The sequence below is a fragment of the Eleutherodactylus coqui genome, chromosome 9 (genome assembly GCF_035609145.1).
Source record: "Eleutherodactylus coqui strain aEleCoq1 chromosome 9, aEleCoq1.hap1, whole genome shotgun sequence".
Lineage (NCBI taxonomy): Eukaryota > Metazoa > Chordata > Amphibia > Anura > Eleutherodactylidae > Eleutherodactylus > Eleutherodactylus coqui.
In genome coordinates, this window is record NC_089845.1 from 95,477,095 (window position 1) to 96,053,810 (window position 576,716).

The following is a 576,716-nucleotide window of genomic DNA, read 5'->3' on the forward strand; positions in this document are numbered from 1 at the left end:
TTAATAACATAAATTCAGTACCTACAATATGCAAATAAGGGAGATGGAATAATACCTCCACAGTGCCACCTATTGGAAGGCAACATTGCCATCTTGTTGGTGGTCTTGTTGAATTCAGCCCAATGATCTTCAATGGAAGGAAATCATAAGATACATGACTTAAGGGTAGAATTTTATCAAAAAATTGATAGGCGTAGTCATTTTTCTAAAATACCCATCTGGATAGTGGGTAACAGAAGGCTTTCAATTAAGAACACAGCCAGGAAGACAGACAGTGAATGCATGAATTGTCAGGTTACTGATTTAGAAGTTCAGGGAAAGTGGTAGTGTCCAGGACAAACCAAGGACTGTTCAGCTGAGAACTGGTTGAGAAAATTAAGAACAGGCAAGAACTTTTGTGAGTCAACCAATTATTGTAAGAATCCTTCATCTTGTCATCATCACACAGCTTCTGGTGCAGCTACAGTGTGTGTAGGTACTACCTGTGTGTCTTGAGCAACCTTACAACAGTTAGTTAATGCACAGCATGCTCCAAAGTCAGTCTCCTGGTGGTTTTCTGTGAACTCTTCATGAAAACCGCTAGCACAGCTGTTGACACCTGGGGATCAGAAACACTGCTTGGATGACCAGTTTTTAATTTGTCCTGGATGCTACCAGTTTCCATGAACCTCTGAATCAGTTTTCTGATAGTTTGTGCACTTACTGGCTGTCGTCTTGAGTGTTAATGATTGAAAGCCTTGGTCACCTAATGTAAACTTCTGTTACCGACCATCAAGATGATCTCAATCCTATTCTGGATGGTTAATGGCATCTTCTGGTACCTGAAAAGACATGAAATTAGTATTTTCCATAACGCATGATTAAACATAAGTTTATTAAAACTAAACATGACATCATCCATCACTCAAAAATGGTTGCAGGTATTGAAAAAAAATGACTGCACCTATCAAATTTTGTGAAGAAATTATACCCTTAAATCATGTATCCCAGGACTCACTTTTAGTTGAAGTTTCTTGGGCTTAATCCAAGAACACCGACAGGCACCAACACAGTGGCAAAAAGTTTTCCTCCACCCATCTAAGTGTTCTACAACATTTCTTACTTATATCTCCTTTCATTCAAAAGATATTCCAGGTGGTCCTGATTTTTGAATCACCCTTTACAAAGCAGGATAAATCCTATCTATTTAGCATATTGTGTTATCGTCTTTAGTTGCTCTGATGTTGGCAGTTTAGCAGGGTAAAGGTTTCAGCTATGGTGAATATGGATAAATAATATTCATTTCTATGGAAATATTCCAATGATGATTATTGATGGGCATTCTATACAAACAAGTCTTGTGCGGTTATAACTATAGCACTTCATGGATTTGGAGAACTTGACTTGAACTGCTTTGAACTTTACTAAGTCAAGAAATAGAGTGCAAGATACAGCACATTGACCTGACCTACTGATATAGCTGTATAAATATGGGTTTTCTCTTAAGGGAGTGTAAGGTTAGATTAGAAATAATTTAGAAACATCCGGAGAAAAGCTTTGCTGCTGTTCTAAACTAATCAGAGTAGAATTAATCTGTGGTAGGTCAGAAGATGCAATTATGAGAAAGTCTGTCCAAAAAGGAAAATCCCATCAAGAGCACAATAGTTCCCCTGATGGTTTTCTCCCTGGCTCCCTCCATAATTTTTTACCTTAGCTTTCATTATAATATTATTACTTTTCCATCACCCCTGCATGTCCTTTTTTTTTTGCTTAAGGGGTTAGCCCAAATGGTTGCTTCTTGGTTCCAAACTTAACAGTCTACTACAGGAATTCCATAAAGGCTATTTGAAAATTGATTTTCTATTATTTGTATTATTGTTGCTTCTGTCTTATCTTTTACAGCATATACAGAGCACTAAATGAGCACTGTGTATTGAGTCCAGACACCGGACTTCCATTGACTCAACAATGTCATCAACGTGATTGTCGGAAACCTTCTGCATAGCAAATCTATTGGGTATTTATAGAGCAAAATGAACTCTGCCTATGACTTCCAACAAGACCTTGTCATTGGTCTAGATTGGCTAGGGTCAGGATTTCATCTCTAACCTTGTGGAGATTTCTTCTGTAGCAGTGTGGAGAGTATACTGATAATGGGGTGATCAAGGAAGAACATTCAGCAAACGGGGATCTTGTGGATGGAAACAAGTCATCAACAAAGGGGATCAGAGCAGGATGTCAAGAATCATTTTGATAAACAGGCACTGCTCAATCAAGTATATTGCCACTGATTACAACGCTTGTGCTCCAACATGACCGAATTTATAGCTTGCTATTCAGTAGCACAGATGGGCTATAACAGCAGATGACCAGTTCCAGCACCCTTGTGTCTTACAGAAACAGAAAAGTATAACTCCAGCAAGCAAAAGAGCAAAAAATGGAGTCACTGAATGGTAGAAAATTATCGCCTGGTCAGATAAATCCAGTTTTTTGTTGCATCGTTCTGATGGGAGGTCCAAATTTGGTGCAATCAGCATGAATTGATGACCACTTCCGGTCAACTGTTCAGAACTAGAGATGAGCGAACGTACTCGGTAAGGCCGATTTTGCAATCGAGCATCGCGATTTTCGAGTACTTCACTACTCGGGTGAAAAGTACTCAGGGGCGCTGTGGGGTGGGGCGTGGCGTGGTGGAGCGGGGGGTAGCAGCAGGGAACAGGGGGGAGTCCTCTCTCTCTCCCTCTCCCCTCCACTCCCCTCTGCAACCCCCCCGCTCACCCACAGCGCCCCCGAGTACTTTTCACCCGAGTAGTGAAGTACTCGAAAATCGCGATGCTCGATTGCGAAATCGGCCTTACCGAGTACGTTCGCTCATCTCTATTCAGAACATATCAGCCCCTCCATCTAATTGCAACTGCAAGAAGCTTCCTGTCCACATGGGCCAATATTCCTACTGAATGATTTCAACACCTAGTGGTGTGCGTTTGTGAAGGCCAAAGAAGATTAAACATGCTACTAGATGGGCATCTGTAATAAAATGGCCATTTAGTGTAAAATTAACATCGGAAAAAATAATTACAAATTGTGAATGTTCTATTTGTTACATCTTGAGGGGCACATTATGTTTAACAAATACAAAAAAGTGTGGATTTCTTAAAAATGAAATGTATAGAAATGAGAAAAATGTAATTTACTTTGGATAATGCTAAGAAAATAGTAGAAGTACAACATGTTACTAAAACATATATTTTGGTACTTCACCAAATAAAAAATGTTAGGACTGTTAAATCATCACAATCAGTAAAGAACCATTGAGGAGCAAGACCCTCTGGTTGTCAAAGGGTAAAATCCTTTCCTTTCCTCTTGTTTTTACTGTAGCCTCTGTTCTTGAATTCGGAGCAGTTAAGCCCGTGTTAGGATGAACATTTCTCATAGATTACTGTACTACTTAGACTTCAAAGCCCTTGCGTAATCTAGGAGCATCACTCACATCCATGAACACACTGAAGACGTGCTATTAAATAAATTGTAACATAGCATCTCCTCCCGTTATTTTAATTTTGTCCAGCTTCTTTTAGTTTCTTTGGAACTTTCTAGTAAACTGTAATCACAAAGCTGATCTCTGTTTGTCTATCGTCTTAAGAACTGCATCACAGTCATAATGTGTAAAGAAGACCTTTGCTGGAGCTTTGCTAGCATTAAAGGGCCACTCCAGTGATTTCTGGTTTTTTGCATTCATTATTTAGCTATCCCTCTAGTATATATCAGTTAGCCCGCCTCTTTCTCCTCAGATGGTCATGGGAGCTCAGTTCTGACCAGCTCAGATCTACTTGGGGTATAGATTGATTTCTTAGTCAGTTTCGCAGTCTATGTGATACTTTTTCGTGAATCCTATAACATAAACTACCTGGATGAGGATACAGACACTACAATTACTGATGATGACCATTCATCTCCTTAGCAAAAAGGAAAAGTGGCGGCATGGATGGTGCAAAAGATAACAAGGTTTTCTTTATTCTTCCATAACAACACGCAACTTTTGACTATAAATGTCTTTTTCATGCTTGAAAAATACTTTTATACTCGAAACATTGCGTGTCGTCTTGGAGGAATAAAGAAAACCTTGTTATATTTTGCACCATCCATGCCGCCACTTTTCCTTTTTGTTGGTATTTATCAGGATCCTTGGTTTGGATTCTGTTGTGACTTTGCATTTGTTGCCCTGGTAGAGACAGCTGAAGGACTGTGCTGCTGGCAGTCATCTTTTTTCTGATGACACAGCTCCTGTCACACAGTTATAATAGAGGAGATCACAGCTCATCCTCCTGACTGTATACCTATGGTTTGTAGCTTGTTTACATGAAAATAGAAGGTAGTAATAATTAGACTGACCCCCCCAGCAGACACAAATGATAGGCTAATGCATCATGGGATTGATTGAAAGTAAAAAATGTGACCATCAATATGGTGTCTGATAAGGGGGCTGCATGACATGGATAATCTCATGGCAATTTCGGGAGTCTTCGTCTGTCTTGTGGCTGACAAAGCAGGTGTCATCTACTTCACACTGGAAAGGGGCAGAATTTTTAAAAGAAGTGAGGAAGAGAAGATACAGTCTAGCCCACCAATTAGATGGGTGCATCCCTATTAGCACTGGTGTAACAATAGGAGATGCAAGGGGATGTGGTTGCTCCCGGGTCCAGGAGTCCTGGGGGGTCCATAAAGTTTATCTTCTCCATATAGGGAGCCCAATGAATAAAGCATTATAGTTGGGGCCCCTGTTACAGATTTTGTATCGGGGCCCAGAAGCTTCAACTTATGCCTCTACATTAAGGGGTTAAGAGAAGTTGGGGGGCCCCAAGATAAACTTTTGCACCCGAGCCCATGAGCCTTTAGCTATGCCCCTGCCTATTGGCATATAGTGTGTGAATTTTTTAAATACGATTTTCTAATATATGCGGATGCCATTACTTATATGATAAGCAGATTTGGATTAAGGTAATTTCCACCGTCGTGTTGGTATGGACAGTTTAACATGCTTGTAAATGCTGACAGGTTCCCTTTATACAAACACATGTACAGAGCGGTTTCAGACGAATGTGTATTTCTCCTGTTATATGGGCGTGATACTCACGGATGAATGACGGGAGAAAACAAAACCACTGATTTCAATAGAAGTTCAGTGGTTTCGCTTTCACTATCGGGATTTCTCGGCCGTGATTACTACGGCCGAGAAAAGATAGGACATGTCCTGCAGTGAATACATCGTGTGGGGAAGTTGGTGTGGCACCTGTCTTCCCGTGGCTGGTTTCAAACTTGTGCGTTGCGCGGCAGAGTTTGACAAGCCGGTAAAGGGAAGAAATTTCCCTCATTCAGGCGCAACTACACTCTGCAGCAGCACATTTAGGTGTGCCTGCGGCACTGTGTGTTTTTGCCCTAAATCCTCACATAGACATACATGCACTCATATGCAAATAGGCTATATACACACATATACACAAGAGCATACATACAAACATGCCATGACTGAGGGTGCACTCACACTGCCGTAGGCACAACTACGCTCGGCAGTACGGATTGTAGCGGCACCTGAATGAGGGGAATCCCGCTTTCCCTTCGCCAGCAGTTCAAACTTCACGCCAGAGCGCAGGAGCTTGAAATAAAAGGCGGGAAGATAGCGGCTGCCGATCTTCTCCACACGTAGTTTAACTACATGCCAGAAATATAGGGCAGGTCCGATCTGTTCCTGGCCGTACAAGTCACGTCGGGAAAAGAGGCGGTGAAAACGAAACCACTGAAATCCCATAGAGACCAGTGGTTTTGTTTTGTCCCGCTATACGGCCGTGATTATAACGCAGTATGCTCTATTTTCTTGTACCATAGTTCTCCATGGAAGTCAATGAAAGTATGCAAATGCGTTCTCAATACGCTAGGAGATGCATGATATGCTGCGTACTTTCGCTAGACAGAGAACACATCTGGAACTCATTAGACTAAATTAGCTGTTTAATTGCTGCGTCTTTGTTTCCCGTGCGCAAATAAACATACCTTTTGTGTGCAAAAAGAAAACTAAAATACACCAATGAGCATGCAAAAAAGGATTGTTCATTCACCAAAAACGCTACACTCATGTATATGCAAATACGCATGCGCTCGTGTGACGCCAGCCTAAAGATTAGAGATGAGCGAACGTACTCGTTTCGAGTACTTAGGCACCCGAGTACCGCCATTTTCGAGTACTTCAGTACTCGGGTGAAAAGATTCGGGGGGCACCGGGGGGCGGGGAGAGGCGTGGCGGCGCGGGGGGTAGCAGCGGGGAACAGGGGGGAGCCCTCTCTCTCTCCTCTCCCCCCCACTCCCCACTGCTACCCCCCGTGCCGCCACGGCGCCCCCCGAATTTTTTCGCCCGAGTACGGAAGTACTCGGAAATCGCGGTATTCGGGCGAAAAAGCACGTTCGCTCATCTCTACTAAAGACACATATTGCATCTGAAAACCATTGGCCATTCCCTTGCAGGCCACCAGGATGGGTATCTTTGAATTTGTTCAATAAAGATATGGATTTTAATTAGCATCACTCGTGAGCTGATTATTTTATACGTACAAATCTATATAGAAAACCCACACGTAAAATATATAAATATATGTATGCAAAAAACACAGCAGCACTTCTCTGAAATTCTGATCCTCCGGCGCTTGTTTCACGAACAGAGGAGGATCGGCAAGTGTTTCCCATTGACTTCAATGGGAAACATCACATCGCACTCACGTGCACCTCGCACGGCTTGCAATGTGTTTGACTGTCCCATTGAAAACAATGGACGATGCGTTCCGAGGGATGCGAAAAAATAGGACATGCTGCGATTTTTTTTAATCTCGCATCACAAAAAAAAAATCGCTTATGTACGTGACTCCATTCAAAAGAATAGAGTTCATATTTGTGTGAGTTTTGCGCCTCTTGCAACACAAAAACTCCCGCGAGATTCACACTCGTGGGAATGTAGCCGGAAACTAAAATAAAAACGGAAAAGCTTCCGTTTGCTTCCACTCTGTCAGGTTTCTGTTTTTCTTTGCATGGGAGCAGGGGCATAACTATAGAGGATGCAGGGGATGCGGTTGCACCCGGGCCCAGGAGCTTTAGGGGGCCCATAAGGCCTCTCTTCTCCATGTAAGGAGCCCAATACTATTAATAAAACATTATAATTAGGGGCCCTGCTACACATTTTGCATTGGGGCGCAGGAGCTTTAAGTTACGCCTCTGCATGGGAGTATAGCACAGTCTGCAGTATTATTTTTTTTCCATGAAAAAAACGGAAACCTGACAAAATGGAAGGAGACGGAAACCATTCCTTTTCTTTCGTTTTTTTAAACCTTGTTGAAATCAATGGAAAAAAAAACATCAGTTTTTTTTTTTTATTTTATTCATTTCTCTCCTCTAAAAACAGAGCAGAAAGACGGAACTGACCCTAACGCAGGTGTGAGAGCAGCCACACACATACATACACCCAAGTGCGCATACAACATAGACACATCTGCAGAAACATAAGTGGCTCTGAGTTATATTTTAATATGTAGAAATGACAGATCTCTTAAAGATACAGAAAGTCTGCTGGGAATGTAGAAAGCAAGTTCCCCATAAACCACAAACTTATCTATAACATCACCGTTTACTACAGGCTCCTGATATATTTCCCAATGTTTCTAGTACTTCTTCTAAATAACTTTCCAACGAAATTTATCACCTCTCCTAGATGTACAGACAACATGAGTCACGCAGAAATCAATACTCGCCGGCTGAGCCGTCATATAACCCAGACTGTAGATAAAAACGGGGTTAATCCCCTTTATATCCAGCCCTTTAATTACTACAATATGGAGACTAGAGGAAGGATACAAAGAACAGAACACCGCCGGTAAACAGTCTACATTTCATATAATCGCCAATGTCATAATCGCCGGGCGCAAAAAGGATCTTGCAAATATCAAACAAGCGAGGTCGGGTATAGAGCATCCAATAAGTAGTGCAGACAAGAATGGATGGGGTACTAAACACCGCGCCTAAGCGAAAACTATGCTGTATAGCAATCCATAAAACTTTATGATCAGGTTTTTATGACGCCCATCGGCCATACATAAAGCAGGATCATCTGGGGGAGATGCCTAGGCTTAACGTCGCAAGAGAAATGCAATACAATTGGTCACGATGAATCATCTGACTTCTTATTACGTTTAAGCTATAAGAGATTGTCACTTGCAACGCAAAAGTAAAACACAGCAAGGAGGAACCATATATAGTCTCATCACGCTTAAAGGGAACATATCACTGCTATGTTAACTCTTTAAACTAGCCTTTGCCAGGTAGGGGATGAAAAAACACTATTCTCTAACTCCGTCTAAGGCTGCCTTCACACGGGTGAGAACATCGCGCAAGATTTGTGCATTGCGAGACGCACAAATCTCGAACAAATAAGAACCCCATTCTTTTTAATGGGGTTATACACATTAGTCTTGTTTTCCTACATAGCACTGCAATGCGGAAAAACAAATCATAGCATGTTCTATCTTGCTGCGTGCTCTCGCATCACTGTGCCCACTGTATTCAATGGGGCCGGCGCGTGCATCACGCCACATTCTAGGTGCACACGATGCAAGGTCTCCCATTGAAAGGTGATGCCAGGCTGTTTTGACATGAAAACGCCTCGTATCCTTGGGGAATTCAGATGTTGGGGAGCGCAATATGAGGGATGGGATTCACAGCCCCATATTACACCTGCCCGTGTGAAAATAGCCTAAGAGCTTATTCACGCCAACAAGATTATCACAAAAATTTTGTACGATGCTATAAACAGAAAATTTGCATGGATATGAAATCCATTATTTCGAATGGATTTATTGTCACGAGTGATGCTGAGGGGCAGGGGCATAGCTAAAGGTTCATGGGCCCGGGTGCAAAAGTTTATCTTGGGGCCCCCTAACTTCTCTTAACCCCTTAACGCAGAGGTGTAACTTGAAGCTCCTGGGACCAATGCAAAACATGTAACAGGGCCCCGAGCTATAATGCTTTATTCATAGTATAGGGCCCCCTATATGCAGAAGAGAGGCCTTATGGGCCCCCTAAGGCTCCTGGGCCTGGGTGCAACCGCATCCCCTGCATCCCCTATAATCACGCCTGTGCTGAGGGGAAAAAAATGCAGCATGTCTAATTCTTGGGAGTTTCTTTGAAGTGCATAGCCGATTGTTTTCACAGTGTCCTACCATGCCATGCAACGTGATTGCGAGTGCAGTACAATGCAATTCTTTTTCCCATTGAAGACAATGGAAATGATTCACTATCTTTTCTTATCCTTCTAAGTGCTTATTCACACGAATGAGATTATCAATTATGAAATCCATTCTTTTGAATGGATTTATTTACATAAGCGATGCTGTGAGGGGAAAAAAAAATAAAATTGCAGTATGTCCTACATTTGGGGGTTCCCTTAGAATGCAACGTTCATTGTTTTTAATGGGACCTTGTAAGAAATTGAATGGCACTCGCACCCGTGCCAGACTTCTGATGCAGCTGCTGTTAAAAGATGGCACATCAGAATAAAGCCCCTTAACAGCCTCCACCAAAAGACGTATGGGCGGTCGTTAAGTGGCTAAGTACTGTCCATACTGACAGCAGTGATGGGAATTAGCTGATTGTTGGGGTCCCGAGCTACAGCCCCCTCTAGATCAACCATTGATGATCTATCTTGAGGGTAGGTCATCAGTAGTAAAAGTCATGGTGCCCCCTATTTAATATGCATAGCTACAATTAAGCCTTGAATGGGATTTTACTGATTTTTTTTTAGCTATATTGCAAAATCCTTCAAACTTCTGTATTCAACATGATATAAAGGATGGTGGGAATGGACTGGAAATCCATAGTGATAAATAGTGCAGACAATGTTATGATTTGTTAATCTTCGCAGATTTGGAGCCGGGCAGATTCTGCTTCTTTGATGAACTTTGTTATTTTTTTGCAGAAAAAGTTTTTAAATCCCAGTTTGTGAAGCATATCAACACAACGCACGGGAGGTGGAAGGCAAAGCCAAAATGATTATGCAACTCCAGCTTCCTTCGGGGTTGTTGTAGGGCAGATGTGCTTTGTGAGATGAAATAATAATTTATGGGTGTATGTCTGCTAAATGTATTACAAGAAAAAAAAAAGGGGTGGGGGGGAGTACTGAAATGATTTGTACATTTCTGTTAAATGTCCCCCTGATCCCAAAGTATCCAGCAACGCATCTAATGGATGTAACATGGTGGTTAGCAGAATATTTGGCAAGAAGCTGTTGCGTGGTATGTGGAAGTATCTAGTGAAGTGAGAGGAGGCTGGAACCCACATAGTCTGTTGATACAGATGGAGCAAGTTTACCAGAGGCTGCAAACAATAGGGGGCTCCTGTGCAAGGAAACACATGAGCTTTAGCTTTCCAACTGCTAATTTGATAAGAGAGAAATGCCAGTTATAGTCCACCTGCTCAACTCTACAGAAAATCCCTTACACGGCCTGATTTTCAGAAAAATCTCAACATACGACTCCCACTGACCCTTTAGCAACAACGGGGAAACCCTAAGGAATACTAGACATACGATCAAAGAAAGTGTCATAATGTGGCTCACACCGACATAGTGCCACAGCGAGCCGTTATGCCATCGAGACGTAACAGGTTCCTTGTGTATTGATGGAGAATGAAAATGGCTTTGTTCTGCCGGCAATTTTGTAACCAAATCCGCACCAAATTTTACAGGTTTTGGTGCAGAATTCACCATTGCGAATTAAGGGGATGTTCATATGATGTCATTCACTACAGAGTTTTTAATGGCGAATTCTACCTCAAAAGCCTTTCTGCCACAGTTTATTCCGTGGATCTGCATAAAGAATTTGCCGTGCCAATGGGCTAAATCCACGTGTGGAATACCAATGCAGAAAATCATGGCACGTCTTGAGGCGGAGACTCAATTATCATATAGATGGTGCAAGCCCAGGGGCTGAGCCTGCTCTATCTACAGCAGGAGCCGGATGTAACAGAAAACCCAGGTCCTAGTGGAAAGGCAGGGTTCGGAGATGATACAAAACCCTACCGCTACCCCTTATATGCTGTGATCAATGCTGATCATAACATGTAAGCACTTAACATAGATTAATTAGAGTGAGCTCCCTCTGATCAGCCCTCTTCCGCTCAATCATGGAGGGCCAATGAGTTGCCATGGCTTCTAATGGCAAAGATAAGAGATAATACACTGCAGTACAGAAGTACTGCAGTGTTTTTTCTGAGCGATCATAGGAGAGATTCAAGTCCATAATGGTACATAGAAAAAGGTATGTTTGGTATAGCCACATCTTTAAGAATCTAAGTATCTAGTGAGGTGAGACTAGACTGAAACCCATATAGTCTATTAATATAGATTTAGCAGAGCTAAATTCACAATTTAACTGCTGCTTGTGTGCATTGTAATGTAGTAGGTTTAAGTTCAGACTGCAAACAATAGGGGGCTCCAGTGCAAGGAAAGTACATGTGCTTTGTCTTTACAGCTGCTAATTTGATATATTAGAAGTTTTTAATGCCAGTTATACACCCGCTCAACTCTACAGAAAATCCATAACAATGCCTTATTTTCTGACAGAAAAATTAGTCCCAAAATTGGATGGAAATAGCAGCATTGAATGGGTGTATGCACCTGGACTTTTTATACTTGGACAAATAGTCCTATTAGGGTAAAAAAAACATTTGGCATGTGCATGAACTGTTTTCATTTTTTTTCAGATTATTCAAACTCTGCGCTATTATACACAAGTTTAGAAAACAAAGCAGGAAGATAGCTCCTGCCCTATTTTTCTCGCATGTAATATTAACACACGAGAATCCCAATAGTGGAAACGAAGCCATTGAAGTCAATAGTTTTGTTGCGGCCCATTTTGCAGCCGAGATTTTCAGATGGGGACTAAAACACGCTGTAGTGGTGTAGTGCACAGGGGGGCCTATAGAGGGCCAGAGACAGGACTCCTGGTGTGAGGGTTAACCAAGGGGTGGAGCAGGAATCAGATAAAAGCTGGTTCCTGCCAAAGACCTGAGAGAGAGACAGCTCAGTGGAGCTGGGAGGGCTCCTAGCCCAAGAAGGCCAAAGGTTGACAGGGTGATGCCCCTAACCTCAACACCTGAGAGAGGACCAGCACAGCATAGGAAGGTGTTGCAGGCTGGTGGCCTGAAAAGGCAAGAGTTCAACAGGCGACGCCCCTGGACTCCCATCCAAGTTGGGGGCTTATGGACATGATGTGATGTGATATGCTGTGCTGTACTGTGGAATAAATGCTGGCAGGAGCCAGACAAAGAGATACGCTAGTCCTGAGCCATGTTTACCCGTGTGGGGCGCCATTTCTGGTATGAGAGGTCAGCGATCCCGAGGCAAGAGTACCCCCCTTGCTACATATGGTGGAGGATGCGCTGGCAAGATCTAGAGTGGCGCACAAAGGGCCAGGAGGCCGAGGGTGCGATACCTGCTGTATGCTGCATTTAAAGGGCCAGGAGGCCGAATGTGCGGCTGTGCGGTGTGCAGTGTTCAAAGGGCCAGGAGGCCGAAGCTGCATTTAAAGGGCCAGGAGGCCGAGTGTGTGGTGTGCAATGTTCAAAGGGCCAGGAGGCTGAAGCTGCGGTTGAAGGGCCAGTGTTCAATGCCAAGGGGACTCCCCGTGGGAATGAAGGAATCCTCTGCCACAGCTGTGACAGCTGTGGCAAAGGAACGTGTTGTTCTCCAATTGCTTTCAATGGGGCCACCACTGCTGCCGCAGGCCCTATTAAAAGCAATGGGATGCAGGCAACCCCCTGAGTGATTTTCGTTGAAGGGCTTTAAATATAAGCCCTTCCCTGAAAATCATCCCTAGCTGTAGAAAAAAAAATTAAAAAAAACATTACTCAGCACTGTCCGGGCTCAGGTGTGTCTTCTCTCTACAATGAAGGCACTGATCTAAAGCACTTTCAAGAGACGAGATTTAAAAATCCCTGCCTCTTGAAAGTGCTGGTCTGATTGGCTGAGCGCTCAGCTAATCACAGGCAGTGCTCAGCCATTCATTGAATTCAATTGAATTCAATGACTGACTGAGTGCTGCCTGTGATTGGCTGAGCGCTCAGCTAATCAGACAAGTGTAATTACTTATGTATATACACGGTATTGATTAATTGATGGAATAACTAATTTATGCAATAAATTATTGTAAGGGAATCTTCCCACATAGTGGAATTGGTGTGGATTTTTCATTGTGCAAAATCTGCGTCCAATTCCGTATTGCACCACTGGTGTGGATTTTGATGCAGATTTTGACATTTATTTACAATAGCCTACATTTGGAAGGGTGAAATCAGCTGCGGATCCACGTCAAAATCCATACCACATGGTGTGGAGTTTTATGCAAATTTGCACCAAAAACCACAGCACAAAATACACTGCAGAATTTGGTGCAAAACTGCTGAATGTGAATGTACCCTTGTAAATTGAATTTATTTCTGGATAAATTATTAAAATTAACCCTATACTATACAATCACCTATACTAGATAAATAGTATAGGGGATTATAATAGCAAGGATTACTGTGGAGTTCATGTGTGCAGTTTTGCCTAATAAACTTTTCTTATCTCTCCTCTAATCTAACACCAATAGGACAGCAGAGGAGAGAACAAGGGAGATTCACAGCACTGAAATGTTGGGAAAGTTTGTAATATACAAACATTCCTGGGCAGCAATGTGATTGGCTGTCACGAAGCCCAGTCAGCAGCAACATAAATTTACCGTCGGCAGTTGTGAAGGGGTTAATAACAATTATATAATATACTATATATACACCCCCAATTTGTAACAATAACACCTACTGCTCACCATGCAAGAAACAAGGAAAAAGTTACAGCTTTTGAAAAGTAGGGGTAAAAATCTCCAAAAATAGTTGTGTCCTTAAAGGGTTAAGAAATGACTCAGCACTGAATTTTGAACCTATGTACATTTTTTTTAAAAAAGGTCCTCGAGGGTGCACATTCACTTTAAGGCTGAGTTCCTATCAATTTTTTCTATATAAACAGTACAAGCGGCTGAGGCTGCAATTGGGTTCAAAGAATACACTATGTGTGCCAAAAGAAACGTGGTTTGGCACAGCGATCGGTTCATGTTTTCAACCTCCACTTTAAGTGGGAGTAGAGTATGTTACAAGGGATTATCTTTTTGTTTGCTAGACTGCAGTAATGACTACAGCCCTGCCCGCAACCCATGTATGGATCTGTCATCTGCACATCTAAAAATATAAATTCTCAGAAACTATAAAACAGGGACTATAAAAAGATACCAAACATATCATTTGTAGATGGGTTACTGATGTTCTGATGGTTATTGATATGTAACGGTGCGGCCGGGTCGGAATCTGTTTGTAAACAAGAAACAAATAGAAGAGTTACAAAAAATCATGGTTGTTAACTTGGTTCCTTCTCATGGAGATCCAGGAAAAACTAGGGGAAGTCTAAAGTTGGCCTTTGGTGATGACGTGTGAGGCGGCCTTGGTATCTGACTCAGGGTTTCTTCAATGATCTTGGATGGTGTGGGTAGCATGGAGGTTCTGGATATAACTGACTCACTTCGTGTCTCTTTTCTGCTCCTCGTTCCCATCCCTTCTTAGAGCTACACTTCAGTTACGCAATAAAAACTTTACATAAACAATAAAACTGTTACAGTAACTGTACCCCCCTACAACCACAGCAGCCACAAGCTGCAGTGATCACATGGGTGGATATGTCATCGCTGACGACCAGGAAAGACTGGAAGAGGAGCAGTCAATTGTTTATATAGAGTGGGAAGAAGATGGCGAAGGTAATTCTACTTTTTTTAAAATCTCAGTCCACTGCAACAAAGCGGTTCAGATTTGCCGCTGTAGTGCTTCCCGCGAAATAGCAGTGGAAAATCCAAATGGGATTTCCAAAGAGAATGCAACCTGTGTAAACATATTTTTAAAGAGGTGGAAGCTTTGCATTTCTAATTCATAGCTACAACTCCCTTGCATAGACAAATAAGTAAATTATAAAATTTTGGCCACCAGAAGCCACCATTAGGGTACGTTCACACATAGCAGAAATGCTGAGGATTTTGCACAGTGGAAAATTCAGTGGCAAAATCTGCAGCAATTCCACTATTCCACTATCAGTGCGGAAATTGACTAGGAATCAGCTGCATTTCAGCAGCTGCAGCGCACCCCCTCACCATTCTTTGCGATGTCAGCACATTCCAGTAGCCTTTAGTGAGCCGAGTGCCGCTAGTCAAGTAATGCTCGATATTGTCCTCGCCATCCATATGAAAGCCCTGTGGATGCAAGGCGTTTTCACTTCCGGGATGCAGGGATCCTCCGGCACAGCTGTCACAGCCACGGCAGAGGATTGCAAAGTTCTCCCATTGCTTTCAATGGGGCCGGTGCTGCTTTGAAAACTCAATGGCCACCAAGATCACCAGACCCCATGGTACCTGATTACTTCTTGTGAGGTGTACTGAAGAGCCGTGTACACAGCAATAAGACGCAAATAACTGACAGCCTCAAAGATCTGATACGGCGGGAGGATGGTGTCATTACCAATGTCACATTAGCAGACGACTTCAGCCATAGGTAGACTCACTTACAGAAGTGCCTGGATGCCCAAGGTGCCATTTCTAGAGGATGCTCCAGCCAACATAAAAGGTGAATACACATTAATGTCCATAGGAAACTAACAAAAACTACAAAGTCACACGAGGGTTCAGACTGCATTCAGAGTTTCCATCTCTGTTCCATTTTGGAGCAGAATTGAACCCATTGATTTCAATTGGTCGCGATTAAGAATACACAGCATGCTCTATTTTCCTGCACATTTGCCATGTGAAAGAACACATCTTGAACTGATTACCTAATAGGCCATTTCAATGGCTGAAAGCAAAACGTACAGTAAAATACGTTGATGGAAGCGCAAATACACAACGCCTATTCTGGACAAAAGTGTGCAAATATGTGGCATATTCATGCCCATGTAAATGCGGTCTAAAGCTGTCTTCATATATTGCAGAAATTCCACAGCATTTACAGTATAAGGGCTCCTACAGTAAAGCAGAAGCGCAAATACGCTCACTCTTGTGCAATGTATTTGCGCACTGAATGAGTTTTTTCTGCGCACGTAATGGTGTATATTTACCTATTTTTCCCATCCACAATAGCTGCACATTTGAACCAGCCCCTGGTAATCACCCGTCAATAGTCAACAAGTGTGGCGTGACGCCATCCTGCAGTGCTTTTGGTAATTTCTGGGTTTGCGAGAGAGTAGCTGAGGTTGGAGACATCTTCTGATGATGAGGATGTTCTTTTGCCTTGGTTGCTGTCACACAGATTTGGGCGTCACGTGCTCAACTATCTAAATTCATGAGCATCTCCATCTCGTTTCGTTTGAGCTTCCAAAATGAGGTTATCCTAAACAATGTGTATTTTCTATGGGTTTTTGATTGTGGAAAGTGCACAGCGACTATGCCACATGTGAAGGTGAGGCAGGAAAAACAATTGGCAAAAATCCCAGTGCTTCAAGCATAGAAGTACGAAATGCGCATAGTTGGGTGAGGAGTTCACAGTCCATCTGTAGTGGACGGTTGAGCCTGAAGAGCCAACCGTTTCATCTGTCAGGAAGGTGACATGGTGTTGAAGGACTCTCTGTACTCATTTAATATTCTTGGACTATTGTGCGACTTTATTTTTCCTCTTTATTGCCCAAAGGACTTTAAAGTTATTTTATTCCCTATTGCATATCTACACTATATATTACATTATATCTATATTACAGGAGACTCAGCCTCATTATCATTTTTTAAGTCAGCTCAGTTGGGGGTAAACTATCACCCTTCACTAGATTCAGAGGAGTGATGTTCATGCCACTTTCCTCTTTTTTCAAAGTCTACCAGTCACCCTTTTTCTATTCACATGTTTAGCTGCAGTGTAGTATCTTTCTTTAGTCTTTGTGGAGAAGAATTATGAAAGGGCCCCATAGCAGTGTTAGTGCATCCTGGATTCCGTCCAGCCTAGCCTAGTGAGTTCCACTGTGAAGTAATCTTGTATGCTGTTGTATCAAGACTGTTATGTTGATCGTCCATGCCAGTTTTGTTCCAAAATGTATTCTTCTGGTGTTGAACTATTTTATTCCTCTGCAACATCCATTCCAGGAGAAGGAACAGGGGTGTCACGAGTGACAATTGGACTTAAAGTAACCCGCAGTTACTATCCCTGTGATCTCCTCCAGTGGCGACTGGGTCAGGTCCCAAGCTACCCTCAGGGGAGGAGATGGTAGGGCCCATGACAAGGATAACATCTTCACCCCACTGTCTCCTCGGGTGTGGGCCAACTCCTCGGACACTGCACATGTTAGCTTAACAATTAGCACAGTGTTGTCCAAGCAGGAGTTTGAAGGATATAAAAGGCACTACACAGAAATTAGATTTATCCATATCCTTCAAATTCCTGCCTGGATAACACTGTGCTGTTAACCCCTTAAAAACCACAATGTTTCAGTCCTAAAGGATCAGTTACTTTTTAGCGATTTAAGTGATGGTTTTATGGTCCTATTTGTTTCTGCCCTGAAAAAATTATTTTCGCTGCATTTTTTTCCATTGCTTACAGAGCTTTATTTTAATACCTTTTTTCACTGAGATTTTTTATCGGTTTTTTTTAGGCTATTAGAGGTAAAGTGTACAAAAGGCAAAAAAAAAATGTTTAAAATTTACAGTACTGTATTAAAAAAAAAATATATATACGTTAAAATAAAATATGGAAATGAGTTTGTGATTTTGTTTTGAACATGTTGATATGAAATGTGTGTAATCTCGGATTACAGGGCAGATATGGCAAAGGTTTAGGTTGGTGTCGGCAGTGGGTCATTTATTTTTTTTTCATATATGTTTTTATTTTATTTTATAATTGTTTTTTTCTTAGTTTTGTAACTTTTTTTTAAAATAACTATGACCACCATTAGAGTAAATAGTGAATCAGAAGCGGCGCTCCAATGGTGTACAGGGAAATTAAGGTCAGAGACAATATAAAAGGAAACTCACCGCAACTGAACCGGTCCTATAAAAAGGAAACCGGTCAGTTCGTGGGTCCACTGGAGCTTTTCAAATCAACTTAGGGTAGGATACGTTGGTGGTCCTAAGACATCCCCTGGGGGAGAGCAGCAGCGAGCGACTCCGAAACAATATGTCAAGGAGGAAAGAAATATATATACTCAAAATAGGCAAAAAGACTCACTTTATGCGCTCCATCCAACTGTATCAAGAAATGGAAATCTTACTTGATGTGGGGTGCCTGGACTCCTGGCACCCCAATATCCAAAGGAGCAGAGAAGTTCCAACGAAGCAGGGATTTTCTTCATAAAACAATTTATTACACACACAAAGGCAAATGGGTAAGATGTCGCAACGCGTTTCGGCTTTTAGTAAGCCTTTTTCAAGCATAGGGGACACATGTTAAGTACTTCCTATTTATAGCTAACAAACACTAAGGGGAAGTGGAAAGGGAGGGGTTTCAATGTAAACAATCACTATATGCAATCCCTAAAAAATAAGTATAATCTAATAAGTAATATCCCATCCTCATTCATAATAACATACTGTTGTAGTGGTTTTTAAAAAGTATACAAACTACATATATCAAACGATCCCCTTATGGGGATACTGCGCTGTTCAACCACGTGATTGGAACTCAGGGAGGGAGGGGGGAAAGGTTACGGTGTTACACCACAAAGGAGAACATTCCCCCGAACCGATCCGACCAGCGTTCGGTATCCTTGGATACAAGGAAGGGGCGGATTCCTATTATGTTCCATCCAGGAGATCTATCGTCATGTCTTCCGGGAGGTCACGTGATATTACGCTGGACGTGATGACGTTCGGTGTATCCTTGGATACAAGGAAGGGGCGGATTCCTATTATGTTCCATCCAGGAGATCTATCGTCATGTCTTCCGGGAGGTCACGTGATATTACGCTGGACGTGATGACGTTCGGTGTGATAGTCTTCCCGTGACATGATCACATGGGATCATATAGTACGTAGTGACGTCCGACGTTTTAGGCGCTGTGTCACATGATTGCACTACCAGAGTGCCGTGGGAGAGGGATTTACTTACAAATACTCATGTGACTACCTATGGTGGCCCATTTGGACCCGAAATAGGTAGAAAAAAACACACATCATAGGAAATAACAATATACCAAATAAATATGTAAGAATAACATTGCATATTATTGTCTCGTATGTCCTGTAAAAGGAGGCATTAGAAAAGAAGATGAATCGGGGGGGATGGAGGGAAAGAGGTTTTTTTATATGTATATACATACAAAAAACAGGAGGGGGGGGGAAGGAGGAGAAAATGGAAATGGAAATAGGGTAGAGGTGGAATGTGAAAGGGGAGGGGGGGGGGGGGGGAAAGTGGTGGGAAGAAAAAAATAGAATGAAATTATATACATTGCATCATATAAAGCCACTTGTCTAGAATAAATAATCAATAATAAGGCTAGAATAAATATCAATTTTAAAATGTTGGTAAAAATATATATTTCTAAAACTATTAATAAAATTTCTCCAATGTTTCGTTTAGTCCTATAGGGTGTAATGTATTGAATTTGAATATGTAAAACATTTCTTTTCTTACTAACCTGGAATGGTTCCCTAGTGTAATTTGCTCCAAAGGGGTAATGGATAGTCCCGAAGGGTCAGCTCCAGCGAATAGTCCAAAGTTTACCAGCTTACTTAAAAGATACATCTCATCTTCTTACATTATTGGAATCTATTTGTTGGCAATCTTCATACATCTGGGTAACACTAGATGTATGTGCCCTTTACTCCAACATTCCCCATCAAAAAGGTGTACAGGCTGTTGCGCATTTTTTATATTTGGATCAATTTACACCCAAAAATCAAAAACAGTTTTTACTGGATGGATTGTCATTTATTCTACGTAACAACTACTTCAAACACGATAGGCAGTTTTACGTTCAGACCCGTGGTACAGCAATGGGCACGAAGTGTGCCCCTTGTTTTGCCAACCTGTATATGGGGGCATTTGAGGAGACTATTTCGGACCCCCATATCCGGTTCTATAGACGCTTCATCGACGATATCATCATGATATGGGATGGGACAATCGATGAAGCAAACAATTTTGTTTCTAAACTTAATTCCAATAATTGGAATCTCAAATTTACAGGAACACTTAGTCCTATTGAAGTCACATTCTTAGATCTAGACATCAGTATCAAGGAAGGCAAAATTGAGACTCAGACACACTTCAAAGAAGTAGATGCTAATAGCCTGTTGGACTTTCGGAGCAATCATTATAAATCATGGAAAACTAATGTCCCTTATGGACAACTCAAGAGGATTAGAAGAAACTGTACCTCTAACCAAAATTTTGAGAAACAAGCAAAAATTTTGTGTGATAGGTTTAGAGAAAAGAAATACCCAATGACACTGATACATGACTCTTATAGGAAAGCTAGAGACGAGGAACGAGTAGTGGGAAAAAATAAAACAATATCCCAACCAGAAGAAAAGGGAATGGTACGCTTCATCACAAAGTATAACAATAAACATAAAGAATTGAAACAAATCATATCAAAACATTGGAGTACTCTTAAGGCTGACCCACATTTATCATCAGAAATTCCACTAAAACCGAACCTTACGTATGGTAAAAATAAAACCCTTGGGAACATTCTGGCCCCTTCCTGTCCCCAAACAATTAATTTTAAATCCAATTATAGGAAAAGTACAATATTACCAACAATAGGATCCTATAAATGTGGCAAAATTGGCTGCAAATGTTGCAATAACATCTGTAACAAGAGAAAAATAATTGATTTAGGTCCAACAAATCCACCTCACCAAATCAAACAGTTTTTAACATGTAACACCAAAAATATAATTTATCTTATTGAATGTCCTTGCTCTTTATGCTACATAGGACGAACGTCAAATACATTACGGTGTAGACTTAATCAACACCGTTATAACATTAAAAGACAATTTTTATCACATAGTGTCTCTAAACACTTTTCAATCTATCACAATGCTGACCCTTCGGGACTATCCATTACCCCTTTGGAGCAAATTACACTAGGGAACCATTCCAGGTTAGTAAGAAAAGAAATGTTTTACATATTCAAATTCAATACATTACACCCTATAGGACTAAACGAAACATTGGAGAAATTTTATTAATAGTTTTAGAAATATATATTTTTACCAACATTTTAAAATTGATATTTATTCTAGCCTTATTATTGATTATTTATTCTAGACAAGTGGCTTTATATGATGCAATGTATATAATTTTATTCTATTTTTTTCTTCCCACCACTTTCCCCCCCCCCTCCCCTTTCACATTCCACCTCTACCCTATTTCCATTTCCATTTTCTCCTCCTTCCCCCCCCTCCTGTTTTTTGTATGTATATACATATAAAAAAACCTCTTTCCCTCCATCCCCCCCGATTCATCTTCTTTTCTAATGCCTCCTTTTACAGGACATACGAGACAATAATATGCAATGTTATTCTTACATATTTATTTGGTATATTGTTATTTCCTATGATGTGTGTTTTTTTCTACCTATTTCGGGTCCAAATGGGCCACCATAGGTAGTCACATGAGTATTTGTAAGTAAATCCCTCTCCCACGGCACTCTGGTAGTGCAATCATGTGACACAGCGCCTAAAACGTCGGACGTCACTACGTACTATACGATCCCATGTGATCATGTCACGGGAAGACTATCACACCGAACGTCATCACGTCCAGCGTAATATCACGTGACCTCCCGGAAGACATGACGATAGATCTCCTGGATGGAACATAATAGGAATCCGCCCCTTCCTTGTATCCAAGGATACACCGAACGTCATCACGTCCAGCGTAATATCACGTGACCTCCCGAAAGACATGACGATAGATCTCCTGGATGGAACATAATAGGAATCCGCCCCTTCCTTGTATCCAAGGATACACCGAACGTCATCACGTCCAGCGTAATATCACGTGACCTCCCGGAAGACATGACGATAGATCTCCTGGATGGAACATAATAGGAATCCGCCCCTTCCTTGTATCCAAGGATACCGAACGCTGGTCGGATCGGTTCGGGGGAATGTTCTCCTTTGTGGTGTAACACCGTAACCTTTCCCCCCTCCCTCCCTGAGTTCCGATCACGTGGTTGAACAGCGCAGTATCCCCATAAGGGGATCGTTTGATATATGTAGTTTGTATACTTTTTAAAAACCACTACAACAGTATGTTATTATGAATGAGGATGGGATATTACTTATTAGATTATACTTATTTTTTAGGGATTGCATATAGTGATTGTTTACATTGAAACCCCTCCCTTTCCACTTCCCCTTAGTGTTTGTTAGCTATAAATAGGAAGTACTTAACATGTGTCCCCTATGCTTGAAAAAGGCTTACTAAAAGCCGAAACGCGTTGCGACATCTTACCCATTTGCCTTTGTGTGTGTAATAAATTGTTTTATGAAGAAAATCCCTGCTTCGTTGGAACTTCTCTGCTCCTTTGGATATTGGGGTGCCAGGAGTCCAGGCACCCCACATCAAGTAAGATTTCCATTTCTTGATACAGTTGGATGGAGCGCATAAAGTGAGTCTTTTTGCCTATTTTGAGTATATATATGACCACCATTAGCTCATACAAGACCTCTGGGGGTCATTCACAATATATATATACTTTTATTTTGTTTTTTTGAATTTCACACATTTCCACCCTGCATACCTGTTTCCACTGTATTGCAAATTACCATGGCGTCTTGCAAGTGGTCATGCGCAGTACAGGTGTTTTTGTTTTGTATGTACTTTCCGTGTTGTCTCTTAGCGATGACATGGGTACCTTCAGCCCTTTACACAATGTTAACTGTGTATGGGCTGCAGGGTCGGATGGCCTCCATTGACATCAATGCTGCGATTTTTCTTCTGCTTGCGGAATACACAGTTTGTATCTGGTAGTGTGATCGAAAAAGTAAAAATGCATGCCATTCAATGCCCGTTTTACCGTGGTTGTTCCATGCGGACGGCGATTGCGGAATGCGCAATCCAAATTCGCCTGTGTGAGCCCAGCCTAACTGGGGCATCCATAGGAGCCCCAGTTGCAGAGGAAAACATCCCCCTAATGTGACAGTAGTCGCTGTCAGAGCTGGCCAGGGGATCTGCTGTTCTGACATGCCGAGGGTCGCCCTCAATCATGTGAACGCTGGGTCCCATGCAGGAAATAGCGGTGCTTCCTGCATTCACTATATAGTGCTTATTGAGCACCATGTGGCCAAGAACCTGAACTGCTCCTGCTAGATTGCAGAGGCAGGATATTTAACCCTGTGCCATTATATATCGGCCAGATTTAAAGCCCAGGATCAAGCGCCATATATTTACGGTACTTAGTCCTGGGCTAAGCTCACCTGGATACTGGAGGTGGCTGGCCTATTGATTGCGAACTCCTCACCCAAGTAAATGCCATACTTCTACATACCCACTTGTACACCTGAAATGCTGGGATTTTTGCCACTGAGCAGTTTTGATATTTAGCCTGCATGTCTGGGAATGATAGGGTTGGGATATGTATATGAGTTCTTTTTGCAGTCGGTGATTTCAATGCCAAAATCCCCAATTATAATGTCTATGCTTACTTCTAGCAGAAATCACATCTCAAATAGAAAACAAATGTTCGCAGCTCCGATGCTGATCAGTAATTTACGAGCTGTTAATGGGCTGCCTTACATGCAACATGTCCCGGTTCTCAGGATCCTTTCCTCAGCTTCATGTACTTCACATGTAAAGGAATATACATACTGGTAAGAGGGTTTTTTTCTGATTTAAAGAGTAAAACATTCACAATCACTCCATGGGGATTGCAGATTTGTATTAGATGGAGTGTAGGGAGATCTCTATATAACATGCATATTCGGAGTCTTCTTCCTTTCTGCAGCTGTTTTCCGTAAATGCACATTCTCTCTCTGTGTTTGCTGAGTGCACAAGCGAGTAATATATACAGGCTGTAACCTACGTACAGTATTATTATACACCCCATCTAGTAGCTGTTGGACCTCTTTTGGCCTTCAGAACCACAGCAATTTGTTGTTGTGTAGATTCCACTGGGCGTTAAAATCGTTCTGTAGGAATATCAGCCCATGTGGACAGGAAGCATCTTGCAGTTGTTGTAAATTAGATGGAGGTATTGACCTGCTCTGATCAGCTTTCCGGAAGGGCTTATTGATTCATGCTGCTTGCATCACATTCTAACCTCCTATCAGCATGGAGCAACAGAAACCTGGATTCATCTGACCAGGGGATGTTTTTACACTGCTCGGTGATGCACTTTTTGCGCCCTTATACCGACTGGAGTGTCGTCTTTCTGCTTCTCTTAGACACAATAGCTCTAAAACTGGTCATCTGCTGTTATGGCCCATCCGTGTTAAGAAACGCAGAGGTTGCTTTCGGACACATTAGTTGCAGTACCAGTGTTGTATTCAGCTTCATTTTGCTTGACTGTGCAGCACCTGTTCTTCAGATTGATTCTTGACATTTTCCTCTGATCCCTTGCATCAATGAGTTATTTGCGTTCACTGGTTTGCATTGGCTGGATGTTTTTTTTTCCGGTCCCACAATTCTTGGTATACTCTCTACACCACTGCAAGACAAAACCCAGCAAGGTTGGCAGTGAAATCCTGGCCTCCGCTAGTCTAGCACAGATGACCATGCCTCGCTAGAAGTCACTCAGATCACTGAATTTCCCCATTTTAATGTAGATTTACACAGAAACTAATCCATGGAAAATTTATTACTTGACTTTACGTACACTCTTGGGTTCCGTGACTAATTTTCATACAGGAAAAGCTCCAACCATGAAAGGGTCGATGTCCATAACAAAATTACTAAACAAAAAAATAAAAAGTCCCAGAAAACAAAACTGTAAATCTCCAACTACTCTTGTATGTTTTTGAAAAAAAAAATCAATAGAATGGAAAACTCCATATAAGATTTCACCTTTATACACAATCACAGGCTGTTACGCTCTTGCTATTACTCTTCCTGTACATGCAACGTCTTGTAGAAACTAATCTTGGACTTTCTCTCCAAGCTTTTGCCTTGTTAGAACATTATTTGTGGGCTGCTATACAGAGAACTCACTATATAAATTTTTACTGTCCCGTTTTCCTTCATGAAAGTATTTCTATTATCTGATATCACCGGCACGCTTCAGCGGATGCCCAAGATTTTTTTCTAGATTTTCTGGCTTGCTATGCTTCCACCAGTATCCTTGAAGACCAATGAATCTCCACATTGGCTGGTTGTCAGACTTTGTAACGCTTGTAAAATATTTTCATTCTGCTCTTAGAAAGCTCAGGGGGAAAAAAACGAACCGAAATATTGCCGACTCTCACTTCTGTAATTGTCTTTTTTCCATTTAATTTTTCTCTTTGCATTTTCATTGTCTTCACTAAATAATTTTTACTGCAACAACTGGATTATCATCATCATTTTTTTATGTTTCTCACTGGTGGACTTTCATAGTTTCTCATCTAGTAGAGGAAGACACAAGTGTAGCAGGTATTTTGAGGTAGCACATCATATAAAAGTGATTTTTTTTCTCTAAAAGCCCATTTTTAAATACCCCTGTCAGGATTGGCAGCTCATGGGTCCTTTGTGCCCTCACCACCGGTCCTGTCACACAGGCAGCTGATATGCGGCGCCCTCCCTACCTCCCCTAGCCGCTGGGCTCCTCCTTGCCGCTGGGTTGCTAGGGACAAGGCGGGTGTCACCCCGTGCCGCATCCTCGGTACCATGGCAACCCAGCATACGTCTTCTTCTCTACCTCCTGCAGGGCTGGGGGCGGGTTCCCCGGGACTGCTGGGTGTACCCAGCTGCTGTCAGACTCTCCACCCCAATCAGCTGCTGGGGCAGGAGCTCTGACAGTATTTAAACCTGCTTGCGTCCACATATCTTTGCCAGTGTTAGTTTGGTCTTCCAGCTGTACCCACATACTTACATATTTGACTACTGTTTCTTGACTCCCTGCTTTTGGACCCGACTTGCCTTCGCCTGACCCTTCTGTACTGCGTACCCGTCTGCTGCCAACCTGGATAGTCTGACTTTGCCTTAGTGTTATTTGTTCCAGTGTCTTTCTGTTTGTCAGTCCCCGTGTCCCACTTCCCTAGAGAGTGTAAGGACCATCATCAAGTGATCACCCTTGGGCTTAGCCCAGGAGGGCAAGTAGGTAGGGACAGAGGTTGCGGGTTTTTAGGGACTTCCAGTTTCCCAGACCCCAGTCCTGACAACCCCTTTAGTGAATTCTGAGTTAAGTAGGTAGTTTCATCTCATACTGTCTTGCCAAAGGACATGCCAGGAAAGTCTGATAGATGAAGGTTCCACCTCTGAGTCCCACACTTATCTCTAGTTCTAGTCCCTACCCTTCCTGGCCGAGCTGCATGAGTCGGCCAGGACTGCCTGCAACTAACGGAAATTAGCCGAGTGGGCTTCACCAAGATGTTTCTGTGACACATTTAGAAGTCGGTGCAGTTATGCAAACGGTGCAGTACAGCAAGCTACACTATTCTGTAAGGGGGTTATTTCCACTGTTTTGCGTGTTATTGTTTAGATGTGCCTGTGTTCTATGGAAGCTGTCTCATTAAGAGGGGGAGAGTGCAAGGAGGGGCTGGCTTTGGGCGGAAAATTACTAGCCGAAGGTGGGCAGAGTAGAGTCTACATTGAGCAGTCAAGTCATGACTTGTAGTGTCTCCTGCAGAGCTGGTAATTTGCAAAACAGTGTTGCCTTTTGGGCATGAAACATGGATCATAAAACCTTGTCTGCAAAAAGAGGGAAAAAAATCTTGAAGGCTGCCACTTCCCTCATTCTTTCTCTCCTCTGGTTCAACAGACTTGAACTTGCTACTTTCTAAAACAAACCTAGTCACTGGGTAAGACTTGACTGTAGCCTCTTGCATGGGGCTGGGAGATTTGCTAAAGACTGTGGCATAGGCCCAATTCATGGGTAGATGAATTTATACTCACTGGCCTGGAAGCAGCCAATTGCTAACTCTGCCTCGGTGGCATGGAAGGGCTCCTTACATCTATTGTTAGTTGAATGCCTATTAAAGCTGCTGGATGTTCAGCGAAATGCTCGGTCCCAGATCACTCAATAAATTCCCCATAAACCTCTTCAAAATTGCAGCTCCTGAATCCTTAGCAATGGTCCGATTTTCCCACAGGGTTTCTGTCTCTCCCTGCAGCAGGCTTGTTGACTAACTATTTGTAACCCTTTGTTGGTGTGCACACTCAGTGTCCCTTTAAGGCTGGCCTCACTTACAGTTCTGTTGCATGGGAATCAACGCTACTACTGATCCCAGCCTTTCCTGCGTCGGAGGGCAACTCTAACAAGGCTCTCCTTGGTCTTTCTCTTAGCTCTAGACACCAACAGCAGATCTTAGGGCCTTCCTCACAGTCCAGCACTCAGCTCAGCTTGGCTTACACTCTGTCCTCCAGGCACCATGTCTTAACCAGGAGCCCAGGGTCCCGCAGGCTATTCCCCTCTCTTTCACCAGCAGAAGCTTTCCAGCAGCACCTCAGCTCACTCACTAATCCCTAAACTCTCCTGATGGTGCAGCAGAAATTGTCCTTTTTATTTGGGAAGCCTTAGCAAATCAGTGAGCATCCATTAGCTATGCTCAGTTCTACTATGCTGGGATTTAGTGCAAATGTTGATGCACACGGTAAATTGGAGCAATTCATATGTATCCCCTCGTGCAGTCCATTGATTTCAGTTAGAATTGTGTAATGCCTTATTTCCCCCTGTGGTGGCGCTGCAGGAAAAATGAACACTTGCTGCCTAGTTTCTCTGCAGATTACAGGGATTGCTGTTCTTATTTTCAAGGTACCCTACTAATAAAATGGGAGTGTCAAAAATGAGCAACACATTTAACTATCCACCACCTATTAGGCTATTAAAAGCATTATAGGATAGATTTACCATAGAAAACGTGCCTGCTTTTGACAAAAACAACAATGGTGTCCTAAAATGAGACCAATTTATCATTCAGCATGAGTCACTTTGTACCTCTAGCACATTTTAAAACTGTTTAGGTTGCACTATTAGACACTACTCCAGTTGACATCTACCAATCACTATGACAGATTCAATTGAAAGACCCCTGTTATTTTTTATATTGCCAGGTGCTAATAAAAATAAGTTAAGAAAATCCCCTTATGAAATAACAAAATGTAAAAAGCTAAATAAATGCAATAAATGAGAAAAAAGTAAATCTTCATAGAAAAGCAAAATGTATTTTTCTACTTTACAATAAATACATTTTATTAAATATTCACTTGAAAGCTCCAAACACATTTTCTAACACTGTTTTAAATGATTTGCAAACAAAAATACTAAAGAATATTCAAAATAGTATTTTCTTTATATAATGAAATAGTAAAAATCGAATGTTAACATACACCGCATGGCCACTTTATTAGCAATGCCTACACTTTCATGAATGGAGCTTTCCTGTATGTAAATTCTTGTATGTAAATGACCTCGAAGTGTGACATAAAATCAAGAGACAAGTTTTCCGTGGATCAGTTTCAGTGTGAATCCACATTAGATGGGAAGATCCAGCGATCTGAGCAACTTCCAGCAAGGTTTAGTCATCGGTGCTAGAGTAGTCGGTGCCAGGATTTCACTGCCAACCATGTGGGGTTTAGTCATGTAGCAATGTGGAGAGTATACAGAAAATGGCGTAATTGAGGAAAAACATCCAGCGAAAAGGGATTCTGTGGATGGAAACAACTGGACAACGAAAGGGGTCAAAGGAGGATGTCAGGAATCACTTTGATGAACAGGCTCTGCACAGTCAGGCAAATTGCAGCAGAATACAACGCTGGTACTCCAAATAACATGTCCAAATGTACATTTTGCACAAGAAATGAAAAATATCTGGACATAAGTGTTGGTATATAAGGGAAAAAATTCATATAACTTACATGAAGGAGGAGGGGGTATATATAACGAGGTGAAGGATACTGTCCCCCTTACTGGAGCCCAACAAGTCAGAAAGGAATCCAAGGAACAATAAAGTGGTTCTTTATTCCAGGGTAGAAAACGGGGATGAAAAACGTTTCGCGGGATGCCAGCGGATGTGATAACATAATTCTGGCACTACGAGCGGTCACAGGCAAGCATAAGCCTTTGAACAAGCTTTATCAAAATAAGACAGTATCATGTCTGCTGGCATCCCGCGATGACATGCTCGGGAAACCCCTTTCTTTCTGACTCTATGGAACGCAAGTTTGAGTTCCACACAGCAGCACGTCACAGGATCTGTGACTCTCTGGCGACACTGGTGTATGTGGTAAGCTAATTGTATGTTCATTATATCTACAAATGTCTCTCCCCTTTCCCTGCTTATCATACTTGAAGACGGTGCTGTTACGCCTGTCAACTCATAGTTAATTTTGCCAGCACACCTTGTTCTGTCCAGATGAGTCAGGGTTAACAGCTCCTGTGCCTTTCAGTCCGATTGATTACCTTGCTATGTGTCTGAGAGGTGTGCTGGTGATTGACAGGTCTATCTACCTATCGGCTCCTCCTGCCTCCCTATAAGATCCAGCTCTGGCTGCCTGGGAGTTGCTGATTATTGTTCAGTTTTCAGTGTCAGCTTAGTAACTCTGCTGCTCTGACCTGCTGAGTGTCGGCTCTGGTACTTTGTGCCATTCCCTCAGTCTGTTGGCTTGTCTGCCTTGTTTGGTATCCTGCTTCTGTCAGCTTGTCCGCTAGACCTTGCTGTCATCAGCCAGGGTTTTTCAGTCTGCTTCTGTCCTGTTTGTACTGTTCGTGTTGGTGTTGTCATCTGCCTTTCCTGTCGGTGCTAGTGGGTAGTAGTCTCTTGCATAGGTATGGCGGTCCCTGCCTGTCCTTCCCTAGGAAGCATAGGGTCAGAGTTGGAGGCCTGGATATGTCCACCATCAGGGCTATCTCCAGGAATGGACAGTGGCGTGGGTAAAGATCAGGGAGCCTCGCGCCGTGCGTAACTAGGCACCCCACTAGTACCGTAACAGGTGCACTGTAGCAAAAAAAACATGTCGCATCCCTGTTTCCTTCCTTGGAATAGAAAAAACACTTTATTGTACCTTGGATATCTTTCTGACTTGTTGGGCTCTAGTAAGGGGGGAAAGTATCCTTCACCTTGTTATGTATACCCCTTCCTCCTTCATGTAAGTTATATGGATTTTTTTCCCCTATACACCAACCCTTATTTTTCATTTGTGCATCATTTGTTTTTTTATTTTTGGGTCTTCTGCTTCTCTCTATTTACATTGGACACCCTACGGGGCATAAGAAGTGTTGGTCATCACACTGTGTACCAGGATTACAAGTTCTAGCGGGCAGGTCCCTTTCTGTCGGCCTTCTTGCTTGTGCCAGGTAAGTCTTTCTTTCCTTTTATTTCTATTTTTGATTTCTGCACATTTTTGAGGTGCTGTCTTGTTCACATACAAATATACATCTTGTTATGTCTTAGCACAAATGGGCTATAACAGCAGTTCCAATGTCATTGTGCCTAAGAGAAACCGCTAAAACTCCAGTAAGCAAAAGAACACGAAAAATTGTCACTGAGCAGTGGAAAAACATTGCCTGGTCAAGTGAATCCAGATTTCTGTTGCACCGTGCTGATGGGAGGTCAGAATTTGGCACAAGCAGCATGAATCGGTGGCCCCTTTCTGTCGGCTGTTCTGAGTATATCAGTACTTCCATCTGATTTGTGCTTCCTGTCCAGATGGGCCAATAGTGCTGCAGAAAAATGTAAGCACCTAGTGGAAACTACGCCACAATGAATTATTCCAAAGGTCAAAGGCAATTGCAACTCGCAGTGTATGTGTACTCCAATATGCATTGTGTCTAGCAGTAAACAATATAGTTGTCAAAGCAAAAAATGAAAAAGTTATGCAAGTCAGAATTTGAGAAGCTAAAAACAAAAAATGTCTAAAGCCCAAACTGTCTAGGCTGTTAAGGTCAGTACATGTATATTATATGCACTTTTAAGTATACTGTTACAGACATTGTGAAAATGCAGAGCCAGGATGAATAGTTTGACTAGACCCTTCCGTTGAGAAGGAAGTTGTAAAGTAGAAGGTTCTCAAAAATCAATCACTTTAGGATCAACCAATAGACAAGTGAGCTTATCGTGCAGTTTTTCATTCTCTCTCCATTTGGCAGCGAGGAGCTATGAGCCGCCGCGTTATGTGTTTCTGGTGCCTTTGAGGGATAAAAAAAATACACATCTGGTAAAAATTTTTAGGAACTGTAACAAGTTATAAGGAAATGACTTGCTCCATTTTCCTCAATTTAAGATGTCTTGGGCTCTGATAATGTCCATAGCCTTGCCCAAATTAAGACGGGCAGCATTTGCCAGAAAATACTTACTGGAATATCTTAAAGGTAAAGGTAAAGCAAAAAAAAGGAGTTTTCAAACATCTGTGTGCTAGTGTTCTAAGCTATTATATACCTCATCTGATGATAATGTGCTGTAAAAGGCTCGCACGTTTTGTGATAATGTATGTAAAAAGTAATTGTAAAGTGTTCCTCCATTTGGAGTAACACATCATTAAATGTTACAAATCTGCTTTTAGGGCAATTTCCTCATACTTACAAAGCAAATGCCGCACTTAGGAAGCAGAGCCATTTGTAATTATAAATGTTGGATTTCTATATAAAAAGATCATTAGCTGATCACATGATGCAATAAAATTGACAAACCTGGATATTTACTGAAAGTCCATGATTTGTCTTTTTGAGTTAAAAGGATATTCTCAAAATCAAATTCACTCCCTTATCCTGTGGATAGGTGATAAAGTTCTAATCGGTGGGGGTCTCACCACTGAGACCGCTGCCAATGCCAAGAACCGGGGTCCTCTCTAATCTCCTCATTTAGGGATCACCGTAAACCTCCCCCCCTCCCTTCCACTGCTGTGATTGAATGGCAGAGTGGTTGAGCCTACCAATATGAGCAAAACTTTTGCACCGCTTTTAAATAGCATTTGCCAAGAGGGATAAAAAGTGTGCTCAATTTATTGCATCTATTGCACTTTTTTAAAATAGAGGGAAAAGTGTGCAAAAAACTGTTTGTTTTTTTAAAGTTTGACTATTTTTATATTTATGTCTCCTAGGACTTGAACCTGAAATCTCTCAATCACTCAGGTAATACACTGCAGTACTTCTGTTTTGCGGTGTATTATTGTTTATCAAGCTGTCTGCATTCTTTGAAAAACAGTTGGAGGGGTGTCCAACCACTCTTTTACCTAAAGCCTCCACTAACATTATAGTAAATGGAATATGCTCGAGAGAAGAACATGTAATTTCTTTCTGCGTTCTTCCTGCAATGATGTGTCCCTACAGTGTAGTATAGTATTTTCTATCCTACAGTACATGCAAAGTCACATGGGCTGTAATGGAACATCAGTCATGTGATGCACAATGCTACAAAGCACAAAAGACACAGTTAATATTGTGCAATTGTGAGCCAACACAGCAAATCAAAGGTATTAAATCATTTCATTCATTGGAACCCACAGTATGGAGCCCACATATCATGTACATACAATAGCGATGTTCTGGGCTGTTGTAATTCAGATTCATAATTTATAGCAGTAGTAACCTGCAGAGGGTTGTTGTAAATAACTTTCTCCCTATATATTGCTTTGAACCAGAAAAAGACAGAAAACAGGCCATAAAAAAAGTTTTAGCAGATGTTTCTGGATACAGGTTTATATGTTACATATAATAATGTACACAATGTGATCAAAGGTGTATAGACACCGGAATATGACATGTACAGTATTTTTTCTGAACATCCCATTTGAAAACCACACACATTAATGTGTTATTGGTAGTGTTGCTCATCTTTATCTTCTGGGTGATCAAATCATCCCAATTTTCGCAAAGCTGAATTGGGTTAGTTTGAACTAATTTTAGGTGAAAATCACAGGAAAATTAAATTTTCTTATAATTCCTGCTGCAGAGGTTAGTGCACAAGCCAATCGTCTTGTCGATGTCACCAAATGTGTCCTCCATCTTGCATATGGATATCAGTTTCATTGGACACTTGCATCACATGACCTGGCCAAAATAGACCTATAAGATGGGCAGAGTGTAACCAGTGGCCATTTTATAGTTGAGCACAGAACTGAGACGCTGCATTGCATTAATATGCCTATATAACATGTGGTCTGTAGTTGATAGGGACAGCTATTCTACAGAGGATATATTGCTGCTGGGTGTGAAAGCTTGTATACCAGCAGAGAACTTAAACAGGGTTCTATTGGTGGTAGCAGAAAAAGAAACTGCATCACATTTATATGCCTATATGATATGTGGTCTGTACATTGGAAGAGGATATATTTCTGCCACTGTCGATGCATATAGCAGCGAAGCAGACAGACAAAATATGCTTTAGTGTGGGGGATATTGCAGTTCTCTGTGGGCTGAAATGTCGTTCAAAGTCGTTACTCCAGCCACTACAAATTATTTGCAGACCTTACGCAGCTAGCAGTGGTGTTGGGGGAATTCAATTATGCTGCGCCAAACAGTGACAGCTCACAAAGATACAAACTATACCCTGTGTGCTTCTGTTCTCACATATCGTGCCTTCCAGGGATTGCAGATTATTTTATTGTCGGTGTTTTTTGTTACTATAAAACAAAAGCTCCACATTCTGCAGTAGGTGAGGCAAACCCACTGCCGTTCCTTAGAAGTAGTTCTGCCTATGTGTTACATCCACAGCACGCAGAGAGGGAGTTTAGCAGATGACACAACATGCCTTAAGTACCACCACCTCCTATTCCTCCTAGTCGCAGGTACACAGCAGTCAATCTGCACCAGTCGGCCATATGCATCCCCCCTCCACTTTACCCCTTGCCAAATTCCCCACACCCTCCGGAGCAGTCCACATGGATTAGTCTAAGGAGCTGTTTGATAGTGTCAAGGATGTCAGCTGGATATCGCAAATAACCAGAGGGAGAATACCAAGTCATTGAATGCACTGATGTCCAACCATTTTTTCTTCTGAAAGGGAAGATTAGGGTGAGTGTGCGCGATCAGCCCTCCACGGGCAATATGTACTCAGGGGGATGTGGAAAAATATAACATCACACGGGGTCAATGTCCTGCAGGAAAGGCATGAAGCCGAAAGTAGTGGTGCACGTTTCATGGTACCCCAAGAGCTATGGGACATTCATCCTTTTCTTGCCCCGACTCATCCCCTCCTCCTCTACCTCTTCATTCCACAGCCTCCAAATCTGAGTAAATCCATTCTCTGTCAAGTGGCTGTAGATCAAAGATGTGTGTGCCATTTTAGCCTATTTTAACCCCTTTAGTGGGACGCCGGGAAAATCTCCAGAACTTGCTGCACTGACCATGCAGTTAAACCCTGGAAGATTTCCGTGGACAGCTCTAGTGCTGAAATGCTGGCCAGGACATGCAGTTATTGTGCCACTGTGCATGTTTGCCACTTTGAATTACCTCAGGAAAATCTCCTGTGCTTGCTGCGCTGACATGGTAATAATAAACCTGCCACTGAAGGGGTTAAGGAAGAGACCAAAATGGTCCATTGTGATGATGCACTGATCAGTATGACCATCCTTGTTGTTTGCCTGCTGGAACAGAAGCTATAGGGCATCAGAGAATAATGTTGTTGTCACAGGAGGAGGAAGGGATACCAATCTCCCAACTGTCTAGCCCTTCTGCCATGACTCAACACCTAAGGAAGGATGGCTTTGGACAAGAAAGGAGGATGTCTTCTCCAACACATTTCTCCACCCATCGGAAAAAAGAGGAAGGGATGAGAAGGAAAAAAGGTAGGAAGAGATGGGGATAGTATAGGACCAGAGGAAAAATGTTTGGTAGCTCTACAGCTTTTCCTTGGAGCAGGCCCGTGCTTGAGTATTGCGTTTACCTGGTGGAATTTCTCATTGTAAAATTTATGGCATTGCTTTTAAAATACAATTTTTGATCTAGGAGACGCTATGTGGATCTTCTTTTGTTTTCAGTGACACCCCTGTGCTATGATTGACCCCCCTACACCACTGTACACTATTTCGACCAATTTATGGGAAAAGAACAGTGTTCCTCAGATGTATGGCTGTATTCCCTTGCAATCTGGGTGGGGTGGAGGGGTGGGGGCTTCGGCAGCATTGGGGACCTTCTGGAGGGCACATTAGTAAACCCCTTTTTTTTTTTAAACTCCTACTGACTTCAATGGGAGTTGGAATGGACCGTCCTGATTCACAGTGATTTTCGTGGAATTGACCCGATACTGACACAAATCGATTATTCCACTATTCGCTCATCATTACTTATTGGTTTCTTGTTCAATAAGGCGGACTACATAACATTATATTATAGAACTGTATTTTGCTCATTTAAGACAATATGCTAGTACAATCAAAATTATTCAACCCCATTGCAAATTGGGTTTATTTCCCAAATTTACAAACTTTCACCTGTTTAAAAAAAACCTACCTAGATGTGGCAGAAAGAGGAAGGCATCACCAGCTCCCACCAGATTCCTTAGGAGGCAGCACTCCTACAACAGGATTTGATGCCCTCAGGCAATGAGGCTTTTGTTTGCACAGTTAGGCTTCCCTCACACAGGGCGTTTGAAGAAACGCAGCGTTTTTCAACGCTGCGTTACTGCAGATTCCGCCCCGTTTCAGCAGCGCTGGCAGTTTTGGCTGCGTTTTCAGCCTAGCTTAAAAGATAAAAAAGCAATACTCACCTAGCCGCTGCAGTCCGGGTCGCGGCCGCTGGTCTCTGCCGCTGATCTGGGCTTCCTCGGCCCTCCCAAGTCTATTGCCGGAGGCCAGGTTTGCAAACCCCGCCTCCGGCAATAGAGTGCTGTGATTGGTTGTCGGCGCTTGCTCGATGCCCAATCACAGCCCTTCATTGACTGTCTCAGCCAATCAGAGCTTGCCGGCGCTGATTGGCTGAGACAGTCAATGAAGGGCTGTGATTGGGCATCAAGCGTGCCGACAACCAATCACAGCACTCTATTGCCGGAGGCGGGGTTCTCAAACCTGGCCTATGGCAATAGACTTGTGAATGCAGGGGAAGCCCGGATCAGCGGCAGAGACCAGCGGCCGCGACCCAGACTGCAGCGGCTAGGTGAGTATTACTTTCTTTTTTTTCCTCTATCTAACTGGGACTGATTTTCGGGGTAGGGCTTCTATTGCAAGCCCTCACCCCGAAAATCGGCGAGCGGTTAACACTGCCAAAAACGCGGCACCAAGTGTTGCCGCGTTTTCAGCAGTGCTAAAACCGCTGCCCATTCATTTCAATGGGTGACACAGGGCTGAAAACGCCCCAAAATAGAACATGCATCGCTGTCAAAGCGCAGCGTTGGAAGGCGCTGCGTTTTCAGCCCTGTGTGAGCAGCCCCATTGAAATGAATAGAGTGTTGTACAGCGTTTAGCGCTGGGCTGAAAAGGCCCTGTGTGAGGGAGGCCTTAGGCCTCGTTCACATGAGTGTGTTCTTGTTTTTTTTATTTTTTTTTATAGGTGCTTGAAAAGATTGTGGCTGTACTGCACTAAAAATAGCGTTCATAGCTATCAAGTCTCGAGCTGGAAATTGCCCATCCACGCGATCAGGAGCTACGTGTTGCGTGTTAGCCAGGTCCAATAAGAGTCTATGGAAACAGGCACATACTAAATGCTGAAGGTCTTCATGCCAAAACTCCAAAGCATGTACCTTTACTGACCCAAAAGCACAAGAAACTCAGAATCATATAAATAAGACACAGAAGTTTCGGGATTCTGTTCTGTTGAGCGATGAAAGAAAATTAGAACTGGCTATACAACCAAAACATACCTACCTGCAGCAATGAATGGATACACAAATTACTGGCAATATTGTGTAGCAAGTCACGCTATGTGTTTCCAACCTTAAACTGGTTATCTATTTATCATAAATATGGCACCAGAACTAACCTCAGTGTATATATACACAGCACCAGATCAGAAGACAGAACATAAATACAGTCAAAGAACCAAACTCGGTACATAAATACAACACTAGAACTAAGCTCATAACATAAATACTGCACCAGAACCAAGTTTGCAACATAAATACAGCACCCGAACCAAAAAACTATATTTCTTTTCTGTATAGCAAGTACCAGATGAGCATATATTGAGCACAGATTTGGATCTATAGAAATCCATGAAGCGGTGAGTTTGGATATGTAGACCTACAGTCAAGCCAGGACACTCTTCAGTATTACGGGTACATTTAAAGGGAACTTGTTATTGTATTCCTACTGCCTGAACTATGGGCAGCATGAACCTAGGACAGTTATAGCTATGGGTCTCATGTATGCATTATTTGGAAACACTGCAGCGTTTCAGAAAAAAACATACTTTAACTCCTCAAAACAGGGTGTACAGTTACGTCCTGCTGCTTTGGGGTATGTATGAAGGGAGATCACGGGGCAATCTCACTCCATACAACACGGGTGCCAGCTGTTTCTTACAGCCAGCACCCACCCACAACAGCTCCGATAAGCCACGCGGGGCCGCTGTTAATTCTTTAAATACCACAGTCAATTCTGACAGTCATTTAAAAGCCCCGACCAATGTTCAGGGGTCCTGTACGGCCCCCTGCGATGAGATCTCTCTCTCCCAAAGATTTTCCCTATCCAACTCTCACACTTGTCTGACTAACTCCTCTCAACTACACATGATCACACTGACTAACTATCCGGGTCAGTTGTTTAACAGCCGTCTTACTGACAAACTCTCTGCGCACTTTACTGTTCTGATCTCACTGACTGACTGTCTTCTCCCTATTACTACGACACGACTCATCTCCTACCTCTCTCTCCTCATTCCCCAGACCTGCATGATCAACTGCCCCCCAACGGTTACTCCACTGGCTTTCAGCAAATCAGAGTTCAGTCTGCCGGCAACTAATCAAAATTAACTGTGCACCTGGCAGATTACACTGCTCAACAGCATTTTTGCAACTGGTGTGTGATAGATGTATCAATTCTAATGGATTTTTGGGTGTAGAATCCAAATTTACCTTTAGAAATGATGGATCACCTAAGGATTTTATGTAATTTAGATTTTTTCAATTTTTTTAAAAAAAGGTTTTGTGTTTGTGCTTATTTTCTGGTGAACTATTTATATAAAATTAAATCCGTGACTAAGCTAAACTCTTTATTTGAATGTAATACACAGTGGATGAAGTTTTAAGAATAGTTACTAGATGGCAAAACAATGTAGTTGAGCAGGAAGGTTACTGATGTGATCAAAACTGCTGTTCAGTGTTGTAATCTGCGTGAAGCACTTCTCTTCATTCTCACCTCAGCATATCAGTATTTTTTTTTTAGTGTAATTCACAAATACATTACCAGAAAAACATTATTGAGTTCTGAGTGTTATTTTTTTTGTATTTAAAACCAGACGATATTTGGCAATACTATATTATTGTCTATGTAATAGTGCTGCGTATCTCAGAAATGTGACGGAATAGATAGAATCTGATTTCTCCACTGAATTCAGCACCCCAAAATTAGTTAAACTAACCTGTTGACCAGTGTTATTAATAGCTCTGTCCTAGGACAAATTCAGTAGTGGTTAACCCCTGCTGGCCATACATGAACTGAGCGCTGCCATTTAAAGGCAAGGTGTTTTTGTAGGACCCATGTGGGCCACTACACATTGTCAGAAAAAAAAAGACAGAGTTGTGCTTTTTTTTGGTCACCCTATCTCCAAGAAATAATGTAATAAAAAGTGATCAAAAAGTTGTATGCATTCCAAAATTATACTAGACAGAAACTACAGGATGTCCTGCACAAAATGAGCCCCCGCACAACTATGTAGACGGGGAAAAAAAAACGGTATGGGTTTTAGAAGATGGTGACAGAAAATAATTTTAAAAAAATTAAATATCTCTGAAAAAATAAAAGTAGTACGGCAAAAAAATAACTATGTAAATTTGGTATCGTATTAACCATACTGACCCGTAGAATAGAGTTATGTCATTTTTGTTGCAGAGTGTATGCCGTAGAAACAAAACGCACTCAAAGTTGACGGAATTTCCTTATTTTTCCCATTTCACTCCACTTAGAATTTTCTTTACGTTTTTTAGTATATTATATGATAGATTATATAGTGCCATTGAAAAATACAACTCATCCCACAAAAAACAAGCCCTCAGTTATCTATGTCAATGGATAAATAAAAGAGTTAGGAGTTTTTAAAAAGGGGGAGGAAAATACAAAAATGGGGAAAAAAAGCGCTGCCTGCGTAAGGAGTTAAAGTTTGACTCAAAAGCACTTCTACTCCAAGGGAAGATTTTGTCTTCCCTCTGCTCCCCTTAGGGCACCTCTGTTTCACAGGTGTACTGCCTCCATTCTGTGTCAAACTTTAAAGTCTATTTATGCTGAAATGCCACAGAATTTCAGAATAACACATACACAACAGCACTATGTATATCTGTCCTGGGTTCATGCTGCCCCTAGTTTGGGCAGCATGAATCTTACAACAGGCTCCCTTTAAGCTTATTTGAAACTGGCCTGATAGTGATTACAGTGAAGTTGCCTCCAGTGATCACAGATTATGTCTTCTCTTATTTGAGTTGCCCACTTTCCCTTTTCTTCTCTATCTGGGCTCAGGCTACCATGAAGAATACTTCCAGCCACAACTCATCTCAGCGCACTTTCCTGTTCCTGCTGCTATCTGCAATGCAACTCTCAGTGCTCCCTCCTTAGTTATAGCAATTCCTTGGTGTCTCCACTATGTTATAGTGACCCCTCTGTAGCTCACTTGGTAATAGTGCCCCCTCTGTAGCTTCAGTTTAGCACTGCTTCTGTGGCCTCACTTTGCAATGTTGTACCCTCTATGAGATCTATTTGGTACCAGTATCACCTCTGTGGCCCCACTTGTTACCACTATTCCCTCTGTGGCCCAACTTTGTAACGGTGTCCCCTCTGTGACTCACTTTTCAATAGAGATCCCTATAGGCATTATTGAGCCCTCCTGTTTAACCTTGACAAGGTAAGTGCTGTGAACATTACAATACACTCACTATCATTGTATCTCACTGAGTTACAACCTGGATGCACTCAGTATTAGAGATGGAGGAAGAGTCAGCTGCTCAGCATTGAGCATGATGCCATCTTGGCTGTACATTGAATGAGTTACAATGCCAGTGAGGCAATATAATGTCCAGAACATTGGCACTCCTCCATCACATCACAGTAATGAAAGTGGCTACTTGTGCGCTGTGGCCACAATCACAAATAATGACAATGGGTCTACAGGCAACAAACATTTTCTGGGGCACCAGTCCGGGGGACTCATACCTATGAGACCCCCCAGTCCAGCCCACACTTGACTTCATTAATATCTAAGCTTGGGGTAAAATAGGAACAAGAGATAAAATTGAGATGCAAGGTGACTGTAAACTCTCAGCCATCTCATTTTAAGTAGTCAGCAGATCTGCAGTCGTATCTTGCTGGAGCTTTGTTATTATATTAACATTTTTCATAGAATTACATTGCATTCCAATACACATTTGTATATCGATTAATCCTTCCCTCTGCACTTCATTTGCTTCTTCTAAATCCTGAATGTGACTATAATTGAGCTGAATCCCACACAGTCGTCCCTGAGCAGCGCTGTCTTCTGAACATGTCAGCATTTGTTACTCGGAGGAGATTGGAACGATGGAGTAGTAGACAGATACACAACAGTAATGGAAATGGATGGCTTGGAACTCTTAATCCTGGTACTAAACAGTGTCATAAAGTGTGATTACATGTATAAGATGGAAATGCTCAGCTCATGAGAGAGGGACTCTATAGAGTGATTATTGCCCATTAGGGGAGGTGTGTGGAGGGACCCAAAGTAAAAGGCTTTGCTTCACGGAGAAAGAAAACGCTGATTATTATTAATGATAGACATGTAGACATTGAGTTGGGGAATATAATACAATGTTAAACATCGCATTTAATATGCACACTAAGGACGGCTTCAGACACGTATATGCGCAAATACATTTGCCTCAGTGCAATGTATTTGCGCAGTGAACGAGGTTGATGAGATAGATTTATGCCCGTCTGCAGATAGTACTGTACACATACCTTCGGTGGATTGAAATGCTATTTAGCCTAATGAAGTCCAGATGTGTTCTTTTCACTGCGGTTTTGCACAGAAGTGATTTTGACTTGTCACTTGGTTCTATTCCTTATGAGATGTATCATAAATAACTTATCAGAACTTACTAATTATATGTCCTGTCCAAGGAAATATAACATAATAATAATAAACTTTATTTGTATAGCGCCAACATATTCTGCAGCGCTTACATAGACAGGGGGAATACAGACAGACAAAAGTACAAACATTACAGAACCACGGTTACATAGTAATCAATTGATGGAAACAATAGGGGTGCGGGTCCTGCTCCAACGAGCTTACATACTACAAGTAATGCGGGGATACAGAAGGTAAAGGGGCTGGGGATGTGCACGGTATGGCGAGGTGGGGAGTGAGCGATGTTATACACATAGACAATGGTCAGACATTTAGCCGTGTGACGGCAGAATCGGTATGACTGAGGAGCGGTTTATGATGGCTAGCAGGGATTGCAGTCAATAGGTCAGGGAGCATGTTATCAGGTGGCGTACAGAGGGGTTTGTTTAGGGAATGCGGTATGCCTCCCTGAAGAGGTGCGTTTTTAGAGCACGCCTGAAGTTCTGCGAGTCCTGGATTGCTCGGGTAGCCTTTGGTAGTGCGTTCCAGAGGACCGGTGCTGCTCTGGAGAAGTCTTGGAGGCGGGAATGAGAAGTTCGAATTAAAGGGGCGCTCAGTCTGGTTTCGTTAGCAGAGCGGAGAGCCCGGGCTGGTTGATGGATTGAGATGAGGGAGGCGATGTAGGGGGGCGCTGCGCTGTGGAGGGCTTTGTGGATGAAGGAAGCGAGTTTAAATTGAATTCTGTATTTAACGGGCAGCCAGTGCAGTGACTGGCACAGGGCAGATGCGTCCGAGTAGCGGCTGGACAGGAAGATGAGCCTGGCTGCCGCATTTAGGATGGATTGGAGAGGGTAGACTCTGGTGCAGGGGAGGCCAATCAGCAATGAATTGCAATAATCAAGCCGAGAGGGGATGAGGGCAACAGTAAGCGTTTTTAACGTGTCCACGGTGAGAAAAAAGCGGATTCTTGCAATGTTCTTGAGGTGCAGCTGACATGTTCGGGCCAGAGATTGGATGTAGGGGGTAAAAGAGAGATCAGAATCAAATATGACCCCAAGGCAGCGGGCATGTTGTCTAGGAGTTATGGTAGCGCCACACACTGAGATGGAGATGTCAGGATGAGGTCGGTTAGTGGAGGGTGGAAATACCAATAAGTCAGTTTTAGAGAGGTTTAGTTTTAGGTAGAGAGAGGACATGGTGTTAGAGACAGCAGACAGACAGTTGGTGATGTTTTGGAGGAAAGGTGCAGAGATGTCACTGGAAGAGGTGTATAGCTGGGTGTCGTCAGCATACAGGTGGTATTGGAGGCCAAATCTCCTGATGGTTTGTCCAATAGGGGCTGTGTAGATAGAGAAATGGAGGGGGCCGAGGACCGAGCCCTGGGGGACCCCAACAGCAAGGGGAAGAGGAGGGGAGGTAGAGCCAGCAAAGGAGACACTGAAAGAGCGGTCATATAGGTAGGAGGAGAACCAGGAGAGGGCAGTGTCCTTTAGGCCAATGGCGCGTAGCATACTGAGTTTAAAGAGTTTACGATGCAATTAAAAGTGGGCATACAGATGTGCCATATATATGACTGGCATTAGCTACATGCAAACCCATGTGAATAAACAGGGCATCAGCCACCAGGCTATAGGGTAGGGCAAGTAGATGTAGGTTGGGACAAACACCCCCTGAGGTCCACCCAGCCAGATAACCTTCTTCTATGCAGCAGAGTCTTCTAGAGCTACATGAATCATTTCCCTCCCACTTAACGCTCATTGGTTCCAAAAAACAACTCCTCCTTGACTGAACATTCCCTGGTCTTTGCAAGTGTGCATTCCGCTATGGTCTCTGACTGGTTTTGGTCTTCAAAGATACACTCGCCACCGAGGTCTTTTACTTTTCTGGCCTTTGACAGAATGCTCAAAGACTGCTCGCATGTATTTATGTACGGGGTTGACTGGACTCGGCAATCAAACAGCGAGTGTTGGGAAGGATTGACAGTCCAGTCACATGCCGCCAAAGAACTTCACAACCCCCGTCTGGTTGAGGAACCATATTTTAGCCGGTGTAAATGAGCAAGTGAGCAACAATCGCTCTGTGTAAAAATACACAGACAACAGTCGTTTGTACACTTTAGCAACCATTTTGAGCGGCTGTTAAGGATAATAGTTGTCGAATGTGAAGCTACTCTAAGTGTCTTCTTCCTAAGCTATCAACTTCTCAGAAATGTAGATTTTTAAAGCTCCTTTATTGCTAAGTACATCTATTAGCTCAGCAAATCCCAGTTAGCTCGGATTCCACCACCTTGATCAGATCTTTCATGTGAAAATTCACTTTTTACTTATTAAATCGTATAAGGTGACACATTAAAGTAACAAGAATACACATTCAATGGCTGTGATGTTTGAGGGCGCCATCATCATTATACATGGAGACGCAGTATTAAGCGGGACAGTTTGATTAAACATCTGACTCATAATATGGCTCTTATAATAATGGCTTTTATTACATTAGAAAGTTGATTACGGATCTATATTTAATTTGGCAACCAAGCTGAATACTCTGGATAAACTCCATTTTTATAGAATCTGTACCTCTCACAATTAAATTCCTTTGCAGTCCTTGTTTCCGTAATCTCCAGCGTAAACTGAAACTGCAAAGTGGCTTTTTATACAAGCAATAAAGCCAACTTGTCTGTTTTCACCTGTTAACTCCCATTGACAGCCATGGGAATTAACTAAGCCGGCAGATCTTCTTAACTCCTCATATAGGCAAAAGTCCCAATTTATTTGGACCAAGTACGGGATGCTTACTCTCATCCTGTTTAATATGAGAAGTCTCTGGTGATTAGAGACATTGGAGGAGTAATGTTACATTTTAAAGACTGCAAGCACTATTGTGTTCCTCTCCCAGGGAGCATTTATCAGAAACTATTTGTCGTTAAGGAATAGTATCTGAACTAAAATGTTTTTACAAACTCCCTTCAGTTGCTTGGTAAGATCCATACCTTACTAACATTTAACTAAACTTTGTAATGGCATATTATATATAGTATGTTATGCCTACATTGGTTTTCAGGCTTGTGTCAAGTGTTATTTAGCATTGCTTTTTGGATTTCATGTTTATGGCGTTCATCATACAAAGTAAATAATGTGATAATTAGAGATGAGCGAATGTACTCGTCCGAGCTTGATACTCGTTCGAGTATTAGCGTGTTCGAGATGCTCGTTACTCGTAACGAGTACCACACGATGTTCGGGTTACTTTCACTTTCATCTCTGAGACGTTAGCGCGCTTTTCTGGCCAATTGAAAGACAGGGAAGGCATTACAACTTCCCCCTGCGACGTTCAAGCCCTATACCACCCCCCTGCAGTGAGTGGCTGGCGAGATCAGGTGTCACCCAAGTATAAAAATGGGCCCCTCCCGCGGCTCGCCACAGATGCATTCTGACATAGCTCAGGGAAAGTGCTATCTTGTTGGAGCTGCTATAGGGAGAGCGTTAGGAGTATTTTAGGCTTCAAGAACCCCAACGGTCCTTCTTAGGGCCACATCTAACCGTGTGCAGTACTGTGGAGGCTGCTTTTTGCAGTGTTGCACTTTTTTTTTTTTTTTGTATATCGGCCGTGCAGAACATTGCGTCCTGCAGTAATACTCCAGGGCCAGAAGTGCTTAGGCAGGGACAGAAGACATGTTATTGATTGAATATAGGCAGTGGGCCTTTGCAAAAAAATGTGTGGAAAAAAATCTATTTGGGCTGCCTGTGAGTGTCCTCAGTGTTCTGGGTCTGTGCTGGGTGTAGTAGTTCTCCAAATTCATACGCAGCCAGCTAAGTGTTACAGCAGGCTTGCGCAAAATTATTTCCTGGCGTTCCGTAAGCGAAGTCAGCCTCCAACCACAGGCCAATAAGCGGCACATTTAATTACAGCGTTCTGTTTCTGCATTACTGGTAATACAGCATGCTGAGGGGTAGGGGTAGGCCTAGAGGACGTGGGCGCGGCCGAGGACGCGGAGGCCCAAGTCAGGGTGTGGGCACAGGCCGAGCTCCTGATACAGGTGTATCGCAGCCGACTGCTGCGGGATTAGGAGAGAGGCACGTTTCTGGCGTCCCCACATTCATCGCACAATTAATGGGTCCACGCGGTAGACCTTTATTAGAAAATGAGCAGTGTGAGCAGGGCCTGTCGTGGATGGCAGAAAGTGCTTCCAGCAATCTATCGTCCACCCACAGTTCTGCGCCGTCCACTGCTGCAACTCAGAATCCTCTGGCTGCTGCTCCTCCTTCCTCCCAGCCTCCTCACTCCATTACAATGAGACATTCTGAGGAGCGGGCAGACTCCCAGGAACTGTTCTCGAGCCCCTGCTCAGATTGGGCAGCAGTGGTTCCTCTCCAACCAGAGGAGTTTATCGTGACTGATGCCCAACCATTGGAAAGTTCCCGGGGTCCGGTGGATGAGGCTGGGGACTTCCGGTAACTGTCTCAAGACCTTTCAGTGGGTGAGCAGGACGATGACGTTGAGACACAGTTGTCTATCAGTGAGGTAGTAGTAAGGGCAGTAAGTCCGAGGGAGGAGCGCACAGAGGATTCAGAGGAAGAGCAGCAGGACAATGAGGTGACTGACCCCACCTGGTTTGCTACGCCTACTGAGGACAGGTCTTCAGAGGGGGAGGCAAGGGCAGCAGCAGGGCAGGTTGCAAGAGGCAGTGCGGTGTCCAGGGGTAGAGGCAGGGCCAGACTGAATAATCCACCAACTGTTTCCCAAAGCGCCCCCTCGCGCCATGCCACCCTGCAGAGGCCGAGGTGCTCAAAGGTCTGGCAGTTTTTCACTGGGAGTGCAGACGACCGACGAACAGTGGTGTGCAACCTTTGTCGCGCCAAGATCAGCCGGGGAGCCACCACCACCAGCCTCACCACCACCAGCATGCGCAGACATATGATGGCCAAGCACCCCACAAGTTGGGACGAAGGCCGTTCACCGCCTCTGGTTTGCACCGGTGCCTCACCCCCTGTGCCCCAACCTGCCACTGAGATCCAACCCCGCTCTGAGGACACAGGCACTACCGTCTCCTGGCCTGCACCCACACCCTGACCTCCGCTGTCCTCGGCCCCATCCACCAATGTTTCTCAGCGCACCGTCCAGCCGTCGCTAGCGCAAGTGTTTGAGCGCAAGCGCAAGTACGCCGCCACGCACCCGCACTCTCAAGCGTTAAACGCGCACATAGCCAAATTTATCAGCCTGGAGATGCTGCCGTATAGGGTTGTGGAAACGGAGTCCTTCAAAAGTATGATGGCGGTGGCGGCCCCGCGCTACTCAGTTCCCAGTTGCCAATACTTTTCCCGATGTGCCGTCCCAGCCCTGCACGACCACGTCTCCCGCAACATTGTACGCGCCCTCACCAACTCGGTTACTGCCAAGGTCCACTTAACAACGGACACGTGGACAAGCACAGGCGGGCAGGGCCACTATATCTCCCTTACGGCACATTGGGTGAATTTAGTGGAGGCTGGGACAGAGTCAGAGCCTGGGACCGCTCACGTCCTACCCACCCCCAGAATTGCGGGCCCCAGCTCGGTGCTGGTATCTGCGGCGGTGTATGCTTCCTCCACTAAAGCAGCCTCCTCCAACACAACCTCTGTCTCGCAATCAATATGTGTCAGCAGCAGCAGCACGTCGCCAGCAGTCGGTGTCGCGCGGCGTGGCAACTCAGCGGTGGGCAACCGTCAGCAGGCCGTGCTGACACTACTCAGCTTAGGAGATAAGAGGCACACGGCCCACGAACTGCTGCAGGGTCTGACAGAGCAGACCGACCGCTGGCTTGCGCCGCTGAGCCTCCAACCGGGCATGGTCGTGTGTGACAACGGCCGTAACCTGGTGGCGGCTCTGCAGCTCGGCAGCCTCACGCACGTGCCATGCCTTGCCCACGTCTATAATTTGGTGGTTCAGCGCTTTCTGAAGAGCTACCCACGCTTGTCAGGCCTGCTCGGAAAGGTGCGCCGGCTCTGTGCACATTTCCGCAAGTCCCACACGGACGCTGCCACCCTGCGCACCCTGCAACATCGGTTTAATCTGCCAGTGCACCGACTGCTGTGTGACGTGCCCACACGGTGGAACTCTACGCTCCACAGGTTGGCCAGGCTCTTTGAGCAGCGTAGAGCTATAGTGGAATACCAACTCCAACATGGGCGGCGCAGTGGGAGTCAGCCTCCTCAATTCTTTTCAGAAGAGTGGGCCTGGTTGGCAGACATCTGCCAGGTCCTTGGAAAGTTTGAGGAGTCTACCCAGGTGGTGAGCGGCGATGCTGCAATCATTAGCGTCAGCATTCCTCTGCTATGCATCTTGAGAAGTTCCCTGCAAAGCATAAAGGCAGACGCTTTGCGCTCGGAAACAGAGCCGGGGGAAGACAGTATGTCGCTGGATAGTCAGAGCACCCTCCTGTCTATATCTCAGCGCGAGGAGGAGGAGGAGGAGGAAGTTGAGGAGGAGGGGGAAGAGACAGCTTGGCCCACTGCTGAGGGTACACATGCTGCTTGCCTGTCATCCTTTCAGCGTGTATGGCCTGAGGAGGAGGAGGAGGATCCTGAAAGTGATCTTCCTAGTGAGGACAGCCATGTGTTGCGTACAGGTACTCTGGCACACATGGCTGACTTCATGTTAGGATGCCTTTCTCGTGACCCTCGCGTTACACGCATTCTGGCCACTAGGGATTACTGGGTGTACACACTGCTTGACCCACGGTATAAGGAGAACCTTTCCACTCTCATACCCGAAGAGGAAAGGGGTTCGAGAGTGATGCTATACCACAGGACCCTGGCGGACAAACTGATGGTAAAATTCCCATCCGACAGCGCTAATGGCCGAAGGCGCAGTTACGAGGGCCAGGTAGCAGGGGAGGCGCGGAGATCAGGCAGCATGTACAGCACAGGCAGGGCAACACTATCTAAGGCCCTTGACAGCTTTATGGCTCCCCAGCAAGACTGTGTCACCGCTCCCCAGTCAAGGCTGAGTCGGCGGGAGCACTGTAAAAGGATGGTGAGGGAGTACGTAGCCGATCGCACGACCGTCCTCCATGACGCCTCTGCCCCCTACAACTACTGGGTGTCGAAGCTGGACACGTGGCCTGAACTCGCGCTGTATGCCCAGGAGGTGCTTGCTTGTCCTGCGGCTAGCGTCTTGTCAGAGAGGGTGTTTAGTGCGGCTGGGGGAATCATCACGGATAAGCGTACCCGCCTGTCAACCGACAGTGCCGACAGGCTTACACTCATCAAGATGAACAAAGCCTGGATTTCCCCAGACTTCTCTTCTCCACCAGCGGACAGCAGCGATACGTAAGCAATACGTAGGCTGCACCCGCGGATGGAAGCATCGTTCTCTATCCCCATCAAAAACGGGGACCTTTTTGCTTCATCACTCTGTGTATAATATTCCTCCTCCTCCTCCTGCTCCTCCTCCTGAAACCTCACATAATCACGCCGAACGGGCAATTTTTCTTAGGCCCACAAGGCTCAGTCATATAATTTTTCTAAACAATTTTTATACGTTTCAATGCTCATTAAAGCGTTGAAACTTTCACCTGAATCAATTTTTATTTTAACTGGGCTGCCTCCAGGCCTAGTTACCAATTAAGCCACATTGACCAAAGCGATTAATGGGTTTCACCTGCCCTCTTGGTTGGGCATGGGCAATTTTTCTCAGGTACATTAGTACTGTTGGTACACCAATTTTTGGGGGCCCTCGCCTACAGTGTAATCAAATTAATTTTTAGCCCACCTGCATTACAGCTGACGTTACATCAGCTGTGTTGGGCACTGCAATGGGATGTATTTATGTACCGCCGGTGGGTTCCAGGGAGCCACCCATGCTGTGGGTCCACAGGGAGTTGTAACTGTATGTGTCCACTTCTAAAGAACCCCAGTCTGACTGGGGCATGCAGTGTGGGCCGAAGCCCACCTGCATTAAACATGACATTACCTCAGCTGTGATGGGCAATGCAATGGGATATATTTATGTACCGCCGGTGGCTTCCTGGCACCCACCCATGCTGTGGGTCCACAGGGAGTTGTAACTGCATGTGTCCACTTCTAAAGAACCCCAGTCTGACTGGGGCATGCAGTGTGGGCCGAAGCCCACCTGCATTAAACATGACATTACCTCAGCTGTGATGGGCAATGCAATGGGATATATTTATGTACCGCCGGTAGCTTCCTGGCACCCACCCATGCTGTCGGTCCACAGGGACTTCCCAATAGGGAGTTGTACTTGCCTGTGTCTATGAATTAAAAACCCCGGTCAGGTTGGGGCATGCAGTGTGGGCCGAAGCCCACCTGCATTTAATCTGACGTTAGCTCTGCTGTCCAGGGCACTGCAATGGGATACCTTTATGTACAGCTGGTGGGTTCCAGGGAGCCACCTATGCTGTGGGTGCACATGGAATTCCCATTGCGGAGTTGTACCTGCCTGTGACTATTTATAAAAAAACGCGGTCTGACTGGGGCATGCAGACACCTTGACAGAATGAATAGTGTGTGGCACATAGGTTCCCCATTGCTATGCCCACGTGTGCAGCTGCAGATGGAGGTGGCACAGGATTGGATTTCTCATTGCTTCTGTACAGCATTGTGGACTATCGCCCCGCCCCTTTTAAAGAGGGTCGCTGCCTGGCCGTGCCAACCCTCTGCAGTGTGTGCCAGCTTTTCCTCTGGCAGACGCACTTATAAATAGACATGAGGGTGGCGTGGCATGAGGGCAGCTGAAGGCTGGGCAAAGACAGTTTGGTGTGCGCTGTGGACACTGGGTCGTGGGGGGGGGGGGGGGGTTCGGCAGCATGTAACCCAGGAGAACTGCCAGCGGAATGTCATGCAGGCAGTGATTGTGCTTTGTTGGAGGTAGTGTGGTGCTTAGCTAAGGTATGCATTGCTAATGAGGGCTTTTCAGAAGTAAAAGTTGTTGGGAGGGGGGGGCCCACTCTTGCCGCTATTGTGTCTTAATAGTGGGACCTGGGAACTTGAGATGCAGCCCAACATGTAGCCCCTCGCCTGCCCTATCCGTTGCTGTGTCGTTCCCATCACTTTCTTGAATTGCCCAGATTTTCACAAACGAAAACCTTAGCGAGCATCGGCGATATACAAAAATGCTCTGGTCGCCCATTGACTTCAATGGGGTTCGTTACTCGAAACGAACCCTCGAGCATCGCGAAAAGTTTGTCTCGAGTAACGAGCACCCGAGCATTTTGGTGCTCGCTCATCTCTAGTGATAATATTATTCTCTGGATCTGCCACTTTTTCACATTTTTTTTGAATCTACATAGTTGACAACAATGCCTTGCATGAGCCCAGAAAAGACGTCAATAGACCTTGGACACAAGGCAGAAGGTTGTCTGAAGTTCCATTTCCTGCAGCACTATACTGGTAGCCAGGTCCATATTTGGTGTAAACAGCATGAAACCTTATCACATAGTTGCACCGTTGGGGTTCAACAGGTCATTGGTGGCAATGTTGTGCTCTAAGGAGCATTTTTCTGACATGGCCAAGGACCGTTCATCATCCTTCAATGGTGAATAGAGATGAGCGAGCACCCAAATGCTCGGGTCCGCGTTATTCGAATCGCGCTCTTCATAAAATTCAAGAGCTCTACTCAAGTAACGAACCCTATTGACTACAATGGGAGACACGAGCATTTTTGTATGTGGGACGTCGGGGCCCGAGCTTTTTCTTTTTTTTTTTTTTTTTCTTGGTTCGTGTTCTCTCTCTCTCACCCATATCCGCAGGAAGTCTTCCCCAACCACAGTGCCATATTTCATCAGGAAAGCGATCTGTATCATCGAGTTCAGATCACTAGGGAGTGATTGGAAGAACATGACCATGAGTTCTCCACAGTGACTTGGCCACCAAAGCTACTGGACTGTTAACCCATTGAACATGTATGGGTTATGCTGGAAAGGGCAGTGAGAACTGCTCTCCCATATCTGCAAATTGTGCACCAACTGACGAAGCAGCTACTATGGGCAAGGTCGAGTTGAGTATGGAGGATATTAGTCACTCTGTGGAATCTGTTCTCCAATGTTTGAAAGCCATAATCACCCAAAAAGGTGTGCCAATCTGTTATTGAGTAGGTGTTTCTAGTACAGTGATCTTTCATTGTATAAGGCAGGTGGTATCACCTGTCTCATCTCCAGACAAAGTAAAAATAAAAAGTCTGGTAGATTCACATAAGGCAACTCAGAGTATAAAGCCCTCAAAATTACCTTCCATGGATTGTCACACTACTATGTGAAGAGGAAACTTTGTGTAGGAGTGTTGTGGTACCCTTATAGTTAGCAGTATATACAGAAATAGAATGCATGGACCAAAATAGTGAGATAAAATAGAGCCAAGCACCTAAATGATCCTTTCTTTCTCTGAGCTGTTGACCTCTCAGAAATGTGAAGTACCTTTACTGAAAGATCCAACTCTAGGCTCAGGTATTCCTATACCATCATCAGATCTTCCAGGTGGTAATTTAAACTTTTGCTGTACTTTCACTGATTAGTTGACAGCAGTTCTACAATACTTTGCAAAAGTATTACAGTCACATATTAGATACAACAACCTGAAATCCAATAACTCAATAGACAAGAGAAATGACAGCTTTACCAGTCTCCTACAGTGTAGCATTAAAGCGTACCAGTCATGTCCTATGATTGAACACAATAAACTAAGTTTTTGAGCTTATAGGACAGGGACATGAAGTCTGGTGTGTGTTTTTTTATATGTACCCAGCTCCCCATTTCCTTGCTGTCAGCCTAGGAAGTTGCACTCATTGCATTAAATGAACTCATCTCTGCTTTCAATGCGCACACACCCATAAAGAACAGTGTGTGTGTATTAACTACAGAGAGGAGTCTATTCAGTACATCAAACAGCTTCCTGTGCTGACAGAGAGAGAACAGGGAGTCGGGTAAGTGTACCCCCCCCCCCCCAGACTCTGCATTCCCTGACCTATAAGCCCATAAATTTAATTTATGGTGTTCATAGGATGTGACAGATTCCCTTTATTGTTACATTTTTTTGCATTCCATGTGAGCTGCATAACCCTTGTATGAAGATATTCTGTGGAATGTTATCGATCAATTTTTAAGGGAGAACGTGTCTTTATAATGAACATTACAAGAAATTGTGTTGTAACTGTTGGGACAGCATGGTGATTTGCCAATGTTATTAATATTTTTGATACTACTTACGGCCACCTTACCAGATGTGAAAAGTGTTCAAACAAAGGTGTGCGGTAAAGAGAAGTCATGAAATGTTTATTAAACATACACTCCCATTTTTTATGTGATTTTGTTGGTATACATCTACCCCAGCCACGATAACTCTCCCCCAAGTTCTATAGAACGGTTCTTCTTCTTTTCTGGGGTTAGTTTTGGTTGTCTGTATATTGTATAAATTAAAACAGGCAATCTTTAACAGTTTACTTTCATTGAACCTGCCCTAAATTATTATCCCTCAACAATTGTGCAGCTTACATTAATTTTGACATAACCTACAGCAAACCCAACACATTTGTGCATAACAAATATTTGACTTTTCTCAAGCTTAACCACCAGCTCATACAAACTTCTACTTTCTGTGGTCATGTTAATAGCATGTTGGGGTGGGGGTGGGTGGGGGGCAGAGATTCCCCACTCTAGTTATTAGTTGATGATCTCACAGTCATAGTTGGATACCCACTGATCTACCAGTTATCTCCTGCTAATAGGGACAATTTGGATAGCAGTCAGAATAGAAAGCTATCACAAAGAACATCTATCTCTGTTGGATATGGCTTGACCACCAATTACATAGTAACCTAGCCCCTGAATCATGTTATAGTTAATTTCCCCTTGAAATATGATTTTACCTGATGGTATCACTTGGAGGTCAACAACTGGACCTATCGGCATGGAGGTTTGCATTAGAGCAGGAGTTGTCTATTTGGGACAACTTTGGGCAATTTTTTTGGAGCTTTCATCTCCACTTTTCAAAAGCCATGAGTTTTTCATTTTCTTCGTCAACATGGCCATATGAGGGCTTGTTTTCTGCTTGTCAAAAGATATCAAAATTATATATTTTTTTTAGGATTTTTTCCCTTTGCACAATGAAAATCCTTATTTTTGGAAATCATTCAAAGTCCAATAACTTTTTTATTTTTCCATCAATGGTGCTCTGTGAGGGCTTGTTTTTTGTGGAATGTGTTGTATTTTTAGCATATCTAGGTACATATGTCTTTTTAGCACTTTTGTTGTCCTTTTTTTTAGGAGTCAAAATGATCATAATAAGCATTTTGGCATTTTTTTTTAAAGTTTTTCTTAACAGTTGCTGCGCTTGCTGTACAGGATAAATAGTGTTCAATTTATTGTAGAGGTCGTTACAGATACAGTGATACCAAATATGTGGGGTTTTTTTACATTCTTTTATGTTTTCATGCAAAGAGGGGAAAGTGCGCAAAAAGGGGTTGTCTTTCCAGATTTTTTTGTTTCAGAATGAGCTAAATGTTTCCTCTTGGGGAAAGGTCTGGACTGCAAGTGGCCGGTTCTGCACCCGGACTCTTCTTCTGTGAAGCCATGCTGTTGTGATGGATGCAGTATGTGGTTTAGCATTGTATTGAGGAAATATGCAAGGCCTTCCCTGAAAGACACTGTCTTGATGGGAGCTTATGTTATTCTCAAACCTCTATATACTGTTCACGGACAATGATTTCTGGAGGTATTCTTGAGCCCATGCAGTGATTTGCATTACAGAATCATACCTGTTTTTAATGCAGTGACCCCTGAGGGTTTGTAGATCTGAAGCATCCAATGTTGATTGCCAGCCTTGTCTCTTGTTCACAAGAGTTTCTCCAGATTCTCTAAATATTTTGATGACATTATCTACTGTAGATGGTAGAATTGGTGAACCTCTGAACACCTTTGCTTCTGATGGAATCTGTCTCTCTAGCATGCTATTTTAATACACAACTCTCCAGCTGTTTTTTATTACTACCACTTATTTTTCTACTATCCCAACTTTTGTGAGATGTGTTGCTGCCATCAATTTCTGAATGAGTTATTTTTTTTTAATGAAATAGAAAAATGTCTGCCTTTCATCTTTTAATATGTGTACTATGTTCTATTGTGAATAAAATATGGTTATATAAGATTTCTAAATCATTGCATCCTTGTTTTCTTTCCTTTATCTACACTTTACACAGCATTCCCAACTTCTTTTGAATTGGGATTGTACATTCATTGCGGCATGTAAGAGGTTAACAATAAGTGTTGTTGCAGCAGAAGTACTTCTATGACTTATTCACTCCTAAGCCTGTGCCATCGACTAAATGTATGTTTACGTCCTGTTGCATTAAGTACCATGCACCCAGGGCATAAACTAATGTCCTGTAGTGTTAAGAGGTCAAAAGCCATAGAATACCTTCACATGGGATGCACTTTCTGCCAAATTTTCACAGCAGAAAATCGGCAGTGAATAAGGAGCAAATCTGCGGGGGGGCAAACCCACACTTTGGGCTCTTTCACATGAGCGTATATCGGCTATACTTTCATAGCCGCCCGATATACGCTGCCCATCTGCTGCATTGGTTTACAATGCACCAGTTCAGATGGACGTATTCCCATGGTGTAAAAGTGGCCGGCCGGCCAAGATAGCACATATGGTGTGCATTCCTGTCGGCAATTTTTACGCCAGTCATAAATGATAGTTCAAGAACTATCCTCTGGCCGGAATACAGCAGTGGCTCCCATAGACTCCTATGGGAGCCTATGGTAGCTGCCAGAGAAGGGAGGTGGGTGGGAGTTTAGCAGTGTGTGTGCTAAACTCCCACCCCTTCCCTACTCCTCCTCACCCTTTGCTGACTGTTTGCAATGGGAGGGGGTGGGGCAGGAGCTAGTTGTTAAGCTCCTGCCCCCTCTCATTGCTGTCAGCCACCAAAGGGTGGAGAGGGGGTGGTAACTCAGCATACTAGCTCTGGCCCTATCCCAACCCCTTGCCGAGAGCCAGCGAGGGGGAGGCAGTTTAGCAAAGGTAAACTGTCTTCCCCCTCCCAACCGCATTCTGGGCACAGCGTATACTCGCCAGGCCCAAGCTGTGTGAATGGGCACACAAACAGTAGATTTGTGTGCCCGTTTACGCGATTTTTGGTCACACTGTAGATGTGAAACAGCCCTTAAATTGGGCAGATTTTGCATTTCCAAAAATCCACAGCATAAATAAGCATGTGGATTTAGAATTTGCAGCATTTTTCAAGAACACTGTGGATTTGTCGCAGAAAATTTCTGCCCCGTGTGAAGGAGATTTCTGAAATGTGCTCTGCAAGGCTTTTTCTGTAGGTGCTGCGGAATGCCGTTCATGATGCGTGTGAAGACGGCTTTAGGGCATTGTGACACACAGCTGATGTGTTGTTGAAATTTGTGAACGGAGCTTGCAGAAATTCATATGTATCGCCCCAAAACAATCTCATCCAGATGAAGGGAATAGATTTTCAGACTTTTCTGTAAGATATCTGCCATATGTAGCCTTACTTGCTGACATTGTCTTACATCTTTAGATTTTTAGCATCATTGGAATAAAACAAATCACGCTCAGTCTCTAGGCTGGAGTTCTTGCCAAACATTAGATCAACTCACAAGATATTTACTGATATCTGTATAAAATACAAATTCCCATTGGATCGGACCCCAATTAAAATCCCATTATTATCGAACTCTAAACATGTCATTAATTCATTTCCTCCTTACAAATAATTAGCACAATTGTATTCTGATTAATGCATATTGATTTCTATCTCTCAATGGACTGGGTGGAATGGACAGTCAGTTCAGATTTGTATGAAGGAAGCCAGAGACCTGAAAACACGGCACTTTATGAGTCTCTCGATGAACCTTAATTGATTATTAAATAAATATTCAATTATCTAGTTATTGGAAAGGAAGTTTTAAGACACTTCTTTTACCCCAGGTATTTGTCAGAGGTTTCATTTTATTAGTGTTTCATCTCCATTTGGAATAAAAATGATTTTAACTCAAAAAATTCCCCAAGGGCACATGCATTGGACTGTGTTGTGCCTCACTACATGTTCTGAGTTGTTCATATCAGTAAAATGGCATGTAAAATATTCTACAGCCCTATAGTACACCTATGTATGACTCAGAATTCATATAGGGTCAAGTGAAAAATACACACTATGGAGCTATATTTTTCTATGGGTGCCATATTAGGGATCGGTGGACCAGAAAATTGTGCCGTGTTCAGATACCATGTTACCAAAGTATTTTCCTCTACAAGCATCAGTTCTAGGATAGAAAACTTCTGTAATGCAGTATATACAGAGGCACAATATGGAAAGACTTCTAGTGCCTGGTGAAATTCTTTCTCCACGGATACTGCTGATCCATAAGCTCCAAAAATTCTAGTTTTGTGTTATCACTGCACAGATCAGAATTCCCAAACTTTCGTGACTTGTTTAGATGTTTTTGAGTACATTGGAGCTGACTTTTTTTTGTGTTTTGGGTCAGTAGAGTGTATGTTTTGGAGGCATGAAGACCTTCAGCATTTAGTATGCACCTTACTATGCAAATGGAGATCTCCGTACCCACTGCCACCAAAGATTGCCGCAGGCCATTTGCAGTCACTTGCCGGCTTTTGACCACCTGTCTCCTCAGGAATCTGGTGGCAGCCGGCGATAGCTTCCTCTTTCTGCCACAACCGGGAAGTGTAAACAGTGATCCTTTACCTTTGAACTTGATATCTATGCTTCTTACTGTGTCTCTAGGAACATTTAATGGATTTGCTATCTTTCTGCATACTTTTCCTTGTTTAACGTAGGGCAATGATCTCTTCTCTTAACTTTTTGGACCACTCTCTTGACTTAGCCATATTTCTAACATGTCACAGTCAACAAAGCCCTAGCCAGTCCAGACATTTAATGTATTTTATCTCAAGCACACCTGATGCAACTAATCAAGGGCTTTATTTGTTGCATCAGGTGTGCTTGAGACAACACCTGAATTGCAAATGTGTGCTTTTATAAGGGATTCTATTCAGGGAGTTGAATAATTCTGAAACTGCAGTGGTCTCAGAATTATTAAAAGTTGTATTTTGTGTTGAATTTGGACAAATCACTTCTTATATTAGTTGTGTTGAGCTATTTAAAGTTGTTCTTTTTCATTAATTGATAAAAGTTGGAAATTTGGCAAATAAACTTAAATTTGCAATGTGGTGATTAATTTTGATTGCAACTATAGCTGTCTGTGGGGTCCTAGTATAATCAATATGCCTCCAATTTAAAACTAACAAATATAGTAAAAAAATTATGCCATACTCCATCAGATGACATGGTATTTAGCTATTCTTTCCTCAAAGCATTGCTTCAATGGCTGGATAACCCCATAATACGGCACCGCAGAGCAACATATGGCATATGGAGTGCCTATGGCTTTGTAATGCAGAGAAAGACACACTCGATGTACCTCCATACAGCTTTGGCTAACGCTCTTTTCACACTGTGTCTGCAGTATACATTTACAGTAAGTAAAGCTTCCTGCACATATGGTAAACAGATCCATAGACCCGACCATTCGTCCAAGGGAGGCCAATTTAGCATCCATTTGGTTCTGGAGATGTATTTATGTACTGAATTTGGTTCTGGTGCTGTATTTAAGTTATGAGCTTGGTTCTGGTACAGTATGTATTCACTGAGCTGTTCTGGTGTGGATATGCTGCTATTTTGTGGATTTTTGCACAAGCAGAATACAGGCAGACTGCTTATCAGTGCAATATATATAGTGATCGGGAAAGAGGCACCAATGAAAAAAAAAGCCATCTAACCCAAGGCCGGAACTGAATGGAAGCCTAAATAAGCGATATCTGTTAACCCCTTAAGGGCATGGACTATTTTGGGCTTAAGGACGCAACAATTTTTGGGCGGATTTTCATCTCTATTTTTCAAAAGTCATAACTTTTTAACTTTTCTGTTGTCACGGCCGTATAAGGGCTTGTTTTTTGCGTGGCAAACTGTAGTTTTTGAGGGTGCCATTTTTGGGTACATAGACTATTTTGTAAAACTTTAAGAATTTTTTTTTAATGATAACAGGGAGAGAAAACGCATCAATTCTGCCATAGATTTTTTGTTTGTTTGTTTTTACAGCATTAATCATGCAGCATAAATGACACAATCCATTTTTTCTGCGGGGCGGTACGATTAAAACAATACCAAAATTCTTACATATTTTTTTTGTTTGTTCCACTTTTCTGCAATAAAACCCTTTTTTGGAAATCTTATTTTTTCTAAATCGCTGCATTCAAAGTCCGGAAACTTTTTAATTTTTTTATGGACGGAACTCTGTGAGGGCCTATTTTTTTGCGAGATGAGTTGTAGTTTTTATTGGTACCATTCTGGGGTGCATATAGCTTTTTTGATCACTTTTATTGCATTTCTAGTGAGGCAAAATGTAAAAAATTAGCATTTTGCCTCAGTTTTTTAGCGTCTTTTTTTTACGCTTTTTTTCCGTGCAGATTAAAAAGCATGTGCAACTTATTGTACGCATCGTTATAGACGCGATAATACCAAATATGTGGGATTTTAATTTTTGTTTTACCTTTTTTATGCTAATATGAGAAAAAGCACAAAAAAGGTGTTTTTTAACATTTTTTTCTACATTTTTCTTTTTTGTACATTTTATTGTCTTTTTTTACATTATTTGTGTCCCTATTGGGGATTTACAGCACAGCACTGATGATCGCTGTGATAAGGCATTGCAGGACTACTGTCCTGCAATGCCTTATCGCTTATTACAGCGATCACAGGCACTGGCAATACAGGATACCGGTATCTGGCGTCCTGTTGCAATGGCAACCAGCCGGGCTCTCCGTGATTATATCACGAGAGCCCCGCATCTTCACAGAGGGAGCACCCTACCTTTGTAAACCCTTTCCATGCTGCGATCTACATAGATCGTGACAGGGAAGGGGTTAACAGCAAGTGGGGGGGGGATAATCATTTACTTTTCGCTCGTCGTTCATTTTATGCACGCATAAAAATCACTCGTTCACTTATCGTTCGGATCAAACAGCACTTGTTCAGTCCCTCTCATTCGCTTATACAGCAAATGTGAAAGACTAAACAATTCTGAACGATTTCAAGTTTGAGCGAGCCAACATTATATTTGTTGTCTAAACAGGTTGCACAAGAGTCAATGAGCTAATGAGGATCTCACTCGCTCGCTCAAACGATAATCGTCTCATTTAAAAGGACCCTTAGAGGGGCACTATTGAGCTGTCGAGCGTTCTCTTATCAGAGTGTTCAAAAGGGAACTTAATAAAAAATGTTACACCAAGAAAAGCTTACATCCCGGCCACCGAGGGCTTTTCAGTTGCAACACATATGAAACACACATGACCCTCGTATTCAGAGATCCTCATCTAGGAGTCTGAAATCAAACGAGCAACACATGAATCTCCTACAGATGTTTACTTTGGGGATTTACCAGAGGCTTCTCATTGCAACGTTCATGTCAGTAAAGTAAATCACATGTTTTAGTTGTGATATACAAAGTGTTATCGGATCTGCAGACCTGAGAACTCAGACAGACATCTCAGGACGTTCCTACAGTTCACAAGAGCAGCGAGATATGGCTTTCATTTAGCTGCAATGTGATGTTGTAATTGTATCTATATGGTGTAAAGATTTACGGTTTGCAGTGAGGTCTCCGGACTGCTCAGGGGGCTTCCTGGGGTTGATGTTTGTACATATTGTTTGTGATATAGACATGAAAAATACTAAAAAAATGAACATAAAACATATATTAAAATTTTTTTTTTTTAAAAAAAGAGCTGCGATCACTTAAAGGTCTCAGGCCGGTTTCAGACGAATGCATTGTAACATATTTGTAATACGGATCTGTATAAAGGCTCCTTCGCACTGGTGACAAAATCGCGTGATTTTCTCGCGATGCGAGAGTGAGTGAAAGTATATGATTATGAAACCAGTGATTTTCAATAGTTTCATTCAAATTTGCAATGTTTTCACTCCTTCAATGCTGGGTGAAAAATAAACACAGCATTTCCTTTCTTTTTGTGATCTCGCCCATTGTTATCAATGGGACGGGCGCTGCTGCCGCCGGCCCCATGAAAAGCAATGGGAGAAGATTGCGATCTGTCATAGCCGTGGCGGGGATGAAGGGAATGCCTGCAGTGATGCAAGGCTGTTTCCATGTGAAAACGCCTCGAATTCAAGGGTTTTCAGAAAGATTGCAAGAGAAATATCCGCTTCACCTCACCAGTGTGAAGGAGCCCTTACAGACATGTTCCAGATGACATTACATCTATATGTCATCAGTACTTTCATCAGTATTTACTCCATATATTTACTGATCCGTATTTGCCCTTTAGAGAAGAATAGCAATACGGAGGCAAATATGGAAAAATAGGTCATGCTGTGTTTTTTAAAAATATCCATGAAAAATACTGGCATGTGAATAGCCTGATAAAATTACATTAGCTCTGTATTGTGATCCGCAAGGCGCAGAGCAAATACAGAGCTAAAATACACTCTGAAAGTGGCAATAGTGTGGATACAGTGTAACAATATAGTATTACTAGGGATTGCTAGGGATTTCCACTGATCAACTGATCCTCTGCAATTGTATCTCTATGCTTAAAGGGAATTTGACACTTTCTACTAGTGATAATCTATCCACACGATAGGCCATTGATTGCAGAATTGTGCGGAACTGCCACTTGGGGTCCCCACTGATCAGTTGATCCCTCAGCCCTCTGTAATAGGTGGCTTCAATCTCATTGAAATCAGTGCAATCTATTACACTTTCTGCCATGACCAGCGGGGCCAGGCATCCACATTGTTGGTCAGGGCTGTAAGTGTAGAATCATAGAATGGTAGAGTTGAAAGGGACCTCCAGGGTCATCGGGTCCAACCCCCTGCTCAGTGCAGGATTCGCTAAATCATCCCAGACAGAGATTTGTCCAGCCTTTGTTTAAAGACTTCCATTGAAGGAGAACTCACCACCTCCTGTGGCAACCTGTTTCACTCATTGATCACCCTCACTGTCAGAAAGTTTTTTTCTAATATCTAATCCATTTCTCCTCCCCCCCCCCCCCCTCAGTTTCATCCCATTGCTTCTAATCTTTCCTTGTGCAGATAAGAATAGGGCTGATCCCTCTGCACTGTGACGGCCCTTCAGATATTTGTAGATGCCTATTAAGTCTCCTCTCAGCCTTCTTTATTGCAAGCTAAACACTCACAGGTCCTTTGTCGGTTCTGCAAAGGGCATGGTTTGCAGACCGCTCACCATCCTGCTAACTCTTCTCTGAACTTGCTCCAGTTTGTCTATGTCTTTTTTTAAATTGGGGTGCCCAGAACTGAACACAGTATTCTAGATCAGGTCTGACTAAGGAAGTGTAGAGGGGGATAATTACCTCACATGATCCAGACTCTATGCTTCTCTTAATTCATCCCAGAATTGTGTTTGCCTTTTTTGCTACTGCATCACACTGTTGACTCATACTCAGTCTGTGATCTATTAGTATACCCAAGTTTTTTTTTGCATGTGCTGCTTAGCCCAATTCCTCCCATTCTGTATATGTTTTTTTTTAATTTTTCTTGCCCAGATGTAGTACTTTGCATTTCTCCTTGTTAAACACAGTTCTGTTAGTTGCCGCACACTGTTCAAGTCTGTCCAGATCCTTCTGAATCCACACTCTCTTTTCCAGTGTTAGCTATACTTCCTAACTTTGTGTCATCTGCAAATTTGGTCAGTTTCCTCTCAATTACCTCCTCCAGATCATTTATAAAAAGGCTGAACAACACTGGGCACAGGATAGAGCCTTGTGGTACCCCACTTGACACATTCTTCCATCTTGATGTGCAGGCATTTATGACCACTCTTTGCAATAGGTGGCTTCATTCTCATTTAAATTAATGGGAGAGATGCCTTCTATGACATTATCAAGGGTGTTTCAATGGGGGAGTTGCTTCATGTAAAATATAATTGTTTTATCACTAATCAATTAAATAGTGAGATTTATAAAACTATTGATCGCTTAAAAGAATGCAAATATCCATCACAATTTTTAACAGAGCCGAATCCATTGTAAACAATGGGGATTGATATGATCTTTTACATACGCTTCCATTGTAAAGAAATCCAGTCACCCTGCGGTCGTATTTTGCACTGCATTTAGTTGCGAATTTCTGGAAATATGCCAGATAGTTAAAAAATATACACCTATTTTACATATTGATTCTATCTTTATATCTATTCTCCGTAATGGTCATAGAAATGTAGTAAATAATAAATGACCCAAAGTTGGAGCTTTATCACCTAGTGTGTTTTCTGACCATATTGATCCAACCGCTAACTGGCTCATGCACCCTGGATCATTTATAGGTGGACATTCTAAATGTGAGTGTTCAGTTTTGCAAATCTCAATAACATTTGTGTGTCACTGGCAATTAATTGGATCTTAACCTCTTAAGTGACCACCCATACGTGTTTTCACGTCTTGGGTGTTTGGGCTTTATTCTACAGGGCTGTGAATACACGTTAGCCCTACAGAATAAAGCTGCGGGGTTGGGGAGTGTAACAGTCCCCTGCTATTGGCTAACAGAGGTAGCTGACAGTCTGGAGCTGTCACCGGGGGCCGCAGTATGCAGTCCCTGGTCACATGATTACCATAATTGAATGGATAATGGCAATCACGTGAAAAAAGTTTAAAAAGTTAGTTTCCTCTCCCCTCACCGATCCGATCAGTAAGAGGAAATAAAACATATTACTGGATGCCTTTGGATTCAGACCTCGATACGATCATCTGTCATTGACCTTCCCCAGCTTCTGCACATGCGCCCATCAGCAAAATGGTTGGACACATGCGCAGAAATCGGGGAGGGCCCAATTCAAGGAGCAGCTTGTTGAGTGCCTTCCGTTTGAGACCACCACACCTCCGAAAGCTTATGAGTCTGAGGAGGTGGGAAGGCTCACAGAGAATCACTTTTTACACTCCATCCTGCCACTGAGGTCAAGAAATACCCCTCAAAAGTATCAAGCTTGCAGTAAGCATGGGATGGAGGGATACCTGGTTTTATTGCCCCATGTGCTCATCCCAACCCGAGCCTCTGTAATTACCTGTTTTCAGACATACAATACAGTTTACATTATTGCTTTTATCTAAGATTTAGGGAATTCAAAAAAGGAGGGGGGAGGGATTCTATTTAGGGAGCCAATTTTATTTTTTTTTTTAATTCTGCACAAGTGTGCAATGTGGCCTGGGATCTATTCAGTTGTGCCCTGAAAGTCAAAAAGCGTTCTCTCCATTACAGGCCTAGCAATGTATCCAGTAAGCAGATTGGGGCTACAATAGGTATGTTTCTGAACACAAGACAAACAGGGGTATCCATTTTGGGGTGCGAGTCTTCATTAATCTGTGCTGTAAAAAACAACCTGTTTTTTAAAATGACACAATTGCCAAAGTATGATTGTTCTCAGTAAGAGAAACTAAGTAATCCTGTAGATATGATACCTTTTGATGGCTAACAAAAATACATGATGTTAATGCAAGCTTTTGGACCTCACATGGTCTGTCATCAAAGCAAAATGAAATGGATCCGAAGAGGCATGCATTTATATACACATACTTATGGCAAGGCACAGATATGGTGGGATTAATTTGCACTTAAAAGAATACTACAACAGAAATACAAACATAGATGTGAAGGTTTTATGGTCTCTGAATTAGTGTTAAAAGATCATCAGATCAGCAGTGTTATCTGTCCTATAGATTTCTCCTACTTTCCAGTCACCCATGAATCCTTTTGAAGAATTTAGGCAGTTGTTGAAAGTGTCAAAAGTTGCTATAAATTTGTATTCCCAAATTCTTCTATGGATTTGTGATCTGAAATTGCCTTTCAATATAATAACTTTCATGTCTTCCAAGTTGTGTCCATGAGTAGAAAAGTGCTCTACCACAGGGAATTCTGTCTTTCTCTGTTTAATTGTGTGGCGAACAGACCTCATCCTCGCTTTAAGTTTCTGTCCTGTTTCTCCAATGTAGAGGGCCCCAACAGGACATTCCCTGCACAGAATCAGGTACACAACATTGGACATGGAACATGTGAATGTCCCTGGGATCTTATAGTCCTGCTGTGTGTTGGGGATCCGTATCCTGTCCACGGTCAGTATATGTGAGCAGGTCTTACAGCTCCTTACATTACAGGGATAAGATCCTTTTTGTGTGTCAGAGGGCAAGCATTCCTGATTATAAAGTTTCTCAAATTTGGAGGTTGCCTGTAACACAGAAGAGGAGGGTCTGGGAAATGTGGTTTTCAGATGGTCATCCTTGCGTAGGGTATGATAGAGTTTCTTTGCAGTCTTCCTTAGTACCTCTAGCTGTGAATTGTAGGTCACTACTAGAGGCTCATGTCCATTTTTTTCTTTTCTTTCTCCATGTATTAGAGTAGTTGATTCCTGGGTATCCTAGTGGCTCTGGTGACTTGGTAATCAATTGAGGTGGGATGGTAGCCCTGATTTAAAAATGTATTTTTGAGATTGGTAAATATTCCTCTCTGTCTGTTGGGTTGGAGTAGATCCGATTGTATTTGATGGCCTGGCTGTAGACATTGGAGGTTTTGATATCCTGAGGATGGGAACTGTTCTATCTGAGGTATGTGGGCCGATCAATCGGTTTTCGGTATAGGGATGACTGAATTTAGTTGTTTAAAATTTTTATGGTGGTGTCCAAAAAGTTGATTTCAGTCTATGAGTAGCCTAATGTCAGGTTTATGGTGGGGTGGAATGCATTGAATCTCTCATGGAATTTAATTAGTTCTTCTTCAGTGTTGGTCCAGATGATTATGATGTAATCAATGTAGCAGAAGTAGGCCAATGGTTTGCTCAGGCAGGAGCCCAGAAACTCACTCTCCAGTTTTGCCATGAAAAGGTTGGCATATTGCGATGCCATTTTACTGCCCATGACAGTTCTGATGAGTTGCAGGAATATCTCTTTGCCAAAGGAGAAATAATTGTGTGTGAGGATAAATCTTGCGAGTTGTAACACTGATTCAGAGGCAACACCATTGGCCTCAAGATGTGCCTGGCAAGCGGTCAGTCTATCTTTGTGTGGGAGATTAGAATATAAGGACTCCACATCCATGGTGGCCAGGATGGCTCCATCGGGGAGGTGACCTATGGTTGACAGTTTGTTCAGTAAGTCTGGGGGGTCCTGCAAGTAGCTGGTTGTATTGCTCACCAGTGGTTTGAGAACACCTACTACCAATCCTGAGATTTTTCAGTGGGGGTTCCCACACCTGAAATAATTGGCCTCCCTCCCACACCTGAGATAACTAGCCTCCTGGACTTGATACCAGAGAACCCCAGGGTTGGAGTATTCTATATGCTTCCCAAACTACACAAAGCTGGCAACCCAGGGAGCCAATTATCCCATTGCCAGCACTCCCAGCCTCAGGCCTGTGGCTCCCAGCCTTGCTGCAGTCCTCCGCCCCCAGCCAATCAGAAGTGAATCAGTTGCTTGACAGGTGTATTATGTCGCCACCCCTTACTTCCGGTGGTGACATAATGCACCAGTACCGAGGAGACGTCAGGGGAGGAGGATCCCTGTTGCACACTGACGTCACAGTGTGCGCTGAGATCGGTGCTGCTAGCAGCGCAGCTGGGTGAGTGCCTGCAGGGGAGCCGCGGCCCCTGCCGGTATTCACAAGTGGTGAGTGGCCGATGGCAGAGCGTGCAAGTATGGAGGGCTCTGCGTGCCGCCTCTGGCACGCGTGCCATAGGTTTGCCACCACTGGTATATGCTGAGGAGAATATAACTGACCTCTATATGACCTATGTGTATATGCTGAGTAAGATATAATTGACCTCTATGTGTATATACTGAAGAGAATCTACCTCACCTCTATGTGCATATACTGAGGAGAATCTAACTGACCTCTGTGCATCTACTGAAAGGCTGTAAAGTACATAAGGAAGCGGCCATGGACTGCAGGGATAGTGCATACCTTTAAGGCTAAGAGGGGGCTGCAACACCCAGTCTGATGGAATAAGTTTGAATAAAAAGGGGCATTACCTTTAAGGGTAAAAAGCTAAGGAGTGTGAGGTGTGGCACATCCTGCAGTGGGACATCGGTGCATGCAGTCTGAGGAGAATCTATTGCTCCTCTATGTGTATACATTTTTTATTCCTCGTTTCCTTTGAAGTAGCCACGATTCTATAAAATTTTTCATGCAAACAATGCAACATCCCAGAGGGGTGACCCTCGGCACCTGGCTAACGTGAGGAGCTGGGAGGGATAAGTGCTGGTTTGTCACGACGGCACTTACCAGGCTCGCGTCCAGGAGGGATGACATGCAGCCAAGGCCAGTGTTGAATCGCAGGCAAGATTTGACACCCCTATAATAGGGAATGCCAATAAATGGGATGGGGGGGAGTAGTAGTACTTATCACTCATGACGCCACCATTCCCACACACCAGTATGCTATGCGGCGGAGAAATGAACACAGAGACTTGTGTATAGTATCTCGGGTCCCCAAGAATGGTTAGGGTATAACTTTTACTCGATAATAAACTTTTATAACAGGTAATGCAGGTACAATTCACTTTTGAACATTAGCAGGCTATTGCTCAGAGATAGAGAGGATATACAGAATGAATATGGTCCTACAGTCCACGTTATCTGTATGTCACTGGTCCTGCATTGGGAGCACTCCAGAGGAGGAAGGGGGGTAGGGGTCACTCCGCAGACTCTCTGGCAGACAATTATTAAAGAACGCTTAAACAAATACAAACCCTGCACGCCAGGCACGTGGGTGTCACAATAACGTACCTCTGTGCGGTGATCCTTATTATGGATGGCCACATAGTAAAAGTTTGTAGTGTGAACTGGTACCTTGTTTAGAACTTTTTGTAGGGCTCTTTCTCTGATGATGGGACTCACTCCTTTCACATCCACACTCCAAATACTACGGGATATCGCTCCTCTTCCTCCATCTTTAACCTACATGGAAGCTAAAGGTGCTTCCATGCGGCTCTGTGTTAGCACTCTCAGGTAGATAAGATGGAAGACTTCTTCCCGCTCTCAAACACTCACATTTATAACCTCACTTGTACCACATGACAAGACAAACTGATCCATCTACATGCAGGCAGTGATTTTATTACTGTTAACCTTTCAAGCGCTGCAGCTGTGCAACACACATACTGGATATGACAGGACAGGCTTACACAGTGCATCTACATAGGACAAAACATGTATGGAGGGGACCAAGATGGTGTTCTGGGCCACTACGACACCAGCCATACATATATATATATACTGAACATCTTGCACTAGAATTCTAGAGCAGTTCTACGACTTTTGGGGGGTTTATGTCAGGCCCCACCACCTTTTGAAAAAGTGGGTCAGTCCTAGTGTTTAGTGGCATAGTTAAATACTACCAGTCAGATTTGCTATAATTTATGCCAGAGACTGGTATAAATTATGGCTGAAACCTATACTGGCTTGTAGCTGGCATAGGTTTCAGTTTGACGCATGGAAGTGTCACCAGATGCAACAAATGTATTAAGAGGGTTGCCACATTTATGCTGGTGCATACTTGGACCAACATGAAACGCTAGTCTAAGAAATATGCTTCATTGCTGGGTTCTTTTTAAGTGACATTCTTTCTCACTTTTGGTGCAACATCGCTGTTTCCTTTCAGAAACTCTCTGGTATGGCAGCACAGCTCCATTGAAGTGAATAGATATGAGCTGTAGTACCATGCACAACCTGTGGACACATATGACACTATTTATTTGGAAGTAGCCATGTTTTTCCAACTATGAAAAACTCCTTAAACTCTAATACCCCCCACCCCCATCTGTAGCAAAAGCATTAAAGGGGTTGTCCCGCGCCGAAACGGTTTTTTTTTTTTTTCAATAGCCCCCCCCGTTCGGCGCGAGACAAACCCGATGCAGGGGTTTAAAAAAAAACGGATAGTACTTACCCGAATCTCCGCGCTCCGGTGACTTCTTACTTACCTTGCGAAGATGGCCGCCGGGATCTTCACCCACGGTGGACCGCAGGTCTTCTCCCATGGTGCACCGTGGGCTCTGTGCGTTCCATTGCCGATTCCAGCCTCCTGATTGGCTGGAATCGGCACACATGACGGGGCGGAGCTACGAGGAGCAGCTCTCCAGCATGAGCGGCCCCATTCAGAAGGGAGAAGACCGGACTGCGCAAGCACGTCTAATCGGGAGATTAGACGCTGAAATTAGACGGCACCATGGAGACGGGGACGCCAGCAACGGAGCAGGTAAGTGTATAACTTCTGTATGGCGCATAATTAATGCACGATGTATATTACAAAGTGCATTAATATGGCCATACAGAAGTGTATAACCCCACTTGCTTTCGCGGGACAACCCCTTTAAGTGAATACGTTTAATACTTGCAATTTTTGTAAGAACGAAATGTGTGCGCAAAATATGCTTATGTGAATGAACCCATTGATCTGCCCTTTTGTTTTTCTGTGACCCAGCTACTCATTGTGTTGGCAGGGAGCTGCCTCGTAATGTCCTCTTTTCCCTAAGAGCTGCTATGATGACTCTTTCTGTCTGTCCATATTAAATCGAGCACTTCATCGTCTTCCTCCTCCTCTTCCTTCTCCCGACAGGACTCTAGGTCTTAGCGAGTACCGGGAGCTGGCACCTACGTTTCCAACATCCTCTGAGTAGACATTGCCTTTGTAGGGCTGATTGCATGCACCGACCCACCCTCATCTTCCTCTTCAGGGGAAAAACAGGCTATCAGCTGGGGGATCAGCAATTGCTTTGCATAGTTTTCAATGGGAAACCTTGCATTGCATCGCATCGTACTTGCATGCACCTCATACACCGTGCAATGTTTTTTCCAGCTGCATTGCAATTATAGGCGAGGCGTTCTGAGGGAACACCCAAAGATAGGACGTGCCACGATTGTTTCCTGCGATGCGATGCAGGAAAAAAACACTCATGTATATAATCCCATTCAAAAGAATGAGGTTCATATTCGGGCGAGATGTGTGCGTCTTGCAATGCATAAATCTCACACAATTTTCTCGGCCATGGAAAAATAACCTTAACAGCAGACCATGTGATACATAAAATTATAAACATGATGCAGCTTCTCTGTCCTGTGCTCAACTCTAAAATGGGCACTGGTTACACTGTGCCTATGCTATATATGGCTAGATCATGTGATGCAGGCCACTGAAACTGCTGCCCAGATACAAGATGGAGGACACATTTGGTGACATCAGCAAAGTGCCCTGGTTGCTGATTGGCTGCATACTGACCTCTGCAGCAGGTGCTTTGGAAAATTACATTTTCCCACAATTTTCACCAAAAATCAGTTCAAACCCAATTTGATTTTGATAAAGTCAGCCAATCAAGTTGAGCGACACTACTGATTATATATTTTCAAATTATACCATATCCAATCCATTTTTTGTGCCATATTCCTGGCTTACTACAGGAAATATTCACTCATTTATGGGATCTATTTCTGCAGCCATTAGGACTCATGCACACGGGCGGATTTGATTTGCGGAACCGACGCAGGAGATCCGCAAATTAAGCTGCCCATAGGGAGACATGGGCGCTCACAGAGCAGCTAAAAGCGTGCAGATATGATTTTTTTCTCGGCGTGTGGATCGCAGACGCGGGAAGAAATAGCAGCATGCTTTATTTTCCCACGGATCCTGCAGGGACGGCTTCCATTGCAGTCAATGGAAACTATCCGACCTGCAGCACACCAGCAGCTGTCACTGCGGACGTGCCACGATCTATGGGAAAGCAGGAGATTAAAAAACAAAAGGCACTGCACATGCGCCGGGCGTGAAGGCCAGCATGCCCCGACGCATCTGCCGTGCTGAAGAAAGAAGATCAGGCCACAATAGAGGAGACCTGCACAGCAGCCAGAGAGGCAAGCACCTGTCTTTTAATGCCCATATCTGCGGGCACGGGCAGATTCCGCCGTGGGATTCAGCAACGGAATCCGTGCATGCCCATGTGCATGAGGCCTTACCCATATTTTTTCCAATTTGCTTACAGTATATATTATTGTGGCATGTGAGTATAACAATACCGCTGGACTCAGTTCCTATAAGCCGATAAGATTAGTTTATGGTGGGTCACAATATCAACCTGTGAACAGTGACAAACTATTACATCTTAGGCCCCGTTCACACAGAGCTTTTCTAACATAGATTCTGAGCTGGAATCCTTGTCTTTTTACTATTCCATTGACTTAATTTTTCTGGGCCCGGATTTGAAATCCATGTTGGGCAAAAACATTCATTTACATACTTAATCTTCATGTAAAATCCACTTTGGAAAAACTGCATATACAGTGATGTTTGAAAGTTTGTGAACCCTTCAGAAGTTTCCATATTTCTGCTTATATTTGACCCAAAACTACATCAGATAAAAGCAGATAAAGAAAATCAAACAACTGAGTCATAAATATTAGATTTAGTCATCTATTTATTGAGGGAAATGATCCAATATCACATGCCTGTGAGTGGCAAAAGTATGTGAACGTATAGCGTTAGCAGATAATTAGAGGGTGAAATTAGAGTCAGCTGTTTTCCGTCAAGGGGGGTGACAATCAGGTGTGAATGGGAGACCTGTTTTATTTCATGAACAGAGGTATATCCAAGTCTGATATTCACAACACATTTGGGAAAATGTATCACGGGATGAACAAAGGAGATTTTTGAGGACCTCAGAAGGAGAGTTATTGATGCTCATCATGCTTGAAAGTATTACAAAACCATCACTAAAAGTTTGGATTCCACCAAACTACAGTTGGACAGATTGTGTACAAATGGAGGAAATTGAAAACCATTATTACCCTCCCCAGGAGTAGTCGACCAACAAAGATCACACCAAGAGCAAGGTGTATAAGATTTATGAAGTCCTAATGGAAACCAAGGTAAACTCTAAGCAACTAAAGGCCTTTCTCACATTAGCTAATGTCCACTGTCAGGAGGACACTGAACAACAATGGTGTGCATGACAGGATTGCAAGGAGAAAGCAGAACATTGCTGCCTGTCTGCAGTATGCTAAAGGTAACCTGGACAAGCCAGAAGGCTATTAAAACAATGTTTTGTGCATGAATGAGACAAAAATATAGTTTTTAGACCTAAATGAGAAGTGTTATGTATGGAGAAAGAAAGACATTGTATTACAGCACAACAACCTCATACTATCTGTGAAACACAATGGTGGTAGTATCACTAATTATTGTTATCATGTGGATGAAAAGATGACAGATGACAACTCTATTGGTCACGGACTTCATAAATGTGGCCTCCTCACATGTATCTTTGACTGATCAGAAAATCGCTTTGCTTAGATTTCTCCTTTATGAATGGTGCTAAAAAACGTGCCAGCTTGACAATTTTTGAGAGAAACTATATCATGTTCTGCTGTCGCTCAACTCCTAAATTTAGTTTAGTGTCCATAGCTACATAAAATTTGATGATAAATCCTCTTTGTAGTTGGTCGTTTCTTGTGTCCACTATTTGGAGGCTGCCCAGCCTCCTTCATCGCTGTATGGTTCTACACAGACTGAAGAAGCGGCCATTGCAGGTGCTCACCAGTCATAAACATTGCCAGATGCTATTCCGCTGATGCGCTTTGATCACTTAGCTGTGAATAAATAAACATATTTAGAATTTGTCTAAAAGGCAGCAATGGGACGTTCCCGGAGCACGTGTGTTTATTGAATTCTCAGCATTTGCTGCGGTTCGGCTTTGACATGGGCTGCAGATCCCGCTGATTGCCTTCTCAATAAAGGCAGCATGACCTGATGTCATCCCCTTGTAAGGTTGATCCTATTGGTTTGTATATGATAAAAACCGTTGGGGTATACAAGATTTCCGCAGATCATAGGAAACATGGCCTGTGTTTAAAACTTTCCACCTCACTGCTACAATCAAATTGGATATAATTTTGTACATGTAGAACGAAGCTATTGACAACAAAAGAACATAGAGAAGTAAAAGTAAATACAACATTTACTGATTCTGAACCCCATTTTTGGCCAACCAAAAGAGTGGCAGCAAATTTCTGCCTAATGCACACTGTGCACTGCTCTCTGATTGGCCAGTGCTGAGTACTTGAGTAGCTCTGGCCAATCAGACAGCGGGTATAGTGCATTGGTAGTCTAACATTTCCTACGTACTATGGGGATCAGGTAGGGCGAAGGTAGAGTTAAGGCCCATTTACATATAACTATTATCGGTCAAAATTTGTTCAAATGACTGAATACATGTAAATGCGGGCTTCGTGCACTTTTCAATTAGGTTAAACCGCCTCGCACCACTTCAGGGAAGTAGTGATCCTCCGCCGTGGACACCTCGCATCGCACTCGTGTGCACCTCGCATGCCATACGATGCTTTGCCGGCTCCATTGAAAACAATGGGTGAGGTGTTCTGATACATTCCGATGACCCATACAAATGAATGGGGTTCATATTTATGCACGATTGGTGTATCTCACAAGGCACAAATCTTGCGCGATTTTCTTGGCCGTGTGAAAGCGGCCTAAGAGTAGATACACACGGACGATATTTTTGTCTGATTTACGGCCTGAAAAATTGGTCCAAAATCAAACAGAAATAGCATCCATTCGTTCAAATAGATGTATGCCCACAAAAACAAAAATCATGGTATGTCCTATTCTTGGCCAATTCTCAGGCAAAAATAGCACATATACATGTGCGTGGTCCTGTACAGCGGACAGCGCACAAACAGGATGTCCGTGTGCAGTCTGACACGAGTTATGTTCGAGAATATCGGGTGCAACTTTAAATTCGTTTATGTGCAAATAGCCTTAAGGGGTTAAATTCTTCATGCCGCAACGGAATACAAGTCATCCATTTATGAGGGTGTGTTCACATGTTGAAATGTTGCAGATTTACAGCGGATCCGCAGGTTTCAGTTACAGTACAGTTAGGGTAGTTTCACACGGACGATCGCAATATCGCTGTGAGAAAATCGTGGGAATATTACAATTTAGCTCATGAGATGTCTGAGTGTCAGGGTTGCTTTTTTCTCGTGCGATAGACAATAAAACTTTGTAATGTTAACAACGCATAGCACGAAAATCGCAAGTTTGTGCATTGCGATGGGACAAAACGCAGGCTCCATAGGGAAACATGGACAATAAAAAACAGCAAAATGCAGAAAGATAGAACATGCCGCAATTTCTTTTTCACGCAACATCGCATCAGTTTGAAACATTGCAAATGTGAAGGAAACCATTAAAAATCATTGGTTTTATTAATTCTGCGTTTCACTTACTCTTGCACTGTACGAAATTTGTGCCGTTTTCTCGCCCGTGTGAAACTGGCCCTATTGTCTATCAGGAGAAAAACGCACAAGAAAAAACGCGCGAGAAAATCGCAAGCAGCAGCGATGTTTTTGTAAGATGAAAAGAATCGCAGACGCTCAGACATCTTATGAGCAAAGTTGTGATTTTGCCGCGAGAAAATATTTTGCAACTGCTATTTTGGCGGATCTACAGTTTTTGTTTTCCTCTACATGGCAATGGAATTTGCTGTAATCCCATTCACTTTAATAGAAAATCCATTTATATGGATTTATAGATCATCCTACATGATCATTTTAACGTCATCATTCAATTTTTAATTGCAAAGGGTTAATTTGGAGATTTCCTTCTTGCCGCATATATAGGACACTGTAAAACGGACGATGCAGGTGGATTAACTACAACAGTTCAACGTTAATATAGATTGACCTTTAAGGAGATTATCCATTGTGCAGGCAGCAGGCGGAGGGAGGAAAGCGACTGCTTACTTATCAGCCGGCGGCGGCTTTGTGTGTGACAGCAGGACATTCGCAGCGATTTGTGAGAGCTCTTGGTGCAGGTGTGCGGCAACAAAAGCATGAACCGCTGCGCCAAAACCTCTGGGAGCAATCACCTGCCTAATCCCTTTACATGGCTGGGGTCGTACAACTCATGTAGTAATGACTGACATCTCATATTCCCGTATACAGTGAGCTGATGTCTAGAATATACTGTATTCACGCTCCCAGCCGGCCGCGCGCGGCTCTATTCATTACGTAGGCAACTGTCAGCAGGAAGAAAGGGCCGAGCTGCATATCTTAATGTGAAAGAAATGGCATGTGGTAAGGAGGAAAGAGAATTGTTATAGCGCCAACTTATTCCGCAGCGCTTTCGGGTAATTTATGTATTACCTCCCACCAAGCTGGGTACCTATTTTACCGATCTCGGAAGGATGAAAGGCTGAGTCAACCTTGAGCATGAACCATGCAGGGATTGAACCTGTAACCTTCCGGTAATGAGCAAAAGCTTAGGACTGCATACTGCTGACTTAACACTCTGTGCTCCATGTAGTAGTCACGAAGTTCACCGCAAACGTCGCGCTCACCTTTTAACTGCGTTTTCTTTATCTAAATAGGTTTACAAGTCTGTGCTGATTACTTTCTTAGGGCTCTTTAAGACGGAATGAATACCATTCAAAAAAACGGTAAAATGAGCGAAAGTGAATGATATCGATCAGTTTAATGACTGAATGATAATCGAGAATTGTGAATTTTTTGCTCGTTGTTCAGTTTTAGCCAACATAAAAACCAGCAGCGGCTCGTACCCTTTAAGCACTGATTGTTTAATGTATCACATAGGAATGTAAAACACTGAGGCCGTTTTCGCACGACCAAGAAAGTCGTACGAGACTTCTGCGTTTCCAGATGCACAAATCTTGCGCGAATATGAACCATATTCTTTTGAATGGGGTCAGACACATGAGTGATATTTTCCTGCATCACAGTGCACCTCATATTTTTGGGCATGCCCTCCCATTGGCCATTGTTTTCAATGGGGCTGGAGGCAGCATTGCACTACGTGCTAGGAGTATGCGAGTGTGATGCGATGCGAGGTCTCTCCATTGAAAACAATGGGAGAAACTGCGCTCCGGTTGTGAGCAGCGGCAGAGGAACACTACTTCCCCGAAGTGATGTGAGGTGGTTTTGATATAAACGGGGGTACTGCATGTTGGCGAGTGAGATATTGGGCCATGATTACCACCCGATATCGCACTTGCCGTGTGAAGTTAGCCTGAACGATAAGTGCCTGAGCACTGCACGAGAATTATGCAGTTTACACGGGCTGTCCAAGCGCGAATGATGTGGTGATGACCGTGAGCATCTCAGCCTGTAAAAAGGCTGGGTCCACACAGCGGGAAGCCCTTGGGGCAGATTTTGAAGCAGGTTTTTATCGCGGATTCCTTAGCAGAATTCACCCCCTAATTGAGAAGAGGTGAATTCCGCAGTGGAAACGGTGATAAAATTGACACACTACAGAATTGAATTCCACACTGTATGTCAATTTCCGCATGGGTTTTGTGCGAGTTATTCTTAAAATGTCATCCACTTTGCTGCTCCCGTAAGTCCTGCGGCAAATCCACCCTTTCTTGACCTCCCCTAAATCTGGCTCCACACAGGTGTGAGCGCATTTACGTGATGGGTATTGTTTTATTTTATTTTTTGCACACACGCACGATGCGTATTTGCTCGTGCAAAAAAAACACTCAAGCTCCTATTAACTGGTATTAGTGTATCTTGACGCCACTGTAAGCTAGGGATTTGACAGGAGGAATGCCCCTCTCACACCCCCAGCTGCCAATAGGGTCAAGGCTGGCAGGTCCTGGTGGCACAGTGTGGAATAAATTTCAGTGTTCCCTGCAGGCTTACTTTTAGGGTAGCTTTTGTTATGAGGCTTACATTAAGAGTTTTAAATGCTGCCATGTTACCGCCGTAACATGGCAGCTTTAACATGTAATAATGTAAGCCTCCTAACAAATTTTACCCTCACCCTAAAGTCCCCCGCTCACAGCTGCCGGACTCACCACTTGGGCAGCGCTGCATACATTGTCACCTCTGTGTCCGCCGCTCCCCCGCTTACAGCTGCCAGCCTCAGCATTTGTGCTCCGCATGCGTGAGTGTCAGGTCCGTGGATGACGCTCCCCTGCTGACAGATGCCGCCGTCACCGTTTCGTCTCCGCCACCGTCGGGACTGTGACATCTGTGCCAGCTGCTCCCCCACTGACAGTTGGCTGCCTCATCGCTTCTGCTCTGCCGGCGGTAAAGACGCATCCGGTGGGGTTTGGAAGGGTGGGGGGAAAGCCGGCGGGGTGTTCTCAAGCAGTGGCCGACCACCGGATAAAACTCTGTGTCCCCCTCCGGGCCTGTCGCCTCCCTGCAACCACAGGTATGTGCAACTTACATCGCTTGACTGCTGTGGAGTGCCACCGGCGGTGGCGCAGGAAAACCTGCCTCAGGACGCTTTTACCTCAGTGAAAAAACCCAGAGGCATGTTGCGCCTAGTGCCAGGAAGGGTGTGTGAGCTCTGGCGGTGCCTTTGCACCTGCCACCACTGGATGTATTTTACAGCCAACTTGTAGTGCCCTTCCAGGACCTACGTGGCAGGCTGCTGTGCAGCCAATCACGTACAGGAGGTGTCACCCCCCCTGTCAATCTTGACTCCACCAGGACTTCATGGTGGCGTCAAGATACACTAATACCCTATTAACTTAGTAAGTTATATTACTTTAATATATACTATGTTCATGTGCAACACCCACAAAGATAGAGCCTGCGGTGTTTGTTTTCATTTTTTTGCAAACAAAATACGCTCATATGAATGAACATATTGAAATCAATGAGTTCTATTAACTGTGCATTGCATGTGCAAATTTGCGTGCACAATATGCTGCACAAATGCGTTTGTGTGGATAAGCCCTAAGGGCACCGTTATGCTCCAGAAACACGTCGTTAGGTTTTTGTAATGGGGGGGTGGCATCTTTCACTTTTTAATATCTATTAAATAAAGTGGATTTTTAATATTTTTGCAGCTCTCTCGACAAGCTGGAATTCCTTTCCCAGTCTCTTGTAATCATGGTACGTCTGTCTTGCAGCAAAATGTGCACCGTGTTTGCAGAGTGTCAAGCGCGCCATTTCTTGCACACAGTCATCTTGCTGAAGACTGTAATTAGCAAAACCCGATCCAGCTGCAGTGAATGAGGAACATGATCGGAGACTAATCATCCGGACAGCATTATGGCTCATTGTAGTAGAATTTATCCGCTATAGAAACGCCCTGTAAACAGTCAGACGTGACGAGATTTTTGCATTTCTGAGCACAATGGGATGATTTGTAATTGCACGCTTTGCTTTAGAAATGAAACACGAGTTCAAATGAAAGAGGATTTTTATTCCTTATCTTTATTGTGTTTTCATGTTGTCATGACTGTTGCTGCGACTCAGTAGTTCACAGAGCATGACTGGTTGGGCCGGTATCACGGTGATGGCACATTTGCGCTGTATATTTGTGCAATGGGTGTTGCATTTTTACGTCTCCTTTTACATATTTCACTGTATTTTTGCGCACAAAAATTATGCATATTTGCGCATGCAAAATAAGACGTAAGCATGCTTCAATTTATTAAAAGGAGCAATTATGTTAATTAGTTCGATATTTTTTTTGCCCACAAATGCACAGGAAAATTGAATATGCTGCGGATTTTTTTGCAGAAGTGAAATTTTCCTGCTAATACTCTTATGTAAACATATCCTTTGAAATCAATGGGTTAAATTCATTGCGTTCAAAAGGCTGCACAAATATGTTCGTGTGGAACAAGTCTTAGGGAGCAGCTTTAACGCCACACTGTTACAGGGCGTACATTTACACCCTGGAGGTTTGGGTTATGAATGGAAGGTAAGGTGACCAGATTTTCCCCGGGTCAAAGCGGGACAGGGGTCAGGGGGTGGGGCTTATCACGATGTATGATTTTAACCTCCATCATTATAAAAAGTACAGGGCCGTTTCCAAAAAGACAGGGAGCAAATTCCGCAATTTTGACTGGGAATCAGCCACATACCTACAGCTCATATCATACTATGCATTGCTCCCCCTCCTCTCCTCCGTAGGCCTTCCACTGTCAGCGCTCCTTGGCTTCCAGTTCCCAGCAGCCTGTAGTGGCCACACCTGACCAGCATAACCTGACCAGCGGTGCTGGGAACTAGAAGGCTTCGGCGGAGTGGAGGGGGCATGCTGAATACCATGAAATCAGCTGTGGTTACGCAATTGATTTCAATCTAAAATGGTTTTTGGATGCGGAAATATTGCGGAACTTGCAGCAGCAATTTCTGCTGAGGACATTCCGCAGCATTTCCGTGACATATAAACACACCCTAAGTCAGCTTGAGGTATGCTGCCACATGCAGAGTAGCCACAGTAGTAATAGTGTCCCCTATATTGACCCCAGTAGTAATAGTGTCCCCCACAGTGGCCCCAGTAGTAAGTGTCCCCCACAGTGGCCCCTGTAATAATAGTGACCCATATATCAGCCCCAGTAGGAACAATGACCCCCACAGTAGCTCTAGTAGTAATAGTGACCCCACAGTGGCCTCAGTAGTAATAATAACCCACACAGTAGCTCCAGTAGTAATAATGTTCCCCACAGTGGCCTCAGTAGTAATAGTATCCCCCATAGTGCCCTCAGTAGTAAGAGTGCCCCCCCCCCCCACAGTGGCCTCAGTAGTAATAGTGACCCCCACAGTGGCCCCAGTAGTAATAGTGACTCCTACAGTGGCCTAAGTAGTAATAGTGTTCCCCCCAGTGGCCTCAGTAGTAATAGTGACCCCCACAGTGGCCTCAGTAGTAATAGTGACTCCTACAGTGGCCTCAGTAGTAATAGTGTTCCCCACAGTAGCCTCAGTAGTAATAGTATCCTCTACAGTAGCCATAGTAGCAATAGTGTCCCCCACAGTAGCCCCAGTAGTAATAGTAACTCCCGCAGTAGCTTTAGTAGTAATAGTGACCCCACAGTGGCCTCTGTAGTAATAAGTAATAGTGACCCCCACAGTGGCCCTCAGTAGTAATAGTGTCCTCCAGAGTGGCCTCTGTAGTAATAGTGACCCCCACAGTGGCCCCAGGATTAATACTATTACTACTGGGGCTGATATAGGGGACACTATTACTAACAGTTTCCCCTGTATTCGCCCTAGTATTAATAGTGACCTCCACAGTCACATTGCATTATAATGTAATGCTATTGCATTACATCATACAGCAGGAGCGATCTAACCATCACAAGGTCTTGTCTTCTAGAGGGACTAAAGAAATGGTAAAAATCTATTTTAAAAGTTTTTATTATTTATTTAAAAAACTAAAAGGTAATACGTTTAAAATAAAAACCTTTTGTCATATTTATAATATCATAAAAAAAACAAAACAAGCAAGATATTTAATATCGCTGTGTCCAGAAAAGTCTGCTCTATTAAGGTAATGCATTATTTACCCCCGCATGGTGAATACACCAGATTTGCACTTTTTTGGTCACCCCGATCTCCAAGAATAAATATAATAAAAAGTGATCAAAAGTTCACATATACTCCAAACTGGTATAAATAGAGACTACAGGATGTCGCACAAAAAATGAGCCCTGACACAATTATATCGATGGAAAAATAAAGAAGATATGGCTGTCAGAAGATGGCAGCAGAAAACAATTTAAAGAACTAAAAGTAGTACAGCAAAAAAACTGTAAAACTTTGGTATCATAGTAATCGTACTGACCCACAGAATAAAGTAATCATGTTGTTTTTCTGGCAGTATCTACACCGTAGAAACAAGACTCACCCAAGGATGGCGGAATTTCATTTTTTTTCCATTTCACTCCACTTAGAATTTTTAAAAAGTTTTTCAATACATGAAATAGTACCACAGAAAAATCCAACTCATCCTGCAAAAAACAAGCCCTCATATAGCTATGTGGATGGACAAGTTAAAAAGTGGGTACAAAAAAATGAAAATGGAAAATAAAGATCCATATTTTTAAGTCACTCTCACACGGGCGCTTTTTGCCGAGCTAATTGTGGTACAACGGCCCCATTGTAGGCCTGCACTCGAACACAGCGATTATTAAGCACTGTCTTTTCTACTTTCACGCGTTTTCACGTTTTTGTTTTTTTTAACGCACGTCATCACTATGTTGGGTGCGTTAAAAAGCGTTGTCAGGCGCTGTGATATGCGTTCAGAAAATGCAGCAGTTTCAAGCGGTGTTTAACTGAATGCATGTGTGAAAGTGGTCTAAAGGGTTGTCCAGGGTTAGAAAAAACATGGCTGCTTTCTTTCCAACGCAGCGCCACCCTTGTCCGTGGGTTATGTTAGGTATTGCAGCCCAACTCCCATTCACATCAGCATAGCTGTAGTACCACAAACAACCTACGGACTCAGGTGGCACTATGTTTGGGAGAAAATAGCCATATTTTTCTAACCCTGGACAACCCCTTTAAGCAGGACATGTAGGATGCAGGACAGAGGTGCATTCAGTTATACAATCACATAGGTGTAGTCAACAATGCACAGATGAGAAGATCTCTTGTTGTGTTATCCAGTAGTGGCTGTTATACTACTAGATGTAAGTTACATTCCTCTATGAATACAAGTAGCTTGCTTCTCAGTTCATTGGCGCTCGGCGTCCTCTCTGTCAGAGCTCACTGAACTGCAGATAATTTCGCAGAATGGCTGGTAATTCTAGTTATTGAACTTTTGCTTCAGTAAAGTGTGCAAACATTCGCAGGCTGTTCAACAGTGAAGATGTTATTGTTGCTGGCCTCGTATTCTCCAGAGTCTTCCCTGATGTTCTGGGTCAGGGAGTAAATCTAAATAATCATCGGAGAAAGTACGAACAGATTCACTACTCACAATTCCAAAGTTTCGCACATCCTACTGTTTTAACAATTTAGGCTGCTCCCACATGAGCCTTCTTTACCTCTGTGTTTGGTCCGTGTTTTCCAGACCCTAATATGGAGCTAATGTAAATTTATGTATCTATTCACGTGGCATATTTTTCACAGCCGTTTTTTAAAAACTCAGCATGACCTATTTTTCACGTATTTTCTTCCTCATTGCGATTTGCTATTACAAATACAACTGCCCAATAGAAAATAGTATATACGGAGGCAAATACTAATGATGTGCAATGTCATCTGAAACACCTCCGGGTCTGTATTACGGACTTCTTACAATACTCTTATCTGAAACCAGCCTAAATCTAAGTTTAATAAAAATGTATGTAATATCCAGAAGATAGCGTCATAATAAGGGCACAATACCCACTGGGGTTGTAGTACCGGATAGTACCATAAAATATCCAGGCCAACTTCACAATAAAGGATTAGAAAACCAACAAACTACAATCCAAGCAGCTACATCCACAGCAGGTTGAAAAGACGTTGGGACAGTGAACATAATAATAAACAGCAGAGGAACCAAGAACTCAATCAGTAGTGGCAGTGGTATTAGAAAGTTCACATGTAGGGAAACGATCACGTGCAATTAAATATATGGGAGTAAAGAATCCCCCTACCATGGCCTGCAGCTAGAATCAGCCCATGAGTGCCCTTTCTCAAGGAACATGCACTGTAAAATATAAAAAGCTGCATAAGGCCTGGATGGCTCAGTGGAGAGCTGCAAACTGGGGTGCAAGAGGTCCTGGGTTCAAGCCCTGATACCCTTGCAGAACTCACACATCTGCTAATCCAGTAAGGCATAAATATGCAAAGAATATAATTGCAGACAGAATTACAATGAAAGGTAGGTAACACAAGATCCACTATTCAGAATAGGTGATAGTCACAGCAACCTCCTCCAACTCCCTGCACAATGACCTCTGCACCTCTCACAGAGCATGCCCACAACACTCATCATAATAGTCAATAAGTCATCTTCTCACTGTGATTTGTTATGCTCTTGTGATAGCAGTAAAGCAAATGTCTGAATGTTGACACCATTGGTCTTGTAAGGGAAAGCTGTAGCTCCTAAAGACCAATGGTCAGTGCTGCCTCTCCAAAGAAAGGGGACTCATTGATTAGAACACCAGTCCCCTTAGACATCACTAAGTGAGGTCTACGGGAAGCAAATCAGCCTTTTACTCTCCAGCTAAGTACTATGGAGCAATTCCAGCAAGCTGTTTGGTTCTGATTCACAATTCCAGCAACCTAATTGGTTGTTTGGGTTGTCTGATTCAACCTGATTGGTTGTTAGTACTGAGCTGGAGAGTAAAAGGCTAATATGCCTACGGGAAGAGGGGCCCTTTATATAAGTGCCAGTCAGTGCTATGGACAGTTAGTGTGTAGTGAGGCAAGTAGTGGCTACAAAGTCATTTCCAGGGTGCAGTATGAGCCCACCCTGCATGTGCCAAGTAGGACAACCTGTGTAAAGGAAGTCTAAGAGATTACCAAGGCCCAATGACCGTGAGGTGCAGGGTAAGAGGGAGTCCCGGCTAATGTGCTATGTAGGCCTGGGCTGAGAATGATCACTGAGGTTGAAGTGAGCTGCAGATGCAGCGTCCCAGCGGCCACCTAGACTTGAGGTAAGGTTTATGTAAAGTTATTGTTGATACCATATTGTTTTTCTTGACCCTCTTTTCCACTTACAGAGCTAGTTTACTGTTTTTCTTTGAAATAAATATTCAAAAACATTTAACCTACTGATGCCTCAATTAATGTCATTATATTGGTATCCATTTTTAGTTTTGAAATTTACCACTAGCTGCTGCTTCCCACCCTGGGCTTATACTCAAGTCAATAAGTTTTCGCAGTTTTTGTGGTAAAATTAGGTGCCTCGGCTTATATTCGGGTCCGCTTATAAGCGAGTATATACAGTAATTTAGTTCAGACCTAATAGGTGCATTTTCTACAGTTCACCATTACCGACATGGGCTGGTTGAGGTCGAGAATGCATGACATGAAAGATACTCATCCATATTGATGGATTAGTCTGCAAAGTGGTGAGGAATTTGTAACCTTCAAGCTGTGAATAGTGTGGCCCATAATTAATTCAGAGCTCATTTAAATGAAGATCCTGGGAAAGAAAAATGGCAATTAATTGCAATAAAAGGCTATCATGGGTTCACCCTCTATGGACATGAATGAAGTGAAAGACATTTACAAGACAAGAGAGTAGAAGAGTCACTTGGCACTCTCATCAATGCAAAATAGCTGGTTACCATGGAAAGGATAACAATAAGACTTACAAATCTTTAGCATAAATAGGATAAAAACGTCAAGGTTTTCCAAAGAAGCACATTATTATATAGAAGTAAAAGAGTACACAGCAAAGCATAGAGGTTAACATGTGACAGAGTCAATAATTCTACCATAGACTGTCTCCAAGAATAGCATTGTCATCATTGGTTTTCAGTGACAACTTTGTGACAGATGCTGTTTCAAGCCTTTCTTTTTCTATCTACCAAAATACATTTTTTGGACATTTTAAATGTCCACTTTAGAACACCATATTGTTTTCTTACATTTAAATCATATGCTGATGAAGCTTTAATAAGTCTTTATAGTATTTAAAGCTCCATTTTTGCAAAACAGATCTCCAAATTCCCCGCTGAGTTAAATGATACCATTCTGACTATCTGAAGCCCCCACTAGAGGGAGCTCACTGCTTACTGGCCTATTATAAAGTTCAATGTAGAATTGTAGTATAAAGAATGCTTCCAAGCTCCCCCTAGTGGTGGCTGCAGACAGCCAGGATTTTATTATTTCATTTTATAACTATATAAGGAATTTGAAGATTTGAATCAGAAAAATGGAGCTTTGACAGAGTATAACGATATACTAAAAAAATAGAATTTTACAGAATTTTATGCTTAAAAATAACTTGGAGTTTTCATTTTAAATATGGCCACCTTACACCTTATTTCTACCCTAAATATGGCTAAACTCTAATATATCTGGAGTTATGACTGGATGCTTGATAGGGCTCAAAAGCTCCTCTGCTACATAACAAGGAGCACTGATACAGATTTTACATCAGAGTCCAGAAGCTTGAAATTATACATCTGGCATATCTGTGAATTACATGGACAGACCCTTGAGTTTAATAAAATCTCTGTAATGTTGCGTTCGCCCTGTAGATTAGAAACTTTTGCTAGGGGGTTCAATACCAATGATCTGAAATAAACACCACTAGCCAGCACATTTCTATGTATCGGCATAATATTCTGGTATGCAATAGATTAAAAAAAGAATATGTAAAAGTCAAAAAATAAAAGACAAAAAGTGTTTGTTTAAAGAAGGCAGCCCCTAAATAGTTAACATTTATTACGTAAGTGTGCTAAATAGTAATACAGATAATTATTATATAAATAAAACAAAAATAACCTTGCCATATTACAGTATTACTATGACAAAGGATTATAAACACTATGTAATTATATAACTCACAGAATAAGAGGCCAGATATAAGAGACACACTGCAGGAAAGGCTCGATCGCGATTTAACCTGGTAGCAGCAGCAAGCCAGATTGCTACGTAGAGGAGCAAAAATGTTCAGGTGCCTGCTGATTGATCAGCCACTCAACTCAACCCAGGGTAGGGGAGGGGTGACTGCCAACAGATCCAGCTTGCACCATAAGAACTGATACCAGGAAGACCGCCATAGATATGTGCGCCACACAAACAAGGGTACAACCCGCACTGACTAAACAGTGGATTGCCCTGCATTATAAGTATGCCACACTGGCATGTCAGCCTGGGCTCCTCCAGCATCTGTAGCCAACCGCATGCATAAAAAACGCATACTGATAAATGCGAGTGTTAGTTAGTATTTTAAGCTCAAAACACGTAAGCTGGCACGCCACGGCAAGGCCACCACGCATACGCCAGAACCTATGCTCTCTCACAATAAACTGCAGAATGCTCCAATCACTGGGGTGAGAAAAAATACTCAAAAACATAACTCACAGAAAAAGAGGCCAGTTACAAGAGATACCCTGCAGGAAAGGCTCGATCACCATTTAATCAGATAGCGGTAGCAAGCCAGATTGGTATGTAGAGAAGCAAAAATGTCCAGGTTAAACTTCAATCGAGCCTTTCCTGCAGTGTATCTCTTGTATCTGGCCTCTTTTTCTGTGAGTTATGTCTATGTAATTGTACACTTTTATCATATACATGTAGCCATGACTGACCTAAGCTGCATGTGACCCATGCAGTTGCATAAGGCACTGGAAAGCAACTTGTAGGTGGGGCACCAGTTGGATGTAGGCTGGGGGTGATTGCCCCCTTTAGGTCTGCCCGGCAAGATGATCTCTTTCCATGCAGTTTATGAAGCTACATGAATTATGTCCCCGTCCCCCCATTCCATTTCCTCCCTTCTGATGTTTAGAGGCACTTTTGTCAGCCCATTGACAACCCCACAATTATTTAGTTCTGCTTCTGTATTGATAGTATGAGCTTGGTTCTGGTATTGTCTATTTGCATTGAGGTTGGTTTGTGTTGTATGTATGAGTTTGGCGCTGGTACTGCATTTATGCTATGATGCTATGAGCTTGTGATATATTTATCTGTTGTGAGCTTGGTTCTGTTACAGCATTTTTTCACTGTGCTGTTCTAGGGTGGGCATGCTGCTATCTTGCTACTTTCTGCACAAGCAGAATACAGGCAGACTGCCTATCAGTGCAATATAAAAATTTTTGTTGTAATGATGGGAGCAAAAAAAAAATATCCTCACAGTGTCTCATCAATATCAGCATAAAGAGACAAATTAACTTGGATCTCATTGCCTGCAGCCACATTGACCGATATACTAATACAAATGTAGGTAGGTACAAACACCACTTGCAGATTGCTATAAGGAGGAGCATTGCACAAGTGCAAGATACTGATGCACAACCCACACACCTACCACATATTGGGGAGAATGACTGCTTAGTATTATACTTGCACATAGATAAGGCACACACTTGTGCAGTGCTCCTCCACGTAGCAATCTGCCTGCCTGCATTCTTTTGGGAAGTGGTGCTTGTCCCTATGTATTTTTGTATTAGCATAGTATACCGGTAAATATGTCCGCTGGCAGTGACAGAGTGCCATCTAACCTAACACCGACACTGCATATTCCGGTAGCATTTGTGGTTTTAATGACTGTCCTAAATATTCATATGCAATATAAAAATACCATCAGATTTTATAGATTGAATGTATTTCCACAATACATTCACTGACAGACTTTCCTATAATGACAAACATATAATGTATATCAGCCAGAATACATTTTATATAGTAGATGAATAGTTCTACTTGGAAATTTCTAGTATTTATTATGCTATTTTAAACAATTTTAGAATAAGTAACATTTGGCATCGTAAAATCCACCTTAAATATATTAAATCCACCTTAAATACATTAAATTTACCTTAAATCTAGGACCAATTTCTAAAAATTACCACATGCACTTCTATAACTTTCCTAGTGCAGTAAAATTGCTTTAATCTGGATTCAATTGGATTGGAAATGTGCTAGGTCATCAAATACTCTGTTTAATTGGACGATCATAGACAAGTATATTACATTCACTAGCTCATAACCCACAAGAATGTTACACAAGATATTTTTAATACAATTTTGTTTTTTACTGTGAGCCATTTGCTAACAAAGTATCACAGCTTTCTGCATTTTTTCAGTTCTATCCTGGAAGCAAGTGCCAGATTATCATTTTTTTATTTTGGGGGGGGGGATGACAGATTATAGGAATGTCCCTGTATTTCTTAATGTGTTATGCATTGCATTTTGTAATAGGTTACAATAAAGAGTTGTTCCAGATTTACAAGAATTTAGTAATCACACATGGTACATATGTGGCAGTTTTCATGTGTGAAATGTTTGGCACAAAGCAAAAAGTTCAGTTAAAAGAGTCTAAATTAGGAACTCATTAACCATGGTTTGGAATTGTTAGAGAGTCCATAGAAGCCTGTGCCAAGGCACAATGCCAGGGCCACTCACACTTCTGATGTGGTTGATACAATTAAAAAGAACATAACATATTAAAAGTAAAACAACTGATATAAAAAGCATAAAACCAATACGCTGGGATCTGTTCCCTACGGTTGGGGTTCAAGCAGCAGGACCTTCACTGATTTCACTCTGTGGTCAAAAGTCTCTTCTCACATCTCTTTATATAATTGCAATCTCCAAAAAGAAAAGAATCACAACTAGGGATCAATCAAAATTCAATTTCTTCATTAAATATGTGATATAAAAGATAGAAAGATGGGCCATATTCAGAACAGAGAGTGGATCGCGGCGGCGAAGTGTTTGAGCCCCCGTTGTTATGAAATACAAGAGATGAGTTCGGTTACTAAAATGCGTGAGTCTGTAAGCCACAGAGTGATGGTCATTGGTGTTGGAGAGCGAGAATTGATTACGGGAATGAAAGTGAGGTAATGGTGCAGGTTTGGGAGATATAGAACCAGAATGCTCACGTACAGAAAGGACCTAGTGTGAATGTTGAGGGGACTACCCTAAAAAGTGCTGCTATCAGAGATGAGCAAACCCTCTCTAAACCCTCAATTTTTTTTGTTGCAATAAAGTTAAGCTGAAGCAAAGAATGTGGAGTAAAAGACATTCCATTCCAATGTCTAAAATGATTCCATGGCAGTCATGTGACTGGCTGTTCTGGGTCAGTGTAGCTGAAGATGGGGCAAATGGAGTTTATGAGCTGGACTGGTCAACCTCCACCCGTGCAGAACCTGTTGCAGAAGGTCGACAGCTGAAAGAGGTTCGAGATCTTCAGTATGGAGGATTCTGAGAGTCCGGTGTATTACCAACGGGGTGCAGACCATGACATCAGGATCAGAATAGATGGAAGGCCACCATATCTTCCAACAGGTGTTGATCCCAACATAAGCTTTGAACTTCCAGTCACTGCAGCACTGGGATGTACCTTCAGGCTGCCTATCTAAAGTATGAGTCCTGATTGATTCTGGCTCTATGCTAAAATGGTACCCAAAGCCATTTCACTGTATAGCTTAACTTACATCCCAGGCACATTCCCATCAATATGTGTCCAGAACATGCCAGGCCCAATCAAGGGTTGCTGTGGTATTACCTGAACCTCAACTCTGGTATCCTTCCCACTAATGGAATTGCTTCATAAAACACTTACAGGAATAAGGATTACAAGTCTTGTAACTTTTGCCTTTTTGTGCATTACAATAGTTACCATTAGACCCCATAGATTCATTTCTGCATGAATTACAACCACTATTATCTGCTCTTCTTATGGATTACAACTGTTGATGTTGAACTTCTTGGTGGACTTTTGCTGAAGCAACAACTTCACTTTTGAGGAACTCGGTGATCTTAGTTACTAAGAAGTGATAACCTTCGACCAGCTTCTTATTTGTTCAAGCAGGTTAGCGGATAATGCTCCACCCTGCTGGGTGAAGATATGTAGGCATGTCTGCAAACAGCTCCTATCAAGTATTGTTAACTATAGCGCACATCTAACTTTGGACACAAATTTACAATTTTCATATATAATTAATCTACATGAAGAATTGAATAGCTCAGTAAAAACATTACATTACTTGTACTGATCCTTAGCTGCAACATCTATTATGCTCCAAAGCTGCGTTTATAATTCTACATGCTTCAGAGCTGAAATATCTCAGCATTCTTTGTTAGCTCAATGTACGCTTAGTGTGCTCTGCAGATTTGCATATTTTGAAGGGTTGCTTATATACACATGTAAGGAAAAGTAATTTTCAACACATTATAGAAACTGAGCTGCCGAATGTCCATTAACAATCCGCAGACTTGTGAATGTAGCTTTGGAGTATACAGGTTGTAACTATGGAGTAATACATAATAAATAAGGTAATGTATGTACTAAGGGTTCTTTCACACAAAGTAATTTGCTCCTATCATCAAGCGCCAATCAGCAAGGTTAACCCTCCTCTACTGAGCCTTTACACTGGTACTAATTCTATTAGGGGATGATTAATCCTTAATACAGACATTTGTCCCCATAGAGTTGTCATTGGTCAACTCCACATCTCCCCATTTGCACAGGAAGATGCACAGCTAATGAATGAGCTAATCAGCTGACGAAGAGCGCCAATTGATCACTTGCCTGATAATCAGGCAAGAGAACCTTGGGATAAACATTCTTGCCCAATTATCAGATTGTTTATATTACCCTTAAAGACTATTTGTTGTGTCTCTATGTCAGCAGAGCTGGCTCCATAGCTTTTCAGCCATAGCCCCAATGACTCCATCACTACCTGTCTTTTTTTCATATTCATGCCTATTTACCTCTACAGGCTCTTCTCAGATTTGGCTCCTGGCATTGTAAAACTGTTGAGTGGGCAGAGGAAATCTAACATCTGTCAGTGGGTGAAGAAGACTACCCACTTGATAGACAAACTGAGGTGAGCATGAAAAAAGGCACACAGCATCAGCAGAGCCATGGCCTCAAAGCTATGAAGCTAGCCCCGCTGACATAGAGACATGGTAGGTCTTCTTTAAGCTACTTAGCTTGTAATGTAGAGTTCAAGATTTAGATCGTATGAAGAGATGTCATTAAAGGGGTATTCCTATTCCAATATCCTCCAAATACGAAACGAATGCACTCACCAATAACATGTCTGTTTCAAAAATTCCCCCGTTCTTTTGAAAAGCTTTAGTCTTCTTTGCAGTTGTTTACTGTTCATTGATAGGGGAACCAACCATCTCAGCTATGGAGCAGAGATGGCCGGCACATATGCACTTCTAACTCTATATGCAATGATCTGTTGAGTGGTCAAGATCTTTGGAGCGCATGTGCAATAGCACCAGGCCCAGCCACTGGGTACATTTTCCCTCTGTTGTTTCTTTCCATAGAAGGTCTTCTGAGCAGAATGACAAGTCCTCATTGTTTGTGCTACTCCAAAGCCCTCCTATGCAACGACATAGAAGAGCAGTAGCAGGTGACCAGGGCATGAGCTAGTGCTAGTTACTGAATACTGTGTATACATTAAAGAGGTTGTCCAACTCTAAACTATTGATAGTCTATCCTCAGGATAGGCCATAATAGTAGATTAGACTGGGTTGGAAAACCCACTATTGGTGTCCATAGCACAGGAAGCAGATAGCACTGTCCATATTGCATAGGTCCAGTTTGGTACTGCAGGCACAGCTCTCATTGACTTCAGAGGGAGCTGTGCCTTCAGTACCAAACAAGGACACTGTAGAGTTGACAGCACTGTCTGCACTCACAGTGGGCTCGCTGACCCAAGCGACAAACCCCTTTGCTATTGATGACCTATACTGAGAATAGCAACAATGTAGCTATAAAAACAGCACCACTGCTTCACATCATGAGCAATGCGCCAGACCGTCTCAGATAGTTAGTCTTCAACACATCCATATTGAGTACATTGCAAAAAAAACGGGTACGAAGAAAGCATAGATTTGCATTGCTGTTTTATGTATGTCAGGCTCTGAATAAACCTGCATATCTGTTTATACTGATGTCCTATGTGATGTTTTTTCTGGTATTCTACCCTGAGGATAGGTCATCTATGGCAAAAGTCCCAGACAACCTCTTTAAGGATGGATGTTCGCTTGCACACATAAACAGAGCATTTTGTCTGCACACATACATTATTTATTGAGAAAACTGTTGTATGTAAGGATCATTCAGTCTTCTTGACAACATACATCTTCCCGAACCTGCAGGAAAGAATGTTAAGCATCATAAAAAGAACATAATGGAGCATTGGTGTTCTAAATGCATGTTACATTCAAAAGCACAGTTGTGGACAATTTCCTTGAAATTAGAAATACAATATAAAAGAAGAAAAAAAGAGAAAAGGAAACCAAAATGAAACGTTAAACTATTATGTAGAGGTCATATTTTACCACAATTTACCAATAAGATTTCCATACAAACCATTTTGGCAATAAGCCATATACAGGCATATACAGAATACATAGAAATACATCCGATTTCGGTTTCCTCGCAAACAATTTTTTATTTTGGAGTCTGCTGTTTAATTTTGGTGCTATATTAATTTTTTTAATATATTATTATAGCAGTCAGATCTTCTGTTTCTTGATACAGAGCTCCAAATCCTTTACATAGGTAAAGTTAAAAAGTAACTGCACTTTAAAAAATCTTTTAACATGTCAAAGCAGCATAGACTTCTATGCATCCGTCTTCAGCTGCCACGAAGAGCCAACAAGTACTAACAATCATAGCTGAAGGGGCACAGAATTTGGATAAGCACTTCTGCTCTATTTCAGCAATCAGTGTGTGTGTGTGCAGGTGGTGGGGGGATATTAGCACCCTCAATGCTTTTGACATACTGCTACAACATGTCAGAATTTTGCTAAAAGTGCAGTTACTCTGTAAGTGACCAAATGCTTGCTGTCTGCAGGCACCACTAGGGGGAGCTTTGGAGATTACTGCATACTGTTTATACCTTGAAGTCAATAATAAAATAATATGCAATGAGCTCGAGAACTGATATCCAGTTCTTTCTGACACAGATTTTGTCTGTCTGCAGCCACCCCTGGATGCTGCAAAGAGTATACTTTATTATTGAGTTGAATGTATAAAGAGTATGCAATTAGCTCCTAAGCTCCCTCTAGTGGTGGCTGAAACAAAATGGTGTTCACAAGTGGACATTCACTTTAAAGTGATTCTGTCTGCAAACCGAACCCTTTAATAAATTGCATCTATAGGACACGCATAGTAATGTCCTCCAGTGAGTTCTATTACCCCACTGAATGGCATCTTAAATTCTCTAATGAACCATTCAAAAGTGCCTGATTGGCTATAGAGTCACTTTTGGATTCTCTGCATGATTAAATTCCTCATCACCGTGTTAATATTAGGAAGCCAATCCCTTGAGTTATTTATTACATGTTTGAGATAATAGTTAGATGGTCTATAATTTGTCAACAAACTTGTGCTTATGTGATAGAAAATTCGATAACTAGCAAAAGTGTAAATCACTCTATTGACCTAAAATTATGATTCTGTGCTGAAAATCCCTTTTAAAGTGCTGACAACTATGGAATCTCTCCCCCCCCCCCCCCCCCCTTCGAGTTTACTGTCCACTACTTCTTGTAAACTCTGTCTCTAGTATCAGAGACACCGAAAGATAACAATAAGTGGGGTGTGGGGTGGAAGCTGTCTCATGCTGCCCATAGAAATCTATGGAAAGGCAGAGAAAGAAGCTGCAGGAAGGAGACAGAAGCAGAAGCATATTGCTGCAGCAAATAGTAAGTGTTTTATCTCATCTTAGCTCTGAATTCAAATCTACACTGCTGGAGAATGTCCTCCATAATGCTGTTACTTATGAGGGTTGCTACAGAGAGATAAAGAAGAAGAGATCCTGCTCTCCTATGTCCATATTGTATGGAGACATCATAGCAGCTAGTCTACACCCACCAGCTCAGAGACACAGAAGAAATCCTGCTCTCTATTTGTGCAGTGTATGGATATATCATGGCAGCAGTCTACACACACCAGCTCACAGAGAACTAAGAATTAGAGATAAAGCCTGCAGAGGGGGGAGCTAGGGAAAGATGCAGGATACACGTCATAAAACCACCAGAGGTTATTCCTTGTGTGCATAAATGGCAGCTTATTCTGAAATGTCACCGGAAAGTATGGGTAATTTCCCTTTCAGTGAACAGCACATTATTTTAGGATTATATGGATATATACTGTAATCTGCTACACATTATACCGAGGTAAAGATTATACTATTAATAAGGGGAGTTTTTTTCAACATAAAAACATCCTATAACAAAAACATTTCTTAATTTATTGTGTAGATTTTGAAAATAAAAACCCATCAGATACATAGTTCATTTAGAAGATGTATACTTTCAGAAAATGTTGGTTTTGAATGTCACATTTTTTTGTACCTGTACTTAAAATATGCATAAAACACATAATACACCCATAATTCATACATGGATACTAAGGCTTAATAATAGCAAACAAAGCTATGAAAACACTAAGGGATAAAACATGTCTTTACATTGAGTTTACTTTGAATACCATTATAACCTTTGCCAGTACCATAATACTAATGCTTTTGTTTAATAAGAAATGAAATGATTGTTTCAGCGTAATATTTGTGTTAAGTAAATTGTGTGACTAAATTTTGTGCTGTAAAAATACATGTAAACCAAAGAAATATTAGGACTAGAGATGAGCGAGTATACTCGCTAAGGCTAACTACTCGAGCGAGTAGTGCCTTAGCCAAGTATCCTCCCGCTCGTCTGTAAAGATTCGGCTGCCGGTGCGGGTGAGAGGTGAGTTGCGTCGGTGAGCAGGGGGGAGCAGGGGGGAGAGAGGGAGAGAGAGATCTCCCCTCCGTTCCTCCCCGCTCTCCCCCGCCGCTCCCCGCCCCCTGTCGGCCCCTGAATCTTTAGAGACGAGCAGGAGGATACTCGGCTATGGCACTACTCGCTCGAGTAGTTAGCCTTAGCGAGTATAATCGCTCATCTCTAATTAGGACGTTTTGGTTGCTATTTGACACATAAATGTTAAAGTTTCAAGATGGTGCAGTTTCTCTTACAGAGTATGGGTTCTACACAATTAGTGAGGGAGGATACACTTTAGGTTTCATATAGCAGAACCAAGATGTTCTTTTTCCTTTTTTTGCCACAATATATTGTGATATTACATTCTGTTATATGAGGTTTTCCAAAGGACAATTAATAATCCTACAAAGTTGTCAGATGGTGCGTTTTAGACTGGTCATGGTTTCACTAGCTCCTTTTGTGATGTTTCTTGGCCACCATGAAACAATAATAAAAACTGCCACATTTGAGTTAAAGACTAAATTGATCCACTAGATGTAGAGTTATATTTGCTGATTGTGTTGGTAGTTTACTGTAGAAAAGTCCATGAACAAATCCAGAATGTCCTTTTATGCATTCTTGTTTCTACTCCACATAATTTGGATGATTAGGATAGTAGAGTCTTTAGATCCATGAAATTGCCTGCAAATCTTTTTTTGTCCATGCAACATACTTTATATGTAATTGCTTACATGTAGTTCTTGAATAAATTGATGAAAATGATAATAATCATGAAGAACACATCCATAATGGATCAAACCAAGTTTTGAGCCATATGCTGAAATCCCAGCACCTCCAGTGGTGAAGTATTGCAAACAACATGAGATCAGCAATCCATACTATACAGCTCAGAGTTGTGGGTATACTGTAAGTCACATCGCACTTCAGTAATTCAGCTGAGGATTTCCCATAGATATCTATATGTCATTGTCCTGCTCTTCTGAATTAGAAGTCTGATGGCCGAATCATCATCGTTGTTGTGCGTAATGAATAACTTGGACCTTTGAAATAATGCCACTTTATACCATTCAATTTCCCATGGTTTTGACCAGCAGTGTAATACATTCCATTAAGATTAGAGGGACCACAGGCATCGAACCACCAGCCTAAGTGAAAAAGTAGAATTATTACATAGGTTAATGTATTATAGTCTTAAAGGAGCATTTCAATTACTTTAAGTAAATATTTGAACTAGTTTACCTAAATAGATCCAAAGTTCTCTGTTTATTAATTTGATTTCATATGTTGTGGATATCTTAAAGGGGTTGTCCAACAAAAAGAAGTTATTCCCTATTCAAAGGGAAACTATCTGGTTGGTGTACATTTCTGGACATTTGGTCTCCCACTGAGAACCAACTGTCCACAAGTGAATGAAATAGTGCACTACCAATCCATTTACTTGGCTATCTCTGGCAGTCCCATTGGATAAATACAGAGGTGACCCAAATGATTGACTGTTCCTTTCATTTGAGGGCCTTCGGGACACACCATTCTCATGAACAGTGGGGGTTTCAGTGGTCAATCCCCCACCAATCAGGTAATTACTAGAGATGAGCGAGCGTACTCGGTAAGGACAGATACTCAAGCGAGTATAGTCCTTACCGAGTACCTGCCTGCTCGCCCGCAAAGATTCGGGTGCCGGCGGGGGAGAGCGGGGGGAACGGGAGGGAGATCTCTCTCTCTCTCTCCCCCCCCCCCCCGCTCCCTCCTGCTCACTCCCGCAACACAGAACTCACCCCCTCCAGCACCCGAATCTTTGAGGGCGAGCAGGCAGGTACTCTGTAAGGACGATACTCGCTCGAGTATCTGTCCTTACAGAGTACGCTCGCTCATCTCTAATAATTACGAGTATCTGCTATCCTGTGAATAGAGGATAACTATATTTCTTGGGACATTGCCTTTAAACAGATGTAGCCGGGTTGAATTTATCATGTAACTATTTCTTTTCTCCACTATGATGCTACAACTCAGCGATTTAAAGAGTAACTGTACTTTCATAAAACGTTCGACATGTTAGTTGTATTAACATGTCAGAAGGTTTGATCGATGAGGTCCAGGTGCTGAGAACAGCACTATTGCTGAAATGAAAGGGCATATCATGTATTCCTCCATGTGCAGCCAAAAGTATGCATTGAGCACTCCATTGTCAGGAGGCAGAAAGACATGTGAAACAGGGGCGCACGGCTTTACAATGAAGGAAAATGAGAGAGAATATATAAAATAAATGTATTAGTAAGTTGACTATTCTAAAGTTTAGTACACATTTGAACATTGTGTACTTAGCGTGGACAACCCCTTTAAGGGCTTAGTCAGACACACATGAATAGGTGTGTGAAAAAAAAACAAAAAACGCATGTATTAAAAATGAGTGAACAAAGCTTCAGATGCGTTTTTTATTCGCACTTGTTGTGCAGTCACACGATGTAAAATTTGCACATATAGTGCGGCCCTTATTGAAAGCATTGGGAAAGGATCACTATCCCCTGCTGCGGCTGTGACAGCTGCAGCAGGGGATTCCTTGGATGTGAAGCCACTGGTTTTACCTTGTTGTCAATGGGGCTAGCAGCAGCAGCGCTGGCCCCATTAAAAACAAAGGGAGAAGATCGTGCTCATCTGCCCCAGCTGTGACAGCTGTGGCAGGGGATTCCTTTATCACCGCAGTGAGTCCCTTAATTACTTAACACCGAAAGCACTGTCACAGTGTTCAGTGATGAGGGGACTCCCCGCGGGGCTGAAGAAATCTACAGCCACAGCTGTCACAGCTGTGGCAGAGGAGCGCAATGCTGTCCAGTTGCCTATCCTAAAAATAAGTCCTAGCTGCAGAAAAAAAAAAAAACATCACGTAGAAGCACTGTCTAGGTTAGATATGTCTTCTCCCCTGTTCTTCTTCATTTCTTCTGGCCAGGGAATGAAAAATCTCCGCCTCCTGGAAGCGCTGCCTCTGATTGGCTGAGCGCCATTCTGGCTGTGATTGGTCAAAGCGCTCAAGCAATCAGAGGCAGCGCTTCCAGGAGGTGGAGATTTTTCATTCCCTGGCCAGAAGAAAATGAAGAAGAAGAGTGCCGCGGACCTGAGGAGAAGACGTACCAGATCTGACAGCACTTCTTTGTGCGAATTGAAAACCGCTGACTATCTTTTGCTGGAGCAAATTTTCAATACTTGTAAAAAACAGACCTGTGATCGCTTTCATTGGAAAGCATTGGTTCTAATAGATGCGTTTTGAAAACACAGCTATACATGCGCTAACAATGTGCTCATTTGAATGAGCCCTAACATAGGGAACATTGAAACAGATTTGTGATGTGAAGTTTTCTGGACTTTATTTCAGCAATCGATCTGAAGAATAGTGCTTTACTAAGCCTCACAGCTTGTTTGGCTGATTAATAAAAGTCATAGCTAACACTGAAATTTTGTGAATTAATAGCATTTTGAAATTAATATACAGTTGCAATTAAAATTATTCAACTCCCATTGCAAATTAGATTTATATACCAAATTTACAAGGTTTCAGCTGTTTGCAAAAAAAAAGCAATTAATCAAGAACAATTTACATAACTCAAAACTACTAAGATAACAAGTGCATTCTCCAAATTCACTACAAAATGCCACTTTTACTGACTACTGCAGTCTCAGAATTATTCAACCCCTGAATAAAATCGCTCATAAGACCACACATTTGCAGATCACATATTGTCTCAAGTACACCTTCAAGAGCTTCATTAGTTGCATCAGGTGTGCTTGAGAAAAAAATACATCAAATACCTGGACTGGCTAGGGCTTTTTTTGCCTGTGATGTTTGATTGCATGTTAGAAATATGGCAAGAGAGTGATTCAAAAAGTTAAGAGAAAAACTAATTGCCTTGCACAACCAATGAAAATAATACAAAAAGATAGCAAAGGCACTGAATGTTCCTAGAGACACCGTGGGAAGCATAGATTGCAAGTTCAAAGTTAACTCCACCACCTGAATGTGGCAGAGGGAGGAATCTATCACCGGCTGCCACCACATTTCCTGAAGAGGCAGGTGGTCAAAAACCCTTGAGTGACCGCAAAACAGCAGTGGCACTGAAGTTACGGTTTGCACATTGAGGCGCATACTAAATGCTGAAGGTCTTCATGCCTGAAAAGTACACCTCTTCTAATCCAAAGGCAGAAGAAAAGTTGGCTGCAATATGTTCACAACCTTATAATTAGGCCACAGAAGCTTGGGGACTCTGTTTTAGGCCGCCTGCAGACGAGCGGGTCGGATCCGGCAGCGAGAAATCTCGCCGCGCGATCCGACCCCAGAGCCTGCAGGGGCGAGCGCGTACTCACCCGCGCCTGGCGGCCCCGGCTCTTTGATGTGCCGGCTGCCGCGCAACCGGCGCATGCGCAGACCGGAGCCGGCGGCCAGGTGAGTGCGTGCTCCGCACAAAATTAGAACATGCCGCGGTTTGTTTGCCGCGCGAGATTTCGCGCGGCCAAACCGCGGCCGTCTGCATAGGAGTGCGTATTGTAATGCACTCCTATGCAGACTTTCAGCGGCGGAAATCCCGCGGGAAATCCCGCGGTGGGATTTCCGCTCGTCTGCAGGCGGCCTTATGCAGTGATAAAACAAAACTGGAACTCTTCAGGCTTATAGATCAGAGGTATGTCTGGAGGAGGAAGAAAGTTGTTTCAAACCTTTTAAATGTATCTATTTTCTTGTTAGTTCCAAACTCAGCTAATAACAATCATGAAAAATGTTTTTTTATACTAAAGCACCACAATGTTGTTCTTTGTTTCTACCTATCCTAAAGAGACTTAGTTTGGACCCCAAGGTCCAAGCTCCTGGTCACTACTCCTTCATGTGGAATTTCACTTTGAGGTAACTCATCTAATTTGAAGGAATATAATTTATTTATTTGGCAATAACAAAGGGTTGGCTGCAATGGACGTTAATTTATGTGTGGACTGTATGTGATCACTGCCTGTTGTGTTAGGGAAATATCATTCAGACATGCCGGCACAGACCTCTTTGGATTCCATCTTCTAAAGTAAGATGTCACAATGAAGAAGTGGGGGAAAGATTTATATCACGTTATTTGGCATCTTTTTGTTTTCTTCTAATTCACCATGTTTTCATTGTACAATAATGGCAATTGGACCAACAGCAAGAAAAACTATACCTAAAGAGATTCTGTCATCATCTTTTGCACCCTTCTCTGAGGGCAGTACAAAGCAGTGACTATCCCACTGATTACAGTGATATGTCTGCTGTGTGGATCTGGGCAGTAGTTTTAGAGAAACTTACATTTTATCAGTGGCAACACATGCATAGAGGACTACTTAAAGTAATCCTGGATATTCATGAGCTGCAGGCTAGCTACACCCAACCCACCCTCTACCCATTGATTGACTGCTAGCTGCTTACTACTGTGCATAGAGAGATGTCTGGTAATCATTGGCATCTAAAGATATTGTAGAATTTCAAGCTAAAAGCCATAGATGTGAGTTATGTCTTGGCTACCATATCTTAGTCCACCTTTGACTATGGAACTGTCAGACCCGTCCGCAAAGGGGATGAAAACATTAGACATGTGCACCTCCACTCCATTCACATCAATGGGTTTGCTGTCCGATATAGGTGAGTTCAAGTATTCAGCTATCTTCAGCAGTCCCATTGAAATGAATGGAGCTACCTACACTTTAGGATCAAGCTGGTTAGTTAGGAAGAGGGTCAAAATGAGGATCAAGAAGGATATAAGTACACCTTTGCAATATTAATGTGACACTATTGCTCAGGTGTCTCAGGACAGTGCCTTAAATAACCTGGGAAGAACCTGGATTGGCTGGGGACTGGAAAGCTACATGCACACACTGGACTTTTAAGAGATGGGCATACATGTGCAAGCTGGCAGAACAGTGCAGCATCTGCTACGCAGAGGAGTGTGATGGTGCCCAGGGCCACACCTGGCAGGAGGGCAAGGTGAGGAAACATATCACTGGCTGCAGACAGCGGCCACAACAGATTCACAATCCTGGTTCCAGCTTGGGATCTATGCTCTATAAAATAATAGTCTACCTCTTGACTCACATGGCACGTGTTGTATGGTTTGTGTGCATACCAACAATATGATCCTGATTAAATAATATGACTAGTGATGCAATATTACATTAGCGTTTGTTTATTACACTGCACTGTTATCTTTATTGAACCGCTAACATAACATGATACAGCACTGTAAACAATGTGATGGAATACATTGAGTTTTTGGAATTAGTATATAGTACTTCAAAGAGATTTCTGCAAAGTGTCAAGCTATGTCTAAATAGCTGTGACATGGGCCTGCTCTCCGTCCATCAATACCCATAGTTATTTCTCTGCAGGGTTTGGTATTCAGTAACTGTATGCTATTTCTCACTGTGCGTCCAAAACAGCTCACTCTGTAAACATCTGAACACTTTTTTAGAACTGCACATGCTAATTGTTCTCTTGATTTCTATGGAGGGACTTGGTGCCATAACTTACAGGCATATGGACAACATCATATCTATAGACTTGAGCAGTGCATATAAATCAAAGACATATGGAGTCTCTATGGGTAGAAATACTTAGAGGGAAAACTAATAATAGAATTCTAATAGGGGTTTGCAGTAGGACACCAAAATTACCAGGCAAATAGATGAAGCACCTAGTTACAATGAGGTAATTATTATGGTGGACTTTATGTATCCACATATAAACTGGGAAACTGTAATCTGTGGATCTCATGAAGGAAAAGAGTTTTTGTCAATAACTTAGGATAATTACTGTTACTAACTCATGCAAGACCCAACTAGAGGGATGGACATTTTGAACTTAATATTAACCAACAGACCTGACAGAATAATAAAGGTTCAGGTGCAGGGGCACCTGGGAAATAGTGCCCAATATATACTAAATTCCCACTTGTCTTTCAATAGGGAGTTTTATCAGGGAGCTACAAAAATACTAAGCTTTAAGAAGGCAAAGTTTCATCAGCTTAGAGATGCCCTTAACCTTATTGAACGGGACAATGTCCTCAAAATAAGAGTACGGACAATAAATAAGACATTTTTAAAACCACCTTAAATACTGAGCCAGATGCTAATAGACATTTAGGGACATCCTCAGCATACCAAGCCAGTTTGAGTCTGGCTGGTGGAGCAACAGGCTTTGTTCCAATTTATAGGGTAATATATAGAATCAGGGTCATAGTGATACCCCATTGGGCTAGAATTGCCTGGGTGATTCCTTTAGATCCTGATTTCCACTAGTGTTTTTATCCTTTTTTTTTTTTTTTTCTTTTGAGGGCCCTCATTTTGGCTGGGAAAGACTGTTTACTGCATGTTGGCCAATTTATTGGGATGTGGAATAATTTTTAAGGATACATTCTATTGCTTGGACAATATATGTAACACAGGTGGCGCGATGATGTCGCGGCGGCGGCAGCATGAAAACACAGATACAATTAACAGAGGCAGCGCCTGTGCAAGAAGCCACACTAGGCTTTCTGCACTGCCACCGGTGCCAGCTATGTGACGCAGGTGGCACAATAACGCAGGGGGCGACGCGGGGGGAGCGGAGGGGAGAGTGAGAGAGATCTCTCCCTCCCGATCCCCTCTGCAACCCCCCGCTCACCCCCGCAGCCCCCCCGAATTTTCAGGGACGAGCCAGCAGTTACTCGAAAAAGGCGATGCTCTCTTGAGTATATCGCCTTACTGGGTATGCTCGCTCATCTCTAATAGAGATTACAGATATGAAAAAAGAAAGAACTAAAGACATTTGCGTGACAACCTCTAAAGAGAGAAATTGTGTCTAAAAAACATATTTATGTCGATGTGGACTGAATGAAGAAGAAAACGACGATGCTGATTAGTGATGACATCATGTAAGTGACAATGTCATTATTTATTCTGCCACTGGTTGCCTCTGATCAGTCCTGTAGTCACTGTATGGTCTATAGAGTGATGATGGGTGGTAGCATTCTTGTTTGTGAGCTGACAACTCCCATCATACTTTACCATTGTTCAGGTCGTACTAGGAAGTACAAACTTAAATAGCAGGGGCTGACTGGACTTTACAGTTTATCCCTTTTATTGATCTTGGTTCTGGTGCTGTATCTACTGTATGTGCCGAGGTTGGTTCTGGTCCTATTTTTATGCACTGAGCTTGGCTCCGGGACTGTATTTATTTAATGAACTGTTTTAGTATTAATGACTACAATAATATACATTTTAAATATATAATAAAGCCAATCTACTCTTCAAAGCGAAGCTTGGGGAATGAATAACACAATAAGTAATAATGTAAATGTTTATTCTCTGCTTCCAAAGTCATTTCTCAAAGTACTTCTTTCAGATGAAAGATAGGAACTGTTAATGGCACATGACAGCGGCCAATAAAAACACAAGATGAAGTCCATAAGAAACAATAGGGCTGTTGTAAGGGCCTTCTGTGCACAGACATAGTTGAGTACTAAATAGTAATAATTTACCTGCCGCTTGATAATAGTCTGGAAGTGATTAGTACAATGCCACTATTGAGGATTCCTCAGCATGACTATATACACACAGATGAGCAATGTGCATTACTAAGATGACTCTCTAACTAAGGGGAAAAATACCACTTACAATGATTTATAGGGGTCGTTCACTTTGAACAATCCCTTTCTGTTAGAAGGGGCCCCTGATGATAATGCGATCCTAGGGTCACCCCTGGATGTTATGTCACAATGGACAGCACATCGTCCACAGCCACTCTGATGGATTCTATGACTTGTGGTAGTAGGAGGCTCATGGGAATTATTTTATTATGTACTTTTTCAAAGTTGCGTTATATTTTTTACTTAAATACATACAGAATGACAACAATAAAAAGGAAACAACTTGTGGGGAAAAAAATTAAGGCATAATATAGATATAAAAATAAAGGGGTTGCGCTTTAGCCACAAAAATGTATGTTGTTAATTAGGGCTCATTCACATGGGGGTACTTTGCATCCGTATTAAGCCTGTATTTTTTATGGATGTAATATGGACAGCATACAACATTATTGGTTTCCATTGGTGTATTCTGATATGCGGTTTTCACAGGCATTTATTTTATGCACTTGAAAAAAATTGCAGCATGTCCTATTTTGGTCAAATACCAAAATTGCCCATTCTAGCCTGTCGGAGTGTTAAAAAAATGGTACAAGAGTATTCACTGCGTTTTTAAGCTTGCAGACAGAAGATAGTATAAAAAAAATAATCAATTGGTGTTTTTTGCATTTATTTTGCACACATTAGAAACGCAGTGAATATGCATGCAAAAAAACCCCCAAAACACATAGACACCAAATACAGTGATTCCGATTAAGGGCTCAGTCAGACTGGCGTTTTTATGTGCATATTTTACCTGCGTTTGCAATCTGCATGTATTAAGAAACAATGCTTTTCAATGGCAGCGGTCAAAAATGCACAGCGGAAAATATAGGGCAGTGGGTTTTAAAAAGGAGGTAATTGTGGCATCTGTCTTTTTTGGATGTAAAAATCCCTGGATGCTGTCACATCCAAGGGTTTCACCTTGTGCTCAATGGGGCCGGCAGCAGTAGTGCCCGCCCCATTGAGAACATACAGTGAAGATCGCGATCCTCTGGCACAGCTGTGACAGCTGTGGCACAGGACTGCGATGTACTAAGAAACAATGCTTTTCAATGGCAGCGGTCAAAAATGCACAGCGGAAAATATAGGGCAGTGGGTTTTAAAAAGGAGGTAACTGTGGCATCTGTCTTTTTTGGATGTAAAAATCCCTGGATGCTGTCACATCCAAGGGTTTCACCTTGTGCTCAATGGGGCCGGCAGCAGTAGTGCCCGCCCCATTGAGAACATACAGTGAAGATCGCGATCCTCTGGCACAGCTGTGACAGCTGTGGCACAGGACTGCGATGTACTCCCGTTGAATTCAATGGGCTACAGCCTGCTCTATTGAAAGCAATGGGCTACGGGCAAGCCCTGCAATGATTTTGATTTTCGGGGAAGGGCTTTAAATCATTCCTAAAATGTGTAAAAAAAAAAAAAAAAAAAAGATATATATACTCAACTCTCTGCAGCTACCGGGGCACAGAAGCATCCAGTCGGGTCTTCTCCCTGCACTGCTCTGATGTGCTTTCCGCAGGAAGGGATTTAAAATCCCCGCCTGCTGAAAGGGCTGCCTTTGATTGGCTGAGTACTGTGACCAATCAAAGGCAGCACTCAGCTATTGAATGACAGCTGAGAGCTGCCTCTGATTGGTCACAGTGCTCAGCCAATCAGAAGCAGCTCTTTCAGCAGGCAGGGATTTTAATTTTTTACACAGTTTAGGGATGATTTTCAGGGAAGGGCTTATATTTAAAGCCCATCCCGAAAATCACTGCAGGGCTTGCCGGCAGCCCATTGCCTTCAATGCAGCCGGCTGTATCACCGGCTCCATTGAATTCAATGGGAGAACATCCCGCCTCTCTGCCACATCTATGATAGCTGTGGCCGAGGATTTCTTCAGCTCCACGGGGAGTTCTCATGTCACTGGACACTTTGACAATTGTGATGTTCTCTGTATGTCAATGAGGCCACGGCTGCTGCCATCGGCCCCATTGACAACAAGGTGAAGCCCCTGGATGTGACAGCATCCAGGGATTTCCCATCTAAGGAATCCCCTGCAGCAGCTGTCACAGCTGCAGCAGGGGATAGTGGGCAGCGCACTTTATGTGCGCAAAAACGCGGCCAAGTGCTGTTTTTTTTCAGCGTGATGCCTGTTTCGGTCACGCAATTTTTTTAGGCATGCGCATGCACATAAATTTACACATAAAAAGCCCAACTGACTGAGCCCTAAGAAGTTCCTGCATAAGATGTTTTCCTGCCTAAGAAGTTGATTTGTCTTAGTACCGAATTTTTGTTTATAAGATCAATGTAATTTTTTCCCGCCTAAAACATTTTTGCTTGAGACATTTCCCAACTCAAAAAGTGGCATTTTGTAGGTTGTGGACGGAAAATGTTCCCATATAAAACCAATATTATACCAATTTTTTTACAAATGCAATCCATAATCACAGCAACACATGCATTTCTTATGGAGTTGCTATGTTTTATATTTACAGAGCTCCTTGACCTTCTAGGTCAGGTGGACCAATGGGAGCTGGTGCTCCTGATGTTGAGTACCTAGCATTCTCCCAAGTCCTCAAGCTTTTGCCCTGAAGAGCCCTGATTACACTAATTTAATTTAGCTCTGGACACGTCTAATTAACTCTCACTAGCATCACCACCTCTTCTCAAGGAAAAGCAATTAGAACCGCAGGAAGGGATTTAAAATCCCCGCCTGCTGAAAGGGCTGCCTTTGATTGGCTGAGTACTGTGACCAATCAAAGGCAGCACTCAGCTATTGAATGACAGCTGAGAGCTGCCTCTGATTGGTCACAGTGCTCAGCCAATCAGAAGCAGCTCTTTCAGCAGGCAGGGATTTTAATTTTTTACACAGTTTAGGGATGATTTTCAGGGAAGGGCTTATATTTAAAGCCCATCCCGAAAATCACTGCAGGGCTTGCTGGCAGCCCATTGCCTTCAATGCAGCCGGCTGTATCACCGGCTCCATTGAATTCAATGGGAGAACATCCCGCCTCTCTGCCACATCTATGATAGCTGTGGCCGAGGATTTCTTCAGCTCCACGGGGAGTTCTCATGTCACTGGACACTTTGACAATTGTGATGTTCTCTGTATGTCAATGAGGCCACGGCTGCTGCCATCGGCCCCATTGACAACAAGGTGAAGCCCCTGGATGTGACAGCATCCAGGGATTTCCCATCTAAGGAATCCCCTGCAGCAGCTGTCACAGCTGCAGCAGGGGATAGTGGGCAGCGCACTTTATGTGCGCAAAAACGCGGCCAAGTGCTGTTTTTTTTCAGCGTGATGCCTGTTTCGGTCACGCAATTTTTTTAGGCATGCGCATGCACATAAATTTACACATAAAAAGCCCAACTGACTGAGCCCTAAGAAGTTCCTGCATAAGATGTTTTCCTGCCTAAGAAGTTAATTTGTCTTAGTACCGAATTTTTGTTTATAAGATCAATGTAATTTTTTCCCGCCTAAAACATTTTTGCTTGAGACATTTCCCAACTCAAAAAGTGGCATTTTGTAGGTTGTGGACGGAAAATGTTCCCATATAAAACCAATATTATACCAATTTTTTTACAAATGCAATCCATAATCACAGCAACACATGCATTTCTTATGGAGTTGCTATGTTTTATATTTACAGAGCTCCTTGACCTTCTAGGTCAGGTGGACCAATGGGAGCTGGTGCTCCTGATGTTGAGTACCTAGCATTCTCCCAAGTCCTCAAGCTTTTGCCCTGAAGAGCCCTGATTACACTAATTTAATTTAGCTCTGGACACGTCTAATTAACTCTCACTAGCATCACCACCTCTTCTCAAGGAAAAGCAATTAGAACTGTGGATCTTAACTTGAAGCTAAGTGCTCTTGTAGTGGCCCAGAGTTGGGGTGTCCTTGGTTGGTGTGTGTCTGACTCATGAGTATTTGTAATTTGTGTATCTATGTGTACTTGCGTGTCTGCGTTTTTTTATGCTGATGCTCACAAGCTTTGTTATGTAAAATCTGTCTTCCCTAACTTATTGTCGTGTGTGGCATTGTGGGAGTTTAGAAGTAGTTGGGTGGCAGAGTCTAGAGTAGAGAGTGCAGAAATATAATCGGTAGAGGACGACGTGTCAATGGGAGGTTGAAACTTGTTTTTGCTTCTGCCGGCACAGATTTGCCATGGGATACATTCCCTCCGGGGACTGAAGCTCAGACTAATGGTTCCTGCTATGACAAGTCGGAAGAAGTAACTAGCAAGTAAGGAGAAACAAAGTTGCGTGATGACCCACCATGTCAGGAGTGTACCCCGGGATCATCTATCAGATAACTTAGCCTGAAGACACCTATATTTTGGGAAGAAAAGTGCCTCCTAGGAAAACGAGTGTGTGTGTGTGTGTGTGTGTGTAACAAAGTTGAATCAGAAGGAAGCCTGCCAAAAGTGTTATGACTAAGGCCTCGGTCAGACGACCGGTTTTTGCCACGTTTTGCGGATCGCATGTCGGATGCGCATCCGCAAATCGCGTGACCGGGGCCGACGATTCGCTGAAAAATCTGCAGCTAGCAGCGTTTTCGGCGAAATGGGCCCGATCAAAGGAGCGCTGTCCAACCCATTGAATTCAATGGAGTCGGCAATACAGCTGTCAGCTGTCATTCAATAGCTGAGAGCTGCCCCTGATTGGTCCTTGCGCTGAGCCAATCAGAGGCAGCACTCACTCACCCATTCATGAATTCATGAATGGGTGAGTGAGAGCTGCCCCTGATTGGTGAGGGCTGTGACCAATCAGAGGCAGCCCATTCAGCAGAGGGGGATTTTAAATCCCCGCCTGCTGAATACTACACAGAGCAGTTCAGGAGAACTGCCGGCCGGCCGCGGCTGAACTCCGGCTGCAGGGATAAGGTGAGTGTATATATATATATATATTTTTTTTTTAAACATTTTAGGATGATTTTCAGGGAAGGGCTTATATTTTTAAGCCCTTTCTGAAAATTCATCCCGCGCTCGCCGGCAGCCTATTGCTTTCAATGGAGCTGGCTGTACTGCCGGCTCCATTGAATTCAATGGGCGAACATTGTTCTTCTCTCCACAGCTGTTACAGCTGTGGCAGAGGAGAATGATCTTTGTAGTATATGTTCTCAATGGGGTCGGCGCTGCTGCCGCCGGCCCCATTGAGCGCATATATAGAACACAGGGAATCGCAGAACGCAGATAGACCCAATCTGCGATCTGCGATTCCTCGTGTCCTATAATTTATCGGACATCCGCATAAAAAGCGGCCATGTGACCGATCCCATTGCGAAGCAATGGTTCTATATATGCGCAGATCGCATGCGCAAATCACGGGAAAAAACGCCAGTCTGACCGATGCCTAAGACTGTTAGCCTACTTTATTCTTGTAAGTAAAAATTGGATTATGTGAGTAAAGAAAAACCATATAACTCCAGTTTGAAAACTATCTCTTTGTGGTTTCCTATAATTAACTACGAGCAACCATTTGTTTGAAAAGAGGTACTGGTGTCACATGACAACACCGTTAGGACTAATTTGCTTGGTCCACTGAAAAACGTCTGAAGTGAGAATCACTCTACGGGGATTTTGACGCAGTTTTAGAAGTAAAATTCACTGCGGAAAATTCAGCCGCAAATTTTACAACGTGAATATACCTTAAGGCCGCCTGCACACGGGCGGAAATCCCGCGGCGGTTTTTCCCGTGGGATTTCCGCCACTGAAAGTTTGCATAGGAGGGCATTACAATACGCACTCCTATGCAGACGGCCGCGGTTTGGCCGCGCAAAATCTCACGCGGCAAACAAACCGCGGCATGTCCTATTTTTGTGCGGGGCACGCACTCACCCGGCCGCCAGCTCCGGTCTGCGCATGCGCCGGCTGCGCGGCAGCCGGCACATGAAAGAGCCGGGGCCGCCAGGCGCGGGTGAGTACGCGCTCGTCACTGCAGGCTCTCGGGTCGGGTCCCGCGGCGAGAATTCTCGCTGCCGGATCCGACCCGCTCGTCTGCAGGCGGCCTTAGAGGGCTTTTTACACTGGTGAGAAAATCGGGTGATTTTCTCATGATACGAGACTGAGTGAAAACGCATAATTATGAAACCTATGAATTTCAATGGTTTCATTCTCATTTGCAATGTTTTCACTCCTGTAATGCTCCGTGAAAAAAAAAATTGGAGCATGTCTATTCTTTTTGCGATATCACCCATTGTTTCCAATGTGACAGATGCAGAAGATTCCTTCAGCCCCACAGGCATGAGCAGCTGTTGCATCCAGGGGTTTTTACCTTGTTCTCAATGGGGCTGGTGGCAGCACCGGCCCCATTGAAAACAGTGGCGAACATCGCTATCTGCTGCCACGGCTGTGAGGGCCACGGCGGGGATGAAGGGGTGAAGGTGACCCCTGCATTAATGCAAGGGTGTTTTCAAATGCAAATACCCTGCATCCAGGGGTTACCACATGTTCGCAATGGGGTTGGCGTCAGCAGCGCCGCCACCATTGAAAACAATGGGAGATGATTGCAATCTCCTGGTGCGACTGTGACAGCCACTGTGGAGATGAAGGGAACCCCTGCAGTGATGCGAGGTGGTTTCCTTGTGAAAATGCCTTACATCCAGGGGTTTTCAGAGGGATTGCAAGGGCAATATCAGGCCGTGAATCACAGCCCAATATCGCCCTCGCCAGTGTGCAGGAGCCCTTAGAGTGCATTCAAACATAGATGATTTGCTCCAGATTTTCTGGAGTTGAAAGAATAAGCAATAAATATGTATGAAAGGGGGGCGTGACTAGCAGCCATGCTGTAAAGTCGCACAGAGCCTGAGCTCCGTGGCAATCCCCACCATCCTGCACCCATCCTGACTGCCCGACGAGAATAACCCACAAAAGAACTCACCCGGACGCAGGTGACCACCCCCAGCGAGGATAGGAGAGACTCAGCGGGCATCCGACGGCGAAATCGACAGATACCGGCCGCGGGCCTGCTCCCTGGACTCCGGCCCCGGCACTTCCGGTCGCGGCGGACGGCGCGCGCTCCACAGCTACCCCACATAAGAAGACCAGGCGGGACGCCGGAACCCTCTACAGCGGCAAAGCGCAGGAACGGGAGACCGAGCAGAGCGGCGAGAGCCACAGGAAAGCCGCGACTGTGCAGCCCTGAAGATCCGGAGGCTCCTCGCGGCACAGAAAAGGAGGAGGAGCCTCGGAGAGAGGCAGACACCGGCCGGCGCCGGGCTCCGGACCCGACACCCTGACACAGCGGGTACCCGGTACAGCGGTGAGAGGCGGTGGGGTGCTGTGGGGAAGAGGGGAGGCGACACAGCGGCCACCAGATTGCCCTCTCTGCACAACAGGGACCGAGGGGAATACAGCCCCCCCCCCCCCCAGCCACAACAGTACCCCGGCACAAAAAGTACCCCACAGACAAAACGAGCAAGCACCCCCCACAGCTGAATAGGGCCCACTGGTAACCTGCACCACCTCAACATAAGGAGCAGGGTGGACCCCATCCGTCTGGGCATTACTCCACCAGACCACACAAGGTGATTGCCAGTCACCCCACAACGTATGCACCCCTGAAGCAGGGAATCAACATACAACTGGCACCGTCTGCAACCCACACTACCCCAGCATAAGGGGTAAGACGGCACTCCATCTGCTAGGACACCACTCCAGCCTGGAGCGGGCAATTGCCACCAGGCTGTACGTAACGTTGGCTGACGACCCTACAGCCACCCTACCCCTAAAGAGGGCAAACAACTAGGGTGCACCCATCTCTCCCTGCAAGGAGGTGCTGGGGCACGACTGACGGCATACTGACGTCCCGCGAAAACGCAGCCACACCAGCTGAACCCTGACCATCAGAGCCGCCAAGTTCACAACCCAGCGCGACCCTCAGCTGTAATTCTGGCTGTGGCAAACAGCGAATATTGAATATACTCCACTGACAACTAGCCAAAGCAAGCAGCTCAGAAATTTCTGAATCCTAAACTTCCCACCCTACCACAACGGAGCGTATTCATACATCTCAAACCCTCGCTCACAAGAAGATCCTCTACTGACCTACCAGTGCATAAAGACCGCAGACATACCACCACCGCTCCCCTCCCACAAGCGGGCCAGCTCAGAAATTTCTGAATCCTAAACTTCCCGCCCTGCCGCAACGGAGCGTATTCATACATCTCAAACCCTCGTTCACAGGAAGATCCTCTACTGACCTCCCAGTGCACGAAGACCGCAAACGTACCACCACCGCTCTCCTCCTGCAAGTGGGCCAGCCCAGAAATTACTGAATCCCAGACTTTCCACACCACCGCAACGGAGCGTATTTATACATCTCAAACCCTCGCTCATAAGAAGATCCTCTACTGATCTCCCAGTGCACGAAGGCCGCAAACATACCACCACCGCTCTCCTCCCGCAGGCGGGCCAACCGCAAGTCCTCCAGGATGAGCCACAACACCTCTCCACCGATAACGGAGCGTCTCAAAGCCTACGCGCTCGAGCCGGCAGCAGACACCCCACGTCGACCACCCAGATCAGACGAGGATGCGGGCGGGGCCTCAGGCTCCGCCCTCTCCCCAGAGACCGAAAAGGAACCAACGCTCAGGCAGGTCACAGCACAGCTCCTAGAGGCCATACAAACCAGCACTACCTCCCTAACCGGTAAAATCGAGGAGGTTAAAATTGATGTAGGACTGTTGCGACAAGATATGCATAACCTCAGCAGCAGGGTAGGAGAGGCCGAGACACGTATATCGCAACTCGAAGACACCATGGCTCCAATACCAGACAAACTCACAGAACTCGACAAAGCGGTGAACACTTGGTCCCAGCGAGCAGACGATCTGGAAAACAGGCTGCGCAGAAACAATCTTCGAATAATAGGACTACCGGAACGCGCCGAGGGTCAAGACCCCTGCTCATTCATGGAAACCTGGCTGAAGGAACTCTTGCCAGAGGCCAAATTCACCGCGGCCTTTGCCATTGAGCGGGCCCACAGGGTCCCGGGCCGCCCCCTACCTCCAGGAGTACCCCCAAGACCGATGCTGGCAAGACTCCTCAGCAGCAAAGACAGAGACATTGCCCTCCAGGCAGCGAGGCGAGTGCAGAACCTCCAATATCAGAATGCTAACATTTCTCTCTTCCCAGATTTTTCGGCCGCTCTTCAGAAAACCAGAGCGTCCTTCGTGGCTGTCAAGCGCCGTTTGAGAGAGGCCGCCATACCGTACTCCATGATGTACCCAGCTCGCCTGCGCGTGGTGCATAATGAACGAGCCACTTTCTTCTCCACTCCAGAGGAAGCTGAGGACTGGCTCAACCGCATGCCAAGATCGCCCAGACGTCAATGATCTCCTGACAGGTCCACCCGGGAGGGGGGAGGGGGGATGAAGGACTTGGGTGCTCGGATGCGGTCAGTCTGATATCTCATATATTTTTCAAGATCGTAAATGTATGCACCTGTGCCCGTTGCCTGTTTGCCCCCCCCCCCTCTCGCCCTCTTGACTACCGTTGTCCCCCCACCCCCCCTCGGACCTAGACGTCGGCGACCTCCTAACAGGCTTGCCTGGGGGGGAGGGGGTGGATGAGGGGCCAGGACGCCGGACCACGACCAATTTAACGCCCCCCCATGACCTCTAAGATCGCACACGCATACACCGGCGTCTGCTCCCTGTCTGTCTCCTCTCTCCCCGCCACCACCATCCTCCCATCCCCCTGAATGCCACTCCTCAGCAGCAGGATTTAACTGAAAAAGAGAAACTATAGAAAGAACCTGCTACATACTTAGTAAAAATCATTACCGGTAAAAATAAGTACAAGAAACTCCAGTCGGGCAGAGAAGTATATGTACCTGGGATAATGGGGGCCTAGAGCTCTAAGCAGAATTAATCTGCCTGACTGTGCCCAGATCTACCATCGTTTATTGGGTGCACAGTCTTCCCCGTTATCACACGCACGTTCAAGTTAAGTTAAAAGTTATGATGTTTGTAAAACCTTGGCAACCTGTTATTGATGTAATCACAATTGTAAAGTTTTTGATAAGTTTTTGCAGTACAATATATGGAATTTGTTTCGGTCGGAGCCGGGGGACACATCCCTCGACCTTTGTTCGGGGGGACCGGGTGGCAGACCGAGCGCGGGCTCAGCCTGATATACTGGGGAGCCCCATCCGCATAAACATAGAACCACACGAACCAAATGGCCAATATAAATATTCTCTCCTGGAATGTGAGAGGGATGGGAGCCCCTAGAAAAAGATCTATGATCTTCTCTTACATCAGAAACCATAACCCACATATAGTATGCCTCCAGGAGACACATATGATCTCTGAGAAAACAGGGCAGCTACAGAAACCATGGGTCCAATGGGCTATCCACTCAACCTATTCCTCATACGCCAGAGGAGTATCCATACTAGTCCACAAGCGATTGCGATGGGAACCGGGACGCACAGTTAGAGACCCAGAGGGCAGATTCTTGTTCATCCAGGCATGGATAGAGTCCCTGCCATACGTACTAATTGGGATATACCTCCCCCCACCGGCCAACATAACAATTCTGCACCAGGCGGCCCAATTCGCCACCCAATACCCCAATGCCTCTGTAATATGCATGGGCGATCTAAACCTGGTGCTGGACCTCCAGTTGGATAGGTTCAGCGCCCCGCACGCCCACCCGGCCCAGACCAACCTGACACCCCTGGCGCAATTTTTGCAAGAGGTTGGGTGGCGAGACGTTTGGAGAGTTAGGCGACCGGCGACCCGTGAATACTCCTGCCACTCTGCTGGCAGGAATACTCTCTCCCGGATAGATTATTGCCTCGGGAACGCCAGATTATGCACTGCAATAACCCACATTAACTACCTCCCTAGAGGCATATCAGATCACTCCCCTATGCTTATAGAAATCTCCGCACCTGACGCACATGCCCATAGGCACAACTGGCGCGTACACCCATTCTGGTTAAACCTATTCGGAACAAATGACAGAATCCCCGACCAACTCTCCGTCTTCCTAGACCTTAACCGACCGGACACCGACCCGATAGTGTTGTGGGAGACATTAAAGGCCTTCTTAAGAGGCGCCTTAAAATCATCTATATCATATATCAAAAAGGAATCCTCTAAGCTAGAGCGCGAGATGGCGTCACAATATGAACGCCTGGAGACAAGTTACATCGCAGACCCAACGGACGAACGTAGGGAGCAGTGGCTAAGACAGGGCAGGCAATATCTAACCTACCTACAAGAGAAGGCTCGTAGAGCCTCCTTCTTTGTAAAACAGCGATTCTATGAACTGGGCAACCAATCCAGCAGCCTACTGGCCACCCTGGTGCATCAAAATTCGGCATCACCGTCGATACTCCGTATCGCATCGGAAACAGGAGAAATTCTCCATGAAAAAAACTCGATAGGAGCAAGATTCCAACGCTTCTATAGGGACCTGTATGCCACTGGATTCCATGCCACACAACAAGAACTAACGAGCTTCCTATCTAACCTCAATTTCCCTACACTCTCCCAGGACCAACAGGCCCTAATAGATGCCCCATTCACACTGACTGAACTCTCAGAAGCCCTTCAGGAAATGTCCAACGGTAAAGCCCCAGGCCCAGACGGCCTACCAATAGAGGTATTTGCAAAATACCAAGAGACACTCTTACCCACATTACTTGATACGTACAATGCTGCCTACGGCAACAAGACTCTGCCCCCTTCCTTCTACGAGGCCACAATCGTGCTGATTTTAAAACCGGGAAAAGACGCTCTAGACTGCGGATCATACAGACCCATCTCCCTCCTTAACTCGGACTATAAACTACTGACAAAAATGCTAGTCCGACGCCTCAATGGCGTTATTCTAGACCTAATACACCCAGACCAAACCGGATTCTTGGCGGGCAAATCCACAAGAGAAAATCTGCGGAGAGTCCAGGCAATAACACAAATCGGATCGGTGGACAAAACGGACTGGGCCTTGGCTTCACTAGACGCAGCTAAAGCCTTTGACTCCATAGAGTGGCCCTTCCTGCTCCAGGTGCTGAAGAGATTCGGGTTCGGAGACCGTTTCATTCAATGGATCTCCCTAATCTACAAAACACCACTGGCAGCAATCTCCGTGAATGGCACCTGTTCTGCGTACTTCCCCCTGTGCAGAGGTACTAGACAGGGATGCCCTCTCTCCCCGCTTCTCTTCGCCCTGGCCATGGAACCGCTGGCCATCATGCTACGGACGTGCCCATTGTATCACGGGATTAAAATAGGAAACCGGGAGGACCGGGTGGCACTATACACCGACGATCTCATGCTATTTATGTCAGACCCAACAATTTCCCTGCCCCGCGCCATAGATATCATTAATAAATTTGGAACCTTCTCAGGTCTGCAGATCAACTGGTCAAAATCCGCTCTAATGTTCGTTTCGGCACAAAACCCCCTACAAAACACGGACTCACTGTGCGGCTTACGAGTATCTAAAGACTTCAAATATCTGGGTATCCAGATCAACAACATAATTTCCCGAACCCTAGACCTGAACGTTTACCCGCTAATAGATCTTTATAGATCCAAATTCAAAATATGGGGATCACTCCCCCTATCAGTTGCAGGTCGAATTAATCTGATAAAAATGATAGTCCTACCAAAGTGCCTTTATACACTGCAACACATTTCGGTACCAGTCCCGATGAAGTTTTTTCGCACTATGAACTCCCTCATGATCTCTTTCATATGGGGAAGCTCCCGCCCAAAACTTAAGCTCTCCACGCTACAGAGACCCAAGGATGAGGCCGGGGCAGCACTCCCTGATTTATTCCTATATTACCTTGCTGGTCAACTGATACACTTAAAATGCTGGCTGAATGACAGCCCACTGCCCAATTCAGAGGCTCACCTGGCCCAGGCTCTAAACACCTCCAGCCTCTGGCCGCTGCTGGAACTACCCGCCACAGTAAAGGGCAAAATACTACCCATCCATAGGCTGGCAATGCGAGTTTGGCGCCAGGCTAGAGAGGCGAGCGGATTTTCTGGCATGGCCGCCGACATGCCGCTGTGGAGGAACCCAGGGCTAGGGGAACTGCGGCTATTGACAGACCTAGAGGTATGGGAGCAGCATGGGATAGCTCACCTAGGAGACCTTTATAATTCTAATATCCTGATATCCTTCGAGCAACTCCAGGCCCAATACCAAATACCCCGATCCCATTTCTACAAATACCTACAGATCCGGCATGCGCTCCAGACGCAGTTCCCGCCAATGAGTAGTACCATATCTCATTACCCGTTAATCGGAATATTAAAATCACGGGGGCCCCGAGGACTCATCTCGACACTATATGCCCACCTAACAACTTCAAAAGCTGCTAGGGAAATCCCTCCCGCCCTGACTAAGTGGAAATCTTTGATTCCAACGCTGACGGAAGAGACCTTCCAAGAGATATTGGAATCGCCTCTATCTGTCTCCCCCTCAGCAAATAATAAATTGACCCAACTGTACATAGTTCATCAATGTTACCTCACCCCGGCGAGACTACATAAGATGGGCAGGACCCCATCCACGCATTGCATTAGATGCACCTGCACATACGCCGATTTCTGGCATATGATCTGGGACTGCCCGCGGATCCGATCATACTGGGACGAAGTTATAAATGTGCTCTCCGCGGTCCTCGATATCCCGGTCCCCGCCACCCCAGAAACCTGCCTTTTCGGAATCCTTGATGAGGAGCAGTGGCAACACTACCACAGAATATTCCTACGGGAAGTCCTGTTTATAGCCAGGAAAGTTATCGCAATGAGATGGATGGACCAGAGAGGCCCGACCGTGACAATGTGGAAGAAAACCACAAACTCGATCATACCCTACAACAATATAGTATACAAAGCCCGCAAATGCCCGGACAAATTCCAAAAGGTGTGGGGTCAATGGTGCGACTCCTCACTGACCCTGTTCCCTCCGCAGCCGCTTTCATCGGCCATATCAGCGTTACAAAGACGGTAAAGTCCCCGGGGGGGTCGTGGTGGAATCGGGAGAGTCTGCCCCGTGCTCGGTCGGCCACCCGGAGTGCAATAACATACCTCCCCCCCCCTTTTTTTAAAGGGGAAGAAAGCACCTTGATGGCCCCGGCTCCGTACCGCAACATAACCGGTTAATAATTATAATTTGGTGTAAAGGTATACATGCCTACTTATGGCGACTCCTATAGCAGACATATGCTTTAAAATATGCCTCAGCACGGCTACATCTTCCCGTATAGACCCCTCGCCACGTCCAGTCTCCCTCACATACCCACCCACCCCATGGCATTTTGTGTTCTTTTTAATTCTAGCCAACCCCCCTATTACTTCTGACCAATGAAACGCCAGACATGATGTACACTGTAAAGCACAGGCCCGACCGGCTTATACATCATACTCAAGATTATGTACTGCACAATGTTCTGTTATCGTACCTGATATGTTGTTAACCTGTCAATAAAACGAGTTTAAAAAAAAAAATATGTATGAAAATCCATGTCAAAATCTGCAACGTGCGGTATGGATTTTATCCCAGATTTTAGTGCAGTTCCAAAATAGATTTCACCCCATCAATTTAAATCAATTAAAGGTGAAATCCGCAACAAATTTTCCAGTAAATCGTGTGGATTTTGGCTTGAATCTTAGTGCAGAGTTGCTGCAGAAAAACTGCAACAAAGGAACTTGGGAAGGGACTTGTTATTTGCATAGTGCCAACTTATTCTGTGGCGCTTACAAGTAATTTTGTTTATTACCCCCAAGCAAGTTGGATACTCATTTTATGGACCTCAGAAGGATGGAAGGCTGAGTCAACCTTGAGGCGCCTACCTGAGCCATGCAGGTATTGAACCTACAACCTTCAGGTCGTGAGTGAGAGCTTAGGACTGCATACTGCTGACTTAACACTCGGCTCCATATGAGGCCCTATCAATTGTGTAAACGCACTCTTATATTGCATGTTTGTACGATGAATGTAACGTTAGAAGACTACAAGGATTTGTGAAGAGGTTTTATATGATGATTACCTTTAGATATATAGCTAAAGATGAGAGCAGGATGTGAGCAAGATGCTGCAGAACTATAGATGAAAGACTGACGCCAGGTTCCCATATAACAGGCTGTTGGCATTTTGTATCCCTCTGATGTTGTAGTGAAATGCTGGAGGGGATCATTCATGGCATCCAGCGCATCAATTCCAATGCCAGATGCCTCTATGCACAGAGAGAAAATCATTGCATGCAGTGATTTTGTGTACAGCTATAGATGTTCGGTCGGTACAAGAAGTGCACTAAATGCACCAAAATGCTATCAGCTGTGTCTTCAAGCATAAAACAACTGGCCAAACAAACCTGATATATAGGAACCCGGCCTTAAGCACAGGAGACGCTACAGACAGTTCCCTATGTGGCAGTATGTGTATCGTGAGCAGCGTGCAAACTGGAGATCATTGCAGGGAGTAAAGCGATGGCTGATTGGTAGTGTTGAGTGAACAAAAACAATTAAACCAGTCGAACCTTAATAACATTTCGGATTGCCTAGAACCTCAACCTTGGGAGATTCAACTTGGACAAACCAGCTAAAAGATGAAGAAGGACAAAAAGGCGAAAGAAGGTGAAAAAGAAAAGAAAGAAAATGAAGGTAAATTCAACTAACCACGGGCGCCATGTCCTGTGGAATGTTTCTTTTTTTTCTTTTTTCTTCATTAACTTAACTTTAAAAAATAGCTGAAAAGTACTTAGATATCTAAGAGTGTTGTACACTCTTTTATGACTTTTAGACAGTGTAATACACATGGTGAAGTTCTGTTTTGGTTCAAACTAATTTGGATTGAACCAAACTTTTTGCTTAAATTCAAAAGTTTGCTTTTCACTATTGGTTGGCAAAAGCTGTACATAATCTGCAAGAAATGGGGAGATCCAATGATTACAACTGACACAGTGCTTAAAAATGTGTGATGGTCAACGGTATGCACAACTCTTGGACTGTAGCTATGCAATAGCCAAGCCCAGTATTTTCATATTTCGGAGTCTATAAGAGCCAGCGGTGGGATCAGACATCATAGTTTAAGGTCAGAGCGCACATTGGAAAGCAGTTTTCCTGTAGACAGAGAAATATATTGTACTCACCTCCTGTTAGCATCAGTGCGCACTTGCACATACAGTTGTCGTTATCTGCATCCTTTGTGCTGAAATCCGCCCCGTGTAAGATCAGACTGCTTTGTTTTCCTGCGGTTCCGCTGTGACCTTTCAAGTATAATCTAGAACAGACCAGAAGACAAAAGATAAGTCATTCACTGTATCATTAAGGAATAATGGATTTTTACCCCAATTAAGGCACCTGGTAAAATAAATGAACACACCGGACATATAAACCTGGCAGAATAGGGAGAGCTTGGTAATTTAGTTTTGTCGATAATGAAGAATAATATAAAAACGATTGAGTTCAAACAGGATTTATTCATGAAACCCAGAGCAGACAAACCGTGAAGGTCTTACTACTGACAACAGACTGAAGTCAAGTCCCACTTCCCTAAAGCAGCTTGGAACTCTATCTATCTATCTATCTATCTATCTATCTATCTATCTATCTATCTATCTATCTATCTATCTATCTATCTATCTATCTATCTATCTATCTATCAATTTCATATCTATCTATCATATGTCTATCGCTTCAGAATTTTCAATATAGGGCAATCCAAATGCATATGGTAACTTCTGCATACAAAAAACAAAGTCAGCACTTCCAACAAATACATTAAGGTCTACATAAGCCATGACTGCAACAAATGCTGTACCAGAAACATATGCCTCACACTCATACACATGTAATATCTGAATAAAACTGCACAACTGTTTATACTAACTGCATAAAAATACAAGGTTCTTAGCACATATTTTCATCAAAGCTCGTAGTTCCATCTGCCATGTCCAGTTGAACCTTATTGGTCAGGTACGTAGCTCTAAAAGATATTTCTCCTTGGGTCAAAGTCCTCCAATGGAAATCTAGCTATATATGCTCATTAAGCCACCTGGAGTAAAAGGTTTAATCAAACTACTAGCGACCACTTGTCAGTTAGTATGTGAGTGTTTCAGATGCTCCACCCCTGGTGACATCATCAAAGGTCCTACAACATATATAAAACACAGAGCCTGACTGACAGAAGAACAACACAGTTAGGCCTCCCTCACACAGGGCGTTTGCAGAAACGCAGCATTTTTCAATGCTGCGTTACTGCAGATTCCGCCCCGTTTCAGCAGCACTGGAATACTTTATGCCAGCGTTTTAGGGCTCTTGGAAAGGGAGGGCAAAAATAACAAAATAAGAATACAACTAAGCCGTTATTATCTCAGACACAACTCAGCAGTCCTGACAGGAGCCTCTGCGCTACCGCCACTACAGAGATCCAGTGGTCTGAAGGACCTGCGGTGACATCACTGCTTTGGGAGGAACTATTCTGCATTTTGGTAGAAAGTACTGTATACTGGATAAGCCGATAGCAGCTACTACCAGACCTGTGATGACGTCACCGCTATGTGATCACCTGTGTGGGTGGAGCCAGGAATCACATGACTAGAGACTCATCACTGTATCCAAGAGTCTGGTCATGTGTGAAATTCAGGAAATAGTGGATGTAGAAGGGCTGTGTGTGAATCAGGATGTAGCAGAGCTGTGTGTGTCATGTGTGCGAATCAGGATGTATCAGAGCTGTGTGTGTCATGTGCTGTGTGTGTAATGTGTGGAGCCAGGATGGAAGTAGTAGAGCTGTGTGTGGGATTTGTGAGGATCATAATGGATGTACCATATAGCAGAGCTCTGTGTGTAATGTGCTGTGTGTGTGATGTGTTGGTCAGGATGGATGTAGTAGAGCTGTGTGTGTGATGTGTGTGAATCAGGATGTAGCAGAGCTGTGTATGCCATGTGCTGTATGCGTAATATGTGGGAATCAAGATGGATGTAGTAGAGCTGTGTGTGTGATGTGTGGGGATCATAATGGATGTACCATGTAGCAGAGATGTGTGTGTGTACGTAAATTAGCATGCAGCAGAGCTGTGTGTGTAATGTGTGGGGTGAGGATGGATGTAGAAGAGCTGTGTGAGTGATGTTTGGGAATCATAATGGATGTACAATGTAGCAGAGTTCTGTGTGTAATGTGCCTTGTGTGTCATGTGTGGGAATCAAGATGGATGTAGTTGAACTGTGTGTAGCATGTAGTAGAGCTGTATGTGTAATGTGTGGGAATTAGGATGGATGTAGTAGAGCTGTGTGTGTAATGTGTGGGAATCAGGATGTAGCAGAGCTGTGTGTGTCATGTGTAATATGTGGGAATCAAGATGGATGTAGTAGAGCTGTATGTGTAATATGTGGGGATCATAATGGATGCACCATGCAGCACAGCTGTGTGGCACATTGTGCCACCAGTAACACTAGTACTATAGTTTCCTAATAATTACTAGTAGTTAGTATAAACAACAGTTGTCCAATTTTATTCAGACATTAAATGTGTACGAGTGCTGAGTTGTGTGCTTTTGTTACTCTATAGTACCTTTTGCAAGAGTAGAGGTCCTTGACCTTTTGTACCTTGTGAGCTACAATTATCTTTGAGTGATCTTGGCTGCCACATTCAACCCAAAAATGGAGGAGAGACATTTCTGAGTCTAAAGCTACATGTCAAGTTTGACCCAGCAAAAGTCACTCAGCCAAAGATTACACTATGGCCCTGCAACATTACATCCTCATGTAACTGAATGCAGATGCGTTGCAAATAAGAAAATTTCCACGACCCAGCAATCACAAGGAATCAAAACCTGAAAGGCTCTCTTTAAGAGTCAATTAAAAATTTGGTGCAACTTTGTAATTAATGTTCCACAGAAAGTTTCAAGTTAACGTTTGCTACATCTGTGCAAAAATATAATAATAACAAGGAAAAAAAGGCTGTTTGTCTCTTCCAAGCGCTTGTTAATGATTGTTTTCCATTTCCTCCATTGTTATGTTTTGCTCTATTCTCACTTTGTATGTTTTATGTTGTGATTGTACAGATCACAAAGCTGTCCACATATATTCTATAACACGATCACCGTGTTAATCCCTTACCCATACATTATTTATTGTATGTTGATCTTTTGCATATGCGTAATGATACAACGTGACGATTAATGTGCGTTTCGGTGACCATGTTGTGTATTAAAGATTTAGTAACACTCATTTTTCACGTAAGACAAAATAAACATCTTTCATAGTGTTGACTGAAGGGTGTTTTCAGAAAAATGTATAGAAAGGCGAAGTCCTCCAGCGTCGAGTCATCAGTATCATCTGTCTACAGCGTGACTACATGCACCAGGCATAATAAATAGCAAGTTGCTGAATGCTAAACACACAGTAATTACAATGTAAACACTTAACACAAGGCAGTAGTACAATGTATACTGAATGTTCAGTAACTTTTTTTTAGCTTCTTAGAATTCAGGACATAATGGTCCCCTAGCACCACAATACGAGGGGATGCAATTGGACATTACCTTCTGCTTTGCAACCCAGTATTGCTCCAGTACTCAACTCCCTAACCTCCACAAGCCTACCATAGACCACTATGTTCGCCACTGGCGGGCCCGGTATTAAAGGATCTTTACTCTAGCGCCAGGATATGGGATCTGCTTATAAATATAAATGTATGTAGTAGCACATGTTTAATGATAGTCCAGTAATTAAAAATGTTGAATTGATTGTTGGAACAGGGTTGAAATATTATGTTAAGCTTGCTCAGCATAACAATTAAATTCCCATCTTTCTTCAGCCCCCCCCCTGTAGATCTATTATAGATTGTGACCAAATGTAGGTAGCAACTATCCATCTATAGAATGTATTCTGCATCTCGCAATCCATTTATCCATCCCACAAATAAGGAGAAGGAAGGAACATGGTGGCTCAGTGGTTAGCACTACTGTGTTGCAGCACTGGGGTTCTGGGCTCAAATGTATTCCAAGTTCAACATCTGCATGGAGTTTGTATATTCTCCAAAACCATACTAATAGGTGAATACAGACAGTGAAGACCAATAGGGGCAGAAAATATCCAGTGCTGTATAATATGTATGTGCAGAACTAAAGGTAATAATTACAGTATTATGAAAGACATACAAAGTCCATGCAGATGTTGTCCATGGGCAGTTTTGAACCTAGGATCCAGCATGGTAAGGCAACAATGCCTCTACCACCCAAATTTTTAGGGATATTGTAAAGTTTCAGTTGGAAATAATTTGGGCCTAACAGAACTTTTCAAAAGTTTTCTGAACACTAGTGTTTACAAACAAATTGAACCTTGGTTCCCTAGGTTGAGTTCACACGGGGCAGGAAATCAGCCCCATTTGGACCCAGCCTTAAATTTGTCCATCATCAAAATATCCACCCCAGCAATGAACATAGTATGTATCTGTCTAAATAGGTCCACATTCATCATAATGTTCAGTTCCAAAAAATTGACAATTTAGGTACTGTAGATCCATTTAATATACAATCATTTAAAGCCATTTATTATACATTATTTAGCTTCAGCATCTTAAGACAGAAAATGCAAAAATGATCAACAGGAGTCTAACGAATTGATTGATATTGATCATATCAATAAGTTCACAGTACAGCATCTACTATTAATAAGAGTAGAGCATTTACTATTGATAAGTGCAGAGTAGAGCATCTACTATTAATAAGTGCAGAGTAGAGCGTCTACTATCGATAAGTGCAGAGTACAGCGTCTACTATCAATAAGTGCAGAGTACAGTAACTACTATCAATAAGTGCAGAGTACAGCGTCTACTATCAATAAGTGCAGAGTACAGTAACTACTATCAATAAGTGCAGAGTGGAGCATCTACTATCAATAAGTGCAGAGTACAGTAACTACTATCAATAAGTGCAGAGTACAGCATCTACTATCAGTAAGTGCAGAGTAGATCATCTACTATCGATAAGTGCAGAGTACAGTAACTACTATCAATAAGTGCAGAGTACAGTAACTACTATCAATAAGTGCAGAGTACAGCATCTACTATCAGTAAGTGCAGAGTAGATCATCTACTATCGATAAGTGCAGAGTACAGTAACTACTATCAATAAGTGTAGATTAGAGCGTCTACTATCTATAAGTGCAGAGTAGAGCGTCTACTATTGATAAGTGTAGAGTAGAGCGTCTACTATTGATAAGTGTAGAGTACAACATCTACTATCAATAAGTGTAGAGCACAGCAACTTATACTTTTGTGTAAAAGTTACTTTTAATTTTAGTTTTGCTTTTTTACTTATTTCACTTCTTGAAATCTAGAAAATGAGTCAAAGACCATCCATACCATATTGACTACAAGAAAGCCTTCTAACTACAACCCCGTATCTCTCTAACCCACCATATGTGACTGAGGCAGTAAAAGATCTTGTAGCTCGTCTGTAAGACACAGTGTAGTAAGTGCTGAGAGATGGCAGGTAAAGAGTCGGGAGTGCTGACATTGGCTATTAGCAGAGACTGGAGCTGATCATTAACATGCTGTGTTTTGACATCAGTAAGGAGCAGCTGTAAGCGCACTAATCACGAACGCGGTATTATTAGCCTGCTGGATAATCCCAAATGTTTATAGAACCTGATGTACTGGTAGCACTAGTAGGACATTAGTGCTCCATGGTTTTGGATGTCCAACCCTCCATTTATTTTTCCTGACACAGGCTGTGACACCGTTCAGACCGCGGCCGAGACTAACTACAGGAAGACTTCACATATAACAAAAATAATCACCAATTTACGAGACCAGACAAAATAATTCACAAATCAGCTCATGTCAGGCTGAGAAAAAGCAGTCCCTTTCATAACTGTGTGCTTAATAGCGCAGTCGCCTCTCAAGGATTAATTTGTTTATTTTTTCAAACACGATTATACAAGTAAGTTATGGAAAGAAAACAATAAGAATAAACATTATCTAGCTATCTATCTATCTATATGTATATATATATATATATATATATATATATATATATATATTTATATATTTATTTATATATATATATATATATATATATATATATATTTTTTATTTTTTTTATTTTAATTTTTTATTTATTTATTTTTTCTAATTATATTTCTAATTTATGCCCAATTTTCTTATAGTAGGATATTGTATTGGCTTCTGGCAGCATACGGATGTTTTCCACTTGAAACAGGGGCGTAGCTATATGTGGTGCATGGGTAACCATCATTAATGAAGCCCAGAGCCATTGGGGTCCCAAAGACCCCTCTTCCACATAAGAAGACACGAGAATTAGGCCGGTTTCAGATGAGCGTATTAATCTCTGTATTTGCTCCAGGTTTTACAGACTCTAATAAGGAAGAAATGCAATGGCAGCCATTTTCATTAACATTTTCTTTAAATGCAGCATGACCTATTTTTTTGCGTGTCTGCCTCCGTGTTCCAATTTTTTTCTATTGGGCTGTTGTCCAGCCATTTTGAATGCATGGCGCCATATTTAAATTTCTTGCATTTTCATCTGTGAGCCTTTCAGAGGTGTAAACTCTGTAGTTAGTTTTTTACCTTTTTTGGGTAATGCCTGTTCCTACTCCTCCAGTTATTCCCCTTTGTTCTGTATTTAACTCCTAGCTTTCCCCGATTTGACATTAGCTAGCCCTGTGATTCTGTCTTCCGCTTTTGTCGCTGTGTTTATTATCTGTGCAGCTTCAACAAATGCAAGAACATTCATTGATACTAACAAATATGATTAGCTTTTTGCATGCATTATCCAGAGATGGTGTTGAGTGTACTTAAACAGTCAAACCATGTTTCAGGTCAAACTTTGCTAAAAGTTTGGTTTTCAGTTTGAAAACAAAACCTCAGACTGTTCGTCAAACTTGCTAAAAGAAGAAGAAAAAATAAAGAGAAGTTAATATAATCCCTTTCCTTTTCCTTTGTCACCTTTTCTTTAAAAACAGCTGAAGAATACTTAGATACACTCCTACCAGTGTTATACAGGGCTTTTATGGCTCTTAGACAGTGCTATACACCAGTTTTAGGGGTATTAACCCTTTTGTAATCCAATTTGTATCCTGGTTTTCCTAGGGGGCTTACTCTTTTTCTGCCGTTATATAACGGCACTCTCTGCTGGCCAAAGCCAGTACTGCATGAGGTGACACATTGGATAGGTTCCGACAGCAGAGAGGCTGGCAATATACAGTAAGAGAGCCCCGATGGACGTCTTCCAACATCAGAGCTGCACAGCCTTAAATCATAATGTCTTTAGAGGTGAGACAGTGGATTGGAAAAGGTTAATAAAGTTGCGGTTTAGTTCGAACTAATTTGAACCAAACCATTTGCTGAAATTTGGCAAACTGGCTGAATCGAGCTTTTCAAAAGTTTGTGACTAGAGATGAGCGAACGTACTCGGATAAGCACTACTCGTCCGAGTAATGTGCCTTATCCGAGTACCGCTGTACTCGTGCTGAAAGATTCTGGGCGCTCCGCTGCTGACAGGTGAGTCGCAGCGGGGAGCGGGGCAGAGCGGGCGGGAGAGAAGGAGAGAAAGATCTCCCCTCCGTTCCTCCCCGCTCTCCCCTGCAGCTCCCCGCTCCGCAGCGCGTCCCGAATCTTTCAGCACGAGTACAGCGGTACTCGGATAAGGCACATTACTCGGACGAGTAGTGCTTATCCGAGTACGTTCGCTCATCTCTATTTGTGACTATTCAGAGAATTATCTACCAGACACCCAACATGCACTGAAGTTCTGGGGTCAACAGTGTACCAAGAATCTAAATAAAGTAGTAAGATAAGATGGTGCTGCAGGTAAAACATGAGATCTAATGTTGCACTTTCTCTGGAAACCATCTGTTACAACTAGTGTGAGAGTGGCTATACACAATAGATGTGCATTGACCAAAACAACCAAACTTGGTGATCCGGCTGATCATTGAATGTGCATGGGGACCTCCCTACTCACCACCAATGGCAGTTGGGTAAGATAAGGATTGGGCCGTTGGTTTTTTAACTGTCCAATTATTTTGCTTTATGGAGATAAGCCATCTTCAGATAAATCTGGCAGCAACTTTTTCTCCTGTCTACAATTACATAACATGCATGCTCAACAGGGGTGTTGGGCATGATAGCTAGTGGGCAAACTAGCATTTGGCTGACAGCTAATACTGTATGTACATCCACATGTATGTGGGAGTAGGATAAGAGAAAAAGGAAAGAACAGGGAATAATCTGTGCATGCTTATATTCAGGCAGAGTAGCTAGATGACTAATAAATAGCACTGTACCTGCTAATATGGCTGACTGTTGTTGCAACGTTAGAAGAAGAATATCTGAAGCATAAACTGCTGCTCTCAAGTCACTTATACACATAAGATTAGGTCTATGCTCATTTCTCTTTTCCGAACAGCAATAAACATGTTTACAACAACCAAGTATACCAGTTGCAATAGGGAGCGATGGATAAGTGGCTGCTAAGCCCAGTAGTAAGATATCTGCTGGGGGAACAAAGGATTGGGTATGCTGAAATTCAATATGTCAATCCATTTCTACCCCCCACCAACTACTGTCGGAGGACTGTCAGGCTGTCCCCATACACATCAGATTGTCAGCGGATCTCAACAAGACAGGCAGGTATGGATGACTTTATTCCATTTTATATAGAAATAGAATGTCACGTACGGTATAATGGGCCATTCATGAGCTCATGACAGCTTTATTGGGTGGAGTTGTAATACAAGGTTTCAAAAACATTTTGGTTATTAGAAAAAATGTCATATTTTTGAAAAATGAAAACAATAATTTTCAGATCCATTTATCTTAATGTTACATTTCCTAGAAAACCTGGAGTAATTCACATGTATGACCACAGATAATTCTGTACAGACAGAAAAAACAACAGTAATTAGAATATCTCAACAGGCTCTTAAGATGATGGATGTTGTAAGGAGAAGAATGGGATTTACTGAACATGTCTTACGTCACTTCTTTCTCTTGGCAAGATGAAAACTTCAAGTGAGAGACAGGCAGAAAAGGTTGGGGCCAGTTGTACATAATAGATTCAACTTTTTAAATTGTGAAAAATCGGTATACCAAATTATACACTGCTTATATCTTTGGTAAACATTTCCATATAGTTCTTCAGTTAAAGCTTTGGTCACGTTTGCATTGCAAAACCTTGTCACAGGTTCCATCAAAAATGCCTACATAATGACAGACACCAAGAAGGAAACATGACAGACCCCATTATAGTCTATCTATACATCTGTTATGATTTGCGGCCATGGCTGCCATCTTACTTAACCTCCCCGATTGGTGGCTGTGATTGCCTCTTTTTATTGCCTGATGGGTGTGTGCACGTGGTTTCAATCTGAAAGGGCCAGCACAGGCCTTCCAATTTTGTTGCCTGTCAATCATGGAGCACCTCTGGTAATATCTGGCACCTTTCCCCTAAGGGAGGTTCCTAAGCTTTTGGTCTTTCTGGTCCAGCTGAAAATGATATTAGTTTGTACTGACTTCCTGGTTTCTGACTCCAACTATACCTGATTTCACTCCATCCTCGACTCCTGTCAGATGCCTACCCCGACTCCTGGCCTGTTGCACCATACTGAACCTCTATGGTGTGCTCTCACCTCTGGTTTTTCTTCAGTATTGAAGTTATGCCACCTGTCTTGACTCAGAACTCTGACTACGTCTAAGTTGACACAGTTAGGTCTAATTTAGTGTCAGCTGCCACATAACTGGGACCAGTTCCAGTGTAACCTGGGGATTTCCGAAACGAAGCCTAGATCCCAACTGGTGGGATGAAAAGAGTGAAGACTGGGGTTCCTCAGATTTCTACATGTGGCCCAAAGTCAAATTACTGTGCAGGTCCACATATGTTGATCCTGACGCTATCTATGTATGTATTTGTCTTAGAGGGTAATTCAAAAGTCTCCATACATTTAGAAATCTACTCTTCACTCACCTATATTTTATAACAAACACTAAATTGAAATAAATGATTTTTTGCATCTGTGAAACCAAAATTAAAATATACATTCTCCATATTTTTCGGCAAGAGTTTGCATCTTAATGTTATCTGAGGGTTATGCTAATACATCAACTATAGTGTATGTTCTGCAGCAGAATAAGCCATCCCACTTGCATGTTTCTGAAGGAAAGTAACAGTTTTACAATGTCTGACTTTCGTCTAAGTATAAAATCTTCAGGCCCATAAATCATCATTGACATAGAAATTGAAACGTAAAAAAAGTCTAATAAAAGTAAAGATATTTGTCTAACTCTTTCCCAAGTTTTGTGGTCAAGAACATATTCAATTGAACCCAATCTTACGTTTCGACTTAAAGAATCCCTGTCAACATAGGAGGAAAAATTATGAAGCAATTATTCTTCTGGGGAAGATTTATAAAATACATAGAATGTGATATTTAAAACAACAATTCTGTGTAACCTCAACGCATTTCCAGGCACCACAGATATGTCCGCCACTCTACGGCCACATTATGGGGAGACTTTTAGTCTCCTTTAAAAAAATACATATAGGATTTTCACAACATGATAAGCACAATGGTGTCTATCTGCTGTCTATTAAATGGCGCTACAGCTGGGAATACAATAAAAAAATGTGCATTTTAGCTTAAGTTAAAGGTACTTTATCAGCATGGGATTCCACTAGCTGCTTATCCTCTAGTATGATGGTACATGATGCGTTCAGTCATATTTTAGATCTTTATTAAAGGGAACCTGCAGACTGCATTTAAATAAAGAGGCACAAGGGTACCCCCTCCGGCTTACACCTACCAATTATAATTTTTTTTTAGACATTTACTTTTTATTAAAAGTAACACAAACAGGGGGACAGAAACACTTGCTCCTTAGGGCTTATTCACATGAGCATATATCGGCAGCCGTTTTCACGGCTGTCCGATTTATGCTACTATCTAATGCATTGGATTCCAATGCATCAGATCACATGGGCGTATTACCGCAGCATAAAAGCGCCCAGCCAGGCGCTTTTATGCCGGGCAGGAAAGATAGTCCTGGAACTATCTTCCTGGCCGGACTACGGCCGCCGCTAAACTCCCCCTTCTCTCCTCCTCTCTCCTCCCCTCCAGCTGTTTGCAAGGGAGGGGATGGAACAGGGGCAGAGCTAAGCTCCGCCAGTCCCGCCCCCTCCCATTGCTGGCTGCGGACAAGGGGAGGGCAGAGGAGGTGAGCCGGCGAGGGTGAGGGCGAGGGAAGGGGGAGACAGCTTAGCAGGGCTAAGATTGAAGTTAGTAGAGCTAAGCTGTCTCCCTGTGCTCGATGGCATATACGACGAGCCCGTGCATCACATGGTAGCGTATATCGGCCGGCTGTGAAAACGCCGGCCGATAGACGTTCGTGTGAATAAGCCCTTAAAAACACATAGGAAAGGAGGTCGCGCAGGACCTCAAGAGCAACGTCATTTAACATCTAACAATTATTGGGCAAAAACACTTGATTTAACAATTATTCGCACAATAATTGTGCCAGTTAAAAGGACAACTTTTTCTGTCAGATTTCATATGAATCCAGCAAGAATAAAATTTGTGGCATGTTCCATTGGACCCTGTATGTATAGAGGTATTCTCGCAAGAAACATTACCTTAGACTCGTTCACATCTGCACTAGAGGCTCGGTTTGGAATATTGGCATAAAATGCCGGACAAAAAAGTCTTGTATGCAGACTTTTGCATACAAGAGTTTTGTATAAAAGTCATGTAAAAATGCCAGAAAGGTGTAGGAACCATACGCACCCCATTAAAGTCAATGAGGTCCATTCAGTGCCATTCTGTTTCATTGTAAGACAGATCCTTTTGGCCATGGAATTCCATTTTCTTACCCTCATGGTGGAGCAGGAAAACGGAATCCCTAACGCAGATGTGAACGCAGCCTTACCTCCATGAATATGGGCTCGGTTAGAGTCTTTATATCAGTGCATGGAGGTTATGCAGTCTATACTAAGGTGTTGCACAGCCATATGGGCTCTATGCACACCATAACAGTCACATAGGTCCTTCTGATTTCTGATTGGCCTACCATAAGGGTTCAAGCACATGGCAGTGTCTGGAATTCTCAGCATAGAACAGATCACATGCAAGGCAATTATCTGGCCAATTGAAGTGATTGCACAGTGCACAGATGCTTGCAATTAATTGATTGTAAATCTGTGGGTACAAGTAAAAGCAAACACTGTGGACAATCAAACTGACAAAGACACAAATGAACTGTTGAAAAGAAAGACCGCTGTGTTAAGTGCTTTGGGCCATGTGAAGCCTGTTGTTGGGCTTGTCTCCCCCACCACATTTTCCCTGTTTTGTTTTTTTGCAGGGTTGATGTTAACTATAACTCCGTAAAGATTTATGGTGGTTCATCTGGACAATCAAGTTAAGTGTACAAAGCCTCACAGTGGGACATGGAGTCCTTACTTTTCTCTATTGCTGACCCTTAGCATTCTTAGTGCTGCCATATGGTGCCTCCATGAAGCACTGTACTCTCTTCAAGGAGCACTGCTTCAAAGATAGACTACAGCATGTGATGAAACCAATCACCTCCATATGAACTCGTGGCAAATGGAGCTACAGTATGGACCCATATACCTTCATAAATGCTGCATTATGGATCTGTACAACACAGTTCTGTAGCACAGCGGTGTGCATGGGCCCTTACAAGGCATCACTTTATCTGCTTAAAGATATTTGATCATTATTTTGAGTTATTTACAGATGTATCCACCCTTAAATTTCTGCAAATTTTGTAAAAAAAACTTCAAATGGCACGATAAAAATTCAATACATTATCATCACACGTTACAAAACCCTCCGAAGGATGCAACTCACATTGCAACTACATAGCCGTATAGCATAAACGTCTCCTAGCGAAGTTTTGCAAAATCATGCTTTTTTTGCCCCAAACTGGTTACATTGTACCACTCATCTTGGATATGCCAAGTCTAGAAGACTTATTGAATAGAATGCCCCAACATGGGATCTGCCCTTTCTCTGAATCTACTTTCTATAACCAGCTACCCTCTCTAGGAGCACTTTCATAGGAAGCTTGTTCAGGTCCAATTCACACTTTGCATCTTTAAGGAATGAATCAGAAGCTTGCTTCACACTGGTATTATGGCTTCCGGAGCAATGACGCTGTGCCGGATTTGTCAAACAACAGATCTAATTGGCAATTTGCAGACCCCCATGACTCATATTAGAGCCCATTGTTGTTCCATGAAGGTTTCCATTATTTTGACTAAATGTCAAAAGTGCCGAAACATCGACAGAGGTTGCCATATAAATGCCATATAGATATCCTGTGCTGCAATGTTACTTCATCACGTTTAAAAAAGACCCACTAATCCTAGAAAGGGAAAAACAGAAAGAGAAGAATTATTTATTAGTATTGCAAATATTTAGTTCTCACCATATTTCAGTTACCTTCAAGAAGGTGGTATTTAAGTAAGCTCATTTGCCTACACTGAAGACAGAACAGTTGGAGGAGGCCTGTACACCCCAGAAAGAAGCATGAAACCTAGAGGTGCCCTTAGACTACAGCTGATAAAAATGGACAGCTAAAATAACTGTTCATCAAGTGAGATTTAAAACAGTTATCTGGTGATTTACATTTCTTACCGGAATGTGCAGAGTTGGGCTCACCACTTCCGGTTGTATTCTGACAAGAGGTCATGTGGTATCACGGCCTTCATTGTTAGTGACATCATAGGAGAGTGATGGTCTGTCACCTCATTAAAATAATTAGGCAAGGCCTTCTTTACATCCCTGCTTCAGGGTTGATAGAAAAAGAGCCTCGTCTAATTATTTTAAGGAGGTGACAGCCCATTAAAAAGTGATCTCTTGTCAAAAAGCAACTTGAAGTGGTGGGTTCAACTCTGCGCATTCCAGGAAGAAATTTAAGTTGCTGGATAAACCGTTTAACCCCAAATGATTGTGTTAGCTGACCAATAATGCACTGTCATTGTCTGGAAAGAAGTAGGCTGTGGTTGAAATTGTGAAAGATCTTCAGTCCATGAACAGTCTTTCGTTGAAGGAACGTTCCTAGAAACATCATTCGTGCTTTCACCAGAGTCATCAAATATGCATGGCTCGTTTGAATGACCGTAGCAGCCATCTGGGTCGGCAAAATGTTAATTTGACAGATGAGCATAAATTCAATGGTTGTTGTTCAACCATCAACTGCTATGTATCTATGGCCACCTTAATCTTCACTCCTTTACCGAAAACCTTTTGAGGAGCGAGAAATAGGTGGAGAAAATTGGAAAGGCTTAGACCATCTGAACACAGAATAAAGCTACCCCACTAATGACCTAGTCATCTGTTATCTCTGTGGAAGACCCCGTGCAGCATCCTGCGCAGAGGAAATGTAGTACTGCATGTGGTCCATTCACAACCATGCAATTTATGGTTGTGTCAAGTCCTGTAGAGAAAGAGCTGCTATTTTCAATGTCTCTCTGTTGTAGCTCATGCCATGGGGGTAATGAAATTTATATGCCTGAAGAGACCATAAGTAAATGCTTATTGGGGGAACCCCTTTAATGTCTCTAGTGAAACATATACATATACAGTCAAATACATAAACAGCATATAGTAGCTTTGGTTAAATGTATGTATTGTGCAGGGAAAATCGACATCCTCTGCTAAAAAGGTTGGCATTTTTCCCATTTATTCGATGTTACCATAAGAAGTCCAGTTGTTTAAAAAAAGGTTTATGTACAGTATTCAACTGAAAGGCCACAAATGCTATGTTCTGCTTGCAATAAATAAAGTCTTATTGCAATTTTGTTGAATGCAGAGACCTTTCTGTTATTTCTATACAAAGTGAAACGCTACTCCAGAATGCTGTGTAGTTGAAGGGGTCTTGTGTTGCATCTGCCTACTGCTTTTCTAATGCTTCATGGAATTAGATATATAATGAATCAATCGTAAGAAGTTTAATGGTTTAGTTTTGTCGCCATCTGGTGTTCATGTTGCCTATTAGGTTAGGAGATGGTCATGTGGTGGTGGTCATCTGGGTACTAGGATGTCTTCCCGAGTCTGGACATATACACTCATTGTCAAAAATATCCAACACCAAGAAGGAGTTGTCTTTTGGCTGCAAAACTCGGCTTGCAGTTACATCTCAAGCAGATATACAAATAATTAGAGTTGTGGGGTGATTAGATGAATGGTCTTGTCACCGGAGGCCCTAAAAGTGTTTCCACCCTTGGCCTATAAAAAGGCTCTCAGAGGCTCCTTGTGTGGGATGGACATCTTTTTAAGTTAACCGAGTCTGAGAGGGGGTGCATCATTATGCAAGAAGCTAGATTGCCGTATCAATATATTGCTCACCACCTGGGCAGTTCTGAGCAGACTGTTAGGATGTGTTGGGACCAGTGGATGCATTAGGGCAGTGTTTCTCAACTCTAGTCCTCAGGGACCCCCAACCGGTCATGTTTTCAGGATACCCTATAGTAAAAACACCTGTGGCAATGTCTGAAGCACCGACAATAATTACATCACCTGTGCAATACTGAAGAAATCCTGAAAACATGACTTGTTGAGAGTCCCTGAGGACTGGAGTTGGGGAACACTGTGTTAAGGCACGCACACAGGATGCCTTTGACATATCACTAGTAGAGATGATTGTCCGATTGTCGAACAAGCATGAGCTACTCTAACTGTTTGAGTATACGCCATCCAGAGACAGCTGATTTATTTTTCTTTTTTACAATGAGTGTGTGTAAAGGTATTTTGCACCTTTTTAGTTGTTAGTGAGAGAGGAAAGCAAGGCTACCGTAAAGAAGATATATCCACTCCTCCGGTAGGCCCTGGAAACTTCAGCTTGCAGCTGTGTCTTCAGTATGAGGACAGCCTCCAGTAGAATATGTGGCCTATGCTCTGTCTGACAGATTGTGTCTGCACTGGAGTGTCCTGGGTCTCGGGTAAACCACCATCAAAACCCCATTCTGGGAGCAGCAGCTATGCCCATCCAATGGTGTAAGTAGCCGTATATCCAAACACTGCTTTGGTGGCTAATGGTAACATACTTTATCTGCTGACCCACAGAAAGAACTGTGTATAGTTGTTCAATACTATTCATTTCATGGATTGTACCCTCACTTAGCGAGCGCTCTAGAGACTTCTGGTTCTGTGTTTTGGATCCATTGCACAGCCAGTTAAGTAACTGTTCTAGTTTAAAAAATTCTACATTCATACATTCTGGCAGCTATGGCCTGTGTCATTCATCCTTATGGTCGGCAGCATTATTACAGGCTTGTCGCTGACAGTATGTCAGGGCCCACGGGTATGGTGTCTGACCCAGACGAGAAGGCTCAACAGCTGGAGAGTGTCTGGCTGAGCTTGAGTGTCTGCTGCCAGCCCCTGAGGTAAGACCCTTATCTCCTGCTGGGGTGGTACCCCCCTCACTATCGGGGGGGGGGGGGGGCTACTAACAAAGTCTACATAAGTAAGCACCAGATTGGTTTTCTTCCAGTGCTGTAATTTATCTCCTAATGACAGGACAATCATATATTTTTTCATCTCGTTAGATAAAATTGTTTCATCTACAGAAAACACATGAACTACCATAAAATGACCCTTTAATCATATAGAATATTTCTTCTTTACGGTAACAGCCTAATTAGATGGCATAGTAATTGCTTCATGTTTATGGTTCCTCTTGACATGTCCTGTTAATTAACAGTGTATAAAGCACAACATACTTCCTCTAATGGAGTTATTCCTAATTCTATAGAAGCCACAAAGTCTACATTGCAAGTAAAATAATTAGTAATGTAGTTTATGGCTCCATATTCTAAAGACTTTTTGAATTCTTCTCTTAATTTAAAATGAAGAAATCTGAATTCAAAAATGAAAAAAAAATGTTTTTGTGAGAATCTTATAGTAGCATAATCGGAGCCATCAACATATTGTTTTCTTTGTTTCCAACATCTATTTGGGCTGCAGATACTTTAGGCATGCCTGATGTAAAAAGTACAATAGAATGCAATGTTTCATTAATGCAATTAATTAGTCAGAGGTCATGGCTGTTGAGCAGTTACTGTACTGGGGATTAATTATCAGTTCACAGTCTATGCTTAGTTGAACTCCTAAAGATGATAGATGCCAGCTGGCTGGAAGAAAGTTTCAGTAACATCGAGGTAATCACACTGGGGGGCCCCATCTAGTGACATTGAGATTACAAGTTTGCCAGAAAAGCAGCCTTGACCTTGATCACTTCCAAATGATACATTTATCTGGGCATCCTCAATGGAATCCATCATGTAAAATATGTAAGTATATAGTCTGCATAAAAGATGCATTACAATACCCCCTTCCGCTACTCCTCCAATTACATCACATCTATGGCTGGTCTAAGCTACATGCGACCCATGTGGTCACACAAGGCACTAGCCACCAGCAAGTAGTGGAGTACTATGTGGATATAGGCTGCCCCCAATCTACAATTGCCCCCCTTAGGACCTACTGCACAGAGGGTGTTTTTCCTCCATGCAGCAGCATCTTGTGGTGCTACAAGAATCATCATCCTCCTGCCTCTGTCTCCACCTTTCTGATGCTCCAAGGCACCATAAGTAGCCCGCCTGCATCCCACAACACAATCAGTTAGTTCTGCTAAAATTTATATTATGAGGTTGGCTATATATCTGTATTTATGTTATAAGATTAGTTCTGGTATTGTATTTATGTACTAAGGTTTGTTCATGCTGTATTAAATATGAATTTGGTTCTGGGGCTGTATTTATGTTATGAGCTTAGTTCTTGTACAGTATTTATTCACTGAACTGTTCTGGTGCTGTATTTATGTTATGGAATTGGTTCTGGTATTGTATCTGTGTACGGAAGTTAGTTCATACTGTATTTATGTTATGAGTCTGGTTTTGGTGTTGCATTCATGTACTGAGCTTGGTTCTGCTGCTGTATTTATGTTATGAGCTTGGTGCTGGTATTGTATCTATGTATTTGGGATGGTTCATGCTGTGTTTATAATATGGGCCTGGTTCTGTGACTGTATTTATGTTAAGATCTTGATTCTGGGGCTGTATTTATGTTATGAAGTTTGTTGTGGTGCTGTATCACATATATCAGTTTGGTTCTGCTACAGTATTTATTCACTGAGCTGTTCTGGTATGGCTGTGCTGTGCTCTTGCTGCTTTTTGCACAACTAAAATACAGGACCTGCCTCTCAGTGCAATATATATTCATTTTCTCTTAGGCCTCATTTACATGGGACACCTGCAAATCAAGCCGCCCATAGGGAATAATGGGCGCGCGCAAAATAATATAAGCATGCAGATTTGTTTTGCCGATCTTTTGGTCCATAAAGCAAATTGCAGCATGCTCCATTTTTCTTCGGATCCCGCACTGATGGCTTCAATGAAAGCCGTGCGATCCGTGGCACACCCTCAGCTGAGACTGCAGATGTGCCGTGGATCCCGTGGGAAAAACTACTACAGTGCATGTGCACCAGCGTTCCGGTAGACATCCACCGTGCAAAAGAAGGAAGATCCGGCCAGGATGCAGATGACCCGCACAGACCCGGAACAGATAAAATAATGTTCTCGGCCACAGAAATGGTGCAATTCTGCTGCGGGCTTCTGCCCACAGACTCCGACCCGCTCGTGGACATGAGGCATTATAATGGAAAAAGGGCGCCAAACAAAATTCCACACAAGATGCCATCTAACATAAGGCCAACGATGATCACATTGTAGGCTTGTTTGTTCGTGCTCTTTCTAGACAATGGTCATTAACCCAAAAACTTTCATTGAGTATTTCTCTTGGATGCAAGAAGATTCTGCTAAGAATCTTTACCCGCCTGTATCTTAGGGTGGCCATACATATTGGCCTTTGATCAGCCAAACATATCCATTTCAGTAGGTCCTGATAATCATCTATTCCCTGATGAAATACATTGGGGAGAATAAAGATTGGACTGCTGATCCTCCGGGAGATGGTATGTGGTAGTGGTTTCTCCCCGTCTGAATTCAGAACCCATGCACGTTCAGTCGATACAAACTGGTTGAGGTTTTTGGCTTCTCGCCATATCGAGCTTTTAGCAACATTCGACCCAAAACAGGGATCTACTGGTTTGATTCACTCATTACTAGTCTTTACCTTTGTAGAGATGCATTTTTACCGAAACCTGGTGCCTGATGAGCCCCAATAAGCCCTCCATCATACGAAGTACTTTATGAAATGGTGCATGATTTATCAGGAGCTCAGATATTGATTTTTTCACTGAGACTCAAGAGTCCATTTACGCATCTGTTGAATTGTATACTTTAGTTGTGTAGCTGTAAGACACAGTAATAAAAAATCCTTCCAATGACAGTACCTCGATGTACAGCAAAAATAGCATGGACCGCATTAGCTAGAAAAATCAATGTGATGTTACTCTAACATAAAAAGGACAAAAGTATTATAGAGGCGATCATTTTATTGGCTAATTAGAAAAGTTATATTTGCAACTTTTCGGAGGTTCCTTCTTCAGTTCTTCAATTGTCATCCTGCCTTCAGAAGAAGCATGTGATCTAAGAAAGCCTGCAAATATAATTTTTCTGGTTAGCCAATAAAGGTATCACGTCTTTAATACCTTTGTCTTTTTTACAATATGCAAGAGTATTTCACATCACGATGGCAGTGCCAGAAAGTGCAGAACACAAGAAATACTATGTAAAAGGATTTACTCCCAAGAACTTCTCTGCGAGTGTCTCGGAGCAGTCTTAAAGAAATCACCTGAATAAACAGGGAGATAATGAAGTATTTATTACTGCTTGTTTTACTGCCTCTTTATAGATCTTATCAGTTTACTTTTCATTTGGTTTATTTTAGCATTAAAAATGTTTGCTTGTAGTCTGGGACGGGGTTTCCTTGTACTCATAAATATAATTTACAAGTGCCTCTCTTTCCCTTCAGCAGCCGCTTAACTGATAGATTGTAATCATTCATACAGTCAAGTGCCATAATAATTGCTGCTAGATGCCGCACTGATCCCATTAGATAAGTGAGCTGTAAATGTGAAAAGCATTATAATAATATAAAGCCGTTAGAAACTGCTGATAAAACACATGAAAATGTCAGATTGTATTTGCTACCGGTAGAGTAGCTCTAATGAAGGCAAGACTTGGGAGTAATGTTTGATGTAGGACCAGAGAAGAATCATCCATCTTTCGGTTTTATGGATTTATTAGGGTACGCAGGCGGCTACAACGCATTTTGAGTCGCCATTGACTCTTCTTCAAGAAAGTATAACATATTGCATAGTATACCTACCTGGAGAAGAGTTTGTGGCAACTCCAAACATGTTGCAGCAGCCTTTGTATGCTGATATAGTCCATACAGCTGAAAGAAGGACAATTCTTCTCTGATCTTGCGCTGAACATTGCTCCAAGTCTTGACAGCTTCATTACCCTTCTCATCACCCATAGATCAAGTAATTAGTTACGGAGCCTGTATCATACCAACGTAATGTCTTGTCTGATACACAACACTACAAGGTGAGCAAAACCAAGTGTCACCTATATGTAACTGTCAGAAAGAGTCTGCCTCGCTTTTCTTAATTGCATGTTCTAATAAAGACAGGTGTAGATACATTAAACAAGACAGCATGAGGCTGAGGTCCTCCGCCACATACCGCTAGGAAGATGCAGGAAGGGACATTTGAGCAGCTCCTCACAGTCAATTTCGCCTAGGTGGCACCAGAAGTATTTATTGATTTGGGGATAGCAGGCACAGTATATTGGGGCAGCAAGCAGAATACTCAGACCAGAAACAATATATGGAGGGACATCAGACATAAGAGTACAGTTAGCACAATAAAAGGAGGCAGCATGCACAATACATAGGAGAATAGAAGGCACAGTACCAGTAGACACAGAAGCCACATTGGAGAACAGCAAACAGTATAAGGGGGCACGTCATGCACAATACAAGGAGGCACAGTAGGTGCAATACAAGGGGGCACAACAGGCACAGTATATAGGAAAACAACACAGTACAGTGGAGAACAACAGGCACAATACAAAGGTAAAAGTAAGCAGCTGCAATCAGCGAAAGCATTGAACAGGAGAATCTGGCCATGCTTTCTTACTCTTGTGGTTGAGGAGGGGAGGCAAATCAGACTTTTTCTCTGAACCTTTTGATTTCTGTGTAATCATGCCTAGGTCAGACCAGACTCACCCCATTATTTAATGTTATCAAGCATATTCTGTCAAAAGAAGCTGCTTTGCCCTGAAATTTAAAGTTTTCCCAGCTTATCTTCAGAAGTTCTGATAAAGTTCTTTTAAGTGAAGTTTTAACGTACTATTACAGTTATCCGTGGATTAAAGCAAATTATATTTTATGCTTTTCAGTCTATCTGTACTTTTGCCATAAAACAGTACATATTTCAGAATTTATGCAGAATAGTCTTGGTCCTAGTGCCAAACTCTTCTTAAGAACAGTTGTCCACTTTGGATAATTCTTTGTTCTGTTGCTGAGACCGCCAGTGATTAGTAGTAATTTGCACTGGCAGCCAGCTACAGTGTCACCACAGAAGAAATAAAGCATTACACTGCTCCTATTCAAATTAATCAGGCCAGGTCCTCCAAAAAAGTAGACACTCTTTCTAGCTGCCCTCTTCTTTGGCTAATAGAGGGAGACTCTGAATACAATCTCTTCTATTAGTTCAGAATTTCTTAGTAGGGTATTTAAGGGCGCCCACCCACTGGCGTTTTTTTTCCCTGCGAAATTCGCAGCATTTTTTTCTCTGCAGGGGTCTATGGGACTTGTAATGTGAAAATCGCGATCGCGCAAAATCGCAATTTACCGCGAAATCGCGATTTTGCGCGATCGCGATTTTAACATTACAAGTCCCATAGACCCCTGCAGAGAAAAAAATGCTGCGAATTTCGCAGGGAAAAAAAACGCCAGTGGGTGGGCGCCCTTAGACTGGATTTTATAAATCAGACTAACCTTTTTAGCCAAAAAATGAATATGTGTGAAAGGTTTAACTGCATTTGGAAAATAATTTTTAGTTAGCATTGAAAACACTGTGCAAGGAAGTTTCATCATCTTTTAAAGAGAATTATATCATATGACAAAGACAGAATCATACCGTATTTATTCTTGCAATTGTAAGATCATAACATCAATATAAAGCTTTCTGGTTTGAAATTGAGGGGACCAAGTGCACTCACCGTTCAGCAGAATGAAGAGGTTGAAGCCCTTTCATTGTTTATCCAAGGACAGCGCCATATATACTAATGTGGCTACACCTGGAACTGCAGCTCCGCCATTCAAGTTAAAGGGATTGTACCAAAACCAGCTTTTATCATTTTATACAAGTTGGATTGGGAAGAAGGGGGATGGGGGGCTGAGCGGTGAGACCCCATAGATTCTTAAAACAGGGGGCTTGTGTCTTCCTCTCCTCTTCACTGTGGACTCACTGCACTCGTTACCGTAAGGGGGAGATTGAACGCAGTGGCTGTCAAGCATGCCGCTGCTGCTCCATTCATTTGCAATGGGACTTCCAAAAACAAATGAGTGCTTGTATTCTGCTATTTCCGTCAACCCCATTGAAATAAAGGGAGTGGCACCATGCTTGTGCGAAAGCTGCTTCATGCAATCTCAACATCACTGTGGCGAGCCTGCAGTGAAGAGGAGATTGATCTATGGCCTTTTTGTTCTACTCTTCTACAGAGGCTTGGAGATCAGATCTCCACCAACCATCCATTTCTAGAATATTCTCTTAATAAGTCATCAATTAAAACCCCCAAAAAGCCAGTTTAAAGGGGTTAAAGATTAGAGATGAGCGAGTATACTCACTAAGGCACATTACTCGAGCGAGTAGTGCCTTAGCCGAGTATCTCCCCGCTCGTCTCTAAAGATTCGGGGGCCGGAGCGGGTGACAGGTGAGTTGCGGCGGGGAGTGGGGGGGGGAGCGGGCGGGAGAAAGGGAGAGGGAGATCCTCCCAGCTCTCCCCCGCCGCTCCCTGCTCTCCCCCCGCCGGCCCCTGAATCTTTAGAGACGAGCGGGGAGATACTTCGCTAAGACACTACTCAATCGAGTAATGTGCCTTAACGAGTATACTCGCTCATCTCTATTAAAGGTGATAAGAAAAATAAGACAGCCTTTTTCCCCATAAAAGCAGCCCCACTTGTCCATAGGCACAGCCTGATATTGTAGCTCATCTCCATTCCCTTGAATGGGGCAGAGCTGCTACACTAGACACAGCGTGATATTGTTTCCGAAAAGAAAGTTCCTTTTCTAGTCTCATATAGCCTCTAGAAAACAATTTCTGACCTATCTTAGCATCTACTATATTACATGTTGTTATAATTAGGCTGTTCATCTCACTTAGTGGCATTTCTCTTCTTAGTATGACCCTACGGCTCAAGAACAAAAATATAAGTCATCAGAAACCACATACAGTAAGTGAGCTAAGAATTAACACTGCTGAAAAACATTACATGTCATTAATGTAACATTGCTCCGAGGCCTGAAGCCACCTAGGAATTATAGTGTTTCATTACAGTAGTCAGCTGGAAATGATAACAGGCATTTAACACCTCAAGATTTTGGCTGCAATTACCGTATCGACATAATAAGACTTCTGGGACAGATGGAAAAGGCTGAAGCTGCATGTTGCCGATTGACTTCAAGGCCTACTGTATGTTTGTAAGGGGGATTAGAATAATAGCCCTGCGTATTAAAGGAAATGTTACATCATTAATGTTTAATTTGCAACTATTAATTCATTTATTGTAACAAACCCCGTCGTGGCCCCTGTAGACATGGTGTTATGGTCTTGAATCCCAACCGGTGGCCACATTGATGTTTACATAACCAGTTACTGTGCTGGGTGATATGTCTATCTGTCGAAGGAATGGTAGGGCATATCTTAACCTTCAGTATGGTACCTGTAAATGATACAAATGGGAGGGTTTGGCAAGCAAGCATAGTACTTGTTGCCACTGGGTTGGAGAGAGAGAACTGCTATATAGTGAGTGATAGGAGAGTTGTGGGCTGGTAAAGAGGTTGGGTACAGCCAATGAGAATGAGCTGTTGAAAGCCTTGCAGCCTCTTGGTTGGGTTTGCGGAGAGGGTTGGGTGCAGCCGAAAACACTGAGCTGTGAGAGAAGCACTGCAGCCCTTGATTGTGGAATCTCTGGTCAGTAGCCTGTTGTATTGTTGTGAGGTTCGAAGCCTTGCTACCATAGAGGATGCAAGTGTAAACTTCCGAGTAATGTCAAGTGTGACCCCAAGAGCCATTGTGTATTTGAAGACACTGTAACTTCACCCTGCAAGGGCTGTGAGGCTGAGAACTTGTTGAAAATTCTAAGGACTGTGTTGCCATTTCTGCTGCCAAGTAAAGACTGGTACTGTTTTCCGCAATGTGTGTTCAGTCTCACGATCTACCTGCCAAAAGGGTTCACACTAGAGATGAGCGAGCACCAAAATGCTCGGGTGCTCGTTACTCGGGACGAAATTATCGCGATGCTCGAGGGTTCGTTTCGAGTAACGAACCCCATTGAAGTCAATGGGCGACCCGAGCATTTTTGTATATCGCCGATGCTCGCTAAGGTTTTCATGTGTGAAAATCTGGGCAATTCAAGAAAGTGATGGGAACGACACAGCAACGGATAGGGCAGGCGAGGGGCTACATGTTGGGCTGCATCTCAAGTTCCCAGGTCCCACTATTAAGCCACAATAGCGGCAAGAGTGGGCCCCCCCCCTCCCAACAACTTTTACTTCTGAAAAGCCCTCATTAGCAATGCATACCTTAGCTAAGCACCACACTACCTCCAACAAAGCACAATCACTGCCTGCATGACACTCCGCTGCCACTTCTCCTGTGTTAAATGCTGCCCAACCCCCCCCCCCCCCCCGCACGACACAGTGTCCACAGCGCACACCAAAGTGTCCCTGCGCAGCCTTCAGCTGCACTCATGCCACACCACCCTCATGTCTATTTATAAGTGCGTCTGCCATGAGGAGGAACCGCAGGCACACACTGCAGAGGGTTGGCACGGCTAGGCAGCGACCCTCTTTAAAAGGGGCGGGGCGATAGCCCACAATGCTGTACAGAAGCAATGAGAAATATAATCCTGTGCCATCTCCATCAGGAGCTGCACAAGTGGGCATAGCAATGGAGAACCTATGTGCCACACACTATTCATTCTGTCAAGGTGTCTGCATGCCCCAGTCAGACCGCAACTTTTTGTTATAAATAGTCACAGGCAGGTACAACTCCGCAATGGGAATTCCGTGTGCACCCACAGCATGGGTGGCTCGCTGGAACCCACCGGCTGTACATAAATGTATCCCATTGCAGTGCCCATCACAGCTGAGGTAACGTCCGATTAAATGCAGGTGGGCTTCGGCCCACACTGCATGCCCCAGTCAGACTAGGGTTCTTTAGAAGTAGACACATGCAGTTACAACTCCGTGTGGACCGACAGCATGGGTGGGTGCCAGGAAGCCACCGGCGGTACATAAATATATCCCAATGCATTGCCCAGCACAGCTCAGGTAATGTCATGTTTAATGCAGGTGGGCTTCGGCCCACACTGCATGCCCCAGTCAGACTGGGGTTCTTTAGAAGTAGACACATGCAGTTACAACTCCCTGTGGACCCACAGCATGGGTGGCTCCCTGGAACCCACCGGCGGTACATAAATATATCCCATTGCATTGCCCAACACAGCTGATGTAACGTCAGCTTTAATGCAGGTGGGCAAAAAATTAATTGGATTACACTGTAGGCGAGGGCCCCAAAAAATTGGTGTACCAACAGTACTAATGTACGTCAGAAAAATTGCCCATGCCCAACCAAGAGGGCAGGTGAAACCCATTAATCGCTTTGGTTAATGTGGCTTAATTTGTAACTAGGCCTGGAGGCAGCCCAGTTAAAATAAAAATTGGTTCAGGTGAAAGTTTCAACGCTTTAATGAGCATTGAAACGTATAAAAATTGTTTACAAAAATTATATGACTGAGCCTTGTGGGCCTAAGAAAAATTGCCCGTTCGGCGTGATTACGTCAGGTTTCAGGAGGAGGAGCAGGAGGAGGAGGATGAATATTATACACAGATTGATGAAGCTAAAAGGTCCACGTTTTTGATGGTGATAGAGAACAATGCTTCCATCCGCGGGTGCAGCCTACGTATTGTTTAGGTATCGCTGCTGTCCGCTGGTGGAGAAGAGAAGTCTGGGGAAATCCAGGCTGTGTTTATCTTGATGAGTGTAAGCCTGTCGGCACTGTCGGTTGACAGGCGGGTACGCTTATCCGTGATGATTCCCCCAGCCGCACTGAACACCCTCTCTGACAAGACGCTAGCCGTAAGACAAGCAAGCACCTCCAGGGCATACAGCGCGAGTTCAGGCCACGTGTCCAGCTTCGACACCCAGTAGTTGTAGGGGGGAGAGGCGTCACGGAGGACGGTCGTGCGATCGGCTACGTACCCCCTCACCATCCTTTTACAGTTCTCCCGCCGACTCAGCCTTGACTGGGGAGCGGTGACACAGTCTTGCTGGGGAGCCAGAAAGCTGTCAAAGGTGTCAGAACCGGCAACTCTCGGGGCCGCCGTGCCCGCACCACCGGTCCGGCCACCCGGGGTACTGGAGCACGGCGCAGAGGTACCCCGGTTCTTGTGATCTCCCCGGGCCGCTGTAAGACTGGTCGCCGCCGGGTTGCTAGGGAGGCAGCTGGTGCTTCTAGTCGCTTGACTACCAGGCTGGCTTCCCTGGTAACTGTCTGTGCAGTGAGACTGGGGGCGTGCCCCCAGCACCGCCCTGATTAGCCCTGCTGCTGTCAGGCTCCCCGCCCCAATCAGCTTCTGGGGCGGGAGCGCTGACAGCATTTAAATAGGTGTGTTTTCCTCTCAGGCCTTGCCAGTGTTAGTTTGGTCTTCCAGCTGCACCCGCGTATTCTTTTGACTCCTGTTTGTGACCCCGGCTTTCTTGACCTCTGCTTTTGGACCTTGACTACGTTTTTGCCTGACCCCCCTGTACTGCGTACCCTCCTGTTGCCGACCCGGATTGTCTGACCGTTCTACCGTTGTTTGTCTTCAGTGTCTGTTTGTCTTCCCGTGTCCCGCTTCCCTAGTGAGGGTAGGGACCGCCGCCCAGTTGTCGCCCTGGGGGTTAGCCCAGGGGGGCAAGTAGGCAGGGACAGGGGTTGCGGGATATATCAGGGACCCCCATATCCCGGACACTGTCCTGACAGTAACACTGGCCGAAGGTAGGTCAGACTCGTGCATCCGCCCGGCTACTTTGAATCCCTCGATGGAGGCCGTGGCTGCGTTAGCGAACCAGGTCCAGGTCCTTACTAACCTTGTCCAGGACCTAACCGCCCGCATGCAGCTACAGGAACAAGTGGCGGCTGCAGGTCCCATGCAGCCCCCTTCCGCTCCCGGGACTATGTCAGAACCCCGAGCCACGCTGCCGGACTGCTTCTCTGGAGAGAGAGGTCAGTTCTTTGCATTTAGAGAGAGCTGCAAGCTCTACTTTGATCTCCGACCCCACTCCTCTGGTACTGAATATCAGAAAGTGGGAATTGTAATTACCCGCCTGAGGGGGGACCCCCAAAATTGGGCTTTCTCGCTACCAGCAGGCTCTCCAGCCCGACTATCCCTTGACGCCTTTTTTTCCGCCCTGGGTCAAATTTATGACGAACCCGACCGGGCGGGCTACGCAGTCTCCAAACTTCTGGCCCTGCGCCAGGGTTGTAAAATGGCGGAGGACTACTGTTCCCAATTCCGTCAACATTGTACGGAATCCGGGTGGAACGATGCCGCCCTAAAAGACTTATTTTTGACCGGTCTGTCTGAGGGTCTCAAGGACCTACTTGTGGCCCACCCAGAGCCTAGAACCCTGGAGCAAGCCATGACGCTTGCTATTCGGGCCGACCGACGTTTGAGGGGCCGACACGCCGCTCGGGCCACTCCACTCCCCACGCCCACTTCTTCTACTGACCTGACTCTCTCACTTCCCACCACCGAGCCCATGGAACTGGGAGCCATGAACCCCAAGCAGCGACGGGAATATCGCCTGAAGAAGAATCTTTGCTTCTACTGTGGGGAGCCGGGTCACCGCATTGCCACCTGCACTAAGAAGCCACGGCAGGAAAACTCCCGCTCCTAGGCAGTTGTCGGGAGGACTGTCTAGGAGCTAAGGTACTCCCTGTGTTATCCAAAATGTTATTGCCTTGCACCCTAGAATTTCATGCTTTCCACCGTACTGGGCAAGCCTTTGTTGATTCTGGGGCTGCGGCGAATTTCGTTAACTTTAATTTCGTTGCTCAACTGTCCGGGGTTTTTTTACGTTTAGAGACCCCGATTCTGGTTTCAGGAGTGGACTCCACCCCATTGCAAGCAGGGGTGGTTCATCTGGTTACCCCTGAAGTAAGGTTTACGATAGGAGCCTTACACGTGGAAACCTGCACCTTTCTAGTGATGAGAGATTTGTCTGTGGACGTCGTCCTAGGCCTCCCCTGGCTCCGGGAGCACAACCCGGTAGTAAATTGGGACACGTTGGAACTGGTAAAGTGGGGTCCCCGCTGTGCCAACCACCTTTGTGCGGTGAAGGTGGGAATCTCCACCTGCGAGGGGACCCCCCTACCAGATTACCTCTCCGAGTTTTCTGACGTGTTCTCCAAACAATTATCTGAAGCTCTGCCCCCTCATAGGGAATGGGACTGTAAAATAGACTTGATTCCTGGGGCCAAACTTCCTAAGGGCCGCATTTATAACGTTACGGTTCCTGAGAGAGAATCCATGAGGGACTATATCCAGGACAGCCTGGCCAAGGGGCACATCCGGCCCTCAGAATCCCCGGTGGGTGCCGGGTTTTTCTTCGTTGAGAAGAAGGATGGGGGTCTCCGGCCCTGTATTGACTATAGAGAGCTAAACAAAATCACAGTCCGAAACCAGTATGCCCTTCCACTCATTCCTGACCTCCTCAACCAGGTCGCTGGTGCCCGATGGTTTTCTAAACTTGATCTCAGGGGAGCATACAACCTCATCCGCATTCGGGAGGGGGATGAGTGGAAAACCGCCTTCAATACGCCCCTCGGGCATTTTGAATACCTAGTTATGCCTTTTGGATTGTGTAACGCCCCCGCCATTTTTCAGGGGTACATGAACTCAGTGTTTCAGGATATCATGGGGGTGTTCGTGGTTGTATATCTAGACGACATTTTGATTTTTTCCTCCGACTTGCCAAGTCACCATACTCACGTTCAGACTGTACTAGCTCGACTCAGACATAACAAGCTGTTTGCTAAACTCGAGAAATGTGTGTTCGGGGTACAAAAGATATCATTTTTGGGGTATATCATCACGCCATGCGACTTCCAGATGGATCCTGAAAAGGTGAAAGCCATCACGGAGTGGGCCCAGCCAGGGTCGTTGAAAGCCCTTCAACGCTTCCTCGGCTTCGCCAACTACTATCGCAAATTCATCAAAGACTTCTCCGTGGTGGCTAAACCTCTAACGGACCTCACCAGAAAGGGGGCAGATGTGAGGACCTGGTCTTCTGAGGCTCTGAGGGCCTTCGATACCCTAAAGGCGGCGTTCTCTTCTGCACCTGTCCTAGTACAACCAGATCTGTCCAGCCCTTTTTTGGTGGAAGTAGATGCCTCTGAGTTTGGTGTGGGAGCGGTACTGTCCCAAGGTCCCTCCACTCTCACCAACCTTAGACCGTGTGCCTATTTTTCTAGGAAGTTTTCTTCCACCGAACGGAACTATGATATAGGCAACCGGGAATTGCTGGCGATTAAGTGGGCTTTCGAAGAGTGGAGGCATTTTTTGGAAGGAGCCCATCACCAGATTACGGTACTCACAGACCATAAAAACCTCACCTATCTAGATTCCGCTAAGAGGTTAAATGCTCGGCAAGCCCGCTGGGCCTTGTTCTTCTCTCGGTTCAATTTTGTTGTTACCTATAGACCCGGTTCTAAGAATGTCAAGGCTGATGCCCTGTCTAGGAGCTTTGGTTCTCCGGAACCTGCCGAGCCGGAGCCTGAGAGCATTCTCTCCCCTGGGGTGGTCCTCGCTGCTGTCTCCTCCGACCTTTCACCTCTCATTCACGCCGCTCAACTATCTGCTCCTGAAGCCCTTCCGGAAGGCAAATTATTTGTCCCATTGTCACTGAGATTGAAAGTGTTAGAGGAGACACACGCTTCTGTCCTAGCTGGACACCCCGGCATCAGGGGTACGCTGGAGTTAGTATCCAGACTCTATTGGTGGCCGCACATGGCCAAGGAGGTACGGGTATTTGTGTCCGCGTGCCCGGTTTGCGCAAGGGGGAAGAATCTCAGGAGACGTCCTGAGGGTCCTCTTCTTCCCTTGCCCATTCCGTCCAGGCCATGGTCCCATTTGTCCATGGATTTTATTACTGATCTGCCATCCTCGCTGGGGAATACGGTCATCTGGGTAATAGTAGACCGTTTCTCTAAAATGTCACATTTTGTTCCGCTTTGCAAGTTGCCTAACGCCAAACTTCTGTCTGAAATGTTCATCAAGGAGATTGTTCGGTTACATGGGATCCCCGAGGACATTGTGTCAGATAGAGGGGTTCAGTTCGTCGCTCGCTTCTGGCGAGCCTTCTGTAAAAATCTAAACGTAAATTTGTCCTTCTCCTCCGCTTTCCATCCCGAGAGTAACGGACAAACGGAACGAATGAACCAAGAACTTATCCAGTATCTGCGACTGTTTGTTTCTGATAACCAGTATCAGTGGGCCAACTACTTACCTCTCGCCGAATTTGCTATCAACAACCATGTTAACTCGTCGACCCAATTGTCACCTTTTTTTTGTAACTATGGGTTTCATCCCCGGTTCTCGCTTTCCACTCCTGTGGTCTCGAACAATCCGGCCGCCGACATATCCTCTGAGGAACTGTGCACAGTTTGGGCCCAGGTTCGTAAGAACCTTCAGGGTTCCCAAGAGAAACTGCGTAAATACGCAAATAAAAGATGTACCATCTCTGCACCTTTTGTAGTCGGGGAGCAAGTTTTGCTGTCTTCCAAGAATCTGAGACTCAAGGTTCCCTCCCTGAAGCTTGCTCCTCGGTTCATTGGCCCATTTACTGTTTCTCAGGTCATCAACCCGGTGTCATATAAGTTGGCACTTCCTGACCCCTGGAAGGTCCACAAGGTGTTTCACAAAAGCTTACTTAAGAAGTATGTGACTCCAGTTCTACCCACCCAGAACCCGCCTCCTCCTTCTCTGGTACAGGGGGAACTGGAGTATGAAGTAGAAAGGCTGGTGGATGCCCGACGGGTTAGAGGTGTGCTGCAGTACCTGGTCCACTGGAGAGGATTTGGCCCTGAGGATAGGACGTGGGTCCCCGCCAGGGACGTTCATGCGCCACGCCTAGTCCAGGCATTCCACAGGGCTTTCCCGCTTAAGCCCGCACCTGGCCATGGGGGTCCGGTGTCCCCCCGTAGAAGGGGGGGTACTGTCAGAACCGGCAACTCTCGGGGCCGCCGTGCCCGCACCACCGGTCCGGCCACCCGGGGTACTGGAGCACGGCGCAGAGGTACCCCGGTTCTTGTGATCTCCCCGGGCCGCTGTAAGACTGGTCGCCGCCGGGTTGCTAGGGAGGCAGCTGGTGCTTCTAGTCGCTTGACTACCAGGCTGGCTTCCCTGGTAACTGTCTGTGCAGTGAGACTGGGGGCGTGCCCCCAGCACCGCCCTGATTAGCCCTGCTGCTGTCAGGCTCCCCGCCCCAATCAGCTTCTGGGGCGGGAGCGCTGACAGCATTTAAATAGGTGTGTTTTCCTCTCAGGCCTTGCCAGTGTTAGTTTGGTCTTCCAGCTGCACCCGCGTATTCTTTTGACTCCTGTTTGTGACCCCGGCTTTCTTGACCTCTGCTTTTGGACCTTGACTACGTTTTTGCCTGACCCCCCTGTACTGCGTACCCTCCTGTTGCCGACCCGGATTGTCTGACCGTTCTACCGTTGTTTGTCTTCAGTGTCTGTTTGTCTTCCCGTGTCCCGCTTCCCTAGTGAGGGTAGGGACCGCCGCCCAGTTGTCGCCCTGGGGGTTAGCCCAGGGGGGCAAGTAGGCAGGGACAGGGGTTGCGGGATATATCAGGGACCCCCATATCCCGGACACTGTCCTGACAAAAGGCCTTAGAGAGTGTTCCCCTGCCTGTGCTGTACATGCTGCCTGATCTCTGTGCCTCCCCTGCTACCTGGCCCTCAGAACTGCGCCTTCGGCCACTAGCGCTGTCGGATGGGAATTTTACCATCAGTTTGTCCGCCAGGGTCCTGTGGTATAGCATCACTCTCGAACCCCTTTCCTCTTCGGGTATGACAGTGGAAAGGTTCTCCTTATACCGTGGGTCGAACAGTGTGTACACCCAGTAATCCGTAGTGGCCAGAATGCGTGTAACGCGAGGGTCACGAGAAAGGCATCCTAACATGAAGTCAGCCATGTGTGCCAGGGTACCTGTACGCAACACATGGCTGTCCTCACTAGGAAGATCACTTTCAGGATCCTCCTCCTCCTCCTCATCCTCAGGCTATACACGCTGAAAGGATGACAGGCAAGCAGCATGGGTACCCTCAGCAGTGGGCCAAGCTGTCTCTTCCCCCTCCTCCTCATCCTCCTCATGCTCCTCCTCCTCCTCAACGCGCTGAGATATAGACAGGAGGATGCTCTGACTATCCAGCGGCATACTGTCTTCCCCCGCCCCCGTTTCCGAGCGCAAAGCAGCTGCCTTTATGGTTTGCAGGGAATTTCTCAAGATTCATAGCAGAGGAATGGTGACGCTAATGATTGTAGCATCGCCGCTCACCACCTGGGTAGACTCCTCAAAATTACCAAGGACATGGCAGATGTCTGCCAACCAGGCCCACTCTTCTGAAAGGAATTGAGGAGGCTGACTCCCACTGCGCCGCCCATGTTGGAGTTGGTATTCGACTATAGCTCTACGCTGTTCATAGAGCCTGGCCAACATGTGGAGCGTAGAGTTCCACCGTGTGGGCACGTCGCACAGCAGTCGGTGCACTGGCAGATGAAACTGATGTTGCAGTGTCCGCAGGGTGGCAGCGTCCGTGTGGGACTTGCGGAAATGTGCGCAGAGCCGGCACACCTTTCCAAGCAGGTCTGACAAGCGTGGGTAGCTTTTCAGAAAGCGCTGAACCACCAAATTAAAGACGTGGGCCAGGCATGGCACGTGCGTGAGGCTGCCGAGCTGCAGAGCCGCCACCAGGTTACGGCCGTTGTCACACACGACCATGCCCGGTTGGAGGCTCAGCGGCGCAATACAGCGGTCGGTCTGCTCTGTCAGACCCTGCAGCAGTTCGTGGGCCGTGTGCCTCTTCTCTCCTAAGCTGAGTAGTTTCAGCACGGCCTGCTGGCGATGTGCTGCTGCTGACACATCTTGATTGCGAGACAGAGGTTGCGTAGGAGGAGAAGGAGGAGGGTGGTTTACTGGAGGAAGCATACACCACCGCAGATACCACCACCGAGCTGGGGCCCGCAATTCTGGGGGTGGGTAGGACGTGAGCGGTCCCAGGCTCTGACTCTGTCCCAGCCTCCACTAAATTCACCCAATGTGCCGTCAGGGAGATATAGTGGCCCTGCCCGCCTGTGCTTGTCCACGTGTCTGTTGTTAAGTGGACCTTGGCAGTAACCGCGTTGGTGAGGGCGCGTACAATGTTGCGGGAGACGTGGTCGTGCAGGGCTGGGACGGCACATTGGGAAAAGTAGTGGCGACTGGGAACAGAGTAGTGTGGGGCCACCGCCGCCGCCATCATACCTTTGAAAGCCTCCGTTTCCACAACCCTATACGGCAGCATCTCCAGGCTGATAAATTTGGCTATGTGCACGTTTAACGCATGAGCGTGCGGGTGCGTGGCGGCGTACTTGCGCTTGCGCTCCAACACTTGCGCTAGCGATGGCTGGACGGTGCGCTGAGAGACATTGGTGGATGGGGCCGAGGACAGCGGAGGTGAGGGTGTGGGTGCAGGCCAGGAGACGGTAGTGCCTGTGTCCTCAGAGCGGGGTTGGATCTCAGTGGAAGGTTGGGGCACAGGGGGAGAGGCAGCGGTGCAAACCGGAGGCGGTGAACGGCCTTCGCCCACCTTGTGGGGTGCTTGGCCTTCATATGTCTGCGCATGCTGGTGGTGGTGAGGCTGGTGGTGGTGGCTCCCCGGCTGATCTTGGCGTGACAAAGGTTACACACCACTGTTCGTCGGTCGTCTGCACTCTCAGTGAAAAACTGCCAGACCTTTGAGCACCTCGGCCTCTGCAGGATGGCATGGCGCGAGGGGGCGCTTTGGGAAACAGTTGGTGGATTATTCGGTCTGGCCCTGCCTCTACCCCTGGCCACTGCACTGCCTCTTGCAACCTGCCCTGCTGCTGCCCTTGCCTCCCCCTCTGAAGACCTGTCCTCAGTAGGCGTAGCAAACCAGGTGGGGTCAGTCACCTCATTGTCCTGCTGCTCTTCCTCAGAATCCTCAGTGCGTTCCTCCCTCGGACTTAATGCCCTTACTACTACCTCACTGATAGACAACTGTGTCTCATCGTCATCGGCCTCCTCACCCACTGAAAGGTCTTGAGACAGTTGCCGGAAGTCCCCAGCCTCATCCCCCGGACCCCGGGAACTTTCCAATGGTTGGGCATCAGTCACGATAAACTCCTCTGGTGGGAGAGGAACCACTGCTGCCCAATCTGAGCAGGGGCCCGAGAACAGTTCCTGGGAGTCTGCCCGCTCCTCAGAATGTCTCATTTTCATGGAGTGAGGAGGCTGGGAGGAAGGAGGAGCAGCAGCCAGAGGATTCTGAGTTGCAGCAGTGGACGGCGCAGAACTGTGGGTGGATGATAGGTTGCTGGAAGCACTTTCTGCCATCCACGACAGGACCTGCTCACACTGCTCATTTTCTAATAAAGGTCTACCGCGTGGACCCATTAAATGTGCTATGAATGTGGGGACGCCAGAAACGTGCTTCTCTCCTAATCCCGCAGCAGTCGGCTGCGATACACCTGGATCAGGAGCTCGGCCTGTGCCCACACCCGGACTAGGGCCTCCGTGTCCTCGGCCGCGCCCACGTCCTCTAGGCCTACCCCTACCCCTCTGCATGCTGTATTACCAGTAATGCAGAAACAGAACGCTGTAATTAAATGTGCCGCTTATTGGCCTGTGGTTGGAGGCTGAGTTTGCTTACGGAACGCCAGGAAATAATTTGGCGCACGCCTGCTGTAACACTTAGCTGCCTGCGTATTTATTTGTAGAACTACTACACCCAGCACACACGGACCCAGAACACTGAGCACAGTGACAGGCAGGCCAAATAGATTTTTTGCCCAATATTTTTTTGAAAAGGCCAACTGCGTATATTCAGTCAATAATATATGTCTTCTGGCCCTGGAGTGTGTGACAGAACTAAAGAGTGTCGCACTTAAATTAACTGCAACAGAGCGGTGATTTCTGAGCCAGGAAATAATTTGGTGCACGCCTGCTGTAACACTTAGCTGCCTGCGTATTTATTTGTAGAACTACTACACCCAGCACACACGGACCCAGAACACTGAGCACAGTGACAGGCAGGCCAAATAGATTTTTTGCCCAATATTTTTTTGAAAAGGCCAACTGCGTATATTCAGTCAATAATATATGTCTTCTGGCCCTGCCTACACAATTCTGTCCCTGGAGTATTACTGCAGGGCGCAATGCACTGCACGGCCGATATACCAAAAAAAAAAAAAATGTGCAACACTGCAAAAAGCTGCCTCCACAGTACTGCACACGGTTAGATGTGGCCCTAAGAAGGACCGTTGGGGTTCTTGAAGCCTACAATCACTCCTAACACTCTCCCTGCCTAACCACCACTTCTGTCCCTGTAGTATTACTGCAGGGCGCAATGCTCTGCACGGCCGATATACCAAAAAAAAAAAATGTGCAACACTGCAAAAAGCAGCCTCCACAGTACTGCACACAGTTAGATGTGGCCCTAAGAAGGACCGTTGGGGTTCTTGAAGCCTACACTAACTCCTAACACTCTCCCTATAGCAGCTTCGGCACCAGCAGCACTGTTCCTGAACTATGTCAGAATGCATCTGTGGCGAGCCGCGGGAGGGGCTGATTTTTATACTCGGGTGACACCTGATCTCGCCAGCCACTCACTGCAGGGGGGTGGTATAAGGCTTGAACGTCGCAGGGGGAAGTTGTAATGCCTTCCCTGTCTTTCAATTGGCCAGAAAAGCGCGCTAACGTCTCAGAGAGGAAACTGAAAGTAACCCGAACATCGCGTGGTACTCGTCACGAGTAACGAGCATCTCGAACACGCTAATACTCGAACGAGTATCAAGCTCGGACGAGTACGTTCGCTCATCTCTACTAACATACTATATTACTATGTTAATAGATACAGATTGTAAATTCCTATGGGAATGGGGCCCAAGGTAAGTAATGGTATAGGAATAGGTATGTCCTATATAAATAAACAAAATAAATAAAATAAAGGCATTCCTGCAAAGGAAACCAAGTAGTTACTTGGGTTCACCAGTAACAGATTGGGATTCTCCCCAGATGGCACAAGTATATATGGATTACCAAAAGTCACTTTTTTGCAGACCACAATCGGACACACTCGTCTGAAAGAGGCCTGAGAGTATCAGAATGGTGCGTCCACGTTTTATAATAATGTTATTACACTGCGGGATTATGTATTTTTGACCCAAACTCATCTTCTAAGTAACACAATGAGAAATATCTCACTGTTGACAGTGTTCCTGAACCACATTATATGACTCTATTAAATTTAATGAGCTGTGAATGTACAACGCCCTTACATCCTTGATTTCGAATACCGGTCTTTTATTTGCCATTGTACAATGCTGCGATATGTAATGATCAGACGGAGAATTATACCATATTAGGATAATAAACAAGAACTCAGCGAGACCATATGTGACCGGCTTGTCCTCACTCCATGAACCTCTCTTCTGTTTTGATAAGGTTTATTACGTGGTCGCACTACTGTGTTGTTAACAAGATATCAAGTGATGCCGTGTTGATGTCTGTCGAGAACTCTCATTTTGAACACTTGATTTATCATCAAATGGAACCGAATTTCAAACAAATAAACACAGGAAACCTGAATCATCGTTATCCTGAGACAAACTCATTTATTTACTAATGTCGGTCGATGACAACTGAGCTGAGTAAGTCGAAGAACTATATTAAGAGGGTGAAGACAAAATAGCTGCCTGTTTTGTAAGTATTGCTAACTTGTTGCTGTTAAAGAGGGCTGGATTGGCCTGCCCGAGTCCTAGAGGATCCACCAGTAGGCCCTGTCAAACTGGGCCAGCGTCAGCACTTGGCAAGCCTAGGCAGATGATGGGGCCCACTGCGCCTAGAAGAGCCTACTCAGGGGTGCCATCAATCTGGTCCTCATTCTTTAAATTAAATGTATCCTTATCTTAAAGAATCAGATACAATATTCTATAACAGTGGTACAGCAGGAAGCCGAGGAGCACTTGATGCTTCACCACTCGGCGCCATCTCTGTCATGCAGATGGCACAAAAATGTCATCCCTTTGCCTGCGTTGTTCTGCACAATCATGGCCAGGAGAGGCCAAGGCAGAGGATGGAGCATACCAAGGGAACATGATTGAGGTGAGTTTATTAATTTATTTTATTGCTGAGGCACAGCGGGACCTTATTAATTACCAGGAGGGTATAGGGGGGAGTAAAAATCAGGCACAGGGGGTTTATAAATTACTAAGAGGGTATAGCGAGCCTATAAATTATTAAGGAGGGCACAGCAGATCTATAAATTATTAAGAGCACACAATAGAGCTTATAAATTACTAAACAGATACAGTGGAGCTTATTAATTACTAAGTGGGTACAGTAGGGCCTATGAATCATTAAGTGGACACAGCAAGGCCTATAAATTAAGTGGGCACTCCAAGACGTATAAATTATTAAGGAAACACAGCAGAGCCTACAAATTACCAAGTGGACACAGTGGGGCTTACAAATAACTAAGGGGCACAACAAGGCCTATAAATTACTAAGTGGGCAAAACGAGGCCTATAAATTACTAAGTGGGCACAGCAGGGCCTGTAAATTACTAATCAGGCCCAATGTGACTCTGTCACCCAAGGACTAGTGCAAAGCTGAAGCTGGGCCCAAAGGACCCATAGTGGACAGCTCCATTTTAAGATAACTTCACAGTCAGTCACTTGCCACTAGGGTCTAATTCTTATAGGTTGATTCACAAATAACGTATTGGATCTTATCAATGATATGTCTTGTGTGTATCTTATATCTTTTGCCACAGAATTTGCCCAAAACTACACATCCTTTCAATATAATTTGTTAAATCTTGGTCAATGGCAACACAACCCGTTCATGTGAATTCATGATTTGTAGCTCGCTGCATGGATTTATTTCTGTGCAGAGGAATACTATTATCGGCTACTTCATTCTAAGGACTGGTAGGGTTCACACAGGCAGAACCCCACAGTCAGTTTTTAAGTCATATCGTAGAAAAAAATTATACAAACAAGATAAAGGGGTTCTTCAGGAAATTTTAAAAAATTACCACTATCCATGCTCCCTGTAAGAATCCTATCCTAGAATGTAACTAGGACTGATTGCATACAGAACAGAAGGTAGAACAGGAGCATGAAGCCGAACATCACACTGTTTATTCCTACTAGGTCCAATGCCAGACTTCCTGATAAAAATGAACAGTGTGCTGCTAGGCTCCACCCCACTCTAAACCTCGACCCCACACCCTTTACCCTTATAGATCTCAAGCAGCATGCAACCCATCTTAGTTACAATCTCAGATGGATTTCTCATAGGTTGCGTGAATGGCACTTATTTTTCTTTACATTTCCTGGGCAATGCCTTTAAAAACTGCTTTCATTCTTCTTGGATGGTGGCCTTTTTTTGCATTTCCTGTTTTCATTTTTCTAATTTTCTATGTTTTTAACATTTTTCAGGGAGGGAATTTTGCTTGGAAATGCAAAAAATTACCAAGACTAGAGTTGTTTTTATACTTTCTTTTCATAAAGCACACAGAATACATCGTTTTGTAGAATTGTTTTCATGGAGTTGATTCCCAAGTCCTTCACCAGATATCATTACTCCAAACAATGACAATTTGCATTGCATTGGCAGAATGTTTGTATCCACAGACTTATCGTGTTTTGGCGGGCGTTAATATCAATACGTAAACCTAAATATGAGAAAATAGTGGAGATTATCAGTACATCTATGAAATTCTATACATGTCATTAGTCGATCATTACTACAGCCACCAGCTGTTTTGTTGAGTACAGTGATAAGCACTTTAGAAGATGGGGTCAGTTTAGATGGAAGGAAAGGTACAACATAGTCTTCATTGGCTACAGGATAATCTATTCTACTTTGGATCCTTAAAGGGGTTGTCTCATGAAAGCATGTGGGGTTATGCACTTCTGTATGGCCATATTAATGCACTTTGTAATATACATCGTGCATTAAATATGAGCCATACAGAAGTTATTCACTTACCTGTTCCGTTGCTGGCGTCCTCGTCTCCATGGATCCGTCTAAAATCGCCTCTTCTGGCGATTTTAGACGCGCTTGCGCTGTGCGGTCTTCTGCCTTCTGAATGGGGCCGCTCGTGCCGGAGAGCTGCTCCTTGTAGCTCCGCCCCGTCACGTGTGCCGATTCCAGCCAATCAGGAGGCTGGAATCGGCAATGGACCTCACAGTGAAGATCCCGGCGGCCATCTTACTAAGGTAAGTAAGAAGAAGGAAGAAGTCGCCGCAGCGTGGGGATTCGGGTAAGTACTACCCGTTTTTTTTTTTAACACATGCATCGGGTTTGTCTCGCGCCGAACAGGGGGGCCTATTGAATTTTAAAAAAAAACCCGTTTCGGCGTGAGACAACCCCTTTAAATGAAGCTTATGGACCTTATGGACCCATTTCCATGTAGAATAAATCCACATACAAAGTCGAGTAACTTTGCAAATACATTATATTACTGATCTTTATAGTCTGCTTTATACTCCAGAGCTGAATTCATAATTCTCCTTGCTTCAAAGCTTAAATATCCCAAAATTATTTGCTGGTTCAATGTCTGAATTGAGTTTTTTTATATGATTTGCATTCTGGGAAGTATAGCTTTACTCCCAACATTGGACAGTAATTTCTTATAGGAAGATGATGATGAGTTTTCTCAGTGTTTCTATGAAATTATCTTGAAGAGTATTCATGCCCTTTAAAATAATGGGGAGTTGCTCAAACTGGTGTTTGACACTCTGATCGAAGTAAAGCCCAGTGCTTGGCTACAAATAAAAAATTTATTAAGAGGCATAAGAATCTTAATGCATCTGTTTCATCTGGTGGCACCCCCGTGCTCCGGGAGGAATAACCTATGCCTATTTCTGGCATAGTTTATAGTAAAGAGACAGGCCAGATATGGTCATGCCCCCTTAAACTGGGCCCCATCAACTTTTTGAAAAAGTGGTGGAGTGCAGTACTCAAGCCCCAATAGTCACAGTTTTGGGATGGGTGGATGCCAGAATTCTGGCACAACGGGATTGTTAAATTGACCCCAATGTCTTCATTGCTAAAAAGACAGCTTTGGAGTTGCCAAAAAAACTATTTTTATACATCCTGTTAGGGAGATTGGTCTTACGACTGGGAATCTCTATTCGGGACCCTCCCCATATACAGTACTCACTTCTTCACTAAGAGTGCTCTAGTTAGGCTATAAATACCTTGTTAAATTGTAAACTTTGCAATTCCTAATTTCCCCTGCGGAGGCGTTGCAGAGAAATTGAACACTTGCTGCCATCTTTTACTACAGATTATAGATGATCACTGAGGTTTCCAGGAATGGGGCACTATTCTTTATCTTTTCATTAGGGAACCCTTCTAACAAACAAATGTGTAATATATTAATAATAATCTTCATTTGTATAGTGCCAACTTATTCCTCAGCGCTTTCAAAGCAAATGGGGAACACAAATAATACGGCTATTACGTGTTGTCCGTAGTAGACAACCCCTGTATGTACTTATTATCAATGTAATACAAATGAATGGGCAGCCCTGTTGATGGGAATTTGTAGCACCTAAAATGGCTTCAAATGTAAATGAGGTACAGTATATTTTCATCAACATGTAACTTTATGAGTCTATGGAGTTAAGTAATCAATTCCTTCATACATGTTCATTCTTAAGATCTTATAGAACAAGAGAGACTTTCTCCTCATGACATCTAAGTCTGTAAAATCCCCCAAACATTTGCTCCTGAAATAACTCATCCACCACACACCTCTTCACCCTGAAGAGCTGTCACTCGGTTACAAATGTTGGCCATTTGGTCTTGTCATTTAATGGAGACATCACTCAGTACGGCTTATAAGCTCAGCCTGGTACATGAGAGTTACAGCCACACAGGAGTAATTAGGTCATTAATCATTACCTACATATCTATGAGTTATCCAGGCTCAGACACGGGAGCCAATAACTGTGTTCACATTGCTGTTTGGGGGATCCATTGATATCTCTTATGCTTTTGATGGCTAGGACATGTGCGGTTGATCATTGGCAGAAATAATTATTTCAACATTTGTTCATTCCTGTACCAGCAATCTTCTGCTGGCAGTAATGAGTCCCAACCAATGCTATTCATCAATTGTCACTCGTTATAACAGGCCGATTCTCAATCCATGAACAGGGCCCGTATACTATATGAGGGTGATGAAGGATTAGAGAAAGATATGCAGAGCCCAGCGGCATATACTGCAGTTCTGATATGTTTAGATTCAGTTAATTCAAGTAAGAATCATAGAGAAAACCGGAGGCCTCCTTTAGTCTCAATTGGGTTTCTAACACTTTTCCGATAGGCGCTGTGCATGTACATATGTACAACACATGTCGGGTGTAACTGTATGGAGCGAGCTTGGGAGCTGAGCCTGCTGCATACACAGTGGGTGTCAGCTGTCAAAGACAGCCGACACTCGTCTACAACAGCTATAATCAGAGATAATGTTGCTTGCGGCTGTTATCCATTTAAATGCTGTTGTCAATTCAGACAGAGGAATTTAAATGTCCTGATTGAGATATCCCAAATTGTTCCCCTGTAATGAGATTGTAGAGTGTAACAAAGGTGTCATGGCAGCTTAAGGCCTTCTGAAGGCCTCCAGGGCTGCCATGAATGCCTGCATGTTAAAACGTGCTTGTTAGAACACAGTATAATGCAATACTATAGTACTGCAGTATACTGTATAATCGATTACATGATCAAGTTCAAGTCCCCTATAGTAACAAAAAAAAAAGTAAATAATATTTTTTTATTCCTTACATTATTAGTTTTTTAATCATTAATAATTTGATCATTACAAAAAAATATTCTAATAAATCTGTAAAAGTCCAATGTATTAAAATATCACATTAATATTTACAAAAAGTGAATGCAAAAAAAAAATGCAATACCAGAAGTGCCCGGCCGAAATGTGCTATCTTGGCCTGCCAGGAGCTTTTACACTGCGGGAATACGCCCATCTGAACTGATGCATTGTAAACCAGTGCATCAGATGGGCAGCATATATCGGCCGGGCGTGAAAGTGTGGCCAATTGACCCTTGTGTGAATGAAGCCTAAAACTGTATGTTTGATGTTGTCATGACCATACTGACCCATAGAATAACAATAAAATGTCATTTTTACTGCACAACGAATGCTGTAAAAGCAAAATTCCCCCCCCCCCCCAAAAAAATTTTTTTTTACCATTTCACCGCACTAAGAAATTTTTTTACGTTTTTATGGTTTTTATGGTATTATATGGTTGAAAAAAAAATACAACTCGACCCACAAAAAAGTAGCCATGACACCAGAAAATAAAAATGTTATGATTTTTTGAAAGTGGGGAGGAAAAAATGAAAATCAAATAAATAGGGCGGCAACATGCAGGGAATAAAGTGGACTGTAAGTTCTTTCTCAAATTCATCATTGCATGTGGTCTAGTAATTGTGAAGGCAGCGGGCGTTCATTGCTATCTGAATGTCAGATGCAGTTTTAAGTGTAGTATTTGTAAACTACTGTTACCTTTAATACAAATTACACACATGGTTATAAAAATGCAGCACGTTTATTTGAGGTTGTATGTAAAACTAAAGATGATTAAATGAGCGGTACGCCATCTGTAAATGACGCTTTCCTTGTTATTTTACTTCACTGTTGCCATTGTTACCATTTTCTTACACTGTACGGCTCTCTCCATGTTGCAACATGTAACATAATCTGAACATGAAACCCAAGACATGACACAGGAAATATCCCAACTATTACCCCATTCTTCTGTCATCACTGCCTTCATTATAGCATACCACAGGAGCAGTGCCCAATAATACCTCCTCAATACAGAGTTCAGGAGAGAAGCCAGTACACTTCAGGACTCAAAGCCGAAGAAAAATACTGTGCTATGAGAACAAATTAAATTGTAATCATTTTTCTCTCCTAGTGCCAATATATACAGCAGAATACAGAGTCATGTTATTGGATGAGGATGATACTACTGCAGTCTCAGAACTATTCAACTCCTTCATGACAAGCGTCTTTAGTACTTATTAGAGCACCTTTGCCATCGTGACCTGCTGCACACATGATGCATCACCAGACAGCAGCTTCTGACAGCATTCCTGAGGAATCTTACCCCATTCCTCATGGACAATGGCCTCCAGCTCACTAATATTCTTGGGTTTGTGTGCTCCAACCATCTTCTTCACATCACATCAAGATTTTTCTTAGGGTTTAAGTTAGGCAACTGTGACGGCCACTTCATAATCTTCCAAGACTTCTTTTTAAACCAAGCCTTGGTGGACTTTGAGATATACTTGGGATCTTTGTCTTATTGGAAGGTCCAATGATGCCCAAGCTTCAGCTTCCTCACAGAAGGCATGATGTTTTCTCCTAGGATTTTGTGTTTCTTAATTGAATCCATCTTGTTATCTTCACGATGCAGGTTTCAGTTCCAGAGGAAGCAAAGCTGTCCCCGAGCAGCAACAAGCCACCGCCATGCTTCACTGCAGGCAGGGTGTTCTTCTCAGAGTCTGCTTCATTCTTCCTCCTCCAGACATACCGCTGATCCAGAGGCCCGAAGAAACCTATGCTTCCAACTGTATCTCTAGGAACATTCAGTACCTTTGCTATTGTTTTGTATCCTTTTTCTTGTTTGTGCAAAAGGCAATGATCTATTCTCTTTATCTATTCTCTTAACTTTTTGGACCACTGTCTTGACTAAGCCATACTGTAATTCTAACATGCAATCAAAGTCACAGTCAGCAAAGCCTAAGCCAATCCTGATATTTGATGTGTTTTACCTCAAGCACAACTGGTGCAACTAATGAAGCCCTTGATTAGTTGCATCAGGTGTACGTGAGATAACAGCTGATCGGCAAATGTGTGCTCTTATGTGGGATGCTGCCCTTAAATTTTTCTACACATTTTGATTGTTTTTTATTTCATTTTTTCTAGACGCAAAATGAACAAAATCTGCAATTCTGGCACGATTTTTATTTTTAATTGCATTCACTTTGTAGTATAAATAATATGTTAATTTAATTCTGCAGGTGAGTACGATTATATCGGTACCCAACTGATACAATTGGGGTTTTTATGCAACTTTTTCACGCTTTATCTCAAGCACACCTGATGCAACTAATAAAGACCTTGATTAGTTGCATCAGGTGTGCTTCAGACAACACCTGATTTGCAAATGTGTGCTCTTATGATGGATTCTATTTACGGGTCGAATAATTCTGAATCTGCAGTAAACATTAAAAGTAGAATTGTGTGGTGAGTTTTCAGCAGCTGCATTGTATATTGTACACTAGTGAACGCTGGCTGCTGTAGAACATAATCCACACCTCAAATTTTGCAGACCCATATAAAGAGAGTGTTTTATATCAGTTAATGGTGGACTGAAATCTCTTTACTATTAAAAAAGAGTTTCTGCAGCAGATAAGGTGGGCATTATAATGAAAAATATTCCCAACTATATATCACAAAGAATACTAGAAACCACCATGAAGGTCCATGACTTCTATAACTGCTCAGCCTGTGACTGTGTTTTTTTTAATATGGTCATAGAACTACTTGGTGACTTCTAAGTAGGAGAATTTACAGTAGGAAACTATCTGAGAGTCGGTAATAATAAAGTCATGAGAATACTGCCTGCTTCAGATCAGAATTTGCTGGAATGTCTCGGGTTTATACAGTGTTAATCCATGTGCCAAGAAGAATTATGTGCCACTAAGTAAAATGTAAACAGGCAACTAAACATATTTCTGGTCCCCTGGCATCACTTGTGAATCATTTAGCAAAATTCTGATTACCACCCATACATGGGCCAAGTTCTTGTTTCCACTGCCAAACTCTTAAGGACAAGACCTTTATTTCACCACATGACTTTTGGTATGTACAAATCTTATTATTTAGCAATCATCACACATGCTAAGCATATTTACTGCATATTTAGCCTAAGTTACTATTGCCCTTTAACTGCTAAATACTGTGGTTAGCTATCTGGCACTGATACACCATGAGGTGCTGCCTCCTTTGGACAGAACCAATAACCTAGATAAACAACTCATTAAAGTGACTCTTACTGGAATCTACCAAACATTTTTTTGAATCAGAGTTATTATCAAAATGAGCAACGTTCATGGTTATATTTGACAGTATGAAGAAAATGAGATATTAACCCCTTAGTGACCAGGCCTGTTTGCACTTTAATGACCAGGCCAAACTTTGGAAATCTGACATGTGTCACTTTAACATAGAATAACTCTGTAAAGATTTTGCATACCCAAGTAATTCCGACATTGTTTTTTCGCCACATATTGTACTTTATTTAGGTGGTATAAATAGATTGATAGAATTTGCGTATATTTATTAAAAGTGCCAAAATTGGGAACTGTGTATTATTACAACATAACACTATATCAGATATTTCAGATTTAGAACATATTTCCTCATTTGATTGGAACACAAGTCTCATAGTACTTCATTTGGTTTTGAAACAAATGCTTTATCCTAATCCTCAAATTTTTCTAATAACTAATGGAAAATCACAGTAAATGAATACAAATAACAGGGGGAAAAGACGATGTAACAAACAGTGTGAGTTCGTAAAGAAACAATTTTCGGGTCAACGTTGTAACCTTTAGTAAAGATGTTATATGAGGGGTTTATTGTGATAAGTTGGAGGAAATTGTTTATCCAAACTTTAGTCTTTTGAGTTTATGCCCGCTAGAAATTAAAACAAATACTTCAACATAAAAATAATACAAATATCGAAGAAACGGCTCCAGCATAAACACTTCCCATCTACGGAGCATAACTATAGAAGAGGCCCAGGAGAGTAGTTGACATGAATATGGGTGACTTGTATTTATATTGAAGCCAAGGCATCTGTGTCAATATACTGTGGATGTTCCTTGGCTTTTGGATAAGCTTCTGAAACCAGGCTGAAAACAAAAAGCTTAATATGGTAACAAAACCACCGGACCACTATCTTGGTATTTCCTAAATGTCTAGACAAATCTGAAGGTGTTGAAAATGACCGTCTTACAAATATATCTTCCATTTCACCCTCTTACTGTGATGATGAATAAGGTTGTACATACAAATTATAATGGAATCATCTTATGGATGACAAATTATTCAGAGGATATTTCCATAGACATATAATGTTGCAATCAAAATCATTCAGCCTCCATTGCAAAACAGGTTTATTTGCAAAATTTACAGACTTTAGAGCTGTTGGCAAAAAAAAAACAAGAACAATTTAAATAGTTCAACAAAACTAATATTGTTTTTTCTACAAACTTACCACAAAATGCCTCTTAATGACTGCAGCAGTCTCAGAATTTTGCTCTTATGTCCTGCTTCAAACATGATGAATAGACAGACAGCAGCTCCTGACAGCATTCTTGAGGAGTCTTAGCCCATTTATCATCTGCAATGGCCTCCAATTCACTAATACTCTTTGGCTTATGTGCTACAACTGTTGTCTTCAAATCCCACCAAAGATTTTCCATAGGGTCAGGTGACTGTAACGGCAACTCCAAACTCTTACAAGACTTCTTCTGAAACCAAGCCTTGGTGAACTTTGAGGTATGTTTGGGATTGTTGTCCCGTTGGAAGTTGCAATGATGCCCAAGCTTCAGCTTCCTCGTAGAAGGCATGACGCTTTCTCCTAGGATTTCCTGATGCATGATTGAATCGATCTTGCCCTCCACACACTGCAAATTTCCCATGCCTGAGGGAGCAAAGCAGCCCCAGAGCATCACTGAGCCACTTGCCGTGCTTCACTGTAGGAATGGTTATCTTTATTGCATATGCTTAGTTTTTCCTCCCCCAGACATACCGCTGATCCGTAGACTTAAAAAGTTCCAGTTTTGTTACATTGCAGCACAGAACAGAATCCAAACAATTTGGGGGCTTGTTTATATGGTTTCAAGCATCTCGTATTCAAGAGATGACTCTTCTTGTACTTTTGGGTCAGTAGAGGTGGACATCTTGGAGTTCAGGTGTGAAGATATTCAGTATGCTCCTTATTGTGCAAATCAGAAATCTCAGTGTCTGCTGCCACTAAATCTTGCTGCAGGTCTTTTGCAGTCACTCGATGGTTTTTTAAGCACCAGGAACCTGGTGGCAGCCGGTGATAGCTTTCTCTTTCTGCCACATCCAGCCAGTGCTTCTTTAACTTTGAACTTACAAACTATGCTTCCAACTATATCGCTAGGAAAACTCACTGTCTTTGCCAACCTTTTACATCCTTTTCTATCATTATCTGTCCTTGTTTGTGCAAGGCAATAATGATGATAATACTCGTAGTAATAATATTATATCTCTTCTCTTAACTTTTTGAATTACTCTCTTACCATATTTCTAACATGCAATCAAGTATCACAGCACACAAAGCCCTCATCAGTCCAGGTACTTGGTTTTTTTCATCTGAAGCACACCTGATGCAACTAATGAAATTAGTAGCATCAAGTATGATTAAGCCAACACATGGTTTACAAATGTCCGTTCTTATGACGGATTCTATTCAGGAGGTTGAATAATTATGAGATAAGAGTAGTCATTAAAAATGGAATTTTATGGTGAATTTGGAGAAACCACTTGTTATATTAGTTGTGTTTAGGTAATTCAACTGTTCTTGCTTGATTTGTTTTGGTGCAAACAGCTGAAAGTTTGTAAACTTGGTAAATAACTCAACTGGCAATGGGGGTTGAATAATTTTGGAACTGTAGATGCAGTCATCAATTAGCTTTACTAGTGGTGATTGCATGATGTGTAATGTGTGATTTTATATAGGCTTTCATGTAAAACTACTCTCTTCTATGTAAAGAGGATCTGTCAGTAAAGCTGGCTGCATACAGGCAAGTCCTTGCTAATTCCACTCTGTTTTCCACCCCCCTCCCCGCCTCATTGCCTGCCCTCAATGACTCCTGTTAGGTTCAGCGCTCAATAACAGTCATTTGTCATGTGGGCAGTCTCCATTGCCCAGTGTCAATCAAACGTCACCTCAGTCATTGTCCCTTGGAGGTGGAAACCACCCACATGACAATTGGCTAGTTTCACGTCTCAGAGGATCTGACAAGTCCTTTTTAAGAGGCTTTAACAGAGCGTACTGGATACAAATAGTGGGAGATGTGGAGGCAGCCTCGTGATAGTGTTGGTCTGACCTCCACTGATCAGACGTTTAAGGCCAATCTTGCTCACATGGCTTAAAGGTAAAAGCAATGGAGTTAATAGGAAGCACAAAAATGTTAAATAATAAATTCAGCCCTGCTATATCTGCACATTTTTGCAGCCTTAAAAGTTGGCAGACTTCTCCGTAAATACAGAAGTTTGATAGATGTAACTAAGACCCGGTAAGGTAAAATGTGGCTTCTGTAACTTATGCGTGTAACTAATAAGTGTTGCGTGTATATATATGTATGCACACACCTACACACAATATCTACAGGTATACAAATACAGTATATAAAATATGTATACATACATTCAGGGTTATTACAAATGATCTTCCAGATGTGAAACCCTCACAACTCCTATTTAATGACACTCAGATACATAAACTTGATACAAATGGAAACAGAAACTTAAAAAATTAAATTTAGCAAAATTTTCTACCATAAGCAACGTCATTTTCGAACAAAGTCTGGTGAAGCAGTAACAACTTCTGCTCAATGCAACTGTAAGTGAGGCCAGCCTCAAACCATATCGTAGATGTGCATACCATTAGGGACATAGTTAGAACCCAATAGTCCTGTTGTATAGGAAGGGCAAACTGTTTTGATAAGTGACATTGCTAGCGGTCACAGACTGATACAATAAAGGCCCCTTTACACAGGCCAACAGTCTTGTAAACGATTGCACGAGCGCTGACATCACCATGCTGATCCATCCTGCCCAGAGTGGGTTGCTGTGTGGTGCTGCGAGTGTAATATTGTGTGCTTCACCGCTAAGGTCGTTAGCGCTCGTGCAGAACATGTGTATTTCTGTTCAATGGAACTGATTTTGTTTTGCTGTATTGATCCTGTTTTTCCAGCATTATTTCGTATAGCGTATTGTTAATCCTAGAATGTAGTTAACCATGGCCAGTGACAAGTCATTTTAAAGGTTAACTGCTTAATTGCCATCATAACTCTGTTCACTTTCACTCCTTTGTTCTTAAATAAATATTGGATTTGGTTACTCCATCTGCTGCATCATATCCTGAATCCTCCGTCACTATATCACCACTCATGACTCTTCGACCCCTGTAATGTCCCCAGATCAGGAAAAGAAGGTGTATCCAGCACAGTACCTGGCATAGTAATGCCCAAACGAGTGTGGCAGTGCCTGGCACTGCAGCAGGACACCACTCCATTCTAGTGAATGGGATGAGCAGCAGTTCCAGGAACAGCCACACTTGCAAAGACAGTGAAGGGACCATCTCTGCCCCTTTTGCTTTCCTGGTCAGTTGAGGTCTCAGAATCTAGACACCTATGTTCATGCATTACACTGATGGCTTATGCTAAGGATTAATATATTTCTTAATATACAGAGTCAGGACAGATGATCTTCCCGATATTAACCCCTCACAACTCCTACTTAATGACATTCATGTACATAAATTTAATATAAATGGAAACAGAAACTCAAACATATTTGTTGCACAACATCAAAAATGTTTTCCACATCAGAGGTGATAAATGTGGCCCCCTTTATCCCTTTGTCACTCAGCACACATAGAGCCTGTAGTCACGTTCCTGCCATACACATTGTAGGTATCACGACTGACTGAGATAATGGCTTCTAGGATGCGTCCTTGCAGATCATGTATGGTGGGCGGTAAGGGGGGGGGGGGGGGGCGTGTAGACTCTAACACTACCCTGAGAAAAAAAACCACAAGGCGTAATGTCCGGGGAACATGGAGGCCAAGGAAGAAGTTCACTATTGTCACCACTATACAGCCAATCCATCTGTTTGGTAGTGGCCACTCATTTCTGACTTTACTATAAACATGGGCAAGAGGGGGCGCCCCGTCCTGTTGGCAGATGAAACCTGGGATTTCCTGTTTCAGCTGCAGTAGAAGCCAGATCTGCAGCATCCAGGTACAAAATAATCCCACTTCCCTACAGGTTATAGCGCAAAACACATTCACCTTGTTGGAGTCGCGCTTACGCCCCACATAGATATGTGGGTCTCCCCTCTCCCACATTCTGACGTTGGACTTGTTAACTGTGTCCGAAAGGTGGAAGGCGGCTTCATCACTAAACGCTAAAGAGTCCATGAGATCATCATTTTCCGTTAGAGCTTGCATACTCTCTCAGAAAGAACGTCGCCTCGCTTTGTGGTCCGGTTTCAGGGTCAGAAACCATTGCAGTTGATAGGTATAACATCGCAAACATTTGCACAGAATCTCCCACACAGCCAGCTGTTGGATGTCCAATTCTCTGCTTGCCCCAATGGTGGATTTCTGAGGACTTTGTGTGAAATGTGCAGGGTCAGATACAATCTTTTTCCTTAACCCTTTCCAATCCAATTTGTATCCTGGTTTTCCTAGGGGGCTTACTCTTTTTATGCCGTTATACAACAGCGCTATATGCTGGCTAAAGCCAGTACTGCATGAGGTGACACGTTGGATAGGCTCTGACAGCAGAGAGGCTGGCAATATACAGTAAGAGAATCCTGACAGATGTCTTCCAACATCAGAGATGTACAGCCTTAAATCATAATGTCTTCAGAGGTCAGACAGTGGATTGGAAAGGGTTAAAACTGAAGTACCACTTACGAATTATGTGCCCACTGGGGGAATCTTCACCAAACCATGTTCAAAAATGACATTGTACACTAATGACAGACTGGTAGACTTGAAAATCAAGGACATGAAACGTTCTACTGTCCCTGTTGGAAGCCATTTTCTCATAAATTACCTAGCAAAGACTATGGAAAAATAAAACTTTTTGAAAAAATGAAAGCTGCACTGTGATTGGTTGCTATGGGCAACAAGGATGTCTTACTGCTAGACAGCTTTGCTAAATAAACTTTTTGAGTTTCTGCTTCCATTCATATCAAATTTATGAATCCGAGTGTCATTAAACAGGAGCTATGAGGGTTTCACATCAGGAAGATCATTTGTAATAACCCTCTATACAACTTTCGGGACATCTATGTTGCACAAACAATAGGGTGAAGTAAGCAGAGAACATGTTACCACAGCGCTCACACGTCTTTCAGCTTCTCTTGTTTGCATTGATAACCCCCAAAGATTCTTTGTATCAGTTTCTTAGTAACCGGCCACTAAAAACAATCCCAGCTCAAAGGAGTAGATAGTTATAAATTCACATCCAGGTTTCCGATGTGCCACCATCTCTTCAGCCGTCATTTTTTCCAACCGGTAGCACTTCAGGCATAAGAAAAAGAGTTGCTCCTTCATGGACGGCTGGAGATTTGGGTCCCTATAGTAACCTTTTCATAGGGGAAAGTCATTATGTATGAGAATAGGGTGAAGAATAAATTATCTTTCTTGTCGACATTACTAAAGGGGAGATGTAAACCCTTCACGATGGAAACGGCTTATTGGTTTTCAAGTGACTGATACTTGATACCTTGAAGAAAGAGCTTTGCATCAGATAAATAAGGGTTTGTTGAAAAAAGACCAGAGGAACTTGACTGTTTGGTCCTTTTAAGCTCCAATTGATGTAGTCATGTCTGACACTATGAAGAGGCTTGTAGAGCGGTCAGGCGAGAGGCCGGAGGTCAGGGGATGATCACAAGGGACATGAGTGGACATTTCATCTTTCTCTAAAGAAGGAAACTATTCTACAATGCAAGTGACTCCATGAAAGGAAGGAAATATATGGCCATTTATTTAAAAGCACTCAGTGTCCAAAAAATTAAAGGGGTTGTCTCGCGGCAGCAAGTGGGGTTATACCCTTCTGTATGGCCATATTAATGCACTTTGTAATATACATCGTGCATTAAATATGAGCCATACAGAAGTTATTCACTTACCTGCTCCGTTGCTAGCGTCCCCGTCGCCATGGATCTGTCTAAATTCGCTGTCTTCTGGCGTTTTTAGACGCGCTTGCGCTGTGCGGTCTTCTTCCTGGTGAATGGGGCTGCTCGTGCCGGAGAGCTGGTCATCGTAGCTCCGCCCCGTCACGTGTGCCGATTCCAGCCAATCAGGAGGCTGGAATCGGCAATGGACCGCACAGAGCCCACGGTGCACCATGGGAAAGGACCCGCGGTGCATCGTGGGTGAAGATCCCGGCGGCCATCTTGGTGAAGGAAGAAGTAGGAAGAAGGAAGACGTCGCAGAGCGGGGATTCGGGTAAGTAATATGTATTTTTTTTTTTTAACACATCCATTTGGGTTGTCCTGCGCCGAACGGGGGGCCTATGGAAAAAAAAAAAACGTTTCGGCGCGAGACAACCCCTTTAAGATTACTATGGAACAACGGCTAGCAGAGATGTTAAAAACAATGAAAAAAACTGATAAAGAAGAAACTATATTGAAGTTTCTTTATCAGTTTTCATCATACAAGCAATCATTAGCTGAGATTATATATCATTATATTATAGCTGACGGAAGGGGGTGTCGGGTGTATATAACATGGAGGCAGTGCATGGGGTTGGTGGGGCTCATACAGAGTGGGGGCCCAACAACATTTGGTCTCACCACATTTTCTACTGGGCGGCAGGAAACAGTGCAATCTCCATTTTTCAGAAAAAATTGAATTGCTCAAAAACAAAAAGGTTGAGAAATATCTTAACTTTTTTTTTTTTTTACAGACTCGGCCTAGTTTGGGGAAATTTTCATCTCCACTTTTCAAAGGCCATAACTTTTTATCTTTCCATCAACAGTTTTTATTGGTACCATTTTGGGGCTTATATAATATCTTGTATAACTTTTATTAATTTTGAGGGCAAGAGCAGGGTGAAAAAAGATCAATTCTTCCATTCTTTTGTTTTCCAACTTTTTCTATGTGGTATAAATGACATGATAATTTTTTTGGTGTGGTTCAGTTCAATAATGACGATACCAAAATGATTCACATTTTTTAGGATTTTTTCCCTTTCACACAATAAAACCCCCTTTTTAAAAAAGTTTGTTTCTGGTATCGCTGCATTCAAAGACCCAGAACTTTTTTATTTTTTGATGGATAGAGCTCTGTGAGGGCTTGTTTTTAATTGCTACAATTTTTTGTACATTTGACCTTTTTTATCAGTCTTATTGTTTTTTGGGGGAGGCCAAATGACTACAAACAGCATTTTTTCCTTGTATTTTTTGTTCCGTAATGTTTGTGGTGTAGGATAAAAAGTGTCTTCAATTTATTGTACAGGTCATTATAGATGCAGCAATACTAAAAAAAAAGGCACAGATGTTTTTTTTCTTACTTGGATATGTTTTGACTGCTATTATTTTTACCTTTTTCTATGTTCCTGTAGGGAACTTGAACCTGCAATCCCATGATTGCTCATCTAAAACATTCCAGGACTGCAGTGTACTATCTCTTATCTATCACATAGACCTGTGATTGGAAGGCGGAGAGCCAATGGCATCACAGAGAGTGCTAACTTTCTCTGATAACAGCTTACATGCTGCAATCAATATTGATTGCGGTGTGTACGGAGTTAATGACAGGGATAAGAGTTCTCTCTGATCTCTGCCGTTACAGCAGTACCCCAGCAGTCAGATACAATCGGTTCCCACTAAGAACAGTACTGGTTAAACTCTTGAGTCCACCCCATCTATATGCCATACATATAGAGCTTTTTGCATGAGCCCCTTCCTTCCCATGATATATATGTGCAAAATAGGGCGGGAAAGGGTTAAAGGTTATAGAAAAGAAGAGGAGAGGGAAAACAAACACCAAAATCCAGCAGCTTAACAAGTGACTCATTTTTATCTTTGCTATGAGGCCCTCCCTCTCCTATATATGATGACACTGCGGAGCAGATTTGGACTGGTACACCCCTCACGACCTTCCTGCTGCTCTGCCTGTGTAAGTGCCTATGTAATGTCAGTAGGATGTGCCGTTTTATGTCTGCTTGCACTGTGAATTATGTCATATACATTTAATGAATTTCTATGCTCCATGCCTCCTCCCTCCTGAGATTTCGTCTTTTATTGAAGTAATTTAGCGAGCACTTTGCGGCTTGATATATAACCGGGTCACACCATCCCGTTTCTTACCTGTAATTCTGTTTTTCATTTCCTATGTGGAATCTGTCATACTGTGAATGTGCATGATTGCCTTCCCAGTCCATTAAGTCAATCCTCAGCGAGTACTGCCTTTGGCTGGTTATTGCAAATATAAACTCGTTCCCCAGCCAAAATTCACCAGATGGACTGCCAAACCCCTGGAGAGAAAGCAGCAGAAAGCACACATTTATCTTCGGAGCGCAAAAATGTTTTAATGATTTTTACAAGGTCATTATGAGTTATTATATTATACATGTGCATTCCTCATGTACTTGACAGGTCAGTCTTTGACGATATAGTTATTGGTCTGTTGAAGCTGCATGTTGTGATCCAGAGCTGCTCTTCCTACTCTCACTAATTGTAACCATAGTTAATCCTTTTGTAAAGTTTCCATAACTGTTTTTAGTCATCTCAGACAAAACATGGAGGTCTTCCTCCTGACAACAATCCAAAGCCAAGTCCGACTTCCCTAAAGCTGGTTGGAACTTGTGAGAATAATACAGATGTGATCTATCTATCTCATCTATTTAATATCTCTATCTATCTATCTATCTATCTATCTATCTATCTATCTATCTATCTATCTATCTATCATCTATCTATCTATCTATCTATCTATCTATCTATCTATCTATCTATCTATCTATCTATCTATCTCTCTATCTATCTCTCTATCTGTCTATCTACCTATCTATTTATCAATCTATCTCATATCTATCCAGCCATCCATCCTCTTCTTTCTGTGCCTTGTACAGGGCTCCAAAGGAAGGTAGTAGTGAGTTACTGTTTCTCATTGAAGAGACCTAGCACCTATGGAGTCCTACACATGAGAGAATAGAAATGGTCAATTTTGACCATTTCTGTCAGTTATCAACTGCAAAATAATGCAAGCAATCATTTACAATGTCCTATGGCAGACTATAGTCTGCTGTTGTGATCCGACCTATGTAAAACTTTGTCCAACTGTGGTTGAAGTTGTAACCGTTTGGTCGAATCTGACTGATCATGCCAATTTTCTGTAAGTCATGGACTGGTGTAAAAGAAGGAAATCAGTCTATACTCACCTCCTTTACAATGATTGTGTTCTGGCATCATTATGATGCCAGGAGTTTGGGACGGTGATCCTGCGACCTTTAACTGGCTGCAGGAGTCACATGACTTCCGATGGTTCTGCAGTCATTCTCCCGTGGTTTTATCCTTTACATACCTGGACTGTAGAGAGAGCTCATTGCTCCTCTCCTCCCCAGGAAGAATACACCTTGTGTAATACACACTACCAGAGACCCCTCCGCCCTGCATTGTTTAACATCTATTAACAACCAGTTTACCAAATATTTAAGGACTGATTACTTTATGCTTTTAACTAATTACCTGTTATTTAACTATTTAATGAATATATTGTAATTCTATTAGGTAATACATTGATTTCTGTATCTTTGTGTTTTTCTACCATATCTTGTCAAGTTGATTCCTATTTCAGCAAGCTCCAGTTCTTACTAGGCTCAGGCAGGATGAATCCCGCTTTGCAATAAAAATGTAATGGATAGTGTTTTAGGCATATCAGCCATTCACCATGTATTTACCCATATACATGTTGTTCTGCAGATATACAATGTATCAATATTTTGCATTATTTGTTATTTACTATTTATTTTAATGAACTCATTATATATTAATTTGTTTTTCTTTTTCATAACTATTCTTTTTGTAATTCTATTCAATATTACTTATACAATCACCATGCCATAACCTCTAATTTGGGGCGAAGGCAGGTTAGTATGTGTTATTTTTTCATTTTAACTCATGCCCAGCACTTTAATGTTTTTCTTTTGAAACCATACTGCCACTTTAAAAGGACTCTGTCATCTACTCTTAACCCTATAAGCTAAGCTTATGAGCCGAATTTAGGTGACCCGCTAAGTCCGGGAATGTAAACTTTAGACTTACCTCCCCTGCTGTTCCCCCGCTATAAGCAGTGAAAGCCGCCGCTGATTGCGCTGCTGCTAAGTAGTCTGCCCTTTATAAAATTAGAATAGGTATCTGAACAGAGGCATAGGTATAGGGGGTGCAGAGATAGCAGTCACTACTGGACCCAGGATCCTTAGAGGGCCCAAAGGCCCCTTTATCACATACCAAGACACCAGTATTCTAAAAGGCACATGGTACATAAGCGACCCTGTTACAGATTTTGCATTGGGGCCCAAGACCTCTTAGTTACACCTCTATGTCTGAACATACCATTACAGTACTTATGGGACAACCTCTTTAATACATGAGGTACTTAATATCTGTTCTATCATGGGCAGAAATGCTGTCTTTGTAACTGGTTTGGCTACACAGAGACTAAGGGGCCCGGCCTTCTGAGTTAGGCCTCGCAGTCAGGCCCCCTTACTTAAATTTTTTGAAGTGTAGTTAATAAAATAAAACAAATACAGGCCAGATTCACCTCCTCTGCTGCTCCCGCTGTAGTTGGTGCTGCTCCACCTGCTGAATTGTGCGACAAACGTGTATGATCGCTGCAGATATTTCCTGGTCTAATGGCTTTTTCAGATGGCACTGATTTTTGAACATTTTGCGCATGTGAAAATCACACCCACCAAACGTGATTATGAAACAAAACCGTTGATTTCAATGGTGTTGTTTTCACGGCCATGTTTCTCGCACCTTGCCCAGTCTTTCTCACTCATAGTTTTTTAAACGCACGAGAAAAGATAGGGCAGGACCTATCTTTCTGCTTTTTTTTTTACCATTGCAATAGCGCCAAATTTAAATGGTAAAAAAAAAGACCTTGGACTGGCTCATACAAAAATATGCTCCGTAGTGGTGATCATATTTGTGCATGTGCCCGTCTGAAGAAGACCTAACTAACAGTGAGACAGGGGATTGACTGCAGCGATCATGTGTGTTTGTTACATGATTGCACAACCTGGAAGAACAGCGCTTACTCCAGCGGCCGGGGAGGGGCACAGGAGGTGAGTACGGGGCTCCACTATAACTTTTTTTGGCTTGATTTTCATGCAGGGGTGTACATGGTTTTCTTTTCTGTCCATACATTATGAAAAATACATTATGTCCCATCCAATGCCATATTACAGTGCATTGCTTCTAGGCAACTACATACTGTATGATGCACTGAATGAATGGTCATTATTATCTCAACCCTAAGGCCTTCATCACTACTCTGAGGGCTTAGTCACACGGGCGCCGATGCGCCCACTGTGACTGAGCCCTTACTGCAGGAAGAAGATGGCCGTACTTCAAGATGGACGACTCCCCGCAGCGCTGAACAAAGAACACATGACTGGCAATGAAGCCGGTCACATGTTCTTTCTTCCGGCGCTGCAGAGAGACGTCCGTCCTGAAGTGCGTCCGTCTTCTACCTGCAGTAACACGGGCGCCGATGCGCCCGTGTGACTAAGCCCTAAGTGACCATATAAACTTGTGTTGTGACCTTCCTCTGCTGTAGTACATGTGTATCCACTGGTTAATTACGAGTCATATAATATGAATTTTTATATTGCAAGACTAAACCTGAATGCCACCACCTGTACAAGGCAAGAAGGGTTTTCATTGAGAGCCTAACATCATTTTCCAGAGTTGGGAGCGATAAGATATCCTCCGTGGTATTGTATGAATACAAGTACTTATCGGCTTTAGAGCAGACGGCCTGACATTGCAGTTACCTGTAATGGGAGTCTGTGTGAAAGCTATTAAAGTAATTACCGCTCCTCGAACACATGTATTCATCTTCCAGCAGATTGTATCGGTTACATTGTAACGCAAATTCACTTATAAATTATTATGAAACGGCTTGAAATATTTTTGATGTCGGGGATTATTGTTCCAATGACTCATGTGCTGGAAGGAAAAGATTTCCCTGTTATAAAAAATTATGTTCCGCCCTTTGTAATTTGTATCCATTTCTGGGGAAGCCGGGCCTTGACTGATACAGCCACCATTGCAGCTGCTGAAAGGGTTGTCGCCCAGTTTTCCTTGTACTTTAAGGCCCCTTTCACTTATTTGCGGTTGTATTTGCAAATGCAAACTATACAGAGAATAGAACGCATTGATTTCAATCGCATGCACTATTTTCCTGTGCGCCAAAAGTCACCAGCGAAGTGAATGGGGATGCGTGAAACACTGCGTAAGGGCTTATTCCAACAAGCATATATTGGCTGGGTTTTCACGGAGGGTTTTCTGTAGGGGGAGGAGGCGAGCCGGACCAGGAGCAGTGCACTCAGCTCTCACCCCCTCGCCACTGTTTGCAATGGGAGGGGCGGGACGGGGGCCGAGCTAAGTTGTGCTCCCTGTCCCACCCCCTCACATTCCAAATAGTGGCGAGGGGCGGATAGAGGGCGGCAGCTCAGTGTACTGCTCCCAGCCTGCACATCGGAATAAGCCCTAATTCTGTATTTAGCTGTTTTTCTATTTAAAAAGTGTTTTGAATGGGAAAATTTTTTTTTAACAGTTTTTTTTTTTCAATTTAACTTTAACCAGATCAAGACTGCCCATAGACTATAAATGTCCAGGCAGTCTTCGTCTATATTTTCCAGGATATTTTAATAAAGTCTTTGCAGGGAATCCTCATAGAGCCCCCCACACCATGCAGAAGGTCTATGATCTTCATGTCTGATGACAGCTAAGATCACAGGACTTTGCCGGGAGAACAATAAGCGTGGTCTGCAGCCATGAGGGGTCTGTGGTATAGAAAGAAGGTTTCTATACCAGCATAGAAAGAGGTTCTTTACTGTAAGAGCAGTGAGACTATGGAACTCTCTGCCTGAGGACCTGGTGATGACAAATTCGATAAAAGAGTACAAAAGGGGCCTAGATGCCTTTCTTGACCGATACAATATTACATGTTATAATCATTAATTACTTCAGAAGGGTCGGTGATCCGGGGATTATTCTGACTGCCAAATTGGAGTCAGAAAGGACTTTTTTGCCTTAAATGAGGAAAAGTGGCTTCTACCCTATTTTGGTTTTCTACCTCAATAGGCTAAGCTGGATGGACATGTGTCATTTTTCAGCCTTACATACTATGTTATTATCTTGCTATGAATGACAAGTGCAAAGACAAAGGTGAAGTACCTCATACAGGTTTTTGAAACATGAGCTACAATAGACATGCTGATTTTGTGTTTGAGTAGGTGGTGAACAGATGGAGGTAGTACCAGTGCTGCCTGCCCAGCAGAACCCTTCAGTACAGAAAGGTGTCAGGGCCTGTAAAAGTTGGGCTGCAGTGCAACCTTTTGTGTAATACAAAGTCAATGAGTAAAGAATAAACCTGACTTCTCTTTTATTGAAAAACCAGCGAGTATGACGCATGTCAAGCCTTAACCGCTCTTCCTCAGATATGCTGGGGTGCACAACTTTGGCTGGGTACACAAATTATATCGGGCAGAAAAGGCATTGTGTCAAAGAGGAAGAGCCATTAAGCCTTAAAATGCATCATACTTTTTCAATAAGTGAGGTTTATTCTTGGCTCATTGACTCTTTATTGCACAAAAGGTCACACCTCAGCCCAGCTTTTTCCAGTCACTCTCCTGTATTACAAGGATGGCCATTCACATGGATAGCGGTCATGTAATACTAAACTTCCTATGTATTGACCAATACAGAGGAAATGCCTGTTTGACTGTTTGCCAGGGGTGCAGGTAGTAGGATCTGGGGCAATCAGCTGTTCGCTGCAGGGGCTACATTCTGGAAGGGGGTTTTCTCTGGTGGGGCACTCTACTTTAAGTGTCTTGGAATGCTGCTTTGTAGGAGAATTAACTCTGGCTCTTTGTTCTATTGATCTCCAAGTATATTAGTGGTTGAACTGCCCTGATCATAATGTTATGGCATAGCCTTGACCTATGCCGCAACATTATATAATGCAAACATCCATTCAAAGTGACCCTACAGTTTCAGAAGAAAAATTTTGTCCTGGGACTGGATGGATAGGGGTGTATATTATCTGCAGTTGTTCTTCTCTACTGCCTCTCTCACCCACCAGTTCCAGGTCCCGTTTTTGGATGTTCAAGATGGCTGACGCAATCTTCTGACTACCTAATTCCCTCTAAGCATTAGTAGTGTTTGACTACAAATGCCTCTACCTGATCTCAGATTGGTTGATCACACACTGGCCAATCATAGAGCTGTGCACAATGTGCATGAGGTAGTTAGAAAATTGCTGAAGCCATTTTGGATGGACAAAAACAGAATCCTGGACTGGTGAATTGGAAAGGAGACAGAAGTACAACTGCAAGTAATATGTTCCCTATGTTCCCTCCAGCCCCAGGATGCAATTTTGTACCAAAACCTGAGGGTTACTTTATCCTTGTAGGGCTCCTTCAGATGAACATATTTGGCCGCACATTGTGTGCATGGAATTAGCACGCACAATACGCAGAAATTAGAAGCCATTGATGCCAATGTGTTCCTTCTAGAGATGAGCGAGCACGCTCAGATAAGGCAGTTACTCGAGCGAGCAACGCTCTTCTCGAGTAACTGCACTCTTTTCCGAGCAGGCTCAGGAGGGCGGTGGTGGGTAGCAGGGGGGAGAGAGATCTCTCTCACTCTTCCCCCTGCTCCCCCCCCCCCCGAGCCTGCTCGGACAAGAATGCAGTTACTCGAAAATGAGCGATGCTTGCTCGAGTAACTGCCTTATCCAAGCGTGCTCACTCATCTCTAGTTTCTTCTCAATAACCATTTCTTTGCATGCATTTCGTGCGCATGTGAAAAAGTAGGAGCTGCTCTATTTTTCTGCGTATTTGCACACCAAGGGTCCCCAAATGTGCGCTCAATACGCAAGGGGATGTGTGAAATGCTGTGCAAAACTGCAGGAAAAAGAACACATCTGGTCATCTTTAGGTTACACAGCCTTTTAAATCAGGGCAGAGGTGTGTGTGGGGGGGGGGGGGAGGGGCGCACGCACATATGAATGTGCCCTGCCTGCCCAAAAATGTATAGTACTATGTGCAGACACGCACACAAATCAACCTTGTTTACTGCACAAATATGTTGCGCTAAAACATGCGTATCTGCGAATATACTCATCTGGAAGAGCACCTTGATGACCCAACTTTTTTTTTACAGTTTTTTTATGTTATTGTCACATTTCTAGAGCCATAACTATAATTTTTTCACTGACATAGCAGTATCATGGCTAGTTTTTTGCAATACAAGTTGTATATATTATTGGTATCTTTTTGGGGTACCTGTATGCATTGTATAACTTTTATTATTATTATTTTTAATGGAAATTGGGTAAAAAAATTTATGCCACTGTTTTTTGGATTTCATTTTCAGAATGCAGAATAAATAAAGTCATAGCATTAGAGATGAGCGAGCATGCTCCGATAAAGCAGTTACTCGAGCGAGCATCGCTCTTCTCGAGTAACTGCTTACCAGTCTGATCAGGCTCGGGGGGGGGGGGGGGGGAGGGAACGGAGGTTAGCTGGGGGCGGCGGGGTGTGTGTGTTTTTTTTACATACAAAGGCGACAGAGTTTTGCTGTTTTTATTTTTTTATATAATTTTTACAATTTTTTTTTCCACTTTTAACTTTTTATTTTTCCACTAGGGGGCTTGAATTTCATCGCATTTGATTGTTTTTATAATACACTGCTATACTTTAGTATAACAGTGCATTATATAGCCTATGAAGCTCAGCCAGAGGGTAAGACTCAGAAGCTACCATAGATGGCAGACTCGGAAGCCCTCTTCAAAGCCTACAGCTGGCATAGCATCCCATCAGGACCCCGTGATCACATTGTGGGGTTCCGATGGGTGACAGAGGAAACTCCCTTTCTCAGGCTTTTATATATTATGGTTGCAGCATGTAAAGTGTTAATCAACAGGTTTCTCCATTCCCACATTAAGAGTGTCAGGTTGTCATCCAACAGCCGAGCACACACTCCTGTGCCAGGCTCCTGATTCAGCTCTGTGAAAAGGCATATGTATCAGAATAAGGTCCCTTAATGACCATCATAAAAAGTTGTATGGGCAGTCGTTAAATGGCAAAGATGCAATGTTTCACTTCGCCTGTGGAAGTGCTAGATTGTAATTTAACACTTACTGCCAGGTTGCTCCGTAAATCTCAAGCAATTGCCGGGAGTCCCAGTGATCAAGTTCTTTTGGGGAACCCTTCTAACAAAAAGTGATGTTACTAGAGATGAGCGAGCACCAAAATGCTCAGGTGCTCGTTGCTCGAGACGAACTTTTCGCGATGCTCGAGGGTTCGTTTCGAATAACGAACCCCATTGAAGTCAATGGGCGACCCGAGCATTTTTGTATATCGCTGATGCTCGCTAAGGTTTTCGTTTGTGAAAATCTGGGCAATTCAAGAAAGTGATGGGAACGACACAGCAACGGATAGGGTAGGCGAGGGGCTACATGTTGGGCTGCATCTCAAGTTCCCAGGTCCCACTATTAAGCCACAATAGCGGCAAGAGTGCCCCCCCCCCTCCCAACAACTTTTACTTCTGAAAAGCCCTCATTAGCAATGCATACCTTAGCTACCACACTACCTCCAACAAAGCACAATCACTGCCTGCATGACACTCCGCTGCCACTTCTCCTGGGTAACATGCTGCCCAACCCCCGCCCCCCCCCCCCACGACCCAGTGTCCACAGCGCACACCAAACTGTCCCTGCCCAGCCTTCAGCTGCCCTCATGCCACCCCACCCTCATGTCTATTTATAAGTGCGTCTGCCAGAGGAACCGCAGGCACACACTGCAGAGGGTTGGCACGGCTAGGCAGCGACCCTCTTTAAAAGGGGCGGGGCGATAGTCCACAATGCTGTACAGAAGCAATGAGAAATCCAATCCTGTGCCACCTCCATCTGGAGCTGCACACGTGGGCATAGCAATGGGGAACTTATGTGCCACACACTATTCATTCTGTCAAGGTGTCTGCATGCCCCAGTCAGACCGCGTTTTTTTATAAATAGTCACTGGCAGGTACAACTCCGCAATGGGAATTCCGTGTGCACCCACAGCATGGGTGGCTCCCTGGAACCCACCAGCTGTACAAAAATGTATCCCATTGCAGTGCCCTGGACAGCAGAGCTAACGTCAGATTAAATGCAGGTGGGCTTCGGCCCACACTGCATGCCCCAACCTGACCGGGGTTTTTAATTCATAGACACAGGCAGGTAGAACTCCCTATTGTGAAGTCCCTGTGGACCGACAGCATGGGTGGCTCCCTGGAACCCACCGGCGGTACATAAATATATCCCATTGCATTGCCCATCACAGCTGAGGTAATGTCATGTTTAATGCAGGTGGGCTTCGGCCCACACTGCATGCCCCAGTCAGACTGGGGTTCTTTAGAAGTGGACACATGCAGTTACAACTCCCTGTGGACCCACAGCATGGGTGGCTCCCTGGAACCCACCGGTGGTACATAAATATATCCCATTGCAGTGCCCAACACAGCTGATGTAACGTCAGCTGTAATGCAGCTGGGCTAAAAATTAATTTGATTACACTGTAGGCGAGGGCCCCCAAAAATTGGTGTACCAACAGTACTAATGTACCTGAGAAAAATTGCCCATGCCCAACCAAGAGGGCAGGTGAAACCCATTAATCGCTTTGGTTAATGTGGCTTAATTGGTAACTAGGCCTGGAGGCAGCCCAGTAAAAATAAAAATTGGTTGAGGTGAAAGTTTCAACGCTTTAATGAGCATTGAAACGTATAAAAATTGTTTAGAAAAATTATATGACTGAGCCTTGTGGGCCTAAGAAAAATTGCCCGTTCGGCGTGATTATGTGAGGTTTCAGGAGGAGGAGCAGGAGGAGGAATATTATACACAGATTGATGAAGCAAAAAGGTCCCCGTTTTGGATGGTGATAGAGAACGATGCTTCCATCCGCGGGTGCAGCCTACGTATTGTTTAGGTATCGCTGCTGTCCGCTGGTGGAGAAGAGAAGTCTGGGGAAATCCAGGCTTTGTTCATCTTGATGAGTGTAAGCCTGTCGGCACTGTCGGTTGACAGGTGGGTACGCTTATCCGTGATGATTCCCCCAGCCACACTAAACACACTCTCTGACAAGAAGCTAGCCGCAGGACAAGCAAGCACCTCCAGGGCATATAGCGCGAGTTCAGGCCACGTGTCCAGCTTCGACACCCAGTAGTTGTAGGGGGCAGAGGCGTCACCGAGGATGGTCGTGCGATCGGCTACGTACTCCCTCACCATCCTTTTACAGTGCTCCCGCCAACTCAGCCTTGACTGGGGACCGGTGACACAGTCTTGCTGGGGAGCCAGAAAGCTGGCAAAGGCCTTGGATAATGGTCCCCTGCCTGCGCTGTACATGCTGCCTGATCTCTGCGCCTTCCCTGCTACCTGGGCCGCGGAAATGCGCCTTCGGCCATTAGCACCGTCGGATGGGAAGTTTACCATCAGTTTGTCCACCAGCGCCCTGTGGTATAGCATCATTCTCGAACCCCTTTCCTCTTCGGGAATGAGAGTGGAAAGGCTCTCCTTATACCGTGGGTCGAGCAGTGTGTACACCCAGTAATCCGTAGTGGCCAGAATGCGTGTAACGCGAGGGTCACGAGAAAGGCATCCTAACATGAAGTCAGCCATGTGTGCCAGGGTACCTGTACGCAACACATGGCTGTCCTCACTCGGAAGATCACTTTCAGGATCCTCCTCCTCCTCCTCTGGCCATACACGCTAAAAGGATGACAGGCAAGCAGCATCTGTACCCTCAGCAGTGGGCCAAGCTGTCTCTTCCCCCTCCTCCTCATGCTCCTCCCCCTCCTCCTCCTCCTCAACGTGCTGAGATATAGACATGAGGGTGCTCTGACTATCCAGCGACATACTGTCTTCCTCCGCCTCCGTTTCCGAGTGCAAAGCGTCTGCCTTTATGCTTTGCAGGGAACTTCTCAAGAGGCATAGCAGAGGAATGGTGACGCTAATGATTGCAGCATCCCCGCTCAGCATCTGGGTAGACTCCTCAAAGTTTCCAAGGACCTGGCAGATGGCTGCCAACCAGGCCCACTCTTCTGTAAATCATTGAGGAGGCTGACTCCCACTACGCCGCCCATGTTGGAGTTGGTATTCCGCAACAGCTCAACGCTGCTCATAGAGCCTGGCCAACATGTGGAGCGTAGAGTTCCACTGTGTGGGCACGTCGCACAGCAATCGGTGCACTGGCAGATGAAACCGATGTTGCAGGGTCCGCAGGGTGGCAGCGTCCGTCTTGGAGTTGCGGAAATGTGCGCTGACCCCGCGCACCTTTCCAAGCAGGTATGACAAGTGTGGGTAGCTTTTCAGAAAGCGCTGAACCACCAAATTAAAGACATGGGCCAGGCATGGCACGTGCGTGAGACTGCCGAGCTGCAGAGCCGCCACCAGGTTACGGCCGTTGTCACACACGACCATGCCCGGTTGGAGGCTCAGCGGCGCAAGCCAGCGGTCGGTCTGCTCTGTCAGACCCTGCAGCAGTTCGTGGGCCGTCTGACTCTTCTCTCCTAAGCTGAGTAGTTTCAGCACGGCCTGCTGACGCTTGCCCACCGCTGTGCTGCCACGCCGCATGACACCGACTGCTGGCGACGTGCTGCTGCTGACACATCTTGATTGCGAGACAGAGGTTGCGTAGGAGGAGGAGGAGGGTGGTTCATTGGAGGAAGCATACACCGCCGCAGATACCACCACCGAGCTGGGGCACGCAATTCGGGGGGTGGGTAGGACGTGAGTGGTCCCAGGCTCTGACTCTGTCCCAGCCTCCACTAAATTCACCCAATGTGCCGTTAGGGAGATATAGTGGCCCTGCCCGCCTGTGCTTGTCCACGTGTCTGTTGCTAAGTGGACCTTGGCAGTAACCGCGTTGGTGAGGGTGCGTACAATGTTGCGGGAGATGTGGTCGTGCAGGCCTGGGACGGCACATCGGGAAAAGTAGTGGCGACTGGGAACCGAGTAGCACGGGGCCGCCGCCGCCATCATGCTTTTGAAAGCCTCCGTTTCCACAAGCCTATACGGCAGCATCTCCAGGCTGATCAATTTGGCAATGTGCACGTTTAACGCTTGAGCGTGCGGGTGCGTGGCGGCGTACTTGCACTCGCGCTCAAACAGTGGCGCTAGCGACGTCTGGACGGTGTGCTGAGAGACATTGGTGGATGGGGCCGAGGACAGCGGAGGTGAGGGTGTGGGTGCAGGCCAGGAGACGGTAGTGCCTGTGTCCTCAGAGGGGGGTTGGATCTCAGTGGCAGGTTGGGGCACAGGGGAAGAGGCAGTGGTGCAAACCGTAGGTGGTGAACGGCCTTCGGCCCACCTTGTGGGGTGCTTGGCCATCATATGCCTGCGCATGCTGGTGGTGGTGCCTCCCCAGCTGATCTTGGCGCGACAAAGGTTGCACACCACTGTTCATCGGTCGTCAGGCGTCTCTGTGAAAAACTGCCACACCGTAGAGCACCTTGACCTCTGCAGGGTGGCATGGCACGAGGGGGCGCTTTGGGAAACAGTTGGTGGATTATTCGGTCTGGCCCTGCCTCTACCCCGGGCCACCGCACTGGCTTGGCCTGTGCCCACACCCTGACTTGGGCCTCCGCGTCCTCGCCCGCGTCCACGTCCTCTAGGCCTACCCCTACCCCTCAGCATGGTGTATTACCAGTAGTGCAGAAACAGAACGCTGTAATTAAATGTGCCGCTTATTGGCCTGTGGTTGAAGGCTGACTTCGCTTACGGAACGCCAGGAAATAATTTTGCGCAAGCCTGCTGTAACACTTAGCTGGCTGCGTATGAATTTGGAGAACTACTACACCCAGCAGAGACCCAGAACACTGAGGACACTCACAGGCAGCCCAAATAGATTTTTTTCCCCAAATTTTTTTGCAAAGGCCCACTGCCTATATTCAATCAATAATCAATATGTCTTCTGTCCCTGCCTAAGCGCTTCTGGCCCTGGAGTATGTCAAAGAACTGCAGAGTGTTGCACTGTGAACTGCAATACCGCGGTGATTTCACAGCCCAGACAGAGCCTGGAAATAATTTTGCGCAAGCCTGCTGTAACACTTAGCTGGCTGCGTATGAATTTGGAGAACTACTACACCCAGCACAGACCCAGAACACTGAGGACAGTCACAGGCAGCCCAAATAGATTTTTTTCCCCAAATTTTTCTGCAAAGGCCCACTGCCTATATTCAATCAATATGTCTTCTGGCCCTGCCTAAGCGCTTCTGGCCCTGGAGTATTACTGCAGGGCGCAATGCTCTGCACGGCCGATATACCAAAAAAAAAAAAAGTGCAACACTGCAAAAAGCAGCCTCCACAGTACTGCACACGGTTAGATGTGGCCCTAAGAAGGACCGTTGGGGTTCTTGAAGCCTAAAATACTCCTAACACTCTCCCTATAGCAGCTCCAACAAGATAGCACTTTCCCTCCTCTATGTCAGAATGCATCTGTGGCGAGCCGCGGGAGGGGCCGATTTTTATACTCGGGTGACACCTGATCTCGCCAGCCACTCACTGCAGGAGGGTGGTATAGGGCTTGAACGTCGCAGGGGGAAGTTGTAATGCCTTCCCTGTCTTTCAATTGGCCAGAAAAGCGCGCTAACGTCTCAGAGATGAAAGTGAAAGTAACCCGAACATCGCGTGGTACTCGTTACGAGTAACGAGCATCTCGAACACGCTAATACTTGAACGAGTATCAAGCTCGGACGAGTACGTTCGCTCATCTCTAGATGTTACCCTAACTGAAAATGAACTCCTCTCTTTCTAGTATTATATTGCTAGATGTAAAGATATAGCTGCAACGTCTCCATTACTAAATGTTCTGTGATTTATCAACCATGACTTCCATGGATGGCATTCATTAGATCTAACCACATCTGCTTATTCTCCTTGAGTCAGGCTTCCACCTCAAGCATGAAGGAGCCGTTTCACTATATATATCAGCTATAATGGCAATTTCTAAAAATACTATTACACTGCTCAATTTATCAACTAATGTAAAACAGACGTATTGCACGTACAATTATTGGTGACTGGTAGAGGACAGAACTGGCTCCAAAACAAACTTCAGGCACTATCAGAGAAAGACATCATATTAAGTCATCCCACATTAAACATAGCCAGAAAATTCTTAGAGCTCAATGACAAAATTGGCTGACATCACCAAATAACTTATGCCTGGAGATGACCTAAACTCAAGACTGGCAACCTTTGGCTGTTGCAGAACAAAAACTCCCAAGAAGAATTGGCTGCAAGTATTAAAAAAAGAGGCTGCGAAGTTGTGTTGTTCATTTAGCTCATCCAATGTCCAAATCTGGCGGCCCATCAGATGCTCATCCCAGACCCAAAGGAGCTGTCAGTCAGCATTCTCATGAAATGAATACAGAGAAGATGTTAATCTGGTGTCAACGTGGTCTGTAAAATCCTGGCACTGTTATCAATGGAGTTCTAGAACAGCCAAGTTAGTTTTGATTACTCCGAAAAACATCAGAAACAGATATTACAGCGGATCTATCATGGACTCTTGGAGGAAAAAAGGACATGATGCCAGAAAAGGGTTTTGGCCTTGTTTGAAGGGTCAGCTAGAAATATGTTGATCGCAGGGTGTCCTGCTGCTGGAAACTCAACCATTACCTGTAATCAGACTGTGTACTGAAAAGCTGCAGAAAATTTTTAAGACTATGGTGGTGAATAAGTTTTAAAAAAAACTTAATATGCTGACCAGACTACTAGGAGGAGTTGAGACCAGTGGATGTGTGAGGGCACACAAGGCGACCAGGCTCAGGATGCCCCCAGCAAACTACCAGTAAAGAGGATCATCTGATCGTCCTACAAGCACGAGCAGCTCCAGCTGTTTCATTGTCCTCCATCCAGTGACAGGTGGTGACATCGTTACACCCCTGTGTCTGTCAGAAACATTTTCAGATGCTTGACTGAAGGACATTTGGTCTCAGTGCCCAGTAAGTGGACTGCCTTTGATACCTACCCAATATGTCCGACGTTGGCAGTGGTGGCATGAACAACTAAATTGGACTGTGGTGGAGTGGAACCGGATTGCCTTCAGCGACGAATCAAGGTTTAGTTTGGGCACTGTCAACGGCTGTCTTCGTGTCTGGAGAACTCAGGGTGAGCGCCTCAATCCTGCCTTTGCTGTGGAGTGGCACACTGTCTCCACTGCTGGTGTGGTATTCTTGGAGGGCCAACAAATGTGATGGTCACTCCTAGTAGGGGTATGAGGGACAATGACAGCTCAGTGATATGTTCAGGACATCCTGCAGCCACTTGTGTCGCCCCTCATTGCAGGGCTTCCAAGAGCATTTTTCAGCAGGATGATGCATGGCCGCACACAGCAAGGACGTCACAGAAATGTCCCCATAACATTGTCACACTTCTGTGGTCTGCCCAATCGGCAGATTTATTGCCAATAGAACATGTATGGGACCATCTGGGCTACCAACTTCAACAGCCTACAAACTCGATTTATAGGCGCAGGATACCATATGGAACCCATATGCCTCCATGCCTGCTGGTATCATATCTTGTATTCAAGCTAGAGGTGGTACAACAGGGTACTACAGCCTCGATGCCTGTCTGCATCGCATCTTGCATCGAAAATAGAAGCAGCCAACAGGGTACTAGAGCATTACACAGAGAAAGCTTCATTCCATTCCGACAACTCCTAGGTACTTGATTTTTTTTTACAATGACCGCATATTGTTTTTCTTTTCATATGATGGGTGTGGGTAGGGGGCTAAAAAATTCTGCATTGGGTGTCATCTAACTTAAGGCCGGCATTGAACAATATACAGATATAAGTAAAGCTGAGTCTGTCAATGTAGTAGTGCTGAATCTGGTATGTTCAGGTTTGTGCCATGGTTTCCATAATGGATTCCATCAACCCCTGATGCCCATCATGAACAATGCAGTCCGTTGGGTTCTATTGTGGTGTTTATTGCTCTTAAGGGAGGGACGGTGCTGCATGTAAACAGAACCTTTGTGAATTGTCCCAATTTTCATACCCTACTGAGTTACATCACACTGCACAGAAGAAACAGTTAAATGCCAAATTCATCAGCAACAAATCCATGCACAGCCTATAAAGGAAATATACGTATAAAAGAAGAAATAATATATGTTATTGGTTGAATGAACTCCCTGAAAGCAGTGGACTATAACAAGAATAAATTAGACTTGGTTGACTATTGTGCCAGAAGGAATCTCTATCTATGTAACTATTGGCCTACAAAGACTGAAATGCTGAAAACTGAGAGGCTTCCTGAGTGGAACGTTGGAGTAGATCCCTGGCAGGGAGCGTTTCCATGTTTTCCTAGTCCATTCTTACATTTCATTACCTATTGTAAATTTCTTCTACTGAGCATTATATAATAAACAGGTAAGATATATGATTACTCTTCTGGATCTCCTCCACAACATTTTTTTAAGGCTCGCGTACAACTTCTGACTCTGACCATAAATTTGGAAAGAAAGCTAATACTGTACATAGTTCTTAGAAGTTGTGGTAACTACAGCAGCGTAACTTGCTCTCGGGCCTCAATGCAAAATCTGTAACAGGGCCGCCACCTACCATGGGCCATTAAAAATACTGGTTACTTAAAGGGGTCTTCCGGGACCTAAGCAACTCATCTCCATTACTGATTGCCTGAAAAATAAACTCTCCTTGCAGTATACATTTATTAGCATATCTAGTCAGATTAGCTTATTTTCAACCTGGTCACAAGGTATTGAACACTGTGACTTTTGAAACTTCTGCCAAAGTCACGGCCGTTCTTTTTCATAGTGATCTTCCTGTTCTGTTCACGTTGTGGTGGCATCAGCTGTCAGTTGCAGTTTCGGTGGGACAAGACCGGATGCTGTCTATTCTATCATGAGCATGGCCCGTTCAACTATCTCAAAGTTGTAACTGCACATGATACACAACCTGACAGGTACTCTGTCTCTATGTTCCTCAGCATCGTCTGATGGAGCAGAACCAGAAACAGCCTGACATGGATCCCGCAGATGTAAAGAAAGTTAGCACATGGCCATGAATTTAGGCGGACTGGCTGAAAGACTCCACATGTATCTGGGGGGACTGTTTGGATGGGTAAGTGAGCATGGTGAGCCCTTTCTGAAAAATCATTTTTGAGTCAGAAAAACCCTTTAAACTTCTTGATTGATCAAAAAATGAACAGAAAAATGTAAAGTTTTTACCCCACAATTTTTTTGAAGCGTATTTAATAAAATTTAAAAAAAATATAGGCCACACTCACCTCCTCTGTTGCTCCCGTTGTAGTCGGTGCTGCCAACACCTGCTGACTTGTGCGATCACGTGACAAACACATATGATCACTGCAGATATGGCTAATTTTTTCTCAAGTGGGAGTCAGAGCTCAAATGTGGCTGAGAAAAATGGACTTTCCCTTTAAATTCCATTTATTTAGTGACTAATTGGCAACTTTGTGTTTCTGGTTGTGGAACTTACCATTTTATATTCTTTCCAACCTCGCTGGAAATCTACTGTCCCATCTTCCCTGTGCTGGATTACTGTCCAGCCTCCACCAGCAGTTTCCATATTACAATGCACCTAAAACAAGAAAAATAGAGATTAAGTCCTGTGGTTATAATGTGCAAATGAAATGGTTTATCTCACCAAGATTAACCCTTTCTACTGTATACACCCTATTTCCTATAGCTGGTAAACATATACTGCATGGATGGTCTGCAGTTGCACATGAATTATAATTAATATGGCCAATCACAGCTACCAATGGCAAAAACAACTGTTGCCATTGGTTTTCAAAGCTGGAAATGCGATGGTTAGGTGATCGTCGGGCTGTATTAGGAAGTTGCTGTATGCACCTCCTGTACGATATATAGAATACAGTTTGCCATATGTACTGTAGATTCATTAAGCAGAGATGAAGGAGTTAATGTTCCATGCCTACTATGATCTGTGATGAGATTCCCTATACTCTAAAAAGATCTACTACGAACTATCAGGAGGGCAAATGCCCTCGGGCTTCCACCATCTGTAGGCTAAGGAGGGGGTCACACCTACGTTGAGGGTTTTTGCTTTCTTGCATCATTCTTGGAGCATGTAATGGGAATCCCTGTGGCCAAATGGATCTGTCTTAGGACAAAACCAAACAGCGCCGAAGAGACTCCATTGACTATAATGGGGTCCGGTTTCTTTCCACTCAGCTGATGGGCTTTTTATTCCAGTATTTTGAGCCAGATCTGTGACAGAAACTCCATTGGAGGTTCCAATGCAGATGTGAAACCACCCTAACATCACTATCATCAGGATGATGTTAAAGACAGCTGACACCTACCATATATGGAGCGGGCTTATCTCCCATGACTGCTCCATACAAACCTCGCCCACATCTGAAAGACATGCATGTTGCCAAGGGGTTAAAGTATATAGAACCAAGTAAGGGACCTTTCACACAGGATGGAATTACACTGAAGGATGCAACCAAATCCATTGATGATCTTGATGCGGAATCGCAGGAAGATTTTAAGCCATTTTCAATTCTGCATTAAAATCCATAGGTAGCCTATAGGTTTTTGATGCTTAATTTACTGCAACTTGCGGTGCGTCATGCAGCCTACTCCATCCCTTAGGCTGCCATGTTTCTGTAGAATTGAAGAACGTGTAGAAGCTCCTGTATTGAATGCTCATTTATGACTTTGCAATTCTGGATATAATCCAGGAGGATTTAGAAAAGGGTTGGGTGGCAAGAAAATATGGCAACTACAACCGAGGAGTGATTCAGGCTTGTCTGAGACCATCCTTTGCTCGCTTCCCAGCATCTAAATACTTGTACAGTTCTGGGTCTCCATATGTTGGTCTGATTTATAAGCAGAGCTGCTCCTCCTAACAAGTTCCATGCGCTGATTGCATGTGTTGGTACGGAGTCAAATCTAGCGTGCACAAAACACACTTTGCCATAATCCCGCTGCCCCCTGACACGTTCTCAGATTATCTTAAATAAGCAGCAATCAATGTGTAATAAAACAAAGTTACTACAAGTGGTCACATAGTAAAACCGGCGGCCTCTTATTGAAAACAGAGGCGTCTTGAAATTGAAGTTTGGAAAACCTGTCATCTATGCAAGTAACAGCTTATTTGTGGATCCGAAAAGTATGAAGCAGGCGTGAAAATGGAACGGCCTGAAGTGGTAACGGGCAGGAAGCCATTTCTAGTAATGCCCTAGACTGAGGGAAGCTTTGGAAGAGCAAAAAGGCGGCTCAATTAACAAAGCACAAGACAGACTTTAATTTGTTAATATATTCTGTAAGGGGGGTTCAAACATGGATTTTCGTGGCAGCTTTTGACACAGTTATTTTTTTAGCCAATGGATCCAGCAGGAAGGAGAAGCCTTTCCTTTATATTTCCCATTACTTTTGAATCCACGACCAGGAATGTTGCTAGGATCTTATGAATCGGGGGCACAAGCCCCATGGCATACAGTGAATTCCTCCCACCAAATAAAAGCATATATAGCCATCATATTGCTGCTATACCAGAAGCAAATATTACCACTATACAGTAATTAAAGGGGTTTGATCAGTAACAGCATGCAGATAATTTAAAGGGTTTCTCCATGGAAATACTACTGATGATCTATCCTCATACTGCTATTGAACAAAACCCACAATAGAAAATCTAAAATTACCACTATACAGTAACAATATAGCGGTAGATACTAGCTGTTCTACACAGCTGCTCCCAGTACCATTATATCCAGTGATGTCCTAGCTGACTGGAGTCATTCATTTTTCTGTCTTGTCTTTTGGGCACACAGCACCACGATGACTTCCTCCAGCCACAACTTTTTTTTGCAAAGTTTGTAACTCAGACATCTTTGACTCCTCACTTTTCCAGAACCCCAAATAACTTCACCAACATACACAAACTCTTCATCCTGCTGTTACCCCCTATTCTGTGCCTATTTCTGCCCTAATCTGCCCCTATTACTGTACCAGCTATGTAATACGATGCCCCAAATACTGTACTTCAGAAATGTGTCTTAGCTGTAATTACCCCCCAAAATGCTGCCACAAACAATACCCCTGAAAACAATGATGCCAGACAGTGCCCTATATTGTGCTATGGATGTTACTAGTTCACCACACAGTAAAAGTGTCACCTTTTGCGCCCACACAGTAATAGTACCCAAAGTATTGCTCCCTTGAAAGCCTGTATGCCTCCTAGAAATAGTGCCTTTTCTTATCCACAGACATTATTAATGCCCCCATTGTGCCAGAGACAAAAAAGAAATAAATAATACACTTGCCTATCTCCGAGCAGGTCAGCATTTTCCTTCCTCCATGCACTATTTCCGTCCTAGTGCAGGGAGACACAATGACGTCACTACAGCACATCACCATGTCAGTGAGGCCTCTTTCATACGTGAGATGCGTCTGCATGCTGGCCGCATTGCGGGCAAAAACGCGTGCATGAAAAAAGCTCAGATCAAGGCATGGCCAAAATTTGTGTTTTCTCGCCCATTCACACGAGCTACTGCGGCGTATATATGCCACAGAATGAAAATCCCTTGGTCGGCATAAATCCTGGGCAGGGCCCCTGTAATGTTTTAGCAGTGCTGGATGCAGATAGGTGAGTATAATAGGGGAAATTTACGAAGCCCGGCATCTCCGACGCAGGACTTAGTATGATTTCCCCCGATGCACTGAATACATGAAGAAGTGCACGCCTCTGTATACATCCAGCGCATTCCTGGCAGGTCTATATACCTTCTGTGAAATATACGACTGGTCCCAACCGAGTACCCATTTCTGGCATAACATACTCCAGTTTCTAGTGTAAATTATACATAAATCTATCGGTCCACGGTGGCCTTGACAAGCCCTGCCCACTTTTCAAAAAGGAGGTGGGGCCAGCCAAGACAGAAGAAAAGTTGCAATTTTTTGTGCAAATCCTCACTTGCGTAAAAAATTGGTACTTTTTTATATTAGAAACTGGTCTAAAATAGTAAATGTGCCCCAGTGTTTATATTCAACGTGGTTCCTACTACAGAGGATTGTAGGGCAGGGAGCTTCTGATTCCCTTCACTACCACAATTATCAACTGTATTGGTACCTTGTGGTTGCGGATACAGTTGGGAAGTACATTTTCCCAGAAACTCGGCGCACTGGACTGAAGGTCTGGGACATGTGCCTTGATCTTCAATGCTAGCAACACCCCTGCTTCTGACTTTGGCTGAAAAAATGCATTCAAAAGTTTAGCTTCTTTTACAAAAACTTCTGATCAAGGCCTGGAACAATATGGAGCCCACGGCATGGCAGCAGGGAAGTTTCCTGCTTCCTCGCATGCATGTGAAGTATGTCCATCGGAATGGATTAATGGACGCACAATATCCATCTTTCATAGATGAGACAAATAGTCCCATCTGCAGCTGCACTCCCCTAGATCATCGTTCGTGCAAAGGAGCTGTAATATTGAGCACATCAGGAAGTAAGAGACTAATGCGTCTTGTTCTCTGCTGATTGAGTTATGTTAAGGAGAATCTCCAGCCAAAATGAAATTGTCTTAAATAATTCCCTTTCTGTTAGATCACAAAGCTGACTTTTTTTGCTTCCAGTCCTGCATGTGTTCAAGAATTATGTGTTTTTCTATGCTAATTCGGCTTAAATTAGTTCCCCTCAGTTTTAGCACTGGAACAAAAGCAATCACATCTACAGAACCTCCTGCAATGCTGGAAAGATCTCTTTTGGCCCTGGATATTAAAAAGGTGGAAAGGAGAAAACTGGTAGAACTTCAAAAGTTCAAAGCAAAGTCAAAGTTGAATTTGTGAAGTTAGTTTATCTGAACTTTTACCTTGGTACTTTTGGTATCCAGTTACATTATCCCCCCTAGTGAGGTCTGACTTTATAGCCTCTGTCAGGGAGGTATACAGGAGCAGCTACCGGAGGGATCAATGTGACAAGCTTGTTTTACTATCATTTACAACTCAGTAGTTTTGCTGCATAAAAAGCCCTGTAAATAATCTGCTCCAGACCCCTCTTACAAGTAGCCCCATATACAAAGTACGTCAGCAGGAAAATACCACCAAACATGGCAGATTGGAAAGCACTATATACCTGTACAGAAGAAGGATCATTTTACAAGCAGTCCCGGTGAGGTGTTTGGAACAGGAACCAGTTGTATAAAGTAGTTCAAAAAATGCCTTTACCTTTTTGGGTTCAGATACGTTGTTAATATATATGGTGTATACACCAGTTTTGTTGAACCCTGCGTGATAGAGATCGGCACAGTCTCGGAAGGGTTTTTCCTCTTCTCTCTTTGAACTCTTTATGGTAACTGCAAAAGCAGAATAAGGAAAACAATTGTAGATCCAAAGGAAGCAAATACATAAGAAGCAAAAGGTTTAACTGAATATTATAATCATATTATCATATTTAAATCCAACTTTTGGCGCTAAGAGAGCCCAAGATGCATCCATCTCATATCTATCTCATATCTATCTATCTATCTATCTATCTATCTATCTATCTATCTATCTATCTATCTATCTATCTATCTATCTATCTCATATCTATCTAGCTAGCTAGCTATCTCATATCTATCTAATCTATCTATCTATCTATCTCATATCTTTCTATCTAGCTCATATCTATCTAGCTTATATCTATCTATCATGTATATAGTCATAATTCATATATGTACATTAGAGATGAGCGAGTATACTCGCTAAAGGCAATTGCTCAAGCGAGCATTGCCTTTAGCGAGTATCTCCCCGCTCGAGACTGAAGATTTGGGTGCCGGCGCAGGGGAGCAATGAGTAGCGGCAGTCAGCAGGAGGGAGCTGGAGGGAGCGGGGGGGGGGGGGGGGAGAGGGAGAGAGAGATCTCCCCTCCGTTCCGCCCCGCTCTCCCCCGCAGCTCCCTGCCCGCTACCGGCACCCGAACCTTCCGTCTCGAGCGGGAGGGATACTCGATAAAGGCAATGCTCGCTCGAGCAATTGCCTTTATCGAGTATACTCGCTCATCTCTAATGTACATACATGATTATGTATATTAGAACAAAATGTGATGTCCATGTATTCTAATTACAAGTGAACAAGGTTAATCTAGTTTAATAGGGTATTTTCCACACCTCAACGTTCCGCAGATGGCAGCATCGGTCTTGAGTCAGCCAATCTTATTTGTAACAAATATCCATTTTTGGACTTCCTATATAATTGGAAATAATGCTGGGAACTTCTCATGAGAAGAGTTTTTGATGCGACTTCTGACAGCATTGCTTAACTTGTCTTATTTAAAGAGCGACAGATTTATTAAATGTTGAACAATGTTGATAAATTTGTGCATCTCATGAATATGTTTAGAGATATGGAATCACGTCGTATATCATACAACCACTGGAGTGAGATTGTGACAAATGTAGCAACTTTTTAGAAAGTTGCGATTCCTAAATCGGTCTAAAAACTTCCCTTCACCGAAACACTGTCTTCTTTTTCAAAACACTCTGAGAGACGTAATATCTATTCTTTTTGGTTCAAATCAATAGTACATTTTTCTACATTTCTTTGCATAAAAAAATCATTCAGCTTATGCAATTTCTTGTGCAACCCCAATAACATATGTGCCCTGTTAATCATATATTGCAAATGCTATAAATGTGGATGAAACTTCCAGTTGATACTGATGATAATGAACCAAAACACAAAATTCTTCATTTGCAATTTCCTCCATCTCTGTTTCAAGGAAGGTGACTTTGTAAAAGTTTACACACCCTGTTTTGTCCATTATCGCGCTTACATGACTTAAGTGCTCAGCAAACTTTGCAGGTGTCTGAGTAAATAAGTGCAGCATCTATCATTGTGTCTACAATGAACTATCAAACAGAAATCTAATAGCCAGATGGGACTAGCGGTTTATTTTAGCTAATGGACCACACTGACCATTCATGCTCTGCAAACCTCATTAAGACCGAGGACTGAGAATGCGCCGAACGCTGACCACAGACTGGAACATGAAACGACCCAGGTTCTGCTTCATTTCAACTTAAGTGGACATTGAAGAATACCTTCAAGGAAGGATGTTGTAAACCGTATAAAAATATGGAGAAATCCGAAAACCCCCATCTACTCATCAATACAAGAGTGCAGTTATACTGCTGCCAGGAAATAACACGAGAGCTGTAGAAAAAGGAAGACTTCAGTTTCTGCACATTACTCAGCCAGACGTCCGATACCAGAGAACGTCTTAGTTGCTTCCTTCAAGCTACTTGAGAATCATACAAGTGATGTAGATGTCTTCTGGGAGTCTCTCAGCATCTTATGCTGCCGTGCGTAATTGGCTAACAGGCGGACCATAGGGCAAGGACAAGCGGTACGGTGAGGATGTGGTCAAAACCAAACCTGCACGTAGTTGACTGCATGCGTTTTTGTCACCAAGTTGCTGAGAGGGCAAAAGGTTTTTTAACCGTGTGTTTAACCCTTAAAGGACACGGCTCTTCTTTTTTCTTGGTTTTTCCTCCGCAAATTATAAATCTTTTACTAATCCATCAGGGCTCAGTCACACGGGCGGCAATCCGCGCGTATTACCACGCGGAAAAATGCCCGCACCGCGAGCGGATGAAAATCTGTATGACCTGTTTCATTGCCAGCCATATGTTCTTTCTCTGGCAGGTGCAGATTTTCGTCTGTACCTGCTGTGCGGGTGTTTTTCCATGCGGATATATGCGCGGACCTACGCTTGTGTGACTGAGCCCTCAATGTAGCTGTCTGAGGGCTTGTTTTTGCAGGAGAAGTTGTAATTCTCAATGGTACTATTTAATGCATCATAAAATGTACCCAAAAAAATGTTAAAAATTGGAGTGAAATGGGAAAAAAGTGCAATTCCACCATGTTTTTTTTTTTTTGCGGTGCTGCTTTTAAAAAGTAAAATATCTTTGGAAAAAAAGAAATGATTTTCTGCCACCATCCTCTGACAGCTATAACTATTTTTATTTTTCCATTGCCATAGTTGTGCGAAGGCTTGTTGTGGGACAACCTATAGGTAACATTTTGGAGTACATATGAGTTTTTGATAGCATTTTATTACATTTTTTCTTGGAGATTGGGGTGACCAAAAAAGCGCACTCCTTGTTTTGTTTTTTTACATGATGATGTTCACCATGCGGGTAAAAAATGTGTTTGGTAGTTTGAACTTTTATGGACACGGTGATACCAAATGCTTTGGGTTTTTTTTAGATTTTTTTTATTATAAGAATGGGAATTTTATTTTTACATTTATTACCTTTAGTTTTTTAAAAATAATTAATAAAACTTTTTAAAACTGACATTTGCATTTTTTTTGGCCCCACGGGGGCCATGAACTTATGATGGTTTGATCGCTCCTGCAGTATGATGTAATACCAGAGTATTACTTTATACTATGATCTGACAGGCAATCTATCAAGTCATGCCAAAAAGACGCTCTTAAGCAGATTTTTACTCCATATTGGGTCTGCGTTTTGCAGATCATAATACAGAGCTAGATGAAAATCTATGTAAGTATTTGCATGGCTGATACTTGTCTGTTTTTGCCTCCGTATTTGCATTCATTGGTATTATTTTCTATTGGGCAAATACAGATACGTATATTTACCAAGTAGAGAACAAAACCAATGCCAACAAATATGGAGGCAAATGCAGATCAAATAATGTTGAAACACTGAGGACATACAGTTACCATGTCATCTATAACACACTTGTATTACGGATCCATATTATGGATGTTTTACAATACACCCGTGAAACAGACCCATAGACTTTGTCCATGTTGCACCAACTTTTTGGTCCAATGTATCTAATAGTAAAACAGAAGCAATTCTGCATCTAATATTAACTAAAAAAATTCTATTTCCATTTGCTTCAATGCAAACCTACAGGGGGTAGAAAAAATATGGAAACACCATACAAATTGCATGGGATTTTAACCATTAGCACTGAGCTGCCCTTTTGACCCCTGCCTGGCTGAGAGCTTTCCTGCTACATTTGTTTTTACTTCACCTCTTGCCCTGCTCTGGGTGGTTTAGAGAGCAGCTGAGTAGCTCAAACCCCTGACCAATGTTGCTTGGGCACATGTTCACTTCTGACTGGAAGCATCTGTGTCATATTACCTCCACATAAATTACATGGGATTATAAATCATATTTCAATAAGACATTTAAAGATTGATTTTAAGGCATGCATTTCATACAGTGTTTCCATATTTTTGTGTTTCCATATTTTTGGCCACTCCCTGTATATGAGATATATACACGTTTTTCCCATTAGCCAGGACAACTGCTGTGCATATGTCTTGTTAGAGCATTTGTGCTTCATTACTTGTTGGGGATCCTCTGCTATAAGCCAGAGGACGCAGTTAATTACAAGCTGCAGCTTCTGCTTAGATTAGCCTGAGGTACTGTACAATATTCATGTACATATCTGTCCTCCTTTAACTTTTCTCCTGGCTTGACATATAGTATCAGAGGATAAGTATAGCAAGATGACATAGGCTTCCATGTTAAAAAGTGTATACCTTGTACCAGGGGAGTAGCTAAAGGTTGCAAAGGTTTATCTTGGAGCCCCCCAACCTCTCTTAACCCTTTAACACAGAGGCTTAACCTGAAGCTCCTGGGCCTCAATGCAAAACCTGTAACACGGCCCCCAACTATAATGCTTTATTCATAGTAATATGCTCCCTATATGATGAAGAGAGGCCTTATGGGCCCCCTAAGGCTGCCTGTCCACAGGCGTTGCGGTATCCCGCAGCGGATCTCCGCCGAGGGAGCTGCCGGCCAGGAGCAGGAGCCGGCAGACAGATCTCCACTGTCAGCCTATCTGACAGATAGGCTGACCACAGAGAATCACGGCAAATCACAGCGTGCTGCGATTTGCCGGCCGTGAACGGAGAATCACAATGATTCTCCGCTCGTGGACATTGCAGCTGCGCTCTCCATAGAAACGCTATGGAGAGCTTTCACTACGTTCCCCGCAGATTATCGCTGCGGGGAACGCAATTCAAACCTGCCCATAGACAGACAGCCTAAGGCTCCTGGGCCTGGGCACAACCACATCCTCTATAGTTACGCCAGTGCCTTGCACAGAAGCCTATGCAGCATACCATCCATCAGCCCTTCATCGCTGGTAGACTCCCTTGTTAAGGAAGTATTTTTTTTAACGGGATGGTGCAATAATTTATCTGTTTTGCATCCTAAGAAATTGGAGCCCTTAATGAAATTTAAGCAAAAGTAATGGGCACATCTGTATCACATGGTTGGCTGTTCATCAGAATAGCCGCCATGTGGTGCTACAGTACTTTTCTTCTGCTGCAGGGGAATTTAGTAATCGATTGATGATTTTACAGAAGGTTTTTGAGGCTAGGGGCTGCAGCACCTTAGGGATTAAAGGGGTTGTGTATAGTAAGACAAACCATTTGAGTAGTCATTTGCATAATGTGACATGAACTAGTACTACTGTAGGAGCTCAATGAATAGTACAGTAATTCAAAAGAAATTGTGCAAGTATAAAGCTAATTTATCCATACACGAACTGACATACAAGAGCCAGAATGACACGAAAAGATAAATAAACTCTTCAAGTTTTTATTGCACTTTACAGATATCTAATGTGGGCGCTGTTGGTGACACTAGACAACTTAAAGCAGCACATTACCAGAATACACCAGGATGCATCTATTCAAAACGGAACTACTGATTTAGTATCTGTTGTGTCACCAACGGCGCCCACATCAAACATCTGTAAGGTGCAATAAAAACTTGAAGAGTTCTTCCATCTTTTCATATCATTCTGGCTGTTGTATGTCACTTCATGTATGAAGAAATCCGTTTTACTTTTGCACCATTCTTTCTGAGTCACCCTGTATTAAACCTATATATGAAATGCCTCATGATACTCTGAACTGCACTTGAGGAAAGGGGTAATTTTGCACAACATTCAGATTCTGTAAAAAGTTGGATCACGACTCCCAAGCCCCTTTGACACAGTTATGCTTGCAAATTAGTAGTTGTCACTGTTCATCTGTCAGTGCATAACATCACTATGATTGGATACTAACTAAATTATTTCACAACAGGATTTTGAGGTCATGAAAACTTTTTTCTGTCTGAAGGTCATAACATAACAATATGTACTTCTGAGAGAAACCTGGATTGTCTTCTCTAGACCCCACAAAATTCTACCCATCTCTGTGTCCTGTCAGCATAACACATTTACTATAAGTAAAGCCTCGGGGTGATGTACTTCCTGCCTTGATTTACAGATTTTACCCCTTTGGTAATTGAAATATTTTTTCTGACGGTGACTTATTCCTCTGGTGGCACTAGGATTCTGCACCAGCACTAATAGTAATAAATCATCTTGCAAACAAGGTCATTTATTCTGGAAGGATACTGCTCATTGCAGAAAAATCCAAACAGACAAGGGGGAGACAAGTCAGGACACTTAACCAAGAAATGCGTTAGGAAAAAGCAAAAAAAAATCACATTTTTAATTTGAAAGCCATTTTCCAAGTCCTGATACTATCAATCTATTGTATGCAGTGCCAGCCTTAGGTTATATGACACTGTGTGGTATTTTTTTGGTGCCTCTGTCATAAGAAAAAAATATACATATTGTATTGCTAGGCAGTCTGACTATATTGTGCTTGTGCTGAAAGCAGCAAGATAGCACTATAACCCACACTAAAACAACTCATTGAATAAGTACTGTACCAAGCTCATAACATAAATACTGCACAAACTAACCTCAGCACATAGTTACAATACCAGAACAAAGCTCTTCACATAAATACAGCTCCAGAACCAAGCTCATAACATAAAAACAGCAACAGAACTAAGCAGTTGTATTTCAGGTGTGCCTGTATGAGAAATCTGGTATAGAATAGAAGTCCATCTGAAAATAAAAATATCAAGACTCTTTGCTTTTGGGATTTTCACTTTTACCTTTGTATTGTTATATGAAGCACAATAGAATCAATGGAGACCAAGATATTGTGGCTAAATATTTTGCCACTTTTACCCCATGAGAGGACTCGCGAATCCCCAAGTAGATGGTGGCTCTGGCGTTACAACAAAGCACAGAAGTCATATCCACGTGAAGCTGAGTGTAGAACTGATCACTACATGCTAAGGTTTAGCTCAGTTTTAGGTAATTGTGCAAAGGTGTTGTTCGTCCTTAGTTGTGTGACTTTTAAATGCAATTATTATAGTGTGATATGTAGTTAATCAGACTGATACTTGATCCTCGGACGCACCAAAGCAAATTTTCTGAGGGTCTACCCCCCATCTATACAAAATGTCCTTTTTTATCATTGCATACATAGGAAATATCAGTAGGGTCTTTATGAACCAAACCACAAGCAATAGACCCTAGAGGCAAGTGACTGGTGTTGTCTTCTGCTGGATCATTTGAGTACTCCAGTAGACTCTAGATATACTGTAACTCCAGAAGGAAGATCTATGAAATAGTTCCTGGTGGTCACAAGGATGCTAGTTTGACACTACATGGAAAACTGTAGATGAGGACAGATGGAAGAAACTGTAAATTGTCCTCACTGCTTGTAAAGGTCTCATCAAAGTAATGATGCAACCATGTCTTCAGTCAACTCTACATTGTTGATGTTTATTACAACAGGACTAAAGGAATAAATTTCTTTCTGGAGGAGAGCAGCATACAGAGTCTTATATAGGCCATGCAATGCTACCTGGGAATAAGGACATGCAAATGAGGGATGGAAAAATACTTTCACAGCACCATCTATTAAAAGTTGGGTTCCCTGTAAGTTAATGTCAAACTTTTCAGCAACCTTAGTGCTCTCCACATGGAGCAAATATATTCCACCAGACCCATGTAAAAGATCTCTTACTTAGACGACCAGTACCCTTCTCAGACAAGGGGTGAAAACCCTAAATCAGTCAGCCTGCAGATAGGTGTTTTTTCCTTCTGGACAAGACTGTGGTTTGGCTTAGATCCTTTTAGACAAATCGATTATCGGGCCTATATATTCCTCCAAACGCTTGTTCACTCGATAACAGGCTGCCTAAAAGGATTTATAATCAGCCGGCAAACAAGCAAATGCTCATTAGTTGGCTGATGATCAGTACATCTCTCCATGTGAGAGGGAGATGTACAGCCAACCCATGGGGACAAACAATTGTAATTATGATCATTCATATCCATAAGCCCATTTTTGGCCTTAATAACAAAAATTAAATGAGCACTGATTGACACTCTTTATATCAGGCTGAGAACTTAGCCCATGTTTGAGGACCATTAGTCATGTTGCAAAGCCTGTTGAAAGTTCTGACTTATAGGGAAGTCACCTTCCAATAGGTGGCTGTTATGTCCGAGCTGGATGCCAAACACCTATGAAACTATACCTTAAAGCGAGGCACTCGCTCTGATGAGGGCAACCGTACAACCTGGGATGACCTGGCTCTCCTTAATTGGACAAGAGGGATAAGGCTTACTACAATGAATAACAATAAATATTAAACAAGCATGCAAAGAAACTGATGAAATACTACTAAAAATGCAGTAGATAGGATATTTAACAGTGTTGTAACATCTAACACCAAACAGACTTATCTGACCGTGGATCCGGACAGGAGCATCAACTTGACCTCAAAAAGCCTTCAGACTGGAAGAACAACCGGTGTCCTTCATAAGGAGGAGCCAGAATAAATGTGTACAGACAGGTGCTGATTGGCCAGCTGGGACAGAGACCTCCCAGCTGAACACTAGCAGAGAAGTGCTCATGCTGAAATGACACTGAGCATGCACTGGCATGAAGATCATGTGGCTTGGGGCAGATGCCATGACATCACCCTGGTCCCAGTCTAACACAACCAGCTAGCCATGACAATGGCGCTGTGAATGTACGTTTCCATCGAGCAGACAAGTCTATGGAAATGCAGTATTTTAACCAGATTAACATGTTTCTTGTGGATGAACATTCCAGCCTTAGTTCAAAGTAAACTGTACGTGTCTTTAAAAGATGCCCCTATTCATACTGTACAAGCTCAGTAGTTGTAAATATACAAGGATACATTCTGCGCCTTCAGATGTTCAGCATCTGTTTTGTATTGCAGCATTTCTTATACATACGTCCTATCTTATTTGCTTCCTTGGAGAGGAATTTCACATTGATTTGTTTCATACATGGAAATGATGACCCGGTGTTAATGGATCGTCATAAACACACCAGCAGCACTTATGGTCAGAGTGTTACCTACCACATACCTACTGCCCAAAGGATCTGTCTAAAGCCTAGTGTAATGGAGTTTTTAGACTGTCTGCAAAAATTAGAGGTATTTCCCCAAGTTCCTGGGTGGTTTCATAAAGAAGTAGGAATAACAGGCTAAGCCTCCCAAATAATTTTGAAATTAGATTTTTCTTTTTTTGGTCAGAAACGAGATGTTATCATGTCAGAATTGAGCTGCATATAAAGAACAGATACATGTTTTTATGAGATTGCTACGTTCCCACTTGGTTTATAGGCTCTTCTTCCGCGCTGAGGCATCGGGGAAATGTAAAAAGATATTTTGTTCACATAAAATAGTTGTTGACTTCATAAAATACCTAACTTGTGGATCTACTAGGGATTAATGTACTGCAGGATTCTCATATGTTCCAGGTTTAGTGAACTACGTAATTGTGAGTAGCGCTTAACTGTTAGGGGGAGTTTTTAAATGACTTTACAGATGTAGCAGAGCTGGGTTTATCAGAGGTATTAGATGTGAATTTGTCAAGACTCATCCTGCTGTTTTTTTACATAGGACTTTAGGTAAACCTACTGACATACCTTAAAGTAAAACTTATCAAGTAATAGTGATAAGTCAGAAGTTTTGATTGATGGTGGTCTGGGTACTGAGACACCCACCAATTGTTAAAACAAATAGAAAGCAGCTCTCCTCTCAGAGCTCTGTCCATGCAGTTGTCAAAGTGAGTGGGGTATGGACTTCACTGACTTTCTATGAAGTCTATATACCGCTACTAGCAGTGACTAAAACAGATGACTGTGTACCGAGCTTTGGTGAGGACCTCTGCCCATTCGTTTTAGTGATCAGTGGGGGTCTCAGCTCATGGACCCCACTGATCAATACTTTGGACATATCACTATGACATGTCAGAAGTTTTTAAGGAGTTTAGTTACCTTTTAGAATAACATAAGTTTATGATATTTTTACCCCAATAAACTGATGCTACCCATATGTGGGGGATAGGATTAGAAAAGTAATTAGACTTTTTAAACTCATAGTACTCCCTGGACCCCAAAATTGGCTTTTTTGCTATTATGCAAATGAGGTATGAACTGTTGAATTGGCAGTTCATATACTAAAGCTGGTTCGGGCTCTCTCCCACTCTTTTAAACCAAACATTGTACCACTGGTGTAACTATAGGGAACCTAGGCCCAGGAGCCTTAGGGGACCCATAAGGCCTCTCTTTTCCATATACAGAGCCCAGTACTAGGAATAAAGTATTATAGTTGGGGGCCCTTTTACAGGTTTTGCATTGGGGCCCAGAAGCTTCAAGTTATGCCTCTACCTTGGACGCTGGAAGATGTCTGAGCAATATGTCCCTAGAGCTCCAGTGAAGATGCTTATGCATGCTGCTTGCTTCCTAGTTTTGACACTCTTCCAATATACCCAGCTACCCTGACCTCAACCCGTTTACTATGTCTTGCCTGAATGCCACCTGCCCTGACCTCCTGCCTGCTATATTATATTGCACAAACTCTGCCTGTCCTGACCTTGGCCTCTTATCTGACTTCATCCTCTCCTGATCCCTTGGTACCACACTCCAGCATCTCTAAGACCTGCTGGGTCAGCTGTCACTGTACTGAGACTAATATCTAGGAATGTACCTGAAGCAAAGACTAGATCATTCTAAAAAAGAGTTAGGAGGTGAATACCAGGAACCTCTTGGGAGTTGCCCTCAGGAGTAGTCATAAGTCAAACCAGTCAATAACACAGTGAGTCCATGCTGGCTGCATAACAGATTGAGATTTCCAGTTCAAGGGAGCTGGAGATGTCAATCGCTAGGCAGGTTTTGGACTAGTCTCAGCATGTGTATGTAGAGGAGTCTGTGCCAGGTGACTCCACTATCCCAGATTTGCTGAATCGGGTGGGATTAATCACTCCTTGATCAGGCTTACCTCTGCTGGCTGGTGCAGGTGTTTTGTCCTTGACAGGTAATGCTACCTCGTAAAATCAGGCCTGGGTTCAGGCCACACTGAGTCCATTTGAGGCCTGGCTAGGAAGAAGATTCTACTGCAAGGGGTGCACTGGAGTCTCCATGGAAATGTTTTATACACAAGTCATGAAGCCTTGTAGAAAAGCAGTACACAGTTTTATTGTCACCAACCAGAAGAGTTCCTAGCAAAACAGAACATAAACTTGCTGCACCCAGTTACAAGGAGTAAGTTCGTAGGAGCTGGACCAGAGACGCTAATAGTGGTAGTAATCATTTACACAAGATAGTTCGTCTATTGCAGTGTTTCCCAAACTCCAGTTCTCACGGACTACAGCAGGTCACGCTTTTAGGATATTTTATAGAGAGAACACATGTGGCAATGTCAGAGGCGAAGACAATAACTACATCACCTGTGCAATAGTGAGGAAATCCTGTAAACCTGACTTGTTGGGGGTCCGTGAGGACTGGAGTTGGGAAACACTGGTCTATCGGTTTATCAGTCTCAACCAGTTGCAAAAACAGTCCTTTTTCCCCTCTCTTGGTGGAAAACCGATCCATAGGACCAATTGCACAATCACTGCACAGCGTTGTTCGAAACTCTGACTTGCCACTCCTGTCTCACTCAATTCCTGTTCCTTCATGCCCAAAAACCTCACTGCTCTGATCCTGCCCCCTCTTAAGGACACAGTCCTGTATACATATTCTTTGGTAACAATCACAGTATCAAAAAATATAAACTCCTGCCCCATTACATGTATCGCCCTTCGGATTGTATCATCATTCATCCTGTCCCCCAGCTATGGTTATCATAGGTTTATGGGGAAAATGCCCTTACAGATGTCCTTAAAAGTCAATTTTCACCCAAATAGGTCCTAATTTCTGTGCAGATTTATTGCTAACATCTCTTTATACTGAATGGAGTTTTTTTAATTCAAAGCTCCAAATCCTGAATTTTATGATTCAACTTTTCATCTGTGCAGAGAATTTGGAGCTTCATATCAGAAAGACAAGAGCTCTAGCCCATCTACAAATCGGTATAGAAAATGGAACCTTCAAACTACTTACTGTAGTATTAAACGGTGAAGATTCTCATAGCTCACAGAAGTTTGCATAGTAAACAAAAACTGCAGACAACAGTAAACTCTACTTTCTGGAATCTGTACCGTTATGGGACTAAAGCCAAGTGCATACGGTTGGATTTGCATTGCGGAATACGGAGTGGGCATCCACCTCCGGATTCCACAGCAAATACCTGCTGGTGCATCCACAGCTCAGAAGAAAAAAATTTGGATAGGTATGCAGGGGTTACCAGCCGAGCACAGATCGGATTCCGCTGTGGGATCCCGCATGCGGAATCCGACCCAGCCGTGTGCATTCGGCCTTAAACAGTATAATCTCATTTGGTGGTTCTAACAACATTATTGACAACACACCCCCTCATGAGAATCTAATATAAAATGTGGATGTTTAGAGCAGATATGAGTCAATATTGCCTGGTGGGAAAATAGAAGCATTTCAGTAGCAAAGGAGCAGATAATTGTAGGCTGTGACCAAAGCTGCAGGGCTCTTAAAAAGCTATTAAGTGAGTTTGGTCACACAGACGCGTATGTAGACGTAAGGGACATTGTTCTATGAAGTGATGTATTCCTTGGTAAACAGATCTGGCAACCAGGAAAAAGGTCTGCTCAATACATTTTTTGTTTGTTTGTTTTCTGTTTTTGTTATTTTTTTAAATTAAAAGAGCAAAAAATCAAATTCCTGATCATTTGGCTTGGTAATCACTTTTCCTGTGTCTTTCACACTGTTTGATAAAAAACATTGTTTCATTCATAAGTATTAGGTGACATGATGGCACACCTGTGGGCTGCATAGCGATGCTTTTATGTACAGCCGTGGTGTAGATGCATGGCATTAGCACCAACGTCTTCTGTCATTTTCATTCATGTGTATGTTTCACGCTGTTCCGACTTGATTCTGTGATCCACAATGGGAGACTATTTGTCAACATGGGCTTATTGTCATACATGACAGGTCAGGGTTTCACTAACGGTGACATTCTTAGTATTGTTTCACTAGTAAGCTCTAGTTTCAAGGCTATTCTATGATATTTTTGTACTAAACTAAGAGGACCCGATGTGATTGGCAACCGCAAAGATTCTTCCAGCACTCCAAAAAATCAAAAACTTAAATCTTTATTCCAACTTGTTTAAAAACATCATGTGGAGACAGATAATAAAAATATAGAAAAAAGCATTGACGCGTTTCAAGCCGCACATGCTCTTACTCATAATGGAGCGGTTTTTCCATTCCCTGTACTATGCTACTGGGATAAGAAGATCAAGTTAGTTGTGGGTGAGTGGTTTCATGTTTATTTTGACTCCCAACATGATAACCATAGGGAAACCCCTGAAAAAAATGTCATCTGCCAAGGATTCCCTAAATAAACTTAATAAAGGGGTGGATAAAACATTCCTTACTATATATTGCGACTATATTTCTATCCGGCTTTTCCTTTGTGAGCATATCTGGGCAGTTTTTCGGCCCTACAGAAAAATACCAAAAACATCCTTTCTAGTGATGAGCAAACTTTTAAAAAGTTTTTTTGACCAGTTGGACGATTCTTTGCAAAAACTTTGGTTCGCTTTGAATCAGTTCATGACAACACCTAAAATAGTAATTAAAATAATTAAAATAGTAATAATAGCCCTGTGTTACACTTTTAGAGTGTTATACAGGGCTTATATGGCTGATAGACAATGTTATAAACCAACTTTATGGCTCCTAGCAGTGTCCTGACTCCTCTAGGACTGGTTGTTTAGTCACAATGCATTGACTTATAGGGTGGATATTTGCTTATCTTACAACCCTACAACAACTATGTAGGTTATTATGGGGCCCACTCTAGTCACCTTTCTATTTGAAAATGGCATTTCTAAATTACCAACCCATTTAAATGATGTTATATTGGATTCACACGGGCATATATCAGACACGTTTTTACACCTGGCTGATATACGCTGCCCCTCTGAGGCATTGGTGTACAATGCATTAGTGCTCATAGGCGTATTTCTGTGGCGCAAAAGCGCTCGGCTGGCCAAGATAGTGCATTTTGGACGGCCGCTTTTACGCCGCCGCCGGCTGCATAGACTGAAATAGGAGCCTACGACAGCTCCTCCATCCTGCCTCTCCCCTTGCCTACGGCCATGTAAATAAGCCCTAAAAGGCTGGATTCACACAGGCATCGTCGTTTTTATGTTCGTCCGCCGGCAACGTAGAAATGCCTGAACGGGCGCAAAAATCTAAGCCTTTGCTCCAGTCCGCCCCCTCTAATTTCTGGCTGCCGGCAAGGGACAGAGAGGAGAAGGCAAGGGGGTGAGAGTTTAGCAGTCACTCTGCTAAACTCCCACCCCCCTTCTCCGGCAGCTGTCATAGGCTCCCATAGGAGTCTATGCAGCCACCGCCGGCGTAAAAGTGCCCAGCCAAAATGCGCTATCTTGGCCATCCGGGCACTTTTACACCGCAGAAATACGCCCATGTGCACTGATGCATTGTAAACCAATGCATCAGAGGGGCAGCGTATATCCACCAGGCGTGAAAACCCAGCCAATATATACCCCTGTGAATCCAGCCTAAGCCATAACTTGATCTTCTCTTGATCCTCTTTCTCGCTTCTGCTAATATTTATGACTGCTTTGGGTAAAAGTTGTTGGGCGCAGATCGGCCATTCCAGATAAAGAGATAGTGTGTACTTAAAAGTATTTTGTGGTCGGCACAAAAAAATAATACAAAACATTCACTTGAGTCCAGCGAGTGAAATGTGTTATGTCTGCTTAGCCTTATTTCAGAGCTTAATATAAACAGTAAATCACTGTCTGGTCATTACACTGTGTCCATAATAAGATCTCGCCAGAAGAAGTGCAGAGACATCCACACTTGGACTGCAACCAAAATTGTTATGTTATTTGCATTTCATTTTCTCTTCGTCCTTGCTAAATTTGTGAGAAGTCATCAACTATCTGACTCGGACCATACTGAGGGGCCTCTTTCTTTGTATCGTTTAAAGGGGCCTTTCACCTAAATTCTTCTTTCCTCTTACTCTGCATTTAAATGTGAGCTATTGTTGCCTGTTTTCACTCAATCAGTCAGATCACCGTTGTGACCAGTAAAGATATTACCAAAAGTATGACTAAAAGTATCAGCCTCCATGATTGCTATCTAAGGGCTTATTCACAGGAGCATATATTGGCTGCTGTTTTCACGGCCGGCCGATATACGCTACCATCTGAGATGTCTATCCCCTCCCTCTCCCCCTCCCCTTGCGGTCTCTCTGCCATTCTCCTCCACCTCTGGTTGTTTGCAATGGGAGAGGGTGGGGTGGGGGTGGAGCTAAGCTCCACCCCATCCTGCCTCCACCTATTGCTGGCTGCAGACAGGGGGCTTAGACAGTTCAGATGGTAGCATATATCGGACGGCCATGAAAACGGCGGCCGATATACGCTCCTGTGAATAAGCCCTATGGTTGCTTTTAAACACACTGAAATATTCCGCAATAACTGCAGAATATTCTACTGTCAAAGTCCGCACAAAAATCCACATGTCTTTGTATGGATTGTGATGCAGAACTCACATCTATCTATCATATATATATATATATATATATATATCCATTTATTTGTCTTATATCTATCTAGTACATTTAATCCCTTAGCACCCCAGAATATACATGTACGTCACGGGGGTGCAGGGTTTGCATAGAGCAGGATCATGAGCTGAGCTCACTCCATACATGGCTGGTGTAAGCTCTCTTTGACAGCTGACACCCTACTGCTACAGCTGTGATCAAGGTTCACGCTGGCGGATCACAGCTGTTGACCCTTTGAATGCTACTGTCAATACTGAAAGTGGCTCTTAAATGCCCCCTTCACATCCTGAACTCTCTCTCCCCCTCGCTCAATGAAACCGTGATGCACCATCCAGGCAATATGACAGCCAAGGGTCTTCTGAAGGCCTGAAAAAAGAAAAAGTGAGCTCACCCAATCCTGCAGTTCATGATTGCAACCAATTTCCAATGCTGGAGAGGGCACATGGATGATGCAATGGACATTTGGAAATATATAATTGTATCAATTATATATCTTCTGAAAGCTCCCAGGGCTCGCTTGTAATTCTACCTATTAAGTAGAGCCTGTCTTAATGGAATGCCTGCAGAAATACTATATACTGCAATACTGAAGTATCAAATGATTGCAAGTTCAAATTCCCTATAGAGACTAAAAAAGGTAAAAATAAACAAAAAAAATAGATTATTGTGAAAAATAAAGAATATTAAAATTTAAATAATCCTTTTCGTGTATTTATAATAAAAAAAATCAAAGCACCCCCCCCCCCCAAGCATATTTGGTATAGCCACATCCATAAATTTCCAATTTATCAAAATATCACATTATTTTTTTTTGACTGTCATGAGAAAAGAAAAACAGAATTGCACTATTTTAGTCACCCAGTCTGCAAGAAAAAAGTGTACTAAAATGTAATCAAAAAGTCATAGGTGCTCCAGAATGGTTTCAATGGCAACCATAGGTCATCCTGCAAGAGACACACCCTCAGGGCTTATTCACATGGGCGTATATCGGACGGGTTTCACGTCCGACCGATATACTCTGCCCCTCCGATGCATTGGTTTACAATGCATCAGTGCACAGGCGCGTACCTCCGTAGCATAAAAGCGCCCGGCTGGGCACTTCCACGTCGGCGGCGACAGCTGCATTGACTCCTACAGAAGGAAAAGGGAAGTGGGAGGGAGTTAAGCAGTGTGACTGCTAAACTCTGTCTCCCTTCTCTTCTCCTCTCTGCTCTTGCCGCTGTTTACAATGGGAGGGGCGGGATGGGGGTGGAGCTAAGTCACACCCACATCCCACCCCTCCCATTGTAAGCAGTGGCCAGGAGCGGAGAGGGGCGGGAGCACAGCACACTAGCTCCCTCTCCATCCCGCCTCCTCCCCTTGCAGAAAGCTGCCGAGGGGGAGGGGAGGGGAAGACAGCCCAACAGTTTATATGCCGCTCTGCGCATAACACGGTAGCGTATATCAGCTGGCTGTTTTCACAGCTGGCCAATATACGCTCGTGTGAATAAGCCCTCGCCCATTGATCGAAAGATATAAAAGTTATGACAGACAGAAACTTATATTTTTTAAAGATTTTATTTTTTAGAAGTAGTACAGCACAAAAAATAAATGAATGTGGTATTGTGCTAATCGTTCTGACCCACAGGATAAAGTCATCTTGTCATTTTTGCCACAGCGTGTACATCATAAAAAACAATAACTCCCAAATAGGACAAAACTGTTGTGGTTTTTTTTTTCCATTTCACTCCACGTTGAAATTTTAAAAAGTTTTTTTCAGTACATTAATTAGTACCATTAAAAAATGTAACTCATCCCGCAAGAAACGAGCCTTCAGACAGCTACATCGATGGAAAAATAGAATAGTTTTGATCTGTTGAACGTGGGGAAAAGAAACCAAAAAGGGGGGGAAATAAATGGCCGCGTTCTTAAGGGGTTAAATGCAATGCCATACATTTTAGTAAAACAGTAACGTACATAGACAGCAATAGATGTTGGACTGCATGCCATGAATGTTCATGCGAAACATGAACATTTTGTCTCTGACCTCGCCGTTCTTTCCTTCTGTACAGTAGAGAAGCTTGAGATGCCTGTTTATACAAATTGCTCCCATAGACAATCGCAGGCATTGTTGTTGACCAGCAGCCTATAACGGTTATAGAACTAATGCCCTATAAACGTTTGTGGGGTGTTTCATCATGTTTGATTGAATGAATCTATCACTGTGACAGCACAAAATGAGCAATTTGCTTTTATCAAATGCAATGTAAAACACATGGTAATACTTTCCTAAGCTAGTTGGATGGGTTCCTAGAACAAAAGATGTTGAGGAACGGGCTACTTGCGTCTGCTGAGTTATTATTTTGTGGGTGGTGACCCAGAGATATTATTTTTACTGGGCTATACGGCATATCTTATTTAAAATTCTATATTTCTTGAGATAAGGGAGTATATGAATTTATGCAATTGACCTAAGGTTAGTCCAAATAAATCATACGGCTCAAGCCTGTTTTCTCAAATGTAACGTGCGCCATTCTTTTAGATGTATTACTCATGCTAAGATATAGTGGATGTAAAATAAATGTACTATATGAAGATGTAGGTCAAATAGGGAGGAAATGCATCATAGATAGCTGAGGCCTAGGGTTAATGATCTCTCAGATATTAAAAAGTTGAAAAAAAAAACGTGTTCACTTTGGCCGACCCCTTTTTGTTAGAAATGTCCCCTGTCCGTGAGCATGGACATGATCACAGCATATCCTGCTTCTGAGACCTCCAGGAAGCAACCTTAGGCTTTATTTACACGAACATATATTGGCCTCCGTTTTCACGGCCGGACGCTATACACTGCCATGTGATTGATTGGATTCCAATTGATTAGATCAGACAGGCAATTTTCCGCCGCGTAAAAGCGCCCGGCCGTCCAAGATAGAGCATATGAGCGCATTTCACCCAGGCGCTTTTACGCCAGCCAGAAAAGATAGTTTAGGAACTTTCTTTCCCGGCCGGAATATGGTCGCTGCCATAGACTTCTATGAGAGTCTATGACAGCTGCCGGAGAAGGGAGATAGGAGGGAGTTTAGCAGTGTATCTACCAAACTCCCACCCCCTTCCTTCCGCCCCTTGCCGGCTGTTTGCAATTGGAGGTTGTGGGATGGGGTGGGAGCTAGTTGCTAAGCTCTCACCCCACCACCTTCCATTGCTGGCAGCTAACAAGGGGCATAGAGAGGCTGGAGCTAAGCACACTAGCTCCTGCCCCATCCCTTCCCCTTCCCTTGCCGAAAGCCAGCAAGGGGGCAAAAAGGGGGAGGCAGTTTAGCAGAGCTAAACTGTCTCCCCCTGCCCAACTGCAATCCGGGCTCGACGTATATGTGCCGAACTCAGGCCGTCTGGATGGGCGTACAAACTGCAGATTTGTGCGCCTGTTCATCCGTTCTTCGGCTGCGCTGTGGCCGCGACACGGACGGACAAAAAATGCTATGCTCATGTGAAAGAGCCCTTAGTCTGTGAAAGTGTTCAGTTCCCTTACAGCACTCCCATAGGTTAAAATTTAGCATTACACAGTGTCACGCTTGATGACTGCGACTGCTACTTCCTTCTACAATCAATAAATAAGGCCCCTGTCCTCTTAATTTTGTCAGTTGGGGCAAATACAGCATCCTCCTACACAGGTCCTCTGTCTCTGCTGTCTGTAGGTCGCAACTGCATGTACTGTCTGTTTTTCTTTTAAAGGGCCGTTGCGAAAATCATGCTTTTCCATCTCTGGTCAATCCCATAAAAGTCTTGGACTATTTAAGACCCCTTCTCACTCTAGAGAGTTCAAAAAGATTTTGTCCATCCGTGTAACATTGCTGTTAAGGGAAGGAAATCTGTTCAACAAATGTGGGTCTCCAATCAGAATTTGCAATGGCTACTCCAGCTAGAAACACCTAAGGATTTCAGGTCTTCACCCTTTAACTCCTCCAAGCAGGATGTGTTCTTTAGCAGCTAAGAAACCCTGTTAGAAATACCTGTTGGATTTCCTGTAAAGGGAACCCTGTGTGAAAGTTCATTATTTAATTGATTTGGTTCTACTGTGAAATTTCTTTATTGCACCCCCTGCGAGGGGAGGTTTCTAGCTGATCTGCATGTAATAATTTGCTTATATATTTCTCAATAAAGGCCACCTGCAGACGGCCGGGTCAGATCCCCTGGGAGAATTCTTGCAGCGGGACCAGACCCGAGCTCCTGCAGGGACCAGCGCGGCACTCACCTCTCCCGCGGCTCCAGTTCTTTGATGTGCTGGCTGCCAGCCAGCCGGCATATGTGCAGAGCGGAGCCGGCGGCCGGGGAGTGACATTTCCGTAAGCCCTGCACAGAAATAGAGCATGCCATGATTTGTTTTCCGCGCGTGATTTCGCGCAGACAAATCGCGTCCGTCTGCCTAGGATTGCATTTTCTAATGCAATCCTATGGCAGTGGCCACGGGCGGAAATTTTGTGGGAAATCTTGCTGTGGAATTTCTGCCCATGTGCTGGGGGCCAAAATCAGTTGAAATTAAAATTTAAATGATACACACATTGGGGTAAATACATTGAATACAAAAGTTCCCTAAAACTGTCAATGGCATCAGGGATGATGCTGAACATGTAGTCTGGTTTGCAAAGGAGTGCTATTGTCTTAAGCATTTCTTGGGTTGACCTTTGCCTATTCTACTTAGCTTTCCCAACTTCTCCACTCCTGACCTCTCTTGTTATTTGACCATGCTTACACTGTATACTGCCTGCCTTGACCCTCAGTTTGATTTATCATTCCGCAAGAATTCCACCTGCCCTGACCTAAACTCTGTTTTATGACCATGTCTTTATCTACTTATCTGGTACCGCGTTACAGTTACCCTAACCAGTTTGCATCAGTTGCCACAATAACTACATGATTTCTGGGGCTCCCTGCAGTGAAGACGATATCCTGATTGGTGGAGTTAACTGGTGAATACCAGGAGATCCCAGGATTAGCCTTAAACCAAATCAGATTTGTGGCACAGCGGGTCGCATATGTTATCTTCCCATAGGTCTTTAATTAAGTCAGTGGATTGTCGATGTAAAGCATGGACATTCTGGGCATTTAGTCTTTCTCACATTAGTCGTGTCCTGTCTTCACAGCCAAGTTAGCAGAGGGAAGAGAAGAGACAAACAAACTTCACAGAAATCGTACTTTTCATACTGGATACTGATAGTTTCACCTTTTCATCACAACGTTAAAAGAATTCAGTGATTGAGATGGCTGAGAACATGTAATCTACGATTTCCTCTTATGCCTTAGTAAAGCACAAGGAAAAGCTAAATATAAGCAGCTATTATTTCCTGTGACTCAACTTCAGCTTCAAAGCGTACAACAGTGTAATTGACTTATTTATCTGCTCCAACATGAAGGGTCAGACCGGAAATTATATTTATGTAGTGTAAAGTGAACCACAGAGCCTTGTATATCATTGTGTTTGTAGAATCTGCTAAATTAGTCACATTTTATGCACGATAAAAGCAATAAATGAATAGGGAGGTAAGTAATAGTTATCCTAGTGATAGGCAGCTAAGTATGGATAATGGACGTTATAGTTACAGTTAGATATGTCCAATTACAAGACACGTCCAATGTTCCACAAAGTAATTCTTATACTTTTTCAGAGCCAGGAGTGGAAAACACAGAGCAGAAGTTGAGCTGCCATCATCAACACCATCTTCACTAACACTGACATCTACCCCATATTCCAGCCTGTCCCAGGTCAACAGCCAGCCCTCCATCCCCCAGCTATGGGAACATTAAAAAAAATACCACCCCAATCATCCACGAGCACAGAGTCTAAATGCAAGCATTGAACAGCTGTTTACCAATGGAAATGCTGTCCTTCAGGATAGAGACGCCTTTCGCATCATAATGTTCCATGCTAACACACAGTTCCTTTGGCTGCACTGAGGGTCTTCTGGAGGGCAGGTTAGTGAACCAGATTTTTTCTCCCATTGACTTTAGTAGGAGTTGAAATCGACCATCCTGATTCACGATGATTTTCATTACCAACACAAACTCATTATTCCACTATTCGTTCAGCACTGGTGGTAATGCCCTACCTTGTGTCTTTGTACGGTTGCACGTCACCACTGCCAGAATGGCAATTTAAAGGCACGTTACACAAGAAAATTATAACACAACATTTACAGCTTTTATATTTAACTCTAAAAAAAGCAAAATCTGCCAATTTCATTGGATACAATTTAATGTGTATAACAGCCTCCCAATTCTTCCTGATGGTAGATGCTGGGAAAGAGAAGGATTGGGTAGTAGGATTTAAATCACATCAACCTTTTGTTCCTGGGAGATAAGCCACTGCCGAACATCTCACCCACAATACACAGAAAACACGTAGCTCAGTCAAGCATGCATGTGTGTGTGGAGGACAGGTGAGATAGCTGTTGGCCACACAACTGCTTGGCTGACAGCCAACTAGTACCCTTCTCTGAACTGCCAAGGGGCAAGAACCCTGAATCAGCGTTTGCAGATAATTCCTCTTCATTCTGGAGGAATCTCTGATTTGGCTGCTATAAGAGAATTACTTTCTTTTTGGAGAAGAACTAATCTGCATACTTTTTTTTCCCATGAAGCAGTGCATAAAAAGAAGTCTTCATACACCAGCTTAGTCTCTTCAGTGAGAAGCAGTTTCCCTTGATCTAGGTAGACTAAGAGCACACTTGTCACCATTTACTTCAAGGTTGAGGGGTAAAACCTGCAATAGTTGCACATTTTTAGCCATGGAAATGCTTGTTATTGGAGACCCATTCTGCAGTCATAACTATGCTTTTCTTGGCCCGTAGTTTGCTGCCCTAGCCCTATGTCTAAATATCCTGGACAAGACATTGTGATTTGCTGTCACTTGCCTGGTCACCCAGCAATTGGGGCATATGTCCAACCAGCTCTTCCTAGTTGCCCTCCTGGATCTATGTCTAGATCATCTCCTGCTGCAGGACCTAAAGCCAAAATGTTACTGACCTCCTTCTTTTGAACAGAGTTTGACCAGGTTGTGCACGGTGTCCATCAGCTCGTTCTGCTGCTTCTGTAGCATGCTGTTATTAGTGGTGGCTTTCGTCAGCTGCTTCTCCAGCTCTTGGATGATGTAATTCTGCCTGGACACCAGACCTTGTAATGTTTCCTTCTCTGTCTTCAATGTATCCAGTTCAACCTTATGTCTGACCTCCATTTCCAAAATCTTGTGTTCCAACAAACTGTTACAAAAGAATAATCAAAATGTTATAATGTATAGTAAAAAAGCCTGCAGAGCAGAAGAACCATTTAAGGGGTTGTCCAAGACTAGAAAACATGGCTACTTTCTTATAGAAACAGCACAACTGTCCATGGGTTGTGCAAAGTATTGCAGCTAAACACCAATCACCTCAGTGGAGCTGAGCTGCAATACCAGACATAACCTAGGAATAGGTGTGGTGCTGTTTCTTGAAGACAGAGGCAATGTTTTTCTAATCTTGGACAACCCCTTTAAGCACTGTAATCAATATGGATCTGGGGCTGTTTGTTTTATACTGACAACCTAGTACCTAACAAGGACTATGACAGCTGCCCAATAATAATGCCTGTTAGGATATAAAAGTGGGCTTACTGCTGGGAGCGATTATTGGCAAGAAAATAAAAGGGGTTGTCTGGGACTTTTGGAAGTTTTACTATTGATGACCTGTACTCAGGATAGACCATCAATTGTTTCTTGCTGGTGGTCCGCCACTTAGAATCCTGGCTGATCAGCTGAGCCCGGCCATTTCTGTCAGTATAGATAGTAATGGAAGCAGATGTCACCATTGCAGTGGCCTGGTTTGTTACTGCTAGCACAGCTTCCATTAAATTCAATGGCAGCTGTGTCTGCAGTACCAAACCTGGCTGCTGTAATACTGATAGCGCTATGTGGTATCAGCTCTTTGGTGGTGTTCCCGAGTGGCAGCCCCCCGCCAATCAACTACTGATTACCTATTCTGAGGATAGGTCATCAATTGTAAAGCTCCCAAAAATCCCAGGCAGCTCCTTGAAAGTATTAAGCATTTTTATGCATCACCTTTGCAGAGAAATCAAAGTACCGTATTATAAGGTGCAAGCACTTTCAAATTACCCATAATTCCAATTGTAAATTATCCATAATTTCTGTAATAAAAAGAGAGATTTCCCACCGAGTGGATATGTGGATCATCTTGTGAAGCGTGGTACATCGTCCTGTTACTTTCTAGTGTAAAGTGGCCTGGCACTATGATCAAAGAGACGTCTAGGACAAGAGGAAAATGGACCCTAGAGACTTAAGACTTCTGGTTCTCTGATCTAGGTCACCGGTTACTAACTCCCTCGTCTCAACGTCATCTCATGCCGGCCGCATCTGTATATAATATATATTTTACAGGAGAATAACCCTTTCAGCAGGAATGAAATGCAATCTTTCATTTACATTTTTATTCCTATGATTCGTTGTCGTAGGGGCCCCAGTACACTGCTTTGCCCGGGGGCCCATAATGCTGTTAAGACGGCACTGGGCTGCACCAGAACACTAGTTTTTTCACCATATTCTTTCCTGGCTAATAGAGGGGGCCAGAAACTAAGGCTTCCCTCTACAATTAGCATAAACTTTATTAAAGGAGTGGTCCAGGTAGCCAAGATATGTGTTACCATGCAGGGCGGCGCAGGGTCCCGCGGTCAGTGCGCGCCACCCCGGCGTCGGCTCTGGCGTCCTGGAGCCCTGACGTCAGGGCTCTCCCGGCGACGTGGAGCGGCTGGTGTGCGGCGGCATGGGCGTGTACGCCTGTAGGGCGCCGCCCGCACTTCTCCACCTCTCTTGTGCAATAGTGGGGAAGCTGGCTCCTCCCACTCTCCGCCCTGGGGCGGAGTCTTTTGTTTATAAGGCTGGCAGTGACCTGAGCTCACTGCCAGTTATTGGTTCTGCTTGCATCTAGTTAGCCTGTTTCAGTCAGTGCTAGTTGCTAGTCAGTCTCCTTCTAGTTTGCCTGTCAGCTTTCATCTCCAGCCTTGCTTTGCCTTGTGAGTTCTGTTGGTCTTTTCCATCTGCCTCTCTGTCGGCACTCTGTCCCCCCATCAGTTAGTTTCTTCTTGTCAGTTGCCAGGTCCCAAGCCAGCGCAGGGACCGCTGTCCAGTTGTCCGCCTGGGGTTAGCCAGGGTCGAAGCAAGTAGGCAGGGACAGTGGGGTGCGGGAAGTTCAGGGCACCACACCTGGCGCTCGGGGGGTCAGAGTGCCGTAACAATATGTACCTGCTTAGGTCCAATCTAGTGGTCCTAGCACCACTGCTTCAAGCCAACCCAGTCCCGACATTGGGTTATGTGTTTGCGAGTCTTCCTCAACCTTCCAAATGTTTGTGATGTTCTCAGAGGGAGCTGGTTGTTTAGATAATTTCAATAGCTAAGCCAGTCCCTTTCACTATACCAGCCCCGCTGGATCAAACTGAATCACTTATTTGGCTGTCTGCATAGTCCATTTGAAAAGTGATGAGTAAACTTTTTGAAAGTTGGTTTGGCAGGCTCGCCGAATTGTGGCAAAACGTTTGGCTCGGTTAGAATTAGTTCAAACCAAACTGGAATTTTACAGATACTCCTTAACCCCTTAATGACGCGGCCCTTTTTCCCCATTTTCGTCCCCCCCCCCCTTAAGAAAATCATAACTCCTTTATTTATCCATCGACGTCGCTGTATGAGGGCTTGTTTTTTGCGGGACGAGTTGAAGTTTTCAATGGTGATATTTAATGTTCCATATAATGTCCTAAAAAAACTTTTAAAAAATTCTAAGTGGAGTAAAATGAAAAAAAACAACATTCCGCCATCTTTCAGTGCGTCTTGTTTCTACGGCGCACAAACTGCAACAAAAATGACATGATAACTTTATTCTGTAGGTCAGTATGATTACTACTAAACCAAACTTCTATAGTTTTTTTTTTTACTATACAATTTTTTTTTCAAAGACATTTAATTTTTTTCAATTATTTCCTGCGGTCATCTTGTGCTTGTAGCTTTTTTATTTTTCCGTCGACGTAGTTCAGCGATGGCTCATTTTTTGCGGGATGTCCTGTAGTTTCCGTTAGTACGAATACATAAGACTTTTTGATCGCTTTTTATTGCGTTTTTTTCTGGGAGACAGGGTGCCTGAAAAAGTGCATTTCTGGAGTCTTTTATTTTTTTTTTTCGGACGACGTTCACCATGCAGGGTAAATAATGTACTACTTTGATAGATCAGACTTTTACGGACTTTTACGGACGCGGAGATACCAAATATGTATTTTTATTTTATTATTTAGACTTTTAAATTATAGATATGGCAAAGGGGGGTGATTTAAACTTTTATTACTTTTTTTTTTTAATTAAAAAAACTTTATTGCTCTTTTTATAAACTTTACTTTTACTCCCCTGGGGGACTACAATATGCAATACTTTGATCGCACCTGCAGTATGACGTAATGCTATAGCATTACGTCATACTGCATTCTCACAGGCAGCCTATCAAGCCACCTCACGGGGATGGCTTGACAGGCAGTCTCTCAAGGCAGCCCTGGGGCCTTTCAGAAGGCCCCCGGCAGCCATGACACTTACACGGCTCCCCTGATCTCACCGTGGGGGGGGGGGGGGGGCCGTTAAGGACCCCCAAACAAGTGTTCAGGGGCTTTAAATGCGGCTGTCAAAATTGACAGCGGCATTTAAAGGGCTAATAGCCACGAACGGCAGATCACAGCTATTGCCCGCGGGTGTCAGCTGTAGTAAACAGCTGACGCGCGCGCTGTATGCAGAGAGGTCGCCCCGCGTAAATGTACGTCCTGGAGCGGGAAGGGGTTAAACTGATTATAACATTGTCTAAGAGACATAAAACCCCTGCATAACACTCTCAAGTCACCTAGGAATGTATTGAAGTACTTTTGAGCTGTTATTAAGGTTATGTTACTAAAGAAAAAAGAAAGAAGAAAAAGAAGACTGAGAAAGGGGAAAGAAAAAGTAAGACGAAGAACATTAGAGCGTTCGGCGAAGATGAACCTCCAAAGGTTTGGGTTTGCATTGAACTTTTAGCAAAGTTCAACCAGAGACAAGATTTGATAGTTTCAATTTCCTCAATGCCACTTTTAAAGGGGTTTTCCAGGGAAATACTATTGATGACCTATCATCAGGATAGGTCATCAATAGTTGATTGGCTGGGGTCTCTCGCTCGAGACCCCGACTGATCAGCTGAGTGGGCGTATGCTGTCAGCGCCACAATAACACAGAGGTCGGAGTGGAAGCCTCCGCACTGACTTCTGTGCAGCGGCTGGCGCTTGTAACTGTAGACACAGCTCTCATTGAAATCAATGGGAGCCGTGCCTGTAGTTACAAGCGCTGGACCCTGGCCGATCGACTATTGATGACCTATCCAGATGATAGGTCATCAATAGTATTTCTCTGGAAAACCCCTTTAAATCTGATGCTGGTTGGATTGGTAAATCAGTAAACTGCAATAGGTTTATGAATACATGGCTGCACCTGCCCATGGATTGTATCCCCTTTTACAACTTAGCTCCATTGAAGTGAATATGGCTGAGCTGTAATACCACAAACAACCTGTGTGTAAGTGTGGCACTACTTTTTTAATCCTTGTCAACCCCTTAAGTATATTTGTCATTGGAAAGTCTTTTTTTATCTTTGACCTTGACGTTACTTCTAAACATTGGAAGCTCTTTTTCCTCCGCTCCTTGATGAGAAGAAGTTAAATGTTTGAAGCTTCCCTAGGGTCCTGTTAAGTTTTCTGGCTTACTATTATCCTCTATTACATTTTCCAGAATATGACAAACTGCAACACAATCCATATTACCTTTTATTTCTGGAGTTACAGGACGTGCCTTGTAAAACCCTGGCTGCAGCTGAGCTCACTGGCTGCTACTTCTTTATTGGAGCAGCTCCATGGACATCAGTCAGAGGACTGTGACAGCACTCAGTGAAGTGATCACAGTCTGTTCCTTCTCTACAGGCTCGCTCGCCATTCCTCCCTCATTGCTCTTATATCAAAACCAAGTGTTTAATTCTCAGTTCTGCAGCATTTTGGATCTACCATCCAGTCACTTTGCTGAAATGCAACAGATTTGTCTTTTTCCCATTACAAGAATTCATTGTCATGCACTAGCCCCCCAATATAGTCAATTTTGGTGTCACATCATATGTTAAATTGTGGAATTGCTGACAATGTGATCTATAAAGGGTCTCCTATTTTAAGCTATGTGTATTGTTACAGTGTATTCTGTGAGCGGGTTTTGAGCACAGAGTACGCTATACCAACCTGCCACAGTCTCCCATGCTGTCGATCACACATATTGCGTGAAATATGCGCACAATAAAGATCACTGAATGTCGAACAAATTCTTCGGCTATGATTCATCGTTCAGTTTACGCATGCATAAAAACTGAAAAACAATCAGCTCATGTAAACAGACAATTGTTCATTGGTACTAGTGCATCTTGACTCCACCGGAAGAAAGGGTGGAGACATGGGTTGGCCAGATGGAGTTGTAGTGACCGTCCACAGCTGGTGATTGGCTAGCTTAACAGCAGCTGAACACTAAGTCTGCGGATGACAGCACTCGTGGGATGGGGAAAAGCAGAGCGCACTCGGCTTCTGAGTCCCCCGGACCTGGCTTCAGCATGGGAGCAGGAGACATTGCATTGGAGATGGGTGGCCGGTGGGGAGAGTGACAGTGGGGGACCTGGAGCGCAGATGAATTGGTGCTTAGCTACATTCACAGTGGTGCCGGCCTGAGTGCAGGCCTCTCAATCCATCCAGCGATGTGACAGCGGCGCCGGAGATAGGAGGGGAGACTCTGTGGGGAGACTTACTGTGCCACAGCCGGGATGGAAAGAGGGGAGAGTGACTGGAAAAATGACACCAGCCGGCAGGGGAGATGATGGGAGAACGCCGGCAAGAGTGACAGGAGGCGGGAGGTCAGATGCTGCTACATGACCAGCTACCATGACAGCGGCCGGGACCTGACAAGATCTGGAACCTGGGGACCTGAGATGACTGACAGTCGAGAGAGGCGGAACGTCATATGTTGTGTGCGGGGACAAGCCAATACACACTTGCGGGCGTGAACTGCCCCCTCCCCTGTAACTCCACCTGGCCAACCCACGTCTCCACCCTTTCTTCCAGTGGAGACAAGATGCACGAGTACCTTGTTCATCTATGAATGACTGCCTGTTTACTGAGAATGGAGGTGGGCAGGATGGAATGATTCCCAGCCCAATCTGCCTCCATTCACTGAGTGAAATCACAGAGGTGAGAGAAAAAATACACAAATTCACCACCCCAGGCAGATCCAACAATTGCCCTCTACTATTATCTTGTCTTCAGAATCTCTTGCTATATATGAACATTGTTCTCAAGATGGATATGTGTTCCTGATGAAGATTTAACCTTGCATAGTGACTCTCGTAATTAATTACATATGTTACAGTGAGGTTTTCAGATGTAGCAAACATTAACTTGACACACAACTCATCAAATGCACAGCTGCATCAAACCTTAAAACACAACAAAATCCATTGTAAAAGTCAATTTACAACTCGCTTTAACTGTGCATTTAACTTGTTGAGTGTCAAGTTGGCGTTTGCTACATTTGTATCAACTTACCCTAAACAGCATCATTGTAATTAGTTGCTCCAACTCTCCTCTGTATTCTATAACAAACACCCAAATATTGCAATAAAGACTAATGTCTCAGCAGATGATGGGAAGTTTTCAGCTTGTCAACTGTTTAAGACCTTGGCTACATAAATCCACTACAAGAGGAATGCGACTGTTATTGTAAGCTTACTGTTCCCTGCATACAACTCTTAGCATAAAAGCCTAGAACATGACTTATTTTATGGCTCACTGTATGTAGGTATGATTGATAATCCACTGTTGCTCAATTCATTCACTAAGAGTTAAGTTCCAGACATCCAACACAATATCCCAGTAGGAAAACGCCAACATTGGACACCTCAACCTCATATCATACCATAACTAGGTTTTATTATTTGTAAGCAAAGACATTCATTTCATTCTTCATTTACAATCCCAGCAGGAGCACCACTAGCTTTAAGAGGCCTATATCCATATATTTATAATCCATACATAACTAATTCCAGGTGTAAGGGGCATCAAGCAATGGCACCTGCTCAGCCAAATAGTCCCATAACATCAGTGACTATAAATCCTTCGTCATACAGGACAATTATACTGTAAGCCGCCTGTTGTGAGCACTTCCTATCTACTTTGCAGCAAACCATGACTAAGAAACCTAGAAATTTCTTCCAGGAGACAATAACGCAAAGAACATATGGTTATTATGTACAATGAAATCCAATATGGAAAAATGCTTAAATCAAATGTTTTATGAGAGTTGTGCGGCTCTTTATGAGATTGCCATTAATGAGTAAGAGCTACCCCCTACCTGTAAATAAAAATCTATTATAATATCTGCCAAGGCCATTCTGTGGGCTGACTTATATTTTAACTCTTTTAAGTCTACTTAATTGAATGTATTCAAGTACTTAGACAAATTTAAAGGTCCTTCTAATTTACTTTGTGATTCATTAAATGTCCTCCAATGTATAAATCTGTTACGGCGCACCATTATGGCCTTCGTCTTGACTCACCCGCGCCTGTTGCTGCTGTAGCGGTTGGGCACTGTTGACTCCCCTCTCCATCATGCAGCAAACTCTTCACTCTTCCAAGCTAATGAACCAGTCTCTAGCCTCTGTCCACAAGGCACATGCATGCTCCCACCATCATATTTAAAGGGCTAGCAGTCATCCTGTTGATCTTTCCCTAACCTAACCCAACACAGTCCTGGCTATATTAGGCATCCTCCCTGTAAGGTGGATGCCTAAGCAATTTGGCTTCACTTGTTGCTAAAGCCTGATCAGTAGTTTGTGTGTGCTCTCCTGGTTTTCTGACTACTGCCTGTTCCTGATTATTCTGATTCCTGACCTCAGCTACAGTTATTGGACTCTTCTCTTTGCCAGCTGCCTGCCCCAACTTGAACTGTTTATTGCATTGTACCTGCTCCGTTGGCCCTGACCTCTTGCCTGATTCTTGTACTGAAGTTTATGCTGTCTGCCTTAAAAAGAAAAAGCAGCACTTCCTGATTCCATGAAGCAGAGTGGTGCTCACTCCATATCCTCACCATCACTGCCCCATAATATGCATAGATAAATAAAGAACTGGGTATCACACACTCATAGAAGTTTTTTCTTGATGCAATGAGGCGCTTTATTTCATAACTCCCAATGTCAACAACAGTAGTGACATTTTGGGTGTAAGCCCTTCATCAAGTCTACACAGAGAAGTATATGGGGCAAAGTTCTGTGACTCCAGGGAGGTGGAGCCGATCAAGCAAAATGGGAGAGAATAAAAAGGAGGGTGTACAGGGGACTGGGGTTGCCGCAGGAGTTGCTGAAAAACTGCTACAAGTATGTGCTATCTAGTTCGTTATGTATGTATGCTGCCTGCCTTGATGTTGGCTAAGTTTCCTGCTTTTGCCTCTGTTCACACCCTCAGGTACCGTGCCTTGGTCTCATGTAGGCACATACCAGACTCTTCTGCAACAGCTTGGGGACCCTGCAGAGGAGACCAGATCCGCAATGATGGGTTGAAAGATGAAAACTAGGGTACCCAAGGTATTGCCTCCAGACTTAGCCCTAAATCAAAGCAGTGTGTGGCAAAGCAAATCCACATTGACTAAATGACAACATTTTGAAGTAAGGCTATAATCAAGGTGAGGGTCCCCTACTGTTCCAGTGCTTGTGAAGAACTAAATTGTTACTTCTTTGGTTAACATTGGTGTCCTGTTTGTAACCTTAGTAGTAGTGCATGAGCTCCCCTGTTTAGACAAACCTAGAATGTGAATGCTTCTTTTTCCTTACTTTTTTCATTAGGCCACCTAATGCTCCATCTATTCCTTTCTTATTGGTTTTGTCACATCGAAACCATAAAATACAACTGAGGAAAATGCTCAGAAAGATGTGAGATAGTATGTTTTGTGTGCTATAACTTACCTGCACTGGTGAAGCTGCTGCAGGATGTCTGCTCTGAAGTTATAAGAGGCAGACTGGCAGCAATTCAATTTTATAGAGACCCTGTAAAGGATTGTGGGAGTTATCACTTATAGAAAGGGTCACACAGAGCTATCAGTATGTAATTGATCAAGAGACTGTGTAGAGAACATGTCCATCTATTTAAAGGCTTTTAGGGTTTTTTTCGCCCATGTAAAGGTGCACTGCTTTCAATAAATGTCATATTGTTTTAAGCAAAGCAAGGTCTATTGCTCTTTTGCCCTTTACCCATGATATGTAGCACGGAAGTTCAACAAATCCTTCATAATGCTTCATGTCAAAGGAAGGAGGCCAGACTTTGGAAACAGAGATGGAGGGATAGATGGCCTATGCTACAACACCCCTAACAGTAACTTAGTAAGAGGCAACTATTGGCACAATCAAAATAAGTCTCTGTCTTGGACTACAGTAAGTTCAAGCTTTATCCCTTCCTCCCAAGATTAACACTACTACATAACTCCTAATGGGGGGCAATTAGAGTTTAGGGAGGAGAGTTCAGCATTGTCCCACCATTCTCATGGGTCACACAAGAAGCTCTATGGTAGGAATATCAGGGCTGTTGTCCAATTTAGTAGATATTTATGAAGGTTATTGATATGTGTAGGAGAAAAAGCTGCTCTACACTGCAGTCCTTTGCAAAAATGTTCAGGAATTCCCAAGAGAATACGATTCTGTAGACATCAAAGCAAATGCAGAAAGAAAATCATAAGGTTGTTCCATTCTAATAATCTTCATCTTTTATTCGACCATGACTCTTACAACAACAGTAATGTTTCGGCTTAGAAAGAACACAATTTTAAGCAGTGAAGTCATATAACTGAACACCTTAACTAGCCCAAAAAGGGTTGCACCTAAACAAGTCACAAGTTGGAAGACGTGGTTGTAAAAATCAGTTGGGAGCACCCAGTGATTTTGGATCTGTTAACAACACCTATGTAATCCGACCATTTCCTATATACTAATACAGTCTTGCTGGATTTTAACTGTTCAAAGCTGTCCCAAGATAAAGGGTACAGTAAAATCAGGAAAAAAACATCAAAAATAGTGCTGCTTGGTGGAACATGTGCAGGATACTTCTGACATCAGTTGATATAGCCAAATGTATTTATTAAACCATCTAGTACTATACTATGCATACAGTACAACATGTTTCCACCCTCTCTGTAATCTTCGTGAGGCACCTGATGAAGATCCCAGAGGGAGTTGAAATGCGTTGTACTATATGCTCTGTATATGGTTTATTAAATACATTTGTCTATATCTATTGGTGTCAGACATATCCAGTACATGGTTCCACAGACCAAGTCATCTTTAATGTTTCTTTTTCTGGCTTAGCTGCACCATGCAAATGGGTTAGAGGTGCCTGGGACAATACCTCACTGCTTCCATCAAAGATTGAAACTGGTGAAGCCAAACCAGCACAATCCGCTTACATGAGAGTTTTAAATGTTAGAATTTTTTTCTACAGTCTTCTATCATATTACATTTACATCTGCTCCCTATTTCTTCTACCCTTTCATTTGTTTCCACTTGTTGGAGCCACAGGATCTCCAATATAAATGAATGGTCTGTCTGCTATTCTTCAGCCCCTTATTTCATGGAAATAAAACAAATATTATTGGAGGTTATATCTTACGTTATGTTCCTGCTTGTGTTGGGGTTTCTGCAAGAACAGTGCAGCATGCAGCATTATTCTTGCTGGCAAAAAATAGAAACCTTGATGGAAGCACAATAGACTCTATTATAAGTCAATGGGGTCTGTTGGACACAATTTGGATCTGTTGTAAAATGGATTGATCACGGCATCATCACTCTTGTTCTTAACAGAACACTGCTTTAATTCTTTTCCACAAAGTCTTTGCCAAGAATGTTAGCCAGTTTTCTTGACTTAGGGCAACAATTCAGTTTGCTCCCCTAATCTTGTACCTAAATTCCATGGACAAGATAAACTAGCTTGTTGGTGCCTCCCTCTGGCATTTGGGGCACATGCCCCACCAAGTCCGCTATCACTAGATACACCCTTGATCTCAGAAACTATATAGTTTCCTTTTAGGGAGAATCTATTATTTTTTATAAATTCAGATCCCTATAAAGAACCCGCAGTGCTTGTACTGAGACATATGTTTTTCCCATGTTGTTACCCATAAAGACAAGCTGTTAAGTACATATTGTAGTAAGATTTATTATCCTATTTTATTTTTTAGATTTTCATGATTAATTATTTATTTTATGTTGGTCGTATTGAAATGTGTCCCACAGTAGACACATCGGATACATACAGAAGCATTGGTCTCTGTAAACATATGGGTTATCGCCTGACTTCAACATATGACATACATGTATAACTTGTGCTGGCTTGAAGACTTATGAAAGCTGCGCCTGTCTGAGTGGTTACTTAATATTTGCTTTATTAATCTCACTAAGAGGAAACAGATTTCAAGAACACACAAGTTGTTAGCTTTCCGGAGACCTCTAAAAATCGCTTGTGGGCTGCCTGGGTATCAGACATTCAGTTTTACAGCATTCGTTTGCATGGCTGAAGTATTTATATACTTAGCAGAATTGTACGAAGTTATTGCACCAAAAATCAAAGAACTGGTCGTGGGTAAAGTAAAATGACTAAATATTTTCCACTTTTTTCCAATTCCCTTTCTGTTTAATCCAATTAAAGGTCTAGGGTTAAGAGTGATATTTGGGTGGCCTCACTCAAGTCTCTTACAATGTCCCCTGAAGTGCTGTAGTTGCTGATGATTGTTGCACAGCTGCTAATGTTTATTATGCAAGTGTTTAGTGTTATTGTGTAACAGTCACTGCTGTGGCCCATGTGGACATTGTGTGACTGGTATTAATCCCAGTCACAGTGGCCTTACTGTAGGTTCACATAACTGGTCACCATGCCGGGTGAGGCATGTGCATCTGATGGATGAATGGTACGCTACACCTTGACCCAAGTGGTGGAGTCTGTGTTTGGTACAAAAGGCAGGGAGGGACATGCAAAAAGTGGTGTTGTTTCCACGGTGGTAGAGTGAGCAAGCAAGTCCAAGAGCTCTGATGCAAGCTTGGATGTGGTCTGTAGTCATGAGTCCCAAGAGAAGCACTGGTTGCTGCTGATTGTGGAAGAGTGCCCTGGTTAGTTGGGTAGGCTCTAGTCATTGGCCTGCTGTATTGCTGAGAGAGTGGATGTTTTACACCGTACATACTGAGTATATACAATTTTGAACTGTTGAATGTATCCTCCGGGCCAGCTGAATATATAAAGAGACTGTAACTTGATTCCACAAGGGCTGACTATTGATCCCACAAGGACTGACTATGCGAGACAGTGTTGCCAAGTCTAAAGTGAATATTGCCAAGTTCTGAAACTGTGCACCAAGTTACAAAGACTGTACCATTAATTTAGCTGCCAAGTACAGACTATTTCCGTGTATCGCAACATTTGTGATCTGTCTCTTAATCCACCAACCTATGGGACCCTCCATAGACGCTATGTGGGCAATTTCTTTTGATTTATTGCTATCATTGTTTGGTTTATATTTTGCTGTAAATGCTTAAAGGGGTTGTCTCGCGAAAGCAAGTGGGGTTAAGTACTTCTGTATGGCCATATTAATGCACTTTGTAATATACATCGTGCATTAAATATGAGCCATACAGAAGTTATTCACTTACCTTCCCTGCGCTGGCGTCCCCGTCTCCATGGCTCCGTCTAATTTCAGTGTCTAATCTCCTGATTAGACGCGCTTGTGCAGAAGGGTCTTCTCCCATGGTGCACCGTGGGCTCTGTGCGGTCTATTGACGATTCCAGCCTCCTGATTGGCTGGAATCGGCACATGTGACGGGGGCGGAGCTACGCGATGACGCGTACAAGGGGGTGGATCCAGAATGCAGCTCGTGCCGAACCGAAGAGATGGGAGAAGACCCTTCTGCGCAAGCGCGTCTAATCAGGAGATTAGACGCTGAAATTAGACGGAGCCATGGAGACGGGGACGCCAGCGCAGGGAAGGTAAGTGAATAACTTCTGTATGGCTCATATTTAATGCACGATGTATATTACAAAGTGCATTAATATGGCCATACAGAAGTGCTTAACCCCACTTGCTGCCGCGAGACAACCCCTTTAAGTACCGTATATACCGGCGTATAAGACGACTTTTGAACCCCGAAAAATCTGCTCTGCAGTCGGGGGTCGTCTTATACGCCGGTAATTCAAAAAAAAAAAAAGTGTAAAAAAAAAAAATTCATTACTCACCTGCCCCGGCGTTCTGTCGCGCTCCGGCAGGATGTCGCTCGCTCCGGCAGGCTGTCGCTCGCTCCTCGTCCCGGCGCAGCATAGCTTTCTGAATGCGGGGCTTGAAATCCCCGCTTCCAGAAAGCTAATACACACGCCGGCAGCCATGACATCATTGAATGGCTGTGATTGGCTAAAGCGCACGTGGCTTCAGCCAATCACACTATTCAATGACATCATTGAATAGTGTGATTGCTAACACGTGCGCCTTCAGCCAATCACAGCCATTCAATGCTGTCATGGCTGCCGGCGTGTGTATTAGCTTTCTGGAAGCGGGGATTTCAAGCCCCGCATTCAGAAAGCTATGCTGCGCCGGGGACGAGGAGCGAGCGACAGCCTGCCGGAGCGAGCGACATCCTGCCGGAGCGCGACAGAACACCGGGGCAGGTGAGTAATGAATTTTTTTTTTTTTCTCCACTGAATACCGGCGTATAAGGTGACAGTTGGGGGGTCGTCTTATACGCCCCGTCGCCTTATACGCCGGTATATACGGTACTTGTAGTTTTTAGTGTGGATTGGCAAGCTTCAACATGCCATCAGAAAACTGGTTCATGTGTATACAATGCCAGCAGTTTTAGAGTTTGCTTTCAATTTTTTTTGTACTGGTTTTAATAGAAATTGTGACTGATCCCCATCCATTGGATAAGTCATAAGTATCTGATCTGTGAATGAAACTTGAAAAACCTCTTTAAGAAAAATCTTTTAAATATACAGTAATTACAGTCTTAAAAAAGACTTATTTCACCACCTCAGATCACTGCTTCACCTGCTGCCAGTCCTCTGAGTATTGATGTTGATTACATTAAGGTGTCATATCACATATCACTCAGATCTTGGGAAAACCCCTTAAATGGGTTATCCCACAAAATCAGTGTCTGATCGGTGAGGGTCTGGCCACTAGGACTCTAAATGAGTTTTCTAGTACCCCCAGATGAATGGAGTGGTGCTCACACATGCACACCACCACTTTATTAATTTCAATCCGATTTTTGAAGATAGCCAAGTACAACAACTTGGCTATCTCTGGCAGTCACATGGAGATCAATAGACCAGTAATGCTCATGAGTGACCACCATTGTATTGATTTTAGGACACCTGGAAACCTCATTCTTGTAATCAGTTGGGGTTCCAGCAATGAGACCCCAATGATAACATACTCATCCCCTATGCTGTGAATACGTGATGAGTTACTTTCATGGCACAATGACATTTAAAGATGGATAGACATTTTGTATGTTAAATGAATTATTTTACGAGTGGATAAACATTCCACAATGTGGATGGTATTAGCTAAACTCTAGTTTTGAAACTAAATATTAAACGTTCATCCATTTCCAAAGCAAACGGTTTGATGAACGCGGTCTATCGTATGACTTGCCAAAATAATTAGACTATATATATATCAGCTCGAATTATAACGCAATCATTATTCATAAGCAAAAAATCTATCAGGCAGTTACAAATCCCTGATTGTCTAGAAATGGCGAACATTTATCTGGTGCCTTCGGGGGATTTGGATACAGTTGAAAGCTGTTTTTGAAGTCATCATTGATAACAGGAATAGTTTTAGTTCATAGACTAAGAATCATATTTTTATTGGCCTTGGATGGTCAAACTCCCTGAAAGTTCCAGATCCCAATGTTATTTTTCCATAGAAGCTGAAATTTTATAGATTTGATTATAAAAAGTCAGAGAACCATTTGAAACAAATTAGGAATGTAATATCTATATCATTTAAGCAAAACACTATTAGGAAATTAAAATGATATATATCTAGCCTCTAATCAAATATATGAAATCATAGAGCGTTGGATGCTGAGATTAAGACAGAAATGGATTTTTCTTGTCACTCCTAATATACTCAACACAGTTTTTTAATTATATTATTTAAAGGGTAAAAGAAAGTGCTAGACTTACTGTACAAGGAGTCTGGTCTTTTTTTACAAAACATTTTAAAAACATTGCCCTCTTATTGATGGACTTTGGCTGATATTGCAGCTAAACTGAATTTAAAGGGGTTGTGCCAAGATAGAAAGTTTAATTCTATCCAAAGGATAGGGGATAACCTTATGATCGGTGGGGGTCCAACCACTGGGACCCCCACCAATCCCAAGAACATGAGTATCCACATGCCACTCCATTCACTTTAATGAGAACTCCGGAGGCAGTTGAATTCAAGAGTTTGGTACCTTCCTGTACTCCTATTGAACTGAATGGTGTGGAAATGTGCATGTGTGATGGCTGCTCCATTCATATGGGGAACTTTGGGACTGCTGTTCTCGAGATTGTCATGGATCCCGTGGACAATCTCCCATAGGTCAGAAGGCAATACCCTTTCCTGTGAATAGGCGATAACTCTCTATCTTGGCACAACATTAAGTTATTGGAATGTCACATACAACCTATGTACAGAAGTGGGCAGATGTTTTTTCTAATGCTGGGAAACTTCAAGTTAGTTGTAATTTTTTTTTCATTAACTCTTATTAAACTCCAACAGTACAGCACAGTAAAGTGTGGTTAATGTCACATGTAGTGAACACAAGGAATCTGGAAACTTGATAGATGGGGAGAAGCAAAAAAGATAAAATGAAATCAAAACCACAATGGGCCTCATGAATAAGAACTGTCTTAAAGGGGTTATCCAGGTGTGGAAAGTTTTGTAAAAAATGTCTGCAAATGTATTAAAACAATAAAAGCAGCAGGGACACTCACCCGTTCATTCCCCCAGCAATGCAGCATTGCAGCTTCCATGCTTCTTCCAGTCTTTGTTTATGAACAGTTACCACCTGACGGCTTCAGGGAAAATAACCAGTCCTGTTATCCACCGGCATTACAGCTGATTTATACCCATTGATCCCAAGTCCCGAATAACTGCTATACTCATCTATCACTGACATAGCCTTTCCCAAAAACAGTAACATGCCGTCCGCGTATAATGCGACACTTTGCCTATTTCTAACTTTGTTTGAAAGGGCAAGAATTCTCACTGAAACACTCTAAAATCTTGTGAAAAGGCTTACAAGAAGAATAAAGACGGCTATCGTCTTAAAATGAGGCCCAAATACTTTACATTAACACCCATGGTTTTCGAATAGGATGTCCAACAAGCTCATTTAGTTGTGATAGTCAAAAGTCCACATACTTTTGGCCATACAACATACTGTACATTAGATAAATTGTTTTAAACATGGTACGCTCCTGGCATGGGTTATGCAACAGTGATGTCAGTCCAAAAGTGGCACATTTCACTAGCAGATTGTGTTAGAGTCATTTACAACAAGTGACAAGACACAATAAGCCGGGTGGTAGGAAAAAGTGCTGACAAGTTCTGCAAGAGAGAATTTCCCGCTTTCATCCTTCTCTCTCGGTCTGGGTACACATCCCTGGGACAAAGCACCTAGTGTGAGCAGCTGTCAATCTTTTGTCTGTGCAGCTTTTGTATGCGTGCGAGGGAGGACGTGCTCATTCAGCCCTTTTCTAGACTTCTTATGAGCAGTATGGAAATATGCAGGGAAATCCATTGTTTTATCACAGCAGGTGCCAAAAATACATTCCAATACTGATACAAAATCACTGAAAACAAATGTATGGAGAATGTTGCACTGTATTCTAATGTACAGAAAATGGGGAGTGTCAAATGGAAAGCTCATTTTTTAAACATTTTAGTTCCGGCATTTAGTAACATAGAGTGTAAGGCCAAAAAAAGACACATGTCCATCTAGTTCAACCTATCACCCCCCCCCCCCCCAATGTTGATTCAGAAGAAGGAAAAACAAACTCCAATGAAGTAAAAACCAATTTTTCCCATTTAAAAAAAAAAATTCCTTCTTGACTCCAATCTGGCAATCAGAATAATTCCCAAATCACTGACTCTTCTGAAGTTATTAAAGATTATATTGTATTATTGTATCACTCAAGAAAGACGTCCAGGGGGGGGCGGAGCCTGACTGTGGAGCATGATGGCAGCTTAGGACCAGAGCTCCCACAGAACGGTGCCCTCAGAGAGCTCCCAGCAGCGATAATAGCGGCAAAATGCCCAAACAAGCAAAGGAAAAAGGAGGAGAACATACCAGCACACCGAAGACATCTAAGAGCCAGACGGGGATGCAGCGATTTCTAAAGGAACGGGGCTCCCGCTCTCCTCACCCGTCCAGCAAGATGGCTGCGGCCTTGGAGGCTGCTTCTGCACACAGTAAGGAGGGGGAGGGTGATACATCCTCAGATGAAGAGGACTCAGGAACTGTTTCCCGGGGGTTTATGAAAGAGCTGCTGACTAACGCTCTGCGTCCTCTTATCAATGAGCTGTCAGAGATAAAAGGTGATATAAGGCAGATGGGCTGCAGAGTGGAGGAGCTTGAATCTGCCTCTGCATCAGTCACAACACATGCTCTAGCTATGGCTGCAGTCTTAAAGGAGCAGCACGCTAATTTAAATAAAGCTCTCATTCTCCAAGAAGATCTGGAGAACAGAAATCGGAGATGTAATGTCCGCCTTAAAGGCTTACCTGAATCCTGGGCGACGGAAGCCTTGCCTAAAGTCGCCTCAGAAATATTTGGTCAGTTACTTGGGCAAGACAGAGCAGCGACAATTTCTGTGGAGCGTATCCACCGCGCTCTGAGACCCCCCCCCTCCTCCTACAGAGCCCCCCAGGGATGTTGTCTGCAGGCTCCTCACCTTTCAGGACACGTATGCCGTCCTTAAAGCTGCCAGACAACACAAGGACTTAAAATATGGGGACTCCCCGGTCCAGATCTTCCAGGATCTTTCCCCTGCCACCCTATTAAAGAGACGAATCATGCGTCCTCTGTTGGAGGCCCTAAGAGCACGAGACATTCGTTACGCATGGCTCTTTCCCTTTGGCATCAACATCACCTACAAGGGACGCAGACTTCTCATCCGTACTCCAGAAGACCTCAACGATGCATGGGAACACCTTGAAATGGACCCGATTGAGCTGCCGAACTGGCTGCCTCTCCCGGAGTTCCCCAGGCTCCCTAAGCTGACCCCCGCGGAGGTCTGGCAGCCAGCGGGTAGCCTCAAATCGCCCAGAGGTAAAAAAAAGAAAGCGAAGGACCCTCCTGCTGGCCCTGACGGGTGAAGATGAGGAGACTCTCAGGTTTTCTTTTTTCCTATCACCATCCTTTGGATGTACCTGTTGTTCCACTGCTTCCTGATCTGGCGACCTTTTATTGTTTTCGTAAGATCTCGGCAACGTGTTCGTATATGATGACTTTGTTATTTACCGCGTTAAACAAGTTAATGCATTAATGTTCCTTTTCTTCTCCCTTATAGCGATCAACTACCTAAGGCATTTGCCCCTCAGCTCTAGGCTCCTGGGGGCGCCTACCTGTTCAGGCTACTATTGACGCAGTTGGTGGGCCTTCCCGGTAAGGCACACACAACTCGCCCTCATCCCCCAGCAGGGTCTGCTCAAGTCTGCTGACCTGCTGACCTAAATTTACGTTTTTAGTGTCGTAGTTTGCGACACATTTTTTTTTTTTTTTTTTTTCCAGCACTCGTTCTCCCTTTTGTGTCTACCTAGTGTTTTCCCCTCTCACTCTCTGCACTTCCCCTCCATCTCCTCTTCCCTCCGTGTCCGACCGAGTGACAAGGAATTAGTTCTAAGTCACTAAGCGCTCACTTACATAATCTTGCTTCCTCTCTCTACCCCCTTGCTAAGGTACTTCCGGCCACTCCTGCATGTCCGTGATGGCAAAACCTCTACTATTTACTACCTTCAATGTGAATGGACTGAACTCTCCTAGCAAAAGACACCACGTGGCCCTTCTTCTGAAAAGGTATGGCTCTGGGGTAGTGTTTCTGCAGGAGACCCATTTTAAAGGGGACAGATGCCTATCCCTTCCTGGGGGGCAGTTCCCGCTAGCGTTCCACGGCTCCCACCCCTCCTCCGCCTCCAAGAGTGTGTCCACACTAATACACAAGTCCCTTAAGTTTAGTTGCGAGGCTCGCTTCGCAGATGAGGAGGGCAGAGTTCTGTTCCTGAGGGGCTACCTAAACGAAACTAAAATTACCCTTGCCAACCTCTACGCCCCTAATAAGGACCAAGTAGAATGGCTCACAAAACAATTAGAAGCGCTCAGGATCTTCGCCACTGGGCAGGTCATCCTGGGTGGAGATTTTAATCTCACCATCTCCCCCTCCATAGACTCATCGACTGGAAAATCCCAGATTTCACAGAGGAAATTAAGTAAACTCAGCAGATCCCTCGTGCAACTCCATATCGTAGACGCCTGGAGGTACTCTAACCCATCCTCCAGGGATTATACCTTCTTCTTGCAGGTCCACTCCTCCTTCCAGCGGTTAGACTATGTTTTTATTTCCTCCTCCTTCCTACAATACACGAAAAAAGCTGAGATAGACTCCATTGCCTTGTCGGACCACGCCCCAGTCCACTTGTCTATCTACCTTCCAGGCTCCACTCCCCGCGAGTGGAGATGGAGACTCAACCCCTCTCTCCTGGATTCGGCTGAGGATAGAGCCCAGCTCAACAAAGCGTTGGAAGAATATTTCCAACTCAACACCACTGAGGATATGGCAGTTCCGGTGGTATGGGAGGCTCATAAGGCCTATGTGAGAGGCCTTCTGATCTCTGCTGGATCCAGAGCAAAGAAGAAACAACAGAAAGACATTGACGAGAAACTTGGTCAAATTGCCAAATTAGAGCGTGTGACTAAGCTCTCACAAAGTGTAGCGGCCATGGAGAAACTCACCTCCCTCCGAACTGAACTTAAACTCCTTTTGGAAGCTAGGTTTAACAAAAAGCATCTATACCTCAGACATATCTCTTACGCCCAAGGTAACAAGGGTAGCAAATTCACGTCGTCCCTTATCAAAAAAGCCCAAGCAAGGAACCTTATTAAGGCCATTAAATCCCCCACGGGCCATCGCGTCACATCTACCCCTGATATTGCCAAAGAATTTCAATCCTTTTATTCCCGTCTATACAACCTTAAAGATCCTCCCACTCCTGAAGAAAGAGCTGTCTTGAAAAAACAAATTGACCACTTCCTCAAAGACCTAAACCTCCCCAAAATTCCAGATGACGAGACCACATCCCTCCTGTCCCCAATCACCCCGCAAGAGATACAAGACCTTATAAACTCATCTCCCCCGGGTAAAAGCCCAGGCCCAGACGGCCTCCCCCTTATATACTATAAGGCCCTGAGTACTTCGCTCATTCCTAGATTAGTAGACTTGTACAATGCTCTCCTGAGCGGGACCCCCCTGCCTAGACAAGCGCAAGAAGCGCATATTACTCTGGTGCACAAAGAGAACAAAGACCCTGAGTCTTGCGGGAGCTACCGCCCCATCTCCCTGATTAATTTCGACATGAAATTGTGGGCCAAAATCCTAACAAAACGCCTAGAAAAACATACTACCTTCTTGATCAACCCTGAGCAGGCGGGCTTTGTGCGGGGAAGAGAGGGGAGAGACAGTTGTCTCAGACTCCTACATGCTGCTAGATTTGCCCAAAAACGAAACATATCACTCGCCTTAGTAGGTACTGATGCCGAAAAGGCGTTTGATCGCGTGAATTGGACATATATGGAGCAAGTCTTGCTACACTTTAATCTTCCACCCCAATTCGTCTCAGCGATCTTCTCTCTCTACGCAATGCCCCATGCGAGACTCAAGATTAACGGTTCTCTCTCCCCTTCCTTTGAAATAGGAAATGGCACTAGGCAGGGGTGTCCCCTCTCCCCTACGCTCTTTGTCCTGGCCTTGGAGCCTCTTCTCCAAAAAGTGAGATCGGACCCTTCCATAAAAGGTCTCAAAATTGGGTACGACACTCTCTCAACGGCGGCTTACGCCGACGATATTATTTTCCTTATTACTAACCCGGAGGAGGGGCTCCCTCGCCTGGTTTCTATGCTAGAAAATTTTGGTGACCTCTCTAATTTTAAAATTAATTTTGCCAAGTCAATTGCTCTAAATGTTTCCATTCCCGCCAACCAAATTAATGCTGTCAAAAAAGTATCCCCATTTGCGTGGTCCGACACGACAATCGATTTCCTAGGCATAAAGATACCCAAGAAAGCGGAAGACCTATTCGCGACAAATTTCCTCCCCGTCCTGGCCAAAGTTAAAAAACTGCTAAGATCATATGATCTCCCTTTTATCTCATGGCTAGGTCGTAAGAACATCCTAAAATCCTATGTTATCCCAATAATCCTTTATAAAATGAGGCTCCTCCCCATTTCCCTCCCAGCCAGCTTCTTCAAAGCACTTCGCACAATCTTTTCCAGATATCTCTGGATGGGAAAGAGGCCTAGACTGGCTTATGGCCTGTTGATTAAAAGGCGCACGGAAGGAGGAGTGGACCTCCCCTGTCCACGGGAGTTCTATCTTGCTACTCTCTTGAACCACTGGATAGAGCTTACACACCCTAGTAGAGATCCGCTGTTACAACGCCTGGCAAAAGGATCCTACGGCCCTACTCTGATAGAGGATCTCTGGTTCCCTGAGGGGACGAGCAGAAGAGATCGGAAGAAAAATCCTCTTCTGGAGGGAGCAATGGAATCCTGGGCTGTCTTGGGGAGGACCTTGGCCCCTTCCCCTTCCCCTCGCACGCCCCTGTCTGCCTTATATAAATTTATGAATCTTTCCCTAGACTCTTGCTCGACACGGGCGTGGAGGATGCTCTCTGGCAAACACTTCCACGATGTACCTACCCTAGAGCAGGGGGCCGACCTCACTCTTACGGACGATCTCCTACCAAATCGCCCCCTCCCCTTCTTGGTGGTGGCCCATGTGATGAAGGTCCTGAGCGAATTTCGGAAAACCCGCGGTCCCTCTAGACCACTTACCCCTTTTGAAACCGCAATTGGCATCTTCCCTAACCCCTCTTTGAGGAAAATTTCTCTCATCCGCAAAAAGTTCGTTTCCTGCCCCTCGTCTGGGAAACCTGCCTTCCTCTTCTCCTGGGAGAAGGAGCTACACATTTCCCTCTCAGAAAGCGAGACCAAAGCGATTTTGAAGACAGCTTTCGGGCTCTCCCCCTGCGTCACCGCCCAGGAGTCACATTACAAGCTCCTGGCGCGGTGGTACAGGACCCCGCAGTGGCTGCATGACCATAATTTGGTGGCGGAGGACATGTGCTGGAGATGTGGGAGTTCCACAGGCTCCTACCTTCATATTTGGTGGGATTGCCCGAATATCATTCCTTTCTGGAAGGATTTGGCAATCGTGTTAAAAAAACTCCTACCAGACTTAGTGCTCTCCCCAGATGTGGTCCTCCTGTGGAGACCTACCCCTGCCTTCCACCCGTACAAGCACAAGCTTGTCGCCCTGCTGATCGACTCTGCCAAATCTCTTATTCCACTTTTGTGGAGGCAGAGGGACCCTCCGACGATGGCCCTGTGGAGGTCCAAAGTTGATAGGTTAGCGAATTTAGAGGAGCTCTCAAGCTGGTCAAACGGAACACATGATAGATTCTTGAAGATCTGGGAACCCTGGCAGGAAATTAGGAAAGCGGACTCGTGACCCAGGCACTCTAGTCCTCTGTGGTTGAACCCTCCTCCTGGTTTCCCTGTGTGGTGGTTGATCCCCGAAACGCCGTTTGCTCCCCTTAGCTCTAAAGAGGGAAGATATCGGGCGACCTTTTGATCGCGCATACGATCAAACGGCACAACGAGACACGGATCTACTCTGGAAGTGCAGTACCCCTCCCCTCCCCTTTCCCACCACATCTCTCCCCACCCCTCCCCTCTCTTCCCTTCCCCACTACTCTGTAATTTACTCCCCCGACTGTTTGTCTTGTACTGTCTGTATCTAAGAGGCGGCTGAGCGCAACCTATAGCTATCTCACCTCAGTTACAGCCTCACACTCAAGAAGGGGTCCACATACCCCTCTCTTCTCGCTTAAGTGCCCCCCCCCCCAGCCTGTAGATGTATCGAGAGTTACGTTATATCTTGCTCCAGAACTCACGGGGGAGGCGCACCTGTGCCTTTATGGTTTATATTTGTACCCCTTTTTTGATATATGTTTGTTATGTATATCTGTGTTTATTCTAAAACCAATAAATATTGATTTATAAAAAAAAAAGAAAGACGTCCAGGCCCCTCTTGTATTATGTTCACCATCACCACGTCCTCAGGCGGAGAGTTCCATCATCTCACTGCTCTTACAGTAAAGAAAGTGTGCAATACCATGTGACCTGGTTGAAAATAAGCTGATTCGCCCAGACAAGTTTATAAATCTATATTGCAAAGAAGCTTTATTTTTTAGGCAATCAGTAAGGGAGATGAGTTGCATAGATCCCGGAAGACCCTTTACACTTTAAATGTAAAGCTAACGTGTGATAGATAGATATGCAGCAAAGTTTAGCTTGATTTTGATAGTACAGCACAGAAAGTTATCTTAACTAGAGATGAGCGAGTATACTCGCTAAGGCACATTACTCGAGCGAGTAGTGCCTTAGCCGAGTACCTCCCCGCTCATCTCTAAAGATTCGGGGGCCGGTACGGGTGACAGGTGAGTTGCGGCGGGGAGCGGGGGGGGGGGGGGGGGAGAGAGAGATCTCCCCTCCATTCCTCCCCGCTCTCCCCTGCTGCTCCCCGCCCCCCGCCAGCCCCCGAATCTTTAGAGACAAGCGGGGAGATACTCGGCTAAGGCACTACTCGCTCGAAGTGAACAATAAAGTTCAGCTTAAACGTTAGCCAACAAATCAACGAGAATCGTTCATTGTATGCAGGCATAAAAATTATTGTTGGCTCGAGCGCTTATCCTTCGGTTTAAACAGCAATCGGTCAGTCCCTGTATTCGCTGAAATAGGGGCTGAATGACTCATTTGAAGAAGCCAATAATGCATTTGCTTGTCTAAACAAGCTGCCTGAGTACAAATAATCTAAAAGGAGCATAAGAGTCAAGCTAAAGAAAAAATCATCTGTAGAAGGATAGATAGATACGTACCTAAATATCTATCGTTAACATGAACAGTACATCATGATACAGCAAGTTGATTTACAGCATTGTAGTACGTTGTAGTTATCACAGTGTGCTAGTCATGATGAGGATTGCTATCTATATACTGGGGTGGACAAAAATATGGAAACACCATACGAAATGCATGCAATTTTAATCATTAGCACTGAGCTGCCCTTTTGACCCCTGTTTGGCTGAGAGCTTTCCTGCCAAATTTGTGTTTACTTCACCTCTTGACCTGCTCTGGGTAGTTTTGGGAGCAGCTGGTTACAGCAGCTTAGTGGCTCAAACCCCTGACCAATAGAACCTTGTTGCTCGGGCAGATGTTCACTTCTGCTTGGCAGCATCTGTGTCATATTACCTCCATCTAAAATTAGTCTCTACATGTTTTATTGAAATATGATTTATAATCTCGTGTAACTTAAGGCATGCACTTTGTATAGTGTTTCCATATTTTTGTCCGCCCCCTGTATATACATGTATCAGTATCTATGAATTTTATATCTGTTCATCCGTCTATCATAAAATCATATTACTTTTTATCTAAAGAAAATCCTAACAATCTTCCAATAAAGTGGACTTGTTTAACAATAATAGAATACAGAATAAAGAGAGAGCAGTCTGGATAATTCTGTGGGTAGACAACGTCTTGGCCTTGTCTTTCATCATTTCTTGCCAGTTTTTCTTATTGAAAGTTATTTGTTTGTGTGATTTCCAGTTAGGCTGATTCCCCACAAGAAATGTCTTTAAATCACATTATTCCTGCCATTTATATCCCAAACAATATCAGTAAATCAGTCCTTTATTACATCAACACGGTACTTTCCTCATGTTTGTCAGTAGGTTATACAGATTTCAAGATTACCCCGGGGCATTGAAATAAAATTGTGTGGAACAACCAAATTAGTTGTAAAGGAAATATCCCAAATTACAAGATGGACATGTAATATAATGTAATAAATTAGTATGATAAACTAGTGTTATATTACACAATGATTGCCAATAAAGATAAGGATCAGTCATACTAAAAATACAGCTAACGCCTTTAAAAGGATCTTCCAGGCACAAATATTATTGATGATCTATCCTTAGGATAGGTCATCAATAGTTGATCGGCTGGGGTCCGAAGCTGTGGAACCCAATCGATCAGCTGACCAGGCGGATGCTGTCAGTACTACTATAAACAGGGGTCGGAGTGGAAGCAGCTTCTCTGACCCCTGTGTAGTGGCCGGCGCTTGTAATTGCAGGCTGGGGGCTCACTGAAATCAATGGGAGCTGCTCCTGCAATTACAAGAGCTGGCCACTACACATGGGTTGGAGCAGCAGTTCCTGCTCCGACCCCCGTGTATCGCAGCGCTGACAGCATGCGCCCACTCAGCTGATTGGCCGGGTTCCGCAGTGACAAACTGGTTAACTATTTATGACGTATCCTGAGGAGAGATTATAGTATTTGTGCTGGAAAAGCCCTTTAAAATTGCTTCCCAGCCACTCTGTACTTCCTGGTTACTACGGATCAAGACATGTGACTGCTGCAGCCAATCACTGCCCACAGCAGTGACCTTCTATAGCTAGAGGGAAAAAACCCTCAAGGAAGGATCTATTTTTAATCCTAAAGGGGTTTTCCAGATCTTCAATATTGATGACTTCAATACTGATGACCTGCCCTCAGGATAGGTTGTCAATATCTGATTAGGATGGGCAGGTTCGCTGTTCAGGAGCCCCACCAATCAGCAGACTCCTAGAAAACTCCATCCAAGCATATGGTCCTACTTGGAACCCCCGTCTATGACCCAGAGCGGAGAACCACTTAGTAAGAGTCGCCATCCTGTAATACCACATTTCTCCTGCAGCAGGTGCCAGAAGGGAAATGTGTAGCTAGGTATAGCTCACCTTGGCAAAAGCAACTCATCGATGGGGTGCCAAGAGCAGGACCTGGGGAGATCAGCTGCTCCCTCTGTGCCCCGCATTCTGGGAGGAGTTATGTATGTAGGCAACCCCTGTAAAGACTGAGAATTTTTCCGCTTATGCCTCGACTTATTCTCTCAGCCATTACTTTTTTTTTATTTTTAAGACTACATAAATATCTGATGCTCTGGTTTCAAAATTACATTTTTATTGAGTTTTCCAGAAAATAGTAGAAAAATCAAATTAAGTGATGGTGAGTAGGCAGAGTCACCTGATTAGACAGAGTCATAAAGGAAGTAATGGTACATGTCAATCCAAGAAAAACAGACTGTAATAACTCGTCCGATACATCTATGGATAGAAAATAAAGCAGGGTGCTACAAATGGGTTTTTATATATGTGAAATATGTAAAATGAATAAGTGAGGAGATTTAAAACACCCTATATAAAGTTCAAGGAAGCTAATTGCTCATTAAAATGATAGTGATATGAGTTCAATTTACATAGAACACCTCTAAAGAGTGGTTACAGGAAGTCAAATTGGCCACCCCTAGGACTGACAGAAGTGCTGTAGATTACTATTTCTGCGCAATGACCAATCTTGAAGTTAGAAATCTTAATGACAGCTTTAGTCTATATAGCTTAAGAACTGAAGCAGACGGTCAGGGCGGGGTCAAAGGTATAAACACTGAAACCCAAAAATCATAAATTGATTTGCATTCCCATCATATGTGGAGTAACAGCCCTTTAGATATACGGCCTCTCTAGCAAAGGCCTGAAAGGGTGTTTGTTCTAGCTAATCTTACCGGTGTCAAATACCAGCCGAGATACATTGTTTTGTGCCATTTCCCTGTGACTAATACTTTTAGAAAAACCCTTTTGGACCATGCAAAGGCAGCCTTCCAATCTTCTAGGAAAGCGGAGATATGAAGATCAGAGTCCCATGGTAGCATTTGGGCAGATTTCTTGTTAAAGTATGGGATAGAATTCAGCAAGTCGTAAAATGTGGATATGCCTTTTTTTCGATTTGGAGGAGAGGGGAAAAATTGGCATGCAGTTCTAGGAAACTAAAGGAGTTTTCCAGGACTTTAAAAAGTTGACAGGCTTAGAATTGTGAAAACGAACGAAAAATGACATACTCATCTATTACAGCAACTCCCTGTCCAGCGCTGAAGCCCGGTGCCTGCCATTCAGAACCAGGAAGAACCAGGCTGGCGGTCATCAGTCACTCATTGTGCAGGTGACCGCACATTCAAGCACAACCTTCAGCGGTGATTCTTCCATGGTCACTGCAGCCTGTGATTGATCACCAGCTGGTTTCTTTCGGGTTCCGGGGCTCCAGCACTGGACGGCGAGCTGCTGGAACAGGTGAGTATGTCATTTTTCTTTCTTTTACACAATTCTAAGCCTGTCAATTTTTTTAAGCCCCAGAAAATCCCTTAAAGGAGAATTAATGTTCAGTTGGGATAGCATATGTCTAATTCATACGTACAAGACAAGGTCACTATGGGGTGGATTCCGTTGATCACAAAAGTTAGAAAAGGGCAAAATTGTACCTTATTTCAAAGATTTTGCTAATAGAGGAAATGCCTCCTGGTTTCCAGGGCATGATACATAAATTAGAGGAAATGGGGTGTAAAAAGTGCAGGGGGAGAGATGATATCGGGACACAGAGTGGTGGAGACTCTGAGCATAAAGATACCTATTTGTGCCAAGCTTTTACCATGGCATTTGCAGTCTAAGGTGGCAGAATATGATGTGAAACGTACATTAAAGTTCTGTCCCATTAACAGAGGGGGCAGAGGGTATATTGTCTGTGCTTGAGTTGATCTTCTAAGCCATCTGTCCAATCTGCTGGTTGTGGTCCTGGTTTTAACCCATCCAAGATTGCTGACAATGTGCACAGACTACCAATACACTGCACCTGCTCTCTGATTGGCCACTGCTGCTCATGAGAACAGCACTGGCCTATCAGAGAGCAGTTCAAACTGAGCATTAGCTAGATAGAACATTTCAGCGGCCATTTTGGATGGCCAGACACCAGGATCTGAATCAGTGGATCGGATGGATGGCAAACAACAAGTGCAGGTTAGCTACCCCCCTCTGATTCTGGGGCAGAATTTTGTCCTGAAACTGGAGGGTTGTTTTAAGCCCTGGTAAAGTGATCAATTCTTGTGCACTGTTGTTTTTTTCAATGAAAGCCCATCTTTCACTTTCCCGATCTCTTCATCAGAAGTTAGCTTGGTCTAGAATGGCAACATAATAATAGCATGTAATATTAGGGGAATCATCCCTCCCAAGACTAAGAGTTTACTTCTAATGGAACATTACACACTTGGTTGTCTGCTTGCCCATATATATGAATTCAATATCAATGTTTTTGGTGAGGGGATTCTAGCTGTACGAAAAAAGTAAAATAAACCATTAAGGAACATAATTTTGAGGATTGCAATTCTGCCAGTCCAAGATATAAATGGTTTGCGGAAGCTGGCTAATAACTTGAGAATATAATCTAGGTATTCTTATAGCATGCTCCCGCCATGGCTCACCCGGCACTGGAGCTGTGGTCGGGCACCAACGTTCCTCTCGCCCTACCACACCCGGCTCTGTACACTCTACACTTGCCTTTCTCTGACCATTCTCTCATCTCAGTCCGTAGGGTTCGGGTATGCTCCCACTCGCATGCTTAAAGGGCTGGGGTCTTAAAGGGTCTTGGAATTTGATAAAGAGAATCTAGTTTACCAGGTTATGATTCCTGCTTTTGAACTCTTTTATACATGAGACGTTGCACCAGTACTGGCTTTTCCCCCTTCATCTTTATGCTTAATGGTGATAAAAGGTGAATGTTCACTTTATGGAACCCAAGCCCGAGACTGATAGTAAGAAGTCAATATTAATAACTGCCTTACAGGGGTATTCTGGTAATATAAAGTTATCCCATTTCCACAGGATAGGAGATAACTATCTGATCTATTGGGGTCCAACCCCCACCCATCGGATAGTTATCCCGTATAGAGATAAGAGATAAATTTATGTTATCGGAATATCGCTTTACGTTATACAGTATTAACTAATGTAAAACAACATGGGGGAGATCGACTTACCTGTTCTTTTCATGAATTTTTATAATTTCATGAGTCTGCTGAATGAGTTGTTTTTCTAGTTTGTAAGTCGACAATGAGTTTTCTAACAGCTGGATTTCTAATCTGGATGTCTGGTTGAGAACCTGGGAGAAAAAAATTGCTGTGTGTACATCAAACTGTCAATTTATATTAGTGCAAGAACATAAAAACGTAACGAAGTGTAATAGAAAGCAAACAAGCCCACTGTGATAGTGTAACGATGTACGGCATTATGGCAGTCCTTAGCAATGAATGTGTCATTGAACCATAAGTAAATGTTATTGTAAACTTGCAGTTATAGATCCCCCCTGGTATTTTCATGGTGGTCCTGCAGAAAGCTTCATTTGATGGCAGGGGCAGTACTGGCCCGTGAGACTAGTGAGGTTTGACAGCCATTTTTATTTTGCATGAGGGTTTGGTAGAGCGAAATCTACAGCTCAGCAGAATTGATGTTGTTGAGGGATTTGGGGAACTAGAAAACACTGAATTGATGAGAAAATAATTGCTATACTTTCAAATAGAACCAAAATGTTGAAAGAAAACCGAAATGCGTGTTACAATTGGGACCAGTATGGGTTGTCATTGGCATAGTGCACGCTCCGCGTCTCATGTTCAGTTTAATTGTTTTGGTTTAAACAATCTATATTTTAATAAAAGATTTCTCATATTTTGTTTGGAAAGCGCCGCTGTAACTGTAGTGTCCAAAAATCCATCATATGGCAATCATAGACAGTTTTGTACATTCTATTAGAGAAGAACGAATACGGTTTCTAGCTGTGGGCCGCTAACATACAGTGAACGATCACTGCATTAGGAACAGCTGGCATATGAGATCTTGGGGTCAGTAACAGACAGCAATGCGGTACCACGTGAGGGCTGTGTCACAATCTGCTCTCAGGTACTATGCTGACCTCTGCTCTGTACAGAAGAAGACAACATTTGTCAGTCAAGGTTGAACATAATGACCTGAGTGACTTTGACTGCAGACAGATGGTTGGTGCCCTGTGGTGTGGTGCTAGTATTTCTGAAACAGCCATGCTTGTTGGCTGCTCCCAAATGACAGTATCAAGAGTGTGCCAAGACAGGATGAACCATCAATAGGCACCCAACGGAAAACCACACAGTGGCAGCCTACATGACGTTGATACGAGCATCGGGTGGCATGCCTGGTATCTGAGCAACAACATGACACAGCAGTACAACAACAGGGAAGTAAGACAAATTTCTTCAATGACCATGTTCCATACCTTGTGTTGATTGGGGTTGAATAGCCGAAGACCAACAAAGGTTCCCTTATGACCATGCGTCATCACCAACAATGCCTTGCGTGGGCCCATGAAAGACGTTAATGGATCTTGGACACATGGCAAAAGGTTGTTTCCTGCTGAACCATACAAATAGTTGGGTCCATATCTGGTGTATGTAGCATGAAGCCATATCCCCACCCTTGGTGTTAAACAGGCCAGTGGTGGCGGTGTCATGGTCTGGAGAGGAATTTCCTTGTATGGCCTAGGATCATTTTGGAGTGGCTGGAGGAACACAACAATGAATTCTCCACAATGCCTTGGCTGCCAGACTCACTGGATTGTAACCACATTGAATATGTTTGGGATATAAGTTGAATATTAAGGATGTTCGCCACCTTTTGGAATCTGTTGATTGATATCTGAAAGCTGTGATCATCCAAAAAGGTGGACCAACCTGTTATTGAGTAGGCGTTCCTAAAACAATTGTTGTGCAATGTATAGTAGCTACATGGCTGATCTCTGTGAAAACCGCCATGTGAACAAGCCCACAAGGTATGTTCACAGAGCGTAATCCAAAGTGCAATATTCCATGTGAATTCTACCTGCAAAACTGCCTTAGAAAAAAATTAAATTTAATTCAGCTACGAGAAGGTAAATTGATCCTTGTTTGTGTTGATTGAGAATCGGTAAAAATCAGGTGCGGTTATTCTGAAGTCAGTGAAGTATTCCTCAAGTAAAATAAATCTACGCAGAAGAGCGGTCAGTGGGAAATGAATAATCCAGTTCAAAGAAGAATAACCAGTCATGTATTTAGATAACACGTGTGTCCCTCAGAGCTCTTAGCTCCCATGTTTATTTACACTTATATGCTGTTTAGTTTATGGGGTGACCTTACCCTACAGATGAATGGTGCACACAATATACCTATTAACGGCATCAGAGAACAGAAGAAGGCAAGGCACTCTCTGCCGGCACCATCTGTGTTGACTTTTGCCTTCTTCAGTATAAACTGTTTGCACAGATAGAGCAGCATATATAGAAGTGGGGGTAAAAGGATTAATGAAAAGCCTCTGTCTGCTCCTTGTTATAACTACCAAACCACCTGGGACAAGAGGACGATGCTTGTAGGGACTATGGAGAGGGGATCTTGGCGCAGGTTCTCACCACTGGTATGTACAGTCTTGTGCAGACACAATACTGTATACGAAATAAGGTCAATGCCATAGCCATATGTTGGATGCTGTCGTTTTCTGGTGGGAAATGCTATGAATGCTGACTGTATGTTGCATAGGTGTAATGTGTATGAGAAATACCCTGGTTTCTGATATACAGAGTGGTGATAGACTACACAAACATTTCTAATGAGCTTCAGATGGGGTAATTGGTTTGCATTCCACATTCACTCCTAGTGCATTGTTGCAGGGCAAATGTATCAATGAAGAAATATTTACTTCTATATTGCTCTTTGGGTGCTATTAAATTAGTGCTAGTGATTTCCGCACAATTGCAAGTGCAGGTGCAGCTCAGCAATTAGCACTGTTACATGAGTGTTAACGGGGCTCATGTAATAGCACCCTTTATACCACGGGCAGGTAAACAATCATAGCATGGCACAAAACTAGAAATATAAAGGGTCTCAATCCTACATGCTCAATATGTATGACTAATAGGAAATCTAAATTTCCAGCAGGGGCAACCTGACCATATCTTTACAGGCTGGGCTCAGGTAGGCTTATATCTAGTAAAACAGTTTATTGACCATAATAATAAGCAACTGTGTATCCTCCAAGAACTCCGAGATGGCATATCTTCCCCCCTTTTGCTTACTTACAAGTGACGAGTTACATACACAAATACTTACATATATTGCCAAGTTCAGAATGGGATAAGGCGTACCGATATCTCACGCTTTTTGGGGGTCATATTTCAACCTAATACCGTTATCTTCACATACCCACAGAAGAGTGTCTCAACGGGATCATTGGCATGGACTCAACCACTTCCAGATTTAGATCCCCCAGACTTTTTCAAGAGACTAGAGATCTTACAGAGGTTATATACAGTATTTCCCCATCTAGAGGGTACAAGCTGGGGATATTTCAAACAAATCATACTTTCAAGTGTTGGGTACCACCAGGAGCTATACTGCATTGCCAGAAATTTAAGAACAGGTTATATTTTTTTTACCAGAAACCACCTTTAGCCTCTTTGATGGTCAATGGGGTCTCTTCGGTTGGATAAACACAGATGTGATAAGGGGTCCAGAAAACTGCTACAAGTGATCTGTGCAGCAGCTAGAAAGGCTATTTTACAAGAATGGAAAGCGCCACATGTTCCATCTCGTAAATTATTTCTAGACAAATTATTCTTCCTCCTCAGGATGAACTCGACGGAATCTTCCATACTGAAGGAATTCTTTGTGGTTCGGAAACGTTTTACTGCCTGGCTACCTGCATGTGTGCCGACAAAGATCAAAGAAATCTTTTGTTTCACATCTTTGTTCCTAAATTGTAACTCACCGGTGATTCCTCCAAGTTGGTGTTATTATTGGACATCATGGCACCATTTCTTCTTCCCCTTTTGTTTTCTAGTCTCCGGTTTGGTTAAATGACCACTTATCTTATCTCTTGTTCACACAAAGATGGCAATATATAAAGACCACACTGTTTCATTCTACAATGCAAAACATTTATTGCCTAAAACCTATGATGTAGTGATTTGAACACATTTGTTTTATGCCTTTGTTCTAAAGAAAACTAAAGTTAAGTAAAACTGCAGTAAAAAAGTTGAAAAAGGGGTAGGACATTGTTTAATTAGAACTATTTGCAAAGTTAGGCTCTGTTCACACCTGCGCCAGAGGCTTCGTTCAGAGCCCCCTGATGCAGATCTGGCATGAATTGTTGGACGAAGAAGTCATGCATGCATGACTTTTTATCCAGTAAAAATGCCAGACAGGTGCAGGAACCAAATGGACTCCATGATAGTCAATGGGGTCCGTTCGACACAGTTTGGTTCCGTTATGAGACGGATCCTTTTTATCCAGCAGATTCCGTTTTCCTGCTCCCATAACAGAGCAGGAAAACGGAATCCCTAATGCAGATGTGAACTTAACTTTATTTGATCTCTTTCAATTGTAGATGTCTTGGAGCAATACATAACAAATTGATTGGAATAGGCGTCTATAAAACATAGGTTCTCAAGCTTAGCTATGTGTCCAGGCTACAGAATGGATAATACCAACAGAGATATGGAAGTTATGAATTGCTCCTACTCAGCCCAAATGTTCTGCTTGCAGATTCGTTACCACATTGTAGAAAATAAATATAAAACCTTAAAAAAAACCTATATATAGAATGTTGTTAGACTGTATATACTGTACATCCTGTAATATTCCCATGGTTCAATGCATAGGACGCATCCATATCCTTTTTGAAAGCAGCCACATTTTGTAATCCTGGACAACCCCTTTAAGGAACATTGTAGGTGGATGATACTTTTTGCCTAGTTACATGCTCACTTACTTGTGTTTCCACGTCTGTAAGTTTTCTTGTCTGCTCTGCTGTTTGGCTTAGAAGACTCGTTCCTATTTCCAACATGGTGGCTGTCTGGTTCTGAACTGCATTTTGCTGCATCTGGACCATTTCAGATTTCATATTGTCCACAATGTAGTTCTCCAGCTGTGAAATAACATATACATATATAAGAGGATGTATATAACATCAGTCCTGCACTTGTTTGTGTTGGATTCAATAGACAGAAATAGAGATACATGAAGAAAATTCATAACGCTCCACATATTGGTTCATTGGTTATGTAATGGCCCAGAGTTAGTGGGACCCCTCCATAATGCTATATGTCTGTCTCGTGCTAATTGTCTTGTCAGTGTCTTATATGCAGTGTGCATTTGATGTGTATTGCACCTCTGCAGCACTGGATGGGTTAATGTCTTGGTTATGTCTGAAAAATGTATCATGTTGTAGGTAATATAACATGATTGTATATATGTGTGTGCAAGGTACTGTGCAGAGGTCTACTCAAGAGGTCTTCTGCAGAGAAAGTGAGTTAGAAAAGGAGAGTCTGCTCTTGGCAAGAAACAGCTAGTTGGCGAGTAAGTGAACCCCACAGACAGTGGTTGGATCCATGTGTGGAGAATGGAGGAAGCTGAGTGATATCCTACTGCTTAGACTGGGACTAGTCTACCTAGAATGTTCCAGTACTAACTTTAAGTACTGAGGGTGAATACCCACTTGCAATTTTTGTCCCTGCGATGCGACAGAGTTGATTATGAAACCAATGAGAGTAAGAGAGAGTTGCCGGGAGTGGGATCACACAGATAACTTGGGCTGTGGATCGTCCGGAATACCCCGATAATCCTCCCTGTCACAGCATTTTACTTTGTTGTATCTCTGCTGTTCTGTTGATGTTATGGAAGTTGACAAGTTACAGTAAACGGACATTACTGACTGTTCCCGGTTTGTCTATAAAGTTTCCCTGTGAGTGGACTGAGTTATTATCGTCATCCAGATTCACCGCAGGGGACAGAACAGTAGTGTCATGAGTGACAAAGAACATTAAGGTAACTCCTAGTTACTTTTCCCTGTGACCTCCCCCAGCAGTAACTTGGACGGGTCCTGAGCTCCCCCAGGGGAGGAAATGGCAGAGCCACCGTGACAAAATAACCCTTATTATTATTCCTAGTAATTCTTATCTCCTCGGCTGTGGCCTGCTCCTTAAGCACTGCAGTTATGTATTTGGTCCATGGAAGACCTTAGCTATGTGTGACCTGTAATGTCCAACAAGACACTGACTGCCAGCTCCTGGAGGCTAGCTATGAGACACTGGGCTGACTCCCATCCCCTCAGGTTGGCGATAATCTCACACGGGTTTTGTGTGTTGCGAGATACACAGAATTCTCACAAATCTGAACTCCATTTTTTTGAATGGAGTCATACACATGAGCCATGCTTTCCCTTACAGTGATGCTACGAGGAAAAAACTTACACAATGTCCTATTTTCTCACGTCGATTGGCACCTCAAATACATCTTATGGCTGTCGCATGCCTTGTGATGTGAATGCGAGTGCGATGCAAGGTTTCCCATTGAACTCGATGAGAAACACTTCTGATCCTCTATCGCGTGTGAAACTCGCTCAAAAGGATCAGAATTAGGGCGCCCACCCACTGGCGTTTTTTTTCCCTGCGAAATTCGCAGCATTTTTTTCTCTGCAGGGGTCTATGGGACTTGTAATGTTAAAATCGCGATCGCGCAAAATCGCAATTTACCGCGAAATCGCGATTTTGCGCGATCGCGATTTTAACATTACAAGTCCCATAGACTCCTGCAGAGGAAAAAATGCTGCGAATTTCGCAGGGAAAAAAAACGCCAGTGGGTGGGCGCCCTTACACAAAAGCGATGCAAGGTGTTTTTACCAGAGAATTGTCTTGCATCCGCAGGTAAAACGCATGTTGCCGAGCGTGATATTGGGCCGAGTTTCTTGGCTCAATATCAAGCTCGCCCGTGTGCAGTCAGCCTTACTCATCTTTCCCTCCTCTGGACAGTCGGCTCACAACAGGACTCGATGATCAGCTGGGTTTAGAGATGAGCGAGCACCAAAATGCTCGGGTGCTCGTTACTCGGGACGAACTTTTCGCGATGCTCGAGGGATCGTTTCGAGTAACGAACCCCATTGAAGTCAATGGGCGACCCGAGCATTTTTGTATTTCGCCGATGCTCGCTAAGGTTTTCATGTGTGAAAATCTGGGCAATTCAAGAAAGTGATGGGAACGACACAGCAACGGATAGGGCAGGCGAGGGGCTACATGTTGGGCTGCATCTCAAGTTCACAGGTCCCACTATTAAGCCACAATACCGGCAAGAGTGGGCCCCCCCCCCTCCCAAAAACTTTTACTTCTGAAAAGCCCTCATAAGCATGGCATACCTTTGCTAAGCACCACACTACCTCCAACAAAGCACAATCACTGCCTGCATGACACTCCGCTGCCACTTCTCCTGGGTTACATGCTGCCCAACCGCCCCCCTCCCCCCCACAGCGCACACCAAAGTGTCCCTGCGCAGCCTTCAGCTGCCCTCATGCCACACCACCCTCATGTCTATTTAGAAGTGCGTCTGCCATGACGAGGAACCGCAGGAACACACTGCAGAGGGTTGGCACGGCTAGGCAGCGACCCTCTTTAAAAGGGGCGGGGCGATAGCCCACAATGCTGTACAGAAGCAATGAGAAATAGAATCCTGTGCCACCGCCATCAGGAGCTCCCCCTGCGGCTGCCACCTCCTCCTGCGGCTGCCACCTCCTCCTGCGGCTGCCACCTCCTTGCAAATGAGCACTAACGAGTTCATCACTAACATACTGTGCAACGGAAGTGACGTCAGACGCCAGGAGTAGCGGCACGAGACGGAGGCACGGAGGCACGAGCGAGCGGGGAGCTGAAGGGGACAGCGGAGCAGCTCAGCAGCCGCGGGGGCAGCGGCAGCCGAAGCCGAAGCAGGTGCGGGGACAGGAGTGACCAGTGGGACCGGAGCGCAGCAGCCGGCGCCAAGCGGTCACCAGGAGTTCAGCGGAGCAGCTGAGACAGGAGGGCAGAGTGAGCGGCCGCCGGGACAGCGGGTGACGTCACCAGGAGGAGCGGAGGAGCTGAGTATCTACCTCTGTGTGTGTTTGTGAGCTGTGTGTCTTCTGTGTATCTGGTTAGTTGTGTCTTCTGTGTGTGTGTGTGTCTGGGGGTCTAAGTGTTTGTGAGGGGGGGGGGAAAAAAAAAAATAAAAAAAAAAAATTTTTGACTGCTTGCGCATAGGTGTCAGCGGGAGAGGGGTTGCGGCAGCGGGAGAGGGGTTGCGGCAGCGGGTGAGGGGTTGCGGCAGCGGGTGAGGGGTTGCGGCAGCGGTCGCGGTAGCGGGTCAGCGGTTGCGGCAGCGGGTCAGCGGTTGCGGCAGCGGGTCAGCGGTTGCGGCAGCGGGTCAGCAGTTGCGGCAGCGGTTGCGGCAGCGGGTCAGCGGTTGCGGCAGCGGGTCAGCGGTTGCGGCAGCGGGTCAGCGGTTGCGGCAGCGGGTCAGCGGTTGCGGCAGCGGGTCAGCGGAGTGTGAGCAAGTCTATCTTCACTACTTCCACAAGTAAATTGTAGATCCCCATTAGGATGAGCTCCATGCCTGGCAATGTCATCCAGTGTGCTACTTGTGCAATGTATGCGGTCCTTGATCAGCCGATCGAGGGTGCATACTGTTGCGCAAGATGCATGCACGTTGCAAATTTAGAAGCCCAAATTCTGGATCTAAATGGGCAACTGGCAACACTGAGAGCCATTGACATCATGGAAAGGAGTTTGGTGCTCACTGAGCAGGCACTCGCTGGGGTAGAGGCGGGGGCGGATGGTAGTACGGAAGTGCAGGGGGAGCAGGCAGTCAGCTGGGTGACAGAAAGAAGGAGGGTTAGAGGGAAGAGAACCAGGGAGGCTAGTCCTGAACTGGCACAACCCAACAAGTTTGCACGATTGGCAGATGAGGGGGATGCCATTACAGAGCCAGCACCGCTGCAGCACGACACGCCCTCTGAACGCCAGGGGGATGACTGCTCCAGTGAGACGGGGACGGGGAGCGCAGGGCAGGCTAGACAGGTTCTAGTGGTGGGGGACTCAATTATTAGGGGGACAGAGAGGGCAATCTGCCATAAAGACCGGGATCGTCGAACAGTGTGTTGTCTTCCTGGCGCTCGAGTTCGACACATCGCGGATCGGATTGACAGATTACTGGGAGGGGCTGGTGAGGATCCAGCGGTCATGGTGCACGTTGGCACCAATGAACAAATTAGAGGTCAATGGAGGGCCCTCAAAAATGATTTCAGGGACTTAGGGTCCAAGCTCAGGGCGCGGACCTCCAGGGTAGTTTTCTCGGAAATACTACCTGTACCTAAAGCCACACTAGAAAGGCAGCAGGATCTTAGGGAGGTAAACAAGTGGCTCCGGAGTTGGTGCAAGAAGGAGGGATTTGGGTTCCTGGAGAACTGGGCTGACTTTGCGGTCGGCTACAGGCTCTACCGTAGGGACGGGCTGCATCTAAATGGGGAGGGTGCAGCTGTGCTGGGGGAAAAGATGGCTAGAAGGCTGGAGGATTGTTTAAACTAGGGACTGGGGGGGAGGGTAAAATGAGAAATAGTGGGGTAGCCAGTGTAATTAGCGATCTGGGTCCAAGCAAAGGGAATGGGGGACGAGCAGGGGGTGGGGTTAGTACAGTTAGAACTGATAGATCAGCCAATAGTACAAATAGCAACAAAACAAATTTAAAAAACAAAAAAAATGAAATAAATTGTATGATCACGAATGCACGAAGTCTGATCGGTAAAGTGGGCGAGCTTGAAGCAAGAATGACTGATGAAAGTTATGATATAGTCGGAATTACGGAAACATGGCTTGATGATAAGTGCGATTGGGCGGTGAATATGCAGGGGTACAATCTCTTCAGAAGAGACCGAAGGAACCAGAAAGGGGGAGGGGTATGTCTGTACGTCAAATCGAACTTGAAGCCGAGGCTACGGGAGGATATAGGGGTAGGAGACGAACAGGTGGAATCTCTGTGGGTAGAAATACAGGGAGGAAAAAATAACAAAATCCTGATAGGGGTCTTCTATAGACCACCAAAAGCAACAGAAGAAACTGAAGACTTACTACTAAGGCAGATAGAAGAGGTGTCAAAACGAAACGAAGTAATTATCATGGGGGACTTTAATTACCCAGATATAACATGGGAGAACGAAACCTGCAAATCTCACAGGGGTGATAAGTTCTTGAGAGTAATTAAAGACAATTACCTGAACCAACTTGTGCAGGAACCAACAAGAGAGAGAGCAATTCTGGACTTGGTGCTAACTAACAAACCGGAACGTATAAAGGGGGTGCAGGTTGAGGGGCACTTGGGGAACAGCGACCACAATATAATCAACTTCCAGCTGTCAATCAATAGGAAGCCTTATCAGGGAGTGACAAAGAAACTAAACTTTAGTAAAGCAAAATTTGATGAGCTTAGAACTACTATCGGTAACATTAGTTGGGACAACATCCTCAAAAATATCAGTACGGAGGAAAAATGGGAAAAGTTCAAAAGGATCCTAATCGCCTCATGTGAGCAGTTCATTCCATTTAAAAATAAAAGAAACTCAACTAAAAGGAAACCAATGTGGCTCGACAAGACGGTACGAGGGGCAATAAACGAAAAGAAGAAAGCGTTCAAACTACTAAAGCAACAAGGCAGCGAAGAAGCGCTAAAATCATACAGGGAAAAAAACAAAATATGCAAAGATACGATCAAAACTGCCAAGGAGGAAGCAGAAAGACGGATCGCAAAAGAGAGCAGAAACAACCCGAAGCTATTTTTCAACTACATAAACAGCAAAAGGATTTGCAGGGAGAGCGCTGGCCCTTTAAAAAACAATGCAGGAGAAATCATTGATGATGACGAAGGGAAAGCAAATCTACTAAACAGTTTCTTCTCAAGTGTGTTCACCAAAGAAAAGGAAATGCCATACGAGATGCAGGGGAATAAAACGAACCCCTCACAAAATATCTCATACCTAACGCAGGAGGAGGTGCGGAAGCGTCTAAAGAAAACTAAAATTGATAAATCACCGGGCCCAGATGGATTACACCCAAGGATACTAAAGGAACTAAGTGACGAGATAGCTAGGCCGCTATACCTAATATTTCTAGACACTATTAAGACCGGAGTAGTACCATTGGACTGGCGCATTGCCAACGTGGTCCCAATTTACAAAAAAGGGAGCAAAAGTGAGCCTGGTAACTACAGGCCAGTAAGTCTCACTTCAGTAACGGGAAAAATTTTCGAGGGGATTCTGAGAGACGCAATCGATGAGTACCTCAAGGAGATTAAGGGAATAACTCCTCACCAACATGGATTCATGAAGGGTCGCTCATGTCAGACAAATCTGATCAGTTTCTACGATGAAGTAAGCTCTAAGCTGGACCAGGGAGAATCTATTGATCTTGTATATCTGGACTTCTCTAAAGCCTTTGACACCGTGCCTCATAATAGGCTAATATACAAAATGAGGCAGCTCGGACTGGGCGAAAACGTGTGTAAGTGGGTAAAAAATTGGCTCAACGATAGAAAGCAGAGGGTGGTAATAAATGGTTCGTACTCTGATTGGACCACAGTCGCTAGCGGGGTGCCACAGGGTTCAGTATTAGGCCCCACTCTGTTCAACATATTTATCAATGACCTGATAGAGGGGCTGCACAGCAAAATATCAATATTTGCAGATGACACAAAATTATACAATATAATTAATGCAACGGAGGACAATGTGTGGCTACAAACGGACCTGGATAAGCTGGGGGCTTGGGCAGAAAAATGGCAAATGAAGTTCAATGTTGAAAAATGTAAGACTATGCACATGGGCAGGAGGAACGGATGTCACCAATATTCACTTAATGGGGTACCACTAGGGAAAAGTGATATGGAAAAGGATCTGGGGGTACTAGTGGATAATAGACTAAACTGGAGTAACCAATGCAAGTCAGCCGCTGCAAAGGCAAATAAAGTCTTGGGGTGCATTAAAAGAGGTATAGGGGTGAAGGACGAGAACATTATCCTTCCATTATATAAGGCACTTGTCAGGCCTCATATGGAATACTGCGTACAATTCTGGACACCGGTACTCAGGAAAGATGTCACAGTGCTTGAGGGGGTTCAAAGAAGAGCGACTAAACTAATACATGGAATGACGGGACTGGAATACCCAGAGAGGCTGTCCAAATTGGGACTATTTACTCTAGAAAAAAGAAGGTTAAGAGGCGACCAAATAACCATGTATAAGTACATGAGGGGACAACACATGGATCTCTCCCGCGATCTGTTTACACCCAGGACCACGACGGTAACAAGAGGACATCCGCTACGATTAGAGGAAAGTAGGTTTCATCACCAACACAGAAAGGGGTTCTTTACTGTAAGAGCAGTTAGACTGTGGAACTCTCTACCGGAGGAAGTGGTGATGGCAAAATCCATAGAGAAGTTCAAAAGGGGACTTGATGTCTTTCTGGAGAAGGATATTACAGGATATAAATTTTAGTTTAAGTGTCAATCCTGGTATATAGGCAGGTAGGAACTATTAGGGGTTGATCCAGGGAACAGTCTGATTGCCATTAGGGAGTCGGGAAGGAATTTTTTCCCCAAAAGAGCCAATTGACTTCTGGCCTTGGGGTTTTTTGCCTTCCTCTGGATCAACACAGTAGGATAGACAGGCTGGACTAGATGGACAATGTCTTCATTCGGCCTTACATACTATGTTACTATGTTACTATGTTACATGTGGGCATAGCAATGGGGAACCTATGTGCCACACACTATTCATTCTGTCAAGGTGTCTCTGCATGCCCCAGTCAGACCGGGCTTTTTAATTCATAGACACAGGCAGGTAGAACTCCCTATTGTAAAGTCCCTGTCGACCCACAGCATGGGTGGGTGCCAGGAAGCCACCGGCGGTACATAGAAATATCCCATTGCATTGCCCAACACAGCTGAGGTAGTAATGTCGTGCTTAATGCAGGTGGGCTTCGGCCCACACTGCATGCCCCAGTCAGACTGGGGTTCTTTACAAGTGGAATCAGATGCATTTATAATTCCCTGTGGACCCACAGCATGGGTGGGTGCCAGGAAGCCACCGGCGGTACACAGAAATATCACATTGCATTGCCCAACACAGCGGATGTAACGTCAGCTGTAATGCAGGTGGGCTAAAAATTCATTTGATTACACTGTAGGCGAGGGCCCACAAAAATTGCTGTATCAACAGTACTAATGTACCTCAGAAAAATTGGCCATGGCCAACCAAGAGGGCAGGTGAAACCCATTAATCGCTTTGGTTAATGTGGCTTAAGTGGTAACTAGGCCTGGAGGCAGCCCAGTTTAACTAAAAATTGGTTCAAGTTAAAGTTTCAACGCTTTTAAGAGCATTGAAACATATAAAAATTGTTTAGAAAAATTATGAGTGAGCCTTGTGGCCCTAAGAAAAATTGCCCGTTCAGCGTGATTACGTGAGGTTTCAGGAGGAGGAGCAGGAGGAGGAGGAGGAATATTAGACACAGATTGATGAAGCAGAAATGTCCCCGTTTTGGATGGTGAGAGAGAACGTAGCTTCCATCCGCGGGTGCAGCCTACGTATTGCTTACGTATCGCTGCTGTCCGCTGGTGGAGAAGAGAAGTCTGGGGAAATCCAGGCTTTGTTCATCTTGATGAGTGTTAGCCTGTCGGCACTGTCGGTTGACAGGCGGGTACGCTTATCTGTGATGATTCCCCCAGCCGCACTAAACACCCTTTCCGACAAGACGCTAGCCGCAGGACAAGCAAGCACCTCCAGGGCATACAGCGCTAGTTCAGGCCACGTGTCCAGCTTCGACACCCAGTAGTTGTAGGGGGCAGAGGCGTCACCGAGGACGGTCGTGCGATCGGCTACGTACTCCCTCACCATCCTTTTACAGTGCTCCCGCCGACTCAGCCTTGACTGGGGAGCGGTGACACAGTCTTGCTGGGGAGCCATAAAGCTGGCCAGGCCCTTAAAGACTGTTGCACTGCCTGGGCTGTACATGCTGCTCGATCTACGCACCTCCCCTGCTACCTGGCCCTCGGAACTGCGCCTTCTGCCACTACCGCTGTCGGATGGGAATTTTACCATCAGCTTGTCCGCCAGGGTCCTGTGGTATAGCAACACTCTCGAACCCCTTTCCTCTTCGGGAATGAGAGTGGGAAGGTTCTCCTTATAGCGTGGGTCGAGCAGTGTGTACACCCAGTAATCCATAGTGGCCAGAATGCGTTGAATGCGAGGGTCACGAGAAAGGCATCCTAACATGAAGTCAGCCATGTGTGCCAGGGTACCTGTACGCAACACATGGCTGTCCGCACTAGGAAGATCACTTTCAGGATCCTCCTCCTCCTCCTCCTCCTCCTCCTCAGGCCATACACGCTGAAATGATGACAGGCAAGCAGCATGGGTACCGTCAGCAGTGGGCCAAGCTGTCTCTTCCCCCTCCTCCTCATCCTCCTCATGCTCCTCCTCCTCCTCCTGAACGCGCTGAGATATAGACAGGAGGGTGCTCTGACTATCCAGCGACATACTGTCTTCCCCCGGCTCGGTTTCCGAGCGCAAAGCGGCTGCCTTTATGCTTTGCAGGGAACTTCTCAAGATGCATAGCAGAGGAATGGTGACGCTAATGATTGCAGCATCGCCGCTCACCACCTGGGTAGACTGCTCAAAGTTTCGAAGGACCTGGCAGATGTCTGCCAACCAGGCCCACTCTTCTGAAAAGAATTGAGGAGGCTGACTCCCACTGCGCCGCCCATGTTGGAGTTGGTATTCCACTATAGCTCTACGCTGCTCATAGAGCCTGGCCAACATGTGGAGCGTAGAGTTCCACCGTGTGGGCACGTCGCACAGCAGTCGGTGCACTGGCAGATTAAACCGATGTTGCAGGGTGCGCAGGGTGGCAGCGTCCGTGTGGGACTTGCGGAAATGTGCGCAGAGCCAGCGCACCTTTACGAGCAGGTCTGACAAGCGTGGGTAGCTTTTCAGAAAGCGCTGAACCACCAAATTAAAGACGTGGGCCAGGCATGGCACGTGCGTGAGGCTGCCGAGCTGCAGAGCCGCCACCAGGTTACGGCCGTTGTCACACACGACCATGCCCGGTTGGAGGCTCAGCGGCGCAAGCCAGCGGTCGGTCTGCTCTGTCAGACCCTGCAGCAGTTCGTGGGCCGTGTGCCTCCTATCTCCTAAGCTGAGTAGTTTCAGCACGGCCTGCTGACGCTTGCCCACCGCTGTGCTGCCACGCCGCGCGACACCGACTGCTGGCGACGTCCTGCTGCTGCTGACACATCTAGATTGCGAGACAGAGGTTGAGGAGGAGGAGGAGGGTGCTTTAGTGGAAGAAGCATACACCGCCGAACATACCACCACCGAGCTGGGGCCCGCAATTCTGGGGGTGGGTAGGACGTGAGCGGTCCCAGGCTCTGACTCTGTCCCAGCCTCCACTAAATTCACCCAATGTGCCGTCAGGGAGATGTAGCGGCCCTGCCCGCCTGTGCTTGTCCACGTGTCCGTAGTTAAGTGGACCTTGCCACTAACCGCATTGGTGAGGGCGCGTACAATGTTGCGGGAGACGTGGTCGTGCAGGGCTGGGACGGCACATCGGGAAAAGTAGTGGCGACTGGGAACTGAGTAGCGCGGGGCCGCCGCCGCCATCATAGCTTTGAAGGACTCCGTTTCCACAACCCTATACGGCAGCATCTCAAGGCTGATAAATTTGGCTATGTGGACGGTTAACGATTGAGCGTGCGGGTGCGTGGCGGCGTACTTGCGCTTGTGCTCCAACACTTGCGCTAGCGACGGCTGGACTGTGCGGTGCGAGACATTGGTGGATGGGGCCGAGGACAGCGGAGGTGAGGGTGTGGGTGTAGGCCATGAGACGGTCGTGCCTGTGTCCTGAGATGGGGGTTGGATCTCAGTGGCAGGTTGGGGCACAGGGGGAGAGGCAGCGGTGCAAACCGGAGGCGGTGAACGGCCTTCGTCCCACCTTGTGGGGTGCTTGGCCATCATATGTCTGCGCATGCTGGTGGTGGTGAGGCTGTTGGTGGTGGCTCCCCGGCTGATCTTGGCGCGACAAAGGTTGCACACCACTGTTCGTCGGTCGTCAGGCGTCTCGGTGAAAAACTGCCAGACCTTAGAGCACCTCGGCCTCTGCAGGGTGGCATGGCGCGAGGAGGCGCTTTGGGAAACACTTGGTGGATTATTCGGTCTGGCCCTGCCTCTACCCCTGGCCACCGCACTGCCTCTTGCAACCTGCCCTGCTGCTGCCCGTGCCTCCCCCTCTGAAGACTTGTCCTGTGTAGGCGTTGCACACCAGGTGGGGTCAGTCACCTCATCGTCCTGCTGCTCTTCCTCCGAATCCTCTGTGCGCTCCTCCCTCGGACTTACTGCCCTTACTACTACCTCACTGCAAGACAACTGTGTCTCATCGTCATCGTCCTCCTCACCCACTGAAAGGTCTTGAGACAGTTGCCGGAAGTCCCCAGCCTCATCCCCCGGACTCCGGGAACTTTCCAATGGTTTGGCATCAGTGACGATAAACTCCTCTGGTGGTAGAGGAACCACTGCTGCCCAATCTGAGCAGGGGCCCGAGAAAAGTTCCTGGGAGTGTTCCGGCTCCTGAGCATGTGTCATTGTAGTGGAGTGAGGAGGCTGGGAGGAAGGAGGAGCAGCAGACAGAGGATTCGGATTTGCAGCAGTGGACGGCGCAGAACTGTGGCTGGACGATAGGTTGCTCGAAGCACTTTCTGCCATCCAGGACAGGACCTGCTCACACTGCTCATTTTCTAATAAAGGTCTCCCGCGTGGACCCATTAATTGGGCGATGAATGTGGGGACGCCAGAAACGTGCCTCTCTCCTAATCGCGCAGCAGTCGGCTGCGACACACCTGGATCAGGAGTTCGGCCTGTGCCCAAACCCTCACTTGGCCCTCCGGTCCTCGGCCGCGTCCACGTCCTCTAGGCCTACCCCTACCCCTCAGCATGCTGTATTACCAGTGATTTGATTTCCCAGGCAGGAAAGAAATTGGCGCAAGGCTGCACTGAACCGTAGCTGGTTGCGTCTGATTTTTTTACGTTCTCCACGCAGCACACACGTACCCAGAGCCCTTAGGACTGACAGAAGCAGGGCAAATATACTTTCTTCCCTTTTGTTTAAAAGGATAGGCCCACTGCGTCTATTCACTGAATAATAAGTTTAATAACTGACACTGTGTTGCGGCCCTGCAAACGTGTCATAGAACTTTACTGTTGCAGAGTTATTAACTGTGGCAGAGCAGGTATTTCCCAGGCAGGAAAGAAATTGGCGCAAGGCTGCACTCAACCGTAGCTGGTTGCGTCTGATTTTTTTACGTTCTCCACGCAGCACACACGTACCCAGAGCCCTTAGGACTGACAGAGGCAGGGCAAATATACTTTCTTCCCTTTTGTTTAAAAGGATAGGCCCACTGCGTCTATTCAATGACTAATAACTGTGTTGTGGCCCTGCCTACACAATTCTGTGCCTGTAGTATCAATGGAGGGTGCAATGCTCTGCACCGCTGATTTTGAGAGAAAAAAAAAAAAGCAACACAGCTAACAGCAGCCTGCACAGTACTCCACACAGTTAAATGTGGCCCTAGAAAGGACCGTTGAGGTTCTTGAAGGCTACACTCACTCCTAACACTCTCCCTGCCTAAGCACCACTTCTGTCCCTAATACCGGGTGCAATGCTCTGCACTGCCGATTTTGAGAAAGAAAAAAAAAAAATTTCCACTGCTAACAGCAGCCTGCACACACGTAGATGTGGCCCTAAGAAGGACCGTTGGGGTTCTTGAAGCCTACACTCACTACAAACACTCTCCCTACAGCAACTCCAATAGAACAGCACTTTCCCTCAGCTAACTCACAAGACATCTGAGCCGAGCCATGGGAGGGGCCGACTTTTATACTCGGGTGACATCTGATCACCCCAGCCACTCACAGCAGGGGGGTGGTATAGGGCTTGAACGTCACAGGGGGAAGTTGTAATGCCTTCCCTGTCTTTCAATTGGCCAGAAAAGCCGAGTAACGAGCATCCCGAACACCGTAATATTCGCACGAATATCAAGCTCGGACGAGTACGTTCGCTCATCTCTAGCTGGGTTACCTACCCCAGGGCTCTTCTAGGTCCTGTGTCATGTGACTAGTACAGAATCCGTAAGTAGATTTTTGCTTCTCACATGCTACTTTTCAATTTTGCTATTGGGTTTTACTCTCTATCTCTTACAAGGGCCACATCCAATAATTGAAACCCATATTCTGGGTCCTCCAAGGGCTCATGGACCATGCCATCATGTAGTGCATCAATATATTCCTTTTCAAGTACGCTACTGTTATTTCAGTTTAGGACACCAGTATTGAGATATAGCGCTGGAGTGATCTTTTTGATGTCACCCTGTATATATAGGTATCTAATATATATTTGGTCTATCGATCTAGAAGTCAGCCACACACTTGTGCCTATTTAGTCACCTCACTTCTTACTTTCCTCGTAGCGTGCTTTGAACGTTCTCCATAATAGTACCGTTCATACTGCATCCATTTTTTTCAGTTTTCGTTTTACTGATTTCTAAGACTGATCACAATCAAATCAACACCTCAGATGCGTAATAATAAAGTTATCCGGCTCCACTTCTTACTACTCCGTTCCTGCGAACGTGGTGTGGAAGCTCCTGCCAGATATTGTATGATGTTCCTCACCGAACCTTCATGATAACATCTACAAGGTTTTGTTTTACGGAAACTACTAAATGATGTCATCAGCAGATGGTATTTCACCAAACACTTACAAATTACACACATTAAGCATTTTCGTTTGCCGTTCAGCTGCCTTTTGAAGCAATTTGTCTTGTTTTACATTGTTTTAATGCTTTTCCTTACAGAAACTCTAGTAGGATGATATAATGGTAGAAATGTTCGTGTGCGTTAAGGTCTAAAAGTTGATCATTTCATCACCTACAGAGGAGCTGTCGGTTCTCCTGACATTTCCGTTCTAGGAAATAATTGTACTCGCAATATAAATAACAATTCTGTATCAGATTTTCTTAGAACTCTGCATTGTGCTGTTCCTCTGTTATTCCTCCTGGAAATCTATGAATAAATTGACAACTGACATCATCCAGTGAATTACATTTTCTTTTAACTTTTACACTATTCACCTTAAATAACTCATTGTTCATAAACAGTAGTTAGGGTCATGTGGATACTAAATATGTTATTTGCTCTTATGTGAAATATACACAATGTATGTTTACTTGCACTTAAAGCATAGCGGTGTAACATCTCTAGATGAAAGCACATTTCTTTAAAAATTTGCAGTTTCAGTATTGCTGGAAGCTTTATTTCTCTTCAGATATAAACTAGACCTCCGTACTGCACTACTGTGAATTGCACAGCCTTGGAGAGTCTCTAGCCTCTGCAGGAGCCTTTCCATCAGTTAAAGCCAATCCTGTGTTATCTGGAATCCTAAGTGTAGAGATTCAGGGACAGGATACCGATCCTGTTGTCTACTCAACAGTAGGCCTCCATATGTGCTCCTCCAAGGCTGGGAGTCAATCAGGTAGTTTCTCATATAAGCAAACAATACACAATGCTCTTCATTTAATTTTTTTAGTATGCTTTATTATTTTTTCAACTTTTTTTTATTATCTTCATCACTTATTATTCTTTTTAGCCCTATTAAATTATAACTAATAAAACTTTTTATTCTTGCATTTTACATTTTATGTCATACTAGCTTACCCGTCGCGCGTTGCTGCGAAGACAGACAGACATACATTCATTCGTTTTTATATATCTAGATAAGAAATCACTGGAGCAGGAGGAACACCAGATGGTCAAACTGAATTTGTCACTGTAGGGTTCAGAACTAAAATATAACTTTTATTAAATCTTTATAAAAAAGAACTTGATGAACAAGTCTCAAATAGGACACACATATAGCTAAAAGAGAGTACTCCTTAAACAAAATTCCCAGAGATGACGGAATGGCCGTATTTCGGGATAGAGAATTTAAAGCTATACAGCTTTAAAAGGAGTAGACCATAGAAGGTTCAAAACAATCAGTGATTTGCTACAGAATTATGTAGTGTAGCTATAACCTTTTACTCAAAGGGTCAAACTAGCTAGTACGTTCAGAAGTTTCTCAGAACACCAACAACCTCGAGAAGTCTCCGTAGCCCTCTAAACGAGGGGTTAACTCGGTGATTGGGTTCAGAATTTTTGGAACTTCACACGTTACCCCAGCCTAGTTTAGTGCACAGAGGTATACATAAATCCCTCTAAATTGCACTCCAATAGAGACTTCAGGGTAATCTCAGCAGAAAAGAGAAGATCCACTCCTCCCAGATCTAGTCCACTATATATAGATAACTTCCCATGTGGCTATATCTGATGGAGAATAGACCATTGATAACTTAGAAAAAATTCCAAAATTGATTACTTCCAATCCAAAATAAGGAGAGGAAAGATAATCCATCAATTATATGGAATAGTCTTAGGACGTCACTTCTTAAGAAAAATTACGCGGTTCGACGCGTTTCTGCTACAGTTAGAGTAGCGTCATCAGGAACCAAATTCCATATCTGGACGTCAAAAAGTCAGTAAACAACGTCCTTAAACTGCTCGACAAAAATTAGATTGTAGCGGAAGTTGTAAAGGTAAAGGAGAGGTAGACGATGCTAGCATTCAAAGGGTTAAATATCCCCCAGAGATTCCCCCCTAGAAAGCAATAAGAACGAGAGAAGGTAGCAGCACCAGCCTCTGTGGTAGGCTGGCGGCTAATCTACCACAGAGGCTGGTGCTGCTACCTTCTCTCGTTCTTATTGCTTTCTAGGGGGGAATCTCTGGGGGATATTTAACCCTTTGAATGCTAGCATCGTCTACCTCTCCTTTACCTTTACAACTTCCGCTACAATCTAATTTTTGTCGAGCAGTTTAAGGACGTTGTTTACTGACTTTTTGACGTCCAGATATGGAATTTGGTTCCTGATGACGCTACTCTAACTGTAGCAGAAACGCGTCGAACCGCGTAATTTTTCTTAAGAAGTGACGTCCTAAGACTATTCCATATAATTGATGGATTATCTTTCCTCTCCTTATTTTGGATTGGAAGTAATCAATTTTGGAATTTTTTCTAAGTTATCAATGGTCTATTCTCCATCAGATATAGCCACATGGGAAGTTATCTATATATAGTGGACTAGATCTGGGAGGAGTGGATCTTCTCTTTTCTGCTGAGATTACCCTGAAGTCTCTATTGGAGTGCAATTTAGAGGGATTTATGTATACCTCTGTGCACTAAACTAGGCTGGGGTAACGTGTGAAGTTCCAAAAATTCTGAACCCAATCACCGAGTTAACCCCTCGTTTAGAGGGCTACGGAGACTTCTCGAGGTTGTTGGTGTTCTGAGAAACTTCTGAACGTACTAGCTAGTTTGACCCTTTGAGTAAAAGGTTATAGCTACACTACATAATTCTGTAGCAAATCACTGATTGTTTTGAACCTTCTATGGTCTACTCCTTTTAAAGCTGTATAGCTTTAAATTCTCTATCCCGAAATACGGCCATTCCGTCATCTCTGGAATTTTGTTTAAGGAGTACTCTCTTTTAGCCATATGTGTGTCCTATTTGAGACTTGTTCATCAAGTTCTTTTTTTATATATCTAGATAACAACCAATCACAGCGCAGCTTTCATGTTACCTCAGTGGTATAATATATAACAACCAATCACAGCGCAGCTTTCATGTTACCTTAGCAGTATAAAATATAACAACCAATCACAGCGCAGCTTTCATGTTACCTCAGCAGTAAGAGAAATAACAACCAATCACAGCGCAACTTTTATTCTGCCTCAACAATATAAAAAATAGCAACCAATCACAGCGCAGCTTTCATGTTACCTCTGCGGTATTATATATAGCAACCAATCACAGCGCAGCTTTCATGTCACCTCTGCGGTATTATATATAGCAACCAATCACAGCGCAGCTTTCATGTTACCTCAGTGGTATAATATATAACAACGAATCGCAGCGCAGCTTTCATGCAACCTCAGCAGTATAAGAAGTAGCCACCAATCACAGCACAACTTTCATGTTACCTCAGCAGTATAAGAAATAGCAACCAATCACAGCACAGCTTTCATTTTACCTCAGCATTCTCAATATCCAGCAATTGTCTTGCGAAACGTTCGGCGGATGCATCATTTTGTAGTTGAACACGCCTCCCGTTGCTCGTAATGCCTTTTGGTTTCGTGCTTGAGATGGAAATCAAATGATCTTTGTCTGGGGGGCATAACTGTCGACAATGCTCGCACGCGCGCCACCTATCGTAGGATAGATGTACTATGCCAGTAATCTTTCCAGGAGTGTACTCAGCAACTTCCCAAAGTCTCATGGCGATCGGATGAATGGTGTAGTAATGCATTAAGGACAGACAGACATACATTCATTTATATATATCAGGAAGTGAGAGAATTAGATTCCGTACGTAAAATTTGGACGCTAATTCTTTGGCGCTTAGAATTGAATAATCGAGTTGGGACCCATTAGCTTTTCCTATTTATGGCATAATCAATGCCCGTGCCAAATTTAATGTTTCTATGTGAGAAAATTACATTCCGTACGTAAAATTTGGACGCTAATTCTTTGGCGCATAGAATTGAATAATCGAGTTGGGACCCATTAGCTTTTCCTATTTATGGCATAATCAATGCCCGTGCCAAATTTAATGTTTCTATGTGAGAAAATTACATTCCGTACGTAAAATTTGGACGCTAATTCTTTGGCGCATAGAATTGAATAATCGAGTTGGGACCCATTAGCTTTTCCTATTTATGACATATTCAATGCCCGTGCCAAATTTAATGTTTCTATGTGAGAAAATTACATTCCGTACGTAAAATTTGGACGCTAATTCTTTGGCGCATAGAATTGAATAATCGAGTTGGGACCCATTAGCATTTCCTATTTGTGACATATTCAATGCCCGTGCCAAATTTCATGTTTCTATGTGAGAAAATTACATTCCGTACGTAAAATTTGGACGCTAATTCTTTTGCGCATAGAATTGAATAATGGAGTTGGGACCCATTAGCTTTTCCTATTTATGACATAATCAATGCTTGTGCCAAATTTCATGTTTCTATGTGAGAAAATTACATTCCGTACGTAAAATTTGGACGCTAATTCTTTTGTGCTTAGAATTTAATAATCGAGTTGGGACCGATTAGCTTTTCCTATTTATGACATAATCAATGCTTGTGCCAAATTTCAAGTTTCTATGACAATGGGAAGCGAGAAAATTAGATTCCGTACGTAAAATTTGGACGCTAATTCTTTGGCGCTTAGAATTGAATAATCGAGTTGGACCCATTAACTTTTCCTATTTATGACATAATCAATGCTCGTGCCAAATTTCAAGTTTCTACAACATCGGGAAGTGAGAGAATTAGTGGCAATGATGGAAATCGAACGATCTACGTGGGGGGGTCGTAACTGTCGCTGACGCACACACGCGCGCCATTTATCGTAGCATAAATGTACTATGCCTATAATCTTCCCAGGAGTGTACTCAACAACTTCCCAAAGTTTCATAGCGATCGGATGAATGGTGTAGTAGCGCATAAAGGACAAACAGACAGACAGACACGCACGCAGACAGACACACACGCATACATTCAATTTTATATATATAGATTATCAATGCAGGTAGTTATATTTTGTTATCCTTTACAACAGGCTATATGGTTTTATGATCCCCAATGACACACTGAATGGACAATTTATTAGAGAAAACTGGTGCTCCCACGCAATTTTCAGTGTGAATCCACATTAGAATGGGAAAATCCAGCGATCAGAGCGACTTCCAACGAGGCCTGGTCAGTGATGCTATTTCAGACACTGCCAACCTTGTGGGGATTTCTTATGTGGTGATGTGGAAAGTATACCGAGAATATAACGATTGAGGAAAAATATTCAATGAAAGGGAATCCTCGGAGGGAAACAACTCCTTCATGAAAGGGGTCAAAGGAGGATGTTGAGAATCGGTTTGACCAAGATTTCTGTTGTACCGTGCTGCTGACAGGTCAGAATTTGGCATAAGCAGCATGAATCAATGACTCCTTCCTGCCACCTGATCAGAACATATCAGTACCGCCAACTAATCTGTGGCAACTACAAGAAGCTGCCTGTCCATGAGGGCCAATATTCCAGCAGAACAATACAAAACCTAGTGGAATCTGCGCTACGATGAATTGCTGCAGCTCTGAAGAGCAGAGGACGTCCAATGTGATACTAGATGGTGGTCTATAATAAGGTGGTCATTCAGTGTATGTCCGGGCATCTGTTAGTGTGTGTCAGATAGGTCAATTACATCGAGAGCCTCTTTGGTGTCAGGGACTGAAGTGAATGGTGACAAGCTGAAAAGCAACAGGAAATAAATGCCAAATAATATATTTCACTGGATGTAGTGAGATTATTAAAATATATGTTCATGAGCAGAGCCAAGTTATGGAGGGCCCCAGCTGCCCACTCACACACTGGATTAGAGAGGCCATATTAATGCCTTTCCACACTAAGTCTGATAACGCTATTTTGTGTTGTTAGTGATTTTCCTCCTTTCCTCCATGCACCATGCTGCATTCTATCTATCATCCTCATCCTCACCTCTCGCTTCTTCTCTGGTTCCTCCTACTCTGAGGTGCCAGGGAGGAAAGGGTGATCAGAGATATACAAAGTGCAGCAGAGAAAGGAAAGGAGGAAAATCACTGGTAAAACCTAACAGGGCATTCAGGCTCAAGGGGCTACATGTGGGGGCACTAAGGGTGCTGTATTCATCCAAGGGAGCAGTAGTAACATGTCAGGGCACTAAGGGGTCAGTATTAACATTTCAGGGAACTAAGGGGGCAGTATTAACTTAAGAGGGTTCTATTAACGTGCAGGGCAGTATTAACCCGTGGCACTAAGAGGGCATTATTAATTTGTGGGGTCATCAAGGAGGCACATTTACTTTGTGGCTGGCACAAAGGGGCCAACATAAATTGAAGGGGCACTAAAAGGACTCATTACCTTGTGAGAGGCACTATTAGTATGGGGGTGCACTGAGAAGAGCGTAGGAGGTAGCTGCAGAATGAGAAGAGTGTGCAGAGAAAAGTTGAGGCTAGAAGAAATTTTCATGGTGGATTGGACTCAGATGGAAAAGAAAATGGTAAACAGTTGACTCCAATGTGAGACGAGGTTATCTGTGAACACTGGAGGTAACAGTGTTGTAAACACTATCACTGTATGAAACTGGTGTCTACGGCATTTTACAGTGGGGTATTTTGCCTGATATTGTGAGGAACATACCGTGGCTGGCTCTTTATAAGTGCCCCCTGCTGCTGAAATTGTATGGCGGGCATCCTGTCACTGCCTATAGTGGCGTAGCTAAAATGGTTGCAGGGGTCGCAGCTATGATTGGGCCCCTTGGCACACTAGAGTATTGGATGCAAGGTTTAATATAAATGTCCCGAAGAGAGGACACACTATTATTGTCTACGTCTTGAGGGCACAATGTGGATGGCCATTTGTAGAGGCCACACTGTTGCTGCCGATGTATAGAGGGTACACTATTGATTGACTATGTATGGAGGACACATTGTGGATGGCTGTGTATAAAGGGAACATTGCGGATGTCTAAGCATGGAAGGCACACTGTGGCTGGCATTTATGGTGATGGCTACATGTGTATGGAGGACATACTTTGGCTGGCAATATATGGAGGTCTCATTGGTCCTGGCACAATAATATACTGTGCCATGAAGAAGAAACAGTAGTGGCAATCTATCTTGCTTGTAATATCAGGACTTTGGTTGTGAATTCCGCTCAGTGTGACTTATTACATTTTTTTGCACAGCTTTTGTTTTCTTGCATCCTTAGCTCGGAGTGAGCTCACAGTAAAACATGATAATCTTCCATGTCTTAACAATGTTGGGAGGTTTACTGTTGTTGTAATGAGGAAGATCTTTCTGACCGCTGTTTTGCCTCCTGTGTTTTTCATTCTGTAACTATTTGGATAGAGATTTACTAGAGATTTACTGCTGTTAACACTTTTAAAGACGACAGGGTAGGTGAACATGCAAAAAAACATGGCAAAACCACGGTGGACATCTCTGCAAATCTGTGTGGTGTGGATTTTGTTACAGATTTGTTGCACATCAGTATGTTGTGAGCCAAAACCAATAATGGAACGTGCAGAAAGTAGAATGGAAAGATTTGCATTTTTCCCATAATTTGGACCCACTGTTGGATTTGGCTCACAAAATACTGCTTAAAATTTGCCTGTGTAAAGAGGCCCTTAGGACAAAAATGCTCGCTGTCGCGGGGTGTATATGCACTACGCAGGGCACACAATCACTGACTGTTGCCAGACTGGTGCATTTTACTTTACCTTATTGCGCTGCCGGAACTGATCGTGTTTGTGCGGTTGCAGTAGTGCCATGTTTGAGTAGGTGGGTCAGCCTACTTGGTAGACAGGTCAGCTGACCTAGTAGGCCCAGTTGGCATTGTTTAACCCTGTGAAATCATGCAGTACCATGTGTGATTTTGTACAGATGGGGGCTTTCGGTGCACAAAAATAAAGCATGTTGTGCTTTTCCCCCATGCTTGAAATGTGGGTGCAATAGTGCACCGAAAGTCCCTATCTGCACAAAATCACACATGGTACTGCACGATTTTGCAGGGTTAAACAATGCCAACTGGGCCTATTAGGTCAGCTGACCCGTCTACCAAGTTAGCTGACCCACCTACTAGTCAGCTGACCCACATACTCAAACTCGGCATTTAAAAGAGTATAGAGCGATGGTAAGGTTAAGTGCTGGGCAACCCAAAACAATCAAACCTTGTTTTGGGTTGAACTTTGCTAAAAGATCAGTTTGGCATGAACTCAAACCTTGGGCACTTTGTTTTAGCCAAAACATTAAAAAAAAGAAGAGGGAAAAAGAAGGAAGAAAAAGGAAGGAAGTAGAAGAAGGAAAAATAATCATTTTTTTCTATTTCCTTCTTCTCTTTCCTTCTACATATTTCTTCGTTTTCCTTCCTTTTCCCTTTATTTCTTCTCTTTTCTCTTCTTTCTTTTTTTTAGTCGTTTTCATTAAACTTGCCCTAGAAGCAGCTCAAAGGTAATTAGATACACCCCTAGGTCACCTAAAAGTGTAGTACAGGGCTTTTGTAGCTCTTACACAGTATTATGCACCAGTTTAAGGGGTATTGGTGAAATTCCAGTTTAATTTGAATTATTTCAGACTCAACCAAACCTTTTAACTGGTATTTGGTGAACCAACCAAACCAAACTTGTCAAAAGTTTGCTCATCACTAAAAAGGTGCACTGAGGCTCCCTAGTGTAGATAGTGTTGTGCAAATAAAGTACAGAGAATCATGAGAGTAACAGTTAAAGCTCATATTTTCTTACATTTAAGCATAGCTGTACCACCTCTATAAATGAAGGCGCATTTCTTTAAAAATCAGCAGTTTTATCACTCCTCAGAATTATCTTCAACCTCTGAACTGCACTACTGTGGATTTCACAGCCCTAGAGTGTCTCAAGCCTCTGCGGAGCCTTTCCATCAGTAAAACCAATCCTGCGGTGTCTGGAATCCTATGTGTAGCAAGTCAGAGGCAGGATATCAAGCCTGTCATTTACTCAATAGTGGGCCTCCACATGTGCTCCTCCTAGGCTGAGAGTCAAGCAGGTAGTTTTCATTATGAGCAAACTGAACCTATAACCAACAACTATAAAACACTCTGAACTTTCTAGAAGTGTGTCTGAACTTTAATAGACTTTAAACTCCACCCACTAGTCTAATACTGATTGGCTGTGGTGTGTCCTATATTGACTTAATAATCCTTCTGTGCCAAACTTTACCTAACCGACCACCTGTAAAACACAATACAGTGACTAGTATTGAGAGAACTTTTGAAAAGTTTGGTATGGTTCGAATTAGTTTGAACCAAACCGGAACTTCAACCACACCCCTAAAACTGGTGTATAAAGCAGTCTAACAGCCATAAAACCCTTCTCCTTTTCCTACTTCTCCTCCTCCTCTGGAGGAAGAAGGAGGAGTAAGAAGAAGCATTATGGCTGGGTGGTTAGCACTGTTGCCTTGCAGCCCTGGGGTCCTAGGTTCCAATCTGATCAAGGACAACATCTGCATGGAGTTTGTATAAATGTTTGTAGAAAGCCACACAAACATGCAGATGTTGTCCTTGGTCAGAACTAACCGAGGACTCTACTGCTACATGGCAACTGTGCCAATTGAAAGTTTTAGCAGACTTTGACCCAAAACAGGGTTTGACTGTTTTGGTTCACTCAACACTAAGTGTGGCAAAACACATTTAAGGTCACACAAGCACATTTGAAAGTCTCAAGATATAAAAGCACTTTCTCAAAAATTACAAAAACACGAAGAACTCTTTTTGCGGTGCAGGAGTCTCACCCCGAGATGCCACATAAATGTTTCAGATGGAAATCTAAGACATATACATATAATGGATGCTATTTAGTGGCATCCCTCACCCATAAAAAACATACCGCATCGTATATACAATTTTTTTACTGGATTTCTCTACACAGAATAGTGCAGACCCTGATGAAAACCACCAAAATGGAGGCCAAATTAGCTTCTGTTGGGTGAATAGGTGGGGGGGGGGGGGAGATCTGTTTCTGTTTACTGAATGTGTTGAGAGCTTTCTGGTGCCAGCAGATGAAAGAAGTGGACCAGTATGTGAATTGCTCGTCAACTTATATAGGCCCAACTGTGTGTAAAGCACATGGGGGGCTCATAACTACTTCTTTCCAGATTTCTCTACTACGACGCTACAAAAAAGTGACATTTGTCAATACTAAATGTGATCACCTATGTGATCATAGCACCAGGAATTTTTTTTTATCCTCTTGGAAGTAATGCGGGAAAGTGCCTGTTCACTTACAGCAAGCAGAGATAATGTAAATGTTAAGAATTGATATACAAAATATATTAGAAAATTGTGGAAGATTAAGCTTCATGTACTGATGAAGGGTAATGATGAGGGCCACATAGAGTATGTGATGAGCGGACAGTAAAACATGGACTTACGTGTATAAATAAACAGGACATGTGTTTAGGTTACATCAATTCGCTGTATTTGGTGGAAGAAAGCTTTTCCCAAATATCATGACAACGCTGAGCTCTTGGGAAAGGAGACATTTTACAGCAGCTTATCAGATTGGATTCTGTGTATGTGATATAAATGCGCAACGGCGTTATCTATCCCACGTATCACATTACAGAGTTGTAGACATGCGAGGAATCTTATCAGATCTCTAAGTAGAATCGACAGTCCTTAAACGATTTAATCAAGATTCCCAAAGTGCAGATGACAAATAGATGAGAACATCGTACAGAAATGGTTTCATATTCGCAACATCGGTATTTGCCAGTTTTCTTTTCTAGCAGTTTTGCATCTAATAAGATCCTAAAGCCAGGAAGCCTTGAGGGTTAAACTCTCTTGACTTGTAAATGCTTGTTTGCACCTTGAAATAACAAATCTACAGCATCTTGGGACTCTGCATGACCCTGTTCCTCTGTTATCACTCCTTGAATTTAAAGGGCTTATCCCAAAATTTAGAGTTACCCCTATTTCCTAAGGATGGGGAATAGCTTTAGAAATGGTGCGGGTCTCACAACTAAGACTTCCACCAGTTTCGAGAACGGGGGTACCAAGTCGCCCTCCTAGCAAATGCAAGCTTACTGCACCCTCTGCAGTGAGGAGCAGATTGAATGATGGAGCGGTGGTGGGACATTTGCTGTGCCGCTCCATTCACTTTCAATGGGAGATAGCCTAGTACAGTTTCTGTTAGCCCCACTGAATTGAATGGAGCTGTGCATGCACGGCCAGCGCTTCTGCAGCGTCCCATAGGGAGACCCCGGATACCTGACATATGTGGGGAGCTGGCAAGGTATAGTGCTGACATGTCACAGTGGACTTACCAGACTCCTTCCCGGAGGGACACATGTAGCCAAGGCCAGAGTATCACCGCAGGCCACCTGGCCCACAAAACAGGATAACAGGGGTTGTAGTTGTCACGGGTGAAGCCACCGTTCCTACACACACTGGTATGACCATCGGTGGTTAAGAAATTCAGCCACAGTCAGTTTTTAGTAGCACAAGTCCCTAGGAACAGTTAAAGCCCGGGATAAACTTTACTTGAAAACTTGAAACAGATAAGGCAGATCAATTAAAGACTTTACAGTGCAGGCAAATGACTTCAGAACGTAGTACCTCCACACGTCTCTCATAAGCTCAGAGACGCATGTGTGTGAACAGAGATTATTATCTTGCAGTACTTCCACCCCTACTTGAAGATGCGTGGGTGTGACAACTAAAGGGTGTACCTCTACGCAGTGATCCAGGCTCCAGACGGCCGCGTAGGAAACTTAGGCGATTAGATAGTACCTCTGCACTGGCCTTGAGAAGAAGTAGTTTCTTACAAATGCTTTCTCACTCTTGGGGGGGCTCACTCCACTTATATCCAGCACACAAGCAGCACGGGAAATGTCTCCTCCTTTTCCATCTTCACCACAGGAAGGCTGAAGGTGCCTCCATGTGGCTTTGTGTTAGGTGGGACTCAGGTGGCAGGCAAGATGGAAGACACACTACTCTGGAAGATGGAACTCCTTTCCCTTTCTCAATCACTCCTAGTTATACCTTCTGTCATACTACATGACATGGCAGACTTGATATATTTACATGCAGGCTTTGGATTTTATTACATACTTAACCCTTCTAGCACTGCAGCTGTGCAACCTACATACTGTAAATAACAAGACAGGTTTGCACAGTGCATCAACAAAGGAGAAACACGAATGACATTTATGGAGGGCACACGGATGATATACTGGGCCGCTACACTTCATTCAGTCTGATATCACTGTGGGTGGGAACAGCGACCCCAAAGTGACATGAAGAAGAAGGCACGGGAACCCCATACACAGGATCATTGGAAGTCTCAGTGCTGAGACCCTAGTGATCATAAAGTTAGTCCCTGTCATGTGGATAAGGCTGGATTAGGTGCAGGCGTATTTGCATGCACATGAGCACAGTGTTTTTATGGAAAATGTTGCTTTTTTTGCGCACGCTTCAGCATATTTTGCTGCACTTTTTGCATGCCCAAATCATGCACAATTGTGTGCTCGGAAGAATATGCACTTATATGCAACAATGTAATGAGTTCCAGATGTGTTCTTTTTCCTGCGCAATTCCACAGTGTTTCACGCATCTCCTAGTGTATTGTGTACATGCTTTACTTCTATGGGGACTTTTGGTGTCCAAATCTGCAGGAAATTGAGCATGTTGCTTTTTTTTTTGTACAACCAAAATGCGCATGACTGCGTACTGCGTGCTGAAATTTAGCTTGTGCAAATACTCCTGTGTGAAGCTGGCCTTAGCGATAACCTTAGATTGTGGGACAACAGCTTTAACAATGGGTGGTACCATTCGCTTGTCAATGTGGTGTGTCCTTACAGAATCTAAGGGCTTGTACATGTCTGAGCTACGGGTGTGTCTTCTCCTGCTCCTTTATGGGAGTATGTGCTGCTATGTGCATATTTATGGTGGAATACCACTTAAAAGACAAGAAGAGAAAAAAATATACAAGAGACAGTAAATTCCATAATAATCTATACTTTACAAATTCATGTTCTACTAAATGGTGCTCTTGGCAGCATGAGGTCCTAATAAAGTTTTGCTATGAGGGTCCAGAGTTACTAGTTCACTCCTTCAAGATAACGCTGCATTTTTCTGGTAGTCCAAGTGGAAATTTTATAAAAGAACCATTGGGGATAGCAATATCAGCCCAGCATTATCTTGGCTGTGGATCATGACAGCTTGAGGCCGTATGCAGAAAGTCGAGACTGAGTTGCACCCAAGATTCTCAGGCTGAACTCATATCACACAGCACGCGGACACTCCAAGTGCTTTGCAGTATGCAAGACTCACACAAGATATCACAATTGGAAGGAACTTGGGCAGGAATATTGTCATGTGCATACGGCCTGAATGTGACACCACCAGTCATAACCTGCTGGGTTTACCTTTATCTAAAACTGCTTTTAAAGTACATAAAATAAACTTACAAAAAAACTTTACGAAATGTGGAAAAAAAAAAGTGTGAGTGTGAGTAAAGAGCGTAAGATATTTTTTTCTCATTTGGATCATTTTAACTTTAGAAGAGCTGCCTTGGGGATTAAAGAGCAAAGGTTTGGAAAGTTGGGGCTTTTTACAGCATTGTAGGCTGAGATCCAAGGAAGCAATTACAGGACATTGAAAGCAAATAACATTCATTTTTATGGAGGGATCATTTCCAGCGTGATCTATATATTTTGAGATATTTTCATTCTTTTTCCTTTATCAGTTATTACACTTCAGCTATTAACACAAGCATTACATTTAGGGCTCAGATTTTATATGTCATTAAACTAGAATTCCCAGAAAACAAATAGCTTCTTGGGTCACAATAGATGTGTGCTGCAATTAATATAAATGATCGTCAGCAATGATAATTATGTTTCCATTTTTCCTTCTGCCATTGATCTTGAAAGATTACACATAGTAATCCAGTAACTGCTATGAGAAAACTTCACTGGTTATATAATTCTCTATAGAACATTAGATAGGCCACCATGATCTGATTGTGGGGTCTTGAAGGTTGGAGTGGAGACCCTGTGGAGCTTGCTAAAGTGCCATGACCCATTCACTGTTGTTTCGGCGTGAGCTATAGCCCATTCACTTGGCTGAGCTCTAGTTTCAGACATGTCCTCAGGTACACAAGCTAGTGCTGTATAGAAAAACAAAGGCAGAGCACTTCATAGGACGGTAGGTAGCCACAAGAGATGAAATTAGGTGAGCCTCAAAGGGCTTATGAAAAAAAAAAGGGGTTGTAGTTTCTAGAGAGTGAGGTGCAGCCTTGGAAACAGTAGAGACTGTAGGGCAAGGAGCTGCCTGGAGCTACAGAATCTACCACAGAAAGAATTGACTTAATCTGCAGTGAAGACCATAAGAGTGAGCAGCAACAACAAGAGGATGCTGTGCTGACCAACCAGAAATTGACCAAGCAAGCATCTGGACAGTAACAAGGATTTACATAAACAGTAATAGAGGAGTGGTCCTAGACTAGTCTGGGCCTGTCGAATTGAGTACTTTCCTGCAATGTGCTGTAAGTGAGGCCAACCTCAATTAGAGTAAAAGTGTGCACACCCTTAGGGACCCAACAGTTAACTAACAGGCCTGTTGAGTAGGACTGAGGCTGATTCATTTGATTTGCAATTGTAAACTGAGTTATTGTCACAAGGACGCAAGCCTATAGAATAGTAATATATCTCCTGGGAGTTTGGATGTTGTGTTCGACATGAACCATGTTATTAATAGTAAAGCATCAACCCCCTAAATAACAGACTGTGTGAACTATATTCCTGTTTAACAGTACTTATCTACTGCAAGTATCATTGATACTGTCTCCCATAATACTGTTACTTATTGTGCATGAGGTGTTATTGATTCTAGGACTTACTAAATCATAGCCAGTGCTAGGAAAGCCAACAGTAAAACTCTACTGCTTGCCCGTTATTAGAACATTGTTCATTTCACTTTCTTGTTCACAAATAAATAGTATATTTTTGTAACTCTTTCATCTGCATTGCATCCTGAATTTGTGTTGTGATGCTACCGCCTGTGACTTATGCATAAGATAGAAAAATGTGTTGCCAACCCATGATCGCTGCCAAGCTAGCAAAGACGACAGCGTCATGAAGAAGCAATGCGGACCAAAGGAAATGACTGGGGTCTGGTGTGACCTTCATGGCCGAAAGCAAAAGGTGAACGTTAAGGTTAATTTTTCTTTATTAAATCCAACAGCACATTCCGAGGTATTCTTCAGAAAACTGGGGGTGTACATGGTAGCCTGTGTAAAACATCCTGTAGTATCACCATTTCTTTGGACCCTGTTGCATCATGTACAGAGGCGGCGGTGATGTGTCTAGAAGAACATTGAATGAACTAAGCTCTCACTCAGAATACAGAAAGTGTAGAGCTTATTACTGCAATGGTTCTTTCACTAGGAGCAAATTATCAAGCCGAGCATTTCTGCGAATGATCATTCGAGTGACAGTTGGGCTGTGTAAATGGACTAATGCTGAGCCAATGAACGAGCAAACAGTCAGTTGATCGGCTGATTTATGCAAGCAAAACAATGTTAGCTGATCCACAATACATCTCCCAGTGTAAGCGGGAAGATATACTGGTGGCTTGTGGGGACGAATGATTGTATTAGCAATTGAATGTGTTTTGCGCGTATTTGCATAGGCACTGCTAGTTCACATGGGCGGGGAAACTACACCTCCCTGATTTAGATGGCTGTTAAGCCAAACAAGGTTCTGGCACGCATGAGTTTGCATAGCATTTTGCAAGTACCCGCGTGTACATATGTGCGCATCTGTGCACCTCCCACAGACCTCTATGGGACTCTTTAGTGCGCAAATGTTCACAAAATATAACAGGTCCTATTTTTTTGCACCCGCGAGAATCGTGCATGCAAAAAAGGAATGAGAATGAACCAATTGAAATCAATGGGTTCTATTCTCCATGTTTTGTGCACAGGAAAGTCCCACTACAAAACGCATTAAAACATGGCTGTCTGAAGAAGCCCTAAACCAGCATTAAGAGTACATTTTGGGGTATACACCCCTTCATCGGATAGGGCTGGGTAATATACAGTTGTGGCTCAAATAAAAGGCTGAACTGTGCCCAGTGAATTCTAGAGAAGCAAGACTAGAATTAAGCACGCTTAAGCCTTTCATTTCAGCCACAACTGTCACTACAGGTCTATCTGACAAAGGGGTGTATACCCCAAAACACATTACATATGCTAGTGTAATAAAAAAGAATTCAAATTCACTCATTGACTCAGTGTTTTGTCCTACATCATCTAATGTGAGCACCATATCCTGGTTTTCTTACTCTCAGCATTCTTGGTATCTATCTTGCTCCTCCTCCACTAGTGTAGCATTCACCCAAGTTGGCAGCGCTGTCTTGACATCTTGGAAAGTCTTCTGTTTGGAATACACCAACAGTTGGACCCTTTTATGGTGCCGTGCCTTTAAGCGTTTATCTTGTTGTCCAACCTGCAGGCATGATGTTATAGAGCAGGAGGAGCTGAGCAGACTGATATATAGTTTTATGGGAAAAGATTCCGTATAACTTGTATTTTATTAATTTACTGTACATCTGTGCTCATTCTGAGTTGTACAGTCCAATGGGCGGTCCTATCAGTGATTGACAGTTGCCTCTGTATGTACAGTCATACACAGATAGCTGTCAATCACTGATAGGACCACCCATTGGACTCTCAAATAATAACATTATATAAATAATCTTTTTGGCAGTATGATGGTTGTGGGGATGTAGTTGGCCATTCCAAGGTAAAAACTCAACTTTTTAATACTTTATCCCTTTTTTTTTTATTTATGTGGATACTGTGATATTATTTTGCATGTAAAGTAGAAATATGCACTTCCACTGTAGAGCAGCAACCCATGTGAGACCAAGTGATGACCATCTCTGTGCTTCCGAGTCAGTGTAGGTTGGTGGTCACTTTGCTGCGTACCAAAACTGTACATCCATACACTCATAAAGTAAATTAATTTGAGATAGCACTACCTCCTCACTCTCAACTTATGTTGTAGCCCTTCACCTTCATAGCACTAAGCAATGGAACCAGGAACTATCTAACAAAGAAGCCAATGAGAAAAAAAAGAAAGATGTCACCTCTAATGCTCGAACATATTCAGGTCACTCATTGGTTAACATTGTGGCATGTTTTATTTAGATCCCACAAAATAAGGATCCCCCGACCTATGCCTCTCCAACCCTTACAAAACTACAACTCCCAGCATGCCATAATAGTCTGGAGTTTCACAACAGCTAGAAAGCAACAGGTTGGGGGCCACACCCCTAAAGTGTAATTAAAATGAGTTTTTATTGAATTGTAAAATATATCGCCAACTTGAGGATACAATTACCAAAATATTCATGTTTATAAGTAAAATCTCTACATCTTGTACTCAAAAATCTCTGGGAAAATAGAATTTGGATTCAACTTAATTTTTACATCCAAATTATTTCTAGTTGCCTAAACAAAACCTTGATGCGGCACTTGTCCTTGAAAGACGTTCAATCTTTTATTACTCTTGATATTGGCTGTTGTGTGGGGAAGGAAGAATCTTTAGGAATATAAGAAAATGTGTTTTCTAAAGCAGTCATTAAGAAGTTGATCATTATAAACTGCCAAATGTCTTACACCGAGCCATGAGCTGTCAGTGGCCAAATATATAGTATGGGATACCTAAATTTAAATGTATAAAAATGAATGACGGATGGTATTTAGTAGAAGTTGCATAGGTTTTTTATAGCCTGTACAGAGTATACAGTGATAAGAAAGTATTTGCCCCCTTCCAGATATTTTAAATCATTTTTAGAATTGAGCGAACATACTCTGCCGAGCTTGATGCCTGTTCGAGTATTAGCATACTCGATGCTGCTCCTTACTCAAACGAGCATAAAACCGTGTTTGACCCCGCCCCAGTTTTTGGCTCCTTCCTGCTGTGACGTGCCTGTTTTGGCCCCTCCCCGCTGCAACGCAGCACGTGTCATTGGCAAATTTTTTGTCTGGCAGGCAGGCAGGGGAGAGAGAGAGAGAGAAAGAGAGAGAGAGAGAGAGAGAGAGAAAGAGAGATCGACCTAGGAAAAAAAAAAAAAAGCTCGGCACCCGGCGTCCCACATACAAAAATGCTCGAGTCTCCCATTGTAGTCATTGGGGTTCGTTACTCGAGCAGAGCTCTCAAATTTTACGAAAAGCTCGACTCGAATAACGGGAACTCGAATATTTGGGTGCTCGCTCATCTCTAATCATTTTATACGGATCAAACTAAATGTTTAGCTACTAAAGGCACATCGTAATTTCAGCAATTGTTACTGCAATCAATTAAAGAACAAAGGGGTCAGTTATTTTCCAGCATCGGTGATATGCATAGCATTGGTTTTTAAATGGGACATCTAATGACAGACATTGAAGGCATATAAACTGAATGGCCGCTATATTAGAGCCCCAATCTACCGTAGTAGTGTGTTGGACCTCCGTTGGCCTTCAGAACTGCAGCAATTCATAATGGTCTCTATCCACAGTTATCAAAGGATGCAAGGTGAGCTAATAAAACCTTCTCCACCCCATTACTCCACCTCCACCAGCCTGAAAGGAAGGGTTCATCGATTCATGCTACTTGTACCAAATTCTGACCTTCCATGGTGCAACAGAAATCTGAGCTCACCTGAGCAGATGATGTTTTTCCACTGCTCAGTGATCCAAGTTTTGCAGTCTTTTGCCCACTGTGGTCTTGCCCTTCTGTTTTCTTAGCCAATAATGTTATTAAAAATGCCCGTCTGCCGTTATAGCCCATCTGTGCTAAGGAATGACAAGTTTTGCATTCGGACAGGTTAGTTGGAGCAGCAGTATTGTATTTGGCTGCAATTTCCTTGACTGTGCACCGCCTGTTCATCAGAACAATTATTGACATCTTCTTCTAACCCCGTGTATGTCCGTAGGATTCCCTTTCACTGGATGCTTTTTCTTGATAACACCATTTACTGTATTCTGTCGACACCATTACATAACTAAATCCCACAAGGTTGGCAGTGATTTCTGGCCCCGGATTATCTAGTTACGATGACTAGGCCTCATTGGAAGACGCTCAGATTGCTGGATTCTCCCATTTATTGCGGATTCCCTTTAAAACTTATCCAAAGAAGACTTGTCGTGTGATCTTATGCTACACTCCGGAGTCATGGCTCTAATTTCCATTTAGGGAAGCTCCAAACATGTAAGGATCTGGTGTCTCTAATAATGGCCATTCAATGTAGCTATGTAGCAATGTAGCTATGGCTGTAAGCAGTCACTACTATAATGAGTCAACCATACGGATTTGACAAGTGGATCCAACAGGAGACAAAGTAGGGAGGGTCTTTTTTGACATTCCCCGCTTTGTTAAAGCAATCCTTAGGGTTCACATCAGCCATCAATGACTCTCCTAAGGCAACCCCAACAGATATGGTAATAATTTTCTCCTACACTAGTGTCCTGGAGTTTTAGACTTATGGCTGCAAATCATAGTGACAGCTTGTATTGAGTATATGTATAATAGAATATTTGTAATTTTACATTTCATCCAACACTATCTTTATAACAAAGACATTTCTTATTGTTGAATACATAAAAAGAAAAGTAAGATGATTGTCCAGATGTTACACACATGTTCATTTATTTGTAGAATGTGTCTCGGCATATTATTATCCGTTATTTATCTAGCTCAATCATGTTCCTCAGAGCTTTACTGAGAATGAAACATTTACATCAATCCTTGCTCCACTGGATCTCACACCCTAATTAACCTACAATAGTGTGTTCCACAGCGGAGGTCCAGGACTGGTCTGTAGTGTGTACAACCTATGGGGTTGCCTATGCTGAAGGGGCATCTTAAACAGTTTGACAATCAAGGCTTGAGACCATCATGTTTTAAAAGGGTTTACCGGGCAAATACTATTGTTGACCTATCCTCAGGATAGGTTAATAGCTGATCGTCTGTAGATGGCCCCTTGGGACCATGACCGATCAGCTGTCCTGGGTCCCTCTGTCACTGGCAAAAGACAGAGTATGGAGCAGAAACAGAATTCTCTGGGAGAGCATGTACAGCGGTCTAAACATTTCAGATTTTCGGAATGTGCATGGACATCACCAGTGAACAGTGCAGGAACGAGGGAGCAGATGAATATAAAAAATATATCTTCCAGCTTAGTTTATGGTCTTGTTCAGGGGTGACAGCACCTAAAACTGCTTACAGATACAGAACACTGATGTAGAGCTGATTCCAAAACGTCAAGGGAGAGCCTTTTATAATTTCCTGTACTGCGGGCCAACTCCTTAATGCCACAGTACATAGATTTACATCGTGGCAGGGCGGTAGTTAACGCAACAGGTCATAAACTTCAATCCTGTGGATGGCACAGGCTCAGAAGTGAGCTTGCGCCCTCCTGCAGCGAGAACCTGCTACTATGACTGACAACCGGCCTCCCACTGCAACTGATCCCCACTCTTAACACTTTACATGCCATCATCAATGTAGATCATGGCATGTAAAGATTTCACAGATGCAGTGCGCTCCCTCTGGAACATCATTGGCCCTCTGCTATGTAATCGCGGGGGACTGATGGGTTGGCATTGCAACCGGACGCCAGACATTGGTGTCTGGGCCTGCCATGGCCTGTAATTATTTATTTTAGTGATAATTTCATGCAGTACAGAAATGCAATGCTTTATCATAGAAATCAGAGGTTTTATGATGCAAGTCCCCTATAAGGGTATAAAAATATGTAAAAAATAAATTTTGATTTAAATTTGTTTAACCCATTTAGGACCAGCCACAGTAAATTTACGGCACCTGGTCCTGGGCTTAGAGCCCTGCCGATAGTAAAATTACAGCGGTGCTTTAAGTCTCCTGCTCTGCAATCAGTCAGAGGCAGGAACGGGTTATCAGCTGTTAGTGACAGCTGATAACCCGGAGCAGAAGGCAGGAGGGGTTTTTAACCCTTCCTGCCTTCTGCTTCCCTGATATACAGTGCTCAATGAGCACTGTATGGGGAAAGTGAAAGTAACATGTACTTTCATTACGGGAGCCTCGGGGGGTCATGTGACCTCCTGGGATTCCCTGCTACTGCAGAGCTGGAGGGTCAGACTAGACCCTGGCAGCTCTGCAGGTGACTAATGTCACAACAGGGGTTACTTTCCCCTGTAACTAGGGCTCCTATGGACGCTCCAGCTACAATGGGAAAGTTTCAAATAAAGAAAAAAAAATGTGAATGTCCCCCAGAGGTCTTATATGATGTCATGGGGGACATAGATAGTAAAAAACACAATTACATACATAAGTAAAACAAAACAACAGAATAAAACACCAATATATACATAAGAAAGAATAACACAAAGCAGATGCCAACAAAAACTGTCGCCGTATGCGCCTTGTAAACCAAAACCATACATACTATATATCAAATTGTCCGAAACAAATAGAGGAACCCATTCCCATACTTTATTTTAATGTAAATATAAAAATTTTTTTTTTTTAAATTATAAATGTTAAAAAATGATTTTTTTTTCAGCTTCTTACCCACAATAAAACTAAAAAACGGGGAAAAAAGATATTAAAAATAGTCCTATATGTCACGGAAAAAAACCGCAGCAAAAATAATTTTGGTAGCTAAAGGAAAAAAAATAGAGCAGTAAAACCGCCACATGGGTAAAATCCCTAAAAAAAAGTGTCTGGTCCTTAAGGTACAAAACAGCTTGGTCCTTAAAGGGTTAAAAAAACAAGTTAAAAATAAAAGAAACGAAAAATATTTTGCGCAGCTTCCCCTCTTTGTAAAAAAAAATCCACTCCTGTCTAATTCCCCATACACGAGTTGGGGACTTGAGTTAAGGAGGATTTTTGTTTTGTTTGCTTTTTCTCTTTTGTGTGTCCCACCTAAGACTTGCTTGACAAGCCTTTTTTAATATTTATTTATTAAAAGTTATGTTTTAGAGAAAAGTTGAACCCTTACAGTGACACTATTTAACCTGCATGGCAAAAAATGTTAAAAAAAAACATGCAAAATGCTTATTTTGTTGCTTTTTGCCCCCCAGAAAACACAATAAGGGCTGCCACACACTTGCAGTTTTTAACGCTAATGTCAATGGGACTTTCTAATGTTAAAAAAGGCATCGAAAATTTGCGATTTTTGTGCGATGCGTTTTTGACATTAGAAAGTCCCATTCACATTTGCGTTAAAAAAACACAGCGTTCACGCAGCGTTAAAAAAATGCAAGTGTATGGGAGCCCTAAAATTATCAAAAAAGTTATGTCTACCTCAAAATGGTATGCATAAAAACTACAGCTTTTTACACAGAAAACAAGCCCTCACAGAGCTCTGTGCATGGAAAAATTAAGAATTTATGGGATTTTGAATGCAGCGATGTAAAAAAAAAAAAGAAATTTCCAAAACGGTTTATTGTGTAAAAGTGGAAAAACCTAAAAATTATTTTGGTAATGTCATAATAGTACCAACCCGCAGAAAAAATATCATGTTATTTATGCTGCATGATTGATGCTGTAAAAAACATGGTAGAATTGATGTGCTTTTTCTCCCTGACCTTCAAAAAAAATTAACATTTTACAATATATCATATGTACCCACAAATGGTACCAATAAAAACTAAAGTTTGCACACAAAAAAACAAGCCCTCATATAGCCATACCAACGGAAAAATAAAAAAGGTCTGGGTTTTGAAAAGTAGATATGAACCCCTCCCCCAAAATTGTTGCATCCTTATGGCCAAAATAGGCCACATTCCTAACTGGGACTAATGCCAGTCGATCAGTCTGTGGGTGAGCCAGACCATTTCTGCTGCCATTCCATAACCGTGCCCCTCTTTGTTTCTGTAATGTGGATGATGTCTGCAACATCATCCAAAGGATGACTGAAATATCGCACATGCGCTGGAAGATCGCAGACTGGCGCATGCACTGATCATTTGGCCCATTTGTGAGCATATTCGACTCTTTCATCTGCACAAGATTACAATCCTCCTGTGGATAAAGTTGGAAACATCATCCAAATTATAGACGCAAAGAGAGGCAGGGTTATGGATCATTAGACCGCCATTAGCATGCTGTGTAGAAATTTTTAAAAGGCAGTTTACAAAGGTAACATGATGTGCTATGTCCAGAAACTAGAATCAGTCAATGACCAGCAATCAGCTCTACATTGGTGTTCTGTAGCTGCAGGTGGTTTTAGGTGCTCTGAACTGCTGGAAGATTCTCTTTAGCACCCTTAGTGGCAGGTTTAGGTAGTTTTCAGCACATTTCAAGATTTTCCGGGCATGCCACTAAAAGGATTAAGGGATTAAATGGCTGGGATTAGAGTTATCTCCAATCCACTGTAAGTAAGCCTGCACCATACACTCTGCGCATATTCACCATAAACATGATGCGGATGTCACTAAGGGGTGAAAACATTTTTGGGAAAAAAATTGAAAGATGTGAACTTGTGACACAGGACTCTGGTGTGACTGGTAAACGTACAACTTCAGACGACCCCCTTTCCAAATATTTATATTTTTTGTAAACTGCAGATGTAAAGGTATAAGATTTGTATGAACTCAGCAAAAATCATACAATAAAAAATGGACAAAAACTTAATGCGATCCTTATGATTTTAACCCAGAACATATTTTACAGCGGTATTTAAGGGGATATAACAATTTTAATGTAAACTGATGGCCTTTCAGTACTATCAGTCATCACATTAGTGACCATCTGAGACTCATACACTTTTTTGGTCTTGCTCCCAGAAGGCCTGTGGTATACGCTCATGACCGGACTTTCAACATCGTATAAGGTTTTACCAGAGATTAGTTCCATTTGCTTTTTCTCTTCATTACCTTATCAACAAATACAGAGAACTTGTCCGGAGCGTGTCAGCACACGTAAATATCAAAAGGCCGTGGTACTTAAACAAAAGATTAAATTTAAGTACGTTACTTTGCCATCAAATATATTCTTACAAAAACATTTATGAGTTGATCTGAGACTTTAATACGGCGAGACAAAATAAAATAAGCACCATATTGAAAGAAACGTAGACTACAACAGAAAGCGTCCAACCTAGGAGTATACATTACATTATGCCATCAGATACTTTGACTTGTTTGTTGTGGAAACATAGACCACTAGAACAAGATGTTATCGGCTTGGACTCTACTGGGTTGACTGGAGATAACATAAATAAGTATGAGTAGGAGAAATCTGAAGCGTAGAAAATGCATGAGGGATGGACTGTATTACTTAAACATTTGCCGATGTTTGTCTCAAAGACCCAACAAATCCGCCCATTGATGATGTTATCATATCTCCACCCCGAGAACAAGTAGAACAATTTAGTTTTAGATATTTCCCATTTAGGTTGCTTACTTTCTTACTTAAACATTTATATTAAATCAATATTGTTTTACAACATTGAATTCTCTTAGATTCCTTTCCTACCCAGTACTCTATACAAGGAGAGGTTACCTTTCTTCTGCCAAAAAAACATGAGTCATTTTAAAGTTAATGACAGATTTTTTTTTTTCTTGCTCTGTCTAGTTTATGTGCCGCTTAATTTATTTGTTATGGTCGCTGACAGCGACTGGCAGCTTCCCTCGTCTCCTCCTCCCACCTGCTGCAGTTATCAGTGGTTCCTACTTCTTCAGTGTGGTGGACACCACACAATCCTCTTAGTTGTTAGTGCCACCTATAGGGTGTGCGCATGCCTGGCTAGCCCTTTAAAGGGCCACTCAGCTTTTCCATTCCTACCCCATATAGACACTTCCCTGGTTAGTTTAAGAACGCTTCCCCACTGGAGGGTGCCTGAACAGTAGGTCCTGCTGTGGTGCTGTTGTTTTTTGATTGTCTCCTGGTTTTGACCTGTACCTGTTCAACCATCTTTCCTGTCTTTTCCTGTCCTGACCTTGGCTTATGCCTTGACCACAATCTAACTGGTGGCTGTTTGACTTTCTGCCTGTCTCTTCATTTATGCAAGGACTCTGCCTGTCCTGAGCCTGGCCTATAATATTGACTACATCTCTGCCTGTCCGTCTGGTATCATAGTACAGTGCCTGTGACCTGTCCATGTCAACAGCCACTGCCCCAAGGCTATGCTTGGGTTAACAGCCTAGAGGTTCCTGCAGATAAAACCAGGCAGGCAGACTGATGGTTTGTTCTCCAGCTTTGAATGTGATGAGAGGAGGTCAATAAGGGCTGGTAATGATGTGAGCAGTTTGTTGTGGGGTGGAGAAGGAGAAGATGTCAGCTCATGTTATACAGAGGAATGGATAGATGAATGTTTACTTTATTGCCAGAGAAGGAGAAGTTCAATGTTGGCAGCTGTCTGTGGTCGGGAGGGAAGGCTGACAATGCAACATCATGATCATTCAGTAGTTCAGAACAGAGCAAATTTCAGGCAAAGTTCTCCTCATTGTGAATCTACTCTGAACTACTATATGATTGAGCTAGTCCTTCAGTCTTCCTGATTGACAGGTCTTAGAAGAATGATAGACCTCCAGCTTATAGTATGTTAGAACATTCTGCAAGTACATCAAGAAAATGAACAAACTTTTTACTAAAAACCAATTAGAAAATCGTTTATATCCAGAAATACATAAACTCATAAAAAATAATTCCTAATAAAGGCGTTCCTAGCCTTTAACCCCTTAGTGATGTGGCCTATTTTGGACCTAAGGACATGGCAATTTTGGGGGGAATTTCATCTCCACTTTTCAAAAGCCATACCATTTTTATTCTTCTGTTGACATGGCCATTTGAGGGCTTGTTTTTTTGTGTGGCGAGCTATAGTTTTTAATAGTTCAGAGGTGTAGTTTGAAGCTTCTGGGCCCCCATGCAAAATCTGTAACAGGGCCCCAAATATAATGCTTTATTCATTGTACTGTGCTCCCTATGGAGAAAAGTGGCCTTATGGGCTCCTTAAGGCTCATGGGGCTGAATACAACTGCATCCTTTGCATCCCCTATAGTTACGCCCCTGGTTCCATTTGTTGGGTACATATAATTTACCGTGTACTGTATCAATTCTGCCATTGGTATTTTTTTTCCAGCATTAATTATATACTCGAGTATTAGCCGACCCGAGTATAAGCCGATTCAATAGGTTTTACCACAAAAAACTGGTAAAACTTATTGACTCGAGTATAAGCCTAGCTATACTCAAGTATATACTAGGTAAGAAAAACCACAATACTCACCTCCCTTCCGGTGTCTGCGTCCGGCGCGATGGTCTCCCATCACAGCTGGCGCTCGATAAACCAATCACAGCCATTCAGTGATGTCATGATCGAGTGTGGTTGGCTGCCTCTCGATCCAATCACAGTGCTTACCTACACAGCGCTGATGGCGGGGGAATTCAAAGCCAAGCAGGGAGATGACAGCGGGGAGAATTCTCAAGCAGCTTGCCGCACCGCCGGGGAGACCATTCAGCCAGGGACACAGACGCTGGTTGGGAGGTGAGTATTGCGTGCTTTTTTTTTTTACCTCACTCGAGTATAAACCAAGGGGGGCTTTTTCAGCATAAAAAAAGGGGGCTGAAAAACTCGGCTTATACTTGAGTATTTACGGTATGTAGCATAACAAAATATATATATATTTGGTTTTTTGCATCTCTGCAGTTAAAGTCCTATAACTTTTTCATTTTTCCATCAACGGAGCTCTGTAAAGAGTTGTTCTTTGTATGATGAGCTATAGTTTTTATTGGTCCTATTTTGGGGTACATATGGCTTTTTTGATCACTTTTATTGATGCACATTTTACCTTTGTGAGGTAAAATAAACAAAAAATGTATTTTAGCTCCATTGTTTTGCTTTTTTTACATAATTTGCCATGCAGGATAAAAAGTGTGTTCAGTTTATTGTACAGGTTGTGATGGATGCGATAATACCATTTTTTCCCCTTATTTTTGTAAACAAAAGAGGGGCTAGTGCGCAACAAAGATTTTTTTTTTACTATTTTTATTTTCCTTTAACATTTTTTATGTCCCTGTAGGGGACTAAAACCTGCAATGTTAAGATTGCTCTGATAATGCATTATCGCTTATCATAGAACTCACAGGCTTTGGCAGACCCGGACGCCATTGACTGGCATCTGGATGCCCTTGAAACCTATTGGCCCTCTGTGATTACATGGGAGAAGGCCAATGATGTCACAGAGAACCATTTACATGCAGCAATCAACATTGATTGAAGAACATAAGAGCTTAACAGTGGGGATCAGTGTTTTCACCAATCCCCGCTGTTGCAGTGGGAAGCCGGCTGTCAGTCATAACCAGCTTCCACATGCAGATTTCACTGATCAGCTACTGGGCCCTTGTGCTCAATACAACTTAAGTATACATCCAATCGTAGGAACCCCTTTCCTCTCAGGGCATACATTTACACCCTGGGACTGGAGGGGGTTAAGATAGATTGAAGACTTAGTGTTCGTTTAAATTAATGCAGTAAGAATTCCAAATCTTTTGATTTGCTTAGGTTCCTTTGTCTAATATTAAATTTTGTTTGAAGATCCCATAGTAGAAGCGAGCAGTCCATTATGTAGTCATGTTTATGTTGGATGAACACCAAGCCCTTTTACCTAGTGGTACCATAGTAATATAACCGGTGCCTATTAAATTGATGGATGACCCCATTATTATGAACATTGGCCGAACCCACAATGCTCTTGGCATTTGTTCTCAACTATAACCCTCAATATTCTCATTAATCACATATAATATATAAGAAGACTCCTACATGAATGCAATAGTTAGTGACAGAGAAATATGGGAGACATTTGAGTTGATTGAAACAGGCAACCAAGTGAAACCTTACAATAAAACCTATTGGGTAGGATTTAGTGCTCCGGATGCAGGTAAGGCTTTATTATTAACATACCATGACAAATTAAAACATTTGGAACTATTCGGGGATTATTTTATGCATGAAGCATATTGGAATGGCTCCATATACCATTGTTGTTTGCTACAGTACATGGAGAAACACCAAAGACTTTACTTGCATCTTGAGGACATCTGGTTTAACAAATGAAAACAGTCTAACGTGAAAGGGAGATTAGCCAAACTATTGTAAGTATAGGATGGGATTTCTAACGAAAAATTCTTCAAACTTTCCAGCAAGTCAGTTAGTCAATGTAAGATTTGTCTAAGCAAACACGCTGTTTAGTTCTGGAAATTCCCATCTCAGCAGTTTGGATGCATATTTGCTCACTATTCACAGCCACCAAGGCCGTATTGTACAAACATTCACAAAACGACATTATTGTAAGATATTTGGGAATGAAGGAGGAATGTTTTCAATAATTTACTGTGAAACACAATGATTAGTTTGGGATACAAATATGTGCTACATGGTCTGTTGAGTTGTGTACGTACTTTTATTTTTATACATTGTAATATTATTAAAGTTAATATGCTGGTTGGGGAAGGAGTTGAGCTGTGAACCCCATGATGATAGGGGGTGGAGCTTACAGAAGTGGTAAAAACAGGTCTTATACATGTGTCAACAGTTCAGTGGCGAGTGAAGTGGAGAGAATTACTACTGCAGTTAAAGGGGTTGTTCATTTCTAAACTATTGATGGTCTATCCTCAGGATAGGCCATTAACACCTGATTAGTGGGGACTGTTGTCTGGGATCCCTGCCAATGAGCTGTTCTCTGGGTCAGCGTGCTCATGTACTGAACTGATTTTTGCAAGAAGCAGACAGCTCCATTCTCACTGCAGGGGCTAGGCTTGGTAATGCAGGCCAAAGTCCCTTTCACATCAATGGGAGCTTTGCCTGTAATACCTAGCCTGGCCACTGTAGTGCTTCCTGCAGAAATCAGCTCAGTGTATGAGCACAATGGCCCAGAAAACAGCTGATTGGTAGGGATCCCGGGGGCTGGACCCCCCAAACTACTCTTGATGGCCTATCCTAAGGATCGGCAACCACTTCAATGTACTTGGGAGCAATTTACTGGCACCCAAGCAAGGCCAATTAAAGGCCATTTTCTGACCCAGAATTCCATGTGCAGAACTATGTGAGGGTGATAGAGGTGGACTAACATCTAAAAACTTTCTGGAGCTGTTTTCTCTCTTACATAAAAATAATCTTATTTCCCAAAGTCCTGAGGTAGCCAAAGTACCATAGCTTTGCTGTGTTCATTATTGTTTAAAGAGAAGAAAAGTTACAAGCTGATCCACAACCAACCGTAATATATCTTACGTACTTCCAGATTATTCATATTTCTGGATCAAGGCCTGACCTTGCCCAGTCACTTAGATGGCTGAACCCATTTCCTCTCAAAAGCATTTCCAAACTCTTTGGACTGGGGTTCGTTGGGCCCACAAAAAAAAAAATTCCATCATCCATCTGTACAGAATATGTGGTCGTCCACTTGTAATAACAGCATATTAGACATTATTGATGATATAGGTTATTTGTGGATCAAACCCTAGGTTAAGTGATTAGATCCAAAATCAACTCCAATAGGGGTCATATTCTGCTGAGCCTGGCCAATTATTGTGTCACAGTCTGAGCCCCCAAGAGGATCCTCTACAACTTTGGTGGTTCAGTCCAACTGTGGTTTAATAAGAAGAGTAACAATTTTTTGAATGTATATACTGTACATACAGATGATCAAGCACCATCTTTATGCATGGCGCGCCACTCTGAGTATAGTGCCACATATGCTACACTATTTGCACGGTGTGGCATTCCATCTGTCGTGTAGTAGAATAGTGCACTATGTAAATAGCATAGTTTGCCATGACAAGATACTCAAATAAACTAGAGTTCCTTAGAGATGGTGCTTACTGCATCTATGTGACCAATGGATGTAAAGTGAGCTTAGTGGGAAGTGATTGGCTCCAAAGTTAACCCCAAATAGGGCTGTCTTCTAAAGAACCTTTGGGAACCCTTTGGGCTTTAGTGGGTCATTCTGACTTAGGTATATGTACACATCCTATAGATGTGTCCTCCCTTACATTTGCCATTAACATACCTGAGATGTGTAGCGTGAGCTGTGTGGCAGCTGCCATGGATTAACAGCGAGTGAGATGCCCTTCATTGGCTGATGAGCTACATGTAAAAGGTAGGTCCTGTTCCCAGGCTCTGGGGTGACTCAGCAGTTTTTTTTTCAGAGAACCTTGTGAGGAGTGAGCTGACCCAATGCTGCTGGAGAGTCGGGTTTTCTTGTGTGAGAGAGGACATGACTCAGATTCCTGGAGTAGCACTTCAAGCTGTTGCAATATGAACACCAAGGAAAGCCTGCTGATCGTGCAAGAAAACGTCAGCTGCAATTACCAACTACAAGCACCATGCTGTCACCTGGGGAGAGATCACCAACTAGAGCAGATAGACTAACAGCCAGCATTCAGATATTCATGTTTTGGTAGTATGTAAAACCAGGCACATCAACAGTAAAACAAATCATTCTAACTTCATCCATGTACAGCCTCCCCAAAACTCCTGTGTGACAGCGACTGCATACTTCAGTTAGCAGATTTAGTCATTTTCATAAAAAGATTCTCCTACCATCGTTTTACATCCCTTTCTGCAACCATTATCAAGAAGACAACCCCATTTGGAGCTAACTGATTGTGTAAATTGGAATCCTTATGGCATATTGACACGAGACAGTAGAATGACTGCAGCGGATGTTCTGCAGCAGATTCAAAGTTGAAAGTCTGCATCAAAACCCACACCATTTGGCACATTTTTTATGTGGTTTTTGGGGCAGAATTTAACCCCTCTTTTCAGCAGAGGTGAATTCCTCATTGCATCAAATGCTAAAATTGACATGCTATGGATTTACTGCTATGGATGTCCCGCATCTCAATTTCCGCGCAGGTTTTGTGCGTTTTTTTTTCACAGCACTTAGACAAGATTTTTAAAATCTTATCCATTTTCCTGCTACTGTAGCTGCCATGGATTTTCCATGTGGACCCTCTGCATAGAAAATATATAGGAAGGGTTCACATGGAAAATCCATCCTGTGTGAACATGGCCTTAATGAAAGTGAAGAAAACTTAAGTTTATATATGTGTAATTAAGTCATAGAGAGTCTAGTGTTTGGACATTAGACCTGCCTGTGCTGAGATGCAGAATTGTCTGAAACTGGTTTCCTATAATACCGTTCAGATGAATGAATTTTACATGGGCTAAATCCTCGCACCAAAGATAGGTCATGCAACTGCAATGTTGGCATCTAAGGTCCGCGGTGCGAGAAAAGATAGGACCTGACATATCCTTGGTACGTGCTTTCCATAGATTCCTATGAGAGCTGGATTACACACACCTCGGATCATGTGAATTGGCTCATTAAAATAGCTGGAATTAACCCGTTGACGCAATCTTTAGTGCAGTATAGGCAAGATTTTTTTTTTTTTCACGCTCCTCTAATGTGCGAAAACAGTGTTCATGTGATCGAGGCCTTACACCTCACCCTCATTTAATTCCTCCTTTGAAAATTGTTTTTTTTTTTTTCACAGCAATAGAATTTTAGCATCAAAAGTTTTTGTGAGTTTTTCCAATTGCTTCTTAATTTCTTAGATTATTTTCTTTTCCTCGACTTATACAGTAAAGTGGCAACGCCTTCTGTGAGCCATTGCTGGGGCAGCAGAGCTTGTTGTAAACCGGGACAAAGGCATGTAGTGTGTGACTTGTGATTAATAAATGTGCCCAGTGTCTGAGAAACTTCACACAATCACCACAGGGATCTAACTATCAGGGCAGAACCTCGAACAAGTAAATAATGTTATATTATTCCACATCACTGACATGTAAAGTGCTTAGGTGCAAAGAATCAAGCAGCCATTAAATGAGCAAACTTCCCATGTCAATCTTCACCCTTCCCCCCTCCAAAAAAATGAATCATCAAAGCTATTCCGACTCCATATCCAGAGGCACTGTTCCTTTAAATACTTATTGATGATGTGAAAGTCTCAGTTTACTTCCAAATAGTCATTTATTGTAATTAGCATTTCTGATAGCAGGGCGGCGTTACGTGACTGCATTATAAACATGCAATGGGAATGGGAAGTTAAATACGTGTAGACGGCGCCAAGATAAATAAGCATAACGATGAAAAATTATTATTACTAATTAATCTGTCACTTATTTGTGAGTATATTTTTATATAGCCATTAATTTGCTTAATTTTGCCCATTATTCTGATGTCTTGAGAAATAAGTAATAAAATAAAATAGTGAAAATAACACATAAATATTGGATAAATATAGATATAGGTAGGGGATAAAGTTTATTTAACGATCTAGAGAACAAGTATGTGGCTTTCTTAATATAGACACCTTTTATTGGCATGAGACTCAAAACCCCTCTATGTGCTGTGCCCAGCCTTGGGTAAGACATGGGCAGTTATAGGCAGGCAAGCCCAACCGGTAGGCAGGAACCCATCCCACCTCATATCTAATGTCCAAAATGATGTCCATTCTAGAAATCGGCTCACACCTTACGCCAAGGACTCCACATCTCCAGGAATACCCCTCGACCAACTGTAAAGTTCCTGCAAATTGCAGGCCAGATCAACTCTATCCCTCTACTGAGACAGAGAGGGAGATGACTTTTGGAGCCATAAAAGAGGGATAAGTGCCTTTGCTGCATCAAGCACATGTTCGATCAGTTTCTGTTTCAAAGGATGACAGCCCATAGATGACTTCCAAAGAAACAGGATCTCTGGGGCTAGTATAAAATTGGGGGTTTGTTTCAGAAGGATCACCTCAACCTCGTGCCAAAAGGGGGTCAGAATCGGGCATTCTCACCAAATGTGTAGCTATGAACCCTTTCCCACCTCACATCTCCAGCATCTACCATGCAAGGCTAATTTATGATCAAAAAGCCACTGAGGCGTCCTGTACCACCTAACTAGAAGCTTGTAGTGAGCTTCCTGAAAGAGGATGCAAGGGGATAAACCATAGGCCATTTTCAGAATTAATTGTATATCTCCTGAAGACAGGTTAATATGCAGGTCTCTCTCCCATGAGGAGAGAAATGCAGGTTTAGAGATTTGTGTGGGAGAGATGAAATGCTTCCGGAGGAAGGCAATTCTGGAATTAGGCCTGCCCTTACTTAACGCTTTTTCAAACACAGAGAGAGGCTTTGTAGAGACATGTGACCTAATGAAATCCCCAAGCACACCCTCCACATGTGCTAGCTGTAGGAAGGAGAGGGGCTGGTTGGGCAGAAGGGTCTGTAAGGTCCCACTCTGGCTCAAGTGTGCCAAAGCCTGTAGTTCTCTAAGGGTCCTGTTTTCAAATTTAGACCAAAGGCTTACTTGACAGGAGTCCGAGGGGGACCTTAGGTGGATTTTAAGGGAGCTTGTTAGATCTTATGAACACTATAACCTAATGATATAGGCTTGTAGGACAGACGCCGTTGAGTCTGGGGATGTGCTTTTTGTAATTCATCTGTCTGCTTGCTGGCTTGCTGTTTGCTCATAAACATAGTAACAGAGTAAGTAAAGTTAAAAAAAGGCATATGTCCATCCAGTTCAGCCTATTACCCCCCAATGTTGATCTAGAGGAAGGCAAAAAGAACCTCGATGAGGTAGAAGCCAATTTTCCTCATTTAGGGGAAAAACATTTCTTCTCATGAAGCTGCCACCCATTACATTGAGTGGACTCCTGATCAGACGAATATACACACACTATCCTGTCCTAACAGACATTACAGACCACGCAATGGCTTTGGGGTTGGACAGTGATGGAATAGGGTAAGTTTAAAAAGCACCCCCACTTCTCCTATGAGCCCATTAACCTTGAGTATGCTGCCCATAAGGCTTGACAGGTTCCCTTTAACAGTAGAATGGCGTTTTTAAAATGTTATTACATTTTCTGTCTGCAGTTTTTTTCCAACTCTCAGGATGCCACATCAAACCTATGGAGAAAGTTTGTAATGAAGGTGAAATTATAGAGTATAGATTCTCCAATGATTAATAATTAATAATGATCATTGCAAAAAATATATTGTAAAGGCCAATGCTATGTGTGCTTGTGCTGTCCACACCACCGCATCCCAATAAATGCAGACAGCTCTTAGCAGAAGCGGCAGTACAGTTTTACATCTGTTACCCTACATAGTTACCCTACAGGTATTTCACACTTCAGTACTCTAGTAACAGAAATATCAGTCTGGTTTATTTAGGTCTCTGAAAATTCCAAAACCTTTAATCCAATATGAATTCCATATTAGTGCCAAATACAGGGCCTATAAACAAGTTATATGTCAATCTAGAGACAGTCTAAGGTATATTTACTAACACATCGGCTGACGAGTCAATTTCACATTTGTATTCTCATTTCGGGCAAGGACTGCAACTTTTGAAATTTTGGATATTTAAAGGGGCTTTATATACCCTGCAAAACATCTTCAGGATAAAGAAGAGGGCTTCTCGCTGGTAGGTCATGGATTTCTACTTATGTGCAGGAAAAATCGATTTTCAATTGCATGCTATGGGTGGTATTTGCTGCGGAATCCAGAGGCAGACGCAATGCAAATCCGCCCGTGTGCAGCCGGCCTAGCAGAAAGGATTTTTAATCATTGTTTGTATGAACATCTGTTTTCATTAGGCATAATAGACTCCTAGCTATTTACTCTCGGTGAGACCCATGGCTTCACCGATTTCCGATCTTATTTAACCCAAAGGTTAACGGAATTACTATATCTACTTTACCTTAACTACATGGTGATTGCTGGTATGATGCGAAATATGAAGTGACTTTGACTGACTTTTTGTGACTTGTGCACTGCCTTTTCCTTTTACTTCCAGATCACAGCCATTCATTGAGCACTGGCTGTGATTGGCTAAGCGTCAGCCAATCACAGCCAGCGCTTCCAGCAGTTGGGAATTTTTCAGTCCCTGGCCAGAGGATGAAGAAGATGATCAGTGCCGGGACCCGGGGAGAAGCTACTGTGGTGCCCCAGACAGCGCAGGAGAGGTGATGTGTATATATATATTTTTTTTCTTCAGTTACAGCTTATTTTCGGGGTAGGGCTTATAGTTGAAGTCCCCCTGAAAATCCTTGAATGTGAAATCGCAGTATTGCCGCGAGAAGACGCAGCGATTTGATATTGCTGCAGTTTTATCGCGGCGATGCCGTGTCGCCCGTGTGAAGGAGGCCTAAGGTAAATTTAATGGGAAGCCAATGAAACTGACACTATGATTTGAGCATGTCAAGAGAAATCTATGCCAATGTATATGTAAATTGTAAATAATAATCCATATCATAGACGTCAATACTTTTAAAGTGACCCTCCAATTTCAGGACAAAATTCTGTTCCAAGAGGAAGGAGAGGATATTAGCTGGTTTCAAGCCCTGTTTTTAGCTGCCCAAGATGGCTGCAGCAATTTTCTAACTACATAATGCACACTGTGCACTGCTCTCTAGTTGGCTAGAGCTGATCACAGGCGCAGCAATAACCAATCAGAGAGCAGGTATGTAGACTAATACTACCAATGCACTGTGGGGATTAGGTGTTCTGAAGATTGCCTTGGCCATCTTGGATGGTCAATAGCAGGAGCTGAAACCGTCAGATTGGCAAGATGGTAGAGAAGAACAACTGCAGGTAATATATCCCTCTAGGGGCGTAGCTAAAGGCTCATGGGCCCGGGTGCAAAAGTTTATCGTGGGGCCCCTCAACTTCTCTTAATCCCTTAACAGAAGTGTACCTTGAAGCTCCTGGGCCCAATACAAAACCTGTAACGGGGCCCTCAACTATAATGCTTTATTCACAGTACTGGGATCCCTATATGGAGAAGAGAGGCCTTATGGGCCCCCAAAGGCTTCTGGGCCCAGGTGCAACTGCATCCCCTTTCGGGTCTTGGGAATGAATTTTGCCTCAAAACCAGAGGGCCACTTTAAAATATTAGACAAGCTAAAAAAAAATATAAAATAAACTTAATTTGTATGACTTTTGAGCTGTGATAATCCCATATGTTGTACTCATAGAATTAGGGATATACAAATATATTAACTACAATAAAAAAAATAACTGAAGAATTCAAGACAATGATGAAGTTTAACTAATTCCATCTTGAGGAAACTTTCAAACCACTTAGAAAGAACATGTCTAATATATATTATAATTGTCTTGTGGTTTCATCTAGACCACATTTAGCCCCGATGGCTGACTCTAAACATGTGGTCACGCAAATCACAATGATGTATTCTGCTTATAATAACCTTCATTTGTTATTGAAATCATTGTTTGGCTCTGGTCTCATTAAACTTTGATACTTAGCCAGTGGTGTTATGTAGAGGAGGGAAGGTTTCTTCTAAACTTTGATTTCCCCCAAGTGGAGTGACCACTGAGCACTCACTGTGCTTTAGGGGATATTCAGTGAAGGTGATATGAAATGCATACAAAGTATGTGTTTTTCTGATCAACCTTATCTAGAGCTTTTACATCAGATATTAAAATAGAACTAAATTTACACATTTTTGGCAGACAGATTACATAAATATCACATTTTAACCAACCCAGGTGAAGGTGGAGAATGGGGAATAGTTTGATGTTGATATTAGGGCCATGTCATTGCTTAAGCTGTCTACGCATATTGGACCTCTGCAGGTCAAAACTCAAAAGATGGGATTTTTTACGTGTATCCTCAAATGCCTTCATTTTATCCTAATGGTGATTAATTGTTTTTAATCTTGATAATCATTTCTCAGGAGAAATTAATAAAATAGCATTCAATGCTTGAAAGGGTTTGTTGATCAGGATATCTCTTTTTTAATGCAGCCTAGTCCAATCCAGCAACTGAAACCTTAATGGTCAGCTATTGCACATAATCTCAAATCTGGTTAATAGTGGGGCTCCAAAGCAGGTTGCTGTTCTCTGTAGCACCCATATGGACAGAGGTTGCCCTCATAAAACAACCCCTTCAAGCGATGCCTTCAAGAGATATTACTTTATGAACAGAGGGTATGATAACTTTTATCATTAGACTGTTAAAGGCTTTATCCAAGACTTAAATATTGATAACTTATCCTTACAGTATCCTTAGGGTAGGTCATCAATTTTAGATCGGTTGGGGTCTGACTCCTGCCCCCACTACTGATCATCTATTGGAGAGGCCACGGTGCTTCAGTGAATGCTGCAGCCTCTTTTTAGCCTAGAGGTGTGCTGTGACTCTCTTGACCCTTAGAGCAAAATGTGTTACAGGCCCCTCCACCTACCACGTGCTATTTATAATATTGGTGTCTCGCTATAAGGCAGATATCATTAATGTTGGGAATGACCAGTGGAATAGAGAAGAAAGGGCTGACAAAGAACAGGCTGGCTCAACACCATCAGAATGGGTACCAATATGTGCATCAAGTAGTTAAAAGAAGCAGTGCTTGACATATTAGAGTGAAGGCCTATAAAGTCACCGAGAGTCAGAGACGACTAAATGGATAGATTGAGATTGATGAGGCAGAAGGACCTCCCAGGACCAGCTGTGACTGCTACCTCCGCACCCCCTATAGCAACTTCCCTGATAATAACCTGATGTCAGGCTGAGGATAACAGAGCTTGAGCTGTTTTGCAGTTCTGCACATCTCTACACATGGTACAATCTTAAAATTCAGTAGATCAAATATGTTAAATGGGTTGTGCCAAGTTATTAAGTTATCCCCTATCCACATCATCGGGAATAAATTTATGATCAATGGGTGTTTGACTGCAAGAGCCCCACTAATCCTGAGAATGGGATTTCCAAAAGTCCCCACATGAAGGGAGCAGAGGCCAGTCAAGTGGAGTGTTGGCTCGTGTGCCTGATCCCCGCTCCTTTCATGCAGGGACCTTTGGGATTGATCTGGGTCCCAGTGACCCCAACCAGTCATAAAGTTATCCGCTATCCTGGGAATAGGGGATAACTTTATAACTTGGCACAGCCTCTTTAAGGAATTATTTGCTGCACAGTCCAATCCAGTTATACCATATAAATGTAGACGATGACAGTAATAATGTTTATCACCCTCAGAACAGTCTACAAATTACAATGGCATGCTGAGAACTTACATATTGCTAATAAAAGGCGGCCTGTTCTCTGTGCTTACCAGAACAGGCAGTCTAAATAACATTTACTTAGGAATTTTCTTTCATCTCTCTGAAAATCTGTTTGTTTCTTAGAATAAGAGAGCTTTATCTTATCGCCTTTGCCAAAACAAAATACTTCCAAGATGTTTATCTGCAAGTAAGTTTAAAAACAGAAAGTATTTTTTTAGTTTTAGCTAAAGAACTTTTCCTGTTATCAGATTTGGAAGGATCTTCTGTAGTCTCCAATTCTAGAGCTGAGTTTATCACACCGGTAGCGAAGTAAAAGTGATCATCAACATCAAACTGTGGGGGGCTGCCTATATAACTTGGCGCTGTCTTCGTTTTCATACATTTCTTATCCTAGTTCTGGCCATAAATACTGTACCTGGATGTGAAAAAGGATAAAGAACATTCTAACAACTGTAATGGGTGATCTCTGTATGTATTCAGTTGATTTATTATGTCTTGTACTAGTATAGGCAGCCATGTTACTGGAGGTAGTGACTTAAAGGGGTTGTCTCGCGGCAGCAAGTTGGGGTATACACTTCTGTATGGCCATATTAATGCACTTTGTAATGTACATCGTGCATTAAATATGAGCCATACAGAAGTTATTCACTTACCTGCTCCGTTGCTAGCGTCCCCGTCTCCATGGCTCCGTCTAATTCTGATGTCTTCTGGCATTTTTAGACGCGCTTGCGCAGTCTGTCCTTCTGCCTGGTGAATGGGGCCGCTCGTGCCAGAGAGCTGGTCACCGCGTCGTCATCGTAGCTCCGCCACGTCACGTGTGCCGATTCCAGCCAATCAGGAGGCTGGAGTCGGCAATGGACCGCACAGAGCTCATGGTGCACCATGGGAGAAGACCTGCGGTGCACCATGGGAGAAAACCGCAGTGCATCCCTGGGAAAGGACCGGCGGCCATCTCAGGGAGAAGATTTTTATAACTCCATATTTCGTCAGATTGGTGAGTAGCAAGCGGTTTAAAAAACGCTTTAAATTGCTATTTAATGCCAGGGGGGTGACAGGGGGAATGGGCGAATGTAAAATTTTGATGTTTGCCGCGAGACAACCCCTTTAACTTCAAGGAAACAGTGGGTGGGACTGAGAATGGGGGGTCAGTACTACGTAATATAAAAAGTTTTTTCCAAGTCCAAGAAGTGATGCAGCAGAAAAGACAGAAGTTTTGCTGAAAGGAGGCCTGTGAGCGGTTAATGAAGGCCGACGCAGAGGCAGTTCCACACTTGAGTATGAAAATTGAGCCGTGAAACTAAAGACAGGAAGAAAGATATTCCAAATCACTTTGGTGACATGAATTACCGCCTCCAGAACCCTTAACCGTTAGTCAATCTGCTGCCAAATACTACTGTTTGCTGTAAATAAAGTTAATTGCATCACAAGATGTGGTCTGGCTTCAGATACCGCCAGCTACCTTGACAGCCTTGCTCATATGATTTCTACAGGTGGGTCCCGGGTTCAATGCCCTTACCACAAGACCTTGTCCTGAGAGACCCTGTGTAATGGCCCTGTTTATCATGGTCTTAGAGAACTTCAAAGGACCCTTTAATGTGAACCATTTTATGTTGCTGTGGGATAATATTGAGATATCATTGACTACACTGCATTTTTTGTCCATGGGCGGTGTTTAATGTGGCAACTTAGGTCCAGCATGAAAATTGAACTAAGCTGCAATACCAGACACAGCCTGTGGAAAAGAGTGGCACTATTTCCAGAAAAATAAAACCAAGCCCTTATATAATCCTTATGCAAACTCTTTGAAGAAAATCTATCACCTCCCATAAGCTCAATAAACTAAAGCAATGGTAACATAGTAAAAGAGGACTCTTCCTCTTCATTATATGATCGTGCTCAGTAATCCTTTCTATGCAGTGAGCTGTCAGTTTGAGGGAGCAGAGCAAGGAAAAGGAGGAGGGAGGGATGTAAGTATAAAAATAACACCTTGGAACTCAGCTCTCCTTCTACAATGTGCCCATTACTTTAGTTTATGGAGCTCATGGATGGTCATAGATTCGCTTTAAAGCTTAACAAAACTTTAGAGAACTTTCATTTCATTTCAGAAGTTTTGATAGGTGGGGATACAGGTGCTGAGATACCCACTGATTGCTAAAATGAAGGCATAGGAGCACTCATCTGAGTGCTGTGCATAGTGATGATGAAACATTTGAAAAGTTGAGTTTGGACAATCAGTTCAAATTAGTTCATCAAAACCCCTAAACCTGTTGTATAACACTGAGCCATAAAAGTCACTATATCAGGAGTATTCTAAAGGTTTAGCTACCCTTTAATAGAATGCTATGCATGACAAATTTGGCGGCACAAGTTCCCTAGTTCTAAGTCCATCTATATCAACCATCAGCTGCATCAAAAAGTAGGGAGGCATCCAGCTTTTTTTGGCTCATTCTTGGATCCTTGCTACTAAAGGAGATTTTCCAAAATAAAGAATATTGGAAGCTTCCCATGTATGATTTAGAGTGGGGGGCTATTTATGGACAGAGGACAAGGTGTAACGCACCATTAAAGACCTGAACAAATCCATTGTGAATAGTTTAGTATAAAATGTACGTATATGATGAAAAAGTTTTCAGCACAAATCCAAGATTATCCATGAGAAGTCAAAACCCATCGAAGTCATACACATATTGGCATTGGTTCCTGTTTATATAGCTACGTCGGTTGAATGCATGGGTGTTGCTACAACAAGTTCCCCGTTGACTATGCACTAAAACCAATCAAGTGCTCATCCAAGAGTGACGGGGCTCAAGAGACCTCTCTGTAGGACTATGGTATTTTTTCAGCCAAAATGTATGCGCCTAAGGCTTTTTGGCAAAAGATTTTGTGAAGATCAGCTAATGGTCTTCCAGCTTGTTGTGCAGAATTGTTGAAGGAACTAGAATGATGTTAAGTAGTTCAGACTTTGCTTTGTCACCTTTGGGTGCGGACATACTTTGACTGCCTCTATGGACTGGTCCCTCTGTCCCTGCTCTTGGTATCTGCACAGTGTAATTGATCAGTCTTACTTGAATGTGCAATATGTTACTGGTTACATAAGGAGTCACCAGTCCCCGTAGTATTTCAGTGGTTACATGATTCCAGCCACATTCTTCATATTTATTTGCACAAAAACAACAGATGCAAATATTTTCTTTGGTGACCACAGATCAGTCTGCAACATTTCAACTGAAAGAGAGCTAAATATAATGTAATTCCTGTGATATTTGGCAAATAAAATATTTTATCTGACACCAGGGAGGCCATGTTACAATTGTAATATGAATTATATCACTCTCTTTTTTTTATTTCAAGACTAACAGCTATTTGAATGTGTATATACTTAAGTATATGGTGCCATAGGGACTTCCCTTGTAGCTTGTAGGCCCTCAGGGGCAGGGTCTTCTCTCTGTACCAGTCTGTAATTCATTTATTTTATGTTTATATTATACTTGCTTTTGACTTATTATGCACTAAAATCCTGTTTCATATTTAGAGTACCATGAAATCAAAGGTCCAGTGCGCAACAGTTTGCGGCTGCAACCACCGGGTTGACTCTCCTTCCCCTACTGGCCATCACAACACACCCTTTACCTCACCTCTGCAGATTCCAGTTCCAGTATGTGCCCTGTCCCGTCTGCAGCCCGGAGGGCAGATGCATGTTCATGTCTATGCTCTTAAAGGACTGAGGTGCACATCTTCCACTGCCAGTCATGAGTTATCATTGGCTATATTTGGCATCCTGCCCTAAGGAATGTGCTTAATTGTTTTTGTCTTTGGTTCAACGTAAGGCACTATCTAATGTATTCTGACTCTGTGGTTTCTGATTTGGGCTATTTCTGATTTTTTTCTACATTCTCCACTCTAGATCTCGGCTTGTATTGTCTATTCTTCTGTTTGCCGTCTACCCCAACTCCTGGCCTGTTGCACAATGCTGAACCCATTCTGTGTGTCAGGACCTCTGGTTTGTTTTTTTGTATTATAGTTACACTGCCTGTCCCGAACTGGATTGATCTGACTACATCTCTGTTCACAAGCTTAGGTACAGCTCTGGGTCTATTGTAGCATCAGCTGCCACATTACTGGGATCACTTCCAGTGTAAGGGCCTGGGGACCTCACATCATAGTGGGGTTAAGGTACCAGTCTTCATCCTTTAAATGTTGACTCTGGATTTGGCCTAAAGCAAAACCAGTGTGTAGGACAGCAGATCCACATCTGATGAACCTAAAACAGTGCAATACAAAAATTAAAAAATAGAGTGACGACTCTATAGCGCAGACGACCTGTGCGACGCGAGCACGCCGGAGCGGCCCCATTCAACGGGACAGAAGAGCAGACTGCGCAAGCGCGTCTAATCGAGGGAGAAGAAGGCTTCGGTCGGCGCCATGGAGACGGGACGCCAACACTGGGGGGGTAAGTATATAACTTCTGTATGGCCAATATTTAATGCACAATGTATATTACAAAGTGCATTTATATGGCCATACAGAAGTGTATAACTTCACTTGCTTTCGCGGGACAACCCCTTTAATAGTTTTCATTATTGTTACTCACAAAAATACAGGCATTCAGTTTGAAACCCATTGTCCATGGATCTGTCCCAAGGAAGATAAAGCTTAATCTTTTACTGAAAGTATCAGCAACAAACTCAACTATAAACATGATCCATTAATTTTCTGTATTATTTCAAATGATGCAAATGTAGTCAATCTATTAAGTTCTCTGAACTATTGGACATTTTTATATCTCACTCTGGAGAACTGATGTAAACTTTCTGGATTTCAGACATGATTGTTTCCACAGAAGGAGTTTATTTCCTGTTCTTGCTAAGAGTATTACCAAAATTCATTAGGGTCATTGGCAGGTCCACTGGCAAGATATTGCTTTATATCTATGGTTCCATCGTGTAACTTGGAAAATAGTTGCTATAAATTTCACGAGAAGAACAGAACTTTATCTTCACTGATGTTGAAAAGACAAAATGTTTCTTTAATTACTAAGAATGAACTGAATATCTTCTCCATGTATGAGAAATTGTAAAATGCAGACAGATGGTTCCAGAATTTAAGATTTGTAAGATTTGTTATACAGACCAGTGACCTACCACCTGTGGCAGAGCTGCAGCTCCCATCATGTGCTGACAGCCTCTGGCGGGACAGAACTGTTCCGCTTAAAACATTCCTATGGTCCCAGGATAGGAGATGGGAGTAATATTACCTGGCACTTTTACTTTGTGTCACGGCTCTTCTTTTGTCTTCCAAGATGGCCCCTACAACTCTTAGACTACCCGATGCACACTGAGCAACAGTGGTGCATCAGTAGTCTAAGACACTTGTTACAGTTTGTGGCCATGGCACGTGTCGAATGCTGATCTCAGCAGATGTTTTACTCCGGCATCTCCCTCATCACCGATAGTGGCCCAGAGAGTGCATGTGCCGAACTCTAAAAGGGCCAGTGTGCGTTTAATAAATTCCTTCATTGCCAATCATCTGGTACCCTTGGATATATAAGTGGCATGGAGAGTGCTGAGTTTGTAATCTTTTTGGTCCTGTTTTAAGGTGCTACTTTAAGCATGTTCTCTAGTTCTTGAATTTGGCTATTCCTGACTCCTTTATTCATTACTGACCCCTGCTTATTATACTGACCACGGTTCTGTCTGCTGCCTGCCCTCATTTCTGATGTACTATATAATGCTGAACCTGATCTGTTTGTCCTAATCTCAAGCTTGTTCCTTGTTCTAAAGTTGTGCTGCCTGTGCTGACACAGATTGATCCAACTACGCCTCTGTTCACACCCTCAGGTACCGCACCTTGGTATATAGTAGTATCAGCTGCCACATTGCTTAGACCACTTCCAGTGTAATGGCCTGGGAACCCCACAGCAAAGCCTGCACTCCAATTGGTGGGGTTAAAGGGTAAAGATCAGGATACCTCAAGTGTCTTGTGTGGTGCAGAGTGTAAGCTCTCACCTACGACCTGAAGGTTGCAAGTTCGATCCCCGCGTGATTCAGGTAGCCGACTCAAGGTTGACTCAGCCTTCCATCCTTCCAAGGTCGGTAAAATGAGGACCTAGCTTGGTGGGGGGTAATAAGTAATAATTACATGAAAGCGCTGTGGAATAAGATGGCGCTATACAAATACCACGATTTATTTTTTTATTTTAAGTGTCGCCTCTAGATTTGCCAAACCAATGTGTGGCATACTGGATTTACAGCCAATGATTCTGACAACACTACATGCTGCTCTGATAGGCAAGAACTGCTCTCATGAGCTGGACTAGCCAGTCACAGCAGCATGAAGTGCCTGAGACTACCATTGCACATTGTGCATCGGTTAGTGATAGCAGTAGGGTACCATCTTGGGGCCATGAGAACCAGTGGGTCTGGGGACAAACAACAGCTGTGCAATATTATTTAGATACCAAACGTGTATGAGTGCTGAGATGTGTGTTTTTGTTACTGTATTTGTTGCAGCCATGGCTTATGTGCAACACGTGACTTTGTTTTTTTTATATGCTTTGCATTGATGGAGGAGTGGATGCCTTCACTAATCTCTTGCACTCCATTCACCCATCTATCCTAGGTGTCTTAGTGAGAGTATATATCCAGGTATCCTGCTTTCTCTGAACCCACTTGGGAGACCTTTGACCAAAGATGGATAACTTTTACAGTTAGTAACCTATCCAATAGGCTTTGCCTGGATGTGGCAGATGGGCCCACATGTTTTGATCAAAATATGTGCTAAGACCCCTGCATTTTTATATGGTTAGTATAAACAACAGTTGTGCAACTTTATTCAGATATTAAATGTGCATGAGGGCTGAGGCATGTGTTTCTGTTACTATATTTGTTGTAGTTAGGACATATGTATCTTCACATTTAATTTATTTGTTGGAAGTGCTGACTTTGTTTTTTGTAAGCATTTTCTGGTGATACTGACAAAAATGAGGAGCACCAGGTGATATTACTCATCCACCGATTACAGGAATTATATTTCCTGGATCATAAAGATGTTTTAAAGTATCTAAAAGGTGCAGGGAATGTGTCAAGAATTCCTTCTAACACTTAGGACTGTCCAAATTGGACAAACTTTTCAAGTTAAAAAGACATCTTTTATTTTTCAGAGCCTGTAGCTGTGGGCCCTTGCCCAGGTTCATACCAACTGCAGAAAAGTCCAAAAATGGTTGAAACTTAATTAGCTCAACCCTCACCATACACCCCTAGGATTTGCGTAAGCTTCCTTTATGGTACTTACACCCTTAGGCCAGTTTCAGATGAGCCTAATACGGAACTGTAGGTTTTAAAACCTAAAATATTAGCATGATAGAGCTCTTTAAGACTCTAGACTTCCGTTCAGGCCAATTTGCATCTGTGTACAACTCATATGAAACTGGCCTAAAACTGAGTTAATAATTGAAAGCATCATTCCAAGTTTGGTGGGCCGCAGGCCTGATAAGGCTCTGTAAATCTTACATAGTAAAATATTTTGACAACTTATTTTTGAAAATATATTGCATACTTTATGGAAATGTATCTAAGTGCTGTCAAATAGTCAGGATGTATAATTCATGGCTTTAATAGACTCCAGAATGTGACGTGGCACCATCTTCTTGATGTAGGTCTTTTTGATCTCCAGCTTTATCATTGCTATTTACCCAACAAATTAAAGAATAATGTAAAACAGCTTTATCTGTTTCTTATACTGTTATAGAATATGTGCTGATACTGATATATACTGTATATCCTGATGACAATGAGCAGAAAAACCTGGTTTTGATTGAAAGAAAATCTTATATGTTCTTATGTTCTTAATATTCTTGAAAATCTGTTTCTGCTGGTGATTTGCCCATTCCCACCTGGGAGGACAACATTGTCCAAATACCTCACTGTTTAATATTACCTGAACTTTGCATATCAGTCCAATGACATCTGGATCAGGAAGGAATGCTATAGTCTATTTATACCAATATATACTGTACATTCACTAGACATGTTCCAAATGTTGCAAAACCCCTCAAATGAGCCTTGCATTGACTGACCCAGATTCCCCTACATCCTGACTGTGTGCTTGAATGGTTACATGGAAACACTACCACAACTAAAGAAGTAAATCAAAATACTGCGCCCTCTTGCAAGATTGACACAAATCCTCAGAGCTGCATTCTGACACCTGTGTATACATGAGAGAATTTATTAGATACTTTATGTGAAATACATCAGTAATAGTGTCCGCTGATCCTGGATGAGGTGGCAAATCCTCATTTAAGATACTGATTGAATGTACAGGCTATATGTCAATATATGTGAATTTTAGCTTCATTGGCTGATGATTGTGCTCATGTACTATAGTGCCTTAAGAAGGCATGATCAAATCCATGTACTGTCTCTAACCCAATTACTCCCAAAGGCACATTCACTTTCATATGTTACATGCTTTACATTAATTTTATGGTGCCATTCATCCTTAATGTATTTCCTATAGAGTATCTATGAAATGCTATTACTTAAAGGGGTCTGACCTGGTGATAGACTCCCTTAAAATCGGTTGGCTGAGATTTAAAACAAGAGTCTGTTTTTTTCCCAAAAGCATTGCCACTTTTATCAGCATCTGTGCCCGGTATTAAAGTCAAACCTGCTGAATGTGCGGTAGATAAATTCATAAAGCACAAAAGTGTCCCAAAAGCACTGTTGAACTCCTGAAGCTCCATTCACTTAAAACATAACTTTTATTAATGCATTAAAAAGTCATTAGGGGAAATTTAATAAGCCCCACATTTCCGACGTTGGGCTTAGTATGATTTTCCCCTGGTGCACGGTGCACTTAATACATGAAGAGCCACACACCTTTTCATCTATTAAAAGCATCAGTGTGCCTTTCTCGAAAATGTATGCCAGGTCTGAGCTGGTGTACAATTATGGCATAATTTACACCAGCTTCTAGCGTAAATTATACATAAGTCTGTTGATCCAGGGTGGTCATAACCCCTTCTGACAAGTCCCACCAACTTTTCAGAAAAGTGGTGGGACTCGCATAGAATAAAGAAAAGTCACAATTTTTTTAAATACCCACTTACGCAAAAATGAGCAACTTTTTATGCTTCATAAATGTAGCCCATTGTTTATTACCAACCAGTTGTTATAAAAACATATGTAAAGAAAAAATATGAACAGGAGAGACAGAACCTTCTTCCCCCAATGATTATATATCAGTAATGATGCAATTGGATAGGAGAACTAAAACTCAAGCCTTGCTAACCGCAGAACACTGCTATGCTGCCTACCAACAATTAAGGATAAAAAGATTCACCCTCCCAACATGTTTCTCTAGTGACCAAGCTTCATCAGGGGTGGGGGCAAATGCATTTAGCTAATTTTGCAACACTATTGTTTTATGATATTCAAGTCAAAGCCATGGTGTTTTTCTAATCTCAGACAACCTCTTTAAGCCATGATATTCCTTCAACCTCTGAAGCAAATTTGCATTTGAAGAAACATTAGAACGTTGCAGGAAATGTATAACAACTGGTGCAAAAGAAAAGTGGATAAGCTATCCATGGCAACCAATCAGATTCCACATCTAATTTTTCAGGTGCCCTGATTGGTTTGCACAGGCAGCTATGTCACATCAACTTTGCACCCATTTTAATACATCTCCCCACAATTTTGTTACTATGGATTCAATGATTATTTTAAAAAGGGTCTTTCTTTAAATGATCCGCGGCTCTATGGGCAACATTCAATGGATTATTGGTTTGGCAAACCTCTTTGTAGTTTTTTGCCACATATTATAATTCAGAAATCTCTTAATATATAGAATATGTTTCATATTGAACCTGTAAGCAGAGATAAAATCTAATGTACTAATGGAAAAAGAAAAAAAATATGTACATTAGTAAAAATAGCCTGGATACATCTTTCCCTGAAAAATAAAACTCCTCTTACAGTGAAACGATGGCCCATTTTAAGGTCACTGCACAGCTATAGAATGCCAGTGTTATTCCCAGGCTGCCAGCATGGAGACGTGCCAATTAGAGAATGTGATGCCGCTGTTGCAATACTAATACAGACATGGATTGCAATCTAACTACGCATTAAAGCGAAACGTCTTCAAGCATGACAAATTGTGATTGTTAGATTTAAATGGAACATCTACTTAAACTCTTAAACCCTACTTGATTCCTTCCATCTTGGCATAGAATACATTAACGTAAGGAGATTTCTATGGATATTACACATGTAATACATGTAAGAGCTGATTTAGTTACATAACTCTTAGAACTTTCTGCCAGTTACATAGCTGAAGACCCCTGGATCCTAGTTTAATACCCGAGCCAGAATTGCCTGAAGGACGTGGAAGCACTAGCTTGAGAAACGTTTCTTGATCTGGAGTCTTGTAGAGTCAGTGTAATAATATAACACCCACTTTACAAGCCTTAACGTAATTCTAAGTAAGTCAATGTTGTAAAACAGGCATAGAAGAGTTGTATTCTGCAGCGTTTTAGTATTCGGAGCAATCAAGCTATGAATGTGTGTAGTTTTCAAGTGGACTGTAAGTCAGCAATTCCATTATCTTAAAGGGTTTGTCTGGGGAGCAAAATAGTTACCCTATCCAGCATGGGTACAGGGGTGCCACTTCTGACCTCACTGACAACTAAAGAAGGGAGGAAGTATCTATACCATGTAACCTGTTGTTATAAACTAAGCTGGAAGTGGAGGTACGGGCACTATTAGACCTGAACTGGATTGCGTAAGCATTCCTCCCTAGACGACCCCCTTAAGGAGGTTGTTTAGTTTAGAAGTTTAATTTTCAAATACTTTGCATTCAGGACCATCATCTCCCTCTGAGAAGCCATGTTGAACACATCGGTACCCATGTTGATTCTGATTAGTGAACATTTGCCAGGATCGTCAATAAAATGGTACACATGTGACTCAGTTTAAGCAGTTGTACCTATGCCACAACCTCCTATCCGTGTAGCAAAGGAGTATAACAGTCATAACTATGAACAACCTTAGCAATCCTTAAAATGGCCATACACCTTCAATAGCTACACCTTCAATAGCTACAAATGCTAATTCATTTATCCAATGGCTATTCCTTCTAATATCCCCGTACCCACCCTCTGGCTCTGATGGCTTGAAACCCAACATGCCAATTCTTCCCCCCAACATCTGATAACATGAGAGTCAGCACATTCCCAATACACATATCATGGGCACCTTTAAGGGCCTGCAACATGTGAAGTCAGTTTTTGGCTCTGAAGGGATGGCTGAGAATTGTAATCCTCACACATAATAATATTAATTATATAACAGTATAGGACTGCTATTAGATTTCTTTATCTAAGCAGCCTTTGTAAGGTCAAAGATGGGTGATTCTTTACTGCAATAGCAACAAAACTATTGAACTCTCTGCCACACTATGTTTTAATGGTTGATTTATTGAATGAGTTCAAGAGGAGCCTGGATGCCTTTCTTGAAAGATATAGTATATCGCAAGTTATTTGAACTAGGTTCTTGGAGATGGGACATTGATCCAGGGATTTATTCTGATTGTCATAATTGGAGTTAAGAAGGAATTTTCCCTCTAATATGGGGTAACTAGCATCTGTCTCATGGGGGGTGGGGGTGCCTTCCACTAGATAAATGTAGTAGTATTATTGGTTAAATTCAATTGACCTGTGGATTGGTCATAGAGGTAAAGATGCCAGTATACGATGCAAGCTTCCACACAAAAACAAGTTCAAAACACAGGTTGAGTAACCAGATTATATTAAATGGCAAAAATAAATATGTTTCGAAGCATAAGCCTCTTTTCAGTGAAATGCTGGAGGAGAACACAGGAGATTCCAAAAAATGGGAACACAACTATTACCAACATTTTTTTCTTTACCTCTATGCCTACTCCACTACTTATAGTGGGCTTGAATGCCAGTTTTGGTAGCACCTTCTATGCCATTATGCCCAAAATATATATCCAGGATTGAAGCACCATATCCCTAATGAGGCTTTTTTTCCAGTCCTCAGGGGCGGTCTAGATATTTTTCGGATTCTGTACTAAATTTGATGGACCCATGTCCTTCTTCAATCTCATCAACTACAATTTACAAGTTGTAGTCAAAAAGATCGATCCAGTGCTATATCTCAATACTGTTGCTCTATATTGAAATCACAATTAGAGATGAGCGAACGTGCTCGGCCACGCCCCTTTTTCACCAGAATACCGCGATTTTCGAGTACTTCCGTACTCGGGCGAAAAATTCGGGGGTCGCCGTGGCGGCGCGGGGGGTTGCAGCGGGGAGTGGGGGGGAGAGGGAGAGAGAGAGGGCTCCCCCCTGTTCCCCGCTGCTACCCCCCACGCAGCCACGCCTCTCCCCGCCCCCCGGCGCACCCGAGTACTTTTCACCCGAGTAGTGAAGTACTCGAAAATCGCGGTATTCGGGCGAAAAAGGGGCGGGGCCGAGCACGTTCGCTCATCTCTAATCACAATAGCATACTTGAATTGGAAATCATGGATGCACTACACAATGGTATTGTGCATAGGCCGCTGTAAAATAGAGAGTAAATCTCAATTTCAAAGTTGAAGAGTAGTATGTGAGAAGCAGAAATCCACTTTCCATGTTTCTCTTAGTCCTGTGGGACTGCTGCCACGACTGAAGTAAGGAAAACATACTTGAATGGCCTCCTTCTGCTATGATATATACATGGAGCCATTAGTCAGTGCAGTCCAGGGCTGATGATATCATTGCGAGACCGTATTAGTAAATGGCGAAGCATTGACTCAATGCAGATGCAATAAAAATTGCTAGTAAGAGCACAACCCAATCAGAAGACAATGCAAATTTCAGCGTAAACATGGTTGAATATTATGCAATCACATCATTCGATCTGCATTCATTCCAGGGACTCTTAACGTGGATCTGTACCTGAATCTCCTGCAGATGACAGTGGATAACTTCCTGGATGATCTGCCCCTATGGTAGCAGAAGAAGGCCACTTTCAGTACACTTTCCTTACTTCAGTCATAGCAGTGGTCCCACAGGATGTAGAGAGATGTGGAAAATAGATTCCAGCTTCTCACATGCTGCTCTTTAACTTTTGCAATTGGGTTTACTCTCCATCTATTTCTGGGGCCACAACACAAAATTGAAATCCATGTTCTGGGGCCTCCAGGGACCCGTGCTCAATACCATTGTGCAGCACATCCACGCCTTCCTATTCAAGTATGCTAATGGTATTTCAATATAAGACACCAGTCTTAATATATAGCCCTGGATAAGTCTTTTTGACTACGCTCTGTATAACTATGTATTGTGGGAATATTTACACACTGTTGTATTAACTCCAGCATTGTGTGGCACTACTATGTAAGCTCTAGATTATTTGTGCAGTGTACGCTGATGTATGGCATCATCATTTGGCCAAGTTTTACTTGACCTTAGTATGACACTAATTTGGCACTATGCGGTATGCTTATTTGTAGATTGCATGAGAGTACACCACACGCACAGAGTACACCACACAGATACATATAATTCATGTCACATGAAAGAAGTATGATTCCATAAGACTTTCTACAGAACTACTATGGAATTTTCTGAAATTAAGTATTTCCTATTTCAGTAATATTTCCACACTACTCTTGCGAAACCACATATACAGTTCAACAGAAGCAGACCTACAAGACGTTATTTCAGAAGTCTTCTCAATACTGATGAGAAGGTAATGAATTGCCTAATGTACATCTTAGAACGATCATCACACGTTTTGCAGACCAATGTACGTGCTGAGATTTTTCTTAGAAACTTTCCTAATCACTAATTCAATGGGGCAGAAGAAACTTTTCTATAAACTCCAGACACTTACAGTAAGTACGGAGCGGTTGAGGCGAACATAATGACTAACACTCTATAGTGATGTAAATTAGTTCTGTCGTTTCTGGTTTCCAGTGGCCAGAATTCAACCGAATAAAAAGACTGCAAATTGAATGTATGTGATAATGGTCGTGCTCGCATTTTTGTTTTCTCATTAATAGGCATTTCCTCTCAAATTAAGGAAATTTAGTTGCCCTCTTTTGTGAAGACCTTTAATATTTTCTCCATTTAACAGACTCTAATTGGAGGAAACAATCATTATAGTTCTCCTCGAGGCAGACGGCAAGTGATCTGTGCTCCGGGCTATCATAAGTCATACTGGGTCATGCAAAAGTTATACATATAGGGAGAAAATTATGAAGCATTTTACTCCAGTTTTTGATGTAAAAAAGTCACAAAATTGTGTGCCTTTCTGACTACTTTGCCAGAAATTGGTGTAAATGAAACCAGAAATATATGTCAGATTGGACCTGGTGTATATTTCTATGTAGGTGCACAAAGGACCCGAGATGCACCCAATATGTAAAGAGGTGTACATCTCTTCATAGATTTGGCGCAGCATGCACTGGTTGGAATAATATGAAGATTGAATTATGAAATGGCAGTCTTAATAAGTTCCTCCCCTTGTGCTTGGGCAGCTTTTGGAGTGTGAGATCCATATAATTGCACAGGGCATATCAACCACCCCTGCTAAAGGGGTACAGACAGTGCTGGCTTTAAATGGCACTCTTTGCGAAATTTTATTTTAGCCCCCCATCATAAGCAAAAACACATATTACAGTTTGCCTGTATACTGCTTGTGTATAGAACAGCAAGATAGCAGCATACCCACACCAGAACAGCTCAGTAAATAAATACAGAACCAAGCTCAGAACATAAATGCAGCCCCAGAACCCAGCTCAATACATAGATACAGCACCATAAAAACCCCATAAATATAGCAGCAGAGCCAACGTAATGAAATAAATATAGTAGCATAACTTTGTGGTAATGCTACTGTATTCATGTTATTACAGAGGTGCCGACAGGCTAACAGTGGCCCCTAGAAATAACAGAGAGGAGGAGCCAAAGCCTGGAGGAGGATGATTCCTGTAACTCCAAGGGAAAATACTGCCACATGGAGGAAGAAGATCATCTGACTGGGCTGAACTAAGGGGGGTGATCGCCTCCAGCCTAGTTCCGCCTTGTGCTTCCTCTCCATAAGCTGGTGGCCTGTGCCCTGTGTAGCCACATGGGTGACACATAGCTAAGGCCAGCCATCACTACAGACAATGTGGTACTTGAGGCTTGAGACCGCCATAAATCTTGGTATAAATTGTAAACCGTGTTAAGTAGATGTTGCATAGCACTGTTCTAATGTTACTCTCTCACCAAGCTGAATACACAGACACTACTTCTTCTTTCCTATCACACTGATATAGTGAAGGCCCTAAGCCCTTTGTTATAATTATTGTCTGATTAGTCTATCAAAATAGTTGCTAAAGCATATGAATGACTGTTGCTTGTGTGCTTTTACATGGAGAGATTGTTGACCACTTGTTCAATTTTGCAATTGCTGAAAAAATTATTGGCAACATTTACATGAGCCAAAATATTATTCATTGACTAATTAGGGGGCATAAGATTCTCTGGCGGGCATGTATTTGATTACGGAGTCAACTAAATGCACATAAATACTTGCAAGGGGTCTTCGATCTTTGGTCTTGGACCAAAACCAGCTAGAGACCGTAGCAGCGAGTGCACTGTCGAAGGCCAGCAAGGACTGTTCAGTCGAGAATCATTCACATGTATTTATGTACTATTGGGAAATAGTATTTCTTAGGTCGCAGGGCAAAATTGTTCAAAAAAGGCGGAAGCCAATCAGAGTTCTGTAGGAGATGCACACCAAACAATTGCACACTTCCCTAGAAAGTTGTTGACTAATCATTGAAAGACACCAATTACCTGTTTACACCAAATGATAGTTAATCAAATAGCGACTATTTTTACATGAGCTTCAACAACGCGACCAGTGAACAAATTCTTGCTTGTAAACTGGTTGGTGGCCGTGTTTACATGGAACATCTATAACATTTGTTCTATTGAACAACTATTTGGACAATAGTTGTCCTGAGTAAATCCACCCTCAGACTAGTACAATAAGATGCTACACTAGGAGGTCACATGACAACAACACATATGCACTGTAAGTGCTAGCCATGTCTATTTTTCCTTTGGCGAATACCATTTATTTCTATAGGGAGAACATCAAATAAAAAAACCGCTAGAAAATATCATCACGAAATTGTGGAGCAACAAGAATTATATATATAAAAGAAGTATCAAATAATTATCTGCCAAATTAGTGACTTGAGTTTTGGGTTTTCAAAAACACATAAAAAACGTAGTGAAGCGAGGAACAGTGCTCACAGATCCAATACTATTCTACTATTTGCAATTAATTAGTCCTCATTCTTATAGGGAACACTGTGTAATCGTGCTGTGGGGTCATGTTTGTGCTATGTCAGCTTGTAGACATTTAACATGCCCTATCATGTAACCTTTCACTCTTATCAACAATTAAACACATTAATCAAGATAAGTGCCAAATAGCTTCTCCGAAACCCTGTTTCCAATTATATTGTGGTTTCAAGTACAAAGAATGTATCATTGATTATAGAACTGCATGCACTTAACAAGCCATTATCCCATCTGCAAACTTACCATTTTTTATTTTATCATAATGGTCGTATTGAATACCAAAAAAACTCCCGAAATCCCAAGTCATAATAAATGAAGAAATCAAAGACATTACATGGTTCTATCAATTGTGATCATATGTACAGTCAGAAATAGTAACATACTCTACAATCACATGTAAAGGGGAACTCTGTGCCAGAAAGCTTCATCTGATCTTCCTTCCCGAGGACTTTCAAAGTTGCAAGAGCCTATAAGTTCAAGACTCTTGGGTTAGAAAAATACCTATACTTGCCAAAACTAGCAACAACTTATTTTTCAAGGCTTGTTGAGATTGTCAATCTTAGCGCTCGTTCACACTGATCGGTTTCCGTTGATGTTTTTCTAAGACCAAAAAAGGTCCATGAACAAATCAATTAATCTCAATAGCGTTTATTATGTGTCATTTATGTCTTCATTGTACTCAGCATTCTGATATTTTGTTTGGGTCAAACAAAAAAGTAAAACTTTGGCAATATCATGGAGGTCAACAGTCAATTAGAAGACCAAATGGTTTACAAAGACGTTGGGAGTAGACTTGCTGTGAAACAGTCTAAAGGTCTTGTTCACATCAGCATTGGTGGTTCCATTTGGAGCCTCCTTTCCTGAATTTTGTTAAAGTCCAGCTATGCTATTTCTTTCGGCATTGTGCCAGACCCCATTAGAATCCGTGGGGTCTGTTCGGCATCGTTCGTTTTTTGCCATAAGATGGATCCATTTGTCCAGGGGATTCTGTTTTTCTGCTCTCTTAATGGAGCAGGAAAACTTAAAACCCAATGCTGATGTGAAGCAGCTTTTTGGACGCTTTCAGATGGGTGTATTTTAACTCCGTATTTGATTTGCGTTTGTGGACCATAATATGAAGCAAGTGTAAATCTATAGGGCTAGTCACATGGGCGTTTTTTCTTGGATGCAGTTGAAATACACAGCATGATCTATTTTGTTCCATTTTGCCTCCGTATTTGCCTTCATTATTGGACAGATACAGATCCTTAATTGCCCTGTAGAAAATAAAATCAAATCAATGACCACAAATATGGAGGCAAATACAGATCAAATGCTGATGACATATGGTTGCAATATCATCTGCAACATGTCTGTATTATTGATCCGTTTTATGGATGTGTAACAATACTCTGGACTAAAACTAGCCTTAAAGGGGTTGTCTCACGGCAGCAAGTGGGGTTATACACTTCTGTATGGCCATATTAATGCACTTTGTAATGTACATCGTGCATTAAATATGAGCCATACAGAAGTTATTCACTTACCTGCTCCGTTGCTAGGATCCCCGTCTCCATGGCTCTGTCTAATTCTGATGTCTTCTTGCTTTTTTTGACGCGCTCGCGCAGTGCGGTCTTCTTCCTGATGAATGGGGCCGCTTGTGCCGGAGAGCTGGTCATCGTAGCTCCACCCCGTCACGTGTGCCGATTCCAGCCAATCAGGAGGCTGGAATCTGCAATGGACTGCACAGAGCCCACGGTGCACCATGGGAGAAGACCCGCGGTGCATCATGGGTGAAGATCCCGGCGGCCATCTTGGTGAAGGAAGAAGTAGGAAGAAGGAAGACGTCGCAGAGCGGGGATTCGGGTAAGTAATATAAATTTTTTTTTTTTTAACACATCCCTTGGGGGTGTCCTGCGCCGAACGGGGGGCCTATGGAAAAAAAAAAGCCTGTTTCGGCGCGAGACAACCCCTTTAAGGTGTATATGGCTATGCTGAAGTGTGATGAGCTGGGGGATTTTCTATGGTGTGAAACTGAAGGGTGCAGCCACAGACCTATAGGTATGTACTCCTCATCTGGAAGGAAGGACTTGAGCTGAGTTCAAACTACAGAGAGATTACTGCCTCCTTGTCCCCCTCCCATTTGTTCAGTGTGACACAGAGCTGCCATAGTAAGCCATGTTGTTGAACCTGCTAAACAGATGTACTGTTATTCGGATACAAGTGCCCCAAAAAACAGGAAGAAGCTTTTAAGGTGTTACTGCTAAAGCAGATTCTGGACTCAGTTAAACAAACAAAACTTCTTTATCTAGAGAATTGGAATTTTGAACTGTTTATCTGTTTGCATTTGTTTTATCAAAGTTCTTGAGCAATAATGTTGGCTTCTGAGTCATATATAAACTATGCTCGGAGACTCTGTGCCATGATCACCAATAGAACCTACTTCCACACCTGACCTTCTCCCAAACCAGTATGGTTAGAAACCAGGACATCAGTCATCATTACCACCACTATGTGCATAAGAGCATGATGGTGACTTTGAAAGAATTGGGCCTGGCATTCAACAGCTGGAATGGCTCATTCCATCCCAAATCGAATCCTCATTGCCTCCAGAGTAAAATTCTGCCTGATACCGATGTAATCTCACACTGTCCCAGTTTAGTCACCATTTGCAACAGAGAATGGGAATGCTGTGCCAGGATGTTATATATGGAAGTTGTTCTGCATAAGTTGAAGTAAGGGCAGGCATAATTCTAACAACATTGGTCCCGGCATGCAAACATCAAGCCAAGCCAGAAAACATAGCAGATACTTATTTTCAGAATTCAGAGACAAATTGATCCTATTTCATAGGCAGGGCAAGAAGTACAACCCATCCTTACATACCCTAAAGTGCTTAGCCATAGATATCTGAGAGGATGAGATGTCAACCGAAAGGAGAAGGAAAGTGACTGTCATCCCACTATGTACCATCCTCAAAAGCCCTTTTTTAGTCCACAACACCCTACTATAGACTAATGTGCAGTAGCTAGCTATAGCCTCTTAGTGAGTATGAGAGATTGACATGCTCAATAATTTTTATGAAAAAAAAAGAATAGTGACTACATTCACATCTTTTAAGCAAAAAAAGAATGTTTAAGAAAACAATATTTCCCTATTTGGCACAAAATTGGATTTCCATATAGGAGGTATTTTATCATAGTAGGATACCGCACAATGATTAAAAAAATTCAAATAATTATCCCACAAACGAGCCAGTTTTATATGTGCAATAACAATTAGATAGTATCATGAGTCAATAAAATTCCTACAAACTCGAAGTATTTTCCAGGCACACATGGTAATTATGCATTTTATATTCCCCACTGCAGAATCAAATTATATGTATTTAACTTGATAGGCAGAACAGGAAGCGATCTAATTAAACTAATGTAGGATTTCTGCATTTATCGTCAGCTTTTTTTGCAGTCAGTAACATAAAACATTCCAAAGATGTGTAAATGCATCTTGGACTCTTCATTCAAAATATCTCCAGTGGTCAGGACACTAATTGAAAAGGACAAAACCTTTGCCTTTAGAGAAATGTTGCTCCAGACAGTCTTCTCCAATAAATGCAATGTCAAAGCACTTCCATTAACACTTTTCCTTGAGTGTTAGATAAAAGAACAGGGCTTACAATGTTACAGAACACCAAGACTGAGACAAAAAGCCTCTAGAGCTATATTCATTACAAGTCCCGAGATACCACTCATGGTCCTATCTAAAAATCAAATTACCAGTCCAAAACCAATAGTGTCCAGTCCAAACAAAAGTCTGGGTTCTATTTTAAGTTCTTAAATCTGTTGTATTTGAGAGTCACTACTTCCTGCGTCCATCCATACAACTTAACAAATTCATCCGATGGGCTCTCGGGTCATCATCAATAGTAGAAAGACAAGGAAGCCTCTCGATTGAGCTTTTACCATTCATGACAGCAGATACAATGGGAGGTTGATGTATAAATAGACTCTATTATAGAACCAACATAAAGGAAGCCAAAAGCACAGCAGATTCAGGCTACTGAAAAGAAGTTCTCTTGAGTAAGGCTGGCCATAGATGGAAAGATGTTCTGTTCTAACTAAAGACTCCATATCTTTATTATCTCAATGGTAATTTTTGAAACAATAGCTCGGTATGTACAAAAGATTTTAAAGTAGAATCCTATTTATTTTTCCACTCTAGGTAGTTATTTTAAGGTCATTGCACTGACCATATAGGACATTATTAGTCAACGATCATCTCCATATTACTAAATGACAATAATGATCATGAAGGGTATTGGTAGACTCCTATGATACCCGGGACATGATAGGGCACTGCCAATATAATTGAATGGTGTAATAGCTGGTGTCAAGAAACCTGCAGCTCTGGAAAAGAAGATTTAGAGCATAGGTGTGATGCCAAGGACTATTATTGCCCCTGATCTGTATGAACTCACATTAGGACGTATTAGAAATTATCTCTGTTGCCAAATTATTTAAATAGTTTTAGGTGTATGAAGCAACCATACATGTGAAATAACATATGAAAGTAGATAGACAAAGTAATTACTTATTACTAGAGATGAGCGAGCATACTCAATAAGGCAAACTACTTGAGCGAGTAGTGCCTTATTCGAGTACCTGCCCGCTCGTCTCTAAAGATTCGGCTGCCAGCAGGGGGCGGGGAGCGGCAGGGGAGAGCGGGGAGGAATGGAGGGGAGATCTCTCTCTCCCTCTCCCCCCCCCCCCCCCGCTCCTCCCTGCTCACCGCCGCAACTCACCTGTCACCGGCAGCCGAATCTTTAGAGATGAGCGGGCAGGTACTCGAATAAGGCACTACTCGCTCAAGTAGTTTGCCTTAGCGAGTACGCTCGCTCATCTCTACTTATTACCCAAATTAATTTTCATAGAGAGTCTGCCACATAAAGCCAACCGAAGCTGACCATACAGATGAGATTAAACCCTACTAAGTTCATGGATTTCGATTGAATCAGCCCATATGTAAAGGTACAGCCCAACAGTTTATACGACCATTGCTCATCCACTTTATATAAGAGCTTTAGGAGTTATAGCGGGTTATTATTTTTTATTATTATTATTCAAATAAATGCTATTTTACAATTACTTTCCAGACAAGTATTATTTTATAGGCAATATATAACAGACAGCAAATAAAAATACAATATACTTAGTTATACAAAGAAAACATTACCGGTAAGGCTGTGGGGGGAACGTGTGTTTTTTTACTTTGTCCTATTTGGATAATGCTAAAATAAAATTACTGCACACAATAATAATTTGGACATGTAAAATTCCCATCTGGGCTGTATCCAGGCCTCGGACCTCCAGCTGGAGTATACAGCGGTACTACGTAAAACTATCCAGCAGCAGTCATCGCATTGGCTATAGGTTCCCCAGCACATATTTACTCTGAACTTAAACAATATCTTCAGCTTTTAGATCTCCATTATCCGCTATAATAACAGCTTGTAATGAAATCCCAAAGAAATGATCTTCAACAACGTGTCTCTGAGGTAAATGCAACTAATGAATTCCATATTAGCTTCTTTGTGTTTACAGCAGGGCGAGCGATTCCCGTGGCCTGTCCAATACAAAGCATTGGCAGATTCACAGCTTGTAGGGAAGGTTTCTATTAGGAGGTACGGTAGATGACTCACTTTGCAAATATAGCTGAATGTTATTGGAGGGCATTGACTGATCTGTTAAAGGGAATGTCTGGTTTTGAAAACCCATTTTCAAATACCATATTAGGAAATTCTAAGTTAAAGGGGTCTTTGGAAACTAGACTATTAATGAGCTATCATCAGTGCAGATCAGGAATTGTTGGTTGCTGGGCTATGCCTCTAAGGATCCCCAGTGATTAGCTGATTGAGGAGGCCATGGCACTGTGGCCTCTAATCAGTCATGTAACATCATGTTCATTGGTTACATGACCTGACAGCATCCCAGTGAAGCAAATGGGATTGAGCTGTAGCACCAGGCACAGCCACTATAAAATGTACTGCAACATGCCTGGTATGGACTGAAGTGACAGCGACGCCAAGTGCCACTGTCCTTTCAATCAGCTGATCAGTGAGGATCCCAAGTTGCATAGCCCTACTGATCAACTATTGACCACTATTGGTCATTAGTGTTGGAAAACCCATTTAAGGGCTTGGCCCACAAAAGCAAATTATTCCCTATCCACAAGATACAGATTAATTTATGGATCGGAAGGGGTCCAACCATTTCAATGGGACTGCCGGAGATAGCTGAGCACTTGAACTTGGCTATCTCTCGAAGTTACATTGAAATGAATGCAATAGGAGTGCGCATGTGAGACCGCCACTGTCCTCACTTCAGGATGTGCCAAAGCCCTCTTCTTGGAAGTCCCAGTAGACACCATGGATCAGCAAATTATTCTGTATCCTGTAGACAGAGAATAGCTTGCATTTATGGGATAATACATTTAATGAATGATGGTCCCACATTAAGAACCATCATCTAGGAGTGAGAGCATTGACTGGATTTGGAGGGCCACTATTGCTTTGGAGGACTTGGTGTATCTAAACATTATCTGGACAGCCTATGGATTTCCATAAATGTAATTCTTTTCCTCTGGTGGTGCTATAGGTAATTTGAGCACTATAGATTCTCCAATTTGTATCTAGTGTATATGGGCTGATTTAGAACCAGTTCTTGAAAGACCATGGCCAACAGTGTTTGCTGTACCAGGTTGGGCTTTATTTCTGCTATGACACTATGCCAACTACTTGTCCGTATGCCTTTTCCATTTCCTCTTGCTCATCTATGGGCCTATCCTTGTTCTTTATCTGACTGGACAAGCAGTATACATCTTCCCTTACTACATTACATGTTTTCTTCCTTTTTTTTTTAAACATTCCTATTTTAGAATAGGGCTAAATCAGCCTTCCATTAGACAGTTCCCACCAAGCACAGACCTGGCAGCCGGCATATATGCTTCTATCTTGGCCAAGCTTATAATAGCTCCTATTTAATACATTATGATTACATGTGCCATCGGCTGTCAGGCATGCTGGGAGTTGTAAGTGTGCAACAGCTGGAGAGCCACAGGTTAGAGACAATGCTATAACCTAAGGAGAGAAGTAACTGTATACATTACAATAGCTCTTGAGAAGAGGAACTCGGTGTTAATAAAGACTCTTGAAACTTATTACATTATCGTTCTTTCTGTATATTTTACCAATTTAGAAGCTTGACGGTTTAGATTTTATGTTCTTATTGCAAAAGAGATTCCGGCACTCCATAAATCTAAATCCAGTTTATTTTGGCAGCGAGCGTTCTCATGGACTCAGCGCTCGTTGGGCTGGATTATAACACAGAAGATGAGGATTAGACTTATTTTTATGCTTCGTAATTAACACGAAAGGTCAACTTTAAGTACCGTTTTATAGAAACTATAACGAAGAGAAAAAGTGGAGTCATTTATTATAACTTTGCTTCACTTATCTTGTGCTGATCCTGAGTTATTGCCTGTAGTATAGCCCTTTCTTATCATACCTGGATAATTCTGTAGGCTCCTGAGTTCAAATCTCACATCTCGTGGGATTGCTTTCTTGTTCAGTATCTGCACAAAGCCTTTTTTTCTATTGAAACCTTTAGTTTTTAAAGGGGATGTCTCTTCAGAAAATGAACTGTTGTATAAATCAAGTTATTAGGTTAACCCTTTAATAATTGTCAATATGTTTTTTCCTGACCTCACTAATGAGCTTTAAACCTACACATATGTCTTTGTAAGGCGGTGGCTCGGCTGACTACTGACAGCCAGGCTTCTGCTCTAACAGCCAGCAATAAAGAAACCTCATATCCTGGCAGTTTAACTCCTTACATGCCATAATTAACAGCAGCTGCAGCATGTAACTAGATGACAAGCGAAATTGGCTGTTTCTGACACCCATTGGCACCATGCAATGCAATGGTTCCAATGGGTTCCCATGGCAGGTGAAAGCCTGACAAAGGCATCCATATCTGCCATGTAACTTAGCCTATTAAGCCCCACGTACGCCAAATTCTAATATGCTGCTGTCATAGTCTTAGAAAAATGCATTACATAAGTAATGCGGTGTACTATCCTAGTGAACGAACTATCACATCTTCAAGTCGCCTTGAGGGAGAAAAAAATCATGTAAAAAAAGTTTCATAAAGTTTAATTTAAAGAAAAAAAATCCACTTTTAAAATAAAATGTATTTTCCCCCACAAAAAGCTGCTTTCAATAGATAAAATACCCCGAAAGATTTTAAAAAGCAACAGCTAATAGGGATTACTGCATTCATAATGATCCAGACAATGAAAATACGCTGTTATTCATCACACATGGTGATAATTTTAAAAAGTAATGTCCGAATTGCTGTTTTTCTTTTGTTTGTCTCAAAGTAAACATAATAAAAAGCAGTCCACATGTTACATACCGGTATATCTGAAACTGGTAGCAATAAAAACTACAACTCTTCTTGCAAAAACAAGACCTCACACAGCTCCGTTGCAGGAAAAATAAAAATGTTATAAGTCTTAAAACGTATTTTTATTGTGCAAAAGTAGTAAAAACTGTAAAAAAAAAATCGAAATAACTGGTATCACAGTAATCATGCTGATCCACATAAGAAAGTTCTCATGTTACAATTCACAAATGTTGGACGCTTTAAGCAAAACCCCCAAAATTTAAAAAAGGTTATACAACACATTATATGTACCCCATCAAAAAATTCAACTTCCCTACCCCCCAAAAAAGCCCTTATATGTCGATGCGTTATGGCTTTTACAACGCAATGATGAAAATTGCTTGGTCCTTAGGACACAAAATAGGCTGATCATTAAGGGGTTAAACTAAAAATGTTTTTGTAGGAATTTTTGGTGATCTTTTTTTTAGACACTATCTATATTTTAAAAAAATGCTAATATCCTACAGTGATCTAAATGGGGCTTAAGCCTAAGAGTAGACACTTCCTATTCTTCGATAAAAGAGTACAAGAGGGGCCTGGACGCCTATCTTGTATACCTTATATGTTATAATTAGAGATGAGCGAGCACGCTCGGTTAAGGCAGTTAGAAAGCGAGCATCGCTCTTCTCGAGTAACTGCATACTCGTCTGAACAGATTCGGAGGTGAAGCAGGGGGGAAGAGTGAGAGAGATCTCGCACAGTTTCCCAGCACTGCAAGGCTACATGCACATTTGCAATGTTTTAACGCTTGCGATGCAGCGTTAATACAAAATCATGACATGTCCATTTTTTTTGCGATCTCGCCCATTGTTTCCAATGGGGCCAGGTGAACACTGCCTCTGATTGGTCACATGCGCTTAGCCAATCAGAGGCAGCGCTTCAGGAGGTGGGGATTTTCAATCCCTGGCCAGAAGAGCAGCAGAAGAAGAGTGCCAGGACCGGCAAGAAGACGCGTCAAAGATGACAGCGCTACTAAGGCTGTAGCAGGGGATCGCGATCCTCGTCCATTAACTTCAATGGGGCTGGCACTGCTGTTGCCGGCCCCATTGGAAGCAATGGCAGAAGATCATTATCTCATACCATGGCTGTTACAGCCATAGCAGGAGATTTCTTCAGCCCTGCAGGAATGGAGGCTGTTTTCCTGCGGAAACTCCTCACATCCAGGGCTTCAAGAAGGATTGCAAGAACGATATCAGGACATCAATCACATCCCGATATCGCTCTTGCCAGTGTGCAGGAGCCCTTAAAAAAATGCTATTGGGTAGGAGCCCTTAGGGCTGACGTCCATGGGCGGTTTGGAATTCAAGGATCCCCAGGGGCACCAGTTAATGGAAGCCGTCCGATCAGCAGCACACCAGGAACTGTCACTCCGGGTGTGCTGCGGGTCGAGCGGGAAAGTAGGATAATTTAAAAAAAAAATCTCCACTGCACACAAGCGCGGTGTGTGCCGTCCGGCGGGGCCGCCCACATGCACGGAGGAGACGCCAGATGACCCGCACACATCCGGACTGGTAATGTCCTCATGCCGCGGGCAGGGTGGGATTCCGCTGCAGTGCTCCCGCCCACGGAACCCGATCCGCCTGTGGACATGAGTCCTTAGTCTTATATTTTGTATAATGCAGTTTGGGGGCCTGGAAGTTGTTGCTCACAAACCCATATTAGTTGTCTCAGGATACAAAATAAAACAAATAATAAAGATGAAGAAAATAGAAAAACCAACAACCCTGATGGTGGATTGTTGGTGGGAGGGGGGAAATAAAAAGAAACATATTCAGGTCTATCATGGTACAAAATACAGACCTGAGTATTTACAGATATATCTTGAAACCCTCACTTATACTCATTTCTCATCTGGTTCTCTTTACTATTTTTAAGAACAGGGGGTATATACATATGGCCTCCCTTTATTAGTAATAAGGTTCTGATGAGGAACTTTTTGTGAGTCTTCCTATGGGCAAGGCCCCCAAACAGCATTATATAAAATATAAGACTTAAAGGAACTTACCAGGTCTCAAACTTTAATTCTTCTCAAGAACCTGATTTAATCAATCAACCCACATATCAGAGTCTCTTGTCAGTTACATACTGACATTAGTCTTCTTTTGTCTATGTTTAGGTGTTGTTTGTGTAGTACCCTATATATGGTTTTAACAATCTTTAATAAAATTTAATTTTAAAGAGTCTAGTCAGTGACAAAGTTGTCATTCACTCTGCCATTACCACCATTAGCACCCCTTGTTTGACTACTCTAACTGTAAATAACCCCTTCCTATGGCTCTTTTAGACAGAAGGGGAATCTCACTATTCTCGTTTGCCCGAGCGAACGAGCTGGTAAAATCATCACGTGAGATACATAGATAGATAACACCCCTAGGATCCCAAGATTTTGAGTGGTAGAGGGAAATCTTCCCTTCTGCCTTTCTTGGGGCTATCAGTGCTTGGACTCCATTGGAATTAGAGGACCCACAATCTTTAAAGGGTTTTTCTGAGATAATTTTTTATATAGTTTTGGGTACCTGTGCCCATAGCTATGTAAAAACAATATACTGCCCCCTGGCACCGGTGCACCGCGTTGGTACTCTGGCATCTCACAGGTGATGTCACCAGGTGTTCTAGACTGATGACGTCTCATAAACCTGACACTTGCAATTTTAAGCCCCCAGCAGGTTTATGGGACATCACTGATGATGTCCCAGTCGATCCTCCCATTGGTTGCCACAGTCACATCGGTAAGCAACTCTTGTGACTGCTGTGGACCAATCAAACAAGGCACCGGAGGATGGGAGGGGGGGGGGGAGCAGCAGTAGGGATGTGAGTATTTGTGTGTGTGTGTGTGTGTGTGTGTGTTTTGTAATATGACTCATCCCCCTCTGCGATCAATGTTCTCTAACTCAGAAAACCCCTTTTAAAAATAGCAGAATTTAATTTGGATTTGTAATGTCATACTGCACAGTTTGCAACCTTGAAAGGCTGTCAAGCACTTTTGATGATCAAGAAGCTCATGCAGCAGGCCAGCAAAATGAATAAAGCCGACCAGTACTTACAATTCCCATACTTTATGATCTTACATGTAGGTATTTAGTAGGGGAATGCTCTCACAGCTCATATAAAATTGTGGCCCAGTGAGATCCCCGTCATGATGTAGACAATGGCCATACAATCATCCAGATGTAGGCAGTTCAGTCGTGTACATGCCTCATTGTATACACAGTAACAAGCAATCAACATCAATAACCAGAAACCATTCCCCATGTCAGTGAGTCGGTGGCCAGGAGCTGCTGACTTCATGTAAATCATGGCGTGTCGCTGCTCCTGACTAATGGATACCAACAGATGAAGCAAACACGCTGTGTGGGGCAGCCGGCGTTCCAGACATACACTTTGTGAATCCCATTGGACCGTATATCTTTCCCAATTTGTAGATTGTTAATATATGTCAGCACTTTATAGCAGCCTGACGTGACTGAGACAAAGCACTTAACGTCCTAAACGGATCAAAAATCATTAGAAATTATTGGTTTCTGGAAAACCAATAAAATGCTCTGTTGGAAACAATAGAAAAAGAGCCGAGAAGGGAGGATTACAGCCAATGTAGGGCATTTCTTAGGCAGTTCAAATCATTGCTTGATCCTGTATGAAATTAATATATTCTGCAGTCCATTCTACCTCATGGGGAAATGTTAGTCAGTTTAAATTGTATGAATGAATGAATGAATGAATAAATTAGAAATAATGCAATTCAATAACTCCTATAATCAGCAGAGATAAAATCCAACAACATTACCATATACATGCTTTTCCCATGGAGCATTGTTTGGACCTCCTTAATAAGTTCCAGTACCCCCAGAGCTACAATGTACACGTCAAGAAGTTGCTGTTGACTGATTGGGTTGTCCAAGTTATAGTTTATCTGTAAAACCCCTTCTGCATGCACTAAAATAAAAAATAGTGATATACTCACCTCTCCCGCTGTGTCCCGCGGTGCTGCTCCAGGTCTCCCGTTACGTTTACAGGCTGCTCTAGCCCGTCTGCTGGATGTCACAGGCGCTGCAGCCAATAACAGAGCTCAGCTCCTGTAAACTGGGTGGAACTGCAGCCTGTAAACTAACACAGGCGCAGAGGACTGAGAGCAGGGAGGGGTGGGCATATCACTATTTCTTATTTTAATGCATGCAGAAGGGGTTTTACAGATAAGCTAAAACTCGAACAAGCCCTTTAAATATTAAATACCTATCCTTGTCACTTTCAGATCAGTGGGGACAATGCCTGCCTTAGAATAGTTTGCACCCTATGCTAATTTTTTTTTGCCAACCTCTCACACACACTCTGTCATAAAAACAATATATATTGCACTGATAGGCAGTCTGCCTATTCTCTGCTTGTGCAGAAAGTATCAAGTTAGCAGCATACCCACACCAGAACAGCTTAGTGAATAAATATTGTACCAGAACCAAGCTCATTGCATAAATACAGCAATAGAACCAATGTCAGTACATAAATACAGCACCAGAACAAAGCTCATAACACAAATACAGCATCAGAACCAAGCTCATGACACAAATACAGTATCAGAACCAAGCTCATAACATAAATACAGCACCAGAACCAAGCTTATAACACAAATATAGCACCAGAACAAACCTTAGTACATAGGTACAATACCTGAACAAGCCTAAATTGGAAATACAGCAGCAGAACTAAGCAAATGCGTTGCTGAGGCACCGATGGGCTAACAGCGGAACATCAGTAAGCAGAAGATAGAGCCATGAGGAGGATGGTACATATACTGTAGTACATAAGATGTCGTCACATAGAGGAAGAAGAGCATCACTGGCTAGGTGGACCTAAGGGGGGTGATTGCCACCAGCCTACATCCCTGATGCCACCATACAAGCTGGTAGATGGCACACTGTGTGACTGAATAGGTCACAGGTAACTAAGGCTGGCCATGGGTGGTGGTCTGACTCCCACAACTCAGACTGATTGGCTGTTTGAATGGACTGTGGACATGCCTAGTATACAATATAAAGGCCACAGCGCTTGGACAACAGTAGCATCCTCTTCAAACAGATGATTGGTGGGAGTGCCCAGATTCAAACCCAACCAATCTGATATTCATGACTTAAGGCCCATTTACACTAGCTGATGATCGCTTAAAGATCGCTCAAACGACAGTTTGAGTGACAGCTTTGATTGATCATTTTGAATAAACTTTTAAGTAGCTACTCAGCTACTTAATAGCAATTAAGCGTGCAAATGAAGCCTTAGCTGAATCCAGTTAATAGCCCCAGGGCTATTATCTGCATCCAGATTCTTTGTTCTCCAGCAGGATCGCCTTTTAGCGATTTTTTTAGCGATCATCGCTCCGTGTAAATGGGCCTTTATCCTAACAATGGGTTATCAATATTTAAGTCCCAGATAACCTCTATAAGTTTAAAATAATGCACTGATGAGAAAAGGAAATGGGGATGTCTGGCTCAGTAACACCATAAGGAGCTCCCTCATAAGGTGTTAAAGGAGTTGCCCTATCTTGACAGTCCCATTCTAGATGGAAGAAAGGGGTCCAGCTTCAGAGACCTTCATTACAGCTGAAGCTCTGTCTGGCTGTACATTTGCCCTGCAGCGATTGCTAAAGGGGAACTGTAGTGTTACAAACCATCCATACAAATTAATAGTCAACCAAATGGAAGTTCTGGGTTTGTCATAGCTGGAAAGGGATTCTTCATTAGACAACGCCTTTAATTTATTTTAAAGAGAAATTCCAGTAATGTGCCTTGTTCACCATACCACCCTCTTAGAAGCTTTCATACATGTTCAATCATATCTAAATGATATTCTGATCCACTATAGAAAAGAACAAGTGTTGACTGCATAATTGACACAGGTTTACGCACACCCAATATTGTCAACTTATATTTCCATAATACTTACAGACCTTATACATTCACAACCATCTGTCCATTCATTATCCGTCGGAATGCAACACCCATTTACTCAGTAAGCAGGAGTCCTGAAAATGTAGCCCCTATCTTTGAGAAACTGTTGCAATCAAAATTATTTACCCCCCCCCCCCATTGTAAATTTAAGTTTATTTGCCAAATTTACAAACTTTCAGGTATTTGCAAAAAAAAAGCCTATTAAACAAGAACAGTTTAAAAAGCTTGACACAACTAATATAACAAGTGATATCTCCAAATTCATCACAGATTGCCATTTTTAATGACTACTACAGTCTCAGAATTATTCAACCCCCTGAAGAGATCCCCTCTTGAGAGCATTCATTTGTAAATCAGGTGTTGCATCAAGCACACCTGAAGCAACTTATTAAGGGCTTCATTACTTACAATAGGCGTGCTTGAGATAAAACACATCAAATGCCTGGATTGGCCAAGGCTTTGTTGGCTGTGATGTTTGGTTGCATGTTAGAAATATGGCTAAGTCAAGATAGTAGTCAAAAACGTTAAGAGAAGAGATCATTACCTTACACAAACAATGAAATGGATACAAATGGATGCACAGTAAGGCACATACTAAGTGCTGGACTCTACTGACCCAAAACCCCAAGAAATGTTGGCTCCAATATGCTCAAATCCATATAAATAAGCCGCAGGAGTTTGGGGATTCTGTTCTTTAGAGCAGTGAAACAAAACTGGACCTTTTTGGTTCAATGGATCAGCGGTATGTCTGGAGGAGAAAGAATAAAGCATACGCCAAAAAGAACACTCTGCCTAAAGTGAAGCATGATGGTGACTCAGTAATGCTTTGCTTCCTCTGGTACTGAACATCTGGAGGGCAAGATGGATTCCATCAATATCAGGAAATCCTAGAGGAAAACATTGTGTTTTCTGTGAGGAAGCTAAAGCTTGGGTGTCATTGACCTTCCAACAGGACAATGATCCCGGGCATGCCTCAAAGTCCAACAAGGTTTGGTCTCAGAATAAGTCCTAGAAGATACTGGAGTGGCCATCACAGTTGCCTGACTTGCAACCCACAGAAAATCTATTATGGGATGTGAAGGGGGCGGTTGCAGCAAACCAAACCCAAGAATATTAGTGAACTAAATACTAAAGACACTTGTCGTAAAGGTATTCAATAGTACTTAGATTGCAGTAGTCATAAAAAGTGGCATTTTGTGGTGAGTTTGAAGAAACTGCTTGGTATATTAGTTGTGTTAGGCCGGCTTCACACGGCCGTGACAGGCTCCGCCGCAGAATTCTGCTGCGGAGCCCGTCACGGCGCCCCCCCAGAGACCCCAATACTTACCTGCGGATCCGGCTTCGGTGCCCATGCGCAATAGAGTGCGTGACGCACTGGACGCGTCATATGACAAGCCCACGGCGTCACATGATGCGGCTGCGGTAGGCGGGGAAGCGGTTTCACGCGATCTTCTGCTGTGCTACAGTGGAAGATATGGTGACGGACGGCTTCCATTGACTGCAATGAAAGCCGTCCGCGTGTACACCCGCGGCAAATAGAGCATGCCGTGGGTGAGGGCGGGTGATTTTACGGTGCGGAATTCCGCGGTGCAATTCTGCATTGTAAGCATTGTGCTATTAGGTTCAATAGAACCTAATAGCTGCGGGCAACGCAGCGGATTTCCGCCGCGTATTACGCGGCGGAAATCCGACTGTGGGAAGGAGCCCTTAGGCTGTTTAAATTGTTATTGTTTGTTTGTTTTTCTTTGCAAACAGCTGAAAGTTTATAAGTTTGGCAAATAAACCTAATTTGCAATGGGGGGTTAAAAAATTCTGATTGCAACTTTTTTTCTGATGGGTGCTGTATAGAGATGAGCGAACGCGTTCGTCCGAGCTTGATATTCGTGCGAATATTAGGGTGTTCGGGATGTTCGTTATTCGTGACGAACACCATGCGGTGTTCTGGTTACTTTCACTTCCTTCCCTGAGACGTTAGCGCGCTTTTCTGGCCAATTGAAAGACAGGGAAGGCATTACAACTTCCCCCTGCAACGTTTAAGCCCTATACCACCCCCCTGCTGTGAGTGGCTGGCGAGATCAGGTGTTCGCCTAATATAAAAGTCGGCCCCTCCCGCGGCTCGCCTCAGATGCGGTGTGAGTTAGATGAGGGACAGTGCTGTTTATACCGGAGCTGCTGTAGGGAAAGAATTGGTAGTTAGTGTAGGCTTCAAGACCCCCCAAAGGTCCTTATTAGGGCCACTGATAGCTGTGTGTTGGCTGCTGTTAGCAGTGGGATTTTTTTTTTTTTCTCAAAATCGCCTCTGCAGACCGTTGCACCTGGCATTAGGGACAGAAGTGCTGCATAGGCAGGGAGAGTGTTAGGAGTGAGTGTAGCCTTCAAGAACCTCAACGGTCCTTTCTAGGGCCATATTTATCCGTGTGCAGTACTGTCCAGGCTGCTGTTGGCTGTGCTGCATTTTTTTTGGGCTTCTCAAAATCGCCTCTGCAGAGCATTGCACCCTCCATTGATACTGCAGGGAAAGAATTGTATAGGCAGGGCCACAACACAGTTATTATTCATAGAATATACGCAGTGCTGCCTGTTGGTGGGAAAAAACTGAAAACAAATCTATTTGTCCAGCCTGTGTCCGTCCTTACGCCTGTGTAGACGTGTGAGCTGCGTGAAAAACATTGCTAAATCATACGCAGCCAGCTACGCTTTACTGCTGGGTTCGCCATTTGCTTTCCTTAATTGGGAAAAAAAAATACCTGCTCTCCAAGAGTTATAATAACTCTGCTACCCTCACGTTCTGTGACACATAAGCAGGGACACAGCGCAGTTATTAAACTTCGCAGGTTCATTGAATATACGCAGTGCTGCCTGTTGGTGGGAAAAAACTGAAAACAAATCTATTTGTCCAGCCTGTGTCCGTCCTTACGCCTGTGTAGACGTGTGAGCTGCGTGAAAAACATTGCTAAATCATACGCACCCAGCTACGCTTTACTGCTGGGTTCGCCATTTGCTTTCCTTAATTGGGAAAAAAAATACCTGCTCTCCAAGAGTTATAATAACTCTGCTACCCTCACGTTCTGTGACACATAAGCAGGGACACAGCGCAGTTATTAAACTTCTCAGGTTCATTGAATATACGCAGTGCTGCCTGTTGGTGGGAAAAAACTGAAAACAAATCTATTTGTCCAGCCTGTGTCCGTCCTTACGCCTGTGTAGACGTGTGAGCTGCGTGAAAAACATTGCTAAATCATACGCAGCCAGCTACGCTTTACTGCTGGGTTCGCCATTTGCTTTCCTTAATTGGGAAAAAAAAATACCTGCTCTCCAAGAGTTATAATAACTCTGCTACCCTCACGTTCTGTGACACATAAGCAGGGACACAGCGCAGTTATTAAACTTCGCAGGTTCATTGAATATACGCAGTGCTGCCTGTTGGTGGGAAAAAACTGAAAACAAATCTATTTGTCCAGCCTGTGTCCGTCCTTACGCCTGTGTAGACGTGTGAGCTGCGTGAAAAACATTGCTAAATCATACGCAGCCAGCTACGCTTTACTGCTGGGTTCGCCATTTGCTTTCCTTAATTGGGAAAAAAAAATACCTGCTCTCCAAGAGTTATAATAACTCTGCTACCCTCACGTTCTGTGACACATAAGCAGGGACACAGCGCAGTTATTAAACTTCGCAGGTTCATTGAATATACGCAGTGCTGCCTGTTGGTGGGAAAAAACTGAAAAGAAATCTATTTGTCCAGCCTGTGTCCGTCCTTACGCCTGTGTAGACGTGTGAGCTGCGTGAAAAACATTGCTAAATCATACGCACCCAGCTACGCTTTACTGCTGGGTTCGCCATTTGCTTTCCTTAATTGGGAAAAAAAATACCTGCTCTCCAAGAGTTATAATAACTCTGCTACCCTCACGTTCTGTGACACATAAGCAGGGACACAGCACAGTTATTAAACTTAGATAATTCATTCACTAGAGGCAGTGGGGCCTTTCGTTTTCCAAAAAGGGCAAAAATTATATTTGGCCTGCAGTCTTGCGCCAATTTATTTCCTGCCTGGGAAATCTAATCACTGGTAATACAGCATGCTGAGGGGTAGGGGTAAGCCTAGAGGACGTGGACGTGGACGTGGCCGAGGACGCGGAGGGCCAAGTGAGGGTGTGGGCACAGGCCAAGCTCCTGATCCAGGTGTGTCGCAGCTGTCTGCTGCGCGATTAGGAGAGAGGCACGTTTCTGGCGTCCCCACATTCATCGCCCAATTAATGGGTCCACGCGGGAGACGGTTATTAGAAAATGAGCAGTGTGAGCAGGTCCTGTCCTGGATGGCAGAAAGTGCTTCGAGCAACCTATCGTCTACCCGCAGTTCTGCGCCGTCCACTGCTGCCAATCCGAATCCTCTGTCTGCTGCTCCTCCTTCCTCCCAGCCTCCTCAGTCCACTACAATGACACCTGCTCAGGAGCGGGAACACTCCCAGGAACTGTTCTCGGGCCCCTGCTTAGATTGGGCAGCAGCGGTTCCTCTCCCACCAGAGGAGTTTATCGTCACTGATGCCCAACCATTCGAAAGTTCCCGGGGTCCGGGGGAAGAGGCTGGGGACTTCCGCCAACTGTCTCAACAACTTTCTGTGGGTGAGGAGGACGATGACGATCAGACACAGTTGTCTTGCAGTGAGGTAGTAGTAAGGGCAGTAAGTCCCAGGGAGCAGCGCACAGAGGATTCGGAGGAAGAGCAGCAGGACGATGAGGTGACTGACCCCACCTGGTGTGCAACGCTTACTCAGGAGGACAGGTCTTCAGAGGGGGAGTCAAGGGCATCAGCAGGGCAGGTTGCAAGAGGCAGTGCGGTGGCCAGGGGTAGAGGCAGGGCCAGACCGAATAATCCACCAAGTGTTTCCCAAAGCGCCCCCTCGCGCCATGCCACCCTGCGTAGGCCGAGGTGCTCTAAGGTCTGGCAGTTTTTCACAGAGACGCCTGACGACCGACGAACAGTGGTGTGCAACCTTTGTCGCGCAAAGCTCAGCCGGGGAGCCAACACCAACAGCCTCACCACCACCACCATGCGCAGACATATGATGGCCAAGCACCCCGCAAGGTGGGACAAAGGCCGTTCACCGTCTCCGGTTTGCACCCCTGCCTCTCCCCCTGTGCCCCAACCTGCCACTGAGATGCAACCCCCCTCTCAGGACACAGGCACTACCGCCTCATGGCCTGCACCCACACCCTCATCTCCGCTGTCCTCGGCCCCATCCAGCAGTGTAGTTCAGCGCACCGTTCAGCCGTCGCTTGCGCAAGTGTTCGAGCGCAAGCGCAAGTACGCCGCCACGCACCCGCACGCTCAAACGTTAACCGTCCGCATCGCAAAATTCATCAGCCTTGAGATGCTGCCGTATAGGGTTGTGGAAACGGAGTCCTTCAAAAGTATCATGGAGGCGGCGGCCCCGCGCTACTCAGTTCCCAGTCGCCACTACTTTTCCCGATGTGCCGTCCCAGCCCTGCACGACCACGTCTCCCGCAACATTGTGCGCGCCCTCACCAACGCGGTTACTGCCACGGTCCACTTAACTACGGACACGTGGACAAGCACAGGCGGGCAGGGCCACTACATCTCCCTGACGGCACATTGGGTGAATTTAGTGGAGGCTGGGACAGAGTCAGAGCCTGGGACCGCTCACGTCCTACCCACCCCCAGAATTGCGGGCCCCAGCTCGGTGCTGGTATCTGCGGAGGTGTATGCTTCCTCCACTAAAGCACCCTCCTCCTCCTCCTCCTCCTCTGTCTCACAATCAAGATGTGTTAGCAGCAGCATGTCGCCAGCAGTCGGTGTCGCGCGGTGTGGCAGCACAGCGGTGGGCAAGCGTCAGCAGGCCGTGCTGAAACTACTCAGCTTAGGCGATAAGAGGCACACGGCCCACGAACTGCTGCAGGGTCTGACACAGCAGACCGACCGCTGGCTTGCGCCGCTGAGCCTCCAACCGGGCATGGTCGTGTGTGACAACGGCCGTAACCTGGTGGCGGCTCTGCAGCTTGGCAGCCTCACGCACGTGCCATGCCTGGCCCACGTCTTTAATTTGGTGGTTCAGCGGTTTCTGAAAAGCTACCCACGCTTGTCAGACCTGCTCGTAAAGGCGCGCCGGCTCTGCGCACATTTCCGCAAGTCCCACACGGACGCTGCCACCCTGCGCACCCTGCAACATCACTTTAAGCTGCCAGTGCACCGACTGCTGTGCGACGTGCCCACACGGTGGAACTCTACGCTCCACATGTTGGCCAGGCTCTATGAACAACGGAGAGCTATAGTCGAATACCAACTCCAACATGGGCGGCGCAGTGGGAGTCAGCCTCCTCAATTCCTTTCAGAAGAGTGGGCCTGGTTGGCAGACATCTGCCATGTCCTTGGTAATTTTGAGGAGTCTACCCAGGTGGTGAGCGGCGATGCTACAATCATTAGCGTCACCATTCCTCTGCTATGCATCTTGAGAAATTCCCTGCAAACCATAAAGGCAGCTGCTTTGCGCTCGGAAACGGGGGCGGGGGAAGACAGTATGCCGCTGGATAGTCAGGGCACCCTCCTGTCTATTTCTCAGCGCGTACAGGAGGAGGAGGAGGAGCATGAGGAGGATGAGGAGGAGGGGGAAGAGACAGCTTGGCCCGCTGCTGACGGTACACCGGCTGATTGCCTGTCATCCTTTCAGCGTGTATGGCCTGAGGAGGAGGAGGAGGAGGAGGAGGATCCTGAAAGTGATCTTCCTAGTGAAGACAGCCATGTGTTGCGTACAGGTACCCTGGCACACATGGCTGACTTCATGTTAGGATGCCTTTCTCGTGACCCTCGCGTTGCACGCATTCTGGCCACGACGGATTACTGGGTGTACACACTGCTCGATCCACGGTATAAGGAGAACCTGCCCACTCTGATTCCCGAAGAGGAAAGGGGTTCGAGAGTGTTGCTATACCACAGGACCCTTGCGGACAAGCTGATGGTAAAATTCCCAGCCGACAGCGCTAGTGGCAGAAGGCGCAGTTCCGAGGGCCATGTTGCAGGGGATGTGCGTAGATCGAGCAGCATGTACATCCCAGGCAGTGCAACAGTCTTTAAGGGCCTGGCCAGCTTTATGGCTCCCCACCAAGACTGTGTCACCGCTCCCCAGTCACGGCTGAGTCGGCGGGAGCACTGCAAAAGGATGGTGAGGGAGTACGTAGCGGATCGCACGACCATCCTTGGTGACGCCTCTGCCCCCTACAACTACTGGGTGTCGAAGCTGGACACGTGGCCTGAACTAGCCCTGTATGCCCTTGAGGTGCTTGCTTGTCCTGCGGCTAGCGTGTTGTCGGAGAGGGTGTTTAGTGCGGCTGGGGGAATCATCACAGATAAGCGTAGCCGCTTGTCAACCGACAGTGCCGACAGGCTAACACTCATCAAGATGAACAAAGGCTGGATTTCCCCAGACTTCTGTTCTCCACCAGCGGACAGCAGCGATACGTAAGCAATACGTAGGCTGCACCCGCGGATGGAAGCTACGTTCTCTCTCACCATCCAAAACGGGGACATTTCTGCTTCATCAATCTGTGTCTAATATTCCTCCTCCTCCTCCTCCTGCTCCACCTCCTGAAACCTCACGTAATCACGCTGAACGGGCAATTTTTCTTAGGGCCACAAGGCTCACTCAAATAATTTTTCAGAACAATTTTTATAAGTTTCAATGCGCTTAAAAGCATTGGAACTTTAACTTGAACCAATTTTTCGTTACACTGGGCTGCCTCCAGGCCTAGTTACCACTTAAGCCACATTAACCAAAGCGATTAATGGGTTTCACCTGCCCTCTTGGCTGGCCATGGCCAATTTTTGGGATGTACATTAGTACTGTTGATACAGCAATTTGTGTGGGCCCTCGCCTACAGTGTAATCAAATTAATTTTTAGCCCACCTGCATTACAGCTGACGTTACCTCAGCTGTGTTGGGCAATGCAATGGGATATTTTTGTGTACCGCCGGTGGGTTCCAGGGAGCCACCCATGCTGTAGGTGCACACTGAGTTTTTAATACATCTGTACACTTCTAAACAACCCGTCTGACCGGGGCATGCAGTGTGGGCCGAAGCCCACCTGTATTACGCACGACATTACTACCTCAGCTGTGTTGGGCAATGCAATGGGATATTTCTATGTACCGCCGGTGGCTTCCTGGCACCCACCCAGGCAGTGGGTCCACAGGGAGTTAAACCTACATGTGTCCACTTGTAAAGAATCCCAGTCTGACTGGGGCATGCAGTGTGGGCCGAAGCACACCTGTATTACGCACGACATTACTACCTCAGCTGTGTTGGGCAATGCAATGGGATATTTCTATGTACCGCCGGTGGCTTCCTGGCACCCACCCAGGCAGTGGGTCCACAGGGAGTTAAACCTACATGTGTCCACTTGTAAAGAATCCCAGTCTGACTGGGGCATGCAGTGTGGGCCGAAGCCCACCTGTATTACGCACGACATTACTACCTCAGCTGTGTTGGGCAATGCAATGGGATATTTTTGTGTACCGCCGGTGGGTTCCAGGGAGCCACCCATGCTGTGGGTCGACAGGGACTTCACAATAGGGAGTTGTACCTGCCTGTGTCTATGAATTAAATAGCCCGGTCTGACTGGGGCATGCAGACACCTTGACAGAATGAATAGTGTGTGGCACATAGGTTCCCCATTGCTATGCCCACGTGTGCAGCTCCAGATGGCGGTGGCACAGGATTCTATTTCTCATTGCTTCTGTACAGCATTGTGGGCTATCGCTCCGCCACTTTTAAAGAGGGTCGCTGCCTAGCCGTGCCAACCTCTGCAGTGTATGCCTGCGGTCCCTCGTCATGGCAGACGCAATTCTAAATAGACATGAGCGTGGTGTGGCATGAGGGCAGCTGAAGGCTGCGCAGGGACACTTTGGTGTGCGCTGTGGGGGGGAGGGGGTGCGGTTGGGCAGCATGTAACTCAGGAGAAGTGGCAGTGGAGTGTCATGCAGGCAGTGATTGTGCTTTGTTGGAGGTAGTGTGGTGCTTAGCAAAGGTATGCCATGCTAATGAGCGCTTTTCAGAAGTAAAAGTTGTTGGGAGGGGGGGGGGGCCCACTCTTGCCGCTATTGTGGCTTAATAGTGGGACCTGTGAACTTAGGATGCAGCCCAACATGTAGCCCCTCGCCTGCCCTATCCGTCACTGTGTCATTCCCATCACTTTCCTGAATTGCCCAGATTTTCACACATGAAAACCTTAGCGAGCATCGGCAAAATACAAAAATGTTCTGGTCGCCCATTGACTTCAATGGGGTTCGTTGTTCGAAACGAACCCTCGAGCATCACGGGAAGTTCGTTACGAATAACGAACACCCGAACATTTTGGTGTTCGCTCATCTCTAGTGCTGTACTCTTGATATCCTGTCACACTTTGGTTTACAAAATCTGTACCCTGAAATTATCTTAATTTATTGGTTGTATACATATTGTGTCGGTGTAATAAAATGTTTCTCCCCTAACACTTAGATCATAACTTTATTATTTTTAGGAATAACTGAAATAAAACAAATTGCAGCACTTCAAATCCTTTTGTGACTCAGCTCTGTCAGTTGTTGGCTGTCGATCAACAGAAATCCTAAAGTTTGTTCAAAGAATAACAGGTGGAAAAAGCTATTACTACAGTAAGCTGCAGGGACTCTGAAAGAATTGCACCTGAGGGTTCTGTCACGGTTTGGCAGCTCAGTAGAACTTAACATTTACTTAGAACTAGGCAGAGGAAAAGTTTGCAATAAAAATTTGTGCTAGCTGCTTTAGAGAAAGGTAGAGATACAGGCCAGTGTCAGACAACCATGATATGGCAACATCTTAGGGTTTATAAAATAGGAATAATACCTAGACCCTATTGCAAATCTATTGAACCATTGTTTCCCAAACTCTAGTCCTCACAACCACACAACAGGTCAGGTTTTCAGGATTTCCAAAGTGTTAGGGTGGAACCACTTTTCGGAGGTTCTGTTGCATATCCGGCACAAAATATTGAAGAAAAATTGCTACATGCGTGTTTTGGTCATCAGTTAAGTCCTCAGGTTATGTCTGCCTGTGTGTCCTGTTCCAATTCACTGACTCTTCGTGTTTCGCGTATGCGTTTCTGTAGTATCTCTGGTTACACAGCCAGCGAGTCCCATGTGGACATGACATAGGGATTGAACTCACGACTAAAACATGCACCATACATACTTGCACACATAAGCAGATGTAAAAGCTATAAAAGAACAGGGTATTAGTTTGTGTCTTGGCCAAGAGACTTAAGCCCGCGAGCCCACGTCATGGGTCCTTGTTGTCTTGTGGGACCCTACTCTGACAAGACTACTTCCACATGAATCCGGCCTGCATGCGGGGTGATTGTCCCAATAGGGACGGCCCCACGCTGGAACTTAAGGACCTAGCTCGCCCAAAGATGGTGAACAATCCAGCCACACAGGACACAGTTTACACCAACACATCCTGGAATGCATCCAAAACAGAACAGGACTGATTACACCACATGTCTGGAACCCTGCGCAGACACACATCACATATCACTGTTCACACCTATAGAACTACATACATGAATGCAAACACTAGGGGGTATGAGGAAGCCAGCTCCCTCTAGCCAGAGGGGCTGTTATTTATATGTAACAGACAAGTGCGGATTAGCTGGATGGAGAAACTCCAAACCCAGCCAGCACAAACATGCCACAACTGTGAAGCTGTGCTCCTGGAAACCTGTAGAACAATAGGTCCCAGCAGCACAATCTAAAAAAAGGTATTCATACCTTAAAAAAAAAAAAAAAAAAAATAACTCCAGGGTAGGGAATGGCTTAAAAAAGAAATCCTCACCTCACCCTCCATTCTGGTCCTCACTGAAACAGGAAGCAATGACATCACATTCATCACTCATGTCTGTTCTAGCCAATTGCTGGCTCCAGCGGTCATGTGCCATTGATACACACATTACCATTACGCCAATAAACAGCTGAAGCAGTCATGTGAGCAATGAAAGTGACAACATTACTTCTTTCAGAGGGGAGTGGAAGAGACCAGGTTGGTGGTGCTGGACCAGAGGCACAGTAGAAGGGTGACTAACGGTGATTTTATTTTTAATGAAATTTACTACCCTGTTTTCTAAAGGTTGGAAAAGCGTTTTAAGTTTAACTTACAAATACATGAAAAGATCATGCAAAAATTATTGCTATTGTAGAAGGGATCAATAAGTTTGACCAATAGGGTCATTTGCATGGAATGTACAACAGTAATGCTGCTCGTAGGCCAGTGGCAGGCTGGGCCAGGTGGCAGGGGGCATGCACCCACTGGGCCAGGCCCCCAACATGCATTTAGGGCCACTGAGCCCCCACTCCTAAATGTGTGGTTCTGGTAGTACTTATAACAGCTTCCTTTGAGACGCACTGAAAGGGACTTCTGTCTCCCTTCTGAGACTGCTTGGTGCTCTCGGTGGGGGTAATGCCATGAGAGACAGCATGCACCATGTAGTGTCAAATGAGAGATTATGAATTTATCTTAATTTTACAGCATATATCCATAGTTTTAAATTTTAGATTTTCATTCTGAGCTTTGTTCTGGTACTGTCTTTATGTCATGAGCTAAGTTATAGGGGGTGTATATATGTACTGAATCTGGTTCTGGTGCTATATTTATGTTAAATTAGCAAGTTAATGCAGAGGATGCGGTTGCACCCGGGCCCAGGAACCTTAGGGGGCCCATAAGGCCTCTCTTCTCCATATAGGGAGCCCAGTACTATGAATAAAGCATTCTAGTTGGGGGCCCTGTTACATGTTTTACGTTGGGGCCTAGGAGCTTCATGTTACGCCTCTACAGATCATTATGATAGAAATGACCATCAGATCTTCCTTTTTTTAACTCATTCCATGTCAATGGCCAACATCTTCAGGTGGTCTTATATCAGTTCATGCTAGTACTTATAGAGCTTCTTGTTACCATGAAGTAGTCTGTATAATAAAGATATACAGTAGTAATAAAGGTTTATTAGACTTATTTTCTGAGGAAAATGAGAAGAAAATGTCCACTTCCAAGAACATAAAAACTTTCCATTTAGTCTTTTCATCCATAATGTGTTGTATTAAGAAATCCGTATTTTAAGAGTGAGGGTCTTGTAAAATCTGCAGAAAAAAATTCCAAAAATGTAAACATCCTACAGAACTTGGGAAGCTGCGATTTCAAAACAATTACGGTCACCAAGAGAAAACCGTTTTAGATGTGTATGGACAGGGCTGGGGGGTAAAGTATTAAATGTGCAAGCAATTATGAACTTGGCACAGTAGCGCTGTTTATTTTAAGCTCTCTCTGGTTGATTTGTTTGAGGATGTTTACTTAACCAAGCTCTATAAAACATGCTGAAGAATAGCACTGGAGCTCCGGGACTGTGAGACAGTTTCAATTGGCAAGACACAGGAGCAATCTATTATAGATAGGAGATCTTTGATATGTGGCCTGTAAAGAGGACCTGAAGGTGTCTTATCTCTTCCGTTGCCTCAGCTGTTTAAAGTGTTCATGAACAGCGGTGATAGCAGGGGAGCCTGGACTTCTGCGGGATGTGCGATTGTGGGAACTAGTCCAGACTGTTTTGCATTTTTATATATATTTTGACCTATACCTCGAAGAGTTAGATTTTACTATTTGAAGGAAATCTCACACTGAGATGATCCAAGACCTAAATCCTTTTCTTACCAACTCAAGCATGCAGAACTTCAATGAATGGACTGTGAATGTACACCGCCCATTCGAACACAGTCTTGTTCAACTGATAGTGAGAGATAAGTTAGATTAAACATTCATTGAGGTTCTTCAGAAGTTATTGGTTCTTTTAAAATCGAGGATATTCTTTGAAAGGAGTACAATGTTTAAGAAAATATAAAATAATGACATGCTTGCTTTAAATCGGCGCGAGAATCCAATGCAATATTCGTTTCTGCACAACATAATATAGTAGGTACTATACCTGCATTGGTGATCTTAAGGGATTCCTCCCTCTCTGGTTCTTTGTAGTCTCCCGGACACCACCAAGCCCACATTGGGATGCCACTTAAACCTTGCAGTATGGCAGATAAGAACCCAGTTGCCCTTATGAGGACCAAAAATAATTTCTGGAAACAGTTTATGGACAGTCAGATTGTGGTTAGGCAAGGACAGGTAGTAATACAACCACCATTGTTATAAATCATATTACACCACCACCACCACCAAGCTGGGTACCGGTACCCATTTTACCGACCTCGGAAGGATGGAAGGCTGAGTCAACCTTGAGCCGGCTACTGAACCAAGAGGAGGATGAACTTGCATCCTTCAAGTCATGAGCGAGAGATTAGGATTACATTTCTGCTGCCTTAACACTCTGTACCACTATCATCTACCCCTCACAGTCTTCAAAGAACTCAATGAACCTTAGCAGTCACAAGATACACAGATGTTACAATGAGAGTGGCAGCACAACTTTTTCAATTATCTACCAATAAGAAAGGAAAACATGAAACAACTGGCACCCAGAGTGGGAAAGCTGATATAGCTGAGCATCAACTGTTTTAATAGTATTATCCTTTCTTACTTGTTGATACTCCATTTTATGTTTTCAGTGCCAGTAAGAATATGCCAATTCTTATTAGCTCGTTTATACAACAGCAGTAATCACTTCGCGGCCCAGGTACAAGAGGATATGGCCAGTGGGACTAATCTACTGGGCATGTGTGACCTCCAGTGCTGGATGTAGGTGGAGATTATGAGAGGCAATCAAAAGAATACGAGGTAGTACCATAAGAAATATGTAAAAGCAATAACATTTAGATACAGGAGTATATGTGAAAATAATGATTCCGACTGAAAATTTGTTATATTGTGCCTGATCTAACCAGGAAAAGTAGAAGAAAAAATAAACCCTTCTGATTGAGGGGTGATCTTACACTGTTCTGATCAAACCTAATATTTAATCATGGAATAACCCCTCTATAGTTCCTTATGGACAGATACTTCCCATTTTCATATGAATGCAAGACCTTTCCAAGCATGCTACTACAACTACTACTTCTGCGTTGTTTCTATACTGCCTGCAGATGTTTTTTTGGCCTACTTTACATGATATTTACTTACATCTAGGAAGCAAACATAAGAAGAGAAAAGCCTTGTTTACAATTTCCGAAGACGCGTGCCAAGGGCCAAGAATTATGGTTACATCTGCTCCAGTAATGAAGTCTAAACACAAGACATTCCATGAAAATGTCCTCGGACTTTCCTAATAAGTAACTTTGGTAATTATTGACAAAGCATTGATATCTCTAAAGGCCCATTTATTTGCTTTCTTCATCAATTTTTATCACTGCAATGACTACAATGTAAATATTTAAGTCATTTAGGGCCAGAATAGCTGGACGGAGGCAGAAGTAAAGCTCTGATATCACAACAGACCTTTAGGCTATGTTCACATGGAACGCGTATACTGTGGAGGCTGCGGAATTTCCTCAGGGCGGTTGATTAATTGTCCTGAAATCTGCAAGACATGAAGTTGCTGTTTGTTGCGGATTTCATGGCATTTTTCTTGGCTAATGGTGCATTTTTTCTGTGCAGATTTTAATTCGATTTCGATTTCCATTCCTTGACTTTACCCCATTTTACTCAACTATGTTATTGAAGCAATGATGCGAGTTTACATGTGGATCGGCACTAAAACCTGTAATACAACCATCCCTTATGAAAACACTTGGATTTTAGATTACCTTATATGCTGCTTTGCGTAACATTAAAATATGCTCCGCAAGCACAATTACATAGCAGTCGAAAAATCACTATAACTCAAAAAGTTGTGTTTTTCTTGCAGTGGATTTTCCGTAATGTATCCGACCGGGTGAACATAGCCTAAATACATAGATAGCATGCCACATACATTCGTTCTTTTCTGCAGGAATATAAAGTGATGATCAAAATCAGATTTTTGTTCTATACTCAAGTAATTACAGTTTTTTCTAATGATATATTTGTAGTCATTGCTGAATTCCCATAGACACAATGTTTTGCAAAAGTAGTCACCCCCATAACCCCTTGATATTTGTCCTGTTTTGTTGCTCTAAAATCTGGAATTAAAACAGATTTTGAACCTGAAAAAAACAGTTTAAATTGTTACAGTGGAATGAAATAAACAACTTCTTTAAAAAGATATAAAAAAAACAAAAATTTGTGACGGCATATGCATTCACCGCCTTTGCTATGAACCCCCTAAATAAGGTCTGATCCAACCAGTTTATCTTGAGAAGTCCCATGTATACGGGTCGTTCTGTTCAAACCTCCCACATTTCAATCAACCAATATGACAAAATGATGACAAATGATGGATATAATCAGCACTGGATGAAGGAAAAACTCGAAGAATTTGGGGTCTCGTTTATCAAAGCTGTCTAATAATAAAACTGCCTCTGTTGCCCCTAACAATCAATCACAGCACAGCTTTCATTTTACCACAGCAGTTTAACCCCTTAAAGATGCAACCCTTTTTTTCGTCAGAGGACTTGTTTCTTGTGGGACGAGTTGTATTTTTCAATGGTACTGCCATATGATGTACTGAGAAACTTAAAAAAAATTCTACTACGATACCAAATTTCTAGACTTTTTTATGTGCTACTTTTAAAAATAAAATATGTTTGGAAAAAAGAAATTTATTTTCTGCTGTCAATTTTCTTAAATTTTTCTTGGAGATGAGGTGAGCAAGAAAAGCACAATTCTGACATTGTTCCTGTTTTCTGACAATGTTCAACATACGATGTAAATTATGCATTACTTTGATAGATCAGACACAGCGATTCCAAGTGTTTTGGGGTTTTTTGGGGGATTTTTTAAAATTCTAAATATAGCAAAAGGTTTTTGTTTTCTTTTACTTTTATTTTTTTAATAACAAATCTTTCTTCAACTGATTTTTACATATTTTTTTAGTCCCCATAAGCAAAATGAACTTGCTATGGATTTATCGCTCCTGCATTATAATGTAATACTGCAGCATTACATTATACCGCGATCTGAGAGGCAATTTATCAAGCTACACCACAGGCATGGCTTAATAGGAAATCTGCAGTCGCAGACCTGAAGGTTTTCAAAAGGCCCTCGGCTGCCAGGGCAACCAAACGGTATCCCGAATCTCATCATGGGGGAACATTCGGGACTCTCGAACCCTGATCGGGGCATTTAAATGCTGCTGTCAGAATTTACAGCCGTATTTAAAGGGTTAACAGTCCCGATCCGAAACAGCAAGCTCCCGCATTGGATTGGTTCATCTCCTGATCCCCATCCATACAAACCCTGAACCTTCATGACATAACTGTCATGGAGCATTAAGGGGTCAAGAGAACAGGAGCTGCACTGTAATTGGTTGCTATGCACAAAAAAGACCATTTTAGTATTAGCCAGGTTTGATAGATGAGAGCTTTTGCCTCATTAATATTGTCTCATTTTGAAGTTCTCGATTACTACACATCATCACGTCTGCAAGAAGCAAAACGGTGACTCCACAACAGCGGCAGTAGTGTGGTATGCGAAAACAACATCAATCATTCCAGTGCATAGAACTTACCGATGAGTGTATGGAGGAGATATACCTGAAACAACTAAGTTGGGGTTCCAGGGGTTTCTCACAACAGGAAATGTTCTAAAACAGTCCAGGGGGGTTGACAAAGTGTTTCCAATGAGAAAGTGGAAGAAACTCGAGCAGGGATTCAGAGTAGTCCGAGGAATTTAATTCGACATGCATCAAGACAATTCAACATACCGCCACCCAGGGGCGTAACTATAGAGGATGCAGGGGATGTGGTTGCACCTGGGCCCAGGACCCTTAGGGGGCCCATAAGGCCTCTCTTCTCCATATAGGGAGCCTGGTACTATGAATAAAGCATTATAGTTGGGGGCTCTGTTACAGGTTTTGCATCAGGGCCCGGGAGCTTCAAGTTACGCCTCTGCCACCAACGGCAACACAGCGAGTACTATATAAACAGCTTTGTATGTATCCTTTTTAAGTGCAAATTGTCCAACGGTTAAAGCTAGACGTAGACAGAAGTTTGCTACCAAAATGTTTGATTGTATCAAGACCGACAGTCACTCTCTTGCAAACATCTTGTTCTCAGACAAGGCCAAGTTTCATTTGTCAGGATAGGTCATTCAGTATAATGTGCAGATATGGGAAACCGGAACTCTCCATGTCTACAGAGAACACCTCTAGGATATCTGAAAACTGAATGTGTGGTGTGGTGTAATAAAGGACAAGATGCGTTTTTTTTCGGTGAAGTTATGATAACTGGTCCAATATACCTTAACATGTTGAAACAGTTCTGTATCCTCAACCAGGATACAGAACTGCCACCGAGCATCATTTTCCAGTAAGACAGGGCTCCCCCACATTGAAGTATGGATATTCAGAGTTCCCTCAATAACACCTTTCCAGTCCGCTGGTTTGAATGCGGTAGACAATTTGTTGGTCATCTCAATCACAAGATCTTACTCTGCTGCATTTCCTCCCCTGGGGTTCAGTGCAGGACCGTGTATTCATGACTACAATAGATGATTTCCCAGATTTGTGAGCCCGAAACTCTGATATGGTTGCTATTGTAACAGTTGACATGTTGGAGAGAACGTGGCAAAAAATTGAGTACAGACTGGATATTGTTTATACTACCAATAGGGCACATGTTTATAGCGTGTGACAACAATTTTTTTTAGTTCTTCTTACATTTCCTATAGTTTCCTTTCCAGTTTCATACGCTCTGCTCTGTGAGCTGATAAAGTGTGGGTGGTTTGAACGGAACACCCTGTAGTTGAATAAGGTCACCCTGTGTGCAATTAAAGTGCCACATGATGTTAGTATAAATAGACCTGATCTGAAAGGCCACTGAGTCTGCGACACTACTAAGCAACTACCATGAAGACCAAGGAGCTCTCCAAACAGGTCAGAAGCAAAGTTGTAGAAAAGTATCAGGGTTGGGTTATCAAAGATATATGAGGCATGGCTTGAACACTTCTGGACACCAACACAACCATCTAACTTTAAGGAGCTTTGCGTGGAAGAATAGTCAAAAATCCCAGTATATAGATGTGCTAAGCTCATAGAGACAAACCCCAAGTGACTTGCATCTGTAATTGCAACAAAAGTTGCCTCGACAAAGTACTGACTTTCAGGGGCTGAATATTTGAATCTGTATTGAATTGGTTATTTGTATTATTTTTGTGTTTGGGGGATATGGGACTCTCGTTCTTGTAATAGGTGGAAAGGTGATAAAAGTCAGTTTTGGGATAATCCCTTTTATTTCCACCAGCCTATAAATTCTTCCTCACTGACCACTCTGGTTTAGGATAGAGAGCTGATGATCTACTATGGCTACCCATGCAGCCTGAGTCATTATAAAGCTGGCTCTTTACTTGATCACTTCCTTAGTAACTGCTGTATGATTTGTGCATGACGAACATGAGAGTTTTTTTGGGTTTTGCCTTTATACAATTAGATTTTTCTGCTTTATATATTTGTTGAATGAAAGCAGCGTGAAGATTGCAAAAAGTTGCATGTACATGTGGTTCAATGTATTCCTATGGACTGTTACTGTCAAAAAGACCTGTGTGCAGTCCTGGCCTCCACGCTAATTCATGTACTGCAGTTTTGCACTTATTTTTTTCTCAGCCAAAACCTATGTTGGATCCAAAGAGCAGTATAAGTTAAATCATGTAATTTCCCCTGTTTAGGATTTACTCTTACTGCACTGTCTGATCAAGGCCAGACATTACTGCATTTGCACTGACCTTTGGTTCACATTGGCAGTAGATCAAATGATTTGGCGTAGCTTTAATCTACGCTAAAACATGCATTAGAAGGAGATCATGGTGTAAGAAAATATGTGATTTTTGCACAAATATTTGCAGTCCTATATATGCAAACACTGATGAAGTCTATGCAGTGTCCATGTAATGTGCAGGCTTGCTGAGAACGTATTTAGAATATCTTTATCAAGTTGTCTATTCTTCGATACTGCTTTGCCTATGTCATTGGGCATGGGAAAGTGTTAATTCTTTACATGACTCTACTACGGATTCAAATTCAGTTCAATTGACCGTTCAATCAAGATTTTCAGTCATTCGAGGGATCATTCTCCTCCATACAGTTCTATTGATTACTGCTTCCTTGCATTCACTCAGGCTGATGTTGGTGTCAGATTTGAAAAGATTCTTGAGCGGCCTTTCCTGCTACTTCCACTGACCATTCCCAGCATGAGCGCCATCTCAAGTGAATAGCTGCACAAGACATGGCTGAACTAGGATCATTTCTACTTGGGGATCTTGGCTTCTAGCGAGGCCTTTGGCTTGATGCCATCTAGGACTTCTTTGTTGGTGATTCTTGCTGTCCCTGGGATGCCTAACAGTCTCCTCCAACACCACAACTCAAAGGCATCAATCTGTCTTCTGTCTTCTTGATTATCCAAATCTCACAGACGTAAGTAGCTAAGTGGAAGACAATCGCACTGACTATCCTCTCTTTAGTTGTAGTGCTGAGGTCCTTAATTTTCCAGATGGCATTCATGTCCTCCATTGCTTTCCATCCAAATGCAAATTATCTCAGCTGTTGTGTCCCCATTTCTGTCAGTCTTGGAATCAAGAAAAATAAAGTCCTGAACTGTGTTGAGTTCTTCATTGTGGATCTTTATTCTGCATATTCCATTTTCAAAGGTCATCAACACCTTTGTTTTCTTAATGTTCAGTATTAACACCATCTTCTCACTTTCTTGTTTCTCAATTGATGTTTCTGCCACCGATTTTAACTCCCATTTGATGTCTTCTGGTATTGCTTCTCTTATGACTGCTTCTGCGTACTGATTGAAGAGTGATGGTGATAGAATGATAGTCTTGTCTAGTTACTACTATAAATAGAGAACCTCTTTATGGTACCGGATTCTTTGAAATTGATTATTGTGTATTGCTGATATGATCTTCTGCAGACTACAGTAGGATAAGGGACTACAGAAGGGGATATTGTGGAAGAGAAATGAGCGGTAGCATGGAGGACATGAAGTCATCTATTTACTTGAAGGAATTATGCTTCTACAGAAGAGTTTACTTTCGAAAATCTGCACCGTATGTCAATCTACAAATAGAAAATTCAGCGTATTACAGTAGAAGAAAAGTAGATGGAAATCTGACAAATCTTATCCGCATGCTACAGATTTTCCACTTGCAAATATGGACAAAAACATCTGCAACTGTTATACAGCCGAGCGCTCTGAGGAGAGGATGCAGAAGACAAGTGGGGTGGCCCAGCTGCATCAGCTGTTCTCTGCATGGAGCTCGCGGCTGTTATACAGCCGAGCGCTCCGTGCGGGTAGGGAGAGCACAGCTGGACTGCTCTGTTCTTCATACCCAGCCTCTGATCAGGGAGCGGAATACAGCTGAAATAATAGTATCAGCTGTATCCCACTCATGCTGAAGACAACGATGAGCGACAGCATAACAAAAACTGTACAATGTCAGTGCAGTTAGACAACGATTATCGCTCAAAAGACGGCTTTTGAGTGAATTTTAAGTGATAATCGTTGTGTCTAAATGGGCCTTAACATATAAGGGGGCCTTAAGAGAAGCAAGTGATAGATTGAGGACATAGGGCAACAAAGTTTCAGTATATTCCTATGTGATGCAGCTTCGCATTGCTCTTCCTGCCTCTTGCTTGTGACAGATAGATTGCATTGCATAACCTTTCATCATTCGCCATGTTCCAGAGGGGATTGGCAAAATGAGATATAGATTATGCTAAAGAAGGGACTAACAGGACTGTTACCGTATTTATGTTATAAACTTGGTTCTGGTGCTGTATTTATTTTATGATCTTGGTTCAGGTATTGATATCTATGTACTGAGGTTGGTTTGTGCTTTATTTAAATTATAAACATGGTTCTGCAGCTGTATTTATGTTCTGAGCTTGGTTCTGTTGTATTTATGTTAATTAGTTTGGTTCTGGCATTGTATCTATGTATGGAGCTTGGTTCTGGTATTGTATTTATGTAATGAGCTTGGTTTTGCTACAGTGTTTATTCATGGAGCTGTTCTGGTGTGGATATGCTATTGCTTTATACACAAACAGAATACAGGCAGACTGTCTATCATTGTAATATACTTTTTTTCCCCTTAAGATGGGGAGATCTGCATAAACGTAAGGCCGACACTGCATTTATATGCCTGCCTATTGCATTATCTAATATAATAGAAAAATGCCCGAAAATTTCCAGTGTCAGTTCACTTCATAGACTGATATATATTAACATCCTCCTTTATATACATAGTATATGTTTAATGATCCCTACAAAATTCAATTCACATTGCTCAAGCAAAACCCAGTGCAAGAAGAACAAAAGGATGAAAAGAATGGGACGCACAAGGGATTTCTCCTTATGAAACAGTTATGTTTCACTTCTCTTCTCATTCATTTGATTTAGATTTCAAAGGGGCCGTAACCACCAGTACATTACTTAGCACCTCGGACTCCCAACCCACAAAACCACACAGCTTGATCTAATCAAGTCTATGAAGACGGCTCCTCCGCTCTGCCAAAGACCCTCCAGGAACAGAGATTTCCCGCTGAGATCTGTGAATGTATCCACAATACTCAATCCCGGTTTAGGCTAAGAGTTTCTCCATTGAGATAAAGTTGTTTTTATAGGGATCCAATCAGTCAGGGTTCATATAATTCAACCTCCCTAATGAAGAAAATTGTGCGCGCTGCGCTATACAGTAATTCTCAAAAAGAGACGCAGAAAAGGAGATAGGAGGCTTATCCTAAGGCTTCTGTGAATTACTGGGGATTATGTAGCCCGATCCGTTAGAAGAAGGAGAATTCTAGAGTCCATGGGGTTTCATAGGAATGTTATGGATTTACTGGAGGAACATTGGACCACTGTCAGCTTGCAATATGGTTTTAATGTGTTATGACATGTTTAGTGAATGCAAAAGCCTTGGGGTAGAGCACAAATGATATGGAAATTGATGCAAATCTAGACATAGAAACACAGGAATTAAGAGATATCTGTGATATCTGGAATGAGTCCTCCAGCCTATAAACATTACTAGAATGTGAAATCAACCACAAGGTGCGATTTGGCCCAAAAGGACACATATAGCTTGTGGCGTAGTCTTGCAAAAGATGTTAGGAATATGTAGTAAATAAAAGGAACCACAAAGGAGTCAATCTAGATGTTCCGGCTTTTGTATTTTTTTTTTTCCAGAAACATTGCCACTCTTGGTAATGGCTATGTGAAGTATTGCAGCTCAGCTCTATAGAATTATATAGGTTGTTCCAGGTTCAACCTTATCCCCTATACAAAGAATAGGAGATAACTGTTTAATCGGTGATCCAACCACTGAGATCCCCCAAGATTAGGGGTCATATGTCCCTCTATGTAAAAACGTGGCATCAGAAAAAGTAGGACATAGCGGAGCAAAATCGGCAACCGAATTTATACACTGCATCCAAAGATAGGTCTTGCCCAATCTTTCAGCTGATATACACTGGTGGCTCCCATAGACTGCTATGGGAGCTGCAAAACAAGGGAGCTTAGCTGCGTCCAGTGCTTTGAAAAGCTTACAGGTGCCTCTATTGAGGCATCAAAGGTCATTCTGAGAATTTATACCGACCAAGAGATTTTCGGCTGCAGCGTATTTTTTCGCTAATATCCGGCTGTGTGAATGGACAAGAAAACGCTAATATTCGCAGTGACTCAATCATGGCTTTTTCCTTTTCATGCAACTTTTCTGTCGCTATGAGACCGACATGAAACCCCAACGCTCGCGTTAATAAGGCCTGAGGCTGCTCCCACGCAGATATCTGTAAATATACTGCATTTTTAAACGTGGCATTTTCAAACACGCCCAACAGCATTTTTCAGCGCACACGCATCATTGCAATGACTTTAAATAGAGTGTGTTAAAATAGAGCAGACAGCGATCGAAAATCATAGCATCAGTAACGCCGCGCTCGAACGGTCGTCTTCGAAACCCCATTTAAATCAATAGAGGTGTTTTACAGTGTTTAGTGCGGTACCAGATCTTTGTTTTCATTAGTGCGGCTTTCAAACACCACGGCGAGCGCTGTAAAAAACGCCTGCGTGAGAATGGCCTTCTGTATACTATGCTATTTATATAAAAGATGGCTGGACCAATTTATAGAAGAAGCGCTGCTATCTCTTCTGTTGCCCCTATTTCCTCGTAGATTGTAAGCTCTTGTGAGCAGTACCATTACCCCTATTGTCCAAATTGTCTATAGGTCTTATACTGGATGTCTAATTGTGTCTGTGCATGTTCCCTCTGATTTGTAAAGTGCGGAATATACTGGCGCTACAAAGAAGATTATTATTACGGTAACACAATTTGGACATCAATACTTTTTTAGGTCTCGAAGTTGTTGCAGTTCTCTGGTATTTGCAAAATGGAGTTAAGTGAAGTGGAAGTGAAATCTATTCTCTCTGCACTCCACAGTCTGATAGCTACTGTACACAGCCGGCGCGGCGAGCGCATCAGATGTAGCCGCCTGCACACTCTTTTCTAATAAAACTGGGAACTTTAAACCTATTGTAAATGTTAAGACAACAGAAGAAAAAGCCCGGGCTCTGCATTCTGTCACTGCGGATTGTGCCATCCCCTGAAGGATTAGGGAAACGGAGATGAGGGGAGGGGGTCTTATCTATCAATTAATTCCAGAGATGTGATAAATTACGTTCCATGGGAACTAAGTTAACTCAACAAAGCCATTTGCTATTGGGATCCGGCAGCAGATGGTAATATGTGCTTCTTAGAGTTAACGTGAAAAGAGAAATAAAAGTTACCGCCGCTTCTCTTTAGATGTAGCAGAGCTGCAGTTATCCTTTGACGACATCTGTGAAAAGTTAGGATAATTTGGTAGGTTTACATGTTGTTCTATGCGTAATACAGCATGGTATTAAGTTGCATCATTTCATATGGTGAATTGAACCCTGCTGCACTGACAAATTTGTATCAGCTGCATACATGACCAATTGATGCATTACACAGCTCCAAAACATCTTGCACCTCATCCGCTAGGTGCATAGAAAATTGTAATGACATATACTATGGAGAGAAAATGGCTGCTCTTGCTTTTTTACATACTGTCTAGTACTAATGTAACAGGAACAATGGTAGAAGAATGTATGGCAAAGTACAGGAAACTATATGAATTAATTTGCCAGAACCATCGGCACCCACCCCAAAAAGAGCGACCCCACTATGGGAGAGAGACAGGATACTGATTTGAGACTAAAGCCCTTTGCTCTACACAACAGTCTACTTGGAGCCACTTTGATCATATACTGTACAGCAATGGTTAGAATATATTTCATGTTATATGTGCCCTATGTGACAAAAAAACCCATAGGATATCTATAAAGTTATTGGAGTTTGAGTCAGGTATCACTTCAGCTTAAAGGTTTAGTGTCCAGCATAGTTGTTGCCATTTGGGTGTTTTTAGATGGCATAACCTGTTGGGTGCAGATGCCCAACATGTCATCACAGCGATGATCATTCCTGTGCTATATATAGGAATGATCATCACTAATGAATGGAGGCAGTCTGTCATTCAGTGTGTATGCATACAGAAACTGAACAACGAACACATTCGGCGTTTAGTCATGTATGCATTTAGGCTGAACAATAATTGTTCAGATTCTCATTGATCGTAGGAATCGGAATGATATCTCGGCCTGTGTAAAAGGGCCTTTGTTTCGAATCAGTGTCCTGACTCTCTCCCATAGTGGGGTCACCCTTTTTGAGGTGGGAGATCTGGGACCTGTCGGGTTCGGGGGGTCCTGGCAAAGTCGCCCATATAGTTCCCAGTACTTTGCCATATATTATTTGATCGTGTCTATTTCTCCATTGCTTATCACCTCCAGTTGTGCAAAATGGAGGTGACATTCCTGTATTAGCCAGATTAGGGAGCATATACAAGAAGTGTCTTTCTTTCTAAGGAGGAACTGGAACATCCAAGCATTACAAGAACAGCGTGTTGATGTTAATGAGATTTATGTAATGCTTCATTCCCCCAGCGGGGGCACAGCAGTAGAATTAAACACTTATTACTGCTGATCACGATGGGTCTCTGCAGCAGGAAATCTGTGATCTGCAAGCCATAGGGGTCCCTTCTAACAAGAATGAAGCGCCCAAAGTGGACAACCTCTTTAAACTGTTCAAACAAATCATGAGTCTTTGGACATGTGCATGTCACTGTGCAAGTGGGGGGGGGGGGTGGGGGGGGGGGGGAGACTGCTCGGGTTTTTTTTTTTTTTGGGGGGGGGAAGAATAACAGCAATAACAATCTATGCCTAACCCGCAAGCAGCCATGCAAGAAAGTCTAATTGGTCCAAAAGACAAAAGAACATTCTGGTATCTCCCAATGACCTTCTAATATCTAAGAGCAACATTACTGGGGATTCATGTGAAAAAGTCCACAATCTGTTTCTATGTTCCCTCGGCAAAACTCACTACGTAACATCTCAAACCTGATGATTTCCCATCCTAATTAATTTATGTAAATGTTTATTTCCTGTCGGATACTGAGCTGAGGTTTGACCGTTCCAATCAGAAAGTTAGTGATAAATTTGGAAACAAACAAACATTGCTGGTTAAATGAGGTCATGATGAGTCCCAACCGCAAAAACGGAAAGAAGGAGCCTGCAAAAGTTTGTGTAATGCAAAGTACACTAGTGACATAGAGCAGCCTTCATGAGTTTGTGAGTATATATGTAGCAGAACTAAAGCTCTATTTCCTAATTTAATTATCTGTGTCGTCCTCATGCAGGGGCTTACAGTAACTCGTAGACCTCCAATGGAGCCCTGGAATGTAAAGATCATAACAATGGTACCAATGTCCAATGTGGTTATTTCTGCATGTCATTGGAGGTCTTAGTATTTATTATAGGCTCCTGTGAACTGAATTTTTATATTTTTTTAACTATTGCCCCCTGCACATGGGCGGAAATTCTGCGGCGGGATTTTCCACAGAATTTCCGCCCCTGCCCGCCAGCATAGGATTGCATTGCAAAACGCAATCCTATGCAGACAGCCGCAATTTGTCCATGAGAAAATACACACGGAAAACAAATCGTGGCATGCAATATTTCTGTGTGGGTCTCGCAGAGGCCCGCACAAAAATGTCACTCCCGGCGCCCCGGCTCTGTTCTGCGCATGTGGCGGCTGGCCGGCAGCTGGCACATCACAGAGCTGGAGCCGCGGGAGAAGGTGAGACCTGCACTGGTCCCTGCAGGGGGCGTGTGTTGGATCCCGCTGCGAGAATTCTACTAAGTCATTCGTCATTATAACTATCAAACTGAGAAAAAGTGACTCACTGTAATCATTCCCTGGACCACCACTAGAAACTTTTGCCGGACTAATCAGATTAATGTATGATGATCCGGTATGGTACTATTTTTGTCATAATATTGGGATATCCTTACCATTGGGTGTTGGATTAAAGGGCATGTGGTATGCCAGCCCCTTTTTTATATTAATACCCTGTCAATTAGCCTGCTTATAAAAGTAAGAATGCTGGTGTCTAACCTCTTCATTCTCTACCATCTCCGATTGGGCCCTTAAAGGGATATTACAGGACTTTAGACATTTTTCTATAGGTCATCAATACATGATTGGCAGGAGTCTGCCACTCGGGTTCCCTGACGATCAGCTGATTCCCAGTAATCCAATCAGTATGGACATCACAGGAAACATATTGTACCGTTTCTTCTGTAGAATCTGAGTTGATTTTAATAGGAGCTGTACCTGCATTACCAAACCGGGACCGTGCAGTACAGATTTATTAGGTAAGGTGGAGATCCCTGTCGTTCCCTGTTTTGAGTTGCTGGTGCATACACTGTTCCTCTACGAAGACTTGACTGTTGGAAACTGTAAGTGTTTCAGAGTCCAGAGCTCCACCATTCTTATTTTTATGAGTAAAAAAAGGACTGACATGGAAGAGTCCCTTTAATTGAATATTACTGTAATAGCAATCAAAACAATTCTACTCTACCTTTATGTCCCCTCACATAGCATTTGTAGTATTATTGTTCCTATGTCACAAAATAATAGTTTAATCATCACTCCTCATCTACTGTATATGACATCATTCTTGATGCAATTTTGCATAAATACCCTGAGTCTTCATTCATGCCAAGTATTCACCCCGTAATCACTTTATATGCTAACTTAACCCTCAAGAGTTTGATCTATGAGATATCATTGAGTGTGAGGGGCTCTTTTCTCATTATTATCTAGAATGAAGAGACAGTGAAAAACTGAGTATTAAACATAGTCAGGAGAGTTAATGATTTCACTCAAGTATATACATTGAACGTCTGTAGGGTGAATGTCGGAGAATTTATATCACTAAAGGCCAATTCAACTAAAATGGCGCCATTGTGTTAGATGTTCTCCAATTAAGTAGGCTTAGATCTCACTAGACAGATGGCGAGCCATGAATAACCTCTAGAAAGGTTGAGTGATACTTTCTCAACTAATTACATGTATGTGTATTATAATGGAGCCTTCCATCATTATTCATAATGATGAAATTGGTGATGAACTTATTCTTTTATAGGAGCCGAACATTAAAGCTGATCTTCAGTCTACCATCAGAATGACTGCTTTGTCCTGCATTTAACATGCACAACATGTTCCTGTATGCACATAAATAAGGGATGACTTAATTAACATGGCTGGATGCCTCTTTTTTCTGTGACTGTAGGGAGCAGAGGGCAGATCCTTGTAGATGGTGTCAGATGATGCTGACACCCCATTCAATAAACTATATCGCAATGATATAGAAAGTGCCTCTTGTCTATGATGAAGATTTCAGACTACTGCTTTCTCCTGTGTACAATAGAGAGGCTAGTAGACTAAATTCATGGTGATTGTGAAATGTTATTAGGGCATAAGAATGTCATCAGTGCTGGCCTTAGATTACATGGAGCACTGTGCAGAATTTTGTTGGCGCCTCCACAGGTCATAAGGAAAAAATTATATATATATATATTCTACTGATAGGCAGTCTGCCTACTTCTGCTTGTGCAGAAAGCAACACGATAGCAGCATACCCACACCAGAACAGCTCAGTAAATAAATTCTGTACCAGAACCAAGTTCAGCACATAAATACAGCATTACAACTAAGCTCATAGCATAATGACTACAGCTTAGCCAAGTTCATATCATAAATACAGCAGCAGAACCAATTTAATAACATAGCTACAGCACCAGAACCAATCTTAGTACATAAATACAATACCAGATTTAAGCTCATAACATAAATACTACAGTAGAACTAAAGAATTGTGTTGAAAGGAAACTGATGAGCTGACAGTAGCACCGTAGAATATCAGAGAAGAGGAAGCTGATTCATGTAGCGCCACAAGATGCTGCCATACAGAAGAAGAAAATCATCTGGCTGGGCAGACTTAAGGGGAGTGATTGCTCCCAGCCTACAACTGCCTGGTGCCCTTTTCCTACAAGCTGGTGGCCGATGGCCTATTCAACCGCCTAGGTCGCATGTAGGTAAAGCCAGCCATTGATGTAATTAAGGGGACTTCTCTACTTGGAACTCTCATCTATTAGAAAAGTTCTATTTCCTAATTCAATTATCTATATAGTTCTCATGCAGTGGCTTACAGTAACTCGTAGACCTCCAATGGAGCACTGGAATGTAAAGATCATAACGATGGTACCGATGTCCATTGTGGTTAGTTCTGCATGCCATTGAAGGTCTTAGTATTTATTATAGGCTCCTGTGAACTGAATACATTTTATTTCTTAACTAAGTCAACTTTATTAGAAGTATCAAATTGAGAAAAAGGGACTGACTCTCATCATTCCCTGGACCACCACTGGAAACCTTTGCCGGACTTGTCAGTTTAATGTTATGATGATCCAGTATGGAATTATTTTTGCCATATGCCATATTATTGGGAAATCTTGATAATTGGGTGTTTGATTAACCCCTTGAGTGGCACGCCCGGAAAAGTTCCGTGACGAGCTCCACTGCTCATAGCAACATAGCCCGGAAGATTTCCGGGCTATGTATCACTATGGGAGCTGCAGAGCACAATGCCACAAGCTGTGACAGTGTGCTCTGCCTGCACAGTCCCACAGAGAACAAAGCAAGGGCTTTGAAAAACCAGCAGAAGATATTGCCGACATGTCGGCAATGTCCTGCTTTGTTTACAGGTTGCCATAGAGACCATCGGCTTGTCAGAAGCAAGCCGATGGTCTCTGTGGCAGGGAGAGCTGGTTGTTAGCTGTCAGAGGACAGCTAGGTACTAGCTCTTACAGCAGAGATCAGAGAAAACCTCCGATCTCTGCTGTGTTAACCCTTTACATGCTGCAGTCTATGTGACTGCAGCATGTAAAGGGCTGTCACTGCAGCATGTAAAGGGCTGTCACCATCGGACCCCCGGAATGTGATCAGGGGTCCTGATGGGACCCTGTGGAAGTCCCCTAAAGGGACAAAAAAAAAAATAAAAAATTTAAAAAAAATTAAAAAAAAAAAAAGTAAAAAAATTATTAAAAAAATTAAAAAAACACTTGTCTCCCTTTACTTTGTAAAAAATCAAAAATACAATCACACGTGTTATCCATGTGCGTCGTAATGACCCAGAGAAGGAAGTTAATACATTATTTAACCCCTTAATGACATGGCCCCTTTTTTCTTTTTTCCCCATTTCTTTTTTTCCTCCCCCCTGTTTAAAAAATCACAACTTGTCCCGCAAAAAACAAGCCCTTATATGGCCATGTCAATGGAAAAATGAAAAAGTTATGGCTCTTGAGATGCAACTGCAAAACTAGTTGAAATTCAATGATTAGACCATTTTAAAAAACCTGCCCTGGTGGGCACGACAGGGTGGTAGGAAACCTGCCACTCAAGGGGTTAAAGGGGCTGTAGTGCACCAACCCCTCTTTTTATTTTAATACCTTGTCAATTGGCTTGGTTATAAGGCCTCCTTCCCACGAGCGTGACGGGCTCCGCCGCGTAATATTCCGCAGTGAAGCCCGTCACGGCGCCCCCCAGAGACCCCATACTTACCAGCGGAAGATAGCATGAAGATGCTTCCCCGCCCACCGCCGTCGCGTCATATGACACGCCCACCGCGTCACATGACGCGGCCGGCCGTGTCACGTGACGCGCCGGCCGCGTCATATGACGCGCGGCGGTAGGCGGGGAAGCGTTTTTTCACGCTATCTTCCGCTGGTTGCAGCGGGAGATAGCGTGAACGGACGGCTTCCATTGACTGCAATGGAAGCCGTCAGCGCGTACACCCGCGGCAAATAGAACATGCTGCGGGTGAGGACGGGAGTTTTCACGGTGCGTAATTCCGCGGTGGAATTCCGCACCGTGAGCATTGTGCTATTAGGTTCAATAGAACCTAATAGCATGGGGCAACGCAGCGGATTTTTGCCGCGGATTTACGCGGCGTAAATCCGTTCGTGGGAAGGAGGCCTTAAAGTAAGAATGCTGATGGTCTAACCTCTTCATCCTCTACCACTTTTGATTATGAGGGACCCTTAAAGGGGCTTTCCAGGACTTTAGACATTTTTCTATAGGTCGTCAATACATGAATGGCAGAAGTCTGCTGCTCGGGTTCTTTGATGATCAGCTGATTCCCAGCAATGCTGTCAGTATGGACATCACAAGAATAATATCGCACCATTCATACTGCAGCAATACAGGTAGATTTCAATAGGAACTGTGCCTCCAATACCAATCCGGGACAGTGCAATACAGATGGTTTGATCTGTTTTCTTCACTGTCCGTACTGACCGCAATGCCGGAAATAAGATGATCAGCATCTATTGATAACCTATCCTTGGGATAGGTCATCAATAGAAAAAATACCTAAAGTCCTAGAAAATTCTGTTAAGGTCCTTTTACATGGTCTGCTAATTGGGAGAGAGCATTCGCCTGAACATCCTATTGCGAAATTATTCTGCCATGTAAATATGCAAATAATTATCAACTGTCAAACAAGCAGATACTCACTCATCAGCTGATTATCTCATTCATGTAAACATAAAAATGCGCACTGGTTGGCTGTACACCCCCTATGTAAGTGAGGAAATGAGTAGATGACAAATAACAGCCCTATGGGGATGAACAGTTGAATTAAGAATGGCCATTCATGTCATAAAGGGGACTTCTCTGCTTGGAACTCTCCTCTATTACTGATGAAGAAGAGTAGCTAACATGGAGCAGTCATTGCTCTGGTTGCTCTAGCCCATCCACGGTTGGTCATTTATTGGCATGAGTAGCCAAATGAAACTTCACCTGGTGATAACAGCTAACTGTGAGTGGTTTCTAAAGCCAGACATGTGGTAATCAATTGATCTTCAGATGAGCTCCAATTCCAAAAGGGTTGTCTTCACTCTCTGAGGTTGTATTGATTTGACTTCTGTCCTCTCCAACCCCAGGAGATTCAGTGTAAAGATTGCTATAATCTTACAAGGCTCCAAGTTGTGCAGTACTAGTAAATATAGGAAAGCTAAAGCACATAATTTCCTCCAGACTGCTCTGTACATGCTGCCCATATCTGTTCTGACACGAGAAGATGAGACACCATTATTCTTGAAAGGTACAGAGTGCATGACATATGTCAACAAGACATGTGAGATGGCATTCATGGCCCTAAATCAAGTTAGGAAAGTCAAACTGGAGACTAAAATTGGAAGTGTAAAGATGTTTCAGTGACATATAGAAGAACAGGAATGTGAAGTCATCTGGCCTCCATGAGACCCATAGATCTTACAAGTTTTTGTTTTTTCATTGAATTCAATTTTGAGTTAAGTAGAATAGGATTCCTAGGATGACTACTGCCTGAAATTCCTTGGTGGGAAATGTTTAGCTCATCCAAACAGCTCTATGTTAGGAAATCTCCATGTAGAGGTCCTGAAGTCACAGTTTGTTAAAGTAGATCTTATAAAACATCTAAATCCAATCTTTACAAGTGTTCCTCATATAGGACCTACATTTTCACTCTGTATACTTTTTATATGCACATTTCATAGATATGTTTCCTGCGTCTAATCAAATGACTAACCATCTAGTAATGTATAGTAGATGTCTATTATGCTATGTCTGCGAAAAGAAGAATCGGGCATGTTGACTTTCATAAGCTACTGCTAGAGGTGTCTGGAAGAGGCTTAACACCCCTCTCCCCTTAGAGAACAAATGCAGACTCAGCCAAGCCAAACATCCATGTCTATGGAGTGGTTGGGAGGAATAGCTGCTCGTTAAGCAGACATCTATCTATGGTGAATGGCCAGCCATGAAGCATACCTCTGATTTTGAGACAAAATTCTTTAATGGGGTTGGAGAGTGAAAGGGGCATATTTCCTGCACTTGGTATTCTCCTCTGTATCACCATTGTATTGATTCTGGTCCAATTTTTTTTTTTTTTTGGGGGGGGGGGCTAAGATGACCACCACCATCTTTAAACTATCTAATCACCCATTGTGCATTGATAGTATTAGAGTACCAATGCACTAGACCTGCTCTGTGATTGACCAGGGCTGCTCACATGATCAGTGCTGACCAATCAGGAAACCGTACATAACCTAGTTAGAAAATGTTGACGGCCATCTTGGCCATTTAAAAGCGGGTTTTAAACTGGTGCAAACAGACAGTTTAAGAGATTCATCAGAGACACTGGTGGTATCCTTTTTACGACAGATCAGGCAGAGAGTTCTGGCTTCCATTATGAAAGAAAGCAAAAATGCAAGTGGGAACATAGCCTAAGAAGGATCATAAGTTGTACATCTATAGTCAAGAAACACTGCTGTTCTCCTTGCTCTCCTGAAGATAGACATCTGAGGATGAGATCTCCATTGGTCATACCTTTATAATCTATGTTAAGGAATCGTAGAAAACTCCTTAAATTATATAATGCACATTCAAGACTAGTACTCTGGTTTACCGGTCATTCTGCCCCAAGAACCTACTGAGCTGTATAAGTTCATGAAGTCCGTTTATGATGCTCTACTTCAATAAGTTCTCCTGAAAAGCAGCATTTGTTGGTCAACTTCTAGCACTCCCAACAACATCAATTGATGTCAATGAAAAAATAACCAAAAGTTTAACTGGACAGATCCATTTTTTGCCAGATACAGTATCTGACAGTGTTCGGCCTCCAGATTGATCATTTGTGTAGAAATTCAACTGCTCGGATGGCCAACAATGTCAAAGTCATTTGTTGCAGTAGACTTTTTCCTACTGTCTCCTGGCAGCTTACTAATTGTGACTAATGGTAAAAGGCTTTAAATAAAAGAAAGCCTCAAATCAATCACTTAAAGGGAGATAAACTGTAGATTCATCAAAGCTTGGAAAGATTCTGCATTTCCTAATGACCATTAATGGGAATTCTAGATAAGAAGGACAATTTATACTTATATAAGCTCTGATAAATTGGAGACTGACTCATGGTCTCCCTACTCTTTTATCTACTTTGCTGGAAATGGAGTTGGAATGTGCTAGAAATTCAGAAATGATAGGGTTAAGATCAGTATACATAATATGAAGACAATATAAGAAACGCCTGGCAATACAATACTAAAGGCTAAAGAAATATGCTGAGGATACTGAGTGCTGGGACATACAGTGCTATGTGTCAAAGTCAAACTCCCTCTCAGCATCTTCCAAGGTTCTGTGTTTCATCGAACTTGGCTCTGACAGATGTGTGTCTGCGTTATCTTCTGAAATGTCATCTTTTTAATCTACTGTATAAGACAGATTTGTAAGAGACGAGCACCGACATTAAACTCAAAGTATTGCTGCCTGAAATCAAAGGCTGGTTAGATGGGACCCTTCCTTAATTTATTAGGGTTCTTTATGGACAAAGCCTTAAAGGCGGTGGACACTTTTGGGAGGGAAGGGGGGGGGGGGAGACAATTATTTTCATTGAAATGTATATATTTTGGGCTGACAATCATTTTTACAATTGGGATTGTTTAAAAATTGTTGTAGCTTCTACATATGACTGTATATAGAAACTGCAGCCTTTGGCCTCTCACACAGGCGCTTTTTACCGCAATTAATGGATGTAAGAGTATTTATGCGGCATATAAGTGCAACGGGCATTATTCGCGTGCATGTGGGTGTTTTAATGTACTTTTTGCTTGCAAATCTTGTGCATTTGCGCACGCAAAAAAAAAACGTAACCATGCTCCCATTCATTGAGATGAGTCATTAGTGTAATAAGTTCGGTATGTGCTCTTTCCCTGTGCAAATACTCAGAAAAATAGAGCATGCTGCATTTTATTTTGCACAAGCAAAACTATGCACAAGCGTATCTGCACAGCATGGAAAATTGGCGTGTCCAATACGCAGTGACTAGAACCCATTGATTTCAATGGATTAATTCACATGAATCTATTTTTTTGCCCCAAATAATACGCAATATGCTCTATTTTCCTACGTATTAGTGCAGGATAACAGCAGCTATCCAACTAATGACACTAATTATTAATTTCGATGAATGGGAGTATGGTTACATGTTTTTTTTGCGTGCACAATTGCACACGATTTGCGCACAAAAACTACAATAAAACACGCACATGCGGGCACAAATACGTAATGCTCAATGCATTGTAAATGAGCTTATGCCCATGTGGCACCGGCCTAAGGGCTCCTTTAGATGGTAGTATTTGTGTGCGCTTTTGCATATGCAAAATATACCACACACTACACAGAATAGAACCCATTGATGTCAATGGGTTTGTTCGCATTAAGATTTTTTGTGTGCACAAAAACAGGACCTGCTCTATCTTTCTGCCTAATGCAAAGCAAAGGGCCCATAAAAGTCAATGGGAGGTGCACAAATTCACATTTTTTAAACAGGCGGGGGTGTTTTGGTACACTGCAGTTTCTATATACAGTGAGATGTAAAAGCTGCAGAAAACAAAAGATATTACATTTTTAATGAAACCCTATTGGATAATTAATTGTCCTCCCAAAATACATGCATTTAAGTGAAAAAAAAATTGCTCCCCAAAGGTATCTATAGCCTTTAAGCTGTTAACCTCCTACCTGCCACAATCTATGTAGATCGCAGCATGCAAAGGGTTCACAGAGGAAGAGCACTCCCTCTGTGATGTCATCGGACCCCCACGATGTAATCGTGAAGGGCCAATGGGTTGCCATGGCAACAGGACACCAGATACTGGTATCCTGACTTGCCATTAGCTATGATCGCTATTACAAGCGATAAGCTTATCATAGCTGCTATGGTGCAGGCTCCCTGCAGGGACATAAAGAGTATTTTTAAACAAAAGTTTAAAAAATAACAACACAAAAAACAACCTTTTTTGCTCATTTTCTCCAATTTATATTAAAAAAATGTAAAACTCCATAATGACCTGTACGGTATTACTACAGCATGTGTCCACATTGTTATTTAGCATGCGTCCACGTAAGGTTTTTAATAAGGAACCGGTCAAGAAACAATGTCAAACGACAAGAGCTTTTTGTTTTCTTGTTGTTTGACATTGTTTCTTGACCGTTTCTTTACTAAAAGCCTCACGTGGACGCATGCTAAATGGCAATGTGGACACATGCTGTAGTAATACTGACCTGTACTATAAATTGAAAACACTATGTATCCTGCACAGCAAAAAAACATAAAAAAACAAAAGCTGATTTTGTTCGTTTTACCTCACTTAAAACACAGAAAAGTGATCAAAAAAGCTGTATGTAACCCAAATGGTACAAACAAAAAGTACAGCTCATCACGCAAAAAACAAGCCCTCACAGAGCTCCGTCCACGGAAAAGAAAAGTTATGGGACTTTGAATGCAGCAATGCAAAAACAATTATAATCCCCCCCCCCCCCAAAAAAAGGGGTTTTATTGTGCAAAAGTGGTAAAACCTAAAAAAATTACATTTTTTGTATTGTCATGATCGTACCTTCCCACAGAAAAAATATATTGTGTCATTTATGCTGTATGATTGACACTGTAAAATTTATTTTTTTAAAAAAGTTAGAATTGATGTGTTTTATCTCCCTGGTTTAACCTTTTCCAATCCACTGCCTGACGTCTAAAGACATTCTGATTTAAGGCTGTACAGCTCCGATGTTGGAAGATGTCTGTCAGGGTTCTCTTACTGTATATTGCCAGCCTCTCTGCTGTCGGAGCCTATCCAATGTGTCACCTCATGCAGTACTGGCCAGCAGATAGAGCCATTGTATAATGGCAGAAAAAGAGTAAGCCCCCTAGGAAAACCAGAATACAAATTGGATGGGAAAGGGTTAAGTCCTTATACGGCCGTGTCAATAGAAAAGTAAAAAAGTTATGGCTTTTGAAAGGTGGAGATGAAAATCCCCCAAAAATCATTGCATCTTAATGGCCAAAATAGGCCGTGTCCTTAAGGGGTTGAAGTGAATACCCACCACTGAACACCAAGCTAAAAAGGTATGCTGATGTTTTTCCTAATATATCTTTATGGGAGCTGGGGCTCCATTTTTCTGTAGATGAGCTGCAAATTCTCTGTAAAGGCATAGAAAGAGATAGGAACATTCTGTTGACCTGCTTGCACCATTAAAGGGAGTTAAAGGAGGTTCCCTGAAGAGGTCATGAATATCAGACCCAACTCTGGGCACTCCCACTGATCAGCTTAGGTAAAAGGGCTCAGTGCGCCCGCATCGCTCCGCATGTGGTGTAGTGGCCCCGGATGGTGCTGCAGCGCTCTCACATTAAAGTGAAATATGCATGAACTGAAACACGTTTGCAGGAAGAAATAATCCAATATTCCTTCTTGGTGCTGTGTAAATCTTAGGCCTTGTTCACACGGGTGCTGTTTTAGCACAGTATACGAGCAAGAAAAGATTGTGGCTATACCGCAGTAAAGATCGCCTGAACGGGTGAGTTCCAGCTATTTTAATTAGTTGTGAAATAGCCCGTTCACACAATCGGAGGTGCGTGGTGCATGTTATCCAGCTCCCATAGAAGTCTATGGACAGCACGCACCAAAGATAGGTCAGGTCCTATCTCTTCTCGCACCACGGACCTTAGATGCAGCCTTGCACTCGCATTTCATATCTTTGTTAGGTTCGAGGATTTAACACATCTAAAATTCTTTCATCTGAACGGATCTATAGGAAACCATTGGTTCTAATAAAAGCGCTTTCTTTGCGCGCCTCTAATATACAGTATTACATTTGCATCCTCCAGATCATTAGGAGTAAGTACATCATTGATAATATTGGCCCATACTACGTAGGACTTTCTAGATATTACTGAGAAGCAACCTGTATTACAGTTTAGTGCAGTCAAAGTTAAGCTGGCTGCAGAGCTGCAATCTATCAGCATTCCCTGGCTGTTAGGTTTCTGCATATATAAGGGGTTAAATACCTGTGCATATATATTTATGTATATTATTGCTTGGTTTTATATATGTCCTTTCTAAAATCTTCAGAGAAGTCACATGACTGTGTTTTTTTTTTACTCTAACCTTGTTGCTGTGGATGAAGAGAAACTGAGCTGCCTACTGATTGGCTGATGGACTAGGTATAAAAGGCTGATCCTGTTCCCGGGCTCTAGTGTTGCTCAGCAATATTTGCAGTGATCAGAGAGCTCTGTGAGGAGTGAGCTGTCCCAGTGCTGCTAGAGAGTGGGTTTTCCTATATCAGAAACATTGGACTCCTGGAGTAGTGTTACCTAGCTCTTGCAACATGCGTGCCAGAGGGAGGTGTGCCAATCATCCAAGGAAATGTCTGTCAACTGCAATTACTGAGTGCAAGCATTCCAGTGACAGCACTGGAAGAAAGACCACCAGTGAGAGCAAATAGACCCACAGCAAGAAACCGGATATACAAGTTTTGGTGGTGTGTAATTCTGAGTATCATCACCCAGGTTCTTCACCAGTAAAGCAAATGATTTTGACTTCATCCCTGTGCAACCTCCCCAAAGGTCCTGTGCTAATAAATTGTTCAGGGAACAGTGACTGCAGATTTCAAGTAGTGGATTCAGTCATTTGATTAACCAAAGTTCCTGCAAGACTAAGTGACTTCTGAGAAGACTCCTATTTTCAACAAGCATTTGTGAGCTATTTACCCCTGACCGGGGCAACCATTAATTGACTGTGATAATTCTATATTGCCTGCACAATATTAAAGGCACCTTAGTAGAGATGAGCGAGCACCTAAATGCTCAAGTGCTCGTTACTCGAGTCGAACTTTCAGTGATGCTCGAGAGTTCGTTTCGAGTAACGAACCCCATTGAAGTCAATGGGCGACTCGAGCATTTTTGTATATGACTGGTGCTCCGCTAAGGTTTTCATTTGTGAAAATCTTAGCAAATCACCAAAGTCATGTGAAAAACACAGAAATGGATAGGGCAGGCGAGGAGCAACATGCAGGGCTGCATTTCGGGCTCCGAAAAGTGGCAAGAGTGAGACCTCCCCCCACTGTCAGCATAACGATCGTTCTCCTCTGCCACAGCTGTAACAGCTGTGGCAGAGAAGAACGATGTTAGCCCATTGAATTCAATGGAGCCGGCAATACAGCCGGCTCCATTAAAAGCAATGGGCTGCCGGCGAACGCGGGATGAATTTTCGGGAAGGGCTTAAAAATATAAGCCCTTACCTGAAAAAGAAAGATTTTAGTGTAAAAAAGAATAAAAATGCAGGCATTCTCTTCAATGGAGCCGCTGCTGCTGCCGGCGACTCCATTGAGGACAATGGTCCGCTGGCACACCTGAATTCTTTTTCAGGGAAGGGCTTTACATATAAGCCATTCCCTGGAAATGAATTAAAAGTGATTTAAAAAACAAAAAAAATAGATACTCACCTACCTTCAGCTGCTGAGGCACAGCCGCGTCTTTTCCTGCTGTTCGCTGCACTGTGGTGCTGAACTGCTGTCATTCAGCTGAGAGATGCGCTGAGCCAATCAGAGGCAGCATTCACTCACCCATTCATGAATGGGTGTGAGTGAGATCTGCCTCTGATTGGTCAGGCTGTGACCAATCAGAGGCAGCTCATTCAGCAGGCGGGGATTTTAAATCCCCGGCTGCTGAATACTACAGAGAGCAGTTCAGGAGAACTGCCAGCTGGCCGCTGCTGAACTCCGTCTGTCAATGGGCTAACATCGTTCTGCCGGGACAAGGTGAGTATATTTTTTTTTTTACTTTTTACACATTTTAGGATGATTTTCAGGTAAGGGCTTATATTTTTAAGCCCTTCCCGAAAATTCATCCCGCGCTAGCCGGCAGCCTTTTGCTTTCAATGGAGCCGGCTGTATTGCCGGCTCCATTGAATTCAATGGTCAGTGCTCGTTTAATCGAGACGAGCACCGCGTGGTGCTCGTCTCGAGTAATGAGCATCTCAAGCACCCTAATACTCGAACGAGCATCAAGCTCGGACGAGTATGCTCGCTCATCTCTACACCTTAGTCATAAGGTACAGATGCACTGAGCAGGGGGTTGGACCCAATGACCCTGGAGTTCCCTTCCAACTCTGCCATTCTAGGATTCTATGATACAGTCCGAGTCATTGAACGTTAATTAAACGTTAGTAATCTGTTTGCATCATATCCAAGTCCCGTTGCATGTTATTGTCATTATTCTTTAGCGTACATTCAGTAAAGCATTTTTTATTCAACTGAACTGATGTAAAACCTCTCCATCACCAGCATCATATTCTGCACCTGCACATTGCTCCAGTGCTTTACATTCTGTAGTCTTTGACGAGGTACTATACAAAAGACCCAACAGGAACAAGGCTGGTGGAGGCCCTTGAGATAAAACCATGGTGAGGGCCTCAGTAATGGTGTCATATAATGCATAGCTTACATAGCATAAAATCAGATGCCGTAATTATAAGCAAATCCCGCAATGTCAAAGGGACAAAATAACAATGTAATGTGTATGAGGGCAGCCCTCGTTGGACCCCAGTGTGTGCTGTTCGGGAAAACAAGGTTTGACATGTTAGATGTTTACATGAGGTGTCTGGCAGCTGTTTATCCACATGTCCCCGACGCAATAAATATATAGAACATGCTTCTTACATTATTGGAAATACTCTTTAAATCTTTTCCAAATTGTATATCTTACAGCTGGGAGTGTCTGGGAAGGGTTGGCGGGAACTAGATGATGGAATTATCCCTTATGCCACCCCTATAGTCTAGAATTGAGCTAAGCTTATGTATCTGATAACAATCCTGTCAACCACAGTATAATGACAACCAGCAGATTGGTAAATGCAGCTCTAGGGTATAATAGAGAGCTTGGGATCAGTACAAAGTAAGTAATATGTTTACAAAGTTACTCAATTTTCCGTGTTGATTATATCGGGTCCCCCGTTCTTGGATTGGTAGGTGCCTCAGTGGTGAGAACCCCATTGATCAGACTTTTATTATGTATCCTATGGATAGGTGATAAAAGTAAATTTTCCTGCATCCCCTTTAAGTGCATGAAGTATGAGAGTTACTGTGAGATAAAGGGGTATGGTTAAGAGGGAAAATTAAGAAGTGGGGTAAAGAAAAAAATGTTATATAAAGGGGTATGGTAAGCCTCCCAATAGAGATGTGTTTGTAGGACACACTCAAAACTGGATGTTGAGGATTAACCTGCTTGTCCGGGATCGTGTATTTGCATAGAACTGGTGCAGTTCACGAAAAGTCTTGGAGATGGGAGAGGTTAGGAATAAAAAGCAACTTATGGTGTATTTACACTACAACGATGATCGCTTAGAAGATGGCTTTTGAGCGATTACTTTCCATAAACTACTACTTGGTACTAATGTCTATTAGTAGCAATTAGTAGTGTGTGAGCAACTGGGAGCTGTATTCGGGGAACAGACCACCCGCCGTTCCACGATTACATTCCCTTTGTTCTGCCATGGGGTTGACAGCTGAGAGAATGCAAGCAACTGTAATCAGCACTCCCCGGGCAGAACACAGCACGCGGTCCCGCTTATCAGATGTTCTGCTGAACGATGGTTTTCGAGCAGAACTGAAAACTGTTGTTTGGCAGAAAACTGGGCACATTTACCCCCAACTATTATCACTCAAAAGATGGCTTTTGAGTGATAATAGTTGGGTCTAAATGGCTCTAAAGAGTAAGATTATTAGCAGAGCGGAGAGTGCAGGTAGGATGGTAGATAGAGTTTAGGGAGGAGATATAGGGTGGTGCAGCACTGCAGATATTTTTATGAATTGTATTCCATGGTGGATGGACAACCGGTGCGGTGACTGGCATAGGGTGGAGGCAAGGGGCTTAGCCATAGGGGGTGCAGAGGTAGCAGTTGTTACCGAGCCCTGAAGCCTTAGGGGGCACAAAAGCACCTCTATTACATAAGAAGACACCAGTTTTATGAACAACACATGGTAGGGGTCCCTGTTACAGATTTTGCATCAGGGCCTTAAGAGCTTCTAGTTACGTCTCTGGGTGGACACAATGGTGCAGTAAATGTCACAGGGTGGAGGCATCAGTGCAGTGATTAGCATAGGGTGGAGGCATTAGTCTAGTGGTCTGGATAGATTGAGTGAAGAATTTAGTGAGGGGAAGACTGATCAATGGTGAGTTACAGCAGTCCTACCAACAGTCAATTTCTAATATTTCTGGAAAAATCCTTATAAATAATAAATTAGCATATAGTATTAAAGAACTGTACTAGAATAAGGACTAAATCACCACTTTGACGACAGCCACATCACAAACAACTTACAAAACCACAGCTATTTAGCAATAATCATGCATATGTCCACGTCTGTGGTTAAGCGCAGACAAGCATTTCCCAATGACCCCCCCCCCCCCCCCCACCTCCCCATTTACTTCAAGATACTAATCCCTGCATGAGCAAAAGCATTCCTTGTGGATAAAATTTCAGTGCGTCTCACCCAAACCTGTAATTTTGGTTTCTATCTACTGAGCAGGATTACACAGTCGTTGTTAAGGGAGCGTTCAGTTGTTATCCAAGAATAGTGGAGAAAGCTTCCAATTGTAAAGTATGGCCAGTCATTCAGAACTACATCCAAGCCGAGAGCTCACTGCCTTTCTACAAGGGATTAAGCCCACAATAAATAGTCCAAATGTGATGAGTGCGATTAGGAAAATGATGCAGTTGGGTGATAATCACTAACAGATTGGCATTGGCATTTACATGTTCTAGTAAAGTTCCAGCATTGCAAAATCTGTCTGAGGTTTTCAATCAAAACAATATGTATCACGAGTTCCTACAGTTTATATGTAGTAAGGACATGAAATACCTCGATCAGCCACAACAGTTATACCTAATATTGTCTATCTCCACTCATGACACCAAAACTGCTCTACACATTGAGGCATGGACTCCGCAGGAACACTCAACATGTCCTGTAGTATCTGGCATCAAGATGTTACTAGCAGATCTTTTATGTCCTGTGATTTGCTCGGTGCGGCCACCTTGGAACGGACTTGTTTTTCCAGCAAATCCCACAAATGTTTGATCAGATTGCAATGTGGAAAATTTGTTGAGAATTTATCACCTTAAACTCTTAGTCTTGGTCCTCAAACCATTCCTGGCCAATTTTTGCAGTATGGCAGGGAGCAATATGCTTCTGAAAGAGGGCATTGCCATTAGGGTATACCTCTGCCATGAAGAGGGGTACTTCGTCTTTACAATGTTACATAAGTGTTACCTCATCAAAGCAAGATCCACATGAATGCCAGGACCCAAGATTTTCCAGCAGATCATTATCCAGAGCATTGCATTGCCTCCACCGTTTTTGTTTTTCTTTCCATATTGCATCCTGATGCCAAGTTTTTCCCAGATCTGCTGGAAAATCTTGGGTCCTGGCATTCATGTGGATCTTGCTTTGATGAGGTACCAATTACCTAACATTGTACAGACCAAGCACCCCCCTTCATGGCAGCGGTATACCCTAATGGCAGTGCCCTCTTTCAGAAGGATATTGCTCCCTAGCATACTGCAAAAATTGGCCAGGAATGGTTTGAGGAACAAGACTTTTTCGAGTACCTGTTGGCTCATCTCTGAAGATTCGGGGGGGCGGGGGTGAGCGGGGGGTTGCAGGGGGGATCGGGAGGGAGAGAGAGAGGGATCTCTCTCACTCTCCTCCCCGCTCCCCCTCGCTGCCCCGCGCCACCCCCGGCCCCCGCGAACACCCCCCCAAAATCTTTAGGGACGAGCCAGCAGGTACTCGAAAAAGGCGATTCTCTCTCGAGTATATCGCCTTACCAAGTATGCTCACTCATCTCTAATTATAATATATAATTAAAGAAAGAATTAAAGGTTCAGCTTTAATGGTCTGATAGACAGTTTTTCCTTCTGTGATAATGTTTTTTTCTAGATAGTGTGTGGCATATATAGCCTTCTAGGGCCTGGTATACCTTGCTTTGTCTTTGAGTCGCCACTGTAAGCAAGGGTAAGCATGGGTACTCTGACTGAACTGTGGCTACGCAGCCCCATATGGACCAAGCCTTCTGTGTTCTGACACCTTTCTGTCATAGCCAGTGTTGAATTTTTCAACAGCTACAGTAACTCTTCTGTTGGATGGGACATAACATCCAACGCATGTGCATCAGTGAGTCTTGGGCAGTCATGACCCTGTCATTGGTCCTAAGATATACCATTAATGTTCCATCATGCTGAACTGACAAAAGATAAAGTAGTATGAAACCTTACCAGCATTAAAGCAACTTTGTTCTTCTGCTGGGGGTCATAGCAATGAGGCCACCGATGTCTATGATGAGACAATTGCTTCAGGGCAACGGCTGATATTCGCATGTGCTCTGATGCAAATTTCGTTTTAATGGTTGTGTACACAGTGCTCTCTAATGATGGAATTATCCAGTAATTATTTACATACGCCTTAGGATTAAATTGCCATTGACATAAACTATAGGCGGCAACACACGGAAAAACATACGTTCCATCTAGTGAAATTTCTATTGCAAGTTACTGATACTTTCCTTCCAGATTGAATCTTACTTGTTCGGTCACTTCTTGCACATTCAACATAACTTTCTGAATGCTACCAGATGGGCGCCATTACTGCAGGATACATTTATTAATGACTTTCCTGCAGGAAACGCTGATGTTTTGCCAAACTCTCTTCGTTTTAATCGGCTAGGATTTTCATGCTGAAGGTAAGGAGAAAAAGCTCTTGAGTCCTGATGTGGGACCACATAATTTCTGCAAATGACGTGCTGTCAGTACATAAGTACATGTAATAGGTTTTAGGTACAGTGTGTCCAGTTATCCACTGCTGTTACACTTTGGCTAAGAAGTGATCACCGATCAGCTCCGGGGGACAGGTGGCCTGTCTGCAAGAACTTTATGGAGGCCATTACTTCAGTTTATACTATGCATATCATATAACTCCCACTATGAGCCTACAGAGCCAATAAGGTGAAAGTTAAATAGGACTTTTCACATAAAAGGAGCATTACAGCAATAGCAAGTTTGACAGTTTGTGCATTTTTGCTAATATATCGTATTTATAATGGGCCTGAACAGTACAGTAGTTTGTAGGTCTATCAATCTAGCTGCAGTACAACACATATGCCTGATATTGCAGCTTTCGGGGGCCTTCACACTTGTGATCGCAATATCGCTGCAGTTTTTTTTAACTCAAATGTCAATAGGACTTTCTAATGTTAAAATGCATCGCACAAAAATCGCAAAGCACCAACTTGTCTTCCTCAGTCCCATAGAAGTGAATGGAGCCGTGGTCACCCATATGCACTACTGTTCTATTCTCTAGGGGGACTTGGGGTGCACTGTTCTAGTGATCCCTGTGGGTCCCAGCAGGTCGGACCTCCAGAGCTCATGCATTTATTACCAATTCTGTGTATAGGGGATAATGATTTTGGTGCAATAACCCCTTCAAGCCCCTGTCACATTAAATTTAAAAAAAAAACTTTTTTGCAGCTTTTGACTTTATGTGCCATGTAAATATATTTGGCGCAAAACTCAGTCGCCTTAAAGGGATTCTGACACCAGATTCATAAAGTTTGACTGAGAGCTGAGCTCCGAGTCATGGAAGAGTGCCACACTGGCCTCTTACTGCCTGAAGCATGCCGAGTGACAGCTCTCTGCCTGTACATAAAACTCCCTGTCTGCATGATGCAGAGCGGGGAGAAGCCAGCACGGCCCCATCTCCATAACTCGGAGCTCAGCTCTGAGTCAAACCTCATGAACCTACTGATAGAATCCCTTAAAGCCTATTTTTAACCCTTTAGTGACATAACTAATTTTAGCCTTAAGAACCAGTAAATTCGAATTTTGTGTGCCCTTTTGTGTTCTCGCAGTCAGAATTGTTTTGTAGCTGTAGGACACCTTGTATTTTCCTGGACAAGTTGTAGTTTTATAGGAAAAAAAATGTAGGTACATATAATGTAATAAATAACTTTTATTAATTTTTTGCTAGGGGCAATGGAACAAAGTACTTTCACCATTGTTGGGGGGATTTATTTGTACAGAGTTCAAAATGTGGATACAAGTATAAAAAGGTCATTACGATTAGGATAACACCAAATTTATAATGTGTTTTACTATGTTTTACTACTTTTCCTTTATTTTTTTACAATAACCTTTTTTTGTGTATTATAACATTCCAGGACCAGAGTGTTTTTAATTTTCTATTGACAGATATGTATGAGGCTTGTTTCTTGCATGGTAACTTGTAGTTTCTATTGGTAACATTTCGAGGGATATACGACTTTTAGGTAATTTCTTTCCTCCAGTGTTGAGGAGGCAAGATGAACAGAAAAAGGCTGTTTTGTCATCATATTTTTAATTTTAATTTTTTGCTTAATTTACTGTGCTGAATAAAGAATGTCATGTTTTCCAGTGCGAGTTGTTATGGATATGACGATACCATTTATGTGCAACCAAGCAACTGGAGTTCTATCATTTAATTCTACGTCAGGAAAACATAGCCCTGATTGCTGGAAAGATATACTAAGAAATTAATCAGTGAAGAATGTTGGACCTAAAAATGACATGGTGGTAAATAAACTTGTTAGCGTTGACAGGCTGACATAGATGACAGCGCTTCACAATAACTGCCCCTCATTACTGGCTGTTGAATGAATGTGTGCTATGCGGCATGAAAATGAATACGCCGGCTTGTGCTCACTGTTCTGTGACATGCAGCGTATTGTTAGGGATGTTTTGATGACATAGATGACATAGCAGCCAGTGTAACACATTGTGAGAAAATATGGTAGCGCACCATCCTACAAAACCTTGTTTCATGGAGATTGGGGGCATTTAAAGTGTTGTCACTTCAAACAATAGAAGTGTTGGAGAATATTCTTACCAGTTATATACTAGAGATAGATAGATAGAGAGATAGATGGATAGATAGATAGATAGATAGATAGATAGATAGATAGATAGATAGATAGATAGATAGTAAGATGGATATTAGATATATGAATAGATAGTCAGATAGATATGGGATATATAGATAGATGTGTGATAGATAGATAGATAGATAGATAGATAGATAGATAGATAGATAGATAGATAGATAGATAGATAGATAGATAGATATGAGAGATAGATGGATACATATGAGATAGAGAAATACATAGATATGAGATGGATATGAGATAGATAGATAGATAGATAGATAGATAGATAGATAGATAGATAGATATGAGATAGACGGATAGATGGATAGATATGAGATAGATTGATAGATAGATAGATAGATATGAGATAGATAGATAAATAGATATGAGATAGATAGATAAATAGATATGAGATTGAGAAATAGATAGATATGAGATAGATAGATAAATGGATGGATAGATAGATAGATAGATATGAGATAGATAGATAGATAGATAAATAGATATGAGATTGAGAAATAGATATGAGATAGACAGATAAATGGATAAATGGATAGATAGATAGATAGATAGATAGATAGATAGATAGATAGATATGAGAGATAGATAGATAGATAGATATGAGATTGAGAAATAGATAGATATGAGATAGATAAATAAATGGATAGATAGATAGATAGATGAGATGATACATAGATAAATAGAGAGATATTAGATAGATAGATAGATTGATAGATAGATATGAGATTGAGAAATAGATAGATATGAGATAGACAGATAAATGGATGGATAGATAGATATGAGATAGATAGATAAATAGATATGAGATTGAGAAATAGATAGATATGAGATAGATAAATGGATAGATAGATATGAGAGATAGATAGACAGATATGAGATTGAGAAATAGATAGATATGAGATTGAGAAATAAATGGATAGATAGATATGAGATTGAGAAATAGATAGATATGAGATAGATAAATAAATGGAGAGATAGATAGATATGAGATGATACATAGATAAATAGAGAGATATTAGATAGATAGATAGATAGATAGATAGATAGATAGATAGATAGATATGAGATGATACATAGATAAATAGAGAGATATTAGATAGATAGACAGATAGATAGATATGAGATAGAGAGAGATAAATAGATAGATAGATATGAGATAGATAAATAGATATGAGATTGAGAAATAGATAGATATGAGATAGACAGATAAATGGATGGATAGATAGATGGATGGATAGATAGATAAATAGATATGAGATCGAGAAATAGATAGATATGAGATAGACAGATAAATGGATGGATAGATAGATAGATATGAGAGATAGATAGATAGATATGAGATTGAGAAATAGATAGATATGAGATAGACAAATAAATGGATAGATAGATAGATAGATAGATAGATAGATATGAGATGATACATAGATAAATAGAGATATATTAGATAGATAGAAAGAAAGAAAGAAAGAAAGAAAGAAAGAAAGAAAGAAAGAAAGAAAGAAAGAAAGAAGAGTGGCCAATATAGCAAACTGAGGTCAGGAGCACAGAATGCAGTGGGGACAGTTATAGCCAAAGTCAGGAAATGAAGGGTAAGAATATGCAAGATAGCACCTTAAGATAGACTTGCCTTAGGGGGAGGGTGCCTCAAACAGCCAGGGATAGCTCATGATTGGCAGGGAAAGATTTAGAAATGTGTGCTCTGGCCTTTTAAGAGTGTGACTTTGTGCATACCCATGCCCTCTGGCAGAGACTAGGCAAACACTGATGATGGGCACTAGTAGCCAACCACGGGGGTAGTAGAGGTAAAATGGTGACCGCAGGCCTACAACAAGTGTGTTGAATTACCAAAGTTTTACTGTAGTGTATTTTATGATTCATACAATAAAAAACAAAAAGAACTGGAGCCAATGGTAACTGGAGAACATTAGAAGCTTGGGACTGACATAGAAGAAGTATACTCAACAGACATTCCAAAATAACTCCATATGGATGTTGTCCAGAGGCTCTAAGAGCAAGTGAAGTGGGGACGATTTTTAAAATCAAACTGGCGGATGCAATGTACAATCCAACATACTCATAGCAAACAAGAACGCACTGTAATGTCTAGAGTTAGTATTTGTGACTACATGCATTAAGTAAACCAGTTGTTGTATTACATTTCTGAAAAGTTAAATATATTTACACTTTACTGTCTGAACATGAAGGATATTATTTCATTTCTGAAGATTAATTGTTATGGGAAGAAAGCCAAAGTTAAAATTCATTTATCTTTCTGAAGCAAATCAAATTTATATCCAGAGCAACTCTGATGGCAGTCAAGCATTCAACCAGTCAACCAACTCTACATAATTGTCAAGGATGATGATGAAATGGTATCAGGCAAGCATAACAACTTATAATAAATATAAAGACAATTGAGCAATGCTACGTTGGCAGGGAAGCAACCAGGGATCAGTATCCTACTGGATTATAGGTAGGTCAAATGGGTCCATTAGTGTGGAGCTTCCAGCACCTAGAGATACCTCCACCAACCACCATATGAAAGTCATTCAAACCAATGAGTATTTTAAGTCGAAACGGTTTGTTAATTGACCACATAATACCTTTGAAATGCTATATTTAATCAATTTGTTAATGTTGCTAAATTTCGCTCATAAACAGGACAAGAGTCTATCCCCAAACTTGGAAATACTTTGTTTCTGTTAGTTTGGAAAAAGGGGTGGGGTGGGGGTAATGTTTCTCCTTGTGGAGAGCACCACAAGGTTGTAGGGAGTCTTCGAGACCATGCTTCCTGGGGGTAAAGCTATGCAAATTAACAATGGATAAATCCTCCACATCACCACCTATTGGAAGATAGCTACCCTCCTATGAGTACATAACCAACCTTTTAACGTGACTAAGGATCTTAGCCAGGCCAGAATATCCATTATGGGCTGTTTGGGGGCTCATGCCCCTCATCAGTGTAAAGCAGGATTTTGGTTGGCTAGGTGAGAGTTTATTAATGTGTATATGGGAGGGTAATGTTTTTTGCTATGAAGAAAGCATCGGGAGGGTGTAGAAAGCCTTATATAGGCCTTGTAATGCTCTCTGCAAACAGCTATGCACATGAGTGATAGAATAATCCTCTACAGCACTATCTATTAGAAGGTAGCTACTTTATCAGTCAATATCTGACCTTTTAAAACCAACTAGACTTAGTTCAACTCTTTCGGTAATTAAACCATCTTTATATAATCACCAAAATGGCATGAAACGTATAAAATCTTAAATCAGTGCTATGTGTCTTATGTAATATCATGAATGTTTTTGAGGATGTATTCAATTAGGAGCCATGCAGATATGAGTAAAAGTGGTGATACTGAAGAGAACCTGAAGGCCACCATGCACATTAGATGAAAGGCAGACGATTTTGCCATTTTTGTGGGACCAGCCAACTATCTGATTTGTAGAGAGCCTCCCGACTCTTCCCCGATAGATGATATTCAATTTCAATGCCTGATCCTTTTATTCCTCCTGGATATAAGCTAGAGCCAGAGATGTCTTGCAACAGATTTCTCTATTCTTCCCTTTGAAAACACATGTACACTTGGCCAAGTCAACTGTGCCTGTGTATGGAGACGTTAGAAGGAATATCTGTTGACCTCATAGTCATTCGTCTGAATGCTATTGAAGCTGTATGGGTGTCTTTAGGTATTTTAAACAGCACTTACATTTAATTATACCAGAAGAGAGGTTGATTCTGATATAGTGATCTTCCAGTTTACTTATGTTTAGATCTAATCTTCAATACAATATATAAGTAAACATAGCATGTAAGGATAGATCCAGTCCTCAACATATCTGGATATATAGGGAATATAGATATTCATTGCATTATTTGCCACAAGTGAATATAATAGCATGTGTAAAACAAGATTTCACTTTGCGCTTTGAGTAGACCCCCTGCTAGTGGTACGGGTCTAGAGATCATGATCTAGAGTGCAAGTAGAGTTGTCTATTATGCAGTATCCTGGACAATGCATACTGGGTGGTTAAGTATTGTCAACGGCTCAAAAAATTGTATGTCTTTAGTCTTGGAGAAGAGCGCACATAAAGAATTCTAGATGATATAAAATACAATAATGAATTCTAGATACATACAAATTCAATAGTTGAAGTCAGTGTAATTTGAATAAATAGAACAGTCATGAAAATTAGGAGCATAGAAGACCATGTTGAGGTATTGCTCTTTTGTCTTGCTTTAAAAGAAAAAAAACTTTAAAAAGGAAAATTATCCACAGTAAAAAAGTCAATTTTGGTGAAGTTCTTTTCAAAAAACTTTTTAAAGAGCCTATAGGTTAAATCATAGTTTCTCATGGTCAGCTACCCTTGGTTACTCTGAACTGCCTCTTGGTGCTTGAAAGAAAACAATAAGCAGCTCGGAATAATGAATGAATTACATTGGCACTTAATAATTAAAATTAGCATCAGGAAGTAAAGCTAGATGAAGTGGATGATCAGTTTAGATGTTAACTTCTACGTCATGGAATGAAATGCACTTTTTTAGCCTCAAGTCAGTAACCATCTTGTAAAACTCAACATTTATTTTCCAACCATCATGGTAATTAATGACAATTATATTTACAACATGATATCAGATTTGTTACATGTTACTAGCAGAAAAAAATTAAATCTGATGCCAATATATGACCTCAGGGCAACAAACTTGTAAAAAAGGAAAGAAAACAAAGGTCTGCAAAGAAGAGAATTCTAAGGAGGAGTCCACTAAATAGCCTCCAGGAAGCCTCCTATCTCACAATAGGACCACAAAAAAATAATAGGTATCTTCAAGTGACCAGTATTACTGGCCTTGTAACACAAAGGATAACACAGGATGGAACAAATTACTATGAACAATGGATTGTAGAACTCAATACACTCCAACTGTCTACATGGTGTTGTCAATACATACTGAACATGACTCCTATTAATTGATATTATAAGTATTTCAAGTGTTTGGCTGGTTTAAAATTATAGAATGGCAGAGTTGGAAGGGACCTCCATGTCATTGGATGCAACCCCCTACTCAATGCAGGATTCACTAAATCATCACAGACAGATGTCTGTTCAGCCTCCGCTTGAAAACTTCCATAGAAGGAGAACTCACAAAACCGTATAAGGTTATTCTTACTTAACAAATGAAGGTTTCTTGTTCAAAACCTCCATCAATTGGTTGAAGCTGAGAGTGGCTATGAAGAGCGTCTTGCTCTTTGGAGGACTCAGCTGGTCTTTTAGCACAGACCCTCATGTAGTCTATCCTGCAAAAGCTCATCTCAGACTTAGTTTAGCTGGCAGCATTTATCATACTTACTGGCAGTTCATGTTGGGATCCAATCAGTTGCCATATCTTTAGCACATAGCAGTGTACTGCTGCATAGTAGCGCACATAATTTGCAGTGTTAGTCGTGACCCTGATATTTGTGTATAATCAGCAAGGTAGGATATTGTTTTTCTTAGACCGGTTTTGTCTATTGTATTACATTCACTCACACTACATTGAGACTCTGATCTTTTTAATTCATTGCTACTCTAATATATTTTATTACATATCAATAAAAGTTACTTTTAAGGGGACCCAACTGAGGGTTTCAGATTATGGCAAAGGCTGTGTTGAGATTGGGTATGCGCTACTATCACTTTCACACTACGTAGCCACATTACCTTCTATAATCAAAAGTCTCCCACAACAGCCAGCCTGCAGCTGCTCCCCGGACCACCTAAGTCCATGGAAAAATAGGGTAGCAAGTGATCCATCATGCATCAACCCTAATTCAGTTGCAGTGATCCCATTTAACTACAACAGGTCCGAACATGTGCCCAGATGTTGATGCCATTCCCACCTGACCAGACAGGCCCGGCCCATGACCTGGCCGGCCTACTACTATCTCTCCCAATAGAGCCTATGGCCAATCAGGCTTTGCCTAGGTAATAGGGAGGGTACCACACTGCAGGTATAGGGAAGAAAACTAAATTTCTGCTCAGTGATGAAATGTCTGGCTACACAATTCTAATTAGAACCTATAGCATTTAGACAGTTTTGTATTGGATTTTCAGATTCAGTGGTAAATATATCCACCATCATGTCTTCTAGCGCCAATCACTGAATTGCACACTATATTTAGGATAGCTCATATATACAATTTCAGGCAATGTCAGAATAGACTGCGTTTTTAATGTCTTTGCCAAAGAATGTTGACAAAATTTTAACATAAGCTACTGGATTCTGAAAATGACCAAAATGTTAGTGTGACGGCTCGAACCTTGAGTTGTGGCTTCCAGATAATTTATGTGTCTTACTATAATTACGTGCTGCCAGTGTATGTCTCTTGCTATTTTAATTTTCAAATGTCACCACTGTAGATTTAGGGAATGTTCTAGCAAAAAAAAAATGAAAAAAAGTTTTGGCAACATTTTACTTTTTTATTGCAGTTTTTTTAATTGCATTTTAAAATGTTCCTGCTGCTTGTCTACCTTGTAGCCTATTTTACTCAGTAGAGCTCAACATATGTTACCAGCGCTGTTTTCTTACTTCATTCCAGTTCTTTGATTGCTTCAATGTCAGCCAACTTTCCAGTAACACAGCCTTGCTGAGTAAGTGCGCATGTTAAGGTAATTATTATGTAATCTACAGATCATGTGACTCAAAAAGAAGAACCGCGTATCCTGAGTTTACTATTATATGCAGGGAGTGTAGGGAAGTATCAGATAGTTTGGCTGCAGATCGTTTCTCATGGAGCTATTTTAGGTTGACACTAGTGTTTCAGAATGTTCCCTGCCGGAGTTTATGTAGTCAGCTAAGTATGTGCCATCAAGGCTGTGCGATTCCTCTTACATTTGTATTATGCTAACTAGTGTTCCTCATCTTCTATGATTCTATAGCTATTCGTAAAAACTTTCTGACGGTGAGGGTGATCAATGAGTGGAACTGGTTACCATGGGAGGTGGGGAGTTCTCCTTCAATGGAAGTCTTTAAACAAAGGCTGGACAGACATCTGTCTGGGATGATTTAGTGAATCCTGCACTGAGCAGGGGGTTGGACCCGATGACCCTGGAGGTTCCTTCGAACTCTACCATTCTATGGGTCTATCTTGATCGGCCGGGTGATAAAATCGTTCCAACTTTTGCAAATGTGAATTGGGTTAGTTCCAACCTATTGGTGAAAATTGCAGAAGAATCAAATTTCCCATAGTGCCTGCTGCAGAGTTGAGTGTGCAGCCAATCAGCAGCCAGGGCGCCTTGCTAATGTCTCTCAATGTGTCCTTCATCTTTCATATGGGTAGCAGTTTAATTGTCCTGCATCACATGACCTAGACATATATAACATAGGCACAGGGTAATTAGCGGATATTTTACAATAAGCACAGGCCAGGGAAGCTGCATCATGTTTATATGACTATATAACACATTTTCTGCAGAGGATATATTGCTGCTGGTGTAAAAGCTTGTATATCGGGGTCATATTGGAGGGAGCAGACAAAGAAGCCGCATCATGCAAACAGTGGGCACTGCTATGCGAGAGCACGCACAAGACAGAACATGCTGCTATATGTTTCCTGCACCACGTTGCATCACGGTGCCATACAGGAAAACATCGCTTATGTGTATGACCCCATTCAAACGAATGGGGTTAATATTTGCGCAAGATTTGTGCATCTCGCAAGGCACAAATCTTCCACGATTTTCTTGCCTGTGTGATGCCAGCCCTAAGGCTAGGTGCACACTAGCGTAAATAAACATGTCTGTGTTGAGGCTTCTTCACACAGGCGTATTTGCGTAGAGAACAGAAGCCATTGATGTCAATGGGTTCGTACACATCTCCTGGTTTTGTGTGTGCAAAAAATTAGAACAGGACCTATTTTTCCTGCGTATTTAAACACCAAAGGTCCACTTAGAATTCTGTAAGACTTATGCAATATGCTGCGCAATTCTGTAAGAAAAAAACACTTGGCACTCATTAAGCAAATAATCATTTAAACTGGGGCATGTCTGTCTGCTGAGCGCAAATGTACAAGCCCTGCGAACGCAAAAGGTACAGTAAAATACACTGATATGAGCACAAAAACCGACAAATTCATAGTGCAAATGCATTTCGCTGAGTTGCGTGCAAAAAATCATACGCCCATGTGAAACCACCCATACAGCCCCCCCCAAAATTGCCTTTTTTCATGTGTGCAGTTTGTTTGCTATCCATATGCACTCCGTGTGTCCATTTATTCACTTCAATGTGTCATCCGTTGTTCAAGTCCATTAAAAAAAGCTGAAACAGATCAAATTCTTTTTTTCCACTGCTCTGACGCCATATGAACAGCACATGGACTGTGCATGGATGACATCCAAGTGATCTCCTTTTCTTACATAGTAACATAGTGTGTAAGGCTGAAAAAGAAACATGTCCATCAACTTCAGCCTATTACCCCCCAATGTTGATCCATAGGAAGGCAAAAAAACCTCAATGAGGTAGAAGCCAATTTTCCCCATTTAAGGAAAAAGAATTCTTCCCAACTCCAATCTGGCAGTCGGAATAATTCGTGATTCACGGACCCTTCTGAAGTAATCAGTGATATAACATGTCCCCTCTTATACTGTTTTAGTGAGTTCACCATCACCACGTCCTCAGGCAAAGAATTCCACATCCCACTGCTCTTACAGTAAAGAACCCCCTTCTATGTCTTCTTTCCTCCAGATATAGAGGGCGCCCCCTTGTTACAGTCCTGAGTAAAAACAGATGATGGTGAGATCTCTATATTGACCCCTGATATAGTTATACATAGTTATTAGGTCGCACCTCAACCTTCTTTTTTCTAAACTAAATCCCAATTTTGATAACCACTCTGGGTATTGTAGTCCACCCATTCCATTTATTACTTTGGTTGCCTGACTTTGTACCCACTCAAGCTCTGATATGTCCTTCTTGAGTATCAGTGCCCAAAGCTAGCTCAGTACATAGATACAGCATCAGAACCAAGCTCACAACACAAATACAACACCAGAGTGAAGTTCATATCATAGCTACAGCACCAGAACCAAGCTCAGTGCAGATACAGACCCAGAACATAATTCAGTACATAGATACAGCACCAGAACCAAGCTCAGTGCAGATACAGACCCAGAACATAATTCAGTACATAGATACAGCACCAGAACCAAGCTATCAACATAAATACAGCACTAGAACCAAGTTCATATCATAAGAACAGCACCACCAGAACCAAGCTCAGTACATAAATACATTAGCAGAACTAAGCATTCTTGTTGCAGGGGTGCGATAGACTGCTTACTGCTCACCTAGACAGGAGATTCAGGAGTTTTGAGAAGGTAGTTGGCAACTGACAACTCATAACTAAGTGCTGTAGATGTTTTATTGCCAGTCACACCTTACTAGAAACAGTTAACAGTGTATATAGTCTTCCTATCCCCATACCCACACAACGCGTTTCACATCATCCCACATTAATAGAGCCAGATGTGAGCTCCTTTGCAAAGTTCAGTAAAGAAAGTGACATTGAAAAATAAGTGGTTTTGCTTATATAAACGAGTCTGTCGTCTAATTGCACACAAATCATTCCTTGAAGTCCACGCTGGCAGGTTAAGTTGCATTCTAGTTTCCACCACACGGTTTTCACAGACCAAACCAATCTTTTTCTTACTGCATGATTTTTATGTTTATGGCAATGCTCTGCAAGCTCAATACATTAGCAGCGCGGAGAACTCTCCTGCCCTGACACTTTACTACAATGAATCAGTGTGAATAGGCTACATTTACTACAAATGGCCAATCCGGCATCCAGGTACTTCTGTATGTGAGTCTGCATAGTGGTGAAGTCATCTGCTAATGTGGCATCAATACGGGAACCAACCTCCCATCGTATTGTGTCTTTGAGGGCGTCAATGGTTCGTGGTTTATTGCTGCATGAAGGGCCGCTCATTAAACACCACAAGATGAAATCAGGGAGCATGGAAGTCAGGCAATCTTGGCAGCCACAGATTTTCAAATTTAATTGATCAATTGGTCCCATGTAGAATGGCCCTTAGAAGCGCGGCTCGTTGCGTCATTTTGTTGAAAGTAACCTTCCCTTAATTCGTCATGTGTTAACTGATTCTGACAAATGAACCCTGAGATCTTTCAATTTTTTTAGTCATTGTTGGGAAATTGAACTTGCCAAAGAAATACTTATAGCACATATACACAGGGCTTTGTGCCCCAAACCAGTCCCTTCATGACTGTCTGAGTCCTGGGTAAGGCAACCTGTGCTTGGCGCAATGCATCAAGAATGGTAACCAGTGTGTGGTACAAATTGCATAGAGAGAGTGAGCCAGTTCAGAAGTAATGAGACTCTGCAGAGTGTGCCACGCCTAAAGGTGCTTTTACATGGGGCAATCTGTCAGGCGCAAGATGCCCAACAGGTCATTCCAGCAATAATCATTCCCATGCTTTTACATGGGAGCAATTAGCCTAAAATCTATCAATCTGGAGTTTAAAGGCCCATTTACATGCAACGCTTACCGCTTAAAATTTGTTCAAACAATGACTTTTGAGCCATAATTGTTGCGCGTAAATCCTACCATTGTTTGCTTTTCTGCTGAACAATGGATTTCATGCTCACATGAAATCCATAGCTGGTGATAGCAGGGACCGCATGCTGAGTTCTCCAAGGAAGCGCTGATAACATTGTTTTCAGCTGCAGTCCCGCGGCAGATCAAAGGGGCTGTATGCAGATAACAGACCACCTGCTATCATCTGCATACAGCAAAGAGAGGCTCATTTACACGCAAATGAAGCTAATAAGTAGTTTATGCAAAATGATCGCTCAAACTGCCAATCAATCTGTCTTTTGAATGAATTTTGAGAAATCATCTTTAGATGTAAATAGGCCCTAAGGGTCCTGTGAAGCAACTATGGCTCAGATAGACACTCAGAAAAAGTCGCTGAAACATACGAATGACAGTTGGTTGAAATTTTTTACACGTAGAGTGTTTTTATGAGTTGTTCCCCGACATGTGGTTCATAGAGGGGATGTCAATGCAAATTTGTTCTCAAGTCATTCAAATCCAAACAACTACAACTTTTGGCCAACCAGCAAGTAGTTTTTAGGTGAGCAGAAACTAAATGACTAGCGAACAAATCATTGCTTGTCAAGCAGTTTGTAGCTGTGTTTACACTTCAGAATGATTATTTGGAATATAGTCGTCCTGTGTTTAGCTCACAAATTATTGTCTAGATTGTATATGACTGTATCCACTGTTCTGCTAAGTAATAGTCTTATTGCATGAAAAGATTATAATTAGCCTGTACTAACGAGCACTGACTAAGAATGAGCATGCCAATCAGTGCTTGTTCTCTCCATGTACATGGGCAGATTACTAGCTTTATGGGGATAACCAATTCATTTGTTCCCTAACATAAAGTTCACCCCCATGTACTTGTCATTGATCAACTCCATGGCTTCCTGTTGACACAGGAAGATTTGCAGCCAATCAGTGAGCATAAATGAGCCGATAAGCCAATGAACAAGCATCTGCTTGTTTGTTGGCTAATCATTGGTCCCATTACATGGCCCATGTAAGAGGCTCCTTTTACATGGCTCGATATGAGCTCTGTAATGAACACCAACCAACGAGATCAGCGCTTGTTTACCTAGCCTTCACATTGGTCAACTCAAAATGTAAGGGGGCAAATGATCTTACGTGCGATCGTCCATCCACCATAGTTTCATCACTGTCAGTAGCACATCCCAATGACATTTTTTGGCTGCACAAAAGGTGTGATGAGCCGATGAATGAGCATTTGCTTGTCCATCAGCTGATGGGGTCCAGCTTCACTAGGCCCAATGATCGGCAAACAAACATTCCTATTAACGTTTTTACTCAAACATAAGGCTATATAAAAAGCCTTTAAAGGATTAGGTCTGGATAGGTCATTCCCTTCTGGATGAGGGCATTTACCAACATCAAACAGAGAATTTGAATATGGTAACACAAGGACATCAAAAAATTGCAAATGTTTTCATACATTTCAAAGGAATCATTGGTAGAAGAGCCCACCCCATATACACATGGCTTCTAGTCCCAAGATTACATTGCCTTCAACGATGTTTATAGCATTTCCCACATACGTGGTACAGGATCTACACTAAATGGGCAGATAATGTAAAAGCAAAATACCCGACCAAAGGTGAAGCGTTCATAAAGCTATATGTAAGGGGGACAGAAATAGTTTTTTTTTCTTTATTCATGGTGTTTATTTTATTTTGTTGTGTTATATACAGGATGGGGAGAATGTATATGAATTGAACAGTAATACTGGTGATGGCTGGTGGCATGGGATACTAACGGGTCCAATGACTTGAGCAGGGTATGCACTGGTAATGGGTGGAGTTGGGACACAGTTAGTCTCCAGAAGACCGCAAGAGGCCATTTCTAGAAAAGTTGAACACAGTGAGATACTTAAAAGGGAATGGTGTGTAAAGCACATTGTAAGCAAGGTCCGGGGCTATAAGTACCTGAAACACTCTGTTTTTGTTTAGAACATATCGAACATATCCATGTAGCATTAACTTGAAGAGCCATTACACCATCTCAGACCTTTTCCATTTGCCTATAAGCTGTGCCATTGTAAGTTCAGAGACGATTTGGTTTGCTTTACTTGCAGTAATATCATGTGGTTATTTAAAGAAAGTGGTGGTTCAAGTAATTTTTCGCCATCTGATACAGTATGTCACCAGCCCTGTAACCACCTCTCCCATAGCCTGTTTGGGACCAGCAAACAGGTAAGCAACACTTCCCAGAGTTTCGAGCCCTTCCTAAGGGCCTTGAATGCGCCCAGAAGAGACCAAATAGCCACCCTTACATGTACCTTGCAAGCATAAAGCCAAAGAGTATCCACATAGTGCTATTTTGTGCCATTATAGAGCCAAATGTCCATATGGTGCCCATTGAAAACCACATATTACCATATAGTCGCAAGATGATGTTTCAACAATATCTCCAGCATTTCCAATTTACTTAGCACAAGGGCTGTAGGGCCACATCAAAAAAGGTAAATGCCCAACCAAATCTGTTCATTACATTTTGTTTACAATATAATTCAGCTACATCCTCCGACTGGATGCCCAAAAAGCCGACACTCGGTGACTCCCCAAACTGTACCACCACCTATACTATGTAGTTATAACAATGTGCTGACATGACATATTAAGATTAGTTCTGCTGTTTTATGTTTAACATTGCTTGACTATCGCTCGGCATGACGTCCCATTGTCGCCAAACAAAATATGATCAAATTAGACTTGGTCTGCTGCGTGCCAGCGCTTATTTATATTGCGTTTTAATTGGACCATTACCTCAATCTAGATTGGTAACTTAGATTTTATTCACATAATTGCAGTAAAAACGTTCCAGTAGAACGAGCACAATATAGCATCATTTTTAATTAAAAATAGAGAATAATGTATCAATAGTAGTAGTAGTACTTGTAGTAGTAATAGTATCCGTCATAGTGTTAGCAGCAGCATTTATAGTATTTTAATTCAAAGTGACTGAAAAAAAAAGTAGCGTAAAAAAGTAAAATCCAATACTTTCAGGCAATTTACAACGAGGAAAGTTTTTTAAATATGAAATAATTAAATGCGATACCAAAATTCCAATTCGTCATAGGGTGATTGCCTTTACATCTAAATACATAACTAAAGTCATGAAAGAAATTCATATAATTGCCAAAAATTAGCTGTGATTGTAAACCATATTAGAGATATGCAGCTAACACAGTATTTAAGGCTGGAAAAAGACCTGTCCATCCAATTCAGCCTATTACCCCCCAATGTTAATCCAGCAGAAGGCCAAAAAACCAAAAAGGGTAGAATCCAATTTTCCTAATTTTGGTGGAAAGAAAATCCTTCCCAAATCCAATCTGGCAATTAAAACAGTGATTATGTCAGTGACTATAACACGTACTATTATATATGTATAATAGGGGGTTTCATTAAGCTGTGCTCTTAACCATTCCATGGAGCACCAATCACATGTATAAAAGAGTATAGCAGTGCCTGAAAAGAATTATGGTCAAAAGTTAATACACGTAGTCAATGTAGAACAACTCATGACTACTACAACAGTGATCCCTCAAGTTACAGTGGCCTCAGGATGGAATATTTTCAGCATGCAAGGGTCTTTCCTGGGACATTGGAACTTGAAACTAGATGCAACATACAATGTCACAGACACATGCACTGTGCTGGGAAATCCAGCCAATCAACATGGGCAAATCATTGGCCAACCAAATTTGTTGGTTAGCCAACCAGGGTGGCACCATGTTTATTTTCTGGGGCACTGTATGCTATACATAACTTTGAAGAAACTGCTGTCCTCCACATAGAAAGTGATTTACATCTTGCAGCAGTATTTGTGGACTTTTATATATAAGGGCTTACTTTTCTGTATTAGTTATCTGCTTAATTTTCTGTAATCCTCATTTTGCATTACTATTGGGTGACATTTTGGAGACTTCGGAACCCATTACCAGTTTTCCATAGAGTGATCGCTTCAACATACTGTACAATGGTCACCCCATAACCATTTAGTATTATATGCTGAAGGTCTACTATATTATGACTTTTTATGAAGTTTCATTCTCTACTCTGCCACAAAGTATGGTTCTGCAGATGGTGTTTTATGAAAGAATTTAGAATTCGCTCTACACATAGCGAAGCCTAATTATACCTCTCAGGTTTCTTACATATGACAGAGGACAGCAAATTGTCCTATTTATGCCTTTTTGCTCATAGAATGCAATACTTTGCCAAGCAAAATCTATACTTTTCCAATTTAGTGCCAAGCAGTGCCCACACAGTGCTATATTATGCCAGTAAAGAGCAAAATAGTGCCCACATCTTGCCAAAATAGGGAAAAATCATGAGCGTGTTTTTCTCCCCTCATATATCCGTGATAATGACGGCCATAAAACGGATACAACGAAACCACTAATTTCAGTAGGAGTTTAGTGGGCTTGTTTTCATTCATACTACGGCCGAGAAAACATAGTACATGCCCTATCTTCCCCGAACATAGTAAGTACACCGTGCAACAAAGATCGAGCAAGACCTATCTTCCCTCGTTGCTTTTCAAACTCTTGCGCACTGCTGTGGAGTTTAAAAAGGCAACACAAGAAGGAGGACAGTGGGTACTACTAGATTAGCACTGTGTGAACACTGACAGAATGTAAGCACAGACCAGGTAGCCTTCAGACAGGAGTAAATCTGGCAAGAAGTTGTAAACCAGACCAGATCTTCAATAGCCAGATCAGACCAGACCAAATTAGTAACAGTCACCCTCTGTGAGGCGGGGCTGGAATAAATGTACACAGACTAATACCAATTGGTTGTCTGGGCAGTCCCTCCTCCCAGCCAACCAATCTGCTCATACACAGCAGGAAATAAAGGACAGTGAGCATGCACCAGTATAAGGATCTCCAGGGCTGACAGCGTGACATCACCCAGACCTAACCGTAACACTGCATCCGGCAGGCATAACAGTCTCTCTAATTACCATCCAAAGCTATGAGATGTCTCGGGCAGAAAGTGGTCTACAAATTGTCACAATGCAGTAGTCAATGGGTAGTTTAAGCCTTTCCTGAATACTTCCTTTAGATAATAACAACATGTATTAAAACTCATACAAGAACTTTGACGTGTGGGGCCATGATTAGTACGAGGATGGGGTAGCACAATGCTTCAATGGAATAATTATGACTTCAATGTCACTTCTTGACAAGTGAAAAGCTTCCTGGGTAATCATTATGGAATATTTAATCTAATTCAATTTGCATAAAAATACAGAAAGGAATGACTTGGCATGACTTTCAGGAAAGGTAAATGGATTAACAGCCTAAGCTGATTGCATATTGCATTGGTGGGGAGCCGATGTCAGCAGGAGACAAGAATAACCATCTATGGCAGACATGTTTTTTTCTTGATCCAATTTTAATTATTTAATATCCAAGCCTACTGATTAAAATTCCAACTATCATAACTCTATTCTTGTATGTGTCTGGGCTTGACGTGTCTTTTGGCTATAAGGGAGAAGAGGCAAAAGAATAGAGCTGGAGTGAGAGGAGAACATTGACATAAAGATAGAATAAAGATACACAGAATTTGGAGAAAAATGGTTCACCTGCAAGAAGACTTGGGTGATCACACATACTTCACACATATGTCATACTGAACAGTATCTGGTAGGTTATGTTTACATGGCAAAATTATGTAATAGAGGGTCTGGAGCAATGGGGACATTCATAGACCAAAAGTTCCTGGAAATGACCACCCAGAACAATAGTGAAAAATGATCTTCTATCGATGGTCCTCACAAAGAAGAGGCCACCGTACATAAAATATAAGCCATTGTAAATCCATCACCGAAAAATCTGGTCTAAATCTGGGTTGGTTTTTTCAAAGACGTTGCCTCTTAATACATTTGGCAAATGTTTTAGGCTGTCTATGTGCCAAAGCTGAAATCTACTCCAGCTATAAGATGGTGTAGATTTCAGCTATAATTCACGCCAGTGTCTGGTGTCAATTATAGTAAATTTGACGGCCGTGCCTCATAACTCTCAGCCTCAACCACTTTTTAAAAACAGGCTTCAAAAAGGCACAATTTTGGCATTTGCATCAAAATTGCAACATTTTGACAACACCATTCTGGCACAAGCCAGATAATACATATGCCCCAGTTGTTTTCAGTAAACATTTCATTGTAGACAAAGGGATTGAATTTTGTAAGCTATTTGTAGCTTTATGATTGTTCTGTGCAGTCTATGTACTGAAAGGTGCCACTAGGCAGATTTTTAATATTTTAATATATTATGAGTAGAGATGAGTGAGCATACTCGTCCGAGCTTGATGCTCGTTCGAGTATTAGGGTGCTTGAGATGCTCGTTACTCGAGACGAGCACCACAAGGTACTCGTCTCGATTAAACGAGCACTGACCATTGAATTCAATGGAGCCGGCAATACAGCCGGCTCCATTGAAAGCAATGGGCTGCCGGCGAGCGCGGGAGTGAGACCCCCCGCACTGTGAGCATAAAGATCGTTCTCCTATGCCACAGCTGTAACAGCTGTGTCAGAGAAGAACGATGTTAGCCCAGTTAGCCCATTGAATTCAATGGAGCCGGGGCAATACAGCCGGCTCCATTGAAATCAATGCGCTGCGGGCCATCGCGGGATGAATTGTCGGGAAGGGGTTAAATATATAAGCCCTTCCCTGCAATTCATCCAGAAATGTGTAAAAATAAAAAATATATATATACTCACCCTTCCGCTGCAGCCGGAGTTCAGCTGCGGCCGCCGGCAGTTCTCCTGAACTGCTTCTCTATACTATTCAGCAGCCAGGGCTTTAAAATCCCCGCCTGCTGAATGAGCTGCCTCTAATTGGTCACAGCCTGACCAATCAGAGGCAGGTCTCACTCACACACCCATTCATGAATTCATGAATGGGTGAGTGACTGCTGCCTCTCATTGGCTCAGCGGGACCAATCAGATTGGTCCCTGCGCTGAGCCAATGAGAGGCAGCAGTCACTCACCCATTCATGAATTCATGAATGGGTGTGTGAGTGAGACCTGCCTCTGATTGGTCAGGCTGTGACCAATCAGAGGCAGCTCATTCAGCAGGCGGGGATTTTAAATCCCCGACTGCTGAATACTACAGAGAGCAGTTCAGAGAACTGCTGCCGGCCGTCGCTGAACTCCGTCTGCTGGGACCGGGTGAGTATATATATATTTTTTTTATTTTTACACATTTCTGGATGAATTGCAGGGAAGGGCTTATATATTTAACCCCTTCCTGACAATTCATCCTGCGATCGCCCGCAGAGCATTGCTTTCAATGGAGCCGGCTGTATTGCCAGCTCCATTGAATTCAATGGGCTAACATCGTTCTTCTCTGCCACAGCTGTTACAGCTGTGGCAGAGGAGAATGATCTTTATGCTCACAGTGCGGGGGGGGGGGGGGCGCTCTTGCCACTATTGTGGCTTAATAGTGGGACCTGGGAACTTGAGATGCAGCCCAACATGTAGCCCCTCGCCTGCCCTATCTGTTTCTGGGTCGTTCCCATCACTTTTGTGAATTTCCCAAATTTTCACAAATGAAAACGTTAGCGAGCATCGGCGATATACAAAATTGCTCGAGTGCCCATTGACTTTAATGGGGTTCGTTACTCGAAACGAATCCTCGAGCATCGCGGGAAGTTCGACTCGAGTAACGAGCATTTTGGTGCTCGCTCATCTCTAATTATGAGGCATTGTTAGGATTGATATATTTCATCATGAAATATTTAATAATAGGTTATCATATTCTATTAGCTACATGTGACCTGTTTGGTCACACAGGGCACCGGTTATCAGCTTGCAAGATGGGCAACAGATGGAGGTAGACTGCAGGCAAACGTCCCCCTTAGGTCCAACTGGTCAGGCGAGCCTCATTCTTTATGCGGCAGCGTCTTGTGGAGCAACATGAATCATCCTCCTACTGGCTTTATCTCTTCCCCTCTTATGTTCCAAGATGCTGCTGTCAGGCTATCAGCGCCACCACAACACAATTACTTAGTTCTGCTGCTATATTTATGTTATAAGCTTGCCTCTGGTGCTGTATTTGTGTTATGAGCTTGGTTCTAGTGCTATGCGTATTTATGAGCTTGGTTCTGGTGCTGTAGTTATGACCTGAGCTTGATTCTTTTACAGTATTTATTCACTGAGCTGTTATGCACAAGCAGAATATAGGCAGACTGCCTATCAATGCATTATACGTATTTGGGGACACCAAAAAAATTTCATCTAACCTAAGGCTGATAGTTTTACAGTATATAGATTTGATTTATTGAATTTGAGCTATGAAGGTACTTGTACATACCAGGTTTCTACCAAAAATAAGACCTTGTCTTATATTAATTTTTGTCCCAAAAGAGGTGCTAGGTCTTATTTTCGGGGGATGCCTTATTATATGAATTGGCTGAGCCATGGCATTTATTGGCCAATTCAAAAATCCCACATCCACAATGCGATGGCTGTAATTGGTTCTTCGACCACTGCTCAGCCAATCAATGCAGAGCTCAATGAACCAATTGCATTGGTTCATCGAGTGCTGCATTGATTGGTTCTCGAGCGCTGTTCAGCCAATCAGAGCCATCACTTCCTGGAAGCAGAATTTATGAATCTCGTAACCAGGAAGCGACCTTCTGTAGACAGCCGAGGACTGCAAGAAGCGTGTCGCAGCTCCGAATAGCAACAGGAAAGAGGGACCTGAATCAATGCTGCTAGGTAATGTATTCCTTTTTTTATGCAATGCAGCTAAGACTTATTTTCAGGGTAGGTCTTAATTTATATGACCACCCTGCATTGCCAGCTAAAGCACCCCACAGCCATCCCATTGATGATCACTCCTGTGCTTTTACACTGGAGCGATCATCACTCAGTGAATGGAGGTGAAAGGAGCCATCCATACACATTCAAACCCACCTCCATTCACAGTAAACAGGCGGTCATTATTCTACGAATGACTGCCTGTTCAACTGAATTATGCAGCAACAGAGCAAATATGGTTTTATGGTCCTCATGAAAGATTCAATCAGTAATGTTATTGCTGATCAGTTTTTCACTGCAAGCTTGGACAATGTACAATTATCGTGCAAACCGCTTCATCTAACGAGCAATTTGCATGATAATCATCTTGTGTAAAAGGAGCTTAAGGCCCCCATCCCCAGCTGTTAAGCAGTATGGCACTTGTAACCAGAGGGGCAACCAGATCTTTACTCTGAAGCTTGGTTCTTTCTATATTGTATAATTAGAGGAATATCTGGGTGGGGGTTTGTAATGTTAGAGCAGCTCCAACAAGCCACTTAGCCTTGGCCAGTGTATTTACTGTAGAACCAGGGCTGGGACAAGGAACTGAACTTTTGCCATAGGTGAAGGACTACCTAGCTACTTATCCCGTAAATGTATCTGATAACTTGTAGAAATTATTAATGTGTGGACTTGAATGTTCTTCAGCAAAAACTACATAGGATTCAGGCTAAATAGGACAAGATGCCTATCAAATTAGCTAACCCGCACATGTGTATTCACTTAGAATATAAGCCCCATGCCACACTTGTAAATATTGTTACCAAAGAAATAACGATATGATGGATAGAAGTGTTTCAATTAAAAAAGAACAATCAAATGTCTGGAGCATTGGAACGTTTTCATAGATGGAACGTGTTCATAGATGGCTCCGTTTATGGTTGTCTCAATTTACAGAATGTAGATACAACATCAATGTAAAATGTTCCTTTTGAAAACAAAAATAGTTAAAAATGTATTACAAACATTTGAGCAGAGAAGAAACATACCTTTCAGCAGTAAGCCTAATAAACATCTCCTCCAATATCGGAAATGCCAAAAGCTTTGACTTCATTGCACATGCCTCAGTCAATATATGGATCTAAGTATATGGGAATTTGCAGATGGTGAACAGATTTATTAAAGTCTGAATAAAGTCTGAATGAAATGACATATGTATCATTACAACACTGCAAGTTTTCCAAATAACTATGTCTTTCCTTAACCAAGACGTAACCTGGAACTGAGTTGAAGGATTCTTGAAAATTAAACAGCTTAGCACATTTTAGGTCAGTGATGGACATGTAGGCCTGTCATTTGTCTTCAGTCTATGTGCTTTTCATGATGTTGGGTCAATACAGCGCTCTGTTGTGTGCTAACAATATCTTTAGATGGGGTTCTTGACCCTAATATCAAAAGAATGGAACCAACCGGTGATGGGCCCTCTTTCTTTAAGGACCCCATGGCAAAAGCATGATCCGCCTCTATGATATGTAAATTGCTTTGGGTATGCTGATAGTAGTTTATTGTATGGTGGATGTACACAATGGGAGAACAGTGGAGGAAATTGTTTTCATTAAACAGTTCTTTCATGGTTTTTGATGGATGTGATAGCTAGATAATAAAGAAGAAATAAAGAGACAATGATGTTGGCAAAGACTTTGGAGAAACTATGGATGGAAAAGGAAAACAAACAAGTGGATCCTTGACTAAATGAAGCTTTAACTTTCACTTAGAGAATGAATGAAAAGACTGAACCTTTGTATTATTTTGGGCAGAGTATAGGCAGACCGAGGTCATTGAAAAAGACAATGATGTATAGGAAAGTGTATGGGAAAAGAGAAGGAGGATGGCCAACAACGAAACGGGAAAATGCAAATCAATGGAAGGATGCAATTACAAGCAATGTGAATAAGACAATGAAAAGCCTGAAGATCAAAACAGGAAAGGAGATGATACATTATATGCTATATTGTCAAACTTAATGAGCTACATAGTATGTAGTTAGATCAGGAGCTGATTCTGGGTCCTAAGGTTGACCACACCTTTGAGCTGAATATCTACTGAACCTGTCAATTCCACATCTAATGTGTATGATGGTGTCCTGACTCTACTCCCAACAACAGATGTCTGGGGAAAGAGGTTATTGGCCGTGTTGAAATTCATCATGCCCGATCCATTTGTTCTGAAAAGTGATAAGTCTTTACTACCCTTTTCTATTGAGAACATATGCACTGATCATGTGTAAGAGTCTGTTCGGGAAGTGAGCAATGTTGTTTGAGAATTATGTGGTTTATTACTACTGGTTGGTAGAATGATTATAAAGCTGTTACTTTAAGTTCACAGCCATTTTGTTTTCTGTGCTGGTGGTGGTGAGTGGCTTCACAGAGGTGGAAGTGGATGGGCGTTGTCACCGAAAAAAGAGGTGGCCTCAGAATAGGAGCTCTAGCTCCATGTAAAGCTAGCGGAACGACATATTGTAAAGCTAGCGTAATGACGTGACTTAGAGCCAAGAGCAAAAGAAAAGGCTTGTTTTTGTTGAAGCAACTCTCAGAGAGGAGGAGTGTGCTTTTACTGGCATTCACCGAGATCTGAGTGGTGGCTGAAAAACGTTGTATGAAGAAGATATGTATTTCTGGTGAAAACAACACCTCTATGCTTTAGGCCTTCTTCACATGAGCATAAGCGTATTTGCATGCTCATCAGTGTAGTATTTTTGCAGAATGAACTATGCTTTTTTGCATGCACATTGGCGTATTTTACTGTAATTTTTGCACCCACAAGGAAAGTTTATTTGTGTGCGGCACAAAATATGCACCAATTAAAGTGGCTAAATAGTCTAAGTTCCAGATGTGTTCTTTTTCCTGTGCAATTATGCAGTGTTTCACACATCTCCTAGCATATTTCCACACATCTGCATTTGCACATCCCCGTTGACTTCTATGGGGACATTGGGTGCACAAATCTGCAGGAAAATGCGTGGAAAAAAACGCACATGTGAATGAACCCATTGAAATTAATGAGTTCTATTCTCTACATATTGTGTGCGCAAATACTTCCTTGGGAAGGGGGCCTTAAGCTAATCTTGATGAAATGAAACATATAAAGGCCAAGCCATAGATATGGTGTGTGTGTGGAGGGGTGTTGACTGACAAATGTAATGAGTGCCACGTGTTTGTAAAGGTGGTTATACACATTAGAATAAAGTCAGACAAATTGTGTACTAGCAATGTTTGCCATGGATTGGCTGGCATGATCCTTTGCTCTCAAGGAATATGTCACCTCCATGGGTGTATTAGTCCCCTCTCCCCATTGAGAACACATCCATGCTAAGCGGAACTAAGTATACATGTGTATGGCTGGTTGAGAAAAATTGCTGTTGGCTGAACACTCAGCTGTTGAATATGTATGGGCATCTTAAAAGCTATTCTACCATGGCCAAGGTATTTAAATACAAGACCAGAGCAACAAACTGGACATTTGCCCTAAAGGATGACCATTCATGACTAAGCAATAGAAAGCTGGAAGCGCTGGGCTTCAGGACCTGTAAGAGACTTTATTCTTCAAAGTGATACATTGTATGTTTGCATAAAAAGAAGATAAAAGTGGGAAAGTAAAACATTGCTGCATATGTTAGTCATTACTGAGAAAGAAAGCAAGATTGTTCCGTGCTACTTGGCGTGGTCTTTCCACTAAACCACCACTGATAGTATATATGTAGAAAAGTCCAAGTCAGCAAAGGCATCCAAAAATAATTTATCTCATCCTTTAAAAAATACAAAGCAATGCAAATTTCAGACATGCAGGACCTTTGTCATATTTATTACTGTAGTGATGAGCAAACGTTTAAAAAGTTCAGTTTGGCCAATTCACTGAACTTTTGCAAATTTATTGGAATCGAACCTGAAGTTTACCAAAACCCCTAAAACTAGTGTATAACACTGTCTAAGAGCTTTAAAGGCTTTTACGGCTCTTGGACAATGTTATACACCAGTGTTCAGGACTAGTGTTGAGCAAACTGAACCAGTAGAAATCTGTTAGAGGTCGAACTTTGCTAAATGTTTGTTGCGGTTTGGAGCCAAACTATACTTTAAGCTAAGTTTGATGTGAGACAGGGTTCCACTGGTTTGGTTCACGTAACACTAATTATTGGTGTTTAATAGAAAGCCAGAAGGCACTTGTTCTGTATGATGACCTGATATTACAGTATTTTGTAAAGGGGAAAGCTTTTTGCTTAATGAGTCCACAAGAAAAAAAATTAAAGCTTGTTTGACTTGGTTGGAGAAGTTTACAGTTCATCTTGTCTGAATGCAAAAGTTATGCCCAATGATCTCATCTTGAGACATTTTTGCAAGAATATTGAGTTTCATGTGCACACACTTACTATGAAATGCCATAGTATTATCCTAATTCTCCTTTATACACTATGCAGAACAAGCTATGGAGGCGTTTCAGGACTGCTCCATGATCGTGTAAACCCTCTGGCTTTTACCCTTTTTTTTTTTAGGTCTGTGTCCCATATGTAAAAATGAAATTCCATCTGTATTCAACTATGTAAAGAATATACAAGATTATCATCTTTGTTGGTTACTTAAATGCAACACAAGGAATTAAAAGACATGGAGATGAGGCACTTGTAATGTGTATTGTATATGAAGCATGTCCTATTATGGTTTGTGGTGAGACCATATGATATCTCCAAGAGAATGTTCCTCCAAGCTTGTTGCATGATGACAGCCAGATCTAGACATGGAAAATGTTTCTTATCTGTGACAAAAAGTACACAACGACTCTTCATTATTTTCTTTCCCTCTGGCTCCCTCGAAATCATAAAATATTCCCAAGAGTGTTCTCCCTGCTCATTTCCTACAATCAATTAATAATCATCAGAATCTTTTTTCTTCTTACGAGAAAATACAAAAATACATCTAATGATTGCCAGATTCTACAATGAAATTATTGTTTCGAGTTATGATCTTCTGTATCCCAGAAAAATACCTAATCCCGCTGAAAACATTCAGCCAAACAGAATATTGGATACAGTGAAATTTGGAATAAAACCACTGAAACAGTTACAGGAATGAGTCAGACATACAGTTGACGTAGGACCAGACAAGACTATCTCAACCATGGGTAAATCTCTATGGACATCAAGGCCTTATTTCACCTCCAGTCTTAAGGGTCACCATACATCTTAGATAGCTGTTGGATGAACCCTCCTTACACATGAAGAGCATTTCCTCTAAACAGGGAAAAGGGAGTTAGTTGCTGCCGGACTCCTCTGGCAGGAGCTTATCTCCCTGAGAATAAAAGGTTTCAACGTGTAGAAACCCTACTGCTGATTCTTCTGTCTTCCAACATCTGCTATTGGTGGATACTTGGGAGGTCCCTGTTGAAAAATGTGGATTCGTCTGATCTTCATCTAATGTCAATGGCCATCTTTACAGTATTGGATGCAAACAATGTATTGAAGTAATCTAAAAAACCTTGATAAAATATCATGCAAAGAAAAATAAGGATCATCACGCATAGCTATCCAACATACCTTATGGCATGAGCACACTTTTCAGTCACATCCCTTCTGGTGGCAACAATAAGACTAAAAACAAAAACTAAGCAACATCTCAAACCATTAATGGAAGCAAAATGCACTTTTTGAGATGAGCACCCAAAATTGCAATGAAAGAATGGTCTTCCAGGCAGGTGGTCTTCTCAAGGAAGGTGGCCAGTATTCCTGATGGAACTAAAAATCTGTCTTAGGCAATTTGGTCTGAATAATGGCGAGGGGCGATCTTCTCAAAGAGGTAGTCTTCTGAGGAGATTTAATGATGTTGTGCATTATTCTGAAATTAATTAGTTTTCAGCTATCACATTTCACGAAGATCATTTATTATCCACAGATATTTGGACCTATGATAAGACCATCTCGATAGTTAGTGCTCTTTCCTGGCACTACTGAGATCCATGGTTTGTACTTGACCATCATAATGTTGAGTTTATATGTTCTAGTTTCTTACTTTGTTTTCTTTGGATTTTCTAAAAATGTCTTAAGGTGAGTTGCCTTAGGGCTCCTGCACAATGGCGTTTTTGCGGCGTGGCTTGATAAAATGCCTGTCAGATCACAATATAATGTAATACTATGGCATTACATTTTTTTTTTAAATGGCAAGGAAAAACTGAAACGGAAAAAAAAGGCTGCACCCTTCAGAAGTTAAAAACAGTCACAAAAAAATGGGTAGGACTCACACCCACTGGCGTTTTATTCTCCCTTGCGCTGCGAGAGCAAGTGAAAACACTCGCCTCGCAGCGCGAGAAAAACGCTGTAATATCGACAGTGCTTTCAATGGGGCCAGCGGCAGCGGTGCTAGCCCGATTGAAAACATAGGGAGAATGCCGCGGACTTCTGCCACAGCTGTCACAAGTCCTGCATGCTATACCATTGCTTTCAATGGGGTCGGTGCTGCTGCCAGCCCCATTGAAAGCAGTGGTTTGGGGCAACCCCTGGTTGGTTAGCTGGTTAAAAAAACAAAAACAAAATTTACTCACCTCTCCACCGCTCATACGCATCCTCCGGCTTGTTCCCCTGCACTGCTGTCCAGCACTTTCAGCAGGCGGGGATTTTTAAATGAATGAATAGCTAACCGCTGGCTGTAATTGGCTGAGCGCTCAGCCAATCAGCACAGCCCTTTCAGGAGGTGGGGAAAAAAATGTACTCCCCTCTCCGCCGCTCAGACGCGTCCTCTGGCTGGCTCCCCTGCACTGCTGTCCAGCATTTTCATGAATAGTTAAGCGCTGGCTGTAATTGGCCAAGCGCTCAGCCAATCAGCACAGCCCTTTCAGGAGGCGGGGATTTTTAAAATCCCCGCCTGCTGAAAGTGCTGGACAGCAGTGCAAGGGAGCCAGCCGGAGGACGCGTCTGAGCGGCGGAGAGGTGAGTAAATTTTGTTTTTGTTTTTTAACAAGCTAATGATGATTTTCAGGGAAGGGCTTATATCCCAAGCCCTTCCCCGAAAATCATACTGCGGGGCTTGCCACAAACCACTGTTGTCAATGGGGTCGGCAGCAGCTACGACCCCATTGAAAGCAATGGGATAGCATGCTGGATTCTGTCACAGCTGTCACAGCTGTCACAGCTATGGCAGAGGATTCCTTCATCCTCGCGGTCCCTGTGGGTATGAAGGAAACCTCTGCCATAGCTGTCACAGCTGTGGCAGAAGTCTGCAGTATTCTCCCTATGTTTTTCAATGGGGCTAGCATTGCTGCCGCTGGCCTCCTTGAGAACACTGGCGATATCACAGCGTTTTTCTTGCGCTGCGAGGCAAGTGTTTTCACTTGCTCTCCTAGCGCAAGATAGAATAAAACACCAGTGGGTGTGGGCCCTAAGGGGGGGAGGACAGTAGAAAGGTGTGGAGGGTTAATCCCTTTATCTTATCTGCTTACTGCTTATATCTCTATGCTTACTGCCCACCTTCTATTTCCTAAAAATTATATATCCAAGGTAATATAGTTACAAAGCATTACACATACATACAATTTACAGATGTAGCAATGCTTACCTTGACACCTCGAGTGGCTTCACATGGGACAACTATTGTCATGTAGTTGCTCAAAATAGTCACCGAAGCATGTTGTTAGCATACGAACAGCGGTTTGTACGCTTTTACACAGAGCAATGGTTGTTCACTCCTTGCTCATTGTTGCGGCCACTGAAGCGCACACCTCCCTGCAGAGTTATTGGCTAGTCATTGAAAGAAGATAATTAATCAAGCAGCGACTCTTTTAGGTGAGCTGAAATGAAAGGCCAGGTGAAGGAATTCTCTCTCGTCACCCGGTTGGTGGCCGTGTTTACTGTCCTTTTACATGGCACAACTATTGATCAGAAAATTTGTAGCGTAGAAATAGTTGATTTGCTCTTCCACAGAATGATGACTGTTCATCATTAGTTATTTGCTGAGATGTTATTCATTGAGGAATCTCCATGCAAATTTGTTCATAAGTTGCTCAAACTCAAACAACTGTGACTTCATACTAGATGACGTTTGATCCACCAGCCACTACTTTTTGGTAAGCTGAAATGAAATGACTAGAGACTTAAGTCTGTCACCTTGTTGGTGGCCATGTTTATACTGAATGACTATTTGAATTCGCTCTTTCAAGTGATTATTTGGCCAATAGTTGTCCTGCATAAAAGTATCTTTACATTCACTTATTGACGGACTATTAAGACAATAGTTGTCCCATGTAAAGCTACCCTCAGGGCTTCTTCACACAGACGTATTTGTTTTTGCATGCTTACCGGCATATTTTTAATATGTTTTGCGCACACAGGGCATGTTCATTTGCACGCAGTAGATTAATATGCCAGGATTTAATTGGCTATTTAGCCCTTTGAGTTCTAGATGTGGTCTTCTTTTCATGGAATTGTGCAGCATATAGTGCATAGATATGCACATTGCAAGCACATTTGCGCACCTCCCGCAGACATCTAAGGGGACCTTTAGTGTGCCAATAGAGCCTGTTTCCGAAAAAAGGAAATATGAATGGACCCATTGAAATCAATGGGTTCTATTCTCTGTGCAAATATGCACTCAAATACGCCCATGTGACGCACCCTTTAAAGGGGTTATCCAAAAATCTAAAAGTATTCCCTTTCCACAGGATAAGTGATAATTTTATGATCGCTGTTGGGCTTACCGCTAAGACACCCATAGATCTTGAGAATGGAGGTCACGTGTCTCCCTCTTCTCATAACTTTTTGGTTGCTTCTCCCACACAGTGGCGTCAGACTGAATGGAGATCTTGCCGCATATCGACAGCTGCTGCTCTGTTCATCGTAGCAGGGCTGCTGGAAATTGCTGAGCGCTTGTACTTGACTATCTCCGCTAGTCGCATTAAAAATGAATAGAGCGGCAGCACATGCTCAACCACTGCTCAATTCAATCTCTTCCTCACTGTGTGGGATTCAGTAAGCCCAGAAGTGAGGAGGAAGGGAAAGGACACGGGAACTCCATTCTCAGGATTATTTGGGGTCTCAGTAGTGAGACCCTCCATGATCATAAAGTGGATACGAAATAACTTTAAATTTTGGGATAACCCCTTTGAGTAAACTCCATCACAAAACTTTTTTCTTGCCTTTTCAAAAGCTTTTGCTGCAGCAAGTTATCAGCGCTGGATTAAATTTTGCTACATCTTTACAACAGAGAACGAGACATTGGCAAAGTTTCCATTTTAAGAACATTTCAATCAACCAACGCGCTCCTTGATATGATTATCATTTGAGATCTGTCAAAACAAAAGTAAAAGAGCCAACAAAAATCCAGCCAATGCCTGGTGGTGTCCTGGAGCGCGGATACTTCCAGACACTGCAGGGCTTAGCATGGAACGTACTCCGACCGCATACACCGCAGCTTGATGTAAAATGAACTGACAATCCCATCACCCGGCGTCCAACCAGCAAAGAAGCCTATTATGCTCCAAGTGCCGTAATGGTATGTATTCCCTGAAAGCGCCCTGCGCCATTTGCTGCCGGCGTAAAGTAAACACTTTCATTTATTGCGCTGCCAACTCTTAACCCCTTGTCATTGCAGAGCTGTAGGACTACATCAACACCTTGGTTCAGTCACTTCCTACGGTCCGTTCCTTGAAGTGGCGGTCATACGATGTTGTGGCTGGTTTCATCACGCCAGCTTATAAACACAAGCGGACAGATCAAACAGCATTAACCCCGGTGGATCATTTTCAATTCATAACAAGTCAGATAGAGGTTTTCATTATACGGAGCTTAGACGCGACAACACACGATTAATGCAAATGGAACTTCATGTATGACGGCCATTGATAAGGGTGAACTTCCAGCTGTGGGGTTCAGCCCTGTCACTTTGAAGCATTTTTTTTTATTAAGAAAAGCTTAAATTCCCGCAGGGACTAAGAAGCTAAACTGTCGTGAGAAAATAAATCCCAGCCACTACCATCACAGATTCCATAGGGGTTGTTATCCAACTTTCCTGGAATCCTGAAAGGCAAAGTTGTCTGTGCAATAGTGTGAGAGAAGAGGGGTGCCTGTTTATAACTAGGGACATTTGTCTAGGAAAGTTGGTTAGAATAAAGTAAAATATACATAATGTTGACTTTACTGTTGTCACCTAGCTGCCCCAGAAACTGAAACAATTGGTCGGGTCCAGATGAGCACATCGTAAGACATCCGTAATGTGGATCTATATTGCACACATGTTTACAGATGATATTACATGAGATAGATAGATAGATAGATAGATAGATAGATAGATAGATAGATATGAGATAGATAGATAGATATGAGATAGATAGATAGATATGAGATAGATAGATAGATAGATAGATAGATAGATAGATAGATAGATAGATATGAGATAGATAGATAGATATGAGATAGATAGATAAATAGATATGAAATAGATAGATGGATAGAATAAGATAGACGAATATTAGATAGATAGATATGAGATAGATAGAGAGAGAGAGATAGATAGATAGATATGAGATAGATAGATAGGAGATAGATAGATATGAGATAGATAGATATGAGATAGATAGATAGGAGATAGATAGATAGATAGATAGATAGATAGATAGATATGAGATACATAGAAAGATAGATAGATAGATAGATAGATATAGAGTAAGATAGATAGAATACGATAGACAGATATTAGATAGATAGATAAAAAGATAGAAGATAGGTAGATATGAGATAGATAGACAGATATTACATAGATAGATAGATTTTTTTTACCAGAATTCTGGTGTAAGTTAGGTTTTTCTTATGCACAAAAGAAATTAGACATATTTACTGTTGATTTATGCTGTAAAGCTCAAATATTATACGTTTCACCTAACTTTTTGAAAACTGTCTCTTAAAAGGATGCGAGGTTTTAACATAATGAAGTTTCAAGTCATATTTAAGAATTTTGTTTATTGAAAAGTTGAAAAATGTGTTACAATCTCACTCCAGTGGCTACAAAGTGACTCCACACCTCCAGACATATTTAGGGATGCAACAATTTCATTCAATATTTCATAAATTTGTCACTTTTTAAACTGGAGAAGGAGAAAAGAAGCTGCCAGGGAAGTGGAATCAAACATTCCCCTACTGATAAATCCCCTCTAATGTGCTGCCATACAGGCTCTGTCGCACCTCTGTCCTGACCATAGGCTCTAACTTGTAGTCCTATAAAAATGTCAGACAGCACTTTGTGATATTACCATAAGGTGAGCCAGATGTGCAAAGCCCTGATATAACAAACTCAGCTCTGCTGCATTTTCTTCTGCTCACTGAGACTGCTATTTAATCTCAATTTAGAATATATATTAAAAACTGCCCTGATATTAGTAAATGCTGCTCTGATAAATGATGTGCAGCTTTAAATCTCCCCAAAAAGGGTTAACACTATGTTCCAGGTCCCCGGCAGTACACAGTATAATCTGGATGCAGTTCATTTTACAGGACAAATGTGTCTTTTAAAAATCCACAGATGCAAAAGTGAGAGGGAAACCCAATATTTTCTTAACATATCAGGTCAGCGTGTGATATCATAAAGGGCTGCAAACGTTTGCTGTTCTGCTATATCTGAAAGGCCGTCGATTCTTTTTATATGGACTGCAGGCCAGATTTACTTCCAGATTGCTCATCAGTTCCTACAACATGTTACTTTTTGTGGCCGGTAAAATTCTTTAAGTTTACGAGCAATATTCTTAGATCTCTAACACAGAGAACAGGAATCTCAGCACTGTCCCTAGTGGCCACCAACAACCATAGCCGTGTAATGTGCAAAGCATACAAGCAGAGGCAGGCAGCAATGCTATCTCAGAAATGGCAAGCCTGCAGCAACAAGGCTAATCATATAAATCAAAGAACATGAGCACATACATGACGTGTGTACAGTACATGTTCAGTAGATGCAGTAGCGAGCCCGCTTTACAATACAGCAGTGTTAAGATATATGGATGAAGCGTGCTATACAGAGAGATCTGGATGTAGAAGGCTGTGGCGGAGTTCATTACATGCTGCTGACCTTCATCACTATCTCATTGGGAATGTTGTGAAATTATTACACCCCATTCTTCCGATAGAAGATCTCACTGACCTAAAATAGATAGATACCGTAGATAGATAGATAGATAGATAGATAGATAGATAGATAGATAGATAGATAGATACCGTAGATAGATAGATAGATAGATATAGATAGATAGATACCGTAGATAGATAGATAGATAGATAGATAGATATAGATAGATAGATACCGTAGATAGATAGATAGATAGGAAATGTATGAAAGAAACATAGAAGATAGATATGAGATAGATACCGTATATAGATTAGATACCGTAGATAGATAGATACCATAGATAGATATATATGAGATAGATATTAGATAGATAGGAAATAGATGATAGAAACATAGAAGCTAGATATGAGATAGATAAATAGATACCATAGATCGATAGATATGAGATTGATGGATACCGTAGATAGATAGATATGAGATAGATACTGTAGATAGATAGATATAAGATAAGTAGATAGATAGATATGAGATGGATTTTAGATGGATAGATATGAGATGGATAGCTAGATGTAGCAGAGCTGAATTGCTCATTTAATTAGTGTGTACACTGATATGGATAAATGAGTCTGCGTGGCAGAGTTATCTGTAATCCTACTTTAAACCTCAATATTTTGTGAGATACAAATTTATGTACTGTAAACTCCGCTCTGCTACAACTGTAGAGTGATGGGTACAGTAAGACAGCTATAATACTAATGCATGCATACAGATAGAGAAATAGATAAGAGTTTAATTTTTGATACAAAAAAATCGATCACCAGCAGTAATACACTGCAGCAGACTTATTGCGGATGTTTTTATTGGATGCAAACTAATTTAAACAAATGTACCAAAAAGAACAAATGTTATGCCTCTTAAAATGTGTATGGAAAAGGCCACGGGGTTTGCGTGGCACGAAGTTTATTGACAGATTTAAGAATTGCGTCTTTTTAAAAATTCACAAAATTTCCAGTAGCTGGGTGGTGCACACAATGATTCCACATCTTTAGACATATTTAAGGACGCAAGAAATTTATTAGCATTGTGCAAAATTTGATAAATCTGTCACATTTTAATTTGGAGAGGGGGGAAAAAAGCTATAACAATCCCCCTGATGATAAATTCTCCTCATTATAACCTCATCAAGTGTTGTGATGCAAATAACAAATTCTGCTTTGCTACATCATAATAATAATAAATAAATAGTAATCAAGTACAGATGTGGCAACGTTTATCTTCACTCTTAAATAGTGATATAAACTCTGGCGCAGAACTTTTTCTTGCTTTTCAATAACTTTTCAATGACATTTGTTGCAGCAAGTTAAAATAAATAAATCTTGTTATTTGTATAGCTCCAAGTTATCAGCATTGGGTTACATTTTGTAACATCTGTAGCTAAAAACTGCTGTACAAGTTCTAGGATGATCTTAAAGGTATAGACTGTACTATAAATACTGTATGTAATATGTACATTATGCTGTTAATGCTTGGGGGATTAGTATAGATTGTAAACTCTGCAGCCAATGGCAGGGCTATATCCTTATAGCAGGAATTATTTGGTATAGACATCCCTTGTAAAATTCCCTATTGTCTCATGTTAAGCAATAAAGAAAGGTCTTCAATACATAAACCTCTCTATTAGCAAGAATGAAGAACCATGTCAATTTATAACTATACTCCATCCCCAGTGATATCAATGGGCAACATGATGCCACACTTAAACAGCTGATATCATAAGATTATTGAGGGTCCCCATAACAAGACCTTACATGTGATCAGCTAGTTCAGTTTTGACTTGGAAAATCCCGTCCCCTTTCATTTTAACTGCATTATTAGAAGCTACAGTAATGAGAGGACTGCGATCACAATGAGTCCCCTTCATCCGGCTCAGTCTCTTAAATGAGTTTTGCAAAGGTTAGATCCTGCCCTGATTCTCTGTCCCAGGTATGTTTGGTGACATTTGCTCCAAATAGCTGCTCTATATATAGCCGATAACACATTATTTATAATTGCTGCTCTTTCTGGAGTCGGTTATAGTGCACCCCTTCTAAATACACAAGACACATAGTAACTGTGCAGACTAGCAGAAACAAACTTGCAAACACTGTTATCCTTCTGCAAGCCCCATTCTAGACTGCACTGCTATTAAAAAATGAAGCATTGCAACAGCAAAGTTTCTTAAAGGCACAGCTTTTATAGAAAGAGCACTTACTTTTTGCAGCCATTGAGTGTAATTTTCCATTACATGTTCCAGATGTTGTATTTTCTGGGACGGAAAATCCTGATCCATTTGTGGTGCGTCCCTCTGCAGAGCGTTGGTATTGTACTGTTCTGTAGTGGTTGTGCCCTCACGACAATTCCCATCATGTTCAGGAAGGATAAAAGTGTACGTGCACTGCCCATGTTGGATGCGATTGTATCTTCTACCATTGCTGTCTGCTCCTTTCCTTTGCACATTGCACTCTACATTTGCAATCAGTGTAAGGCAAAGGGTGAATAAAATTCCAGATGCCATCCTGGTGCAGAATTCCCTTAAAAAAAAAAAAAAGTAAAGTTTCCTTTGCAAGTTCTTCAAGAAGTCAAAGCCTGGAAAGAGCCACAGTGTTGTGTAGAAGTGTACAGCTGCACAATTTGATTTCACCCCTGTGATATCTTCAGCTCCAATAGATATATTTAGTGCATAGAAGCCAAGGATCTATTGTCTATCCTCATTTGCAGTCTAAAGATTAACCAGTCCGCTGCACACATGGAAAGCCTTGGTCCCCTTGCCTGTTCTCTGGCTGCAGCAGATCTGTTATTTCCACTCAGACCCTCAGAGTTTTATTAAGGCATTCAAGCTGGAAGCAGCCTAAGAGATGGCTTGACAGGAATTTGAGTGCGCCCCTATGCAAAGCATAGCTGGTGGTTTTAGGAGAAAGATATCAGTTTACAAAGTGGCTGCATGCATGACCTCAATCAGGCTTATTCTACACAACAACTAACAGCCCGAGACAAGCTCAAGAAGAAAGCAGTTTGTCCTTGTCAGCGGATTAAAACTTAAAAAGTTGTAAAAGTTCTACATTATTTTTTTTTTTTCAAGTACCAAATAACTTATGGGAGGGGCCTGGGGGGACCCAATGGAAGAGAAGGGGACACCTTGAAGGATGACTCAGAATTTAAAGCACAGTTTTGTGCAAATAGACTACTTTTCTACATCGATAATGTGTGGATCAATGATGGTGCAGCGTCAATCTACTCCTGGGGCATACAGGTCAAGTAGATTAGGGGATTGTAGACAGGTGCTTTAAAAACAATCGATCTAGTAGACAATGAGGGCATCGCTTCTGTGCATTAACATCACTGAAAGCAAGCAGTGAGCTGAGAGTTTCATGAAATTACAAAGCAGTAAGGGCTTAAACAGACTAGCGTGCTATTGCTTATTCTTGCGCACGGGTAATTCTGCACGCACAATGCGGAGAATAGAACCCATTGATTTGTTTTTGCGGGGCGCAAAAATGGGACCTGCTCTATCTTGTGTGTGTTTGCGCACCAAAGAGCCCCATAGAAGTCTATGGGAGGTACGCAAACTGCCTGCACGGGTATCCAGGAAATGTAGCACATATCCGCGATCACTGGCACCGTGTTAGGCTAATTAGCCATTAAAATCACCCGTGTAAACAAGCAGTGATGCATAAATAGGTTCAGTATTTGCGCAGGCACGAGCGCAAAATACACTCATTCACTGCGCAAAAAAACACGCAGCCCTGAGGGGGGTTAGCGGACACCGCTTCTATGCATTAACATCACGGAAAGCAAGCAATGAGCTGAAAGTTCCATGAAATTACATAGCAGTAAGGGCTCTTCTACACGGGGCGATATAATCATTCAGATTCTCATTATGATTCGCCCGCTTATCATCTATGAACCACTGCCTGCTTACTGCGAATGGAGTCGAGTGGATCAAGAAATCCCCGGGCCCCCCGCTTCTATTCACTGAGAGACGAAAGCGATTATCACTAGAACGCCTGTCAGGCACTTTGGCACCTCACAATCTTTCCGCGTAAAAGGACCCTAACAATTCCTTTTATTCAGTATTAATATGTGTTGGATTATTAGATTTTCTGGAGTATTGGACAGTCGTGAGAAAGTATCTAAAAGCCAAAAAGTAAAATAAAAATGAGGACAGTGGTCACATGACCAATGCATAGGGTTGTGGAAGAGAGTGTTTTTAGGGTAACTCATCCAGTGCTATGGTTACACCCAACCACGTGCCCTGACTAACGCTAAGCCAAAAGAATCAGTAGAACCCTGAACTGAGCTTTTAGCAAATTTCTACTGGAAACACTTGTTCTTCTGGTGCAGTTCACTCAGCACTAGTCCTGAGCACTGGCATATAGCACTGTCTAAGCCAAAAAGGAGTATTGCACACACGGCTTCTATGGCTCTTGGACGGTGTGTTATGCACCAGTTTTAGGGGTTTTGGTGAACTTCTGGTTCAGAACTAATTCAGACCTAACCAAACTTTTTGCAAGGGTTCAGTGAACTCAAAAAATTCAAAAAACTCCATGGTCTCTGTTTCAGGAACAGCCACAATCGGAGGGCGCCAGGATAGACCTGAGATCTACAAGTAGTTTTGGCGTATGCAGCAGCAGTGAAAAGAGAGAAAAAAAACTGTACTCAGAGAAGGTGTGAAGATTAGAGCAAGTTCACATCTGCATTTTCATTTTCAGTCTAGCCGTTCCATTGTGGGAGCAGCTAAACGGGAAGAAAAAGATTAGTTTTTGTGCCCATAGAGATTAACTGAGACTGGAGCCCTTAGCTTCAATGCATTTGCATGTTTTCCCTTTCCATTCAGTTTTTTAAGCTGAAACAAAAGCCAAGACGGCTGCGCTTTTGTTTCCAGTTTAAAAAGCAGAACCAAAACTGAATGGAGTATGGAAACGAACGGAAAGGTGTTCATTGATTCCATTCCGTTTTTCTTTTAGCACATGTGATGGGACCAAGTACTGGAATTATAATAAACAATGGATCTATTTAAATTTATTATCAATGGAAATAAAACGGAAAGTAACGGAAAGCATTCTTCCGCTTTTTGGCAGATCCTGCAGACAGATTTATCAAAAAAAGTTTGTTTCTCTTTTGCCTATGCAGAAAGAACTTACTTGCCTTGTGCTGCAGGAGACCAGCTTGTATTATTCCTTCCAGGAAGCCACAAGTACTTAAAGGGGCTCTTGGGAGACACGGCTTCTGGTTGACGCTGCGTACGTTCCTATTGACGGGGTGTCTCTCCACACATAGGTGTGCGCCGCTTAACTGGTGTGTTTTGTATAGAAATGGCCGCTCTTTCCCCTTATTATACATATTGTGCTTGATAAAGGGGGTACTTCTTTGACCCCCCCCCCCCCAAAACACATTGCTTTCGAGTTGCTTTTATGGGGTATAGAATACGATTAATTCATCACTGTCTCCTGAAAGATCCCGCTGAGTACTTGAGGCTTCCTGGAGGGGGTAGAATGAGCTGGTCTCCTGCACCCCAAGCCAAGTAAGTTCTTTCAATGTTAGCACTTAAATGTTTCATATATAATTAACCCTTTCCAATCCAATTTTTATCCTGGTTTTCCTAGGGGGTTTACTCTTTTTCTGCCATTATACAACGGCGCTGTATGCTGGCTAAAGCCAGTACTGCATAAGGGGACACATTGGATAGGCTCCGACAGCAGAGAGGCTAGCAATATACAGTAAGAGAACCCCGACGGACGTCTTCCAACATTGGAGCTGTACAGCCTTAAATCATAATGTCTTCAGAGGACAGACAGTGGATTGGAAAGGGTTAAGGTATATAATGGGACAGACAGGGACTAATTTACTGATCGTTGGGTGTCTCATCGTTGAGACTCCTGCTGATTCCGAAAACTTGCCCTCTTCTTATCTCTGTGAGATTGCTTCTAATGTAGCGATGTCACACATTCATTTCATCTGGGCTGACGGAAATACCTGAGACACTCAGCTGTTACTGCAGTCCCATTGAAAATGAATGGAGCGACAACGCGCTTGTACGACTATTCATTCACTTTCTCACTCCTGGTGGGTGCAGCGCATCCACAGTCAGAGGGACATGGTAAGACCTCCACTGATCAGCAAGTTATCGCCTAACTTGTAATTTTGGTACAACCCCTTTAAAGAAGAGGGGTGTAAGATAAAGTTTTAATATAAAAGTTGCTACTAAAACTTTGCTTTTTTACTTACTGCCTGAGCAGCACAGCCACGGTTCAGTAGCCCAATGGTTAGCACACCCAGCTAATTACACACGGGCGATCACGATTTTGCAGCAAGAAAATCGCAGCAAAATCAAAACTTTATTCACTGTGATTTGTGAGCGCCAGCAATGCTTTTTTTTTTAGCCTAATCTCGCATTGCATCGCTGCCGTGCGTGATAAAATCACGTGATTTTTTTATCGCAAAAGTCAATAGGACTTTTTAATGTTAAAATCGCGTTGCGATTAAAAGAAAAAACCACAGGAATACATGGGAGATTTAAAAAATCGCACCGCAGAAAGATAGAGCAAGACACAATTTTTTATCCTCTCAACATTGCATTGCTGATGTGAAGGAAACCATTGTTAATCAGTGGTTTCATATTCTGCTTTTTTATTTTTACCTTTTTACCGTCCGGCACTCAGTCGCCCATTGCTCAGTAGCTTTCAGCACTGGAGGGTGATGTGTATGCCGCAATACTTCCACAGTGCTCACTTCAGAAGTACTGCGGGATGGATGTCTTCCATTGACTTCACTGGAAGCCGGCAATGCATAACAAAATCGCAGCATGCTGCGATTTATTTTACGCGAGGGGAAAATCTCAATCGATTTCCGCTCGTGGAGATGAAATGGCGTTTTGACGTTGAATACTATGGGCTGTAATTGCTGCAGAGTCCACAGGCAGACAGCCGCCACGGACTCCGCAATGCAAATACACCTGTGTGCAGGAGGCCTAACCTAGGGTTTCATCTGGGTCATCAAAAACAGCATCCAAACAGAACCATGGACAGACTTTCAGTAGTCAAAAAGCAACCTATAAGGTCTGTGTTTGACCAGTTTTCAATCCCTTGCTGGCATTTGTGCTGAACAGAATAGTGAACCCAACTATATTGTTCCCTCCAGCACAAAAGCCGGAAAGAAAAAATGATAGATGCTCAACTCAAGACCTTATGGGTCTCCTTTGAGCAATGGAAGTCTATCATTCAAGGTTCCATCTGAATATTGTTTTTGACAACCCAGATGGAACCCCGGATCAGAAAGGTTGAATGGGTACATTAGCATAGCGTGAACCCTACCTTACCTTGCAACACTGTGGACTGAGTTTGGACAAGGACAACATCTTCATTGAGTATGTGTGTTCTTGCATTGGCTTCCTTCAGGTACTCCAGTTTCATCCCAGATGTCAAAGCAAAATATAAGTTAATTGGTTTCCTATGCATGTGTAAGAGATGGATGAGGATTGTGAGCTCCACTGCGGTCAAGGACTGACGTGATTGCTAACAATATCTATATAGTGCTGCTGCTGAGGTTATACAGGGTGATGCAAAAAGAATGGTGCAAAAGGAAAGCTAATTTCTCCTACATGAAGCGGCATACTACAGCCAGAATGACCTGAAAAGATAGAATTCTTCAATTTGTCATTGCACCTTACAGATATTGGATGTGGGCGCTGGTGTCACTGGACAACCTAAAATAAGGCATCTCTGCTGCAGTGGAATTGATAACAAAGGGTTTGCCAGGATGTGCCTGGCAAAACGGAACTAATGACTTTACCTCCGGCGTGGCACCAACTGCGCCCACATCAAACCTTCTTTTTGCATCACCCTATAGAAGCAATAGGCATGGGGGAATAATTTGAGGAAGCTCCTAAGGCTGAATTAACATTTGTCCTATGCGAGTTCTCTCCAATCTTGGAATGGATAGAACGCGTGCGGTAAAATAACCCATTCGTTTGAATATGGTAATTCACAAGAGCGATTTTTTCTCTTGGAGACATAGTTCGAGTTTAAAAAATTGCTGCATATGGTATTTTTGAACGATTCTTGTTCAAGAATCAACCATTAATTTCTATGGGAGTATTAAAAAAAATGGATTGCACTTCCATGCCATGCGGTTTGCATGCGAGTGGCATTCATTTCTCAAGCATTTTACTATTGGAACTACGAGAGATTTTTTTGTGCACGTGAAAAATGGCACATGAAAAACAAATGTAAATCCGGTACTATTTTTTTTATCTCAAAAAGACATTGTGCATGCAGAAAAATCGCTGTGAAACCGCAGCTGAAACACATTTTTCTCTGATCTACATCGCACTTACCTGTGTGAATACAGCCTCGGGGCGCCTTCACACAACAGTTTTTGTGTTCAGTTTTTTGTGAGCCCAAACCAGGAGTGGGTCCAAAATCTGGAAGAACTGCAGATCTTCCCATCATACTTTCTCTCCACTCCTGGTTTTGGCTCACTAAAAAAAACTGAACACAAAAACTGTTGTGTAAAATCGCCTAAGGGCTCTTTCACACGATCGCATATTGGTCGCTGTTTTCACGGTCGGCCAATATACACTACCATCTGATGCATTGGATTCCAATGCATCACATCACATGGCCGTATTCCTGTGACGTAAAAGCGCACGGCTGGGCAAATATAGCGCTGGGGGCTTTTACGTCGGGCCCAAAAGATAGTCCTGGAACTATCTTTCGATCTGGAATACGTTAGCCGCTGCATGGGCTCCTATGGGAGCCAATGACAGCGGCCGGGGAAGGGAGGTTGTAGGGAGTTTAGTTTCTCTTCCCCTCCGGCTGATTGCAATGGGAGGGGGTGGGACAGGAGCGGCGCTAAGTGCAGCCCTGTCCCGTCTCCTCCCATTGCTGGCTGCAAACAAGGGGCAAGGAGCTTTGCTCTGCCCTGCCCCCTCCCATTGTAAACAGACAGAGGGGAAGAGGAAGGGGGTGATTTGGCAAGGAGGAGGTAAGGGGCAATGGCATGGCGGCCTCGGCGTCTATGCACTGGGGCCCATGCCTTCTGAACAGTTGCATAAACATTAGATTTGTGCTCCCGCTCACAAATTTGTACTCTTCAGATCGTAGTGTATAGCGGCCGGTTGTGAAAATGGCGGTCGATATACGCTTGGTGAAAGAGCCCTGAAACATGGTTTTCTATGGGTTCTATCAGATGAACAATTTTTTTGATGCGCTGAAAAAAACGTGCGGATTTCTCTCTGTCAAAAGAAGGACATGTCTTATCTTTTAATGGCGCAGCTCTGGCGGCTCCAATAGACTCCTATGGGAGCCGGCCAGCAAAGGGAAGGGAGGGTAGGTTGAGCAGCTTACTCGAGAATAGCAGCCGCGATGTGCTTGTGGCTGCTATTCGTTCACCTTTTTAAATGCTCAGAGAGTGGCGCTAAGACAGCGCCGCTATCTGAGCAATAAAAGGACGCTCGTGTGAAAGAGGCCTTATACAGCTAGGAACTGGGGTCGATTTCTGGTATAATTAATTCTGGCACCATTTATACTTAAGGCCTCATGTCCACAGGGAAAATAAAATTTAAAATCCGCAGTGGATCACCCGCGTGCGTGATTCGCATCTAAAATTTCCCATTGGAATGCATTGACCACCCGCGGGTAGATAAATAGACCCGGATCGTATTTTAAAGTGCTTTAAAAATTTCATGCGCGTGAAAAAAAACGCAACATGCTCTATTTAAGTGCGGATCACGCGTGCGGGAAAAAAAAAAGGAATTTAAGCTCATCCGCACTGCATCCGCAGCAGAAATCTGCGTTACATATCTGCAGCGGACCTGATTTTCCCCGTGGACATGAAGCCTAAATGTTTCAGTCCAGAGCGGTCAGTCCCTTACGACAAGCCACGCCCCTTCTTGGGAATGTGGCGTACCTGTCAAAAGTCTCAAACTTTTTGTGCAAGCTGGACTTGTGCCAAATTTTGCAACATTTTTTACTCCAAAAAAGGCTTCATGAATCTCCCCCTGTGTGTGCACATCAGGATTTGCTCCCCCAGCTCAGACTTCTGTTTTTGGCCTGCGCTATTCTACATTATATTGCAGCTCGTAGATGGAAAAAGGTGCCGGATTATCAGATTTTCTGGATTATTCCCCTGTACATGTGTGAACAGAACACGGGGGCTGCTTTGTAAATCCTGCATTATGTCCAGGGAGCTGAAGACACATCTTATAAAGTACCTAATTGTATCCTCATTCCCCTGAGGCTTACTTGCTCTATGATTGAATAGTGACTCCCAGTATTACTGTAGGAGTATCCGGCGAGTTCCTATAGTCCTGATACAGGGTTGCCTTTCCTGAACTTTCTGGGAAATTTCTACCATTGATTTCATTGTACATAATAGTAACCAGGAGTTAACCCTTTCCAATCCACTGTCTGACGACTAAAGACATTATGATTTAAGGCTGTACGGCTCCGATGTTAGAAGACGTCTGTCGGGGTTCTCTTACTGTATATTGCCAGCCTCTCTGCTGTCGGAGCCTATCCAATGTGTCACCTCATGCAGTACTGGCTTTAGCCAGCATATAGCGCCGTTGTATAACGACAGAAAAAGAGTAAGCCCCCTAGGAAAACCAGGATACAAATTGGATTGGAAAGGGTTAATTCTATGCATGATGTACCGCACGCATTTCTGGCCAATGATGTCAACATAGGGTCAAAAAGCAAAGTAAGAGCTTATTCACACAAAGCCATTTGCGCAGTGTATTGCACACACAATCTTTGCATGTGCAATACGCAGTGAATAGGAGTCATTGATTTCAATGGGTTTGTTCACGAGCGTACTTTGCGTGCACATTTCGTTTGCGCAAAAAAATATGAAGCATGTTCTATTTTTGTGTGTATTAAGCATGAGTATAGCACATATTACACTAATTTAGCTTACCTGCCCATTGGGAGCATTGCTTGCATGTTTTTGCATGTTTAAATATGCCCGCCATGCATGCGCAAAAAATACAGTAAGGACGACTTTGGCGCGGGACAACCCCTTTAATGTTCATTCACATGGGCGTATGCAATTTTTGCTGCATGTATGTGCATGTCACATTGCTTGTAATTCCCAGTCATTGTAACAAGGCTTGTATAAAAAGTCTGGCTTTGGCTTGAAGGAATGCTGCCTTTCAATAGGTGGCACCATGGAGGATTTATTCCATCTCCCTTATTTGCATATTACCCAGAGGAGCGTGCATGGCCATTTGAGTCTCCTTACTTAGTTTATAGTTGCTCTCCCTAAGGAGAATAGATAGCGTTTCTGACCCCCGTCCCAGGCCTCTCACTAGCAAAGCCAGACTCCTACTGTACACTGATGAAGGGCTAAAACCCTGAAACAGCTGTATGTACATGGAGTCTGGCTTTGCTTGAAATTCCCAGTCATTGTAACAAGGCTTGTATAAAAAGTCTGGCTTTGGCTTGAAGGAATGCTGCCTTTCAATAGGTGGCACTGTGGAGGATTTATTCCATCTCCCTTATTTGCATGCTTTTTTGTTACATACGTGCTTCTTTTATGTCTATATTTTATCCATGTGAAGTTCATTTTTCCTGTGCACAAAAAAAGCAAGAAGGCCCAAATGTTATCAATTTGTCACAATCCACAAAAATCAGAGTGACTGAACAAAAATCAAGACTTGGACACGATGCTCATGCTTATTTGCTGCACCTTTCTTACACACCCATAGACTTTAATGGGCAATTTGGGTCTATGAATACAAACCAAAGTAAGATATACAAGTTTTTATGAGCTCAGCATCGGTCCGTGTAAAAAACTGCATATCTAAATACACGAATTCAATTTAATGGGTCTGCACGCTGTCTGTATTCATTCAGTGAAAAACACAGACTGAAAAAATATGCCCTAAGTATTTCTAAGCCTATTAAGTTAAAGGGGTTGCCCACTTGTAAACTATAGATGGCCTATCGTCAGGACAGGTCATCAATAGTAGATTGGTGGGGGTCCATTGCCCAAGAAACCCACCTGTTACCTGTTGTCATGCCTGTGTGTTCATGTACTGAGCTGATTTTAGCAGGATTCAGCCACTCAGGACCCCCGCTGATCAGCTGTTCTCTGGGTGGAAGTGCTGGTGCAAAGAGATTATTTCTGTAGAAAGCAGACAGCTCCATTCCTAGTATAGTGGCCAGGCCTAGTATTGTAGACCAAGTTCCCATGCATTTCAATAGGAACTTGTCCTGTAATACCAAGCCTGGCCACTATAGAGGAAACGGAGCTGTCTGCTTTCTACAGAAATAATCTCTCTGCACCAGCACTTCCACCCAGAGAACAGCTGATCAGCGGGAGTCCTGAGTGGCAGAATCCTGCTAATCTACTATTGATGACCTATACTGAGGATAGGCCATCTATAGTTTACAGGTGGACAATTTCTGTAACCGGTGAATATGTTCTGAAGAGGTTCCAACGTACATGTGGCCTTAGTACATGGCAAATAAGCATTCGCATGAAGCTAATACTCAGTTGTGCATTGGTTTTCTTTGTGGTGGGGACTTGCTGAAGGTGAGAACTTGTTGTGGAGACTGAAGTCAATGGGAAACCTCAGTGTAATAAAACCCTATATACAACCATTCTCATATAGAACCGCAGAAATTGTCTTGTAGAGAAACAGTTCACAAATACATGCTTGACTTGTAGTTTTTCCAGAGTTTTCCCCATGTGATAACAATGTATTGCTGTATCTAATACATGTGATGGCAGTCTTCGCACAATGCTGTGGAATATGTATACACTATATAACATTAGTAAAATAATAATATCCTTCTTCCTGGTTTGCGCAAACTTTGCTTTACTGCTGTATTCTTAATGGGTTGCATTACAAAAATACCCTTTTTATAATGAACCTGGTGCTTATGTCACCTAATTGCACTGGGTCTGGCTTCTCTCACCATCGGAGATCTGCTGTTCTGCTGATACCCAGGATCCAGATCAAGCAACCACCCCTAAACTGCAGATGCATCATTACATGGCAGCTATTAGATTGCATGGTCTTCTGTGTAATATATGGATATTCCTGACTCCATAGAGTGGGAGCCACTCTTATAGAGCAGCTCCCTTCTGGCACCAGGGGTCCTGAGCAAACAATTGCCCACAATTACGTTTAGATGCCCTAATAGGACATACAGATGTAGGAAAGCTTAACCCAACACTGATAAGTTGCCGCAACAAGTTATCATATAACACCAAAACTGATGGACAAGGCAAGATAAAGGTCTGCGCCGAAGTTTATTTAAAGGGAATGCGTCATCAGAAAGTGACCAACTGTATGTCAAGTTTTTATGTTGAATATATTTTTTAAGAATTTTTATTTATTTTTCTAATCTTCAATGTCATGATCTGTATTATAAAAAAAGAATCCTGAAATCTTGCAATTTTCACACTGGCCACTGAGCCTAATAATAGTCTGATACTTTCTGTTCTCTAGAGAAAACTTTTCAGCAGACCTCTCATTATCCTCACAGGTAGGATTACACTGAAAAGTAACGGCTATATATATAGCTAACGCAGGATCAACAATTTACAATAGGTGGTGGTCACAGATCACCTCCTTCCCTGTCCTGCAGTAGTCACAGGGCATGCCTAGAACAGTCTCCTATTGAAGTTAATTGGTGCCCTCCTATCTATTCTTTGAATGGTTCATGAAGCTGCTGTAAAGTAAATTCCTAAATGCAAACTGTAAAGTCTATCTCTGCAGCAAAGGCAAGATGGCCAAAACCATAGTCATGTACACAACACAGTATAAAAAAATTACAATCAGTAAATTAAAATAGATTACAAACATAGAAAATGTTTCACTATTGAGTGTTAATTAGTAAAAAAAATAAAAACAGGTGATACATTTCCTTTAACGCCATACATGTCAGCCTACAGTAATCATCCCGATGCACCTCTTCAATTTGGGTTTTCTATCTTTAATAACAGTGTTCAATAGTAAACAAAAATATTAAAATACATTTAATTGCTTTCCTTCAGTGTGCCTTATTGACAACTCAACATGAGGACCTGTCCGTATTGACTATGTATATTATGTAACTATGGCCATCTATGGATGACATCATTACGTAGCATTGCCAGGAAGCAGCAGGGGGTGATTCAGGAAACCAATGGTGAGAATGCAGCGAATGGGTAAACTGAGTATATTGAAAAGTTTATTAAAATATTTTACGCGCATAGAATCTGCTGGGGGCAGCAAAACCGGCACCATGACTAGATATCAGGGCTAATTGGGCTTTTGAGTGCACCTGCCATTCTGGATAAACATACCCTACACTTGCCTAGCCAAGAGTGATATCGACAGGTGGACCATTTGACCCTGTGCCCAAGAGTCCCAATACACCTGGGCCCAGCTATGGTCCACTTTGAGTGAGACCTTAGAGAAGTGATTCCCAACTCCAATACTCAGGGCCAACAGGTCATATTTTCAGGATATCCTATAGTAAGAACACCTGTGGCAATGTCTGGGGCACCAACAATAATTACATCACCTGTGCAACACTGAGGAAATCCTGAAAACATGACCTGTTGGGGGTCCCTGAGGACCGGAGTTGGGAAATATTGCCTTAGAAGGTCTTGTTCAAGGTTGAGAGGTTTTGACTCTCTCAACGCCAATTTTGTTGTCAATGTTTACAAATCTCTTAACCATTTCCAATACTACCCAACAAAAGTCATTCACTAACCGCCTGAAATAACTCAGCAGCGAGTCATTTTTCACCCTTGGGAAGCCATTAATCTCCTGTGACTGAAGTGACACCTTTTAGCAAATATATCTCATTGTGTCTACAAATGACTAAGCGGAGTATATAAAAGCCGTGATTGTTTATAGGTTAATGGGTTAATACGTAGAAATGTGATTTCCGAGCGTCCTCTCTAATTCTCTGAGTTCTGTTTGTCTAGTGCAGGGATATTTGGTTTATGTTCTGCAAGGACGGACAATCCCTTTTTTGTCTGAACCTCCAGCAATCATCCCAACGACAGATGATGAATGTGAAGCTTGCAGCAGCTATGAAGTAATTGTAAGGGAAAGTTATTAGACGAGACCCCCTTGTGGTGCTTCTCAGGAAAACACTTGAGTTCTTCCCGATGGTTTTTCTATTTCAGACCTGACACCGGACATTGCTTGTTTGTATTTTCCAGGAAATGTTGGGTGGTTTTTACTTTGGGACCTTCAGTTCCTTTGCTCATTTATCACCGGTCAAGAAAACTCTACACACATTACTTAAATAATTAGGCTTCAATAGAAAGAAAGTAATGTCACCGGAGATAAAGCGTTACCATCATCAGCTTGGAACTAGAATCAACTGACCCTAAGGCAAATAATGGCGACCTGCTATTTGAGAGAGTTGAACTACTTCGTCCAAAATATCGACTATGTTGTTAATGTGATCAGCAAAGCACAGGAAATACCACTGGGACTGCTTTGCTTCAACCTTGTTTTCTTAGGCAAAGTAAACTGCATTCAAGTATTGGCTCAATCTAGTTATATAGCCTCAAACATCTGCCCCAAGTACTGGCCCTCCTGCTGCCCCGATTATGGCGCTGCGCTGTATGCATTCATAGAAACATTTCATCACACTCTTACCTTCATAGTTGACTTCTACAAGATCTTAGGTCTTACAGATACACGGACAATATATATATATATATATATATATATATATATATATATATATATATATATATATATATACATACACACACACACATACACACTGGCATGCCAAAAGTCATGACATATCAGTTTAGCAGTATGTAAGTTGATAGCGAAGTGGTGTTTCTTCATGTGACAACTTGAGGATGCATACAGCCCTATAAGTTGTGAGGTGTCATCTTGTAAGCGAAGTTAAACACTGGCCAGCATGCTCATGGAAAGGCAACATGAATTATCAGAATCTTTGTGAGGCATAAAAGTGGGTGCCAGATGCATGGGAAATTCCATTTTTGAAATTGTGCAGGCATTCAACATTCCTTGATCAACAAGGCAACATATCTACCGGGAGTATGGCACAAAAAATTATTCAACCCCTGAATCGAATCTCTCATAAGATCACAAATTTGCACATCAAATGTTGTCACAAGCACACCTGATGCAACGAATCAAGTTGTTTACACCGGAAGTATGGGTGGAGACCTACAGAGTGACAGGTAACACCCCAAAGCACTGGATTGGCTGAAGTCCTAATCTGGTAGCAGTGAGGGCATAGAGGATCCGGAGCTTTCCTGCGGTGTGTGAGTGTATTTCTTGCTGTGGGAGTTCTGTGGCTGGAGGAGATGTCCACAGTAGCCACTGTTGGCTAAGTGCTCCCTCTCCTTCCTGAAGGACAGCCACTGCAAGAGCGGCTTCCAGGAGCTTGCCGGCCAGGGCTGCAGCGGGGCTACCGGAGCCGTTTAGTTGAGCTGCCTTGCCAGAAGCTGGAGTGCTCGCAGTGGCGGTGCCGCTTCCACGATTTCGCCGGCCAGGTGCTTTAGTGGCCGATACAGGACTGCTAGAGCTGCTCGTAAGTCGACCATCAGCTGGATGCCAGGACCAGTAGCGGCCACTACTGTACTGCCGGAGCCACTTCCAGTAGCTTGCCACTCATAAGCTGCATGGAGCAGGAGCTTCTGCAATGCTACAGCTGTAGCTGCTTCCACCTCTATGTGTTCCTTGCCAGCGGGAGGGGAAAGCTGGAGCAGCTTCCAGGAACCCGAGCTCAGGGGGCCACATCTATGGCAGCCAATCAGCAGCTGGGGGAGTTTCCTTACACTCAGAACTGCTAACCCACATCTCCACCCATTATTCTGGTGGAGACATATTACACTAGTACAGGCTGCACTACCTGGACATGGCTGGAAGAGGTAGCTATCACTGGCTGCCACCAGATTCCTGAGGATACGGATGGTCAAAAACCCTTGAGAGACTGCAAAAGACCTACAGCAAGATCTAGTGGCAGCAGGCACAGAGGTTTCCATTTGCACAGTACAGTGCATACTAAACGCTGAAACTCTTCCTGCCCAAACTCCAAGATGTACACCTTTACTGACCAAGAAGCACAAGAAAAATATGTACCCATATGTTCAAAACTATATAAGCCACATAAGTTTTTAGATTCTGTTCTGTGAGGTGATGAAACAAAACTGGAACTTTTCTGGCCTATGCATCAGAAGTATGACTGGAGGAGGAAGAAAGGAGAACACCATTTTCAACACCATGTGGAAAAGAACACCATTCCTACAGTGAAGCATGGTGGTGGCTCGGTGATGCTCCGGGGCTGCTTTACTTCTTCTCGCACTGGAAACCCACAGCAAGTGAAAGGCCAGATGGATGCAATCAAGTATCAGTATTTTTTTTACAAACAGTGGAAAGATTTTAAAGTTTCCAAGTAAACCTAATTCGCTGTTTATAATTCTGGACTTGCCCTTAAATTTAGCCTCTATGGTAACTGCACTAAGCTAAGCAAAGCAGATCATAGCATTCAAATCCCAGCCATACAACAATAGCTGGTGATTGGATGAGAATCACGGCACGTAGAGGGAGATAACAAAGGACTCAAAATTGCCTGTTATCATACACTCAGAGTTGATAACATGTTGGAAAGTCTTTCTGTATTAATTTAATCCTTGGCTCTTCATACTGAAAGGGAATGAAGGTCTCCAAGAGATTTTGCGTGTAGCCCATAGGTGGTCTGAGGATGACCAGATTACTAACCCAAGAATGTTGCCTTTGTTTAAAGCGTTGTATTGAAGAGCTCATATTTCTGATTATATGTGACACAACTTTCTACTATATAAACACTTATGGAACAGTTGCAAACTTAACCTGTTGACCTTGTGTCTCTTATCATGTTCCCATGGCCAGTGATCATTATAACAATGTGCAGCGTTCTGTATATTGGGCCCTAATTCTTGGCTGTTCTTCTACTTGTCTTAATGAAATCTGATTTTATTTTTTTTACTGTTGCTTGCATGGCTTCAACATATTCTACAGCACTGTATTAGAGATTGCCACCATTCACATCAGTCCCTGTCACCAAGGATACTCATAATCATATTTCCCTTTTTGAGACACAGACATTGAAGTCTATAGTTATGGGAATCCATTCATATATTTTTGAAGTATGGAAACCAAATCTACTTGAAGGAAACCCATGCAAGCATAAGGAGAAAATGCAAACTCTATTAAGATGTCATCGTTGGTTGGATTTGAACCTAGGAAACTGGTGCTGCAAAGTAACCTTAATGACTGCCTATGGTTCTGCTTGGGTTCCATCTAAACCCCGATTTTGAGGAATGTATAGTGAAATGTGATGAAAATGCCAACTAGGAGATTAATGGCAACCATTTCCTGTTTTGACCTTTAGAAATTTTTGAAATCAAAGAAACATAAAAGTAGATGTGGTTGGTTCTGTTACCATTCTAGTGTCTGAAAGCTGGGTGACCAACTCAAAGGGAGCATTTACATCACATTTCCCTCTACATCTCCAGGCTCCATATTGTGGTTACATCTAAATGCCCAAAACCAGGAATTAGATGAAAAACCAAACAGAACCATGGGCTGTGATTAGATGAAACAAAGACCAATAAGGTCTCTGTTTGACTAGGTTTTTGAACAGAATAAACTTAGTCAACTACACTATTCTGACCTGGGACAAATGCCAAAAACTAACGTAACCTAGTCAAGCAGTGACCTTATTTGTCTCTCTTAGACTAATGACTGCCTATGGTTCTGTTCAGGCTTCTATCTGAATCCAATTTTTGAGAATTTAGATAGAACCAGGAACATAGAGTGAAATGTGATTCTAATATGTGAGAGATTAATAATGATGACCATTATCTGCTTTGACTTCTGAAAACCTTTTTGGAATTGAAGAAGCATTAAAATAATCGTGGTTGGCTCAGTTACCATTCTGGAGTCTGAAAGCTGAGGGACCAACTCTAATGGAACATTCACATCACATTTCACTCTACGTCTCCATGTTTCATCCAAAAATTATGTCTGAATCCCTAAAACAGTCTCTGTTTGACTAAGTTTCCGGACAGAATAGCATAGTTGACTATACTATTATGTCTGCAAAAAATGCCAAAAACTAATATTACCTAGTCAAACTGAGACTTTATTGGTCTCTGTTAGGTTAATGACAGCCAATGGTTCTGTTTGGCCTTACATCTGAATCCCATTTTTGAAGGTTTAGATAGAACCCAGCATGTAGAGGGAAATGTGATGTGAATATCCCCCAATTGATTTGTGGTTACCATTTCCTGTTTTGACTTTTAAAACCTTTTAGGAATCGAATAAATATAAAAATAACTGTGGTTGGCTCTGCTACTATTCTGCAGCCTGAGAGCAAAGGGACCAACCCTAACAGAGCTTTCACATCACTTTTCCCTCTGTGTCCCTGGGTTCTGTCCTAGGCTACATCTGAATTCCCAAAACCAGGAATCAGACGGAACATGGAGCAAAACCATAGGCTGTCAATACTCAATGAAGACCAATATAGTCACTGTTTGACTAGGCTTTTAGCCGATCAAATAGCATAATTGACTACACTATTTTGTCCAGCAACCTACAGAATGTAATGTAGTGGAGAGCCTATGGTTCTGTTCATGGCTCCTGCAGAATCCTGTTTTTTGAGAAGTTACATGCAAATTGGGACATAAAGTAGAATGTGATGTGAATGCCCCTTAAGAGATTAATGGTAGCCATTACTTTTTTGGCCTTTGGAAACTTTTTGGAATTAAATAAACATAAAAATAACTGAACTGAATTGTTAACAATTTGGCAGAAGAGGACAACTCAGGTCTGCATCTGCAGTGTCTTTACTATAGGACCCTTAATTTCCATCAGATCCAGTTACCCACCCAGTCGTGGTGCACTTTTGCCCACTGCTCTGCTGTAATTTGAACATGGAATGCAAAGCACTGCCCTCAGGTGGAGTCATTTGGTAGGTTGACCACCACTACTCTAAACATTTGTCTTGCTGTTAACTTATTACATAAAGCATTGTTAATGTTCAGGGTATTCCACAAATGGTAAACATCTACTTTAGTATCTTTATATACAGATTTCAAGTACTCTGATTCTACCGAGTCTGCTAATATATCTTCCGAGACATTAATAATTTCCAAATGAGCGTCTGTGGAATGTAGAAGCAAAACTTTCTTTGTTTTTGACAGCACAGATCTCTCGCTGGCGATGTATAGATTCATTTTTCATATATCGTTGCCATAAACATCCTTGTATGACCTTGTGTGCTGCAGACAATAGTCATTTTTTACATTCGTTGTTATTGCTTATGTTGTATTACGGGAAGACGTCTGCACTGAATCATGTATTAATTAGTAGTTACATATTGTAATAGAGCTTTTAGATTAGCTTTAATACTTACTTTATGCATTTAGTTATGTCCTATATTGGATAACCGCTCGTAACAAAGAATTTATAATAAGACATGTGTAGTTATGTACTTTTCAAACCCATCTAGAAGACAGGCTTTTTGGATACCCCCTATTGCTGAGAACAATAGGACTCAGATATCAATTCTCAGCCACAGAGAAGCAAGAGCTTGCAATTTCTTTCAATAGCGTAGGATGGGGGTATTGGAAACTGCTGAACAAATTAATTTGTTTTTTTCCTTAGGTCCTGTTCACATTGATGTCTGTAGTGGATGCATTATTTATTTTAATACATACCTCTTTTTTGCAGATTTAAGCAATTGTGCCAAGTTTAAAAGTTATCCCCTATCCAAAGGATTAAAATCATTGGGGGTCCGACTGTTGGGACCTCCATGATCCCAAGAACGGGGGTCTGGCCTTTCCCTGAGTGAATGGAATGGAGGACGTGTGTTATTGACGGCCATCAATATCTGATCAGTGGAAGTCTACTGCCCGGGCCCCCACTGCTCAGCTGATTGAAGGACTCATGGCACAATGCTGTTCGTACTCAGGTTGCCATTGTACAATTCGAAGCATGTGTTGTGAGGACTGCAACTTTGTCCCATTCACTTCAATGGATTGTACTCAAATGCAAACATAAAATAGGCTTTACTGCTTTCACAAAAGGCCCCTTGAATCAACTAATTAGCAGGGGTCTCAGAGTACAGAAATTGATGGCCTATTCTGAGGATAGGCCATCAATTTTTAAAAGCTACATAACACCTTTAATGGGAAACTCTGAAGAGACAGGAAATACTACATGTTAGTCAATAAGTGACTGACACAAGAGAATGCACTTTCTCCAAAAGCAGTCTGTTTCAAGAGGAATGTGGCCATGGTGACTACAAATTGTTCCACTACAGAAATTCTCGTAATAATCATATTAGATTTTCTGGCCTTCCTAAACTGTAAATCCAGGAAATTATGGTATTACTAGGACTAAACAGATCTGTCATCCCTAAGTATGTGAAATGTTTGGTCCTATAATACATTTCATCTGTATAGCTTTAATGTAATAAGAAGTATGCAAAATAAATGTTGCTTTGGCAACAGATCCCTACAAATCACATTCATGCTTTTCATCCATGACCAATATGAGTTAGACCACATCATGCAAGATTGAAGTAAATAAGCTAAAAACGTTGTTACTAGAGATGAGGGAGCACCAAAATGCTCGGGTGCTCATTACCCAAGTCAAACTTCCCGCGATGCTCAAGGGTTCGTTTCGAGTAACGAACCCCATTGAAGTCAATGGGCGACCCGAGCATTTTTGTATGGGACCTATGCTCCGCTAAGGTTTTCATTTGTGAAAATCTGGGAAATTCAAGAAAGTGATGGGAACGACACAGAAACGGATAGGGCAGGCGAGGGGCTACATGTTGGGCTGCATCTCAAGTTCCCAGGTCCCATTATTAAGCCACAATAGCGGCAAGAGTGCACCACACTACCTCCAACAAAGCACAATCACTGCCTGCATGACACTCCGCTGCCACTTCTCCTGGGTTACATGCTGCCCAACTGCCCATTTCAGTAATAGTAGCAGTCAAGACAGGCCCCGGTAACAATTCCGAAGCAGCAGTATAGGGGGAGCACAGTATTAGTTCCATTTCAGTAGTAGTAGCAGTCAAGACAGGCCCCAGTAACAATTCCAAAGCAGCAGTATAGGGGGAGCACAGTATTAGTTCCATTTCAGTAGTAGTAGCATTCTAGGGTATTAATGAGTGACTACTACCCCCAGCAGACACGCAGTAAACTGAACACTGTCACAGGCAGCCCAAAGATTTTTTTTTCCAATTTTTTTGAAAAAGCCCACGTCCTATATAGCCAGTCTATCTCTTTCCCTGTACCACTGTCCCTGCCTCACCAGTATTGCCCCTATACTCAGTAAAATGACTGCAGACTGAGGACGCTATGGTCTGCACGCCCGATATACAAAAAAAAAAAAAAAATGTGCAAAACTGCTAAAAGCAGCCTCAACAGTACTGCACAGGTCAGATGTGGCCCGAATAAGGACCGTTGGGGTTCTTGAAGACGAAGATAACAGCCTTACACTCTCCCTATAGTAGCTACAGCAGGACGGCACTTTCCCTAATGTCTCTCAGCGTGCATCTGTGGCGAGCCGCGGCCGGCCCCAGTTTATATACTCGGTTGTCACCTGGTCTCCCCAGCCACTCACTGCAGGGGGGTGGTATAGGGCTGGAACATCACAGGAGGAAGTTGTAATGCCTTCCCTGTGTTTCTATTGGCCAAAAAACGGCGCAAACTTTTCTGGGAAGAAAATGGAAGTGACTCGAACACCGCGTGGTGCTCGTCTCGAGTAACGAGCATCTCGAGTAACCTAATACTCGAATGAGCATCAAGCTCGGACGAGTACGCTCGATCATCTCTAGTTGTTACCCATTGTTGTACATCACATTGCATAATCACGTTGTACAGTTAACGATTTATATCTTTATATCTCTATCTTGTTTTTTCATCTTCTTTTTTGTCATTTTTCTCTCTTTTTCCTTCTATTTCTTTCTTCTTCCTTCTTCTTTTAGCAGATTCATCCAAAATGAACTGCCCATAGTTCGGCTTTGTATTAAATTCAACTTTTAGCAAAGTTCGATCCGAAACAGGGTTCAACTGTTTCAGTTGGCCAATATTATACAGCACCCCAAAAAAACTTGCTTCGTTACTACGTAAAAAGAGGAATAAATGTCTTTATTTGAGATTTGTGATGGAAGAGATAATCTGCATTCTACAGATAACCACAGCTAGAAGTTTCCAGTTCCCTCATTATTCAACATTGAGGTTAAAGTTCCTTATTAACAAACCACAATTCCATGTCATACCCAATGTGGCTTCGGCGACTATAACTTGTTCCACCACAGAACTTTTAGTGATAATCATATTAGATTTTTTCGTCTTTCCTAAACTGTAAATCCAGGAAATTATGTTTTTTAATAAGACTAAACAGATCTGTCATTCCAAAGTGTTTGAAATGTTTGGTCCTATAATGCATTTCAGCTGTCTAGCTTTAATGTTCATAAGAAGTGTGCAAAATAAATGTCGCTTTGGAACAGATCCCTGCAAATCGCATTCATGCTTTCCATCTATGACCAATATTGGTTAGACCACATCATGCAAGACGGATGTGAGGAACTAAAAAATTTGTTACCAATTGTTGTACAGGGCATTGCATAATCACATTGTACAGTTTACAAGTTATTTATATTCCTCATAGACGTAACGGTTCTAACCTAAAAAAGATAAATAGGTTTAAGTTTTCATAGAGCTATGTAGTCCAGGGGAAAACAAAACCCTATGAGAGATTGTGGTCAGTTCTACCACACAGGGCAAGAGCAATCCCAAAGCCACAAGGCCCGTCAGACACATTTCTCACATTCTCCGTACCATTACTCATAAATCTCTATGCCTCATAGTCCACCAATGATAGAAATGAATGGTTCATATGATATACCAAACTTTTAGGTACACTTATTAGTCAACTATTTTAATGTGGATTTACACTGAAACTGATCCACAAAAAACTTGTCACTTGACGTCATGCTGTACTCCAAGGCGACGGCTCTAATTTCCATATAGGGAAGCTCCATTAATTAAAGGATATGTGTCTGTAATAAAGTAGCCATTCAGTGTACGTCTACAGACCACAGTCAACTAATGATCTTCTGCATTTACAAAAATCTTCTTACAAAATGATTTTTCAACATGTTTTCACTTGTTTCCTTTTATTAAACTGCAGAGCTAGCCTCAGTGTTCACCAGTCCTAAAAAATATTTCAAAAAGTTGTCACCATAGATGACAAGTCTTGAAATAACAAAAACATTCCTATTGGCCACAAGCATGATAAACCTTCATCTTGTATAATGTGGCTTACGATTCAATCTGAGTTGTTTAGAGTACAGCATAAATTGGGTGGAGAGTTAGCAAGAACAACCAAAGTTATTTTACATGTTTGTCATGCACAAATGCCATTTATTTTATTGTACCTGTAATTAAATACAAAAAGATCAACAGGAGTCTTTTAGAGATGAGCGAGCACCAAAATGCTCGGGTGCTCGTTACTCGGGACGAAATTTTCGCGATGCTCGAGGGTTCGTTTCGAGTAACGAACCTATTGAAGTCAATGGGCGACCCGAGCATTTTTGTATATCGCCGATGCTCGCTAAGGTTTTCATTTGTGAAAATCGGGGCAATTCAAGAAAGTGATGGGAACGACACAGCAACGGATAGGGCAGGCGAGGGGCTACATGTTGGGCTGCATCTCAAGTTCCCAGGTCCCACTATTAAGCCACAATAGTGGCAAGAGTGGGCCCCCCCCCCCGCACTGTCAGCATAAAGATTGTTCTCCTCTCCCATAGCTGTAACAGCTGTGGCAGAGAAGAATGATGTTAGCCCATTGAATTCAATGGAGCCGGCAATACAGCAGGTTCCACTGAAAGCAATGGGCTGCCGGCGTGCGCGGGATGAATTGTCGGGAAGGGCTTAAATATATAAGCCCTTCCCTGCAATTCATCCAGAAATGTGTAAAAATAAAAATATATACCGACGTATAAGGCGACGGGGCGTATAAGACGACCCCCCAACTGTCACCTTATACGCCGGGAATACAGCGGAGCAAAGAATAAAAATCATTACTCACTTCCCCCGGCGTTCTGCGGTGCTGCTGCAGGCTGTCGCTCCCTCCTGGTCCCCGGCAGAGCATTGCTTTCTCTACGAAGGGCTTTAAATCCCCGCCTCCAGAAACACACGTGCCTTCAGCCAATCACAGCCATTCAATGACATCATTGTCATTGGCTGTGATTGGCTGAAGGCACGTGTGTTTTCTGGAGGCGGGGATTTCAAGCCCTGCGTCCAGAAAGCAAGGCTCTGCCGGGGACCAGGAGGGAGCGACAGCCTGCAGCAGCACCGCAGAACGCCGGGGAAAGTGAGTAATGATTTTTATTCTTTGCTCCGCTGTATTCCCGGCGTATAAGGTGACAGTTGGGGGGTCGTCTTATACGCCCCGTCGCCTTATACGCCGGTATATATTTTTATTGTAACACATTTCTGGATGAATTGCAGGGAAGGGTTTATATATTTAAGCCCTTCCCGACAATTCATCCCGCGATCGCCGGCAGCCCATTGCTTTCAGAGGAACCTGCTGTATTGCCGGCTCCATTGAATTCAATGGGCAAACATCGTTCTTCTCTGCCACAGCTGTAACAGCTGTGGCAGAGAAGAATGATTTGTCTTCTATATGTTCTCAATGGGGTCGGCGCTGCTGCCGCCGGCCCCATTGAGCGCATATAGAGAAGAGAACAGAAATCGCAGATCGCACATAGGTGCGATCTGCGATTTCTATGGCCTAAGAAGGACCGTTGGGGTTCTTGAAGCCTAAAATCACTCCTAACGCTCTCCCTATAGCAGCTCCGGCACCAGCAGCACTGTCCCTGATCTCTGTCAGAATGCATCTGTGGCGAGCCGCGGGCGGGCAGATTTTAATACTCGGGTGACACCTGATCTCGCCAGCCACTCACTGCAGGGGGGTCGTATAGGGCTTGAACGTCGCAGGGGGAAGTTGTAATGCCTTCCCTGTCTTTCTATTGGCCAGAAAAGCGCGCAAATTTCTCAGGGAAGAAAATGAAAGTGACTCGAACATCGCGTGGTGCTCGTCTCGAGTAACGAGCATCTCGAACACCCTAATACTCGAACGAATATCAAGCTCGGACAAGTATGCTCGCTCATCTCTAGAGTCTTTTAATATATGCATGCAGCTGTATACACAAGATGTTATTCTTTTTTAGAAGTAGGCTGGAGTCTTGTAGAAAAGGATTCGCCACTTCTCGGTGCATGGAATTATGCTTAAGATATAAACAACACATCCCTGTTCATAGATGGGTCAGGACACAATGCAAGCTTTCACCAGACATGAGAGGACAAGAGATTGGCAGTAGACACTGTAGAAAAAATGTACAAAAACTAGAAGGATACCAGACATCTGGTCACGGTGCCAAATTTATATAATGCTGCCACCTCACAAAGAGGAAGCAACATCAGTAATCCCAACACAATAAAGAGATTATCAACTAAAGAGTGTAAAATAAAACTTCAACATTGTAAACCGAGAGATAAGAAAACGATCTGGAACCTCCGAACCATGCAGGACATTATTTTAGTACTTAAAGTAAGAGTATGGAGACAATGTGGGATACTCTACTGTGGAGTGTTATTCCATGATGGTACAACTCGGACAACCCCTTTAAGTGTTTGGTGTGTTTGCCTTCAAATTAATAGAAAATTCAGTATGGAGTCCAAGAGGTCGTGTTTCCTGAGAGTGACCGGAAACTGCCTGCTCATCTTACAGTAGGATGCATCATAACTGTAGTATCTAAAGTTTCTAGCGATAGCTAGCTGATCCATGGATAGTGTTGAGAAGTTATTTCCTTTTTTGGACCACTGTTTTCATGACCACAGGGGGGCATCAGGAGAATGTAGATGGGGCGATCACCCCTCTCAGGTCTACCTAGTCAGATGATCATCTTCTATGTAGCGACATCTTCTGGAGCTACCTGAATCAACCTCCTCCTGGCTTTGTCTCGTCTCCTCCCCTCTGATGTTCTGAGGCACCAGTGTCAGTCCATTGGTGCTTCGACAACATAATTGCTTAGTTATGCTACTGTATTTATGTTATGAGCTTGGTTCTGGTATTATATCTATATACCATGTCACTGAGGCAGAAGCGACCTATTATCAATATGAATTTCACTGACTGTACGCCTAAAATTATAAATTTTATTAGATACTAGCTAAAAAAAGGGATAATAGAAAAATCACCCATCCATGAACAAACAAACACAAAAACAACCAGAAGGAGACCAGTGTTATACACACTGGTCCCTGTGCATAATTCAGCAATGAAGCCAATACGCCTAGGAAAAAACAAGGAAATGGATAAATTATATTTCAGTTTAATAACCTAAACACATTTTGAAGCACTAGTAGGGTCTGAAATTCCAGCCAGCAATGTGTTGGACTAGAAGACCCAAGCACTGATGTTTACTATAATTTTTGTGCCAATTAGGTCCACTATTCATGCCCACTATGTGATGGGCTGAAAGGTCCCAATTTGGCTACTAACACTAACCCCAACGCGTTTCAATAGAGGGACCTAAATACCCTCATACAATGTTAGAATAATGTCCTGATCATGGCATGTGCCAGATATAAATGGGTATCTTACCCCACGATCAGGAAGGGTGGTATCAATTAGAACCCATTCATTTAATAGTAAGTGGACTAACTACCATCTGAGCAGAGCCCACACTCTCTTTCAAGAGCTTCTAGCATGATTTTTATTTTATTTGTCTTTCCTCTTTTCTCATTTTTCTCCCCCAAGTAGAAGCTCAGTGTCCTAGTATTAGCAAGATAATTGCTCTCAAGGCTGTTAAAAAATATCATTTCAGATGATGCCCAAATAATCAAAAGATAAATGAAATGAAAGAAAGAAATAACCAACAACCCTGATGGTGGATTGTCAGTGCATTATATACTAAGTTTAATTCTGGTGCTTTATTTATGCTATGAATTAGGTCTTGTGCTGTATTTATGTTATGAGCTTAGTTCTGGTGCTGTATTTATGTTATGAGCTTGGTACTGGTACAGTGCTTATTCATTGAGCTGTTCTCGTGTGAGTATGCTGCTATATTATTGCTTTCTGCACAGGCAAAATACAGACTGCCTATCGGTGCAATATATATATATTATTCTCTTTTTTTTAATGGGGTTGTCACTAAGAAAAAATTCTGCACAGTGCGCCATCTAACCTAAGGCTAACACTGGTCACAATCATCAGACCCCCACTGATCAAGTACTTATCACCTATCCTGTGAATAGAGGATACATTTTTTTCTTTGGACAACCCTTTTAATTAGCAACCCAGGACATCACTTTTTAACACTAGCTAGATCTGAAGTGAACAATGCTTGGGTTCTGTATTGTATCCAAGTTTATAGCCAGAAGAATTTTACATAGTACTTTACTCCTTTCATACTGTTCAGCATCAGTGGTGATGACTTATGTAACTACCCAAGTTCCTGCAGACAGGATATTACTTGTAAGGAGTTGGAGAAGTATGTAGTTGTCTCACATACATTGGCAATCGGCTTCGTCAGCACTTTTGGTCAAATGAGCAACCTGCTGACATTAATTAACAACACATTCCCGTAGAGTATCTGCGTTACATCAAGATAATATTGTTTGACTTTTTTTCTTTGAGCCACTACATCTGAATTATATGGCTTTTCTAGAAATACTTTTAGTTGAATATTTTCATTCGTTAAGGTTGGCAAACTGGTAGTCAAAAAGTTTAATTTGGCACTATAGTATTTTAAGTACAGGAGAAGAAAAGTGGTGTGATCTGTCGACATCTAAAGCAATAATAAGAATTATTCCACCCGCACAGAAGAGGCAGCGAATAACCAAGCACTCGTCTGCATTGATGACACAGCAGGATATGGGCAACCAAAAAATCCTGTCTCCTGAGTTTTCTGCTAGGCAGACAGAAAATATGTGAGGGAAACATTGTCTCCATTGTTAACTATGTATCCCAGTGTTTCATGAAGGTTTCATGACGGCAAAATATAATGCTACTTAGCAACAGGGTAATTAATGGCTTACCCTTAAGCCCCATTTACAATTATCGCTCAAAAGCCGCTCAAAAGCCATAATTTGAGCCAATCGTTGTGTAAATGCTCCCATCTTTCAATCTTCCGCTGAACGGAGAACTAAGAATGAAAATGAAATCAGTGGGTTCTACTCTCCTTGTTTTGTGGACAGGATTCTCCCGCCTGTAACAACTAGCAAAAACACGCTCGCCTGTTTAAGAAATGTGCTGCCGACAACAATGTATGTGCCTGAGCAATGAAACTAAGGGCTTAAACAGATGGGCGTGGTATAGTCCTGTTATGTGGCGATGAGTACGGGCGAGAAAAGATAGAGTTTGCCCTATCTTTCTTGTACATAGTTAATACTATGTGTGAAAAGGATAGGGCAGGACCTATCTTCCCACCTTTTTTTCCAAACTCTGTGAAATAGTGCAGAACATTTCACAGAGTCAAAGGAAAATAAGAAAAAGATTTTTACCTCTATCATGCCTACCCTCCGCATACGCCTGACTTCTTTTATGTGAACAGGTCTGAATGAGCACCAAGCAGCTTGTGAAAATGTTGATGAGTGCTCATTTTTTGCAGAAAATCTTTCAGTGTAAGGGCTCCTTCACACGAGCGTATGCATATATGTGTTCGACCGTACGCACCTTATATTCACATAAATTAATTTTTGCTGTGTAACACGGCGAAAGATAGGGCAAGACCTATCTTTTCTCGTACCGTATAAAATATACATCTGAAAAAGATCAAGTAGGTCCTAATTTTTATTGTGCAAATATTTTGCTCAGAAAAAACACGTTCATCAGAATGAAGCACCTGAAACCCGCGGTGCCGTTATATGTGCGACTTTTATGTGTGAAAATACAGTCATCTAAAGGAGCCCTAAAGGCTTCTTCAAATGGGCATGATTTATCCATGTTAAAGGCTTGCTCATAGTACAAATATGTTGCACTGAAGCGTGTACAATTGTTCATTTGCTCATGTGAAGGAGTCCTTAGGGCTTCTTCACATGGGTGTATATTAATCCGGTTATGCGGCCGTGATAATCAAGGCTGCATAACGGGATGAAACAAAACCATTAATTTCAATGGTTTCGCTCTCATTAATGGCATGACCTTTTTTACTTCTCGAACTTTTCAAACTCCACACCAGTTCACGCGAATTTGAAATAAGCAGCGAGAAGATAGATCCTACACTATCTTTCCCGCACATAGTATTACCAGGCGAGAATACTGCTAATGAAAACGAAACCATTGAAATCAGTGGTTTAGTTTTGCCCTGTTGATAATCACGGCTGCATAACAGGACTAAAACACATCCATGTGAAGAAGCCCTAAGGGCTCCTTCACACCAGCATATGCACAATTATGCACGCTTCAGCGCAATGTATTCGCTATGAGCGAGTTCTTTTTGCTTGCATATCTGTACTTTTTGAGCATAGAGAATGAGTATATATTTTGCTTATGCTGTATTTTGCACAGGCTCCGCTCGTTCCCATGGGCAGGGGAATCACCCCTGCTCTGATTTAAATGGCTATTTAGCCAAATGAGGTGCGGGTGCTTAGAAGGGTTCATGTCTTGTGGCATGACCCATTGTCGAATAGATAGCCTCACATCTGGCTCAAGAATAGTTTGGTATACAGAAGAGTTCATGCTCAATCCAATGACTGCATGGTGGCTGCATAATAAACCCAAATCATTACCCACCCACCACTGTGCTTGACTCGCCAAATACGGTGCTGGGCATTATGGCCAAACATCTTCACTTTGGTCTTGCCTGTCCAAAGAACCTTGTTCCAAAAGGCTTGTGGCCCATTCATATGCAACTTTGAAAACTTTATTTTTAGAAAGAGGTGGCTTTCTCCTGACACCCATTCCAAACAAGCTATACTTCATTAGTCTTTTTCTAATTGTACTGTCATTAACTTGAATATTTAACCTATTGAGGCCTTTCGAGTCTGAGATGTAGCGCTTTGTATTTTTTTTTTTTTTGTAATTTCTGTGAGCATTACATAATCTGACCTTGGGGTAAATTTGTTGGAACATCTACTCCTGGGAAGATTGTCAACTGTCTGGAATATTTTCCACTTGTGAATAATCTTTCTCACTGTAAAAGTGTTTGGAAATGGCCTTATAACCCTTCCCAGATTGATGGACTCTCTAAGATCATAGCTGATGTCTTTCCTTCTTGGCATTGTGTTAACACACTTGAATGCTCCAAACCAGCAAACTGCCAAAACTTAAGCTTTTTTAGAGGTGGTCTCACTTGCTGATGATAAGTTAATCAATTATATTTAATTAGCTGCACCTGTCTGCTACTTACCCTCATGGAAACAATAGGAGTGTACTTAACTTTTCACACACACACTACTTTTGCATTTTCAACACATTCATGTATTGCTGTTTACCTAAATTTGTAGTTACCTAATTTTAAGACCTAAAATAGATTTTTTTTCATGTCGTGATACGTAAAACCATAGAATTCAGAGGCTGTACTTAGTTTTTCTCATGACGGCAGGTGCAACTCCAATGATTTTTGACAATTATTTCTGAAATGTACTTTTTGGATGTTGGGGTAAGTCCTAAACATTACTTGAAGTTTAGAATGAGAGAAATAGAATTAAATTGTTTTACTTCCTTCAAAGAAACATTAGTTAATATATAAAGAAAGTGTCCAAAAACTACTTAAAGCAAAATCATGTATATTCCCTAAGTGATATAAATTGTGAAAAGAGAAAGGCATGAATGAATGATTTGCAAGTTAACAAGCTCGCTCTGTTGATGGACATTTGGTAGATTCCCCCTGCGGATTATTGTTATGTTTCTAGACATTAAAAATAATAGTCTCCTGGAAATCTTAGATGAAGGCGGGAGATATCAACCCTACAGCTGTACCTGTCCATCATCCGTAACATCTTGGTATATTTTTATAAACATATCATCTCAGAAAAAGGCCACTTGAACTGTGTTGGGTCAGACAATAATGAGGGAGGTTTCTTCCAAAATCAGAATACAGATGCAATGTGAAATATTGACATATTTCATCTACTTATCTGAAGAAGGAAAACACAACAGTGAACTATGGACATTCGGTAAGTAATCAGTCAGTAATTATAAAGTAGTGTAAGTGAGCAGGACAGGTGGTGGTGAGGTCTCACTTTGGGCCGTAATAGACCTGATGGGGGGGTAGTCAGAGTGTGAACTGTTACCTAACCAGATTCCAATTTGGCTGCATTGGAATGACTACTTTCCGCCAGTTGCAAGAAGCTCCAATTGTGTTGGTGGCACCAGATACCCACAGGGACAGTAAACTGAGTCTTCTTGGCACTGTTGGGGAAAGAAGGCCCAGTCATAGGCTTCCCAGTCAGACACCCTGAAAAGAATCCCGCTGCTCCACATACTTTTGACACACTTTTTATTGAAAACTCCACACAACTTCTGTATAGCTTTACAAGAATTGGGGGCTGACTACTCTGGCTGGTTGGCACAGTAATACAGTCTCAATAATCTGGACTTCCTCAGTCATCCCTTACTTCTCTCACATTCTCTCTGGTTTGGAATCGTAGCTCAATAAGCTGCGTATTGTGCCTGCACAAAAGCCCTATCTCAAAGGACTGTCCATGGCTCTGCATGTTCACTGCTCTTGACTCACTCTGAAAAACATGGCACGTCTTCTACTTCTGGTCCCTTGCCGCTAGAGCTGCCAGCCTCCTTCACAACATTCTTCTGAAAGAGAAATAGCCCCCTAATGAAACAATGAATTTGACCCATTACATATAGTATGTCACCATTTACAATGTACTGAAGGCTGACCTAGAACTTCAGTTTTCAAAAATAATGTGAATATTTATTCTAAGGACTCTTTATCTCATGTTTCCTATTGTTAAGATTGAAAACGAGGACACAAACTTGGAACATATACACATTGGTGAGAGGATATTATTATTTTGTTTCAACTACTAAACGTTTATTGGCTTATCTCTTTAAGTTGGTTGCCATTTTGTTTTTGCAATGGCAATAGGGTGTGGCCTCACAGCGGTGGAAGTGGATGGGCGCTGGCCCCAGAGAGCAAAAACTCCTCTGGGTAATACAGTACATATCTTCCTTAGAGAGTACGGATCTTGTGATAAAGCTCCAGAGAGAGAGAGAGAGAGAGAGAGAGAGAGAGAGAGAGAGAGAGAGATGGAGAGAGCTACTTATGCATGGCCACAGAAAGTTGAATGCAGTTACATGCCGCTGTGATGAGCCAGATATAGCATATAAGATAAGCCAAACAAGCATCACACCCCATTGCCACCAGACTGCATGTACAGTGCCCTTCAGAAGGACTTTATGAGGTGCCTTTTCAAGTAAAGTTTAGTTGCAAGTGTGTGGCCTGTCTGAAGTCATTTTCAAGGATACCGGATGACCCCAAGAAATGCTTGTGACCAAAGCTTCTTCCTGATACTCTCAAATCCAGGTTAAGCACCCTCAGTATCAGTACCCCCTCCCTTCCATCTGGCCTATCCCAGAGCTTGAGTGACACTCTACATAGTACTTAAAGAGGTTGTAGGTACCGCAATAAACTTATCATCTATCCATAGGATAAATGATAAAAGCCTGATTGGTGGGACCCCTGCTGATCCTGAGAACAGGAGTCCTGTGTCTCACTTTTCTCTTTAGTGCAGATTGACTGCGCCCACCTGCAGTGACACCAGATTAAATGGAGTGTCAGGCGGACATATGTGATGCCACTCCATTAATTTCAATGCAGCAGACAGAAATAGCTAAGTACGAGTGCTCCACTATCTCCAGCAGTCTCTATGTAAATGAATGGAGTGGTGCCATGCAGGTGTGACCACCGCTCCATTCAGTCTTCTACTTACTGCAGCTAGTGCAGTAAGCCTACAGTGAGGAGGAGAGGCGACACAGGACTTCTTTTCTCAGAATCGGGTGGGTCTCAGCAGTGAGACCTTCATCAATCAGACTTTTATCACCTCTCCCATGGATAGATGATAAAAGTCTATTATGGTACAGAGCAACCGCTTTAATAAATATCAAAGGTACCTGAAGACAGCAGTATAGAATTTGGCTATTCCCTTTGTAGTGGCCCAAAGTTGGGCACTACAAAAGCAAATGGGGTTGCCTTTATTTAAATCTGTGTCTATGCCTTTAAAATGGTAATTGCATATTTATTGCTTGCTATGTATTCTGCCTGACAACCTGCCATGTTTCTAATTGGCTGCCAGTAGCCCTACTCTGATTGGGCGTTTCACCACCCAGCAACAAACCTGGGATTGGTGGATTTGAATTCCTGTCAGGAGCAGAGCAGGCAGTTAGAAAAAGACTAAGGGAGTTCGAATTTAGCAGTTGAAGAGAGAGGAAGCAAATACAAGAGCAGGAGAGAAAGACATATAGTGCGGCAAAAATGTAGAGGTGTGATTACTGACAAAGGAGGAGAGTGTTAAAAGAGAGCCAAGAAATAAAAAAGAATTGATCTAGAAAGAAAGATACAGAAGAAAGAGAAATTGAAAGTCAGGAATTGCAATAGCTGTAATAGGAGAGTCGTAGCCCTGAAAGAGAGAAAAAGAGAAAGAAAAAGCTGTGTGTACCGATGTGGTTCCTGTACTCATGGGAAATATACCGCAGCAAAGAATGATATCCAATGTATGAAATGACTGCTATTAATGGAAGACCGCTCTCAAGAAAATAAATTGTTATATTAGTTTACCATTTAACCTTGTCTCCTGGAGGCCCTTCTTGCCACCATAACACCTGCATTGGAAGTACCACACCATCCTCCTGGGAAAGGGACTATTCCCCATTTTTTATTTTATTTTAGCCCAGAGTCAATTGGGAGCGGTTACAAGGGCTGGCGTCACAAACAGAATTAGAATATATCACTATACCCTTCCCAACCGATGGGTAGCAGTAAACCTTTCACACGCCAGACCATAAACTTTTACGTTCTGTTGGCTGCCGCCGCTCCTGTGCTGAAAGGCCATGGAGCCACCATTTCCTCGGATGCCGGCTGTTCATAATGACTTTACACACTCACTCCCATAGAGATTGAATTTACCAGCAAGGCACATGCAAGACCACAACTGTATTCAAAACCTGACACAATAGGAGTCCTTGGGACCCACATGCTAGGGATCATTGGTGTCCCAGTGGTGTCACCTCCAGGTAATATCCATTTATAAATGTTTTCATGGGATAACCCCTTCCCACTGCAGCCCCTTTTTCACTTTCTCCTCTCGACTTTCAAAAAATGATAACTTTCACTATATAAGGCACTTGTCAGGCCTCACATGGAATACTGTGTACAGTTCTGGACACCGGTGCTCAGGAAAGATGTTACAGTACTAGAGGGGGTTCAAAGAAGGGCAACTAAACTAATAAACGGAATGGGAGGACTGGAATACCCAGAGAGGCATCAAAATTGGGATATTTACCCTGGAAAAAAAGACGGTTAAGGGCCGATCAAATAACTATGTATAACTACATTAGGGAACAATACAAGGATCTCTACTTTGATCTGTTTATACACAGGACATCTGCTACGTCTAGAAGAAAGCAGGTTTCATCCCCATTCACCAACATAGAAGGGGATTCTTTTCTGTAAGAGCAGTGAGATTGTGGAACTCTTTGCCCGGGGACGTGATGATAGCAAAATCAATAGAGGAGTTTAAGAAGGGACTAGGGGACTTTTTTAGCTTTTTAATATGACAGCTGTGAAAGGATTTTTTAACTTTTATTTTTTTAAACATACTTTAAAAAAACCATCTTTATTTTACTTATTTCTACATTTTCTTTAGTTGCTATTGTGGGCTTGAACTCGCAATCGTTTGGTTACTCATACATTATAATGTAATACTATAGTTATTGCATTACACTGTATTTCACTGGCATTGTATTAAGAAGTGCCACAGGCTCGTAATAATAGGTGATTATTCATGGCAGCCCTGTGGGCCTTTAGAAGGCCCCTGGCTACCATGACACCTGGACAGCATCTCGTAATCTCATCATTGTTAGGGGCTGATCAGGATCCTGAATGCCGATTGGGGCACTTAATGGGTTAAGAGCAATGATAGGTGGTATCTCCACTCATAGCTGTCCAAAATGGCTATCCAAGATGTCCAAAACTTGCCATTTATGGAACAGGATCAACTCTTGAAACCCTCTCCATACACTGAAGAGTAGAAAAAGCAACGTACATAGCTCCAGCACTACTCATAAAAAATGAATCTTTATTAGAATATATGCACAGAAGGGTGAAAACACTCACATGTGCGAACAAGGACTGTTTCGAAAAAAAAACTAAGCCTTAATCATGGCATACACTGAAACCAGGTGTGCAACGTACATTTACAGTATATGTCAGGAAGGGATTAATGTTCCTGACTGATGAAGGGTAAAACTAAGGACATCCTTAGACCTCAAAGCTCAACTTGTACCCCCACAACCATAATGTACTATTTATAGCTATAGTGTCCCATATGGTATAGGGACCATAGTGCCCAGCAGCACCAAGGCCAAGGTGACTATAGCATCTGCACTCCCTTGAATCATGACTCTAGACTGCCAATTTTGACCCTTATGTGATGGATAAACAAGTTCAGAACTCATTAAAACTACAGTAAAGTTATCAGAGGTCTATCTCATATCAAACGGTAGACTATACCTCCATCACAGGAGCGGGACAGATTTCAATCTACTCCAATCGAGGTTCCCAGTGAATGTCAGCAAACAGAGACTTTCCAAACCATGATGAATTAATACAGAAATGATATTGACTTCTATGGAAGAGTATTGTAGGCATGTTATGTGACCTGTACAGAGGTCATTATGCAGGACGGGGAAGGAGGTGAGCTGTGACATCACCTATTGTGAATGGTGGATGCTGTGTTATCTATATATGTGTCACCTGTGATGATAATGAGATGATTGCTGAAACGTTTTCTCTACAGATGAGGAAGTGTCAGACAACTATTAGCCTTTGTGGTCAGTGTGAGAACTGCAGGATTTTAGGAATGTTTAAAATATATACATAGTGACAGTAAAAAGAAAAACAATCACCAAACATTCTTAAAAATCACATTTAACATAAAAACTTGCTTTATACAATAGGTCATTTTCTGATGACACATTCCTTTTACATACCCACAGCAATTAAATTGTGCTTTAAAAAAAACCTTAAAAGGGTTGCACTAAATAGACTTTTATCACCTATCCATAGGGGTAAGTATGAAAAGTACCTCCCAGGGTTCCTGGGGATCTGCCGTATGAGCACCATAACTTTGTTTATGGTGCTCATAACCGGTGACAGGTTCCCTTTAAATATTATTAAACAATATTACACAATATTATTAAACATAATACTTCTATTCATAATTATATTCTACAAGGATCTGGAGTTGGCGGAACTTGTGACATATTAACTCACAGAAAGCTGCATTTTTCCAGGTTTCTCATGTGTGCGCTCTAGAAGAATAACATTGTACTGAGTAGTGTAGTGTGCCTGTCGGCCGCTAGATGGAGATGGCCATTACCCCTCTACATTACATGCAAGTAGGTTGCAATGAAACGTTTTACAAGCTGGCCACTTACAGAAGATGAGCTTTCAAGGGACAAACTGTAAGTTAAACCTGATGTCTATGGTTTATGTACCTTAATATTAATGGGTACTCGTACATTTTTTTTTCTCCATAGAGTCTTTAATAAAAAGTTTTAACTTCTTTCAGTTGATTCATTTTTTTTCTGTCTTTTGGTAGCAATTTAAGAAAGCTTTACTGTAATTTACTTTCAAGATCAAATCAATATTAGTTGGATCCATTGTTTCGGGGCCACTAAAAGCACAGGACCCATAGTTTGGTGCCTACTCTGCCTATTGGGTAATCTACCACTGGTCACAGCATGTATAAAGATCTCTGTATATGCTCCATGGACGCTCTGACCATGCATACACACAAGAGCTAGTAAAGCAGCTGAAGGCTCAGTGCAATAAGAGTTATGCTGCTTTGCCCGCAGCAAACTGAAGACACATATAATGCCTACAACATAAAGACAAGAGCACATAGCAGGCTAGGAGAGACAGGGATTGTGTGCATGCTGACCGCATATCTGAAAGCTGTGTGCAAGGAAGCTGAGCCTGTGAAGACAGCCATTCCCCACGGGTAAAAATATGTCAGAAAAGTTTAAGAGGGGCCTGGACATCTTTCTTGAGTGCAACAATATTACATGTTATATCACTGACTACTTCAGAAGGGTCGATGATCCCGGGATTTTTCTGATTTTCAGATTGGAGTCGGGAAGGAATTTTTTTACCCTAAAATAAAGCAAATTGGCTTCTAACTCATCAAGTTTTTTGTCTTCCTCTGGATCAACACTGGGGAGGTAAAGGGTGAACTGGGTGGACACAAGTCTTTTCTTCAGCCTTACACATGACTTTATGTTACAGATTGCCACTGGGGGTGGTGAGTTCTCCTTCAACGGAAGTCTTCAAAGTAGAGGCAAGACAGACATCATTCTAGGATGATTAGTGAATCCTGCATTGAGTAGGGGGTTGGACCCGATCATCCTGGAGGTCCCTTCCAACTCTACCATTCTATAATTCTATGTTACTATGTCCTAACATTGTAGTTCTAGAAAAGCTAAATGCCTAACCATAGGCAGTGGATTACAGATGAGCTTCATGTTAGACTTGATTTACAGGGGTAAAACTACATTTCATGAAAGTATATTACAAGATTGATGAGACACACAGTCTATTAGATGAATAGAAGTTGTCTAAAAAGTTAGGTATGCTTTAACAGTTTTCAGCCGCTATACCTCTCGTTCCATGTCCAATCGACAGACATGTTTTACGACCTTGTGGCTAACACGTGTCCTCCTAGTGAGAAACAATAATTGCTATATTTAAAATCAACTCTATCAGGCTGTATTTGGAGGATAGAAACGCACATTTTCATGATGTACTAAGCCCATACTGTGCCCTGTTTTTGTAGGATCTATCCTTCATTACTGTGTCCAACATTAGGTGTTAAGACTTTGTTGCATTGGAGACGTAACACATAAAAACGAGGTAACAAATCATATTTTTTCCTATTCTTGCGCCAATCCTATAGTTTAAGCCTTGATGTAAATTAGATCCATGAGTCTTGGCAGATCTACAGAGACAGCTCGTGCCTTTACAAACATCTTGTTGGCTTTGGTGCACTTCCTCTGGAAGGAATAAGCATTTCTGCGACCCGTAGTTTAGTGCAGAACTTTTACATGGAAACAATGTATATCTTGTACTGGAATTAACGTAAACATTTTTAAAATCATCCCAGGACACTGACTGCTAAGTGCTATCACTCGTTATGTACTTTAATTGTTGTTTAGCAGATGACGGGGATGTATGTGCTGCTGACATCTCTGGAAAATGTATCCTGTCCATTGCTTGTAGAGTATCTGGTATTGCAGCGCAGCTTCATTCTAGTAAAGGCGACACAGCTGTAATACCAGACACAAGCATTTGACAAGACTGGCGCTGTTTTTGGAAGAAAGCAGCCATAGTTCTGTAATCTGATACAACTTTTTTAACCCCTTCAAGTAATTGATTTTTGTGGGATGAGTTATATTTTTCCATATAGGCTGTTGGAAAATGTTTACAATTTTTAAGTGGTTTGAAATGGAAAAGAAATACAATTTTGTCATTATTTCTTTTTTGGGGGGGGGGGGGGGGGGTGTAAAATGTTTATGGTGCAGTAAAAAATCACATTTTTTTTATGGATCAGTACGATTAAGGCAATACCAAATCTATAAATTGTAGTTTTGTTCTGTTGTTCTTCTTAAAAAATACCTTTTTTGTTTTAAAAAAAATTGCTTTTTTGCCATTATCTTCTGACTCCCATAGTTTTTTTTATTATTCTGTCGATCGCTTAATGTTCAATTTTTTCTTGGAGACAAAATCACATGTCTGAAATTGTGTTTTTTTCTGATGGCGTTCACTGGGAAATAAATTATGTGATATTTTAATATACTGGACTTTTGCAATGAAGATACCAATATTTAAAAATAAAAATTCTAACATTCAATATTTTTGTCCTTCATCGTTGGAAGAAGCCAAAAATCACTAGTTGCAAGGTCAGGTGAGTAGGGAGCATGAGGAACCATGCCAAAGTTGTTGTCATGGAGAAACCCCTGAATAAGGGCCACCCAATGAGCAGGAGCACCTCTCCATACCTTCAGGTCTCTAAGAAAGATGCTGTGCACAGATCCAATGGAAATTCTGACTTTGCAAACAATCTCTTCCATAGTCAGTCGGCAGTCCTCCATAACCACTTGCTCAAACCGGCTGATGCGTGGCTCAGGCTCCTTTTGATTCATTTTCACATGACATTCAGACTTCTTAGAACGGTTGCACCCATGAACACACATTTTTTACATGCATGGTAACTTCATCGCATGTTTCACTCAACTGATGAGGAATGCTGATGGGTATCATTCCATGCTGGTGAAGAAAATGGATGATTACACACTTTTTTGGAATGTGAGTGTCACCATTTTAGGTATTGAACATACTTCTAACTCAAGCCGCTGTCTCGTGGGAACTGTGCGCTGGATGATGCCACCACCTATCTCGCTCATCCCTGAAGAATGTCTTCTGAAATGTTTCCATTTGTATATATTCTCAAAAAGAAAATTAATAGAACTTCGAACTTGAATGTATATCCCAATTCCCTCAAAAGAGAGATAGCTAAAACCTGAAGAAGGATACACACCATCACAAAGCAGCTATAAAAAGGGATTAAAACAACAGAAAAAGTGGCAGAAAAGTTTTTCTACACATTCACATAGGCAGAATAAAATGATACCTTTGCATAATGTAAATGGATTTGTATTGACTGAGATTATATCATACACATCTCTACTGTCCATCACACATCTAGACATTGCCTCATGCTGGACATTTACTGGCCTTTTTCCAATGTAGTATTTTGCCGCAGCAGCCAGATGTGTAGTGTTGGTGAATAAGAATTCACGTCTTCTCCATTACACATATACTGTATACGGTTGTGAGCCAATTTTACGCTACACTGTTTAGACTGGGAGGTATCTTAGGGGTTTGCTGGCATTTTATCCTATGAACTTCACTTAGGAAAAGCCACTAAAGTTATAATAACATGTTAAGAAGTGGTTTTCACAAGCTGTATTGCACGTGTACAGGGGTATTTTGTAAAAGTCATATCGCTCCGACCCCCATTGCAAAATCTTTAACATGGCCTCCACCTACCATGTGTCATTTATGATACTGGGGTCTTCTTATGTTGCAGAGAAGCCTTTGCTGCCCCCTCAGGCGCTGGGTACTTATGGATCTCCTATAGCTACCTCCATGAGTGCAGTCCAACTTTATCATTTATCTTGGGTTATCGATTTCTACTAAAAATGTTGACTGTCCATAATTTGTGGGCTTTCTTCTCCATAAGGTGTGCAGACTCGTCTTGTGGAGTTACAGAACAGAAGGTCACTACAGGAGCAATAAATCATATGTGAGCGGAGAACTCAGTGCCTCTTTACTGCTCATTTGTTATTTACTGCCTTTGAAGCCCCCACACTTTGTTATATGCCAGGAAAAGCTATGAACATACATGCTTAATGTATCCATAAGGCACCATTCACCTATGAGAGGCCAAAAGAGTGTCCCTTCAGCTTTTGTCGGACCTGGTATACCTTGGAAAGCTTTTTTATTCTATGGAATAAAGTAGTAGACTTCTTTATTCCATTGAAATAATATTTTATAACTAAAGAATGACATCTTTACTGTTAGACATAGGAGTGCTCCGTCTGTACGCCCAATGCCATCCTAGCAACATAATCGCTTAGTTTTGCTACTGAATTTCTGGTATAAGCTTGGTGCTGGTACTGTATTTATGTTACGAGTTTGATTGGTGCATTTCCATACTGAATTGGATTATTCTGTATTTGTATTATGAGCTTGATTCAGGTGTTTTTTTATGTATGATCTTGATTCTGGTGCCGTTTTTATATATTAGCTTGGTTCTGGTGCTATATTTTTCTACTGAGTTTGGTTCTGGTGCTGAATTTATATACGAGCTTGGTTGGGGTGCTGTATTTATATCATGAGCTTGGTTCTGGTGCTGTATTTATGTAGTTTACTGTAGTGAGTGTAGGGATATAGCCTCCGAGTCTGCCAGCTATGGTAACCTAAGAGGCTCAATAGATTTCTCTATTGTAGAAAAATAATAAAAATAAATGCATCAAAAACCTCACCTTTCCCCCTTTACTATGTAAAAAAAAAATCCCATGTGGTATCGGTGCGTTCATAATGACCTAGAGAAAAAGTTAGTATGTTATTTTACCTGCATAGTGAACACCATAAAAAAAATACAAAACCATGGCGAAAATAGCTAAAAAAAAATAGAATCAAAACATTAAAAAGTCTTAGAATTTATTTTTGAGTTTTACACTGTAATGTGAAATGACTGTGCTGTGAAGATAGTAAAGCTGTCTGAAGGCAATTTTAACGACTTAAGGACCGCAAAATGGCTATAAACGTCCTGCGGTCCTGAAGTGTGTATGGAGCAGGCTCAGGAGCCGAGTCCACTCCATACTTAGTAGCCATCAGATGATTCTGGTAGGTGACAGCCTCCAGTAAGTGCTGCGAACAGAGTTAGCTCTGATCTTGGCAGTTATTTGCTTAGGTGCAGCAGTCAAAGTTGACCGCGCATCTAAACAATCAGTGGAAGAGGAGGACCACTTCTCATGCTCCATCAGCACCCCCAACAGCACTATCGGGGGAACAATAGGCTTGAAGGGCAACATTAAAAATCACTATATACTGCAATACGAAATAAAAAAGTTATGAGTCTCAGATTATCATGAAGGAATGTAATTTTGGTTTAAGAAAAAAATTATTTACTTTTTAAAAACAAAAAAGCCTTTAAATAATTATATAAATGTAGTATCATTGTAATCGTACTGACCCATAGAACAAAGTTCATATGTCATTTTAAATACACTATTGCTGTGAAAACTAAACCCACTAAAATAGTGCAATTGCATATTCTTTTTCATATTTTGCCACTTTAAAATTTTTTACGCTTTTCCTTATTTTATATGGTACATTAAATGCCCCCATTAAGGCCTCAGTCAGACTGGCATTTTTATGTGCGTATGTTACCTGCATTTGCGATCCGCGTCTATATGGAACCAATGCTTTTGAATGCCAGTGGTTATATGCCCAATATTTACCTGCGCACAAAAATGCACAGCGGTAAATATAGGGCAGCAGATTTTAAAATGCAGGTAACTGCGGCATCCATCTTTTTTAGATGTGAAACCTCTAAATGCTATTGTAGCGCCGACCCCATTTAGAACATACAGTGAAAATCGCGATCCTCTGGCACAGCTGTGACAGAGGAGTGCGATGTTCTTCCATTGAAAGCAATGGGCTGCCAGCAAAACCTGCAGTGATTTTCAGGGAATGGCTTTAAATATAAGCCTTTCCCTGAAAATCATCCCTAAAATGTGTAAAAAATAAAAAATATATATACTCACCTCTCTGCAGCTGCCGGGGCTCAAGTGCATCCAGCCGGGTCTTGTCCCTGCACTACTCTGAAGTGCTTTCAGCAGGCGGGGATTTAAAATCCTCACCTGCTGAAAGGGCTGCCTCAGATTGGCTGAGCACTGTGACCAATAAATACACGTTTTAGGAATGGGCTTATATTTAAAGCCCTTCCCCAAAAATCACTTCAGAGCTTGCCGGAAGCCCATTGCTTTAAATGGAGCCGGCTGTACCACTGGCTCCATTGAATTCTATGGGAGAACAGCGCGCTCCTCTGCCACAGCTGTGCCAGAGGATCACAATCTTCACTGTATGTTCTCAATGGGCTCGGCACTGCTGCTGCCGGTCCCATTGAGCACAAGGTGAAATCATCCAGGGGTTTCACATCCAAGGAATCCAAGGAATCCTTTGCTGCAGCTGCCACAGTTATGTGCGCAAAAACACGGCCAAGTGCATTTCTTTTCTGCTGGACGCCCACTTCGGTCACGCAAATTTGTTTTGGCAAGCGTTTTTTGCGCACATAAATTCACACAATAAAAACACCCGTCTGACTGAGCCCTAATAAATATAACTTCTCTTCTATTTTAATGGGGAAATTAAAAAGTTGTGGCTCTTGGAAAGCAGGAAAGTAAATGAAAATAAAAAAGTGACTAATCTCAGGCCATGAAATGGTTAAACCAAATTCACTGTGATTGGAGTGAAAATTCTTCATGTGTTAATCACGTTCCTCAGAAGATGGCAATGCTGTGAGCTTATTTCAAGCTCAAAGTTATCACATTATATATTAATTTCAGTCTGTTTCATTCCCTCACCAATTCAATCACCAAGGTTACCCTGGCATCTATGGTGTAATTAGCCATGGCATCCAATTTGTTTTACATAATTCAACTATTGAAATCCCTACTGATGCAGAAAATTCACCACTGGCAGGTCCCAAAATTTTGACAGCAGTGGCCTCAGACACATGCCACTGTGACATTCACTTCAAAGGGAATTGCAAAAGACAGTTGACTTCAACCACTCAGAAATTTTGGATGCTCCCATTTACTTCAATGGGACTGCAGTAGATTCCTAAGCGCTTGAATTCAGCTATCTCAAACAATCCCATTAACCCCTTAGTGACCACCCCATTTTTACGTCCTGCTTTAGTGGGCTTTAAGTCCCAGGGACATAGAAACATTCTTCCTCTGGGGATTAAAGCCATGTCGGCTGAGGACATGACAGCTCCATGCTGTCGGTTCTCTGAGGTAGCCGACAACCTGGAGCTGTCATGGGGGGCCGTGGAAGCAATCGGCGCTATTCAATGGATAATGCCGATCGCATTAAAGTGTAAAAAAGTTTTTAAAAAGTTAAAGATTCTGCAGCCCTCATAGATCGGATCCATTAAGGCAGCTGAGCCCATTCACCCCCGTCCTCTGCGATGTCCCGCAGCGATCTAGTCCTCCAGGACCTGATACCGGTCTTCTGCGCATGCGCACCAGGCAACATTACGTCTGCTGCATGCACAGAAGGCTGGGAGCCCTGGCATATTTAAAATCTCCTGCCTACTGAAGGTGGCCAGGAGGCAGGAGATGTCATTGATGACCGCTGTGACCGGTCCCTGGGCCCATGATCGCCAGTATCCAATGGATAATGGCGATCACGGAAAAGTGAAAAAAAAGTTAAAGTTTCAGCTGCCTTCATGGATCTAATCCATGAGGGCAGCTGAAAATACTCACCACCATCCTCCCTGATGTCCAGCGGTGATCTGCACCAATTTGGGCGCTTTTAATTAATATACACAAATTCTATCAGACTATTTTTACCACCTAAGTGAAGTACAATATGTGGTGAAAAAACAATGTCAGAATCACTTGGATATGCAAAACCTTTACGGAGTTATGTCATGTTAAAGTGACATGTCAGATTTCCAAAATTTGGCCTGGTCATTAAGGGGTTGAAGTCAAATTTTGGGATCTGCTGGAGGTGATTTCTCTGGAGTGGTGGGAGTCGCAGCAGTTGAACCCCCACCAGCCATCCCCTATACTGTGGATAGGGAATAACTTTCCAAGATGAGAATACCACTTTAAAAGCAGAGCACAAATCCATAAAAGTGGCACTCTTGGTGGCTGTCTACTCAGCCCACGGACTCTAACACACTAGCCATGAATGTGAGTTGCATCTGAAAGGCTTTGGTGCAACTTGCATTGAACAGCACAGAGACAACAGTTATAAAGTGTAGGTCAGAAACTCTAACCTGACTCAACAGGGGTAGGGAGAACTAAAAGTGCCTATGGCAGTATGAACTCTAAATATGGCCCTGCTTGACATGTCACCAACACCACCAATCACCTATTAGGCAGCAGTCTAACTTCTTCATAGATAATTACGATAGGAAACTCATTTTCCCTTTATGAATGACGCTAAAGACAATTTACTACTTCCCAACTATTTGAATGGTAACGCGTATGATGATGGTGGGAAAGTCGTATCAGTTGAACACATGGTAAAGTTATAAACAATTAGATTAACACTCGGAAAGTATAATCCAGATGCAAGCTGTGGAAGAAAATGACAGATGTGATTAGCAACATCTGGGAATGTAGCACGTTCTAAAACTGATATGATATTTCTAGGAAATCGTGGTGTGCAGGAGTAACACGTTAACATCAGCATTGGGAGTCCACTGATGATAGATGTGTTCTCCAAAATCAAATCTGAACCTTCACAACATAACACCATCTAAGAAGTCATATGTGTTTGATGAGCAATGGGGCCCAGCATGGAAAAAGGGTTGTGGCCAAAGGGTGAAATATGATGTCATCTATTTGATGTCACTGATCCTAATAATTAAGGTGATCAATGACATCACGGTTCGGCCATTATTAGTGAATTTTCCAATATTAGAATATCTTACACATTTTTACAATTAAAAGGAACCTGTCACCTCAAAATAGTACCATAAACTAAGCTATGGTTAACTTAGTGGAGGGATGTGATTTTTATACTCGTACACTCCCCAGTTCCCATGCCGTCTGCCGCTGAAGATCACACTGGGCACAAAGATATGACTCTTCTCTGAGCGCTGTCCCATAGCCTCAGTTTATGGTGCTGTTCCAACGTGACAGGTTCCCTTTAACAATTGCATGTTGACAATCTTCACCCATTGTTTGTTAAAAGGTTGGATGAGATTTTGTCCATGGACTGTGTCTGGAAATCTTATTATAAAAATACAAAACTTAACAACAACAATACCAATGACAATGAATATGAGGGTTGTACTAAAAGTAGTGCAAAAGTGGTCATAACTTCTTTATTAACTGCTGTAGATCATTCAAATTGCACTTGGAGCTGGAGTGGCTCTTCCGCTATACAAATTTGCTAATCAATATAGTCTTCATTAAAAGCGATGCATTTGCGTCATCGTTGAACCCAACTCTCGAATTCTCTTTGAAAAAACTGTCATCATTACTTTCTGTGCTGATCGTTGGCTCTTGAACTTCTTAGGCCTTGGAGAAGAGGTGTGCCACCATTGCATAGACCGATTTTTCGTTTCCGGATCATAAAGATACGCCCAAGTTTCATCCCCTGTCAGCAGATCAGAAAAAAACGTGTCTTCGTTGGCTTCAAACACTTCAAGCAGATCAGAGCAGACTTCTACCTTTCTCTCCTTCAAATCGGGCATCAACTGCCAAAGTACCCACTTTGCACACACTTTCCGATACCCCAAGCTTCCCACCATCCTCTATATGGCACTGTGACTACAGCTCAGTTGTTTAACAAGCTTTGACACATCAGTCCAAGTTATGAGCACTTTTGCATTATTTTCAGTACAGCCCTCATATGACTAAAACACCACAAAAAGACTTAAAAAAATATTAGTCTAGCTAAAACAAAGCCTACTGGACATTGATTCTGCCTAGCCCATCCCAAATTGTCCAGTTATATTATCAGGGTTTCTAGTCTTATTTAGGGGATGGTATTTGAATTTTGTTTAAAAAAGTATGAGCTTGTGAGGTGGTGTAGTGTAAGAATAGGTAGTAGAGTAAAGTAAGGAGTGGAAAATTGTGATTACTTAGAATTAAAGGGGTTGTCCAGTTATAAATTTTTGATAGTCTATCCTCAGGATAGGTCATCAGTATTAGACTAGCAATGGTCTGATACACAGGACTATCACCAATAAGCTGTTTGTACATTGAGCTGATTTCTGCAGGAAGCAGACGGCTCCATTTCCACTGCAGTGGCCAAGCTTAGTATTGCAGGCATTGAAGTGAATGGGAACTTTGCCTCCAATACCAAACCTGGCCACTGCAGTGGGAACAGAGCTGTCTGCTTTCTGCAGAAATCAGCTCAGTGTATAAGCGCATTATACCAGAGAACAGCAGATCAGAGGGCATCCCATGCAGGAAACAGACATTGATCTACTATTGATGGCCTATCCTGAGGCTAGACCATCAATAATTTATAAGTGGACTACCCCTTTAATTCTAAGTAATCACAATTTTCCACTCCTAACTTTACTCTACACACCTATTCTTACACTGCACCACTTCACACGCTCAGACCTTTTTAAAACAAAATTCAAATACCATCCCCTAAATAAGACTAGAAACCATGATAATAAAGCTATAAACCTTTAACCAATCTCCTACAAAAAAGGGCCCAGTTGCAAATTTGTTTACCTAACACAAAGTTAGAATAACAAAACATAAAGCAGAAACTTAAAGGGGTTGTCCAGTTACCAGATAACATCTGTTCAATAGCACAGATTGTAGTAAAACAACAAACTGAGCCATACTTGCCCCTCTGCCAACACTACGATTGAGTGCGGCATCCCTGCCGTTCTCATCGTGATTGCCAAGATGCCAGGAGAGCCAAATGGTGATGCTGCAATACTAGAAACAACCAATGCAAAAGAATGATGCTACTTCAAAAGGAAAGGTCCAATGGGCAAGTTTAATAAAGGAATTTTAGTGTTCTTACCATAGATAGTATGTTGGTCAGATGACTCAAAAAGAATTAGTTGGAAATAGATGGATAAATATGCATTTACATATAAGAATGATTGACAATCTCTTTTTATACACTGAATGGTAACTGTATTAGGGACACTCATTTTTATTAGACACACATGTAATATCGAATTGAACCTCCTTTAGCTCTCAGAGACCACAATTTGTCATGAAGTCCATCCACAGATATCAGTTTGTCATGAAGTCCATCCACCAAAATGTGCCAAGAAAACATTCCTCGCACCATTACTCCACCTCCACCAGCCCAAACTATTGGCACCTGAAGTGCATTAGCACTAGGAAGGCACTAGGAAGGGTTCATCGATTCATGCTGCCTGAACAAAATTCTGATCCTCCCATCAGACCAGTGCAACAAAAATCTAAATTAATTTGACCAGATCATGTTTTTCCGCTACTCAATGACCCAAGTTTTGCACTCTTTTACCCACAGAAGTCCCACCTTTCTGTTTCTCTTTACATTCCTCTTAAACAACAATGGCATTGAACTGGTTGTCTGTTGTTATAGCCCATCTATGCTGAGGATCAAAGATTTCTGCATTCAGACACTTCAGTCAGAGCACCAGCATTGTATTTCGCTGCGATTTACTTGACTATATAGCGCCTGTTCATCAGAACGATTCCTAACATCCTCCTCTGACCCCTTTTATCGGTGAGTTGTTTACATCCTCAGGATTCCCTTTCACTGGATGTTTTTACTTGATTACGCCATTCTTTGTATACTCTTCACACCATTGTATGAGAAAACTCCACAAAGTTGGCAGTGGAATTCTGGCCCCAGCTAGTCTAGCACTGCTGACCAGACCTTGTTGGAAGTTGCTCAGATCACTGGATTTTCCCATTCTACTGTGGATTCACACTGTATCTGATCCATGGTAAACTTTTCACGTAATTTTATGCTGCACTCCGGGGTCACGGGTCTAATTTCCATTCAGGGAATCTCTAATTGTAAAAGACCTGGGGTCTTTAATAAAGCGTTCATTTAGTGTAGAGCTTCTATCAGAAGTATTTACAGGTTATTTTATTTACACCTTTCAGTCTATCCTTGGGTATTTACGATGACATCACTACTATAAACGTATTTCTGGAAATGTTTAATTGAATAGACTGATAAAGAGCCTAATAACCCTGTTGGCATAAAGCACGTGTGAATCATATCAAATAAGTGTTAAATAAATGTCTGTATTTAATGAGTTGAAATCCCATGGTTAAAATGTGCATGTCCTACATATGGAATAGATATTAGGCTTGAAACCTAAGCCCAGTGGGCTACAGCGGCTATAAAATGTAAATTAAAAACATTATTGAATTGTAAATGCAAGTCTGTTTTTAGGTTCTCGCTCGTCCCTGCCCTGTGATGAGTTCCAAAAGGAAAGACTGACAATTACATAATCATCATACTGTAGATGCATGCGCTGGATGGAGTGCTTGAGCTTCTACAATCTCTATGGGTTATTGCTATTATTCCTAAACTATTCATACCATTTGTAACCAGCTGTTGCCTTTAATGGACCATTAATGGCGGTCTACCGGCGATCATAAATGCAGGCCAGGAAGCCAGGATTAAGGGAAATGTGGATTTAGACTTCGGTATTGATTTCAAGAGCTGTGTATTGGGTGAGAACAAATATACATTTAATGCATTGTAACTATTTATAGGTCGAAACTGTCTGAAAGCCAGAGAATTACGTAGGGCTAGATCCATAACCAAGAATCTTCATAACATAAACATTCACGAGAATTCTACCTAAAAGTTTAACAAAAATTCCTTCTACATAATCCTTCCACATGTTCCCATTTTCTTAGACTGTACAGTATTCCATTTACTAAATCAGCAGTTTGTGCTTCAGAGCTGCTTTTCCTTACAGCTAGAGTCAGCCATTTTGGAGGCTATGAAAAGCTATCTTCAGTCACCTGGACAGCCAGTTACATACAAGTATATGCAAACAATTTTCTCCTTCTCTTTCCTTTGTAGCTAATGTCTCCCAAAATTGCCCTCTTCTGCCTAGTATTGAGCGAACAGAACCAGTAGGACCTTGTTTGAGGCTGAACTTTGCTAAAAGTTCGGTTCGGCACAAACCTAAATCGAGCTTTTAGCAAAGTTCTATCCTGAAACAGGGTTCTACTGGTTCAGTTCAATCAACACTAATCCTGAGCACTGATGTATAAGACTGTATAAGAGGCATAAAATCCCTGGTTAACACTTTCAGAGTATTATACAGGGCTTTTATGACTCTTACATAGTTGTATACATCAGGTGTTTTGGTTAACGTCCGGTTTGGTTCAAACTAATTTGGACTGAATGAACTTTTTTGGCTTTCAAAGGTTCACTCATCACTACTTATGTTCCATGTGCCTACTTGGATTAAAGGGATTGTCTTACCAGCACAACCCCTTTCTATATGTCCTTTTAGGGGATATGGATGTCCTAGTGTTGCTTTTGCTTTAGTGCCTTACGCCCATCCATGTAATCCAATTGAATAGCTGGCATCAAATAGTACATTTTCCCTATAATGACTGCCGCAAGAGACACATATGGCCAACCACAGTTTTGTTAGGGCTTTCTGACGCTGCAGCACACAACAATCAGCTGTTTGCTGTGGGATTGTCTCCATAAAACAAGCCGTTTCATATGCATTGTGAAGGTACAACTGCAGGAATACACATATTGAGGCTGATTTACTAATCCTGTCTAATAATGACACAGTGAAAACTTAAACTGAACAGTCTTAAAATGCACCAGATTTATCACAGTGACTCTTCTAGATAATAGATGTGGCACATGCTTAGACTTTCTCACTTTATATCACCTATTAGGAGTCTTATTTTGCATCAATTTTGCTCCCAAATTTTGCCACAAGTTTGATGCAATTTTTGATACACGAGGTGATATTTTGGCCAAACCCAATTTCTGTGAAGCCATACTCCTTTCCACAAAACCACACACCCTTTTCGGACATGCCAAAAATATCTGAAAGTGTCTAAAATGTTATAAATATTGTTCAAATCATATAAAACAATTTTGTGGGACAATTTTCACTAGAGAATTAGCAGACTTTCAAAAGTAAATCTGCCCCATTCTCTATAAAACTCCTCTGGATTTCTTTTCTCTAGGTATCCATTCTTATTATTCAGGGGCATATGCCTAAAAAAAAGCACAGCTAGAGGCTTATGGGTAACATTATTTCATGTAATCTTTGGCTTTCTTTCTTCTGCATCTGCCCCAGACCACTATGAAGGTTTCTCCCAGCTGTGACTTGCTTGCTGCCTGCCAAATACGTTCATACCACTGCCTGATATTGGGCCTATTATTTTACTCTAGGTGCCACCCAATGCTATGCCTGCTGTGCTGCTATAGATGCAGTCTATGGGTGCATTCACATAGACAACTGCGATACCAGTTTGAGAAACGCGGACCGATATTGGACCCTTAAAATTTGAAATTCTGGGTGCAATATTTTTGCTTAACAAACACAATGTATCTCATCTATCTACTTGCAATTTTCACGAACATGAAAAAAATTGCAAGTGCTTCCCAAAGTGGTAAAAATCACATCGCAATTACATGCAAATCACATGGCATGCAAGCGTGATGAGATTTTTTAAAGATCTCATAGGAAATAACGGGCGATTCCTTGTATGGAATCACCCCAAAACACAACATGTGGCAGTTACTCATGTGAATAAACACATTGAAATTATTGGGCTAGTTTCACAAGCGAGTTCCGTCTACATGACAATTGGACAGAACTCGCAAGAGATACTCACCCATATGAATGCATTCTAACATGGTGACTGCTTTACTGGTACTAGTGCCATTTAGTATGGCATCAGCTGCGGTCCCGCAGTTGCTGTCCCATATTACCCCTGCTGTATGCATTTTCCCATGGCTCTTGTCACCCTACGTATTGCGCCTGCTGCTTCCCTGCTATTATAAGAGGACTTCTTTCTGTGCAGGTGATACCAGGAACTCACACAGGAGTATTTTCATTAACCTCCAGTCCTCTGAAGAAGAGGCTACAGACCTTGAAATGCATTAGCGCTGGACTAAATAAAGTGGATTAAATGTTTTACTCCATGGCTTTCAATCAAATTTGCCCTCCTTCCTGCTGCTCCCAACTCAATACCCACCTTCATTTGTGCTGTGTTCCACACCTCTTGTTCATAGGTCAGTTGTCCATGGGTCACCTCTTCCTTCCTCTTGGAAGACACAAGATGTCAGTAAACTCTATTCCAAATGTATCTATGGCCTCAGGATGCAGATACAATTGAATCTGCTGGGACAACACTATGAAAGGGATGTTCTCTAATCACCAGCCTCCTATCCCATATGTTGCCTCCATTGGACATATGCCACCAAATTCAATGAAGATGCAGTCAGACAGAAAACAATTCTAACAATACGGTAAGAGAAGATTGTTTTATTTTAACTAAAATGGTGTAATACTCTTTCTAAAATCCCCAGGATAGATCTCTACAAGACATCTTGAACACATAACCAGAGATCCACTATAATTGTGATTTCCACACATGCTTGATGCCCTTTAGCAGAACATATATTTCATGAACCTTTCTTCGCAGAATCTTCAAACCAAAGGAACATCACAGCTTGGATGCTCCATATATCTTCATCATCACAGATGTTTCTTAGGAAACTCATTGTTGCACATAATATTTTTTAAGGGCAATAACAGAACGCTCCAAAACTTTCCCTTTCATAGAAGTCAACGCCAAATATAGTGTAGAACGCAATGTGAGGTTTAATAGTAATGGTAATAATAAGGCGGACATGTATCTTATACACTAATAGACACCTAATTGTATAGATCTGATGGTTCTCAGGAGCCATGTTAAAGGGGTTGTCTCGCGAAATCAAGTGGGGTTATACACTTCTGTATGGCCATATTAATGCACTTTGTAATGTACATCGTGCATTAAATATGAGCCATACAGAAGTTATTCACTTACCTGCTCCGTTGCTGGCGTCCCCGTCTCCATGGCTCCGTCTAATTTCGCTGGCTTCTTGCTTTTTAGACGCGCTTGCGCTGTGCGGTCTTCTGCCTGGTGAATGGGGCCACTCGTGCCGGAGAGCTGCTCACCGCGTCGTCATCGTAGCTCCGCCCCGTCACGTGTGCCGATTCCAGCCAATCAGGAGGCTGGAATCGGCAATGGAACACAAGGAAGGAGAAGAAAATCCATGGTGCACCATGGGAGAAGACCCGCAGTCCACCGTGGGAGAAGACCAGCGGCGCCATCTTTAAAAGAAGAATAGAAGAAGCTGCAGAACGCTGATGCAGGTAAGTGCAATGTGCTTTTTAAAAACTTACCTATGCTTTCTTTTTAACAGGGAAGAATGCGGGGGTAAGTGAAAATTTTTTTTTTTCGCTTTCGCCGCGAGACAACCCCTTTAATGGTTTTACTGGAGGCACGACAAGAAAGTCTATGTAGTTGCTTTATGTAGTTGTTCTGCATAGGGATATCAGTCAGTAAGATAAATGTTTGATTTTGGCATTTTTGCCCTCAAAGCACAATTAGAAATAAAACTTATGATTCTGATTATTACGTAGTATCAGAGTGTGTCAGACTGAAAAAGACACATGCCCATCTAGTTCAACCTTTTATCCTGCAATGTTGATGTACAGGAAGGAAAAAAAACATAAGGTAGAGGCCAATTTTCCTCATTTTTATGGAAAAATTCCTTTCAACTCCAAATCTGGCAATCAGAATAATCCCCAAATCACCGACCCTTCTGAAGTAATCAGTGATATAACATATAATATTGTATCTCCCAAGAAAGGTCACAAGGCCCCTCTTGTACTCTTCTAGTGAGTTCCCCATCACCACGTCCTCAGGCAGAGAGTTCCATAGTCACACTGCTCTTACAGTAAAGAACCGCCTTCTATGTCGGTGTAGAAACCTTTTCTCTAGACGTAGAGGGCGCCGATTTGTTACAGTCCTAGGTATAAATAAATGATGGGCGAGAGTTATGTATTTTCCCTGATATGTTTATACATAGTTATTAGAGTGTCCCCTTATTACAGTTCGGGGTATAAACAGATCATGGGAGAGATACTTGTACTGTTCCTTAATATAGTTATACATAGTTATTAGAGCGCCCCCTTGGCGCAGTCATAGGTATAAATAGATGATGGTAGAGACCTCTGTATTGTTCCCCAGTATATTTTTACATAGTTATTAGGTCGGTCCTCAGCCGTCTTTTTTTTAAAATAAAAAGCCCTAACTTTGATAACATCTCTGGGTATTGTAGTCCGCCCATTCAATTTATTAACTTTGTTGCCCGCCTTTAAACCCACTCAAACTCTGATATGTCATTCTTGAGTACTGGTGCCCAATACTGTACACAATATTCCATGTGTGGTCGGACCAGGTGTCACATCCACTTTAAACGTGCTATAATGGTAAACCAAAAATAATCCCTATGGCTATATTCACACCACAGTACCAGGAAAACAAGCTAAGTGGTAACGAAAAACAAAGAAAAGGAGAACTTTCCCTATGGGACTCTAGCAAGTGACAGTCCCTACCTACTAGTGCACAACCCGTCTAGATAAGGACGCACTCACCCAGGATCCTGGGACACTCACTATCGCTGCAACCTATAGCTAATGATTACCCCTACACAAATAAACAAACCCCACTGCCAAACAAATCACCATACTTATCATTAAGGCCTCATGTCCACGGGGAAAATCAGGCCCGCTACGGATTCTACATGTAGAATCTGCAGCGGGTCCCTCCTGACCCGCGGACATGAGGGCTGAAAATAAGAATTTAAAAGAATTTACCTATCCGTAGCGGGCGGGAAAGGTCTGCTGTTCCTCACGGTCGGATCTTCTTTTTCGGCCGGCGGATGAATTCGTCACGCCAGCGGCACGTCGCCGGCACGTCGTCGACGTGCCGCGCGCATGCGCCGGGGACATCCGCCGAGCCGAAGCAAGAAGGATCCGGCCGTGAGGAATAGAAGACCTTCCCGGTCCGCTCCGGATGGGTAAATACTTTTAAATTCCTATTTTAGGTCTCCCGCGGATCCGGAAGGCTTCCATAGGCTTCAATAGAAGCCCGCGGGAGCCGTCCCCGCGGGAGACCCGCACGAAAATGGAGCATGGTCCAGATTTTTTCATGCTCCATTTTTTTTAAAATCCCTTTTATTGACCATCCGCGGGTATTTATCTACCCGCGGGTGGTCAATGCATCCCTATGGGATGCGGATCCGCATGCGGGAGATCCGCTGCGGATCTTAAATCATATTTTGCCCGTGGACATGAGGCCTAAGAGTTGATGGGAGAATCACAGAACCAAGTTGCTGGATAAGACACAGAATCTAGCAAGGTTCACCTCCACCTACTGAGGGAGACTGCATGAATTGAATAGCACAGAACTAAGGCAATGTGAAAAAAAAAACCCTTCCTAGCTGCACTTAGGTGCACTCCAACAGCAAAACACACCAATCACAACTCCCACCAGTGTTAGAGAAGACAAATGAAAACAAATGCAAAACAACCAGCAGTTGTTGGTCAAACTCAAACCGACACAACACCAGAAATTTGTACAGGGTAAGAACAATATTGTCATTATGCGCCCCTAGACCTCTTTTGTATTCCATGATCCTATTTGCCTTGGCAGCAGCTGCCTGACACCGGTTGCTCCAGTTAAGTTTACAGTTAACTAAAATCCCCAAGTCCTTTTCCATAGAATTGTAGAGTTGTAAAGGACCCATGAGGGTCATTGGGTCCAATCCCCTGCTCAATGCAGGGTCACTAAATCATCCCAGACACATTTCTGTCCAGCTTCTGCTTGAAGACTTCCATTGAAGGAGAACTCTTTGCCTCCTGTGGCAACCTGTTCCACTTATTCATCACCCTCACTGTCAGAAAGTTTTTTTTTCTAATATTGAAGCTTTGTCTTCTCCCATTGCTTCTAGTCTTTCCTTGTGCAAATAAGTATAGGACTGATCTGTCTGCACTGTGACAGCCGTTCAGATATTTGTAGACAGCTATTATTGAGTCTTCTCTCAGATTTCTTTTTTTTAATCTAAAAATTCACAGATCCTTTAACAATTCCTCATAGGTCATGACTTGCTCCAGTTTGTCTATGTCTTTTTTTAAATTGTGGTGTCCAGAACTGGACACAGTATTCCAGATGAAGTCTAACTAAGGAAGAGGTAGAGGGGGATAATTGCCTCATGTGATCTAGACTCTATGCTTCTCTTATTACATTCCAGAATTGTGTTTGTCTTTTTTGCTGCTGTGTCATTCTGTTGACTCATTTTCAGTCTGTGATCTATTAGTTATGTCTAAGTGTTTTTCACATGTGCTGTTGCTTAACCCAATTTCTCCCATACCGTATGTTTTTAAAAATTTTTCTTGCCCAGATGTAGGACTTTGCATTTCTTCATGTTAAATATCATTTTGTTAGCTGCTGCCCACTGTTCAAGTTTGAATAGATCATTTTTAATACTTTCTCTCCCTCTCTAGTGTTAGCTATCCCTGCTAGACACATTCTCCCAGTTAGATATGCAGCCATTTATGACCACTCTTTGAGTACGATCACTCAGCCAGTTGTGAATCCACCTAACAGTTGCTTTGTCAGTCTCATATTTAGTAATTTTTTCAGTAAGGATGGTATGAGACACACTGTCAAATGTGTCACAAAAATCAAGCTACACTATATCTACCATGCTTCGTCGATCAATTCAGTCACAGATTCTATCATAAAACGAAATTAGATTCACCTTGCATGACATGTTTGTCAGAAATCCATGCTGGCTCTGGTTAATTATTCCATTTTTATCTTTCCCGGGATAGAAATCAAGCTCACAGGCCTGTAGTTTCATGGATTCACCTCCTTCCCTTTTTGAAGACAGGGACAACATTTGCCCTTTTCCAATCTCCTGGGACTCTTCTGTTCTCCAAGAATTTTAAAAGACTATGGCGAGTGGTTCAGCAATTACCTCCGCTGCTTCCTTTGGTGTCCTAGGATGTAATTCATTAGGACCTGGGGACCTGAATCCCTATAGGTTAGCTAAAAGTTCCTTCACAATTTCTCTGTTTAAAGATAGCCTGCATTCGGAAGATCAACAGATGTGGCATTTACTTTCTGAGAGAAAACAGATACAAAATAGGAATTTAATAGTCTGGCTTTCTCAACATCATTTTTGACCAATTCACCATTTTCATCCTGTAAACATTCTATAGCATCTTTGACTTTTCTTTTGCTTTTGACATACCTACAAATCCTTTTTTATTACAGTTGGCCTCTCTTGCAAGGCTCAATTCATTATCAGCTTTAGCTTTTCTGACACTTGCCCTACAGTTTCTAAGAACTATATTATATACTTCTTTAGATATGCCCCCCACCCTCCCTCTTTCCATTTGCTAAACATTTTTTTCTTTCTTTTTATAGTGTGTTTAAGCTCTGTGTTCATCAATCCTGGTCTTCTTAAATGCCTCCCATTCCTCCTTCTTTTAGGGATTAACAATTGTGCTTCAAGTATCTCATTTTGCAAAATTTCCTGCCCTTCTTGGACATTTCTTTCCCTTAAGAACATCCAGCCCTACCCTATGCTGAGTACAATAAAATATGCCTTTATGAAATCTAACTTTGAGATCTGAATCTTCGCAGGTCGTCCTCCTCTTTTTATCCAAAATTCAAGGATAGCATGATCACTGCCTCCTAAGGTCCCAGCCACTCTTACTTCCTCAACGATTTCCTCCCTGTTGGTAAGAATTAGGTCAAAAATAGCAGATCCCCTTGTTTTCTCTTCTACCTTTTGGAAGATGAAGTTGTTAGCAAGAGCGGATAAGAATTTGTTGGATTACTTTTACCTGAGAGAGATTCCCAACAAATGTCTGGATAGTTATAATCTCCCATGATCACTATGGCATGCTTTTTTGAGAGCTTGGCCATCTGATGAAGAACGAGTTCATCTTCTGCTTGTCCAGGCGGCCTATAGTAAATACCTACAATGGCGTCCTTTCTGTTCTCTCCTTACATTTTACCCAAACAGTTTCTACAGAACTACCATGCTCTGAAGCTTGAATCTCTGTGGAGATGAATGCTTTCCTAACATACAATGCAACACCTCCTCCCCTTTTATTAAGACTATCTAATAAATAAGTTGTATCCTTCAAGCCTTGTATTCTAATCATGTGTATCATCCCAGCAAGTTTCAATGATGCCTGTGACATCATATTTCTCTTCTTGTGTTAGGAATTCTAATTCCCCTTCGTTTTTTTCCCATGCTCTGTGCACTTGTGTAGAAACATTTTAGTTTGTGATCGGTGTTTCTTACTCCTCTATTTTTCTTCCAAATTTTTGTCTTTTTTTCTTTTTTCTTTTCAGTTCTAAAAGCAAGATTATTGATTGTATTCATTAGCTACATATTTTTACCTGGCATTTCACTTCCTTTCCCATATTGTTCTGGATTAAAAAATGCTCTCCCGATGTGTGTAACAAGGTGCCTTCCAAATATATGCTTTTTTGTATTTGTAAGGTGCACCCAGTGTCTAGCGAGAAGTACATCATACAAGTAATTCACTCCATGGTCTACAAATCCAAATCCTTGCTGATGGCACCATTGACGTAGCCAATTGTTCATCTCTAGAATCTTGTTCCATCTGTTTATTTCATGGCCATTCACTGGGTGGATGGATGAGAAGGCTACCTGTGCTCCAGGTTCCTTCACCTTATTTCCGAGGTCTTCAAAGTCTCTGCAGATAGCTGTAAGGTCCTTTTTTGCAGTGTCATTTGTCCCTACATGTATTAGTAGGAATGGATAGTGTTCTGTAGGACTGATACATCTTTGATTTGTGCTCCTGGAAGACAGCCCACCTCTCATGAGGTGTCAGGTCTGCAGACAGCTGCCTCTGTTCCTCTCAATAGAGAATCCCCCACAACCACCCCACTCTCCTTTTCTTCTTCACAACAACACTTCTTTTTCTCCATCCAAGAGGATTCTGTGTGCTTACTAGACTGTTCTTTATAGAGAAAGTCATTTCTGGATGTACCTCGTCATTGTTCTCCTGTGTGAGAGTCTGATTTCCTGAGCGGTATGGGTGCTGGCTGACTCCTGATCCTCCTGCTTCTTTGGGTCACATGCTTCCATTCCCCTGCTTCTGCAGGTTCGCTGAACATTTCCTTTCCTTCAATATTTTGAAGACTTTCTTCTGCTTTGTCAAGGAAATCCTCATCTCCTTACACCTTCTAGGTGCTCTCCCTAAGGAGAAACGATACCCTTCTTGATCCACATCTGTAGGCCTCTCAATAGCCAAGCCCGAAACCTACTGCACACTGATGAGCAGCATTCACCCTGAAACAGCTGTCTGTGTATGATTAACTTCTCCTTCTGGCTTTGGCTCATGATTCCCAGTCATTATTACAAGGCTTATTAAAAGGTCTGACATTGACTTGCAGGAATGCTGCCTTCCAATAGGTGGCGCTGTAGAGGCATTGTTCTATCTTTCTATTTCCATATCTCCGGTATGGGGGGAATGGCAATGTCTTTTTTTGTTAGATCCTTGCAATATGCCGCTAGTGGAAATTAAGAGACAACCCATTTAACTTATGACTATATACAGGGGATTTGTATACCATTATTGTATAAGTGCCTAGCTTCTTCTCTAGTGCACTTCTATCCTTTTAGCCATACAAATAGCACAAACTACTCATAAAATTGCATTTTAGCTGCTTATATACTATTTTAAAAACTTGTGGGAGTGTTTAAAGGAGTTAGTTATGCCAAGATTTTAACTTGGCCCCTTTTGCTATAATAAAGAATAAGTGTCTGATTGGTGGGGATTAGAGATGAGTGCGTATACTCGCTAAAGGCAATTGCTAGAGCGAGGATTGCCTTTAGCGAGCACCTGCCCGCTCGAGACTAAAGGTTCGGGTGCCGGCGGCGGGCAGGGAGCTGCGGGGGAGAGCGGGGAGGAACGAAAGGGAGATCTCTCTCTCCCTCTCTCCCCCCGCTCCCTCCTGCTGACAGCCGCTACTCACCGCTCCCCCGTGCCGGCACCTGAACCTTCAGTCTCGAGCGGGCAGGTACTCGCTAAAGGCAATGCTCGCTCGAGCAATTGCCTTTAGCGAGTATATTCGCTCATCTCTAGTGGGGATCCAACTGCTGGAATCCCCACTGATCACAAGAACGAGATTCCTATGCCCTCTATATGAATGGAGCAGCAGGCTAGGATATGTGCTGTCACGTCATTCATCTATATGGGACTTCTAAAGAGAAGCCAAATATAAGCACTCAGCAGTCTCCAGCAGTCGCATAGAGATGAAGCAATGCATTTGCTGGACTGCCGTTCCAGTGATGTGGGACATGGAACATCCAATTTGTGACCAGTGGGCATCCAAGCAATTGGATCCCCACCAACTAGACACTTATCCTTTACACTGTGGATAGGAGACAAATTACATTTTCTGGATAACCGCATTTATGATGGGTGGAAGCAGAACCAGATTGATTGCCAGCCCAATGCTGTATTACAAATCATACATAGTCTTATAAAGCATAGTCCAAAATGGCCCTCTCAGCTCAGCAACATCTTTAAATAGCCATACTTTTAACCTGACCTAGAATGCACCTCTATGCAAAGCATTTCAACCACCCATTAAAAAGTGATAATAGTTCTTCAATAGCGTCTCATATCAAGCTCTCAGATGCTGCCAACATTTAATAGCGAGACTGTCAATGTAATTTGATCTGTTTAAGCTGGCAAGAAAACCTACTGAAGTTTACAGAGAGTCTAACTTATTTAAAGGGGTTGGTACCAAGATTACGAGTTATCCCCTGTCCACAGGATAGGGCATAACTTGCTTATTGTTAAAGGTATCACCTATGGGACCCCAATGATGTCAAAAATAGGGGTCCCATGTCCCTCGCGCTCTTCACTGCTGTGTTACTACACCCACCACAGTGAGCAGGAGACTGAATGGATTACTGGTCAGGCAAGCACATTGGCGCGCCATTCATTTTCAGCAGGACTGTGGAGATACCTGCAAGTGCTCAGTTTTTCGTAAGTCCCATTGAAATGAATGGATCACCGACTGCATTTCTTTCACCAGTGCTTCATTCATACTAATGTCACTGTAGGGTGGAGAAGCGAAACTTGCAATGAAAGACAGAGGGGGTCATAGGACCCTGTTCTTGAGATCCGTGGAGCTCTCAGCAGTGAGACCTCCACCAATTTCCAAAGTTATCCCCTATAATAACTTGTAAACTTGGATAACTTGTAAACTTGGAAGAACTTGAGGGTGGTTTCACACCTGTGCCCAAGATTCCGCTTTCCTTCTCCATTCGGGGAGCAGGAAAGGGAAATCCCTATGACCGAATGGAACCAAACAGCACCGAACGAATCCTATTGACTACAATGGGGTCCATTTGGTTTCTACTCAGCTGCCCGGCTTATAGAGGAAAGAAAAGCTGCATGCAGTGCTTTTCTTCCGGCATCTTAAACTGGATTTGCGACGCACCCTCCGACCGGAGGTTCGAACGCAGATGTGAAATAGTGTCTTATAGTTAAAATATTTGCACCCAATTTTTGCAACATTTTTGCTACCATAGCTGTAAAAGATTGTAACACAAATATTCCACTTCTCTGTGCGGAATCACTCTACGGAGCCATAGTGCAACATTTACTGTAAGTGATTTTCCCAGAATTGCTCGCAGTGCCTCAGTGAGTGTGTCTGATATCTGCCATGCAGCGACACATTGCTGTCCCATATTCAGGTGCGATATATCAGTGGCCTTCGTTTCCCTGCTATCACATGGAGATACAGTGAGCGTGTAACTGAGAATCTGAAAATAGCTTTGACACGTTGGCCGGTGATACAGCTCTTGTGAAGGTACATGAAGTGCTCTTTGTTAATTTTACCCAAAGAGTGTCTCCTGATATACAACATGTAGTCCTGACAAGGCTCTGAAAGGAGAGGCTCAACCAATTACTGCATCATCATATAGATTTTATTTTCAATATCAGTATATATACATATATACACTGGTACTCATGCCTTGGTGGGCCCAGAGCAAAGTATCTTGAGTAAAAAGCCCTCTGACCCCACCTGACTTTTTTGGTACCTCAAACAAAAACTTACACTCATCGAACCCCACAGAATGTGGAAATCACCTGTTGCTGCGATCTCTTGGGGTGACCTGACACTGATCCTCCATCTCTCAGGAGGCAGCTGCTCGCCCTTTCCTCTGCCTTCTTTCAGCACAACCTGCTCCACTGCAAGCCAGCTCTTCACCCCTACACTTCGAACAGGTCTTTTTTATCCAACCCAGACTACCATGGTGACTTCTTCCAGCACACTGTCCTCATTCTGCTGCTACCCCTCATGCTTCCCTCAGTGCCCCCTACATGGTAACAGGTTTAGTACCCTCGCTTAGTAATCACTCCATTCCTCCACTGTGCCCACCATAAAATAATGCTCCCTTCTGCTCACACATTAATATAAGCCCTTCTGTTTTCCCTTTTTTATTTCCTTTTTGCCCTCTTTAAAACCCCGTCCGACACTGTCACTCTTTGTTTAATGATTAGAGATGAGCGAGCACCAAAATGCTCGGGTGCTCGTTACTCGAGTCGAACTTTCCGCGATGCTCGAGGGTTCGTTTCGAATAACGAACCCCATTGAAGTCAATGGGCGACCCCAGGATTTTTGTATATCGCCGATGCTCGCTAAGGTTTTCATTTGTGAAAATCTGGGAAATTCAAGAAAGTGATGGGAACGACACAGAAACAGATAGGGCAGGCGAGGGGCTACATGTTGGGCTGCATCTCAAGTTCCCAGGTCCCACTATTAAGCCACAATAGCGGCAAGAGTGCCCCCCCCCAACAATTTTTACTTCTGAAAAACCCTCATTAGCAAGGCATACCTTAGCTAAGCACCACACTACCTCCAACAAAACACAATCACTGCCTGCATGACACTCCGCTGCCACTTCTCCTGGGTTACATGCTGCCCAACCCCCCCGCACGACGCAGTGTCCACAGCGCACACCAAAGTGTCCCTGCGCAGCCTTCAGCTGCCCTCATGCCACACGCTGGCCTCATATTTTTATAAATAGACACAGGCAGGTACAACTCCGCAATGGGAATTCCGTGTGCCCCGGACAGCATGGGTGGCTCCCTGGAACCCACCGGCGGTACATAAACAAATCCCATTGCAGTGCCCAGCACAGCTGAGGTAACGTCACATTAAATGCAGGTGGGCTTCGGCGCACACTGCATGCCCCAGTCAGACTGGGGTTCTTTATAAGTAGACACATGCAGTTACAACTCCATGTGGACCGACAGCATAGGTGGGTCCCAGGAAGCCACCGGCGGTACATAAATAATTCCCATTGCATTGCCCAGCACAGCTGAGGTAACGTCAGATGAAATGCAGGTGGGCTTCGGCCCATACTTCATGCCCCAGTCAGACCGGGGTTTTTTATAAATAGTCACAGGCATGTACAACTCAGCAATGGGAATACCGTGTGCACCCACAGCATGGGTGGCTCCCTGGAACCCACCGGCGGTACATAAACAAATCCCATTGCAGTGCCCAGCACAGCTGAGGTAACGTCACATTAAATGCAGGTGGGCTTCGGCGCACACTGCATGCCCCAGTCAGACTGGGGTTCTTTATAAGTAGACACATGCAGTTACAACTCCGTGTGGACCGACAGCATAGGTGGGTCCCAGGAAGCCACCGGTGGTACATAAATAATTCCCATTGCATTGCCCAGCACAGCTGAGGTAACGTCAGATGAAATGCAGGTGGGCTTCGGCCCATACTTCATGCCCCAGTCAGACCGGGGTTTTTTATAAATAGTCACAGGCATGTACAACTCAGCAATGGGAATACCGTGTGCACCCACAGCATGGGTGGCTCCCTGGAACCCACCGGCGGTACATAAACAAATCCCATTGCAGTGCCCAGCACAGCTGAGGTAACGTCACATTAAATGCAGGTGGGCTTCGGCCCACACTGCATGCCCCAGTCAGACAGGGGTTCTTTATAAGTAGACACATGCAGTTACAACTCCGTGTGGACCGACAGCATAGGTGGGTCCCAGGAAGCCACCGGCGGTACATAAATAATTCCCATTGCATTGCCCAGCACAGCTGAGGTAACGTCAGATGAAATGCAGGTGGGCTTCGGCCCATACTTCATGCCCCAGTCAGACCGGGGTTTTTTATAAATAGTCACAGGCATGTACAACTCAGCAATGGGAATTCCGTGTGCACCCACAGCATGGGTGGCTCCCTGGAACCCACCGGCGGTACATAAACAAATCCCATTGCAGTGCCCAGCACAGCTGAGGTAACGTCACATTAAATGCAGGTGGGCTTCGGCCCACACTGCATGCCCCAGTCAGACTGGGGTTCTTTATAAGTAGACACATGCAGTTACAACTCCGTGTGGACCGACAGCATAGGTGGGTCCCAGGAAGCCACCGGCGGTACATAAATAATTCCCATTGCATTGCCCAGCACAGCTGAGGTAACGTCAGATGAAATGCAGGTGGGCTTCGGCCCACACTGCATGCCCCAGTCTGACCGGGGTTTTTAATACATAGACACAGGCAGGTACAACTCCCTAATGTGAAGTCCGTGTGGACCCAAAGCATGGGTGGCTCCCTGGAACCCACCGGCGGTGCATAAACAAATCCCATTGCAGTGCCCTGGACAGCAGAGCTAACGTCAGATTAAATACAGGTGGGCTTCGGCCCACACTGCATGCCCCAGTCAGACTGGGGTTCTTTATAAGTAGACACAGTCAGGTACAACTCCGTGTGGACCGACAGCATGGGTGGGTCCCAGGAAGCCACCGGCGGTACATAAATAAATCCCATTGCATTGCCCAGCACAGCTGAGGTAACGTCAGATTAAATGCAGGTGGGCTTCGGCCCACACTGCATGCCCCAGTTTGACTGGGGTTTTTAATACATAGACACTTGCAGGTACAAATCACTAATGTGAAGTCCCTGTGGATCCACAGCATGGGTGGCTCCCTGGAACCCATCGGCGGTACATAAATGTATCCCATTGCAGTGCCCTGCTCAGCAGAGCTAACGTCACATACAATACAGGTGGGCTTCGGCCCACAGTGCATGCCCCAGTCAGACTGGTAATATGTACCTTAACAGTAACCGCGTTGGTGGGAAATGGCCTCGCCACCATCATGTCTTTGGGAAGCCTCCGTTTCCACACCTCAGTGACATAGCATTAGCAGCGGTATAGTCAGAGCCCAGAATTAGTAACATTTCAGCGGTAGCATTAGGGATAGGCCCCAGTAACATATCACTAGCAGCAGTATAGAGGGAGCACAGTCTTAGTTCCTTTTAAGTAGTAGCAGTCAAGACAGGCCACAGTAACATTCCCGTTGCAGCAGTTTCGGGAGATAACAGTCTCTTTTACATTTCAGTAGTTGCAGTATAGACAAGGCCCCAGTTACATTTATGTAGCAAAAGTGTAGGCCAACCCCACACACCTTGCTGTAGCATGAGTGCAGGCGAAGCCCATAAAAATTACTAGGATTACACTGTAGGCGAGGGCCCAAAAAAACACCGCATGCAGCGGATATAATGTGTGCTGTTTCCCTGTGGCGGGATGACGGCGGTCATGTAACGGGCGCAGCAGAGCCAGGAAACAATTATGCGCAAGCCTGCTGTAACGCTTAGCTGGGTATTAATTAGCAACTACTACCCCCAGCAGACACCGTATGCAGCGTATATTATGTATACTGTTTCCCTCTCGCGGGATGACGGCGGTCATGTAACGGGCACAGCAGAGCCAAGAAACAATTATGCACAAGCCTGCTGTAACGCTTAGCTGGGTATTAATTAGCAACTACTACCCCCAGCAGACACGCAGTAAACTGAAGACAGTCACAGGCAGCCCAAATATAGTATTTTTCCCCAATTTTTTTGAAAAAGCCCACTGCCTATATAGCCAGTATACCTCTTTTCCAGTACCACTGTCCCTGCCTCACCAGTACTGCCCCTATACTGAGTAAAATGACTGCAGACTGAGGACGCTATGGTCTGCATGCCCGATATACAAAAAAAAAAAATGTGCAACACTGCTAAAAGCAGCCTCAACAGTACTGCACACGGTCAGATGTGGCCCTAAGAAGGACCGTTGGGGTTCTTGAAGACGAATATAACATCTAACACTCTCCCTATAGCAGCTACAGCAAGACAGCACTTTCCCTGATCTCTGTCACCATGCATCTGTGCTGAGCCGCGGGCAGGGCAGATTTAAATACTCGGGTGTCATCTGATCTCCCCAGCCACTCACTGCAGGGGGGTGGGATAGGGCTGGAACGTCACAGGAGGAAGTTATAATGCCTTCCCTGTGCTTCTAATGGCCAGAAAAGCGCGCTAATTTCTCAGGGAAGGAAATGTAATGGAGTCGAGCACCGCATGGTGCTCGTCTCGAGTAACGAGCATCTCGAACACCCTAATACTCGAACGAGTATCAAGCTCGGACAAGTACACTCGCTCATCTCTATTAATGATGTTTTCTTGTAAACATGGCAGGGAACATGATATCCCATGATAACCCGCTTACGCTGGAAACGGTGCTCAGGGGGCCCAAAACTATATTTAAAAAGTAAGTAGGAGAACCACGACCGCTGATGGTAAATTAATGTTGCTGCTGCCTGGGTTCTGTGCAGCAGCGGCATAAATTTATGTCACCAGCTCTACCAGCCATTGCAGCCTCCCCCCCCCCCCCCCCCATAGATGGTAAAATACCCCAAACAGGCTGTTTACTGGTTCAGGTCTCGATAACATTGGCACAGACAGCCAATCTTAGCACTGGCCAGGAAAGTTTGAGTGCTTAAAGCTGTCCTCGACATGTCAGCACTGTGTATCAGGGTGTCTCTACCTCACTCTCCAATCAGTGAGATCGGAGGAGAAATAAGGAGAAAAACCGTGTACAATACACATTTAGCCCTTCTATTATAATCACCCTTACTATTTAGTTAGTATAGGTGATTGCATAGCAAAGGGTTAAGTTTTAGCAATTTATCTAGCAGTAGATTATAAAGGGTATGTTCACATGTAGCATATTCTGGTGCAAATCCACATCAATATCTGCAGCATATCTGCAGTGTGGATTTTGGTGTGAAATTGCACTAAAATCTACATCAAAATCTGGTGTAGATTTTAATGCAGATCCGCAGATGATTTCACCCTTTCAATTGTAGGAGTGAAGTCCGTTGCAGATCCATGGCAAAATCTGTATAAAAATCTATACCTGTGGCGTAATTTGACACAGATTTACCACAGCGGGAAATCCACACCAATTCCGCTATGAATGAACATACCCTTACATTGATTTATTACAGAAATGAGTAATTAGGTAGAGATGAGCAAGCGTACTCGCTAAAGCAAACTACTCGAGCGAGTAGTGCCTCATGCAAGTACCTACCCGCCCGTCTCAAAAGATTCAGGTGCCAGCGGGGGAGAGCGGTGAGTTGTGGGAGTGAGCAGGGGGGAGTGGGGAGGGGGGAGAGAGAGAGAGATCTCTCCCCCGTTCCTCCCCGCTCTCCCCGCCACCCGCCGGCACCCGAATCTTCTGAAACGAGCGGGCAGGTACTCGCATAAGGCACTACTCGCTCGAGTATTTTGCCTTAGCGAGTACGCTCACTCATCTCTATTATTAGGTCAATCAGTCATCAACACCATGCACATACATAAAAAATGATAAAGGAAATATAACTAAGGTTTAAAAACAATATATGTCAACATTTTAAAAATTAATGGTATATTAGTACATTTTCCTAAATTGCTCAGAAGTGTGTGATATCTCTTGTGTGCCTCCAAAATAAGGGCTCACACTCACTTGCGATAGCGTTTTTCCGATGTTGTGAGGCTGCGTTTTTTTGTATGGCATTGAAATGCATTGAGTCTAATGTAGCTGTGCTCATTTGCGATATTTTCACGTCTGCGAGGTTGCCTTTTTTTCTCGCGTGCTATGGTCCTATTTCTTTGCGGTGTGCTATTTTCTTCGCGCCCATGTAAGTCAATGGAGTGCTGTAATATCGCATCGCAAAACGCATAACGCGTGCGACAATGCAATGCGATGGTGCTGTGTTCTCTGTGTGGAATAGTGACAGCAGTACATCAGCAGTGTGGAGGAAGTTTGAACAAAAGCAAGACCATAAAAAACGCAAGAGAGGCATTAAATACTCCTACCATGCGATGCGAGTTTTCAGAGAACAAAAACGCATCGCAATCGCACAAAAAACGCAAGTTCGCACCTGCGATATCGCTGCAATTTTTTTTTATCGCAAGTAAGTGTGAGCCCCAAACAATTGGAAATGTATATTTGATTAAAAAATGAGTACAATACGTATGTATATATTTGACATCCTGCAGTTCGAAAAACGAAAAGTTTTAAATAAATATGCGCAAATCATATCGATCTTCTTTTACCAGCTAAATAAAGTACAACATGTGGCGAAAACACAATGTCAGGATGAGGGCTGAAACATACGGGCGCTTGCGCAAATACTCCTGCCGCTATGGAAAGTATTTGCGCATAAACCAGCGACATTTTTTTAACAGTGCAAACACCATGTTATTGCGTGCAAGTAAAAAAAAAGCCAAAAGATCGGGCAGGACCTGTGTTTTCTCACACATATAAATCAATGGTTTAGTTTTCTCACTTTTTGTGGCTGTGATTTTCATGGCCACAAAAAGCTCTGCAAATACGGTCGTTCTTTTAGGGGCCTAACTTGGAGGTGTAAAACCTTTACTGAGTAAGGCCGCCTGCAGACGAGCGGGTCGGATCCGGCAGCGAGAATTCTCGCCGCGGGACCCGACCCGAGAGTCTGCAGGGACGAGCGTGTACTCACCTGCGCCTGGCGGCCCCGGCTCTTTCATGTGCCGGCTGCCGCGCAGCCGGCGCATGCGCAGACCGGAGCCGGTGGCCGGGTGAGTGCGTGCCCCGCACAAAAATAGGACATGCCGCGGTTTGTTTGCCGCGCGAGATTTCGCGCGGCCAAACCGCGGCCGTCTGCATAGGAGTGTGTATTGTAATGCACTCCTATGCAAACTTTCAGTGGCGGAAATCCTGCGGGAAATCCCGCGGCGGGATTTCCGCCCGTGTGCAGGCGGCCTTACTCTAGGGAACCTTCACATAGAACAGGATATTCTGCAACAATGTAGCAGAACATGCTCTTATGCGGAATATTCAACTCCAGAATCTACATTACTGATGTGTGGATGCTGTGCGGATTTGACATAGTTAAGCAGTGCTAGCCACTGATAAATTCCCTTCCCCTCTCTTTGCCGGCAGCTCCCATAGAAGCCTATGGGAGCTGCTGGCTGATCGCGACCGAAAGACAGGGCAAGACCTATTTTTTCTGTCCACGTCAAAACATCAGCGGCGTATTTGGCTGCTGATGTCCTGTCTTCGCCGTCTGGCTTGTGTAAATATGTCCATGATTTTTGGTGGAGTATCTCGACCCAAACGTGCGCTCGCCCATGTGTAGGTAGCCTGACTCTAAGGGCGGCTTCAAAGAACCGTATTTGCGAATTCAGAATTTGTTCATGCATTGCGCAGAGAATTGAACCCTTTGTTTTTGATTGGTTCATTCTCACTTTCGCTTTTGCGCGCACAAAAAACCCCACAACATGCTCTATTTTTGCGTGCATTTGCAAATGCGCACCCAATCCTTGCATGATTGCACGATGAACTAAGCAATTTTGCGGGAAAATTGATAACACTGGGGACTGATTAGGCTTCACAAGGTGGCTTCTCTTTCCCACACAGACTTGGGGAGATGCATGCAAGTGGCATCCCTGGCAGGGTTTGAACCAGGAACCTCAGCACTGCAGGGTGACAGTGCAGGCTGTTGAGCCTGCTAATCATTCACAGCTAAACTCTTTTCAAGAAGATAGTCTCCTTCGAGCCTATGTGTTTGTGCAACCTCAATGAGAGGCGTGTCTGTATATAAGAAACTATTGGGTGATGAGATGTGTGATGACAGGGTTGTCTTCACTGAGAGGATTGGTATTCACTTCTTTCAGTCATAGTGTAGATCTGTCAGGATTGGTTACACGGATCATGCAGGTACCGCCCCTTTGTGTTATAAGAGTTGTCAGTTTGTGGCGGTCTCACCTATAACCTTGTTGTTACCCCTGAAGGTGCCAGTCTGTCATTTAAACGCCTATCCATTACTGGAGTCCAGCTTAGCATGGTGCCTCATTCAGCTGCTCAATTACTATGTGAAGGGCAATCCATATCTTCCACTCGCCGAGCAGATGACATTGTAGACACTTGGCTACTTTCATGTGTCCATAATAGGGACTTCTTGGTGACCTGGGTCAGTATATGCTGACTAGGTAGCGAGTGCTGGCATCCCGCTTAGTCCACAACAGACTATAAAGCTCTCACCAATGGGCCTGAGTAATTATAAGCAGCCTTGTACTTTATAGGGGGAGGGGGCAGTTTTTGCTCCTTAAAACTTGCCCTTACTGATCTATAGACACATGCAGGCAAATGTTTGTCGCACCCCGTCCGTACTGTCAACAGGGGTTGATATGGAATTTTATAGTTTATATAGTGTGATCTTTTTTAGTATATAATAAGTTAGGTTTTAAGGACCCACTTTAGGGTTTATTTCCTCTGGCATAGGGTATCATTCTGGTTAAAGTCTAACCCAAGTAGGTCTTCAGCCCAATGTCTTTGAATTTTGATACTGAGTTTTGGCACAGACGTGGGTGTACTGCATAGAACCTGACTGATAGCGCTATGATGGCAGCATAAGGCCAGGCTCACACGAGCGGAGTCCAATTATGGAATCTGTGATCTGCATCCACGCAGAAGATCCGCGGCAAAACGCGGGCATTGAAAAGCATGTACAATTGCTTTTTTGCTGACACACACTGATACGAATTGCGTATTCCGCGAGTGGATGAAAAACTGTGGCATGCTCTGTTTTACTACGGATTCTGCGCAGATGGCCTCCATTGAATTTAATGGAGGATGTCCAACCCGCAGCCCATAGGTAATTAACATTGCGTATGGACTGCGGTTACCCGCGTCATTGCTAAGTGATGGCACATGCAATACAAACAGTCAAAGAAACCCCTGTACTGTGCATGACCGATGATGAGCCACTTCGGTAATCCGTAATACAAGAAAAGAACATACATGGGGTCATCAGCCAGGCTCACACGCGTTCACAAAACATTTAGAACGCAACATTTTACTGCAATTCAATCAGTGTTTTTGAATGCATATCATAGCATTTGACAGCGTTTATTAATGCACCCCATCATTGGGATGGGTGATGAGGTGACTAAAAAAAACACAATCATGCACAAAAATACAACAGACAGCACTTGGAAATTGTGGCATTAAAATGCCACATTTGAGTGCAGGTCTGCAAGACCCTATTGAAAGCAATGGGAGCATTCTATCGCGATTGTTTGGAACGCCGTGCTAATCGCGATAAAAAGCATCTGTTTCAGACCAGCCTTAGGCGTCAAAATCTCATACAAATATGAACCCATTTTTTGTAATGCGGTCATACACATGAGTGATGTTTTCCCGCATGGGACCGTCATGTAATGTGGAAAATACAATTGCGGCATGTTCTGCCTTGCTGCGAGCTCTCGCATCGCAGCCCAATTGTTTCCAATGGAAGAAACTCCGCTAGCCTCCGCCAAGGCTATGACAGCCCTGCCAGGGGACCCCTGCATCCCCGAAGTGATGCAAGGCTGTTTTACCATGAAAATGCCTTACATCCCTTGGGAATTCACATAGTGATGAGCGCGATATGTGGGTGGGATTCACGGCACCATATTGTGCTCGCCCGTGTGTAGTTATCCTAAGGCTGGGTTCCCACAGGACGGATTTGCTGCGGAATTTCCGTGTGGATCGTCCGCATGTGGCTCCTACTCCCAGGATTAGCTAGCAAAGTGGACGAGGTTTTGCAAAAAGTCCACACGCGGCCAATCCGTTATGGAAAAACGGTGCGGAAACAGCTATGCGGCATGGAAATTAATCTAGCATGTCATTTCTTTTTTTTTCCCCGTAGTGGCCTCTCTCCTCTCTATGGGGAGAGATGTCCGCAAGGGAAATGCAGGGGATGAAGCCGCTCAAAAACCCCCAGCTGCGGATTTCCAGCGGAATTCTCGCGGATTTTCAGTGTGGCCAATCCGCAAGAATTCTGTTGGGAAGCCGTCCCATGTGAACCCAGCCTAAGGGTAATTGCCCACAGACTGATTTGTACCGCGTTTCCCGCGTGTGAATTCTGCAGCTTTTAGGATCTATTGAAGCTAATGGCTTTCTATCTGCCAATGCTAAAATGCAGAATTCTACCGCGGATTTCCACAAACGGGAAAAAAACACTGCATGTTCTATTTTCCAACGATTTACGCAGTGGGAGGTCTCCATTAATATAGGATTAATGGAGTCGGCGGAAATCTGCGATCACTCGCAGGCACTTTTTGTTTTTAATTGCGGTACTCCCGCCGCGTAAATCCACCGGCGTATCCTGCATCATTCATGGGCATGAGGCCGAATAGTGTAACTACTGCTGACAGGTTCCCTTCACTGTAATGTCTCTTGTATGAAGTGGTTTATCTTTGTGTTGTGTACACATTTATAAACAACTAGCTTACCCGTGGCGCGTTGCTGCGAAGACAGACAGACATACATTCATTCGCTTTTATATATCTAGATAACAACCAATCACAGCGCAGCTTTCATGTTACCTCAGTGGTATAATATATAACAACCAATCACAGCGCAGCTTTCATGTTACCTCAGCGGTATAATATATAACAACCAATCACAGAGCAGCTTTCATGTTACCTCAGCAGTAAGAGAAATAACAACCAATCACAGCGCAACTTTTATTCTGCCTCAGCAATATAAAAAATAGCAACCAATCACAGCGCAGCTTTCATGTTACCTCTGCGGTATTATATATAGCAACCAATCACAGCGCAGCTTTCATGTTACCTCAGTGGTATAATATATAACAACGAATCGCAGCACAGCTTTCATGCAACCTCAGTAGTATAAGAAGTAGCCACCAATCACAGCACAGCTTTCATGTCACCTCAGCAGTATAAGAAATAGCAACCAATCACAGCACAGCTTTCATTTTACCTCAGCAGTATAAGAAATAGCAACCAATCACAGCACAGCTTTCATTTTACCTCAGCATTCTCAATATCCAGCAATTGTCTTGCAAAACGTTCGGCAATGCATCATTTTGTAGTTGAACATGCATCCCGTTGCTCGTAATGCCTTTTTCTTTCATGCTTGAGATGGAAATCAAACGATCTTTGTCTGGGGGGCATAACTGTCGACGATGCTCGCACGCGCGCCACCTATCGTAGGATAGTTGTCCTATGCCTATAATCTTCCCAGGAGTGTACTCAACAACTTCCCAAAGTCTCATGGCAATTGGATGAATGGTGTAGTAATGCATAAAGGACAGACGGACATACATTCATTTATATATATCAGGAAGTGAGAGAATTAGATTACGTACGTAAAATTTGGACGCTAATTCTTTTGCGCATAGAATTGAATAATGGAGTTGGGACCCATTAACTTTTCCTATTTATGGCATATTCAATGCCCGTGCCAAATTTCAAGTTTCTATGTGAGAAAATTACATTCCGTACGTAAAATTTGGACGCTAATTCTTTGCGCATAGAACTGAATAATGGAGTTGGGACCCATTAGCGTTTCCTATTTATGACATATTCAATGCCCGTGCCAAATTTCATGTTTCTATGTGAGAAAATTAGATTCCGTACGTAAAATTTGGACGCTAATTCTTTTGCGCTTAGAATTTAATAATCGAGTTGGGACCCATTAACTTTTCCTATTTATTTATTTTTTTAAATCAGATTTTTATTAACATTTTAACATTTTTTACATTTCAATCAGCATGTTGTAAAACGTGAAGACTTTTAACATTTTCATCAGTATGAGCTATGTGTCTCGCAGATTATGTCCCGAACCTCCACACGTCAATCGTCAAATCTCCCAAATTATCCATGAGCTCCCTACCAGGGGAGTCTGATATGAAGTTAGGTTTGGGTAACCCCCTGCCCAGTTGGTGGTGTGGAAGTGGTGGCTCAGGGGAGTCCCTCTGATATTGATTAATCCATATTTGTAGACGTGTCGGAGGATGGGGACATTCATAAATCATCTCTCACTAAGACACAGCAATACATAAACTAATATGCAAACTGGCTAGTAAACATGGTCAGATAACAGTTAGGTAAAATAAAAATGGGATAAAAGAAATGGGATTGAATTAAATTAGAGAAAAAGGGTTTGATTGGTGGACGGGTGGGGTGGGAGGGGGGATGAGGGGGCAGGTTAGGGGGGGTGGTGGCTGTATGCAGGCTCCATGCGGGTCACACTCTCTCCTACCTCTCCTGCATCTGTGTTTATCTTTTGGAATTGATGTTGCATCCGCGTTCAACGTCCGAGGCCCATCTACCTCTCACTCTCTTCATTCGTCTGGGAGCTGCCGCCTCCTCCTCCAGTTGGTGGGTAACGGGAGAGCAGTGAAGTTTGGGGTTCACTCCTAGTCCCCTCATGTTACGTCAGGGCTCAGCTGGTGCTGATCGCTTGCATTTCTTCTCATATCACTCCAGGGGAACCAGGTCAAAATAAAGTCCTCATGTGTGCCCCTCTTCCAGCTTGTGAGCTCTTCTAGGCTGCAGATCATATCGGCTTTTTCCCTCCACTGTTTTGGGGATGGTGGGGTTTGTTGTAGCCAGTGTAGTGGTATTAATGCTTTTGCAGCGTCTAATAAATGGGCTATTCATTTGTTTTTGCGAGGATGGAATTGCGTTGATGGTTTCCACAAGAAAACCATGTCTGGTGTGATTGTTAGTGCCGGGGAGAGTACCTTTAGGTCCTTTTCCACTTCCTTCCAGAATGCAGTAATACCTGAACACTCCCACCAGATGTGAAGGAAGGTCCCTATTTCAGCGTCACATCTCCAGCATCTGTCATGTGGGGGTAATTTGTAGTTATATAGCCAATGGGGGGTTTTATACCACCTGACTAATAGTTTATAGTGGCTTTCTTGCATAAGTACGCAAGGAGAAAGTCCGTAGGCCAGGTCAAGAATTAATTTAGTGTCCGCCGTCGACAGGGAGATACCCAGTTCCTTTTCCCAAGAGGTTAGGAAGTTAGGTTTGGTAAATACGGGGGGGGGGGGGGGGCTATAAAGCTTTTTCTTATGGTGGATATTTTCCTGGCATTAGGCGTAATTGCACCCAGACTGTTTTCAAAACTTGTTTTAGATCTAGTTGACTTATATGTGGACAGAAATTCCTTCAGGACTCCTTTAACGTGTGCTGCATGTAAAGGGGAGAACGAGTTGTTGGGCGCCAGCATGGTTAAGATGGTTTCTGGGGGTTTGTGGGCTTGATTTTGGACGTCTTCTATCTTATTGTTCCCAAATTGTTTCCATATACTGGAGGATCCTGGGTCGTGGCGGATCCCTAATAGTCTGCTTAAGCCACAGATTGGTGTCATCGGGGAGGGGTCTGGGGCCAGCGATTTTTTTAAGGGGTTAAAATTTTTCGCTCTATACTTGCTTTTAACTGGGAACCATAGGTCCTCCAGCAAAGTGTTACCGTGTGAGGCCATCGCCAACTTCTGTAGCAGGAGATCTCTGGGTGGGTGTGTCAACTCCATCCAGTAGCTCAGTTGAGTAGCTTGATAGTAGTCCTGGACGCTTGGCAAGTCCACACCCCCCTCTGACCTCCTTCTTGTCATTAAGCTATAAGCAAGCCTGGGTCTTTTTTGTTTCCACACATAGTTCGTGAAGAGGGTTCTCAAGGATTTGAAGAAGGAAAGAGGGAGGTGAATAGGAATCATACGCAGTCTGTAAATAATTATAGAGAGTACGTATGATTTTAGAATATTTTTCCTCCCAAACCACGACAGGAATGGGAGATCGTATGAGCACAGAAGGGATTTTATTTGGGGAGTTAATGGTTGGAAATTATACAGGTATAGATCTTCAGATCTTTTAGTAAGCTTAACCCCCAAATAGTCTATCGCTGTCTCAGACCACTTGAAGGGTGAGCTGGACCTCAACGGCGCACCCTGTGCTTTTGGAATTGAAATATTGAGGATTGTGGATTTGGTGAAGTTGACTTTAAAATTTGAGAGAGAGCCAAAGTCCTCCAGGAGTGCAGTGAGTCTAGGAAGACTTTTTTCTGGTTTAGTAATTACAAACATTATATCATCTGCAAATGCAGCCGTCGACAAAGTGTGTGAGTGCACGCTCAGATCTCTAATATCCGGGTCCTGCCTTACCCATTGGAAAAGGGGCTCTATGATGAGAATGAAAAGCGAGGGGGAAAGAGGGCAGCCCTGCCGTGTCCCATTACGGATGTCGAATGGCGGCGAAAGTGCTTCATTCACTTTTAGCCTCGCGTGCGGTTTTGTGTAGAAAGAGAATATAGCTGTAATCAAGGGGGTGGGAAAATTGAATCTGTGGAGTACTCTTTCCATAAAGGTCCAGCTCACCCTATCAAACGCCTTCTCAGCGTCGGTACTAACAAAGGCCATTGGGATTTTGCGCATTTTGGCATATTTTGCGGTGTGGAGTAGTCTTACACTGTTTTCCCTACCCTCTCTGCCTCTAACGAATCCAGCTTGTTCAGGGTTTATTAATGCCGGTATAAATTCTCCCATTCTCCTGGCCAGGAGCTTAGCCCAGATTTTAATATCTTGATTAATAAGTGATATAGGCCTATAGCTACTGCACTGTTTCAGATCTTTTCCCTCTTTTAGGATAAGAGTGATATGCGCTTCTTGCGCTTGTTTGGGAAGCTCCGCTTAAGAGAGCGTTAAACAATTCTGTTAATCTGGGAATTAGTAGCGCCTTAAAAGCTTTGTAGTAAGACAGCGAAAGACCATCCGGTCCTGGACTTTTGCCATGTGGAAAGGAGTTTAGGACTTCCTCTATCTCTTTTTCTGTAATCGGGGTCAGCAAGCCCGGCGCCTCTGCCTCATCCAATTCTGGTAGATTTAGGGATTTCAGGAACTCGTCTATTTTCCCAACAGTACTGTCGGGATAGGGAACTGCCGCTCTCCTTCAGGTTGTACAATTTTGAATAGAAGGATTGGAACTCCTTAGCGATTTCGTCAGTGGAGGAGACCGTAGTCCCTAATTGTGTTTTTAAAGAGAGGATCGCATTCCTGGCCTTAGCTTTCTGTAGCAGTGTTGTCATAAGCCTGCTGCCCCGGTTACCATGGGCATAATAGGCTTGTTTAAGATACATATGCTTTTTATTAAATTTATCTGTAATGATACAACGCAGTTGGTGTCTTAGGGAGGCTAGTTCTTCTAGGTTGTTTTTCTTCTGCGAGAGCTTAGTGACTCGTTCTAGATTTGCTATTTGGGAGAGTATTTTGTCTATTTCTTTCTGATTCTGCTTTTTAACTCTCGAGCCGAGTGCTATTAGAAGGCCTCTCACGTTGGCTTTATGAGCCTCCCATACCATGGGTGTATCAACGCTTCCGTCAAAATTATTTTTGAAATATTCTTCCAGGAGGTTTCCTATATTAATTCTTTCCTCAAGGGGGTCCAGGAGGGAGTCATTTAAGCGCCATCTCCACTCGCGGGGGGTGGGTTGCGGTAGGCAGATATCTATATGTATAGGGGCATGATCCGAAACAGTGGCGGAGTCTATACTAGCCTTTTTTATATGTTTTAGTAGGTCAGGCGAGGTGCATAGATAGTCAAGTCTCTGAAAAGAGGAGTGCACTTGGGAGAAAAAGGAATAGTCTTTAGTTGTAGGGTGTAAGAGTCGCCAAGCGTCCAGGACTCCCAGCTCCTGCATGGCTTTGTGTAGTCTTTTTAGTTTTGTCTGCGAGATCTGCGATCGACCTGTTGTCGAGTCAAGCAATGGATTTAGAGTAACGTTCAAGTCGCCCCCCAGTATAATATGTCCAACCGCAAATTGTTTGAGGATCTCCAGCTGTTTGACTAGCCAGGGAATTTGATCGGAATTTGGCGCATACAGGTTTGCTAGTGTTAATTTTGTGTTGTTAATTGAACCTTTAAGGAAGAGTGCTCTTCCTTCGCCGTCTTGGAATGTTGATTCCAATTTAAAGGGGATAGTTTTATGGAACATTATGGCTACCCCTTTAGAAGCGGAATGTGGGTGGGTGTTATGAAATTGTTGCTGGAGGCCCATTCCCGGGAGAAGAAAGTATTTGTCTTTATTAAAATGTGTTTCCTGTAGCATTAGAATTTTCGTCTTGCATTTTTTGAGTAATTGTGCGACATTGTGTCTCTTATCCGGAGAGTTTAGGCCTCGGACGTTGAACGACGTGATGCGTAGAGAAGTCATTTCAATTCCGTTTCCTCAGTCCAAGTGCTAAATCTGTGGATACAAATAAAAAGAGAGAGAATGAGAGGCCGCGGTCCCCCAGAAGCCCAGACTTGGAGCCACTAATCAAGTTTGCTTTTTTGATGATGAAGACCCCAGTACCTGTGGGGGCAGGGACGGATGGGTTAAGCGGGGTTAGGGTAGGGCTCCGGATAAAAGGGGTAGGAATTAGGTTAGACAGGGGAGGGGGGTGTAGGTGCGTCAAGACTATTGAGGTGCCGTTCGAGAGGTCACGGAGCGCGCAGGTCCGTCAATAGGAGCCTAGAGCGACGCTTGTCTAATCAAAACTCTCTCGGCTCCTCAATATAGTGAGAAGGGGGGAAGAATAACCGTTAACAAAAACAGGTTAGTAACAATTTAAGTGAGCCTGGCCCCGGAGGAACAGGCCCCATCGCAAAGACTATTCATGTTAGTTTAATAATTGCGATAGATAAGGTTGCCAACTCGGTGGGCAAACTAAGGGAACATTTGAGTCCTTCATTCTGGGTTTCAATTCTTGATAATCAGGAAGCTGTTGGCCCTTTAGTTTTTCAGGTGTTCTCTTGAAGGGATCCCACTCTGTTTTTCTTTCTCTTTTCTCTTGGGGATCTGGTGTTTCCCGAAGTCTGCTCCATTTTTGTTAATGATAGTGTGGGGAGCGTGGGGAAATCAGGTAGCGGGAGCCATGAGGGGATCTCAATAGGCTCCATTTCTAAGATATGCCAGCACTTTTGCAGGTCCTCTGGCGTGCGGATGTTAATTCGACGACCTTTGATATTTATTCCCAGTCCAAAAGGAAAGAGCCAAGAGTATCTGATATCCCTGGCTCTTAGGGCTTCGAGTAGGGGCCTCATTAGGCGACGTTTTGCCAGAGTTGTCGCAGCCAGATCTTGGTATATTTGGATTGGTATTCCGTCATACTGTAGCTCTTTGTTATTTCTTGAGGCCATCAGTAGCACATGGGCATCTGGGAACGCCAGGAGCTTGCAGATCACATCTCGTGGCAGGTCCTGCCCGGTGGGTGGGGGTCGTTAAGGACCTGTGGATGTGCTCGATGGAAATTTGTGAGGCTCTTTCATGGCCCAGGAGGAGTACAAACAATTCTTGCGCTATCTTGGGTAGAGTCTCTGTGGCCCACGTTTCCCGGAGGCCTTTAATTCTTATATTATTCCGCCTATTGCGGTTTTCCAGATCCTCTTGTAAGGTCAAGGCTTGGTTTAATTGATGGTGCTGTTCTCTGACGACCTGCTCTAAATCTGTGGAATGTGAGATTAAACAGGCTGTGGTTGATTCTAGGGCCTTAACCCTTCTGCTTGTAGATTTAATCTCCTCTTTAATCTCTGATAGGTCTGATACAATCGGCTGTATTAGCGTTCTCATGAAGCTTCTGGATACCTGTTCCGTTTCTTCCCCTTCTGAAGACAACTCCTCCCCCCTTTCTGCGTTGGGTGTTGCTGAGGCTGTTAGGTTTAAAGACTTTTTGCTAGAAAGGTGCGGGGATCTGGATACCCTTTCTTTGAAGAATTTTTGCATATCAGGTTGACTTTTTGCTGTTCGGGGCGTGCTTAGAGTATCGTTGCTCCTATCTCTACTGTTTTTCCCCATTATGCGTTTGAGTTGGTTTCCGACTTAAGTCATATGATGAGGCCCGTCCCTTGTTGTATCTTTTTACCTAGCCATTAGGTAGTTGTAGCCTTGTGGCTTCCCCCAAAATTGAGTTTTAATAGTTGCTGTCTTCTTTTAGAAGCCGCAGTTCTCCCGTCTCTGGATATAAGACACAGATGGGGGATGGTCAGAGGTCTCTTGTGTAGGGCCTGAGTGGTATTTCAGGGGCGCCGAGGACACCCTATGTAATAAATGCAAATCGTGGGGGCTCTGTCGGAGCCTCCTGGAAAAATTCAGGCTGCGCCTGTATACAGTTCTGAATTATATTACAGAAACAAAGCTAAATATTAAATCTATATTACAGAAACAAAGCTATTCTTCACCCTCTGTAGTCGTCCACTTCAGAAAGGTGCGAGTGGATAATGAGAGAGAGGTGAGTAGGATAATGAGGGAAGTCTTTTCTCAGTCCCTGACGCGTATGGACCACGTTCTCTTAATTATTTTCAGCTGGTTCTGTTGTTGTTGGAGTTGACAGTGACCAAAATTGTGCGATTCACAAATGTGGCTGTCCCTTGAGGGGGGAGCGTGCGGATCTCCCTGGGGGAGGGGGGGTTTGGAGCTCTGGGTGGTGTGATTAGGTACAGTCTTATGGTATTGAGCCTGCAAGTGGGGGGGGGGGGGGGGGCGCTGCTGCGCCGCTCGGGTCCGGCTTGCACGCACGCACGCCATTTATCGTAGCATAAATGTACTATGCCTATAATCTTCCCAGGAGTGTACTCAACAACTTCCCAAAGTTTCATAGCGATCGGATGAATGGTGTAGTAGCGCATAAAGGACAAACAGACAGACAGACACGCACGCAGACAGACACACACGCATACATTCAATTTTATATATATAGATAAACTCCTGCTACTATCACACTACAAGGAATAGATACAATGTTGCATCCAGCCTCTCTTCCTGATTTATTGGAGATTAATGAAGGAACACATAAAATCCTTTTGTGCCTCTCTTGCTGACGACATCGATACCGTATTCAGCATTCGGTGAGTTCACTTTCCAGTGTTATAGTAACAAGACCTGTTCTCATACACTTGAGATTTCAGAAAGACTCTACTGCACAGGTGGCTGAGAAGCTGCCAAGATAGTTTTGTAAAACCTCATGTAAACGTCCTGGACTGAAAAGCTCTTATATAAATATCAGCTTTTCGAAATGACTTGACTTTTCCTGAACTACTTTAAGTGTCTGGAGTTACTGGGCAGAGATCCGGAGTCTGCAGGTATCATGTAATATATGCAAGCAGTACATACCAGGAATGCACCAATTCTTTCCTATACAATATTATATCTATTGTTCATTTAATAACAATGAATATGCAAAAAAAAAAAAAGTATGTGTTCTGGTGGGGACACAAAGCTATCCTTTTAGGTGCCTAAACTGCATTTTTCTGGTGTCCTGAAATAAGCAATACTCATATCTTAGTGTTGCTCGGCTTGATTGCAAACTCGCTCTGCCAAACGGACAGATCATGCATATACAAGCGTTTCTCTATGGCCTTCTGTACCCACATATGGTTCCTCCCAAGGATTACGGCTTATTTAGTTGCCAGTACTTTTTTTGTTAACATAAAATAAAAAGAAAACCCAACAGGAAAACAACAAATACACACAGTGCGTGTTAGTGGCCTCAGATGTCGCTCAGATGCAGCAAGCAGTGGTTTTCTGTAAAGAACAAAGTTAGCTAAGACATTACATAAAACTACACTAAAAAGTAAAGCAAAAAAAAAAAAACTAAGTAAAAAAACATATGAATAAAAAGGAAACCTTAAGACTGCAAAGAGTAGGAGACGTGTCATTTGTGGTGGTAGAGGACTGGCCAAGTTAGCGCATCAGGTGGCTGCCACTGAAGCAACAGCTCCATGTTCTGCAGTAGGCAAGTTAAGCAGTCAGTCTGGACCAGTTGGCCATGAGCATCCCCCTTCTACTTCACCCTGTGCCAAATCCCCTGCATCCTCCAAAGCAGTCCACAAGAATCAGTCTGAGAATCTGTTTGATCATTCAGTCTCATGGATGTCAATCGGGCAGTCCAAACAAGCATAGGGTGAAGACCAAGACATTAAATGCACTGACGTCCAGAAATTTTTCTCCTCCAAAGAGGAAGATGAGGGTGGGCAGTGCATGGTCAGCCCTTCACGGACAATGCGTACTCATGGGGATGTGGAAACAAAGGTGCCAGCTCTCAATACTCACTGTAACTAGAATCCACTCAGGAGGAGAGGACGGGCGACCAAGAGCAAGCGGAGGATGCTTGAACTAACATGGACAAACAAGGAGTCGTCATAGCAGCTTTTAGAGGGAGGAGGAAGAGGCAGACATTACCGGACAGCACCATGCTAAGACTGAGTAGGGTGTCGCAGACAAACATAAGGGCTGTACATTACAGTCACCATCAACTACTACTAGTTGCAGCAGCATCAGGCCACAGCTAGGTCTCCTCACAGGACTTGTGCAGCCTAGGCATTCTTTGAAACCAAACGCGATGACAGAATAGCGGTCATTTGTAAGATATGCAGAAGTGTTTAAAAAATGGCAAGAAAGTAAACAACCTCAAAACAATGTGTGTGAACAGTAGCATGAACTCCCACCACCCGCTGCCTTGGAGAGCCCACCTGGGCCAGAGGGCAAAGAGTTAGCCTCATCCTGCTCCCTCTTCCGCTGCTTTAGCTGCCTCTTCCCCCATCTCCTTTCCTGTTTATTCAGTAGTCTCTGAACACAGAGAGGCAGTTTTGTATACGGGCAGCAGCACGTCTACTTCAGGCTTATCCTTCACAATTGATGATTGGGCTGCCTGCTTCAGAGTCAGGAGTGGGAAATGAAGAGCAGAAGTTGAGTCACCACCTTCACCAACATTGACATCTACCCCATATTCTAGCATGTCCCAAGTCAGCAGCCAGCCCTCCACCCCCCAGCTATAGGAAGATTAAAAAAAAAAAAAAAACTACTACCCCAACCATCCATGAGCACAGAAGCTGACTGCAAACATTACACAGTTGCTTGCAATGGAAATGCGGTTCTTCCGGCTAGTGGATATAAATGCTAACTACAATGTGATGCACTGTGCTAACCCACGATATCAGATGCCCAGTCACCATTTATTTGCCCCGAAGGCCATCCCTGCTCCACCATGTCAGTGATAATGTGTTCTTGGCTATGAGTGACTGTCAGTGGTAGGGTACACCTGGCCTTGGACACGGGGCCCAGCAGGCATGGCCAGGGCCATTACATATCCTTAATAGAGATGAGCGAGCGTACTCGTCCGAGCTTGATACTCGTTCGAGTATTAGGGTACTCGAGATGCTCGTTACTCGAGACGAGCACCACGCGGTGTTCGAGTCACTTTCATTTTCTTCCCAGAAAATTTTGCTCCGTTTTCTGGCCAATAGTAACACAGGGAAGGCATTACAACTTCCTCTTGTGAAGTTCCAGCCCTATCCCACCCCCCTGCAGTGAGTGGCTGGGTAGATCAGGTGCCACCCGAGTATCTAAACTGGGGCCGGCCGCGGCTCGCCACAGATGCACGCTGAGAGACATTAGGGAAAGTGCCATCTTGCTGTAGCTGCTATAGGGAGAGTGTTAGGCTGTTATATTCATCTTCAAGAACCCCAACGGTCCTTCTTAGGGCCACATCTGACCGTGTGCAGTACTGTTGAGGCTGGTTTTAGCAGTGTTGCACATTTTTTTTGTTTGTATATCGGGTATGCAGACCATAGCGTCCTCAGTCTGCAGTCCTTTTACTGAGTTTAGGGGCAGTACTGGTGAGGCAGGGACAGTGGTACAGGGAAAGAGGTATACTGGCTATATAGGCAGTGGGCTTTTTCAAAAAAATTGGAAAAAAAAAATCTTTGGGCTGCCTGTGACAGTCTTCAGTTTACTGCGTGTCTGCTGGGGGTAGTAGTCGCTCACTTATTACCCAGCTAGGTGTTACTGCAGCCTTGCGCATAATTTTTTCTGGCTGCACTGTGCTTTCAATAACCACAGTCATCCTTCAACAGGGAAATCCATATACAGGCTATATAGGCAGTGTGCTTTTCCCCAAAAATTGGAAAAAAAATACAACTGTCTTCAGTTTACTGTGTGTCTGCTGGGGGTACTAATTATCACTCATTATTACCCAGCTAAGCGTTACAGCAGGCTTGCGCATAATTGTTTCCTGGCTCTGCTGTGTCCGTTACATGATCGCCGTCATCCCGCCAGAGGGAAACAGTATACATATATACGCTGCATACGGTGTCTGTCTGGTTTTTCACCTCACCATTTTAAACAATTGAAGCAAAATACTTAAGGCCTACCACTAGCCTTTGGCCACTTGACTGGTTCTGCGCTGTGAATTCCAGTAGCTCAGACATACGCACCTAGGTCTCACTACAGGCTTGCGCATAATTGTTTCCTGGCTCTGCTGTGTGCTCCGTAAGCAAAGTCAGCCTCCAACCACAGGCCAATAAGCGGCACATTTAATTACAGCGTTCTGTTTCTGCTCTACTCGTAATCCACCATGCTGAGGGGTAGGGGTAGGCCTAGAGGACGTGCTCCCCCTATACTGCTGCTAGTGATATGTTACTGGGGCCTGTCCAGACTGCTACTACTACTGAAATGGAACTAATACTGTGCTTCCCCTATACTGCTGCTAGTGATATGTTATTGGGGCCTGTCCCTAATGCTACTGCTGAAATGTTACTAATTCTGGGCTCTGCCTATACCGCTGCTAATCCTACGTCACTGGGGTGTGAAAACGGAGGCTTCCCAAAGACATGATGGTGGCGAGGCCATTTCCCACCAACGCGGTTACTGTTAAGGTGCATATAACCACGGACACGTGGAGAGGACACGTAATGCCTCAAAAACATCCCCCTCCTCTTCCAACAATGAAAACATTCTTGGCAAATACCTTTGCATTGGTCCGTCTGGTGGCAGTCCAAGAATTTCACCTTTAACGACACAAGAAGAGAGCCCCCCGCCACGGCCCACTTAATCCTGGCCACATTCCGAAAACCAACTAAATAAAACCGCGCTACTAGGTCCACAGTCGCGACCACATTCCCACCAACGCAGTTACTGTTAAGGTACATATTACCAGTCTGACTGGGGCATGCACTGTGGGCCGAAGCCCACCTTTGTATCTGACGTTAGCTCTGCTGAGCAGGGCACTGCAATGGGATACATTTATGTACCGCCGGTGGGTTCCAGGGAGCCACCCATGCTGTGGGTCCACAGGGACTTCACATTACAGATTTGTACCTGCCAGTGTCTATGTATTAAAAACTCCGGTCAGACTGGGGCATGTAGTGTGGGCCGAAGCTTAATCTGACGTTACCTCAGCTGTGCTGGGCATTTCAATGGGATTTGTTTATGTACCGCCGGTGGATTCCAGGGAACCACCCATGCTTTGGGTCCACACGGACTTCACATTAGGGAGTTGTACCTGCCTGTGTCTATGTATTAAAAACCCCGGTCAGACTGGGGTATGCAGTGTGCGCCGAAGCCCACCTGCATTTAATCTGACGTTGCCTCAGCTGTGCGGGGCAATGCAATGGGATTTATTTATGTAACGCCGGTGGCTTCCTGGGACCCACCCATGCTGTCGGTCCACACGGAGTTGTACCTGCCTGTGTCTACTTATAAAGAACCCCAGTCTGACTGGGGCATGCAGTGTGGGCCGAAGCCCACCTGTATTTAATCTGACGTTAGCTCTACTATCCGGGGCACTGCATTGGGACAAACTACAGGAGCAATACAGCGCTAATGAGATGTGCACAGCTACGCTAGCATTGACGTCTGCTGTAGGCACGCGATTGCTGAGGGTTTGTGCAGAGGCCTATGTCCAGGGTGCAGTGAAAGCCCGCTTCCAACCTAGGATTGCTGAATCTGTGGGCCGAGGCCTATGCCGTGGGCGCGGTGCAAGTCTGCCATGTTTGGCCGCTCAGATCAATTTTTGGTTCATGTCTTGGGTTTCCTAGGACCCACCTATGCTGTTGGTGCAAACTTATTTCCCATTGCGGTGTTTGACCTGTCTGGCACAAAGGCACTGACTGACTTGGGTAGGGGGCAGAGCACAGATGGCTTTCCCCTTGCAGTGTGGATTGAGCTATGCGACACTTTGACAGAATGAATAATGTGTGGCACATGGATTCCCCATTGCTATGCCCACGTTTGCAGCTCCTGACGGAGGTGGCACAGGATTGGAGTTCTCATTGCTTCTGTACAGCATTGTGGGCTATCGCCCTGCCCCTTTTAAAGAGGGTCGCTGCCTGGCCTTGCCAACCCTCTGCAGTGTGTGCCTCCAGTTCCTCCTCATGGCAGACGCACTTATAAATAGACATGAGGGTGGTGTGGCTATGAGGCCAGAGTGTGGCATGAGGGCAGCTGAAGGCTGTGGTGTGCTTAGCTAAGGTATGCCTTGCTAATGAGGGTTTTTCAGAAGTAAAAATTGTTGGGAGGGGGGTGGGGGCACTCTTGCCGCTATTGTGGCTTATTAGTGGGACCTGGGAACTTGAGATGCAGCCCAACATGTAGCCCCTCGCCTGCCCTATCCGTTTCTGTGTCGTTCCCATCACTTTCTTGAATTGCCCAGATTTTCACAAATGGAAACCTTAGCGAGCATCGGCGATATACAAAAATGCTCGAGTCGCCCATTGACTTCAATGGGGTTCGTTACTCGAAATGAACCCTCGAGCATCGCGAAAAGTTCGACTCGAGTAACGAGCACCCGAGCATTTTGGTGCTCGCTCATCTCTAATCCTTAATAGAACACTGGGTCAAGGCTCTGCAGGAGGGGCATCGAGCCAAACGTGGTTGTCCACATTTCTGGGTACCCAGAAGAGTTGGGGGACATTCATCCTTGTCTGTTCTCACCCACCTCCTTCTCTTCATACCACCTTTCAACACCCTCCACACTGGCACAGATATCCATATGTGCCAAAATCCAACCTCCATACAGCACTGCACGTGGTAAACACAAAAATACTGTCCTAAAACTCATGTCTATGGGAGCACAGCCACACTGCTGAAAAGCTGTTTAGAACCTGGTAGTGCAGCGCTTTCTAAAGAGTTACCCACATTTTACATCCAATACTGAAAAAGGCCAGGAAACTGTGCTCTCACTTATGGCTTTCACACCCAGTCACCTCTCATCTGGCGGATGTGCAGCGACATTTCAGGCTACCACCCAAACATCTCTTCTGTAACATACCTACACGGTGGAGTTCCATGTTGCATATGTTGCAGAGACACAGAGTACCAAATGGTGTCTGCCATTAGCAGGTGATGTATGGAGGTCAATCACTTGATGCCTGTGAAGTGGTTGCAGATTGAAGACATGTGCTGTTTTAGCCTGCTTTGAGGAAGCGACCAAAATGGTCATCGTGATGATGCACTGATCAGTATAATCATCCCTGTTGCCTGTTTGCTGGAACAGAAGCTATGGGGCTTCAGGGACAATGATGTGTTGTCACAATGGGGGAGGAAGGGATACTAATCTTCTATCTGGCCAGTCCCCCATTGCAGTGACCCGGAGGGTTCTTTAGGATAGGCAAAGGGTTAATAGGTCATCGGGACCTCGCTATGAGCCCTTCGGGGAACATAGGAGGCATCCATCAAGGGAAAATCCCTGATTTTCCTTCATAACGGGTTGCAGGTAATCTGCCTAGCAACAGCACCTCTTCTGATTGGCTCCTTGCAGCTAATTATCAGATTGGTCGTTCTCTGTCTGAGAGGTTTTCGGTGACTGGAGGAAACCAACCACGAGACACAGAGTAAGAGCCACAGGTATTGGTGGAGAAGAAGTCGTCGAGCAGAGCCTGGAAAAGTGAATGTGGAGGAGGAAGTGAGTCAGCGGAAGGAGAAGGGAAGAGAACATAAAAGAGCGGGTGGTGAGAATAGAAGCAGAGGTGGAAAAGAACCAGCACGCGCTAGAGAGGTGCAGGAGCTGTAGGCCGGGATCCGACAGAGCCTGGAGTGGTAGTGGAGTCTTCATCAACGCTGCCTGGAGGAACCAGAGCCAGGGCAGTTTTCCCCGCATAAGTCAGGAAGAGATCAACTATCGCAACTGAGTTGAACTTTTCCCTCCACAGTTAGCAGTCAGCAAGCTGCCAGAAGAGCCTGCGCTACGCGCTCCAGTCCTCCACAAAATAACCACCAAGCACTGCAGGCGCTTCAGAGTCCAGCAAGCCTTCTCCTTCCTAAGGAAAGGATTAGAGAGTCACTGTATGCAATTTACTCTGTTCAAGAAGTCATGGAAGTTTTCACTGCCTGCCAATTGACGACTGTAACCACTGTACTTAGTCCAACAAGTTCAAGTAAGCTGTGGGCTTTCGGTTTTACGAACACACATTAGACGAGTCTTTTTATTTCATTACTGCAACGTACTTAAAGGCACTGGCATCACACCGTACTTACACTAGTTACTTATCGTTACGCAATCCCACCAGCCACACGAGCGACCATTTTAGGCAAAGTAGCCGCCACTGTGACAAGGACAGAGCTAGAGCACGCACTCGGGCTACTCCCACCGACTTCTGCTCGCTGCACCATTACTAAACACACCATGGTGGGTGGCTTTGGGCAAGAAGGAGGGTATCTTCTACAACACATTTCTCTATCCATGAGAGAAGTATAGAGGAAGAAAAGCAGCAGGAGGAAGAGGAGGAGGGTAATAATATAGGTTCAGAGACAGTGGAGTGGGCTGTGCAATGTTCCTTACATTTATCACTAACCCTAGCTATTTTATGCACATGGTGATGCCAGAGGGGGACACCATTAGGCCTAAACTTCAGGAATCTGGGCCATCACACTTAGTTACTTTGAGGCATATGAGGGCTTTTATGCTGCAGAGTTTGCAGAAGGCCAGTCGCATAGCTCACATCAAAACATCAAACCATTACTGGGTGGCCACCCTCCTTGATCACCGCTGCAAGGCCAAAATGACATCTCATTTGGCAGTGGAGAGGTACATCAGAATGCAAATAAACCATATTTAACCCCTTAGTGACAAAGCCTGTTTGCGCCTTAGTGACGGAGCCAAATTTTGGAAATCTGACGTGTCGTTCAACATAGCATAACTCCTTAAAGGTTTTGCATATCCAAGTGATTCTGACAGTTTTTTCGCCACATATTGTACTTCATTTAGGTTATAAAAAGACCAATATAATGTGTATATTTATTAAAAGTACCAATATTCGAAAAGTTTGTTTTTTTTAAATGTCATTTTTTCACATTTTCAACTGTAATATCTCAAATATGTGCAAACATACTGTACAAATTTTTGATAGGATATATATTTCTATCTGTTTACTTTATTCTGAATGCATGTTTGAAAAACTTGTGTTTTTTTTTTTAAACCAATTAGATGACGTACAAATGTAACATTACTTTTCAGCATTTTGAGAAACACTTTTTCTTAAAGCAAGCTGAGTTTGCAAAGGCTCATAGGTGTCAGAATGATAGATACCCCCCCAAATGACCCCATTTTAAAAACTACAGCCCTTAATGTATTCACTGAGGGGGGGGGGGGGTCATGAGTATTTTGACCCCACAGTTTTTTCAGGAATTAATTCAGTTTAGAGAAGAGAAAAAAAAATTCATATTTTTGCAAATATGTCATTTTAAAGACATTTTTTTTTCTATAGTGCACATGAAAATGAGGCTTGACACCCCAAAATGGATCCCCCTGTTTGTCCTGTGTTCGTAAATATACCCATTTTGGCCCTAATCTTATGTCTGGATGCACAACGGGGCCCAAAACGAAAGGAGTAGTCAATGTCTTTCAGAACATACATTTTGCTTGAAGGCGTTTTAGGCCCCATAGCACTCTTGTAGATCTCTTGAGTGGCCAAAACCATAGAGGACCCCCACAAATGACCCCATTTTGAAAACTAGACCCCTTAACGAATTTATCTAGGGGTGTACTGCCCATTTTGACCCCACAGTTTTTGAATGAATTCAAACAAAGCAAAAGGAAAAAAATTGTGTTTTTTTTTTTTTTTTGTTTTTTTGTTTCTTTTTGGCAATTCTGTCATTTTAAAAACAGCTTTTTTTGTACAACACACTCCGCCCGCATAGGCAGCTAAGACATGGTTTTGAGCAAATGCTGGGAGGCGCTCTTAGGGGGGCCCTCCGCAGCCCACCAGGCCAACACTGCAGCCAGCATCCTGCTGCCAGCCACCCACTCTCTTTCACCAGCCAGCCCCCCTGCATACATCTGCTGGGGGTGCTTTTTTGACTTCCATTTTGGCACATAGCCACATCCTAAGGGGAGAACCGGCAGACTCATGGCTACCTCCTGAAACTCTAGCCCGGCTTGTAGGCCATGGATTCTCCCCTTCCTGGTTCTCATGGATTTCTGGACTTTGTTATTTTTCAAGACTTGTCTCTGCAAACTCATTGGACGACAGGGGGGGGGGGGGAACCTGCGGGCTGTGCCCAGCCTCCTGGAGGTCCCACCCGGCCCCATCGGAGGCTGAGACAGGGTTTTGACCAATTACTGGTAGGCGCTCTTAGGGGGCCCTCCACACCACTAGACCCATCTCCCAGGGGTCCCCACGGCCCCTGGAGCAGCCAGCACCCTGTTGCCCTCGCCACCCCTCTCCCCGTCGGGACATTAAAACTTTGTTCACCGTGCAAACTTCATTGGACGACAGCAGGAGCAACCTGCGGGCTGTGCCCGGCCTCCTGGGGGTCCCGCCCACCCGCATGGGAGGCTCAGGCAGGGTTTTGACCAAATGCTGGGAGGCACTAGCTAGGGGGCCCTTCGCACCCCCCAGGCTGACCTCCCGGGGCTCCCTACGGCCATTGCTGCAGCCAGCACCCCATGGCCGCCAGCACCCCTCTCCCCATCGGGACTTTGAAACTTTGTTCGCCATGCAAACTTCATCGAACGACAGCGGGAGCGACCTGTGGTCCGTGTCCGGCCTCCTGGAAGTCCCTCCCGCCTTCGTAGGCAGCTAGGCCAGGGTTTTGAACAACTGCCTGGGGGGCACTCTTAGGTGGCCCCCTGCACCCCACCCAGGCCACCGCTGCAGAGGGCACCCTGCTGCCAGCCACCCACTCTTTCACCCAGCCAGCCCCCCTGCATACATCCGCCGGGGGTGCTTTTTTTTACTTCCCCCATTTTGGCACATGGGTGGTCACGTGAGTGGCTCTGACAGGGTTTTGACCAAATACTGAGAGACACTCAAGGACACACGGGGGGGGGGGGGGGGGGGGGGGGTGTTCCAGAACATACCAGGGTGGCCTCCCTAGGCACACAGCTGGCCACATTGGCGGCTGAGACCCCCTTTTCACCAAACACTGGGAGATGCTCGGGGACACACGGGCTGTTCCAGCTCACCTAGGCCGGCCTCCTTAGCTACCCAGCTGGCCACATTGGAGGCTCAGACCCCTCCATTTGACCAAACACTCGGTTGGGACTTAGCCAAACCTCCAACATCCTTACTCGAGGCAATCCCCGAACTCACCTCTGTTTAAAGCACCCGTGTCTCTAGCGGAGGTGCTTTTTTGACTTCCCCCCCATTGTGGCTCATAGGCACATCCTAAGGGGAAACCAAGCAGACTCATGCCGACCTCCTGGAACTTCGGCTCGGCGGCCCTGGATTCTTTCCATCCTGGTTCTCAGGCACTCCAGCCTCTCCACAGCACTGCCCGGCCTCCTGGCGCCCCCGCCGGCACGGCCAGCCGATTCCGTCCCCTAAGCCGGCGCCTGGACTTTATCAAATTTTCAAGACTCATTTCTGCAAGCCTCATGGGGCAAGAGCGTAAGCAACCTGCGGGCTGTGCCCAGCCTCCTGGAGGTCCCGCCCGGCCCCATCGGCAGCTCAGACAGGGTTTCGACCAGCTGCTGGTAGGCGTTCTTAGGGGGCCCTCTGCACACCCATGGCCAGCCTCCCGGGGTGGCCCCAGCTGCAGCCAGCACCCTGCCAGCCAACCCCTCTTTCACCCAGCCAGCCCCCCTGCATACATCCGCCGGGGGTGCTTTTTTTTTTTACTTCCCCCATTTTGGCACATAGGCACTCCCTAAGGGGAAAACCGGCAGACTCGTGCCGACCTCCTGGAACTTCGGCACGGCTTGGAGGCCTTGGATTCTCCCCATCCCGGTTCTCAGGCACCCCCATCACCACTTGGCTCCATCCGGCCTCCTGGAACTCAAATCAACCACCCTCACGGTCGGGGGACGCCCCTCACCCCGACTATTAAGCCTGCACCCAGATTATTAAGCCCCCCACCTGGAGTATTAAGCCACCCGGGAGCGGTGGGGGGCTAGCACCCATCCGCGGCCAAAAAGTCGCCACCCGACAAATCTCGCCCCCCCATAAAAAGAAGCCATGCGTTATCTGATCGAAAATCTCCCCTCCCCGCTCGCCGTGCCTCCGTTTTTTGCACGAGAGGCGTCCTTCCGTGGGGATCTGGAGGGAGCGGACCCTCTCCCCCGTAGGGGTGTTAACCGAGGAAGCCCAACCAACCTGCGCCCCCACGCCACCACCACCGCCGCCCGCTCTCCTCATCCCAGCCACCCGTCCCAGACTTTGGTTTCCCGGAGGCTGCTTGGCGGGTCATGGGAAGAATGCCGCCGGATCGCTAGTTGGCAACGTTTATGGTCGGAACTATGACGGTATCTGATCATCTTCGACCCTCCAACTTTCGTTCTTGATTAATGAAAACATTCTTGGCAAATGCTTTCGCTTTGGTTTGTCTTGCGCCGGTCCAAGAATTTCACCTCTAGCGGCACAATACAAATGCCCCCGGTCGTCCCTCTTAATCATGTCCCCAGTTCCGAAAACCAACAAAATAGAACAGGGGTCCTATTCCATTATTCCTAGCTGAAGCATTCAGGCGACCGGCCTGCTTTGAACACAAATTTTTTCAAAGTAAACGCTTCGGGGCCGCTGGGACACTCAGTCAAGAGCATCGGAGGGGCTGGGACAGGCGGTAAGCTCGCCTCGTGGCAGACCGCCAGCTTGATCCTAAGATCCAACTATGAGTTTTTTAACTGCAGCAACTTTAATATACGCTATTGGAGCTGGAACTCATTTTTTTGGAAAATTACAAAAACTTAAATGTCAAAAAATTTCCATACATAACAAAAGAAACTTTTCGGACGACATCATCTTTACAAAAGAAAGAATGGGCTATAAAACCCAGATAGCAATAAACTAACAAAAATGTCCATCTTTCCTCTTCCTTCTGGCTCCCTGGCTCCAGTTCCGGTCCTGATTCTGGTCCTGGTTCTGTCACAGCTAGACTCTCAGCTCTGTCTGCCAGGTTCCTGTCTCCAATTGTCCCCATGCACCCAGAAAAAGAAAGACATGGCTTACAATTCTGCCACATAGGTGGTAGGTAAACAGAGAAATCCTACCTAGGGTCATGGCAGGGCTGTCTGACCAACCTTAAACCTAATTTCTCCTACATACATACATACACACACGTTCATATATATACATACACACACATTTCCATATTATAATATTTTTATTTTATTTATTATATATATATAATATTTTTTCCCTCCCCCCCTTCTCCTCTCTTTAAAGGGTAAAGCAAACTATAAGGGAAACTAAAAAGACCCAACAGAAACCTTTTCAATATACAAATACCTAGTACATGAGTACTCCATACAAAAAAAAATACCTACTTACATACTGTAACTTGACACACAACACATTTCCATCTCACCACCTTGTACTCAGGATCCAAGCTCGGTGTTCATAAGCCCTTTATTCTTTTACCTCAAATAAAACAAAAAGCTATTAACAGGTGACAGACGCCAGACCCACCACCAGGAATGGAGACCTCAGACTAGTGCACCTGAAAGGATATATCCCTCCACAAGCAAGAGGCCCTTGGCACACCCAGTCTGTCGTACTCCAAAGACCGCACCTTCACCAGGTAACCTAAGATGTCCCTACTTACCACATCCACGGGAAGGATTTTCTGACGCGTCGACACTAAACACCGTGCATGCCACGTGTAGTACCTGACCACTAAGCTTACTAAGAAAAGAGTGCACCGGTCCCTGTTACCCAACTGTCTGAAAGCTCCATAACACTACTCAGAATAAGAGAGGCCGGCTAGCCGAGGCCAACTGATGGAAGCCACCACCCATTCATAAACCTCTGTATTGGACATTGAAGTAGGAAATGCTCCATAGTCTCCACTGTGGAGCCACACTCCTCCCGGGGGCAATTTCTTTCCTCCAGGTTCCTGTACTTCAGGTTGTCCCTCACATAGAACTTACCATGGAAGGAGCGCCAAGCCAAATCCCAAAACTTCAGTGGGACCCTTGAAGAATTCAATAAGACCAGCCCACCCTCCAGGTCCCAACCTGGGCAGTCCCTATGGTTTCCAGAAACAGGAGGCCAGGACCTACCATCTATGACAGTCAACCTTTCTCCCCAGCTCAGGGCATCCGTGAGTTGCCGCCCTGGATCACTCTCTCCTCCTATGCCACAGCCATCCTGGTGACCACACTGGCATAGCTTCTGCTGCCAGAGGCCACCGGAAGGGAGGATGGACCAGTTTCAGTCTCTGCCATGACCCTCGCTGCCACCATTGCAGCCAAAGTTTCATTTCTAGATGTTCCAGCTCCTTTTGAAACTCCTGGGGACTCCACTATGTTGGAGACCCCAGCTCCACCCATTTTTGGAGCCTCTGATATCTCCCCTGACATCTATGTGTACCTCAGACACATCTTTAGATACTTCAGATGCACCCTTAATTGGTACCTCATATCTTGATTACCCCCTCTGTCCCCCTAGCAGACGCCCCAGACCCAGCGGCAGACGCCCCAGACACCTCACCATTTGATACCCCAATACCACCAGCAGACACCCTAGGAATCCTGGTTTCTACCTTCACACCTTTCACCTCTACTCCCTGCACTTTCCCTTTGTCTTTGCTTTCCTTTACTTGTACCTGTACCTCCTTTTGTACCTTTTTCTGCTCTTTTTGAACCTCTTTTCCCTGCTCTTTTTTCTGCGAGAACACCTGCACTACTCCCCCTGCCGCCTTAACTATTGCTGGGCTTGCTCGCACAGGATTGCTCCCTCTTATTTCTGCAATACCACTAGACACATTAGTTTTCAAGGGAACAGACCCAGTTTTTTTGGGGACACCATCCCTTTGCAAGTAATACATGCAGCCTTGCCACACTGACTTTTAACTGTTCTATTCGTATTCACAATCTTCGCACTACTAGTCTCCTCTATCCTATTCTCTGCATTATCGCTAGATTTACATTTCTCCCTGGTGCTTTAAGACCCTCCACCTGCATACCCATTCTCTCCCCTTCTACCTGCTCAACTGACAGCTGTGATAGCTGAGTCTCCGGCACCGAAGCAGACTGGCTACTCACCACCGGGGCTTTCAGCTGCTTTGCTCCATTTTCTCCACCAACGGAAGCCGATACTGCATCGGCCCAAGATGGGGGGGACCGAGGACCCCAGCAGCATCGGCTCTCCTTGTCCTACAGGCCCCCTGGGTGCTAACACCACCACCGGTGATGGAGCAGCAGAAACATCAGAGGTGCCGAGGTCCACCCCCCCCCTGCACACCCACCGTGGGCGTACAATCCATCTCATCCACCTCCTGACTACCTCCCCCCCTCCAGACACCGGTATCGCACCTGTCTGAACCAGTGGGGGAGGCACCACACCGCAACCTGCACCGTTCTCTTACTGCTGTCTGGACGCCAGCACCGCCGCCAACACTGAAGCGCTCCAGACAGCAGGGTCAGATTTGCATACCCCAACCGCAGGAGCAGCTACTTTTGCAACCTCCACACATACCCCACTACTGACCCCCTCCTCGGACACCAACACTGCGATTGCCCGCTCCGGGGTGGCTGGGGACTCCACGGCGCACTCACCCCCTGCGGGTGCATGCCAAACGCCAGTCAGCAGGGAATCCTCCCCTTTCTCCTGACTTGCCTGCCAAGGCCCTGGCGTCCCCGCAGACACCGGGCTGCTCTGGGCTGCAGACTCCACACACACAAATGGCACATAGCAAGTGCTCACCATTTCCACTATCTTTTTCTTTTTTTTTTTTCTTTTTTCCGCTATGCATATCTTCTAGTGGGATGTCATCTCCAAAGGAAAACTGGGAGAGGGCCGGGGGAGATTCCACTCTGTGAGATTCAGATCTGAGACAACCTCCCTTGCTGCTCCCAACGAAATCCTTCCCGTTTGTGTCTGCCCAGCTGGTGCTCGTCCTGCCCTCCTCCATGGAAGACCCGAAGGAGAGTGCCGGCTCAGGCTGCCTGGCTGGAATGCTGCACTGGGATGAGGACTGGGACAGAGGCTGGGACGCCGTTTTTTGTGAGCACACTTCACCTTCATCGCTACTGCTGCTAGCCACAATCTAACTATCAGCAGGGGAGCAAGCTGACAGGGCATTTAACCCCGAATAATTCCTGGATGCATTAATTCGTTCCTGATTTCTAAGCCTCTCGGCCATGGGACCTCCAGTATCAAGAATCTCCTTCTTTCTCTTAACTCTTTGATTTCCATTTTTATCTTCCTGATTTGCTCAGCATACTCTGGGCACTTCCACTTAGAGCCATAATTTGCCTTAGATCTTAGCTAGAGATGAGCGAACGTGTTCTTCCGAGCTTGATATTCGTGCGAATATTAGGGTGTTCGGGATGTTCGTTATTCGTAACGAACACCATGCGGTGTTCTGGTTACTTTCACTTCTTTCCCTGAGACGTTGGCGCGCTTTTTTTGGCCAATTGAAAGACAGGGAAGGCATTACAACTTCCCCCTGTGACGTTCAAGCCCTATACCACCCCCCTGCTGTGAGTGGCTGGGAAGATCAGGTGTCACCCGAACATAAAAGTCGGCCCCTCCCGCGGTTCGGCTCAGATGCCTGGTGAGTTAGCTGAGGGACAGTGCTGTTTGTACCGGAGCTGCTGTAGGGAAAGAATTGGTAGTTAGTGTAGGCTTCAAGACCCCCCAAAGGTCCTTATTAGGGCCACTGATAGCTGTGTGTTGGCTGCTGTTAGCAGTGCCATTTTTTTTCTTCTCAAAATCGGCTCTGCAGAGCGTTGCACCTGGCATTAGGGACAGAAGTGCTGCATAGGCAGGGAGAGTGTTAGGAGTGAGTGTAGCCTTCAAGAACCTCAACGGTCCTTTCTAGGGCCATATTTATCCGTGTGCAGTACTGTCCAGGCTGCTGTTAGCTGTGCTGCATTTTTTTTTGCTTCTCAAAATCGCCTCTGCAGAGCATTCCACCCTCCATTGATACTGCAGGGAAAGAATTGTATAGGCAGGGCCACAACACAGTTATTATTCATAGAATATACGCAGTGCTACCTTTTGCTTGGAAAACAAGTGAAAATAATTCTATTTGTCCTGCCTCTGTCCGTCCTAACGCCGGTGGACACGTGTCGGCTGCGTGTGCAACCTGTAAAAATCATACGCACCCAGCTACGTTTTACTCCTGGCTTCGCCATTTGCTTTCCTTAATTGGGAAAAAAAATACCTGCTCTGCCACAGTTAATAACTCTGCTACCCTCACGTTCTGTGACACATTAGCAGGAAAACAGCACAGTTATTAAACTTAGATTATTCATTCACTAGAGGCAGTGGGGCCTTTCGTTTTCAAAAAAGGGAAAAAATTATATTTGGCTTGCAGTCTTGCGCCAATTTATTTCCTGCCTGTGAAATCAAATCACTGGTAATACAGCATGCTGAGGGGTAGGGGTAGGCCTAGAGGACGTGGACGCGGCCGAGGACGCGGAGGGCCAAGTCAGGGTGTGGGCACAGGCCAAGCTCCTGATCCAGGTGTGTCGCAGCCGACTGCTGCGCGATTAGGAGAGAGGCACGTTTCTGGCGTCCCCACATTCATCGCCCAATTAATGGGTCCACGCGGGAGACGGTTATTAGAAAATGAGCAGTGTGAGCAGGTCCTGTCCTGGATGGCAGAAAGTGCTTCGAGCAACCTATCGTCTACCCGCAGTTCTGCGCCGTCCACTGCTGCCAATCCGAATCCTCTGTCTGCTGCTCCTCCTTCCTCCCAGCCTCCTCACTCCACTACAATAACACCTGCTCAGGAGCGGGAACACTCCCAGGAACTGTTCTCGGGCCCCTGCTTAGATTGGGCAGCAGCGGTTCCTCTCCCACCAGAGGAGTTTATCGTCACTGATGCCCAACCATTCGAAAGTTCCCGGGGTCCGAGGGAAGAGGCTGGGGACTTCCGCCAACTGTCTCAACAACTTTCTGTGGGTGAGGAGGACGATGACGATCAGACACAGTTGTCTTGCAGTGAGGTAGTAGTAAGGGCAGTAAGTCCGAGGGAGCAGCGCACAGAGGATTCGGAGGAAGAGCAGCAGGACGATGAGGTGACTGACCCCACCTGGTGTGCAACGCTTACTCAGGAGGACAGGTCTTCAGAGGGGGAGTCAAGGGCATCAGCAGGGCAGGTTGCAAGAGGCAGTGCGGTGGCCAGGGGTAGAGGCAGGGCCAGACTGAATAATCCACCAAGTGTTTCCCAAAGCGCCCCCTCGCGCCATGCCACCCTGCAGAGGCTGAGGTGCTCTAAGGTCTGGCAGTTTTTCACAGAGACGCCTGACGACCGACGAACAGTGGTGTGCAACCTTTGTCGCGCAAAGCTCAGCCGGGGAGCCACCATCAACAGCCTCACCACCACCACCACCATGCGCAGACATATGATGGCCAAGCACCCCGCAAGGTGGGACGAAGGCCGTTCAGCGCCTCCGGTTTGCACCCCTGCCTCTCCCCCTGTGCCCCAACCTGCCACTGAGATGCAACCCCCCTCTCAGGACACAGGCACTACCGTCTCCTGGCCTGCACCCACACCCTCACCTCCGCTGTCCTCGGCCCCATCCAGCAGTGTAGTTCAGCGCACCGTCCAGCCGTCGCTTGCGCAACTGTTGGAGCGCAAGCGCAAGTACGCCGCCACGCACCCGCACGCTCAAACGTTAACCGTCCGCATAGCAAAATTCATCAGCCTTGAGATGCTGCCGTATAGGGTTGTGGAAACGGAGTCCTTCAAAAGTATCATGGAGGCGGCGGCCCCGCGCTACTCAGTTCCCAGTCGCCACTACTTTTCCCGATGTGCCGTCCCAGCCCTGCACGACCACGTCTCCCGCAACATTGTACGCGCCCTCACCAACGCGGTTACTGCCACGGTCCACTTAACTACGGACACGTGGACAAGCACAGGCGGGCAGGGCCACTACATCTCCCTGACGGCACATTGGGTGAATTTAGTGGAGGCTGGGACAGAGTCAGAGCCTGGGACCGCTCACGTCCTACCCACCCCCAGAATTGCGGGCCCCAGCTCGGTGGTGGTATCTGCGGAGGTGTATGCTTCCTCCACTAAAGCACCCTCCTCCTCCTCCTCCTCTGTCTCGCAATCAAGATGTGTTAGCAGCAGCATGTCGCCAGCAGTCGGTGTCGCGCGGTGTGGCAGCACAGCGGTGGGCAAGCGTCAGCAGGCCGTGCTGAAACTACTCAGCTTAGGCGATAAGAGGCACACGGCCCACGAACTGCTGCAGGGTCTGACACAGCAGACCGACCGCTGGCTTGCGCCGCTGAGCCTCCAACTGGGCATGGTCGTGTGTGACAACGGCCGTAACCTGGTGGCGGCTCTGCAGCTCGGCAGCCTCACGCACGTGCCATGCCTGGCCCACGTCTTTAATTTGGTGGTTCAGCGCTTTCTGAAAAGCTACCCACGCTTGTCAGACCTGCTCGTAAAGGCGCGCCGGCTCTGTGCACATTTTCGCAAGTCCCACACAGACGCTGCCACCCTGCGCACCCTGCAACATCACTTTAAGCTGCCAGTGCACCGACTGCTGTGCGACGTGCCCACACGGTGGAACTCTACGCTCCACATGTTGGCCAGGCTCTATGAACAGCGTAGAGCTATAGTCGAATACCAACTCCAACATGGGCGGCGCAGTGGGAGTCAGCCTCCTCAATTCCTTTCAGAAGAGTGGGCCTGGTTGGCAGACATCTGCCATGTCCTTGGTAATTTTGAGGAGTCTACCCAGGTGGTGAGCGGCGATGCTACAATCATTAGCGTCACCATTCCTCTGCTATGCATCTTGAGAAATTCCCTGCAAACCATAAAGGCAGCTGCTTTGCGCTCGGAAACGGGGGCGGGGGAAGACAGTATGCCGCTGGATAGTCAGGGCACCCTCCTGTCTATTTCTCAGCGCGTACAGGAGGAGGAGGAGCATGAGGAGGATGAGGAGGAGGGGGAAGAGACAGCTTGGGCCGCTGCTGACGGTACACCGGCTGATTGCCTGTCATCCTTTCAGCGTGTATGGCCTGAGGAGGAGGAGGAGGAGGAGGAGGATCCTGAAAGTGATCTTCCTAGTGAAGACAGCCATGTGTTGCGTACAGGTACCCTGGCACACATGGCTGACTTCATGTTAGGATGCCTTTCTCGTGACCCTCGCGTTGCACGCATTCTGGCCACGACGGATTACTGGGTGTACACACTGCTCGATCCACGGTATAAGGAGAACCTGCCCACTCTGATTCCCGAAGAGGAAAGGGGTTCGAGAGTGTTGCTATACCACAGGACCCTTGCGGACAAGCTGATGGTAAAATTCCCAGCCGACAGCGCTAGTGGCAGAAGGCGCAGTACCGAGGGCAAGGTAGCAGGGGATGTGCGTAGATCGAGCAGCATGTACATCCCAGGCAGTGCAACAGTCTTTAAGGGCCTGGCCAGCTTTATGGCTCCCCACCAAGACTGTGTCACCGCTCCCCAGTCACGGCTGAGTCGGCGGGAGCACTGTAAAAGGATGGTGAGGGAGTACGTAGCGGATCGCACGACCATCCTTGGTGACGCCTCTGCCCCCTACAACTACTGGGTGTCGAAGCTGGACACGTGGCCTGAACTAGCGCTGTATGCCCTGGAGGTGCTTGCTTGTCCTGCAGCTAGCGTCTTGTCGGAGAGGGTGTTTAGTGCGGCTGGGGGAATCATCACAGATAAGCGTAGCCGCTTGTCAACCGACAGTGCCGACAGGCTAACACTCATCAAGATGAACAAAGGCTGGATTTCCCCAGACTTCTGTTCTCCACCAGCGGACAGCAGCGATACGTAAGCAATACGTAGGCTGCACCCGCGGATGGAAGCTACGTTCTCTCTCACCATCCAAAACGGGGACATTTCTGCTTCATCAATCTGTGTCTAATATTCCTCCTCCTCCTCCTCCTGCTCCTCCTCCTGAAACCTCACGTAATCACGCTGAACGGGCAATTTTTCTTAGGGCCACAAGGCTCACTCAAATAATTTTTCTGAACAATTTTTATAAGTTTCAATGCGCTTAAAAGCGTTGGAACTTTAACTTGAACCAATTTTTCGTTACACTGGGCTGCCTCCAGGCCTAGTTACCACTTAAGCCACATTAACCAAAGCGATTAATGGGTTTCACCTGCCCTCTTGGCTGGCCATGGCCAATTTTTGGGATGTACATTAGTACTGTTGATACAGCAATTTTTGTGGGCCCTCGCCTACAGTGTAATCAAGTTAATTTTTAGCCCACCTGCATTACAGCTGACGTTACCTCAGCTGTGTTGGGCAATGCAATGGGATATTTTTATGTACCGCCGGTGGGTTCCAGGGAGCCACCCATGCTGTAGGTGCACACGGAGTTTTTAATACATCTGTACACTTCTAAAGAACCCCAGTCTGACTGGGGCATGCAGTGTGGGCCGAAGCCCACCTGTATTACGCACCACATTACTACCTCAGCTGTGTTGGGCAATGCAATGGGATATTTCTATGTACCGCCGGTGGCTTCCTGGCACCCACCCAGGCAGTGGGTCCACAGGGAGTTTAACCTACATGTGTCCACTTGTAAAGAACCCCAGTCTGACTGGGGCATGCAGTGTGGGCCGAAGCCCACCTGCATTAAGCACGACATTACTACCTCAGCTGTGTTGGGCAATGCAATGGGATATTTTTGTGTACCGCCGGTGGGTTCCAGGGAGCCACCCATGCTGTGGGTCGACAGGGACTTCACAATAGGGAGTTGTACCTGCCTGTGTCTATGAATTAAAATGCCCGGTCTGACTGGGGCATGCAGACACCTTGACAGAATGAATAGTGTGTGGCACATAGGTTCCCCATTGCTATGCCCACGTGTGCAGCTCCTGATGGCGGTGGCACAGGATTCTATTTCTCATTGCTTCTGTACAGCATTGTGGGCTATCGCTCCGCCACTTTTAAAGAGGGTCGCTGCCTAGCCGTGCCAACCTCTGCAGTGTGTGCCTGCGGTCCCTCGTCATGGCAGACGCAATTCTAAATAGACATGAGCGTGGTGTGGCATGAGGGCAGCTGAAGGCTGCCCAGGGACACTTTGGTGTGCGCTGTGGGGGGAGGGGGGGCGGTTGGTCAGCATGTAACCCAGGAGAAGTGTCAGTGGAGTGTCATGCAGGCAGTGATTGTGCTTTGTTGGAGGTAGTGTGGTGCTTAGCAAAGGTATGCCATGCTAATGAGGGCTTTTCAGAAGTAAAAGTTGTTGGGAGGGGGGGGGGGCCCACTCTTGCCGGTATTGTGGCTTAATAGTGGGACCTGTGAACTTGAGATGCAGCCCAACATGTAGCCCCTCGCCTGCCCTATCCGTTGCTGTGTCGTTCCCATCACTTTGTTGAATTGCCCAGATTTTCACACATGAAAACCTTAGCGAGCATCGGCGAAATACAAAAATGCTCTGGTCGCCCATTGACTTCAATGGGGTTCGTTGTTCGAAACGAACCCTCGAGCATCGCGGGAAGTTCGTTCCGAATAACGAGCACCCGAACATTTTGGTGTTCGCTCATCTCTAATCTTAGCCCATCCACTGTCACCTGGAGCTTTCCCAAGCTCCTGCTGCAAAATTCATATGCTTTCATCATACTAGTGATCCTCTTACTGTATGTATTTAAAGACTCACCAGGGTGTTTGGATCCCCATTCCACTGCATGTACAGGAGACCGGGAGTGGGACCTGCTGCAGCCTGCATTACCATTCTCCTGGGATCTTCTCAGTCTCTCAGACCTTCTGGGCTCCACTTCACCTGATCCTCCACTCCCAACTGGGGCCAGTAGCTCCCCTCTGCTCCTTCCTGGCACCTCCAAAGAAGTAGAGGCTGTCTCCTGTAGAGACATACCTGGAAAACCTCCCCCGCCCTTAGGAGAGGGAGAGTTTGCACACACAACCTTCTCTCAGCAATGCACTCAGAGAATGTGCAGGACACACCCACAGGAACCAGCAGCTGCTGGAACTCTTTTTATTATGAAATTACAAAGCATTACAAAGAAACTAGTCTTACATTTCTCCTGACTTTATAAACTAACAAAAATTATGCAAAACTGCATGACGTGTCCTTTTTGACCTCTTTCCCGTGTCCTCCTGTGGAGTCCTGTTCTGGTGCTTTCAGCCATGTCTTCATCTTTCTTTGCCATGCCCCCGTGCGGAAACGCGTGTGGAGGGAAAAGAAAAGAAAAAAAAAAAATTGTAACACCACTCAACACAACACACAACTTTTAAGGGAGGGAGGAAATGCCCTGCGGCAGCTACCCGTATGTCGGGTCCGCCCCTCACCCCCACAGAATGAAAACCCATATATACATGTATCCAAATATATACAAAACAAAATTATATATAATTTTTTTTTTTATTACCACACCTATACCCAAAATGGGACCAACCCAAAAGAAAGGAAAACCCAGCAAAGCAGAAGAAAATTTTTTAACATTTTTTTATATACACCTGAAAACCCTGAAAAACCACGATATTTCATGAACATAACCTTACAGAAAAAGAACATAACCTTACAGAAAAGACATACATAAAAACCATACATTACCCCCTTTGTGGCTCCAGGGCAGATATCTGAAGACCCTATGCACACATGCCTGCTTTGGAAAAACAAAATTCTGTTATGTGCAGGAAAAAGGGATAACAGCCCTCCACCGGGGAGGAGAGAGCAGGGAACCTAAGGCACCGGAAAGTGGAATCCCCTCCACCTCTCATCTGGCGTGCCTCGGTCCCCAGACTCCCTGGAGCGCAACTTTGCCAGGTCACCAAGGATGTCCCTACATACTGTGTCTACAGGGAGGACTTTCTGCCGCGTCGAGACTAAACAACTTGCGTGCCACGTGTAATACCTAACCACTAGGCTAACTAGGTATAACGTGCAGCGGTCCTTGCCCTTCAGGTATCTAAATGCACCGTACACCCACTCAGGGTAGGAGAGGGCAGCTAGCCGAGGCCAGCCGATGGAAGCCCCCACCTGTTTGTAAACCTCTGTATTGTAGGGGCAATGAAGCAGAAAATGCTCCATGGTCTCCACTAGGGAGGCACATTGCTCGCGGGGACAGAATCGATCATCCGCGTTTCTGTACTTCAGGTTGTCCCTTACATACAACTTCCCATGGAAGGAGCGCCAGGCCAGATCCCAAAACTTCTGGGGGACCCATGTTGAATTCAAAAGCAGCAGCCCCCCCTCCAGGTCCTTACCTGGGCAGTCCTTGAGGGCCAGGGGTTTCTGGAAGCGGGCGATCAAGACGCGCCTATCGAGACATTGCCTCGTCAGGGATCTGATCTCCCCCACCCCCAAACCCCACCGACGTATCAATTTCAGAACCAGAGCAATGTAAGCCGGGAGGTGTCCGTGCGGCGTGAGGAAATCCTTCACACGCCCTCCAGTCTCCCATTCCTGGAAGAACGGCCCAAACCATCCTTTGGCGGAGATTACCCACCAAGGAGCCCTTCCTGTATTCCAGAAGTTGGCCACGTTGGTTTTAAGAAATGTGTTTACCAGAAACACCACAGGGTTTACCATAGCCCAACCCCCAAGTCTCCTTGGTCGATATGTGATCTCCCGTTTGACTTAGTTCAGCCTGTTTCCCCATAACAGTAGGAAAAACAGGCTGTAGACCCGTGTCCAGAAAGGTTCTGGCAAGACGCAGACACTGCCCAAATAAATTAACAAGGGGAGCAGGAAGGTTTTGACAAGGCCCACCCTTTCTCTTAGGGACAAAGACCATCCCATCCACTGGTCGACCTTCTGGCTGACATCCTTCAGTCTACCTTCCCAATTTTTGGTGGGGTAATCACCCAGGTCGAAATGGATGCCCAAAATTTTGGCGCTCTCCTGGGGAGCTGGGAGGGTGTCGGAGCCTAAAATCAGGCGCTCCCTCCCCCAGCCAGAGACTCTCACACTTTTCCCAGTTGACTTGGGATCCGGAAGCCTCCGAATACCTGACCACCTCCGACACCACGGCCTCCGCCTCCCGCTGGGAGGAGACGAAAATCGTTACATCATCGGCGTAGGCCACCACCTTCAAGGCTGGACCCGGCCCAACCAGACCCGCCCTGACCCCCACCACCGGTCCGCTCCCTAACCGCCTTAAAAAGGGGTGGATCGCGAACACGTATAGTAGGGGGCTCAAGGAACAGCCCTGGCGGACACCAGACCCCACCGAAAAGGGGCGCCCAACCCAACCATTCACGAGTGGGAAACTCTCAGCCCCTCTATACAAAATCTTTAGCCAATCCACAAACCCCTTAGGTAGACCATAGCGCAGAAGGACCAACCAGAGATACTCGTGGTTAACCCTGTCAAAAGCCTTTCTCTGATCCAGGGACAGAAGAAACCCCTTCCAGTTTCCAGCCCTACTCTGTTCCATGGCCTCCCGAACACAACAGACAGCACCTAACGTGCTTCGGCCAGGGACAGAGCAATGTTGGTCCGCCGAAAGGAGGTTCGGTGCAAAACGCACAAACCGGTTGAAAAGAATCTTGGCCAGAACCTTCCGGTCCGTGTTGAGAAGAGCTATGGGCCTCCAATTCTCAATACGGCACAAGTCTTTACCCTTTGACAGGACAATCAGGGCTGACTTCCTCATTGACTCCGGTAAGCTGCCCGAGGATAGGCAGTCGTTAAAAATCTCGGTCAATAGGGGAGCCAACTGCTCCTTAAAAGTCTTGTAAAACTCGGACGTTAAGCCGTCCGGACCTGGCGTTTTCTTGGGCCGAAGCCCATCAAAGGCCAGTCTCACTTCCTCTGCCCTGATAGGTTCTGTCAAAACGTGCAACCCGGGGACCACCCCCTCCTCCGAGATGGTTTGGGTCAGGAAGCTAGAGACTCCATCTTTGTCCAGATCCTTCTCTGCCAGGAGCTCCGAGTAGAAGGATCTGACGATCTCCAGGATCTCTGAAGTGGACCTCTTCAGGGATCCTGTACCATCCATCAGTCCCGTTACCAACTTACTTCTCACTGACATCTTACAGTTCCTGTAGGGGTCGGGTGAGCGGAACTTCCCGAAATTCCTCTCCAGAACCAAAGATGTGTGCCTATCGTACTGGCAACTCCTAAGCAGAGATTTCACTCTGGTGACTTCCGCACGGTCGCCCCCAGTGGAGACGAGTTTCTCTAGCCTCCTCCTCAGGCCCTGGTACACTCGGTACAAAGTCAGGGACCGGAGGCTGGATAGCTCACGGAAGAATTTCGCCGCCCTCTTTTTGAAGACCTCCCACCACTCTGACTTACTACTGCAGAGGCCCATGAGTGGAATCTGGCTCTGAAGGAAATCCTCAAAGTACTGTCTCACCGCTTCTTCTTCCATGAGGGCCAGATTCAGCTTCCATAACCCCCTTCCCGCCTGAGGAGTTTCTGAAACATTCAGAGAAAAAGAAATCAAACAGTGATCGGAGAATTCCACCTCGACCACCTCGAGAGGCGACGAGATGGCCTCCTCCTTAACATAAAACCTATCTATTCTAGACCTACAGCTACCTCGATGATATGTGAACACCGTGCCGCCTGAGGTGCCTCGAACATGGACATCCTCCAGGCGGGCCTCACTCACTATGCTATTCAATGCGACGCTGTCATAGGCCAACCTGTCTCTGGCGCCTCCCCTATCTGAGGGTCTCGTGACGTTATTGAAGTCCCCGCCAAAGACCACCAGTCGACCTGAAAAAAGATAAGGTTTAATCCTTGTGAAGAGGTCCTTCCTCTCGAACTTGGATTAAGGGCCATATACGTTAATGAGCCGGAGCTCCTGCCCCTCCACAAGGACGTCTAACACCAGACATCTACCCATTTCTACTTCGATCACTCGTCGGCATGTGACATTTGCAGTCTTAAAAAGGACTGCCACCCTGCTATACGGCTCGGCCGCAAGAGACCAGTAGGATGGTCCGTGCCTCCACTCTCTCTTCGCCTTATGTTGTAAACCGAGGTCAGTTAACCTGGTCTCTTGCAAAAACAAAATGTCGGCTTCAACGCGGCTGAGAAAATCAAAGGCCATAAATCATGCCGTATTAGACATTATGCTGGCAACATTAATACTTGCCAGCGTCAACGGGGAGAGTGCCGCCATAAAGAGTGATTAAATTAGACGGCCATCCTCTTCCCACCTCCCTCCGCCAAAACAGTGTCCCCACCTCCCTCCACGCCCCTCTTGAGGCACACAGATACATCCATCCCAACCACCTGCCCTCTACCCTCTGAGGATGGGTCACCTTTGTCTGGGGGTTCCCTATCCCCACCTCCCTCGGCAGAGACCGACTCCGCCGACAGGCATTCTGCTCTTACCGGGCCCTGTCCGCCACTTGTTTTTGGCGCCAGCTGGACAGGATTTACCCCCTCCCCGTCCACTGAGGCGGGCAGGAGTGAGCCTGTCTCGCTGGCATTCTCCAGGGCCCGAAAGCGGTTAGACTCCTCCGGGGGGGAGCCAGCCACGCTTTCCTTTGGCATTTGGGTTTTTGTTTTAGCCGAGGAGGAAGGCCCGGCCTTCTTCCGGTGCCTCTTTCTCTTGTTCTGTACCCAGTCCTGTCCACCCTCATCCACACTGCCATCTGGATGGGAACTTGCAGGATCGGAAACCGCCTCCTCCGCCTCCAATCTCCTAACCTCCTCGTTCAGCTCACTCTCCTGCAGAGGTCTCGCAGGAGTCTCGGAAACAAGACGCCCTTTGGGCGCGAGGGTCAGGGACATCCTCCCTGGTGGAGGCGGAACCCTCGCACCCGCATGGGCTACCCTGCGCTTTTCGCGACTAACCGGGCGGGGTCTGTTTTCACTCACTGAACCCCCTCGGCCTGTGCCTCCGCTTGTCCCCTCCCCTGCAGAGAACCCAAAAACCGGGGTCACCATCGTGGGCGGGGCGGCGTCAGCCCGAGCCAGAGGGCAGCGGCTGAACGGGTGACCGGTCTCACCACACAGGTGACACCTAATTATCCAGCACGATGCGACAGTATGGCCTACCCCCACACACTGAGCGCAGACCACAGTCTTACAGGCCGCGCTGAAGTGAGTGGGGTCGCCGCACCGATGACAGACTTTCGGCTGCCCCTGGTAGAAGGCTAAGATCCTGTCCCTCCCCAGGTATGCTGAGGAGGGTATATGAGAAACCGAGGGACCTGATCTGTTCAACTTCACCATGAACGACCATGCGCCTGACCAAATGCCGTGCTCATCTCTGATCTTAATTCCATATCCTAAAACTGTACCGTATCTGGCCAGCCATGTATGGATTACATGGCAAGAAAGGGACTCATTACGAGTGAGTGGTCACTTTCTTAGTGGTGTCCTGGTAGACACTGCCTCCACCTTAAAGTCCCGCCAGACGGGCTGGTCTTTCAACAGCATGTAATTTGACCAGAAGAGCTCCAGCCCCTCTGGTTTTACAAAACTGATGTCAAACTCTTTAGTGGTGTGAGGATGTATCAAGGCGAAGATGTCCTCCACCTTGAAACTCATCCCAAGGAGCAGCTCAACAACTGTCCCCCCTCGATGGACACGCCTCACTGCCGACCCATACAAGACGAGCCACATTCCCCCTGCCGCTATTCTGCCGTTTGTAGGGAGTGACCAGCCTCCCACATCCTCTCGGAAAGCCGGTAACCCAAACTGCCTCACCCATGGGTTCGTGTCGACCCGCACCCCCCCTACTGTGACGAAGGGGTCACCCCGCTGTAGTCCGTCGAGGAGAATGCAGCTTGGGTCCGAACTAGCGCCCCCAGACAAAAAACTCACCACTCCCCCAGAGACCACCCCAGCGTAACTGCGGGTGCCGGGAGTCACCGGGGGAGCTGACGGACCTGCCACCCCTCCCGCACTCACACCAGCCCCACTCATACCTGCCTTTACCTTTTCCGCACTCGCCCTCCCCACACTCTTTCCTTTCCCCTCCGACCCCACCTTAGTAATCGCCTCCACACATACCTCCACCCCCTTCCCACCAGCATTTGCTTCCGCATTCACCCCTACATCCAGCGCAGCCTCCCCCACCGCCCCCTCCACAGCGCTCCCCTGAGTAGTCGGCACGGGGGCTGGCTGACCGGCTGCCGCTGCACCACGGGCTAGAGGCCCAAAGAACAATATTTCCTGCTCCTTTTTTTGGGATTTCTTACCCCGCTTCTCCTTGACTTTATAGTCCTCCACCGGAACCTCATCTCCAAAGAGCAGCCGGCTGGTGTCCTTTATTGGGGCTTCTATGCACTGGATGAGGGACATGAGATAGCCCCCTGCCCCCTCCTCCATATCTGTATCCGCATCAGGCCCCTCCTTTGGACTCTGCTGCCAGGGGGTGATGCTTGCCTCCGAGTCTGTATCTGCCTGCGGCACCTCCCTTTCTGCCTGGGGGGCCGCCTCCTGACCTTGCGGTACCGCTGCACCCTTTTTACTACCCCCCAGCACCGCTTCTGGGTCCTTCTTGCTGCGAGGTGGCGCTGCCGCCACTTCGCTTAACTTTGCTTGGGGCACCGCTGCCCCACCCACTTCAACCACGGTAACCGCCTTCCCTTGTGTGGTCACGGCGCCACTATCTGTCTTACGGGGTGCCGCCACCTCGTCTTTCCTCTGGCCCTCCTGGGACTCCGTAGCCCCTCCTTCACCTTTGGGGGCCAGTTTGCTGTTGCCCCTGCTCTTGCTCTGAGGAGACATGACCCCCTGCAACACTGCTGCAGCTCCTGCCTGCGGGGCCACGCCCCCTTGTGATGTCACCGCGACGCGTACCTTCGAGGCCACACCCCTCGTGACGTCACTGCGACACCTCCTCGTGACGTCACTGCGACGCCTCCCTCCGAGGCCACGCCTCCTTGATGTCACTGCAACGCCTGCCTCCGAGGCCACGCCCCCCTGTGGTGATGCTGCTGCTCCAGTTTTCTCTGCAGACTGTGAAACTGCTGCCACACCCAACGCCTCTTTATCTGGTTTTTGCATTCTGTAGAGGATCACAGAGCACTGGCTTGTAACGCCTCCAGATCCTCTTCTGGGCTTCTCCTCTTTTGGGACTGCAACCTGGTAAGTTTCCTCTGCAGTTTGTATGACTCCTTGAATGTTGCTTTGTGAAGCCTTCTTTGGAGGTGTACTGTTGGGGTCACCCTCCTTTCTCTGCCCCCCGCTGGTTTGTGATGGCAGCGGCTGGGGTTGCTTTAACAGGGTCCCTGGCTGAACCACCTCCCTTGCTTGCGCCTTGGCTTGTTTCCCAGGGGTACCTACGGGTGTGGTGCCCCGGGGTGCTGGAGGGGGACTGACCTTTCCGTCCCCATTGTCTTCGCTTCCTGTCCCGCTTTCGGAATCTGAAAGTGGCCCGGACTTGTTCTCCATGCCGCACCACTCCCCTCAGCAGGGAAATCTTTTGCGCCTGGCTGGCATGGCTGTGCGGTCTGGCTTCCTGACGTTCCTGAAGCTTCTGGGACCAGTAACTCTCCACCATCCCTGGCTGGTCCCCCCCAGGAGATGGTGGCCGCTCCGGGCTGGAGCTCCACTTCCTTGGTCTCTGGTTTTCCTTTGGCACTGGGGAGAGAGAACTACTGACCTCCTATCTGGCTGAGCTCTGCTCCAACACTGCCTGGCCATGCCTACAGGAACCAGCAGCTGCAATCACCGCGGCTACTGGCACCAGACTTGCCCTCCAATGGATCCTCGTTAAAGGATTTAAAGTGTGCCCATTCCAATTACAGGGCCTCGAAAGAGTCCTGTATTGTTATTTTTTGTCACTACCTCCCCGAGTCGGGAGTGGGTAATTTACGCGCCTGCTGCCTTCCTTGGATGTGGTAGCTGTTTCTCAGGCTCCCTCTCCGGAATCGAACCCTGATTCCCCGTTACCCGTGGTCACCATGGTAGGCGCAGAAAGTACCATCAAAAGTTAATAGGCCAGACGGGGAGGCGGTACGATCTGCCCAAGGTTATCTAGAGTTGTCAAGGCGGCCAAGGGAGTGGCGGCCGGGTAGGCGCCCGGGGGCGGGGGGAGGACCCTTTTTGATGGGGAGGACCCCCACCACCCCCTTTGGCGGGCACCCGTGGGCCGACGCGGGCCACACCCAGATTGGTTTTGGTCTGATAAATACACGCATCCCTGGGGGTCAGCGCTCGTCGGCATGTATTAGCTCTAGAATTACCACAGTTATCCGAGTAACTGGTTTGGAGCGATCAAAGGAACCATAAATGATTTAATGAGCCATTCGCAGTTTCACTGTACCGCCTGTGTGTACTTACACGTGCATAGCTTAATCTTTTGAGACAAGCATATGCTACTGGCAGGATCAACCCGATAGGCGCACGAGGGGAGCGGGGACGTCTTGCGCCGTTGCGGACAGTCCTCATCTCTTTCTCTCGGAGAGGGGCTGCCCGAGGCGCACAGGCCTTGAGCGGCTAGTGGTGGAAGGCCCTCCAAGGAAGGCAGCAGGAGCGCAAATTACCCATTCCCGACTCGGGGAGGTATTGACAAAAAATAATAATACAGGACTCTTTTGAGGCCCTGTAATTGGAGTGAGCACACTTTAAATCCATTAACGAGGATCCATTGTAGGGCAAGTCTGGTGCCAGCAGCCGCGGTAATTCCTGCAGCTGCTGGTTCCGATGGGCATGGTTTGCAAGTTGCAAAGAGGATCACAGCCAGGAAGGAGGTCTGTTACGCTCCCTCCTTGGAAACCAAGTAAAACCTAGGACTGTAGGTGTGGAGCTCCAGCCCGGAGCAGCCACCATCAACTGTGGGGGACCAGCCAGAGATGGTGTGGAGTTACTGGTCCCAGGAAGTTCAGGAGGCTATGGACCCAAGCCAGCCTGGAGCAGCAAGCTGCCCCACTGGAGGACGCAGTGCGTCATGCGGAGCAGCCAGTTAGGTATGGAGGGCTAGTCTAAGCCATTTTTCCGGCTCAGAGAGCGGGTTGGGAGTTGAGAAGACAGCGGGGACGTGATAGTTGGGTCCCCGCCAGCATCCCAGGGCGCCTCACCGGAGGGCTCTCTAAAGAAATCCATCACTAACATGGTCTCTTCCCCAAAGAAGCAAGCCGAGAAGCAAGTCGAGCAGCAGCAGCTGCAGTCAAATGCGAAAGCGCAGGTTCAGCCGGGAACCCTGCTTGCAAAGTCCCGGTTGGAGGGTCCTCCAGGACCTACTCCGAAAAAAGCACAAAGCACAGTGCAAGACAGAAAGAAAAGAAGAATCTTACCAGTCTTCTGACCCAGGTGAAGGCAAGAAGGAGGCAGGTGTTGGGACCAGGAGAGGCTCAGGTGGAGTAACCAAGTGCTCGGTGGTTCTCTACGCACGCGGGCCGGAGATAACGAGGTGGTGGGCATGGCTGCTGCGCCACAGCCAATGGAGGGTGCAGGAGTGACAGCGGTGTCACTAGGGGGCGTGGCGGGCGTACCACAAACCAGCAAGGCCAATGCCCCCAAGAAAGGAGGAGTGCTGCGAGAGAGCACACAGAATGCCCCGCAAAGGTGAAGGTGGGGCTCCAGCTCCTCAACCTGCTTGGGTGGTGGAGGTCAGAGAAGGGGGTGTGGCAGCGGTGCCACAGCCAATAGAAGAAACGAGTGTGGCAGTAGCGTCACAAGGGGGCGCGGCCCAGCAGAATAGTGGAAACGGCCTCCAGGAGTGAGGGCTGGGCTACGGAGCCATGAAAGGTCTGGCAGAAAGACGGGGCGGCGGCACCCTGTAAAAACGGAAGTGGCGCCATGACACCACAAACTGCCCAGGTCATGGAAATCGGTGCAGAAGGTATGGCGGCGGTGCCGCGTGTTACGGCAGTGGAAGGCAGGGCAGAGCTGCCTCGCACGGAGGATGGGGGTGTGGCAGCGGTGCCGCTAGCCAATAAGGAAGTAGGTGCCAGAGCGGAAGGCGTGGCGGAGGCGCCAAGGAAGTGTCGATGGGAATGGGTCATATACAAAAATGCTCGAGTCGCCCATTGACTTCAATGGGGTTCGTTGCTCGAAGCGAACTCTCGAGCATCGCGGCAGGTTCGACACGAGCACCCGAGCATTTTGGTGCTTGCTCATCTCTATTCATGTGCCCTACAGGGACATAAAAAATAATAATGCAAAAAAAATAGTAAAAAAATAAATAAATCCCTTTTTTTTTACTCATTTTCCCATTTGTATATGTGAAAAAAATTGAAAAATCCCACACATTTGGTATCATTGTATCCGTAATGACTTGTACAATAAATTGAACCCACTATTTAACCTGGACAGCAAAAAACTGAGGCAAAATGCTTATTTTGTTCATTTTGCCTCACAAGCAAATGCAATAAAAATGTTCAAAAAATCTGTATGTACCCCAAAATCGTACCAATAAACACTGTAGCTCGTCACGCAAAAAACAACCTCTCAGAAAATTCCGTGCAAGTAAAAATAAAAAAGTTATGGAACTTGAAATGCAACAATGTAAAAAATAAAAATTCCCAAAAAATAGTTTTTATTGTGCAAAAGTGGATAAACCTTAAAAAAAAAATTATTGTGGTATCATCGTGATCATACGAGCCTACAGAATTTGTGCTTTCTCTTCCTGCCCTCCAAAAAAAAAAAAAGTATAAAAGTTATACAATACATTATAGGTTCCCACAAATGGTACTATTAGAGACTACAGTTTGCTGTGCAAAAAACAAACAAGCCATTATATGGCCATGCCGATGGAGAAATTAAAAAGTTATGGCTGTTGAAAAGTGGAGATGAAAATCCTCCCAAAATGATTGTCCTTATGGCCAAAATAAGCCACGTCCTTAAGGTGACAACGCACAGACTGCCCACGAATGGCATCTGAGTGCTATCCATTTTTTGTTTCCCAATTGACTTCATCCATAAATCATGTTAAAAGAGCACAGTTCTCCCTCAAGATTTGTGTCCATGTAAAAAAATAACTGAGGTATTTCAGGCAGCGCTGGCTGTCAGAGCGGAATACACCGGGATTGGAGTGGAAGCCACTGCTCAGATCCCTGTGTAATGTCTAGTGCTCATAGGTGCAGCTCTCATTGAAATCAATAGGACCCCAGCCTGCAATTACAAGCACTGGCCACTATACAGGGGTCTGAGCAATGCCTTCCACTCCAACCTCGATGCAGTTCGGCCCTGACAGCCAGCACTGTCTGGAAAACTTCTTTAAATAATATGAGGCTGCTGAATTTAGTCAGGCAGCACATGGACTAAGAAATACTAGTGTGACGGAGGCCCGAGTATAATATAGTTACTAATGAAACAGCGACTAGCCCTTATGTTTGCAGTACTAAAGAAGCTGGGGGGTGCAGATATAGGAATATTTGTATATCCACAGCACATGCATTTCTTACTTTACATTCTAAGAGGCGCTGGAAAAACTGATTTTATTAATCCATAAAAAACAACAGACACAAGAAGTATTTTTATTAGATGTCATAAAACTTTTGAAACAAAGATTAACATTATGGCAATTAGTAACACACGGCTCTAAATCATAGACTTCAGCCTTGAAACTCCAGAACCACTGAAGTCATTCCAGCGCGTTTCATGGTTATTTTTGGCACCATAACTAACATGATGTTCCTGTAATGACTGTAACAGAGCCAGTCCATCTGGTTATTTGTACCTTTCTGCCCAAGAAACCTCCAAGTTGTCCATATTTTCTGGATTGAATGGTGAGGGTATGAAGTACCATCCTGGTGTTGTAGGTTACTATTAGCAGATGATGGCCTTTAAATATTTGGGTGCAATTGCAAACCTTGTCTGCTATAAATGCAAAGTTCATATTTTTGTTGGTATCCTCATTGCTTAGAATTATCAGTCCATTATCCTCCTAGGCATCTCCATCGGACGCTGGTCCGCTTTTCCCAATATCCACCATTGTGAACTCATATTTCTTGTTCATAAGTGCCAAGATGTACACTAACGTACCTATCAAAGATGTAGGACAACTACGGGGGCCGGATTGGGTTGACACTAAATGGTTCTACCTGAAGCTGTTCCTAGGTGGACCTCACCGTATGCAGACATGTACAGCTCCCTTAGAGTTCAGTAGTAGTTGTATAATACTGTATGTAGTAAACGCCCCTAATGGTGGCTGCATGCAGTCAAGATTATATCATTTGTCAAGACAGTAAATTACAGTGAAATGAATCGGCATGGAAATCTAGACCTCAGAAGACAGAATGGTGAACATTATCCTATTCCCATTGTAGCCATTTTTCATTTTTTTCATTGCTGATTTTCCCCCCTGCCAAAAGATATAACTTTTTTTTAATTTCTCTGTTGACCTAGGGCTTGGTTTTCGTGTGACAAGTTGTATTTTTTTAATACTACCATTTAGGTCTTATGTCCACAGGCGAATCTGACCCTGCCCACGGCCGAGAACACTGCAGGTCTTCTAATTACCCATCTGGGTCTTCATTTTCTTCACTGCAGTCTCCCGGGTCACTTCACCGCAAGCTGGCCGAATCTTCTATTTCCTTTGATGTAGCATCCACTTGCTACATTCTGCTTCCTGCAGGGCAGTGTACGCTACATCACTAGTGACGTAGCATTCACTACCTAACAGGAGATGCCAAATCTTTGGCAGCATGTTCTAGCGCGCAGGAGGGGTGTCATATAGCAAATGAACACTCACAGAGAGACACCGTGCATGTGCTATTGCGGAAGTAATCTGCACCGGCATGCTAAAACAAGCTTGCGAGGATTCGGCATTTCATGTTAGGTAGTGAATGCTACGTCAATGACAGCTCCGCGATGTTCAGGACATCCTGCAGCCACATATGTTTTTCTCATGGCGGCTTCCAAGAGGCATTTTCCAGCAGGATAATGCCCAGCCACATACACAATGGGGGGATCACAGGAATGTCCGCACAACATTGTCACAGTTCCGTGGCTGCTCAGTCACCAGGTTTATCACCAAGAAAACATGTATGGGACCATATTGGACCATTTGGGACACCAACTTTGACAGTCTATGTGGATCGATATGCCGCAGGATACCATACAGAACCTATTTGCGTCCATCGCCGCCCATATCACGCATCTTGTATCCAAGCTATAGGTGGTACAACAGGGTACTAGAGCCTTCATGCCTGCCCGTATCACATCTTGTATCCAAGCTAGAGGAGGTACAACAGGGTACTAGAGCCTCCATGCCCACCTGTATCACATCCTGTACCCAAGCTAGAAACGGTACAATAGGGCACTAGAGCCTCCATGCCCGTTCGTACCACATCTTGTATACAAGCTATAGGCGGTACAACAGGGTACTAGAGCCTCCCTACAAGGGGTCACTTTTCTGCAATAAGTATCCTTTTGCTGTGATATTCTAATCGCTTATATCAATATTACAATCACACAAAGAAAGTTTCCCTATAGGTGGTTTTTTGCCAGTGAGTGCATTCGGTGGACACTATGGTTTCTTTGAATTTCCCTACTAAAATAGGATTCCTACTTGTCAAAATCTGATCAACTGTTGAAGCTCTATCAGGATTCCCACACAAGTGGCTACCCCCCAGCATGTAAAACTTCACAGGATGTCAGAATACACTGTGTGGTCAATCTTGAGGAACTGTAAGAAGTTTACAATTGCTATGTCAGTCTAAAATACATCACAAAAAGCTTCCCTGGTCCTAAAATATCAACATAGAAATGTAATATGAAAATAATCTTACCTCTGGGCTTCTACGATTTCACAGCAGGCTTCATTGCACACAGTGACGGCACAAATATTACTGCTGAGAATATTAGTGCCTGCAGAGCTCAACCCTTTGCTAGGAACCATAACATGGCAGCTCAGCCTTACTCCACCGAGATGGATTCCCTCATTACTGTATACTTTTGTTCAATTACAGACTGTGGTGGGGATATATCAAGGCCCTTGTGCCGTTGTTCTGGTGTGAAAAAGTCTGGAGTTTTGGTGCATACTTTTCTCGCACACAAACTTGTGACTGTTTTTTAATGCCACGCTCGCCATGTTTCCAACAGGTGGGTGAAGCTTGGTCCTTATTCACATAATTACTTTTCATTCATATGCTATGCAAGTACTTCACGGACACATTGTAGCTTATCTATATATATAAAATTGAATGTATGCGTGTATGTCTGTCTGTCTGTAGAAATAGGAAAGTCCAGCAGCACACCTAACACATGCACTTCAGTGCAGAGGTTCCAGTCTGTATATGCCAAGCCACCTGTGGGGTCATGAACCAAACCCCAAATAAATGCAATGGTATCCAAGGAGGCGGCAGCATCAACGGTGTAGAGATTATAAAAAAAGGGTTTTATTGCTCCATAAAATGGCGACGTTTCGACTTAATTTAAGTCTTTTTCAAGCTGAAAAAGACTTAGATTAAGTCGAAACGTCACCATTTTATGGAGCAATAAAACCCTTTTTTTATAATCTCTACACCGTTGATGCTGCCGCCTCCTTGGATACCATTATGTCTGTCTGTCTGTCTGTGTGTGTGTCTGTTTGTCCTTTATGCGCTACTACACCATTCATCCGATTGCCATGAAACTTTGGGAAGTTGTTGAGTACACTCCTGGGAAGATTATGGGCATAGTACATTTATGCTACGATAAATGGCGCGCGTGCATGCGTCGTCGACAGTTACGACCCCCCCACGTAGATCGTTCGATTTCCATCATTGCCACTAATTCTCTCACTTCCCGATGTTGTAGAAACATGAAATTTGGCACGAGCATTGATCATGTCATAAATAGGAAGAGGTAATGGGTCCCAACTCGATTATTCAATTCTAAGCGCCAAAGAATTAGCATCCAAACTTTACGTACGGAATCTAATTTTCTCACTTCCCAATGTCATAGAAACTTGAAATTTGGCACGAGCATTGATTGTCATAAATAGGAAAATCTAATGGGTCCCAACTCGATTATTCAATTCTATGCGCCAAAGAATTAGCGTCCAAATTTTACGTATGAAATCTAATTTTCTCACATAGAAACTTGAAATTTGGCACGGGCATTGAATATGTCACAAATAGGAAACGCTAATGGGTCCCAACTCGATTATTCAATTCTAAGCACCAAAGAATTAGCATCCAAATTTTACGTACGGAATCTATTTTTCTCGCTTCCCAATGTCATAGAAACTTGAAATTTGGCACGAGCATTGATTATGTCATAAATAGGAAAAGCTAATGGGTCCCAACTCGATTATTCAATTCTATGCGCCAAAGAATTAGCGTCCAAATTTTACGTACGGAATGTAATTTTCTCACATAGAAACTTGAAATTTGGCATAATTACTTTTCATTCATATGCTATGCAAGTACTTCACGGACATATTGTAGCTTATCTATATATATATAAAATTGAATGTATGCGTGTCTGTTTGTCCTTTATGCGCTACTACACCATTCATCCGATCGCCATGAAACTTAGGGAAGTTGTTGAGTACACTCCTGGGAAGATTATGGGCATAGTAAAACTATCCTACGATAAATGGCGCGCGTGCGAGCGTCAGCGTCAGTTACGCCCCCCCCCACGTAGATCGTTCGATTTCCATCACTGCCACTAATTCTCTCACTTCACGATGTCATAGAAACTTGAAATTTGGCACGAGCATTGATTGTCATAAATAGGAAAAGCTAATGGGTCCCAACTCGATTATTCAATGCTATGCGCCAAAGAATTAGCGTCCAAATTTTATGTACATAGAAACTTGAAATTTGGCACAAGCATTGATTGTCATAAATAGGAAAAGCTAATGGGTCCCAACTCGATTATTCAATTCTACGCGCAAAAGAATTAGCGTCCAAATTTTACGTACGGAATCTAATTCTCTCACTTCCTGATATATATAAATGAATGTCTGTCTGTCTGTCCTTTATGCATTACTACACCATTCATCCAATTGCCATGAGACTTTGGAAAGTTGTTGAGTACACTCCTGGGAAGATTATAGGCATAGTACATCTATCCTACGATAGGTGGCGCGTACGAGCATTGTCGACAGTTATGCCCCCCAGACAAAGATCGTTTGATTTCCATCTCAAGCACGAAAGCAAAAGGCATTACGAGCAACGGGATGCGTGTTCAACCAGAAAATGATGCATCCGTTGAACGTTTCGCAAGACAATTGCTGGATATTGAGAATGCTGAGATAAAATGAAAGCTGTGCTGTGATTGGTTGCTATTTCTTATATTGCTGAGGTGACATGAAAGCTGTGCTGTGATTGGTTGCTATTTCTTATACTACTGAGGTTGCATGAAAGCTGTGCTGCGATTCGTTGTTATATATAATACCACTGAGGTAACATGAAAGCTGCGCTGTGATTGGTTGCTATATATAATACCGCAAAGGTAACATGAAAGCTGCGCTTTGATTGGTTGCTATTTTTTATATTGCTGAGGCAGAATAAAAGTTGCGCTGTGATTGGTTGTTATTTCTCTTACTGCTGAGGTAAAATGAAAGCTGCGCTGTGATTGGTTGGTATATTTTATACTGCTAAGGTAACATGAAAGCTGCGCTGTGATTGGTTGTTATATATTATACCACTGAGGTAACATGAAAGCTGCGCTGTGATTGGTTATTATCTAGATATATAAAAACAAATGAATGTCTGTCTGTCTTCGCAGCAACGCGCGACAGGTAAGCTAGTCAGGCTATAAATATGAGAGCCTTAGTGTGATGAGCATTGTCCCCCTCCAGCTCACCTTATTTACTATAATTTATGCCAAAAACTGAAAATTTGATTTTATGACGCACAAACTTGTAACAGATGTGCCATGTGTATGACTCAGTAAATTTGGTGCATCCTAGTCCATTGCACTTTACATTAAAGGGTTATTCCCATATCGGATAGCCATAGGACATGTCAAATGTTTGATAGATGCCGATCTGACTCACCTTCATTGCATGAGGTGTTAGGATTATGAAAACAGGTGAACTGGCTGCTGTCCTAAATGGTTTCTGTAATTCCAGTCACCTGTGCCATCTCAGCTATGAAACACCTGTAATAAATTAGGACCTTTTGGGTTCTTTTTTGTTTTTTTAAACTTACCAAGCCTTCCTGAGGAAGTCAATGAATCTCCTGGATTGTTGTGTGTATGTCAATGTACTTTTGTTTCTGTTCTCTCTTCGTTATTTGCTGCATGCTGTAGAATTTCTACATCTAAACGATGTAAGGGCATATGGAAGATGTAAGGACATACATTACATACAGGTAGACCATGTAGGCGCTATCATGCCATTGGAGAGCAGAGGCCCAGCCAGGGTTCGACCCATCGCCTTTTCTTCTGAATGTCAATAACCTGTGCAGGATTCTCCTTTATGCCCGGAAGGGAAATTGGCCAAAGGGTCATCCAAAGATCATAAAAGCCAGGCCCTTCTGTCCCTGGTGGAAAAATCAGGATGCTGGCTACCAGTTTGTAGGGGGACTCCAGGTGGATCTAGACTGGGAGCAATTGATGCCAATAGGTCTGCCTGGCTAAACGATCTACATCCTCCATGCAGCATACATGAATACTCCTCCTGATGGCTCTATCTTCGCCCTTGTAATGTACCAAGGTGGCACTCTTAGTCCATCCATGCCTCTGCAATACAATTATTTAGTTCTGCTTCTTTATTTATGTTTGGAGCTTGGTTCTGGTGTTTGCACAAACATATCTACTGAGGTTGGTTCATGCTGTATTTGTTATGAGCTTGGTTCTGGTATTATATCTACCGTATGTACCGAGCTTAGTACTGGTGTTGTATTTATGTGCTGAGCTCTGTTCAGGTACTGTATTTATTACAAACTTGATTCTGGTATTGCATTTTTGTACTGAGCTTGGTTTCAATGCTGTATTTATGTACTAAGCTTTGTCTCTTAGTTGACATTTTTGCTGATCTAATAATAATCTTTATTTGTATAGCGCCATCTTATTCTGCAGCGCTTTCAGGCATGGGAGAACACAGACAATACAACAATTACATGTGATATACAATCAGTTCGATGTCAATAGGGTGGGGTGATACAGGAGGTACAAGTGTGGAGGGGAGATAATGCATAGGGGAACACAGGCAGTATAAAAGTTACATGTGGAAATCAATTATTAGGAAGCAAACAGGGTGGGGCATTAAGGAGGTGAAGGTGTGGAGGTCATATGCAAATAAGCAGGGTGAAAGGTGGGGGGAGGCATAGGTAGGGGGAGGGGGACTAGGTCAAGAGATTTGGCATGCCTCCCTGAAAAGGGGGAGTTTTAAGGAGCGTCTGTAAGTTTATGCTTCCAGAATTGTTCGTATGCCTTGGGGTAGAGCATTCCAGAGGATTGGTGCTGCTCTGGTGAAGTCCTGGAGGAAAGCGATGTATAGTGGCATGGCACCATGGAGAGCTTTGTGTGTGAGGAGTTTAAATTTAGTTTTGCAGTGAATGAGCAGCCAATGCAGTGACTGGCATAGTGCAGAGGCGTCTGAGAAACAGCTGGTTAGAAAGATGAGCCTAGCTGCCGCTTTTAGTATGGATTGGAGAGGGTCGAGTCTGGTGCGGGGAAGGCCAATCAATAGTGAGTTGCAATAGTTGAGTCGAGAGTGGATGAGGGCGATGAGTGTCTTTAGCGTGTCCGTGGTGAGGAACGGACAGATTTTAGCAATGTTCCAGAGGTGCAGGTGGCATCTTCAGGCCAGACATTGGATATGGGGTGTAAAGCAGAGGTCAGAGCCCGGTGTGACCCCGAAATCGGTGGGCGTGCGGTCTAGGGGTTATGATGATGCCAGACACTGGAATGGAGATGTTGAAGAGAGGTCGGTTGGAAGGCAGAAAGACGAGAAGGTCAGTTTTAGAGAGGTTAAGTTTGAGAAAAAGGGACGATATAGTATTAGAGGCAGCGGACAGACATTCAGTGATATTTTGGAGGAATGGTTCAGAGATGTCACGGGAGAAGATGTATAGCTAGGTGTTGTCAGTGTAGAAATGGTATTGGAGGACAAATTTTTGGATAGTTTATCCCATTGGGGTTGTGTAGATAGAAAAAGAGAAGGGGACCAAGGACCGTACCCTGGGGGATTCCGACAGCGAGAGGAAGTGAAGAGGAGATAGAGCCAGGGAAGGAGACGCTGAAAGAGCGGTCAGAGACATAGGAGGAGAACCAGGAGAGAGCAATGTCCTTTAGGCCAATAGAGCAGAGCATAGTGAGAAGGAGGCCATGGTTGACAGTGTCAAATGCAGCAGAGAGGTCAAGGGGGATTAGTAGGGAGTGGTCACCCCTTGACTTTTCCGTCATCGGGTCATTTGATACTTTTGTGATGGCGGTTTCAGTCGAGTGTAGAGTTCAGAAACCAGACTGGAGTGGGTCAAGGAAAGAGTTATCAGAGAGAGTGTGAGGTGGGAGTAGACCAAGCGTTCTAGTAATTTGGAGATGAAGGGGAGGTTTGAGGAGGGTTGGTCAGGTCAAAGTTTTTTTTTTTTTTAGCAGAGTGGATATGATGGAGTGTTTGAATTAGAAGTGGAAGGTGCCAGAGGTTAGGCAGAGGTTGCAGATGGTGGTGAGGTGGGTAATGACAGCTGGGGAAAGGGACCAGAGGAGGTGAGAAGGAAGAGGGTGGTGGAACGAGCAGCGGAAAGCAACCTGTAGACTTGTTCCTCTGTCGTTTCTAAAATATAAAGTGAATGGGTGATGGATGTATTGCTGAAGAGACTGGGATCGGGGCTAGCCGTGCAGTTTTTGGAGATTTCTTTTCAGATGTTGTCAATTTTGTCTTTGAAATAGGTGGCTAGTTCTCCAGCACTCAGATCTGTCATGGGAGCCTGTTCTTTGGGGTTCCAGCAGCTCCAGAGCGCATAAGCGCTCTCGTCGACCTGGCTGTGTCTAGCCTCTGCCGTCCTCGGAAAGTTCACGGCAAGTGTGCAAATGTGGCAGAAGGGGGGACACATGCGCACTTACTGTCGATTCTCCAAGGACAGCAGAGGTCAGATGCGGCCAGGCCAATCAGTGATTGACGCGTCACTCGTCGACCACTGACCCGGGCAGCCGGAATTGCCGCTCGGCATGGTTAGAACAGGGGTGAAGGCTGGAACTTTGCCAGCTTCTGCCCTGCAATCGGACGGCTGCCGGAGGGAAAGAAGAAGAGCAGCAGCCTCCCGGTAACTAGCCCCGTAAGGCACAGGTGAGTATTATTTTTTTTTTTCTGACAGAATCCCTTTAAGCATGAATTTGAAGTGGAGGAAGTCTGCGGGCAGCTTTGATTTTCTCCACAGCCATTCAGCCCACCTAGACTACCGCTGGATGAAGCGTGTTTGGGACGTGAGCCAAGATTGCCGTGGTCTGCGGTTGACGGTTCCGGTCATGGGTGGTGCCGTTTCATTCAGGGCATGTCTGAGGGTGATGTGGTAGTGTTCGGCTGCCAGGTTAGAGCAGGGGAGGAGAGAGATGGGAGACAGGGAGGACTGGATGGTCTCAGCAAATTGTTGGTTGCGAATGGTCTGCAGGTTCCTAGAGGGGCGATAGATAGCAGGGTCATGGGAGCTGCTACGGTGCCTGATGGAGAAAGAGAGGAGGTTGTGATCCGTGAGTGGAAGGGGGGAGTTAGTAAAGTGAGAGGCAGAGCAGAGGCGATATCCTAGTAATAGACACATCAATAACAAAGCCCACCATGAAAGCTATGTTGAAGGCTCCACAAACATAATTTTGCTCAGCTTATTTAACCCATCAACTCTGCTATCACTAAGGCAGAATGAAGAATCAACCATGTGGACACAAAGATGGTGGACTTTGCAACATCACATATCTCACTCATTGACACACACTATAACCTGGAGTCAGAGCTTGGCCAACTTAGAGCTAAATTCTGAGGGATTCCAGAAACTGTGTCTTCCCCTGAAATTATGCAATATCCACAGAGCCTCATGAAAGCTTTTGGAGTGTTCAGTATAGGACTTTATAATTGATGAGGCACACAGACCACACAGACTCCCTCATCCTAAACATCCGGATGATCGTGCACCAAAGAATGTTTTGGCTCGGGTCCAATTCTTCCACATAAAAGGTGAAATTAGTGGATGCTGCTTGGAAAGCAAATCCCTTACCTGTGCTATATCAGTCTTTGTCCTTGTACACGGACTTGTCTGCGGCAACCCTGGCTCAAAGGCAATAATCACTCCCTGTTATAACGATGCTCAGGAATCACAAAATGCCATACAGAGAATGCTCCAATGCAGGCAACTTTCCATAACTTTGAATGTATGCATTAGTTTGGAACTATGCCTTTATCTACAGTTAAAAATGGTAAAATATATTCTAGCACTAAATTGTGAAGGGCTGAATAGCCCCCCAAAAAGACAAAATTTTAGGAAAATGTGAAGTCACTGTCTCCAGATATGCACAGGAAATATGCATTTTATGCACAGGAGACACCCAAAGTCTTAAAGGATTCTTTTTGCATAAAGCATCCAAGCTACCCTGATATATATTTCAATCCCATTACAATTCTAAATCTAGAGGAGTCTTAGTTGCAATAACGAATTCTGTACCATTTAAGCTTACTAAACAGGAATTGGACTCACAAGGACAGTTCGCCATAATAGTCAGCTCCACATATAACATGATCTATACACTAGCTTTTTTTATGCTCTGAATCAAAAGCAGAGGAACTTTACTCAAAAAATTCTATGTATTCTTTTCAAACTAAAACAAGGCAAACTTCTTTTTTGTGGAGATTTCAATGCTGTTTCAGACATTAGCATAGATACAACCTCTAAATGTGCATGCCCAATCCGTAATTGATATATGGTGGTGTTAGGTCGGCTACCTGTGTCTGCCGACCTCTTGCCATCCCGGGCAGATGCTGTCTGTATGTACTCCTTGCTTTTACTTTCTTTTAGCACTGCAGTACTTTTATCAAGTGAGCTGGGGACCCTCCTTCTTTGCCTGAATGTTGTTGTGTCTTTGTCTCAGACACCCAGCATGCATAGGTCGCCCATCTGTCGTCTTGTCTGCTATTATCCTGTACGTGTAACTGTATACATTTGTCTGCCACCAGATCCTGTTTGCAATGCGGCCTGTATACAGTGCCTTGCAGTGGTGCTTCTGAGTCTCGGAGGTCATCTGCCAACCACACCGAGACTACTCGAGGAGGTAGCGGCCTGGTCGGCTCCCAGGGGCAGAGGCCAGATCCCTGTACAGGGGTTAAAGGGTGAAGAGCAGGGAACTGCCAGGATAATGCCCTGGCAGATAAGGAGAGGGAACAGAACAAGGCACAACACACACACACACCGATCTGTTGCCAAACTATTTCCTTTACTTTCTTTTCTCTATAAAAAAGTTCCTCCTTCTCTATCCTTCTTCAAAATCTGCATTTTCATGTGATGCACATGAGAGGAAGGCTCGATAGGGAAACATGGGCTAGAAAACCTTGCAAGTCGAGTGCATATCGCGAAACCCGACTTGCAATGTGGCATGCTACAAAACATTGCAAAATGTGAGGGAACAAATAGGAAAGCATGGGCATCACATACATGCTCTCGCTCATGACCTGAAGGTTGCAAGTTCAATCTCTGTATCATTCAGGTAGCCGGCTCTACGTTGACTCAGCCTTCCGAGGTCGGTAACATGAGTACCCAGCTTGGTGGGGGGTAATAAATAAAAATTGCCTAAAAGCGCTGCAGAATAAGTTGGCACTAATACAAAGAAGATTGATTTAACAAGATTTATTTGTAGCACTGTTGCAATGCGAGAAAATCACCTGTGTGAACGAGGCCTCATATCTGTTTTATTCCTTTAACTTTTTTCAAATGTTTTACAGATTTAAATCTAATTTGACTACTTTACATAATGACTCTGTATGCTACATGATTATTTTTGTACATGAAAGATGATTGTCATTTGTTATACTCTGTTTCAATAACTTTATTACATTTTTAAATTTTAAAACAAAGAATATCAATATGGGTGGTCCAAAGATGAAAGCCTGTAGGTAAAAATCTTTTGTTTACTTAAGAAAAATTGTTCTTTAATAGAGATGACCGAATATACTCATTTCGAGTAATTACTCGATCGAGCGCCGCGATTTTCGAGTACTTCTGTACTCGGGTAAAAAGATTCTGGGGGCGCCGGGGGGAGGCGGGGCGGAGCGGGGGTTAGCAGCGGGGAACTGGGGGGAGCCCTCCCTCTCTCTCTCTCCCTCTCCCCCCCACTCCCCGCTGCAACCCCCCACTCACCCACGGCGCCCCCCGAATCTTTTCGCCCGAGTACGGAAGTACTCGAAAATCGCGGCGCTCGGGTGAAAAAGGGGCGTGGCCGAGTAGGTTCGCTCATCTCTATTTTTTAATCTTCTGACACATACCAAACAAGAACGGTGTAATCAAATTTATGAGAAATATGAATGTAAATTAAACATTTTTAATAATTGGTCATTTTTCAAAAACGTTTTCTGAAAGGGACAAATATTTTCCACGGCACTGTTAAATGTATTGTATTTAGAGATGAGCGAGCATACTCGCTAAGGACAATTACTCGATTGAGCTTTGTCCTTAGTGAGTACCTGCCTGCTCGGAAGAAAAGGTACGGCTGCCGGCGAGGGTGAGAGGTGAGTTGCGGCAGTGAGCGGGTGGGAGCGGGGGGAGAGAGGGAGAGATCGATCTCCCCTCCATTCCTCCCCGCTCTCCCCCGCAGCCCCCCGCCCGAACCTTTTCTTCTGAGCGGGCAGGTACTCGCTAAGGGCAATGCTCGATTGAGTAATTGCCCTTAGCAAGTATGCTCGCTCATCTCTAATTGTACTGCATTCTATTCTAGTAGCCCAGAATAGTTGATTATCCAGCACTAATAACCCCATATGTCTCTATGTTGAGAACCTCTATCTTCAGTGGTTCTTCAAGTAGTTGACAGTTGCTTGGCCAAGAATTTAATGTCTTTTCGAATATCTATGTGCAATGACATTTGAAGAGGCGCAAATACATGAATACTTCAATGCTAAAAAGTTCTAACAGTATTAACAATATCTTTCTACCAAAGAGATAAATGGTTATTTATTGTAAATGTGTTGAAAATGGCAACAATTCAAAGAGGAAACCTTTTTAATACACGTAAAATGATGTCTGGGAAGTCTCACCGTGGCTTCCCAGCTTTTTCTAAACCTCCTCCGCTAGTACATTTCTTCTATGGAGTCTTCTGCCAAGAAAGCTCTCAGCAGATGGACTATAGCACTGTGGAATTCTTCTCTCCTCTCCGGGTGTACAGCTGTGTTTGACACGACTTTTGGACTAAAGCTTGTAAATCTATCATGAACTTAGTGGGAGAGAGAAGAGATGCAGGTATCTAGACATGCACCTGATGCCAGATACAAACCATACTATGGGGATTTTAACATAGTGATGTGAGAACAGAAGTAGTAGATAAGCAAAAAGAAGAAAACACTTAAGTGAATGTTCATCTTTTGCGTTAATTAATTTCATGACATATTTATAGCAGTCTGAGCTTTTTTTTTCTGATAGAGCTCCAAATCCACTGCATAGACATAGATTTAAATAATATGCTGGCTGCCTGCAGCCACCAATAGAGGGATCTCAGGAGCTTATGGCATACATAATGCTACCAAACGTAATTGGAAACCCGAGCAAAAATCAAAAGTAGTATTTTTTCCATATGGTAATACTTAGTGAGGCTCATTTGGCGCTGATCAGTTACTCTCCGTGATATACTTTCTACTAACATCGGGTACACTTCAGCTGGTATTTCCCTCCATTCATCCTGCAAAGGTCTGGCAAGCTCTCTCAAAGAAGATGCATCAACCCATCTACAGTAGTGCAAGAAGGCTCATCATAGGACAGTTAAGCAATGGAAGAATGTTCTATAGTGTGATGAATGATACTACTCTATCTTTAAATCACACAGCCCTACCTGAGTGTAGAGGATATCTGGGGAACATAACAGATGTCTGAGTGCGTTGTGCCAACAATTATGTATGGAGGTGGTTCCATTGTGGTTTGGGGATGTTTTATGTGGCATGTTCTCGATGCATTGGTTGCAGTGACAAGAACCGTGAACAGAGGTGTACCCTGATATTCTAGACAATAATGTGCTGCAGACAATGTGGTAATGCTCCGGAAATGGTGTGCAATGCTTTCAACAAAACAACGCACCTGGTCACACATCCAATGCTGTTTGACATTGGTTTGAGGATATGAATGTTCCACAATTGGACAGACCTAAGCTGAACCCTATTGAACATTTTTGGGACCAACTGGAAAAAAACACAAACATAGAAAAATCAGGCAAAAACAACCTCTTGAGCAATGGATAAATCAGCGTGATTCAAAAAGATATATGTAATACACTCACCTGGTGTTACAAGGAGAAAGCAAACTGCTAGTCTAGTAGTGCCCTCTGTACACCATGAAAGCCAGTAAAGTTTTAATAATCCTCCTTAGGTGTATCAATCCCCCACCGACTTCAATATTCTTCACAGGATGGCGCCGTCCTTCAAACACAAACTCTTCTAGATGGTCTCGGTGTATATATATAAAATATAGAAAAATACACAGGATGTGCAGCGCCCCGTAGGGTGACCCTAGACACAGGGCGTACGTTAAAGAGCTGGGAGGGTAACATAGTAACATAGTAACATAGTATGTAAGGCCGAATGAAGACATTGTCCATCTAGTCCAGCCTGTCTATCCTACTGTGTTGATCCAGAGGAAGGCAAAAAAAAAACCCAAGGCCAGAAGCCAATTAGCCCTTTTGGGGGAAAAATTCCTTCCCGACTCCCTAATGGCAATCAGACTGTTCCCTGGATCAACCCCTAATAGTTCCTACCTGCCTATATACCAGGATTGACACTTAACCTAATATTTATATCCAGTAATATCCTTCTCCAGAAAGACATCAAGTCCCCTTTTAAACTCCGCTATGGATTTTGCCATCACCACTTCCTCCGGTAGAGAGTTCCACAGTCTAACTGCTCTTACAGTAAAGAACCCCTTTCTGTGTTGGTGATGAAACCTACTTTCCTCTAATCGTAGCGGATGTCCTCTTGTTACCGTCGTGGTCCTGGGTGTAAACAGATCGCGGGAGAGATCCATGTGTTGTCCCCTCATGTACTTATACATGGTTATTTGGTCGCCTCTTAACCTTTTTTCTAGAGTAAATAGTCCCAATTTGGATAGCCTCTCTGGGTATTCCAGTCCCGTCATTCCATGTATTAGTTTAGTCGCTCTTCTTTGAACCCCCTCAAGCACTGTGACATCTTTCCTGAGCACCGGTGTCCAGAATTGTACGCAGTATTCCATGTGAGGTCTGACAAGTGCCTTATATAATGGAAGGATAATGTTCTCGTCCTTCGCCCCTATACCTCTTTTGATGCACCCCAAGACTTTATTTGCCTTTGCAGCGGCTGACTGGCATTGGTTACTCCAGTTTAGTCTATTATCCACTAATACCCCCAGATCCTTTTCCATATCACTTTTCCCTAGTGGTACCCCATTAAGTGAGTATTTGTGACATCCGTTCCTCCTGCCCATGTGCATAGTCTTACATTTTTCAACATTGAACTTCATTTGCCATTTTTCTGCCCAAGCCCCCATCCAGGTCCGTTTGTAGTCGCACATTGTCTTCCGTTGCATTAATTATATTGTATAATTTTGTGTCATCTGCAAATATTGATATTTTGCTGTGCAGCCCCTCTATCAGGTCATTAATAAATATGTTGAACAGAGTGGGGCCTAATACTGAACCCTGTGGCACCTCGCTAGCGACTGTGGTCCAATCAGAGTACGAACCCTTTATTACCACCCTCTGCTTTCTATCGTTGAGCCAATTTTTTACCCACTTACACACGTTTTCGGCCAGTCCGAGCTGCCTCATTTTGTATATTAGCCTATTATGTGGCACGGTGTCAAAGGCTTTAGAGAAGTCCAGATATACAAGATGAATAGATTCTCCCTGGTCCAGCTTAGAGCTTACTTCATCGTAGAAACTGATCAGATTTGTCTGACATGAGCGACCCTTCATGAATCCATGCTGGTGAGGAGTTATTCCCTTAATCTCCTTGAGGTACTCATCGATGGCGTCTCTCAGAATCCCCTCGAAAATTTTTCCCGTTACTGAAGTGAGACTTACTGGCCTGTAGTTACCAGGCTCACTTTTGCTCCCTTTTTTGTAAATTGGAACCACGTTGGCAATGCGCCAGTCCAATGGTACTACTCCGGTCTTGATAGTGTCTAGAAATATTAGGTATAGCGGCCTAGCTATCTCGTCACTTAGTTCCTTTAGTATCCTTGGGTGTAATCCATCTGGGCCCGGTGATTTATCAATTTTAGTTTTCTTTAGACGCTTCCGCACCTCCTCCTGCGTTAGGTATGAGATATTTTGTGAGGGGTTCGTTTTATTCCCCTGCATCTCGTGTGGCATTTCCTTTTCTTTGGTGAACACACTTGAGAAGAAACTGTTTAGTAGATTTGCTTTCCCTTCGTCATCATCAATGATTTCTCCTGCATTGTTTTTTAAAGGGCCAGCGCTCTCCCTGCAAATCCTTTTGCTGTTTATGTAGTTGAAAAATAGCTTCGGGTTGTTTCTGCTCTCTTTTGCGATCCGTCTTTCTGCTTCCTCCTTGGCAGTTTTGATCGTATCTTTGCATATTTTGTTTTTTTCCCTGTATGATTTTAGCGCTTCTTCGCTGCCTTGTTGCTTTAGTAGTTTGAACGCTTTCTTCTTTTCGTTTATTGCCCCTCGTACCGTCTTGTCGAGCCACATTGGTTTCCTTTTAGCTGAGTTTCTTTTATTTTTAAAGGGAATGAACTGCTCACATGAGGCGATTAGGATCCTTTTGAACTTTTTCCCATTCTTCCTCCGTACTGATATTTTTGAGGATGTTGTCCCAATTAATGTTACCGATAGTAGTTCTAAGCTCATCAAATTTTGCTTTACTAAAGTTTAGTTTCTTTGTCTCTCCCTGATAAGGCTTCCTATTGATTGACAGCTGGAAGTTGATTATATTGTGGTCGCTGTTCCCCAAGTGCCCCTCAACCTGCACCCCCCTTATACGTTCCGGTTTGTTAGTTAGTACTAGGTCCAGAATGGCTCTCCCTCTTGTTGGTTCCTGCACAAGTTGGTTCAGGTAATTGTCTTTAATTACTCTCAAGAACTTATCACCCCTGTGAGATTTGCAGGTTTCGTTCTCCCATGTTATATCTGGGTAATTAAAGTCCCCCATGATAATTACTTCGTTTCGTTTTGACACCTCTTCTATCTGCCTTAGTAGTAAGTCTTCAGTTTCTTCTGTTGCTTTTGGTGGTCGATAGAAGACCCCTATCAGGATTTTATTTTTTCCTCCCTGTATTTCTACCCACAGAGATTCCACCTGTTCGTCTCCTACCCCTATATCCTCCCGTAGCCTCGGCTTCAAGTTCGATTTGACGTACAGACATACCCCTCCCCCTTTCTGGTTCCTTCGGTCTCTTCTGAAGAGATTGTACCCCTGCAAATTCACCGCCCAATCGCACTTATCATCAAGCCATGTTTCAGTAATTCCGACTATATCATAACTTTCATCAGTCATTCTTGCTTCAAGCTCGCCCACTTTACCGATCAGACTTCGTAAGATAGTTGCTCGTCACAGTGGCACTTTCTACACTCCCTTCCAGAGGGATGTACGAAGCCTCGGCCAGGGCAGCGCTGTGCCTCTTCTGGGCATCCCTAGGTGAGGGATGCCCAATAAACTTGCAAACAGGCATAGGGATTGTCACGGGTGACACCACTGTTCCGTTACCCACCGGAAAGACCCTCGGTGGTAAATAAATGAGCCGCAGACACTTATCACGTACCTCAGGTCCTCGGGAATGGTCAGGGACTGAAAAAACTTTGCTTTGAGTAAACACTGGGTGGAAGGCACAATTTACACAAAGTTGAGGTGCAGGAAGCCAAACAATAGGATAGTACCTCTACACGGTGATCCCGGCACGGGGTGGCCATGTAGAAAGCAGTAGAGTTTAAGTACCTCTACGCAATGATCCCAGGCATAGGACGGACGCATGGGAATAGTAGTAGGGGAGTACCTCTGCACTGGGATTTTGGCCTTGACTCACCACTATCAAGCTCACACCCTCTCTCTTTTGGGGCTCACTCTCCCCTGGTCACTGAGGAAGGAAAAGCACAACTGCAGCACTCACACCAGGGGTTCTAGAAAAACACTCTGATTCCCCTGTGAATAATAACTGTAAGAAACAGTAAGGAGGGAATTTGCAGGAGCCCAGTATGGTCCGGATCCAAGACCAAATCCATTCGTAGTATAAAGTAACCAGGCAGCAATTGATGATTTTTCAAAACATTAAGGTATCTTTTTATTCCTCCATCCAAAGGTGACCGGCAATGTTTTGGCTTCCTCTGAAGCCTTCTTCAAGCCCAGTCAATACCAGTACAATGACACATATAAATACCAACACAAGTGAACATGAATTCAATACAGAAGTGCACATAATTATACAATAACCCATAACATACCCATGCAGTTCTCGTCAGGTAGGATCCTCTAATGCCCCCCGCGGACTTATAATGGCTCCAACCAAGGGTTAATCTAACCAATCAGTCGCACCCGTGGCATTGGGTTGTAACCTCCAAATGCCAGCGGCCATAGATGCATGTATCGGCGTCCAGCGGCACACCCGCCTCATCGTCAGCGCTCGTCATAACGAATGCATATCAGCGCGTCATGACGTCACCACGTCATAGACGTCAGCGCGTCATGTACATCATGTACGTCACCCCACCGTGTGTATCGGCACGTCACCACGTCGTGACGCTATGGGCATCAGCGCGTCATGTGCATCCTTACGACCATGACATCACCACGCTCGCCGCATCATCACTAGTATAGCCCGAAACCATCATGAATACGGATAGTGGGCATAGCCCTATCTTATGCGCATATCAAAAGGCGGAAATACCGCCCATTTGAAATACAGCTCTGGTGGGCGTGACCAAATAACCCGATGGGGCCTAAATCGTCCAATAAGCATCAAGCTGTCCCATTATATTATATTGTCCCAACCAGAATAACCACATCATTCATATATGTAGGATGATATTTAGCATCTCCAAATTCATTATACTCCACGTGTATCCTTGTCAAACCAGTACCTATTAATCCAAACCCATATCCAGAACCCATATATTAATGGTTCATTAATTCAGAAAATAGATACCACAGAATCAAAATTGGTATGCAAGGTTAAATTTTATTATAGTATGATAGTCGGAGAAGCATCATCCTGCAACTCATACGCATAATGCGAAGAAATATTTTAAGCCAAATCTCACAAATCCATCATGTCAGAACCATACGGAAAAAAGTGGGGAGCCAAAATGTAAATCCTCAAGGGGCACAGAGGTGTCCACAATCAAAATGACGAGGTCTGGAATAAAACGAACAATAATAATAAAAAATTAAAACATATAAAAGTGTACACAATTACAAAAATGTGAACATGTATAACCTTATATAATACATAAATCTGTCATTTTTACATATTTCATAATCCTAACACTGATCAGTACCCATAATCATACCCAAAAAAAGGAGCGAGAGAGAGTAGGGAGAGCGGAGGAGGGGAGATGGGGGGGGGGGGGGGGGGAGGAAAAGAGGGAAAGAAAAAGATCCAATATCTCAAAATTTGATCTCATAAATGTGGAGTTATGGGATAATCCAGATTTAAACCCTTCGGATATAGCGTATCGAGGGTATGTATACACCTTAGCTCCTTTTTAAGTAACAGCAACTCCCTATTGCCGCCTCGTTCAAAAGGTTGAACATGGTCAATGATTTTGAACCTCAATTGGCTAATTGAGTGTCCAAAATCCAGGAAATGTTTCGGAATGGGTAGATCTCTGGCCTTAGTGCGTATGGTGCTCTTGTGTTGAATAACTCTTAGTCGTACCTCCTGTGTGGTTTCGCCCACATAGGCCATACCACACGGGCGGGTTATTAAGTAAATTACATAATCTGACCTGCAAGTTAAGTGAGTATGAATCTTATATGTCTGACCTGTATGGGGGTGTTGGAAAGTGTTCCCCTTTATCAAATTGCTACAATTTGAGCAATTCAGACATGGGAAATTACCTGTCTTAAGGTGACCCAATAATCTCTGTCTGGATGTTGTTTTAGACTTGAAAAAACGATGTAACAAGTTCATCCCGTAGGTTATGGGCCCTCCTATATGCCATAACAGGAGTTTGCATAAATTCAGGTATGTTTCCACATGATTTTATTAGAATAGGCCAATGTTTTAAGAGTACACCCCTTATCCGACCACTAGCTCTACTAAAGGTGGATACAAAAGGAATCCTTTTCTGTGTATCCTCCTTAGGGTGAGATTGTAACAATTCCTTCCTAGATTTTAATAGGGCTTTCTCTCTCAGATCAACTATTATGGATGAAGGATAACCTCTTGCATGGAACTTATCACTCATCTCCTCCATCCGATTATAGATGAACATATCATCCGTATTCCTCCTGACTCTCAAAAACTGACTCAGTGGAAGTGATTCAAGCATGCGTCTCGGGTGCTCACTATCAAACCTCAAAAGATTGTTTCTATCCGTGGATTTAGTATATAGGTCCGTAACGATCTTATTTTTATGTTTATGAATCATAATATCCAGAAACTGTATATTGTTCCTGGAAAGATTCAGTGTAAATTGCAGACCCGGGACAGCATGATTGAGCCAGTCTTTGAAAGCATATAGTTCAGTTTCTTCACCCTCCCAAGCCACAAAAACGTCATCTATATGCAGTGTCCAGCATTTGATCTTACTTATGAAGTTGGACTTATACACATGATGTTCCTCAAAATGTCTCATGATATTGGCATATGTGGGTGCCATATTCGATCCCATTGCTGTACCCTGTCGCTGCCTACAGAAACATCCATCAAAAATAAAATAGTTTCTGTACGGGACGAAACTAAGCAGCGACAGGGTAAAGGATCTCTCGGCATGGGACATCTCAGAGTTCAGAAATAATTCTACCGTCTCTAAACCTCGTTGGTGTCTAATAGAGGTGTACAATGCTACGACATCAAATGTGACAAGCAAAGTGGATTGTGAAATTTGTAATCCCATAATGATATTCAGAAAATGGCTTGTATCCCTGATGTATGAGGTGGCACCAGTTGCAAAGCATCTGAGGATCCTATCCAAAAATATAGCTGGTTTAGAAAAAATAGAATCACACCCGGAGACAATAGGTCTCCCGGGTGGATCTATTAGGTTTTTGTGTATCTTAGGTAATACATACAGTGACGGAATCCGTGGAGACTGAAGAATTAAATATTGGGCAAGGCCATCATCAATGATGCCATCAGTAGAGGCCTCATTGACCATGATCCTAAGCTCAGTTAGATATTTTTCAGTAGGGTCACTGGTCAACGGCTCATAAACTTCGGTCTCACCCACTTGTCGCAAGATCACAGCCACATATTTTACCTTATCTAGGATAACGATTACCCTGCCCTTATCTGCTGATTTGATAACAACATTATCATCTTTAGCAAGGGCGTCAAGGGCTATTATGTCATCCTTAGAAAGATTATTAGAGAATACCCTTTTATTCGACTGCTCTCTAATCAATCTGATCTCATTTTTAACAATTTTGGCATAGGTCTCGATACCATGATTGTCAGTGGGGGAGAAAACCGGCTTTTGTTTCGTAGTCTAACACCCACCAGGGAAAAGACCCCACGGGTGTTGGACTGCGAGACAGGTGCAGCTGGCAAAGCGGAGAAATAGGATTTCAATCGGAGGTTTCTAAAGAACCTCTTAAGATCCAGGTCGATCTTGAACCAATCCGTTCTGGTGGTCGGGCAGAATAATAAGCCCTTGGATAGTACAGATAGTTCTTTATCAGATAATGGCCTAGAGGAAATATTTACCATTAAGTCCCGATCTGTGGATCCATCAAGTGTCGATTTTATCTCCTGTACTTTGGGGGTGGATGTCGATTTCCGGACCTCGTCTTCATACCTCCCCCTCTTGCGGGAGCGATGATGCCTGATCCCCCCTCGCCTAGGGCGGGATCTTCCCTGTTCGAGGAAGTCATAGGAAGAATGCTGCCTAAAAAAGAACCATGGTTATTAGGGCCTCGTGTGGAATCATCATTAAAATTGGATGTATCCGAAGTAAATCCACTGGTATTGAAATTCCTCTGTTCTCTTTTCTTTGAACGGCCTCTAATATGTTTAGAGTCTACAGAGGTATTTTTAGGCGTTTTAATTTTATGCCAGTTATAAATCTGTCCAGATGTATAGTCATTGGCATCTCTAAACCACTTGGATCTTTTGTTAGCTTCCAATTCTTCCTTAAGTTATACCAAGCCAGGTTCCACCCTAGACCGATGAGTCTCCCATTCCTGTTGAGGGATCTTGCTGGTAATATCTCTCTCAATACTGTTAAGTTCTTCCTCCTTCAATTGGATCTCATTCTGTAAAAACTCAAGATTTAAGAGAATAATATCAAAACAAAATTTGTTTGCTATTCCTTCAAATTTATCCACAAAGGTTGGATTATTGGCCATTAAAATCGGCCGCACATTGGGTCTGAGCCCTCTCGTAAACTTGTTTCGCTTTAAAATATTCACGCAAAGTCACATAATGACTGGCATACAGATGATCAGGAACCTCTCTCCCTCATCCATTCTGGCACTCACCCAGAAGAATAGAGTCAAGAACTCTCAACAACAACCAAAACACTCATATATATATATATATATATATATATATATATAATCTCAATCATACCATGTGACAGGACATAAATGATACATTGCAAGCATCTCCCTGGCTCATGCAACACTTAACCTCTCACTTGCTGCAGCTGTGCAATACACATAACAAAATGACTAGACAATTTGCACAGCGCATCTACAAAAGATGACATGTATGACATTATCGTGGGGCCCAGAAATAGATGAACTGGGCCACTACAGATGCACTCAGGGGATGATGTATTCCATCTGTATAAAGGTCAGGTATAGGCACATGTATATAAATCCTCACACCGGGGAGGAGACGGAAAAAATGTCGTCCTGCTTTTTCCTAAATCCTGGAAGGCATTTTGATAATCACTGGCAGCAATCTCAGATAAGCGTTTATTCACAACTTTAATCCACATAAATACAGTACAAAAAACCAGGAAGCATCAGAGGGTGGTCAGGTGATGGCAATGCATTTCAGGGGTTGTAGACATATTCCCTCTTAAGTCCAATAAGAATATCACCTTCTGAGTGGTCTTAAATATAGTGGGAGATCTTATTTTTAAAGGTTAGTTAGAGGTAAGATTACCCACTGTATTTAACACCATATTTTTATACCTCAATAGTAAATTTCTGGGAATACCCCTTTAAACTGGAGATATGTATACGAATATCTATATATATAAAATTGAATGTATGTCTGTCTGTGTGTCTGTTTGTCCTTTATGCGCTACTACACCATTCATCCGATCACCATGAAGCTTTGGGAAGTTGTTGAGTGCACTCCTGGGAAGATTATAGGCATAGTACATTTATGCTACGATAAACGGCGCGCGTGCGTGCGTCGTCGACAGTTACGACCCCCCACAGAGATCGTTCAATTTCCATCATTGCCACTAATTCCCTCACTTCCCGATATCGTAGAAACATGAAATTTGGCACGAGCATTGATTGTCATAAATAGGAAAATGTAATGGGTCCCAATTCGATTATTCAATTCTAAGCGCCAAAGAATTAGCGTCCAAATTTTGCGTACGGAATCTAATTTTCTCACCTCCCAATGTCATAGAAACTTGATATTTGACACGAGCATTGATTATGTCATAAATAGGAAAAGCTAATGGGTCTCAACTCGATTTTTCAATTCTATGCGCAAAAGAATTAGCATCCAAATTTTACGTAAGGATTGTAATTTTCTCACTTTCCGGTGTCATAGAAACGTGAAATTTGGCACGAGCATTGATTATATCATAAATAGGAAAAGTTAATGGGTCCCAACTCGATTATTCAATTCTATGCGCCAAAGAATTAGCGTCCAAATTTTGTGTACGGAATGTAATTTTCTCACATAGAAACTTGAAATTTGGCACGGGCATTGAATATGTCATAAATAGGAAACGCTAATGGGTCCCAACTCCATTATTCAATTCTATGCGACAAAGAATTAGCGTCCAAATTTTACGTACGTAATGTAATTTTCTCGCTTCCCAATGTCATAGAAATTCGAAATTTGGCACGAGCATTGATTATGTCATAAATAGGAAAAGCTAATCGGTCCCAACTCGATTATTCAATTCTATGCACAAAAGAATTAGCGTCCAAATTGTACGTCCGGAATCGAATTCTCTCGCTTCCCAATGTAATAGAAACTTGAAATTTGACATGAGCATTGATTATGTTATAAATAGGAAAAGTTAATGGGTCCCAACTTGATTATTCAATTCTAGGCGCAAAAGAATTGGCGTCCAAATTTTGCGTACAAAATCTAATTTTCTCGCTTCCCAATGTCATAGAAACTTGAAATTCGGCACGAGCATTGATTGTCATAAATAGGAAAAGCTAATGGGTCCCAACTCGATTATTCAATTCTAAGCGCCAAAGAATTAGCGTCCAAATTTTACGCTATTAGAAACTTGAAATTTGGCACGAGCATTGATTATGTCATAAATAGGAAAAGCTAATGGGTCCCAACTTGATTATTCAATTCTAAGCGCCAAAGAATTAGCATCCAAATTTTACGCTAATACAAACTTGAAATTTGGCACGAGCATTGATTATGTCATAAATAGGAAAAGCTAATGGGTCCCAACTCTATTATTCAGTTCTATGCACAAAAGAATGAGCGCCCAAATTTTACGTACGGAATGTAATTTTCTCACTTTCCGGTGTCATAGAAACGTGAAATTTGGCACGAGCATTGATTATGTTATAAATAGGAAAAGTTAATGGGAAGTTGTTGAGTACATTCCTGGGAAGATTACTGGCATAGTACAACTATCCTACGATAGGTGGGGTGCGTGCGAGCGTCGTCGACAGTTATGCCCCCCCAGACAAAGATCGTTTGATTTCCATCTCAAGCACAAAAGCAAAAGGCATTATGAGCAACGGGAGGCGTGTTCAACTACAAAATGATGCATCCGCCGAACGTTTCGCAAGACAATTGCTGGATATTGAGAATGCGGAGGTAAAATAAAAGCTGTGCTGTGATTGGTTGCTATATATTATACCGCTGAGGTAAAATGAATGCTGCGCTGTGATTCGTTGCTATTTTTTATATTGCTGAGGCAGAATAAAAATTGCGCTGTGATTGGTTGTTATATATTATACCGCTGAGGTAACATGAAAGCTGCACTGTGATTGGTTGTTATATTTTATACTGCTGAGGTAACATATAAGCTGCACTGTGATTGGGTGTTATATATTATAAAGCTGAGGTAACATGAAAGCTGCGCTGTGATTGGTTTTTATATATTATACCACTGAGGTAACCTAAGAAAACTGCGCTGTGATTGGTTGTTATCTAGATATATAAAAACGAATGTATGTCTGTCTGTCTTCGCAGCAACGCGCGACGGGTAAGCTAGTATATAATATATCACTGTTGACTATCCTAACAGGGTTGATTTTCTTTTACTCCCAGTCCACCATCAGGGGACAGTTGGTACAGTATACCCTCATACATTTTACATTGTTGTGATGTGTATTAATCGCATTGGGCCTCTAAAAGTTTTGTCAATTCACCTACATGATTCACACTGCTGGCACCCCCTTCATCCCCTTGGTAGCTTGTTGAAATGCATACTGTAGCTGGACACATGAGAAATACCCCATACTGTTTCCTTGCAGTGCTGGGATTGTTGGATTGAATCTGACCAAGGGTATCATCTGCATGGAGTTTGTACATATAGATTTCTTCCCACCCTTCAAAAACCTTCTGGTAGGTTAATTGGCTTGCTGTCAAATTTTCCATAGTATATGTCTCTGAGGTAGTGAATATAGGAATTAGTCCTACCTGTTAATTCCCTTTCTTGAGTCATCCTGACAGCATACACCTGGAGGTTGTCCTCTGGACGCTGTAGGGACAGGAAACGAAGTACAATGGTAACTCCCCTTCACCAGTGTGTACTAAATGACTACAGTGAACCGGTTCTTTACTCAAAGAAAATTCTTTTATTATACAAATCCATACATAGTAACACATTACCTCACATGTACATCACAGAAAGAGGAATGGGGAGGGAAAAGCCCCTATGCTGTCAGGATGACTCAAGAAAGGGAATTAACAGGTAGTACTAATTCCTATATTCCCCTTGTCATCCTGACAGCATACACCTGGAGGAATGCCAACTTAACACAGGCTTCTTTAGGGGGAAGGGGGGGGGGGGGAGACTACTGCCTGTAGCACCTTGCGCCCGAAGGCCATATCCCTGATGGCCTCTAGGTCCAGGCGATAATGTTTTGTAAAAGTATGGGTGCTGGACCTGGTGGCGGCCCTGCAAATCCGGTACATTGCTGCCTGGGCTCTCTCCACCCAGCAACAAGCAGCTGCCCTGGTAGAGTGAGCTTTTAGCTTGCCCGGAGAGGAGGCCCCTGGGATTGATATGCTTCCTGGATAGCCCGTCTAACCCATCTTGCTATGGAGTCCTTAGTGGAGGCCCCTCCTATTTCAGTCCCTGAAAATGAATAAAAAGATTTAGTTCTCCTGAAGGATTTAGTAGCATCTAAATATGCTAATACTGCTCTTCTGACATCTAAATTATGAAATCTCTGTTCTTTGCGCTGAAAAAAGGGGTCAGGCTTGAACACTATTATCAGGAAAAATGAACATATAGGGTGTTTTGATAGAAAGGGACTGAATCTCCCCTACCCGTCTGGCAGTCATAATAGCTACCAGGAAGGCTACTTTATAGAAAAGGGTATTAATAGAAAGCTTTTCTAAGGGTTCGAAGGGAGCCTGGCAGAGTGACTGTAACACTAGGTTAAGGTCCCATGGGGGGGCCGTTTCTCCAACGAAGGGGTGAAGCCTGACCACCCCTTTAAGATATTTTTTAACCAGCCTGTGGTCGTCGAGGGGGAAGTCAAAAAAGGCTCCGAACATGGCCACCTGGACTTTGAGGGTGTTAGGGCTTAGCCCCTTGTCTAGGCTGTCTTGTATTAAATCCAGGATTTGGTGAATATCCCGCCAATGGAGATCATGGATACTATGACCCAGCCACCTTGAGAACATATCCCAGACCCTATCGTATATTCTCCTGTTAGACACTTTAAGACTCTCACAGAGGGTAGCTACCACTCTGTCTGACAGGCCCTGGTCCAGAAACTTTACCCTCTCAGCATCCAGGCCACCAGTCTGAGCCTTTGGACCTCTGGGCATATCAGAGGACCGTGCTGCAGAAGGTCGGTTCTCAGAGATAGATGGATTGGGTCCCAGACCGAGAGGGCAACAAGAAGTGGAAATCAGGGCCTTTTGGGTCAGAAGGGAGCAATTAGTATCACGGTGCCTGGAGACCCCAGAATCTTCCTCAGAACTAGAGGAATTAGGGGTATGGGCGGGCGGGAAGGCATAAGAGAGCTCCCAGTCCCAGATCTGAGAGAAAGTTCACCCCCCCCCCCACTCCTCTGTAACCATACTGAACATGTGAGGGTGAAAAATCCATTCTCCTGGGTCCATCTGCCTGTGACTGAGAAGGCCTGCTGTTAGATTTTCGAACACCCTTACGTGAAAGGCCATGAGGAGAGAGTCCGTAGTTCAGTCCATCCCAGAAGATTGGCCGCCAGGTCCCGAAGTCGCGGGTTCCAAGTGGATCCCTGGTGATGAATAAGGGACACAGTTGTGGCGTTGTCCAAGAAGATTTTCACACGTCTGCCCCTGAACTTTGCCCCAAAGCTAAACACAGCCTTCCAAACAGCGCAGAGTTCTCTAAAATTAGAGGACTGAGCCACCGCCTCTTCACTCCAACCCCCCTGGACATAGTTTTGTCCTATGTGGGCCCCCCAGCCAGTCCCGCTAGCATCTGTGAAAATGGAGACTGAAGATGCTGGGTACCAAACAATCATCTTGGCAAGGTTTTCCATTGACATCCACCATTTTAAAGACCTTTTTACTCTTGGGAGTACGGAGACCACCAGATCCAGGGAAGAGGGTGCCCTATCCTACTTTCTGAGGACAAAGGACTGCAGGGTTCTGCCGTGGAGCTGAGCCCAGGGAACCACCCCAATGCAGGACGTCATGAGGCCTAGAATTCTCATACATTCCCTAATGGGCACCTAGGAGGAGCATATAACATGCTTCCAGCACAGCCTGCCGCCTCGCAAGGGAAAGGAAGGAACACTGAAGGAATGAATCAAGGACTACCCCCAAAAACTATTTACGTTGCTCTGGGTCGAGACTAAAATTTAATGCTGTTAGTAATCCAGCCAAGAGTACGAAATAAGCGAAGGGTGAAAGCTACTTGAGCCTGGAGCCCCAAATCCAAATCTACTATTAACAAAAGATCATCCCAAGTATGGAACAATCATGACATTATTGGCATGAAGGAAGGCTACCATCTCTAATACGATCTTAAAGAAAATGGGAGGGGCCAAAGAGATCCCGAAGGGTAAATACACAAATTGAAAATGGTGGACCGACCCCTCAATGGGCAACGCAAACCGCAGGAATTGTTGGGAGTCTGGATGAATAGGAATATGGTTGTAAGCATCCTTGAGGTTGATGGTGGCCATGCGGCTATCCACCGCAATTAGCAGAATTGCTGACCAAACCAACTCCATTTTAAATCTATTGCAAATAATGAACCTGTATAGGGACTTTAGGTTAATAATGGTCCTATGGGAACCATTCGGTTTTTTAACAAGGAACAGGGGGAAGTAGAACCCCATAAAATGGTCCCCCACAGGAACATGGACAATGGCCCCCCAAGGACAGCAACTCCTGTACTCCTAGCCATAGAGCCTGATTAAGTGAAGTTGACAGGCAGGGGGTGACCACGAACCTTCGGGGAGTGGGAGAGGAAAATTTAATCCTGGAGCCCTCAGTGATGAGGTGCAAGGCTCATGGATTTGACATCGCTTCCTTCCATCGGGAGGCAAACTGGATCAATCTACCCCCTACCTGCAGAACCTGGGTAGTGGACATTAAAAATGCATATAAGTACATATATATAGACAACTTACATAGAGGCGTCCATCATGTGCCCAAGCCGGTACATTGTAACATAATGGGTGAGGCAGGAAAGGCAATCCCCTCCTACAACGTGAAACATCACGGGACCTAATCATTGAGTGCAGTGTGCGTTCCAATGTTTCATTTAACTTTATTCCCATGTTCTTTTGCTATCAAGAACGCAAATACTAGTTTGTGTTACGGAACGAATAGATTCTTGCACCGAGTTATAACGAATTATGATTATTTATCAGAGAATCGACGGTCTACCCATATGTAGTAATCTCATGGACCTAGACACTGCGAAACACATTGATCATACAGATTAAAATACCACTAGTGACTAGTCTCAAAATATCATAAAAACGTTGCACAAAATCATTAAAATTAGTTCATAGAGAAATTTTTAAAATTGTCTAACTATTTAAATAGAAAAATGAGCAAATATTAAATAGCATAATGATGACCTTATATCTAGTGGATATGGACAGATGCATAAATGGGGAGAGGAAATGAATGGCTATATGCAATGGATAGAGATGACTGAATTACATTCTATTAACGGACATTGTTATTTTACATTTAGGTGTTATATTACATTTTTTCTAGAATGTCATTTAACCCATGTGGTACCAATGTTTTAAGACAAATATCCAGTACATCTCCTTTCTGCGCAATTCAGAGAAAGGATCTAGACATAATCTGTTCAAGAGGTGTGATTTTTAATCTCTTATATTGGCTGTTATGCTTTTCACCAAAGTGTTGTGATAGACTTTGATTTTTATAGTTGTTTTTAATATTAAATCTGTGTTTATTGAAGCTGGTTCGTAATGTATTTGTTGTTCTCCCTATATATTTACTCCCCCATGGGCATTCAACCAGATATACAACATTTTGAGAGTCGCATGTCATCCTTTGTTTGATAGGTAGGATTTCTTTTCCCACTGTGATTTCCTTTCTTTTGTGCGTGATGAAGGGACAGCATTTACACCTAGTTTTATTGCACTCATACACTCCCTGATAATACCTGGCTGTTATTGGTGAATGGATTTTATGTGTTTTAATATTTGGATTAGATGGGGCTAGTATATTTAGCAGTGTTTTGTTCCTTTTGAAGATTCTTAGTTGTTAAATAGAGATGAGCGAACGTGCTCGGCCCCGCCCCTTTTTCGCCCGAATACCGCGATTTTCGAGTACTTCCGTACTCGGGTGAAAAAATTCGGGGGTCGCCGTGGCGGCGTGGGGAGTGGGGGGGAGAGGGAGAGAGAGAGGGCTCCCCCCTGTTCCCCGCTGCTACCCCCCACGCCGCCACGCCTCTCCCCGCCCCCCGGCGCACCCGAGTACTTTTCACCCAAGTAGTGAAGTACTCGAAAATCGCGGTATTCGGGCGAAAAAGGGGCGGGGCCGAGCACGTTCGCTCATCTCTATTGTTAAACGTTTTTCCTAAATATGGATCTTCTCTCAAGATTTCCCAGTTCTTCAAGATTCTTTTGATTTCTACATGATCAGTATTATACTTAGACAAGCACTGTCTACTTCTTGATGGTTTAAATCACTCTTCTTTTTATTTTCATTAGTTATGCTCCCATCCTGGTCTTTCTTCTTTTCTCTTTTAGGATTGTGATATACGCATCTTCTATTAGTTTTCCAGGGTAATGCTTCTCTTTGAATCTTTCTTTGATGAACTCAGCTTGTATTTCGAAATCATTATCTAATGTGCAATTCCTTCTGATTCTGTTTAGTTGGCTGTAAGGGATGTTTTATTTCCAGCTTTTGGAATGACAGCGCTGTCATTAATGTGATCCGTAAAGTGTAAATTCATGTTATTATTAAGGTTATGAATAAAGGATCTCAGATCTTTTTCTGTCCCTTCCCATAATCACAATATATCATCAATATATCTTTAATTAAATTTAATGCGGGAATCTTTGAATGTATTAAGCTTATATATAAATTAGCGAATGAAGGAGCAAATTTGCTCCCCATCGCTGTCCCACTAATTTGCATATAAAATTGCTCATTGTATGAAAAATAATTATTTTTAATTATGAATTTTATGGCCCTGACTATAAACTCCTTTTGCTTAGGACGCATTAGGGGGTCTTCATTAAGGAATTATTGCCCTGCTTTGACACCTAAAGTGTGTGTTCTATTCGTACACTGTGCCTCTAGCGTGCACCAAATAAAATTGTCTTCCCATTTGCAATTTTTAATTAAACTGAGTAGATGTCCTGTGTCTTTGGTGTAAGTAGGAAGATTCGATACGTATTTCTGTAATAATCTGTCAACGTATTCGGATAGACGGCAAGTCACTAAATTCATTCTGGCAATGATGGGTCTGCCAGGTGGATCGTGAATATCTTTGTGTATTTTAGGAATATGGTAGAAGCATGGTACTTCTGGCTCAATGTGACAGATATGTCACTTCTTTCTTGGTTAGCTCTTTATTAGTTATCGCATCGTTAATAAGGTTTAGCAATTCATTAAATATTTCTTTTTCTTTTCTGTTGAAAGAGGTTCTGTCAGAAAAAAAAAACCTCACCTGTGCCGTCAGGGCCAGTCACCGGGAGGCTGCTGCTCCTCTTCTTTCTCTCCAGCAGCTGTCCGATCGCAGGGCAGAAGCTGGCAAAGTTCCAGCTTCCCCCCCTGCTCCAACTCTGCCATGTGGCAACTTGTGTTATGGTAGAAGAGTTCTATGTGCGAACCTTTCGCTTCTACCGGATAAAAGCTACTAGTCGGTTTTAATTCTCTCTATTGGATGGTTAAGATTGAACTTTTTTTCTGGATTTATAATGAAATACCTATTTAATGTTATTTTTCTTATGAATTTATTATGGTCCACAAAAAGATCAAAGAAATTGGATTGTATAGACGGGCTAAAGGAAAGTCCTTTTGCTAGGAGAGATGATTCTTTTCGTTTTAATGTGTGTCTGGATATATTAAAAATCCTTTGTTGAAATTCATCATTTAGAGTTATTTCCTTATGTTCATCGATGTCTCGTATTTCTCTTTTTTGCATCATTATTCCTATATATCCAATAAGATGCAGTTCCTGTCACAAACTGTGGCTGAAGCTTCCAAGGCTCTGCATCTTACGTAGCATAATTTAGGACACACAACTTGCAGATAAGACACGATCTATTCTACTGATAAGGGTGTCCAAATACTTTTATGCCTCATGTCCATGACCATATCCGTAAAACTCTGCGGGTCAATGGAGTCAATGAAAGTCCATTGAATTCCATTGACTCCATTCACCACGTCTAACGTGGCTATGCAACACAAGCATAATACGTGGTGAAAAAACGCTGTAGACATGAGCCCTTAGTAAGACTATATATGTTAGCACCATGTAAGCAACATGGAGAAATGTTTTTGTGCACAGATCTAGTCCATAAAATAGCAACCATTCTCCAGATCTAGAGCACGACTGCCTTTCTCATGTAAGCTGGCGGTTCACTTAACCCTCTTGATTTTATGGATAAACATGATACAGTGCTATGTGATTACGTTCACGCGAGTTCATATTCCCAGTGTTAAAGATAAAATTAGAAGCTTTCATTGAGAGTAACACAATAATAAAGGAAAATAAATGCGTTATTGGAGCCAAAACCCTGAATGGGAGAAACAAGTTTAGGATGAAATCTGTAGGAAATTGACTCTTTGCTTTTTGAAATGGGAAATTAATGTGGATGAATAATCTTTGCTGTGCTATAGGTGATCCGGCATTTGCTGTAAACAGAGGAGTTGAACTTACCATGAACCAGGACTGAACCGGGTTTTGCATTTGGAAGCAATCATTTATAAGGACCTGTGTATTTAAAGGCAGTAATTCAGAAAATAATTGGCATATTTAAAAAAAAATATTTATTGTTCTAAACGCCGTATGAGCGGTCACGTGGAGATCGTTATTGTGAGGATTATCCCAAAATACATAGGAGTGAACTAATTTATTGTATAATTTGAAAGGTATGTCCACCTTCCTGACCAGGTTTGATATTGCTCTAGTGCATCTAAAATGAAAGCAAAGCAACTTTGCTTATAGTATTTTTAAATGAATATATACCATCATTTTGTGTATGTATGATGGGCGATAATAACACCAAGGTGGCAATCAAGTATTCCTTTACAGTATATGCAGCAACAAATATTGTAGTGCGATGTACACAGCTATGCGTAAGTAAATATAACTATTCAAGGACTGGAATTCAAAAGTGTCTCAATAGTCTCTGGATCTCTCTGGATCACTGGTAGCTTACACCAGGTGCCCTTGTCTTTATCACAGGAGTCAGTTTGGCTCTGCTTCAGTGCTGTACTCACACTGGTGGTGCTGATTATTGTTGAGCAATTATTGAAATATTCGGGTTGAAAGTACCTGACCTGATTTTCAATAAATAAGCGTGAATCGGAATAGCCAAATTTCAACTCCCATTGATTTCAATGGGAATAAAAATCAGCTTAACATATGCACATGCTTGTCTTCTACTAAGATAGTTCACTTCTTAGCACTGCTGTCTTTCAGTGCTGGAGTCCTAGGTTCAAATCTTATCAAGGGTAACATCTGCTTGGAGTTAAAAACTCCTTCCATATGTTGCCTGTGGCCAGATTTGAACCTGCATTGCAAAGCAGTAGCTCTATCAACTGAACCACCACACCGGTCTGTTCTGCTCAGTAGGAAAATAACAAAAACAAAAATAAAACCTAGAGAGCAGAAAAAAAAATCTTCCAAATGTTGCCCTTTGCCAGATTTGAACTTACAAACTACCGAGCAACCACACTTGCTTATTCTGCTCTGGAGGAGGACAACAGCAATATTTAACACAGAGAACATCAAAACCCCATCCAGATGGTGTCTTTGTTCAGTTTTGACAAAACTCCAGTGCTGCAAGGTATCAGCACTAATAAGTGGGTCACCTTGCTTGGTCTGCCTTTTCCTTTTCTGGAGGAGGAGACAGAGAAAAACAGAGAAGTCCATGCAGATGTTGTCCTGGGACAGATTTAAAGGGGTTGTCCCGCGCCGAAACGGTTTTTTTTTTTTTTCAATAGCCCCCCCGTTCGGCGCGAGACAAACCCGATGCATGTGTTGAAAAAAAAAAAACGGATAGTACTTACCCGAATCCCCGCGCTCCGGTGACTTCTTACTTACCTTGCGAAGATGGCCGCCGGGATCTTCACCCTCGGTGGACCGCAGGTCTTCTGTGCAGTCCATTGCCGATTCCAGCCTCCTGATTGGCTGGAATCGGCACACGTGACGGGGCGGAGCTACGAGGAGCAGCTTTCCAGCACGAGCAGCCCCATTCAGAAGGGAGAAGACCGGACTGCGCAAGCACGTCTAATCGAGCGATTAGACGCTGAAAATTAGACGGCACGATGGAGACGGGGACGCCAGCAACGGAACAGGTAAGTGAATAACTTCTGTATGGCTCATAATTAATGCACAATGTACATTACAAAGTGCATTAATATGGCCATACAGAAGTGTATACCCCAACTTTGTTTCGCGGGACAACCCCTTTAAACCATAGAACCCCAGCACTACAATGGAACAGTGCTAATGACTGAGCCACCATGCTTGTTCTTCCTTCTTTCTGTTCTCTCTTCTTCTCTTTCTTTGTCATGCTTCTGAGGAGAGTAAGGAGAAGGTGGTAAAGGAGAAGCGGAAGAAAACAAATACGAAGGAGAAGAAATAGGAGAAGGAGAAAGGGAGGAAGACAATGAAGAAGAATAAAAATATCTTTTTCTCCCCCTCCAGAGAGAAAGAAGCAAAAGGAGGAAGACAGAAGAAGCTTAGTGGCTCAGGGCTCAGTCACATGGGCGCCGATCCGCCTATGTTTCTGTAGGATTCTGACTGCTGCACTGCAGGTTCAGACGACTCTCCACACCGGCCGGTGAAAGAACACATGGCTGGCAATGAAGCCAGTCATGCAGAGAGTCGCGGCCGTCTTCTCGTGCAGAAACACGGGTGGATCGGCGTGCGTGTGACTGAGCCCTCAGTCACTAGCACTGTTGCCTTGTAACATTGGGTTTGTAGGTTTATGGCTGATTAGACAACATCCGGATGGAATTTGTATGTTGTTTTGTGTTTATTCTTCTGTTCCCTCTATTCTTCTTTGGGGGAAGAAAGAAATGCTGGCTCAGCTGCTGCCTTGCAGTACTGAAGTTCTAGGTTTAAATCTGTATGAAGGCAACATCTAGAGAGGATTTTATGTTCTTTGTATTTACTTTTACTGTTCTTTTCCTTTTTTGGAGCAGAAAGGACTGGTGTGGTGGCTCAGTTATTAGCACTGCTGCTTTGCAGTGCTGGTGTACTAGGTTCAAATCTATCTAAAGGCAACATCTGTATGGTGTGTATGTTCTCTTTGTGCTTATTGTACCAGTATACCTCCCCTATTATAATCTGCCATTTTTCAGCTTGACACATGATGTAAACAGTTTTTCGGGCTTACAATGGCGTCTAGTGTCTACAAGTAGCATGGCAGTTATATAGAATTACACTACAATAAAATGGTGCACCATCATACATAGAGTATATGAATGAAGGACACACCAAGGAACGGAGAAACACTAGAGTGGCACTGTCAGGTTACTAGAGTGGCACTGTTGGGTTGTTTCCACATGGGGCCTAATTTACAGCGAAATGTCTGCAGCAAGCACTCCCATGCAGATCAGCAGCAGAAAGCCTGACTCTGAACCTGCAACATTTGGTGCGAATTTTGAAACGTAATCCTGTGTAGAATTCACCCCCTGAAGAGGTAAATTCTGCAGTGGGGACGGCGATAAAATTGACATGTTGCGGAATTGGATTCCACACTGCATGTCAGCTTCCACACGGGTTTTGTGCAGATTATTTCTACAGCTTGCGGACGAGGTTTTCAAAATCTCATTCACCTTGCTGCCACCGTAAATGCCTTGCGGACACTATGCATGGAAATTCCACAGCAAATCCGCTCCGTCTGCACGCACCCTAGAAGTTTCAATGGAACAGATTCAGCCCCTTACGTTTATACAGCTCCTATGCAGACTTCTTATTCTGCAGCACTTTCGAGGCACATGGGGAACACAACCAATATGAAAATTACAGAAATTACTAAAGTTGCATGTTTTATTCAATTATTTAGAAACCCAGGAGGGGAGGGTGATGAAGGTATAAGGGCAGGCGGTGGAGCAAGGGGGAACACAGCAATGTGATGATAATGTGTGATATGCAGTTTTTACGACGCAAACGGGGTGAAGGTAGTACAGGAGGTATGGGGGCAGGAAGGGTACATGATAGGGAAAAGTGGAAAGTCATAGGGAGGGGCAGGGGGCATATTGTGGTGGGGTGGGGGACTAGAGCAGGAAGTTTGGTATGCTTCTATGAAGAGGTGCATCTTTGAGGCATGTCTGAAGTTCCGTGCGTCGAGGATTGTCCAGATGTTTTGGGGTAGAGCATTCCAGAGTATCGATGCTGCTCTGGAAAAGTCCTGGAGGCGAGCATGTGAGGTTCATATTAGAGGGGTGTTTAGTCTGTGTGTGTTAGCAGAGCGGAGCGGGTGATGTATGGACAGGAGGTAAGCGATATACGTACATCCGGCGCAGTGGAGAGCATTGTGGGTGAGTTTAAAGAGTTTGAATTTAGTTTTGTAATGGATGGGCAGCCAGTATAGCGACTGGCATAGTTTAGAGGTATCTGAAAAGTGGCTGGATGGGAAGATGAGTCTAGCTGCCGCATTTAGTATAGTTTGGAGAGGGGAAAGTCTGGCGCGGGGAAGGCTGATGAGCAGCGAGTTGCAGTAGTCAAATCGGGAGTGGATGGGGGAGACCATGAGTGTCTTTAGTGTGTCCGTGGTGAGGAACGGACAGATTTTAGCCATATTCCTGAGGTGCAGGTGGCATGTTCGAACCAGAGATTGGATGTGAGGGGTAAAGAAGAGGTCAGAGTCCAATGTGACCCCAAGGTAGCGGATGTGTTTTCTATGGGTTATGATGGTCGCCAGTTTTGGAGAGGTTACATTTGAGAAAAATGGGGAGGACATGGTGTTAGAGACAGTGGACAGGCAGTCAGTGATGTTTTAGAGGAAGGGTGCAGAGATGTTACTTGAAGAGGTGCATAACCGGTGTCATCAGCGTAGAGTTGGTATTGGAGGCAGAATCTGTATAGATAGAGAAGAGAAGAGGGCCAAGAACCGAGCCCTGGGAGGCCCCAACAGCGAGGGGGAGTAGAGAAGAGAGAGCCAGCAAAGGAGATGCACAAAGAGCTGTCAGAGAGGTAGTAGCACTCAGAGATCCTCTGCTGCAGCTACAAGCCACGGTGGAGGATCGCTACTTCCCTTAAGTCATGTGAGGTGGTTTTACACGTCTTAAGCTCATTGGCAAGCACTATATTGGGATGCATTTTACGGTCCGATATCACACTCGCTAGTGTGAAATTAGCCTTAGCTGAGAAGTGAATACAGTTGCATCCAGTCTAGGCAATGCTCTGCAAGCTAAACAGCCAGGACTGCAGACTGATACATTGTAGCAAACTAGCAAGTGGAGAAATGTGAAAGCAATTGGCGCAAAAAAAGAAAGTGAGAATGAACCCATTAAAATCAATGGGTTCCATTTTCTGTATTTTGCATGGGTGAATTTCAGGGTAAGTGCATACAATGTCTCTATACGATCTGCTTATAGGTATCTATATCTATGACTGCTTAATTAATTAGTATAGCTGTTTTCCACATACGTGGTGTCCACCCCTCCGGTCAATATCTAGGAGGCGTCAGACCACGATTTGAAAATACGTGGGTTGTATCTTAAATATGCGCAGTTGCTGATGCAGTAACACTCCTTTTACGGAGTCTACATGGGGAGATAATATATCTCCCTATGACTGTTCACACTCTGGAAGGAGTGCTCTATGGGCCCAGGGCTAAGATAAACCCACCCAACCACTAGCAGATTTCTGCAGATTCGGCTTGTTATCTATAGAAGATCTAAGGGCAGCGTTTCCCCTCAGTTAGCCCTCTTTCATTAGGGTGCTTTAGATTTCTGCCTGCCTAGATTCTAAATAAAGATTTCAAAATAACAAACAGTAGACAATAAATTAGAAAAAACCCCCGTGCTCCAGTGATCGGATAGGCGAAATGAGAAGGCAGAAGGAACTTACTTAGCAGGGGTTTATAAGCATGACGTTTATAAAGGTTCTTTATTCACAGGGTGCAACGCGTTTCGGCTGAAACATCAGCCTTTATCAAGCTGTTGCTTGATAAAGGCTGATGTTTCAGCCGAAACGCGTTGCACCCTGTGAATAAAGAACCTTTATAAACGTCATAACCTGGACAAGCCTTATTTCTACGAGCTGACCTGGATTTTCAGGGGTGTCATTTGCACTGACACCCCTGCTAAGTAAGTTCCTTCTGCCTTCTCATTTCGCCTATCCGATCACTGGAGCACGGGGGTTTTTTCTAATTTATTGTCTACTGCCTTTGCTGCCTCTGGTATACATTCTACCTAGAGTCACCCTGCGATGCTCTCCCCATTGGGATGTCATTTAGACCAGCGATCAGGACCCCTTGATGACATCATAGCTTTGACTGTGGATATTACTGCCTGCCAGGATCATTAGACGCACCGTGACCTTACACAGGGTCCGGTACGTCTGGGGTGAGTCCAATTGGATTTCCGTTTATTTTTCTTTACCCTGCCATTTTCTCCACCTCACATTGGAGCGCTAATCTCCTTCTTCTACTTAAAATAACAAACAGATATAGCTCATGGCCTGGATGGTAGGCCACAAACAGATATAGCTCATGGCCTGGATGGTAGGCCACAAACAGATATAGCTCATGGCCTGGATGTTAGGCCATGAGTGAAGGCCAGATAGCTCTCTGAGCTTTCCTTATATAGTTACGTGTCCCCTCCTAAATGGGAGGGGTCCGGTGATCTGATACAGTCAGGGCCAGCAGCGGGACAGAATTTAGTATCATATTCCACAAAGTGTAGAATAAAACAGCGAAGCAATTCAATATGCCCCAGAGCACATCCATAGAGCCCAGCAGACAGCGATGATTGACACCGATCTCCTACAGCAGGCTTCTGATCATATTTATTATGCATATCAGTCAGAGCGGTGTCTCATCACGATGGGAACATCTGAACCACCCTTTCAGAGTGTCCTCTCCCTGTCATGGCCTATGTGATCAACCGGCAGTCACGTGATCAGCCACTGTCACATGACCTAGCAGTGTAGGATCCTGTGAACAGGGTCTCATGAGGGATTAAAAGACCTAAATCGCCGATCTGACAGCTAGGGTTATTATACCAGCTGTCCGGAGCCTTGGTCCGTTCAGCAATGGATCATCGCTGTTGCACGGGGCATTATTAATAAATACTGATATCTTGTATATATATGGATTAACAAAACTCTGTCATGGTCCATATGATCAACCAGCAGTCACATGATCGGCCGCTGTCACATGACCTAACAGTGTAGGATCCTGTGAACAGGGTTTCATGAGGGCCAAAAAGACCTAATTCACTGATCTGACAGCCAGGGTTATACCAGCTGTCTGGAGCCATGTTAGTTCAACAATGGATTATCGCTGTTGCACGGGGCAATATTAATAAATACTGACATCTCATAAATAGACTAACCAAATCATCATGAGCGATCGCTTTGTTATTAATATGTCTTGATAAAAACATATTCATGAGGGTGCCAAAGGTTTAAGCGAATCAAACAATAGTGGCGTAGAATAAGCCAGTGTATTGATTCGAGCTGTTGAATCCATAAAGGCAATAACCATTTGGATACTAGGTAATGCTGTCCATCACTAGGAGATCCAGCCATTAAGCTACATGGTGGGATCACTCACTTCCCCATGTGTGGTCATTGTCCCCTGATGATCCGAATAAATCACCACATCATCACATAGATGATCCTGCAGATGATGCTGCTGCATATCATGGGTTGTCATGGGGACTACCCAGTTCCCTCAGAGGGACACGTTAGCCGGTGTTAGAGGTAAAGGTATGTATTTCTTTCAGACCTTACAGGAAGCACGTGAAAGACAGATTTTCATTCAACCCATTTGGGTTTACACAATTTAAGCCGCATATATACATCCCGCTTCTTTCTGAAGCAGCATCTCGTCCATCTCCTCTGTGATTCTGCGGTCTCAGTTGTTCGATAACTTGAAATCTGACTGCGTCAGGATTTCCCCCGTGCACTGCCTGCCCATATATGACTTGCGAGTGGGGTGTTCTCATTTCTGCGAATGTTGCCTATATGGGCCAATATTCGCCGTCTAAGTTGTTGCGTAGTCTTTCTGACGTAGGGGCAAGTAGCAAAGTATATAACATTAGCAGAATGACAGTCGGCAAAGTCGCAGTTTGCATAATCTTTACTTATATTGGCGCTTCTGAAAGTTATTTTTTTCTGTGAAGGGACATGCTGTACATTTTGAACAGGGGAATGTCCCTGTTGATTTAGATGACATTAATCAGTTAGAACCTGCTGTTTGTGCTAGATGACTCTTAACTAGACAGTCCCTGATGTTTCTGCCATGTCTAAAAGTAATGGCTGAATTTACTGGTAATATTTCTTTCAAGTCTTCGTCCTGTAAGTATAGCCTAGTAACTACTGAGAACTGTGCAAACATCTCTAGTACCGTATATACCGGCGTATAAGACGTCTTTTGAACCCCGAAAAATCTGCTCTGAAGTCGGGGGTCGTCTTATACGCCGGTAATAAAAAAAAAAAGTGTAAAAAAAAAAATCAGTACTCACCTCCCCCGGCGTTCTGTCGCGTTTCGGCAGGCTGTCGCTCGCTCCTCGTCCCCGGCGCAGCATTGCTTTCTGAATGCGGGGCTTGAAATCCCCGCCTCCAGAAAGCTAATACACACGCCGTCAGCCAGTTACAGCCATTCAATGACATCATTGAATGGCTGTGATTGGCTGAAGGCGCACGTGTGTTAGCAATCACACCCATTCAATGATGTCATTGAATAGTGTGATTGGCTGAAGCCACGTGTGTTTTAGCCAATCACAGCCATTCAATGATGTCATTGAATGGCTGTAACTGGCTGACGGTGTGTGTATTAGCTTTCTGGAGGCGGGGATTTCAAGCCCCGCATTCAGAAAGCAATGCTGCGCCGGGGACGAGGAGCGAGCGACATCCTGCCGGAGCGCGACAGAACGCCGGGGGAGGTGAGTACTGATTTTTTTTTTCTCCACTGTATTACCGGCGTATAAGGTGAAAGTTGGGGGGTCGTCTTATACACCCCGTCGCCTTATACGCCGGTATATACGGTAACTGTATCGAATGTTCCAATTATCCGTAAGTCCTGATTCTCATCACGATTACGTGAGACCAGCAAGTCAGATCTTGGCTGTTGAAATGCAAATGTTCGAGCCTCCTGGACAACATCATTTGGGTACCCTCTCTTTTGAAACCTCTGACAATTTGCAGCCTTATTCAATAAATGTCTGACCCCCTGAGCAATTTCGTCTTAGCCGTAGGAATTGGCCTTTTGGTAATCCTTTCCGGAGTGGGTAAGGATGGAAGCTGTTCCAGTTTAACAGACTATTGGTCACTGTGCTTTTCTGGTACAGCATGGTTGAAATTAAACCATCCAGTTCTTCTATTATCCGAATATCGAGAAATTCTATAGACTTACTGTCAATCTCTGAGGTGACTTTCAGATATAAATTGTTGTCATTCATATAGTTAACCAAATATCTGAATGGCAGTCTGGTTCCCAACCACAGAAGGAGGATGTCATCTATATATCAGTACCAGATTACTATACTTTCTGTCCAGTTGGTATTTTCTGGGGTGTTGATGCATTTTTCCTCCCACCAGCCCAGGTAGAGATTGGCATATGATGGGGCACATGAAGTCCTCATCGCAGTCCCCCTGAGCTGGTGGAAGTACTGCCTGTTAAAGAGAAAGAAGTTATGACTATGAACGAAGTTCAGCAGACCACTAACAAATTCATTATGTTTTCGGAATTATGTGCCTCTCTGTGATGAGAAATGATTAGCCACCTTGACTCCACCTCTAGTATATGTGTTGCGGAGAGAATAGATCTTCGCACCGAATTGTAGCGAATTGTGACCATTATTTATCAGAGAATCGACGGTCTACCCATATGTAGTAATCTCATGGACCTAGACACTGTAAAACACATTGATCATACAGATTAAAATACTACTAGTGACTAGTCTCAAAATATCATAAAACGTTGCACAACAATTATTTAAAATCATTAAAATTAGTTCATAGAGAAATTTAAAATTGTCTAACTATTTAAATAGAAAAATGAGCAAATATTAAATAGCATAATAACCTTATATCTAGTGGATATGGACAGATGCATAAATGAGGAGAGGAAATGAATGGCTATATGCAATGGATAGAGATGACTGAATTACATTCTACTAACGGACATTGTTATTCTACATTTAAATGTTATATTAAATTTTTTTCTAGAACGTCATTTAACCCATGTGGTACCAATGTTTTAAGACAAAAAATCCAGTACATCTCCTTCTTACGCAATTCAGAAATAGATTTGGACATAATCTGTTCAAGAGGTGTGATTTTTAATCTCTTATATTAGCTGTTATGTTTTTCACCAAAGTGTCGTGATAGACTGCGATTTTTATAGTTGTTTTTAATATTAAATCTGTTTATTGAAGCTGGTTCGTAATTTATTTGCTGTTCTCCCTATATATTTGCTCCAACACAGTCATTCAACCAGATATACAGCATTTTGAGAATCGCATGTCATCTTTCGTTTGGGGGCTCGGTCACACAGGCATTTTGCCGCATGAATTTTTGTGTGCACAACTGATGCGTTCAAAAATTCGCGTGACCGAATCGGGCGTTGCGTCGGAAAAACCGCACCTAGCAGCGTTTATCTGCTCAAAAAGAGCGCTGCCCGCTATCCCCTGCTGCGGCTATGACAGCTGCAGCAGGGGATTCCTTGGATGTGAAACCCCTGGATGCTGTCACATCCAGGGGCTTCACCCTTGGTCAAAGGGGCCAGTGGCAGCTGTGGCGGCCCCATTGACATACAGAGAACATAGCGATCCTCTGCTACAGCTGTGGCAGAGGATTTATTCATCTCCGCGGGAAGTCCATTTGTCACTGAACACTTGAATTCATGAATGGGTGAGTGCCTCTGATTGGCTGAGCGCAGGGACGAATCAGAGGCAGCTCTCAGCTGTCATTCAATAGCTGAGAGCTGTCTCTGATTGGTCACAGTACTCGGCCAATCAGAGGTAGCCCTTTCAGCAGGTGGGGATTTAAAATCCCCGCTTGCTGAAAGCTCCTTATAGCAGTACAGAAGAAGAGCCGGCTGGACAGGGCTGAGCCCCAGCAGCTGTTTTAAGTAATTATTCTTAGTTGTTTGTTCAAAGCTTTTCCTAAATATGGATCTTCTCTCAAGATTTCCCAGTTCTTTTTCAAGATTCTTTTAATTTCTACATGATCAGTATTATACTTTGAAAAGCACTGTGTACTTCTTGATGTTTTAAATCATTCTTCTTTTTATTTTCATTAGTTATGCTCCCATCCTGGTCTTTATTCTTTTCTTCATCTTCTTTTAGGATTATGATATACGCATCTTCTATTAGTTTTCCAGGGTAATGCTTCTCTTTGATTCTTTCTTTGATGAGTTTAGCTTGTATTTCAAAATCATTATCCAATGTGCAATTGCTTCTGATTCTCTTTAGATGGCTGTAAGGGATGGTTTGTTTCCAGCTTTTGGAATGACAGCTCTTGTAATCAAGATAGGTGTTCTTGTCCACCTTTTTAAAATGTGCTCTGGTATTGATGCCACCATTATTTTGCGCTAATACGTTGTGCAACGTTTTTATGATATTTTGAGACTAGTCACTAGTAGTATTTTAATCTGTATGATCAATGTGTTTTACAGTGTCTAGGTCCATGAGATTACTACATGTGGTTAAACCATCAATTCTCTAAAAAGTAATCGTCACAATTCGCTACAATTTGGTACGAAAATCTATTCGCTATGTAACACATCTAGTATTTGCATTCTTGATAAAGTTGACACATTGGAACGCACGCTGCGCTCCATGACTAGGTCCCATGATGTTTCACGCTGTAGGAGGGGATTGTCCCTCCTCCCTCACCAATTACGTCACAATGTACCAGCTTGAGCACATGGCAGACGCCTCTATGTAAGTTGTCTATAATATATATAAATATATTATATATATATAAATATATTTTTTATATATATATATATATATATATATATATATATATATATATATATATATATATATATATATTTACACCTATATGCATTTTTAATGTATGCTTGACAAAGGCACAAATTTGTAGTGCCGAAACGCGTAGCAATAAAATCTTTATAGATCGCACTATCGAGCATTTGTGCTACTTTGCACCCTTGGAGCTCGGTGCTTTTTTAATGCTATGTGAGTGAATATTTGTGTGAGGATTCCAGACTGCTCAACGGCTCCGGACAGCTCCCAACACTGTTTGGATCAAGGACAAGGATATACTTGAAACGCCATCCAGGACGGAGGGTGTCAGTGGGATATCCATAACCAGGGTTAACCCACTGTGTGCCGGGTGAGTAAACTCTCACGTTCCCTCGTGTCCTTTTCTAGTTAATTTAATTCCCAAGGCGCTATTCTCATTACTTGTCTTTTCTGCTTTCTCCTACAGGAAGACGTTAAATCCACTTCATGCTGCCGCACCTCCTCTCTGGTCCACCTCCTCCAACTGCCTCCTCACTCCCCTCACTACTCCCCCTCACTACTCCTTCACTTCCTGTCTTCTCTCCTGCACTTTCTCTCCAAACCTCCCTCCTAACATCCTGCCTCACCCTGCTATTTTCCCGCTCTGAACTCTCACACCATTCCCCTCTACCAATCAGGGTTTGTAAAGCAGTTAGCTTTAGCTTGTGAAGAAAGTGGAAAACAGGGTTTTTCTGATAGATAGCACCTTCTATGTCTCCTAGGAGCACATAGCAATGTGTTTTAGAACTAATTGTGTGGCTATCCTGGAGGACCTTCCAAGCCACTACAGTTGTCCAACTGCTTGGTCCTCTACCAATTCTGAGAACAGTGGTCCTGAAGGTCACTGCATGACTTAAGTGAAGGTTGCACATGCACGCCACTGCTCCTTTCATTTAAATTAGAGCACCAAAGATTGCTAAGCGCTTCTACTCAGTAATGTCCGACTCACACTGACATGAATAGAGTGGGGGTATAAATACTTGACCTCCTTTCTATTCGCATGAAGACCTTCAGTAGCCTATTCTTGGAATCAGTGGAGATCCCAGCTGTCAGACCCCCACCAATCATAATGTTATTCCCATTCCCCATGCCTACTAGGCAGTCTTCACAAGGAGAAACTGTACCCCTCCTCACCCACATTATAGACCTCATCCAGCCAACCAGTAACCTACTGCACACTGAGTAGCAAAAAGTCCAAAACATCCTATTTGTACATGCTTATCTTTCCTTTCTGGAGAAGACTCTAGTTTTGGCTTCTATTCCCTGTCATTGTTACAAAGCTTGTTAAAAGGTCAGACATTGACTTGTAGGAAAGTTACTGTTAGGTGCATTGTTTGGACGCAATCTTCTGCTTCTGTGTCTGGCAAATATGGGCATTGTCCCATTCTCTCTATTCCCTGAGTTTATATTCACTCTCTTCCAGCACTCCTAGGGTTAATAGTTCCTGGTCTCTTGTTCAGCCAATGCACCTTTTCTAATCACTGTCCTATATAGCTGCCCTGGGCCTTTCAGACCTTGCTGCAGTGTTGAGAGTTTGCTACCATCACTTCATGTCCAGCCATTGCTTCGGCAGTTACCTGTGCTACCTTGCTGTCTGCTTATGTTCTGTGTTCTTCATTCGTGTACTCTGGGGTCTGTTATTCCCGTTGTCTGCTTTCCTGTTTATCCTTGTGAGCTTGTTTCTCCTTTGTTTCTGTACTCCCCGGTAGTGTTCTATCTTCGTCCTATAGGTGTTCTGGCCCACCAGGGTAAGTCAGAGCCTAGAGGAAGACCGTGGGGTCATCCTTATTGGGACAAGTGCTCCGTTTATAGGCAGGGGTCTCCTCTCTTGGTTATTAATTCAGGGCAAGATACCTTCCCTAGTTTCCATCCATATATGAGGCTGGTCATCTGGTTTCTTACCTCCCACGCTGGGGTCAGCTGTCAGCCATGCTGGTTTGAATCTTCACCGACCCAGTAAGTTGACACAGTGATTCCACATCGACAGTCCTTACAGTTACCTTCTAATAGGCACTGCCAATGCATCATAACATCTTCCATTAGCATACCAAATTTCTAATTGGCACAGTACCCTGTAATATTAGGATGCATATCTGAGGTAATACATAGGAGTGTAGGTAAAACATTAGCGTTATCTGAACACAGAGCGCTTCCGTAAGGGAAGAACATGACAGATCCAAAGAGTTAATTTCTTATTTTCCTACCATAAATGATTGTAACTGCTAGCAAAAATATGATATATCGCTTTATATAACACTCCTTCATAGAAGGCTGATTGAATAATTGTTTTTATCCGGACAGGAGATAATCATATGGGAAAATGAGTCTGCTAAATCCTTTTTATTCTGCATTCCAAATATAGGAAGTGTAAGTATTAATAGGATTACATGACTTCATTAATGGAATTACACCAAGAGGATCTGCAGGAATCTGCAACTGATAATACATTGAAGTGCAGCCCAGGACAGTAAAACAGCCCATATATCACAGGAGGTAACTAAAGATACATATAGAGGAGACTCTTAGCAGCTTCTATTTAGATACTGGATATTCTCCAGGGACATTGTGTTTTAAGACCTTGCCAAATAACACAGGAAAAGCCTCCAAGTAACCTTATTGTTACCAGTATGTGTACTTGGGGTACTTATATTCAGCCATGTGCTGATAGAGAGAGATAGATATGTGTTTCAAGCTTATGAAAAAAAAAACACAGCATGTGTTTTGGTGCATATTATGGTTGTAATATCGCCATTCTAGTAAACTGTTTTGTATAATACTTGTTGAGTAAGCATGTTACATGTGCATTTGCTGTGTACTGCATTTTGCACACGTAAACAATGTGCGAGGAATATACAGCCAAAATAGGCTTTTGTGAATGAGCCCTTGGGATGGTAAACGTTGGTGTTGAGCGAACCAAACCAATAGAGCTCTGTTTCAGGTCAAACTTTGTTGAAAGTTGATTTCGGCACAAACTCAAACTGAGCTCTTACCATAATCCTACCCGGAACATGGTTCTACTGGTTCAGTGTACTCAACACTAGTTTTGAGCACTGATGTATTACACTGTCTAAGGGCTCGGTCACATGGTCATATGCGTACAATGCTGCGTGTTTCCCGCAGCGTTGTACACATTACAGCCCATGCTCTGTGTCAGCAGAGCCAGTGTATGGGCTGCGTATGGACAGCATATCATATGCTGCCTATTCACTACGTGCAGGAAATATAGGGCAGGTCCTAACTTTTCTCAGCTGTACAATTAATGGGCGAGAATTTCGATAGTGAAAACAAAACAAATGAAATCAATTTGAAATCAGTGGTTTCGTTTTTTCCCGTGATTATCATAGCTGCATAACGGGAGAAAATCATGTTCGTCTGAATCCACCCTTACACAGTGTAGCACACCATTGTAAGTGGCTTTGTGAATACCATTAAAAAAAGCCATCTTACTGCTATGACGACGGAAATGATCACTCTTGAAATTCTATAAAGAAAAAACAGAGAAAGAAAACAGTTAAAGCAAAAAAAATGGGTTAAGGGATAAAAAAGTATATTTAAAGGGGAAGCTGTCATCAACTAGAAGCACCATAAAGTAAGTTATGGTGCTTATAGTTTAGGTGACATGGGGAGCCTTTTTTTCATACTCACCCAGTTACCCTTTGTTGCGGTGTTCCTTGGCAAAGTCAGTGCACTTACAGCAAAATTGACTCCCTTGAGAAGACTGTGCACGTGCCCTTCCATAGAGATGAACAAGAATGTATGTGTACGTTCACAGCCTTTTGAAAAAAAGTCACGCTCACTGTGTGCACCGTTTTTGCTGGGGGACCCAACAGGAACAGGAGACTAGGTATAAAAAGAGGCTTTCCAGACTCTTGATCACTTAAACTATACTCTCTAAAAAAAAAAAAAATACGGCCTCTGGAAGAAGTTGTTGTTTTGCGGCACAACTAAGCATATAGTTATATCTCAGGCAGATATACCAATGATTAGAGTTGTGGTGTGATTAGATGAATTGTCTTGTCACCATAAAAGTGGTTCCCCCTCTTGGCCTATAAGAGGCTCTGGGAGGCTTCTTGTGTGTAGTGACCTCTTCTTCCGCTTGTGTAGAGCTTGTTGACCACTAGACGCCTCTATGACGTAATCCAGGAGATTTTGTGCAGTAAATAGTTTAATGAATTGCTGCCACCTGGGCTGTTCTGACCAGACTGTTAGGAGTTGGGATCAGTGGATGTGTGAGAGCACAAGGTGATCGGGCTCAGGACGCCCTTCCAGACCACTAATATTAGGGATCATCCAACAAGCCACGAACAGCTCCAACTGGCATGCATAGACAGGTGGCACTATTATTACAGGGCCCTGTGTCTGTCAGACTCATTTCCAAGCACTTGGCTGAAGGACAGTTGGTTCTGTGGTGGACAAGCATGGGCCCTAGCAGGGAGACAGCAGAGAACAAGATGGTGGTCAATGGTGGCTCTACTGTCCCTCCTTGGAGCGTACAGTGGCAAAATAATAGTAGCAAAAAAAGCTACAATTCAAATGTTCTCGTGATGCCAGTACCTCTTTAAATGAAGCGCTCTGGTGATGATAAAATGAAGAGTCCAAGCAAGACTTGCAAGTAAATCAAAGGTACAAAGTTTACTCCACGCTTGTAAGGTTACTTAACAGTTCACAGTTTGTAGATTTTCTAGTTAGCATTTAAATTCCAACAGTGTCCCTTTTGCAAAAATACGCATACTTATTCCTTAGGGTTTCTTTTGATTAGTCTACTAGTCTAAATTAACTGGGTTAGTCATCAGGACAGATATTTATGCGAGGATGGATGGTTTATGAAGGGTTGCCTGTACCTTCTCTAACTTATGAAACTTATGATTGTACAGGGGCAAAGTACATTCCCTACTGAGAAGTGTTCTCTGTAAACATCCTCCTCCTCCTCCTCCTTACTGTAGTGTATTCTCAGCACTTTTCCTCCACCTTCCAACCTCCAGTAGTTTTCCAAATTGCCACAGCTCCTCACACTGCTTCCTCTCTCCTTAACCTCCAACGACCAACTACCTGACTCCTCCTTCGCTTCCTGCCTCTTTTCCG

At 43.4% G+C, this 576,716-nt stretch overlaps 1 protein-coding gene across 1 annotated transcript; it reads right to left on the reverse strand.

Moving 5' to 3' along the window:
- Window positions 1-92,285: 92,285 nt before the first annotated feature.
- Window positions 92,286-415,379, reverse strand: ANGPT1 (angiopoietin 1). Its single transcript, XM_066578083.1, has 9 exons — window positions 414,581-415,379; window positions 251,857-252,012; window positions 247,071-247,192; window positions 217,720-217,952; window positions 195,062-195,189; window positions 190,342-190,443; window positions 172,910-173,076; window positions 118,294-118,424; window positions 92,286-94,677 (listed from the first exon to the last, which is right to left on the reverse strand). The coding sequence occupies exons 1-9, from the start codon at window positions 414,881-414,883 to the stop codon at window positions 94,517-94,519; spliced, it is 1,503 nt and encodes a 500-aa protein (XP_066434180.1). The 5' UTR covers window positions 414,884-415,379; the 3' UTR covers window positions 92,286-94,516.
- Between the last annotated feature and the right edge of the window lie 161,337 nt (window positions 415,380-576,716).

Excerpts from the sequence above, each read along its gene's own strand:
- ANGPT1 (XM_066578083.1), bottom strand. The coding sequence starts at position 414,883 with ATGGCATCTGGAATTTTATTCACCCTTTGCCTTACACTGATTGCAAAT. Across the intron at positions 247,193-251,856 it reads TTACAGACGTGGAAACACAA|GTTCTCAACCAGACATCCAG; the intron begins GTAAGTGAGCAT and ends TTTTTCTCCCAG. Across the intron at positions 190,444-195,061 it reads ACGTATCTGAACCCAAAAAG|GTGCATTGTAATATGGAAAC; the intron begins GTAAAGGCATTT and ends TTCTTGTTTTAG.